Source organism: Cnephaeus nilssonii (assembly GCF_951640355.1).
Source record: "Cnephaeus nilssonii genome assembly, chromosome: 1".
NCBI classification, from domain to species: Eukaryota; Metazoa; Chordata; class Mammalia; order Chiroptera; family Vespertilionidae; genus Cnephaeus; species Cnephaeus nilssonii.
In genome coordinates this window covers 21,741,379-22,187,362 of record NC_137072.1, presented here as the reverse complement: position 1 = coordinate 22,187,362, position 445,984 = coordinate 21,741,379, and the positions used below count along the sequence as shown (strand labels likewise).

Below are 445,984 nucleotides of genomic sequence, written 5' to 3'. Positions count from 1 at the left end.
TCTTGAAAAAGGCTATCGAGGGTACTGGCTCACAGCTGTGATTAATCTGGCTGAGTGCTGGTGCTGTAATTGTTCCCTCACATGGCTGCAGCTGAAACAGCAGTCTGTCACTAAAATAAGCGTAACCTGTTGAGTGCCTGGACCAGCGTGTAATTGCATAGAGAAGTGATAACGGGAAGTTAGGGTCCTCCCAGTGGTCACCTAGATCTAGATGACTGTGAAAAGTCAGGGAGAACCAGAGAAACATTGTCCTGAAAAGGGGGGAGGGTGTCTGTCCTTTTTAGGCAAACATTAGAATTCATTTACCTTCATCAAAATCCGCATAATAATTTCTGAGTTCAGCTCCTGTTGCATAATCCCTCCTTCTACAACCAAGATTTCTGTTGGGATAAACTTCCTATTGCCAATGATTAATAGTTTTGTCAGAGATCTTTGCATAACACTTTCCACATGAATGCCTCAAAGGGTCACTGTTCAAAGAGAAACTGAGGCCATGGTGGGGTAGCTCAGCTGGTTAGAGCGTCATCCCCATACACAAAGGTTGCGGATTGTGCGTTGCAGGTTTGATCCCTGGTCAGGGCACATACAAGAATCAACCAATGAATGCATAAATGGATGGAACAACAAGTCAATGTTTCTCTCTCTGTCACTCTAGAAATAATCATAATAAAATAAATAAATAAAAGACAAACTGAGGTATATTAAAATTGTAGAGTTCATTTGAGCATACATTAATTGGAATCGGGCAGCGCCAAACCAAAAGTGGTTAGCAGCGCTCCTTGGACGGAACCAGGGAAAGACTCTTACAGAGAAAAGGCAGAAGCAAAGCAAGGATTGGCTATCAGAAAACCTTTCAATTTGTAACCGTGAGGTATTTACAGGCTTAGGTTTGGATTTGCTTACAGAGGCCACCATGGCGTTAAAGCCACCTCAGTCTATGGCCTCTTTGTTTAATTAGTTTAGCATCACCAAACATTGAGCAGTAGGAAAACAAAATAAATAACTATCTTGTGTGTAGTACTGTTTAAAATGCTCATCATTTGTTTAAGAGCCTATGCCTTTATTATAAGAAATAGATAATAAACTATATTAACTGAGGTTGGGTACCACACAAAAAGTAGCTTTATTATGACAGAATTCAAGGGAAGACTATACACCTGACTTTGTCTTCTCTGCGTACCGTAGTCATGACTGTATTTGTTACATAGTATTATCCCCATTTGAGAATCTTTTTTTTTTTTTACATTCTCAACAGGGTTTTTTAATGAAGATAGCAAAAATGTCACCAGTACGAAGTATTCCATAAACACTTGGAAATAAGATGAATCACTCTAAAATCAACTCATAATGCATTAAGACATAGGCAAGGTCATCCCCAAAACAATAATACTCAAACTTTTTGTACGTTAGATTTTTGTTGGTTTAAAATTTATATTCCCAGACCCCATCCCCAGAAACACTCATTCAGACCATCTCCCAGAATGAGATCCAGGAATCTGCATTTTTAAGTTGATTTTTTAGAGAGAGAGAGGAAGGAAAAAAGGAAGGAAGGAAGGAAGGAAGGAAGGAAGGAAGGAAGGAAGGAAGGAAGGAAGGAAGGGAGGGAGGGAGGGAGGGAGGGAGGGAGGGAGGGAGGGAGGGAGGAAGGAAGGAAGGAAGGAAGGAAGGAAGGAAGGAAGGAAGGAAGAATGTCAGAGGCAAATACTGGCAGTGACCCCTCAGCCTGGACTAAGGGAGAGAGAGAGCCCTAATCTAACCCAAGAACTCTCCCTGCCTGGGCAGGATGGCAGATATTTCCACTGTGAAGATGGACACTTTACATCATCTTAGTTGACATCATTAAACATCTGAATTATAAATCTAACACCCCTCATTCCAATTTCTGTGGTCACTAAGCAAATTCCTCTTACAGAATTTTACTCTTCACATAGCCTGCCTTTGCTGATGGCCAAAGGCCGCCCGTATTTGGTCCCCCCCGGCCCTTTTAATAACAATCAGCTGGCAGTCATTTTGGTTTCTCCATCATTCTTTGAGTTTGGTTCATGTGACTTCACCCATGAGAAACATTCCACTCTCCACCATTCCTGAGTTGATACATTAGGTTTCTGTACTTCTAGAGCTTAGGAGCACATTCTCAACTATAACAAATTTTCCAATGAATTAAACTCTCAGACCTCCTGGGAATATGCTTGGCAATACCTGACCTCACAAATGATTCAGACCTTCCTGTTGGAGCCTCCTTGCCAAGAAGCTGTTGAGAGTGATAGAATCCACTTTTGGTGAAGGGCCTCTAGGCCATTTACAATACTAGTAAACTTTAATCAAGGGCCAGGGTAGGTTCTGATATTAGTTCCCAATGACTCTCATCAGAGCCTGAATATGCAACAGTCAAGATAGGCGTGAGAGAAGGACAAATGTCAAGTTCTCACATCAGCTGTACTGCTTATTCCAAATATGGTCACATTCTGAGGTTCCAGGTAGACATATTTTTTGGGAGGACACCACACAACCCACTATATCAGAGAAAAGGCTTCTTACCCAATGCCATGTTCCATTCAGCCATGCCCTTAGCAAATGCTGACCAAGAAACCAAGTTTTCTTTTTTAAATGGTGCTATGTGGTGACTGATGCTCAGAGGAATAGCTGAGGTTTGCAAACAGGCCTGCCAGATCACAGGGCAAACTCAAAATCAGAAGTGCTTTTCTTTATGTTCTAAATATTGAAATTATTTTTTAGTCTCTCAAACTTAAAAGGCTTTCCTGAAATACTACATTTCATTATAGTGTCAAATCTCAAGAGTTCATGCAACCAACCTTTTTGTAACTAAGAGCTTCTACATTCACTTAGGGCAGGAGATCCTGACAGCAAAGACCTTGAGAGGAACACGTGGGGGAAGTCTGCACCAGATCCTGCTCAGGAGTCCTGGTTTGTAGGGAGAGCAGTGCAATGGGCAGGCAGGTGGCAAGTAAGACAACAGAGCAGCATCAATACATTAGATGGCGATCCATGATTTGAGATTTTAGGATCTTTTAATGCAAGCTGAGAGGTCGCCCATCACCTATTCAGACAGATCATTGCCCTTTGGAATACAGCCTTCCACACCAGAATGTTCTTTTCATCCTATTTTGCTGTTATCACCAACAAGAGTAAAGAAACAATTAGAACCCTCCCTGCTGCTCGGTTATTGGAAGGAGTAATGAAGAAGACAAATAGAATGAGCTTAACATGATGTGACACCTCTAATTGAATTGTATTGCTTTTTTGTCCCATTCTTTACCTTTTAGGTCCAGACGCCCTGATATACTGTATATGCACAGAGGGAAAAACAACATTGATCTCTATACCCAATGAATTCATGCCTTTTCCCAGGTGTCACAAAAGCATTTGTATTTCTAAATCACTATTTGCACCAACCTAAGAAAAGTTTTCTTTTTAAATATGTTTTTACTGATTGTTTTAGAGAGAGAGGGAAAGAGAGAGGGAGAGGGAGAGGGAGAGGGAGAGGGAGAGGGAGAGGGAGAGGGAGAGGGAGAGGGAGAGGGAGAGGGAGAGGGAGAGGGAGGGAGAGAGAGAGAGAGAGAGAGAGAGAGAGAGAGAGAGAGAGAGAATGAGAAACATTGATCAGTTGCCTCCTGCACGCACCCGGACCAGAGATTGAACCTGCAACCTGAATATGTGTCCTGAATGGGGATCAAATTGGCCACCTTTTGGTGCACAGGATGATGCTCAACCAACTGAGCCGCACTGGCCAGGGCTAAGAAAAGTTTGTCAGGAATCCAAGATGGTGGCAGAGTAGACGGAAGCTATACTCACCTCCTCCCAGAACCAAACTGGAATTACAACTAAAATATAGAGTAATCAACCTGAAGACTAGCTGAAGAGAAGTCTTATAACCAAGAACTTACGGAAGAAGCCACATTGACACTGGTAGGAAGGGCAGAGATGTGAAAGGGCTGGCCCCAATCCCACAGGTGGCAGCTGAGATTCCGAAGGGATATCTCAGCTGTGGGGATTCCTCTGAGAAGAGTGGGGTCTAAATCCAAAGCTGAGCTTTCCAGCCCAAGCCCCAGAGCCAGAAAGAGGCACCCACATACCATCTGGCTGTGAAAATTAGCAGCGATTCTGTCTGTCAGGGAGAGATGCGAGTGACACAGGCACCCTCTGAAAGGTGCCCAAAATCTCGTTTGTAGCCATTCACTCTGGGCTCCGGCAGAAGGAGAGCAGAGCCAACTAGAGTAGCATGAAAACAGACTGAAGTGTGTGGCTCTGGGGAGAGAGCTGAAGGGACAACTACCAGGATCCTTGTGTTGAGTCACTCTCTCACACTGCAAGTGCCATCTTTCTTGGTGAAGCACCCCCCTCCATATGGCATCACCCTGGGAGAATGCAATACCCCATCCTCTGGACTCCCCGTCACCCCACCCTGTGGAGCTTGTGCCCTGCTGAACAGTTAGCTGCCTGGGCTGGAGTATAAAGATCTGGGCAGACCCAGTGGTGTCAGTAATTGAATGCCATAGCTTTGGGGCAGGGGCCATTCCTCCCAATTTCCCACACACCTGACGAGGGCCTTCCCCTTACAAGAGATCTGCTAGCCTGTCTCCAGGCTCCAGGTAGCCCTGCCCGCCCGACTCCTGGTGGCCTTGCCTTGCCAAGGTCTGGGCAGAATCTTGTCATCCACAAATAATGAGTTTTACTTCTTCCTTTCTAATTTGGATGTCTTTTATTTCTTTTTCTTTTCTGATTGCTATGGCTAGGATTTCCAATACTTTGTTGGATAAGAGTGATGAAAGTTGACATCTCTGTCTTGTTCCTGATCTTAAGGGAAACAATTTTCATTTTTTGCCCTTGAGTATGATGCTGGCTGTAGGTTTTCATATATGGTCTTTATTATATTGAGGTATGATCCTTCTATCAACCTGCATCCTCAGAATAAATCCCATTTGGTCATGGTTATGATCTTTTTAATGTGTTGCTGGATCTGGTTTGCTAATATTTTGTTGAGGATTTAAACATCTATGTTCATGAGGATATTGGCCTATAGCTGTCTTTCTTTGTAGTGTCTTTATCTGGTTTTGGAATTAGGATGATGCTTGCTCATGAAAGGAATTTAAAAGTGTTCCTTCCTCTTGAATTTTTGTGAATAGTTTGAAAAGGATAGGTGTTGGTTCTTCTATAAATGTTTGGTAAAACTCACATGTGAGAGCGGAACATCGATTGGCTGCCTCCTGCACGACCCCTACCACAGATCAAGCCCACAACCCAGGCATGTGTACTGACCAGGAATCAAACCGGCAACTTTTCAGTGCATGGAATGGTGCCCAACCAACTGAGCCACACTGGCCAGGACAAAAAGAAGGAAATCTTACTTTTTGTGACAGCAGGGATGAACCTGGAGAGGATTATGCTAAGTGAAGTAAGCCATTCAGAGAAAGACAAGTATCACATGATTTCACTTATATATGGAATCTAATGAACAAAATAAACCAGCAAACAAAATACAAACAGACCCATAGGTACATAGAACAGACTGACAGCTGTCAGAGCAGAGAGTGGTTGGGGGACTTGGTAAAAAAGGATTAAGAAAAAAAAGTCATAGACACAGACAACAATATGGTGATTACCAGTGGGAAAGGGGGGATGAGGAGAGGTAGAAGAGTATTAAGTGGGGATAAATCACTTGGGATGGTGAACACATAACACAATATACAGATGTTGTATTATAGAACTATACACCTGAAAAAAATATATAAGTTTATTAACCAATATCACCCTAATACATTCAATTAAAAAAATGTTTTTCTAACCATCCTTAAAGAGTGTATTCTTCCTAAGAACCTAATATTTACCTCATACATTCTTATGGCATCCTAAAGATATAACAAATTATTATCATCCCTCGTTTTCAGAAAGAAAAATAAAGGCATACATTGAATGGGGGTGGGGCATGATTAATCTGTAGAGAACATGAATGACTTGTCCATAGTAATAGGGTCAGTAACAGAACCAGGACTCACAACTTGTTCTCCAGGCCAAACTAAAATGTCTGCTAAAACATCTGACACAGAAGAATAAGTTAAATGACACCACTACAAAGAAATCTGAAAAATCCAGGATGTATTCCTTAGATAGGACAAATGACCTGGTGGAATCAACAAATCAGTGAAAGTAGGAGATGGGAGATGAGCAATGGCATAGGGAAAAAAAACACACACACTTAAGAGATAAAAATTAAATGCAATGTGAGGACTTTTTTTGGATAATACTTTGAAAAACAACTATTAAAATACATTTTAGGCCTGGCTGGGATGGCTCAGTGATTGAGAATGGGCCAATTAACCAGAAGGTCATGGTTCAATTCCTGGTCACAGCACATGACCAGGTTGTGGGCTCGATCCTTGATACAAGGTGTGCAGGAGGCAGTTGATCAATTATCCTCATTCTTATTTCTATCTCTCTCTCACTTTCCCTTTCTCTCTGAAATCAATAAAAATATATTTTTTTAAATACATTTTAGGAATGATCAGGAAAATCTGGATATAGACTGGCTATCAGATATTATTAAGGAATTCGTATTAATTTTGTTAAAGGTAATCATGGTGTTGTTGTTCTTTAGGAAAATGTCTTTAGTTTTTGGAATATAATGGTGTGGTGCCAGGGCTTTCTTTAAATACATTCCTTACGTAGAAAAGCTTCAGCAGGAGGCGAGTCTGCCAGGCTAAAGGGAGGGGCATGCCCACAGGCTCAGCAAATGCCATGGTCCTTAGCTTGGAAGTGACCACATCAGATTGTCATTTTACGGAGCTCACAAGCAGAGGGTGGGTTTGAAGAGGGAGGTACCAAAGAGGTGGGTCCAGAGAGGAGCCCTTAACAAGAGTCAAGATGGAAAAATGAGCAGGTCCCAACCTCGGGCAGTGGTGTTAGAAGGGACTATATACAGAAAAAGAGATAGAAAGGCAATACATTTAGAAGAGAGAAAAAAAGAGAAGGGACTCAATGATTGATTGAATATCTTTATGTCTTGCTCATCTAACAGTCCAGATTGGGACTTTGTCCTCATTTCAGACTAGCTGATGGCAGTTCTTCAATACATGACTTCCAAGGTTGCCTGAGCTGAGGCCAAGCCAGACTATAAGAAAGGGGGAAAGAGCTAAGGCCAGGGCCAGAGATTTTTTCTGAGGAGAGTGAATCAGTTGCTCCCAACATTTCTGCACATATTCCATTGGTGGAGAGCTGAGTCATGTGGCCAGACTTTGTTGCAAAGTGGGAAGTAGGAGCTGGGAAATGCAATCTCTGGTAAAGCAATCAAGATCCTCGCTACCATTCTACTTCTGAGTGAGAATGGAAAAATGGAGATTGGTGGACAGCCAGCAGTCTCCACCACTGTTTTTCTTCACTGAGTAAATGCCTTTATGAGTAACTCCTGATTCCTTTTTTTTTTTTCCCAAAACAAAGTGTCCAGCTTATTGCTAGATCAGATTAATGCTTATTTCAAATTGTGATTGTTATAAAAACTAATTAATATTAGCTTATATGATAAAATTACCATTATCCTGTTGTGTATAATGTGTTTCCTGAATTTATTGATGCTATGTTAATATTGAAATAAATAGACATTAGTAGTCAGTGCATATATTTGATATACCTTTGTTTTCTGCTTTAGGATAGTACTTAATTCTTTAAGTACGTGAGTGTGGGAAGCAAAAATAGTAAATTAGTATAATGATAAAGAGAGAAATACAGGGAAGTGTTATATGTCATTTATTAGATTACTCCCATTTATTTTTAGTGGTAGTATACATAAAATAATTTTTAAGTATAAAAAACACTTTGATAATGACTCATTTAATTACACTGTTGATTTTTCTCTTAAGCAAATTTTATATTTTATGTTTTCTTACATTAATTCTATCCTTTCCTTTCCCTTATATTTTTCTTTTCTATTTTTCTAATGTATTTTAAAAATATGTTCAAGTGTAAGATTGCTTTGTAAAAATACCTATATATTGTGTGAGATAACCATTATCACTTTCTTTCCAGTACCTTCTCATTATATAAAGAACGCTGAGAATGACATAACAGTTGCCAAAGAAACAAAAGTCATCCTGGTTATTTCTGTGCTGGGATGGCTCACGGCTTGCTGTTGCTAAAAGCAAATAAGGTATAACCAAGAAGCTGTGCTGTTGTTACTTAGTAGGAAGGAAAGTTCGGGGCATATACAAGGTTCAAGATGACCTTCAAGGAGAGAATAATGTCAGTGAACTGCCAGTCACACACAAGGGTAATAAAATGTAGAATGACAGTTAAATCTTCTTTCCCCCAGTAATTTGTGCCACCTGGTCATAAACAGAAACAGTAGCTCAAGAAATATCTCTCCTTTCACCACCAGCTATTGCCAGGTCCAACTTGGCTAATTGCTTGAGTTTCTGAAAATCAGGGACTATTTCAGAAACCTCATGAAAATAGATATGTGCAGTTTAGAGGTCAATGAAGCCAGCACTGTGCATGCCCAGATGTGACCAGGCCTCTGTCACATGAACTCTGGCAAGTTAAACAGCTGTGTCTTACCCTTTGAGGGAGCTAAGGGTGCCCCCAGAGCACCAAAACTCTGGGAGGCTCCACAGCTGACTCTTGGGAAACGGTTTAAGAACAGGTGTGAAAGATGCCCCCTAACCTGCAATGTTATCATTGCAGCTGTTGACAAGATAAAGTAAATACTCTACACCTAAACTCTCAGTGAACTTAACTTCACAGTTTATTGACTTGAATTCCCTGACAGACCATGCCAGGTGCATGAGATACACAGATTTAGGAGGCCCAGTTCAGTGAGGAAGATGGTTATGTAGATGGATGATGACAGTGCCTGGGGAACAGTGAAGGCCAGATCCTAAAGAAGGAGCTAAGATACCTGCCTGCAACTCAGCAAAGGCTCCCAACCACGAGTGCTGGAACTGTGGCAGACATGGAGCAAGAGAATTCTGCTAGCTTATGCAGAACCCAGACAACAATGAACAATCTGCATATGACTTGTGAGATAACCATCATTTTTTTTGCAGTTTCATTGGAAAAGGTAAATAATAATTTTAATGGCTACCATTTATTGAACTAGGCACTGTGCTAAACAATATACTGTCCTATATAATCCTATATAATAAAGAGGTAATAGGCAAATTGACCATCACTCCAACATACAAGATGGCCTCCCCCATGTGGTCAAAGATGGCCACCCCCATGTGGACACAAGATGGCCGCCACAAGATGGCCAGCAGGGGAGGGCAGTGGGGGGGCGAGCAGGCCAGCAGAGGAGGGCAGTTGGAGTCGACCAGGCCAGCAGGAGAGGGCAGTTAGGGGGAACCAGGCCAGCAGGGAAGGGCAGTTAGGAGCAATCAGGCTGGCAGGGGAGTGGTTAGGGGGTGATCAGGCTGACAGGCAGAAGCGGTTAGGGGCAATCAGGCAGGCAAGCAGGTGAGCGGTTGGGAGCCTGCAGTTCTGGATTGTAAGAGGGATGTCCCAGATTGGAGAGGGTGCAGGCTGCGCTGAGGGACACACAGTGCCTCACCCCCCATGCATGAATTTCATGCACCGGGCCTCTAGTGTGTGTGTGTGTGTGTGTGTGTGTGTGTGTGTGTGTGTGTGTATATATATTTGTCTGTATATATATGGTGAGGCAAAAGTAGATTTAGAGTTATTCATATGAAAAATAATACAATAATCTATAATAATAAAAGCATAATATGCTAGTTAGACCGAACATCCTTCCAGACGTCCTTCTGTCCTTCCAGACGAAGCCAGGCTGCAGGGAAGCTCAGGTTCCAGGTGCCAGAGGGAAGCCGGTGCCAGCAGCCAAGGAAAGAAAGGCCTACTCTTGCACAATTTCATGCATCAGGCCTCTAGTTAATAAATAATAATATAAGAATAAGCTCTGTGTTTCACCTACAACTATAAACCTACTTTTCCCCACCCTACATATACTCACACTAGGGCTAAGCAGTATACATACATATGAAGTCTACTTGGGCTGCCATAACAGAGGATCACAGGCTGAGTAGCTTAGCAACAGAAATTTATTTTCTTGCAGCTCTAGAAGCTAGAAGTCCAAGATGAGGGGTTGGTTTCCTCTGAGAACTCTCCTCTTGGCTTGCAGATGCCTACCCTCTTGCTGCCTCTTCACATACTAGTAGTTGTTTCTCTGTGCAAGTGCCCCTGGTATGTCTCTGTGTGTCCTAACCACCTCCTCTTCTTTTTTTTTTTCTTTTTTTAAAAATATATTTTATTGATTTTTTACAGAGAGGAAGGGAGAGGGATAGAAAGCCAGAAACATCAATGAGAGAGAAACATCGACCAGCTGCCTCCTGCACACCCCCTACTGGGGATGTGCCCGCAACCAGGCTACATGCCCTTGACTGGAACTGAACCCGGGACCCTTCAGTCTGCAGGCCGACGCTCTATCCACTGAGCCAAACCAGTTAGGGCTCTTCTTTTTTTTTTTTTTTTTTTTTTAATGGCTTCCTCTTTCTTTCTTTTCTTTCTTTCTTTCTTTTTTTTTTTTTTTTTATTGATTTGAAAGGGAAAGAGGAAGGGGGAGAGAGATAGAAACATCAATGAGAGAGAAACATCAACATCAATCGGCTGCCTCCTGCACCATCCCCACTGGGGACAGAGCCCACAACCCAGGTGTGTGCCCTGATCGGGAATAAAACATCGAAATCCTGTTGCATTGGTGGATGCTCAACTACTGAGCCACACTGGCCAGGCCTAACCTCCTCTTCTCATAAGGACACCAATCATATTGGATTACGGCCCACATTAATTTTAACTTAATTACCTCTATAAAGGCCTTATCTCCTAATACAGTCACATTCTGAGGTACTGGGCATTAGGGCTTCAGCATATGAATTTTGGAGGCCACAATTCAGTTTATAACACACTAGAGGCCCGATGCATGGATTACTGCACCAGTGGGGTCCCTCAACCTGGCCTGCGCCCTCTCCCAATCTGGGACCCCTTGGGGCATGTCAAATAGCCAGTTTCGGCCCTATCCCTACAGACCCAATCCAGACAAGAGGGAGCCCTTTCCTGTGTGTTGAGCATGTTCCCTGGTGGTCAGTGTGTGTCATAGCAATTGGTCGATTGGTCATTTGGTTGCTTAGGCTTTTATATATATAGATACATTGTATGTATGTATTTAAATATATAGTTTAATCTGCAACAACCTAGAATAACATTGCTACTCCCTTTTACAGATGAAGAACAGAAGCTCAGAAAGTTTTAACAAGCTGAAAGTGACATAAAATAATATTAAATGTCGACTGTAATTGAAAATATTTTAAAACATTTTTTTAATGAAACCAGCATCACCCTAAGACCAAAACCAGATAAAGACAACACAATGAAAGAGAACTACAGGCCAATATCCCTCATGAACACAGATGCCAAAATCCTCAACAAAATTCTAGCAAATCGGATCCAGCAGTACATCAGAAAGATCATACACCATGACCAAGTAGGATTTATCCCAGGGATGCAAGGATGGTACAATATCCACAAATCAATAAACATGACACATCACATAAACAAATTGAGAGATAAAAATCACATAACCATATCAATTGATGCAGAAAAAGCATTTGACAAAATCCAGCATCCTTTCTTGATAAAAACTCTCAGCAAGGTGGGAATAGAAGGATCATACCTCAACATAATAAAAGCCATATATGACAAATCCACAGCCAACATCATACTCAATGGGCAAAAACTAAAACCATTTCCCCTAAGAACAGGAACAAGACAGGGATGCCCACTCTCACCACTCCTGTTCAACGTAGTACTGAAAGTACTAGCAATTGCAATTAGACAAGAAGAAGAAATAAAAGGCATCCAAATTGGAAAAGAAGAAATAAAACGGTCCATATTAGCAGATGACATGATACTGTACATAGAAAACCCTAAAGCCTCCACCAAAAAATTATTAGACTTAATAAATGAATTCGGCAATGTAGCAGGATACAAAATTAATGCCCAGAAATCTATGGCATTTCTATACACCAATAGTGAACTTACAGAAAGAGAGACTAAAAACGCAATCCCATTTACCATCACACCAAAAAAATTAAGATACCTAGGAATAAACTTAACTAAGGAGGTCAAAGACCTGTATGCAGAAAACTACAGGACACTGAAAAAAGAGATAGAGGAAGAAATAAACAGATGGAAGAACATACCGTGTTCATGGATTGGTAGAATCAACATGATTAAAATGTTCATATTGCCCAAAGCAATCTATAGATTCAATGTACTCCCCATTAAAATACCAATGGCATATTTCACAGACCTAGAACAAACTCTCCACAAATTCATTTGGAATAAAAAAAGACCCCGAATAGCTGCAGCAATCCTGAAAAAGAAGAACAAAGTAGGAGGGATCTCAATACCAGATATCAAGCTGTATTACAAAGCCACTGTCCTTAAAACAGCCTGGTACTGGCACAAGATCAGATGTATAGACCAATGGAATAGAATAGAGAACCCAGAAATTGACCCAAACCACTTTGCTCAATTAATATTTGACAAAGGAGGCAAGAACATACAATGGAGTCAAGACAGTCTCTTCAATAAATGGTTTGGGGGAAATTGGACAGATACATGCAAAAAAATGAAACTAGACCACCAACTTACACCATACACAAAAATAAAATCAAAATGGATAAAGGACTTAAACATAAGACGGGAAACCATAAAAGTACTAGAGGAATACACAGGCAGCAAAATCTCAGACATATGCCAAAGCAATTTCTTCACTGATACTGCTCCTAGGGCAATGGAAACTAAAGAGAAAATAAACAAATGGGACTACATCAAAATAAAAAGCTTCTGCACAGCAAAAGAAACCATCAACAAAACAACAAGAAAGCCCACTGTATGGGAGAATATATTTGCCAATGTTATCTCGATAACATTAATCTCCAACATTTACAGGGAACTCATAAAACTTAACAAAAGGAAGGTAAACAACCCAATCAAAAAATGGGCAACGGACCTAAATAGAACCTTTTGGAAAGAAGACATAAGGAAGACCAAGAGACATGTGAAAACATGCTCCAAGTCACTAATCATCTGAGAGATGCAAATCAAAACGACAATGAGGTACCATCTCACAGCTGTCAGAACGGCTATCATCAACAAATCAACAAAGGACAAGTGTTGGCGAGGATGCGGAGAAAAAGGAACCCTGGTGCACTGCTGGTGGGAATGCAGACTGGTGCAGCCACTGTGGAGAACAGTATGGAGTTTCCTCAAAAAACTAAAAATGGAACTGCCATTTGACCCAGTGATCCCACTTCTGGGAATATATCCCAAGAAACTAGAAACACCAATCAGAAGGATATATGCACCCGTATGTTCATAGCGGCACAATTCACCACAGCTAAGATTTGGAAACAGCCTAAGTGCCCATCAGCAGATGAGTGAATTAAAAAATGGTGGTACATCCACACAATGGAATACTACGCTGCAGTAAAAAAGAAGGAATTCTTACCATTTGGAACAGCATGGAAGGAAATAGCATTATGCTAAGTGAAATAAGCCAGTCAGAGAAAGATAAATATCACATGATCTCACTCATTTATGGAATATAATGAACAACATAAACTGATGAACAAAAACAGATCCAGAGACAGAAAAGCATTAATCAGACCATCAAACCTCAGAGGGAAGGTAAGGGAGGGTGGGCGAAGGGGGAGAGATCAACCACAGGACTTGTATGCATGCATATGAGCCTAACCAATGGACACAGATAACAAGGCGGGGAGTGATGGCACAAGTGGGGGGGTGCAATTGGGGGATAAGGACACATATGTAATACCTTAGTCAATAAAAATAATTTTAAAAATTTTAAAAAAACAACATTTTTTTAAAAGAAAGGTTTAACAATATGTCTATCACACGGTTGTGTCAGGAACTGTGAACCCAGGATGGTCTGCCTGCAAAGCCCACTTTTTTAAACCACTGTGCAATCCTTTGAAGGGAGAGAAAATAAGTAGCTAATTATGAAAATTCTTCTGTGTTACCTGGTCTCCATTTTCACACTGAGCAGTGCCATCAATTGAACCAACATTTATTGTGCACTTACTACATGTCCCAGGTAACACTAGAATGGTTTGAAAGTTGTAACTCTTCCATGAAAAAGTTCCAGAATTAAGTTGGAAGTAATTTTCATGTTTGTAAGAATTGTGCACTTCTCCCAGACAGGAAATCTATGGGAGGAAATGCAGAATTCTGTCAAGTTCAAGGGTCTTTAGAGATATGAGAGCGTATTAGCATGCAAAATCCAGTCAAAGAACATGGGCTTATATACACAGTAAGAAGATAGAAGATTTGGTAATAACTTGAATCTAAAAAATATGTGGCTACCCTCGTTAAGTTATGAAGTCACTGACATAACAACTCGTCTCAGGTCAGGTACTCCTCCATGCTGCAGACATGGATCCTGTTGCATTCCTCAAAAAATTATCTTGAGAAGGAAATCCCTAACTGCGATTGATCGTTCTTTAGTGGGTAAGCACACTTAATCTCAGAAGGATTTAGAAGCATAGAAATGTTTGATAGAAGGAAACTTGTATTACTAATATCCTGATGCTAAAGAATCTGTACATATTAATACTGCAGTACTCATAACACTTAAGAGAATTTGGCCTATTAGAGTTATTTGTCAACATTGTAATTCCTACTTCATACTAGTATATACAATTGAGGAGTTCATTTCAACTTACAACTTTAAATTGAAATATTGGCGCCTATAATTAAGGCTGGCCATATTATATGTTTAATTATCAGATTTTTAGGAATGAAGCATTTGGAAGGTTTAACATATTTATTGGTCATAATTGCTGTTTCAAGTATGTAGGAGTTTATGTAGCTTTGTAAAAGGGACCAAATGTGTATTATTCGAAGCCCAACTTTAAAATGTTGAGATTTGCTAGATTTATAAATAGAATGATATGTCTAAACAGACCTTCAGAGAAAAAACTTGATTTTTTTGATATGCAACCTAAATGAACGACAGGGAGTCAGAGAAAGGAGCTGCATGGAGAACTGAAGATGAGCATGAGTTTGTTCAGCAGATTAAATGAAATGTGACAGCATGGCTACAAGTAATTCGGCATCCCTGAGTCAAAAATTGAGTGGAAAATAAGCACAGATGAGTAGGCAAAGGCCAGATCACGAAGGCACTGTTTCTGTTTTAACCTATTGGCGATGGTGAGGCATGGAAGAACTTTCCTCTGTTTTGGTCTGATTTTCCTGTTACAGAGATCACACCGGGAAAACTAAAGTCAACCAAGACAAAAGACAAGAAAATGACTGCCGTCCAGGTAAGAGATTTTGGAAAGTGAGAGGAAAGATGAGGGCAGAACATATAAGATCAAGCTAATGGCAAAATTAGTACCTAAAGCACATTCTCTTAGGCCATGTACATTTTGCTGGAGGTAGGCTGAAAATTTTATCAAATAGAAGAACGTACGGAAGGGAGGGGGGAAGGGAAGAAAGCTGAGTCAAATTGAGGTGAGACACCTGGGCCAGAAGAATGTTACAGGCGTCAAGGATAAATGGATGGAAAAGGGGGAGGGGAGGACATCTGTAATACTCTCACCACTCAAGATTTTTTTTTAATAATAAATAGATGGTAATTGAAGCCATAGGTATAAGTGAGATTCTCCAAAGAGAGCATGCAGAAGATAGGGGAGAGAACAAGGCTAAGGTTAAAATCAGGGAAAAGTCTACACTGAAGATGTGGGGAGCCGAAAAGGAATCAGGTCAAGGTGACAGAACACTTAGCCAGGTGGGTAGGAGGTAATCCAGAGAGGGAGGTGTCAGGTGTCAAGTGAGGAGAGGCTTTAAGAAGGCAGAAGCAAGTGAGCTCAGATGTCAGAGAGAAGACCCATAAGACAAAAACTAGTATTGTGTGGATCTGTCCAGCCAGATGTGTGAAGATCATACCACCTTCTCCTTTGTAACATTTCTGATAAAATAATAAAGGGTAAAGGAGTTTTCTTTTCTTCAAATTGCCTTCCTATATTTTCTTTATTGGCCTGAGATCCATTAAACTACTTGACCAATAGTATTTGTCCACGACCCCCTCTCCAAAATTTGACCCTCAGGGACCACTTCTGCCTTAAGAAATTCTGCCCTTCGCTAACTTCTGTGAGTTAGCCCTTTTGTGGGTTTTCCCCCCTCCTCTCGCCTCCTCACTTCCCCTACCTTTCTCCTTTTCTTTCTCTCACTCTCTCACTGCAGGCATTTCTCAAGATTCAGTGTTTACTTCTCTGTTGGTATTGTTCCACACTCCTGGAATAATTCTGCCGGACTGATTTAATTTCCTTCTTCAGTTATAATTTTTTTGGCTGATATTTCCTAGAAACCACAAAATGTTGCTATTGTAGTTGTTCAATACATCATTGCTGGGAAAGATGTATATGTCCTACATTCAGAATCACAGATACAAAGTGCCTCATCCATTATTCCCCTCTTCTCCTTTTCTATTATTATTTTCAAGTAGCTCTAGGCAGCTTGGTGCTTCCAAGCTTCTGGGACCAGTGGCAGGAATAATAATGACTTATCCAACTGTAGCAACAAATCCAACCACACAACCACTATTTCTGCAACTGAAAATTATGTATGGTCCCGCCTGCTAGAGTTCACCCCGAGAATATACTAGACCTGCCAAGTAGTCAGCACTGCCCATGCAGGTGGGTTACACGGCACTAGCTTCTTATTTCAATAAAAAATAGTTTTACAATTTTATCATTTTTATCAATTCTAAGACTTACATATTTTCACATTATAATCTCTCAGAAATTGAAGTGCGTCTTACAATTATAGTTAGCAGCACTTTTCTTTGTTATTAGAATGTGAAATAATGATGTGTGTTATAATCTACAGTATCACAAATTTGATGGAATTTGGGTATTTGAAAAATAAGATGCAAGAGTAAGTTAGTTTCACTCTGGGAGACAATAGGCACAGTAATTAAAAAGAAGGCTTAGAAATCACAAACTGGGCTTAAATTTTAACTCTGACATGAGCTCTAACAATTTGGCAAAGTTGCTTAATATCTCTGAGTCTCTGTTTTCTAATATGAAAAACTGAACTAAAGCACTAGCAATATCTACCACATAGGATTTTGTACAGTTTAAACGTTATTGTGTAATGTGCTTAAACAGTGCCTGGCATCTGATCAACACTCAGAACATCAGCTACATTCTAGTCCTCTCATTTTTTCAAAGGGAAAAACAGTAAGATGCATAGAAATAATATGGATTCTTATTTTGAATGAACTAAACAAACAACTCTCTCATCACTATAATCAAATAGAAAGAAAAAAAATAGCCTGCAAATCAGAGTTGAATGGAGTCATAAAATAGGCTAAACAGATTCCCATGCTTGTAAATCATAAGCAAGGTTTCCCCAGATGATAGGTAAGTCAGTGCTGCTCCTTCCCTACCTCACACCACTAGCAGACTTACAGCATATGTTGCATATTAGACCCAAGTGCACCCATTAGGAGATCCACCTTCCCTCTGGGAGAGCCCAGACTGGCTTCTACTTAGGAAGTCACCTTAATTAGTTGAACTGAGATACTTACCAAAATATCTGGTTTTTCTTTTGTTATAAAACTGTATACAATATAGTATGATTTTAGTAATTATACATATGGTCATAGAAAAAGAACTGGAACGATATACACCAAGTTGCTAACTAGATAGTAGGATTATGAAACTTTTTTTGTTGTTTTCTTCTTTTCACTCTATTTTTTTAAAAATTGTTCCCTTTATCTTATTTTTCTCCCATCACCATTTATCCCCCATATCAGTCTATATTTTAAATTGTTTTTTTTATTTCAGGAAGGAAGGGAGAGGGAGAGAGAGATAGAAGCATCAGTGATGAGAGAGAACTGTTGATCAGCTGACTCCTGCACATCCCCAATCAGGGATTGAGCCCACAACTTGGGCAAATGCCCTGATCGGGAATCAAACCATGACCTCCTGGTTCATAGGTTGATGCTCAACCACTGATCCATACTCTAGTTTCTCTTCAGATCGCATAAATCTTTCACCTCTTATTCTGTTTTTTAATTTGTCGAATAGCATGTCCTCAATATCATTTCTGTCCAACATCATTTTGTTATAAATTAGCCCCTGTAGGCCCTGGCCAATGTGGCTCAGTTGGTTGAGCATTGTCCCATGCACTGAAAGGTCTTGGGTTGGATCCCTGGTCAGGGCACATACCCAGGTTGAGGGTTTGATCCCCAATTGGAGTGCATATAGGAGGCAACTGATTGATGTTTCTCTTTCACATCAATGTTTCTCTCTCTCTCCCTCTCCCTTTCTCTCACTCTCTAAAATAAATAAAAACATATTTTTTAAAAATTAGCCCATGTAAAATTGATTCTGTTATACAATAGGTCCTCAGGTTATGTCGGAGATCCTTTCCTATGGCACGACATAATGCAATTCGCCGTAAGTCAGAACCCACCTACATAAGCACCTACATCACTCCATGGAGCACATACACAGCAGTAATGAAGTGAAACAGTAAAAAAAAAATTAAAAGATAGATAACAATTCCTGATCTTTACTTGTGGTAAATAAATAATCTAACCTAATAATAGACAAACATGCAAATTGACCGCACCTTCGCTACGCTCACAGCCAATCAGAGCGAACAAGATGGCGGTTAATTTGCATATGCGGGCTCTGAGCAGCCTGGGTCCCGTAAATATCCTCCGGACCCAGGCCGCTCAGAGCCTGTGGGCACGCGCTTAGGAATGTTCCCGCCCCCCAAACACTTGCAGCAGTCTGGGTTCTAGGAAACATCCTTCAGACCCAAGCCTCTCAGATCCTGTAGGCCTGCGCTTAGGTCCTGAGTGGCCTGGGTCCCATAAACATCCTCCGGACCCAGTCGGATCGCTTAGGTCCTGAGCGGCGGGGGGCCCCAGAACGCCCCCTGGCCACTGGGAGCCTTGGCGGGGCGGGAACATTCCCGCGTTGCCATAGCGACGTGGGAATGTTCCCGCCCCCAAACACTTGCAGAGGTCTGGGGTCTGGGAAACATCCTCCAGACCCAAGCCGCTCAGATCCTGTAGGCCTGCGCTTAGGTCCTGAGTGGCCTGGGTCCCATAAACATCCTCTGGACCCAGGCCGATCAGAGCCTGTAGGCCCGCACTTAGGTCCTGAGCGGCAGGGTCCCAGAATGCCCCCTGGCCACTTGGAGCTTAAGGGTGCAGGCACCAAGGGACTGGGTCCCACAAACATCCTCAGGACCCAGGCCAGTCCGAGCCTGTAGGCCCCTTGCTTAGGTCCTGAGTGGCAGGGGTCCCAGAACACCCCCTGGCCACTTCGAGCCTATAGGTGCAGGTGCCAAGGGGCTGGGGGCGGGGTGGGGCGGAAACATCCCCTGTCACCATAGTGCCCCCAGCCGCTTGGGAATGCTCCAGCACCAAGAGGCAGTTTGGGTCCACGCCCCCAGCCTGGCGCACATGATGGGGGGCTGGCTGCTGGCCTCTGGGGTGTGTGGAGACCCTTGGCAGCCACCGCTGCGTGCGGCCCAGGGGTCCCTGCATGCCCCCCAGCCTGGCGCCCATGGTCAGGGCTCATACAGGAGGCAACCAATCAAAGTGTCCCTCTCACATTGATGTTTCTCTCTGTCTCTCCCTCTCTCTTCCACACTCTAAAAATCAATGGGAACATACCCTCAGGTGAGGATTTAAAAAAATGCATATCCTATGAAAGACACATCTTGAAAATGCCTAAAGAAAGTTGTCATTTTTTCTTGGTGAAGGGACTGGAGTCCGTGTTGATGAAAACACCTTCGTGGCTGTGGTGACTGGTAGTGGCTGCAGCAGCGGGGTGATGGGGCTGCTGCCTTCCCCTGATCAGCCCGGTTGCCTCCCACAAAAGAGCGTGGGGAGCGGGCCTAAGCCATCAGTAGGACATCCCCTGAGGGCACCCAGTATGTGAGAGGGGGCAGGTTGGGCTGAGGGACCCCCAACCCCAGTGCACGAATTTCGTGCACTGGGCCCCTAGTAAAAAACATAAAGCACATATGTACTTACGTCAAAATGATGGAATTTTTTTTTTATATAAATAAATGGGAGATGGCGATGTAACCACAAAATGACATACATCGAGTCCAACATAACCAGAGGACTGCCTGTACATTGTTTTGATTAAAGTCACAGAACCTATTTGCTGGGAGCCAATTCCAGCATGTCATAATTGCAAGAGTTTCATCAAAAGGTTGATGGAACTTGGGGACTCAACAAGGGCTGAGTCACATATGTTATCACCTGTTGGAATGGTTGAGGGCATTTCCCCCAAACCTGAAAGGGATGATTGTTTGCTGCCAGGCAGCTCAGGGCATCTTAATCTACACGTTATTGCCTCCTACTGGCCAAACACCTGAACAGCCGTAAGCTATTCCCCAATCTGACAATGCTTCTGTACCCTACCCTTTGAAATATATTATCTCCACCTTGCCTTAGGACAAATTGTGTTAATAAAAAGCAAGGGTACTGAGGCAAGGAGAACTTGGCTTCTTCAGCCAGGCTCCTCTGACCCCAATGCCTTTCAAAATTATCTTTCATCTTTGGATTCCTACTTAATCTATGCACAGCCTTTCTCCAGATTGCTGAACCCTTCCTAATGCTGGAACAAGAACCCTGGCACTATTAATGATGTTAAGTGAGGACTTACTGTCATTGAAATAAATGGCTTTTGTAAAAAAATTATTTAAATCTTTTTCTCAGATTTCCCAGAGGTTATTTTTATTTTAAACACACTTAGGAGACATTAATTTAGTATTTCTGATGAAGGCTATTAGGTAGTCCTCTACAGGGTATTTTGGGATAAACACAGAATGATGATACATTCATCCTAACTAATGAAACGTTCACTCCAGCAACTCAGAGTAAAATGGACCTTTCTAAATAAGTATCCATTTAGAAGAGACGAAATAATCAGCTCACACAGACACAGCTTGGGATAACTATTTTTAAGTTTATGGACAATTGGTGTGTTTTTTTAATTATCTAGCAGGCAAAGCAACATCAATATCTGTCATGCGCCCTAGCTGCTTGCTGCTTTGGCTCAGTGGATAGAGCATCATCCTGAGGACTGAAGGGTTCTGGGTTTGATTCTGGTCAAGGGCACATGTCCAGGTTGCGGCCTTGATCCCCAGTAGGGGGCATGCAGGAAGCAGCCGATCAATTACTGTCTCACATCATTGATGTTTCTATCTCTCTCTCCCTCTCCATTCCTCTCTGAAATCAATTAAATATATATATATATATATATATATATATATATATATATATATATATATATATACATATATATATATATATATATATATATATATATATATATACATATCATCGAACATATCTTACCAAAGAGACAAACAGCAGTAGTCGAATGCAAGAAATAAGCTTCTTTCCTAATCCTATCTATGTATTAGTCCATGTATAAGCTGAGCTGTTATAACAAACTAGAGGCCCCATGCACAAATTCGTGCACAGGTGGTGTCCAGCTGGTGGCCGAGGGGGAGGGGGCATGGGAGGTTGGCTGGCTGGCCCAGGCCCCGATCGGGGGGGAGAACAATTGTGGCAGGGGGCTGGCTAGGAGGAGGGGCCGAGGGAGGCCAGCCCCACCCCCATTGGGCTAATTGGCCTGCCTCAATGCATGTCATAGCAACCGTTCATTTTGGTTGTGCCGGTCGCTTGGCTTTTATATATATACTAGAGGCCCGGTGCACGAAATTCATGCATGGAGGGGGAATGTGTGTCCATCAGCACAGTCTGCACCCTCTCCAATCTGGGACCCCTCGAGGGATGTCCGACTGCCCGTTTAGGGTCGGGCCTAAATGGGCAGTCGGACATCCCTCTCACAATCCAGGACTGCTGGCTCCCAACTACTCGCCTGCCTGCCTTCCTGATTGTCCCTCACTGCTTCTGCCTGCCAGCCTTATCACCCCCTAACAACTCCCCTGCCAGCCTGATTGATACCTAACTGCTCCCCTGCCAGCCTGTTTGCCCCTAACTGCCCTCCCCTGCAGGCAGGCCTGGTCACCCCTGCAGGCCTGGTCACCCCTAACTGTTCTCCCCTGCAGGCCTGTCCCTCCCAACTGCCCTCCCCTGCTGGCCTGATCACCCCAAACTGCCCTCCCTTGCAGGCCTTGTCCCTCCCAACTGCCCTCCCCTGCTGGCCATCTTGTGGTGGCCATCTTGTGTCTGCATAGAGGAAGGATCTTTGACCACATGGGGCAGCCATCTTGTGTGTTGGAGTGATGTTCAATTTGCATATTACTCTTTTATTAGATAGGATAGAGGCCTGGTGCATGGGTGGGGGTCAGCTGGTTTGCCCTGAAGTGTGTCTCAGATCAGGGTGGGGGATCCCTTGGGGTGTGGGGCGTTCTGGATGAGGGTCCTGTGGTGGTTTGCAGGCCAGCCACGCCCCCCAGAAACCCAAGCGGAGGCCCTGGTATCTGGGATTTATTTATCTTCTATAATTGAAAGTTTGTAGCCTTGAGTGGAAGCCTAGGCCAGCCAGGGTGTGTGGAAAGCTTGGCTTCCTCCATTACCAGGGGAACCCAAGCCTCCTGCTCACTCCATGACCGCAGCCATCTTCGTTGGGCTAATTTGCATACTTGCTCCTGATTGGCTGGTGGGCGTGGCTTGTGGTGTAGCGCAGTGATGGTTAATTTGCATGTTACTCTTTTATTAGATAGAACTAGAGGCCCGGTGCATGAAATTCGTGCATGAGGGGGGGTGTCCCTCAGCCCAGCCTGCACCCTCTCCAATCCAAGACTGCTGGCTCCCAACTGCTTGCCTGCCTGCCTTCCTGATTGCCCCTAACCCCTTCTGACTGCCAGCCTGATTACCCCCTAACCACTCCCCTGCCAGCCTGATTGATGCCTAACTGCTCCCCTGCCAGCTTGTTTGCCCCTAACTGCCCTCCCCTGCAGGCCTGGTCACCCCTAACTGCCCTCCCCTGCAGGCCTGGTCCCCCCCAACTGCCCTCCCCTGCAGGCCCGGTCACCCCCAACTTCCCTCCTCTGCCAGCCTGGTCCCTCCCAACTGCCCTCCCCTGCTGGACATATTGTGGTGGCCATCTTGTGTCCACATGGGGGCAGGATCTTTGACCACATGGGGGAAGCCATCTTGTGTGTTGGAGTGACCGTCAATTTGCATATCACTCTTTTATTAGAGAGGATAGAGGCCTGGTGCATGGGTGGGGGCCAGCTGGTTTGCCCTGAAGGGTGTCCTGGATCAGGGTGGGGGTTCCCTTGGGGCGTGGAGTGGCCTGGGCAAGGGGCCTATGGTGGTTTGCAGGTTGGCCATGCCCCCCGGTGACCCAAGCGGAGGCCCTGGTATCTGGGATTTATTTATCTTCTATAATTGAAACTTTGTAGCCTAGAGCGGAGCCAAGCCTTCTGCTCGCTCCATGGCGGCAATCATTTCTGTTGGGGTTTATTTATCTTCTATAATTGAAACTTTGTAGCCTTAAGCGGAGGCCAAGGCAGGCCAGAGCTGTGGAAACTTGGTTTCCTCCATCTCCAGGGCAACCCTAGCCTCCTGCTCTCTCCAGCTCTGTGGCTGCCGTCATTTTTGTTGGGATTTATTTATCTTCTATCATTGAAACTTTGTAGCATTGAGTGGAGGCCTGGGCCCGCAAGGGCAGGCGGAAATCTTGGCTTTCTCCATCTCTGGGGAAACCCAAGCCTCCCTCCTGCTCTCTGTGGCCGCAGCCATCTTGGTTGGGTTTATTTGCATATTTGCTCCTGATTGGCTTGTGGGTGTGGCTTGTGGGTGTGGCTTGTGGGTGTAGCAGAGGTATGGTCAATTTGCATATTACTCTTTTATTAGATAGAATATAGATGGGCCCTAAAATGTTGACTCAAATAATACAGTTTAGCCGAAACCGATTTGGCTCAGTGGATAGAGCGTCGGCCTGCAGACTGGAGGGTCCCAGGTTCGATTCCGGTCGAGGGCATGTGCCTTGGTTGTGGGCACATCCCCGGTGGGGGGTGTGCAGGAGGCGGATGGTCGATGTTTCTCTCTCATCGATGTTTCTGGCTCTCTGTCCCTCTCCCTTCCTCTCTGTAAGAAATCAATAAAATATATTTTTTTAAAAATAAAATAAAAATAATACAGTTTATTCCCCTCTCCTGTGGTTCCTAGAGGTAAGTGGGTGGTATAGAGTGGTAAGGTTTCTCTGCTCCAGTAGGCCATTTGTCTTATCATCTACAGCAGGGGTCCTCAAACTTTTTAAACAGGGGGCCAGTTCACTGTCCCTCAGACCATTGGAGGGCCGGACTATAGTTTAAAAAAAACTATGAACAAATTCCTATGCACACTGCACATATCTTATTTTGAAGTACAAAAACAAAACGGCAAAAACACCCGCACGTGGCCCACGGGCCGTAGTTTGAGGACGCCTGATCTACAGTCTGGGAGGGTTATATGCTCACCTCTGCAGCCAGACTCACTCACCATCACATCAGCACCCTGCCCAAAAAAGGGAAAGGAGAGGAAGTAGAAGGTGAGCAATTTTTCTTTAAGTAAGTGATGCAGCCCTGGCTGACTTGGCTCAGTGATTAGAGCGTCGGCCTGTGGACTGAAGGGTCCTGGGCTCGATTCTGGTCAAGGATGCATGCCCGGGTTGCGGGCTCAATCCCCTCTGGAGAGCGTGCAGGAGGCATCTGGTCAATGATTCTCTCTCATCATTGACGTTTCTATTTCCCTCTCCCTTCCCCTCTGAAATCAATACAAATATTTATTTTTTTTTAAGTGATGCAGAAGTTGCCCATATCACTTCGACTCACGCTGAATAGTGAGAACTCAGTCATATAGTCCCACCTGCTACAAAAGAGGCAGGGCTCTATGTTCCCCACCTGCTCACTATGGTCTGTCAATGCTAAAGCTCAGGGAGAGAGTTGAACACCACTAAACCAAGAGAGGGCGGCTGGCTGCTAGCAGATAGTTGCACTTTCTACTACAAAGAGCAATTTTTAATGGCATGTTTCTATCTTGAAATATTGCATTCTTTTCTGTCTACCTACTTTCAAAAAATGATTGATAAACATTTCAGGTGCAGCAGCCAAGCTGTGCTGGCAGCCACCAGAAGCGGAAGAGACCATGAGTAGGTCCTCCCCTCGATCCTCTGGAGGGAGCTCGGCCCTGCAGCACCTTGGTGTCCGCCCAGTGATACTGATTTCAGACTTCTGGCCTCCAGAACTGTGGGAGGAAACATTTCTGTTGTTTTAAGACACCCAGTTGTGGCAATTTTTACAGCAGCCACAGGAAATAAATACAGTGCCACTGTCTTTGACTTTAGAAGTTTTTTCATAATCATAGCCCTTGGCCAAATGTTTTGATTCTAGTATTACCTGTAAACTGGACTTAGTGATCTGAATTTAGCTGAGCATTTACCAAAGAAAAATAAATCTCTAGATTTCTCTAGGCAAAAGAAGTGGGCTGTAATTGCTATTCAGAGTTTCATAAAAACCAGTATCAACACGGGTGCCCTCATTGGCCTACTTGGGGAATATGGGGTTGGAAAGAGGAAAGAAAATTCCCAAAGTTCATTTTCACTCATTAACTCATTCGGTAAGTGTTCATTCATTGGACACCTGCCATGGGCCAGGCACTGTGCTCAGAATTGAGGAAACAATGATGTATTAGATAAAGTTCCCTAAGGGACTTTGTCGAGTTCAGCTTTTAGTGAATGAGGGGGAGAAAGAAAAAAGGCCTAAGATGGAATAAATAACTTTGAGAAGCACATTTTATTTTTTAAAATGTGAAATACTTTGTAACACCTCTTCAAACATTTTAATACTGTCTATGGACACACACACACACACACACACACACACACACACACACACACACAAAATGTTTTCTGGGGGGAAAAAAAGAAGCCTTCCAGAATACAGAAACCGAGCACCTGACACAGAACAAGCCCTCCGGGCAGACACAGAGATGAAACATCCCAAAACACTAGATATTACAAGGAAAAATGAACAGGGCAGATGCATTTGCTTTCTATTATCTTGTGTTTTGCAAAGGATCTCAAAATCATATAAAGGCAAAACATGTATAGAGATCCTTAATTTCTAAAACTAAACTCTCTTTAGCAGCTGAGTCAAATGAGTTAACTAAATTAGCATATTCATCAATCTGCTTAACACAATTTCTCTATATTTAAAGCCTACTGTAACCCAAATTCTACTACAAGTTTAAAAAGTCTGAAGCTAAAAAAAAAATAATAATAAAATAAAAATAAAAAGTCTGAAGCTAACACAATTATCTTCACATAGGGAGGGGAGAAGGGGGGTCATTATCATCTAGGGGCAAACCTGAATCGCCAAGGCAGCTGATGGCATAATCAAATTATCCAGTTCAGAGGGCAAGTTGTATAACTCAAGACCATAAAGGAAAAGAAAAGCCCTTCTATATTGCTTAATAAGTTTCTGTGGCTTAATATTTTCATGTGAAATTGCCTTGAATTTTCATTTTGTTTTGCATTTTTAGACACAATCAGTGGGAATTTTTTCATTGGAAAGTGGCAAAGTGACAAGCATTCTTGCTAAAGAAATCTGATATCATGCATTCTGGCAAATCTCTTTGGACTTTCCTTGCTTCATTCAAAGATTCAGAAGGGTCTGGCAGACTGGTGGGCAGACCAGCAGGAACCCATTTGCCTGAGGGTCTGAATAGCTTCCTGGGAAATTCAACCACCCAAGGGAAGCTCTCAAAGGTCAGGCACAAGCCTGGCCCAGGAACAATGCCTCCCTGGTCCCAGGGGAAGGGTGATTCTGAGTGCAGCCTCGTCTGTGAATTAGATTTTTCTACCAGCTCAGGCCCCATGGACTCAAATCAGAATCCTAGAAAGGGAGATAAAAAACTACAATAGCATTTTTGACTAAAATTTGCTGATCTACTGTAGCATCACTCAAAGGGGACTCCAGACATTATGTGTCTCTTAATGAGATGCATTAAAAAGTACCCTGCACCTTTTATAAAGTATTCCTGCCCCAAATCATAACAATAATAACTGAAGCAGAATCTAATCCAGCTTCCAGACCTCTCTATTACCAATTTCTAGGAAACACAGGGAACAGAAAAGCATTTTAAACTACACCATGATGATACAATCAGCCAAATCCAATATATGGAACATTCCATGGGAAAAATGACTAGCTTCCTTTAACAATTACATAATTTTTAGAGGAAGTAGTGGGGCCCTAGCCAGTGTGGCTCAGTTGGTTGTGTTGTCCTATGCACATAAAGATTGCTGGTTCAATTTCCAGTCAGGGCACATGCCCAGGTTTCGGGTTTGGTCTCACCCCAGTCGATGTTTCTCTCTCTTCTGCTCCCTTCTTCTCTCTCTAAAAATCAGTAAAAACATATTTTTTAAAAAAATAAATTAAATAATGGGAGTAGTGGGAATTACTGTAAGTAACGAGAGATCTAAGAGACACAACCAACTATGTATGTGGACCTTCTTTTTTGTTTTTGTTTTGTTTTGTTATTTCCATTGATTTTTAGAGAGAGTGGAAGGGAGGGAGGGAGAGAGACGCACACAGAGAGAGAGAGAAACACAGATGTGAGAGAGACACATGGATTGGTTGCCTCCTGCACCCACCTCTACTGGGGCAGGGGATCCAACCTGCAACCTAGGCACGTGCCCTTGACTGCAAATCGAACCTGAGACCCTTTGGTGTGAGGGCCAGCACTCTAACCACTGAGGAACACCATCTGAGCAAAGGAAACAATTGGAGAAAATTGAACATGGACTGAGAATTAGATAATATATTAATAAATTATTATTTTTTTAAAGTATGATAATGTTATTGTGCTTATGTTGAGGAAAAAAACCCTTACCTTTTAAAGATAATGATGAAATATTTAAGGGTAAGATTATATTATGTCTGTAATTTGCTTTAAAATATTCCAGTGGAGCCCAGCTGGAGATCACTTTTCAATTCCCAGTCAGGGCACATGCCTGGGTTGCAGGCTCGATCCCCAGTGTCGGTCATGCAGGAGGCAGCCGATCAATGATTCTCTCTCATCATTGATGTTTCTGTATTTCTCTCCCTCTCTCTTCCTCTCTGAAATCAATAAGAATATATTTTTTAAAAATTCCAGTCGAAGTGGGGGAAAGAGGAATTTGATGAAGACGAAGGTGAGTAGGTAAAACGAGAATGATAAAATATTGGTAACTGTTACAGCTGATTATACTATTCTGTGTTTGAATATGTTTGATGTTTCCATAATAGAATTTTCAAAAAGTACTTAAAGCACCATTTTACCTTTCTGCTCTTTCCTCCCACTGCCCTGAAACAGAAACTCTCCGCCCTCACTCTCTTTGCCAGCTCCACAGCCCCACACTCTTATTATTGTTATGATTTGTGACACTCTCCAGATTCTCTACAAAAGCTTTTGTCCAGCTCAAATCCCTACCTCCTTCCTCAAAGTCTCTCCTGACTGATCCCCAAAATCCTGAGCCTTGTCTCCCTTCTCTGGAGTATATAACGCTTCAAGTCAGTTGGTATTTGTCATTGTTTGCTTTATTTTCTTGGTTAACTTTTGAGTGTTTTGCATCCCCAGTTGGATTTGAGGCACTTATAGGACTGGTTGTTTGTTATTCTCTTGGCTCAACAACTTCACCCAGAATCAGTCCTAAATAATCTCAACTAATTAGTAAAGCACTGGGATGTCTCTAGAAAAGCCCTGAACTGAAGAATAACACATTGAGACAAGAATCTGGAAAGCTGAGTTTGTCCTAACATTACTCAGGTTTGCAAGTGACAGAAAATTGGAATGTACGGATTGAAATAACTGGAAAGTTAAGGTGTAGATTCAGACTCCTTATGGTTCTTTTCTGGTCCCTCTCCCCCCTCTCCTTTCCTCCATCTGTACGTTTTGCTATTTGTGACACACCCAGATCCAATCAGCCTAGTTTAGAAACACTGAAAGAAGGGTAGTTTTTTTTTTTTCTTCCAACATGTATATATACAAACCTCAGTGAAAGATTCTGATAGGTCCAGATTCCAACTCAGTGCCCATCCATTGGCCAATCACTGTGGCTAGAGAAATGGGGCACTACAATTGGCCAGATCTGGTTCACAAGTTATCCCTGTGGCCAGGGGGCAAGCAGGCCCATGAGAGGGGCATGAAGAGGGACAGTGCCCCAATAGAAGGGGAGATACAGTTACCAAAAGGATGGGGAAAGGAATGCTAGGAAGAACTCCATCACCACCATTACCATAGCCTTCGTTCTTCCCCAGGCGCACGGTCCTGGGCCAGCTATTTAATAATCTAATCTAATAATAGACAAATATGCAAATTGACCGCACCTTCGCTACGCCCAAGCCACGCCCACCAGCCAAGCCACGCCCACCAACCAATCAGGACGAATATGCAAATTATCAAAACAAAGATGGCGGCTAATTTGCATATCGCGACAGCGTAGAAAGAAGCCAAGAGCTGCAGAACGGAGCAAAGCTGCAGAGAAGCAAGCAAGCCGGGGGGGTTGGGGGGGGAGGAGAAGGGAGGAGCGTAGGCGGGGCCGGGGGAGAAGGAAGTTGAGCAGGCGGGGCCGGGGGAGAAGGGAGGAGCGGAGGCGGGGCCGGGGGAGAAGGGAGGAGCGGAGGCGGGGCCGGGGGAGAAGGGAGGAGCGGAGGCGGGGCCAGGGGAGAAGGGAGGAGCGGAGGCGGGGCCGGGGGAGAAGGGAGGAGCGGAGGCGGGCCTGGGGAGAAGGGAAAAACAGGCGGGCTGGCAGAGAAGGCGGGCCGGGGGAGAAGGGAGGAGCGGAGGCGGGCCAGGGGAGAAGGGAAAAGCAGGCGGGCTGGCAGAGAAGGCGGGCCGGGGGAGAAAGGAGGAGCGGAGGCGGGGCCGGGGGAGAAGGAAGGAGAGCAGGCTGGCGGAGAAGTTAGAAAAGCAGGGGGGCTGGCGGAGATCGCGGGGCGGGGGACAAGGGAGGAGAGCAGGCAGGGTGGGGTAGAGTGCAGCAAGAAACCCTATTGCAGGATTTTTCCTGCAACAGGAACGCTAGTAACATAATAATCATCACACTTTGTATCAGAGACAGATAATGTACCAGTACTTTGTAATACAATTACATTTATGAAGTAATGTAATGTGTATACCTTATCTCCGGCCCTCTGAACAGCCCAATAAGGTTAAGGTTATTAGGCCTATTTTATAGATGGAAAAAAATAAGACAAGTAGTCCAAGGATATGTGTCTTTATCAGTTTGCGCCTCTCTAGTGAAGTATCATAGACTAAGTGGCTTAAAACTACAAAAATATTCTTCTCACAGGTCTGGAAGCTGGAAGTCCAAGATCAGGGTGCCAGCAAGGTTGAGTTCCGGTGAGACTGGAGACTTCTCCTTGCATGCTTACGTGGTAGAGAGCAATTCTCAGGCTCAGTTTTCTCATCTGCAAAGTAAAAACCTCCATTTCTGATATCTTATAATCCCGGGATTCTTTCATGAGCTTTTCTCTTCCTTTGAGGTCTGAGGCAAGTTGCTGATCCTGCAGAATAGCCCACTGCAGCCCCTCCCTTGAAAAAATCTCCCTGACATTTAGTGACCTGATTATACAACTACAGTATGTCCTGTATATTGTTTTCATGGGATAAACAATATTACATTATTCAAAATCCAAATGAAATAAAGGTTAATAGAGTTGCTGTAGAAAGCAGGTCTCTGCTTTCCCATAAATTATAAATTTAATTGTATAAGTAATCATCATAATACTAGTAATTTAGCTAACAATTATTGAGCACCTGTTGTATGCCTGGCATTGGGTTATGTGCTTTACATAAATAATCTCATTCATTCATCAAAATAACACGTAGGCCCTAGCCGGTTTGGCTCAGTGGATAGAGCGTTGGCCTGCGAACTGAAGGACCCTAGGTTCAATTCCAGTCAAGGGCATATGCCTGGGTTGCAGGCTCAATCTCCAGTGCAGGGCATGCAGGAGGCAGCCAATCAATGATTCACTCACCATTGATGTTTCTCTCTCTCCCCCTCTCTCTTCCTCTCTGAAATCAATATATATATAACACTTAAAAAGTTAATGTTATTATTCCCGTTAAACAGATAAGAAACTTCCCTGGCCCATGTGACTCAGTAGTTAGAGTGTCAGCCACACACTAAAGGGTTGCAGGTTCGATCCCATGAGCATGCGGGAGGCAACCAATCCATGTATCTCTCTCTCTCACATCAATGTTTCTCTCCTCTCTCTCTCTCTCTCTTTCTCTCTCCCTCTCCTGCTTTCTCTAAAAATATCAATGGAAAAAATATCCTCGGGTAAGGATTAACAAAAAAATAAAATGATAAAAAATAAATAGATAAGAAACTGAGGTATGGATAGCTTAAGAAATTTGCCCAGCATACATGACTAAAGAGTGGTTAGGCCAAGATGAGCATTCTGTTGATGTGAACCCACATTCTTAGCCCACATCCTTATTGTGATAGGAAAGAGGGAAACGAAGGGCATAAACAAACAGAAACTAGTGAAATATGCTGAATCTTCGAATATATGTGTTATATTTGCATGTCAAATTTAATTCAACTATTTACTTAAAATAATAAAGCAACATAGCACTCTTTCAATAGTTTAAAATTTAATAAAACTAAAATCTCTCATGCTTACTATAATGAAACCAGACAATTTAGAAAAACAAAATCATTCCACTGATACCTTGGTGAATTTTAAACACATATTATAAGTTAAATCCAGAACAATGGTATTTTTATAACGCTAAAATAAACTGTAGATGAAAACACAAAGACTTAAATAGATAAAATGGAATAGGCATACATTCAGTTCAAAAACAGAATACAATGCAAAAAAAAGTTATGTGCACTTCAAAAATAAGAATACTTTATATATTAAGCCCTATAAGGAAAAACATGGTAGCAACAAATGTATTCAGATAATTGGCAATAGAGGAGAAATAAAAATTGGATGATATTTATAGATTAATCATGTAAATCATCACAGATAAATAACACCAGTATTATCACACTGACAATATATTTTAAATGTGGAGATAATTAATCTTACAAGTCATCTATGAAGTCATTTTTAAATTCTGAATGAAATTGGAATTTCAATACATTTTTATAACAGCCAGGAACAAATTTGATGTGTTTTCAATAATTACTTAAAGCATAATTATCTGTAGACTTGAGATATAAGTTGAAAACCAAAATTAAGTAGGTGTCAGATGCTACCCTGCCTGACCTAAGCTGACTGTCCCTGGTTAAATAAAGCTAGCCTCAACCACGTGAATGGACCCAGCTGAGATTCATAGAGCTGTCCCAGCCACCCTCAGACACATCGATTATAAACACATAATTTTATGCTGCTGAGGTTTTATGGTCATTTCTTGCATAGCATTACTGCAACACTTTTAAAGCTGTGGTGGCTTTACAGCATGTCCACCTCTTCAAGGGAGGTGGAGCCCACTTTCTCTCCCTTTGAGTATGGGCTGGACTTGGTGATTCGCTTCTAATGAGCAGAAGGGTGGAAGTGATTTTGTGTGATTTTGGAGGGTAGAACATAAAAGACTCTGCACCTGCCCTACCCAGTGTGGCTCAGTGCATAGAGCATCAGCCTGCAGACCAAAAGGTCCCGAGTTCGATTCTGGTCAAGGGCATGTACCTCGGCTGCAGGCTCCTCCCTGGCCTGGGCCCTGGTCAGGGCGCATGCAGGAGGCAACCAATTGATGTGTTTCTCTCACATCGATATTTCTCCCTGTCTTTCCCTCTCTCTTCCACTCTCTCTCAAAATCAATGGAAAAATATCCTCGGGTGAGGATTTAAATAAATAAATAAATAAATAAATAAATAAATAAATAAATAAATAATAACCCTGCAACTCCTTCTCCCCTCTCTCTTAAATTGTTCACTGTGGACAGCAGGGGCGGGGCAGGAGGGTTGCTGACATGTGAGGACTCCTGAGTAGCCTATGGAGAGGCCCGCATGGTGAGGAACTGAGGCCTCCTGCCAATGATAGTGTGAGGAGCACACCCTCCATCCCCGGCCAGGCATGCATGACTGCAGCCTCTGCGGACACCCTCACTACAACCACAAAAGAGACCCTGAGCCAGACCTGCCCAGCTCAGCCACCCCTGAATTCCTGACCCCCAGTTACAGTGAGATTAGAACAAAGGTTTGTTGTTGTTACCTATGGGGTTTTTTTGTCGTGTAGCAATAGATAACTAATACACCACTACGTCAGGAAATTTTGTGTAGCAAGTAGAAAAGTAGGGAATGCTAACTATGGATTTGGGTGTCTTACGATCCAATTTAGTTCTGACACTACGTACCTGGAGTTAAGTGTCAGATCCCACAATTTAAGGGCTCAGTCCTACAAAACTGCCCTCACTTCTGATGCCAATATCAAGTCCCGGGTCGTCACCTGTACTGACCAACCAGCTATCAATCGAGATTCCCATGACTCCTTCCTCAGGTTCAGTAATTTACCAGGATGGCTAACAAAACACTTACATCTGATAGCTTATCCTATATAATAAAGAACTAATATGCTAATTAGACCGAACAGCAGAAAGACCGTCCTCTGTAGACCTTCCGGATGAAGCCAGGGCTGTGAGGGCCGAGCCTCTTGCACAAATTTCGTGCATCGGGCCTCTAGTTAAATAATAAAGGACACAATAAAGAATGCAGATGAAGAGATATATAGAACCACATCCAGAAGGGCCCGCGGACAGGAGCTTCTGTCCCCGTGGAGTTGGGCGGCGCCACCCTCCCAGCACATGGCCATGTCCACCACCCAGAAGCTCTCTGAACCTCACAGTGCAAGGACTTTTATGGAGATTCATCATAAAGGCCTGGTTGATCATTAGCCCAGTTTCCAGAACTGCTCCCCTTTCCAGAGAATAGGAAGTGGGGCATCAAGTTTTAAACTTCTAATTGTGGCTTGGTCTTTCTAATGAGCAGCCCCCATCCAGAAGCCCACCAAGAGTGGCCTCATTAGAACAAAAGACACTCCTATCACCCAGGAAATCACAGGGATTTAGGAGATCTGTGTCAGGAACTGGGGTCAGAGACCAACTATTAACAGGAAGCACGGGTAGGGACCACTATATTTATATTTCTCACTATTTCACATACCCCACAGACTGTCTCATTGTTGGGGAGCACAAGAGACTTGGTTGGAAAGTTGTGAGGAGGACATTCTGAGAAAAGGGAAGTGTGTGGAAGGCCGCCTGCCCTGTTTATTGGAATTCTGACTTAGGGGAGATTTAGGGGAGTGTCGAAGGTGGGGCCACTAATTATTCCTTGACCTTTCCAAAGTCTGCGCATGTGCAGACCCCCGGGTGTTTACTGGAATCCTCATGCTTAATCCCTGGATGCCCTTGCCTAGAGGACAATGTAAACACATGTGTCCTCCCAAGATTACTCACCTACTGATTGTATCTAAAGATAAAAACTGCAATAAAAGGCTAACGAGGCAGGCAATCCAGGCTGCCTGGCTCCTTCAGCGGGCGTCCCTTAGCCCTCTCCCCCACAGTGAAACTGTGTCAGAGTAATCTGTTCCTCCATCATTCGGGGGCTGCTGGTCAGCCCCGGCACCTCATTTTGTGCAACACCTAGTCTTCAATCATGCCCACTTTCAGTGAATGTGTGCCAAGTACTGGGCCCTTTATATACAAAGTACTTCATATACATTACCTCATTTCGCCCTCACATAAACAATCTGAAGAGGAACTTACTTTACTCTAAACGAAGACTTAGCAAAATTATATACTTTATCAAGGTCTTATAACATATTAGTTAAAGTATTAGCTAAGCTGCTATAACAAAAAGACATATACATACAGTGGTTTGAATAAGACAGAAATCCAGAGGTCCGTGGTAGATCCGCGTTCCTCAGCATGTAGCTTCCAGATGTGCTGCAATTATTGCCTTGCCCAGCCAGGGGCGAAGGGTGAGAGTTAGAATCAAGTGTCAATCAGAAGATGATCCAGAAGTTGCACACATCACCTCTGTCCACAACCCCTGGTCCAACTCGGCAATGTAGCCTGTAACTGAGAAACCATGTGGTCAGCAAAATCTCCAAAACATGCTTTTACTGAAATGGAGAAAAGGAAATGGATACTGGGGAGAGTTAAGTCTCAGAAGACCAAACAATAAACACAGAGCTATAATTGAAACCCTGGCCTGTTTCAATCCAGGGTCCTTTTTCTTACTCACTCCGAAGTGCCTCTCTGAACCCTTGGAGAACTTTTTTCCTTGCTGTCTGTGATTTCCCTCTGATCCTTCCTGCTGAGGCCTCGGGTCCTCTTCAGGCCTGAGGGGGGAATCCCATTCCCTTACCCTCCACGCCTCCCACCCTCCCTCTTCCCCCATGACTATTACTGGCTCCTCAAGTACAAAATATCCTGTGATTTTCCTATACTCTGCTCACACCTTTGCAAATAGTCCCTTCAACAAGCTCTCTGCAGTCCCTACTTTGAGTGTGCCATCTGTTTCCTGCCAGTACCTTGACCCCTCCTCCGTGGTGCTCCACCTGCAGGACGGTGGTCAGAGTAGGCTTTCAGGCTCACAGAATGAAATATCTACAAAACTTAGAAATGTCTCCTGCTAACGTGGACCTTCCTTCCCCAATAGAAAACACACTCCAAAGGGGCTGCGACCCTCTTTTACTACATATTCTTAGACCCCAGCACAATGCCTAGCACATAGTAGGCTCAATAAATATCAGGTATGAATTAACACCGAGTCCTACATACGGTAACTACACAACAAATGTGTGTCTGATGATTAAATGGCCCCAACCTTATTTATAAGGTTTTTTAAAAATGTCTATGTTGCCATAGAGATTTTTTAGAGAAAATACTGTGCAATATGTACTTTATCCAGCTATGATGCGCCTATCATCTCAAACCCTCTTGCACCTTTATGGATTTTAATACTTCCTCTTATTGCAAATGTTCACCAGATTTTTCAGTCCCCCTTTGCAATGCTTTGAAGTGGAGTCTGAAGGAAAAACTGCAGTTTGAACATGAACAGAGTTTGTAGTAAACAGGTTGCAGACAATTTCCTTTAAATGTGGTCTTAGAAGCTAGGCATACACTGAGCACTTCAGAACAAGAAACTTACCAAGAAAAGGATATGAGATTTAAATTTTCAATCCAAAGCAAACACTACCATATTTCATTAAATCTAAGATGTCATTGTACCAATAAAAAGAAAAAAGGGTACACGTTAAATTCTGACACAATTCTTTCTTATCACTTAGAATTACTTTTTACATGTGGAAAAAAGTCTTTTAGACTGACTTAGCCATAGATTTTCATTATATATCACATGGCTCTTTTTCCATGCATTTTGCAAATACAACAACTTTTTGTTTCAATGTCAAGTCATACTGAGATTATTCTGAAGACATTGTAAATGGCAATTAAATGCATATAATTCAATTAAAGTGACAACAATATGAATAGCTATGAGCAGATTCTTGTAACCACATCACAACTACAACTTGGACGACAGTAATTGTAAGATGCCATTAATTGTAAGACATATCTTGATTTCAGAGATGTTAAAACAGGGGGAGAGTGTAGTATCAAAATCAATGAAATATGAGATTTAGTCCAGAAGCAAGATTCAGGAGCTGTGTCCCATAGTTCATTGTTTGAATCCTTTATAAATCTTAGGGAAAGGTGGGGGGAAGACAAGGAGGAATGGGTCAGGGAGACAACAATTAGAAAATGCAAATACTCTCTAGTTTCAAATTCATCTTTGGCAAGTCAGGTTACAAATCACTTTTTTTTAATCACTCACTAAATATTACACATTAAATATTTGCTGCTTAATGATTGCTTAAGGTGAGGTTAATGAAGAGACAAATCTAGATCACAGAACTGTTCCAAAATACCCACTAGGAAATGCTTCATATAATTTAGGGGTGGGGAACCTTTTTCCTGCCAAGGGCCATTTGTATATTTATAACATCATTTATGGGCCAAACAAAATTATCAACTTAATACCCTGCTATATTTGGTCAAACATTTAATTAACTCACTCCTAATGCCTTGGCAGGGCCAGACCAAATAATTTCACAGACCTTATAAGGCTTGCGGGCCGGACGTTTCCCACTCTAGATACACTCAAACACAAGCCTAGTTGTTTCCACAATTAACTCTCAGAAAAGATGAAACAAAATTATATTTGAGTCTGGCCAACATGGCTCAGTGGTTGAGTGTCAACCTATAAACCAGGAGGTCATGCTGAGATTCCCGGTCAGGGCACATGCCCAAGTTGCAGGCTCGATTCCCAGTCAGGAATGTGCAGGAGGCAGCCAATCAATGATTCTCTCTCATCACTGATGTTTCTATCTCTCTCACTCTCTCCGCTCCACTCTGAAATCAATAAAAATATATTTATTTTTTTTAATTATGTACTTTATCAAGGTCATATAATGTATTAGTTAAAGTATTAGCTAAGTGGTTTAAATAAGACAGAAATCCAGAGGTTTAAATAAGACAGAAATCCAGACAAAAATCTGAGACTGTTAACTCTCCCCAGTATCCATTTCCTTTTCTCCATTTCAGTAAAAGCATATTTTGGAGATTTTTTTTAATTAAACAAATAAAATATTTTTAATTATATTGGAGCCCTAGCCACATAGAGCATCAGCCTGAGGACCAAAAGTTCCTGGGTTCGATTCTGGTCAAGGGCACGTACCTCGGTTGCAGGCTCCTCCCTGGCCCGGCCCTGGTCAGGGTGCGTGCAGGAGGTAATCAATTGATGTGTTTACTCTGAATTCGATATTTCTCTTTGTCTTTCCCTCTTTCTTCCACTCTCTCTAAGAATCAATGGAAAAATATCCTCGGTGAGGATTAAATATATATATATATATATATATATATATATATATATATATATATATATATATTTGACTCCTTATGAAGTCTTTCATGTTATAAAGTACTCTCTCTATTACTTTATTTTTGAATTACAAAATATTGTTTGAGGAAGACATATTAGCCTAACTTTAATTCATACTGGTTCATATGCTTATGGATATAACATAATGAAACTGATATTTTTAAAGGTCATAGTGTTATACATTAATTGTGCTTGGAGTTATGAAAATTATGTGTTGGATATCATTTTAATTGAGCCTTTCAAATATCAGCAAAGCAATATAGAAAGTAGTTAGGCTGTGGCCAAAATAGATGAGTCAGAAAGCTAACAGGAGAAATAAAAATCCATTGGCTGTAACATTATATAAGGGGTTACTGGTGACTTATATATACTAGGGTAGAATTTCCAGTGACCCCCATCATTCATAGATTCAAAAAGTGCACTATCCCAAACAATTTCAATGGAACTACAAAGTGCTCTGAAAAACTGAGACCCTGGTAATGATGAAAGAAACAAATGCCAAGATGTCTCTAATAGTGTAAATTAAAATTTTCCATCCATATTTTAAGTAATGCATTTTATGTGTGACTTTAAATATTACATTTTAAATATGCAATAAAATTAACAATTAAATATTATGAGTAGACATTGGACTATTTCTTCTATATCCTTAGAATTTGTGCATTCAAGATGACAAAAACAAAGCTTCTCAGTATAAAAAATGGAAATAGCATTATAGTCAATGTTACCCAATGACAAGTGAGGCAATTGCAACTTATATTTGAAAACATAATTTTTATCCTGAATTAGCTGGATAATTTACCAAATGTTTTATTTCACTTGGTCTTGTTAAATGTCCCTTTTCCTTCAAAAATTAGAATGAAAACTATAAAGATAATAAGCATGAAATGATTGAACAGAAAAACTCTTAAATGACTGCATTTAAAGCTACATCAATTTATCATAGCATAGATTCTGCCTAATGAGAAATATTTTCAAGTCCAACTCAGCCTAGAAGTTTTTCTTTCCATCAAAATAAGCAAGGAAATAGCCTTCTCCCTTATGAGCTTATGTGAAAAAGACGCACATTCAACAACCACTGATCGAATGCCCTCCGTGGGCGAGATGCTGGTCTAGATGCTGCAGATACAACAGTGAACAGGAGAACCTGGTCCCTGCCCTCCTGGCACTTTAGCACAGGAGACAATAAGTTGGCAATTAGCCACACAGTAGATTATTACAGTACAGGCTGAAGGAGAAGAGCATTTGTACGGTGGGTCAGAGCACATGAACAACCAGGAAACAGTGCCAGGAGGTGGGAGACGGCATCTGCCCAGAACTGAGAACTCTAAAAGTAAAAGGTACAGAAAAAAGCCTTTCCTGGAATAGCATAGACAACAGACACTTAGCCACACACACTGGAGCATGTCTAACTGTAGGGGAGGAAAAGTTTTACATCTGTCCCTCCAGGTTCTTCGGCTGGTCTAATAATCAGATTAACATAAAACAGATTAAAAGACGAAAAACAAATTTAATTAGGTATGTACAAGGGCTGCATAAGAATGAGGCCCAAGGACAAGTGAGGCAATTGAAAATTATATGCCATCCTGAACTAAGGAATGGGATAGGGGCCCGGAGCTTCAAAGGGGATGAGGATAATTCCCAGGATGATAAGAAGAACAAATGTTTAGTAATTAAATGTTCTCCCTGCCATACAGACAGGTGATTCAGATAAAAAGTTATTTCTAACCCGGCCAGTGTTTCCCAATGGTTAGAGCATCAGCCCCTGCACCAAAGGGTCACAGGTTCAATTCCCAGTCAAGAGCAAGTACCTGGGTTGCAGGATTGATCCCCAGCCCGGCCTGGGTGTATGTGGGAGGCAACCAATCGAAGTGTCTGTCTCACATCGATGTCTCTCATTCTCTCTCTCTCTCTCTCTCTCTCTCTCTCTCTCTCTCTCTCTCTCCCTTTCTCTTCCCTCCCGCTCCTCTCTTCTACTCTCTCTAAAAACTTCAATGGAAAAAAATATCATCCAATGAGGATTAACAAAAAGAAATGTTATTTCTGGCAATAGTCTTTTTGGGGTCAGACCTCCTATCTAAATCCTTTTAGGTAGTTAAAAGAGAAGTATAAGGTTTTTTTCTATTCACCTGAAACTGTTGGCAACAAAATGGCACCAGAATGTTACTGGCGATTGGACCTCAGTTCAGCCACCTTGGTACTTGAGTTCTGGCTTAAAAATGATTCAGAGCCATCTGAAAGATGCAAATCAAAACAACAATGAGGTACAATCTCACATCTGTCAGAATGGCTATCATCAACAAATCAACAAATATTAAGTGCTGGTGAGGATTCGGAGAAAAAGGAACAATCATGCACTGCTGGTGGGAATGCAGACTGGTGCAGCCACTGTGGAGAACAGTATGGAGTTTCCTCAAAAAACTGAAAATGGAACTGCCATTTGACCCAGTGATCCCACTTCTAGGAATATATCCCCAAAAACTAGAAATACCAATCAGAAAGGATATATGCACCCCTATGTTCATAGCAGCACAATTTACAATAGCTAAGATTTGGAAACAGCCTAAGTGCCCATCAGCAGATGAGTGAATTAAAAAATGGTGGTACATCTACACAATGGAATACTACGCTGCTATAAAAAGGAAGGAACTCTTACCATTTGCAACAGCATGGATGGACCTGGAGAGCATTATGCTAAGTGAAATAAGCCAGTTGGAGAAAGATAAATATCACATGCTCTCACTCATTTGTGGATTATAATGAACAACATAAACTGATGAACAAAAATAGATCCAGAGACAGAGAAGCATCGAACAGACTGTCCAACCTCAGAGGGAAGGCGGGGGAGGGCGAGGGGTAAGAGATCAGCCAAAGGACTTGTATGCATGCATACATGCATAACCCATGGACACAGACAGTAGGGGGGTGAGGGCATGTGCTGGGGGGTGGGAATGGCCCGGGAGAGGTCAATGGGGGGGAAAGGAGACATATGTAATACTTTAAACAATAAAGAATTTAAATTAAAAAAATAATAGTAATTCAGAGCCAAGACTCAAATTATAAGTGAAAGTTTATTTAGAAAGTCACAGAAGTAGAAGTGAGCCATGGAGGAAGTGAGCCAGTGGACTGTGTAGCTCAGGAAACAAGTTACAGCGGCAAAAGAAGGGCCCTTGGAAGTTAGGAGAAAGAAAGAGGCAAGGAAAGCGGCCTGGGGAAAGGGGGTGGGGAATCGAGGGTGTGCTCCACAGAGAGCCAAACTGAGTCCTCCATCCTAAGGGTGGCTATTTTAGGGGAAGTCCGAGGGGAGGATCTCAATAGAATCTTCATCAGCTTTCCAGGTGTGTCCTTTCAGGGTCATGGTTGGCAGCAAGGGGGTCATTAGTCAATGCAACTGGTCCTGATGTCAGCCGGGGCCTCCCTTCCTCTGGTTTTGCTGCTTTTCTAGGCCTAGAACTGAACTACAACTGAGTCCTGGGTGTTATCTCTAGAGCTTAATCCTTAAGGTCACGAAAGGGCTTCTATGGGGGTCATATGTCTCTCCTCTGTGAGAGTCTAAAACCACATGACTAGCCATGTTCCAGGGGAGGAAAGGTCAGGGCAGGGTCTGAATTGCTCAGCCAGCAGTATGACAGATCAAGGGTTTAACCCACATGACCTTGAGCAAAATCAGCGGCCGCCAACCGGTGGTCCAGGGACCACTGGTGGTCCGTGAGGTCCGAAAGGTTGGCGACCGCTGTGCTAGGGGAGGAAAGGTCACCCTGGGGGCGAGGTCCTTGTTTTCCCAACTTTGCCCATTGCTAGGCACCCAGCGCTTCCTGCCCCGGTGACCTTCTGTATCTGACCCATCGTCCTTGTTCTGCTCATATCTGTCTAACTGCCTACCACAAAACTAATGTAAAACAACATTGAATGTCAAATGTAATTTAAAAATTAAATTAAATTTTAAAGGTTTTTCTGGGTCTGCTGGGTCTTGGTTGCCTTCAGCTCAATATAGTTCACATACCCAAGTGGCACATTTGGGGAGACTCGTGCTGTACCCCTTCATACCTTTACTCAGTTAACAAGAACTCTGTTATTTAATCTCTAGACGGAGTGTTTTTCCAGTATGAGAATGTGGACAAATGTTTAGGGGCCACATGCTGACCTGACAAGCTCAGGGGAGGCCTGCATGGCAGTCTTGCAAACTCAGAGACCTAAAGTCACCACAAAGGATGGTCTGAAATTAAACTTTAACTAAATGCAGTTATGGTGGGCAGTTACGTCCTAGGCCGGTATCTTCACTGACAAGGCCAACCTTTACCTTAACTGAGCCTATCTGTCTTTTTGCATCTATGATAACTTACCCTTGAATTGTCTAGGTAACTTGTAACTTCCCTTTTTCTGGACCCCCTGGGGCACAACCAAATGTGCTGGGTGCCAGGACAGATACCATAAATTCCTTCATTATCATGTTAATTGTTTCTGCACCCACCTAAGTATGTGTCCATCATTTTACTTTTTATCCAATTCCAGGGGTTCCTCACCCCCCCACCCCCCCTCCACCTGCTTTGCTTTATCCCACCTCCTTAATCTATCACCAATGGATTTCATGTAACCCACCTTCGTCCCTCCTTTGACTGCAATGTATAAATACTGATGTAACCCTCCAATCTCCGGAACATTATCTCAATTCGTTGAGGTTCTGCTTCCCAGCATATGTCAACAGTTTGGCTCAAATAAACTCACAAATATTCTTTACAGGTTTCACGGGTTTTTTACATTAACAAGAAGTTCGATTAGTAAAAAAGAAAAGGCCCCTGATAGGACGAAGCAGCCATTCCAATGCAAACTGCTGCAAAATGAGTGGCACGGGACGTTTTGAAAAGGTCAGCCGACAGAACGTAGAACCTGGCTGACAAAAAGGAGAAAAGGCACACAGCGGAGACCCTTCCCTTCGGCACATTCAGCTCAAGGTTTCACCAAGTCCCCAACAGTGAAGGATTACAAATTAATAGCAGAACCACAATGTAGGCATTTATAGTTGTAATATATAAAATGGTGCTTATATTCAGTGCATAGTAAATTGGATCTAGGTCTCCTTCCACGTGTGGGTTATGTCATTCTTAATTAACGCCTTTATTAGCTCTGTAAAATTGCAAGCTAATGAACCCTCAGATATCATTACAGCCATGTTCAGAGAAAAGCCTTAACTGACAATGTTGGTCCAGATTCTGGTGCCTTGAAGGGGCTGACCAGGTTATCAATGGCTCTTACGTACAGATTGCTCCCTTAATAAGCTACCTGAGTGTGCAGCATGTTACAATTATTGAGAAATACTTTCCAACCAGTACCCTGGAAGGAAAAGAATATAGATTAAATCAAAGGTTTTCAGTGCTGCCAACCGTTCAGGAGGAATCTGTCATTTTCTAGATCAGAAAAAAAAAAAAAAAGGACATCATAGACCAATTTACTTTGGTTTCTCTTTGTGCTCCCTCTCTTTCTGATTAACATAAGACTCACACACCCCAGTGGTCTTTAGTGAACATACAAATTTCCCTGACATTCCTCAGCTCTCCAATCCCCTATTCTCATGCAAATTAACCCCATAAATCCTCTTTTTCCTCATTCTATCCCTATTTTAAAACATAAAAAGAACAACCCCACCACCACCTGGTAGCACCAGAAGGGGTAGAGGCTACCTGACCTTTTGTACCTTTTCCATCACTAATTCCTAATCTGACCCTAATGTGTTCCCCCAGTGCTGCTGCCTGAAATGATCTGCAGTGAGAGGTTTTTACTGTCCCATGCAATGCCCTCAGGATTCACGTTGTAAAAAGTGAGATTAAATGTTAGTAACTGTTGGCCTGGACTCCGGAATTCCATTTTGTGGCTGTGATAATGATTTATTTTCAAGGGCAGATTTTTACCTCAGTAAAGATAGTGATACCTCTCTGATAGTAGGGACGGTTTGTCAACGTAAGAAATGTCCAAACCTGTGGAGAATTTTTATGAGTTTATTTGAGCCAAACTGATGAAAATTGCCAGGAAGCAAAATTGCAATGGGTTGAGAAAGGAGAATGGCAGATTTGCACCTTATTTTATACATTACAATCAAAGGAGGACGCCTAAGGGGTTACATGAAATTCACTGGTGATAGATTCGGGAGGTGGGAGGAAGCAAAGTGGGAGACCTCTGGGACTGTATAAAGAGTAAAATGAGTGGACACATGCTTCTTTTACATTGGTGGGTACAGCATAGTTAGCAGTTAACAATTAACACAACAACTATAACAATGAGGGGTGTTGTGGTCTCTGCTCTGGTGCAGTACTTGTACCATGATTGGTCCGGAAAAGGAACTTACCCTGGCATTCCAAAGGTATGTTATCACAGATGCAAAATGACAAGACAGGCCCTGGCTGGCATTGCTCAGTTGGTTGGAGTGTCATCCACGGTGGTGGGTTTGATTCCTGATCAGGGCACATATTCAGGTTATGGGTTGCATCCCCAGTCGGGGTGCATGGGGAGGCAACCAATCAACAATTAATGTTTCTCTCTCATATCAATGTTTCTCCCTCTCCTTCTCCCTTCCTCCCTCTAAAATCCCTTTAAAAAATAAAAAATTGGAGAGAGGACAAAATGGCGGCGGACTAGACAGACGTGTCCGGAGTCTTGTCCCAGAGCAGATAGAATGAACAGCTGAAACAAATAGCATCCACCCCGAATTGGCAAAGGAGACTCAGCTTGAGAAGGCTAAAAAGGGCTAATTCCTATTTAACCCTGATATTTGGAGGCTAGTGATCTGAATCCATGCCAGCAAGCTCAGTGTACATTCTTTTCTTTTTTTAAATAAATCTTTATTGTTCAGATTATTACAATTGTTTCTCTTTTTTCCCCCCATAGCTCCCCTCCACCTGGTTTCCACCCCACCCCATGCCCTTACCCTCCCCCCGCCCCCACTGTCCTCATCCATAGGTGTATGATTTTTGTCCAGTCTCTTCCTGTACCCCCCCACACTCCTTTTCCCCCGAGAATTGTCAGTCCACTCCCTTTCTATGCCCCTGATTCTATTATATTCACCAGTTTATTCTGTTCATCAGATTTTTTATTCACTTGATTTTTAGATTCACTTGTTGATAGATATGTATTTGTTGTCACTTTGTTGTTCATAATTTTTATCTTTATCTTTTTCTTCTTCCTCCGCTTCTTAAAGAATACCCTTCAGTATTTCATATAATACTGGTTTGGTGGTGATGAACTCCTTTAGCTTTTTCTTATCTGTGAAGCTCTTTATCTGACCTTCAATTCTGAATGATAGCTTTGCTGGGTAGAGTAATCTTGGTTGTAGGATCTTGCTATTCATCACTTTGAATATTTCTTGCCACTCCCTTCTGGCCTGCATAGTTTCTGTTGAGAAATCAGCTGACAATTGTATGGGTGCTCCCTTGTAGGTAACTAACTGTTTTTCTCTTGCTGCTTTTAAGATTCTCTCCTTGTCTTTTGCTCTTGGCATTTTAATTATGATGTGTCTTGGTGTGGTCCTCTTTGGATTCCTTTTGTTTGGGGTTCTCTGTGCTTCCTGGACTTGTAAGTCTATTTCTTTCACCAGGTGGGGGAAGTTTTCTGTCATTATTTCTTCAAATAGGTTTTTAGTATCTTTCTCTCTCTCTTCTTCTGGCACCCCCATAATTTGGATGTTGGTATGCTTGAAGTTGTCCCAGAGGCTCCTTACACTATCTTCATATTTTTGGATTCAGCAAAGAAATAGCAATCCTAAATGACTCACTAGATCAGATGGACTTAATTGACATCAACAGAACATATCACCCCAAAGCCACAGAATATACGTTCTTCTCAAGTGCACATGGGACATTTTCAAAAATAGACCACATATTGGGTCACAAGCAAAGACTCCCCAAATTCAAGAAGATTGAAATCATATCAAACATCTTCTCAGACCACAATGGCATAATATTAGAAATAAACTACAATAAAAACAATCTAAAAAATTCAAACACTTGGAAGCTGAATAGCATGCTATTAAACAACTAGAGGCCCAGTGCAAGAAACTCGTGCACAGGTTGGGGGGGGGGGTCCCCCCCAGCCCAGCCTGCACAGTCTCTAATCCGGGACCCCTTGGGGGATGTCCAACTGCTGGTTTAGGCCCGATGACCGGGCCTAAACCAGCAGTTGGACATCTCTCTCACAATCCTGCACTGCTGGCTCCTAATCGCTCACCTGCCTGCCTGACTAGGTCGCCCCTAACTGCCTCTGTTTGCCAGATTGATTGCACCTAACTGACCCCCTGCTGGCCTGATCACCCCTCACTGCCTCTGTGTGCCAGCCAGGTCGCCCCCAACTGCCCCCCCTGCCAGCCTGATGGCCCCTCACTACCTCTGTGTGCCGGCCTGGTCACTCCTAACTGCCCCTTCCCCCCGTCGGCCAGGTCACTCCTTACTGCCTCCCCTGCCAGCCTGGTTGCCCCCAATTGACCCCATCTGCTGGCGTGGTTACCTCTAACTGACCCTGCCAGCCTGGTTACCCCCAACTTCCCCCCTGCTGGCCTAGTGGCCCCTCACTGCCCCCCTCTGCCAGCCTAATCGCCCCCAACTGCCCCCCTTTCTGGCCTGGTCACCCCCAACTGCACCCCCCCACCAGCCTGATCACCCCAAATTGCACCCCCTACCAGCCTGGTGGACACTTACTGCCCCCCTGCTGGCTTGGTCACCCCTAACTCCCCCCCCTCTGCCAGCCTGGTCGCCCCCAACTGCCCTCCCTGCTGGCCTGGTTGCCCCTCACAGCCCCCTGCCAGCCTGGTTGCCCCACACAGCCTGCTGTTCAGTTGTTTGGTCGTCTCTTACTAACCCCCCTGTTGGCCTAGTGGTAGGCAACCATCTTGGGAGGGCGTGAGGGTTAATTTGTATATTACCTCTTTATTATATAGGATGATTGGGTTACCAAAGAGACCAAAGAAGAAATTAAAAACATGCTGGAAACTAATGACAATAAAAACACAACAATCCAAAATCTATGGGACACAATGAAAGCAGTCCTGAGAGGAAAGTTTATAGCTCTACAGGCCTACCTAAAAAAAAAAACAAGAAAAAATGGTAGTAAATCATCTTACTATACAATTTAAAGAATTAGAAAGAGAGCAACAAGAAAAGCCCAGAGTGAGCAGAAGGAAGGAGATAATAAAGATCAGAGCAGAAATAAATGACATAGAGAAAAAAAAAACAATACAAAAGATCAATGAAACCAAGAGCTGGTTCTTTGAAAGGATAAACAATATTGATGAACCTCTAGCCAGGCTCACCAAGAAGCAAAGAGAGAGGACCCAAATAAACAAAACCAGAAATGAAAGAGGCGAAGTAACAACAGATATCACAGAAATACAAACGATTATGAAAAATACTATGAACAACTCTATTCCAACAAACTAGACAACCTGGAGGAAATGGACATATTCCTAGAAAAATATAACCTTTCAAAACTCAATCAGGAAGAATCTAAACAGCTCAATAGGCCGATAACAATGGAAGAAATTGAAGCCGTCATCAAAAAGCTTCCAGCAAACAAAAGCCCAGGGCCAAACGGCTTCACAGAGCAGTTTTACCAAACATTCAAGGAAGAACTAAAACCTATCCTCCTCAGACTATTCCAAAAAATTCAAGAGGAAGGAACACTTCCAAACTCCTTCTATGAAGCCAGCATCACCGTAATACCAAAACCAGATAAAGACAACACAATGAAAGAAACCACAGGCCAGTATCCCTCATGAACACAGATGCCAAAATCCTCAACAAAATTCTAGCAAATCGGATCCAGCAGTACATCAGAGAAATCATATACCATGACCAAGTAGGATTTATCCCGGGGATGCAAGGATGGTACAATATCCACAAATCAATAAACGTGATACATCACATAAACAAACTGAGAGACAAAAATCACATAATCTTATCAATTGATACAGAAAAAACATTTGACAAAATCCAGCATCCTTCCTTGATAAAAACTCTCAGCAAGGTGGGAATAGAAGGATCATACCTCAACATAATAAAAGCCATATATTACAAACCCACAGCCAACATCATACTCAATGGGCAAAAACTAAAACCATTTCCCCTAAGAACAGGAACAAGACAGGGATGCCCACCCTCACCATCCTATTCAACACAGTACTGGAAGTACTAGCCATTGCAATTAGACAAGAAGAAATAAAAGGCATCCAAATTGGAAAAGAAGAAGTAAAATTGTCCTTATTTGCAGATGACATGATACTGTACATAGAAAACCCTAAAGACTCCTTCAAAAAATTATTAGACTTAGTAAATGAATTCGGCAATGTAGCAGGATACAAAATTAATGCCAAGAAATCTATGGCATTTCTATACACCAATAGTGAACTTACAGAAAGAGAGACTAAAAAAGCAATCCCATTTACCATCACACCAAAAAAATTAAGATACCTAGGAATAAACTTAACTAAGGAGGTAAAAGACCTGTATGCAGAAAACTACAGGACACTGAAAAAAGACATAGAGGAAGACATAAACAGATGGAAGAACATACCATGTTCATGGGTTGGTAGAATCAACATCATTAAAATGTTCATACTGCCCAAAGCAATCTATAGATTCAATGCACTCCCCATTAAAATACCAACGGCATATTTCACAGACCTAGAACGAACTCTCCAAAAATTCATCTGGAATAAAAAAAGACCCTGAATAGCTGCAGCAATCCTGAGAAAGAAGAACAAAGTAGGAGGGATCTCAATACCAGATATCAAGCTGTATTACAAGGCCACTGTTCTCAAAACAACCTGGTAGTGACACAAGAACAGACATATAGATCAATAGAATAGAATAGAGAACCCAGAAATTGACCCAAACCTCCATGCTCAATTAATATTTGACAAAGGAGGCAAGAACATACTATGGAGTCAAGACAGTCTCTTCAATAAATGGTGTTGGGAAAATTGGACAATACATGCAAAAAAAATGAAACTAGACCACCACCTTACACCATACACAAAAATAAACTCAAAATGGATAAAGAACTTAAACATAAGACAGGAAACCATAAAAGTACTAGAGGAATCCAAAGGCAGCAAAATCTCAGACATGCCGAAACAATTTCTTCACCGATACCACTCCTAGGGCAATGGAAACTAAAGAGAAAATAAACAAATGGGACTACATCAAAAGAAAAAGCTTTTGCACCGCAAAAGAAACCATCAACAAAACAACAAGAAAGCCCACTGCATGGGAGAACATATTTGCCAACGTTATCACCAATAAAGGTTTAATCTCCAACATTTACAGGGAACTCATAAAACTTAACAAAAGGAAGATAAACAACCCAATCAAAAAATAGGCAACAGACCTAAATTGATACTTTTCAAAAGAAGACAGAAGGAAGGCCAAGAGGCATATGAAAACATGCTCCAAGTCACTAATCATCTGAGAGATGCAAATCAAAACGACAATGAGGTACAATCTCACATCTGTCAGAATGGCTATCATCAACAAATCAACAAATGACAAGTGCTGGCGAGGATGCAGAGAAAAAGGAACCCTCCTTCACTGTTGGTGGGAATGCAGACTGGTGCAGCCACTGTGGAGAACAGTATGGAGTTTCCTCAAAAAACTAAAAGTGGAACTGCCATTTGACCCAGTGATCCCACTTCTAGAAATATATCCCAAGAAACTAGAAACACCAATCAGAAGGATATATGCACCCGTATGTTCATAGCAGCACAATTTACAATAGCTAAGATTTGGAAACAGCCTAAGTGCCCATCAGCAGATGAGTGGATTAAAAAAACTGGTACATCTACACAATGGAATACTACACTGCGGTAAAAAAAAAAAGGAATTCTTACCATTTGCAACAGCATGGATGGAACTGGAGAGCATTATGCTAAGTGGAATAAGCCAGTCAGAGAAAGATAAATATCACATGATCTCACTCATCTATGGGAAATAATGAACAACATAAACTGATGAACAAAAACAGATCCAGAGACAGAGAAGCATCGATCAGACTGTCAAACCTCAGAAGGAAGGTAGGGGATGATGGGGGAAGGGGGAGAGATCAACCAAAGGACTTGTATACATGCTTATAAGCCTAACCAATGGATACAGAAAACAGGGGGGGGGGGGGGGGGGGGCTTGAGGGCATGAGTGGGGGGTTGCGGGGGGAGGCAATGGGAGAATATGAACATATATGTAATACCTTAATCAATAAAGAAAAAAATACATTAAAAAAAGAATAAATACTATATGGGTGATTCCACCTCTATGAGGTACTTAGTCAAACTCAGAGACAGAAAGTAGAATGGTGGTTGCCAGGGACTGGGGAAGGGAAGAACAAAGTGGAGGGCGTTATTGTTTAATGAGTATACCTAGAGTTTCAGTTTAGGAAGATGAAAAATTCCTGTTGATAGATGGTGAAGATATTGCACAACAATGCAAATGTACTTAATGTCACTGAATTGTACACTTAAAAATGGTTAAAATGGTGAATTTTGTTGTGTGTATTTTATCAGAATTAATTTAAGAATATAAAAAAATAAGCCATTTAAAAAGATAAATTAATTAATTAAAATTTTAAAAAGACAAGTTCAATTAAGGTAAAGATTGACCTTTGTCAAGGAAGATACTGGCCTAGGACATGTCTACCCACCATGACCCGCTTTTAGTTAGGATGTTTTAATTTCAGACCATCCTATGTGGTTGCTTTAGGTCACATACAAATTTAGGTTTGTAAGTTTTTCCATACAGGCCTCCCCCAAGCTTGTCAAGTTTAGTTATGTGGCCCCTTTTTCACCCACAAGTTATTAGTAAGAAGTCAGGCCAGATCTCTCTAGCACAAAATAAATTATCTCTTGAGTTTAATAAATTCAGGGCAAAATACAGGAAGAGAATCATACATTCATTAAGCAAATATCTATTTACTATTTTATACCGTGTAGAAAATAGCACAGAGATAGTCCTTATGCTCAAGAAACTTAGAATCTAGTATCCTATCTAATAAAAGAGTAATATGCAGATTGACCATCACCCCAACACACAATATGGCTGCCCCCATGTGGTCAAAGATCCTACCCCCATGTGGACGCAAGATGGCCACCACAAGATGGCCAGCAGGGGAGGGCAGTTGGAAGGAACCAGGCCTGCAAGGGAGGACAGTTGAGAGGGACCAGGCCTGCAAGGGAGGGCAGTTGGAGGCGATCAACCCTGCAGGGGAGGGCAGTTAGGGGTGACCAGGCCGGCAGAGGAGGGAAGTTGGGGGCAAACAGGCTGGCAGGGGAGCAGTTAGACATCAATCAGGCTGGCAGGGGAGTGGTTAGGGGGTGATCAGGCTGGCAGGCAGAAGCGGTTAGGGGCAATCAGGAAGGCAGGCAGGCGAGCAGTTGGGAGCCAGCAGTCCTGGATTGTGAGAGAGATGTCCGACTGCCCGTTTAGGCCCGATCCCAGTAAACGGGCAGTCGGACATCCCTCGAGGGGTCTCAGATTGGAGAGGGTGCAGGCTGGGCTGTGGGACACCCCCCCCCCCGCTCCGTGCACGAATTTCGTGCACCAGGCCTCTAGTCCTATATAATAAAACCCTAATATGCAAATCTCCTAAACAGTGTAATGACTGGTCACTATGAACTGATCACCAGGGGCAGACACTCAATGTAGGAGCTGCCCCCTGGTGGTCAGTGTGCTCCCACAGGGGGAGCATCGCTCAGCCAGAAGCTGGGCTCACGGCTGGCAATTGCAGCGGCACTGGCAGGAGCTTCCGCGGCAGCACTAAGGAGCAGCGAGCCGAGTGGTAGGGAGCAGCAAGCAGGCGGGCAGTAAAGAGCAAGGGGTCCTGGACTGCGAGAGAGCACAAGCTGGGCTGAGGGAGGCCTCCCCCCACACTCCCAGTGCACGAATTTCATGCACCGGGCCTCTAGTAGAAGATAAAACAAAAACATTTTTAAAGGTATGAATGCTTAAAGGGCAACAGGAGATCAAAGGAGAGAAAGAATTAAAATTTCTTGTAGTTGTTTTTATAATTCTTTTTTTTTAAGATTTTTAACTTGACTTTTAGAGATGAAAGGAGGGGAAGAGTAAGAGAAACAACAATTTGAGGGCAAAACATTGATTGGCTGCCTCTTGCACACCCTATCGGGGATGGAGCCCACAACCCAGGCATGTGTCCTGACCAAGAATTGAACTGGCAACCTTTTAGAGCACAGGATTACACTCAACCAACTGAGCCACACTGGCCAGGGCACTTTTTAAATTCTTATTGATTGGCTGCATAAAGGCCTGTAGCAGAATGTGCCACCCCAAAATACGACTGTAAGCATTGCAGGTGGAAATGGGGTCCTTTCACAGGGTCACAAGGAAAGCATTTCAGGAGATTCACGTATGGAGGTTGAGGTTTTGTGGTAAGATTCATTGTAGAAGCAAAATCAAAAGACTGCCCCTGGGTTTCCAGTGGCTCATCTCCGTCTGTCCCACCATGGAAAAAGTCCATTCTTGTCTTCGTCAAGCCCAGTACAAAGGCCAAGGTCCAAAAGTTCTGTGCCTTTGATTCAGTCCAGTCCTGCTAGCTTATCTCTGCTCCTGACGTGCTCCAGCTGGCTGTGCCCAGGCGCATGCTTGGAGTCCACGTGGCTACTACACCCATATGGCTGCTATAGAGAGGAAACACTCAAGCCAACAGGGCGAGCATGTTACAGAGAGGGGGCGGGGGAGGGGGAGCGTTCTTTGCTAAGTTTGGGTTATATTACCGCAGGCTTGGGAAGGATCAGGCACTCTTTCAAACTAACCAATTAACTTCCCAATCTTTCGGGAGCTTGAGTTGGATCCTCCTCCTAACTGATCCATTTCCTAGATATTCTGGGGTTCTGTGTTCCTTATCCAATCCGATCCTTTTCCCAGACTAAACAGACAGGCCTCTATGGCCACCATCTTGGCTCCTACAGCACATGTCTCATAGAAACACCTCCCCTTGTGCCATCTTGACTTCTACTGGGCATGCACCAGCAAAGGAATTTCCCCTTTATTGTTCTATCCCTCCCATCTCTCCACCCCTGTAATCTGTGGGGAACAGAAAGGTGGTTCCCTGGGGAGTGTGTGAAGCTGTAGCTTCCTAATAGACTAGGCTTTATATATGATTAGAGGCCTGGTGCATGACATTCGTGCACTGGGGGGGTCTCTCAGCCTGGCCTGCGCCCTCTCTCAGTCCAGGACCCCTCAGGAGATGTCCGCCTGCCAGCTTAGGCCCGCTCCCCACTGTGGAGGTGGGAGAGGCTCCTGCCACTGCTGCTGAACTCACCAGCTGTGAGCCCAGCTTCCGGCTGAGTGGCGCTCCCCCTGTGGGAGCACAATGACCACTATGGGGAGGCTCCTGTGTTGAGCGTCTGCCCCCTAGTGATCAGTGCGCATCATAGCGACCAGTCGTTCCTCAGTTCCGTTAATTTGCATAGTAGGGTTTTATTATATAGGATTCCTTTTGCTCCCTTCCTTTTTAATATCTAGCTACTTACGCTAACATAAAAGTCCAGGACACGATACTCCAAATATCTCACTCTAGTATATGAATTATTTTGATCTGTGGGCCCTTGAAAAACATTAAATGCAGGGAGAGCTTTTCCCTGAACTTCTTTTGTCTGCCTAATGACAGATCCTCCAAGAGGAACTCAATTGTCATAGATCCCCTGCCAGGCAGTTTCATCTAAGCACAGGAGAGGAGACTAGAAAAACTTTGTCACAAACCATCATACCTCCAATCTATTCTCCTAAGGGCCCATTCATCTTCCCTGAAAATTATTTATTTTCCCCTAAGAGGCCTATGTCCCCTCTCCCCTTTCCCTGTTGAGATGGTATTTAATCTGAATTCTAAGCCACCTCTGGGAGTTACTCATTTTTTCCCTGGGTATCTCCCATGTATATATGAGGTATACATGTTAATAAATTTTGGTTTCTTTTTCCATTGTTATTATTTTTGTTGTTGTTGTGTTAATCTTCACCCAAGGGTATTTTTTCCATTGATTTTTAGAGAAAATGAAAGAGAGGGAGGGAGGGAGGGAGGGAGGGAGGGAGGAAGGGAGGGAGGGAAGGAGGGAGGGATGAGTAGGGGGAGAGAGAGAGAGAGAGAGAGAGAGAGAGAGAGAGAGAGAGATCAATTGGTCGCCTCCCACATGTGCCCCGATAGGGGCCAGGGATCAAACCTGCAACCCAGGTACATGCCCTTGACCAGGAATCAAACCCATGACCCTTCCTAACATAGGCCAATGCTCCAACCACACTGGCCAAGGCATTCTGTCTTTTATTACAGGGTTTCTGCTAAGAACCCAGAGGACAGGGGAGAAATTAATTTTCCTCTCTTACAGGCCCAAATGTGCCAAATTCAATCCAAACTAATTCAATAGTCATCAAAATCATAAAATATCAAGTCTGCTGTGAAGGCTACAAGCATCAAGATGAACAACAGTAGCCAAAGCTAACATTTAATGAACACTTGTTATGTGCCAGACACTATATTAAGCTCTTTATGTACATTATCTGATTTAACCCTCACAGCAACCTTGAGAAATAAAGTAAGCTACTATGCCATTTTACAGATGAAGTAAAAGGAGGTTCAGACTGGCTGAGTAATTTACTCAAGATTATTAGAAAATGCTCATCTTCGTTCACATTTATATCACTACAGGTACTGTATCTTCTTTTCCTAAGAAGAAAGTTATGTCGAGAAGAAAAGAACTTTTTCTCTATCTATAATAATAAAAGCGGGATGACCTTCAGGACGAAGCCAGGGCTGCAAGGGAAGCCCAGGTCACAGGTGCCAGAGGGAAGCCTGTGCTGGAAGCTGGGGGAGGAAGGCCTACTCTTGCATGAATTTTGTGCATCAGGCCTCTAGTTTTCCTCTGTTTGTGATTTAGGGACCTGCAAATTAAACTGACAAAAGACAGATTCAAAAAAAGAAGAAAAAAATATATATATATAATGTACACAGGAACTCACAGAAAAATGTGACTCAAAACATGATTAAAATAAGGATGGAAGGAGTAGAAGGGCCACTTCTGGGAGAATAGATGACTACTTAGAAGGGGGCAGAAAAGACTGAAGTAAACATGAAAACTAAGGCTGAGCAACAGACATATTATTATTAAATCAAAAACTAGTTTTGCCATGACTAGAACTGCTTTGACTTTTTAAAACCAAGAATAGGCTATCCCTGAATAGCAAATGACTCCTTGTTAAATGGTAAAAATTCCATACTCTCATAGTTGATTGATTCCATTTCATTAGCCTACTTGGAAGCAAAAGTCCTCAACTGGAAGGCCCTGACACCTGGGGTGTTGGTGCTAATTGTGAAATACATGGCAAGTTAGTACCTAGCACCTTTTCCAAATACCTCTTTTTTAAAAAGTAAATAAGAGGAGAGAATTCTAGAAAGATGATGGATTAGAAACCACCAGGACTCTGTCTCCCCACCTAGACAATTGCACTGCCAGGATCTGTCTGCTGTAACTACATATAAACCCATGCAGTTCACACCTGTGTTGTTAAAGGGTCACTGTATCTTGGAACTCTGGAGTCCATTTAAGGTTTGCAACTTCCAGGGGAAGAGTTGGATGGAAATTAAATAATGCAATTTTAAACAATCACTGGATTAAAAGAAATCACAAGGGAAGTTAGAAAATACTTAGAAATTAATGAAAATGAAAAAACAACATACTAAAACTTATGAGACACAGCAAGTGCAGTGCTAAATGGGGAAATGTATAGTTATAAGTGTTCAAATTAAAAAATAAGAAAGGTTTCAGATCAACAGTCTAACTTTACAACTTAAAGAACAAGGAAAAGAACAAACTAAACCCAATGCTAACAGGAGGAAAATAAAAACATTTGAGCAGAGATAAACAAAATAGAGAATAGAAAAACAATAAAGATAATGAAACCAAAAGTTGGTTCTTTGAAAAGTTCAACAAAATTGACAGATTTTTAGTTAGCAGGACTATGAAAAAAAAAATGACTCAAATTACTAAAGACAGATGAAAATGAAAACATTACCACTGATTCTAAAAAAGAAAAGAAAAAGTAAAATTATCTCTGTTTGCAGATGATACGATCTTATATATAGACAATCCTAAATATTACACACACATACACACAAAATATCCTGTTAGAGCTAATAAGTGAATTCAGCAAAATAGTAGGATACAAAGTCAACACACAAAAATCAGTTGCATTTCTATACACTAGCCAGGAACAATTTGGAAAGGAAATTATGAAACAATTCCATTTACAATAACATCAAAAATAATAAAACACTTAGAAATCAACTTAATCAAGGAGGTGAAAGACTTGTACAATGAAAACCACAAAACATTGTTGAAAGAAATTAAAGAAGGCATCAATAAATGGAAACACATATCATGTTCATGAGTTGGAAGACTTCCTATGTTCACTGAATGGAAGACTTGATTTTGTTAAAATGGCTTAATACCCAAAACTATCTATAGATTCAATGCAATACCTATCAAAATCTTTATCTTTCTTGCAGAAAGAGAAAAACCCATCTTAAAATTCATATGTAATCTCAAGAGACCCCAAATAGCCAAAACAATCTTTCAAAAGAAGAACTATACTGAAAGACACGCATCTCCAAATTCAAAACTTACTATAGATCCCGGGTCCGGGTGAGGCCATGTGCCCCTGGATCCGGGTGAGGCTGGATCCCGGGTCCGGGGTAAGCCGCGCGCACCTGGGTCCGGGTAAGGCCACGTGCCCCTGGGTCCGGATGAAGCCGTGCCCCTGGGTCCGGCCGAGACCCAACCAGAGGGAATCGAACCTGCATTACCACCATTTTTCCACCATCCAGAGCTGAGGGGTCAGTGCCGACATGTACACATAAGGAACTGGTGGACATTGATATTGGGTCTCAAAAGAACTGTTGGTCCAGAAAGAAACTCACTACAGACTGATTCATTTGCCTGTCAGCATAACTATTATTGCTCATCTCACATTCAGTTCATATAAGTATATCTCTAGTGACACATGATCTCGCTCATCTAGGGGAAATGATGAACAACATAGACTGATGAACAAGAACAGAACCAGAAACAAGGAGGCATCGATCGGACTATCGGGCCTCAGAGGGAGGATAGGGGAGGGTGGGGGGAGGGGGGAGAGATCAACCAAAGGACCTGTGTGCATGCAGATGAGCCTAACCAATGGTTAAGTTCAACAGGGGGTTGGGGCATCCGTGGGGAGGGGTGTGGGATGGGAATGGGGGGATGAGGACAAATATGTGACACCTTAATCAATAAAGAAATTTTTAAAAATAAATAAATAAATAAATAAAACATTAAAAAAAAAACTTACTATAAAGCAACAAAACAATGTGGTACTGGCACAAAGACAGACATATAGACCAATGGAATAGAATAAAGAGCCCAGAAATAAACCCTCGCATATATAGTCAAATGATTTTTGGCAAGGGTGCCAAGACAATTCAATGGGCAAAGGACAGTCTTTCCTACAAATGGTGCTGGGAAAACTAGATATCCACATGCAAAAGAATGAAGTTGGGCCCTTACCTAAATAACTCAAATGAATCAAAGGCCTAAAACTATGAAACTCTTAGAAAATAATGTAAGGCAGAATCTTTACAGTTGGATTTGGCAGGATTTCTTGGATATACAACTAAAGGCAAGGACAAGAAAAGAAAAAATAGACAAATTGAATGTCATAAAAAATATATATTTGTGCATCAAAAGACTTTATCAACAAGTAAAAAGGCAATCCATAGAATGGGAGAAAATATTTGCCAATCATATATTTGATAAGGGATTAATATCCAGAATATATAAAGAATTCCTATAACTCAACAACAATACCCAAACAACCTGATTCAAAAATGAGCCAGAGACTTAAATAGACATTTCTCCAAAGAAAATATATGAATGGCCAAAAAGTACATGAAAAGATGTTCAATATCACTAATCATTGGAAAATTCAAATCAAAACTGTAATGAGATGCCACTTCACACCCATTAGGATTACTATTACCAAAAAAATTAAATAAATACATAAATAACAAGGATTGGTGAGGATGTAGAGAATTTGGAACTTTTGTGCACCATTGGAGAGATTGTAAAATGGTATAGCTGCTCTGGAAAACAATATGGCAGTTCCTCAAAAGATTAAAAATATAATTACCGTATGATCCAGCAATCCCACATCTGGATAGGTACCTGAAAAAACTGAAAGTAGGGTCTCAAGGAGATATTTGCGTACCCATGTTCTTTGCAACTTATTCACAAGAGATACAACCCTTGAATAGATCAGCAAAATGTGGTATATACATATAATGGACTATTATTCAGCCTCAAAAAGAAAAGAAATTCTGACATATATTACCACACAGATGAACCCTGAAGACATTATGCAAAATAAAATATGCCATTCACAAAAAGACAAATACTGTATGATTCCACTTATATGAAGTAGAGTAATTAAGATCATAAAGACAAAAAATAGAATGATTATTGCCAAGGGCTGGGAAAGGGGAGAATGGGGAGTTATTGTTCAATGGATATAGAGTTTCACCTTTGCAAGATGAAAGAGTTATGAAGATGGATAGTGGTGATGGCTGTACAACATTGTGAATGTATTTAATATCACTGAATTATATACTTAAAATGCTTAAGATAATAAAGATTATATTATATGTGTTTTAACACATTAAAAATTGGGGGGTATGGAGGGACTGAACTATTCACATCTATCAGAATGGCTATCATCAGTAAATCAACAAACAAGTGTGTTGGTAAGAATGTGGAGAAAAGGGAACCTTCATGCACTTTTGGGGGAATGCAGACCGGTGCAGCCTCTGTGGAAAACAGTATGGAGTTTCCTCAAAAAATTGAAAATGGAACTTCCATTTCTGAGAATATATCTGAAAAAACCCATGCCCATCAATAGATGAGTGGATAAAAAGGCTATGGTACAAATACACAGTGAAATACTACTTGGCCATAAAAAAAAAATGAAATTTTACCCTTGCAATGGCATGGATTGACTAGTATTATGCTAAGTGAAATAAGTCAAACAGAGAAAGACAAATACCATATGATTTCACTTATATGTGGAATCTAAAAAACAAAATAAGCAAAATAGAAACAGACTCATAGATACAGAGAACTGACTGACAGTTGTCAGAAGTGAAGGGCATTGGAGGGCTGAATGAAAAAGGTGAAGGGATTAAGAGGTTCAAATTAGTAGTTACAGAATAGTCACAGAAATGTAGATTAAAGCATATAATATAGTCATTAATATAGGGAACATAGTCAATAGATATTGTGATAAATATGTATGGGGCCAGGTAGGTACTTGAAACATTGGGGGGACCACTCTCTAAAGTATATGATTTTCTAATGACTAAGCTGTACATCTAAAACTAACACAGAGTAATATTGAATGTAAACTATAATTGAAAATTTAAAAAGGGGGGACATAAAGAATAAAAAATGGAAAAAAAAGAATAAAAAATGAGAGAAGAGTAAATATCAACCCAATTAACTCAACTCTCATCTCACTTATTTACACTCCAGCAGCTTTCTTTGGTGTCTGAGAAAAGCAGGGAATTGTAACTATGGCAAAGAATTACGCATATTGGGCAGCCTATATTCTTTTCTTTTTTAAACAGGCTTAATTCACTTTATTTGTTGTATATAAAATGATGTGTTGGCCCTAGCTCGTTTGGCTCAGTGGATACAGAGTCGGCCTGTGGACTGAAGGTCCCGAGTTCGATTCCGGTCAAAGGCACATGCCCGTATCCTTGGATGAGCATTAACAATAACAACAACAAAAAAGCTTGGTACTCCTGCATGCATGTGGTTTTAATCTCCATGCAAAATGAGTGTTTTTTATTCTCAAACACAGACATAAAGGAAGTTCTTTGAGTTGCTATAAGGTAAAAGCACCCTACAAGGTATTAGGGCACACTGATGATCCCCTCTAAGTGATTCTTTGCAAACACATGCCCAGCATCTTGATCTTTCAGAAACTTTTGTGGGGAGGGAAGAGTGTCTTTTTGAGTGGTAGAGGGGTGTGATGGTGGTGATGGTGGTGGTGGTGGTGGTGGTGGTGGTGGTGGTGGTGGTGGTGGTGATGGTGGTGGTGGTGGTGTATGTGTGTGTATGTCTAATTTTCATCTCCACCACATGGTTTCACACAACTTAAAACACTAACATGAAAAGCCCCCAATGAATGTTATAGACTCCAGCACCTGTTGCAGAAACTTGGGCTTTTATGCCTGACACATGGGAATAATTGATGAACAACAAAACAGGCCATCGTGTACCATATGTCAGTAGACCCTCCCTATCTTTGAGATTGCACTAGATGTAGCTAAAAGAAAAAATCATCTCTTCACCTGTTTTCACCCCTCCCTCGCTTATAAGGAAGGCTCTTTAGTTGCATAAACTTATTTAACTAATGAATCACTCAAATGGCTAGTCAAGATGTTGGAATGACAGTGGTTCAAAATGTGACGACTTTTTTGGTTTTTCGGGTTTTTTGATAGCATGAGAATATTCCTGGCTCAGTGAAAGAGTAGCAGTAACTACTGTCATAAATCACACTGATTTTTCCCAGGTTGTTTAAAGCAGAATGGAAAGTTCAGCCAGTCAAAGCACCACGCAGGCTTTCTATTCCACACCTCATAAAACGAGCCCAAGGTACTTTTGCAAGAAAGCAACTTGGACCGTACAATGCCCAAGTCACTGGGGAAGAGAGAAAATGTGAAAAGCAAACTATAGGCTTTTTTTTTAATGCAAATCCAGCTATGTTTGGATTCAACTATTTTAAAATATGATTTCTCAGCCCACTAGCCACTCCACTTGGAAGGAAACTCTTAATTTATTTCTAAGGAGTGGCAGAAATCATTAGAATCACAGTCTCCTCATCCAGCCTTATGGTTTTAAAAATTGCCTCTGGGAACTTGCCTAAAATAACTTTTTAGAGTCTGCACTTCAATAAAGAGTCCTTTGCTGAACCTTGGATCAGATGTTCATTTATTATTCTCACCTCTTAATCAATTAAAAAATATGTCATAAAAGCACATTCCTTATAAGAGGAAAAACATAGGAGTTATTCTTCTTGCTGTGTTTACAGCACAATTTTTGTAAAATGAAAGGAAACTATACATATGCACTGAGTGTCTAAAATGTGCTTGCATCGTGGGGTGGCTCTATGAAATATTATTATATTATCAGAATCAGACAGAAACTGATAGGTAGGAGGTAATAACTTCCCTTTGTAAGTGTCAGAATGGTGTTGGGGTGGATTGTTTAAATGACTGGGGAAAATGTCTAGAAAATCATGATTTTTTTTTTCAATGTTTAGAACTGAACAATCTCTAGCTAAAGGGAATCTCACTTTATCTGTCTAGAGAGTGGGATGACTACAAAAGTGCTTATGGAGATGGCTTATTCTTAAATCCCCTCTTTATAAAAATACATTTTTATTAAAATATAGTTGACCAAAAAAATACGTAATTTAAAGTTCAGCCCTAACCGTATTGGCTCAGTGGATAGAGCGTCGGCCTGTGGACTCAAGGGTCCCAGGTTCGATTCCCGTCAAGGGCATGTACCTTGGTTGCGGGCACATACCCAGTGGGGGGTGTGCAGGAGGCAGCTGATCCATGTTTCTCTCTCATCGATGTTTCTAACTCTCTATCGCTCTCCCTTCCTCTCTGTAAAAAATCAATAAAAATATATTTTAAAAATAAATAAATAAATAAAAATAAAGTTCAAAGCCTGGGAGCCCCTCACCAACTTTCCATTCTTTTTGGCACATAGCTATTGTGGACCCAGCCAGCTCCCAAATACATTTATTGAGACATATGATGTCACAGTCTAGGATGCTCATTCCTCTCCTGCTCCCCACTCCACCCCACCCCACACACAAACATTTGCACTTATAAAGAATGGAAACAGCTCTTAAAATCATATGCTTAAGCATGTTTTGTAAAGTTATATGACTGCATGCCCTAGAGACAAAAGAAAAGAAAAATGTTGACTGCAGAGAGAAAAAATGTTGTTGTAAGGGGGTTTATCCTTCCTAATCAGAATTTTGTGCCCTCTAAAATCAATGAGTTGGCCACTAAACAAATGAAAACAAACAAAAAATAAAACCTCTTGACTACAACTTGAAACCATTTAAAAGGGTGTCTTTTTAAAAATATATATATTTTTTTTTAGCCCTAGCTGACTTGGCTCAGTGGTCTGCAGATCAAAGGATCCTGGGTTCGATTCTGGTCAAGGGCATGTACCTCGGTTGCAGGCTCCTCCCTGGCCCGGGCCCTGGCTAGGGCTCATGCAGAAGGCAACCAATGGATGTGTCTCTCTCACATCGATATTTCTCTCTGTCTTTCCCTCTCTCCTCCGGTCTCTCTAAGAATCAATGAAAAAATATCCTTGGTCGAGGATTAAAAATATATATTTTTTAAATTGATTTCAGAGAGGAAGAAAGAGGGAGAGAGAGATAGAAACATTGATGACCAGAGAGAATCAATGATCGGCTGCCTTCTGCACGCCCCCATTGGGGGTCAAGCCTGCAACCCAGGCATGTGCCCTGACTCGGAAGGGAATCAACCCATGACCTTCAGGTTCGTAGGTCCACGCCACACTGGCTGGGCTAAAAAAGCATCTTTGTGAAGTGTCAAATCTCTGGTCCATCTAAAACAGCAACATTTTGACACGTTAGTCTTAGCCCCACTTTGCCCCTCAATTGGGGAAAATCCGTCAGTGAACAGATAATTTTGAATGATACCTGTGTGCTGTGCGCTGCAACTGGGGTTGAGGGCTAGATATTAGGGAAGTTAAGGTTTCCACTCATAAGAAGTCTGTGGTCTAGTGTGGAAGCCATAAATCATATGTGAAGTAACTAACAAACTGTGCCAGATAATATATAATAAGATGTGGAAGTGTGCCACCGTCCTATGTGTTATAAATGCCAGACTGTGCCTCAGGAGGCAGACTCTAACCTAGAGATTGGGGCACAGGAAGATCTTGGGGGATATTTTTGCGATCCACACTTTGGGGGGATGGGGGAAGGAAGGACTCAGGTCTGGGCAGAGGGAGAAGTTGGGCTGTGGCACAGGCCCTCCGTGGGAAGCTCCAAAGCCAAAAGGTCCCTTCAGAATGGTCCACACTAGGCCTTCAGGCAGCCCCACACACCGCCGCCCATCACTGGTATGGGATGCCCAGGCTGGTAGCCTGACCTAGAGCAAGGTGGCTCCTGGAGCAGAGGCATTTCCCGGGGCACTGACCGCTGGTTGCTCCCTGCCTGGTCTGCAGCACTCTCCGCCGCTGGGGAAGGAGTTATTGAACCCTGGAGGGAAATCCGGGTGGCACACCATCCACAGAACGGAAGGCCCCCGTCCACCTCCAACTAGGTGAGTAAGCTAAGTCACCTGACTCAAGCTCAAACATGCCAGTTTTCCCTGGAACTTGACACTTGGCACAGGGGCAGGAAGGAGCAGTTGTTGGAGCTGAGGCTGTGCCCTACAAAATCTGAACATTTCTGCTCCTGAGATCCCTGGAGAGTCTTCCTGTCGCCTGGAAGCCAGGGTTTCAGCTCTCTCTTCAGTTCTGCGACCTCAGACCTTCCAAGAAATCCATGTTTGGGTCTGTATTCCAGACCTGGATTTTGTTAGTTGCAAAAAATATATAATTGCCCTGCTTAATAGATAAGGATTTTAAGGAGGACTGAAAGAATTTATTATTGGGTTATTTTTGCGCAAATAATGCCTAAACTCTCAGCCCCATAAAGGGAGGGAACAAATCTGCCTTATTTACTATGGGATTCCCACGTAAGCAGTGGAATAGCATGAGCATTTAACAAATATTTGTTTAGTGAGTTAATGAATGAAAGGAGGACTTCTACGTAGGCTGGGATTATCAAAAGGCCTCGTGAAGGAGATGGAACTTGATCTGAGCATTATATGGAAGAATTTAACTGAACAGAGAAAGGGACTCCGCCGAGAAGAAAAGAGACAGGAGTACACAGGCTGAGAAGGCCAGCTCCTTGGAGCAACGGGTATGGATTACGGGATTGGACCAGATTGTGCAGACTATTGGAATCTAGGGGGAGCAGGGTAAACCTCATGTGGTGATAGGAAGACATTGTTAGGTCCTGTGCATAGGATAGCTGGATTCATCATCAGTTTCCTTCCTCTCTAGTGAAAACTTACACTGAGAGACAATCTAATGCCAAAACCTACTAGAAATTTCTACCCACTGTCATTGCCAATGAAGCTAGTTAAGAAAAAAATCTAACCAGAGCCAGACTGAAAAGAACAATAAGGCATGTTATACCTCCCTTGGAGTCTCCTTCCTGTCTCAGAGAGTGAGGGTCTGTGGCTACCAAAAAAAAACTGAGTAATAAGCTGTGACACAGCCAGAGCAAGACCCCCGAATGCACCGTCTCTCTGCCAGAACACCAGGGCGAAATGAAAGAGTAGCGAGCAAGGGGGCATTGTATGTATCCTAGGAGGCATAGCCCCACAAGCAAAATTCAATCTCGAGTCAGGGAAGAGAAGAATCTGGCAGTCCATGAGGATTGCAATCTGTCCTGTAGGGTGTAGCTCCGCCTGCGGACTAGGGTCCTCTTTGGGGATTGCAGTTGTTCTTGTGTCTTAATGGTTCAAAGAACCAAACAAGTCAAGGTGGGGGGGTCAGGGAGTAGAAAGGCCTCATACCTGAGTATCTCAAGAGCCCCACTAGATGAATCTCTTGGATAATGTGGTAGAGAGATGAGCATATTAATCTGCCCCAGCTCTAGATCTAAAAAGGGGAAGTATACAGTGAGTAGAGCCAAGGGCAGTTAATAGCAATTAAAAGTCTATAGCAATCACCAAGTGTAAACAGATCTCCCTCTTGTTTGAAGTTCAGAAAAAGGAGAGTGAAGAAAAACTTGAAGTTTGTGAAATCACTCTTAGAAAAAGGAAAAATGCCCAGAAAGCTCACAGGAAAAAAAAAAAAACAAAAAAAACAACACCCTGCAATTGAAAATGATTCTATGCAAGATACAGAAAAGACGGTAGGAAGTGGTTTGCTATCCTTAATACAATGAAGGCAAGGAGATGCAGGTAATAATTTGTAAAGGTAATAAATGCCATCAAGAGAAAGCAGATTGAAATGAAGGCAACAGTATTCATTATATTAGTTAATACTCTTTACTTGCAAAAAAATGGTAAAAATAAAAGCAAAAGAAGAGAAGGATTTATTGCAAGAGTAAGGGGTGAGTTACATACCCCTGGGGCAGGAACAGCGCAGGGGCCTCAGAAAGTACTGGAGCCAAGACACTGTGGCAGTCTTCCATCTGAGTCCTCTTTGCCCCACTCTCTCACCAACAATGGATATGATTAATATCCCTCATTTCTGTCGCAATGATAGGAGAAACGATACTATCTCATTTTAATATGCATTTCTTTGATTATTAGAGAAGTTGAACATGTTTTCATGTTTGTCAATATTTCCATTCAGCCTGTGAACAAGGCAGCTATGAGGAATGAGATGAGAGAATAGGAAAAAAATTGAAAACAAATGGAGGCTGCTGTGCTATTCTACTTTTGTAAAAAATGAACAGTGGTTTATATTGAATACATATTTCAAATAAATTCTGAAGTTCATCAGGTTTCCATTAAAGAAGAGCAATGTGTATGTATACAAAGGCCATTTTGGGTGATGAAATTGCAACCAAGAAAATAAGCACTTGATGGTTTGATATGATATAGATCTGTCATTTAGACCTAAAATAAGCCCCCCCATAAAGGGAGGGAAAGAAAAAAAATTGTAAACCTAAACGAAATTTCATGTAATAGGTCATCTTTCCTAGCCTGTCTTTGTCTGATTTCTGTTGGACTCTGTTTTCTGCAGGAAAAGAATGTGTATGTTCACTTAGCCCTATTTTCCTCCAGTTTAACCCAACAAAATAAAAATAGCTAATAAGAATTACTTGAATGTGTTTTCAGGGTTAGTTTCCTCAATATAAAAAAAGGAGGGGGGGGCGGTTAATGCATTTACAGGGTTAGCTTCTCAATGGCATGATGAAGAATAAAACTGAGTTCTGCTCTTCCTCCTACTATAAAGATGGAACAATTCCACATGTGTCTTCAAAAATATATATATTTCCAATTGGGCATTGTTTTTAGAATATTATTTTACATATTTTTCCCCAGTTGAGACTATGTCTTAACTGTAAACTATAAAATACCACGCTGTGTGTTATTGGCCCTGAGCGTAACAGGGAGAGGGAGGGGGGGAGAGATGCTTTCCCACCGAGGACCTCCCAGTGTACAGAGCAGTTCCACTGGGCCCCCAGCACCTGGTGGGAAAAGGATCATTCCAACTGGACGAAGGATTTATCTTGGAGTAAGTCAAAGGCCATTAGCATTTCGAAATACTCTGCATAACGGGTTATTATTATAAGAGAAGAAACGTTCTTTATTACTAAAAAGAGGATTGAGCAACCAGCCTCCCACTGAGGAAGGGTTTGTACATCTGCACACAAACATCTATAAACCTTAAAGTCTGCTCTTAGTTCTTTATCCAGCTTCGTTTTCTGACTTCCCACCCCAGAGGTATAACAAAGCAAATGGCACCGAGACTATTTCTATCTAGTTCCTCACAGACCATTTACTTGGTCCACAAAAAAACACTCCAAAACATACAATGCAAATCTGATCTACATTGAAAAACTTTAAAGTTATTTTCTTGACCAGAGATAACAGAAACAAGATATCTTATTCTAGTTCCCAGGCTGTTTTTATGTAGAAAATCTTCTCATGCCACCCATACAACAATAAAGGAAACCAAGTGGAATTTCTACACTTCTTCCTCTGTAACTGTGACATTATGCCTTTTCCATGTTAATGATCGGTTCCTGATGTCACTATAAAGCAGCAATTTTCAACGTTTTTCATCTCATGGCACACATAAACTAATTACTAGAATTCTGTGGCACAGCAAAAAATATTTTTGTTGAGCTGACAAAAAAAAAAATAGGTATAATTTTTATTCCTTTACACCGGATGGCTATTGTTGTGTTGGCTATTGTCTTTTTTTGTTTGCTTGTTTTTGTTTTGTTTTGTTTTTTATTAATCCTCACTGAAGGATATTTTTTCCATTGGTTTTTTTTTTAAGATAAAATGGAAGAGAGAGGGAGGGAGAGAGAGAGAAACCTCAACGTGAGAAAGAAGCATCTGTTGGTTGCCTCTCGCATGCACCCCAACCAGAGCTGGGATCAAACCTAAAACCAAAGTACATGCCCTTGACCTGAATGGAACCTGTGACCCTTCTGTGTGTGAGCTGATGCTCTAACCACTGGGCAACCGGCCAAGGCTATTGTCATTTTTTTATTTGACAATCTAAGGGATAAGAGGTCAGTGCCCCTGACTACATAAATAATCAGGCATTGCATTTTTTAAAATATATTTTATTGACTTCAGAGAGTAAGAGAGAGAGGTAGAAACATCAATGATGAGAGGGAATTATTGATCAGCTACCTCCTACATGTCCCCTACTGGGGATCGAGCTCACAGCCTGGGCATGTGCCCTGATCAGGAATGGAACCGTGACCTCCTGGTTCATAAGTTGATGCTCAACCATTGAGCCACACCGGCCAGGCAGACATTGCATGTTTTAAAAATTCTTGCGGCACACTAGTTAAAAATCACAGCTATAAAGTAAAGAAATGGCCTGTTGCAAACAGCTTATGAAAGCTGTCTCAGTATTTCCCAGTGGCACTTGGGATATCTGTGGGTACATGTGTGAATAAAGGCTTGAGCTGACTCCTTATGTAATTAGCTCTGTGTGCATGTGTGTTCATGTAAATGTTTGTGGAAGTATGTGTACTACAGGGGAGGAAGAAATTGATCTATCCTCCTGGGTTCTTGTAGATGGTCTAAGAGTTAAATTGATATGAGACAGATTAATAGGAGAAAATAACCAAATTTACTTATGTATGTACAGGGATTCCATAAGACTATGGGGTCCAAAGGCAAATATGCCATCATGAGCAAAGGAGAAGGGGGCAGTGGCTTGGCACCTCAAAGGGGGGAAGGGATGAGACAACTCACATGGAGATGGGAAAGCAAATGTTTGGTAAACAAATTTTTCTGGGTCATGCAAACCCAGTGAGTGGGCTCCCCAGTCACACCCAGTCCATATTCCTGGTATACTGTATGGTGATAGCTCCATCCCCGGAACAGTCCTACCTTCTTTCAGGCAGTAAGGGCGATGATCAAAGCTTCTTTCTGAGTCTTTTGTTTCCTAAAAATAAAATAATCCTCATGCCAGGTTGGCACATTTCCGAGTAGCAAATTTTGCTTCCCAACAGGAAATGGGTAAGACATGGGTAAGTGAAGGTTCCCAAATGGTATCTTAATCTCAAAAATGTTGGCTCAGAAGTGAAACAGATCGAAACATTTTATAAAAAGAATAAGAAACAGAAATTGAGTCACAAAAGGGAAAAGGCCAACATCTGATTGAAGAGGTACAAATGCCATAAATTGAAAATAGATGTTTACCAACAGTTATAGTTGTTTGCTATGCTGTGATGTTCAAAAATTACCAACTCCATAATGTAGTTTAAGACAGTATTTACCAACCCTGAATGGGTTTAGACATTTATCATTCACATGTGAAATAAGTTTAGAGCAGGCTTAAGAAAATCTTACTGATAAATATAGTTTCTATTTTATAGACATAATTTGTGATATTTTCATTAACCTACACTATTATGAAATGGTGCATTATATTATAAAAAGAAGTAAAATCTCAGGGACATAATTACCAATTTTCTTTCTTGTTAATGGAAAGAAGTTCATTCTACGTTCCAAAGAGAAGTAATAAGGAAACCTTTCATTTTGATTGACTTTGCCAATATAAAAATGAAGAAATATAATGTGATGTTTTAAATCTCATGGACAGGGGAAGGAGGTAAGGGGTAGTAAAGGATAAAGGGGGCCAAATATATGGTGATGGAAGATGATTTGACTTTGGCTGGTGGGCCCACAATGCAATATACAGATCATGTATCATAGAAATATACACTTGAAACCTATATGATCCTATTAACCAATGTCACCTCAAAAAAGTTAATAATATTTTTTTAACCTCATAGACAGGTTTAGTTTTAAATGCTACAGTAAAGTGGAAGAGGTATGTAGATCTTAGCTGATTTACCCCCAGAACCTGTTTTCTTGAAGGTTTGGCTATTTCACAAATCTCCTGCATTTGTGGAATGGTTTACCGTTTCTCAAAGGGCTTTTGCATTTCTGATCCTTGTTGATCCCCATAACAACTTTTCACCGTGTTTGAGTATTAAGTGTGAGGAAAGTGAGCTACAGAGAGGTCACAGTCAGTATCAGCCCCACTGCAAGTAATTCCTGTTCTTCCACCAGTCATTAATGCCTCCCTAAAATAGTACAAAGAGTATCTGCACATGGGGTACAAGAACTATGGAGACATCCATTGTATTATGTGAAAGAAAGGTTTTATGTGGGGCAATCCTGCTGGGAGGGGGATGCCAAAACCGCCATCCTGATTGTTCTGACTAGCTGGTGCCCTGGCCATGATAAATATTTTAATATCATTTGTGATCACATGTGTAGAGGAAAAGACTCTGGATGGGGATCAGGAAAGTTGAGTTCTAGAACTTGCTTTTATTATTATTAATACTGCAGCCATTGTCGCTAATACTTTCTGAGTGCTTACGATGAATAAGGCGTCTTGTTAAGTATGCCACATGGAGAATCTCTTAATTCTCACTGTCATGAAATCGGTTGTCCAAGGACAAGTAGCTAATAGGGTGAGAAGACAGGACTTGAACTTGGCAGTCAGATGCCAGAACTTGGTTTCTTTTCTTTTCTTTTCTTTTCTTTTCTTTTTTTTTTTTTTATTGAGGGAACCAAGATTGTTCCTGGGTAGCTACCTTAGACCAGATGTGAGGTGATGGAGCTTGAACTAGACTTGTAGCTCTTTGAATCGCTGCTGTTCACAGTTGTACAAGAAAGTCCCAAAAAGACAGCTATAAAGGTGATCCAAGATTGTAATCAAGAATAGCTCATTAAATTCGAACGCTAAAGGAAACTATCTTGTCATTTGCCAAACACAATCAATAAACTGAAATAATAGTGGAGACTGGTCAGCATCTGCATGGCTGTCATTGCCATGGCCCACTCGCGGTGCAAACCTATGTCTAAAACTTACCCACTGCTTTTCTATGAGAGTCTCAAATCCCTTAATGGTGCAGTAATAACTGTCCGGCATCAGCATAGCCAGAGAGGTCAGCTGGGTTGTTCCGTCCTGACCGTTGCTGCAATGCACCACCACTGAGCTTTGCTCAGATTCTATTTTATCGACAATTCTCACTGTCCCAGCAAGAAGCATCCTGATATACTCCAACCAATGTCCCATCCACATTGGATAACCACCGTGTCTCATCAATTGATGGGTACACAACCTCTTTTAATTAACATAGTGACTCTCTCATCACATGAATGTTGTGGATCTCCAAGAACACAAGTTCTGCATTGGGGTAAGCACTTTCACTTTTGCATCCTCCACCCTTTGCCATGTCTGAAGCCATGGGCTAGAATAGAGCCCTTCCCTGAGGGAGCTCCAAGTGTTGAAAGAGGCTCTAGAGGGGGAGGGGGGAGGGGGAGTGACATGCTTATCAAGCACGTCATCCAGAACTTGTATTTCTTATCACTGTGATAACCTACCATTCACTGGTTGACTGATTTAGGCAATCTCTTAGTTTCTCTGGGTTCAGTTTCCTCAATTATTTACTAAAAAGGGTTTTACTAAGAGTCCATGTATATATAGAGAGTATAGGAATTAGAAAATATAGGTGAAATGCAACTTCTCCTTTGTTGAGCAGTATGTAAAACATGCTCTGAACTCATCAGAGGAAACTGATGGACTTCAGAATCCCACCTGTTTCCTCCATTTTGAACTTTGTGTATCACATTTGTTTATTTTACTTTACATTTTAGATATGTTCCGAGTATGTTACGGACAGAATTTTAAAATCTAAGTGCTAAAATCTATATTTACTGGATGGTTAATCCTTTAAAAATTCTATTGTGAACCTTTTTATGCATGTTGTTATTAAATGTTATTTTTATTATTTTTAAACCACTTTATTGAGTTATGATTGAAATACAAAAAGCTAAATATACTTAATGTATACAACTTGATGTGTTTGTAACATGAAACCTTCATCATAATCTGTGTGCTGTCATAAACCTGTCCATCACCTCTAAAAGTTTCCTCCAATGCTTTTATTAGTATTAGTATTAATATTTATGATAAGAACACAACATAATATCTACCCATTAATGGGGGGATGAGGACAAATATGTGATACCTAAATCAATAAAGAAATTTAAAATAAAATAAAATAAAATTATAATATTAACACCAACATTGCAGAATTGTTTTAAGACTTAGAAATAATATATCTAAAGGATCTTGTACTCTATATGTGTGTTTAGTAAATGGTAGTGATTATTGTTACCTTTCCTAGTTCCAAAGAGAGTTTACCTTGGAAGAACTCAAAAGCAAACCCATATTGTAGTGAATGTTTTGATAAATAAACAGTGTTACCAATGAAAAAAATAATAATAATAATATCTACCCATTTAGCTAATTTTAAGTATACAATACAGTATCATTAACTATATGTTGAATCGTTGTAAAATGAAGAATCATCCCTTTAAAATTGCCTTTATAAAAAAGGTTTTTATTATAAAGTGCTTAATTAGAAGGGCTCCTATAATTCAACAGCTCTTTTACATAGCTTTATGCTTTTGTTCCACAACCCTAAAAATGACTCCAAAAAAGTAGATCAATCTGATATTACAACAACCCTTTCTTTCTTCCCAAATAAATTCTTCACTTGCCTAATTCTATCCAAGGGAGGCTTCTGATCTCTTCCATGATTTTCATGAACACATCAACAATTATTTTACTTCAGTGACTTATTTCGTGGTGATAGTTTATCAATAGATTAAGGAAACATTGTAATTTAACACATTCCAGTAAATAATCAGGACAAGATTAATGGTTATATTTAATTAAAGCCATCTGCTTGCTAAAGCAGCTTGCTTATTTTCTTCATTTCATTTTGAATTCCAATAAATTGTGAATGCCTTGAAGCATACGTGAGCCAGGCTGAGTGAACATAATTCTTTGGGAGTAATACCAGTATTTACCTTTTTGAGAATGTTAACCAATATCCACACGGTTGGAAGAGGTAAAGTATAGTCAACTAGACAGACTGTTTTGTTGATGTTATGGCTACCAACAGGCCTGTCTTTTAATGGCCCCCTGCACCCTGGCTAAATGGATTGACAAGTGTTTTCTTAGCATGCAGGCATCATCACAGAATGATGGAACCCAGACAGCTAAATGTGCTGGTCTTACGGATCATATTGTACACTCGTCCTCAAAGCATAAAAATTGCATAATTAGCTAAAATGAAATAGTTCCTGCCTTGGTGACTGTTTAACCTAATAATTAGAGTAAAATACAAGTTTGAGGGAGCAAAAAAGATTGCACTCAAAAGAGTCTAAAAGGACATATTATAAAACTATTGACTATTTCTGGAAATGAAATTAAGTGATTTTTATTTCCTTCTTTTTTTTTAAATATCTTTTTATTTATTTCTGAGAAGAAGGGAGAGGGCGAGATAGAAACATCAATGGTGAGAGAATCGTTGATATGCTGCCTCCTGCTGGAGATGGAGCCCACAACCGGGGCATGTGCCCTGACTGGGGATCCAACTGTGACCTCCTGGTTCATAGATCGACACTCAACCATTGAGCTACACTGGCTGGACTGATTTCCTTCTTAAAGTGGTTTATTATTTGTACTTTTAAATGATCTTCATAATCTTTTGTTACCATCTCAATAATCAAATAAAAAACTTGTTTTATGATTAGCTGCAATTATGTCATTCCCTGACTAATATTTTGGTAGCAAATCTGCAAGTATGACAGTAAATAAAAGACTAAAATTTATATAATTTTAATTTGAAGATTTGTACCTTTTTTAAAAAAAACATTTTATTGATTTTTTACAGAGAGGAAGGGAGAAGGATAGAGAGTTAGAAACATCAATGAGAGAGAAACATCGATCAGCTGCCTCCTGCACACCCCCACTGGGGATGTGCCCACAACCAAGGTACATGCCCTGGACCGGAATCGAAGTTAGGACCTTTCAGTCCGCAGGCCAACGCTCTATCCACTAAGCCAAACTGGTTTTGGCGAAGATTTGTACCTTTATTCCCATTCTGAAATAAGGGCAAACAAAATTTATCTGAGTAAGTCATTTTCTATACAGCTATGCTAGTGATGAAATCTCATTCAACTAAACTCTCCATCATGGAGTGACAAGAACACAAGAAATTCTAGTTTTAAAATAGACCCTTCTTACACAAAAACAATTTATTTGACGATTATTACCTATCGAGCAACCTTAGCTAATCTGAATATAGTCAAGTATCCTGATAATCCAAAAAGGCCTGTGAACAGTCCAAAAACTAGAAGATAAAATGTCTTACTCAAAAGAGAGCCACTTGGGCCTTACCGTCAGTCAATTTATTGTTGTTGCTCTTGTTGTTGTTTTGCTTTAGATAAATGGAACAGAGGGGCAGCATACAGAAAAAAAAAATTGGATCTAATTTATAGAGTCTGGAAGGGTATTTGGGGGTGGCTACTCTGGTCCTCCATGCTCCTAGGGGCCATTTGAGATCTGTCAGCAGCATCAGATTAGGACCTCTCAGGCCCAGGTACAGTTCAAGTGGGAACGGTCTGATGTAGGCTCTAATGAGCATGAGGGCTGGGTGGAAGTGCCTCACTCTCCTGATAAGAGCCAGGACCCCAGAGAAAACAGAGTAAAACAGAACAAATGAAACAAAATCTTCATCACTTAAGCTGTGCCAAATGAAGAAAATTCCAGGCCTTTTGGGATATAACATAACACTATGGAGGCCGAGAGGAAAGAAGCATTTTCCTATTTTCCTCTTTCAATTACCCTTTGGTCCATAACCAAGGATCCCCAAACTCAGTGACTTCAAACAGCAAAGCATTTATTTGTTCACAATCTGGGCTGGGGTCAGCTGGGCAGTTTTTCCCGTGGTCCCTATTAGGGTGTGAGTGCTGCTGCAGTTCGTTGATAGCTTCGCTGAGGGCTATCTGGCACTGGCTGGTCTGGGATGCTCTCACATGCCTGGAGCATCAGCTGGGACATCTGTGCCACTCTCTCCGTGTTGTCTCTCATCCTCAGAGGCCAGCCTATGCTTGTTCCCAAGGCAGCCGTGTTTCAGGAGAGCAACAAGCAGCGGCAAGGTTGCAAGGCCTCCTGAGGCCTAGCCTCGGAGGTCAGACAGTGTCACTTCCACCACATTCTGTTAGACAAAGCAAGTTTCAAAGCAGCCTGAATATAAGAGATGGGGTAGAGACTCTGCTCTCGATGTAGGGAGTACCAAAGGTATATTGCAAAGGTTGTGGACACAGCAGGCATGGTTCATTGAGGTCATGACTGCAATAATGGCCCATACTGCCCTGGGGTTGGGCCAGCCTGACAGGTATAGTGGGGTATATCAGACATCCCAGTACCTTTGGAATAGTGAGGCCCCATGATGATGGATGGGGGGAATAAAATAAAGAGGGGAGCCCTTGATGGTTTGGCTCAGTGGAGAGAGCGTCGGCCTGAGGACTGAAGGGTCCCGGGTTCGATTCCAGTCAAAGTCACATGCCCAGGTTGCGGGCTCAATCTCCAGTAGGTGGTGTGCAGGAGGCAACTGAGCAATGATTCTCTCTCATTGATGTTTCTCTCTCTCACTCTCCCTTCCTCTCTGAAATCAATAAAAAAAAATTTTTTTTAAAAAAGAGGAGGAAAAACGTTACCTTATTGTTAAGTTGTTTCTATTTTCTTTTCTGTTTGTTTTATAACCTTTTTGATAACCCTCTTTTCCCCGTGGCTCATGGCCTGGGAAGCACATATATTCTCACTAGTGGCCCAATGCACAGATTTGTGCACATTGAAAGGAAAATTATTAGAAGAAATATTTTAATATTGCTACTTGCCCTTTCTCCCTCAGCACCTGGGAGCCGGGCGGCAGCCCTGCCCCCACCGCCACTGGTCTCTGTCTGCGGGGCAATTGGCGGGGCGATCAGGCCCCCGCTTGCACCCGCCTTGGCCTGGTGCCACCCACTCAGCTGCTCCATCATCCCGCTGCGGTCCTGTTCTCATCAGGGCCCATTGGGGCCAGCAGCACCTTCACTGCCTCCCACTGCCAGCACTGCATCTCCAACACCTGCCACGTTCCGCACTGCCCCCTGGTGGTCAGCGCACAGCATAGTGAGCGGTCGAACTCCCAGTCAAATGACCGCCTGAGGGGACAATTTGCATATTAGGCTTTTATTATATAGGATAAGCTTGATTCACTAGCTTTCTAACCTATAGCATGTTAAAAGGAGCAAATAGAAGAGGAGTGAAAAAACTATTGCTTCTCAGTTCTCTGACAAAAGGAAAAATAATTATAGAAAGCCTGGCAGAAAGGAAGAGTCAGAAAAGCTATAAAAAGCAAATTCAATAATTCAACAAAACTTAACAATCTGAGGTCATGTACTATTGGGACAGAACATCTTTTATCACAGCTCAACTGTATTTATAATAGCTAAGGCCCCAGAAATTTTTAATGATTTTCAGCATAATCAAGTAAAGAACACAGAAAACCACGTATAAGCCTCAAAATAATGCAAAATTGCAAATTGGAATATAACTTAATTGGTAATTGGCTCCAAAGTGTGGAGGGAGGGGGATAAAGTGATCTCATAATCATTTGGGACATGTTCAGTTAGTGTATGGTCAATTGTGTATAGTATAATTTTCTTACATTGACATTTCAAGGGATTAACCAACCCAGAAAATTCACTTTTATGAATCCCCCAATGATGCCAAACACACGAAGTGTTACCATACTATTTTCTGCCAAGTTAGCACTCATTTCAAAAGAACTGAAATCAACTTTTTTTTCTATTGTACCATACATTTTTGCAAAATGCATTTTATTCACAAATATTTTCTTATTTGATCATTATAACAATCTTAAAGGACAGACATGTTTATTGCCCTTTAAAAGGTGAGACTATAAATACTAAAGAAAGGCAAAGTAAATTGGCATGGACACATGGTTAGAACTCACATATTTTGACACTAGTTGAGTTATCAACCATGTCAGATGCATGTTGACAGGACCTCTAATGTGTTCTACACCCAATTCTGATTGGGGGGAGGGATGGCCACAACAACAAGGAATTCTCTGAACCAGATGGGTGTCCTATAATTCAACTCAATTCTGACTCTATCTACCCAGAGATAGAGTCAGATTCCACAGCTTTAGGTTCAGTCCTACAAGATTGCCCATCGTCCCAGGCCCTACTTCAGACACCAATCGCTAACCCAGGTTGTCACCTGTGCTTCTGATTGACAGGCTATAGATGGGAGGTTCCCATGACCTCTTCCTCTTTGGGGTTCAATTAATTTGCTAGAGCAGATCACAGAACTCACAGAAACATTTTACTTACTAGATCACTGGTTTGTTGTAAAGGATGTAACTCAGGAACAACCAAATAGAAAAGATGCACAGGGCAAGGTATAGGGAAAAAGCATAAAGCTCCCCTGCTCTCTGCCCAAATCTCCACATGTTCACCAACCCAGAAGCTCTTTTAACCGTTTAATTTTGGGTTTTTATTACATAGGTATGATTAATTCACTGGCCATTGGGGATTGATTCAAACCCCAGCCACTCCTCTCCATGGAGGTCAGAGGGTGGGAATGACAGTTCCAACTCTTTAACCCTTTGCACTCGCCTGCTTTTTTCTCGATTCCTTTATTCTACTCGGGATTTAATTTTTTTAATACCCCAGATTTTACAAAGCACGGCAGTAGAATAAAAAACTGGAGTTTCTTTTCATACAAACTTATTTATTTGGATTTTTTTATATTTCAAATTATTGATACATTCAAAGAGTATAAAAAGAGCTGCTACTGATGCTAACCGTGTCGAGTCACACTCAACATCCGAGTGCAAAAGGTTAATCACAAGGTTGGTTTCCCCTGGCAACCAGCCCCGCCCCATCTTTAGTTGCTTTCCCAGAAGTCACCTCATTAACATAACAAAAAATATCTTGGAAATACCTTAATACTTAGGAAATTCCAAGGTTTTTAGGAGTTCTGTGCCAAAAACTGGGAGGAAGCCCAAATATATATTTACTAGTGGCCCAGTGCACGGATTCGTGCACATTGAAAGGAAATGAATTAGAAGAAAGATTAATGCGGTAATTACATTACTGCAAAAAATTACATGTCAAAATAGTATATATAATATAGTATTATAAAATTAAAGCACACGTGAGATTGGCATCAGTGAGTGCTTTATATGTATTGCGCATTCACGAGTCAACGTTTATTTTTAAATTGTCAGTGCACATCACATCTACTGGTTGGTTGGTCAGACAGTTGGATGAACAGATGATCAGTCACTTAGCCTTTTATATATCCTATCTAATAAAATTGTAATATGCAAATTGACCATTACTCCAACACACAAGATGGCCACCCCCATGTGGTCAAAGATGGCCACCCCCATATGAACACAAGATGGCTGCCACAGGATGGCCAGCAGGGGAGGGCAGTTGTGGGCGATTAGGCCAGCAGGGAAGGGCAGTTGGGGGTGACTGGGCTGGCAGAAGAGGGCAGTTGGGGGTGACCAGGCCTGAAGAGGAGGGCAGTTGGGAGGGACTATAGCCTGCAAGGAAGGGCAGTTGGGGGGACCAGGCCTGCAGGGGAAGGCAGTTGGGGGGAACCAGGCCTGCAGGGGAGGGCATTTGGGAAGTACAAGGCCTGCAGGGGAGGGCAGTTGAAGGGGACCAGGCCTGAAGGGGATGGTAGTTAGGGGCAACCAGGCTGGCAAGGGAGGGCAGTTAGGGGTGACCGGGCCAGCAGGGGTGGGCAGTTAGGGGCAATTGGGCCAGCAGGGGAGCAGTTAGGTGTCAATCAGGCTGGCAGGGGAGTGGTTAGGGGGTGATCAGGCTGACAGGCAGAAGCAGTTAGGGGCAATCAGGCAGGCAGGCAGGTGAGCATTTGGGAGCCAGCAGTCCTGGATTGTGAGAGGGATGTCTGACTGCCCATTTAGGCCCAATCCCACCGAGATTGGTCCTAAATGGGCAGTCAGACATCCCTCAAGGGGTCCCAGATTGGAGACGGTGCAGGCTGGGCTGAGGGACACACACACACCCCGTGCATGAATTTCATGCACCGGTCCTCTAGTGTAGATTATAAATCTTAATATCACAGCCTCACCAAAGGCCAGTCAAAGAGGGCGCAAGAGGCAATTTGGGGTTTTCAAAAGAGGTCCTCTCTAAAATAGAATCTATCCACATTAATTAATGGAGCTCCAAAGTGCCCCACTCACTCTGCCATTTCTAGGAATTTGACTTTGATTTCATTAACCATGAATCTGATTACAGCACTTTCCCTACACAGAATAGTATCTTGGCACCCAACCCAACTCTTCTTTCATATCATAGACTGGAGATTAGCATTCAGTCCATTATGCTCCTGTATTCAACTTCACCTTCTCCTGCTCGGAACCTCATTTTATTCCCAATGTTTGTAAGGGCAACTTGTAGAAATTTTACCCTGTTGCAAAGTATAAGACAGGACATCTATATTCTTATATACACATATTCATGATCCATTGCAAGTATTTTTATTACTTCTTTTTTATTTTATTTTTTGTTGTTGTTAATCCTCACCTGAGGATATTTTTCCATTGATCTTTTTTTTTTTTTCAAGAGAGAGTGGAAGGGAGGGGGAGAGAGAGACAGAGAGAGACAGAGAAAGAGAGAAACATCAATGTGAGAGACACATCAATTGGTTGCCTCCTGCACGTGCCCCAACCCGGGCCGGGAATCAAGCCTGCAACCGAGGTAAACATCCTTGACCTGAATCAAACCCAGGACCCTTCAGTCCGCCGGCTGACGCTCTATCCATTAAGCCAAACCTGCCATGGCTTATTGCTACTTCTTAAATGGACAAATTGAGATAAAGATAATTTGTAGTGGTTTGCTCAAGTTGGCGAACTAAGTAGATAGTCAAACTAAGACTAGAATCTAATCCTCATGACTTATGTTTCTTTCACTGCTTTAAACCAAAATAGAGAAAAAATAAATAAACAAATAAATAAAAAATAAACCAAAATAGAGAAAAGTAGCTGAAAATTTTATATATTTATTTGACAAACATATATTAGACTACTTCTATGGCACTAGCTCATTTATAGATGTTTATGGAGTGCTACCTCAAGAGGTTTGGTTGAACTAAATTCAGATAAATATATATGAGCATATCATAGATACCATCAAAGAGATAAAAAATCAATTGCTATTTGCTGACAAAGAAAGGAAATAATGCCAGCTATGGGATCAGTTAAGATTTCAAGGAGATATGAACTTTGAGCTGAGCCATAGCTGGTCAGTTGTATTTGCATATTCAGAAATGAGAGGATAAAGGAAGAACATTCTAGCCCTAGCCGGTTTTGGCTCAGTGGATAGAGCGTGGGCCTGCGGACTCAAGGGTCCCAGGTTCGATTCTGGTCAAGGGCATGTACCTTCGTTGGGGGCACATCCCCAGTAGGAGGTGTGCAGGAGGCAGCTGATCGATGTTTCTCTCTCATCGATGTTTCTAACTCTCTATCCCTCTCCCTTCCTTCTCTGTAAAAAATCAATAAAATATATATATTTTTAAAAAAAAGAAAGAAAGAACATTCTAGGTGGAGAAAACTTTACAAGTGAGGGCCCAGCTATGATGAGGTTTCTAGTTAACGGCTGCCAGGAGGGTAGAAAGGAAAGCTGCAGGACTCAAAATTAAATTTGCTCATGGGTGAAAATGTGGGTAGGACCACATTTGAGGGACACAAAAATAGCTTCTGGGGCCTAAAGGAAGTCACCCAACTTTCAGAACTTAATGGCCCAAGCATATGTCAATAGAGAAGGTGATTAAGGCAAATAGACAACATTAGAAAAATCCAGCATGGGATAATGTCAAGACCCATGGACAGGCCAAACTTGGAGACTGGAATCTATGTTCAGGCACCTTGAGGTGCCCTAAAGGCAAACAGCATAAGTCAGGCAGCAGGAATCTCAGGCTTGACCCCATTTAGGGGCTCAGTGTGGGATAATAGGCTTTAGGAAGAAATTGCCAAGAACAAGAGTGTCCTAGTCCCCGAAGGCCTAGCATCTAAGCAAGTGATGAAGGTGGGAATTTGGACACAAAACACAAAAAATCTAAGTACCACAACTAGTTGATAAGCAAGACCAAGTCACACACACAAAAAAGAACAGGGACACAGGGGCTGAATATGAGGCATTTAGTTCCAGTTTGTTAGACTTAGTTTTCTTAAATTCATTGGGTTCACACCAGAACTAAAGGGTTTTGCCCACAGGGGAGGTGGGAAAGGGGGCTAGCTGTCCCATTTGTGGGAGGAGGAAGGGTTCAGAACCTTGGAACCCAGAAGCACCCTGATAGGAGTAATGGAAACAAAGGCTAAGAATGCCTTTTTTTATGTTTATATTTATATATTAAAATTGTAAAATCCTACACAAATGTGTTTAAGGACACAGTTTTCAGAAATGTGTCTCCTGGATATACCCATTCATAATCCCCAAAGTATGAGGTGTCAAGAGCCTAGACTTACAAGTCAGACAGACCAGGGCTTCTTCATATACCAGCTGTGTAATGTTGGGCAAGTTAATTAACCCTTCTGAGCCTCAGGTTTCTTTTCTACTGAATGAAGATGGTAATACTATAATAGGTCTCTGCGATTTTGGTCTAAGCAGCATCCATTCCTTTGGGGATTTACATCTTCCCCAAGTCATGTGTCAGCTCAGAGTAATCACTCAGTAAATGGTCATTTTTTGTGATTATTATTACACTAGTAGCTGTACAGGACATTTCTATGTCTCTACAAGAAGAAAGAAAATCTACAATAACATGATAAATATACTCACTGACACATCTATATACATAAAAGGCTAATATGCTAAGTGTCTGACCATCCAACCAGTTGCTATGATGCACACTGACCAGCAGGGGGCAGACGCTCAATGCAGGAACTACCGAGCTGCAGTGACTTGGCAGCGGCAGTTTTTGGGTGACGCACCCCGAAACCAGAGAAGAGGGAGCCCGATTCCTCACGGGGCCATGCAATTCCACCTTCGGCCATGGGTTATGTTGTTGCTGGGGCACTGTCGGCCCCAAATCTTGTTTACTGTACACTTGCATTTGCGTTCCACACCCTGTACTACAGCAACTTTGCAGAGTGCCCTCTCGCACTCCGGAACCCCTCAGGGGATGTCGGAGAGCCAGTTTCAGCCCAATCCCCGCAGGCCAGGCCAAGGGACCTCACCTGCCGGAGGGACCCCAGTTACTCCACAGACGCCCTTAGAGCCACTGCACCACCCCAGGTGCAGCAGGCCAGGGAGGGACCATGGGAGGTTGCCTCCAGGGCGTGTCCTACCCATCTAGCCCAGTCCTGCCCCGCCAGCCACCTTCTAATTAATTTCCTTTCAATGTACAAGAATCCATGCACCAGGTCACTGGTATTCTCATAAAATGCTCTCTCTATTCTACATCATGTAAATTCTGACCTGGAGGGCCTGTGAGGAAAAACACCCCTTACATGGCCACATCCAGAAGTTCATTTTGTCCTTTGTTTTCATCAAACATTTCAGTAACTATCTTAGAGCTCTTTCCAACTAATAGCCCCTATTGTGAGAGGGATCAGATCACATTTAATGGCATATCTGAGAGATTAAGGGGAAAATGTGGCTAGTGGTCACAGTTTAGCCAAAGTCTATATAAATTTCAATTACTACCTTCAGCTATACCCAGCCCATACCCTGTCCTTAGCTAGATTCACTGTTTTCCCTTTACATAAACTGTGTAGGCATAATCTCTAATTTTCCCCCATCTTCCTCATTCCTTTTTTTATTTTCATTCTTCTCTTTCTACAACTGCAATATTCAAATTCAAATGCCAGCTAGTGAAGCCAATGATATTAACTATGTGTGAGGACATCTTTTATGTTGTGTCAACAAGATAGGTTCTTCCTCTTCCTGCTCTTGCAAAAGTCACAGAGCTGAAAGCACAGGCATGGAGCGCATACCTGAGTCATCTTAAGCCATCCACACCTATGATTCAGGTCTTCTTCTTCTTCTTCTTCTTCTTCTTCTTCTTCTTCTTCTTCTTCTTCATCATCATCTTCTTCTTCCCAACAGGTATTTTTTTAATTACTGTTATTTCTACTTTTTTACAAAAGAGCATTTTCTGCTGTTTTGTGTGAGAAGAGCTTTAACTACGAGGCAGGTGAATCAATGTTTCTCTCTCATCGATGTTTCTAGATCTTTATCCCTCTCCCTTCCTCTCTGTAAGAAATCAATAAAATACATTTTTTTAAAAAGAGAGAAACCAAGATGGCAGCATAGGTAAATACCTGAACTTGCTGCCTTGCACAACCACTTCAAAACTACAACTAAAAGACAAAACAGACATCATCCAGAAGCACAGGAAGGCTGGCTAAGTGGAAGTTCTACAACTAGAATGGAAGAGGAAAGCACACTGAGACTCAGAGGAGCTGCGGAAGTAAAGTGCAGAGGTACGGAGGTGCACACGTGGAGAGGGCTGGCAACTGAGTACGCGGCTGTCTTTTTCAATCCGCAGGGAGACACAAGCTCCCGACTGCTCTGAACTCCAGTTCCGGGCGAGACTCTGGGGACCCAGACTCATACGGGGAGAAACTGGACTGTCTGGCATTGGGCGAAACTCGAGGGCAGCTTTCTCTCAGAGGTGCTTGCAGTGATTACCGAGGTACACTGAGACCTGGGGCCTCTTAGGGAAGGGCTGACGGGAAGCCATTGCTGTTTGCTCCCCCCTGAGACTCCGCCCCATCCAAGCTGTGCGCAGAGGCTTTTGCATATGCCTGGTCCTTTGAAATCTAAACTTACCTAAAAAACTGCAGCTGAATCAGAGAGACCCAGAACATCCAAAAGAAGGCCCAAGGCCCCACAGCAGCTTGCATTGCTTCACAGCTGGGCCTCATCTGGGCACCTCCAAAACCCAAACAAAGAAGAGGAATCTGCAGATCTCTCCATAGCTCCTGCTGGGTGGCCTCAGACAGAGGCTAAATTAGCACCTCCTTGGGGATCCAAGAGCCAGTGTACCCAGGAGTCAGAGTAGGATCATTCAGATTACAACTCCTCAGATCCATAAGGGACACACTCAGGGGGCAGACTCAGTGATCACCAAAGCCCCACTGAAGCAAGTCTTGCCTCATAAGGGGGTCTCCAGCACAGAAGTTCTCCCATCGTAGACACAGCTGATCCTCACAGCCAACTGGCCTGGAGGTCAATTCCTCCCAGTGATACCAACAACAATCAAGGCTTAACTACAACAAGACTGTGCACACAACACAAAAAGGGGTGCACCAAGAGTGTCCACCTCAGGTAACTGGGGATGCTGAGCCACTGGGCCTTATAGGACACTTAGCACACAAAGCCACTCTATCAACACAGGGAAGCAGCCAAAATGCAGAGACAAAGAAACAGGTCACAAATGAAAGAAATGGAGGAAAGCAAACTACTGGGTATAGAGTTCAAAACCACAGTTATAAGGTTTTTTAAGAATTTTCTAGAAAAGGCCGATAAATTTAGTGAGACCCTCTAGGATATGAAAAAGGACCAGCTAGAAATTAAGCATACACTGACTGAAATAAAAAATAATATACAGAGATCCAACAGCAGACTAGAGGATCATAAGAATCAAGTCAAAGATTTGAAATACAAAGAAGCAAAAAAAACACCCAACTGGAAAAGCAAAAAGAAAAAAGAATCCAAAAATATGAAGATAGTGTAAGGAGCCTCTGGGACAACTTCAAACGTACCAACATCGAATTATGGGGGTGCCAGAAGAAGAGAGAGAGCAAGATACTGAAAACCTATTTGAAGAAATAATGACAGAAAACTTCCCCCACCTGGTGAAAGAAATAGATTTACAAGTCCAGGAAGCGCAGAGAACCCCAAACAAAAGGAATCCGAAGAGGACCACACCAAGACACATCATAATTAAAATGCCAAGGGCAAAAAGACAAAGAGAGAATCTTAAAAGCAGCCAGAGAAAAACAGTTAGTTACCTACAAGGGAGCACCCATACGATTGTCAGCTGATTTCTCAACAGAAACTATGCAGGCCAGAAGGGAGTGGCAAGAAATATTCAAATTGATGAATAGCAAGAACCTACAACCAAGATTACTCTACCCAGCAAAGCTATCATTCAGAATTAAAGGTCAGATAAAGAGCTTCGCTGAAACCGGTTTGGCTCAATGGATAGAGCGTCGGCCTGTGGACTCAAGGGTCCCGGCTTCGATTCCGGTCAAGGGCATGTACCTTGGTTGCGGGCACATCCCCTGTGGGGGGTGTGCAGGAGGCGGCTGATCGATGTTTCTCTCTCATCGATGTTTCTAGCTCTCTATCCCTCTCTCTTCCTCTCTGTAAAAAATCAATAAGATATATTTTTTAAAAAAAGAGCTTCACAGACAAGGAAAAGCTAAAGGAGTTCATCACCACCAAATCATTATTATATGAAATGCTGAGAGGTATTCTTTAAGAAGAGGAAGAAGAAGAAAAAGATAAAGATAAAAATTATCAACAACAAATACATATCTATCAACAAGTGAATCTAAAAATCAAGTGAATAAAAAATCTGATGAACAGAATAATCTGGTGAATATAATAGAATCAGGGGCATAGAAAGGGAGTGGACTGACAATCCTCAGGGGAAAAGGGGTGTGGGGGGTGCGGGAAGAGACTGGACAAAAATCATACACCTATGGATGAGGACAGTGTGGGGGGGAAGTAAGAGCATGAGGTGGGGTGGGAACCCGGTGGAGGGGAGTTATGGGGGTGAAAAAGAGCAACAACTGTAATAATCGGAACAATAAAGATTTTTAAAAATAAAAAAATAAAAATGAATTATAGTGTTAAAATGTTTGTAGCATGCCCTAGCTGGTTTGGCTTAGTGGATAGAGCATCAGCCTGTGGACTGAAGGACCCAGTTTTGATTCCGGTCAAGGGCACGTACCTTGGTTGCAAGCTCCTCCCCTGCCTGGGCCCTGGTTGGGGCACATGCAAGAGGCAACCAATCGATGTGCTTCTCTCACATTGATATTTCTCTGTCTTTCCCTCTCTTTTCCACTCTTGTTTGAAAATCAATGGAAAAAATATCCTCGGGTTAGGATTAAAAAATAAAATATGTTTGTAGCAGAAACCCTATGCTTAGGGGGTCCAGTTGGTCTGACACACTCCAGTTCTAGCCAACCACTCTCCTCTCCCAGGAGTCCCTTTTGAGCAGCACAGGGGCACTTAGTTTATGTGGCATTCTCTACTTGGTGAGAAAGGACATATTTCACATCTGGGAGAAATCAAATCACCATGACTAAAGGTGAATTTGAACAGTTATCCTACAAATTTCCAAAAACTACATGCACAGGAGTTGGGCTGCAGGTGCATTTTTACCTTTTAAATCTATATATATAAAAGCCTAAGTGACCGGCCAACCGGCCAGTAGCTATAACATGTACTGACCACCAGGGGGCAGACACTCAGTGCAGGAGCGGAAACTACAGGCATGGAAACATGGAATGGGCTGATGAATCTCAGAGGGAAGGTGTGAGGGGGGAGGTCGAGAAAAGATTAACCAAAGATCTTATATGCATACTAGAAGCCTGGTGTACAAATTCATGCACTGGTGGGATCCCTCAACCTGGCTTGCAGGGATCGAGCCGAAAATGGCTCTCCAACATCCCCCAAGGGGTCCCAGATGTGAGAGGGCACAGGCAAGGCTGAGGGACCCCACCAGTGCACAAATCTGTGCACCGAGCCTCTAGTACACCATAATAGCCCTAGCCCGGTAGTTCAGTTGGTTAGAGCATCATCCCGATATGCCAAGGTTGCAAGTTCAATCCCCAGTCAGGGAACATACATGAAACAACCAATGAATGCATAAATAAGTAAAACAACAAAGCAACATTTCTCTCTCTCTCAAATAAATCAATCAATAAACAAACAAATCATAATATACCTGATATATAGAAGCAAGATTGTCAAGCCTTATTTATTATGAGTTAGCTATTGTTTTTATCATTAACATTACTGTTCTCATTTTGTTTCTACAAATTTTCAATGTGTTCTAGAGCTCCCTTTTTCAAGGGAAGTCAGCATCCATGAATTCATTTGCTGTTTTGCCCAAACATTTACATTCCCTCTTTTTTATGCTTTTGAGTTTTCATTTATTGCATACACAGTCAAATCTTTTCAGTAAAAGCTGCCATAGTTAACTTGGCTAAATATCATTTTAAATGTTTTATTATGAAAGATTTCACACAGAGTAATATAATGAACTCCCCAAACTCAAGTATGGCCATTCCACCATACTTAGTTCATCTACTTCTTTTTGCTTTATTTTCTTTTATTTTTTGTTGCATTAATATTTTAATAATTTCAAGCAAATCTCATACACCATGTCTTTATGAACCTATAAAAACTGAAAACATTTCTGTATATAACCACAATATTATTAGCTTTACCAACAAAACTAATGTTATCTAATAACCAATTCAAAATTAAATATCCTGATTTGCCTCAAAAATTACATTTTATAGTTGGCTTGTTCAAACCAGGATTCAAAGAAGGCCCCCACATTCTATGGAATTGTTGTTTCCTAACACATAATAATGTACTTAAGAGACAGAAAAATACCTCTTTTTTTATTGACTTTTAGAGAGAAAGAGGAAGGGAGAAATAGAGAAAAAAACAACAACACTGATTTGTTGTTCCATTTATTTATGCATTTGTTGGTTGACTTTTTTTTTTAATCTTCACCTGAGGATACCCTTTCTCATTGATTCTAGAGAGATGAAGGGGAAAAGGGGAGGATATCAGTATGAGAGAGAAACATTGATCGGTTGTCTCCCATACTCGCCCCCACAGGGGATCAAACCTGCAGCCTAGGTATGGGCCCTGACTGGGGATCAAGCCCACCATCTTGGCTTATCGGGATGACACTCCACCAACTGAGCTGCCTGGCCAAAGCAGAACAGTATCTCTTAAGGCTTTTTAATCAATAATATAAAATTACTACAAGACCTAAATTCTCCTTAAAGACCTATTCTAAAATTCACAAGGAAGTGATTTTTGTTTTATTACTAAGCATTTGAGAATGAATTCTTAGTTGGATTATGTTCTTCAAGTACAAAAAAAGAAAGAGAAAAAAGAGAGAGGGGGAGGAGAAAGAGAAAGAGAAGAAAACCAGAGAAAGAACATCCTCTCACTTTTGTTTCCTTCTGTGGGAGCACCACTCATCCCGGTCTGCCAAGAAGCTGTGGACCCGCCCTCGGAGCGGCTGCTCCCTGGTCCAGCATCTTCTGTGGAACCGGAGCACTCACCTCTCCAGGGGACCTGGTCAGGGCCAGGCCCAGGGACAACAGCACTGAGAGGTGGAGGAGTAGGCCTCAGTCCCGCGGCAGCCACCAACCCGCCTCCCAGCCTCCAGGGTCAGCGGTAGGAGCCCGAGCCCGGTGGTGGCGCTGCGTGGCCTGCAGGCATCTGGAAGAGGCAGCAGGGAGCAAGGAGGAGGAGCCTGGTGCAAGGAGGTGATGATCGCAGCCTGGGTTCCTGCCTGTTGGCAGGAGCAATCACTCATCCCAGTCAGCCAAGCAGTGCTCCCACTGTGGTAGCACACTGACAACCAGGGGCAGCTCCTGTGTTGAGCGTCTGCCCCCTGGTGGTCAGTGCGTGTCATAGCAACTGGTCAACCGGTCGTTCTGGTCATTCTGTCGTTCAGTCACTGGGCTTTTATTATATAGGGCAGTTACCCTCTGTTATTTCTCACTTCTCCTCCCACACCCTCAACACCTTGTTTTCTTCCCATTTTCCATTTCTTATGTTAGGAGTAATCAAGCAGCATAAAACCAGATTATCAAGGATAAAATGTAAAGTCCTATCATCCACTTAACTAGAAAAAATAAGAAATAATCTTATTTTTTATTAATTCTTTTAAAAAAAATTTTTTTTTTCAATTGCAGGCAACATACAATATTATATTTGTTTCAGGTATACAACCCAGTGGTTAGACACTTTATAACTCACTTAAGTGATTCATCCCAATAAATCTTATAGCCATCTGACACCATACATAGTTATTAGAATACTAGAGGCCCAGTGCACGAAATTCATGCACAGGTAGGGTCCCTAGGCCTGTCCAGCGATTAGGGACAATCAGGTTCCCCACCTCCCCGCCTCCCGCCTCCTCCTTCCCTTGCTTCCTCAGCACCTGCCGCTGCTGCTGGTCACCTGCCATGTTCCACACCACCCCCTGGTGGTCAACACATGTCATAGCGAGCAATTGAACTCACCGTCTCCTGGTCGAACTCCCAAGGGGACACTTTGCATATTAGCCTTTTATATATATAGATTATTGACTATAGTCTATATGCTCTACTTTACATCCCCATGACTATTCTGTAACTACCAATTTGTACTTTTTAATCCCTTCATCTTTTTCACCCATCTCCTCAACCCCCCTCCCATCTGGCAACCATCAAAAAGTTCTCTGTATCTATGAAATTGTTTGTTTTTTTTAATATATTTTTATTGATTTCAGAGAGGAAGGAAGAGGGAGAGAGAGAGAGAGAGAGAGAGAGAGAGAGAGAGAGAGAGAAACATCAATGATTAGAATCATTAATCAGCTGCCTCCTGCTAGCCCCACATTGGGGATCAAGCCCACAACCCAGGCATGTGCCCTGACTGGCATCAAACCATGACTTTCTGGTCCATAGGTCAATGCTCAATCGCTGAGCCACACCAGCCAGGCTCTATGAGACTGTTTCTGTTCTGCTTGTTTGTTTATTTTGGTTTTTTTAGATTCAATTATTGATAGATATGTATTTATTGTCATTTTATTGCTAATATTCTTATCTTTTAAAAAATATTTATTGTTGAAAGTATTACAGATGTCCTCCTTTGTTCCTCCCATTGCCACCCTCCACCCAGCTCCCATCCCATCCCTCCCTGCCCTGCCCTGACCCTATTGTCTGTGTCCATAGGTAATGCAAAAATGCATATAAATTCTTTGGTTAATCTCTCTCTACTCCCCACCCCTCTTCCTTCTGAGATTCCTCAGTCTGTTACATGTTTCCATGCCTCTGACTCTACTTTATTCATCAGTTTATTTTGTTCATCGGATTCCTTGTTCATTGATTTTGATTTTTAGATTCAATTGTTGATAAATATGTATTTATTGCCATTTATTGTTCATATTATTTCTTCTTCTTCTTCTTCTTCTTCTCCTCCTCCTCCTCCTCCTCCTCCTCCTCCTCCTCCTCCTCCTTCTTCTTCCTCTCTTAAAGAATACCCTTTAACATTCCATGTAATACTGGTTTGGTGATGATGAACTCTTTTAGCTTTTTCTTGTTTGTGAAGCTCTTTATCTAACTCTCAATTCTAAATGATACCTTTACTGGGTAGAGTAATCTTGATTGTGGGTCCTTGCTTTTCATCATTTTGAATACCATTGCCAATTTCTCTGGCCTGCAAAGTTCTGTTGAGAAATCAGGTGACAATCATATGGGAGCTCCCTTGTAGGTAACTAACTGCTTTTCTCTTGCTGCTTTTAAATTTTTCTCTTTGTCTTTAACCTTTGGCATTTTAATTATGTTATATTTTGGTGTGGACCACCCCAAAGAGTAGGTCTTACTTCAGCAGGGCTCTGGTGCCCACTGGTGAGTCCACCTTTTGAGTGTGTTACTTGTGGAGGTGAATGGGTGGTGCTTTTGCATGTTCTGAAGCTGTCCACAGGATATTCTGGCTCTGAGGTACAGGCCAAGGTCAGACACCACCTTTGCTCTGCATAGGGTCACTCAGGATGAGCTACAAAGTGATCTGGAAATGGGTGTTACTTGTACTGGGCTTTAAGATGCCCAGGAGAGGCCAATCTGAAAATTAAGGCCAGCTGCTGCTAGTGCTAGGCCTAGGGCCACTTAGCAAAAGCTATGGAGCAAGCTGAGGCCAGATGCTGCTTGTTTGAGAGATTTTAGGAAAGTCTGAAGCATGAATCAAGATAGGCCATTCCAGTGGAAAAGCCACTAGAAACAGCTTGAGTGGGGTGGGCGTCTCAAGGAATCACCAGATAGGGGTAAACAGTGTGAGCCAGGTTGATGGAGACTCAGATATGGCACCTACCTGTTGGTTCTGTGGGGGCAGGGCTCACTAATGGAACAACGGCCTCTGCCAGTACTTCTGTATGAGAAAACACTGCCCTTCCAGCTCTTACCCCTGTACCAGATAACTTAGTTCCCCTTAGTATTTCTCTGGTGCCGTCCAAGCAGCTGCCCCAATGCTGGAGCTCAGAGGGAGCAAGTCCAAGTAAGTCCATGTGTGGGCCCTTTAGGAGGAACTGCCTGGGACTCCAGCAGCCCTTTGTCTCACTCAGCCACAATACCCACTGGTTTTTACAGCCAAAAGTTATGGGACTTCTCCTCCTGGCACTGGAAACCTGGGCTCGGGGCCTGGTGTGGGACTGGGACCCCTTGGTCCTCAGGGTGACCTCAGCCACTGATATATCCTCCTATTTGAAGAAATAATGACAGAAAACTTCCCCTACCTGGTGAAAGAAATAGACTTACAAGTCCAGGATGTGCAGAGTCCCAAACAAGAGGAATCCAGAGAGGCCCACACCAAGACACATCATAATTAAAACACCAAGGGTTAAAGACAAAGAGAGAATCTTAAAAGCAGCAAGAGAAAAGCAGTTAGTTACCTACAAGGGAGTGCCCATATGACTGTCAGCTGATTTCTCAACAGAAACTTTGCAGGCCAGAAAAAAGTGGCCAAGAAATATTCAAAGTGATGAATAGCAAGAACCTACAATCAAGATTACTCTACCCAGTAAAGCTCTCATTTAGAAATGAGAATCAGATAAAGAGCTTCACAAATAAGAAAAAGCTGAAGGAGCTCATTACCACCAAACCAGTATTACACGAAATGTTGAAGGGCATTTTTTAAGAAGAGGAAGAAGAGAAAGAAGGAGGAGCAGGAGGAGGAGGAGGAGATTAAAAATATGAACAAAAAATGGCAACAAATACATATATATCAATAATTGAATCTAAAAATCAAAATAAACGAAGAAGAAATCTAATAAAGAAAATAAACTGGTGAATAAAATAAGATCAGAGGCATGGAAGCATGGAATAGACTGACAAATCTCAGAGGGAAAAAGGGAGGGGGCGTGAAGAGATTAACCACAGTTCTTACCTATGGACACAGACAGTAAGGTGGTGAAGGCCTGGGGCAGGGTGGGAAGCAGGTGGAGGGTGGTAATGGGGGGTGAGGGGGAAAGAGACATCTGTAATTGTTGGAGGCTAAGACCAACAAGTAGTTAGCATAATAAATGCAAGAGGCCCGTAAGAAGGCTGATGGACCTTGGGGCTTTAGCCAGGGCTAAAAGCTATGCACCGATTGTTCTGTCAAGACAATGGTGGCTGAAGGCAATCTCCTAACCTGATAATCTTTTACTGTTTACCAAACCTTACCTTTGATATGTCTGTTTGGTTTGCTAAAGGGTAAATGTATATTCTAGTAAATAAAAAGCTATGGGTCAGGACATTCAGAGAACCACTCCACTAGAGAGTAGGTTTCTGCCTGATTCCCCCAATGCCTTCCAAATTTATATTTCATATCTAATATATCCATTTGTGTGTGGCCCCTTCTCCAGATTCTGAATCCTTGCTGCAAAAGGTTGCGGCATGTAATACTCTCAACAATAAAGATTTTTTAAAATAAATTAAAATAAATAAATAATGCTGCAATGAACATAGGTGCATATATCTTTTCAAATTAGGGCTTTGGGTTTCTTCAAATATATAGCCAAAAGTAGAATGCTGGGTCATAAAATAGTTCTATTTTTAATTTTTTGGAATCTTCATACTGTTTTCCATAGTGGCTGCACCAATTTTGCAATCTTACCAACAGTGCATGAGGTTCCCTTTCTACACAACCTCGCCAACACCTGTTGTTTGTTGACTAATTAATGATAGCCATTCTGACAGGTATGAGGTGATATCTCATTGTGATTTTAATTTGCATTTCTCTGATAATTAGTGATGTTGAGTATCTATTCCTGCTTTGCCCTGGCCTGTTTGGTTTAGTTGGTTGAGCATCATCCTGTGCACCAAAGGGTCACTGGTTTGATTCCCAGTTAGGGCACATACCCATGCTGTGGGTTCAATCCCTGGTTGAGTGCATATAGGAGGCAACCAATAAATGTTTCTTTCTCTCTCTTCCTCTCTCTCCAAAATAAAATAAATAAATAAATAACATTAGTGCTTCAACTCTAAAATAGAATTTTAGCCAAACATATACCGAACCCCAAAACATCTCTATGGACCCTCGTTTTAAAACCTTTGTCTGGCCTAGCTGATGTGGCTCATTGATTGAATGATGACTCATGAACCAGGAGGTCACAGTTCAATTCCCGATTCAGGGCACATGCCTGAGTTTCGAGCTCGATCCCTGGTGGGGGGCATGCAAGAGGCAGCTGATCAATGATTCTTCTTCATATTGATGTTTCTATCTCTCCCTCTCCCTTCCTCTCTGAAATCAATAAAAATATTTTTTAAATGTTTTTAAATAGTCAATCTTTTTTTTAATAGCCAAATGGTGGCATTAAGTATGGTATTTATTTTTTTATCCATAAAATATATGACCTAAGGTACAAATAGCTAGACCCCAGAAACCTAGAATTCCTATTGGATTTTCTTTTATTTTTTATTTTACCTCAATTTTAGCTTAGTAAATTTCTGTCATTCATAAAATTGTTTACTGAGATCTCGTTTTAATAACATTTAAGATAACACCCTTAGGAGACTCTAAGTCTGAAGGTACATGTCTTTTTTTGTTGTTGTTAATCCTCACCCAAGTATATTTTTCCCATTGATTTTTAGAGTGGAAGGGAGGGAGAGAGACAAAGAGAAACATCAATGTGAGAGAGACACATCGATTGGTTGCCTCCTGCATGCACCTCGACCAGGGCCAGGGATCAACCTGCAAATAAGTTACCTGCCCTTGACCCGAATCAAACCTCGGACCCTTCAATCGGAGGGCTGACGCTCCAACCACTGAGCCAAACAGGCTAGAGCTATGATGAGGCTTTTGCCTCCAGGAAAACAGTGGACATAGTAGCAAGAACTGGTAGCCTAGGAATCACCAGATTCAGGCTCCAGTTTCAGCCCTGCCCCTCGATAGCCACATAATATTAAGCTAATCTCTTCCCTGCTTGAGGCCTCAAGTTCACTGTATGGGAAAGGAGAAGCCAGATCCCATATATAGTTATCAGTTGTTGTTTTTTGTTTTTGTTTTTTTATTTTAGTATTTCTTTATTTTTTTAAATAAATCTTTATTGTTCAGATTATTACAGATGTTCCACTTTTTCCCCCCATTTTCCACTTTTTCTCCCCTCCACCCGGTTCCCATCTCACCCCATGCTCTTATCCCCCAACACTGTCCTAATCCATAGGTGTAAGATTTTTGTCCAATCTCTTCCCACACCCCTCACACCACCTTCCCCCCGAGAATTGTCAGTCCACTCCCTTTCTATGCCCCTGATTCTATTATATTCACCACTTTATTCTGTTCATCAGATTTTTTATTCACTTGATTTTTAGATTCACTTGTTGATAGATATGTATTTGTTGTCACTTTGTTGTTCATAATTTTTATCTTTACCTTTTTCTTCTTCTTCCTCTTCTTAAAGAATACCTCTCAGCATTTCATATAATACTGGTTTGGTGGTGATGAACTCCTTTATCTTTTTCTTGTCTGTGAAGCTCTTTATCTGACCTTCAATTGTGAATGACAGCTTTGCTGGGTAGAGTAATCTTGGTTGTAGGTTCTTGCTATTCATCTCTTTGAATATTTCTTGCCATTCCCTTCTGACCTGCATCGTTTCTGTTAAGAAATAAGCTGACAGTTGTATGGGTGCTCCCTTGTAGGTAACTAACTGTTTTTCTCTTGCTGTTTTTAAGATTCTCTCTTTGTGTTTTGCCCTTGGCATTTTAATTATGATATGTCTTGGTGTGGTTCTCTTTGGATTCCTCTTGTTTGGGGTTCTCTGCACTTCCTGGACTTGTAAGTCTATTTCTTTCACCAGGTAGGGGAAGTTTTCTGTCATTATTTCTTCAAATAGGTTTTCAATATCTTGTTCTCTCTCTTCTTCTGGCACCCCCATAATTCAAATGTTGTTACGTTTGAAGTTGTCCCAGAGGCTCCTTACACTATCTTCATATTTTTGGATTCTTTTTTCTTTTTGCTCTTCCAATTGGGTGTTTTTTGCTTCCTCATATTTCAAATCTCTGACTTGATTCTTGGGATCCTCTAGTCTACTGTTGGATCTCTGTATATTATTTTTTATTTCAGTCAGTGTATCCTTAATTTCTGACTGGCCCTTTTCCACTTTTTTGGCATTCTCACTAAGATCCTTGAAGGTCTCACTAAGTTCCTCAGAGGATTCTAGAAGATTCTTTTTTTTTTCTTTTTTTTTTTACTTTTTAAAAAATATATTTCTGTATTGATTTCAGAGAGGAAGGGAGAAGGAGAGAGAGATAGAAACATCAATGATGAAAGAGAATCATTGATCAGCTGCCTCATGCACACCCCTACGGGGGATCAAGCCCGCAACCCAGGCATGTGCCCTTGGCCAGAATCAAACCTGGGACCTTTCAGTCCGAAGGCTGATGCTCTATCCACTGAGCCAAGCTGGCTAGGACTCTAGAAGATTCTTGAGTAACCTTATAACTGTGGTTTTGAAATCGATATCCTGTAGTTTGCTTTCCTCCATTTCTTTTATTTGTGACATGTTTCTTTGTCTCCGCATTTTGGCTGCTTCCCTGTTTTGATAGAGTGGCTTTGTGTGCTAGGTGTCCTATAGGGCCCAGTGGCTCAGTCTCCCCAATCATCTGAGGTGGACACTCTTAGTGCACCCCTTTGTGGGCTGGGTACACAGTCTTGTTGTAGTTAAGCCTTGATTGCTGTTGGTATCACTGGGAGGAATTGATCTCCAGGCCAATTGGCTGTGAGGACCAGCTGTGTCTACAATGGATGAGCTGCTGTGCAGGAGACACCCTTATGGAGCAGGACTTGCTTCAGTGGGGCTTTGGTGCTCACTGAGTCTTCCCCTTGAGTGTGTCACTTATGGATGTGAAAAGTTGTAATCTGGTATGGTCTCACACTGACCACTGGGTACACTGGCTCTTGGATCTCCAAGGAGGTGCAAAGTCAGCCACTGCCTGAGGCCACCCAGGCGGAGCTACAGCGAGATCTGCAGATTCTTCCTCTTTGTTTGGGATTTGGAAGTGCCCAGACGAGGCCCAGCTGTGAAGCAAGGCAGGCTGCTGCCACCAAGCCTTGGGCCTTCTTTTGGAAGCTTTGGAGCTCTCTGACCCAGCTGCAGTTTGTTAGGTTAGGCTGCGAAAGGACAGGCCATTCATATGCAAAAGCCGCTGCACACAGCTTGGGTGGGGTTGTAAATTGGGTGGGGCAGGGGTCTCAGGGAATCACCAGGGAGGAGCAAACAGTAATGGCTGCCAGTCAGCCCTGCATCGGGGAGGTTCCCGTGTCTCCGTGTCCTGCGCCCCCACTCATGAACAATGATCACTACAAGCACCTCTGAGAGAAAGCCACCCTCGCATTCCAGCCCGATGCCAGACAGTCCACTTTCTCCCCATATGAGTCTGGGTCCCCAGAGTCTTGCCCAGAACTGGAGTTCAGAGCAATCGGGAGCTTGTATCTCCCTCCCAATAGAAAAAAACAACAGCGCACCCAGTTGCCAACCCATTTCGTGTGCTCCTCTATACCTTCGCACCTCCGCACCTCCTACCAGTCTCAATGCGCCTTTTTCTTTCCTTCTGGTTGTAGAACTTCCACTCAACCAGCTTTCCCGTGGTTCTGGATGATATTTGTTTTGTCCTTTAGCTGTAGTTTTGATGTGGTTGTGAGAGGCAGCAAGTACAGATGTTTACCGATGCCGCCATCTTGGTTCTCTCATCCCTTTCAGTTTTAAGAGTGTTTGTTTCTGATTCCAGTGCAAAAACAAAAACAATAAAAAACCTTAAGCAAAATTAAGTGACATCCTAAACTCAAATTTTGTTGAACCCGACAGAAGCAACCCAGTCCACCCAACGAGTTTAAATAAATAAACAAACCCATAAAAAAAAAATCAGAGAATAGGAGAGCAAACAAAGCACCAAAATTGTAACAGCTGAAAGGAGATAGTTGAGTGACAGATGATTTAGCACCCTGAAAAAACTAAATCCTAAACCGACAGTGAAAAAAGCCAAGGAACAACTATATTTAAAGCAGAGGAGCCCCCAGAGGCTCAGGAACTGGTGGCCTCAGATATCACTGAGAGTGGAGCTGCGATGGGGGCTGGGGTGGGACAGGCAAGGAGAATAAAGGAAGAGAGGCTGTTGGAAGTATGTTTGGAAAGCAATCTTCATTTTCCCTTCCCAGCTACAGACAACTACTGCCTCATTCCCAGAAAAGACTTCATTTCTGGAGGAGTCATGGAGAGGGGCTTGGGGCTGGGGGCACCACGGAATGATTGAAATCAAGAGAAAACAGAGGGTTTAGTTAGCACATGCATGTTGGTTACTGAGACTGCCACCCTTTTCCTTCTCTCCTCAGCTTGCAGAACATTAACAACCAGGCTCCTTCCTTAAGCAGGATTTGACAGAGCCTTTTCTACAGAATTTGACCGGCCCCAGAGCAAAGACTTACTTGGAGGTTCCCCACTAAACAGTCAGCCTACTGTGATGTGCAGTCAAAAGGTATCACACACAGCTTTTTAGCTACCCATGCTTAAATGGGAACTGACACATGGGTAAGAAAGGGGTGCTGTAATAAATCACAAATTCCTGACTGGGAGGTTATGCCCCAAGATTATAATTTCTTTAGCGAGAGGTTTTTAAGCAAGCCCTGTTCATTGTTTCTGTGCATCTAGATTAACACACCTTTAGAATGCCAGAAGTTATACCCCTTGAAGGGGTAACTCCCCTTAAAAGAGCACATAATCTTATAATCCAATTCTGCCTTGCTTTCTCCCACTCTCATGTAATCTTCCTTAGCTTCCTTCCTTAATTTCAAATGCATAAAAGAAACTGCAAAACTATTATTCTTAGGAGCATTTGAGATCTTGCTCCCAGCACATATCATCAGTTTAACTCAAACTCCTAAAAATTCTCTAAGGTTTGGAGGTTTCTCATGTCAACACACCCGGGTATCAACAGACTTTCAAATAAAGCCTCTAATATGAAAGCGGGACACTATAAAGTTAGAAGGAACAGTCCGTAGGACTGCCCTCACTTCTGACACCAATTGCCAATTTTGGGATCCCTAAAACTACTCTTAGGTTTGATAACTTGCTAGAAGGATTCACAGAACTTACTTGATTAGCCATTATACTCACAGTTATGATTTACTACAGTTTAAGGGTACAGATTAAATTCTGCCAAGGAAGTGCTCATGGCAGTCTAAACACAGAGCTCACAGATGTCCTCTCTCCATGGTGTCAAGGACAGCATTAACTCCTCCCAGTAATGACGTGTGGCAATGCACACAAGGGATTGCCTACCAGGGAACTCAGCTTGATACTCACAGTTTTATTGGGGCTCCATCTTGTAACCATAGCTGACTATTCACATGGCTGATCTCAGTCTCCAGCCCCTCAGGATGTCAAGATGATTAATCATCACCCAAAGTGCCCACTCTAAATCATGTTGGTGTGGCTCAAAGCCCCCAGGCAAACAAAAACACTGCTATTAGGCATCACATTCCAAGGATTTAGAGATTACCTCCCAGAAGTCTCAGTCAAAGGCCAGAACTCTTTGGGGGCAAAATTAAATTCTTTACTATATAGGCCACTCCTTGGTTTTTAGCCAAGGCTATCTTATAGCAAAACAATGAGTAACTAGCGTTCCCATGGTAACATGTTCTTGGACAAATCATTTCCATTTAATTATGAAATACTTCTGAGCACTGCCCTCCCCCATAGAGTGGTTCTTCAACATCACCCAAGACATTTTGGGTCTTTCAGGTTTCAAGATTATTTTATGCCCTTCAATCACAGAGGTAGTTTCAATTAATGTCTGATAATAGCTATCATCTCTCAAATGGGAATTTTATGGTCCAAAATCCCAGTGGATGCTGCTCACTATTCAGTGATGCTCACTGGATTTTACCATAAGCCTCAGTCTGCACTCTGCACAGGGCTATTGTATAAAGAATTTGTCCATGCCACAGCTCAAACATCTAACAGGGCATTAACTAAAGCAATCAACTTTTGTCTACCAGATATTCCATACCAGGGGCCCAGTGCATGAATTCATGCACCTTGAAAGGAACTGTGGGCCAAAGGCTGCAGTGGGCACAGGGGCAGGTCTCAGCCCACCCTCCGTGTCCCCACCCAGCCCCTCCTGCTGCAGCCCTCAGTCCCCTGTCTTCGGGCAGCCCCGCTCCCAATGCCACGGCCGCTCCCACACACTGATGGGGTGAAGCAATTGGGGCCAGTGCCAGCAGTGAGTGCGAGTGGCGGTGGCTTCCCCAATCGCCCCTCAGGAGCAGGGGGAGGTGGAGAAGCCCTGAGGGGCAATCTGGGCTGGCAGCCACCACTAGCACCCACTGACAGCACCAAGTGATCGGGGCCAGTGCTGGGCGCCGGCAGCATTTGGGAGCACCAGGAGGGACTGTGGCTCATGGGAGCAAAGAATTTTCAGTAACCACCAGGGGCTCACCCCGATGACAGTGACCAGTGCCCCGCCTTGGTCTGGCACCCCTGCTCACCTGCTCCACCATCACACCGTGGCTGAAGCCCGCCATGTTCCATGCAAGCCCTCTGGTGGTCAGCACACATCATAATGATCAGTTGTTCGATTGTTCCACCATTCGGTCTACTTGCATATTAGGGTTTTATATATATAGACTAGAGGCCCAGTGCACGAAATTCATGCACGGGGTCCCTCAGCCCAGCCTGCACCCTCTCCAAACCAGGACCCCTCGGGGGATGTCCAACTGTCTCTCACAATCCGGGACCGCTGGCTCCTAACCACTCACCTGCCTGCCTGCCTGATCGCCCCTAACCACCTCTATCTGCCTGCCTGATTGCCACTAACTGCTCCCCTGCTGGTCTGATCACCCCTAACCACCTCTGCCTCACCCCGCACCCAGGACACAGGATTCCCTCCTCCAGCTGGTCGCAGGCACCCAGGACCCGGGCCAGCTTTGCCTGGGCTGGCTGCAGCTGCAGGGGACTGTGGGTGTGGGGCTTCGCCCGGGCCGCAGCCAAAGGCACCCAGGACCACGGGGTGGTCAGCTTGTTCCTCTCCCAGGCCACAGCCACAGGTGCTGGCACCTAGGACCATAGGGCGGGTGGCTTGTCCCTCTTCTGGGCCGCAGCCTGGCTGGTCCCCATTCCTCTCTCGCGAGCTCATTTGTGCCTGGCTGCTCCCCACCCCTCTCTCCCCAGTGTTGAGTGTCTGAGCCTTTACGGTGTGACAGCTTGAGGGCATGATGACCATTTGCATATTAGCTCTTTATTATATGGGATTGTTTCAAATTAACAACTTTTGTAGGCTTGGGCAATCTTATTGGTTTCCAGAGTATGTCAAATCAATATTGGCTGAAGGACAAATGCCCTCTGTTTTACAGTACTAGGTAAGAGAGGTGTCTTTCAGTCAGACACAATATCAATACCCATAATACATTCTGGTAAAGGAGACACAAACACTTCATATGAACTCTGTTTAATCATTCCAATTTTCATCCAAATTTTCACCTTGACCCTATCAACTATTATATTTCCATATTCTCCTAAAGTGTAGCCCTCTTGATAATTTACCAAGAGATTTTGAAATCACTTGCATTGAGTTCCCATATCAAGAAATCCAAGAGAAGGTTCTTCACCCTCTAACCATTTTAGCCACTCATATGCATATGGCCTTGAGTCTTCAGTCGGGACAGGCCAAGGAACCCAGGCCTTTTGTCAGTCCTTATCGTGATTAAATTGCGGAACCTGCAACCTTGGTGATTACAGATCAGGTTTCTGTTTGTCATTTTTGTCTTTAGGCTTTTTCAATTTCTCAAAATGAAGTTAAACAGAGCAGACTTGTTTAGAAGCCTTCAGGGTTAGGAGAGCAGAGGGGCTCTCATTGGTCCACCCAAGTTCCAAAAGGCTGCATTAGGACCTTTCTTTTGACCCTCTCAATGTCTGCTTTACTCATCCCATTTCTTAATTACCATTTAAAGAGTTCTACCCAGCCCATATGAGTTCTTTAATGCTCTTCTTTCTCTTTCTCCATTCTCTTAGGAATCACTCTAATCTTCTTCACTACCTGCAGTTCAGTATCCAACCTTGGCCCAGTTACAAACCAAATTCAGACTATAAACCAGAATCCAAGCTTGACCCAGTGTCAGGATGTGCCCCAACATTTTTCTTTACTTTCATTTTCAGTGCTACAGATAACCATAACCAAGGGATTGTATATTTAGCATGCTTCTTTTTGTTTTACATTTTGTATGCATCCAGTGAGCCAACTCCTTGAAGTTGGATCCATCATTTCTAATTACATTGTTAACTTTTACCTTTATTAATTAACTAGAGGCCTGGTGCACGAAATTCGTGCACTGGGAGGTGGTGTCCCTCAGCCCAGCCTGTACCCTCTCCAATCTGGGACCCCTCAGTCCCTCTCACAATCCAGGACTGCTGGCTCCCAACCATTCACCTGCCTGCCAGCCTGATCACCCCCTAACCACTCCCCTGCCAGCCTGATCGACGCCTAACTGCTCCCCTGCCAGCCCAATTGCCCCCAACTGCTCTCCCCTGCCGGCCTAGTCACCCCTAACTGTCCTCCCCTGCTGGCCCGGTCCCCCCCAAGTGCCCTCCCCTGCCAGCATGGTTGCCCCCAACTGCCCTCCCTTGCAGTCCTGGTCCCCACCAACTGCCCTCCCCTGCAGGCCCGGTCGCCCCCAACTGTCCTCCCCTGCAGGCCTGGTCCCCCTCAACTGCCATGCCCCTCAGGCCATCTTGTGGAGGCCATCTTGTGTCCACATGGGTGCGGCCATCTTTGACCACATGGGGGCAGCCATTTTGTGTGTTGGAGTGATGGTCAATTTGCATATTACCCCTTTATTAGATAGGATGGCAGCAGAGCTGCAGTTCTATACAATAGGTGACCTGTAGCCATCCAGGAATCAAAGGGTCATAATCCCGTACCCTTTTATCTTTCCTCTTCCCAAATCTCAGCTTTCATTGAGTTCTGTGAGTTCTTTTAACAAATTATCAAACCTAAGGTTAGTTTTAGGAACCCTCAAACTTGCAGTTGGTATCAGAAATGAGGTTGGCCCCACTGGTGTGGCTCAGTGGTTGGGGTGGACGTATGAACCAGGAAGACAGGGTTCAATTCTTGGTCAGGGTATTTACCCAGGTTGCGGGCTCGATTCCCAGTGTGGGGCATGCAGGAAGCAGCCGATCAATGAATCTCCCTCATCATTGATGTTCCTATCTCTCTCTCCCTCTCGCTTCCTCTCTGAAATCAATGAAAATATATTTTAAAATATATATATGCAACTAGGATTTTTAATCTTTCTAATCGCTAATGTAAACAATAAGGAGCTCTTCATGGTTTTTGAAGAAAGAGATGTTAACATATTACTTATTTACAAATAATAAATGATCAATGTGAAAAAATGAGAAATTACCAAAAAAAATCTAAATTATCTAAAATCTCACTCCTCAGAATAACCACTGTTTATGCTTTGGAATAAAACTTCCAGATCTTTCCTATGCAAGCATAAACATAAAGATATATGTTTACAGCCCTAGCTGGTTTGGTTCAGTGGATAGAGCACTGGCCTGCTGACCGAAGGGTCCCGGGTTCAATTCTGGTCAGAAGCACATGCCTGGGTTGTGGACTTGATCCCTAGTAGGGGACATTCAGGGGACAGCCAATCAATGATTCTCTCTCATCATTGATGTTTCTATCTCTTTCTCCCTCTCCCTTCCTCTCTGAAATCAATAAAATTATAATTTTTTTAAAAGATATATGTTTACAAAGCCCTAGCTGGTTTGGTTCAGTGGATAGAGCATCAGCCTGTGGATGAAGGGTCCCAGGTTTGATTCCAGTCAAGGGTAAGTACCTTGGTTGCAGGCTCCTCCCTGGCCTGGGCCTTGGTTGGAGTGTGTACAGGAGGCAACCAATTGATGTGTTTCTCTCACATCAATATTTCTCTGTCTTTCCCTCTCTCTTCCACTCTCTCTGAAAGAAGAAAAAAAATCAATGGAAAAATATCCCTAGGTGAGGATTAAAAACAAAACAAAAAAGATATATATTTACAAAGATGGGATCCTATTTACTAATTACTTTTTTCATTTAATAGTACACAGTGAACAACTTTCACAACAATAAATGTAAGTATAAATCATAATTTCTGATGTACGGTGCAGTATAACTATGATGTACTATGCAGTACTCCATCATAAGGATGTACTATGGTTTGTTTTAAGATTGTTGAGGGTGGGCCCTGACATATGGGAACAGACTTGGGTTCTATCCTTAGCTCTGCCACTTGCTTAGTCCACTTAGACAAATCAAAATCTATACTTGAAGTTGAAAAGTCCTCAATTAGGGAATTATCAGTAAGAAATTCAATTTGAATAAAGAAACCATAGGACTTGTTGACTGGTTAAATATGGGTATTACAGAACAATATTTTAAATAATCTAAATTGATAGTAGACAAAGAAACAACTTTTTTAGAAAACCCCAAGACAGGAATTATACTTTCAAAAGCAGAGAGACCATGATAGCAATGTATATTCTTTCTTTCTCTAAATCATAATGATGCTTTCTTGAAGCTCTAGCTGAAATCTTACCTATGAAGCCTGCTGTGATTTTTTTACCCTCTGATTTCCTGTTATACTTACAATCTAACACAGTGATGGGCAACCTTTTGAGCTTGATGTGTCAAACTTCGCCAAAAAACTGAGCATAACTCGGGTAGTGTGTCACTTTGAGGAAAAAACATTATTTCGCAAATGTTTCATCCTCAGGAGCAGCAAATGTTTCATCCTCGGCATGCGGCCGCCTCAGCGGCCCCGTGTCATCAGAAATGGCTACGCATGTCAGTGCTGACACGCGTGTCATAGGTTCGCCATCACTGATCTAACACATGGCTTATCTCTTAATCTTGGTCTTTTATCCTTCCCCAAATGTTGGTCTTATCTCCCCAACCAGGCTGCAAACTCCTTGGGTATAGAGATGGCCTCTCCAACACCACTTCAGTACTTCCTTTCTGGGTCCATAGTGCCTGAAGTAGTGTAGGGTACATAGTAAGTATCTATGAGGGACGTTGTTGATCTTCAGTTTTACAATTCAGTAATCTGACCAGCAGACCACTCTGGTTACGTTTGCATATTTTTTGTCCCCAAAGACAAATCTCTAGGAATCCTTAAATTTACAAATAGTATGTCAAACATAGTCACCTCAATTTAGACAGTCTCTAAGTAATCTAGTATTTGGGGCTCCCCTCCTATTGGCTCTAGAAATCTAAGCTCCTTAAAGCATTTTTATTTTCCTGTTTTGTTTTTTGTTTTTTGTTTTGTTTTTGTTATTGTTGTTGCCAAATGACAGCTGCAATGACTTCCAGAGTTCAAGTCAGTATACAAATCATACTACCATGGAAATCCGCAGTTCAAATGTATTTGGTGAGCTCATCACATAATAAAACTTGAGGTCAAAGATTGAATTCTATTTTCCAGCAAACAAAACTTGGTATGACAATATGCAACCAAAAGTCTATTCAATACAATACTTACACATTGCAAATTTTGCTTCTGAGGTAGTTAAAACATTTTTATTTTATTAACATTTGTTTATAAAAGCAGCAAAATTCACAATTCTATTTTTCCCTAAAAATTATACACAGCACAGTGACTGCTTTTTCTTTCTTAGTTTATATTAACTCACTTAGAACTCTTTAAATATGAAATCCATCAACTTGCTCAGAATGTCTAGTATTCTCAATATTGGCAATTTTTCCAAAATAATTCCTTGTAGAGAAAAAAAAACAACTTGCAGTCCTTTTTTCACTCTTTCTTTTCTTCTTTTTTCCTTCCTTCCTGACTCCCTTCTTTCCCTTTCTTTCAGTAAGTATTTAGTGGCTACTGTGTGCCCCTGCTGTACCCGGTACTGCACACACGCAGCAGTGATCATAACACAGTCTAGTTATGGTGACAGATACAAACCAGAGATTCTAAACTGGCAGGTTTCAGATCTATTATGACCCACAAATGAATTTTGTTTGGCCCACATAATGCCTTTTTAAATTGAATTATTTCCCTACATTTAAAAACCAGGACATTTCCCATGAAAAGTCAGAGTTCTGGAGTATATGGAAAAATTGGAACATTCAGCAGCCCTGAGTCCCTTGCTCCCTCAAAGGAACAACTGGCAGATCCAAGTGGGAACGTCCCTGATTACAGACATGGAGTTCTTCCCAGTCCTCACGTAATCTCCTTCACTCAGCACCAAGTTTGCAACTGCTGTGTTAAACAGTCACAGAAATAATAAATGCACGGTTACCAAATGCAGCAAATGCTATGAAGGGAAAATACAGAGCTTTATGAGAGAATGTAAGAGGGGAACATAATTTAGAATGAGGGTGAAAGATTATCTCTTTGAGGGCACAACATTTTTAACTTTGCTCAATAGTGTCATTCACCCCCTTATGGAGTACTTATCCAAATAATAAAAAGTACCATTTATTGAATCTATTGGTGTCTGGTACCTTATTTAATTCTCACAGAAATAATACTGTATAACCCCCTTTTTGCTGTTGAAACATAGGAGATAAAATACTTAAAGTTTAAGTTCAAACAGTTTGTCCAAATACTGAACCTGAAGTCAGAACCAGTTTCAGATTGATTCCAAATTATATACTTACTAGAGGCCCAGTGCATGAAATTCGTGCACGGGGGGGGGGGGCAGGAGGGGGAGGGGGTGGTGCCCTTCAGCCCAGCCTGCACCCTCTCCAATCTGGGACCCCTTGAGAGATGTCCGGCTGCCCGTTTAGGCCCGATCCCACTGGGATCGGGCCTAAACAGGCAGCTGGACATCCCTCTCACAATCTAGGACTGCTGGCTCCCAACTGCTCACCTGCCTGCCTTCCTGATTGCCCCTAACCGCTTCTGCCTGCCAGCCTGATCACCCCCTAACCACTCCACTGCCAGCCTGATTGATGCCTAACTGCTCCCCTGCCAGCCTGTTTGCCCCCAACTTCCCTCCTCTGCCGGCCTGGTCACCCCTAACTGCCCTCCCCTGCAGGCTTCATCACCCCCAACTGCCCTCCCTTGTAGGCCTGGTCCCTCCCAACTGCCCTCCCCTGCTGGCCTGATCATCCACAACTGCCCTCCCTTGCAGGCCTGGTCCCTCCCAACTGCCCTCCCCTGCTGGCCATCTTGTGGTGGCCATCTTGTGTCCACATGGGGGCAGGATCTTTGACCACATGGGGGCAGCCATCTTGTGTGTTGGAGTGATGGTCAATCTGCATATTACTCTTTTATTAGATAGGATAGAGGCCTGTTGCATGGGTGGGGACCAGCTGGTTTGCCCTGAAGGGTGTCCCAGATCAGGGTGGGGGTTCCCTTGGGGCGTGGGGCGGCCTGAGCGAGGGGCCTGTGGTGGTTTGCAGGCCGGCCATGCCCCCCGGCGACCCAAGCAGAGGCCCTGGTATCTGGGATTTATTTATCTTCTACAATTGAAACTTTGTAGCCTGGAGTGGAGCCAAGCCTTCTGCTCGCTCCGTGACGGCAGCCATTTCTGTTGGGACTTATGTATCTTCTATAATTGAAACTTTGTAGTCTTAAGCGGAGGCCAAGGCAGGCCAGGGTGTGCAGAAAGCTTGGCTTCCTCCATCGCCGGGGAAACCCAAGCCTCCCTCCTGCTCTCTCTGTGGCCGCAGCCATCTTGGTTGGGTTAATTTGCATACTTGCTCCTGATTGGCTGGTGGGCATGACTTATGGGCATGGCTTGTGGGTGTAGCGGAGTGGTGGTTAATTTGCATATTACTCTTTTATTAGATAGGATTCCACTAAAACCAACCTAGCATACAAGCAGTTTCACATAAAACTAAACAACCCTTGCTGAAGATGATTTTATAATAAAAAATCAGAAACCACCCCAGGAAATAAACCATTATGAGGACAGATTTTTAAAAGGATGATCACTTATACCCAAGAACTGTTTTTAGAAAACTATTTAAAAGAGAGCATTTAAAATAAGTATATTTAGCCCAGCTGATGTGGCTCAGTGGTTGAGCATCGACCTGTGAACCAGAAGGTCAAGGTTCAATTCCCCATCAGGGCACATGCCTGGGTTGCCAGCTGAATCCCCAGTAGAGAGCATATAGGAGGCAGCCAATCCATGATTCTCTCATCATTGGAGTTTCTATCTCTCTCTCCCTTTCTCTCTGAAATAAGTAGAAAAAATATATTCTAAAATGAAAATAAATTTTAAAAGTATGTTTAAAATGTTTCAAGAGATAATGTAAGGGAAGAAAAATCTCTTTGTCTCCCCATAATAGGTTCTCTGGCAGGGTCCTGCAAATTGAACCAAAAGCAGACAGATTAGTAAAAGCATACAAATTTATTTCATGTAAATTTTACATGATAGGGGAACCTTTATTAGGAAGTAAAGACCAAAAGAAGTGATTAAACATGAGCATTTTTTTTAAATATAATTTTATTGATTTTTAGAGAAAGAAAAGGAGTGGATAGAGAGATAGAAACATCAATGATGAGAGAAAATCATTGCATGTCTCCGCACTGGGGACTAAGGCTGCAACCCCGGGCATGTGCCCTGACCAGGAATCGAACCTTGACCTCCTGGTTTATAGGTCAACACACTCAACCACTGAGCCACTGGGTGAGCAATTTTTTTATTGATTTATTTGAGAGAGAGAAATGTTGACTTGTTGTTCCACTTAATTTTTTAAATATATTTTTATTGATTTCAGAGAGGAAGGGAGAGGAGAGATAGAAGCATCAATGATGAGAATCATTGATTGGCTGCTGTGGGAACCCCTTTCATGTCCCGCGTGGTTCAGGGTTCAGGTTCAGGATTCGGGTTCTGGAGGAGGCTGCACACAAATGAAAGAGACTAGAAAAATATTAATTTGGGAAATGGGGGCCAGGCGGAAGCCCAAGAGAGGACTACACCCCGCTCTGGCCTTGCTATCCCTTTTATTAAGACTATGGGATACACCCATATCCCTCAGGCAGGGAATTCCAATAATAGCCAATCATAAGACTAACAGGTGGAGGCTGCTTCAGCTACCAATGTCTCAACCAAACAATGAGTGATTAGCTCTGACCTTTTAGAGCTTTAAGGTTGACCAGCCTTCAGGGTTCCCTGTCCACATCTCTCTACCAGTGAGGACAATGGGTGGCTTCTTCCGGCAAGCTGCCTCCGGCACGCCCCACACTGGGGATCGAGCCTGCAACCTGGGCATGTGCCCTGACTGGGAATCAAAATGTGACCTCCTGGTTCATAGGTCAATGCTCAACCACTGAGCCACACCAGTCTGACTGGGTTTTTTTCTTTTGTTTTTTTAATCCTCACCAGAGGATATTTTTCCAATGATTTTTAGAGTGGAAGAGAGAGGGAAAGACAGAGAGAAACAATGATCTGAGATAAACACATCAATTGGTTGCCTCCTGCGCACACCCCAACCAGGGCCCAGGCTGGGGAGGAGCCTGCAACTAAGGTACATGCCCTTGACCGGAATCAAACCTGGGACCCTTTGATCCACAGGCCGATGCTCTATCCACTAAGCCAAACCAGCTAGGGCTATTGTTCCACTTATTTATGCATTCATTGGTTGATTCTTGTACTAGTATGTGCCTTGACTGGGATGGAGCCTGCAACCTTGGTATATCAGGATGATGCTCTAACCAACTGAACTACCTGGCCAGGGCAAGCATGCAGATTTTTATACTAGGTTTGATGAAGAGTGGAAAGTTGTGGAAAACATGATAGCACAATAGAATAAGAGCTAAGGGTAGTAACCTGGGGGATCCTAGCAAGGCTGTTTGTTCAAATTCCTCTCAGTGTCCCTCTGTCTGTGGAGCTGAGGAATGCTCCTTTTCTCCAGGTATACAAAGGGCACCTCTCAAGATTTCTCAGCTATGGGTCTCGTAACCTGCTTCAGAAAAGACAGAGGTCAGAGAATTCTTCCTGCATTGGCCATTTATCAAATTCCTTCAGCTTAAAATATTCACTATGTCAACGTGCCATCTTGAAGTAGCATATCTTGAACCCTGACACTGTGAATCAGTACAGGATGAAGAGATAGAACTGTTTGATCATTATGGTCCTCTCTTCTAACACTGATTCTATAGATAGCAGGTACAAATTTTAATGCGCAGTCTCAGGCAATTAAGAAATATAACTCACTGCTGGTGGCCATGTAGATTGGTACAACCACTATAGAAAGCAGTCTGGCGATTCCTCAAAAAACTAAGAATAGAGCTACCATACCACCCAGCAATCCCTCTCCTGGGTATATACCTGGAAAACTTGAAAACATGTACTTGCAAAGATATATACACCCCTATATTTATTGGGGTGTATATATCAGTGGCCAAAACATGGAAACAACAAAAGTGTCCTATGATGGAGGACTGGATAAAAAAGATGTGGTACAAAGTTGAAAAAAGAAAAGAAGATGTGGTACATATACACAATGGAATACTACTCAGCCATAAGAAAGGGTGCAATAGTGCCATTTGGAATAATATGGATAAACCTTGAGAATATTATTCTGAATGAAGTAAGTCAGTCAGAAAAAGCTAAGAACCATATGATTTCACTAATATGTGAGATAAAAACCTGAAACTCATGAACACAAACAGCAGAGTGGTGGTTGCCAGAGGGAAGGGGGTAGGGAGAGAAGGGGGTCCCAACATATGGTGACAGGAGATTTGACTTTGGGTGGCGGGCACATGGTGCAATATACAGATCCTGTAACATAGAAACCCAACCTGTATGATCATGTTGACCAATGTCAACCCAATAAATTTACTTTAAAAAAAAGAAATGTCACTATTTCCTATACCTTAACTTAATTAATTTTTATTTTGAGTTCTCATTCCATTAATCGGACAGCCATCATCAACTTTTCAAGATTTCCCATCCCCTTCCCTCTTATGTCAACATGCCAGGAAACTTTCTACCAAAGCATTAGAGAAGCAAGTCATTCTTCAAATCACCAAATATCGTTTTTACAACATTGCATTTGCTCAACAAATACTTTTTTATCTAATCTACTAATTTTGCAAAAATAGAAAATTATTTCTAAAAAAGGTTTTTATATGTAACCCACTACATTCTTTAAAACAATTTGAATAACAAAAATATCTATATACTTTTTTTCTTTTTTGTGGTTTTTTTTTTCTACTAGTATAATAATATTTTAAAACATAAAGAAAGGAAATCAGGATCACAGAAAAAGGAAGAAGAAACTATGTTTGTAAGAACTGAAAATAGCATTCTGGCCTAAGCACCTAAGTAGCCAAGGCAAGGAGAAAAATTGAGATTCTAATAATATACATTGCCAGAAAGCAAAAATCCACTGTTCCTTAATGGAACGAATGTTTTTTAATTCCTTAACAATTAAATTTAGTTTGGGAGGACAATAATACTTAAATGATAAGAGAATAGCAGCTTAATGGTGAACAGAATGAGATAAAAAGATATTGAAGCCCTGGCCTATGTGGCTCAGTTGGTTGAGCATTGTCCCACTGAGAGGTCATCAGTTCGATTCCTGGTCGGGGTACCTGCCAGGGTTATGGGCTCAATCCCCAGTAGGAGAAGTGCAGGACGCAGCCGATCGATGTTTCTCTCTCTCTCTCTCTCTCTCTCTCTCTCTCTCTCCCCCCCTCACCTCTCCTTCTCTCTCTAAAGTCAACAAAAACGTGTTTTTAAAAATTTAATAAATGAATAAAAATACATTAAAACCCAACCAGCGTGGCTCAGTGGTTGAGTATCGACCTATGGACCAGGAAATCATGGTTCGATTCCCAGTCAGAGCACATGCCCAGATTGTGGGCTCAAACCCCAGTGGAAGGCGTACAGGAGGCAGCCGATCAATGATTCTCTCTCATCATTGATGTTTCTATCTCTTTCTCCCTCTCCTTTCCTCTCTGAAATCAATAAAAAAAAAATTTTTTTAAAGAGATATTAAAGTTAAAACGGTGTGATTAAGTTCTTCATGGTTTATGAAAAATAAAAAGAAAATCTGATGTACTGTTTGTCTTTTTAAAACAATTTTAGGAAACATAGAAAAATGTATGGTCGCTTATTCATTTTATTCCACAGCTATTACAAAAATTAAAGACTTTAAGACTATATATATATATATATATATATATATATATATATATATATATATGAATAACACTGCCATTTAGTAAATTATTACTGCTATTAATCCAAGTCAACTGAAATTGTTCCTTAAAAGGTCTGAGCTAACCTGAGTCAAATCAGAAATTGTATCGAACCATTAACATAATTGAAAGGCAAATTTTGTCAGTAGGTAAAAATCAAATCAAGCAAGCAGTTTTCAAGGCTCAGAAATGAGTACTGGTCTAGCATAAACCTAGTCCAAAAAGCAAATGACAGAGGAAATTAATGATTGAGCTAGAACTAGCACCATCAAGCCCTGCCATGCTGATTTCTAAAGATGTTTAGTGCCTTTTGAAAAAGAAAAATCAAGAATTGTGTTAAAAACTGCTCTCCCATCACCACCTTGTAAGAGAAAGAAAAATGCCAATTTGCTGAATGAAATACATCCAAGAACACCTGTCACCTCAATGATAAGGAAGGTAGCAATAATAATAATTAAATTGTATGCCTGTGGATCTCAGAGAAAGCCCATCTAAAACAAAATAACAACAACAACAAAAACACAGAATGCAGTTAATCAGCCTTAATTGTGTTCTAACATTACCCCCTACAGTAGGTTTAAACACTGAGCTTTTTAGGGGCCCCATCAACTGCTCAGGTCCACAGGATGGCTCAAGTGCATTGTTACTATGATGAATAATTGGCACCCTTCTGACCCGAAAGAGTTAATATGACTCCCCTCGCCCAAAATTTATTACTATAGAGATGGCTGAGATGTTATCTGGCCCTGGAAAGACAAAAGCCTATTTGTTCCCAAAGTTTTTTACGCATAAAGCCCAGAAAAGGCCCTCTTCTTTCTACAGCCAACCCCCCTCTCCTGCCCACCCTAAAAACCATATTTTGTAAACCAAATTTTCTAACTATAAGACTGGTTTTTCTCATGAGACAAAGGGGGAAAAAAACCTCTGTGATTAATGCTTTAGCTAAAAGCATAGAATGTAAAATGGGAAGATTATTTATGGTTCTTCTCTTTAGGAGCTAATAGAGTCAGATGTTAGCCTAAAAGGTTGGAAATCCTACAGTGGGATTTTTTTCTCTCAACAGATAAAAGTGGCTTCTGGAAAGCAGCATAAATACTCTCTGCAGTAAGCCATAAGCACTAATAATTTTGCTATAAGTGCTCAGTCAAAGGGAGATGAACATGTTATATGTTATTAAAAAATGGACAGCATATTATCTTGAAAGCCACAGTGAAATACTAACCTAAGTGACAAGCATTGCTTTCAGTGCCTCTTTTTAAGGTGGACAGTGGTAGGAGGGATTTACCAGGCCACTCTTCCATAGAGTAAAATCACATTCAGTCGCTCAAAATGGAATACGGATTGAATTTTCAATTTCTAGTTATATTTTCCCCATGGCTGTTAAATTTCTTTTTTCCTAAACTGGTCATCTTTCTTCCAGTTAATTCTGTTTAAAAGACCTGCTTTGCTAATTATCCAAGATAAGCAAGTGAGCATGAAACTTGATTTCACCATCTTTGACGTTGTTACAATTTCATTTGGCAGAGAAGGCTTTTATTATTTCTTAATAAATAAGAGTATTTCTAGGAAAAGCCTTCTACATTTTTGTTCCCTTTTTAAAAATCAGTAACAGCAAAAGTTTCCTCTTCTTTAGTGGTATTCTTTTTTTTTTTTAATGGAGTTAATGAATTGCTAGGAACAAATAAAGAAATAGCAATTTAGAAATAAAATGGCATGAGATGAAATGCTAAAACAAACATATTGCCTCTCTACAATAAGAGATTTCCACAAAATAGATGTGTTGGTTGTCAGGTAGGCAACAATTGCTTACTGGGCTAATTTGAGAGGTGATTACAACACTCATACAACCCCGAATACCACGGTTACCGAATGATTCCATGGATGATACTGGTCAAAGAGACCAATGAATCCCAGCATCCTGGAGGGACAGACAGCTCTGGAGGAACTCTCCCTCCTCCATCTGGGTGGAAGTAGCCTAGATGTGGGCTAATGTTAGAGGAGTACTCCAGATCACACTTCCTAAATATGCTCAGTGTTGTTGTGCAAACGTTCTATTGACAAGAAAGTGGTTCATGAATCTGCAGTGTTCAATTTCTTAACAGGAAAAAAAAATCTAGGACAAACAAGGCATAGATAGATTGATAGATGCAGATCAGTTTGGTTCCAACAGGAAACAGGTATCGCACTCAAACTGGATAATTAAACATTGTTAAATGAGTAGACTACTTATAAATTTGTGTATTCATTTGCTAGGGCTGCTCTTACAAAGTACCACAGACGGGCAGCTTAAACAACAGAATTTTATTTTCATACTAGAGGCCCGGTGCATGAAAATTCATGCACTGGAGGGGGGTCCCTCAGCCCAGCCTCCCCACTCTCACAGTCCGGGAGCCCTCATGGGTGGGAGGCGACCCGGCGATCAGGGGAAGGCAACGCCCCCATCACATCTCTGCTGCTGCCACAGCCTACTGGGCAGCCGACATCCGAGGTTTGCCTGTGCCTCGGGCTGGACCTAGGCGGCTGGGGGGCTGAGGGGACTGTGGGACTCCGGAGGCAGGCACTCGGAGCGGCCGGACCCGCCTGGGGGCGGGCCCAGCCATGCCGTGAGCCTGCCGCCCTGGTGGGGCTGAGGGGGCGCCACCACTTTGCAACAGCATGATGGTCAATTTGCATATTCCCTCTTTATTAGATAGGATAGTCCTGGGGGATGGAAGTTCAAAATCAAGGTGTCAGCAGGGTTGACTTCTGAGAACTGTGAGGGAGGAATGTGTTCCTGGCCTCTCTCCTTGACTTGTGGATGGTCTCTTCTCCCTGTGCCTCTATGATCTGTGTCCAAATGGATAGAAACATTATCAATCAGCTGCCTCCTGCACACCCATACTGGGGATCAAGCCCAAAACCCAGGCATGTGCCCCAACCAGGAATCAAATCTGTGACCTCTTAGTTCATGAGTCAATGCTCAGACACTGACCCACACTGGCCAGGCCAAAATATTTCTCTTTTAGAAGGACACCAGTCATATTGGATTAAAACCCACCCTAATGACCTCACTTGAATTTGATTCCCTCTATAAACATCCTATCTCCAAATAAGGTCATATTTTGAGGTGCTGGGGGGTTAGGACTTCAACATATAAATTGGGGGAGAGGTATTTATAATTGAACCCATAAAGTTATTTGAGGGCAGCTATAGACAGCATTTGAGGAAACCAACAAGGAAATTAACAGTATCCAAGGACTAATCACAGCAGAGGAATTTCAACCCTAGACATGAAAAGGTTATTAGAACCCAGAGAGAGAGTAACCATGTGGAGACAGCTGTCATATAGGAACCAGGGCTTTCAGTAAAAGGATTCAGCCAATAAGCAGCAACCTGTTAGGACCGGAGCCGGAGAGAGGCAAAAATAAGTGCCCTAACCTCACTCACCTCCCACCTTTCAATCTTCTCGGTCTTCTCATGGGCCAAACCATCTGGAATGAATCTGGATGGATAAGAAGGAGATACTCAGTATACCATCTACTACAATTCATAAAACTGGGTAGTGGATACGCAAGAGTTTCTTATATTTTTCTATATATATTTGAAATAATTCAAAGCAAAAATTTTAAAAGAAACTTATAGTATATTGTTATGTGAGGGGAAAATACATGTAATAATATAATCACTACATATGTTCTGAAGGATATTCCAAAAATATAACAATGTTTATCTTCTGATTGTGGATTAGGGAGAGTTTTTATTTTCTTTTATTATTTTGCTATTAAGAAATGTTTTACAGGGGTGGAGGCTCCCCAGAAAATAATGCTGCCAGCAACTGGAAGGGACAAAATAAGAATGAGCAGCATCTCTTTGAGTCAGTAAAGGGAGACTCTGGGAAGATACTTGGAATTCAGTGGGGTTTGCTTATGATGGAAGAGATTCCAGGGATCAGAGTACAACAGTTGGAAGATGAATGGAAAAAGGGAAATGTAGAACAATATGGAACTTAAACCAGAGGAGAAGAGGATACAAAGGGCTTGCATTTTGGGTGATAGCCAGACATTTAGGGGGTTATGTATGAGGCACTGAGGAATGAATTACCTTCAGTATTCTAAATGGAACTCTGAAAAAAAGTTATTTTTAAACCCCAGGTGTCAGGGCTTGACCACACTACTAATCAACAGTCTTTGCTTCAGGCTTTATCCAAAATGTGTGTGAAAATATTTCACAGAGTTTAAAAAAAAAAAAAAGGAAGGAAGGAAGAAAACCTTTTCCATGGAATGTCAGAACACCCTGTCCTCCTGTGATGGGACATGAACATAGCTTAGATCAGTTCTTTGGAGTCAACATCGTAAGATTTTCTATGTGATTTCTGCAATGTCGTAGTAGGATCTCTGTTTTTATGTTGCTGAGCAGATGTAAAGTTTTAATTTCAATATAAAGGTTACAGCATAAATTCCATATGTCTTTGTAAGTTCTATGACATGATAAATAAAGTAAAAAACCAGCATCTACGCAGATGCTATAAAAATCTCATATCAATTTTCATCAACAGACTAAGAGCTACATACCAAGCATGTGCAAACATGTAATAGTAGAGCTTTCCAACTCAAAAAAATACTAAGCTTTTTCTCAAACTAACAATGATTCTATTCCTCAGAGAGCTATGAATATGTAAAGTTTGAAGTTTTTATGTCCAACTGTTCTTAAAGTTATTTGAGGGCAGAAAAAGGTCACCAGGATTTTTAAAAATCATTTTATACAAAAACAGCTGAACTGGTTTATTCTAATATCCCCCAGCTATGAGATGGGAAGAAGCCTGCCTTGCTTAAACCTGAACAGCATGACAAAACTTCAGAGAGAGAGCAAGAACATTTTTACATTGGAATGCATTCTCAGATTGACTCTTATCTATTAAAGCTGTTTTCACGCGGAAGAATGTGGCTTCTCATGAGAAATAAGACTGATTAAGAAAATAATGTTTTCTGAAATTTGAGTTATAGCAGGTAAAAGAGAAAACAGAAACTCAAAACATCATGACTGAATTATTATATTTACTCTTCCTAGATGTATATTCAGAAACTAGGAATAAAATTCTAAGAAAGAAGCTGAAAGCCTATTTCTAAAACCCAATTATAGCTCAAACTATTCTCACACATTTTAAAATTAATTTTTCAAAGAGACTTGACTTTGGGTGGTGAACACACAATACAATACACAGATGACATACTATAGAATGGTAACTTATATAATTTTATTAACCAATGCCACCCAATAAATTCAATAAAAATTTTAAAATAAACAAATAATTAGTTCCTCACCAAAACATTTATATTAGCTTTCCAGCAGTGACCTCCTTCTAAAGAGTGCAAGACTTTATAAAGGTTTGGCTGTGCATTATCACTGCATTCTCATAAACAACATGGTATATTTGTTCATTCTAAGTAATGAACTTCTTATACCATATGCAGATTTCCACTGGAATGATGTCCTTGAATTATTTAAGGAGAATACTTAAAAATGGTTAAGATGAGCCTGGCTGGCCCTAGCCGGTTTGGTTTAGCGGATAGAGCGTCAGCCTGCGGACCAAAGGGTCCCAGGTTTGATTCAGGTCAAGGGCATGTACCTTGGTTGCAAGCTCCTCACCAGCCCTGGTCAGGGCTCTTGCAGGAGGCAACCAATCGATGTGTTTCTCTCACATTGATGTTTCCCTCTCTGTCTTTCCCTCTCTTTTCCACTCTCCCTAAAAATCAATGAAAAAGTATCCTCGGATGAGGATTAACAACAACAAAAAAAGATGAGCCTGGCTGGCGTGGCTCAGTGGTTGAGCATCGACCTATGAACCAGGAGGTCAATTCCGGTCAGAGCACATGCCCAAGTTGCAGGCTTGATCCCAGTGTGGAGCGTGCAGGAGGCAGCCAATCAATGATTCTCTCTCATCATTAATGTGTGTGTGTGTGTGTATGTGTATATATATATATATATATATATATATATATATATATATATCCTTTCCTCTCTGAAATCAATAAAAAATATATGTTTAAAAAATTGTTAAGATATTAATTTTTATTATGCATATTTTATCACAATAAAAAAATTCCCCAAAACACATGTAGTACAACCTAAATATATATAATTTTTATTTTTTAATCATACTTTAATAAAGCTAGAAAAAGAGTTCAAGGGGAAAATGCCAGAAAAATATAAGATAAGCAATTGCATACATTGAGGAAGTTCTGGTACTGCCTTGAATAAATAATGCAATTGCATCAAGCTCTTTGATTATGGTATGGAAGATCTGTATCTCATGCTCAGCAATGCAGCAAGCCTGAGACAGCCAGCCAGTGTAAGAAAAGAAATCAGGCCACCCACGAAATTTCATGTGGGATGAAGCGTGATTATAGTCACTTAAAGAGTAAAAGTCCTATTTTCTCATTTTTTACTCTAAGAGTTGATACTTATCTATCATCCTAGGATTACAAAAATTTAGGAAAGGAAGCGCCATTTTTATAAAGAATACTAATCCCAGGTGAAAGTAAAGGATTTACTCCAAATCACATATGCTTCTCTGGACATTGGGTCTCATTGAGTCAACAAATTTGCATTCAGTGCCTAATAGTGCCAGACATTGTGAGTTGTTGGGACTATAAAGATGACCAGGACACTTGAACCCTGCCCTCATAAGAATGCACATTAAGCAGGGGAGTAGGCCTAGTTCGATGACCATAGTGTAATGTGATGAGTGCAATAATACAAGCGTGCACTCACTTCCCTGGCAGTACAGAGACTGATTATCTCTGTCTCAAGGATTCTTTATGATACAGAGTAGAAAAGAATTCATAAAAGATGTTACTCTTTAACCAGATCTCCATTCAATAAGTAAATCAGGGAGGAAAGGCGGCGTCAAACAGTAAGAACTTCTGGGTAGCTGCTGCACTCAAGGATCAGGGCAGTTGGAAGTGAGAAGGAGGAAAAAATGGAAAAAACGTGCAGTTGGGAGGGAAGGCAGGATTCCAGATGTCTAATGACCTCATGCTAAATCACTTAGATTTTATTGTGGAAGCCACAAAGGCAAGACATTCAAACTGGGGATAGATAACTCTATCAGTTAGAAAGGTAACTCTCACAGTGCACTGGAGGATGGGTTATAAAGGAAGAAACTGGAGCATGGAAGGCCCATCACAAAGCTATGGCAGTGGTCAAGTCGCTACTTTTTTTTCCTTTTTCCAGCTAAGGCCTTGAGGTTTATGATTTTTCACCCTCCAGTACAAAACAGAGATATCAAATTATGACAACTACTGTGGTTCAATGTTGTTCAGTCCTTGGCTTCTCTTGATGCTTACCCCACCACTCCATCCTCACAGAAAATAGAACCTTCCTTTCCCGTTCCCGCAAATACACCAAAATTTTCTCTTGTCTCCACCCTGGACTTTCCTAGATATCACCTAGCTGTATCCTACTCAGGGTTCACTGGTACACAGGGACTGCTGCTTTCCGAAGCACAAAAGCTGCATCAGATCTGACCACTCACTCTATTCTCCCAACCCTTGCATTTCAGTTCCTTTTCCTAGAGTGCATGCAATAGTATACAAATGGGAACAAAGAGTACACAGGTTTGCATCTGAATGTATAGATCTGGGAGGCATCTGTAAACCATGAAGCCGTGGAAAGAATCAAATTGCCCAGGAAAGCATGCAAAGCAAGAAGAAAAGAAACTTAAAGGGTGGACAGAGGGTTGAAACGAGCAGAGGAAACAAATGAACAGCATGCTAAGGTATTTGGTGACCTTCTGGTATAACCCACAAGGGCAGCCACAGGTGTGAAAGGTCCATCAGTCATCCAGGGTCACGCTATTCTTCAAGATTAGAATTAGCCTGTGGAAAGTGCAAATTGGTACAACCTGTCTAGAGGGTAATTTGATAATAGCTATTAAAATATTTGACCTAGCAATTCTACTCTTAGAGATTTATCCTATAAACATATGAGCACATTGATAAAATTGCTTAAGTGGAAACATGTTTGTGATAGCCTGGCCAGGTAGCTCAGTTGCTTGGAGTGTTGTCCCGATGGGCCACAGTTCCAGGGTCGGAGCATGTACAAGGAGTCAACCAGTAAATAAATGCATGAATGGTTGGAACAACAAAATGATGTCTCTCTCTCTCTCTCTCTCTCTCTCTCTCTCTCTCTCTCTCAAATCAATCAATAAATAATTTTAATATGTTTATTATAGTTTTATTTATAATCAAAATATTAGAAAATCTAAGTATCTTTTAAAAAGGATTAAGAGACAGTAAAGCAACAAACAGACTTTCAAATTACAGGAGGAAAGTTAGGGAGAGGGGGGGTAGATAAGAAATCAAACGAAGGACTTGTATGCATGCATATAAGCATAAACAATGGACACAAAACTCTGGGGGGTGAGGGCAAGTGTGGGTGTGGGGTGGGGGGGTAATGGTAAGATATGTACACATATAATACCTCAATAAAAATTTTAAAAAAATAAAAATAAAAATAAATAAAAACCTATATGTGGTGATATGAAAAGACATACCCAAGATATATCATTAGGTTAAAAAAAAAAAAAAAGCCCTAGCCAGTTTTGCTCAGTGGATAGAGCATTGGTCCACAGACTGAAGGGTCCCAGGTTAATTCCAGTCAAGGGCACGTACCTCAGTTGCAGGCTTGATCCCTAGCCCCAGGCAAGGGCCCAGGCAGGAGGCAACCCATCTATGTGTCTCTCTCACATTGATGTGTCTCTCCTCCTCCCTTCCATTCTCTCTAAAAATCAATGGGAAAATATCCTCAGGTGAGGATTAACAAAAAATTAAATTAAATAAAAAATATGTGCAGAAAATTATATAAAGTATGTTACCATTTGTGTGAAAAAAAATAATGTATAAAAATGCTTGAAATATCTCTTGAAGGATACTCAATAAATTGACAATGGGGTCTGAATAGCTAGGCAACTAGGAGAGAAGAGTGCTTACTTTTCACTGTACACCTTTTATAAATTTTCTGAAATTTTATATCATGTGTATGTAATACCTATTCAAAAAATAGTTAATTTTAAAAATAAGCAATTACACGGTGGCAGATTAAGTGGAAGCTACACTGACATTCTCCCAGGACCAAACAGTAGTATGCTAAATAAATATTAAGAAATGAATTAATAACTTGAATAAATGATTGAATAGCATAACTTGGCAGTGAAGTCTCCCTTGATCATCCTATATAAAATAATTCCTCATATCTCCCTTATTATCTTTTATTTTTCACCACAGGACTCAGTCACCTGTTATACCATATATATATTTGTTTATGATCTTTCTGTTACTACTAGATTATAAATTCCACTAGGGGCCCAGTGCACAAATTCGTGTTCCTTGAAAGAAAATGTGGGCCGCGAGGCTGCTGTAGGCACAGGGGCAGGTCTCAGCCCATCCTCCGCGCCCCCACCCGACCCCTCCCGCCACAGCCCCAGGTCCCCTGTCTGCTGGCAGCCCTGCTACCCTGCCACTGCTCCCACACACTAATGGCGCCGGCCCCACTCACATCCGCTGAAGGCACAGAGCGATTGGGGCCAGCACCATCGGCGGGTGCAAGCAGCGGCTGCTGCCCCAATCACTCCTCAGGAGCAGGGGGAGGTGGAGAAGCCCTCAGGGGCGATCAGGGCCGGCAGCCACTGCTCGCACCCGCTGATGGCTCCGAGCGATCGGGACCAGCGCCGGGCACCAGCAGCAGGTGCAAGCAGGGCCAGCGCTGGCAGTGGGTACAAGCGGCGGCTCCGGGGCCAGCAGCAGATGCGAGGGGGGCTGGCGCTGGCAGCAGGTGTGAGCGCTGGGTGGAACCGCGGCACACGGGAGCAAAGAATTTTTAATAACCACCAACTTGCCCCAATGACAGTAACCGGCACCCCACCTTGGTCTGGCGACCCCGCTCACCTGCTCCACCATCCCGCTATAGCCAACGCCCGCCATGTTCCGCACACAGGCCCTGGTGGTCAGCACATGTCATAACAACCGATTGTTCGGTTGTTCTGGTTGTTCTGCCATTCAGTCTATTTGTATATTAGCCTTTTATTATATAGGACTATATAATCTGCACAAAGATTCATGCAAGAATAGGCCTTCCTTCCCCGGCTGCCAGCACCGGTTTCCCTCTGGCACCCAGGACCCAGGCCTTCACTCTGGCCGCCACCTCCCGCCTTCACTCCGGGGCCAGGAGCCACCTTCCGCCTTCGGTCTGGGCTGGCCGCTGCCATCTTTGTCACATTAATTTGTATATTCTCTCCTTATTGGCTGTGGGTGCCGCCATCTTTGTCACAAAGTGACGGTCAATTTGCATATTCCGTCTTTATTAGATAGGGTGAGAGCAGAGATGTTGTCTGTGTTTTGTTTTGCATTGTTTTTTCACTGCTGAATTTTCAGTGCACATATTAAAAATATTATATATATATGTTTATATATATATAAAAGCCTAAGTGACCGTTATGACCAGACAACCAGCTAGTTGCTATGACTTGCACTGACCACCAGGGGACAGATGCTCAACACGGGAGTGTGCTCCCACAGCCAACCTCCCACGGCCAGCCAACCTCCCGTGGCCCCTCCCCCTGGCTGGCCAGCCCCGATCAGCCCTGATTGCCGGCCAGGCTGAGGGACCCCACCCATGCATGAATTCATGCACCAGGACTCTAGTTCAATAAATATTTGTTGTATAAATATTTAAGCAAATGTTTATATAAATAAATGATATCTATCTACCAAAGGGTAGTATAATATTCCATTTTGGTATAAGCATTATTTTGTGCTGAAAGCAACTGAGAAGAAGATACAAGAAAAAAAGTTTTGGGAGGAGGAACCAAGATGGCGGCAAAGTTAAACAACTAATCTGCTGCCTCGCACAACAATTTCAAAAATACAACTAAAAGACAAAACGTCTACCACCCAGAACCACAGGAAAGCTGACTGAGTGGAAGATTTACAACTAAGGAGAGAAAGGAGCACAAATGCTGGAAAGCTGAGGTACGGAGGCACGCGAAGCAGGCTGGCGGCGGGCAACTGGGCAAGAGGCTTTTCTTCAACCCGCAGGGAGACAAGCTCCCGATCACTCTGAAATCCAGTTTCTGGGGACACACGGGGGACCCAGACACCTACGGGGAGAAGCTGGACTCTCGGCCATCGGGTCGGAAAGTGAGAGTGACTTTTTTGCAGAGGTGTGCCCAGCAATCATTGTTTTACTGTGCTGGAGCGCGGGGCACAGGGACTTGGAAACGCAGAAAGGCAGAGACGGCTGACGCCAGCCATTGATGTTTGCCACGCCCCAGCCTAGTGACGCCCTGAGACCCCGCCCCGCCCTGAGACTCGCCTCGCCCTGAGACCCTCCCCGCACATTCTACAAACCCGCCCAGGCTCCACACAGCGGCTTTTGCATATAAATGGCCTGTTCTGTGGCAGCTCAACCAAATTAACTGCAGCTCCAGTCAGACTGCTCCAAAACCGCCCAAGCAAAGGAGGAGAAAACTAGTTCTTGCTGTAGCTCCTGCTGGGGGACACACAGTACACAAGGGTGCACCAAGAGTGTCCACCTCAAGTAACTGGGAGGCTGACCCATTGAACCAATAGGACATCTAGTACACAAAGCTACCCTACCAACTCAGGGAAGCAGCGAAAATGAGGAGGCAAGGAAACAGATCACAAACCAAAGAAATGGGGGAGAACAAGCGACTGGACATAGAGTTCAAAACCACGGTTATAAGGTTTTTCAAGAATTTCATGGAAAAGGCCGATAAATTCAATGAGACCCTCGAGGATATGAAAAAGGACCAACTAGAAATTAAACATACACTGACTGAGATAAAAAATATTATACAGAAACCCAACAGCAGACTAGAAGATCACAAGAATCAACTCAAAGATTTGGAATACAAAGAGGCCAAGGACACTCCTCCAGAGAAGCAAGAAGAGAAGAGAATTCAGAAAGTTGAAGATAGTGTAAGAAGCCTCTGGGACAACTTCAAGTGAACCAACATCAGAATTATGGGGGTACCAGAAGAAGAGAGAGAGCAAGATGCTGAAAACCTATTTGAAGAAATAATGAACGAAAACTTCCCCTACCTGATGAAAGAAATAGACTTACAAGTCCAGGAAGCACACAGAACCCCAAACAAAAGGAATCCAAAGAGGACCACACCAAGACACATCATAATTAAAATGCCAAGGGCAAAAGGCAAAGAGAGAATCTTACAAGCAGCAAGAGGAAAACAGTTAGTTACCTACAAGGGAGCACCCATACGATTATCAGCTAATTTCTCAACAGAAACCATGCAGGCCAGACGGGAGTGGCAAGAAATATTCAAAGTGATGAATAGCAGGAACCTACAACCAAGACTACTCTACCCAGCGAAGTTATCATTCAGAATTAAAGGGCAGATAAAGAGCTTCACAGATAAGAAAAAGCTAAAGGAGTTCATCACCACCAAACCAGTATTATATGAAATACTGAAAGGTATTCTTTAAAAAGAGGAAAAAGAAGAAAAAAGATAAAAATTATGAACAACAAATACATATCTATCAACAAGTGAATCTAAAAGTCAAGTGAATTAAAAATCTGAGGAACAGAATAAACTGGTGAACTTAATAGAATCAGAGGCATAGAATGGGAGTGGATTGATAATTCTCAGGGGGAAAGGGGTGTCTGTGTGGGGAGTACGGGAAGAGACTGGACAAAAATCATACACTTATGGATAAGGACAGTGGGGGGGAGGTAAGGACAGAGGGGGGGTGGGAACTGGGTGGTGGGGAGATATGGGGGGAAAAAGGAGAAACAATTGTAATCTGAACAATAAAGATTCATTAAAAAAAATAAAGACGCTAACTAGAAAAAAAAAAGAAAAAAGTTTTTTACATACTTATCAATAATCACTTTATTTTTTTTATCTTTATTGTTGAAAGTATTACATATGTCCCCTTTTCCTCCCATTGACCCCTTCTAGCCTGCCCCCACCCTCTACCCCAGGCCTTCAAAGAAAAGTTTTTACCTTCATCCTAAAGCAAGACATAAATTTACAAAGGTGTATCTCCTCTCCTCTTTACCAAGAAGAACAAAGGTTAATCCCGAAGATAATGTTAGATCCTTATCCTTGGAGAAAATGCTGCCAATGGAAATAGGGTTCTTGCACAGAATGGCAAGGAAAGCATTTAGGCGATCCATGTATGGATGCGGAGGCTTCATGGTAAGATTCATTGTAGAAGTAAAATCAAAGGACTACTCCTGGATTACCAGTGTCCCAGCTCTGTGAGTCTGGCTATGGAAAAAGTTCAGCCTTTTCTTCCTCAGTCCTAGAAGTAAGGCCAGTGTCCAGACATTCTGTGTCATTGGTCAGTCCATGTCTGTCCACATCTAGCTCGTGTGTCTGTTCCCAGCTGCGCTCTGGCTGGCACGGTGCCAGGCCCAGACTTTGGAGCCTGTGTGGCCTGCCTGGACCCAGGTGGCTGCTAAACCCACGTGGCTGCTACAGAACATGGGAACAAATGGGGCAAGCACTGGTTACCAAGAGAGAGGCTTTTGTTAGGCCGATTATATTCTCTCAGGCTTGGGAAGGACAGGCCCTCTCTCAAACTAACTGATCAACTTCCTAGTCTTTCTGAGCGTGCTTTGGACCCTCCCCCTACCAATCCATATCCTAGCTCTTCCAGGGTTGTGTCCCTTATATAATCTGATCCTTTTCCCAGGCTAGACAGAAAGGCCTTTATGACCATCATCTTAGCTTCTATCCCCTGCATCACCTTAACTTTTACTGCTCATGTGCTTACCTCCTCCAGTAATGATCCTTTATGCCTACTTTGGGGGATTAGGTCCTGAGGGTGGAGAATGCCCTGGGGGTTGTGTGAAGCTGTAACTTCCTAGTGAAGCAAGCAGGCTCAGTACCCAATTCAGCCCCCTAGTTTACTAGTATTATCCTATATAATAAAAGCCTAGGTGGTGTCGCACAACATCGTCACAAGATGGCCACCACAAGATGATCACCACAGATGGCCAGCAGGGGAGGGCAGTTGGGGGCGATCAGGCTGGCAGGCAGAAGTGGTTAGGGGCAATCAGGCAGGCAGGCAAGCGGTTAGGAGCCAGCAGTCCTGGATTGTGAGAGGGCTGTCTAACTGCCGGTTTAGGCCCAATCCCCAAAGGAGTCCCAGATTGGAGAAGGTGCAAGCCGGGCTGAGGGACACACACATACCCCGACAAATTTCATGCACCGGGCCTCTAGTATTTAATAATGTCTATTCCCTTTGCTTCCTTCCTTTATTAATATCTAGCTATCTAAGCTAACAATAACACCAATTTAATGCTGCATAACAAATTGTAACTCTTGTTTACTGCTTTTCTTGGTAACCTCCCCATAACTGCTCTCCCCCACATTTTTCTTTCTTTTGTCTTTAGCAGAAGATGGTATTTAAGCTGAAGTTCTAAGCTCTCTGAGAGTTACTCACTTTTTCCTGGATATGTGCTATATGTACATGACATATCCATGTTAATAAACTTCTGTTTGTTCTTCTCTTGTTAACCTGTCTTTTACAGGAGTCTCAGCCAAGAACTCAGAGTGTAGAGGAAATATTATTTTTCCTCCCATACACTACCTATCTATCTATCTATCTATCTGTCTATTAATCTATCTCCCTAACCACTCAAAGACCTTAAAACAATCTTAAACCAGTGGCAATGAGCATGCTTAGTACCCCGATTTTGTGTTCTAAATACCATCTCTCACTAAATAGAAGCAAGACTTCTTGGAGAAATAGCCAATTCCAAGTCTGAGGCAGAGGGTAGATGGTAAGGCTGGTATAAGTGCTACCATATGCTGTGTCCTGATAAAGTAGAATTCAAGATTTTTCCTAGGTGCAGCTTATTGTATGCCAATTATACCTCACTAAAATTGATGTTTGTCTTTTATTTATTAGGAGAAAAAAGGAGGAGAAATGTCTAATTCAACAGTTCTTAAAGTGTGGTCTGAAAATATTGAGGGATCTGCAAGGTAAAAAGTTACCATAATATTAACAAGATGTTGTTGGCCTTTTTCCATAATTACATTTGCACAGATGATATAAAAACAAAGGTGGGTAAAAATGCCAACCACTTAGCACAAATCAAGGAAATAGCACCAAACTGTGCTTGTAGTCATTATATTTTTTTTATTATCATGCCCTCAAAGTAAAAAAAAAAAAAAAGGATGAAAAGATAGTGAAAAAAATAAAGCCATTTTTACTCAAAATCATTAATTGTATTAAATCTCAATATTACTTGTGCATCTTTTCTTATTTTATGTGACAAGTGGACATAAAACATTTCTGCTACATACCAAAGTAGGATAGTTGCCCCAGGGGAAAGCATTTGTGCAATTTGCTTGAGTTCTGAACTGAACTTGCAGTTTTTTCATCAAATATCATTTTTACTTGAAAAAAACTGACAGACATGCTATGATTATTTTGATTTGGGTATTTGGCACATTTTCCCAAACATAAATTAAGTGATTCTGTCACTTTAAGGAAAACAACTGACAGTGTTGATTGCCAGTAATGAAAGTTGAGCTTTTAAGCAAAAATTAGAATTTTGAAAATCTTGAATCTGCCACTGTGAGCTGAACAGCTTCCCAATACTTTAGGGTTTTCTGATGAGATCAGTGATGATAATAACAAATGTGATTATTTTAATATTGTTTACTGAGAAGATCTGCATAATTCGTTACGCTAGTATTTTCCATGTGAGGAATGGACAATGTGACAAAGTTATGTATGGGTAAAAGATCCATCAAAGTGCAAAGGAAATCAACAGATGATTTGAGATTCTACATTGCAACTAAATTTAAGAAATTACCACTAGTCAAATTTTAGTGTGGTATCAAAGAATAATATCTATGACTATCTAAAAAGGCCACTAAAATACTCCTCCATTTTCCAACTCCCACCCAAACAAAATATTGCAACAAATTGAATGCAGATGCAAATATGAGAATCCAGCATCTTCTATTAGGCCAGATAATAAAGATTTTCATGAAAATGTAAAATAATGTCTTCTCACTAAATCCATTTTATTTTGGAAAATATAGCTATTCTTATAAAATATATTTTATTTGCATTAATATAAAGGGTTTATTATTCTTATTTTAAAACTGCTGAATATATTTTTAAATTTTCTCTATTTTAATTTCTAAATAATAAATATAGGTAAACAGAACCTCCGAAATAAAAGTTCAATAATTTTTTGTTATTGTTGTTAATTCTCATCCGAGGTTATTTTTCCATTGACTTTTCTTAGGGAGAGTAGAAGAGAGGGGGAGAGACAGGGAGAGAAACATAGATGTGAGAGGGTCACACCAATTGGTTGCCTCCCGCACTTGCCCCGACCAGGGCTGGGGATCAAGCCTACAATCGAAGTACATACCCTTGACTGGAATTGAATCCAGGACCCTTCAGTTCGAGGACCGACGCTCTATCCACTGAGCCAAACTGGCCAGGGCAGTTCAATAATTCTTTTTTTTTTTTTTAATATATCTTTATTGATTTCAGAGAGGAAGGGAGAGGGAAAGAGAGATAGAAACATCAATGATGAGAGAGACTCATTGATTGGCTGCCTCCTGCACGGCCCCTATGGGGATCAAGCCCACAACCTAGGCATGTGCCCTTGACCGAATTGAACCTGGGACCCTTCAGTCCACAGGCTGACACTCTATCCATTGAGCCAAACCAGTTAGGGCTCAATAATTCTTAAGAGTGAAAAAGTGTCCTGAGACCAAAATGTTTGAGAACTGCTGGTTTTATCTGAACAGAGAAAGTCACTTTAGAATGCATCTGCTTTTTGTTCAGGAAAAATCCATAAGTGGCCTTTATTAGTCATGTAAATATATGCTGAACAGGCACCTGCTGCTCTGGGAGGAAGGGTAAGAGGATCCTTTGTGACCTGAAAAAGGCTGTTCCTCAAAGCCTGGTACACAGAGGTGGCCACTGTATATTAATTTACATGGTAACCACAAACATCCAGGGAGGAAAGTGATCAAACTCTGATCCTTTCCCTGTGAGATTCAATGTCTTTGTAACCACTCTGAAGCTTTGAGTACTGGTGGGAACACAGAGCATAAAAGCATTCAAAGGGGAACTCACCACAATGGAGAATTCTGCATAGGTGATCCAGGTCCCACGTCAGAGCTGGAAGACCAAGAGGAGGAACAGCTCCTGCAAAGTATAAAACTGAAGATGGCAAACCTCTCTGGATCCAACCACCAGATCCAGTAGTTTGGCCTTAGGAGCAATGACTGGACATGAATGTAAACTAGAAGAACTGTTCCTTGGAAGCCACCTGTGAGCCTCCATCGAGATCAGGACTAGCAGGGACATCATTCCTGCAATGGGGGCCAGGCCTGGGCTGAACCACTTTTGTGCAGTGATATCACAGAGCAATGATTTAAGGAGCAGCAGCCCTAAACCAGAGCCCACTAATTCAATTTTCTCGCTCTTTCTCTGGCTGATGTTTGAGACCAGAGTGTACCCCTTTGGACTGAATAAGCCCCTATTATTCTTGGATGATTGGCTGGGAGAGGACAGCTTCAAAAAAGAGATATTCTGGACTTCATGCACATGTGAGGCCTCAATTGATTAATAGAAAGAATTTAAAAAATGGTGCTTGTATTAGCATAGCAAGCTGGCAAACCAGGTACAGTTCTGCTAGATGCTGTGCTGTGCTGCCATGAACAAGATACAATTCCTGGCTGCCAGGAAGAAACAAGAAATCAGGCACTTGTGTTACATAGAACAAAGTTCTGTATTATGAATAAGTATAGAATGCTATGGGACCAGGTAGAGGAGTACTCAACCAAGTCTCAAAGGGTAGGTAGGAGCATATTCCCAAACTGCATTAATCATAATCAGAACATTTATTGCTAGCTGGTAAAACAAATAATACCTCAATGTCAATGATTTAACACAATACATATTTATTGTTTGTTCAGGCAGAGTTCTTGGTGCTCTCCTTTAAATGTGTCTCAGGGACTCAGGCAACTTCCCTTTTGTGGCCACACCAACTTATAGCTTCAAGGCTACCTAAGCATCAGCCAACTAGAATATAGGGCAGGAGTTGGGTGGAGTGGGGATGGAGATGGTGTTGTGAAAGGGAAAAACACATCAAATACTTAACAACTTGGGTCTAGAAGTAGCACACATAACTTTCATTTATATTCCATTAGAGGTCCGGTGCATGAATTCGTGCACAGGTGGGGTCCGGCCGGCCCACCAAAATCAAGGCCAATCGAGCCAGGCTGGCTAGGAGGAGGGAACGTGGGTGGTTGGCAGGCTGGCCCCACCCCCTGGTCGAATTCCCAGTCGAACTCCCGGTCGAGGGTAAAATTTGCATATTAGCCTTTTATTATATAGGACTAGAGGCCCAGTGCATGAAATTCATGCACGGGTAGGGTCCCTAGGCCTGGCTGATCTGTGGGGTGACTGGCAGGGCGATAGGGGGGTGGGGGCCCGCCGCTCACACTTGCCTTGGCTGGCCTGACGCCACCTGCTCACCAGCCCCGCCCCCTGCTGCTGGCGCTGGTCGGGGCCTGCAGGCTGGAGGCAGCTCCTACGTTGAGCATCTGGCCCCTGGTGGTCAGTGCGCGTTATAGCGACCAGTCATTCCACCGGTCGTTCAGCCATTTGGTCTATTTGCATATTAGGGTTTTATATACATATATAGATTAGCCAGGACTAACCACATGGCCCCACTTAGATGCAAGAGTCATAAGTCATATAAGTTTCCTGGGTGGCAGGAAAAAAGTGAAATGATTTGGTGAACACACAGCATTGTCTCTGTCACACAGAAGAAGCAATTTCTAAGTTAAAGGATGAGAGGGGGTAAAACAGAATAGATGAGAGTGGAGAGGTGGAGAGGAGGGCACTGCACATTAAAACCCCAGGGCTAAAGAATCTTGATGTGCTGTGGCTGCAATGAAAAGTATCAGGGGAAGTTGTGATAAGCCATGAGGTTGAAAAGGTAAGCAGAGCCTTCGCATAAAGAGTCTGCAAATTTCGATCCCAAGTTGTATTGGGTCTGAAGAAGAGAAGATGGATTTTAAAAAGAATTAGAGTAGTAATTGAGCATATTTGATGATTGTTTGAATGAGGAGTGGGGAGATGAGGGGTGAGAAAGAGGCAACGATGATGCCATTTACAGAGACAGACTTGGAAAGGGGGAGAGCTGTTTTAAAGGGAAATATGATATGCTTGTGGAACAGCCAAGGGAAGCCAGAAGGTATTTGAGAAGCTGGGCCTAAAGACGGATCTTAACTGGAGATGAAAGATGTGATAGTCATCAGTATAGAGATAGTGCTTGAAACTATACTGTAGATTATCCAGGGAGAGTGCGAAGAGCCGGAATAGAAGCAGTGATGTGCTATTAAGTGCTTAACAATCAGCTCTCCAGCAAAAGAAGACCTGCTGTGTAGCCTTTCCTGATGTCTATGGTGTAAATACTCCCACTGAGGTCAATTTCAAACTACCAACTTGTCATCACTGAACATGGAGTTGTGAAGACATGCACCCAATTGGTTCTTGAGAGCTGCTGCAAGCCAGCTTCAGCACACCACAGAATAGAAAAGAGCCTTGCACACAACCCTAACATGAATATTTAAGGGATAAACAGAACCAAAGAAATATTGAAAGAAAAAAACATCCTAGGAACAACAGGGGGGAAAAAATGCAAAGGAGGAAACAGTTGACAATTCACATTCACCACCCCTCACCCCCAAAAATGAAATACAATGAAAACCAAACAGTGTCCATTATATTTAACATCAAGGAGATCATTAGTGCCCTTCATAAGATTAGTTTTAATGGAGACAGATGATAGTGGGCCTAGAAGTTAATGTGAAATCAAGTATTATAAAACAACAACTGCAGATAATTCTTGAACACCAAGAATAGTCAGGGTGGATCCTATTTTCCAAAAGAATATAGAGTTGGTCCAATCATTAAAAACCATAATGGAACTCACCCTTACTTCCCTCCATCTCACTCCCCTCACACACATAAATGCCTAGATTCTGTTGTTTGATACCTCTCACAATGGACCTCAAATAAAGTGGCACCATTTTCCCAGGAGGCATAGAAAAATGTATGGTGTGTGTACTAGGTTGTGCTATTGTCAACCTGGTTGACTGCAAGTGATGAAAAACGGCTATTGCAGATTGGAAACGTGATGTGTGTTATACAGCAGGTCTTCAAATAACATTACTTCATTCAACATCATTTTGTTATAATGTTGATGAGATGCTTTGGGAATTTAACTGTTGTTCATATCAATTGGTCTTTGATAAAACCAGTCTCATATATCATTTCGCTTAAAGTCTCAGAACCTATTGGCTATATTAAGTGAGAACTTAATGTATAGCAGTAAAACAAATGGGAACACTGTCACCTATGGTAACTTGGAAGATAGAAACTGTATCTAAGGAACTTTTTTAGATTTAGCTATGGTGATTTCCAAGCAGAATGTTTAAAGCACCAGTTGGTTAATACTAGCTGCATGTGATTAAGTACTGGTGGGGGAGGGGGAGGGAAACTACAATTTTCAAGCAGAATTTAGAAGAAATTGAAAATTCAGGACTTGCCTCTCTTGGAAAACAAAACTGTTTCCCATCTCCATCTGATCTGTTGTCAGCAGTGAGAACGTTACCAGGTGTTATAACGGTTGGGTCAGATAGGACCTCCATTCGGCAACCTCAGTACTTGAGTTCTGGCTAAGAAAGAATTCACAACTAAGACTCAAACTATAAGAGAAAGTTTATTTAGAAAGGATAGAAGGGAGCTGTAGGAGAAATGGGCTCAGGAAACAAGTGACAGAAGCAAAAGTAGGGCCCTTAGACTCAGTGGTTGAACATCAACCCAGGAACCAAGAGGTCACCGGTTCAATTCCCTGTCAGGGCATATGCCTGGGTTGCAGACTCAATCCCTAGTACGAAGCATGCACGAGGCAGCCAATCAATGATTCTCTCTCATCACTGATGTTTCTATCTCTCTCTCCTTCTCCCTTCCTCTCTGCAATCAATAAAAATATATTTTTTTAAAAAAAAAAGTAGGGCCCTTAGAGCTTAGGCAAAAGAAAGAGGCAAAGCAAACAAGCCTGGGGAGAAGAAAAAGGGGAGGGGAGGGGAGAGGTATGGGCATGCTCCCAGGAGGGAGAACGCACTGGGTCCTCTGTCCTAAGGGCTTATAAGGTTGGAAATTTTAGGGGAGATTCTCAATAGACAATGGATCAGCTTTCCAGGTGTGTCCTTTCAGGGTTGTGGTCTGTGCCAGGGCAGGGGGTCATTAGTCAATGCAGCTGGTCCTAATGTCAGCCATGGCATCACTTGTCTGGTTTTGCTGCTTATCTGGGCCTGGAGCTAAAATAAAACTGAGGTCTAGATGTATTTAATGCAGGTCAGAACCTCATTATCTTGGGGGCTTAATGTGTAAGAGCTATTCTACAGCCCCTGTTTTGTTCCCCTTCTAAGAGGGTCTAACCCACATGACTAGCAGCATGCCAGGAGAAGAAAGGTCAGGGGATGGTCTGAACCACATGACCAGCGATATGCTAGGGGAGGAATAGTTACCCTGGGGGCAAGGTCCTTGTTTTACTAGTTTTGCTTGTTGCTACACACCGGAGCCTTTCTTCCCTTGTGGCCTTCTGTGCCTGGCCTGTCGTCCTTGTTCTGCTCATGTCTGCCTAACTGCCTCCCTCAGATCCAGGCAGCAAACGATTCTCAGAGTAAAGATCAAATCAAAGGTTTTGACTGTCAGACTCTTTGCTGAAACTTCAAAAACATTAAAGGTGGTGCCTAGTAGACACTCTCAGTTAGTCAAAAGTGCTTCTAGTAATCTTAAGGACATGGTCCCAAAGAGATCTAATCCCCAAATGGCTATGAAAAATTTTAAAGGATGGGCCTGTCTCAGATTGTGGATATGATTTCACCTAATGGAGTGGACTATCAATCTGATACATAGAAAGCCCACAGATTTTTAAGGGACTTGTATCAACTCAGACTAAAAGAGATTGAGATTGTCCAAATTGCAAATAGACCTTTGGCTCCCAAGTAGAAAACAGGCTGAGGAAACTACTCAGCGACAAACACAGGCTGTTTTTTTATGGAAAATGGGATATCTCAGAAATAAGAGCCAAGATCCCTGAAGATGGAACAGGAGCCTCAAAGAGCAATGAACTAGGAAGCCACTTCACAGAGCAGAGCGAATCTACCTAATCAAGGAAGATTCCTTGTCCCCAATGTAAAGGCTGTGGCTACATGTGCCCAGTTGGATTTCAGAATTGCTATGAACCAATGATTGTTCTGTACACGCTTGGATAAACATAATGTGGTAGATACATACAATGGAATATTGTTGGAAGCCACCCATTGCCTTCACTAGCAGAAAGGGGTGGACAAGGATCCCAGGAGGCTGGTTAACCTTGAGGCTCTGGCAAGGGTCAGAGCCAAGCACCCACGGTCTAGTTGAGACAAAGGGAGCTGAAGCAACTTCCACCTTTTAGTCTTAGATAAATCCTGGCTGATGGGCTATCATGGAGCTATTACTGGAATTGCCTGCCTAAGGGCTATGGGTGTATCCCACAACCTGAATAAAAGGGATGGCAAGGCCATAGCAAACGGGAGTCCTTCCTCCTGAGCTGGGCTCCCGCCTGGCCCCCAATATTTCCAAATTAATATTTTCTAGTCTCTTTCATTTGTGTGCGGCCTCCTCCAGAGCCCGAACCCTGAACCTGAACCCTGAACCACGCGGGATGGGGGGCGGGGTACACTACAGAATATTATTCAGCTTTAAAAAGAAAGAAACTTCTGATACATGCTTCAACATGAATGAAAACTTGAAGACATTATGCTGAGTGAATTAAGATAGTCACAAAAGGACAAATACTGCATAATTCCACTCATATGAGGTGATCAGAGTAGTCAAATACATAGGGACAGAAAGAGTGGGGGCAGTCAGAAGCTGTAGGAAGGAGAGGACTAGGGAGTAGTTATTTGATTTGTATAGAGTTTTAGTTTTGCAAGATGAAAAATTTCTGGAGCTAGATGGTAGTGAAGATTGTACAACAAAGTGAATGTACTTAATACCACTGAACTGCACACTTAAAATAGCTAAAATGGTAAATTATGTTATGTATTTCTCTCCTTTATTTATTTATTTATTTTTAATCCGCACTGGAGGATATTTTTCCATTGATTTTTAGAGATAGTGGAAGGGAGGGGGAGAGACACAGAGAGAGAAACATCAATGTGAGAGACACATCAATTGGTTACCTCCCACAAGGTACGTGCCCTTGATCAGAATTGAACCCAGGACCTTTCAGTCCGAGGGATGATGCTCTTTCCATTGATCCAAACCAGCTAAGGCTACCTTTTTTCTTTTTCTTTTTTAATCCTCACATGAGGACATGTTTTTATTGATTTTTTAGAGAGGGGTCGGGAGAGAGAGAAAGAAACATTGATGTGAGAAACATTGATCAGTTGCCTCCCTCATGTGCCTGGACTGGGGATCAAACCCGCAACCTAGGTATATGTCCTGACCTATGAATCAGGAGGTCCCAGTTGGATTCCCAGGATGCAGAATCAATCCCCAGTGGGGCACATGCAGGAGGCAGCCAATCAATTATTTTCTCTCATCATTGATGTTTCTCTCTCTCTCTCTCTCTCTCTCTCTCTCTCTCTCTCTCTCCTCTGAAATCAATAAAAATATGTTTTAAAAAAAGAAAAAACACCAGCAACCCTTTGATATATGGAATGACACTCCAACCAGGGCTGTAATGTATATCTATGACAATTTTATAAAGAAAAAAGGAATAGCCACACCCAAGGAGCCTTAGCCACCTACATTCAGGTCTAGTGCAGATTAAAAGATAGTGACCTTCAAGTCTGACATGTGTATAAACATGTTGCACATATGGAAGGAATGTGAATAATTTGTATCCAGAGCACAGACTTCAATAAACTGTGAAAAAATGAGCACAATTTTTTTTTCATTGTTGGATGTATGTTCCTTTGTTACATGACTTTGCAGCCCCCTGCCAATCAAGAGTTGGAGTCCAGCCCCAGCCAGGTGTCTTGGTTGGTTAGAACATTGTCCCATACAGCAAAAAGGTTGCAGGTTCGATTCCTGGTCAGGGCACATACCTAGGTTGCAGATTTGAGCCCAGGTAGGGGCATGTACAGAAGGCAACCGATCGATGTTTCTCTCTCTTCCTCCCATCCCCCTTTCTCTCTAAAAAAAAAAAATCAATAAACATATTCTTGGGTGAAGATTTAAAAAAAAAAAAAAAGCCTGTATGAAGCCTGATAAGTGTTTTTTATGTGCCCAGCACTGTCTACCCTTTGAATCTGAGTTTGACCATCTGACCTACTTTTGCCAACAGGACATGAGCACAGGTGATGTAGAAGAGGCTGAAAAAATGCTTATGTATTGGGGCTTGCCTTCTCTTGCTGCTGGGAATCCTGCAACCACCTTATAAAGAAACCCAGGGTAGCCTCCTAGAAGATGAGAGACCCCTAGAGAGAGACCCAGCCATCCAAGGTATCTCAGCTGAGGCTCCAGACCATTCTAGACCATTCAACCTCGGTCAGTCTGGCTCAGAGTGAAAGACCCACACTCCACCCCAGTGAATCAGAAGAAACAATACTTTTATTTTAAGCCACTATGTTTTGGATGGTTTGTTACTCAGCAAAAGCTAACTGATACAGAATGGTTTTAGATTGTCAAAATGACTGGGGAATTCTATTGACATTTAGTTGGTAGGACCAGGTTTTTTTAATGTCCAGCAATGCACACATGCAGGGCTGCACAATGAAGAATTATGCCATCCAATTGCCATACTGGGACCATGCCTGAGCTTGCCACATCAATTGGAAAGAGAAGAGCAAAAGAAAAGTAATATTTATTGAGTGCCTTTTCTGTACCAGACATTTTACATGCATTAGCTCATTGATTCTACACAACAACCTTCTATGATTAGCCCCACAGATAAGAAAACTGAGACTCAGAGAGGTAACTTGGTTGTTTCCTGTCACAAAGCTAATCAGTGGCAGTACTAAGACTTGAACCCATGTCTGTCAAATGTCATCTCAGAGAGGCCTTCCCTGACCACCTACTCTAAGGTGCCCTCCACACCCACCACCATTACTCTTTACTAGGTTACTCTTTTTTATATATAGCACTTATCTCTATTTGAAATCAGTGTGTTTGTTTACTTTCAGCCCCTATCAGAAAGTAAGACCCAGAGATTTGTGGGATTTATTCATCACTGCGATTCTACTACCCAGAACAGTGCTAGGCACGTGAAAAAACATTTAGCAAATTATGTTGAATGAATGAAGTGAATGAATGTCTTTCCATTAAATCCAGATGCCTAGGCTTCATACAGGCTGATTTCTCCCAGCTTCTGTTTTTATTGGTCTCAGATTCCTTCTCTCCACTGGCTCTGATTAATGTCACCCAGCCTGAGAACTCTGACATGACTAAAGGAACTTCAGAAATTGTCTAATACAATCCCCTCGTTTTCCAAGTAAGAAAAATGAAGTTCATTGACATCTCCCCAGGGATATCCTTTCTTAAGGCATTTGTTTGTCTCAACACTCTTGCTTTCCTGAGCCTGTTTATTCATCTTTAAAATGTGGATAATAGCCACACTGCCTGTTTCACTGAGTTGCTGTATGAATGATATAAAATCATGTGACTTTCTTAAATCCTGGTGAAAATTAAATATAACAATCACAGAGAGTAACCTTGGGCCTGTGGTGGCTTTATATAAGCTGACTCAGACTCAAAAAAAAAAAATGGAGCTTTTCAATTTGATCACAATTTAGACACTTGCTATATCAACAAATTCCCTCTCAACTTTATGATTATTTTAATTACAAATAACAAGACAAGTATGGTTATCTATTGCTGTGTAACAAATCACCTCAAAGTTTAGTGGCTGAGAACAACAGTGGGTTATTGTTTTTCATGATTCTGTTGGCTGGGTGGTTCTCCTGCTGATTTTGCCTAGGCTCATTCATGTAGCAACATTCAACCCATGGATACCCTGGGGGCTGAGCTCAGCAGGAGTAGCTAGGGCAGCTGGCCCCTCTCTCCTCTTGATCTTTCATGCCAGGCTTCTTTGGACATGGCCTTCCAAGGGGACAAAGCTTCTTGGGGCTTAAATTCCAGAACTTGTACAACATCATTTCCACCATAGCCAACTAGTCAAAGTCACAAGTCCAGCCACGTTCCAGGGGGTGGAGAATAGACTCCACTTCTGGGTGGGAGCAGGGAAGTCACACTTCCAAGGGCTGTGCATTCTGGAATGGGAGGAACTTGTGGCCATTAAAAAATTGTTGTAATTCCTCACTGTATCATTTTCACAGCTCAAACCAATGTAAGTTAATGACATAATTCTGATTTTTAAAGCATACAGGGAAGCAGTCATCAAACAAAGCTACTCTCAAATAGCTTTGTTATAAGATTTTTTTCAAATAGCCTTTTTACAAGATGGTTATAAAACTCAACAAATGTGTATCCTTTGCCCTAAATATACACACCAGAAGCAGTTCTCCCTCACCAGTGGCCATTCAATTTCTAGGTCTTTTTAATGGAGAAACTTTCCTTCTACTTTCTAGTTAGCTATGGCAGTTACCTAAATTTCCTACTTATTTTGGCCAACTGCCACCTAGAATATTAAGTTCCGTGGGACAAGCTGTCAAAGGCAACACTCCTGGAACTGCCTATTGCATTTTTTTCCCCACACTTGTTGAGAATAGCAGGGCTCCCATGGGCAAATCAATCTCCTCTGAATCTAGAAGGGGGAAGATCCCAGGAAGAGCCAGACTCTAACTTGTGGCTCCTGGTAAAGTCAACAGAACTACTTTTTAATAGCTGGTTGGGCATTAACTTTTAATGGTGCCTTCTTTGTTGCTCAGTGACTTTTGGAACCACCAGATATTTTGTAAGAACTAAAAAAATAATAACTAAATTTATTTGGAGGAATATTCCTCGATTATTTTCTTAATCAGCAAAAGAAATGCAAACTGTTTTCTTCATCTACTTTTAACTGTTTTTTTAAATTATGTTTTTATTGATTTTAGAGAGGAAGGGAGAGAGAAATAGAAACATCAGTGATGAGAGTGAATCATGGATTTGCGGTCTCTTGCACGCCCTTCACTGGGGATCAAGCCCACAACCCAGGCATGTGCCCTGCCGGGGAATCCAACCGTGACCTCCTGTTTCATAGGTCGACACTCAACTGAGACACACCAGCTGGGCTACTTTTAACCATTTGTTAAAGAGCGTGGACAGACTCAGTTCAAGTCCCAAAGTACAAAAACTGTTAAAGCTCGCGTTTTTACATGTCTTGAAACTCTGCCATTGTAGACAAAAGATGTGTAAAATCTGGTGGCATATGACGAGTCCAGAATAAGAAAATAATTAACTAAAGTAAGTAAGCTCTCTGAGTTATCCATAAATATTTCTAAATTTGAATTACTATTCATGTCAAAACATTACATCTGAGATTTTATGATCACTGTATTTGGTACTATTGGCTTAGCTAATAGCATTTGTTCACAAGTAAATAAAACAAAATACATAGAAGAAGAAATAGGTGCCAAAAACTTAGTTATCAAATTTTCTGCTCAAAAGGAAAAATAATAAACAACAGATTTCTAGGATAAATTAAGGAGAATTTAAATTTATTTTAATTTTTCTATTGAATCTAATATTCTAATTCTCATTAGTAATTTTTAAATTCTTATAATGTGCAATTAATTATTTAATGAAAGCTATCAAAAATTTTCATATAAGGAACATGCTAGGGTTCCAATCAATTTTATTTAATTTATAAATAATCATTGTTTATATATGTAAATCCATATGTGTATTATTACTTGACCTTATCTGAAACCCTCTTAAATTTGACAAATTATGAACTTTTGAATAACATACACATTTTCCCTGTTCTTCTTAATATATTGGATATGATAATACAGTTCATTTTCTTTTTTGTAGCTATTGTTTAGATTTTCATTTATATAGTCAGACACTGCCCTGAACACTGTTGCTCAGTGGTTAGAGCATCAGCCCACACACGAAAGAGTCTCCAGTTCAATTCCCCATTAAGGGCACCTACCTGGGTTGCAGGTTCCATCCCCACTGGGTGAGGGAGGCAACCAATCCATGTGTCTCTCTCACATCGATGTGTCTCTGTCTCTCTCCCTCCCCTACCTTCCACTCTCTCTAAAAAAAAAACACACACAGCCCTAGTTGGTTTGGCTCAATGGATAGAGCGTCGGCCTGCGGACTGAAGGGTCCCAGGTTCGATTCTGGCCAAGGCACATGCCTGGGTTGTGGGCTTGATCCCCAGTAGGGGGCTTGCAGGAGGCAGCCAATCAATGATTCTCTCTCATCATTGATGTTTCTATTTCTCTCTCCCTCTCCCTTCCTCTCTAAAATTAATAAAATATATTTTAAAAATAAATAAATAAAACACAAAAATAAGGGGGGCGGGGAATGGAAAAAATATCTTCAGGAGTGGATATAATAATACAGTTGATTTTGTTTTTTGTGGCTGTTGTTTAGATTTTCATTTATACAGTCGACACGAACCTTTCCACTTTTGAATATATCACTTCTTCCAAGGGTTTCCCCCAGAGTGCTACAAATTTGCAATGAGAAGGAAGTATGGGCCAGTGAATAAGAAAAATTTCCAGGAATGAATCCTTGCTAAAGATTGCACACAATTGAATATTTTGCATTTTAAGTTATTTTTATGTTATCTCCAAAGGGTCAGGCATTAAGCTTTCACTCAACCTGATCACCTTAATTAGACTTGTTCCAGATTTATAAGGACTATAAAATTAGGAAACTTTCATTAAAGAAAAAAAAATTTAAACCCCCCTGGATGGTTTCCCAAAGCACATCCAGCATTACTTAAGACTTTATTATTTCAGCTAGTTGGATACATTTTATCCATAGCTCTAGGCAGGTCTGAAACAGTTCTGTGACTGATGCCTAATGGAACCAATTTTCACTCCGGCAGAACAAATTCAAGTTCTAATACTAACTTGAATTCCAGTTTCCTTTGGATGCCAGGAATCAGATCCTTTAGGAAGAAAATGTATCAGAGCATCTGCCTATTAAGCGATATTCCATTTATTTCATCTAAATAGCTAGCTAGCAGGAACAATTGACTAAAGTCAAATCTAAAATAGAAAACAAATAGTGTTTTCTTTTAATTACTGAATTTGCTTTATTCCTTTTTTTAGATTTCTTTCCCTCTTCTCCTTCTTAGCCTCAATTTTCTACAAACTTTGCCTATCTCAACTGAGGACCACAGACCTTTTTAAACAGGAACAAATGTTTCAGTGCACTCACACTAACAATCATATTACAGTCACAGTTCATTGACCATCACTTACATTTTTATTACCCTGCATCTGATGAACACTGATGCACTTGGGTGTCCTCCTCTGCACTGGAAGAAAAAAATAATAATTTAGATAGAATTCTAAAAGTTAGCATGTTTTGTCAGTAGCTTCATTGTTCCTTGTGTCTATTCATCACATCTCGCCTATTGAAATCTTTCCTTATTTTCCAACATTATTAAAGTCAGTCATTATTAAAGTCATTTCAAAAAGAAATACCTCTGCAACTTTTAAGATACTGTCAACTAGGAATATTTTCAATATTTCAAATTCTATTGTATTTTCAAGCTTCTGAAACAAGCATAATGTTCTTGTGTATTCCCTAAGATGGGATTTCATGTAGACAATCATATGATAGGAAAGATAATGCTGATAGAGTGATTTGGGGACTGCCCCTAGATAACTGTGCTCTTTTGAGAAAACCAGCAATGGTTTTCTCATTATCAGACCACAAAAGTATGTTCTGTCTTACATTTAAGAGAAGGAAAAATACTGGAAAAACAACTTACCAGTTATATTTGTATTCATCTAGTTTTATTGAATATATAATTTGGGCACACATTTTTACACCAATTACATATTATTCTACAATACCACTTAAGGGATTATTGTATTGTTTTAGTTTTAGTTTTCACAAAAATCAAATTTAATTAAAGCTTCAGGAAAAGACCAAAAATAAAAATTATTCCACAGTTCCTAATTTTCCCCTCCTTCAGTAGGAATTAAGTAATTTGAACCAGATAGTTTAAATCGTTGGACATGAAGCTCAGTGAATAAGTCTCTCTCTATAGAATGCATGCACTGTTTTAGTCATTTTCAATTAATGTAACATACTTTTGCCAAAAAAAAAAAAAAGGAATTCTGCAAATGGGAAGCCATCATTCTGAACATTTGAAATAATTATGGATTGTTTGTATTATTTGTTTATATTGATATAAAGTACTGATTAAACCATTCATTAATGGTATTTCCCATTTAATCACAAATAAACTCAAGGCAAAGGTTTATTGGTTCACCAAAGATCCTTGTTGAAACGCACAAGCATAAAACGAAAGTAGATCCTCAACAGTGTTGTTCAATGGAAACTTTAAACATGAGCATGGATTTATAGGTCATACATAACCGACTGATTAGGGGGAAGGTTGCTCATGATGTATATCTTGTGTGTGTGTTTTGTGTGGGAAAGAAAGAAAGCCAGAAAGAGGGCGGGGAGAGCCACAATCTTATGAGAGTTACCTCTCTTAGGAGATTTATTAATGGGAAGTGGAGAAAAAGATAACTCAGGACTTTTCTCTCTGGTGACAATACAATACCAGAAAAAAAGCAACCATCATATATAATTTACTATAGAACCTCTCCTCTTAGAAATAGACTAGAGGGAATACAAACTCTGTTGCATGTGTATATATGTACAGATACATATACACATTTTTTTCTCTTCTGAGATTTTTATCTCAAATCTGCTCTATATCCAAATGAGTTGAGCTTCAAACAGGGGCTGGGTGAGAAAGGACTCTCTAAAACTTTCCTTAGCCCAGCAAATGCTTTAAAAGTAAACTAATGAGCAGTATCTCTCAATGACATAAACATGCTCCAAGAACTGCCTCCCTGTATTTTGATTTTGAAAGGAAATGCTGGCTTTTCAAGAACAAAGAAGGAAAGCCTTCTCCATTCTTCCTTCTCTCCCTCCTCTTCACAATTGACCACTGCATTTTCCCCTAGTTTTTTTCTTTTCTTTTTTTTAAATATATTTTTATTAATTTCAGAGAGGAAGGGAGAGGGAGAGAAAGAAACATCAATGATGAGAGAGAATCATTGATTGGCTGCCTCCTGCACACCCCCCACTGGGGATCAAGCCCCTCAGCCTGGGCATGTGCCCTGACTGGGAATCTAACCGTGACCTCCTGGTTCATAGGTTCACAGGTTCACGCTCAACCACCGCTCAACCAGCGAGCCACACCGAGTGGGCTAGTTTTTGGGTGTTTGTGGGTTTGTATAGGGACTTGGCCTGCTGACCCAGGTGGTCCCCACTCCCTCTTTGCGCCCTCTGCTCTCCATGCTTCTCTGGGGATCCCCCGAGACTCTGAGCACCCAAGCAAGTTGAAAGTTTTCTCGGGCACCCCGCAGTGTGTCTACCAACTTCTGCTTCCCCCACCACCAGCACCCCCAACCCGGGGGAAACTTCGAGAGACTCTGAGAGCGTCTGCAAGTGCTGCTTCTGGTCGGCTTGTAAGTCTCCGAGCCCCCGGATTGGCTGCCCACGCTTCCCGCCCGGGCTTCCGAGGAACCTTAATCTGGGGCCAATTCCAGGCGCACGGAGCCCCCCAACACCCTGGCGCCCGCATCTACCCATCAGATACAGGGAGAAAGCGCGGGATGGAGCGTGTGGCCTCGGGGTGGCCCATGCAGAGGCGGGACACGGGTGGAGACGGACGCCGTGAGCAGCTCGGGGAAGGGAGTGGGATAGGAACACAGCCAGGCCGCCCCACGATCGGGGACACCGCCGCCGCCTGCGCGCCCCCGTCCAGGCCCCAAGCGAGCAAATGTGACCTCGGGTCGGTTTCCCTCTAGAGAGCCGGCTTTTTGTTGAGACGGAAAGAAAGTCAGCTCGCACGTTTGTTTTGGTTTTTCGTCTGTTTCCTCCCAATTAAAAGTGGCCGCCTAGGCGACAGCTTTGCGGTTTTCACAGTGTAAAACGGATTAAGGGGAAAGTTCCAGCCCCTCTCGACTTTCGTTTGTGGTTTGCAACCCCCGGGCGGGTAAGACCCAGCAGCACCTGCCGGGGTGAGCTTCCCCCGCGGCGGCTGGGTCCGCAATCTCGGCTTTCTGGGGAGGGTTCGGCAGGGTGGAGCCTAGGCCGCGCCCCTGGGGAACGGAGGTTCCCACGGTTCCGTGCACTTCCCGCGGGGCCGCAGCCCGCCTCCCCGGCCCGGCCCGGCGCCCTCCCACCGCCCGGGCGCTAGGGCCTGGGCTCTCCGCGGCTCCGGGTCCGGGGTGTGCGGAAGTCCCGGTGCAAACCGCCGGACCCCCCTCTCCGAGAAGCGGAGCTGGAGAGAGCAACGGAAAAGAACGGACTGCAGATCGCACCGGTACGAGTTGCCTTCTTGGCGTCCGGTTCAGGCTCTTAGGTTTCCTCCAAGATTCTCGAGTTCACTGAGTGCACAGATCCAAGAAACGATGAATTCACACTCATTTTTAGTTACAAAGGAAAAAGGAGAACTGCTCCTTCATCCTCTCCACGTCCCCTGCTTTCACCAAGTACACAGAGCGCGCCGACGAGCCTGGTCTGAAGCCCGGGACGCCCAGGATGCGCAAGGAAGGGTTCCCTGCGGCTCCCCGCTCCTCCCCGGCCTCCGGCAGCCGCACCTGCCCTCGAGTTTGCGGGGTGTGGGCGCCGGATGCGATTCTGATCCACCGATCTCATCCGGACACACCCACGGATAGATCAGCCCCGGACGACCCTTTCCCGCTGGCCTTCTGCCTTTAATAAACGAAATACAAGTTTGCTTTCAGGTTAAAGACACGTCGCTCTGGCCTTTCAGCCTGACGCGCGACCTACACCTCCTTTTACACGTCTGTACCAGCAAGGAACTATCCACTGTGGTTGTCGGAACCAATAGTGGGGCGTCCGCGGACCAAGTCTTGCAAGTAGTGGGATCAAGGATATAGCCGCGGGTCCAGCGGACTACGACCGATCCGACGGTCAGGCCCGCTTCTCGAGGGAAACTGGCCGCGGCAGAACCTGGGTTGCCAATGAGTTGAAGGCGCGGGTGGGAACCCGGCCGGTTCCACCTTAAGAGCCAGTGCGGCGCGGCGGCTGCGGAGGCGCCCGGCACCTGCAGGAGGCGCTGCTGCCTCGCGGTTCCGCCCGCCGCCGCCGCCGCCGCGCACCGCAGCCTCGCTGCTCCCCAGCCACCATCCTCGGAGGGGGTGGGGACGCTGGGGGAGGAAGGGAGCGAGTGCCGCCGTTAGGTAAGGAGCCCGAGCCCTCCCGATTTTGAAGCAGCATCAGTGAGGTGTGGGCTGGAAGGAGCTTTCCGAACTTCGGCCGCGAAAGGAAATACGGGGAGGCGCCCTCCCTGCCCCCACCGCCTGCCTCCCGCCACCTCCACTCCCGGACCCCGGCCTTGCTTCCAGACCCTTTGTTCTGGAGGTTGGGCGCTGCTGGGGGGGAGGGGGGGGGTTCTCCAGGGAAGAGGTCCCCGTGCACCGCTCAGAAGGGAAAGGGGCTCTCGTCTCAACCCCAGCCCCAGCCCCAGCCCCAGGCCTCTGTCCTCCAGACCCCACAGCCCCTGCCTTGGCGTCCCGACGCTGCCTTTCAGAGCCGGGCTCCGCCATCCCCCGCTCCTGGGCCTGCTCGGTCTGCCTGCCCGCCCCCCTTCCCAGTCCTCTGCCACCTCCGAGGTCTCCGGGTGGAGGGTGAAGAGAGGCACAAGCGAGGGGATGGAGAAACACGTCTCCTTTGTGGCCCGGAGAGTCCCCAGGGAGGCTTTCAGGCCCCGACCCCCGGGACCAGCCGCAGAGGAAGGGGTTCCTGGTGCCCCCGCCGCGTCGCCGTGGAGTCCGGCCAGGGGCGCACAGCCCGGCGCGGCCGGCCCCCGAGTCCCCAGCCGGAGACAAGGGGGACCACGCGGTTGGTGCCCGCGGGAGGCGAAATGCAATCGAACGCCCCCTTCTCCCTCCCCTCCACCCGCGGGCGCCGCCCCGCCTCGCCTCCGCCGTGCGCGACCCGGGGGCTCCCGCGACTGTATCTGGAGTCCCGTTACCACGGCGCTCAGCTCATTCCTCACTCGGCGGGAAGCGAGGGGACCGGGGTGCGGGGGAGGGAGAGAAGCTGGGGCGGGAAAGTGAGTGGAGAGGGAGGAGGACATGGCCAGGGTCTGAGCCCTCCACGCCCTCAGGCTCCGTGGAGGTGTCTCCACACGGGGCCATCCACGCGCCCCGCACGCTCGCCGCCAGGAAGGGGGCTCCGCGCGAGCCGGGCCACAAAGTAGGTGCCCCCCTCCCGCTGCAGCAGAGGAGGCGTCCTCAGCCCGAGGCTTCCTGGAGTCCCCGCCGGCCTCTCCGCGTGACCCCGGACCTCACTGCCGTGTCGTGAGGCGCGCCAGCAGTTTTCTCGGCAGCGGGTTCCCCGGGACACACCCCGTCCCCACCCCCCAGAGCTGGCGGCCAGCTTGGGATGCCAGGCGGCCGGGCGGGCGCCCTGCCAAATTCCGCGTTCCTCTCCAGGAGACCGGGCGTTGTGTCCCAGACTCGGGAAAGCCAGCAGTTTGGGCTCCGGACCCACGCACAGACCTCGCCCCTCCCCCTACTCCAAGCGCCTGGGACGTCTCTGCAGGTTGAATTCCTGCTCCGTATCACTTCATTTTAATTAATCTTCTAAAACACCGCTGTCACGTCGCTTGCAGAAAATTAATCAAACCTGAATCCTTGTTGCATAGCAAGAATTTCGATCCGAGTCTTTTAAAAAGGACTTGACTTTGCAGAGTCACGTCTTGTACAGTTCCCTCATCCCCCGTTAGCAAGGGAAGTATTGCAGAAGTCAAGACACGTTTGGTTGGTCTTTTCTGTCTTCAAAGTGAAACTTTGCTTATTTCTGAGCTTTATTTTTGGCTTTGGCAAAATAACAATAATAACGAGATAAATTACCTACCTCTGTTAATTCAAAATATAATTCCTTGGAACGATCTTTGTTCAAGAGCCCAGATAAACTAAGATAATCTTAATTTTAATGGGACACGACCCCTATTTTTCCCTGTGAATAATGAGAATAAAGCAGTCATTAATTAATACCACGATATCTCCATAGAAGATGGTATCTGGTCTCTCCGAGACACTGAAACATCAGTTGTATTAGTAATTGATACTGTATAATTGAACATGGAGATAGGTGTCTATTTTTAACCTCAAGGCTCAGAGTTTACTTGGTGATTACTGAGCTCCTAATAATTAATTTTGCTCCTTCTTGCTACAAAAATACTTCTTATGATTCCTGGTTCCCATACAACACAGAGGCCTCTCATTAAAAGCTACCCTTCAAAAATATACGGTTGTGAAGCTATATTGTGCACCAACTCTTTCTGTATTATTATTTGTAACATATTTGCCCTTTTTATATTTCTTGTTTTATTCCCCTATGTTGTAATTTACCTACCTATTGAAAATAGGAGAATACAACTATATATCTTACCGGCTTTGTCTTTCTGTATTCTGTTGGTTCAACTTACTATACAATACTTAAAATTTCCAGTCTTTTAAGTTTCTGAGACTTGAGGATAAATTCCATTGAAGAATCAAACATTTTTGTATAGTTAAGTTGCCTTAGGTTATACTCCCACCTACTTAGCCCACATTATCTCACACTTTTCTGTAGTTAAAAATAGACTTTGCTCAAACACATTCCCTTTTTCCACCCTGAGTTGAAGATTATCTCTCAACAATTTCCTGGGTTTTACATTTACACATAACCTCAACTTTTGACATTAAAAAGAAATCCCCTCCCAAGAAATAGAGAAGTCTTCCAAATTATTATGGAAATTTAGATTCCATCTTTAAGGTATCTATTTCTTAGCATCAATTTGCTGATGATCCTCACTTTTTATCCAGTGGAGGGGAATAATATATTTCTCATACATGAAAAAAAAACAAACAAAACAAAACTCCCTATGTATTTCTCTAGTATGTCTTCCCAAGTAAATATAAAATATTTTATATCACCTAAATATTAGTACCTATACCACCAAACCCTTACACTTTACTTGTCAGTACCCCTAAAGAAATGAGAAGTATATCAGTTTTCCACTCTTATTTTCCCTTCAGGACAATTAAAACTTTAGGTCAATATATGATGGAGTAATTCTCTCCTCTTGTATTTTATATTTTCCCACTATAATTTAGACTGAAATGGGATTAAAACAGGATCTAGAGTTCTAATCTTGGTTGATGTTTTGGAGTATTCATCTTAATGAGTACTGTTCCCTGGGGTCATGAAGCTCCCAGATGTCAATCAAGCAAACTGATTCAGAAATGCCATTGTTCCAACTCCCACGTCACTTGCCTTCCTCTCATTTTATTAAACAATACCGGAGTTCTCTGATCAGTCACTCGGAATATGAGGCATTATCTGGGGGAAATTCACAGTGTCTTGATCTTTCTTTGGGAGATACTGTTCAGGGGTTTCCGCAGAGCAGAAAGTGCTTGTTTATATTTCTGTCTTTGGGCCACACCACGGATCGAAAGAACCAGTGAATACCACTTGAAAGAAATCATACCGTAAATCCGTCAAAAATTAATCCATCCAGTTGAATGTTACATTTCTATTTTCCTGTTGGAAGCACCCGGACTTGTCACCGGAGGAGAAGTATGACCACGTCTGGGTCCATTTGAGATGCCCCCCACTTCCAACCCCGTCTGTTTTACCCCATTTAATAATACTAATGTGTTTAGTCTACCCTAGTTAACCAATAATTTATCTGGGGGCGAGGAAGAGCCAACCTTTGCCCCGGGAGCACTCCCCAGCCCACTCAGACACCTCGGGAGCCTCTGCTAGTCGCATTTCCCATCCTCGGCCCTGGGCCTCGGTCGCAGCTCCCGACCAGTTCCCAAAGCCACAGGCGTGGACTGTGTCACTCGCCCCCAGCAGCCCAAATTAATCATCAGCTTGACTGATGCAGGCTTTGAGCCTTGCTCCTGAGTTTCCTGAAGGCGCCCGGTGCGGAGCCCGGCTCCTGCGAGGACTCCCGCTGAGGGGGGCAGGCCTGCGGGGAGGTTTCGTGGGAAAAGCTGCCACTTGTGTCTTTCACCGAGAGGGCTGTGAGGATGGAGATACAAACCTACCCTCCCACTAGGGGCTTTCCCATCTGGATTCACCCCAAATCGCGACAGCCTCTCGGGCTGGGTCTGCTGGCCGCACAAATCCTCGCGTTCGCAGCGCGGATCTCCAAACGCCCCAGCCTCGCGCCCGTTGGGTCTGGGCGCGCACTTAGGGCCGAGGTGACAAGGGAAGGCGGCGGAGGTGGAGCCCATCTCTGGTGGGACTCGATCAATCACTTTAAAGTAAAGGGTTCAAAAGTTCCAACCTCCCTTTGGAGGGGAGAGAACATGCTTCTCTCTGTAGCCCGCGGATTCCCCGCAGCCGTGCAGCAACCGCCCTTGGCAGGAGCCACTTCCCGGAGACAACCTCTCCTCTCCCGCCGCTGACGGAGCTGGCAGGTGGTAGTTGGGTCCCCCGAGGACCCGCTGTCCCTGGGCACACACAGGCACCCCGCCCCGACCAGCCGAGGTGCACGATTTTCCCTTTCTCAGCAAGCGGACGGGCCTGCCTGCCCAGGCCTGGCGGCTCCGGGCCTCGCAGAAACCCGAGCTCTCTCCGACCTGCTCTTCAAGAAGGGGCGGGGCAGACTGCCAGCAAGCTGCCCTGGAGGCAGGCCTAGCGAATTCCTCAGAAAACCCCTTTCTAAAGCACCAAAATCTCCCCAAAATGAGGCTCCGCTCCTCCCCCTGCCTTGCGGCCTTCCATCCAGTCAGTGCCTCCGAGCCACCTGGTCTAGCCCTGGCCAGGCCCTAGCCGCCTCTCTTCTCCCCCCGTCCGCCCCCCCCCCCCCACTCCCCCGCTTTTAAGCTCCATCTCCTCCCTGACCTTCCCGAGGCCGTGGCTAGGGTAGCCAGGGTGCTGCAGAGGAAATGAAATTGTTCTGGAGATTACAGTGGGGCTTTGGGCTAGGAGAAGTCCCCCACCCCTCTTTTTCTCGTGCTTCCACGTTAAGTATAAACGTGTATTTCCCATCACAAGAATAGACAAAATTTCTCGCTTATTTGCAGTTTTGCAAAGTTCTACACACAGATCAGTGAACCTTAAGCACCCTGTTTCGGGCCCACATTGTGGAGGTTTGTCAGGATTCCTGGGCAGTGAGCGTAATGACAGGTGAATCCAGCAGCCCCAGGGGAAGTCAGACCTAACCTCCAAGACTTATATCAGGGCAGGGGCCCGAAGCCTCCCAAGCAGCTTCCAGCAACAGGTACCCACCCTACAGCAGGCTTTCAGGATCCCAAAGCTTAGGCCGCGGACACGGCATCTGTTTCTCTGTGACCAGAACCTCCCCTCCCCCACCAGGGGATTCCTGTTCTCCAAATCACCCCTCAGTCACACAAGCACAGGAATCTCTGCGCTAGGAGTCACCTGCCCCGACACAGCCAGGCCTCCTTTCGGCTTCAGCAGGCCTTCACAGCCTACGTTTATCCTGCTTTCCACCTGCTTGTTCTTCCTGACATGACTTACAAAAAGAAGAAGAAGATGGAAGAGGAGGAGGAGAAAGTCAGGGGGATGCAGAATAAAAGAAGGCTAAAGGGGGACCGCGGCAATTATCCCGATTGCCCTTAACTCAGTCTTTCCCAAACTCAGGAAGACGTAACTGGTTTCAATAACTCTAGCTTCCCAAAGTAACTTTTTTTTTTTTTTAAGTGATATTTTGTTTCTGGACCTGAATGGCACCACCCTGAGGGGAAGAAGGAGCCATGTAGCTTTAGGAAGGTAAGCAGCTCTCTAGGGCAGGCTGGCCTCCCTGTAGCCAGCCATCATTCCACGGAGCCTGGGAGTTTCAAGCTGCAGGTGCCCAAGCGCTTTGTTGCACAGCCAATCTCAGCCTTTGCCCAGCCCTGGTCAGTTCAAATTAGATTTAAAAAAAAAAAAAATGGAGATGCTTAGGGTTTCTTCTCCTACCTTGACCATTCCCTAGTAAGGAGCTATTAGGACAGAAATATAGCAAGTCCCTACAACCATGCAAGTGGAAGCTAGTCAACATAACTGGTAGCTAGGATAGAAGAAGACTGGAAGACTGATGGCAGAGAAGGGAGGGGAGCAAAAAAAAAAATGTTTGCTTTTGCCCAACTCTGGGATTCCAACTTACTTAGTACTCAGACCTCCCGGCCCATCCTCACTCACTCAGCTGCCAGGGTAAAATCAGCCTTTGGGTTATCAGAAGGACTGGTGGGAGACACCCTTTTCAACCCTAGGCGAGTGCATAAGGAAGGCTATAACGGGTATGGGGAGATCTGGCAGAGGGAAAGAGAGGCCTGAGCAGCAATCACAACCCCCAGTCACTCGGAGGAACTCATCCTCATTAAAGAAATCCTTTGTATGATGCTGCATGTCTTTCCCAGATTTGTGGCAACCACACTGAAGGAGGAGGCAGGAGGCAGCTGCGGTGGCCGCTGCTGCTGCAGGCAGGCATCCAGCAGTGAGTCCCCAGCAGCAGACCTGGGGTCCCCAGTGTGAAGAGCCCAGGCCTTGCCCAATAGGCTGTGACTGAAAACAATCCCCTCACTCCAGGCAGCCCCACAGTGACTGCCCCAAATCCCTAAGCAGATTCCGGGACTGAGAGAAACACAGTTCATAGCATGGATATCTAAGAGTTGGGCTTGGTAGAAAAAACAGAAAACCCCACCCAATTCTGAAATCATGAACAAAATTACGTGTGGTAGTGGGTATTTGTACCTGTATATATGGAAGTTTCTTATTCTTGGCCCCAGGATGACATTTCAAAGATAGTTCTGCCATACTAGCACCAAAGGCTGTTTTTACTATCTTGCTATTGTCAATCAACCTTCTTTAAACCATATTGTACATTTTCCCCCCTGGATTTTAATGAAAGAAGAACGGTGCCAAAGCAGCTACTTTGTCCCAGAGCTAAAACAAAGACTAATACACAGGAAAGGAGCAGCTTTTCCAAAACGTACTCTTCTCCGATTTGGATGGAAAGCTCCTAGAGTGACCAGCCCCTAACTGTAGTTGATATTTAACCCTCCTTAGTACAAAGGCCTATCTTTTCACTAATCAGAAGCACCACTGAGAGAGGACTAACCTTTAGAGTTATGTCCCAAACTGGGAGTCGGGCTTCGACTTGGATTGCCTATGCCTCTTCTAACCTGAACAAAAAGGATCTGAAGAAAACCACATTTTTTTTCCCCCTTGCAACAAAGCATTCCTAATCACTTCAGCTTGTTGGTGAATTTTTATTCCCGTGTCCACTTGGGGTATTGAAATCGATCGCCGCAATATTTAATATATTACACTCCTAGGGTCATTGCTCTCCTAAAACTGAATTCTCTCCCTATGCCCTCAGCTCACCCTGGTTTCTCTCCTCCCACTCCCATCTGTCCAGGCCCTCTGTTTTTCTGTCCACATAACGCCTTTAATTCTCAGACCAGTTTATTTTGTTTTCTGGTATGGAAAATACTGAAAACTCTAGGCAGCATGGCGCTTAAAAGGGAAAATGAGGAGCTCAGTAGATTGGAGAAAATTAACCTGCCACAAACAACCTCATTAAAGAGCTGCCTACCAAGAGTTAAGAATTAATAGCAAAATGGAAGGGGAAGAAAACCCTTGAGTGAAGAGACCTTAAAACTGCTTTCTCTGAAAGGTGCATAATTTACAAGCCCAACCTAACCTTCAGTTTTATTTCCCTTTCCTAGTGACCTGTCCCATAACCTTGTAATCCACTGCAGGGGCATTTTCTCTTTGGTCCCTTTCTTCTTTTTCACACATAGGTTTGCAAGTCCAAATACTTCCTAATATTTTTGGTTTTAAAAATGCGCTTAAATTGTTTGGGGCCTTTTAATTTTGAAAGACACTTTAAGAGACTCCTGGAATACCCTTTGGGAATTCTTCAATGATTTGAAGAGTGCCCTTAAAAGAATTGTGTTTGGATAGTAGAGGGTAGGGGGGAATCATGCAGAAAGAAGCATGAAAAACCAGAGTGAGGACATTTTGTAGATCTAGCGTTCTCATGGTGCTCTGGTTTATTTTGCACATGAAGTTAAAATTTAAGTAAAACCCATGTATATGGGCTGTAAGTTGCTTTTCTAATGTTTTATTGGGCATTGTATTCTATATTGGCATTTTATATGCATAATCTCATTTCAATGCAGAGCCGCATACTAAATCCTGGGGCAAGCAGATGAAAATGTGGTGTGGATATTACACTCAATTTCATTGGCTTCAATGAGACTTTGCACATCGAGATTTCCATTGTAATGGCTTATCTTTGGCTAGAATTTTACACATTGACATGCTATTCCCTTGGTCAGGATCCTGAATGAAGAAACCATGTCAATGGAATAGCCATAATCATTCCATTCACATTATAACAAGAAACTGGGATCAATGGTCCTAACAGTATTTATAAAAAATTTCCTGCTTTTCTCTTAATAATTATTTTTGCATCTTTTTTTTCTTGAAGGAGATCATATGTAAAAATAACCTCAAAGTACATTCTAAAGCATAGGTTCAAAACAGGAAAAGATAGGAAATTCACAATCAGGATGTTTCCAATTCATCTAGAAATCCTTGTGTCAGAATATTATATTTAAGCCTACATGTTATGTAGGATCATATCCTATTCAGATAAACCAGCTTGAGATTGGTACAAAGGACAAGATTTCAGAAGCTCTTGCAACCTCCCAAAGTTTATTTTTTTAAAAAGCTATATTTGAGTTTTATAAAATAAATTCTATTTTCCTCCTATTTAATAATAATGTTAAATTACAAACAACAGACTGAAATGTATAGGATAATATAAAATGTTGATATTTTAGGTGAAGTAAATGTTTTGCATTCGTTTTTTCTAAAGAAGATGGCAGGGGTATATAACAAATTTCCTACTTTACTTTTAAAATTTACATACATAAAGATGTAAAAATATTTTTTGAAAAAAATCACAAGAATTAAATATTTTTATTAAAATTATACAAGCAGCAAACAACTGAACAATTCAAATGTTAACCAAGCTCTTGTACTTAAAATTTTTCATTATTTAAGAGGGACAAAAAAGTACCACCTCTCTTTTTGAATTCAGACAAAAAATACTCTGGTAGTAATGATGTATATACCCTTTTAATTCTCAACCATATATGTTTAAGATTGTTTTTAAGAGTCTTTATTATTAACAGAAAAAAATCAACATTGGTTTTTCTGAAGACCAATTTGCCACATGATATGTAACACTTGGAACAAAATTGAAAGCATCTCTGTGTATTTGCATCTGGCAATGTACTCCATGTTAGAGCCATAGCCATGTGTTTATAGAGTTGAGCTCTCCTGGTCTTGAGATACATGCTGTTTTTTATAGCCTAACCGGAATAGCTCAGCACATGCAGGACAAGAGGCTGGGAAGCCCTGGCCCCTCACCCCAGCAAGGAAGCTCAGGGTCACCGCAGGCTCCCACGAGGCCTCTATCAGTGCTGTTTTCAGTGCAGATTTTTACCGTTTCCAACTCTGGAAAAAGTATTGCTAATTATTGGTATTTCCCCATGAAACCTTCACCTGGGTGCAAGGGTTAGGGAGGAGGAGAAGAGCAAAAGCTGAGAAGGTGGGAGAAAAGAAAAAAGATTTAAAAAGGGGGGGAGGAAGGTAAATAAATCTGGTCATGGCAATTCCTACTCTACCAGGCAGGTTTTACTCTGAATGGATATTATAACTAGGCATCTGAAAGCTTAACCATCCACTGCTCTGCATATATGAATCTAATGTAAAGGAAGAAAACTAATCTCTCACATTTGCACCACTGACAATCAGGGTATTCATTTGAGAGGGAGGGAAAAAGAGACAGCAAGAGAGACATGAGGGGGAATGAATGTAAAATGTGCCTTTATTTCTGAGATCCAAGAATCTAGGTCCTTTCCAGTCGTTTCAGAGACTGAAACTCTTGCCTACTGGCCAAGTTGTAGCCTAGAGATCTTTTACGTGTTTGTGTCATTTCTAACTTTCACAGGAGAAGGGAGGGTGTCGGCCTAAGCTTAGTGCCCTCCTTCTTTCATACTGTTTTCCCTCTCTGCTGCTCATCACTTACCACCACAAGGATTGTGTTGTTCCCGGTGCTAACTTACATTGCTCTTAAAGAGGGCAAGCACTAATGGTGGAAACTATATTCCAACCTTTCAGTGCCCTACCTGTGCTTGTCCAATTGCCCAGTCTCCAGGAAAACTGAGTTTGCTTGCTTGTTTTGAAGGCTTGGGGAAGAAGAGGGCAGGCAACCACTCAGACTGTTTCCCTCCTTTCCTACTGAGCATCCCGGCTGGGGGAGGGCCTTTGCAGACTTGTGAGCAGTTCTTTGCTAGAATGGCGATATTTTAGGGTCTAAGTTTATTGATTGCTAAGCCTCTTCCATCCAAAAGGGTCAAACACAAACAAATGGATGACACTGATTATGTGAATAACTGGATCTTACGGGAGAGCCTCTAGGCTGCCTGCCACTCTCTCCCCACTTCTTTCTGTCTTGCTCCAGTCCTCCCAACAAGGAGGTTCCAGGCAGCAGGAGCTAAGGAATCAGGGATACTCTAGTATCCCAGATATTTGGCCTGTTTCTCCTGCAGATGTTCTTTTCAAACTACACAGACACACCTATCTGTGGGTAGCAGGCTGTCTTAAGGTCCTTTCAAAATTCCCCTTCCTCCATGCCTCTAGCCTTCATGTCCCTTGCAAGGGGACAGCCACTGTCCTCCCCCTAGTGAGGCACTACCCCGCCCTGCAGCCAGGGCTGCTGCCACAGAATAGCGAGCTGGCTGTGCTGCAACCTGCACAGCTGGGCTCTGGGGAAAGAAGTGGTGGGAATCAAGTAATGGCCCAGGAAAAGGCCGCTCCCTGAGCAGGAAAACTTGCATTCAACCGGGCAAACGTTTTCAGAGCACCGGGGCTCTACGGAGAGAAAGGAATGGCAGGCAGCGATGCAAGTGTGAGAGGAGACCTGCCTGGAAGCCATTGACAGGGTTTAAGGCCACATGTTTTGCGGGAGTGTCTTTGTAAACCGGGAGTGATTTTTAAGGAAAGCCAAATACACATGATGAAAACATCCTGTTTTGAGAAGCAGGAACGGTGGAACCACAGTTACTGCCTTCCAGTGCTGTTAATCAGTCAGGAAAGGGCTTCGGGAGCCCAAGGCTTGAATTTGGTGAATTCCTACAATGCGGAGCATTTCAACTTAGTATTGATCCCCAAACTCAATTTTGAAAAACGGCCTCCATGGCAGAAGTGTGGGTTGTGTTATCCCAGTATTTGCACGCATCGATTGGGCTAAAATAAAATGCACCATCCTCTCCCGCAAAGAAGGAAGAGGCAGGGACAGTCACAAGAGGAATAGCAGAAAGTGCATGGTTAATATGGGTTACACACGAATCTGCCAAACAAGTGCTTTAAACCCAGGGGGATTTCACGTGATAGGTAATTTGGTGAGAGAGCCCGAGTGTGCAAGCAGAGGGCCATCTTAGAAGGGAAGGCAGAGAGCTGAATATAGGTTTTTCTGACTGGAATTAACATTTCCTTGTGATTTGCATTTGCTAATGTTCAGCCCCTTAGTACAGTCCACCTAACTCCAGGTTTTTCCCCCCAACGTAGGCTCACGAGGAAATTCCCTCCCGGTAGCTGCACTGCCACAGCTCAGAGGCTGCTGCTGCTGCTTTTCCCCGGACCCGCTCGGTGTTAGGTCCTGGGAAGGCCGGGGCCGAGCCCAGCGCTTCCCTCTCCGGGCCTGCAGGGACAGGGGTCGGGGAGGCTCTCGCCTCCAAGTTAATCTAAGGACCCAGCGCCGGCCTGGGTTGGCCGGGACCCTTCCCGGGTCCCAGCGGTCTGGGAAGAGACCTGACGGAGATGGGAAAAGGAGACAGGAAGGTCTCATCTTAGACTAAAGAAGAAATCGTTACACACACACACACCTTATTTCTCCTGTCTTCTGAGTCCATTTCAGGAGAGAGAGAGAGAAAGAGCGAGAGAGGGGGGGAGGGAAGGGAAGGGAAGAGAGAGAGAGAGAGAGAGAGAGAGAGAGAGAGAGAGAGAGAGAGAGAGAAATCGCACGTGAGAGACCAGGAAGGGGAAAGGGAAGGCTAAACAAAAGAGGAGGAAGCGCAGGCAGGGGTCTGGAGCTCTCCTTCGGGGGCTGCTCGGCCGGTCGCCCCTCCCGCCCGCCCCCCGGCCCGGCATTCTCGGGCGTCCCGCAGGTTGGCTGCACCGGGCTCCACGCGGCTGAGACCGGGAGACAAAGCCCGGGAGCCCACCGCACCGCAGCGTGCTCCAGCGGGGCCTCCGGGCCGCGGTCGAGGCTGAGGCCGGGGCGGGGCGCCGGGCCGCCCTGCCTCCCCACGGCCCTCGCGGTCGGGGTCGCCCCGGCCCTCCCGGCCCTCCTCACCGCTCCGGCCCAGCCTATCTCGGGGGCCCACGAGTTCGAAACACGCCACAGCCTTGCAGAAAGCCTGGAAGGCCCGGCCACGTCCCTCCCCGGAGGAGCCCGCGTCTGCACGGGGCGCGGCGGCGCTGCGGCGGCCTCTGCGGCCGGGCGGCCATTTACTGCCCTCTGATTGCGCTCGGGACCAGGTTAGCTCATAAAGCCTTTCACACTCAACAATGGAGATTCTCTCAACAATTAACAAGAAACAACATAATAAAGCCATTTACAAAGACCTTGCTATTTACTATAAATTAGGCACTCTTTAAGAGGCCAGTGCGTAATTTCACACACTTCACAGCCGGGCTGCGTGTTACACCCCGGAAAACCGGCTCGCTGCGTTTCCCCGCCACCCCGCCGCCGCACCTCTGTTTCCCCGCTGCCCACAGGAGCAGCTTTGTTTGCTCTGCGGCCCTCCGGCCTCTCCGACCCCCTCCCAGGTCACTGTCCCCGTTTCCAGGTCATCACTCCCCTCGCAGAGGCCCTGCGCCAGTCCCAGGGCCAGGAGCCCGGCGCCAGCCCAGGCAGGCCTCGGCCCACCACACTGCCCACCGGGGTCCGCCCGGCCCTCCCCTGGCTCGGCCCTGGTCTGGGGCCGCCGGCCCGGGGTGGAGCCCCGTCCCTTTGCCACTTGCGTTCCACACCCGCATTTTGGAAGCCTGGGCCAGCCCTCCGCCCGGCGCCGCAGAGCTGGGCACGTTTGACGGGCCGAGAAGGAGGCCTGGGCGCAGTGCGCGTGGGGGTCGGAGAGAACCCCAGGACGCACAAAGGAGTGCAGAGGGCGGGGAGGCGGCCCAGGCCTCGAGGGCCGGCGGGGCCGCGGGGCCGTGGCTGGCGCGCCCTGTCCCCCAGCGCCAGGGGGCCGCGCCCTGGGCTGAGGGAGCAGGAGGGTCACCAGTTCAGAGGAGAGCAAGCCCTGGGCGGGAGGAGAAGTCACAAAGACATTGGTTTGTCACCTTGCAAAATGGCGGCATTTACACATCTTTCTGGTGGCGGTGGTGGCCCAGGCCAGACAGCGGAGGGCTGCCCTGGGTCACCGCGGCGGCCAGACACCGACGCCCGGAGAGGCCAGCGAGGGGGAGAGCGACCCCCAACCCCGCTCGGCCCCCGGGTCGTCCCCGGCCTTCCTGCCGGCCTGCCAGCTCCAAACCCCGCGCCAGCAGCCCTGGACGCTGACCCCTGTGGACAAACACAGCCCGGGGGGAGCGGGGCCGGGGCGCGGGCTGGAGGGGTGGGGAGGCCGCCGGCCCGCGAGGACGCCACCAGCCGTGAGGAGCGAGGAGTTGGGGCGAGAGAGCCGGCCCGGCAGCTGGAAAGGACTGAACGCCTTGTTTTTGAAACTGTCAATTCCTGCAACCCCTATTGTGAGGGCTTCATGCAAAACATCTCAGGCCTTTTAAAGTAGGAGCTTGTGAGGCCTCCGCAGTTTGAAAAGAAGCGAGAAAGGAGCAGGGGCCTAGGGCTTGGGCTAAGAATGATAGCGGAGCCCCCCTCCCTTTTTCTTTCTTCCTTCTTCTTCTTCTTCTTTTTTTTTTTAATAGCAAAAGAGGGTCTGCCAAACAGGTAAAATGCTTCCCTCCCCCACCTCCTAGATTGGCCCTCCGTCCCCACCCCCAAGCTAGTTTGCAAAATGCCCTTTGGCCTAGGGAGCAAACCAAAATCAAAGCTCGCATTAAAAATAGTTCTTCCAGGAATGGGAAAATCCAAGGGAAGACCAGGGCGACCGGGTGGACTCCCTAAGGTGAATGCCCTGTTCCTCCAGGCCAATTTCCTGAGGTTAGTTGATGGGGAGCCTTTAATTTTTACCCCTAGTCTGGCTCTAGAAACTCCCCTTTTCACATCCTTTTCAGCAGGAAGTTATTTGTAAGGTGAAGCAAAACTCACCACATTTTTTTTGTCTTTTGTAGATGCTAATGCTTTATTTTTTTAATGTTTTTTTTTAAACATGAGGATTTTCATTTTCTTTGAAAGAAAAAAAATGCTTTTGAGGAATTAGTCTACATCTCTTCCTGCATGCAAACAAAACTATCATTCTCATATCAGCAGAAACTTGCAATTCTTGGGACTGGAACTTTGAGGAATTTCTACAGTCACCCAGACACAGATAAGATAAAAATCCACACACCAGCCCATCTAGTTTGTGTTATTGCTGTTTAGTGGTGGCTCCTTGTTGTTGATTTTAAAATAAACAACCATTATTGAGATTACTCCACTGTAATCAAGTAAGCCAGTAGGAAAGAACACCCACTTTCAAAAGTAAATCATTGAATAAGGGCAAGCTGCCTTTTCAAAAAAGGCAGATAACCTGGCTGTTGAAGACAGACTACACACATCTCTTTAAAAAATAATTAAATCTTCATTTCACAATCTTATTAGGAAACTACTTTTCTAGGAGACCCAAAATAAGCTTCTTTCCTCCAAAAGTCAGAGAAAGAGCCCTTTCCTGCATTTTCCTCATGTCTGTAAGTGTTGAGCTTTAGACACAGGAATCAACACTCAGTACTCCTGGGACCATATAGTGCCTTTTAAAAAAATATTCTATCCCCTGAAAACGTTTAAATGTAAAAATGCAATCTGTCAATGGAGGTAAGTTTTGTTTTTCTCTCAATAAGGCTTAAATTTTTGAACAAATGGCACATTTATAGTATCTTAGGAAATCTAGATATTGTCATTAGTCCTAAGACAACCAAAATGAAATAAACTGTCCTAAGAATAATGCCCACAGCAGAATGGGCAAACAGCTAAGGGGCTACCAGAAACTGAAAGAATACCTTGTATTTGCAAGTGACTGAATACCATTTGGTACACTTTCCCAACAGAAGCCCCAACTCAAAGTTTTGCTGTGGTTGGCTGGCTTGTAGGAGTACTGTGGGGTGAAATTTGTGTTGACTACTTAATTTCTTTCCTTTTGATGGTATCACTCTGGAATGCCTGGGCCTCCATGCTGCTCATTCTCCAGCTCCCATAAACTGAAACTATTGATTCTCTGAGGACTGGAGACCAAGTGTCAAAGCTGGAGGCTGATATTTTATGTCAGAAATTCTATAGGGCGCATTTGTTTTAAAGCATGCCTACTCCATCTCGTGGTCCCCCACACCCAAGATCTGTAGGCTTCAAATATATTCTCAATTTATAATTTCCTAACAGTGATTCCATAACCAATAAGAAAAGTCCTAGTCTAAATATAGTAGTCATCATATTTTGAACTTTCTTGACTTAGCAGTAAAGACTGGAAATGACAGACTTCCAGTGTGTGCATGTCACACTTTTTATAGATTGACTTTGTAAGACAACTCACTGCACCCAGTTTCTGTATTGCCTTCCAAAGAGGAAAGAACGCAGACTGAGGAGCCAATTGTTCAGCTTTCTGGTGCTTTAACTGTAACTTGTACTGGTCTTTGGAATTAGGCACAAACATGAAGTCAAGGATAACATCCCCCAATTTTTTGCTTTTACCGTATCTATCGTGCCAATAAAATGGGATCCAGTGCACTTACATCTGGCAACATTCAAGAAGGAAAGGAAGGGAGGCAGTTCAAAGCATCTGTTTACTCCATCCAAATGTATTTGGATGCAGGTATGCTCAGCCTCTGTCTTTTACAATAAGAGTCAAACCACAGAGCATATACAGCAATTAGGGCTGAGATCATCCAGATCTATCTGAAACATTTATAGACAAAAGAAAAGTTTCAAAGGGAGTAGGAATTAAAAGGTTAAGGGGGAAAAAGACTGAATTTCCATGAGAAATAGTGACTTAAATTCACACAGTAAACATTTCATTGATGTTTTGTTTTGTTTTGTGATTTATGATCTATAGATGCAGCTCCTTAAGTTTCAGATGGCAAAGATCTGAGATACATAATTTGTGAGGCTAAGGGAGGTGGACCAAAATTTATTAGATGTAACTTTCATTAAAATAGCAGTTGATCTCTGCTTCACTTTCTTAAACCTGAAACTTTTTGCACTTGCTTTGTACCAAGTTTATAAAGTTTTGTCCTCATTTAGGAAGAAATCTACCAGTGTTTTGCACAGAAACTCACTGGCATCATCAAATGGTATTACAACAAAACACTACACCCAATAAATGCATTTCTTTCAGGCAAAAACATTACAAGTGAAAATGTCAACAAAACCATTCATTTCTGTTAACCATTCTTCAATCTGGAATAAGTAGAAATGTATGGAACCAGGAATTTTAAACAGTGTTTTTAATTGAAAATAAAGCTAAAGCATGCTTTTCAACAGTGCAAATTTCCATAATTTTGATTTACTGCTTCCATCATCACAACATAGTACACCAGCATGGCCCTTACCAAGGGCTAGACCCTAGCCATTTGCATGTTGAACTACTTTGATTTTAAGTGCAAACATAGATAGTCACCTCTGATTGTCACTTGCAGTAGAAACTCTCCTGCTCTATACACAGGATGGTCTGAAAACAGAAGTTTAGAGAGATGCAGAAAAAGTAAAATGTAATAAAATCCAAGTGCCTGAGTTCTAGTACCAAAAAGCCCTGAAATAACTGTTATTTTTTATTTGGGGTATTCTTACAACTGTGATTCATTTTACTTTTCTTGGGAGTTTTTAATGCTTTGACACCATGAGGAGTCAGACCATAAAATATCCTGCCCTTAAGAGAAATGTTTTAATTGTTTTGCAAGTTTGAATTTTAATTGTTTTGCAAGCTTGAGGAGTCATGTTCAGATTACAAGGTAAGCAGGACGAAGGTACTAGTCACCTTATGTAAAGCATTTGGGTGAGAACACAAAAAGGACTCTTCCAATTGCAAGGAGTGGCTGTAAAAGTAAAATCACACCCTTTACAAAAGAAATACAATCTCATATTTATTTTACTCAGTATATATGAGGCAGCTTTTACCAGCATTCAATCAAGACTCCCCAATCTTTCCACTCAAAAAAGGAGAAATTAAGTGCAACTACTTTTGGAGAGGGAATGAGGGGAGAAAAGGAAAAAGATACCCCACAAAGGAGCTCCAGAAGAGAACATTTTGGGCTCCCAGGAACTTCTTGCTACCTCACTGTGTAACTATGTAACCTAACAAACTTTCACTGAATGAAGTTACACTTTCAGGTCTGAAATCTAGTGCATAAACTTAATGGCTCATTGTAATATTTATTATTCAACCTTTTGACATTTATTTGTAGCAGTTGAATTGAGGTACCGGGTGCATTATTAGCATTAAAACAGTAAAGTGTTCCAGCTCTACCATAATAACTGAGTTTTACTTGAGTCTTTAGCCTGAAGTAGTCTGTGGAATGTAAACCAAGCATTCTCCCACCCCACCCCCACCCTACTAAAAAAAAAAAAAAAAAAAACACAAACCCACAATGGGGAAAAAAAAAAAAAGTAATCCGATTTCTGTCTTCAAAATGTGATAAACCAGGACTCCAAAAGGGGTGTAACATATTAATGGACTTGTACAAACCATCCTGTGCAGTTTACAACAAAAGGAAGGTAATATGGTTCAAGAAAATATCTTCCAAAACACTTTTATGAATTAAATTTCCTGAATTTGTGACTAGGTGGAAGAGGTATTGCAGAACCGCCCAGCTGCCATTTCCAGATAGGATGGGCCTTGTGAGGAGGTTGGGAATCCTTAGTGGTGTTTAAGGAATATGCAGGCCACAAATCCCCATCCTTCCCAATAGTGAGTGATGGTGGACAAGGAAAATTTGCCATGAAATTAAATGGCCTTTTCACTGCTGACGCTACATTGCTGGCTACCTTTTTGCGTCTGTTTATAACTGTAAAATCATCCAGTGTTCCTTCATGTGTCTCAGTTTTACCTGTAGGACGAGGACTTCTAGCTGATTTCAAATTTGGTTTGACTGTAGGTGTCTGAAGTACAGGTCGCTTTCCCAGGACTAGTGTCCGGTAATTTTTTCTCACCCTGGCACCAAATTTATATTCCCCATCCTCAGGTTTTGGAGAACCTAAAGTGCATGATAGGCCCTGTCTCAGAGCCAGTGGCTTTAAGGAAGGAGTTTCTTCTTCAGGGCATGCAAACCCTTCCTTGGCTGTGGTTAGCAAGGCATCCTCCTCTTTGCTTCCAGTCACACTGTAAAACTCACCCTTTGTATCATTGCACTCGCACTTTAGCTTATTGGTAATAAGGTCAGGTTCATATTCTTCATTAGCACTATTGTCTTCGACTTTGATTTTAATATTGTGCAGAAGTGGCAGTGTCTTGTCGCCTGTGTCAGTGCAGGGATTCTCTGCTTTCGTTGCTGCTGCTGCATCCACTCCAGGATCAGTCTGCAAAGAGGGCAAATCCGTAGCAAATTCAATACAAGGGGGGATTTTGGAGTCTTTTTCTGAATTTGCTGCTGCTAGTGAAGAATCCTTGTTGAAGAACCTAGCAGCTATTGTGTTGTTACCTGCACAGTGTGTAGTAGGAGTTGCTTGCAGGCATTTCCTAGTTTCCCGGAGTATTCTTTGTTGTGGAAATACATTGTTTGTCTTTGGGCTAGGTGAAGAGGCCCCCTCTGCCAGGCAGTTAATTGTCAGGTCAGTTCTCTTCACAGTACTGGAAATTTCAGAGTGTGGGAATGTAATCGCAGATACCCTATCGTTCCTTATCTCTGTGAAACAACTCCCCAGGCTGGCGGAGCAGTACACCGGAGACGCTTTGGGAGCCCAGCTCGGCAGAGGCCATTCCTCCGCTGACTCCGCTTTGACACTGCTCTTGAGGTCGGGAAGTCGGCCGGCATCCTCGAAAGCAGCGGGGTGGGTTGCAGCGGCGGCGGAGGCCAGATGGTACAAGAAGTTGGCCTGCGCCTGCACGCTGGGCGGCTTGCAGAAGCTGGTGCGCCTGAAACGGATGCTCTGCACTGACACTTGGCTGGAGCCAGAGCTGGAGTCCGATTCCGAGGACGAATCCTCCTCCTCCGAGCTGACTTCACTGGAATCCGAGGCCCCAGTGACCCCCTCCTCTTCCTCCTCCTCTTCCTCCTCCTCCTCCTCTCCCTCCTCCTCTTCCTCCGAGGACACAGAGTTGCTGGAGCTGGACAAACTGGAGCCAAAATCCGAGTCGTTGGCTGCGTGGTCCGAGTAGGAGCTGGACTCCGAGTCGCTGCTGCAACTCTCGGGAAAGCTGTCCAGATGGGGCTGTGGCCGGTGGTGATGAGGGGGGTGGTGACTCTGCAGCGGCTGCTGGGCCCGGTGGTGGTGGTGGTGGTGGTGATGGTGGTGGTGGTGGTGGTGGTGGTGGTGGTGGGGAGGTGGGCAGAAGCTGTTAACCAGATGAAACCTTTCCAGGCAAGTGGCCCCGGAGGCCGCCGCCGTGGCCGCTTTGGCTTTGTAGGACCTGGGCAGCAGCAGCAGGCGGCGGGCGCTGGCGTGGGGCGCGAGCAGGCAGTCCTTGGCGGCCCCGCGCTTGCGCTTGCAGCGATAGGTCGAGCTCACCGGGCCGCCGGCGGCGCCCGCCGCCGCCTTGGGCTGGGGTCCGGCCGCCGAAGCCTGGTAGTAGGCGGCGGCGGCGGCGGCGGCGGCAGCGGCGGCGGCGGCAGCGGCGGCCGCGGCGGCCGGGTGCTTGCTGCACAGCAGAGTCCGAAAATAAGCCGGGTCCGAGTGGAAAGCGACGTAGTTTCCCTGGAGCGGGGCAGTTTCATAGTTTAGAGGGGGTTTGCAAGGCGAGCGCACGATTTCTGGGTAGTGCGAGCCCGGGTATTTGCTAAAAATCTGAGGTAGATGGGCGGCGGGGCGCGCGGCGGCGGCGCCCGGGCGCGGGGACTGCGCGCTGATTGGCAGGGGCCGCGCGGCTCCGCTCAGGCCCCGCCAAAGTTGGTGCCGGTCCTTCCAGAAAGCCGGGCGGGGGCTGGCGGCGGCCGCGGCGCGCTCCGGCGGCGGCGCCTTTGTGGCCAGGGCCCGGCCGACCCTCCTGCGCTTGGTCTTGAGGACCCGCTCGGTTTTGCAGGAGGTATAGAGCGCTTCCACGTCTTCCCGGGAGATGAGCGTGCATTTGGCGGCGTGGAAGGCGATGCTGTTGATGGCCTTGAGTTTCCGCAACTCCTCCAGATCGCAGTGGTGCTTTTTCACTTTCAGATGATCCATGCGCTTGTGCACGGTCGTCCTCGGGATGTTTTTCAGCAGATCCGTGAAGACTTGGGAGAGGGCAAACATTTGCTTTCCTTTAATGATGAGGTAGCCGAGCCTCACGCCATCCACCTCTTCAAAACCTGACTTCAGGTCTCCCATCTCGGGCACTAAATGATCCCCACCATTTGCAGCAAATATATACGTGACGCATACATACACATGTATGTATGTTAATCCTCCACCAGATGCTGCGTGTGTCTCAAGGCATCCTGCTAATAAAATAACAAAGACTGTTATTCCCGGCGAAGGGAGTGCCAAACTCTAGGCGAAATTATTGGGGGGGAAAAAAAACACCAAAAAAAAAAAAAAAAAAAGCCATAAAAAAAAAACCAACAAACGTGAAATTACACTAACTTGATTCTTGCCTTTTTGTTTTTTTGGTTTTCTTTTTTTTAAAAGAGAGGGGAAAAACCATCCGGTTTCTGATCTGCCAGTGTGTTAGTGTAAGTCCCAGATGCAGATCAGTACCTGGGCCCCTCTATTTCTTCCTTCTCCATTGGAGCACTTTGATAATGGAATGTGAAGGGAGAAAGAGAAAAGAAATGCAGCTGCTATTCCCGTCGCTGCTTTAGCTACAAATAAAATGACAGAGTGAAGTGAGCTCGTCCGGAGACACCTTCATCAATTAATTCCCCTAAAGCCAACGCTGATTGGACACTCCTGACAGGTGATGCAATAAAAATTGATATTCCACCCCTTCCCCCCAAAATCTCCCACTAATTAGCATACCCTTATACTGCCACCTCCCCTCCCAAAGTAAATAATACAGTTGGTATATAAATCTTTCCATTAAACTATCGGAGCTCAGAAACAGCCTGACTCACAGACTTCATCTGAACCAGTGTGTGTACGCTTAAAAAAAAAAAAACAAAAAACCTGTATATTCGCCTTTAAAGGAATATTGCCTATTTTTTGCTTTATTTGCATTTTACCGCTACAGCTATTATTTCAAAGAAAAGCATTTTAAAAACATTATCGAGCTTAAATAGATACACCCCACCCCCCTTTTCCTTTGGAAAATGGAGCGTAAGTGAAAATGTGCAGAATAGCCTGGTATTTCCCTTATGGGAATGGGGAAGGAGACCGGCTACGAGCTCCAAAGTTAAACCCACGCGGTGAACCGCCCCAGTATGGACTTACGTTTTGAATTTCGCTCGATTTTCCTTTTTTTTTTTTTTCCTCCTGCAATACTTTTTTTTTTTTACAACCAGGAACAAAGTTATTTGACCAAGGAAGCAGTTCAGGGCTCCAGCTCCAAAACACTGTAACAATTCATCTGGATTTGGGTTCTCTGCTGGGGGATGGCGTAGGGAGGAGGTAGTTTCACGTCAGACTCATAACAAAGCATAGATAAGCTAGAAATGTGTACACTTTCCACAATTAACCAGGCTGGACTGGGGACGGGATCCAGAGTCCCCAGCACAGCCTTTGCCTAGGTCCTGTTCACCGCAGGTCAGAATTCCAGGGAGCAGCTCGTTTCTGCAGCAAAGAAAAGAAAACGTAAAACGCCCGAAGTACTTCCAGAGGTTTTACGTAATAACGGTGAAAAAAAAAATGCTGATGTACAATGCAGACTATTTCAGTAATCTATGATGCTTTTACTTGGTAGTTTAAATGAATCTTCCACAACTCTCATTTTCCCCCCACGAAAGCCAAGCATCTGCTTTTTTAAAAAAATCACTGGATGAATATCAATATTGTTTAACCTCTTCTTATTCAAATTTAGGCATATTTTGGTGTCATTTTTAAGGATATCCAAAATATTGCCAAATGAGAGCAAGGGTCTTCCCAGTTGTGTTACCACAATCCCAAGGCGGTTTGTTGGCTGCTTTGCAAAATTCGGCAAAATCTTCTTAACCCTTAGGTGTTTGCAACGACAGCATAAATGTAACCCATGCATTTATGTTTCCTTGTTCCTCCAAAAATAGACATCCGTGAGGTCAAAAGAATAAATGGATATTTCTGAGCCTGCAAGAAAAAAATGTACAATAATTTCTTCCTTCATGTTCAGAAGTTCCAGCTTTCACTCCTCTGGTCTGGCTAGCAAAAGCAGATATAGCTCCAAAATAGAAAAAAGATAAAAACTGAGGAATCTTATACAAAAAGGTGGTTTGCATGAAATCTCAGCCATAGTGCCCCACCCCCACCCTTAGATCTCTTGTAATTTCCCAGGAATTTTGAAGAGAATTGGGAATTTCAAGAAGTGCATCCGGAAATTAAGGAAGTCTATTTAAGAGAGTCTGTAACTCAGAGGTTGGGATTTGAAAAGTCAGCCCTGGACTACTGTTGCACTCAGCACAGATGTAATCGCCGCTCTTCAACTTAATCAATGTGTGTACAAACCGCGATGTCTAGTTCTTGCCTTTGAAATCTAAGGCTAGCATTTCCATCCAAGAAATCAGAGCTACAGCAAATTACATTTTTGTCCCTTGAATGAGAGAAGGATCATTGAATGGATCTCGTGATATTTCAGGCTTTAAACGTAACCCACAGGCGGCAATGAACAATGCCTCGTCACAGCTAATACCATCCACCGAGTTGGCTTTCTTTTGCATCTGGATCCATCACACCGCGTTTTTCTCTTTCACTTTCACAGGAGGGAAAATGCACAAGGTTTAAGCAGAAAGCAAAGTTTCCAGGAAAAGCAGATGCTGATGTTTGCTTTTTAAGGTAGAATAACCACAGTCTTTCAATTGCTAGCAACAATGTTTTAAAATTCCTCCTGATGCACTTATATACTGCCAGCCTCTTCCTCCCACCCAACTCCCGTCCAATTCCCCTCCCCCAGCCTTAAGATTTCGACCAGAGTCAAACAGCCAAGAAATAGTAAACTCGGAAAAAGCCTTTGAGAAGATATTACAATAGGTTGCCTACAGCGTTGCCCCCACCCACGCCTTTTCTTCTTTTCTTTCTTTTTTTTTTTGGGGGGGGGGGGGCAGGTAGTTCTAGTTCTCGATTCCTATTTAGATTTGCGCGCCTGCGCGCGCACTAGGCCGCGCGCGCGTGCGCGCACACGGACACACACACTCCTATTCCTCCTGCATATGGCAACGTGATTTAGTAACCGTTTCAAAATTACCTTCTTTCCCTCTCCCTTCCTCTCTTTCAATCTTTAAAATACTGACAATATAGGTGGTTTTAAAAACTAGTAGAATATTAAGTATTTTTTTAAACTAAGGGTACAATTTGGTGGGTCAAAAGGAGAAATATAAAGGCTGGGGGACTTGGGAATTTGTCTAGACATACAATTTATAGGAATATCTTCGTATGTGCACCCAGACACCTTTACACTTATACATTTTTAATACTCCTATTACACATCTTTCTTCTTGTCTAATACATTCTTTTGTTCCTTTAACTTCCCCCATCGTTTTGTGTGTGTGTATGTGTGAAGGCGTGAGCACGCGCATTCACACACATACACACAGAGAGAATGTGACAGACAGCTTTCTTGTGGCCATCAGCCCACGTTGCATATCCGGGGTCTTCTCCAGGCACATTGGGGGTCGATCCCCATAAAAAGATCTAGGAGAGGCCCCTGAGCGCTCACACATGAAAGGCAGGGGACTTTAAGATGGATTTGCATGCACACAGGGGAGTTCGATCAATAGCTACCAACATTTATGGCTTAGATTATTAATGTGAAAGCTGGCCAAAAGAATGGGGATGAAAAATTAAAGGTGTCTGGTATCAATTATGCTTAAAGTTATGCAATAATTTACTTACTTTGCCTGGATGTGCAGATCCAGATGTATAAAGTACTATTCTTCAAAAGCCAGGGGATTTCTTTGATAAATTTGTTGACCATGTCAGCTGCCTCTACAATCAAAGATGAACCCAATTCAGATGATGGACTGTATTCAAATTCTTTTTTAAGAAAAGATATATCAACTTCTATGTTTCTCAAACTCATATACATATGTTGGTGGATATGCCCAAATTAACATTATGTGCATATCCATCTCTGAGGGGCCAGGGAATTACTTACTGAGAATTTAGGTATATATATATATATAATGAAAGGCTTTGAGTTTGTAAGTTAAATGTGATTATTTACTCTGTGAGGAATGCATAATCTATATACTGTAATACAAAGTATTTTAGCTTTGAAAACAAAGCTGCTTGCTAAAGAAGAACCTTCTGTGACAAATACAGATAGAAATACATTCTATATGTTCACTTCTACATTTATTGTAAAAAAAATCAGCCCTTTTAGGTTTTAAAGGGATGGGCTATGAAGATATGAACATATTTGTCTTTACTTATCCTGTGTGAACGTGCCAAATTTACTTTTAGATGATCTATTTTGATTTATTTTTACCGTATTTCATGTTTAAATACCATTGCAATTCAGTATGACCTCTTTCTTCTGGGGCAAAGTAATGCATACGACATTTACAGTCTTTTAAATGGCTAGTTGGGAAATGCAATAGCAATTTGCAGAAATAGTTTACTAATGGGGAAAGTTATTTTGAAAATCTGAAGGAAAACCTAAGAGTACTTTTGTATTTCTACACTACAACTGTCAAATAATCAAAGTACTGAAGAGCATTAAAATAATCCTTTTCCTTCCAAGCTTTCATCCATACATACGTAATTTAAATGGGGATCACCGCACCCCCCCTCCCCCCATCACCATTCCCACTGCCTAAATCTTCACCATATACATTTGTTTTAAAGATTGCTGGACACATTTTGTTCAAAGTGAATTCAGACAGAAAAGACCAAGGAACATCACAAAGGCCTCAACAATGTACGTATACTAGTTAGGAGAATAAAAGCAGCTTTTTGTGCTGTTAGCCAAAAGTAACTATGATACTTATAACAAAGATTAAAATAATAATAATTCAAAGCCTCATATGGCAAAATTAATTGAGGATATAGGACAATAAAAGCTTGTGTGATAGCAGTTCTTACCTAAATTTATCTAATCTCACATGTTCTTTGCTGTTTGGGAGGAGAACTTGAGAATAGAGGAGGAGGAAATGGCTAAATTAAAAAACAACTTAAATTATAACTTAGTATATTTTCCTTAATTTTTTTCTTTTTGTCTCATCCAAACAAATCATGGCAAATCTCCAAAAGGGCCCATCCTTCTGTTGTGAGGCATTTAAAAATTCTGTTTTTAACAGAAGTTTGGGACACAGTATATGCCATGTTGTCTACTGACCCATAATCAAAATGCAATGACCTTCTACCCTTTTTTTGCCCCCTGACTCATCTTGAATTCTATGCAGCCTTTATAAATTTGCAAATCCTTGGAGGTAAAGGGTTTTTTTGTGAGCCTTTGTTCACAAAAAAAGCCCTAAGAGTGTGCTTTCTGAATTAGACAAAGGTGAAGCAACAAACCTTAATGGACAAAATTTTATACAGGTGAGCAACTCTTCAGATAACAGATATTGCAAACTAAAAAGCAGTTATAAACATGGGAGACTAGAAAGTTATAGATTGCATCAAATGAGAGTGTGGTACAAATCACTTTCATGATGTAAAAATTGGTTAGGCCAAATTTTCCTGTTTTCCTCATCTCAAGGGCCATGGGGGACTCAGTGACCAAGAAAGGAATGAGGGGTAATGGAGAGAGGGGGGAGGGAGGGGGAAAAAAAAAGGAGGGAGACCTGATCTGAATCTACAGGCACATTTCCTTATCTTTCCTGCTATCAGCTAGTTTAAAGGACACCATAATTATGATGGTGATAAAACAATGCCTGCTCATGTGTGCTGAATAAATAAAGAATGTTTACAGCTCAAGAATCTTTTAATTCCAATTAAATGCTATCAAAGAAAAGCCAGTTTTCCTACTGCAACAGCCTTTCCCCCCAATTATCTTGTTTTGTTACAATATTTTCCTATGAGACACCAGGGTCTCTCGCAATTGATCCTGAATATTAACAACAACCAAAATAATCTGAGAAAGTGGGGTTCAACTTTGATATATTATATAATACACAAATATCAAGAGCCACAAATTATTTGTGTTGCCCCATTTTTTTTCTTTTTCCACAAGGGCCAAATGTGTAGAGACTGAAGTGATGACACTAAGTGTTGAGGCCTACCTATGGGCTGCTGAAGCCATACTGAAATTGTGAGCACCCATGAGGGGAGAAGGGAAAGATAAGACCTGTGGGGCCTGGTGGGGCCTGATGGCCTCTGTGAGGGGAATCCTCTGGTTCTGTTCCCCTGGCTTCAGCCCAAATCCTCCGAGGAGCACTGGAGCCAATCACTGTCTTCCACTGCTGCAGCTACTGGGCGCACACAAAAAAGCGGGAGATCAAAAAATCCCAAGTTCACATTTATGGATACACAAGGATCATTTCATATTCATGACTTAACCAAATCACATCATAATCAGATTTAAACAAGGTTTGGACAGGAATGCCCACCAGGCTGGGCACTACACACTGACAAACATCACATACTAACCATGAAAGTCGCTTTTTTATTTTGAAATCATAGGGTAAAGGTTAAATCTTTTAACTTTGAAAAGCTTAGTTTTTGCTTTTGAGGCAAAATTTACAGTAAAAAAAAAAGCCTTTCTTTCAGTCATTCCTCAACATTATATTTCAAACTTCTATTTTCTTTCTTCCTCAGTTCTAGTAGTGTTTTGTTTGTTTTAAAAACATACATGGCATAACAAACATTATGGAAAACACACTCGTTCAGTTAAATGCCCATATAAACCTGCCTTTTACCACATCTAAGTAGTGCATTGCTAAGAATAAACTTAAAAAAAAACTTTCTTCGAAGAAAGATCTAATATTTCTTGGTAAATTCTATTTGGTGATTGTGATATAAAAATAAAGTGGTAAAAAACGTCCAGGTATTTGTAAGTTTGTTGGGTAGTCGCAGGCCCCTTCCCTATTGAAAGTTTAGAGCTCCAATACCCTCAATTCTACAGGCAGAATTAGGATGGACTTAGAGGGTCCTAAACGTGACCGATTCACTAAGGCGAGGGGCTACAGCCTGCAGCAACGTGCTCGGCAACTTAATCCTACGCTAAAAGAGGGCAGAGAGCGAAAAAGCATGAAATACAAACTCTCTCGACATCCGTAGTTACTTTCAAGGTGGATTGTGTATTTTCAGGCTGATGGGAACGACTGTTTTTTGGAGCAAAAAGAAGAGAAGGTAAGTGTTTGTCTTTGTATTCACCAGTTCCTAGAGAAACAATGAAAGAACAAAGGGAACCACTTCTCCATCTGAATATTTTCTGTCTCTCCCTCCGTTTTAAGCCAAAAACCTTTCCAGGGGATTCCCTTTCCTCTACCTTAAGTAGTTATTGCTAGGCTTGTCGAACTGAGAATGAGAAAAAAGTTGAGCGGCATTGTAAATACAGACTAAATAATGATCATAAAGACATGCTGTGGCGACTCTCCACTACGCCGGTGGCAACAACTTACCACAGAAGTTGCTAGATGCATGAAGGCAAAGCCAAAGAAATAACCTTTGCCTTGCAGTTTTCGAACTCAAGCATTGAAATCACCTTTCTTGCTGTCTGAAAGGCTTTCTGCGCACAAAATGTGTAGGTACTGTCTATGGGGAGAGATCAGTGTACTATTTAGGTTGGAAAAAAAAATGCCCCATGTTGCTATCTGGAAAATAATTTTTAAAAGGAAAAGGGGATTCAAGTCTTGACGCGACTTTTTGCTGACAGAGGAAATGGCAGCGGTGGCTGGACAAGGAGAGAGATTCGTATTTAAATGTATTTGCTTTGGGGGTATGGTGGTTATTGGCAAGTCTGCTTTTGTGGGTCTGTGTGGCTGAATGAGTCAGTGACCGAGTGCCGTCGGCATTATATAAATGGATCGGTGTGTGGGGGGAGCCCCCGAAACCGTCCAGCACGTGAAATACATTTCTTACTGCCCCCCAAGCGACGACCAAGCCCCCCTCCCCCAAACGCGTATATTACCTGCCCAGTTACAGTGTGACACATGTTTATGTTTATAGTCCTGGTTTGTAGTAGTGTCAAGAGCCGCAGCGAGAGGAGGAGAGAGGAGAGGGAGGAGTAAATGCAACCACCCCCACTTGTTGTTAAAGCAAATTTACTGCGTTATTGCAAGCCGGTCCGGGGGGCTGGGGCGTGAGCGGAGGGGCAGGGTAGAGTTGGGTGGTGTGTTGGTGGTGGCAGGGGGGTGGGGTTAGGAGATCCGCGAGGAGCTGCCCTCTCCCCCGGCCCCGGAGAGGCAGCTCGGTCAATAGGGGAGCTCGCAGGCCCGGCGAAAACAAAAAGGTCCCTCCCGCTCGCCGCGTTCCCGTGGGGGTGGGGCGGGGGCTCTGCAGGCCGGGCTCCAGGGCCCTGACCTCTGACCCCGGCTCCTCTCCGCGCTCTCCTGGTGCCGCGCGGCCACTTTTTACCCAGGATCCCTCGCGCGGGCCGTGCTCGTGCCGAGCTCGAGTCCTCCTTAATCCTCCAGTCCCCGGTCCCGTCCCCTCCCCCCCGCCGCCAGCCCCGGGGGAGGGTTCTCCGGCGGGGAACCCCCGCCCCGCCCCCACCCCGCAGCCCGGGCCCGGGCGGCCGCCGAGAGGCCGCTGGAGCGGGGACAGCTGAACGGCTTCCCGGGGCCGGCCGGCCCGCGGGGGAGGGGACGGGCGGGCAGGGGGCCGGCGGCCCGGCCCCTCGGCCGGCCGGGGCCTGGACCTGTTGACTCCATTGGTCAGCCCGGTCCCGCGCCTGGTCCCTGCCGCCGCGGCCCGAGCCTTTCCGCGGCAGCCCGAGGAGGAGATGAGGGTGGCTGTTCTCTCCGCCTCCCTCCAACTTTTTTTTTTTTTTTTTTCTTGGGGGACGGAGAAGGCAAAGTAATCTCCGCTGCCCCGTCCTTGCTCGTCACGGCGTGCGCGGACCCACGGCCACCCGGCCCCGCGGTGTAAACCTCCTCGCTCCCCCAGACCTGCTGCTCCGCTCGGAGGCCGCGGGCCCGCGACGCCCCCGGCTGCACCCGGCCGGGTCCCCGGCGGATCGCGTTGCCTTTCTTCCCTAGAAGCTGCCTCGTCCACCTTCTACTTTTTCCTCGTCCCCGGAGGCGTAAGAGGAAACCTGATTTGCTGCCTGCCGCCGGACACATCCTCTGCTCCGGTCCAAACGCGTTTGATGGAGAGTGTAAAATAACAGTATTGAAATAAAGAGAGAGGGGAGAGGAGAGCTCTCGGGCAGTTCCGAGGACATCAGGGCGTTAAACAACACGAGATGTGTTTCAAGTTAGAGGTTTTATTCGATCTGCTCTATTGACTCTAGATTTGGGGTTTCCTGAGGAGTATTTGCCGGTGGGAAATGGCAAATTACAATGAAAGTTGAAGTAAGACATCTCTACCACTTCCGAAAATAAAAGGGAAATTGAAAAAAAAATGTCCGAACGGAATAGCGGGCCGGCGGCCGCAGGGCAGCGGGAGTGGCGGGAGGCAGCGCCTGGGGCTGGGGCCGGGGGAGGCGGGCGGGCCGCGGAGGGGAAGGAGGCGGCGGGCCGGGCACGGGCCGCGGCGCTCGGGGGCCGGCCGGGCGGGCAGGGCCGCGGGGGGCGGGGGCCCGGCTCCCCAGGCGCGGCCGCTCCCATTGTTTGGCCCTCGCGCCGCGGTGGCACCGGCGCGCCCTTCCCGAGGGAGGGGTCCTGCGGCCCAACCCGACCCCCACCCCCGCCTCCCCGAACCCCCGGGACCCGGCCGGGCCGGGCCGGCGGGTCTCCACAGGCTCGGCGGCGAGGGGCTCCCGCGCGCCGCGGGGTTGGCGGCAGCTGGGCGAGCCTGCGACTCACACGTTCCAGAGGGAAGGAGCCTGCCCGTCTTATAAAGTGCTCACTATGTGGAGACCAGGGCCGGCTTCTTTTTGTCTGCGTCCGGGGAGTTGGAGCAGACTCCACCATGTTTTTAATGTTTTTCAACGTATGGATTCGGGGTTCACAGGGGTCCGGAAAAGCACGTTTCGCAGCCTCTGTATTTGCTGTTATTCAGCTCTTTGTTGTGTGTATGAAGTCTCATTTTAAAAGGGCCGAGGTACACCTAACAAAAACAGGCTTGGTTTCTTAACGTGAAATACATTTTCAAAAATAACCGTGAAATTCAAAAGGGAAAAACGTGTCATTGGCTTTTAAACCCTGTTTTGGAACAAATAATTGCAACCCACGTACGCAAACTCTCTCTTCCTTTGTGAGCCATGTGGAAAAAGTATTTCTAGCAAACGTCGCTGTGTTTTTAAAATGAATTTCCAACAAGTGCTCATGGGTGTGGAAGACAAGACCAAAGTCATTGTGCGTGAAAACTCATGAAGAAATAATTCCAGTCCTTGGGTCCAAACCTTACTAGGGCATGGGAGTAATTTACACTTAGATTTATAATAGACTTTGCGGAAATTCCATGTAAAATACCCATTACTAGTCTGTGTATGCAGCACTGTTTCCCAAGGTGGATTTTTAAAAACCAATTAGAATTGATCTCTAATGGAATATTATATTTACACGTCATCATGAAAACATAATTTGACAAGAGTTTTGAATTACAAGGAAGAAGTTAACAGATGATGTTCATAAACAGCGTCTGTTTGCAGACAACCCTAAGAATTAAAGGTAGTGGTGGTTGAGATTTTTGCATTTGAAATACTATAGAAGTGGTTTGCATTTTAACACTTTCATTTTGCGGATCTTCTTCCTAAACTTGCATTTCCTCATGGAAATCACTCAATTATTTTGAGGTATAGGTAGAAATTCTTATATAAGAAATCATTTGAGGTCTAACTGTGGAAAGGTTTGATCAGAAAAAAAAATTGGTGTGGAAAATTAAGTATTCTCAGTCTGTTCATTTCTTACACACTCGTCCTCCCATAGTCCCCCCTCCCTAACTTCTTGGATGCAATTTACATTTTTTTATTTTTAAGCCTTTGAGTATTTAGAATAGCTTTATAAGTTTATTTGCTATGTAGTTGATTGTAGAAGGTGTATCTTTTTACACCTTTTAGTGTTCAGGCATTTTTTGTTTGTTTCATTTAAAGTTAAAATGTTACAAGTCATGATATACTTGTGAGAAAAACAACAAATGGGTGGGAAAAAGGATATGAAAAGGGTTGGGGATGGAAAGGAACTTATGTCGTATTCCTGGTCAGTGTTTGAAATAACCCTTCTTAATTTCATGTCACTGTATTTTCCACTTCTGCTTGCACCAGTGATCTTTGCTTTTTTAATTGGGGTAAAGCGGCACCATATAAAAATTACATACATTCTAGGTCTTAAGCGCCATAGTAAAGTAAGACTGACAAAAAATGATTGGGGGCTTGTGTCTTTAATTCGACTGGAATGTTAAGCTTCATACGATTTATCCTGGGTCCAATAGGTCCTTGACACTGTTACTGTATAATTTCAAGAGGTAAATATACACATTATAGTTTTTTAAAATATAAGATGTACTGGGAAAACCATTTATTAATTGAAGGAATAAAAAATGAATTTGTCAACCTCATTCTTTCTGGGACACAATGCAGTTAATTAACATATTCTTGGGCTTGAATCTGGATTTGGTAAGCAGTGGCCCCTTTCAGAGGGGTAGACATTTAAATCTTAAAAAAGTGATGTTTTTGGGGGGCCAAATAATATTTAGCAATTCAGTTTAATAGTTTCTTCTTCTTGCTCTTCTTTTTATTTTTTATTTTTTTGGTGCAAGATATGTTTCATTTACTTTCAAGGTTCTCTTTCATTTCAAAACCTGATTTTCCTCTTTTCCATGTCCAGAATCTTTTCACTTAGATAACTTATTGTATCTTATAAACAGACACCTACATTTGTCATTTTAGTCATAACAGGAATGCAAATCTTTAGTGTCAGTAAAAAAATGGGAACATAGACCTTACACTCCTTACATTATAAAGTCAAAATGTAAACCTTTAGGTATTGTTGCATCATGGAAAAAACAATAGTCCAACTCTGAAATGTTATTGAGATTTATGTAATGCCTAGATGATCTAACGGCACCTTTTAGATATTTTTCTGGTGGTAATTACATGGAGTTTTACCCAAAAATGCCAACAAAGCCAATATATATCAATTTCATAGAAACAGAGTAGCTTTAAAGCCAAACACAAGATTAACCAAACCAAATCCTTTAAAGTAAAATTAGACTATGAGTCTTAAAGTTTTAAAATTTAGATTATACACTATTTAAATTTCAGAATTACATAACTAAACTTTTCAACAATTAAGGGTATCTAACAATATTAATCACGATTGATTCATTTACATGAAAAGGTGGGTAACATTTGAGGGCTACTTAAATATAGACACTTCTAAACAACTTGGTAAATAAAAACTCTTTACCTATATTAATTTTAACTACTGAAAATATTTAAGGAAACCTATTTATCTGAAAATTTCTGTAAATCATTACTTACCTTTTAGTTCAGTTGTACAGATAAAGTCTTGCCTTACTCAGAAAAATTAAGCTCAGTCGCAATAAGCTATTAAATACCAATATTGTACATAAATGAATATTTATTATGGGCCTACTGTGCATAACACACTTGCTAGGTGGTATGTGTGTAAAAATATCACCTAGTAACTAGTAAGATTAACACATCATCATTGAATGGAATTTCCCAAAATCCATTAACAAAATATCAATTGAAAACAATGGGAATGAGTATCTTTTAATGAAATTTCTAATAGTACTCCATAATATAGGTGTCATGTGTGGCTTTGTATCTATAAGGACACAGTATTCACTTATGAATAACACAATTGTCACTTATGAGACAAATCACAAAAGTAGTTAAAGAAATACCTCAATATTTTAATCATACCAGCATAAATATATGGCTGATAATAAACTTCATATAAAAGGTAAGAGACCTTGGGTACCCAATAAGCAAAACAAAACTTTATTGAGATTTCTTTATGTAAAAGAGGACATATCTGAAAGTTTGTACAGATAATAAGAAATTGCGTTTTTGTGTTTTTCATCCAATTTATTTAGAAACAAGATTATAGTTTCTGATGAGGTTTAGTAGATGAACTCTAATAATTGCTTTTCATTTATTTATTTTTTTAAAAAACTTTAATATAAGAGCCAATATGGAATTTTAAACACTTTGTGGAAGTCAAAAACCTGAGTTAAGGAGAATGAAATTAGTCTTAACATAGAAATATACCTCAATTTCTATACCTCATTACATAAATATACCTCAATGGTGTGTTTACCATTATGTACACTAAGTATAATATGCACAAACAGGATGCAAATAAAGCTTTAATTAAAAAAAATGAAAATAAGCAATACTAACCTATGAGCCAAATTTGGGTTAAATATTTCATAGTACCTATTTATACAAATAATTAAGGAAAAGCAAGTAAAAAATTTGGTTCCCAGGTTCAGGAATAAAGAAAGTTATAAGAAGACATATACCATAGAGGAAAAAAATACAGTTTCTCATTATAGTACGGTTAGAGGTTACATCATAAAATACATTGAGTTTTTTTGTGGTTTACCTCAGATAAATAGAGAAATAAATGACCAGTACTGAGTTAACTGCTGCTATATGAAGAATAATACTGGAGACAAGTTTTTGTTTTATTCTACAGGTACTATAAACACTTTTTTCCAAAATGTATTTTGAGAATGTAGAATCAGATTTAAAGGGTAACATTATTTTAAGATTAAAATTGTCCTTTTCTATGAAGTTATTCTATAAATCCTATGGACTATGGTTTTAATATTACTTTGTATTTTTTTATTGATTTCAGAGAGGAAGGGAGAGAGAAATATCAATGATGAGAGAAAATTATTGATTGGTTGCCTCCTTCACACCCCCTACTGGGGAATGAGCCTGCAACCCAGACATGCGCTCTTAATCAGAATCGAACCTGGACCTTTCAGTCTGCAGGCCAACGCTCTATCCACTGAGCCAAACCAGCTAGGGCTATTACCTTGTATTTTTAAAAACTTCTTTGAACTTCAAGAATTGTGGCAATTTAACAATAAAGTTTTAAATCCATTCTGAGGCATGAGAATTCAAATACTTAGTCAATTGTCTTATATATGTATGTGTATGTATATCACACAAAGGATAAATATAACTTACTGCTCTATTTCTGTATACAAAACAATCCCTGGCTCACAGTAAATGTTCAGTAAATGTTTACTGAATAAAAAACAAAACAGATATCTGAACTATTTTATAATATTTGTTATTCTTTCTTTTTACTACTATTTGATAGAAATATATTAAAGCCCTGGCCAGTGTGGTACAGTGGATAGAGTGTTGGCTTGTGCACCTAAGGGTTTCAGGTTTGCTTCCTGGTTAAGGGCTCCTACCTGATTTACAGGTTCTATCCCTGGCCCCAATGGTGCAAGGGTGCAGGAGGCAATCAATGCATGTGTCTCTCTCACATCCATGTTTATTTCTTTCTCTCTCTCTCTGCCTCCCTTCTTTCTACTCATTCTAAAAATCAATGGAAAAAATATCCTCAGGTGAGGATTAACAAGAACAACAAAAAATATATTAAATATTACATTTCTGATATATTACATAAGAAAGCTTTATATCTGGTACATGAGTTACACTTAGAATAACCCATTTATACCCATTATGATTTTTCTTAATATTAATAACAACATTTAATATGTTAAATATAATTTTTAAGTAATTTGGCTTATTTTGTCAACATTTATATGTACATCTTTGGTAAAATTTCTGCAACAGATGTTATTATTTATATACAGGCCTGTTCTTTTTTAAAAATATAATTTTATTGATTTCAGAGAGGAAGGGAGAGGGAGAGAGATAGAAACATCAATGATGAGAGAGAATCATCGATAGGCTGCCTCCTGAATGCCCCCTACTGGGGATCAAGCCCACAGCCCGGGCATGTGCCCTTGGCCAGAATCGAACCTGGGACCCTTCCGTCCTCAGGCTGACGCTCTATCCACTGAGCAAACCAGCTAGGGCTACAGGCCTGTTTTTATGAAACACTGTATTTTCTCTGTTTTTCTAAATTTCAAAGTCTCTTACACATGTTTTTGTTTTGATTTGGAAATAGCAAGTGTTTACCTACATTTCTTGTATTGTGTTACAGAGTAGGGTAAAGTACACATCCTTCTTTCCTTATAAATTAATGCTATCACAAGAACTAAGCTCTAATGCACTGAAAACAAAATAATGTATTTTTAAATAATTTAGTGCATTAAGGTTTGACTGCAGTATTTGAGAAGGGAAGTTTCACATTGATTTTAACTCAGAGTACTCTTCATTAGGAGTATGAACCTGAGTAGGAATTGGATGTAAAACTGGTATCTCTTGTAAAAGGGTAAAGATAAAATACACAGTTAAGATACACAAAACAATAGTTTTTTTATTTTTTCCAAAACATCTATGTGAGAGAGACTCATCGATTGGTTGCCTGCACCCCAACTGGGGCTGGGTATTGAGCCTACAACCAAGGTACATGCCCTTGACTGAAATCAAACCCAGGACCTTTCAGTCCTCTGCTCTATCCACTGAGCCAAACCGGCTAGGGCAGTGGTCGGCAAACTCATTAGTCAACAGAGCCAAATATCAACAGTACAACGATTGAAATTTCTTTTGAGAGCCAAATTTTTTAAACTTAAACTTCTTCTAACGCCACTTCTTCAAAATAGACTCTCCCAGGCCATGGTATTTTGTGGAAGAGCCACACTCAAGGGGCCAAAGAGCCACATGTGGCTCGCGAGCCGCAGTTTGCCGACCACGGGGCTAGGGCAACAATAGTTTTCTTTGAAGGCAGTTTTAGTTATAAATATCAATGACATTTTAAGACCATAATTATTATATGTTCAGAAATTTAATTGTTGCCATGGCCCCTGAAAGAATTTGCATTTTATAAGTATGTAATCTTGTAGTCACATTTTCTAACTGTACTATTAAAGCTAAAATTGCATTCTCATTTTTTGTACATATTTAGTGTACATATTTTCCTTACCTTACACTACCTACAGTAGATTTCCATTACTGTAGGTTTCTCTCTTAGTTTTAGAATGTTTGAATAAATTTGATAATATATCCTTACATGGTATTAGATTCATTCATTTTAAATAGATTTCTAGCAATTAATTTGAAATCATGCTACCATTTATTTTTCTTCATGAGAACATTTGGAATGCTTTTAAAGCTTAAACCATTATCTTTTGGTAGCTGTCCAGAACTTGGTTTCCTTCATCCTTTAGCATTGTATAACTGCATTTTCCAGATCTTTATATTGCTAATTCCTGATAAACAACCATTTTGTATCTGCCAGGTATTAACCAAAGCCATGAATTTGCCTTGTAACTAGGCTTGTCATTTAAACAAAGTATCTACATTCCTATTTCATGCTAAACTTTTACAATTAGACACTTTTGCCTAAAAATTAATACTGAGCTTACAAGGATACATAGGGGGTAGGGCAGCAGTGGAAGATTTTACATCTCAAAACTGCTCAGTATCTAGCTAATTAATCTATTCAGACAGGCCTAATCCACTTTCTAATGAGGAGGGAGCCCATCTTTCTACCACTTAAATGACCTTAAAGAAAAAGAGTCATTTTAAATTTTCAATAGTTAAATTTGGAGTGCAGAGCCCGATCAGAGAAATCCTCAGTGAAAATTGGACTCCAGTTTCATGGTGTTATCACTTGGTGACTGACTAGAACTTGGATTCCTGCATCTTTTATGATCATATAACTAACTTCATTTTTCAGATCATCACATTATATTGCTAATTCCTGATTAACAAGCATCTGTACTCCTACACAGCAAGCTGAGGGTAGCCTTGGTGTTCTCTCTCCGACTATAACCCTAACCAGGCTTTTGACCTTCCGTCTGTAATGCACTTCCATTTGTCACTGGGGCCAATGTGGTATGTAAATGAGCGGCAGATTGGGCGGCACTTCCACTGGCGGAACTTTGGGCCGAGTCCAGGATGGGAATTTAATGGGTGGAGAGGCTGCGGCAGGACAGTGAAGTCAGCACGGCCAACTGCAGGAAGCCAGGCTTCACTGCAGCCTTCCCGGAGGCTGGCCGACCTGCCCAAGCCTAGTCCGTCCAGGGCCAGTTCTGGAGAAAAAGGCCGGCAGGCAGGTTCTCGTGCACGGAGAAGCCCCGGGAATCCCTACGGGCCACGATGACGAGACGCCCCCGCTCCCAGCCTCGGCATCCCACTCCCCTACCCTGGGGCCTCTCCGGGCAGCGCACGCGGCCCGCGAGACCGGCGCCGCGGAGACAGCCCAACGTCCCGCCCCGCGCGCGCGCCCCCGCGCCCTCCCGTTGGCGCGTTCCGGCCCCGGCGCGCCGCCGGCTCCCATCGCCCCCAACCTCCAGCACACCTCGGCGGCGGCGGCGGGCGGCCCGGGGCGGGGAAGGCGCCGGGAGGTAGGCGCGGCCCGCCGTCCGCGGCGACGCGCACGCAGCCCTGCCTCTCCCAGGCCTTCTCACGCCGGCCGCGGGCGGGCGCGCACGCCGAGTGACGCTGGAGGAGGAAGCGCAGCGCCCCTTCCCCTCCCTCGCCGCCGGGGCCCAGCGGGAGCCCCCCAGTGCGCCTGTGCGGAGGCCTACTTGATTATGTGTGCCCTCTCCGGGCTGCAGCTCTAGCCGCCGGGTGGAGGTGGGGCGGGAAGAAGACCCGGAGGAGGCGGAGGAGGCGGTGGAGGGGAAGTGGGGGGAGTCGGCAAGGACATGGCTCCTGACTCCTGTGCGGAACGTGAGTGACTGAGCGGCAAAGCCCGAGTGAGCGAGCGGCCGATTGGCGGGCGTGGGCCGGGCGCCGGGAGGGAGCGGGAGCGCGGGTGGCTGGCTGTGCGGAGGGGGGTGCGGGGGGAGCACTAACTGGCTTGCATGTGTTTTTTAATGGTCCCCCCCAACTCCCTCTTAGATGGTCTCTAGCGACCGGCCCGTGTCTCTGGAGGACGAGGTCTCCCATAGTATGAAGGAGATGATTGGAGGCTGTTGCGTTTGCTCAGACGAGAGAGGCTGGGCCGAGAACCCACTGGTTTATTGCGACGGGCACGGCTGCAGCGTCGCGGTGCATCAAGGTAAACACCCAACCGCCCGCCGGGCCGAACCGGGCCTGCTCCCAACCGTCACCGCTTCCCCCACCGGGGCTGCAACTGCCAGCTCCCCCCGCCCCTCCCCGCCCCGTTCCGTTCCGTTCCGTTCCGCGGCCCGGGATTGACTCCGCGGGGCCGCGGCGGGGAGCGGCGGGGGTGGGCTGTGCGTGTGGGAGAAAGTGCGTGTGGCCTGGACTGTCATGTGATTCGGCGCTCACTCTCTCAAGTGTCATTTGGCCGCCGCCTGCGCCCGGACCCGGGGGTCTGGAGACTTCGGGACCGTGGTTGGAGGAGGAGGCTGCGGGGCTGCGGGAGGGGTGGAGTGCGGGGGGCGGCAGGGCTTGCCCCCCTCGGGAGCGTTACCTTGGCTGTGGGTTCGGGCACGTGTAGACCCCTCCCCCTTCAGGCCCGCTCCCGTCTGCCGCAGTGTGTCTGGGGACTTCCTGTGGCATGGAATCAGCCTGGGAACGCCGCTCACTGCTCTGGGGCGTGGGGGAGGGGGGCAAGGGGCTGCTGGGCCGCTTTAGATTAGGGAGGGGAGGCGTCTGCGGCTGCACCTCCAGCTTTCTGGCGGAGATCTGCTGCTGGGGACTGGGAGCTTGCTGCGGAGGAGAGGGCGGAAGGTCGCGCCGCAGTTGTGCTGCTGCAGGAGTGGCTTTGGTTGAACTGGCTTGGGCTGCTGGATGTGCTCAGTGGCCAAATCAGGCCACTTCCTTAGCATAAGTGACTGAAGAGAAAAAGAGGTGGTGCCACCAGTGATTTGGGGAGCATCTTAGTTTATTTCTGGGTGTTTCCACTCGGTGAGGTTTTTTGATATTAAAAAAAAAACAAACCTAGGACACTAACAAGACATTTTTCTGGACATTGACCTTTCATGTGGTAAGGAAGTGAGGCAACCTAGGTAATTTTTTGGAGGCTCTTATACTCTCCTTATTATTCACCAACCTGCCCCATTCCCATTTCTGAATCTGGCATTGAGGGGTAAATAAGTGGGGCTAAAGTGCATTCTTTAGAATGGAATCTTAGAACTGGGAAGGGAGACTTAGGAGGTAGTGAATTAACCTGAAGATACAGTTACTCCCATATTCCTTTAAAGAAGAACAAGGTTGCACAGCTTCCTTTTTTAAGGAGTAAAAATGTGTTGAAACTAGATACTGATTTTAAGGTATTAGAAAACTGCTATATAGTATTTGCATTTCAGTGTTTATTGGCATTGGTGGAGGTATTTCTTATGAATTGGATGATAAATTATCAGGTTTTGATAAGTAATCTCATCTCAATATAGAAAATGTTTAAGTCTTTTTTTTTTTCTCATATATTTTATTGATTTTTTACAGAGAGGAAGGGAGAGGGATAGAGAGTTAGAAACATCGATGAGAGAGAAACATCGATCAGCTGCCTCCTGCACACTCCCCACTGGGGATGTGCCCGCAACCAAGGTACATGCCCTTGACCGGAATCGAACCTGGGACCCTTCAGTCCGCAGGCCGACGCTCTATCCACTGAGCCAAACCTGTTTTGGCTCATTTAAGTCTTAAATTTTTTTTTTAAAATATATTTTATTGATTTTTTACAGAGAGGAAGAGAGAGGGATAGAGAGTTAGAAACATCGATGAGATTGCACACCCCCTACTGGGGATGTGCCCGCAACCAAGGTACATGCCCTTGACCGGAATCGAACCTGGGACCCCTGAGTCCGCAGGCCGACGCTCTATCCACTGAGCCAAACTGGTTTCGGCTTAAATTTTTTTAAAGTTAATTTTCTTCTTTACAAGTACTTCTGAATTGAAATATGTTTTGGACACTCATGTAGTGTTTCTTGGCTGATAGAACATTTTTGAGATTTAAAAATTTGTGCTGATTTTATATTCTTTAAGTGCCTTCCAATATTTAAGGTATTTTCAAGTTTCCTTTGCGCTCACTCGAGAATGTCAATTACATGTTAGTGTTTTTAGGAAAATTTCAATTTTGAGTTAATTACATATTATAAAAACAATTTTTTAAAAAACAACTAGACTTAGATATGTGATATATATTCATACTTACTGGAACATTCACATATATTTAGGAGTGTTCACTTTTTATAAGTAACACCTTCATTGAGATGTGATTTACAGACCATACAATTCACCTTTTTAAAGTGTACAGTTCACTTTTTGGTGTATTCACTAAACTTTGCATCCATTACCACAATTTTAGAACATTTTCACCACCCTAACGAGAAACCTTGTTACTCCCATTTCTACTCAACTCCCCAGGCAACCACTGTCTCTATAGATTTGCCTATTCTGGAAGCATTTCACTTTTTTTTTTTTTTCTCAAATGTGTTTTTATTGATTTTTAGAGAGAGGATGGGAGAGAGAGAGAGAGAGAGATGGAAACATTGATGAGAGAGAAACATCATCCATTGGCTGCCTCCTGCACGTCCCCTCTGGGAATCCAGCCCAGAAAGTGAAACCTGGTCCTGTGCCCTGATCTGAATTAAACTGGTGACCTCTTGGTTCATGGGTTGAGACACTGAACTGCTAAGCCACCGCAGCTGGGCTCATTTCACTTTTTTTTTTTTAATATATTTTATTGATTTTTCACAGAGAGAAAGGGAGAGGGATAGAGAGCTAGAAACATCGATGAGAGAGATACATCGACCAGCTGCCTCCTGCACACCCCCCACCGGGGATGTGCCCGCAACCAAGGTACATGCCCTTGACCGGAATCGAACCTGGGACCTTTCAGTCCGCAGACCGAAGCTCTATCCACTGAGCCAAACCGGTTTCGGCTCATTTCACTTTTACATTTAATTTTCTTTTCTGCAGTATCAGTTGCTCATTTTGAAAGATGATTTGGAAATATTTTCATTAGACTTATATAAAATGATTGCTTTTTAAACTGCATGATATAGGAATGAATTAATTAACTTCTGAATTAGTCTATAAAAAATCTAATCATGTGTTAAATTTTGCCTAATATTCCTATCATAAAAGAATAATTAAAATTGTAATGTTTATACTTAAATGAAATAACATAATTGGCATTTTAACATTTTTACTATGTCATACAATTTCAACTAAGATAATGTATGTGTTAAATATAGATATAAGATGTTTTAATTTTCTACAAAGCAGGAGGTTTACATTAATAGTTTGAGAGGTAATTAGTTTAATAAAGCTTTGAAAGGGTATTTGATTTTCCATAATTCTTTATTTTTAACATAATTTAAAATATTTTATTTCCCGACAGCTTGCTATGGCATTGTTCAAGTACCCACTGGACCATGGTTTTGCAGGAAGTGTGAATCTCAGGAAAGAGCAGCCAGAGTGGTAAGGACTGTTTATCAAAAATATTAAAATACTTCACTGAGTAGCTTAGGATATTACGTACATGTTTCAGTTTGAAGGGTTGTCAGTCTGTTGTTCAAATATTGAATTTGGGCCAAATATTGACTTACAGTTTTAAACCAATTTTCTAAAATCTGAAAAAGAAATTCTACAACATAAGCATATGTTGATGGATACTTTCAGCAGATAATATATAAAGTTGTATTTTAGCTTATTAGCCCTAACTCCTGATTTGAAGGTTAAATTGGCTAATCATAGTTAGAATATAATGACAGAAGGACAAAAGGAAGTTATACTGATAATTCTGTCAAGTTTTTTTTAATGAATAAAAAACACATTAAGAATTTAGCGATTTATACTCTTTTTATTATGTCTGCACATGTATAGTTTAACTTTGCTCAGTATTTTCAGACATTCAGTCCCTTTGGCAAAACAACATAAAGATCTTCCTTTTTTACTTAGCTGGCTGCCTTCTTTCTGAACACTTAAAAAAAAAGTTTTTATTGATTTCAGAGAGAGGAAGAGAGAGGGAGAGAGAGATAGAAACATCAATGATGAGAGGCAATCATTGATCGGCTGCCGCTTGTACACTCCCTACTGGGGATCCAGCCTGAAATCCAGGGATCGAACTATGACCATCTGGTTCATGGGTTGATGCTCAACCACTGAGCCACACCAGCCGGTCCTGAACACTTTTGTAAACCACCTATAAGAATGAGGGAGGTATGTTTGTTTATTTATTTTAAATATATTTTTATTGCTTCCAGAGAGGAAGGGAGAGGGAGAGAGAGAAACATGAATGATGAGAGAGAATCATTGATTGGCTGCCTCCTATACGCCCCTACCAGGGATGAAGCCTGCAACCCATGCGTGTGCCCTGACTGGGAATTGAACCTGTCCTTCTGGTTCATAGGTCAATGCTCAACCGAGCCACACTGCCTGGGTGGTATGTTTATTCTTTATGGCCAAAAGTATTTTTCCATTTGAACTTCTAGATCTATCAGGGAGAAATAGATTTAATCTTCATTAATCATATAAAAGCATTATTATTTGCAATGTTATAGTTCCTTCATTTTGGTGTTGACTAGAGAATTTGACAGAAGGTAGGAAAGAAACATTTCAACTTCTCTACATGTATAGTAAAAACAGAATCTTTTACTTTTGCCTGAGCAAATGGCTGAATAGCCTATTTAGGTTTGAAATTCAGAGCAGTATTCTTTTGATATGTTTTGTTTGAGTGTGAAAATGCACTGTAGCAGAATTATAGCGATTGTTCAAATGTTACCATAATGGGAATTAACAAATGGAGGATGAAATCAATCAAAAATGATAAGACTTGATGTGGTAGCATACATAGGTGTACTCCTGTCTTTTTTGCCTCTTGGTAGCATGTTATGATTTGGGGTTCATGAGTCACCAAGCAAAGGAAGTTATGCTTTAATTTATTAGTAAACACTGACAATTAGGGTGAGGCTCTTCCAGGGGTATTACAATAGATTCAGGGCCAGAGAAAAATTAGAAAATAGGAAAGGTGGGTATCAATAGAGGGAGGATAAAAATATTGTGAATGGAATTGGTAAAATGCCAACATTATTTGTCTTAAATGCCACCTGTTGCCTGTTTTTATTCCTTTATCCTCTAAGGGCATGGTCAGGATATTAGGGTGAATAAGGTAGTTATCTTAAAAAGTATATTGGAGGATGCATTTCTTTTTAATCCTTAAATTTTGTTACTGATTTTAGAGGGAAAGGGGGAAGAGAGAGAGAGAGGAAGAAAGAGAGAGAGATCTGTTTGTTCCACCTGGGGTCAACCCCACAACTTTGGTGTATCTGGATGATGCTCTAACCAACTGAGCTACCTGACCAGGGCTGGAGGATGCATTTTATTTCAGCTTTATTTGATGAGATGTGGGGGCAATTAAAGGTTTTAAAGAAGAGACACAACCTCCTTTAAATGTCTGTAGTGTACAATTGTAAAAGTTAGGTCCATTGTAAGAAACAAAACCTTATTCCAAGCTAAAATAACCTAAGAAAGAGCATTTTATTTTAAGGATAAAGGAGCTAAGAACCAGAACATGGAAATGTATGCATGACCTAGAAAGGAAATTGAATTAGTCTTAATCTTATTTCTGGTTTTCTCTGTGTCTGCTTTATTCTTTCTGCAGATTTTCTCTGCTGCTTTCTACAACAATCAATAGTTAACTTTTAACTGTTTACTATATGTCAGATACTTTGCTAAATATCCTATATCAATTCTCTCCTTTAATCATCCTATCAAATCTATGAGGTTATTCATTCTCATTTTATGGATAAGGACAGCATGGAGTCTGGGCTGTGATTAATTTTTCAACTATCATGTTATATGTGAAAGGATGGCCATACTTCAGCTCCTAATATTTTCTACCTCCCATATTAAGAGACTACATCTCAGTCTGAATGTCATGTTCCTTTGGGGAAAAAACGAAAACAAAACTTTTGGCTTGTCTTGGATGAGGTACCTAGATCATCAGTTGGCCATGGCTAGACAATATGGTTGAGTGGTTCAGACACAGGGAGATCTCTGTTGTTTTGGGATAGCTCACTTCTCAGAGAAAGTGAAATTATGAGCTGGTGGTACCTTGACAGATATTGAAGAGTAAAAATCCAGAACAGTGTAACAGTATTAAGTAGTTTGGAAGTATATAGAATGGTTTTGAAAGGGAAATTTAGAAACAGAAAGACTTAGGATGCTATTAATATAAAACTGTGAGAATAGAAAGGGAGGGAGTAAAAAGGAAGGGAGCATTTTGGAGGATGAAATGATAGAAATGGATATTGAGTAAAGGAAAGGGAATAATCAAAGATCTTGAAATGTCAAGGTTGATCATTCGGGAATGGTGATACCATCAATAGTAAGAGTGATAGTAATAGAGGAGGGAGAACAAAATTGAAGAGTAAGGAAAATTTTTGTTTTGGGCACGTTGGTTTTGATGCTGCTAGGATTTTTCATTGGAAATTTACGATTAAAATAATGGAGTCAGGTTAAAGTTGGAGCTACATAGAAGGAAGACTGGGAACCAAATGGTATTTTTTTGTTAGAGAAAAGGAAAAGTGAAGACAGGACTATGGTGAATATTCACATATGGAAGACTAAGAAAACAGGATACCAAGGATGAATAATGAACTTCAGGAAGGGAGAACTACAGGTATAGTAGCAACACAGACAAAGAATTGGTTTTTCAGGAAAGAATAGTTGATAGTGACATTGCTGCCAAGTGTGCTGGACTAAAAAACGTTCTTGAGACAGCAGTGATAGTTCCCTGGTTTGGGCAGAATGCTCGTTATAGGGCATTGAAGAGAATAGAGATTGTAGGATTAGATTGAATTTTATTTTTCAGGAAATTTTTTTTTGTTGTTGTTGTTAATCCTCAGATGAGGATATTTTTCCATTGATTTTTAGAGAGAGTGGAAGTGGGAGGGAGAGGGAGAGACAGAAAGAAACATCGATTTGAGCGAGACCCATTGATTGTATCCGGTACACACCCTGACCAGAGCCAGGGAACCTGCAACCGAGGTATGTGCCCTTGACTAGCATTGAACCCGGGACCTTTCAGTCTGCAGGCTGATGCTCTCTCTACTGAGCCAAACCATCTAGGGCTAGATTGAATTTTAAAAATGTTAGGAAAGAGGAAAATAAAAGTAGGATTGGGGGAAAGTTTTGTTGATTTTTAAGGGAAGCTCTTTGTGGATAGGCATTCATAATTTATTTATTTATTTATTATTATTTTTTAAAATATATTTTATTGATTTTTTACAGAGAGGAAGGGAGAGGGATAGAGAGCTAGAAACATCGATGAGAGAGAAACATCGACTAGCTGCCTTCTCTGCACACCTCCTACTGGGGATGTGCCCGCAACCAATGTACATGCCCTTGACCGGAATCGAACCTGGGACCTTTCAGTCCGCAGACCGACGCTCTATCCACTGAGCCAAACCCGGTTTCGGCATAGGCATTCATAATTTAGAGAAAGCACTTGAATTGCTTTATTCACCTCAAGTATGAATGCTTTGTTGAGAAAATTTTTAGACTTATACAACGTACTGATCATTATCATAGTGGTGAGAGGTTAAAATACTTACTGATGACTATTTTTGTATTTAATGTATATTTGTTGTTCTTTTTTAAAAATATATTTTATTGATTTTTTACAGAGAGGAAGGGAGAGGGATAGAGAGTTAGAAACATCTATCAGCTGCTTCCTGCACACCTCCCACTGGGGATGTGCCCGCAACCAAGGTACATGCCCTTGACCGGAATCGAACCTGGGACCCTTCAGTCCGCAGGCCGACGCTCTATCCACTGAGCCAAACCAGTTATGGTGTATTTGTCGTTCTTAATTACCAGGCTGAAGAGATATGTTAGAAATTTTATCTACTTATATCATTTCAATGAGATACAGTGAGGATATTTTATATTTTAAATATTCTACTTCAAAAACATGCTGAGAGTGAATCATGAAAAAAAAATGGCCAAAAGCCAGTTAAGAATTTGCATTAATTAGATAATGCTATTCTAGTGCTAAATGAAAGACTATTTCTTTCCTGCAGTAATTTTTTCCTACTGCTCTGCCTCTTTTTATTACAGTTCTTCCTTGTTTCTTACATTGTTAGGGAGAAATTGCCAGATGGAATCAAAAGTCAAGGTTTTAGGGATTGATCTCGGGTTATATTATTTTATTAGAGGCCTGGTGCACAAATTCATGCACGGGTGGGGTCCCGCCGGCCCACCCAATCAGGCTGGACCTGGCTGGGGGGAGGGGCCCCAGGTAGTTGGCTGGCCGGCCCCACCCCTTGGTTGAACTCCCGCTGGAGGGGACAATTTGCATATTAGCCTTTTATTATATAGGATTTTTAAATTTTTGCTTAATGAAGCTATATAATGTAAGCAAATCACTATAAATCTATACAGCCATATAAATTATATACTTAACTATATTAATTATATTTAATTCCAGCAAAATTATAATAATATACATTTAATTATCACAAATAATTCTGAGCCGTACCCAGAATGAACAGATGTTACTTCTTCATATTTTCTTCAAATCTTCTCTTCTACTTAAAAGGAATAATAAAAGATTAAGTTGAAGTACTTTCTGTACTCTCCTCAGTCTGAGTCCACCTTTAGTGTCTGTTAGGCCCTTCTATATATATTTTTTTTCTTCCCACTTTTACTGAGATATAATTGGCATATAACATATTAATTTAAGTTGTACAGCATATTAAATATGTTGTATCAAAATGACTACCACAATAAGTTAATATTCATCAATCATCTCACAAGTTGTAAATATTTTTTCCTTTTGATGAGAATTTTTTAAGATTTGCTACTCTGTTAGCAAACTTTCAGATATACAACACAGTATAGTTTTTTTAAAAAAATGTTTTTATTGATTTTTAGAGAGAGAGGAAGGGAGAAGGATAGAAACATCGATGTGAGAGAAACATCAATCACTGCTTCCTGCATGCCCCCCACTGGGGATTGAGCCTGAAACCCGCAACCCTGAGCATGTGCCCTGACCAGGAATTGAATCTGAGATCTCTTGGTGCATGGGTTGGCACTCAACCAGTTATGGCGTATTTGTCGTTCACTGGCCGGTCACTGGCCGGGCAACTGCTGGTTTTTTTAATAGTATCTTGCTTTTATTGCTTTAAGGAATATATGCTTTCCTTTATTTATTTGAACATTTAAAACCTTTTTAAAATTAATTTTAGAGAGAGGAGGGGTAGAGAGAGAGAGAGTGAGAGCGATATATAGATAGAGAGAGAGAGCGAGGAAGAGAAACATGGATTTGTTTGTGACCTGACCAGGAATTCAACCCTCAACCTTGGCATATGGGGATGATGCTCTAACCAAATGAGCTACCTGGTCAGAGCCAGAAAACCTACTTATTTTAAAACTCCTCAGAGATTTTGGAAGTTTGTCTTTTGCTTTGTTAACTCTGGAGGTAGATTTCTTCGTATACTATGTGATTTTTTACTAATCTTTAGGATTTTTTTTTGTCTTAGGATTCCTTTTCCTCTAACCTGAATTTGTGAAGCTGTTGCTGTGGGAGTGTTTTATTTGCTCTGTAACTGTTAAGAATTGCCTTTGGCTATTAGTAAATACCAGATTATAGTGACTTCTACAAAATAGGAATTTACAAATTCTTTTTTTGAAAAGGAGTTCAGAAAGGCATTTTAAACCTTTTATGACAAATCAGTGAAGTCACTAGGGATCAGATGTTTTTGTCTTCCTAATGTACCAACCAACCTTAGCACATGGTTTTAGTTTTCAGGATTGTCCCACAATTATAGCATGGCAGCTGGAACTATAGTTATTGTGACTGCAGAATGAAGTTTCTGGCAGAAAGAAGGGGGAGGGTAAGGTTAAAAGTGGTTCTTCTTTCAGCCGAGTTACCCTCTTAAACAAGTTTTCCTGGAAACTCCACTCAACAATATATACTTAATTTTGCTGGCTCTTAATTGTTAGAGAGACTTTAAAATATGGGCCCATTGGTGAAGTCAGTAAAATCAGAGAACTTTGCTCTTAGCCTAGGCTTGAGTTTCCTGTTTTTCTAGGGTGACTCCTCTACTCAAGTCTAGAACAGGCATCTCACTTCGGTGCAGCTTGTCTAGTCTTAGTGATGCAGGCCATGTTTTTCTAGTACAGCTCCCCCCTTAGTGGTGGGATTAGGCCCTTAACCTAGTTCCTGTCCTTATGCAGAGAGGCAGTTAGAGCTTCTTCTGCACATTTAGGGTTTATGCTGGTGCCATAGTCAACCCCATCTTCTAGGGGATAAAATATGATATCGTCATTGACTGCTGCAGTTTCAACTAATGTTCCAGGGTGGGGTGTCTCTAGTTGCACTTTAAATAAAAAAATAATATGTAACTTTTTCTTTTTATTTCTGTACAAGTTTTTTTTAGCCCTTATTCTTTAAATAGAATGCCTTCAAAGTTAAACATTTGCTAACATTCTTTCTTACTGCTGAGTCATATCTAAAATTTGCTTTTAAAAAAATTCAGTATACTATCCTAAGTTCCTGTAGCTTTGAAAGAGATTTTATTTATTTACTTATTTTTTGCAATGTTTAGACTGTTTCATTGAAGTACAAAATTGTTGGAATTAAGCTAAGTAAAAATACATAGTAAGTATTTACAAAAGCATTGATAACACTACTGAAGTCACACACATGTAAAATGCAGAAAGATCTTAAAAAATTTGCAAGTTGAAAATTATGGAGATTTCCCAGAATGAATATAACAACTCACTGCTGAGTATGGCATCAATAAAATATATACGATCTTTGAGTGAATGTTGATCCCACTCTTGCAGTCCAGTGTTCTCTAGAAATTTGTTCTTTGGGAAATTAAGACTCAGAGGCAGCAAGAAGAGAAAAGTCAAAAGTTGAGATTGTCATATAACTTATGGTCTAATTTTCTTCATCCTTTGTCTGTATTGAGGTTAAAGAGGGTGTTTTTTGAGAAGAGATTTTAAAAAGTTAAGATATTAGTGCTTAACACCATAGATAAAATACCAAGTAGCCAATTTTTGTTGTCTCTCTTCTTGATTCCTTTTTTTTACTGTGAGAAAAGGCTAGCATAACTTAGGTTGACCTGAAGTAAGTGTTTAATACATGTTTGTATACCCGCCCCCGCCGTAATATACTTTTACTGATTTCAGAGAGGAAGGGGGAGGGAGAGAGAGACAGAAACATCAGAACATCAGTGATGAGAGGGAATCATCGATAGGCTGCCTCCCTCATGCCCCACACTGGGGATGGAGCCCACAACCCGGGCATGTGCTCTGACCGGGTGCTGAACTATGACCTCCTGGTTCACTGGTCGATGCTCAACCACTCAGCCATGCCAGCCTGGCTGTATCCTTTTCTAACATGCCTACATAACTAGTAAGAGAAATGAAAACATATGGTATCCTTGTAAGATACATTGCCCAGCATATGGTACCTATTTATTCCATTTTTTTGGTTTAGACTTAATTTTATGTTTATCAAAGTGTTATGCACATAGTCAAAGTCAGGTAGAACCAAAAGCTTCTCTTTACACACAAAATAGTACTACCTTGCTGCTTGATTCTTGAATCCTCATCTCATTCTTCAGAGGCAACCCCTTCTGGTATTTACTTCTATATTCTTTTTTTTTAATATATATAATTTTATTGATTTCAGAGAGGAAGGGGGAGAGAGAGAGAGAGAGAGAGAGAGAGAGAGAGAGAGCTAGAAACATCAGTGATGAGAGAGAACAATTGATTGGCTGCCTCGTGCATGCCCCACACTGGGGATCGGGCCCGCAACTCAGACACGTGCCCTTGACTGGAATCTTACCCGGGATCCTTCAGTCTGCAGGTCAACACTCAATCCACTGAGCCAGTCCAGCTTGGGCTACTTCTAAATTTCTAAAATGAATGTCTAAACATCAATATTTGACATATCATTTTTAGATGTTTTTTACTGCATCACACATTTTGGTTAAATCAGTAATACTAAATAATATTTACATTGTTATGACTATTTAAATGTTTTGTTAATTTTTAAGCAAAGTATACTGATTGCTTTCTTCATATAATTTTCCATTTGGTTAATGAGTCAGGTAGTCTATAAATTCAATTTTTCTTTTCTTTACCTACTACTTTCCTTTTTCCTTGACCTCTCTTCATCGTCTCCTCTCCCTCCTTCTTTTTCTCTTCCTGTCTTCTTCCTGTCTTCTCCCCTCTCTCTCTCCTCTCTCTCTTTTGCTCTTCTCCTTTCTCTGCCAACATCTCTTCTCTCCTTCTTCTCCCTCCTCCTTTCTCTCCTCTACTTTTCCCTCTTCCTACTTTCCTTTTAAACTGGGAGACCTTCCTCAAAGTACCATCTCCCCTGCTCCCATCAGGGCTGGTTTCTCTTTAGGCTTGGAACTTCCTTCACTATCATCTTGGGAGTTTCTTTGCTTTTTGCTTACTTTGAATCCCTATTTTCTAACCCTTCACTCCCCCATTTCTTCCTTAATGTTTTATTTACTCCCCCATTTTTTCTTCTTTTGGCTGGTAAATCTTCTAGCAGCTTCATAGGAAAAGGTGTATGAGCAAGAACTTTTTAAATATTTTGCATGTTACAGTTTTACCATCTTGATTGATTGATAGTGTGGCTGAGTAGAATATTTGGTAATAATTTTCCTTCAGAATTTTGAAGATATTTCTCCATTGCTTTTTAGGTTTCAGTATTTTTGTTAAGTCCCACAAAGTTCTGATTTCTAATCTTTTATATGTGATTGTTCTCTCTGGATTTAATAGTTTTTCCTTATCGACCTTATTTCTGATACTTACATGTTTTTGTTTATTTTTTTAAAATATATTTTTATTGATTTTAGAGAGGAAGTGAGAGGGAGAGAATGATAGAAACATCAATGATGAGAGAGTCATTGATTTGCTGCCTCCTGCACACCCCCTACTGGGGATCAAGCCTGCAACCTGAGCATGTGCCCTGACCAGGAATCGAACCCATGACCTCTTGGTTCATAGATTGATGCTCAACCATTGAACCACGCTGGCTGGGCTTTTGATTGGTGTTAGAGAAGAAGGGAAAGAGAGAGAGAGAAAGAGAGAGAGAGAGAGAGAGAGAGAGAAACATAGATTGGCTGCCTTCTGCAAGCCCCCTCTTGGGGATGGTGCCCATATCCCCGGGTTGGGAATCCAACTGGTGACCTTTTGGTGCATGGGACAATACTCAACCAACTGAGCCACACTAGCCAGGGCTCTGATACTTTTCATGGTAGTGTGCTTTTCCTTAATCATTATACTGGGCACACAGTGGCCCTTTTGTTTTGGTAAATTATGTTGGAGAACATTTCAGTTAGGAGAAATGTTTTTGAGTTATTTCTTTGATAATTTCCTCAGTTATGTTGTCCTTGTTGGCTTTTTCTGTATGTTTCTTTATTTGGATGTTGGGCCATTTGAACTAATCTAATATTTTATATTTTGTGTTTATTTTTGTCCTACTTTCTGAAGTAGTTCTTTACTTAGCTTAAATTCCTTAACTTAAATTCCTACTTTTGTTTTTGTCCTACTTTCTGAAGTAGTTCTTTACTTAACCAAACCTTAACTTAAATTCCTGAATTCTATTACACTTAATTTCCAAGGGCTCTTTTATGCTCTTTAAATGCTCCTTATTTTCATTTTCTGATTTTGTTTCTTGGTACAGTATCTTCACTTAACTCTATGAGGATATTAATCAGATGGTTATTTTTGTTTTGTTTCAGTTTTTTAAAGTTTTCTTCTGCTCCTGGGACTCTTTTCATTAGTTTCTCTACACTATTTGTTTTGACCTGTCTTGTTAAAAACTTTGCTTAAAAATCTGGTCACTTGCCGAAACCGGTTTGGCTCAGTGGATAGAGCGTCGGCCTGTGGACTCAAGGGTCCCGGGTTCGATTCCAGTCAAGGGCATGTACCTTGGTTGCGGGCACATCCCCAGTGGGGGGTGTGCAGGAGGCAGCTGATCGATGTTTCTCATCGATGTTTCTGACTCTCTGTCCCTCTCTCTTCCTCTCTGTAAAAAAATCAGTAAAATATATTTAAAAAAGAAAAGGTTGAGTTTAAAAAAAAAAAATCTGGTCACTCTTAGCCATCAAATTCAGAAAGAGTGGATTGGAAGCTCTGTGTATGGGCAGGGATTATTGGCTGGTTGGCTTCATTAAAGGTGATTTAGCTGAGTTCTTCTATTAGGAGACCACCAACTGGGTTAGTTTATTTGGAGGAAAATTTATTATTGACCAACTTAGTTACCAATATTTTTTGAGCCAGGTGGTTGCTGGACTTTCACTATTTAGAATTAGGTTCTCAGTTACTTCGTTTTTCAGTATGATATCCCTTTTCTTAGCTGTGCCTGGTGTCTCCAACTCTAGATTTCCTCCTTTACTCTTTTTGCAGTTTTCTAGTGTTGGGGAGAGACAGGTAATGTGGAGTGTAGAAGGAGATTGGAAGGGAGGTGTGTGATTGTTTTTCAGTTTATACCCATTTCTCTCTGTTTTTAGCCTTACATGAACCCATCCCTCCCAGGTACATACACCAACGCTGCGCTTGTACAACTCCCTGCCCCTGGATGCCTGGTGCCTAAAGTTGTTCAGTTTCTCGTGCTATGTGGTCCAAGATACATTGCCTTTGGGCTTGTCTTATTGCAGCAACCTTTCCTGATCTGTTAAGTCATTTACTATACTTGTCTCCTTCTTAGCTTGCAAAACTTTATATTGTCTTCCCTTTTGTTCTTTTTGTTTATGTGGCTTTATGCCCTTTTTATATAATTTAGTGGGTTATTAGGAAGGAGAGAAGGTAGTTTTTAAGTAGAATTAAATACTAGTACCTGTAGCTGTGATGTTGTCTTTTCCCATTTCTCTCAGGGTCTTGTTTTATTTTTTGGTCTGTCATTTTTACTTTCTCCCCAGTCAGCTCACAAACATTTTTGAATCTTCCTATGGATTCTACTTTCCCTTCCTGTTTTTCACCTTTCTGTCTTTCCTCTGTTCACTAGCAAACTTCCTGGAAGAATAACACCATTTGCTATCTTTACTTCTTCAACTTCTTTTTATTGTCTAACCTTAGTTGTGCTTAATGATTGAGATATAACTTAGTTTTCATTTTATTTTATTTTTAAAATAGATTTTTATAGATTTCAGAGAGGAAGGGAGAGGGGGAGAGAGAGTGAGAGAGAAACATCAATGATGAGAGAGAATCATTGATTGGCTGCCTCCTGCAGGTCCCACACTGGAGATCGAGCCTGAACTTGGGCATGTGCCCTGACCAAGAATCAACTGTGATGTCCTGGTTCATAGGTCGTTGCTCAATCATTGAGCCAAAAAAACTAAGCTCCTGGCCAGCCTTAGTTTTAATTTTAAACAATAGCACATGAAGTCTGCAATTGCTAAACGCTCTCATCAGGGACACTGTTTTATCTTTCAGTGAGCATTATATAAAGATCCATGTACAAGAAATTCTTTTAATAATTTAGCATAAAGAAAATTGTCTCCCTTGAGGATCTGGTATGTTTCCTCCTTTTTGATAGCTCTGTGACACACATTCTGTTTTTCCTTTTGTTTTGGCTACCAGGCAGCTTAGAACCAAATCAGGTCTTTAGTTACTTACATCAGTTATATTTATCTGATTATTAGTATAGTTGTTCCCTCCTCATCTTCCTCTTGTGGGGTTTAGAACTTCACCTCTTATCTCTGTTTCTTTGCGTGTTGATTTCATTCTCTCATACTACAGACTCTCTACCTCATGAGGCGGGAACGATGACTGCTGGCAGCTCTTGGCTCTCATCTTCCTAGCCCCTTCCACCAGAAGAAGGGGCTCTCTTGAAGAATCCTGGGAAGGACTCTGAGTGGCCTGTCTTGGATCATGTACTCAACATCCCTGTGGCTGGAGTGGGGAGGGTACTATGAATGACAACCCTCACTAGAACTACATAGTTGGAGTCAGGGGTAAGAGAGTTTCCCTAAATCAGGGGATGTCCCTCATATTGGCTTTCAAAGTTCATTTTTCTATTTTTTATTATTATAATATAGGTCCCTTATATGTAGGCTGCCTCAAATCCTTTTCTAAAAAAAAAACACTAATGTAATAAATTTTCATAAAATACCACAGACTCCTTCCTGTTCATTTACCCTTCAAACCATTATATTTGGCTCATAAGTCCAACATTCTATTGATTTTGTTAACTTTAAATGGCTATGTCTAAAATTTTCTTTTCAGTTTTTATTCTACTTGATCTACTTTCAGCATTTAAAACTGATCAGTTGATCTTTCTTGCAAGACTCTCTCCTCAGGACTTCTGGGAAGCTACTTCTCTGATATCTTTAAATATTGCTTTTTTGGATTCCCATTTGGTATTACTTCTTTAAAGCTGAACTTACATGATTGCTTTTCTGGCCTGTTTATTTGATTACTTCACTTGAGGTAAACTTAGGCATGCTTATGGATGCCTCTAGGCATCAGTATCACCTGAACAACTTTTTTCTAGTCTGCAGATCTATATTTGCAGTTGCCTCCTGGTTATCTACTAGTATTTAGGTATCATAGGCATCTTAAATTTAATTTCTCTAATTCTCTAGCCCTATTTTTTTTTGGTCTAGATTATTGCAGCAGTTTAAATTACTTATTTAATTTTTGATAAGATGATATGATACAGTTCAAAATACACAGTGGAAGTTCTTCCTCCAAAACCTCTCTTATTTCCCCAGTTTTGTTTCCAAATTTCCCATTGTAATTTGTTTTTTATTTACTTTACTGGCTTCTCTATGTATGAACATGCTCATACATATATAGACTTTTGTTTTTCTTTTTTACAAAAAGATAGCATATTACACATACTTATAATGAACTCCCTTATCTTTTCTGTTTCAAAATTTTCTTCTACAAAGCAAATATGATTATTGTTTCCAGATTTACTAGAGTGTCTCTTAACTATTAGTGCAGGGAAGATGTCTTTTTCTGGTCCACGGTATTTTCACTAAAAGTATGTTATGTCCACTTACACATTTAATTTCTGCATAGTATATGGTTGGGTAAACACTTCCCACCCTCACCCCCAACACTAAAAATTCTAGTTCTGTAGTTATTCAGTAGGGTTAGAAATTTATGGTGGTATTAGTCTAGAGCCAATAGAAACTAAAGCTACCCTAATGTGATGTAAACTGTTCTATTCCCAGTACCTTGTCCCTACTGCTCCTGTTTTCACTTTCCCTACTCCATCTTCTACATAACTCTGAGTAGACTAAGAACCCCAAAAGATTTTTTACATGCTGTTCTCCAGCGATGATACTCTTAAGTGCTATGCTATAACGTTCAAGAGAGTAACCAGAAGTGTTAAGACATATGTATATGTGACTATCTTCATCTTGATATTTTAGATTAGGGGAAAAATGAAAATAGCATCAATGTGGTAAAATAGGAAATATTTTCTCTACGGATATTATAGTAAAATCTCAATATAGCCCGACTGGCATGGCTCAGTGGTTGAGCGGTGACCTATGAACCAGGAGGTCAAGGTTCGATTCCCAGTCAGGGAACATACCTGGTTGGTGAGCTCTATCCCCTGTTGGTGTGCTGGAGGCAGCCAATTAATGATTCTCTCTCATCATTGATGTTTCTATCTCTTTCCCTTTCCCTTCCTCTCTGAAATCAATAAAAAAAAAAACTCTCACTATAATGGACTAATTTGGGCGAGGGGGGGATGTCCGTTAAAAGCCAAAAGTCCATTATATAATAAGAGGTTTTTCTGAATATGCATGCTAAAAAATTGACAAATTAGTTTACCTGTTTTTACTTATGTAGACACGTTTGTATAATTAAAATTAAGTATGTATGAAAGTTTAATTTCATTACTACAGTAATTTTAAATTTATACTGATAGAGCTAGTAAATGCATACAATCACCTGTCACCGAGAGTAAACAAATACACATGGGTAGGGCATGGCTGGACCTGCTGTAGAAAGTCACTCCACCAATTACCACTGGAAATGCTGTATGGTCATGTGCTAATCATTCCCCAAACATTGTTTACAAGTGTTGATTCTTGGATTTAAATATATAGATTATAGTTATAGATATGTAATTTTTTTTAGGTCGATGAAATTACTAGTCTTTTTTCCAACATAGGGACTATTCACTAAAATGTGTTTAAAAAATAACCTGTTAATTTAATTATAAGCAAATCTTGGTTAAAAGCATTTTAAAATGAATGGGGTGTTAATTTTCACATATGACATACAGAACAAGAATATTTGTTCGTTAAATCTGATGTCTATTAAATTGAGCTCTGCAAAATTGAGGGTTTACTGTATTCCTTCATGGTTGGATCTTTTTGGAGGTTTATTAGTTTCTGCCATTGTATGTGTACGTTTTAAACCCCTTGTTCTTATTTTATTCTGTCTGTCTTTATAATATTTTTTCTCTTTTTAAATTTTATTTATTTATTTATTAAATATTTTTATTGATTTTTAGAGAGAGAGGGGAAGGGAGAGGGAGACAGAAACATCAAGGATGAGAATCATAGATCAGCTGCCTCCTGCACGCCCTCTACTGGGGATTGAGCCTGCAATCCGGGCATGTGCCCTGACTGGGAATCAACTGTGACCTCCCGGTTCATAGTCGATGCTCAACCGCTGAGCCAAGCAGGCTGGGCATTTTTTCTTTTAAAAAAAAATAATTTTTTATTGTTGAAAGTATTACATATGTCCCCTCTTTTGGGGGAAAAAGGAAGATATTCTCTATATCTTTAAAGTTAGGATGGAAATATTTTGATGAGTTGTATCTCAGTTCAGGAAAGTTTCATTTTACTTAGATTTTCTAGAAGTTTTTTACATCTTATTTGGTAACACATGATTAATAATTATGGATGTTTAACTGCTTTTGCTAACTGATTTTTTTGGAGAATCTCTGAGCTTTCTCTTCTAAACACATTCCATCCTTTGGTCTTCTTTGATTTATGGATAATATATGTCAAAGTATGTTTAATTATTTGAGCAAGTAGCCATACCAGGTGTTACAGTTAATAGTGCGGATTTTGTAATCAAAGAAAACATGATCATTTCAAGAGAAACATCAAAAGTGCTTTATTCAGGCAAAACGCCGGGCCTACCGCGGGAGTGCCAGAGAGGCCATGAATTCCTTTTGGAAGTATCTTTGAGCTCGCTTGGACACCATGAGCAAAGCTCACACTCCCTAGTCAAAAAAATTTATGGACAAGAAGTTATTGAAATTAAATGGTGGCAGACATGTCCAAGGAATATTGCGGGGATTTGATCCCTTTATGAATCTTGTGATAGATGAATGTGTGGCGATAGCAACTGGTGGGCAACAGAACAATACTGGAATGGTGGTAATACAAGGAAATAGTATCATCATGTTAGAAGCCTTGGAACGAGTATAAGGAATGGCTGTAGTTACCAGAGAAATCAACCGCTTCCACACGTCCCCTCTCCACAGCACCTGTTTTACTACAATATAAAAATAGAGTCCTGTCCATTTTCACATTGAACTTTTGTTAAATAAACTTTTGTATTGATAAAAACAAAAGTGCTTTATTCAGAGTAATGTCCATCGCTAGCTACACATTTCCCCCATCTTTCAGGTAATTTGTGGATACCGTCCCAATAGAACTTTACTTGTTTTGAGGCAAACCATTCAGAGACCCAATTTTCCACTTCTTCGTATGTTTTGAAGTGCTGCTCAGAAAGTGCATGTGCCATCGATTGGAACAAGTGGTAATCTGAAGGAGCAAGGTCTGGTGAATATGGCGGGTGGGTTAATACTTTCCAGGCAAGATCTTTTAACGTGTCTTTAACTGGTTTTGAAGTGTGTGATGGTGCGTCATCATGAAGCAAAATTACTTTGCCATGTCTTCTGGTCATTTTACAATCAAAGCGTGGTTCAAATTGATTATTTGTTGTTGGTAGCTATCAGTATTAACAGTTTCACCTGGTTTTAGAAGCTCATAATACACCACACCTTCCCGATCCCACCAGATGCAGAGCATTGTCTTCTTTTCCGAAGCGATTTGGCCTTGCAGTCAATGTTGATGGTTGACCTGGATCAACCCATGATTTTGTGCATTTGGGATTCTCAAAATAAATCCACTTTTCATTGCTAGTCACAATTTAATGCAAAAAAGACTTTCTTTCGTGCCATTGAAGCAACATTTTACTGATGACTTCGGTTTTCCATTTGTCTTTCATTCTGTTGATGTGGCACCCATTTTCCTTCCTTTAAAATCCCATTGCTTGTAAACTATTAGAAATTGTTTGCTGAGCAACGATTAATCTTTCTGCAAGTTGTTTTTGAGTTTGACACGCATCTTCATCCAATACTTGTAATTGTTGGTCTTCAAACATTTTTGGTTGACCTGGATGTTCTTTGTCTTTCACATCGAAATCATCACTTTTAAAGTGTTTAAACCAGTGTTCACAAGTATCTTGAGATGGAGCATGTTCACCATAAGCTTCCTGAAGTATACAATAACTTTCAGCAGCACTTTTCTTCAAAATAAAGTAATGAATTAAAACTTGCTGCAGCCCTAGCTGGTTTGGCTCAGTGGATAGAGCGTTGGCCTGCGGACTGAAGGATCCCAGGTTCGATTCCAGCCAAGGGCACATGCCTGGGTTGCCGGCTCGATCCCCAGTAGGGGACGTGCTGGAGGCAGCTGATCAGTGATTCTCATCATTGATGTTTCTCTCTCCCTCTCCCTTCCTTTCTGAAATCAATAAAGAAATATATATTAAAAAAAAAAAAACTTGCTGCAGATGCTCTTTTTTGGGCACGAAATTTGAAATTTTTAAGCGTAAACATATCTATGATGTTAACACCTTCAGAAAATTTGACATATGAAGTTTTGAAGCTTGCTGTCAATACAACAAAATAGCATACATATCAAATTGCATATATATCAACATATGTGTAACTCCATCTATTGAAAAAATCTGCATTATTAACTGGTACACCTGGTATATTATAAGCTATGAAAGGATTAATATTTTAGTCTTTTCCAAAGACTCCTAATTTCTTTGGGCCAACCCTGTGCATTTCATTTACTTTGTATGTGTGTGTGTGTGTGTGGGGGTAGGATTTTCTTAACTTGTCTTTAGTTGTAAGATATGTGATTCCAAGAAAAGAGGGTATACCCACTATATGGACAGTTAAAATAATAAAGTGAATATTCACATATTTACCAAACTTAATAAGTAGAACATTGTTCATATCTTTGACTCCTGTTGTGCCTCTCCCTGATTGCATTCCCGTTTGACAAAGGAAACACTTTCCTGATATCTATATTACTGTACTTTCCGGCGTATAACACGACTGGGCGTATAAGATTTTCCTGGGTTAAAAAGTTGTTTTAGCCGAAACCGGTTTGGCTCAGTGGATAGAGCTTCGGTCTGCGGACTGAAAGGTCCCAGGTTCGATTCCGGTCAAGGGCATGTACATTGGTTGCGGGCCACATCCCCGATGGGGGGTGTGCAGGAGGCAGCTGGTCGATGTTTCTCTCTCATCGATGTTTCTAGCTCTCTATCCCTCTCCCTTCCTCTCTGTAAAGAATCAATAAAATATATTTTAAAAAAAAAGTCGTTTTATACGCCGGAAAATACAGTAGTCCAATATATCTAATCCATTATATCTAATCCCATCAATATAGTCCAATATACCGTATTTTCCAGCGTATAAAACGACTTTTTAACCCAGGAAAATCTTATACGCCCAGTCGTCTTATACGCTGGAAAGTATGGTAATTGTTCTTTGTTCTCTTGTTTTATTTTATTTATTTTTTGATAAGTAATTTAAAGCTTTTATTTAATACAAATATGGATGGTATAATGCAAATATTCCATGTTTTTTTTAAATTTCTTTATTGATTAAGGTATTGCATATGTGTCCTTATCCCCCATAACCTCCCCAACCCCCCCACTCATGCCCTCACCCCCCTGTTGTCTATATCCATTGGTTAGGCTTATATATATGCATACAAGTCCTTTGGTTGATCTCTCCCCTTTACTCCCACCTTCCCCTACCTTCCCTCTGAGGTTTGACTGTCTGATCGACGTTTCTGTCTCTGGATCTGTTTTTGTTCATCAGTTTATGTTGTTCATTATATTCCATAAAGTACTGTTGAGATTCATCTATTTGATGCATGTAGCTATAGTTGATTCATTTTCATTATTGTATAATATTTTTACATGTAAATTACACCACTATCCAGGCTGCTATTGATGGACATGTTGATTTTGTCAGTGTTTTGTAATTATGAACAATTACTGTTTTGAATATTCTTGTACATGCTCAAGAATTTCTCTAGCTCACTACTCTTCAATTAGCTGAGTATGCTCCAAAAAGGATCATAAAATCAATTTAGTGGGAGCTAACCAGTGTTAAAAACGAAGGAAAAAAAACAGTGTATTTCCAGTATCCTGTGTTATGTATACAGAATTGCAATATAAGGCATATTTTCAATCTAAGGGAAAAGAGTGCCTCTGATTAAATAGTTAAGATATTGCATGTTTTAAATATTCTTGTGGCACACTGATTGAAAATCATTGCCCTGGGGTATATATTTAGAAGTGGAGTTGCTAGGTTGTCAGGAAGGCCAATCCATTTTCAGAAATGGTTACTTTACTTTCCCACCAATGAATGGCTTCATTGCTCTGCATCCTTATCTAGTGCTTAGTATGTCAATCTTTTTAACTTTAGTGATTTTGGTAGTTGTGTGGTGGTATGTTATTGTGGTTTTTACTTTACAAGTCCCTGATTACTAAACATGGTTAGCTTTTCATATATTTATAGGCCATTTGGATTTTTTCACTTATGAGTTGGAGATGGCTTTTCTATGTTAGTAGTTCGTTTTTTTAAATGCTTTTAATGAAGAGTTCTTAATTTCAGTGTCAAAATTTTCAGTTTTTTTTCTTTCGTGGTTAGTGCTTCATGTGATCTATTAAAACAAATGTTTTCCTAACTTTAGATCATGAAATTATTCCCCTATATAATATTTTGTAAAATTTTTAAATTATTTTTTGAGAGAGGAACATCAATTTCTTGTTCCACTTATTGTTGCATTCATTGGTTGATTTTTAAAAAAAATGTTTTTATTGATTTTTAGATAGAGAAGAAGGGAGAGGGAGAAAGAGATAGAAACATCTTGATAGGAGAGACACATCAAGCCCACAATCTGGGCATATGCCCTGACTGGGAAATCGAACCTGGGACCTCTTGGTCCATGGGACAATGCTCAACCCATGGAGCAACACCAGCTGGGCCATTGGTTGATTCTTATATGTGCCTTGACCAGGCATTGAATCTCGAAATCTTAGCCTGTCAGGACGATGCTGTAAGCAAATGAGCTACCCAGCCAGGGCTCCTATATAATCTTCTAAAAGGATTCTCTCCCCCCCGCCCTTTTTTACATTTAGGTCTGTAACCACCCCATGTGGATTTGATTTTGTGCATAGAGTAAAATAGGGGGAAAACATGTATTTATTTTCTGTATTTTATACATTTTATATGTGTTACATGTTATATTAAATATCCAGTTGTTTTAACACAATTCTTTTCCTTTTCTGCTGTACAGTGGTTACAGTGGTACTATGTCATAAACCAGCAGTTCATATGTTTATGGATTTGTTTTTGGATATTTTGTTCTTTTGATGTGTCTTTGTGCCAGTATCATGTTTTTTTTTTTTTTTAATGTTTATTGATTTTAGTGAGAGAAGGGAGAGGGAGAGAGAGAAATATCAATGTGAGAAAGAAATATGGATTGGCTGCCTCTCTTATGCACCCTTTCTGGGGATCGAGCCCACAACCTGGGCATGTGCCCTGAACTGGGAATCAAACTGGTGACCTTTCAGTGCATAGGACTATGCCTAACCAGTTGACCCACACCAGCCAGGGCAATACCACAGTTTTAAAATTACTCTAGCTTATCTTATAATTCTGGACATGAGATACCGGGTAAAATTAGTTCTTCCCTCTTTTTAAAAAATGTCTTTCCTATTGCTCTTTGCATTTGATAACCATTTAGAATCATATTCTGCAAAAAAAAAAAAATCCCTTTAGTATATTAATTGGCTTTGCATTGATTAAATTTGAGATTTTTTACAGTTTGAATCTCTCAATCTATGAACATGGTAATCTCCAATTACTAGGTTTTCATTTTTTAATTCTGGTAAAATATACACAATGTAAAATATACACAACAATGCATATATGCATGTTAACCATTTTTGAGTGTGCAATTCAGTGGTATTAAGTAAATTCACAATGATGTATAACCATCACCAATGCCTATATCCAGAACAAAAAAAATATAGTTGACATACAGTATTATATTAGCTTCAGGTGTACAACATAGTAATTAGACATATATATGCCTTATGAAGTGATCACCTTCATAAGTCTAGTACCCATTTGACACCAGATATAGTTATTACAATACCAATGACTGTATATATTCCCTATGGTGTACTTTACATCCCATGACTAATTTAATAATCGGCAGTTTATACTTAATCCTCTTTATTTTTTTGGTCGTAGGTCCTTGCTAGTCATTTTGAATATTTCTTGCCACTCTCTTCTGGCTTGTAAAGTTTCTTTTGAGAAATCAGTTGACAGTTGTATGGGTGCTCCTTTGTAGGTAATTAACTGCTTTTCTCTTGCTGCTTTTAAGATTCTCTCTTTGTCTTTTTCCCTTGGCATTTTAATTATGATGTGTCTTGGTGTGGTCCTCTTTGGATTCCTTTTGTTTGGGGTTCTGTGCGCTTCCTGGACTTGTAAGTCTATTTATTTTACCAGGTAGGGGAAGTTTTCTGTCATTATTTCTTCAAATAGGTTTTCAATATTTTGCTCTCTCTCTTCTTCTGGCACCCCAATAATTCAGATGTTGGTATGCTTAAAGTTGTCCCAGAGGCTCCTTACACTATCTTCATATTTTTTTATTCTTTTTTCTTTTTGTTTTTCTGGTTGGGTGTTTTTTGTTTCCTCATATTTCAGATCTTTGGTTTGATTCTTGGGGTCCTTTGATCTACAGTTGAATTTCTGTATATTCTTTATTTCAGACAGTGTATGCTTAATTTCTGACTGGTCCTTTTCCATTTTTTTTGGCATTCTCATTAAGGTCCTTGAAGGTATCATCAAGTTTCTCTGCGGTTTTTAGAAGATTCTTGAGTAACCTTATAAATGTGGTTTTGAACTCTATGTCCAATAGTTTGCATTCCTCCATTTCTTTCATTTGTGACATGTTTCTTTGTCTCCACATTTTGCTGCTTCCCTGTGTTGATGGAGTGGTTTTCTGTGGTAGGTGACCTATAGGGCCCAGTGGTTCTGCCTCCCCTATCACCTGTGGTGCACACTCTTGGTGCACCCCTTTGTGGGCTGAGTGCAAAGTCTTGGTGTAGATAAGCCTTGATTGCTGTTGGTACACTGGGAGGAATTGACCTCCAGGCCAATTGGCTATGAGGACCCACTGTGTCTAAAATGGAAGAACTGCTGTGCTGGAGACACGCTTATGGGGTAGGACTTGTTTCAGTGGGGCTTTGGTGCTCACTGAGCCCGCCTTTTGAATGTGTCACTTATGGATGTTAGTAGTTGAAATCTGGTGTCATCTCACACTGACCACTAGGTGCGCTGGCTTCTGGATCTCCAATGGGGTGCAAGTCAGCTACTGTCTGAGGCCACCCAGCAGGAGCTACAGTGAGAACTACAGTTTTCTCCTCTTTGCTTGGGGTTTGGAGGTTTTGGAGCTGTCTGACCAGAGCTACAGTTTGTTAGGTTAAGCTGTGATAGGGCAGGCCATTTATATGCAGAAGCCGCTGCTTGGAGCTTGGGTGGGTTTGTAGATTGTGCAGGGCGGGGTCTCAGGGAGTCACTAGGCTAGGGCGTGGCAAACAGCGATGGCTGCCAGTCATCCGTCTCTGTGTCTCCGAGTTTCCCCGTCCCCACGTCTCGCGCCCCAGCGTAGTAAACAATGATTGCTGCATGCACCTCTGCAAGAAAGCCACCCTCACTTTCCGACCCGATGGCAGACAGTCTAGCTTCTCCCTGTAGGAGTTTGGGTCCCCAGCGTCTCCCAGAAACTATAGTTCAGAGTAATCGGGAGCTTGTCTCCCTTCGGGTTGAAAAAAGCAGCGCACCCAGTCGTCTGCCGCCAGCCCGATTTGCGCGCCTCTGTATCTCAGCTTTTCAGCGCTTGTGCATGTCTCAATGCTCTTTTCTCTTCCCTTCTAGTTGTAGAACTTCCACTCAGCCAGCTTTCCTGTGGTTCTGGGTGACAGACGTTTTGTCTTTTAGTTGTAGTTTTGAAATTGTTGTGCGAGGCAGCAGTTTAGGTGTTTACCTATGCCGCCATCTTGGTTTCCTCCTGTAAATTATTCTTTATTTCAGTTAGTGTATGCTTATTTTCTGATGGGTCCTTTTTCATGTCTTTGAAATTCTCACTAAGATCCTTGAAAGTCTCATTAAATCCCTTGACGTTCTCATTAAGATCCTTGAGCAACTTATAACCATTGGTTTGAATTCTGTATCCAGTAGTTTGCTTGCTTCTGTTTCTTTCATTTGTGACATGTTTCTTTGTCTCTGCATTTTGGCTGCTTCTCTGTGTTTGTTTCTATGTATTAGGTAGAGCTGCTATGTCTTCTGGAATTGGTAGAGTGGCCTTGTGTAGTAGGTGTCTTATAGGGTCCAGTGCCTCAAGCTTCCCCAGTCACCTGAGCTGGGCACTCTAGGTGTTCCCCGTTCTGGGCTGTGTGCACAGTTTTGTTGTAGTTGAGCCTTGATTGCTCACTGGGAGGACTTGACCTCCAGGCCAATTGGCTGTGAGGACCAGCTGCAACTGTAGTGGAAGAGATGCTATGCAGGAGACACCCCTATGTAGCAGGACTTGCTTCAGTGGGGCTTTGGTGCTCACTGAGTCTGTCCCTTGAGTGTCGCTTGTGGATGTGTAGAGTTGTAATCTGGTATGATCTGAAGCTGAGACTTAAGAAAGAGACTTATCTTTCCAGCTCTGGAACCCTATACTGAGGGTCTGGTGTGGGGCTGGGACCCCTTGCTTCCCAGGGGAGGCCTCTGCAGCCGAGATAACCCTCCTGATTAAAAACAGTCCAGACATGGGGCTTCCTGGTACGTCTAAAATCGGCCACTGCCTGGGGCCACCTGGTAGGAGCTACAGAGAGATCTGCAGATGCCTGCTGTTGTATTGGGCTTGGCCCAGCTTTGAGACAAGATAGGCTGGTGCTGGTGATAGGTCTTGGGCCTCTTATTGCTGCTTGCTTGAGAGATTTTAGCAAAGTCTGAAGCCTGAGCTGGGACAGGCCATTCATATGCAAAAGCCACTGCAAACAGCTTAAGTGGGGCTGCAAATTGGATGGGGCGGGGTCTCAGGGAATCACCAGGGTGGAGTGAACAATGTGAGCCAGGCTGATGGAAACTCAGACATGGCTGCCAATCAACCCTGGAATGGGGTGGTCTTAGCATGAGATGGGCTAGGTGTCAGCACAGAAACAATGACTCATGTGAGCACCCCCGTTTGGCAGAAAGCTGCCTCCAAGTTCCTGCCCCGATGCCAGATAATCCAGTTCCTCACCGTATGTCCCTGGGTCTCCTGATGCTGGAGCTCAGCGGATACAGGACCATGTAAGTCTGTGCACCGGCCCTTTGGGAGGCTCTGCTTGGTCTCCAGCAGCTCGTGTGTCACTCATCCATAGTCGCCACTATTTTTTACAGCCCGAACTTATAGAGACTTATCTGGGGGTCTGGTGTGGGGCTGGGACCCCTTGCTTCCCAGGGGAGGCCTCTGCAGCCGAGATAACCCTCCTGATTAAAAACAGTCCAGACATGGGTTTCAGACCAGCCAATTCTGCCCCTCCTATCAGTCTTGATGTACTGTCCTTGCTTCTCTAGTTGTAGTACTTCCATTCAGTCACATTCAGGTGGTACTGAATGATGTTTGTTCTGTATTGTAGTTGTAATTTTGACGTGGCTATGGGAGTCGGCGAGTACCGGAGTTTACCTATGCCACCATCTTGGTTCTCCTCCTCAGGGCCAACTTCAAAGACATTTTGGTGTGGATCAAATGTCTCTGTGGATGTTTTGGACAGAACCAAATAAATATCAAGGACCTCTTGGGGTGGACCAAATATGTCCATGGATGTTTGGACAAGACCAAATATCCTGCAAGGATTTTGGGAATGCGTTTTTCTACTTTTGTAAAATGTTGGGATTTTCAGTAGGGATTGCCTTGAATTTGAAGATCACTTTGGATAGTGGTGACATCTTAACAACATTGGATCTTCTGATCCATGAACATTTATTTATGTTATCTATACTTTCAGCAGCATTTTGTTGTTTTAGGTGTACAAATTCTTTGACTCCTTAGATAGTCTTTTTTTTTTTTTTAAATATATATTTTATTGATTTTTACAGAGAGGAAGGGAGAGGGATAGAGAGAAACATTGATGAGAGAGAAACATCTATCAGCTGCCTCCCGCACACCCCCCACCGGGGATGTGCCCACAACCAAGGTACATGCCCTTGACCGGAATCGAACCTGGGACCTTTCAGTCCGCGGGCTGATGCCCTATCCACTGAGCCAAACCGGTTTCAGCTCCTTAGATAGTCTTATCCTAAGGTTTTTGCGTGTGTTTTTTTTTTTGATGCAATTGCTTCATTCTTTCTTCTTCTTCATCTTTATCTTCATCTTCATCTTCATCTTCACCAGAGGATTTTTTCTCCATTGCTTTTCAGAGAGAGTATAAGAAAAGGAGGGAAGGAAAGGGTTGGGGGAAGGGAGGGGAGAGAGAAAAACATCTGTGTGAGTGATTTCACATCTACTGGTTGCCTCTTGGAAGCACCCCAACTGGGGGTGGAGATTGAACCTGCAGCTTAGGTATATGCCCTTGACCCTGTGACCTGCTCAAATCACTGGCCAGGGCTCTTTTGCTTTCTTTCTTTTTTTTTTTTTTTAAATAAAGGAAAGTTTATTTAGAAAGTCACAGAGGTAGTCTGGCTGGTATGGCTCAGTGTTTGAGCATCAACCTATGAAGCAGGGGATCACGGTTAGATTCCTGGTCAGGGCACATGCCTGGGTTTCAGGCTTGATCCCCAGTAGGGGGAGTGCAGGAGGCAGCCGATTTATGATTCTCTCTCATCGATGTTTCTCTTTCTCTCTCCCTCTCCCTTCCTCTCTGAAATCAATAAAAATATATTTAAAAAGAAAAGTCACAGAGGTAGAAGAAGTGAGTGGTAGAAAAAATGGTCTCAGAAAACAAATTACCGTATAGGAAAAGGCCCATGAAGGTAGGAAAGTAAAGGTATCTTGCCTGGAGGGGAAAAAGAGGAGGAGGGGAAAGGGCGTGGGTGTGATGGGAGGGAGCACTATGTAATAGCTTTCTTAATTTTCTTTTTGTATTGTTTATTTGCAATAATTTTAATATTAAGCCTTTTGAGTCAAATGTAGAGACATGCAGTTGTAATAAATAATACAAAGACATCTCCCATTTACCCAGTTTCCCCAATGCTAACATCTTGAAGAACTATAGGACAGTATCACTACCTGGATATTGAAATTAATATAGTTGACAGAATAATTCCATCACCACAAGGCCCTTTTTTTTTTTTTTTAAATTTCTTTATTGATTAAGGTGTCACATATTTGTCCTCATCCCCCCATTCCCATCCCACACCCCTCCCCACGGATGCCCCAACCCCCTGTTGAACTTAACCATTGGTTAGGCTCATATGCATGCACACAAGACCTTTGGTTGATCTCTCCCCCCTCCCCCCACCCTCCCCTATCCTCCCTCTGAGGCCCGATAGTCAGATCGATGCCTCCTTGTTTCTGGTTCTGTTGTTGTTCATCAGTCTATGTTGTTCATCATTTCCCCTAGATGAGCGAAATCATGTGTCACTAGAGATATAAGAACTGAATGTGAGACGAGCAATAATAGTTATGCTGACAGGCAAATGAATCAGTCTGTAGTGAGTTTCTTTCTGGACCAACAGTTCTTTTGAGACCCAATATCAATGTCCACCAGTTCCTTATGAGTACATGTCGGCACTGACCCCTCAGCTCTGGATGGTGGACAAATGGTGGTAATGCAGGTCCCACTCCCTCTGGTTTGGTCTCGGCTGGACCCAGGGGCACGGCTTCACCCGGACCCAGGGGCATGTGGCCTCACCCGGACCCAGGGGGTGCGCGGCCTCACCCGGACCCAGGGGCGCGTGGCTTCACCCGGACCCAGGACCCAGCCTCACCCGGATCCAGGGGCACACGGCCTCACCCGGACCCGGGATCCAGCTTCACCCGGACCCAGGGGCGCGTGGCCTCTCCCAGACCCAGGGGCACGTGGCCTCACCCGGACCCGGGCACAAGGCCCTTTTTTATAGCCACACCTGATTCTTTACTGCCACCAGGCTTAGTCCTTGGTAACCACTAATATATTCTCCAGTTTTGTAATTTTGTTATTTCAAGGATGTTATATAAATGGAATCACAGAACATATAACTTTTGGGATTGGGTTTTTTCACTCAGCATAATTCTCTGGTGATTCATCCAAGTGGTTGAATGTATTAGTGGTTTGTTCCTTTTTATCCTTAGTGTTCTTTGTTATGAATAGAACACTTAAGGAACAAACCACAGTTTGTTTAACCATTCATCTGCTGAAAGATACCTCAGGTACTTCTAGTTGGTAGCTATTATGAATAACACAAACATTCATGTGCAGGTTTTTGTGTGAACATAGGTCTTCATTTCTCTGGGATGCATGTCCAGTTACACAGTTGCTGAGTTGTATGGTGGCTGCATGTTTAGTCTTTGTTGTTGTTTTTTTTAAATTGCCAAAGTGCCCTGGCTGGTGTGGTTCAAGGTTTGATTCCCTGTCCGGATACATACCTATGTTGTCATTTCCATCCTGGGTTGGGAGCATGCAGGAGGTAACCGATGGATGTTTCTTTTTTTATTCCCCATTCCTTCTTCCCTCCCTCCCCTTCCTCTCTCTAAAATCAATAAAATGAAATTTAAAAATTACCAAGGTTTTGTTCAGAGTGAGTGTACCATTTTACATTTCCATCAAATCTGTGAGCAGTCCAGCAAAGTCACAATTTTGTTGAATTCCAGCATGTGACCTTGTAAACTATTCTTTTTATTTAGTAACTAGAGGCCTGGTGCACGAAATTCATGCATGGGTAGGGTCCCTAGGCCTGGCCAGAGATCAGGCCAATTGGGGCCTTCCTTTGTTCTGTGCTGCCCCCTGGTGGTCAGTGCATGTCATAGTGAGTGGTCAAACTCCCGATCAGTCAAACTCCCGAGGGGACAGTTTGCATATTAGCTCTTTATTATATAGGATTTTAATCCTTTGCACTCGGATGTCGAGTGTGACTCGACACGGTTAGCAGTAGATTAAAGGAATCGAGAAAAAAGCAAGCGAGTGCCTTAGTGTTCTTTGTTATGAGTAGAAGAACACTAAGGCACTCGCTTGCTTTTTTCTCGATTCCTTTATTCTACTGCTAACCGTGTCGAGTCACACTCGACATCCGAGTGCAAAAGGTTAATGGGTGTGTAGTGCTGTCTGTCACATGTGGTTTTAATTTGCATTTACCTAATGGCTGATGATGTGCTTATTCGCTATCTTTCTTTTAACCCTCACCTGAGGATAGTTTTTCTTTCTTTTTTTTTTAATGAAGCTTTTTGTTTTTTAAATATTTTTATTGATTTCAGAGAGAGAGAGAGAGAGAGAGAGAGAGAGAGACATCAATGATGAGAGAGAATCATTGATTGGCTGCCTCCTGCATGCCTCACACTGGGGATTGAGCCCACAACCTGGGCATGTGCCCTGACTGGGAATTGAACCGTGACCTTCTGGTTCATATATCAAGGCTCAACCACTGAGCCATATCAGTCGGGCTGAGGATATTTTTTCCCATTGATTTCTAGAAAGACTAGAAGGGATGGCAGAGGTGGAGAGCAACCTGTATGTGAGACACATTGATTAGTTGTCTCCTACTAGTCTCTGCGGGGGCTGGGGAACCCGCAACCAAGATGCATGCTCTTTTTTTTTAAAATATATTTTTATTGATTTCAGAGAGGGAAGGAGAGGGAGAGACAGATAAAACATCAATGATGAGAGAGAATCATTGATCGGCTGCCTCCTGCATACCCTTTAGTGGTGATTGAGACTGCAACCCTGGGCATGTGCCCTTGACTGGAATGGAACCCGGGACTCTTCAGTCCGCAGGCTGATGCTTTATTCACTGAGCCAAACTAGCTAGGGTGCGAGGTGCATGCTCTTGATCAAGAATCGAACCCACGATCCTTTGGTCCTCGGGCCAATGGTCTAACCACGGAGCAACCGGCCAGGGCTACCAGTATATTTTGGTCAGATGTCTGTTTATGACTTTCGCCTATAAAAAATAAGATATTCAGAGAGAGTGGAAGGGAGAGAGAGAGAAACATGCATGTGAGAGTGAAGCATCGTTCGACTGCCTCCTACATGCCCTCTCCTAGAGATTGAACCTGAGACCTGGGCATGTGCCCTGACCAGGAATCAAGCCAGTAACCTTTCTTTCTTCTTTTTAAAAAAAAAATATATTTTATTGATTTTTTTACAGAGAGGAAGGGAGAGGGATAGAGAATTAGAAACATCGATGAGAGAGAAACATCGATCAGCTGCCTCCTGCACACCCCCTACTGGGGATGTGCCCGCAACCAAGGTACATGCCCTTGACCGGAATCGAACCTGGGACCCTTCAGTCTGCAGGCCGACGCTCTATCCACTGAGCCAAACCGGCTAGGGCCAAGCCAATAACTTTTCTTTCAGTGCACAGGACATTGTCCAACCAACTGAACTACACCGGCCATGGCACTTTTGCCTGTTTTCAAACTTGCTTTTTGCTTGCTTGCTTACCTGTTTATTTGTTTAGAAAACATATATTTTGAATTAGCTAATTCAAAATATTAGCTTGCTGAACTCAGTTTATTTTAGATACTCCAATTTTGTTGGTAACATTCAAAAGCATCATTGTCAGAGCCAGTAAAACATAGCCTTCTTCACTCCCTCGGGCCTAGGGTGAAGAGTGAAGCCTCATCAGTCCTTGCTGCCCTCACTGTCCCCATACTCTTTGTTCCTTCTTTAATCTTATGGTGCATTAGTGGTTCCTTTGTTTATGTAATTTCCTCCTCAAATAGTGACTTTGCCATCATTTCCTTTTTTTTTTTTTTTTTTTTTACTGTAGAGCTTGACAGTTCTTATATGATATGAATGCTTTGTCAAGTCTGTGATTTGCTCTTTATTTTTTCCAGTGCTGGAACTTGTGTTTTTCCTCCTAATGGGCTTGTTTTTATATAGGTTTTAATTTTGTTGAAGTTCAGTTTATGAATTTTTCTTTCTATGGGTCATGCTTTTGTTGTAAAATCTAATAACTCTTTTTCTAACTCAAAATTCCACCAAATTTCCTGTTTTATTTTAAATGTTTCATAGTTTTATGCTATACACTTAAACTTGAGATCATCTATATATATAAAAGCCTAAGTGACCAAATGACCATTTGACCGGTTGCTATGATGTGCACTGACCACCAGGGGGCAGACGCTCAACGCAGGAGCTGCCCCCTAGTCCTCAGTATGCTTCCACAGCGGAAGTGCTGCTCAGCTGACTAATGGGCACCAGATGCTGGGCTCATGGCTGGCGAGCGCCGCTGTGGCGGCGCAAGCCTCTCCTGCCTCCTCGGCAGTGTGCTACCAAACTGCAGCGGCAGCAGGCACAGTGGGGCCAGAATGAGCGGGATGAATGGGAGTGGCACCCGGCCCGGGCTCCTCCCCAGCCAACTGCCGCTTTGTGCACTACTACATCCCCCGAGGGGTCCCGGATTGCAAGAGGGCGCAGGCCAGGCTGAGGGACTGCACCAGTGCACAAATTTGTGCACCGGGCCTCTACTATTTGTATAAGGTGTGAGACTCAGGTGAAAGGTTTTTGTGGGTTCTTTTCTCCTGTGGGTGTCTAAATGCTCAATGCCATTTGCTTGAAAAAATTTTTCTGGTAGCTTTATATAGCTGGGAATTTTTGAGTATTTTTCTGAGTTTTCTGTTCTGTTCTATTGATCTTGAATCTGTAGTTTTGTCTTGCCAAATTTGGGGATTTTTTTCAGCTGTTATTTATTTGAGCACTTTTCCAGTCCTGCCTTATTTCTCCTCTCCTTTTTGGGACACTGATAACTAAAAAGCATGGCTGCTTTTTTGTTAGGGTCCCAAAGATCTGTGAGACTCTATTTCTTTATTTTTATTCAGTCTATTTTCTCTCTGAAAGTTACATTAGGTAACTTTCTTCTTTATTTAAAAAATATTTTTTATTGCCCTATCAGTGGATAGAGTGTCAGTCTGCGGACTGAAGGGTCCCAGGTTCGATTCCAGCCAAGGGCACATGCCTGGGTTGCGGGCTCGATCCCCAGTGGGGGGCATGCAAGACGCAGCCGATCAATGAATGATTCTCTCTCATCATGGATGTTTCTCTCTCTCTCTCCTTCTCCCTTCCACTCTGAAATCAATAAAGAAATATATTTCTTTTAAAAATATATTTTTTATTGATTTCAGAGTGGAAGGGAGAGGTAGAGAGGGATAGGAACATCCATGATGAGAGAGAATCATGTGTCGGCTGCCTCCTGCACGTCCCCTACTGGGGATCGAGCCCACAACGCAGGCATTTGCCCTTGACCGGAATTGAACCTGGGACCCTTCAGTGCGCAGGCTGATGCTCTATCCCACTGAGCCAAACCAGCTAGGACACATTAGGTAACTTTCATTATGTCTTCTGGTTCACTGATTCTTTTAATCTCCTTCCTTTATATTGATATTGAAGTCATCCATTGAGCTGTTTATTTTGCTTATTGTACTTTTCAGTTCTAAAATTTCCATTTTTTTCTTTATGTCCTCAATTTTTGCTGAGACTTTCTGGTTTTCATTTGTTGTTTGTTTAATCATTTTTATAATGGCTGCTTTAAAATCTTCAGATAATTCTAATATCTCTGTCAAAAGTTAAAATTACAAATATCTCAGTGTTGGCATCTGATTGTCGTTTTCAATTCAGTTCAAAATCTTCCTAGTTCTTGGTATGACAAATGTTTTTATGAAACTTGAACATTTTTGGGACTTTGCATCTTATATAAGCTGTTTTAGTTCGCTTTCTCTGACATTTGTCTCACAAGGGAAGAGTACGGGTGCTATCTCCTTATGCCAGGTAGGGGATGAATTTCAAGTGCCCTAATTGGCCTCTGTTGACATTTAAGGGAAGCTGCTTGTTATTGCTGAGTAGACTTGGGAGTTATGGCTCCCTATCTGATCTCAAAGGATGTGGCCCCATTTACCACTGTGTGTTGGTGAAAGTCCTGACTTCTTGTTAGACCCTCTCTGACACCACACCTGTGGAGCCACAGGTTGGTGGGTTCCCTCTTAACCGCTGGATGGGGATGAAAGTTCAGACTTCCCATTTTGTCTCCGTTGACACCAGAGGGGGAAGTTCTCATAACAAGCCAGTAAACATGAAAGTTCTGATTCCCTACTTAAACCTATTTTTACACTACCCCAGTAGCAATTTTTGGATGACTCATAGTCTCACGAGGGTGAATGTCTAGGTTCCCCACTCAACCATTGAAGGCATAGATAGTGGGAATTTTTTTGTGTGATGTGGAGCTGCTGCTGTTTTAAAAAGTGTTCTTTCTAACTAATATTCCCCCTACCCAGTTGCTTATCTAGAGAGAACACTTTTTTTGGAGGGGTCTATGTTTGTTGGTGTTTTCGAGGTACTGACTTCTTCCATTTCAAGAATGGGATATTTTAAGTAATAAGAAAACTCAGGGAACTCACTGCTCTGTTGTTCCTTGGGTCCTGTGTTCTCTACCTAATTTGCCTTCTTAACCACCTTTTAAACATATTAGTTTTATTTATAATGTTCACAGTTTTTGTTTGTACTTTGGAGGAATAGGAAAAAGTATATCTACTCCATCCTTTCAGTAATGAAGTCTAGCCTTTGATTTCATTGAGTTTGCACTATTTTTCTGTTTTTTTATTTCATTATTTTCTGCTCTGATCTCCCCCCACCCCTCCCCTGCCTCCTGCATGCTCTCTACTGGGGATTGAGCCCTCAGCTCAGGCATGTGCCCCAACTGGGAATCAAACCATGACCTACTGTTTCATGGGTTGATGCTCAACCACTGAGCCACATCTCTTCTAGTTTCTTAAGGTACAAGATGAAGTCACTGATTTGAGTTCTTTTCTAATACAGGCATTTAGTGCTATAAATTTCTCCCTCAATTATTGCTTTAATTTTCTTCCACAAATTTTGGTTTTACTTTTATTTATTTAAATATTTTTATATTTCCTCTTTTAATTTCTTCTTTGACTCATTGCTTACTTTAGTATATTTAGATTCTAAATATTTAGGGATTTTTACATTGATTGCTAAAATTGGTCAGAGAAAATTTTTTTATGTATGACCCAAAACTTATATTGAGTTGTTTCATGGCCTGATTATGATTTGTCTTGGTGAGTGTTTCATTTGTCCTTGAACAGAATGTGTATTCTAGTTTGTGTAGAGTGTTCTATAAATGTTACTTCATGTCAATTTGGTTGTGGATATTCTGATAGATAATATTGTTCAAGGATCTGTATCTTTACTGATTTTCTGTCTACTGGTTCTATCAGTTATTGAGAGAGCTCTTTTGAAATCTCTAAATGTAATTTGTGGATGTTTAAATTTTTTCTTGTAGTTATTTTTACTTTATGCATTTTGAAGCTGTTATTCAGTGAGTAAATGTTTAGAATTTTTGTATCTTCTTAATGAGTTAAACCCTTTGTCTTTGTGAAATGGTCCTCCTTTTTGATTTTCAAATCTACTTTTCATGATATTAATACAATCATTTCAATTTTCTTTTGATTTTGCAGTATGTAATAGGACCTTTTTCTCTGGCTGCTTTTTAAAGGTTTTTGCTTGATCTGGTTTTAGGTAATTTGATCATGATATGTTGTGCTTTACATTGTTTCATGTTTCTGTTGCTTAGTGTTTATTTAAAGAGTACTTAATTCTGTGTTGATAATTATCATTAAATATGGCAAATTGTTGCCATTATTTCTTCAGACTTGTTTTTTGTATTTATCTCCTGTGTCTCCAATTACAAGTATTTTGACCTCCTGAAATTATCTCACAGCTAACTTATGCTTTGTTCCTTTTTTAAGGTATTTTTTCCTCCGAGTTTCATTTTAGTTAGTAACTATTACTTGGTTTCATGTGCTGTAAATCTCATACAGTATGTTTTTTTATCTTAGACCTTGTAATTTTCATCTCTAAATGTCCAATATTTTTTATTCTTGGATGTATTTACTTACCATGTTTAATGTTTCCTCTAGTTTCTTAAACATATGGGATGTATTCATAATAATTGTTTTAAAGGACTTGGGTGCTGGCTGGCATGGCTCAGTGGTTGAGCATCGATCTATGAACCAGGAGGTCACAGTTCGATTCTCCGTCAGGGCACATACCCGGGTTTTGGGCTGATCCCCAGTGCTGGGCGTGCTAGAGGCAGCTGAGTAATGATTCTCTCTCATCATTGATGTTCCTATCTCTCGCTCCCTTCCTCTCTGAAATAAAAAATATATTTTAAAAAAAGGACTTGGGTAATAATTCTATGTTATTTTAAGATTGGTTTGACTGGCTGGTTTTTGTTTCATTAGGGGTATAATTTCCTGTATCTGGGTATGTCTTTATTGACTTATAGTCATCATGAATTTTAACTTGTTTGTTTCTCTGTTTTAGTATGCCTAAAAATATTTTTTTTGACTTTGTTCTATGACATGATTAAGTTACTGGAAAATAGTTTGTTCCTTTTAGGTTTTGTTTTTGTTTTGTTTGACAGACCAGAGCTATGTTTAGGGTTAAATTTTCCCTCCTCCTGAGGCATTACCCTTCTTAGTACTCTGATGTGATATTAATTACTAGGTTTTGCATTCTGGCTTTTGGGAACAGGCATTATCTGCATCCTTGTATGAATTCTGGGTGCTATTACTTCTAAATCTTTTGGTGGTTCTCTCCCTAGCCTTGAATAGGTCTCTCACATGCAAGTGCTGATTAGTTAGTTACTCAACATATTCTAGGATCAGCCTCTGTAGATCTCTTCATTTTTCTCTCTCTCCTCAGCTCTCTACTCAGTGCTGGTCTCCCTTGTGAGGTCTAGCCACCTTGGCTTCCTTGGACTCGCAGCTCCATTTCCACAACTTGGGGAGACAGGCCCTGCCTGGGTTTCTTCTTTCTGTTCCACCGCCTGGAAACTCTCAAGGCAGTAAGCTGGCAAATGTATGGCTCATGTCATTTGTTTCTTGTCTCCTAGGAATCACTGTCTTTCATTATTTGTTGTCTAAAAACTTTAGTGCTGATTTTTCATACATTTTGTTAGGTTTTTATTATTTCATACACAAGGCTAAATCTGGTCCCTTTTACTCCCATCTTGACTAGAACTGGTTTTATTTTGCATTTTTTAATGGCTAGTAATATTGAGTACATTTTATTTGCTTATTGATCATTCATGTGTTTTCTTGTATGAAGAATTTGTTCAAACCTTTAGCCCTTTTCCTTCTTTCTCTCCTTTTTTTTTTTTCTTTCTTTACTCTTTGTTTCTTTCTTTTTCTTTTTTTCTTTTTGAGTTGGAGAACTTATGTGTCCTGGATATGCCAGTCTTTTGTTAGATAAAATATTTTGTAAGTACTCTCTTCAAATCTATGGTTTTCTATTTTCTTAACTGTGGCTTTTAATAAGCAGAAATATTTAAGTATAATTTATCAGTTTTTTCTTTTATAGTTATTGCTTACTGTGAGCTAAGACACTTTTGGCTAACCCTGAAGTCATGAAGGTAATTTCCTGAAAAACTTTTTTGTTTTTTGCTAACTTATATTTAGGTCTGATGCATCTCAAATTAAGTTTTGTAGGTTTTATTTTTTGAGAATGAATATCTAATTGTTTCTGCACTGTTTGTTGAAAAAAGTCTCCTTTTCTCATTGGATTGCTTTGGTAAAACATAACATGGCTGCATAAGTGAGCTCTATTTTAGGAATTTTTATTCTGTTTCATTGATCTGTTTGTCCTTATAGCGTTTACCGCATTATTTTGATTATTTTTAACTGTATATGAAGTCTTTTAGTCAGATTTGCAAATCCTTCAACCCTTTTCATCTTTTCAAGATTGCTTTGCATATTCTAAGTCCTTAGTACTTCCGTATAAATTTTAATACTAGTTTTTCCATTTCCAGAAAGGCTGATGTGATTTTGATTACAGTTGCTTTGAACCTATAGATCTTTTTGAGGAGAATTGACATTTTAACAATGTTGAATCTTCCTATTTACTAGCATGGTCTAGCTCTCCATTTATTTAGTCATCTTTGTTTTTATTTTGCAAGCAGTATTTTATGGTTTTTAATCTTTGTTCTTATGTCTTATTTTAAAATTATTTTTATTATTCAATATTTTATGTGATTGTGTGTTGTTTTTTAAAAAAATATATCTTATTGAATTTTTACAGAGAGGAAGGGAGAGGAATAGAGAGTTAGAAACATCGATGAGAGAGAAACATTGATCAGCTGCCTCCTGCACATTCCCCACTGGGTATGTGCCCACAACCAAGGTACATGCCCTTGACTGGAATCGAACCTGGGACCCTTGAGTCCGCAGGCCGATGCTCTATCCACTGAGCCAAACCAGTTAGGGCATGTAAGTGGTTTTAAAGAATTCAGTTTTTAATTATTTGTTCTTAGTATATGGAAGTAGAATTGACCTATGTATATTGACCTGTGTCATACAACCATACTTAACTCACATTAATTCTATGAGATTTTTGGTCATAACTTAGCTTTTTCTAGTAGATGATAATGTCATAAAACTTTACCTCTTTCCAATTTGTATATTTAAAAAAAATTTCTTTCTTTATTGCATGTACTTAAATCTTGTTCCCATTCATTGGGGAAGACATTCAGTTTTGTACCATTAATTATGATGTCAACTGTAGGCTTTTTACTGATGATTGTTACCAGTTTGTTTTAAATATTGATTTCATTATTATTAAGAATCAGAAGGACTGCCATTGAAAAGGTAGTTTGTTATATTCAAAGATCCCTAGAGGAGGAGTTGCACCAAGGAAGCCATATGGGTTAGTTAAGAGGCAGAAGAAGCAAAAGGGAAAAAGTAAAGGCAGGAACATTTATTTTGGTTTCTGTGGGAAGAAATAGTCAATGAATGGTCATCAGGTTTAGGATAATTTAGTTCGAATAATTTCAGGGATTCTGGGGGCATAGGGACTTTGCCTAGTTGTCTGGTACCTAGCCCTGTGGTGATCAGGGCAGAGGAATATAGTGGCTGGAGTATAAAATAGATAAAGATGGTTAGGGGTATGGGCTCTGGAATGGTTGCTTTGCATATAAGGTTGTTCCAAAAAACTGTATACATACTTTACCAGCTGATAGCTCAATTTTGAAAATGAAATGTATTTTAATAAATACTGCCTTTATAATTATTTAAAGTGTATGTATACGTTTTTTTGGGGGACACACTATATATGAAAGCTAGCTGGGGAGTTGGTTTGCTATCTCCAGGAATTAGCCAGTCTTCGGAGGGTGGGACAGTTTCTCTAGCATCAGCAGGCCCCAAAGTATCAAATATCAAAATGAAAAGATAAGATTAATATACAGGTTGAGTAAGATCTCTTCTGTTCCTAGTTTTCTGGCAGTTTATAGCTGGATATATATACATATGTATATATATATGTATATGTATATGTATATGTATATGTATGTGTGTGTGTGTGTGTGTGTGTGTGTGTGTGTGTGTGTGTGTATATTTATTAGAGGCCCAGCGCACGATTTAATCGTGGGCGTGTAGCGTCCCCTAGGCCTAGCCTGCCCGCCCTGCCACTCCCCCCGCTTCCCAACCACCCCGGAGGCTCTCAGTCTTTTGAGCCACGTTCTGAAGCCCAAACCTTGCAACCGGTTGAAGGTGGGGAGAGCCACCTGACACTCACCAGGAAACTAAAGTCCGAGGCTGAGTGTGATCTGCCCATGGTCTCCCAGAATAAGTTTTCCCTGAGTTCAGCCTGCACTCCATGACCCCCAAGTCTGAGAAAGGTAGGGACTCAGAAGCCTCTTTATATATTTTTCAGAACCCCCTTTAAAATCTAGAATCACTTGAGTCTCCCTCTCCTCCAAACCTGAGGATGTAGCACTGGCTTTTCCTTACCAATGTGACCAGCTCTGCTTGCAGCTCTGCTCTGCGTTCCCTCCCACCGAGTTGTCCTATTCCCTCTGCTCCAAGTGCTCAGGTCCCCCACCCCTGATGTCAAGGGCATATTCTGCCTCCTCATTGGCAGCCTCCTGGTGATGGATTGTGACGGTGTGAGTGCATCACTTCATGATGGTGTGAGGACCACCAAGGCTTTTATTTATAGGACTAGAGGCCTGGTGCACGGAAATTTGTGCACGGGTGTGTGTGTCCCTCAGCCCAGCCTGCACCCTCTCCAATCTGGGACTCCTTAGGGGATTGGGCCTAAACCAGCAGTCAGACATCCCTCTCACAATCCAGGACTGCTGGCTCCCAACTGCTTGCCTGCCTGCCTTCATGATTGCCCCTGACCGCTTCTGCCTGCCAGCCTGATGACTCCCTAACCACTCCCCTGCTAGCCTGATTGATGCCTAACTGCTCCCCTGCCAGCCCGATTGCCCTTAACTGCCCTCCCCTGCTGGCCTGGTCACCCCTAACTGCCCTCCCCTGCAGGCCTGGTCACCCCCAACTGCCCTCCCCTACCGACCCGGTCACCCCTAACTGCTCTCCCCTGCTGGTCTGGTCTCCCCCCACAACTCCCCTCCTCTGCAGGACAAGGTCCCCCCAAACTGCCCTCCCCTGCAGGCCTGGTCACCCCTAACTGCCCTCCCCTGCAGGCCTGGTCCCCCTCAACTGCCCTTCCCTGCAGGCCCGGTCACCCCCAACTTCCCTTCTCTGCCAGCCTGGGTCGCCCCCAACTTCCCTCCCCTGCAGGCCTGGTTCCCCACAACTGCCCTCCCTTGCAGGCCTGGTCCCTCCCAACTACCCTCCCCTGCTGGCCATCTTGTGGCAGCCATATTGTGTTCACATGGGGCAGCCATCTTATGTGTTGGAGTGACAGTCAATTTGCATGTTACTCTTTTATTAGATAGGATAGAGGCCTGGTACACGGGTGGGGGCCGGCTGATTTGGTACAAGGGTGTCCAGGATCAGGGTGGGGGTTCCCTTGGGGTGTGGGGCGGCCTGGGCGAAGGGCCTGTGGTGATTTTCAGGTCAGCCACGCCCCCCGGCGACCCAAGTATAGGCCAGGGCCGGCTGGAAGCAGGTATCTGGGATTTATTTATCTTCTATAATTGAAACTTTGTAGCCTTGAGCGGAGGCCAGGGCTGGCCAGGGTGGGCGGGAAGCTTGGCTTCCTCCATCGCCGGGGGCAACCCAAGCCTCCTGCTTGCTCCAGCTCCGTGGCGGCCGCCATCTTAGTTGGGTTAATTTGCATACTCGCTCTGATTGGCTGGTGGGCATAGCGAAGTGATGGTCAATTTGCATGTTTCTCCTTTATTAGTGTAGATATACATATATATATATATGCTTAAATATATTTTAATTGTTTTCAGAGAGGAAGGGAGAGGGAGAGATAGAAACATAATGATGAGAGAGAATCATGGATCAGCTGCCTCCTGCATGCCTCATTAGGGATCAAGCCTGCAACCTGGGCAATGTGCCCTTGACCAGAATCAAACCCGGGATCTTTCAGTCTACATGCCAGCAACGCTCTATCCATTGAACCAAACCGGCTAGAGATATATAGATATTATATATATATATATATATATATATATATATATATATATATATATATATATTTTTTGTTGTTGTTGTTGTTGTTGTTTGTTTTGTTTTGTTTTGTTTTGTTTTGTTAGTTTTAGAGAGAGAAAGAGCAAGAGAGAGACATACATCAATTTGTTATTTCACTTATTTATGCATTCAATGTTTGATTCTTTTATGTGCCCTGACTGGGAATTGAACTCACAAACTTGGCATATTGGGACAATGCTCTAATCAATTGAGCTACCGGCCAGGGCCTGAATGGATATTTTTTGTCAAATGCTTTTTCTTCATCTGTTGATATGATTATATATTTTAAAAAATAAATATGGTAAATTTCATTGTTTTTATTTTCATGTGTTATAACAACCAAGTATTTCTGGGATAAACTTCACTTGGTTACAGTGTATTATCCTTTTTATATATTGCTGGATTTAAATTGCTAATAGTAAATATTTTTGCATTTATGTACATGAGGAATGTTTGTCTGCAATTGTTTTCATAGTTTCAGGTTTTAGTATTATTGGTATATTCATTAATATTTTCATGCTGAACTTGGAAAATGATTTTGGAATTAGTCTCTATTTTTTGAAAGTATTTATTTTCTGAAAGTGATGCTATTTCTTCTTTGGTGATATGAAGCAATTTACCAGTGAAAAATATGAGCCTAGGGTTCTGTTTTGAGGAAGGATTTTGATAATGAATTCAACGTAAAGGTTTCTTTAAATATTTGTTTCATCGTATCAATTTTGGTAAGTTGTATTTTTCAGAGAAGTTTTTCATTTCATCCAAGTTGTTGAATTGATTAGTGTAAAATTATTAATCTTTTGTGCTTTTAATATCTGTTGGTTCTATAGTGACAATTCCTTCTTTATTCCTTATATTGGTTATTTGTGTGTGTGTTTATTATTTTTATTGATTTCAGAAAGGAAGGGATAGAAAGATAGAAACATCAATGATGAGAGAGAATCATTGATTGGCTGCCTCCTGCACACCCCCTACTGGGGGTTGCGCCCCCAACCAGGGCATGTGCCCTTGACCAGAATCAAACTCAGGACACTTCAGTCCACAGGCCTACACTCTATCCACTGAGCCAAACCAGCCGGGCTATTTATTGATTTTTTAAAATCTAGTTTTGTTAATTACCAAGAGAGAAATGTTAACATACTATACTATGTTTGTGGAATTGTGTATTTATCCCTTTACTTGTGACAGTTTTGCCTCATATATTTTGAATCATTGTTATGAGGCACATATTTATGTCCTCATTATTTGATGCTTATGAGTCTCAAGATTAGTCTCAACATTTGATGCCATTACATGCTTGGATATAGGTCTACCATTTTAGTAGGTTTTTTCTGTTTGTCTAGTTTTTAAAAATATATTTGAAAATTAGTATTAAAAACAGTTTTAATGATAAAATTCACAAATATAGTGTACAATTCAGTGGTTTTTAGTATATTTACAAAATTGTGAAACCATTGTCATAATTAATTTTAGAATATTTTCATTACCTCAGAAAAAGCTCTGTGTCCATAGTTCAGCCTTTTAAAGGGTACAATTCATTGTTTTTTAGTATAGTCACAGAATTATGCAATCATTACTATAATCAATTTAAGAATGTTTTCATCACCTCAGGAACAGCTCTGTGCCCATTAGCAGCCACTATCCATTACCCAGTCTCTCCAGTCCCTGGAAACCACGAATCTACTTTCTGTCTCTATTCTGGACATTTCATATAAATGGAATCGTACAATACTTGGTATTTTGTCAGTGCCTTTTTTTCTCTTAGCATAACGTGTTTAGGGTTCACTTATGTTGTAGCATGTATTAGAACTTTATTTCTTTTTATTGCCAAATAACATTCCATTGTATGGATATACCACATTTTATATACTCATTAACTAATTGATGGACATTTAGGTTGTATCTACATTTTGGCTATTATGAATAATGCTGTTATGACCATTTGTGTACAAACTTTTATGTATACATCTGTTTTCATTTCTTTTGGGTTTGGAGTTTTTTGATCAAACTTGTGATTAATTATATTTAACCATTTGAGGAACTGCCAATGCAGCTATCCCACTTTATATTCCAAAAAATATATATGAGGGGTCTAATTTCTCCCATATCCTTGCCAACAGGATATATTTAAAAATTTAAAAATTTTTTTATCTTTAAATCTTTATTGTTGAAGGTATTACATATGTTCCCCCCCCCCCCCCCCCATTGACCCCTTCTAGCCCATACCCGGCCCCCCATCTACCTCACTGTTGTTTGTGTTCATGGGTTATGCATATATATATCTATAATAATAAAAGCACAATATTCTAATTAGACCAGACAGCCGAACAACCTTCTGGATGTCCTTCCGGACTACCTTCTGGAGGAAGCCGCAGCTGCGAGGGCCGAGCCCCTTGCACGAATTTCGTGCATTGGGCCTCTAGTGTGTGTGTGTGTGTGTAACATATATGCATATAAGTTCTTTGGTTGACCTCTTCCCACCCACCCATCCACCTTGGCCTTCCCTCTGAGCTTCAACAGTCTGTTCCATGCTTCTGTATCTCTGGATCTCTATTGTTCATCAGCTTATTTTGTGCATTAGTTTCTACATATGAGTGAGATTATGTGATACTTGTCTTTCTGTGACTGGCTTATTTTGCTTAGCATAATACTCTCCAGGTCCCTCCATGCTGTCTCAAAGGGTAAGCAATCCTTATTTTGTACTGCTGCATAGTATTCCAAGGTGTAAATGTACCACAGCTTTTTTATAATATAATTATATGAATAAAAGGTCCAACCTAATTTTTTTTACTTGTAGATAAGAAGTTTTAACATATAACTTTGGTAAAGCTATTTCTCTTTGGATTAGTTTCTCAGCATCCCTCTAGCAATTTCAATATATTTCTCTATCTTTTTACAGTACATATAGCATACCAATTATAGTTAACATTGTACCACTTTTTGTAAAGTGTAGAAAACTTGGAGCCTTCAGAGATTCTTTTACATCACCTCTGCCTGCTATCAGTTATATTATTGTCATATGTATTAGATCTACATATATTACACAACCCAGAAGATATTACAATTTTTGCTTTCAATAATATGTATTTTTAAAAAAATATATTTTGTTGATAATTTTTTTAGAGAGAGAGGAAGGGAGAGGGATAGAGAGATAGAAACATTAATAGAGAGAAACATCATTGATCAGCTGCCTTCTACATGCACCTTACTGGGGATTGAGCCCACAACCTGACCATGTGCCCTGACTGGTGACCTCTTTGTTCCTGGGTTGATGCTCAACTGCTAAGCCACACAGACTGGGCAATAACATGTATTTTTAAATAATAAGACCTAGAAGTCTTTTATAACTACACAGATATTTACCATTTGAGGTGCTCTTCTTTGTTTCCTGAAGATTTGCGTTTTCATCTAGTACCATTTCCCTTAATTTTGATGACTTACTTTAGTCTTTATTGTAGCCCATGTCTACTGATGATTAATTGTTTCTTTTATCTGTAAAAACCCATTTTACCTTCATTTTTGAAGGATATATTAGTTAAATACAGAATTCTGGATTGACAGTTCTTTTCCTTCAAATACTTTAAAGATTGAGAAAGCAGTCATTTATCCAGTTACTGTTCCCCTTTATTTGATGTGTCATTTTCTCGTGGCTGCTTTCAATACCTTTTCCCTTGTTTGCTTTTCAGTAAGTGGTTTGGTTACTTGAGGTTCACTGAGCTTCTTGAATCCATAAATATGTCCTTCAAATTGAGGAAGATTTCATTCATTATGTGTTCTAAATTTTCTTTCCCACTGTATTCTCACACTTATTTATTTATTCACCCCCCCCCCCCCCGCCCCTTCCACCCTCTAGGCCAGTGGTTCTCAACCTTTCTAATGCTGCGACCCTTTGATACAGTTCCTCATGTTGTGGTGACCCCCCCCAACCATAAAATTATTTTTGTTGTTACTTCATAACTGTGATTTTGCTACTGTTAATGAATTGTAATGTAAATATCTGTGTTTTCCGATGGTCTTAGGTTCTATAGCAGCGGTTCTCAACCTGTGGGTTGCGACCCACAGGTTGAGAACCGCTAGCAGGGTCGCCTCTAGCGGCAGTGCTGCTAAGGATGTAGACTCTCGTGCCTCTGCGGCAGTGCTAAGGATGTCCGACTGCTGTCTTAGGCCTGCTCCCCACGGACCTCTCCTGAGGGATCCCTCCCCCTCCTGAGTTCACGAATTTCGTGCACTGGGCCTCTAGTTTAATTATAATAGCTATTTTAAAGCCGAATTCCAATGTATGTGTAGGTCATCTTCGTGTTGACCTTCGCCGATTGTGTTTGCAAGCATGATTAATGTTTTCCTATTCATAGATCAGGTAGGTGACTTGGAGTTTCCAATACATTGTAGTAAGTGTTTTACATGGGAAGTCTGGATTTTATTATATTCCTTTGCAGAAATTGTTATTGTTTTTATAAGCAGTTGATTGGGTTAGATTCAAACCATCTATTAAGTATTTTGAGCAGTTGCTTAAATTTCATTTTATTTCTTTTTCCTTAATTGGACTCTAACTTGCCTTTTTTAAGTTCAGTGAGAGATTTGGGCATATTCTATATATAAATATTTGGGGGCTTCTCCTGGTTCTCTCCTCTTCTTGATTCAGACCTCACTTTCCTTGTTTCCCTGAAATTTTATCTTCTGGTTCTTCAGGTATTAAAACTACAGGAGCCACTATGGCTGGTTAGCTCATCTTCAGACTAAAAACCTTCCAGTTCTGACATATGGTGGGAAACTAGAATCTTTTTTTTTTTAATATATATTTTTATTGATTTCAGAGAGGAAGGAAGAGGGAGAGAGAGATAGAAACATCAATGATTAGAGCGAATCATTGATTGGCTGCCTCCTGCACACCCCCTACTGGGGATTGAGCCCACAACCAGGTCATGTGCCCTTGACTGGAATAGAACCCGGACCCTTCCGTCCGCAGGCCGACACTACCCACTGAGCCGAACCAGTTAGGGCTAGGATCTGTTTGTTATCTGTGTAAGGGTTTGTCTTGTGTAAGTTTCCTTCTGGAATAGAAGATCATTTTATCATTGATTTAAACATAATTGATATGTTTCATTTCGTTGCAGTTATTTTCATGGCCTTAATTAATTTCATCTTTGGCCAGCAGAAGTCTCTTTAGGTTAGCCCATAAGTCCTTTTTACATGATTAGAGTAGTCTTTTGTAGCTTTCTTGCTGGTAGAACAAACTATTCTGGGGTTATTTGACTTCGACCCGGAATCATCGCTTCTCCTAGGAGTCCTGGACCACAGCCCAGGCATTAATTTCTAGAGTGGTAGTCATGCTCTTTCTAAAACACAAGAAAAGATGTGTTAATTTAGATTTATTTTTATCTTTTGCTTAAATAAAGAAATGATGATGTTAATGTGTTTTATCCTATAGGTACTTAAAAAATTTTTTTTTATTATTGGTTTTAGAGAGAGAGAGGAGCAGAGAAGGAGAGAGAGAAACAGCGATTGACTGCCTCCTGCATGCCCCCTACCAGGATTGAGCCGCAACCTAGGCATGTGCCCTCACCAGGAATTGAACTGGTGTCCTCTCGGTTCAGGGGATGACACTCAACCAACTGAGCCACATTTTATGCCACAATTATATCTTTTATATGAGGAAGATCAAACTTAAAACTTGAATTTATATTTCTTATTAACCTGTAATACTAATTTAAAAAAATATATATTTTATTGATTTTAGAGAAGAAGGGAGAGGGAGAGAGAGATAGAAACATCAATGATGAGAGAGAATCATTGATTGGCTGCCTCCTGCATGCCCCCTACTGGGGATCGAGCCCGCAACCCAGGCATGTGCCTTTGGCTGGAATCGAACCTGGGACCCTTCAGTCCGCAGGCTGACGCTCTATACCAGGCGTCCTCAAACTACGGCCCGTCGGCCACATGCGGGTGTTTTTGCCATTTTGTTTTTTTACTTCAAAATAAGATATGTGCAGTGTGCATAGGAATTTGTTCATAGTTTTTTAAAATATATTTTATTGACCTTTTACAGAGAGGAAGGGAGAGGGATAGAGAGTCAGAAACACCAATGAGAGAGAAACATCAACCAGCTGCCTCCTGCACACCTCCCACTGGGGATGTGCTTGCAACCAAGGCATGTGCCCCTGACCAGAATCGAACCCGGGACCCCTCAGTCCACAGGCCGATGCTCCATCCACTGAGCCAAAATGGTTTCGGCAGTTTTTTTTTAAACTATAGTCCAGCCCTCCAACGGTCTGAGGGACAGTTAACTGGCCCCCTGTTTAAAAAGTTTGAGGACCCCTGCTCTATACATTGAGCCAAACCAGCTAGGGCATGTAATACTATTTTTAATTATTATCTTACTGCTTTTTGTAATGTAATGGTGATCACAGTCTGGGTAAACAAGTATAGGTGAATGCATAGTTACATAGCCACAGCCTCCTAAAGCTCAGTGTTTTAGGTGAGCTTGACTTAGCGAAGTAAAGTGAGTACTTTGCAAGAGAATCCTATCTAATAAAAGAGTAATATGCAAATTGACATCACTCTAAGACACAAGATGGCTGCCCCCATGTGGACACAAGATGGCCGCCACAAGATGGCCTGCAGGGGAGGGCAGTTGTGGGCAGTTAGGGGTGACCAGGCCGGCAGAAGAGGGCAATTGGGGGAGATCAGGCCTGCAAGGGAAGGCAATTGGGGATGATCAGGCCAGCAGGGAGGACAGTTAGGTGTGACCAGGCCTGCAAGGGAGGGCAGTAGGGGGGGAGACCAGGTCTGCAGGGGAGGGCAGTTGTGGGCGATCAGGCCAGCAGGGAGGGCAGTTAGGGGTGACTGGGCCAGCAGAGGAGGACAGTTTGGGGAGACCAGGCCAGCAGCGGAGGGCCATTGGGGGGGGGCGGGAATCAGGCTTGCAGGGGAGGTCAGTTGTGGGGGGACCAGCCCTGCAGGGGAGGACAGCTGGGGGGGGCATGCCTGCAGGGGAGGGCAGTTGGGGGCGACCAGGACGGCAGGGGAGGGCAGTTAGGCGTCGATCATGCTGGCAGGGGAGTGGTTAGGAGGTGATCAGGCTGGCAGGCAGAAGTGGTTAGGGGCAATCAGGCAGAGGCAGGCGAGTGGTTGGGTGCCAGCAGTCCTGGATTGTGAGAGGGATGTCCCACTGCCTGTTTAGGCCCGATTCCGGTGGGATCGGGCCTAAACGGGCGGTCGGACATCCCTCAAGGGGTCCCAGATTAGAAGAGGGTGCAGGCTGGGCTGAGGGACACCCCCCCTACACAAATTTCATGCACTGGGCCTCTAGTCTATAATAATAAAAGTGTAGCCCTAGCCGGTTTGGCTCAGTGGATAGAGCGTCGGCCTGCGGACTGAAGGGTCTCAGGTTCGATTCTGGTCAAGGGCATGTACCTTGGTTGCGGGCACATCCCCAGTAGGGGGTGTGCATGAAGCAGCTGATGGATGTTTCTCTATCATCGATGTTCTAACTCTCTCTCCCTCTCCCTTCCTCTCTGTAAAAAATCAATAAAATATATATTTAAAAATGTAATATGCTAATTAGACCAAACGACCTTCTGGACAAAGCTGGGCTGCAAGGGAAGCCCTGGTTCTGGGTGCCTTCCGGTGCCTGGAGGGAAGCCGCTGCTGATATCCAGGGAAAGGAAAGCCTACTCTTGCACGATTTTCATGTACCGGGCCTCTAGTCTATAATAATAAAATCGTAATATGCTAATTAGACCGAACGACCTTCCGGATGACATTCCAGACGACCTTCTGGACGAAGTGGGGCCTTGGAGCCCCTTGCATGAATTCCGTGTATCAGGCATCTAGTCTAATATAAATTAGAACAAGTAACGTTGTTTTACATTATAAAGATGGAAAATAGTTGTATGCTTTCTTACTATACTACATGATATATAAAAAAAGAAGGAACCTCGTATAATTTCTACTTGTTTGGGCCATTACAATTAAAGGGTATTTTTTCTTGGTAAATTGTGGTGAGATCTCTAATGTATGTCTTTTTTGGAGAAGCAGTATCTCCTTATAATGTTTCCCCTTTTGCAGGATTTATTTGTACCTTTTTAACACTATATCTCACTAAAATAAGAGTGGATCTGTGGAATTCTAGTACACATGTAGCTGCAGCCTGCCCTGCAAAACTTTTCAGTTTGGATTGGTTTACTATAGGATCTGAAGTCTCTGTTATCCATAATGCCTCATACCAGATACAGTCTTCTGACTACAACTTAATCTTGTTTTTCCCCCCCTATAATCATGTTTTTTGCCAAGTCTCCTGTCTATTTTTACTCTTAGTGGGAAGATAAAGTCATATTATTTTACATAGCATATAGTAATGTGTCTATAAGTATTTAAATGATAAAACAAATGAAATATTTTGGAATGAAGAAGTAAATTCACTCATATTGTACTATTCTCATCACAGGTCTATTAATATATTTTGTGTATTTTAGAGTTTTTTTCTATGCATTTATTTGTTAACAGTGAAAATCTTTGTGAATATAGCATTCGTTATACAGTTAAGACTCTTTATAAAATTTTTATATTTATAAACAGCCATATAAAATATTTTTATACACATTCTTTTCATGTCTTGAACTTATAGTATATAAATGATATAATAATGACACAGTACTTAATAAATGCTATATCCATCATATTTTTTTTTGGCTCTCTGTGAAGTAATGTAATCAGTAATTTCCTTGAATCATATTGCTAAATTGCTTTCTAAAAGAATTGGATTATGGTGCCATCAATAGTATATGAAAATATATGTTCACTGCACTCTGAACATGAGGAAAAGCTTTGCTAACGTAGTGGGCAAAAATGCCTTTTCTAGCTTGGCAATGTGAGTCACTGACTTTGGTTCTGGGACATTGCCTCCCCACTGACGGTGGATCTCATTATATCTGTCATTTTAATTGGCCTGGATAGCTTCTGCCAGCTTAGCCTGAGCTCTTTGTCTTCTGAGTTAACCTGTGTAAGGGTGATGGTGGTGCAGGTCTTCCTGTGGTCTAGACACCCCACCCTGGCCTTCCTCTTGATAATACAGCAGGGAACCCCCATTTTACTGCACAGTGCAAGCAGGAAGATGACCAGCTTGATGGGATCCATATCATGTGCAGTCACTATCAGCTGGGCCTTCTTGTTCTCCACCAAGGTGGTTACAGTGTTAACCCTTGTTGGAAGGACAGGTGGCCTCTTGGGGACATCCCCTTTGCTGGCAGCTTTTTTCTCAGTCCAGGCCAACAATTTCTGCATCTTCTCTTTGCTTTGTCTCTGGTCTATACTTGTGGGACAGCTTAAGCAGCTGAGTAGCTGTTTGGTGGTCTAAGGCCTGAGCAAACTGGTTAATGGCAGGAGGCACTTTCAGATGCTTAATAGAGAATAGTCCTTTGCTACTGCAACCGAATGTTAGAGGGGCCATTGACAAAGTGGGTGAGGTCCCTTTAGGGCTGGATGTCCTGTCCAATTCCAAAATTCTTGGGCCTTTTCTCCAATGGGATATACCACCTTCTTGGCCTCCTGCTTCTTCACAACAGCAGGAGCCGGTACCACCTTCTTTCCCTTAGCCTTCTTTCCTTTCAGCATCTTAGGCTACAAGAGGAGAGAGAAATAAAAAATTTTTAATTGTCTATTCTAATGTTTTTCTTTTGTAGAAGTTTTTAATTTTTTAGATTTGACTACTGGTTATTTTCGGTCTTAATTCTTATATTGAAATTGTTTTCCAAACATTTTGAATTTATATTTGTGATCAGTAAACTTTCAAGTGTCTAATTTGAATTTCTTCTTCCCCAATTGTTGAACATTGTTCTTATACCTAACCATCCCAAAGAGCAATCTATCACTGGCTGTAGTCCTTACATTAGATTTAGTTATACTTCTATAAGTAACTGTTTTTTTTCCTCCAAGGTAAATTGCTCAACTAATAGTGTTTCCATCTGTGTAGGAGGTATAACTTAGAACCAAATTATTGCCTATCTTTAGCAAATCTGCTTATGTTTTTGCTCCTTCCATGTATCCAGCTGTGATAGATGCTAGGGCTATAGCTATGAAATGGAATTTATAATCTAGCAAAGGAGATAAACATAATTGCATAAATAATTGTGATTGCAGTCTACCTAATAAAAGAGTAACATGCTAATTGACTGTACCTTCACGATGCCCACCAGCCAATCAGGAGTGAGTATGCAAATAAACCCAACAAAGATGGTTTTTTTTTTTTTTTTTTTTTGCATATCCAGACACCAAGTGGCCAGGGGCCGGGACAGGACGCTTGCTTCGTTGCCATGGCGACGATGCAGGCGTTCCACACCACCCTCGCTGCTCCGGGCCTCTGGGAAGCATGGGAAGGCGGAAAGGCGGCTCCGGCCAGAGCGAAGGCAGTGCCGACAGCCAGGGGAATGAAGGCCCATTCTTGCACGAACCTTCATTCGTTCATCGGGCCACTAGCATACAATAAGAAGAAAAGTACATAGATAACTCATAAACGGCACCTAATTTAATAAAGGTATTCAGAGAAATATTTTTTGAGGAAGTGACTTTAAGCAAGGACCTGAGGGAAGTAAGAAGTTACCTAGCTGTGAAAGTGGTTTGGGGTGAGGACAGTATTTTAGGTAGAGTAAAAGCAACACATTTAACCTTTTGCACTCGGATGTCGAGTGTGACCCGACACGGTTAGCATTAGAATAAAGGAATCGAGAAAAAAGCAAGCGAGTGCAAAGGGTTCAAGGCTTCAGATAGGAATGAGCTTTGGAGTATTTACTGAACTGAAAGAAGAAAAGTCAGTATTGTCCAGACAATAAGAAGGTCATAGAGAAAAATAAGGAGTAGATCATGTAGGAAAACCATTTAAAGGCTATAAGTGGGGAAGTTATGTATATTGACTTGCATTTTTGAAGTTCATTCTGTAGACTGGAGGGGTCAGGTACTGGGAGACTATTTAGTAGAAGACCACTGAAGTGGTCGTGATGAAAGTTGATGTTGGCTTGCAGTTGACTAACACTAGTGTAGAAGGAGAGTAGTAGTCAAATCTCACCAGTATTTAGGAGGAGAATGGCCCAATTGTGGTGATTGATTAAATATGAGGTTAGCCCTAGCCTTGTGGCTTAGTTGGTTGAGTGTTGTTCCATGCACCAAAAGGTCACCGGTTCAATTCCTGTTCAGGGCACACACCCAGGTTGTGGGCTTGATCCCCAGTAGGTGGTGTGCAGGAGGGAACCTGTTAATGTTTCTCTCTCACATTGATGTTTCTCTCTCTCCTTCTACCTTCCTCTATCAAATCAATACAAACATATTTTTAAAACATATGAGTTTAGGAAATAGGGTAAAGCTGTCAAAAGATGATGCCTAGATATGGGCAATATGTGATTAATAATATTATTACAAAGATAGGAAAAACTGCAGGAAGAGTAAATGTAGTCATAAATTTGGGACTGAATTTAAAGTGTCTATCCTATCTAATAAAAGAGTAATATGCAAATTGACCATCATTCCAACACACAAGATGGCTGCCCCCATGTGAACACAAGATGGCCAGCAGGGGAGGGCAGTTGGGAGGGACCAGGCCTGCAAGGGAGGGCATTGGGGGTGATGAAGCCTGCAGGGGAGGGCAGTTAGGGGTGACAAGGCCGGCAGAGGAGGGAAGTTGGGGGTGACCGGGCCTGCAGGGAAGGGCAGCTGGTGGGGGGACCCAGGCCTGCAGGGGAGGCCAGTTGGGGGGACCGGGCCTGCAGGGGAGGGCAGTTAGGGGCAAACAGGCTGGCAGGGGAGCAGTTAGGCATCAATCAGGCTGGCAGGGGAGTGGTTAGGGAGTGATCAGGCTGGCAGGCAAAAGCAGTTAGGGGCAATCAGGAAGGCAGGCAGGTGAGCAGGTGGGAGCCAGCAGTCCTGGATTGTGAGAGGGATCCCAGATTGGAGAGGGTGCAGGCTGGGCTGAGGGACACACACTCCCGTGCACGAATTTTGTGCACCAGGCCTCTAGTCTATATAATAATAGAGGAATATGCAAATTAGCTGGTACGCAGTAACATCACGACAGAACAACAGGGACCTGAGGCTGCATGGCGCCTGGCCGGGGCTTGATGGGGTACCTCAGGCTGTGCCCCCCGCCCCAGCGCTGGCCCAGGAGACCTCATGCCATGCCCCCCGCGCTGTGGCAGGGGACCTGAGGCTGCGCCCCTGCCCCAGCTCTAGGCCGGGGGATCTGAGTCTGTGACCCCACCCGGCACCAGGCTGGGGGACCTGAGGCTGTGCCCCCTTCCCAGAAGTCCTTGACCGGGTTGGGGCCGGCTGGGTCTGGGTCTCCTGCATTTTTGAAGTGTGTACAGGTGGTGGGCAGGGATTTGACTCTAGGTCCCACAGCGCGCCCCAGACTCTGACAGGAGGGAGATTTTCTTTTCTTTTTTTTTTCTGTGACTTTTTTATATATATATTTTATTGATTTTTTACAGAGAGGAAGGGAAAGGGAGAGAGAGTTAGAAACATCGATGAGAGAGAAACATCGATTAGCTGCCTCCTGCACACCTCCCACTGGGGATGTGCCCGCAACCAAGGTACATGCCCTTGACCGGAATCGAACCCGGGACCTTTCAGTCCGCAGGCCGACGCTCTATCCACTGAGCCACACCGGTTAGCAAGAGGGAGATTTTCATATACATTTTAATAATTTTCTTTCATCTCTGATACTTCTATTATAGAGAAAGGGCAAATAGCAATATTAAAATATTTTCTCTAATTCCCTTTTTTTTTCTAAAAATATATTTTTTATTGAATTTTTACAGAGAGGAAGGGAGAGGGATAGAGAGTTAGAAACATCGATGAGAGAGAAACATCGATGAGCTGCCTCCTGCATACCCCCTACTGGGGATGTGCCCGCAACCAAGGTACATGCCCTTGACCAGAATCGAACCTGGGACCCTTGAGTCCGCAGGCCGACGCTCTATCCACTGAGCCAAACCGGTTAGGGCTCCTCTAATTCCCTTTTAATGTGCACGAATTTCATGCACCAGGCCACTAGTGTATTATAGAAAATTTTACATATGGATCTAAGCACAAATGAATAGGTCAAATTTGTGAGTCTCTGACATATCCTACTAATTTAATTGGTGATAGATGTATGGAAAATGAATGAGATTGCCGAGTGTTTAACATGAAATGAGAAGGTATCTTAAGTCAGAGTGCTGAGGAACTTCTGCATTTAAACATTGGATAAGGTGATCAGAGAAGTACTGCCAAAATGGTAAGAGGAAAATAAGGAGAGTGAAATACTGGAAGACAAGAAATAATAGCATCTCATGGCTTATGTTTTATATACTTAATTTCTTGTTCTTATTTTTCTTTGTAATTTATTTATGTTACTACATTATATGCTGTAAGTTGGGGAGCATGACGGGGTACACAGATAATAAATACTCAAGTGTGACCTCTAGGAACATATTCTTCATAGTAAGACAATGCCATTAAACTTACTCTGTTTAGTCCTTGCTGGTGTGGCTCAGTTGGTTGTGCGTAGTAGTCCCATGCACTTAAAAGTTGCCGTTAGATTCCCTGTCAGTGTGCATGCCTGGCTTTTGGGCTTGATCCCCAGTAGGGGGGCATACCCATTGATGTTTTGCTCTCCCGTTGATATTTCTCTCTCTCCCTCTCCATTCCTCTCTCTCTATAAAAATCAATGAAAAAATCTTAAAGAGCTTACTCTGTTTATTAATTTTATAATAGTATTTGTCCTCTTGTCAATAATGAAAAGAAAGATTAGTAGTGGCTCTATGTTTATTTCTGGTTTTAAATTGGGGAGTGGTAGGCAGTTGGGATTCATGATAACTTCCGAGTACCATTGTGTGTGAATAAGAGTAACTAGAATAATTAGAGCACTTTCTTCCAGAAGGCAGGTCAGCATATGAGAGACCATGCCTTGCCACCTAAATAAAAATTAAAAATTTTTGAGTTTGGCTCTTTAAAAACAAACCAGACCTAACTGAGTAGACTAAGCCTAGCTGATCTTAGGTAGAAAGTAAAGAGGTAGAAGCAAATGTTAAAAACCATGCCCCAGTCCTATGTTTAGAGAATCTTTTTGTTTTTATTAATTTAACACTAAAAAATCTTGGCAGGAATTTAAAAGTAAGCAACAATTTACTTTGTAAAAGTTACCTGGTGCTCTGATCTCATGTCAAGGAGAATTACTTTGTGAGGAATGTTCTGAAATGTTACTCTTGGTGGCAACTAGTACAAATGTTGCTCCTACCTTTTTAATAGTTTTGAAGTTACAAGGAAGATGTTATACTTTTGTAATCTGAAAAATATCTTTGTTTCCTTTCTTTCTTTTTTTTTTAAATAGAGATGTGAACTGTGTCCTCATAAGGATGGAGCTTTAAAAAGAACAGATAATGGGGGTAAGTGCAGAGATTTTTGAAAAAATTTTTATTGAAGACTGGATTGGGAAAGTATTTTAAGGTATTTGGTAGTTTATATTATTATATAAAATTGAATAGTGTTGACCACTCAAATATTTTTATAGCAGTGAATATAATTTATGAATTATTTTTTATTGAAAACGTTTTTCTACTTTGTGGATAGAATTAAGAATTGTTTTTTTCTTAATGCAGAACAATCCACATACTTATAATTAAAATCTTGATTTTTTTAATGGATACAGTTCCTTATAGAAAGTATTTTTGAAAAATAAGCTGCTCTCTCTCTCCCTCTCTCCTCCCTCCCTTCCTCCCTCTCCCCCCCCCCCCCCCCCCAGCTAGAATTAAAATCTGTTAATCTGTTGTTTTAGACCTCTGCCCCCCTTTTGTGTATTGCAGGACAGATGATGTTTTTATTGAATGTTAATTTTAACACACTTGAGGGCCTTTTGGCTGATTCCGAAATTCTGTTGTGCTTTCGTATTTCTTATTTTCATTTCTGTTTTTAGTTATATCCCTCAGAGAAATCTGTATTTCTTTATAGCTCAGTACTATGAATTTATTAAACTGTGGCATCTGTGAAAATCAAGTAACTCATGAAGAAATTTAAAAAGTAGAGATATATTTTTCTGTAGCTAAGGTCTGGAAACAGCCCAAGTGCCCGATAGGTGAGTGGATAAAAAAAGCTATGGTACATTTATACCATGGAATACTATGCAGCAATAAAAAAGAAGGATCTCTTACTCTTTGAGATAGTATGGAGGGACCTGGAGAGTATTATGTTAAGTGGATAAACCAGTCACAGAAAGACAAGTATAACATGATCTCACTCATATGTGGAATCTAATGAATAAAATAAACTGATGAACAAAACCGATCCAGAGACATAGAAACATGGAACAGACCATTGAATCTTAGAGGGAAGGTGGATGGGAAAATATAAACCAAAGAACTTATATTCATATTAGTAGCACTGTGCGTGAATCTGTGCACCAATAGCTCGCCAGTTGCTTGCTGCTGCCCTCCAGTAGCTCTCCACCTGCTGCCCTGCCCTCCTGTAGCTCCCCTCACCCCCCCCCCCCAATAGCTTGCTGCCCTGCCCCCTCCTGTAGCTCTCTGCCACCCACTTGAAGCTCACTGCCTCACTCTCCTGCTGATCCGTGATCCGGTTGTTATGTGGTCAGTTGTTAAGCTTCACAGCATAATGACCATTTGCATATTGCATCTTTCTTATATAGGATATGCATTACCCATGGACATAGACAATAGTGTGGTGAAGGCCTGGGGTGGGGGTTGGAACTTTCAATAATAAAGAAATTTTTAAAAAGTAGAGGTATATGCCCTAACTGGCTTGGCTCAGTGGATAGAGCCTTGGCCTTCGGACTGAAGGGTCCCAGGTTTGATTCTGGTTAAGGGCATGTCCCTTGGTTGCAAGCACATCCCCAGTAGGGGGTGTGCAGGAGGCAGCTGATCGATGTTTCTCTCTCATCCACGTTTCTAACTCTCTATCCCTCTCCCTTCTTCTCTGTAAAAAATCAATAAAATAGCCCTGACCGGTTTGGCTCAGTGGATAGATCGTAAGCCTGCGGACTGGGGCTCCTGGGTTCGATTCTGGTCAAGGGCATGTATCTCAGTTGTGGGCACATCCCCAATGGAGGGTGTACAGGAGGCAGCTGATCGATGTTTCTCTTTCATCGATGTTTGTAACTATCCCTCTCCCTTCCTCTCTGTTAAAAAAAAAAATCAATAAAATGTATTTTAAAAAATCAATAAAATATATTAAAAAAAATAAAAATAAAAAGTAGAGGTATAACTTCTGTTAGTATACACTTACATTTTGGGTAGCCAACTCTAAAGTATTTTTTGTCTTTTTATTGAATTTATTTGGGTGACATTGATTAACAAAAACAGGTTTCAGATGTACAATTCTATAACACATTGTCTATGCACTGTATTGTTTGTTCACTATCCTAAGCCAAATCTCCACCGATCACCATTTATACCCCTTATACCCTCCACCTCATCCCACTTGTTTCCCCTGGCAGTCACCATGCTGTTGTCCTGTCCATGAGTTCTTTCTCTTTCCCCCTTTTGCCTTCAATCCCTACTCCCCTAGCATCTCTCATAGCTATCAGTTTTCTATCTTTGATCTGTCTCTATTTTGCTTGTTAGTTCATTTTGTTCATTAGATTCCACATATGAGTGAAATCATATGGTCTGTGTCTTTCTCTTATTGGCTTATTTCACTTAGTATATTGTTCTCTAGGTCCATCTATGCTGTCAAAAGGGTAAAATTTCCTTCTTTTTTATGGCAGAGTAGTATTCCATTGTGTATATGTACCACAGCTTTTTATCTATTCATGTATTGATGGATACTTGGGTTGCTTCAAAATCTTGGCTATCCTATCTAATAAAAGAGTAATATGCAGATTTACCATCACTCCAACACACAAGATGGCCACCCCCATATGGTCAAAGATGGCCACCCCCATGTGGACACAAGATGGCCGCCACAAGATGGCCTGCAGGGGAGGGCAGTTGGGAGGGCAATTGGGGGTGATCAGGCCTGCAGGGGAGGGCAGTTCGGGGTGACCAGGCCTGCAGGGGAGGGCAGTTGGGAGGGACCAGGCCTGCAAGGGAGGGCAGTTGGGGGGGATCAGGCCTGCAAGAGAGGGCAGTTGTGGGTGATCAGGCCAGCAGGGGAGGGCAGTTGGGAGGGACCCAGGCCTGCAAGGGAGGGCAGTTGCGAGGGACCCAGGCCTGCAGGGGAGGGCAGTTAGGGGTGACCGGGCCGGCAGGGGAGGACAGTTGAGGGCAACCGGGCCTACAGGACAGGACAGTTGGGGGGGGACCAGGCCTGCAAGGGAGGGCAGTTGGGGGAAACCAGGCCTGCAGGGAGTGCAGTTGGGGGGGACCAGGCCTGCAGGAGAGAGCACTTGGGGGTGACCAGGCCAGCAGGCGAGGGCAGTTAGGGGTGACTAGGCCTGCAGGGAAGGGCAGTAGGGGGCAACCAGGCCTACAGGGGAGGACAGTTGGGGGGGACCAGGCCTGCAGGAGAGAGCAGTTGGGGGTGACCAGGCCAGCAGGCGAGGGCAGTTAGGGGTGACCAGGCCTGCAGGGAAGGGCAGTTGGGGGCAACCAGGCCAGCAGGGGAGGACAGTTGGGGGCGACCAGGTTGACAGGGGCGGGCAGTTAGGTGTGATCAGTCCGGCAGGGGAGGGCAGTTAGGGGCAATTGGGCCAGCAGGGGAGCGGTTAGGCATCTATCAGACTGGTATGGGAGTGGTTAGGGGGTGATCCAGCTGGCAGGCAGAAGCGGTTAGCGGCAATCAGGTAGGCAGGCAGGTGAGTGGTTGGGGGCCAGCAGTCCTGTATTGTGAGAGGGATGTCCGATTGCCCGTTTATGCCCGATCCCAATATTGGGCCTAAATGGGCAGTTGGACATCCCTCTAGGAGTCCCAGATTGGAGAGGGTGCAGGCTGGGCTGAGGGACATCCTCCCCCCCGCCCTCTTGCACGAATTTCGTGCACCGGTCCTCTAGTTGTAAATAACTCTGCAATGAATGTAGGGTTGCATATATTTTTTCTAATCAGTGTTTTGGGTTTCTTTGTATATATATTTCCAGAAGTGGAATCACTGGGCCATAAAGCAGTTCCATATTTAATTTTTTGAAGTAACCCCATACCGTTTTCCACAGTTGCTGTACCAGTCTGCATTCCCACCAATAGTGCATGAGGTTTCCCTTTTCTGCACGTCTTCCCCAATACTTGTTTGTTGATTACTGATAATAACCATTCTCATAGGTGTGAGGTGATATCTCATTGCAGTTTTAATTTGTATTTCTCTGATGATTAGTGAATGACATTTAACAACTTTTATTTGTCTATTGGCCATCTATATATCCTCTTTGGAACTTTGCCCATTTTTAAATTGAATTGTTTTTTGGTGTTGAGGTTTATAAGTTCTTTAAAAATTTTGGATTTTAACCTCTTTTGAGGTCTGTTCGGGTCTAGTTAGGAACTTTATCATGTCTAGTCTGATCCTTCGCCCATTTATTAATTGGATTGTTTGTTTTTTGGTGTTGAGTTTTGTGAGTTCTATAAATTTTGGGTATTAGCCCCTTATCAGTTGTATCAGCAAATATATATTCTCCCATTGAGTGGTTATCTTTTCATTTTGTTGAAGGTGTCCTTTGCTGAGCAAAAGCTTTTTAATTTGATGTAGTCCCATTTGTTTATTTTTTCTTTTGTTTCCCTTGCCTAAGGAGATATAGTAGGAAAAAAAAATTGCTACGAGAAATGTCCGAGATTTTACTGCCTTTGTTTTCTTCCAGGATTTTTATGGTTTTGAGTCTAACATGTAAGTCTTTAATACTTTTGAGTTTATTCTTGTGTATGGTGTAAGAGTGTGGTCTAGTTTCATTGTTTTGCACATATCTTTAATATTTCTAATGCCATTTATTGAATAGATTAAAGTATTTTTGGCAAAGAATACAGTAATGGTATTAGTAAAGAAAAGGGAAAAATACAATGTTTTTCGCAATACATATATTTACATATCTTAATTTATTCTTTAAACTATATTATATAGTCACATTTTGCAAAATTTAAAAAAGTATTAACAGTCTTTCCTACTCCAGTTCACCATTTTCCTAGTTCCTCAACAACTTTCCTACCACCAAGACAATTGCTGTTATTACTTTTTTTTTTTGCATATCCTTCTTGGTCTTTTGGTATATGCAGATACATATGAATAGTCAAATATTTCCTCCAGTTTAAAAAAAAAATTGATTTTGGAGAGAGAGGAAGGGGGAGAGAAATGTTGCCTCCCTGTGCACCCCAAGAGGGGTCAACCTGCAACCTGAGTATGTGTCCTGACTGTGAATTGAACAGGTGACCTTTCAGTGCATTGGGATGACACTGAACCACACTGGCCAAGGCTCCAATTTTTATTCTGGATGAATATTACACATACTCTTACACCCTAATTATTTTCACAGAACATTTTTTTAAATTAATAAATCTTTTTTGTTCAGATTATTACAATTGTTCCTCTTTTTTCCCTCCATAGTTCCCCTCCACCAGGTTCCTACCCCACCCTCTGCCCTTACCTCCCCTCTCCCCCGCTGTCCTCCTCCATAGGTGTACGCTTTTTGTTCAATCTTTTCCCGCACCCCCCACTCCCCTTTTCCCCCGAGAATTGTCAGTCCACTCCCTTTCTATGCCCTGATTCTATTATATTCACCAGTTAATACTGTTCATCAGATTTTTTATTCTCTTGGTTTTTAGATTCATTTGTTGATAGTTACGTATTAGTTGTTCATAATTTTTATCTTTTTCTTCTTCTTCCTCTTCTTAAAGAATACCTTTCAGCATTTCATATAATTCTGGTTTGGCAGTGATGAACTCCTTTAGCTTTTTCTTATCTGTGAAGCTCTTTATCTGACCTTCAATTCTGAATGAGAGCTTTGCTGGGTAGAGTAATCTTGGTTGTAGGTTCTTGCTATTCATCACTTTGAATATTTCTTGCCACTCCCATCTGGCCTGCATAGTTTCCGTTGAGAAATCAGCTGACAATCGTATGGGTGCTCCCTTGTAGGTAACTAACTGTTTTTCTCTTGCTGCTTTTAATATTCTCTCTTTGCCTTTTGCTCTTGGCCTTTTAATTATGATGTGTCTTGTTGTGGTCCTCTTTGGGTTTTTTTGTTTGGGGTTCTGTATGCTTCTTGGACTTGTAAGTCTATTTCTTTCACCAGGTGGGGGAAATTTTCTGTCACTATTTCTTCAAATAGGTTTTCAGTATCTTTCTCTCTCTCTTCTTCTGGGACCCCCATAATTCTGATGTTGGTACGCTTGAAATTGTCCCAGAGGCTTCTTACACTATCTTCAACTTTTTGGATTCTTTTTTTGTTTTTGCTTTTCCAGAGGAGTGATTTTTTGCTTCTTGGTATTCCAAATCTTTGACTTGATTCTTGCGATCCTCTAGTCTGCTTTTAGGTCTTTGTATAATATTTTTTTATTTCAGTCAGTATATGCTTAATTTCTAGTTGATCCCTTTTCATATCCTCGGTTCTCGTTTGATCTATCAGCCTTTTCTAGGAAATTCTTGAAAAACCTTATAACCATGGTTTTGAACTCTATGTACAGTCTTTTGGTTTCCTCCATTTCTTTAAATTGTGGCCTGCCTCTTAGTCTCCGCATTTTAGATGCTTCCCTGAATTGATGGAGTTGCCTTGTGTGTTAGGTGTCCTAGCAGGGCCCAGTAGCTCAGCCTCCCCAGTTCTCTGTGGTGGATCCTCTTGTTGCACCCCTTTGTGGGCTGTATGTGCAGTCTTGTTGTAGTTAAGCCATGCTTGTTGTTGGTATCACTGGGGGGAGTTGATCTCCAAGCCAGTTGGCTGTGAGGATCAGCAGTGTCTCTGCTGGGAGAGCTTCTGTGCTAAACTTGGATGGGGCGGAGTCTCAGGGTGGAGCAGACAAGCTTTGGTTTTCCGTCAGCCTCGCCCTAAGAGGGCCGGTTTCTCTGTGCCCAAAACAATGGCTGCGCACCTCTGAGAGAAGGCAGCTCTCGAGCCTCGCCCGCTGCCAAACAGACCATTTTCTCCCCGTCCGTAGCTGGATTTCAGTGCAGTCAGGAGGTTTTGTTTTTCTCCCAAACGAAAAGGCTAGCCACTCGTCTGCTGCCCTCCCTCTCTGCGCGCTGCAAGCAAGCCAGCGCGTATTCAGCCACCCGCCCTTCCCGCGCTCATGGATCTCCGCACCTCCACAACTCCTGAGGCTCAGTGTCCCCCTCTCTTTTTTTCTAGTTGTAGGTTTTCCACTCTGCCAGCTTTCTGGTGGTTCTGGACGGTGTGTGCTCTGTTTTCCAGTTGTAGTTTTAAAATTGTTGTGGTAGGCAACAATTAGGTGTTTACCTTATGTCGCCATCTTGGTTTCTCTCACAGAACATTTTATCTCTATTATCAGTATAGATACAAGAGCTTTCTTTTTTTTTACCCTGTTATACAATTAGTCACCAATTGATGGACTTTGTAATCTTCTGCTTTTATGACTAACTAGAGGCCCGATGCACAAAATTCGTGCAAGAATAGGCCTTCCTTCCCCCAGCTGCCGGCACTGGCTTCCCTCTGGCACCCGGGACCAGGGCGTCCCTCCGGCCGCTGGCAGGCACCTGGGACCCGAGCTTTCCTCACAGCCCTGGCTTCATCGGGAAGGTTGTCTGGTCTAATTAGCATATTACGCTTTTATTATTATAGACTAGAGGCCCAGTGCACGAATTTGTGCACCAGTGTGGTCCCTTGGCATGGCTTGTGGGATCAGGCCGAAGCCAGCTCTCTGACATCTCTTGAGGGGTCATGGATTGTGAGAGGGTGCAGGCCAGAATGAGGGACCCACCGGTGCATGTTCGGGGCTGGGGAAGGACATGGGAGGTTGGCCAACTGGGAGGGACTACGGGAGGGCTCCAGGGTGTGTCCTGTGTGTCTCGCTTAGTCCTTATCGGCTGGACCGCAGCAGCAGGCTAACCTACCATTTGGAGCATCTGCTTCCTGGTGGTCAGTGCACGTCATAACGACTGGTCGACCGGTCGACCGGTCGACTGACTCCTGGTGGTCAGTGCACATCATAGCGAGCAGTTGAGTGGCCTTAGCATATCATTAGCATATTATGCTTTGATTGGTTGAATGGACGACCAGACGACCAGACACTTAGAATATTAGACTTTTATTATATAGGATATTTTTATATGTGCCATTTTGCTTGTATGCAAGTACATCTGTAAGATTATTAATTCTCAGAAGTGGAACTGTAGGGTCAAAGGGATTTTACAATTAATTTTGGTAGATAATTCCAAATTATTCTCCCTAGTGTTTGTACCAAATTATGTGCCCAGCAACAATAAACCATACAAGCTGTTTTCTACGCCATTGGTAATCCAATAGGTGGAAATTGGTGTCTTGAGCATGTACTTTTACATTTCCCTTTTTTATAAGTAATTCTGACCATCTTTTCATACTTTATTTATTTATTTATTTATTATTTTTTAAAAATAAATATTTAATGTTCAGATTATTACAGGTGTTCCTCTCCCCCCCCATAGCTCCCCTCCACCTGATTCCCCACCCCACCGCATACCCTTACCCCCCCCCCCCCCCGCCACTGTCTTCATCCATAGGTGTAAGATTTTTGTCCAATCTCTTCCTGCACCCCTCAGACCCCCTTCCCCCTGAGAATTGTCTGTCGCCTTCCTTTCTATGTCCCTGATTCTATATAATTTTTACTTTTACCTTTTTTTTCTTCTTCCTCTTCTTAAAGAATACCCTTCAGCATTTCATGTAATCCTGGTTTGGTGGTGATGAACTCCGTTAGCTTTTTCTTATCTGTGAAGCTCTTTATCTGACCTTCAATTCTGAATGATAGCTTTGCTGGGTAGAGTAATCTTGGTTATAGGTTCTTGCTGTTCATCACTTTGAATATTTCTTGCCACTCCCGTCTGGCCTGCATAGTTTCTGTTGAGAAATCACTGACAGTCATATGGGTACTCCCTTGTAGGTAACTAACTGTTTTTCTCTTGCTGCTTTCAAGATTCTCTCTTTGTCTTTTGCCCTTGGCATTTTAATTATGATGTGTCTTGGTGTGGTCCTCTTTGGATTCCTTTTGTTTGGGGTTCTGTGCACTTCCTGGACTTGTAAGTCTATTTCTTTCACCAGGTGGGGGAAGTTTTCTGTCATTATTTCTTCAAATAGGTTTTCAGTATCTTGCTCTCTCTCTTCTTCTGGCACCCCCAAAATTCGGATGTTGGTACGCTTAAAGCCGTCCCAGAGGCTCCTTACGCTATCCTTACACTTTTGGATTCTTCTTTCCGCCTCTCTGGTTGGGTGTTTTTTGCTTCCTTATGTTCCAGATCTTTGGTTTGACTCTTGTGGTATGGTGATCTACAGTTGAGTTTCTGTATATTCTTTATTTCAGACAGTGTATGCATAATTTCTGACTGGTCCTTTTCCATTTTTTTGGTATTCTCATTAAGGTCCTTGAAGGTCTCTTCAAGTTTCTCAGTGGTTTTTAGAAGATTCTTGAGTAACCTTATAAATGTGGTTCTGAACACTGTGTCGTCCAGTAGTTTACTTTCCTCCATCTCTTTTATTTGTGACCTGCTTCGGTGTCTCCGCATTATGGCTGCCTCCCTGTGTTGATGGAGTGGCTTTGTGTGGTAGGTGACCTATAGGGGCCGGTAGCTCAGTTTCTCCAATCTCCCTTGGTGGTCGCTCTTGGTACCCCCTTTTGTGGGCTGAGTGCAAAGTCTTGGTGTTGTTAAGCATTGATTTCTGTTGGTACACTGGGAGGATTTGACCTCCAGGCCAATTGGCTATGAGGATCAGCTGTGTCTACGCCGGAAGACACCCTTATTCAACTAGACTTGCAAAATTGTAAAAGCCTCTGTGCTCAGCTTGGATGGGGTGGAGTTTCAGGGTGGAGCCTACAGCTTTGGCTTCCCGTCAGCCCCGCCCTATGAGGTTCCTGGGTCTCAGTGTCCCTCTGTACTCACTGCAAGCACCTCTGAGAGAAAGGCGCCCTGGAGTTTTGTCCGCTGCCAAACAGTCTAGTCTCTCCCCCAATGAATCTGGATTCCCAGATTCTCGCCCGGAACTGGGGTTCAGTGCAGTCGGAGCTGGGGTTCAGCGCAATCTGGAGTTTTTATCTCCTTCCCGCTAGAGAACACTGGCCAGGCACTCAGCCGCCCCGTCCTCTCCGGCTCCGTCCTCCCCGCACACACGCGCGCCCGTGTCTGTGCCCGTGTCTCCATACCTCAGGCTTTTATGTCTCCTCTGAATTTCCTTGTGGTTTTGTCTTTCCTTCTAGTTGTGGGCGTTTCAGTCAGCCAGCTTTCCTGTGATTCTGGATGATGTCCGTTTTGACCATTAGTTGTATTTTAGAAATTGTTGTGTGAGGCTGCAGATTAGGTGTTTACCTATGCCGCCATCTTGGTTTCTCTCCATCTTTTCATACTTTAAAGAGCAATTTGTTCTCTTTTGTGGTCTGTTCATATACTTTTTGTTTGGTGATCTGTTTTTTCCCTTTTTTAAAAAATATGTTTTTATTGATTTCTCAGAGGAAGGAAGGGAGAGGGGGAGAGAGAGATAGAAACAATCAATAATGAGAGGGAATCATTGGTTGCCTGCCTCTGGCACACTCTCCACTGGGGCTTGAGCCCACATGCCTGGGATTCGAACCGTCACCTCCCTGGTTCATAGGTCCACACTCAACCACAGCCATTGCAGCCAGGTGAGGACCTATGTATTTTTAGTTAATTATTACTCCTGGCTTGCAGCCCTTCATGTTGTTGTGAAAGGTGGTGAACTAGTTCCTTTCTACCTTGGTTGTCTGTGAACATAAAACTCTGTCCTTCCAGCCTTCTGAGTTTGTCAAAAGCAGCTTTTCCCTTTCTGCTGCTTTCTCTAAAATAGGCAAATATCCCCTGGGTGGCGAACGTAGCTGAAAGCTACACAACAACCTGGATTTTTATCCCTTTCCAATTTTGAATCATTAACTCCTCACTATCACATCAGCTCTTTGATATCTTCAGGCACATTTTGAGAATTAAAATAAATATTTAATATCAATTATTAGAGTATTTTTTAAAAATACGTTTTTATTGATTTCAGAGAGGAAGGGAGAGGGAGGGAGAGAGAGAGAGAAATATCAGTGATGAGAGAGAATCATTGATTGGCTGCATCCTGCCCGCCCCGTACTGGGAATCAAGCCCACAACCCAGGCATGTGCCCTTGAACGGAATTGAACCCAGGTCCCTTCATTCTGCAGGCTGATGTGCTATCCGCTGAGCCAACCCAGCTAGGGCAATTATTAACAGTATTTTAAGTGAAATATTAAAATAATTAATGCTAATAGTAAAATATCAATTTAAAAATATTGACATTAATATAAAAGTAAACAATTTAATGTTGACATTCAAGATTAAATTATTAAATTTTTTATTTTAGATATTCAACTATAAAAATTCTTATTTTTACAGTCATTCTCAGAAGTAGTGTTGATCTGAATTATTTATAAGAAGTCAGTCAGTGCCAGAATCTGAATTTTAAAATGTTTCCCTTATTTGTGTTACTATGCATTCAACTAGAGGAATGATTAAGAGTACTTTATTAGTAGTGTTTTGACTATTCAGTCAATAATGAGATTTTATTTTGGTGTATCTTTGCTTAAGTAAGCACTTAATGGATCTCTTTAGAAGGTCACTAATTTTATGTATGTTTGAAAAAGCTTCATTGAAAACTGGAAAACGATGTTATTTTTATTTATTTATTTCAGGTTGGGCTCATGTGGTTTGTGCCCTGTATATTCCAGAGGTACAATTTGCCAATGTTTCTACAATGGAACCAATTGTTTTACAGTCTGTTCCACATGATCGTTATAATAAGGTACAGTAGATATTATTCTATTGATGTTTGCATATAATTTTTTTTTGTTTTGAAGCTGGGAAGTGTAAAGGAATTTTTTAAATTTTGTTTTATTATAGGCCTACATTAGATAATTTAAATTATAGGTCTTCATCAAATTCCAAAGTATAATTACTCTGATAAACTACAATTATTAAAATACATTATTAAGGTCACAGGAGTACAAACAAGTAAACAAATAAAACTATATTACCTTTTTATATGAATCTAGGTATTTAATATTCTAACATTTATATGACATTTTAGTCCTTATGGATTTGTCCTTTAAGAATTATTGAAATTCTGTGTTCTTTCAGATAGCAAGGTTCTATTAAGTTTGAATTAATCACTATTTGGCATAATACTCATTATGATATCATACATCCTTTCTTAAAAGATAATCCTGTTGCACAATATTTCTTGCTACTCTGCTTTCCTCAAATTATTTTCTACCACCACAATAGGATATTTGTTGTTAGCTTTTTTAAAACCTTAGTTAATGTTTGCTTTTTTCTCTTATATATTTTTTAAAATTCATAAATATATATTATTGTTTGATTCTCTTTTGCATGTTAGATGATTTTTCCATTACCCAGTTCGCCTTTTAGTGTTACCATTTATTTAAATTACCTGTTGATTTATTCCATCAGTGGGAGAAAGTATTACTGCAGCCAGTTCTAAGGTTTTAGAAAATTTTTATTAAACATAATGCAGATTTAACATTTAAAAATTCTGAAAATACAGAAAGATAAATAGAAAAGTTCAAAACAAAAATCATCCTAAATCTTCTCATTCAGATCCTTCTAGATTTTTTTGTGTGCATTTTTATGTATACAATATTGGATTATATTGATTATACTGTATTTTTTAAAAAAATTATTAACCTGAACATCTTTTTGTATCAATCAATTATATTTTTGCTATTATTTGTAGTGGATATTTAGCATGCAATATAGAGTATTATTATTTTTGATAAACTGCAATTTAATTAAGGAACCCCCATATTGTTGGAAGTACCTCATTTGATGTTGGCATGCACACACCAACATAATTTTTGTGTAAAGGGTATATGCATTTTGGAAGCTTCAAAAAGTATATTGTGTGAAATTAAAATACATTAAAATAATACATCACAAGCAAGTGGGGTTTATTACAGGGGCTCAAGGTAACTTCAACATATAAATTGATCAGTGTCACACACCACATTAACAAACATAAAGGGTAAAAATTATATGAGCATATCAATAGATGCAGAAAAGGCATTTGATAAGATACAATATCCATTTATGATTAAAACACTCACTACTATGGGTATAGAAGGGAAGTATCACAACATAATAAAGGCCATATATGACAGATCCTCAGCTATTATCATACTCATTGCTGAAGAACAATAAATTTTTCCTCTAAGATCATGAACAAAACAAGGATGCCCACTCTTACCACTGTTATTCAACATAGCATTGGAAATGTTAGCCAGAGCAGTCAGGCAAGAAAAAGGAATAAAAGGCATCTAAATTGGGAATGATGAAGTAAAATTTTCACTTATTGCAGATGACATGATTCTTTATATAGAAAGCCCTAAGGACTCCACCATAAAACTATTAGAAACAATAAACGAATACAGTAAAGTTGCAGGATACAAAATCAATGTACTAAATTATATTGTGTTCCTATATACTAACAATTAAATTTCAGAAAAAGAAATGAAAAAATTCCTTTTGCAATCAACACTGAAAGAATAAAATACCTAAGAATAAACTTACCAAAGGATGTGAAGGATCTATATATATGCTTCCCTTTCTTTGTATTTTCTTCAATTTATATTATTTTATTTTTTAAATGATTCTTTATTGTTGAAAGTATTACCTATGTCCCCTTTTCCCCCAATGACCCCCTCCAGCTTTCATGTTTCCATGTCTCTGTATTTTTTTTTTCCAATATATTTTTTATTTCACAGCGGAAGGGAGAGGGAGGGAGAGAGAGAGAGAGAGAGAGAGCGCGAGAGCGAGAGAGAGAGAGAGAGAGAGAGAAACATCAGTGATGAGAGAGAATCATTGATTGGCTGCCTTCTACCTGCTCCACATTGGGGTTCGAACCCACAACCTGGGCATGTGCCCTTACTGGAAATCAGACTGACTTCCTGGTTCATAGGTTGATGTTCATAAGGCTGAGCCACACCTTATTTAATAATAAGACATAATTATTAAAATAAATTGAAGAAGGTACAAGGAAAGGGAAAGGTACTCCATTTTCATGGATAGAAGAATCAATTTAGTTAAAATGGCCATATTATCCAAAGCAATATACAGACTTAATGCAATCCCCATCAATAATTCCAGTGGCATTTAAAAAAAATGTATATATGTATATATATATTATTAATTTGAGAGAGGAAGGGAAAGAGAGAGGGATAGAAACATCCATTATGAGAGAGAATCATGGATTGACTGCCTCCTGCACGCCCTTTACTGGGGATTGAACCTGCAACCCGGGCATGTGCCCTGACTGGGAATTGAACCCCGAACTCCTGGTTCCTAGGTCGACTCTCAACCAGTGAGCCATGCCAGCCGGGCTCCAGTGGCATTTTTAAAAGAAATAGAACATGATTTTGTGGAATTATAGAAGACCTTGTATAGCCAAAGCAATCCTGAGAATAAAGAACAAAGCCAGAGGTTTCACATTCCCTGACTTTAAATTAATACTACGAAGTGACAATACTCAAAATAGCATGGTTTTGGCAGAAGAATAGACACACTTAACAATGGAACAGAATGGAGAGTCCAGAAATAAATTCACATATATATGAGTAAATAATTTTTGACAAAGGAGCCACAATCGTAAGTGGAGAAAAGAAAGTCCCTTCAATAAATGGTGCTGGGAAAATTGCAAGAATGGAAGAAGATATTTGCAAACAAGACCTCCAATAAGGAGTTTATATCCAAAATATTTAAAGAACTTTATAAGTCAACCAAAACAATCAATCCAATTAAAAAATGGGCAGAGGACCTGAATAGAAACTTCTCCCAAGAAGACATACAAATGGCCAAAAGATATATGAAAAGATGTGTAATTTCACTAACTATTATGGAAATGCAAATTAAAACTACAATGAAATACCACCTCACACCTTGTTTGATTGACTATTTTCAACAAGACAAATAATAAGTGTTGGAGAAGTTATGGAACACTTGTATACTGCTGATAGGAATGTAAACTGGTACAGCCACTGTGGGAAACAGTATCGAGATTCCTCAAAAAATTAAGAATAGAGTTACCATATGACCCAGTTAACCCTCTTCTGGGTATCCGAAAAATTTGAAAACATTTATTCAGAAAGATATATGTATCCATATCTTCATTGCAACATTATTCACTATGGCCCAGATATGGAAACAAGGAAAGTGTCCTTCGCTAGATGATTGGATAAATAAGATGTGGTATATATGTATATGCAATGGAATACTACTTAGCCATAAGAAAAGATAAAATACTGTAATTTGCGACAACAGATGGATCTTGAGAATATCATGCCAAGCGAAATAAGTCAGGTAAAAAAGACAACAATGATATGATTTCGCTATCAAATAAGACAAAAAGTCATAGATACAGATAATGATATGGTGACCAGCAGTGGGAAAGGGATTTGCGGGGGAGGTAGAAAAGGGTAAAGGGGGTCAAATTTGTAGTGATGGAAGGAGACTTCACCTTGGGTTGACTTTCTCCTACATGACCAGAATGTGGCCATCAAAACCAAGAAATTAACATTTGTGCATTATTTCTGTACTAGAGGCCTGATGCATGAAATTCATGCACTTGGGGGTGTCCCTCAGCCTGGCCTGCACCCTCTCACAGTCGGGGAGCCTTCAGGGGATGTCTGACTGATGGCTTAGGCCCGCTCCCTGCTGCCAAAGAGGCGGGTCAGACATCCTTAGCACTGCCGAAGAGGTGGAAGAGGCCCCAACCATCACTGCTGCACTCACCAGCCATGAGCCCAGCTTCTGGCTGAGTGGTGTTCCCCCTGTGGGAGTGCACTGACCACCAGAGGGCAGTTCCTGCATTGAGCATCTGCCCCCTGGTGGTCAGTGCACGTCATAGTGACAGTCATTCCGCTGTTTGGCCAATTTGCATATTAGCCTTTTATTATATAGGATACTCCACAGATCTCATCATTATTTCTCAAATTTTTTCAAAAATTTCCAGTATTGTCTTTCATAGCCAAAAGATTGCAGAATGCATTTTGTCTCTTTAAGTCTCCTTTAATCTGAAAATAGTAACTCGCTTTTTCCCTGTGTTTTTAATTTTTTTTTAAACTTCAGAAGATTGCAGGCAGATATTTTAATACAATGTCCCTCTATTTGGATTTTTTTCTTTTTTTGGTTTCATCATGATTAAATTCAGATTATATGTTTTTGGCAGGAATATCACGGAAGTGATGCTGAGTTCTTCTCATTACATCTTAGCAGGTGGTACATGATTTTAGTTTTTTCCATTACTGGTGATGTTACCTTGATCACTTGGTTAAGGTGATGCCTGTAAGATTTCTCCATTGGAAGGTTAATCTTTTCCCCCTTTATAATCAATAATTTTGCATTTTGTGGGAAGTACTTTGTATGTAAATATCTTATTCCTTATGCCTTTTACCCACTAATTCTAGCATCCATTATTGTTTCTTAGGTTAATTGACTTATTACTATGATAAATAGCAAGTGGTGCTTTTCTAATTCCATAATTTATTTTACATTCATCCGTTGGCATTCCACTTTAAGAAAAAGATTTCTTCTCTTTCCAATTGTTTATATTAGTATTGACTAATATGGACTGTGTCACTATTTTATTTTAATGGGTCATTTTTCATTACTTATGTTTATTTTGATGCTCCTATTACCTCAGGTTTGGCTGGTTCCTCTACAAGCTGTTTTCTTTGTTTTTGACATGTTTCTACCATTCTCTGAGCAGTTCTTTACATCTGACACAATAGTATATTTCAGATTTCTGTTGTTTCATTCCTGCCCTAGCCCTGGAATCACCATTTCTCCTTTTAGGTGAGAATCGATTTAGAAACCAACATGGGCACCAAGTGTGCTTATTGTTATTAGGATATTGCTACTCACAAACACATTTTTAAAAAATAATAACTCTTTATTGTTCAGATTATTACAGGTGTTCCTCTTTCCCCTCCCCCCCCATAGCTCCTCTCCACGTGATTCCCCACACCACCCCATACCTTTACCCCCCGCCACTGTCTTCATCCATAGGTGTAAGATTTTTGTCCAATCTCTTCCTGCACCCCTCAGACCCTCTTCCCCCTGAGAATTGTCTGTCCCCTCCCTTTCTATGTTCCTGATTCTATTATATTCAGCAGTCCATTCTGTTCTTCAGATTTTTTTATTCACTTGATTTTTAGATTCACTTGTTGGTAGGTATGTATTGGATGTCTTTTTGTTGTTCATAATTTTTACCTTTACCTTTTTTTTTCTTCTTCCTCTTCTTAAAGAATACCCTTCAGCATTTCATGTAATCCTGGTTTGGTGGTGATGAACTCCTTTAGCTTTTTCTTGTCTGTGAAGTTCTTTGTCTGACCTTCAATTCTGAATGATAGCTTTGCTGGGTAGAGTAATCTTGGTGGTAGGTTCTTGCTGTTCATCACTTTGAATATTTCTTGCCACTCCCATCTGGCCTGCATAGTTTCTGTTGAGAAATCAGCTGACAGTCATACGGGTGCTCCCTTGTAGGTAACTAACTGTTTTTCTCTTGCTGCTTTCAAGATTCTCTCTTTGTCTTTTGCCCTTGGCATTTTAATTATGATGTGTCTTGGTGTGGTCCTCTTTGGATTCCTCTTGTTTGGGGTTCTGTGCGCTTCCTGAACTTGTAAGTCTATTTCTTTCACCAGGTGGGGGAAGTTTTCTGTCATTATTTCTTCAAATAGGTTTTCAGTATCTTGCTCTCTCTCTTCTTCTGGCACCCCAAAAATTCGGATGTTGGTACGCTTAAAGCCGTCCCAGAGGCTCCTTACGCTATCCTTACACTTTTGAATTCTTCTTTCTTTCCGCCTCTCTGGTTGGGTGTTTTTTGCTTCCTCATGTTCCAGATCTTTGGTTTGACTCTTGTGATATGGTGCTCTACAGTTGAGTTTCTGTATATTCTTTATTTCAGACAGTGTATGCATAATTTCTGACTGGTCCTTTTCTATTTTTTTGGTATTCTCATTAAGGTCCTTGAAGGTCTCTTCAAGTTTCTCAGTGGTTTTTAGAAGATTCTTGAGTAACCTTATAAATGTGGTTCTGAACACTGTGTCGTCCAGTAGTTTACTTTCCTCCATCTCTCCTATTCATGACATGCTTCGGTGTCTCCGCATTTTGGCTGCCTTCCTGTGTTGATGGAGTGGCTTTGTGTGGTAGGTGACCTATAGGGACCGGTAGCTGTTTCCCCAATCACCCTAGGTGGTCGCTCTTGGTACACCCCTTTGTGGGCTGAGTGCAAAGTCTTGGTGTAGTTAAGTCTTGATTGCTGTTGGTGTCACTGGGAGGAATTGACCTCCAGGCTAATTGACTGTGAGGACCCGCTGTGTCTATAATGGAAGCGCTGCTGCGCTGGAGACACGCTTGTGGTACAGGGCTTGTTTGAGTGGGGCTTTGGTGCTCACTGAGTCCGCCTCCCGAGTGTGTAACTTATGGATGTGAGGAGTTGAAATCTGGTGTCTCACACTGACCACTAGGTATACTGGCTCTGGAACTCCAAGGGGGTGCAGTTCAGCTGCTGTCTGAGGCCACCCTGCAGGAGCTACAGCGAGAACTGCCGTCCTCTCCTCCCTGCTTAGAGCTTGGAGGCTTTGGAGCTGTCTGTACTGGGTTGCAAATTTACTAGTTTAAACTGCAATAGAGAAGGCCATTCATATGCAAAAGCCGCTGCTAGGAGCTTGGGTGTGTTTGTAGATTGTGTGGGGTGGAGTCTCAGGGCGTCAGTAGGCTAGGGCGTGGCAAACAGCGATGGCTGGCAGTGAGCCGCCTCCAACCGCGTCCCCGCGTCTAGTGCCCAGCGCTGCCAACAATTCTGCCTCCACGCAGCTCTGCTAGCAAGTTACCCTCACTCTCCGATCTAATGGCAGACAGCCCAGTCTCTCCCCAGAAACTGGATTTCAGAGAGATTGGGGGCCTGTCTCTCTTCAGATTGAAGAAAGCAATGCCCGCCACCAGCTGGGTTCCGCCGCCAGCTCGTATCACGCGTGCGCTCCCTGTACCTCAGTTTTTCAGCGTTTGTGCCCTGATTGCTCCCGTCACTTTCGGTCTAGTTGTAGAGGTTCCGCTCAGCCAGCTTTCCCGTGGTTCTGGGTGATAAATGTTCTGTCTTTTAGTTGTAGTTTTGGAAATTGTTGTGGATGGCAGCAGCCCAGATGTTTATCTATGCCACCATCTTGGATCCCCCAAACACTCTTAATGAGGATAGCTAGGAAATAAATGTATGTATCTATGTACGGAGATATACACACATTTACATCTGCATTTTTTCTGTATTTATGTATATATTGAAGACTGTGTGAGGTCACAATGATTCTTCTGATGGAGTTATATATGCACACATACCTATTTTTTTGTATCTATTGACCTCTATATAGAGAACCATAAATTTTAGTAACTTCTCCAAATCTAACTACACAGGATTTATTCTAATTTTTTTCTTTTCATATTTAAGACTTTCATGCCAGACAATGAGAAACTTGACTCCCATTATCCTCAATATACTTACTTATTTGATCAATTTGTGTGTATTATGAAGTCTTTTATTGCTGCCATCCCTTAATGCAAAGCCCATTCTAACCTTATTCAGGCTCTGCACCTCACCCTGGGTTGTTATCTGCTTCCCTGCATGGCTGCCTCTTTCACCCCCACTCCCTCCCACTCCACTCCATGGTTGGTCTCCTCACCTTGTTCAGGCTGTGACACTGACCCCACCCCTATCCCCAGTCCTCTCATGGGAGTCAACCCTACTGGGGCTCTGACAGGTGTGTGGGGCTGCCCTCTCCTTACCAGCATGGATGCTGACATGTTTGGCCCTACCTCATGATTTAAGTCTAAAGTAGACAAAGAGTAGGGAGGGAGGCTAGAGGGAAGAATGAATTATTTTGACTTAAATCTTTTATCCATTTACAGTTAATTTTAGAATATGGTTAGGATATGGTGAGTATTAAACTTTTTCCTTCCCACATGGTCAGATAATTTTTTAAACATTATTGAATAATCTATGTTTTTTACAGGTTTTGAAATACTGTTTGGATCATTATTGAATTATTGGGTATTCTTGACATTTTTCCTGTTCCATTGATGTATCTGTCTAAAATAGCACATTATTTTAAATACATTTCTTTATTGATTTCAGAGAGGAAGGGAGAGGGACAGAGAGATGGAAACATCAATGATGAGAGAGAATCATTGATCGGCTGCCTCCTGCATGCCCCCTACTGGGGATTGAGCCCACAATCCGAACATGTGCCCTTTGCCGGAATTGAACCCAGGACCCTTCAGTCTGCAGGCCGATGCTCCATCCACTGAGCCAAACCGGCTAGGACAATAGCACATTATTTTAAATTATTATGGCTTTATGTACATCTTAGTACATGGTAGAACAGATATCGTCATGTATTTCTCCAGTTGAGCACTACAACTAACAAAATACAATTTTTATTATACTGGCATTACAACAAAATATTATTTTGGGGAAAAATTTATCTTTTTACAATATTGAATCTTCTGTTTCAGAAACATAGTGTATCCATTTATCAAGTGTGTTTTTTCTTTCCTTTTTGTAGTTTTCCTTACATGTGTTTGCTATATATATTTCTTATATTTTACTAGAGGCCCCTCAGCCTGGCCTGTGCCCTCTCCCAATCCAGGACCCCTCGGGGGATGTTGGACTGCCGGTTTTGGCCTGACCCCCTCAGACAGGAGGGAACCCCATCCCCGCATACCCGATCCAGACAGAACGGAGCCCCATCCCTGCATACCCGATCCAGACAGGAGGGAGCCTGATCTCCACAGGCTGATCTAGACAGGAGGGAGCCCCATCCCCGCATACCTGATCCAGACAGGATGGAGCCCCATCCCCGCAGGCCTGATCCAGACAGGAGGGAGCCCGATCCCTGCAGGCCCGATCCAGACAGGAGGGAGCCCGATCCCTGCAGGCCCGATCCAGACAGGAGGGAGCCCGATCCCCGCAGGCCCGATCCAGACAGGAGGGAGCCTGATCCCTGCAGGCCAATCCAGACAGGAGGGAGCCCGATCCTGTGCATTGAGTGTCTTTCCTCTGAGGGTCAGTGCGTGTCATAGCGACAGGTTGACCGGTCGTTTGGTTGCTTAGGCTTTTATATATATACTAGAGGCCCGGCACACAAAATTGTGGGCAGGTACGGTCCCTAGGCCTAGCTTTCGATCAGGGCCATCTTCCCTGGCTGCCAGCAGCCGGCCCTGCCCCCTATTGCTACCCACCCCAGTTCCCTGTTCACCATCAGGCGCTGGGAGCATGCCCTTGACCAGAATCGAACCTGGGACCTTTCAGTCCGCAGGCTGACGCTCTATCCACTGAGCCATACTGGTTTCGGCATATTTTTTGACCTCTTATGTTTTCTTATATCAATTGCTCATTTTATTGACATATACATTTTGTTAGTAACCATAATGTGCATGTCATCTTTTAATAATTTTTAAAAAATACATTTTTAATGATCTCAGAGAGAAAGGGAGAGGGAGAGAGAGATAGAAACATCAATGATGAGAGAGAGGCATTGGTTGGCTGCCTCCTGAACGCCCCTTACTGGGGATCGAGCCTGCAACCCCAGATTTTGCCCTGACCTAAATCCAACCATGACCTCCTGATTCATGGTAGACAATCAATCACTGAGCTACACTGGCCAGGCAAGTTGTTTTCTTCTTAGTTCCTTCACCCCTCTCCTCTGGCAGCAATCAGTCTGTTCTCTATCTATGAGTCTATTTTGTTTGTTAGTTTATTTTGTTCATTAGATTCCACATGAGTGAAATCATATGGTACTTGTCTTTCTCTTATTGGCTTATTTCACTTAGTATAACGTTCTCCAGGTTCATCAATGCTATGGCAAAGGACAAGATTTCCTCCTCCTTTTTCCTCTTCCTCTTCCTCCTTCTCCTTCTCCTCCTCCTCCTCCCCCCTCTTCTTCTTCTTTTCTTCTTCTTCTTTTCTTCTTCTTCCAGTATTCCATTATGTACACAGCTTTTTTTTTTTTTTAATCTTCATCCGATAATATGTTTAGAGAAATAAAGAGATGGAGAGAGAAAAAAAACATATCGATAGGTTGCCTCCCATACATGCCCCAGCCAGGTATTAAACCCCAAAAGAGTATAGGATGATCAGAGGTTTCAGATAGAAGGAAAAAAATGATACTTAATAAGAAAATAAGGATACAACTTGGATCTGAAATTGGAATAATGAGGTTTTATCCCCCAACAGTAATGTTCAGCAATGCTTAGGTAGTAGAAAACCATGAAATAGTGTCAAATGGAAGCAGAACACCTAGCAACAAGTTGTAATATTGATCAGGTTTACTACTGCTGGTAAGGATTTTTCTCAAATTATAGAATACACAGCTTGCCATTCCCCCGCCCCCCATCCCCATTATAGGTCTAGTTTTTTCTTTTTTTTTTTCCTTTGAAAGTTTGAAGTGTTGACTTGCTCTGAAACTGTGACCACCCAAATTCCCAAATGACACCATGAGACCCCTTTTTTAGGGGATAAGTCAAGTGCCTTTTGTATTTACCACCTCTTCCTATAATGATGAGGAAATAAAGAAATGCATGTTATCTGCACAAAAGTTTGGATTGAAGTAGGCTACTGGATTGGTGTGCTGTGTGCTATTAGGGGCACATATATCTTTATAAATAGAGTATAAAAATAACTGATGTTTTCTTAAAGTGTTGAATGCTTTGTCATGTCCTCTTTTTTGTTTTTGTTTTTCACATAAAAATTTGATTGGGATTTTTTTTTTACCTTTAAACATTTTGGTAGTTTCTAATTTTATTCAAATGTTTTCTAATTTGCTTACTTCTGCTTTTGTAAAGTTTTAATTTTTATTACTATAACATTGTTTCTTTTGTTTATTTTAAACTATTTTGTAAATTGTCGTATGTTTAAAATAATATAATGAAACCACCCTCCCCCCTTACATACACATTGATCACCCAACTCCAAAACATTACCAAATCATAGCCAATTTTTTATACAGCTTCTGTATTAGTTTTCTAGGGCTGCTATAATAAAAGTACCACAAACTGGGTGGCTTAAAAAAACAGAAATTTATTCTCTCATAGTTATGGCAGCTAAAAGTCTCAAATGCAGATATTGACAGGGTTGGTTTCTTCTGAAAACTCAGAAGGAGAATCTGTTTCATGCCTCTCTTCTAGCTTCTGGTGATGGCCGGGAATCCTGGTCATTCCTTGGCTTGTAGATGTATCACCTAAATCTCCACCCTCATCCACATGGTGTTCTTCCTTTGTCTCTGTGTTATGTGGCCACCTTCCTCTAAGGACACTAGTTATATATGATGTAAGGGCCACCCTACCCCACAAAGACCTAATGTTAACCAGTTATATCTGCAGTTACCTGATTTCCAAATAAGATCACACCTGAGGTACTGGGGAGTTATTAGGACTTCACATAACTTTTTGAAGGGGACACAATCCAACCCATAGTAGCTCACCATCTGCACATTGATCGGTTGCCTCCCGTATATACCCCTACCGGGGATTGAACCCATAACTTAGGTATGTGCCCTGACCAGGAATTGAACCCTCCACGCTTTGGTGTATGGGAGGACATTCCAACCAACTGAGCCACTCTACAAGGGTTTTCTGTTTGTTTTTTCAAACCTGACTTCTTAGGTTGCCTTTGGGTCAAAATAAACCACTTATTAGTCAAAGATTGTGCTTAAACACCCTTAGCTAGTTAGATTTTAGTCCTTTGGTCATTTCATGTGTGCGTGTGACTTAGGTTTATTTTCCAAGGACATCATCTCCAAGGTACTCTCTTCAGTCCTTTCTGAGAGCATGCAGCCTTGAGCATGCACACAGTCTTTTAGATCATCAGGTGTAAGTGTGTTTTTATTTTCAAGTCTCAATTCTTAGGAATTGCCCTCAGAATAACTTATTGTTCAGCCAGTTTTTGATCATAGGTTGTACTAAAGCCCTTTGAGCCTTTTTGTGTAATTTTGTGGCTTTAGGAAATGCTTTTAAATTGCATTGAATTGAACTTCAATTTCTCCTGATTGGGTGCAACCTAGTTCATGTCCTAGGTTGGACCCCCAGAGAGGAGTGTGATCCTAGGAGGGCCCTTATTTGCTGTCTTTCTCTGGTTCTCTCTGTTAACCTTCTGGCTGGAGCTGCTAGTTTTATTTTAATTGCTCACTACCTGAGTGTTTTTGACAGAGCCCTTACGCATGAACTTCTCCAAGGTCTGTCCCAAATGTCAGTCCTCTCAGGCAGAGCTGCTGAGCTATTGGCTGTTAAGGTGCACAGCGCAGAACCTCTGCATTACTGCTCTGGAGCTGGAGCTGGGGATAGGGCAGCACCCTGCTTCTCCACAAGAGTCACCTGTAGTTTGACAGAGTGCTAGGAGGAAAGGGTATAGTAACCGCTGGCTGCTTACCCCTCCTAGCGTGTCCATTCTACTAGCAAGCTGGGGAAGGGATGATAGGACCTCAGGATTCTTGGCCTCTTGGAGTTTATGAGTGGGAGCTACCAGGAATGTGTAGGATGAGAGTCACTGGAGACCTGGCCTTCCTTGGGTAAATTTATACTGGTAGCCTTAGACTAGGAGCTGGGGTGAAAGGGAGCCCTCATCTTCTTGATCACACTCAACAGAAGGGACTTTATATCACAGGGATCTAGCTCTGTGTGTGGCGGTGGTGATGGAGCAGATCATGTCTCAGATGTCACAGAAACTGTTCTTATTGAAATTTAGTAGATTTCCTTGGATAAAATTTTCTCTGTTGGTTGTATGTCTTTAGGTTGTATGTTTTTAGAGACTTCAGAGTGCTGTTTTTCACCTGTGAAATGGTTAACTCAGTAGGGAAAAGATCTGTGGAGCTCTTCACTCTGCCAACCAGTAGCCTGGGCATTCTACTTCCTCTTTTTATTTTTTAAATAAAGACCCATTGTAATTTTATTGAATGGTCAAATGATGGTATATTTTCACTGTCAGTTCTTTGGAAGTTACTGAGGTTTTTTTTTTGGTTTTTGAGGCCTATTTGTATATTTTCCCAGAATTTCACTATCTAAAATGTTACTATTTTAGTTAGCTCTGTCCTTTTTCAATCTTCTTGATCCATTTTTAGGCTAAGAATGTATGTTTAATTCTTCCATTGTAACTTGGGACTTTTTATAGGTATAAAATAATTTTTGTAATTCAATTTAGTCTGAATCCATATTTTTCAACAGAGGATTTGATATTCATTTACCTGACTAGGTACTAGGCTATTTTGGTAAATATTGTTGAATGGTGTTATTTGGTACCACAGTGCATAGTGGGGAAATCTCTCTAGCTCTAAAAATTCATGTGATCCTATTGAAGTTGGCTAGGTTATACCTTATTATTGTTCAGAAATTGGTCTCATTTGAGAAGTGTATCACCTGTGTATATTTAGTTAAACATTTTTCTATATTCAACTTCTAGTTAGCTGATAATTTTATTCATTATACAGATGCTTGTAGATTGCCATTTATAGAATTCAGTCTTTCATGAAAAGTGGTACCGTCTATCAGCTATTTTCATTTGGGAAAAGGAAACAAGTAGATGCTATTCAAAGTTGCTGGGAGTGTTCATTGGCTGATATCTCTTGGGGGCATCTCTGACCTTCATAGCTAAAGGTTCTTGTGGACAGTTCGAATGGCCTAAACCTTGCTCACTCACACAGGACTGTCTTTCATCTCTTAGCTCCCAACTACCTCTATCAAACTCCTTTAGATATGCTTACTTCCAGAAGAAAGGAAGGGCAAAACATTTTTTTACAGCTTTGTAACAGGAATCAGTTGAATATTTTGAGGAGGTTTTAAGAACAAGGTGTGGTAAGGCTGTGTTTTGGTCTTTGGTGTCAGTGCCTGTGAAGATTCTTAACTTGCAGGGTTTTTGAGTCCAAGGGAGACAAAAACCCTTTCTGAAATCCTAAGTCTACTTATATGTCCTTGTTTATGTTTTCATATTTGTACTGTTTGTAAAAATTAGGTTACTGTCAGAAAAAATGAACTCATGTTTAGAAGTAAAGTAGATTAGATAATAAACCATGATCTTGACTTCTGAAGATTGTCAAATTCAGTTCCTTCAAGCTCTTGTAAGGTTTTGTTTTATTTTTGTTTTTGTTTCTGTATCTTAAGACTTGCTACATTTGTGATGAACAAGGAAGAGAAAGCAAAGCAGCCACTGGTGCTTGTATGACATGTAATAAACATGGATGTAGACAAGCTTTCCATGTGACATGGTAAGTATGTTTTCATCATTGTACAGAAATGGGGAATACCTTGTAAATGAAAGATTTAGTTACGTACCCAAATATTATTTCTAGTAAATTTTATTGGGATAGTTTCTATGTTTATATTTACTTACTTGTAATAAAGATAATTCTAATAATTGAATTTACTTATCAGAGTGAATTTTCAGTAGGTGGACACTGGTTCTAATGTACTTTATTCAGTTTCATTTTGTTTAAAATATTAGTTTTAGTTACCTACCCTTTGATTTGTTATTATGATTAAAAGAACTGATGTAGGTACTCTTAGTGCAGTGCCAGAAAGGATTTAATGAATGATAGTAGCATTTCTTTGCTGCCTGTGCTTTAAGGCAGAAAAAAAGCAGTTGCCATCATCATTATTATTATTACTAGAGGCCTGATGCACGAAATTCCTGCAAGGGGCTCGGCTCTTGCAGCAGCCCCGGCTGCTGCCTCGGCCCCGCCCCCTGCCCACTGGTCGTTCTGGAAGGTCGTTCCACCGTCCAGTCTGATTAGCATATTACCTCTTTATTATATAGAATAGACTAGAGGCCCAGCACATGAATTCTTGCACCAGTGGGGTCTCTTGGCCTGGCCTGCGGGATTGGGCTGAAACCGGCTCTCTGACATCCCTGAGGGTTCCTGGATTGCGAGAGGGCGCAGGCTAGGCCAAAGTACCCCACTGGTGCACGAATGGGGCTGGGGAGGGATGTGGGAAGTTGGCCAGCCAGGGAGGGACCGCGGGATGGCTCCGTGGCGTGTCCGGCCCGTCTCACTCAGTCCCGCTCTGCTGGACCCCAGCAGCAAGCTAACCTACTGGTCTGAGTGTCTGCCCCTGGTGGTCAGTGCACATCATAGCAAGCAGTTGAATGGCCTTAGCATGTCATTAGCATATTACGCTTTGATTGGTTGAACAGATAGCTGGACACTTAGCATATTAGGCTTTTATTATATAGGATGGTTTCTCAGCATACTATTTCAAGAGCAAAAATTATACTAAAATATTCAATATAATAAACAGTAGTTAAAAATAAAAGTCTGCAAACAATCCATTTACCTACTAATTTTAAGAATCAGTCTATATTTAATAGTCAATATAGGCATATACCTTATTTCCTAAATCTTACTGTGTAGATTTATGAAGTCTATTTTAGATTATTTTAGGGGAATGGAAAACATTTTTGGTATTTATAAATTCTCTTAATACTGTACTTAATTTTCCAGTGATGAAAGTTGACTTTTTGGGAATGAGATATATACTAATATTGTAATTTTGGAATGCTAAAGTGGGAGGTTAAATTGAGAAGATGATGATTATAAACTTTAGCACTTTGTATTTTAAAAATATATAAATATCATAACTTTAGGTTTCAATTCCTTTTCTTCCATTGTTTTTGATTGAAGAACACAGCTTATTTTTTCTTGCCTACTGTACTGTGCTATGACTTGAAGCATTTTCCTTCTAACAGTATGTAATGTATATCCATGGGCAAATAGCATCACATGCCATTTCAGCCTCTTTGAGGCCTTGCTTTTCCATTTGTACCTTTAGTACAGATTGAAAAAGTAAAATCAAGTGTTAATTATTGGGGCCTCGGAGTGGTTCTTAAAAAATTCATTGTTTTGTGATGTAAAACATGTATAACTCTTCATTTTTTAAAAAAATATATTTTATTGATTTTAGAGAGGAAGGGAGGAGAGAGAGATAGAAGCATCAATGATGAGAGAGAATCATTGATTGGCTGCCTCCTGCACGCCCCCTACTGGGGATCAAGCTCGCAACCCAGGCATGTGCCCTTGCCTGGAATCAAACGTGGGACCTTTCAGTCCGCAGGCTGACGCTCTATCCATTGAGCCAAACCAACCAGGGCTAACTCTTCATTTTTGTTAGAGATGGGTGAAAAGTTTATATTAAACCATAAATATAACTTAAAATCAACTACATGTTGGAGTAAGTGTACTTTTATCTTCCCTTTTTCTCTTAAGATATCTAAGGTCTTCTTACAAGTCTTACATTCTTTGAAGTGAATTTCAATTTTTGTATATATTGGGTTTGAAATGTTATTGATATAGTTGGCTTTTGTTTTCAGTGCTCAGTTTGCTGGACTACTTTGTGAAGAAGAAGGAAATGGTGCAGATAACGTCCAATACTGTGGCTACTGTAAATACCATTTTAGTAAGCTGGTAAGAATTTAATATTAAAATGCTAAGTGATTAGTTTTGACAATAGAGTTGACTCTTTTTAAAAGGGCATAATAGCTATTCCTTTTCCTTTAATTTTTGCTTGAGATTAGGTTTGCTTAGCATGCTCTTCACTGGGGATGAAAGGATATATTAATTTTAAAAGATTTTGCTTTGTTTTAGTTCATTTATAAAAGTGACAATTCTAAAATTCTAATTTAAAACATATACTAATAATTAATAGTAAATGTTGGTATACATTTAGTAGAAAAAGCACATGTTTAAAGAACTCTATAACTCAATACTATTTTCATTTAATTTGATTTTTAACATTTATATACATTTTGTGATTCTCTGTCACTTGTTTCTCATTTTTTTGCTTTATTAATATTTATTTTTATATATACATTTATTTACTAGGAGATAGTAAAACTGAAATAAGGCTGCTTTGTAACTTCTTAAAGATCTTAAGAAACTATATTTAAATACAACTTTGGGAAATATTTTAGATTTGGTCAGTCTTTTTTGTTATATAATAGCATGGGTGACTAAGTAATATTTGATTAACTGTTAACTATTTTGTGTTCATGTCCTTTGAAGGATAGAGTTTCTTTAATGTCTCAAGTGTCTGTTTCTCATTTGTCATTGATAACAGTCAGATATATATACTGAAGTTTAAGGCTTCTTTGTTTTTCTTTAGTTTCTTTTTAAAAAATTACCAAAAAATTCTATTACCTTTCCCTTGTGGATGGGACTAAACCTTCCTTCCTTCCCTCCCTCCCTCCCTCCCTCCCTCCCTCCCTCCCTCCCTCCCTCCCTTCCTCCCTTCCTTCCTTCCTTATAATATTATTATGGGCCCCTTTCTCTTGAAATGAACAGCTTATAACTTCAATATTCTGATTCATGCATATGAAATACTTGAAAGTGTATATATATATATATGGTTTGGATGTTGAAGACTGATGTACTTTAGTGACCGACAAAGAATACTGAAGTGTGTAAGAGAAATTTTGAGATAGTAAAATTGAAAATTTTGCTTCTTGAATGTTAAAAGCATGTTGGATTTTCATTTTCTAAATGAGAAGTGAAAATAGATAAAATATAGAAATAATAAAAATGGATTTTGAAGTTTATATAAATAGAAGTTTATATAAATGCTAGTTACTGACATGCTGTTCTTCCATTTGCTAGTAGAGGAATAAAAAGTTTTTGATTGTATAAGGTCTATATTTGTACGGAATTTGAGCACCTTTTCTAGTCATTTTTATATAATGTAAACTAATTAATTATTCTACCATCAAGTTTTAAACACCTCAAATAACCCTCACCATACTTTATTATGAAATTGTGAAAATACTTTAAACAGAAACGTGTAATACTTTTAGTAATGCTTTGAAAAATGCGTGGGTCTATTACTGACATTTTCTTTAATTTTTTTTTCTTAACTGCAGAAAGCTGTAATGCCTTAATACTTTTGAGATCAAAAGACTTTTTGCTTTTCCTAGAGGCATAAAGTAACTCTTCTAATATTTTCTTTTCTTCTAGTCTTGGCATCCTTCTTCAATATGGCATTTTCTATTTTGGTTGAAACTTTTTTAAAGCAGAAATTGAAAATTATACTTAATTTCTTTAATGAGTGGTTTTGTGATAAAGTGACAAATAAGCTACTGCTTGTTTGAAAATAGTCTTCACACATTTTAATAAATGTACAAAAATATGGCATTAGTGTTAAATTTAAGGTTAGATTTTTCTTTATAATTTAATAGGTAATATATGGAGGGTGTGTAAACAGATTATATGATTTAAAATAGTGAGACATTTTATTTTCAGTAGACATTTTGAAATATTTCACACTTGAATTGGTTTAACCCTAACAAAAAGATTATTTAAAAATTTTTATATACATATACATATATGTATATATATTTTCTTTTTTAGAAAAAGAGCAAACGGGGATCTAATAGGTCATATGATCAAAGTTTAAGTGATTCTTCCTCTCACTCTCAGGATAAACATCATGAGAAAGAGAAAAAAGTAAGTGCATTTGTTGTTGCTAAATATGTAGCACATCAACTTAATAGATTTTTTTCCTTTTTTAGATAAAATTAAGTTCTTGATAGCTGAATGTAGACAATGAAATACTGAAATTTTTATTAATAAAGAATATTAAGTCAAAGAGTAGGTCTAAAATAATGCCATATTTGTGAATATAGTTGTACCCATTTAGCTGAAAATTTGAAATACAACTTGATTGAAAACAGGAGAGGGATTTCTTCAATGTGTTACTGTGATCATATTGTGAAATCTTTAGGTGACTTAAGCAATAGTAGTTTGTTGCTACATATTAACTGATTATTTCACACCAGAGGCCTGATGCACGAAATTTGTGCATGGGGGTGGGAGGAGTGTCCCTCAGACCGGCCTGTGCCCTCTTGCAATCCAGGCCCCCTAAGATAGGGTCCCTAGGCCAGGTCGGCGATCAGGGCCTATCGGGGCTTTCCTTCCCCCAGCTGGCCCTGCCCCCGCTGCTGCCACTGCTTGCCATCTGTGCAGCGCTGCTCCCCCTCCCCTGCCACCGGTCACCTCCTTCTGCAGGCAACAGGCATGGGGTGTGATTGCTTGGCTGGCCTAGGCCTCCCTCTTTGGGGCGATCAATTGTGGGGCTCCGTGATTGATCACTCAGCAGAGGGAGGCCCCCTCATTGACCGCCCTGCAGAGGGTGGCCTGGGCCTCCCTCTGCGGGGCAATGGTGGGGTCCCCCAACCAATCGCATCGCATCCGCCTTGGTTGGCCTGGTGCCAATGCATGTCATAGTGTGGTTGTCCAGAATGTTGCCCGGACAGTTGTTCTGCTGTTCAGTTGTTTGGTCGATTTGCATATTATGCTTTTATTATACACTAGAGGCTCGGTGCACGAAATTGTGCACTTGGAGGGGAGATCCCTCAGCCAGGCCTATGCACTCTTGCAGTCTGGGAGCCCTCGGGGGATGTCCAGCTGACAGCTTAGGCCCGCTCCCCATGGGGAGCGGGCCGGGAGCGGGCCTAAGTTGTCAGTTGGACATCCTTAGCGCTGCTGCAGAGGGAGCGCACTGACCACCAGGGGGCAGCTTCTGTGTTGAGCGTCTGCTCCCTCGTGGTTAGTGTGCATCATAGCGACCGGTTTCACCGTCGGGCTGAAACCGGCTCTCCGACATCCCCCAAGGGGTCCTGGATTGCGAGAGGGTGCAGACCAGGCCGAGGGACCCCACCGGTGCACAATTGGGGCCGGGGAGGGATGCGGGAAGTTGGCCAGCCAGGGAGGGACCACGGGAGGGATTCAGGGCATGTCCGGCCTGTCTCTCTCAATCCCTATCAGCTGGACCCCAGCAGCAAGCTAACCTACTGGTCGGAGCGTCTGCCCCCTGCTGCTCAGTGCACGTCATAGTGAGCTGTTGAGTGGCCTTAGCATATCAGCGTACTACGCTTTGATTGATTGAATGGCCAACCGGCCAACTGGACATTTAGCATATTAGGCTTTTATTATATAGGATAGATATAAGTACAAATCTAATCAGCTTTTTTCTTCATAATAGAACAATTTGAAAGTTCTCTCTCTATATTTTTTTAATTTCAGAGAAGAAGGGAGAGGGGGAGAGATATCAATGATGAGAATCATTGATAGGCTGCCTCCTGCACGCCCTCTACTGGGGATTGAGCCTGTAACCTGGGCATGTACCCTTGACTGGAATCGAACCAGGGACCCTTCAGTCCACAGGCTGATGCTCTACCCACTGAGCCAAACCAGCTAGGGCAGAAGTTCTGTATATTCTTGACTTTTTTTCTTCTTCCACTGGTACTAATTATTATTTTTTAAATGGCCAAATGTCAAACCATTTGTTTGAGACTATTTTGTCTTTTAATCAAAAGTTTGCCTAGTCCTAATCTGTCTTCTTCTGACTTACCTATTTTCTGCTTACATTTTCACTTATTTTAAAGGCTATGAGTAAACTAGTAAGTACTGTAGAATCATTCATTGGACATATTGTCAACATAGGAAAACAATTACTGTGAATTGTTTTTAACAAAGTGAGGACTCAAAGGACATCTTAAATTAGAAAAGAATATTACTTTTAAACAGTTTATACAACCAGTTTGGGACATATTTTTTACAGATTGTGTTAAAAGCTAAGTCAGGTAACATTTTCATGTTTGTAAATACCTGAGATCAGGAAGGTGATTGAAAAGCTAATGATATTTTAAAACAAATTTGGTTTGAATTTATGTTTGTGCTTTTTTTTTTTTAAGGTAAATATTTTAAGAGCGCAAGTTTACAATTTTTAGATTAATATTGCAATTATGAGTTAAATAATAATTATAACTATATTCACCTTTAGAGTACCGGTTAGGTTTATAAAAATTTTTATAGGTCTTAGGCAGCAAGTATACATATTCATTTTCACTTCTTTAGTGTGGTTGTTTTGTGGTAGTGACAATAGTAGGGCTTTGTCTTGCTGTCTGTTGTTTGGATTACTGACGGAAGAATGGCAGACTTGATTTAATTACCTAGCAGTTTTAGTAAGAAGCACTCTCAGATTTTATTTAAGCTTTTAAATCCATGAACAAGGGCTTCTTAGGTAGGTCTCATTATAAATTGTGAAGAAGAAAAAAATGATTATATTTATCTTAATATATACCCTGTCATGGTACTTTTAATGGGCAATTATTAAATGTGGTACAGTGTTTAATAAATCCCAGGACTGATGACTTTATTTAGTAATCATTTTTTTTGTTCTAGGAATGAATTAGATTTTTTTATTTTATGAAAATTTTTGCAGTTAAATACTAGAGTAAAAAACTTTGTATTTAGTGAAACATACTTAGCTTTAAATTTTAGCAAATGGCATTCATTAACATGCAAATGATATTTGAATTGTATTTTTAGCATATATAAATTTACCACAACTTGGTTTTGTTATCAAACTTAAAATACATTTGTGCATTTTATTTTGTAATAACTAAGATTTTCTGATAGTCTAATTTGCGGTAAATATAAAGTTAATGTTAGACTTGTTTGCTTGCCTTGGTAATATTTGGGAAGGAAGTTTTTATTATGGTATGATGTTATGTGATAATATAGCTGAAAAAATTTGATGTTAGAGACCATTTGATGTTAGTGTCCTGACTGGGGATCAAACCCACAACCTTTTGGTGTATAGGACAACGCTCCAACCAATGAGCCACCTGGCTGTGCCTGGCACATATTTTAAAACATATATTAAATTTTAAGTAAGAAATGATAAGGAATATTTAATACTAAATATTATGCTATCCAAGTCACTTATTTAAAAATGAAATAATTTATAAGTTAACCTTTTATATAATTATAATAAAATATGTACCCTTTGCTTTTTAGAGAATTTTTGTGTGACCCAAGATATATTAATACTGGATAGATATTAATTTAAATGTCAGCAAGAACATAAGAAAAATTAATAGTGACATATGACTTTGAAAAAGGGACAGTTTCTGTAAAAATTGAGAAATTGACATATTTTTAAAGGAACCAACATACATGTTTGAAATGAATTAAAGCTATAGGGAGAGTGTAATTCAAGAGTTAATGTTCATTGTAAAATAGAATTTTCTTTTCAGCCTAGTGTCCTTATGTTTACATAGTACTGCCATAGAATGAGATGTGGGCAAGGATTAGGAATTGGAGAGGCACATCATATATATATGTGGTTTTATTAAGAGGCTTCTAGCTTCAGAAATAATTTTTTTTCTAAAGGCTAAGTTGTAGGTCATTATTTAGAAATCAGTGGTTATTTATTACATTGAATTAATCTTGTACCAATTCATTTGATCCTTAGAGTCACCCTTTTCCCACTCTTCAATGCTAACTAATCCATAATGTATCAAAAATGTAGTACTATTTTTATATCTCATAGCCAACTCACCATTAATGACTATGTATTATATGAAAATGCACTCAGTTCTAATTAGATATGCTAGAAATCCATCTGTCTCCTGTGGCAGGATAGTAAGAAGCTAGGAAAATTTCTGAGCAGGTGAAATGGGGAAACTGAGACAAAATTAAACGAGGCCAGTTTGGGCAGCTTGCAGTGATTTGTAAGACCTTATCTTTCCCAAACAACGACACTTGAGAACAAATGGTTAATACCTCTCCTCCCTAACCCTGGCCTGAGAAAATAGAGAACAAAGACCCAATTAATGCCATTTGTGCCAGCTAAACCCAAAGACAAATATCACTTGGGGGATGTTAGGCAGGAAAGATAACCACTAAGGCAGGAGGAGGGGAAGGGGAAAAGAAGGGAGAGTTTTAGCTCATCCACTAAACAGAGAAGTCAGCAGTCTTGGGACTTGTGGAGGTAAAATTGCCTGATGTTCTTATAAACTCTGGGAAAAGCCACAACAGAGTAAAAGGGGGAACTTGAAATCTAGTCTGTTCAACTCAATATATCTGGCAGAGGAACCTTGAAACCTGTAGACAGAAAAGTATAGAACCCCCTAAACCTCCACCAGGTGAGGGCACTTAGACTAGCTGTGTTGTCCACTTGTACTAATATGCCAAGTGTATTCTTAATAAATTTGCTTTGCTTCAAATCTTTCTTATGAGATTGACAAGAGCTGAGGGGGATGGAGACAGCACCCCCCTCCCTCCCACTCTGGGGGCTCTTACTATAGCTAGAGGGATTTATTTACACCCATCCTCAATCCCACCTCCTTTACTTGCCCTTACTTCCATATTATTATTAACTAGAGGCCCAGTACACAATATTTGTGTGCAGGCAGGGGGGCGGGGGAGGGGAGAGGGAGAGGTCCCCTCAGCCTGGCCTGCATCCTCTCGCAATCTGGGACCCCTTGGGAGATGTCGGGCCTAAAATGGCAGTTGAATATCCCTCTTGTAATCTGGGATGCTGCATGTACCAGTGACCATACTTTTCATACAGGTGAAAGGCATCTTGCTGTTGTATGGGCAACTACATTTTTTTGCCCTGATTGTAAAAAGTAGTCCATAACATGATCCTTCTGAGGTAGTAGTACCATTTTCCCATCTTATGTGTGGAAAAACTGAAGCAGAGAGAAGTTAAGTAGTTGGCTTTGTCCCACAGTTATAAGTGTCAGAATCAGGGCTGACCACAAAATGTGCAAGCCAGAGTCCATGCATGTCATCACCGCATCATCCTGTCTTTTCAGTGTTAGAGTAGCCTTGCCAGGTTTTAATTTTTAAATCTAAGAGACTGTTCCCAATATATAGGGTAGGGTCCCTAGTCCTGGCCAGCAATCAGGGCCATCTGTGGGGCAACTGGTGGATGGGGCGATCAGGGGGGTACCCACCCCACTGGCTGGTCCCACCCCCGATTGCCGCGGCTGGTCGCCTCCCTCTCGGGGGGTAGAAGCTCAGTGCAGGAGCTGCCAAGCTGCCAAGCTGCCCCCGGTCAGGGGCAGCTCCTGCATTGAACGTCTGCCCCCCAGTGGTCAGTGTGCGCCATAATGACTGGTCATTCCTCTGGTCGTTCCGCTGTTTGGTTTATTTGCATATTAGGGTTTTATTATATAGGACTAGTGGCCCAATGCACGGATTTGTGCACATAGAAAGAAAATTAATTAGAAGGTGGCCGGCAGGCCAGGACTGGGCAAGACAGGGCTGGGCCGGACACGCCCTGGAGCCAACCTTCCGCAATCCCTCCCCCGGCCATCCGCATCTGGGGTGGCTTGCCTCAAAGGGCGTCTGTGGAGTGAGCGGGGTCCCTCTGGTAGGTGGGGTCCCTCTGCCTGGCCTGCGGGAATCAGGTGGAAACAGGCTCTCCGACATTCCCTGAGAGGTACTGGAGTGCAAGAGGGCACTCTGCAAAGTTGCTGTCGAACAGGGTATGGGACGCAAATGCAAGTGTGCAGTAAACCAGATCCAGGGCTGACAGTGCCCCAGCAACAACATAACCCAATTGTGAGACCCTGCCAGTTTGGGCGCTATCCCTGCAGGCCCGATCAGGCTCCCTCCTCTCTGGTTCTGGGGTGCCACCGCTGCCAAGTCACCGCAGTTCGGCAGCTCCTGTGTTGAGCGTCTGTCCCCTGGTAATCAGTGTGTGTCATACCTACCGGATGGTCAGATGGTTACTTAGCCTTCTATATATATATACTAGAGGCCCGATGCACGAAATTTGTGCAAGAGTAGGCCTTCCTTCCCCCGGTTGCTGGCACCGGCTTCTCTCTAGCACCCAGGACTCGGGCTTCCCTCGCAGCTCTGGCTTCGTCCGGAAGGTCGTCTGGAAGTATGTCTGGTCTACATAGCATATTATGCTTTTATTATTATTATTATAGACTAGAGGCCCGGTGCACAGATTCGTGTACCAGTGGGGTCCCTTGGCCTGGCCTGCACCCTCTTGCAATCTGGGACCCCTTGGGGGATGTTGGATAGCCAGTTTGGGCCCGATCCCCGCAGGCCCGATCCAGACAGGAGGGAGCCCGTTCCCCGCAGGCCTGATCCAGACAGGAGGGAGCCCGATCCCTGCAGGCCTGATCCAGACAGGAGGGAGCCTGGTCCTGTGCGTTGAGGCATCTGTCCCCTGGTGGTAGTGCATGTCATAGTAACTGGTCGACCAGTCGTTTGATCGCTTAGGCCAGTGGTCGGCAAACTCATTAGTCAACAGAGCCAAATATCAACAGTACAATGATTGAAATTTCTTTTGAGAGCCAAATTTTTTAAACTTAAACTTCTTCTAATGCCACTTCTTCAAAATAGACTCGCCCAGGCCATGGTATTTTGTGGAAGAGCCACACTCAAGGGGCCAAAGAGCTGCATGTGGCTCGCAAGCCGCAGTTTGCTGACCACGGGCTTAGGCATATATATATATATATATATATATATATATATATATATACACACACACACACACACACACACACACACAGACAGACAGACTAGAGGCCCGGTGCACTTGGCGGGGGGGGGGGGGGGGGTCCCCTCAGCCTGGCCTATGCCCTCTAGCAGTCCGGGATCCCTGGAAGGATGTTTGACTGATGGCTTAGTGGGCCTAAGCCGTCAGTTGAATATCCTTAGCATTTCCACGGAGGCGGGAGAGGCTCCTATCACTGCCGCTGGCAGCCATGAGCCCGGCTTCTGGCTGAGTGGCGCTCCCCCTGTGGTGCTCCCCCTGGGAGCACACTGACCACCAGGGGGCAGCTCGTGCGTTGAGTGTCTGCCCCCTGGTGGTCAGTGCGCATCATAGTGACAGGTCATTCCACCATTACTTCATTTTCATATTAGCCTTTTATTATGTAGGATACACTGTAGATGAGGCCCCCTAGAACCATAAGAAATGCAAAAAATTCACTGTTAACTCATTCTCGAATTGCCCCCACTTAAAATCAAATCCCCCCCCCCCCCCCCCGTGGGGGGCGTGTGCTGCACCCTGGGAACCACTGGGCTTGACACTTTTCCTCTCTGAGCTTCATTTCTTTTTTCTTTTTTTAAAATATATATTTTATTGATTTTTTACAGAGAGGAAGGGAGAGGGATGGATAGAGAGTTAGAAACATCAATGAGAGAGAAACACCGATCACCTGCCTCCTGCACACCTCCTACTGGGGATGTGCCTGCAACCAAGGTACATGCCCTTGACCAGAATCGAACCTGGGACCTTTCAGTCCGCAGGCCGACGCTCTATCCACTGAGCCAAACCAGTTAGGGCAGAGCTTCATTTCTGACTACATACACATATACCATGGGAATTGTAATCTCTTCTCTGCCCACCTCACTGGGTTATCATGAGGAGGTTCTTAGCTAATAAACCTAGAAATGTTTCATCAAGTAAGTGATGTCTAAACGGGAAGGGATTGTTATTTTTAAGTCCACGGGTACCCTCACAGGTAGCAGGTGCTGATTAGGGGAGGAGGGCATGATTGTTCCTGGGACTGTAGCTATGGAAGCTTTGCAGAGGGTTCTGCAGGCCTCAGGGGGCGGGCTCTGGCCAGCAGCCCTGTCGTGGTGGTTGTTCCTGAAGGTGCTGGTGGGGGGCAGGGAATTAGGGGGGTGCTAGGGGGGCTGCGAGGCCGAAGGGGAAGTAACTGTCAAACCTTCCCGCTCGGCGCCATTCTTTAAATTGTACGTGGCTGTTTCACAGCTCTACCTGCTCAGGGCGGGGCTCCAATCTCCTGGAGCGGGGTGGGGGCCGGGCTGGGAGGAGCCAGGCGGGCTCGGAGGGTGGGTTTAGCATTGCCCCCAGCGAGGATCGGTGCTGCTGCTGTGGGGTGGGAAGGGTCTGACCCTGGGGGGCCGTTCAGGCCTGCCTCCACCCAGGTCTGGAGTTGTAGGGAGGAGAGGTGTGCCAGGCCCCAGCGGAGGGGGCCTGGCAGTGGTGGGCCACGGCCCTGGTGCCTCAGGAGTGCTGAGGGGTGGTCGCCGGCATGCTGTTGTTGTGGGCGCGCCCCTGGCGGGGCTGGCCAGGGAAGATATGGGGAGTCGGAGGTGAGGGCTGCAGCTACTCCTAAGGCTGTGTCTTTTCCCCGTCCCCCCAGCCTCCCTCCCTGTCCCCCCGGGGGTGCGGGGGCTGGAGTTGGGTGTCCATGCAGGGGGATTGGAAGAGCTCCCCGTGGCCGCTTCCTCTTCTTTGCAGTCAGGGCCCGTGTCAGGCGCTCTCCTCAGACCCCTGGGAACTTGGCTCCAGCCGCCCACCCCCTGCTGCGCACACATCAATATGCAATTGGTTGTTACGGGGACACCGTAACAGCAATTAGCATGTTACCTCTTTATATGTATAGATAGTTGGCATCAAATAAAGGAGCTATTGCCAATATACTAGTAAACACTGTTAAGGTGTGGTTGGGCGTTGTGGGAAATAGGCTTTTGGGTTAGTGTTTTGTGAATTCAAGCATGGACTGGACTTCCCTTTTGTTTAGGACTACTTATCTCCTGAAGAGAAATGGGCTACTGCTGTGGCCCTGAGAAAACTCTCAATCAAAGTTGTCATTACTGCTCTATCTTTTTAAAAATTCAGCATTGAGAATTACCTATAATCCCCTTGCCTTTTTTACATGCCCTTTACTGCTGAAACTCTTCCACTCAAATTCAAGTTAAAGCTTTAAACCTCTACATGTGCAGCCAAAACCGGTTTGGCTCAGTGGATAGAGCGTCAGCTTGTGGACTGAAAGGTCCCAGGTTTGATTCCGGTCAAGGGCATGTACCTTGGTTGCAAGCACATCCCCAGTAGGGGTTGTGCAGGCGGCAGCTGATTGATGTTTCTCTCTCATCGATGTTTCTAACTCTCTATCCCTCTCCCTTCCTCTCTGTAAAAAAATCAATAAAATACATTTAAAAAAACAAAACACAAAAAAAACAAAAAAACCTCTACATGTGCAGAGTTAACCTTTTGCACTCGGATGTCGAGTGTGACTCAACACGGTTAGCATCGGTAGCAGGAATCGAGAAAAAAGCAAGCGAGTGCAAAGGGTTAAGAGAAGGCAGAGCTTTTCAGGAACAGAAAATCTGATGTGTGTGTGTGTGTGTGTGTGTGTGTGTGTGTGTGTATGTGGGGAGGGGGCTGAAGAATGACATGAGATTATTTAGTTAAGAAGAGGCCTGTTCATGAGGAATTTTATAAGTAATGCTAATTTTGTCTTTCATTCTGGGTCATTGGGCAGCTGGCCAGAAGGATTAATTTTTTTTAATATATATTTTTACTAGAGGCCCAGTGCACAAAAACCGTGTGCTGGTAGGGTCCCTAGCGGCTTCCGGCTACTGGCCCGGGCCTCCCTCCATTCCCCCAATGGCCCCACCCCCTAGTTGAACTCTCAGTCAAGGGGACAATTTGCATACTATGCTTTTATTATATAGGATTGATTTCAGAGAGGAAGGGAGAGGGAGAGAGAGATAGAAACATCAATGATGAAAGATAATTACTGATTGGCTACCTCCTACACGACCCACACTGGGGATCAGCTTGCAACCCCAGCATATGCCCTGACTGGAAATCGAAACCTGACCTCCTGGTTCATAGATTGACACTCAACCACTGAGCCATGCCAGTCAGGCTGAGGATATTTTTTCAAAGATTGGAAGGAAGGGCAGAGGGGGAGTTCTTGAATGAAAATGTTTCCAAGGTTGACTCCCAGGTCCAAGGTTAACTCCCATGTCCTGGGAGTGTAAAATTTCCAGCCAGGTCAGAATGTCCTTTCTTTAACCAACACAAGGCAATCACGGTTAAAAGAGCGTGATTAATATTTCCCATAACCGTAGCTAGTCTCCAATATTCTATTTTTGCCTCTAACAATTTTATTTATTTACATATTTTTAAATATGTATTTTTATTGATTTCAGAAAGGAAGGGAGAGGAAGAGAGAGATAGAAACATCAATGATGAGAGAGAATCATTGGTTGGCTGTCTCCTGCATGTCCCACATTGGGGATCAAGCCCACATGTGCCCTGACTGGAAATCGAACTGTGACCTCCTGGGTCATAGGTCGACTCTCAAACACTGAGCCCCGCCAGCCAGGCTGCAAGAACTTTAGACTTTGAGAAAAGTTACAAAATACTACACATTATTTCTCTGTACTATTCACACATTTTATCATGTCCCCTCTATCCTCCTTGCTGTCTATCCTCACCCCTACCTCCTATCCCCATCTTTTTCTGGAATGTTAGAGAGTAAATTACAAATATCATGGCCTTTAGACTAAGTACTTTAATGTGTAGTTTTAATAAATATGATTAAAATCCTACAGTATTATAGTACAGTGATCAAAATCAGTAAATTGTCATTGTTACAGAACTATTAGCTAATCTACAATCATGTTCAAATTTCACCCATTAATGTTGTCTATACTGAAGGGGGAAATCTAATCCAGGATCATACATTGCATTTAGTTGTCATGTCTCTTCAGTTTTTCCTGGCCTGGAATATTTCCTCATTCTTTGTCTTTCATGATCTTGACATTTCTGAACCCTTTTGGTTTCAGGTTCTCTGAAGCACTGCCTTAGATCTTAACAATGGATTTTACAGCCACACCCTTGTTTTACTCTTCATACAATGGTTTTCTGACAATGGCCTAGATTTCATCTTTGAAAACCATTCCTTACTGTTAGCATTGTTTTCTGTCTGGAGAAACTGGGAATATTCTTTTTTCTTTAAATCCAAGAAGTTGTATTTAGGACAGTTAAAATATACTATAGAAAAAGCAAGGCATATTATATAACAAATTATGGCAAAGCAATTTAATCATGTTTCTTGGATGAACCCAGTATTGTAATTTAAAAAGTACATTCTCAAGATATTCAATATTTGCAATTTTAAAAATGTTATTAATTTGAGAAAAAAGTACTTTACTGGTAGATAATCAGGTGAAAGAGAAATAAAAGGAGTAAAGTAATTTTTTCACAGAGTGTAGGAGTTTGAGTAGGTTTTGGGGAAACTGCTGCTGACCCATAACTCTCCACAAACAAGAAGAGAATCTTGTAAAATATATTGAAATATGTTACTTAATCCAACAGCCCCATAATTTGCAGATATAAAACAGATTCTGAGCATCATAAAAATGATTAATAATTTCAAATTTTTAAATGTATTTTTTAGACATGGAAATGTGCATGATGAAACCAGCAGTGACTTACACATAACAAATTAGGGTAGAGTCAAAAAATGGAGACATCAATTAACTTCTAAGTTCCTTCTATACGATGTATCACAATTATATTTGAAGGAGAAAGAACAGGCAAGGGATGAACTAGAGTTTCGTCAAAGCCTCACAGATATGCGTTGTGACAGTGTTCTCTCTGGGATAAATTCATACACTTTGTGATTGTGGCGAAATCGAATGATTTTTAGAAAGATGGTCAACATTGCCTCACTGCCCCTGAGAGACACCATGGCACTCCACGCAGAACAGAAAGACAGCTACAATCACTTATCAGTCAGACCCTACTGATAACTCCCTATATCAGCACCCTAGGACTTACTGATCATTCCACTTGGTGGCTCAAATGGGTACTTCTGTAAGTAGCAGGATGGCATTGTGATATATTTAAAAATTTTCTGTTATCCAGTAAACCTCTTCCATGGGTAAGTCGACCAGAAGTTTTCTATCATCTAAAGATGAGTTATAGTCAAAAAAAGAGGATGATATTCCGACTCTAGGAAAAGCAAGTTTCAGAAGCAAAGTGTACAGACTTAGAAACATACAAAATGTGGGGGAGCCAGGGTTTGTCTACGTTCCCAGCCTAGTGCTGGAAGGAGAAAAAGGCAAGACACTGAAGGGTCAGAATTTCCAGAGTACCCAAAAAGGAGCCATGTGCTCTGCCCACAAACTCCAGGCTGATGGCCTAATAGACTGAGATATGCTCTCTATGTAGGACTGGATTTCAAAGAGACAATCTCCCTGTCCACTGTCTTCACTGCTGAGTAGTAATCTTACACGATCCACTGCACTGACATGTGGCAAACACAGACTAAGGAAATGGCTGTGAGGCCTGATGAGGCCTGCAGACAGATTTGTTTGGGCCTCTAATGCAATGGAAGAACAGCCAATGTTTTTCCATCTCCCAAGAGGTCTCCCAAATACTGGAATGAGGATAAAACCTGGATAGGTTCTGGAGTCAGGACTCTAAAGGAACTGATGAAATCAAGTACAGAAGAAGAGATCAAAGGAGAAAGTGGCCTTTAAAACAGCCCTTCTCATTCCTCGCAAAGCCAAGGGACCAAAAACGGCCACAGGAGTCAGATAATAGAGTCCTTCATGTAATCTAGAAAATCTTCTTAGTTAGGTAAATCATACAATTCATTAAATACATTTTCTATATTACCATAAGAAACAATGTTGCTAAACTTTGTTACTACTTTTCCCCCCCACCCCCCCACTTTCTTTTAAGCTTTCCATAGCAGCCTCCTGAAAGGCCATAAGGATTCTTAACAATGTCTTCAGTGCTTATTAGGCTTTCATTCATAATCTGAAAGTCCTTCTGCTTCTGCCCACTGCCTAATTCTGTATTTTTAGTTTCGTTTTGTTTTTGTTTTGTTAGGGTAGCATCCCACTCCTCATAACAATATCTCTAGCCTATTATTGCAGCATAACAAATCACCCTAAATTTTAGTGGCTTAAAACTATAATAAATATTGTCTCATAGTTTTTATAGGTAAGAAATTTGGATTTAGCTGAATATTTCTAGCTCAGGTTTTTCATCAGATTGCAGTCAAAGATGTTGGCCAGACTCAGTTATTTAAAGGCTTGACTAAAATTGAGGGTATTCTCCCAAAATGGCTTATTCACAAGGTTGGCAAGTTGATGCTGGCTGATCAAGAACCTTATTTTCTTTCTGCATGGACCTTTCCATAGGGCTGCTTGAGTGCCCTTGTAACATGGCACCTACCTTTTCCCAGAGAATGCTTTAAGAGAGGGCAAGGTGAAAGCTGCATTATTTTTTTGTGACAAGATGTCACATGTTGTCTTTTTCCCCCTAGTTTAACCCTTTGCACTCGCTTGCTTTTTTCTCAATTCCTTTATTCTACTCGGGATTTAATTTTTTAAATACCCCAGATTTTACAAAGCGCGGCAGTAGAATAAAAAACTGGAGTTTCTTTTCATACAAACTTATTTATTTGGATTTTTTTATATTTCAAATTATTGATACATTCAAAGAGTATAAAAAGAGCTGCTACCGATGCTAACCGTGTCGAGTCACACTCGACATCCGAGTGCAAAAGGTTAATGCCTTTTTTTTCTAAATTATTTATTGGTGGTAAAATATATATAAAATATTATTTGCCATTTTAACTGCTTTTAAGACACACCACCATTTTTGCAATATTCTATTGGTGACATAGTACAGCCTGTTCAATGTGAGTGGATACTACCTAGGGGCAAAGATCATTGGGAACTATCTTGGAGGCTGGCTATCACACCCTAAAAATTGGGCAAATCTGTTGTTTCTTATCATATTTTCACCCACAAGTCTTAGCATTCATTGAAGATTTTACCTAAAACAGTTTGACGCAAGGTGATGTTCTAATTCTATCATCCATAAATTGGCCTTCTACAGTAAATAGAACTTTCCTCCCTTTCTCCCTTTTTTTTTTGTTAATCCTCATCTGAGGATATTTTTCCATTGATTTTTAGAGAGAGTGGAAAGGAGGGGGAGAGACACACAGAGAGAAACATCGATGTGAGAGAGACACATTGATTAGTTGCCTCCTGCACTTGCCCTGACCAAGGCTGGGATTAAGCCTGCAACCGACGTATGTGCCCTTGACCCGGAATCAAACCTGTGACCCTTCAGTTTGAGGGCCAATGCTCTATCCACTGAGCCACATGGGCTGGGGCCCTTTCTCCCTTTCTTTCTCAGTAATAGGGCAGGGGGAATCTACAGAAGAAATCAAGAAGTAGCAATAGATACAGGAGGAAGTTAGGAGAGATTGGTATTTTGGAATGCAGGGAAAGTGAATATTTCAAGTAAGCCAGTCAGTGCTCAGCAGTGTTAGATGCATATAAAAGATCAAGTAATATAAGAATAAATGTATGTTCTTTGGGTTTATTAACCTGAAATTAAAAAGTGGAGAGGCAAGAAGCATTTTTTGGGGGAATCAGAGAATTGAAATTTGGGAGCACAGATTCAGGCTGACTCCCAAATAATGTTCCAGTTACAGAGTGAGGACAAGGAGATTTTATGAGAAAAGGAAAGGAATAAATAATTACACGAACAGAAGAAACTCCTATTGGTGCTAGTAAGCCGTGTTACTCTTGAGTATTGGTGCTAATAAGCTGTGTTACTCTTGAGATATACATGATTTGCTACTGATTCTTCAGATTAGAGAGTCCATATTCATCAGTTCTTGTAATCAGGATGTCTGCTTTTCTCTGGCTTTACTAACAGTTGTTTGTTAGACAGTGGTGGTTTGGCCCAGTCCAAAGATCTGGCCCAATTCAAATAGTCTATACGACACACAAGGCAGTTAGCTCCCCTGGAATGGCAGTTCCAACTTCATTTTGAAATAGCTCCACTATGTCAACTTTCACAGATATAATGCTAAAGAATTTGTTGAAGTGGAGTTTCAGTGTTAAAGAAGGGAGGAGAAACTAATTGAAGTTGCTAGCATCACTACTCTTGCAGTTTGGGGCTATTACGTAAAATGAGAGTTACTTGAACACAAGCACTGTAATACTTTGATAGTTAATCTGGTAGCCTAGATAGCTACTAAGCATATACAGTGTGGAGATGCTGGACAAAGGGATGATTCACATCCAGGGAACAGCAGGATGGTGTGAGATTTCATCTTGCTACTCAGAACTGCTACTGAGTACAATATAAAGCATATGAATTATTTATTTTTGGAATTTTTCATTTCATATTTTTGGACTGTGTGGTTGACCTTGGGTAACTGAAATCATAGAAAATAAAATCACAGATAAGGGACAGGAGAACTGTATTAAGAAAAGCCTAGAACATGGCACATAATGACTCAGGTTAGTAAGATGGAGTCTTGCTTTTTCTAGTGGGGCTAAGACACCTCACAGCAGTCTCCTAAACTCTGCAGTTGTCAAGGTTTATGGTGCATTTCTCACATTTGTATGGTAAGAAGAAAAAAACTTCACTGGGGCTGGCTCCTCTGACTGCCCTCCCTTTCTCACTCTTGGAGTATCAGGTGCTCCTGCCCCTTTCCTTTGTCTTGAGTCCCTCAACCTCTCTGCTTTCCACCCCAAAGACCAGCATTACCAAATCCTTGGTGTCATAATACCTGTATTTTAAAAAGCAAGTGATTTCTCTCTTCACTTTAAAAATGGACAATAGCAGAAACAAATCAGTCACAAACTTTTACTTGTAGCATTTTAACAAGGGGAATGGGTGAAGAAAAGGTATGTAGTGTATAGACAGGACATATTAATAAACTATTTAGGGTAGCTCTCCAACTTCTCTGTTTAAGCTTGTTGTACTTCTCTTATGCAAGTGAAAGTGACATGGCCTCCTAAGGTCCTCTCTATAGTACTCTTCCCCCCACACAAAAATTTACTATCTTAAGTGTGTACAGTTCTGTGGCATTAAATACATTCATATTCTTGTGCATCTGCTAGTATCACCACCACTATCTATTTGCAGAACTCTTCATCTTTCAAAACCAAAACTCTGTAGCCATTAAACACTAACTCTCTCCTCCCCCGTCACCCAGTTCCCTGGCAACCACCATTCTACTTTCTGTTTGTAGGAATTTGACTACTCTAGATTCCTCATAAATGGAATCATACAATATTTATTTTGTGACTGGCATATTTCATTTAGCATACTGTCCTTAAGATTCATCCATGTTGTGGCATATGTCAGTGTTTTCTTGCTTTTTAAGGTGAATAATCTTTTGCATGCACATTTTGCTTATTCATTTATCTGTTGATGGACACTTGGGTTGTTTCAACTTTTTAGTTCTTGTGCATAAATGCTGCTATGAACATCTATGTACAAATATCTCTTCAAAACCCTGCTTTCAGTTCTTTTTGGTATGGTGATTCTGTGTTTAATTTTTTGAAGAACCACTATAACTGTTTTCCATAGCAGCTGTACCACTTTACATTCCCACCAAGGTTCAGATTTCTCCACATGCTTGCTAACTTTTCCCCCCTCTGTAGTGGTTTTGTACTTTCGTTATGGTAAGTTACTTAGTGTTTGCCTCTTTTGTTTACCTACTTGGGACTGATTATTGTTAGATAAACTTTGTGTACTGATTATTGTTTGATAGTTATAGTAGACGAAAAGTAAGAGAAGTAAATAAAATGTATATTTTTATTGGCTTAGTATGATGTTCTAGACCACACTTTCAAATAATATTTTGTGAAATTATGGAAATGTTCTATGACTTTGTTGTTTAATACAGTAGCCACTAGCCACATCTGCCTATTGAATACTTTAAATTTATCACACTACTGAATATTTAATTTTAATTAAGTTAAATGTAAATAGCCACATGTGGCAAGTATATTGAACAGCATGGCGATATTTAAGGTTTTCTGGATAAACATTAGATTACTTGTTTTTGAGTTACAAGGATTTTTATTTAATTTTGTATTTTGTGTAACTATTTATTTCATCATGAAGTGCATTACGCTCAAATCTGGGCACTAAAAAGTTTTAAGTCAGTCAATAATAAATAAAGAATTTATACTAAGCCCTGGCTGATTTGGCTCAGTGGATAGAGTGTCAGCCTGCGGAGTGAAGGGTCCCGGGTTCGATTCCAGTCAAGGGCACATGCCAGGGTTGCGGGCTTGATTCCCAGTAAGGGACATGCAGGAGGCAGCCAGTCAGTGATTCTCATCATTGATGTTTCTATCTCTCTCCCCCGCCTCTCCCTTCCTCTCTGAAATCAATAAAAATTTATCTAAAAAAAAAAAAAGAATTTATACTAAGTCATTCAGGAAGTAGGTAGACTTGATAAAATTTTTATGATAAATAATTATAAATGTATTAATAGTTTAATCTTAATTGATGAATTATTAGCACAATCTACTTAGAAAGAGGATAATTACCCAGTGATTTTTGTGTAGTAAAATCAGTTACTCAATTGATGTTTTTACTATATTCTTGTATAGGTTTACTTTCCTTTTAGCCTTAATTCTCACATGTAATCACAGTTGAGTTTTTAAAAAGTGTATGGTTGTAGTGGTTTCTGAATAAAATAAATATACAGGTAAGCCAGAGTGAGTTAGGTACAGTCAGAGGAAAATAAAGTGCTTGTGGAAATTTAGCAGAAGCTTCCTATGAGACAATAGGAAATGCTAAATGAAAGAAGTGGCATTTAAGAAAAGTCTTAAATGTTAGTGTGTTTTTTTTAAGGATATATGCAGGTAGGTACAGTGTTCTCAATGACAAGAACACTATATTGAAGTACAAAAAAATTAGAAAGTTCAGAGTTTTAAACATAGAGAAGGTTCAGTTTGTTGAAAGGATATGGGGTAAAGTAATAGGAATGATAAGGGTGAATACAGGTTGGGGCCATTTATGGAAATTCCAATAAGGGGAGTTTGTATTTAATAATGGTATGAGGAAGATTATTCACCCAGTGTTGTATGAGGTGACAGAATTTGGGAACCACTGTGATGACTGATAGTTTTATTTATAGCATTTATCTAAATTTTATATATTTTCCTCATTAAAACAATTGGAATTTCTTCATAAGTCTTATTTGCCATTATAAGTTTTATTTACCTTTGTGCTTATGTGCCCGATAAATAATGTTTTTACTTAATGAGTGATTGAAATGAGACAGTTTGTAGAATGATGATGACTACAATGACAACAAAGCAACAATTACTAATGTGTGTAGTATTTACTACATGTTAGACACTGTGCCAAGTACTTTAAATGTAACTAGAGGCCCAGTGCACGAAATTCGTGCATGGGTAGGGTCCCTAGGCCTGGCCAGCGATCAGGGCCAATTGGGGCCTTCCAGCTGCTGGCCAGGGCCTTCCTTCCCCCAGCTGCTGGCTTCTGGCTGGGGCCTTCCTTCCCCCAGCTGCCAGCCGGGGCCTTCCTTTGTTCCATGCTGCTCCCTGGTGGTCAGCGCACATCATAGCGAGCGGTTGAACTCCTGGTTGGTCGAATTCCCAAGGGGACAATTTGCGTATTAACCTTTTATTATATAGGATAATTTGTATAATTCCCAACAACAAGCTTTTGCGATAGGTACTAATATTTTTCTTTTTTACAGATGTGAAAACTATGGCATACAGGTTTAACAGCTTGAACAACTAATATAGTTAGTAAAATAGAGATGAATGTCAACCCCTGTAATCTGGCTCCCAAGTCCATGCTCTTGACCCTATACTATGCTCCTTAAGTATGTTAGCCTGAATCAGATTAAAAGTAATGAAGACTAAACAGGGCTTAATGGCTATAGGAATGGACAGATATGGGGGAATAATATTCAAGAAGCTAAAGGAATAAAATCTATATGGGATCTGATTGGGAGTGGTAGGACAAGGGAAAAGGTGTATTGTAGGTGATGGATGGTTATAGGCTGTCTTAACTGGGGACATGGTACCATAAGTACAAGTAGGAACTTTAGGAAAAGCTTGTTTGTGAGTATTATAAAGAGGAGTAACTGATGAGTTTGATTTTAGTCACATTAAAATTTAAGGTATGGTAGAATGGAAAACATTTAAAGGCAGAACTGTGAGTCTAGAGTTTGAGATGGGTCAGACTAGATGTATAATTGATACAAATACATGAAATTATTCATATTTTAAAAGCTTGTAAAGTGAGGAGATTATGTCGATAGTAAAGATGATAATCAGAAGAGTTGTCAGATAGACTTAAGTGATGAGACTTTGCTTGGGCTGAGGTATTTACATATTACATATAATTTTTTTTATTCAGTAAAACAATTTTTTATATTTCTCTTAAGTGGTAATTGAGTCTAATCTTATAATAGAGTTGACACTTGTTTAGATACAATATTTGAATCATATTCTACCCCTAGCCTCCAGACAAGCTTTGGGGTTTTTTATGCTTTTTCTTTTTAAAACATTACTCTGTTTGCTCTAATCTGTCAAATAGTGATCATATTTAGTTTTCGTTTTTTTCTTTTCTTCCATCTCAGTTCAAATCCAGCATTTAGTTTTGGCTTTGTAATAAACGTAAGCTTCCTTTGTCTTGTATGAATCACATTGTATCTCTTTCTTTGGCTGTCTTTTACATGGTTTTTGTATTTTTTTCACTTTACTTTTATATTACAAGTTGACATCAGTATATATCTTATTGCCAGGCTCTGTTGTGTCTCAAAGCTTATCCCTATCTTTTGTACTTCATTGTTCGTCTCATGATGCCTAATATAGTTTCTTTTCTTCTTTTTTAAAAAAATCTTTATTGAAAGTATTACATATATTCCCTTCCCCCCCATTGGGCCCCTCCAGCACATTCCCACCCCCCGCCCCCAGCCCTCTCCACCCCAACTGTCAGCATCCATGGGTTATGCATACATGCATACAAGGTCTTTGGTTGATTACTTCCAACCCACCCTACCCTGCCTTCCTTCCAAGATTCTGCACTCTGTTCCATGCTTCCATGTCTTTGGATCCATTCAGTTCATCAGTTTATTTTGTTCATTAGATTTCACATGTGAGTGAGATCTTATGATACTGTCTTTTCTCTGACTGGCTTGTTTCACTTAGCATAATACTCTCCAGGTCGCTCCACACTGTCTCAAAGGTATAAGAGATCCTTCTGTTTTTACTGCTGTGTAATATTCCATTGTGTAGATGTACCACAGCATTTTTATCCACTCGTCTACTGATGGACACTTGGGCTGTTTGCAGATATTAGCTATTGTAAAGTGTGCTGCTATGAGCATAGGGGTGCATACTTTCTTTCTGATTGCTGCTTTGGTTTTCGTAACACATTGTGGACAGATCATGAGAATTCTCGCTTCATATTACACAGTGTTTTACAAAGTATCATATTTTAAAAAGATATTAGCTTGTAAGAACATGTAATAAATAACTTCAAAATGCAATGGGTATTTAATTTTTTCTTTTTTAATATATTTTATTGATTTTTACAGAGAGGGAAGGAGAGGGATAGAGAGCTAGAAACATTGATGAGAGAGAAACATCGACCAGCTGCCTCCTGCACACCCCCTACTGGGGATGTGCCCGCAACCAAGGTACATGCCCTTGACCGGAATCGAACCTGGGACCCTTTAGTCCGCAGACCGACGCTCTATCCACTGAGCCAAACCGGTTTCGGCTGGGTGTTATTTATTTATTTATTTTATTTTTTAAAATTTCTTTATTGATTAAGGTGTCACATATTTGTCCTCATCCCCCCATTCCCATCCCACACCCCTCCCCACGGATGCCCCCACCCCCCTGTTGTCCTTAACCATTGGTTAGGCTCGTATGCATGCACACAAGTCCTTTGGTTGATCTCTCCCCCCTCCCCCCACCCTCCCCTATCCTCCCTCTGAGGCCCGACAGTCCGATCGATGCCTCCTTGTTTCTGGGTCTGTTCTTGTTCAACAGTCTATGTTGTTCATCATTTCCCCTAGATGAGTGAGATCATGTGTTACTAGAAATATACTTATAGGAACCAAATGTGAGACGAGCAATAATAGTTATGCTGACAGGCAAATGAATCAGTCTGTAGTGAGTTTCTTTCTGGACCAACAGTTCTTTTGAGACCCAATTTCAATGTCCACCAGTTCCTTATGTGTACATGTCGGCACTGACTTTTCAGCTCTGGATGGTGGACAAATGGTGGTAATGCAGGTCCGACTCCCTCTGGTTTGGTCTCGCCTGGACCCAGGGGCACGGCTTCACCCGGACTCAGGGGCGCGTGGCCTCACCCGGACCCGGGTGGGTATTTAATTTTAAAGCGTGCCTTTAACATTTATGTAAAACGTTTTTTGTACTCGTTCAATAGAAACTTATCTGGCCACTGGGTAAAGCTAGCAATTAAACTACTGGTCCACAATGTGTTAAGATATTTTCCTAGAAGTGGGATCACTGGGTCAAATGGCAGTTCTATATTTGAGGAAACTCCATACTGTTTTCCATAATGGCTGTAACCGTCTGCATTCCCTCCAGCAGTGTACTAGGGTACCTGTTTTTCCACATCCTCATCAGCACATTTCATTTGTTGATTTATTGATGGTAGCCATTCTGACAGGTGTGAGGTGATACCTCATTGTTGTTTTAATTTGCATCTCTCTGATGATCATTGACTGAGCATTTTTCATATGTCTCTTGGCTATCTGTATGTCCACTTTGGAGAAGTGTCTATGTAGGTCCTTTGTCCATTTTAAATTGGATTGTTTGTCTTCCTTTTGTTAAATTGTATGAGTTCCTTATATATTTTGGATATTAACCCTTATCAGATATATCATTGCCAAATACATTCTCCCGTACAGGAGGCTCCATTTCATTTTGTTGATGGTTTCTTTTGCTATGCAGAAGGTTTTTATTTTGATGTAGTACCATTTGTTTATTTTCTCCTTAGTTTCCTTTGCCCTAGATGTATCTGTAAACATATTGCTATAAGAGATGTCTGAGATTTTGCTGCCTATGGTTTCTTCTAGGATTTTTATGGTTTCCTGACTTACATTTAGGTCTTTTATCCATTTTGAGTTTATTCTGTATATGGTGTAAGTTGGTGGTCTAGTTTAATTTTTTTGCATGTAGCTGTCCAGTTTTCCCAATATCATTTATTGGAAAGACTGTCTTGATTGTATGCCGTTGCCTCCTTTGTCAAATATTAATTGGCCGTAATGGCTTGGGTTTTATGGGGTCTCTGTTCTGTTTCATTGATCTATATGCCTGTTCTTGTGTCAGTACCAGGCTGTTTGATTACGGTGGCTTTGTAGTATAACTTGATAATCTGGTATTGTGATCCCTCCAACTTTGTTCTTCTTTTTTTTTTAAGATTGCTTCAGCTATTTGGGGTCTCTTTTTGTTCCATAAAAATTTTTGGAGTATTGGTTCTAGATCTGTGAAATATGCTGTTTGTATTTTAATAGGAATTGCATAGTATCTGTAGATTGTGTTGGGTAGTGTGGATATTTCAATGATGTTGATTCTACCAATTCATGAACACAGACTATTCTTCTATTTGTTTATATCCTCTTCTATCTCTTTTTTCAATGTCCTGTAGTTTTCTGAGTACAAATCTTTTACCTCTTTGGTTAAGTTTATTCCTAAGTATCTTAATTTTTTGTTGCAGCGGTAAATGGGATTATTTTTTAGTTTCTCTTTTTGAGAATTCATTATTGGTGTATAAAAAAGCCATTCATTTTTGGGTGTTGCTTTTGTTTTTTAAGATACATTTTTATTGATTTCAGAGAGGAAGGGGGAGAGAGAGAGAGAGAGCGCCATTGATTGGCTGCCTCCTGCATGCCCCACACTGGGGATCGAGCCTGCATCCTGGGCATGTACCCTGACCAGGAATTGAACCGTGACCTTCTGGTTCATAGGTTGATGCTCAATCACTGAGCCATGCGGGCCGGGCTGGGTGTTGATTTTATATCCTGCTACATTGCCAAATTCATTTATTAAATCTAGTAGTTTTTTGGTGGAGTTTTAGGGTTTTCTACGTACAATATCATGTCATCTGCGAATGAGAGTTTTACTTCATCCTTTCCAATTTGTATGCCTTTTATTTTTTCTTCTTGTCTGATCGATGTGGCTAGGATTTCCAGTATTATGTTAAATAAGAATGGTGAAAACGGACATCCCTGTCTTGTTCCTGTTCTTAGGGGAAATGGTTTTCGTTTTTGCTCATTGAGTATGATGTTTGCTGTAGGTTTGTTATATATGGCTTTTATCATGTTGAGATTTGCTCCCTCTATTTTCACTTAGGTGAAAGTTTTTATCAAAAATGGGTGTTGCCGAAACCGGTTTGGCTCAGTGGATAGAGCGTCGGCCTGCGGACTCAAGGGTCCCGGGTTCGATTCCGGGCAAGGGCATGTACCTTGGTTGCGGGCACATCCCCAGTAGGGGGTGTGCAGGAGGCAGCTAATCGATGTTTCTCTCTCATCGATGTTTCTAACTCTATCCCTCTCTCTTCCTCTCTGTAAAAAAAATCAATAAAATATAAAAAAAAAGGGGGTGTTGAATTTTGTCAAATGCTTTTTGTATTGATATGATCATGTGATTTTTGTCTCTGTGCTATATCACATTTATTGATTTGTGAATATAGTACCAGCCTTGCATCCTTGGAATAAATGCCACTTGGTCATGGGGTGTGATTTTTAAAAAATATTTTTTTATTGATTTCACAGAGGAAGGGAGAAGGAAAGGGGAGGGGGGAGAGGGGGGGAGGGGGAGAGGGGGCAGGGGGAGTGGGGAGAGGGGAGAGAACTATCAATGTTGAGAATCATTGATTGGCTGCCCCCCTGCACACCCCCTACTAGGGATTGAGCCCACAACATGGGCATGTGTCCTGACTGGGAATTGAATCTGGGACCTTTCATTCCGCAGTCCGACACTCTATCCACTGAGCCAAACCAGCTAAGGCTGATCTTTTTAAATGTATTACTGGATCCAATTTGCTAATATTTTGTTGAGGATTTTAGCTTCTGTGTTCATCAGGGCCTGTAATTCTCTTTCTTTGGTAGTGTCTTTATCTGATTTTGGAATTAGGATAATGTTGGCCTCATAAAAAGAGCTTGGAAGTGTTCTTTCCTCTTGGATTTTTTGGAATAGTTTTAGGAGTATAGGTGTTGGTTCTTTTTTGACTGTTTGGTAAAACTCCCCCATGAAGCCATCTGGACCCAGGCTTTTGTTTTCTGGGAGTAGTTTGATTACTGCTTCTATTTCATCAGTTGTTATTGGCCTATTCAAGTGTTCTTATTCTTCCTGATTCAGTTTTGGGAGATTGTATTTTTCTAGGAATTTATCCATTTCATCCACATTGTCCAGCTTGTTGGCATATAGTTGTTCGTAGTATTTTCTTACAATCCTTTGTATTTCTGTGGTGTCAGTGGTTACTTCTCCACTTTCGTTTCTGGTTTTTATTTATTTGAGTCTTCTCTCTTTATTTCTTGATGAGCCTGGCTAACGGTTCATCAATCTTGTTTATCCTTTCAAAGAACCAGCTCTTGGTTTCATTAATTTTTTGTATTTTTTTTTAGTCTCTACATCATTTATTTCTGCTCTAATCTTTATCATTTTTCCCCTTCTCCTTACTCTGGGCTTTTCTTGTTCTTCTCTTTCTAGTTCTTTAAATATTATGGTTAAGTAGTTTATTGCTGTTTTGTTGTTGTTTTTTGCGGTAGGCCTGTAGTTCTATGAACTTCCCTCTCAGGACTGCTTTTGCTGTGTCCCAGAGATTTTGGGTGGTTGTGTGTTCATTTTCATTTGTTTCCAGGAATTTTTTGATTTTTTTCTTGATCTTGTTGGTAACCCATTCATTATTTAATAACATGCTATTTAGCCTGCCTGTGTTTGAATGTTTTTGGGTGTTTTTACTTTAGTTGACTTCTAATTTCATTCCACTGTGATCTAATAAGGTGTTTGAAATGATTTCAGTCTTCTTGAACTTGTAGAGACTTGTGTTGTGTCCTAACATGTGGTCTATCTTTGTGAATGACCCATGTGCACTTTAGAAGAATGTATATTCTGTAACTTTGGGGTGAAATGTTGTGTAAATGTCAATTAAATCCATCTGATCCTTTAGAGTCACTCTAATATGGTTTCTTAAATATAGTGAAACCCTGTGAAGTGCTTACTTTTTTTCTTTTACAAAACCAGAGTTTTAAGTGTGGAGATAATGGAATAAAGGTAGTATTATTAACAACTTTTGAGTAACTAAGAACTAATTTGGGAGAAATTTTTATTTTAGCTGCATTGAACACAATGTTGTAGTAGTTACATACACCTATAGGTGGAATATGAAACTGGAGCATGAGATGTTGTTAATGGAAGTAAAAGGACTTTGCTGCAGTCATGAAAAGAGATAATATCTGATGGACTTTTATCCCTGAAGGAAGAAAAAGCTTTAGTATTAAATATTGACAATGGATATACTTATCAGTCAGGCAGAGAGAAGTTACAATGAACATTAATAATCAGTTATTATTAATTAGCTAATAAAAAGTCCAAGTAAAACATCAAAGTGAATCACATACAACCTCTGATTGCCTAAAAGGTTCAACAAGATGCTCAGCATTTTTATTTATTTATTTTTTTTATGTTGGGAGTCTGAAGTGAGGGATTGGACATTGTAAATCTACTCACATAGTTCTCAGAAACTTTGCTTGCTGAGCAGGTCTCTGAATTTTATTGGGATATTTCAGCAGCCCTGCTGGGAGAGGTGTGATAACATCAGTGTAAGAGCCCTTGAGACTCGTGCTATTGATTTACCAACCAATAGTGAAAGCTTTGGAAATCAGATAGGGACACTTGCACTAAATCTTGATATGCCTGTTGGTGACAAATGGCAAGGAAATTTAGGTTTTCCTGGGGAAGCACTACAAACTTCTATTGGCGGCCTTGCAACATGCATATGAACTGATCTTGATCCCTGAGTATGAGTGGAATGGCAAAGAAGTTATTAGCAGGGTCCAAGACAACCAATTAAGTACCATCACTCTATGTAATGGATTTAGTCTGTAATAGCAGTGGCTATAACAGCAATGAGTAAACTCAGTTAATAATAATTCATGATATGCCTCCAGCTTCCATTAACCTTTTGCCACTGGCCTAGCAGGGCTTTTGTGTTAAGACATTACATTTCTTACTATCCCTGGTACTTTACTAGTAAGTTCTTAATCAAGGTTGTGGTTTTCCTTTGTCCTCCTGAAAGTCTGTTCTGTTTCTTTTGGACCTCCAAGGAAAGGGAAGTGATATAGGGAGCAATTTCTATGTTTCATTAGCATCTTCTGATTGGGAGAATACCCTTTGGCACTTACAGGATGGGTAATGATAAGTATACAACACAAGGGTTTGCAACCCTAATTATCTGTAAAGAATCAGATAATTATTTCAGTCTTTATAGATATAATACAATCTCTGTATATATTCTTCCTTTTTTCCCCCAATATATTTTATTGATTTTTTACAGAGAGGAAGGGAGAGGGATAGAGAGTTAGAAACATTGATCAGCTGCCTCCTGCACACCCCCTACTGGGAATATGCCCGCAACCAAGGTACATGCCCTTGACCGGAATCGAACCTGGGACCCTTCAGTCCGCAGGCCAATGCTTTATCCACTGAGCCAAACCAGTTAGGGCTATTCTTCCGTTTTTTAAAACAACTCTCTAAAGATGCAAAAATCACTGCTAGCTTGGGTGCTATAGTTTGGTGACTCCTGATATATGAATTCCTGCTCTACCTGATATGTATAAATAGTAACAAAAGTACAGCTAGTTGCTGAAAAGCCTGGCCTACAAAGTCATGTTAGCTTCCTTACCCCACTTTTAATCTCTGCTCTGCATCCTGATGCCTTTTTCTTCCATGGGTCCAAGTTGCATAGTGATCTAGGTATTTGTGTGACAGAACTTTAAAAATTTGTGTCTCTCCTTTCTCCAAATTCCCCAGCATACTTGGGTGGGTGCATATGGCCATTGATTGACTCCTCCCTGGGGACAGGGAAACCTCGTCCCCATCTCCATTCACTTTTCTTCTTAAAGCAGCTGAGGTTGCCTTAAAGGGTGAGGAGCTTGATAAAGAGTGAGAGATCTTGGGGTTACAGAGTGGCTCCACACCATTAAATATGCCTTGTATTTACTTTGAATTTGGAAGGGTATGATGGCTGCTTGTGGGTCAGCCAAATAAATTTTCCTTGTTTTTAGCACTCACAACATTCAAGGGTGAAACCAATTATTTCAGCCCTGGGAATCCCTTGACTCATCAGCCAGTTTGTACATTCTGGTTGACTGAATCTTGGCTCACATAGCAGGGACCTGTTTTAGATAGCTCTCCTTAATCTGGGGTACCATTATTAATATAATTTCTCAAGTTTTCACCTAGTTTTATAAGGTGCCTAGTTCTGTAAGGGCTGGGAGAACTTTTCAGGGTGGCAGTGCCAATTGTAAGAATTAACCTAGATTTTTCATTTGGCAGAGGGTCACCTTTATCACACTGTAAATGCTCTGTTAATATTGTAAACCGGTCTGGGCACTAGGAGCCTCAATCCCAGCCAAGGTCTCAACTATAATTTCCCATGAGAGAGGATCTGTCCTTGGGAAATCTCCCTAATAGGACTAAAGCAGCCTGTAACAACCGGGACCCATTGTAAAAAAACTTTTACTGAGATCTTTTACTGTAATCACAAGGTTAAAGTTGGCAGGGTAGACTGCAGAAGGTGTTGAGCTGTAAGACAGCCCAGCTATTGCCATTCTTCCTTCACATGCTGTGCCCCACCTCCTCATCTCCCAAGCGAACCAATCAGAGTTCTTTGATTTATGTTCACAGTGAGTGCTTGCCAGTATCTCCCTCTTTTGTGTTCAGTATAGATGAATATATCTGTAACCTTTCTGAAAAGGTTTGTACACTAAGGATGAATTCTAGTACTAGTTATTATTTCAGTGTGTGGAACTGCCATATTGGTGGGGAAGTCCTACCTGGAGGAGGTTTAGCAACCACCAGAACATCATTTGGACAAATCTCTTTGAATGTACAATAAGTCCTTACTTAATGTTTACAGTAGGTTTTGTGACTTTAAGTGAAATGATGTGTAATGAAACCAGTTGTACCATAGGCTAATTTGATACAGAAAAGAGTGAAGTTCTTATGGCATCTCATCAATGCTATAATGAAATCTGTTGAACTAAACCATATTATTCAAGGACCTGCTGTACTTAGCCTGCTACCACCTCCTCAATTCCTCCTCATTGTCAGGCAATAAGATAGAGGACCATTTACTGCCTGATTGACCATAAAATATGCTCCTATGTTTGTTATCCATTCCTATAGATGTCCCTCAAATCCCATTAATTGGCCTGTGAGACCCTCATCTTTCCTTTTGCAGAAAACCATGCCACTAACAGCATCAGACTCTCATCACCAAGTTGTTAAGAACTATGAAAGAGGTCTTTGATTTTACCATAGGTATATGGGTAGTTAGCAGACAGGAGAGTTCTATGTCCACCTAAGACCCAGTTTCCATAGGGTAATGCAGAGAGGACCAGATGATATCTGCTCATAGAGTCTGTTGTTGTTGTATTGCAGTAGAGGAACCCTGAGCTTAATGCATTTGAACCTTTTTAATTGGCAGTAAGTGTGGCTACTCTTTGCTCTTAGCACAGATGCTCTGACAGTCCAGAAAAACGAGCAAGTCATTGCCTCACTCAAAAGACATGCAGAAATAGTAGAGACATACAGAATTGTCTCCTAATACATACAATTCTCAAATTATGTTTGGTTTGATACAATGTTTATTTTTTTAATTCACAATTAGGTCTTTTTTTGGTGATTGTTTTGGGTACTGATTTTGATCATTTCCATGTTATCAGAAAAAAATGTTTTTTTCTCCCCAATTTCTGCAGTTTACTCATAATTGTCATTTTATTGTTTTGCTTTGCCCTGCTAAATCACTTGCCTGCCATAGGGCAAGAAACAACATAGGATATCTTTTCTTTAAAAAACATTTTTTTTTCAATTACAGTTGACATACAATATTATATTAGTTTCAGGTATACAACCCAGTGATGAGACAGTTATATAACTTATGAAGTGATCACCCCAATAAATCTAGTACCGATCTGACACCATACATAGTTATTACAGGGTCGTTGACTATATTCCCTATGTTGTACTTTACATCTCCATGACTATTCTGTAACTACCAATTTTACTCCTCCCCCTCTGCCCCCCCCCGTGTCTATGAGTCTGTTTCTATTTTGTTAGTTTCAATTTGTACCTCTTAATCCCTTCACCTTTACCATCTCCCCATCCCCTCCTCCCATCTGGCAGCGGTCAAAATGTTCTTTGTATCTATGAGTCTGTTTCTGTTCTGCTTGTTCATTTATTTTTTTAGATTCCACGTATAAGTGAATTCATATGTCATTTGTCTTTTTGTCTTTCTCTAACTTATTTGATTCAGCACAATGCCTTCTAGGTCCAAGTTGTTGCAGATGTCAAGATTTAATTATTTTTTTATGGCTGAGTCATATTCCATTGTGTATATGCACCGCTTATTTATTCATCTATTGGTGGACACTTAGGTTGCTTCTGTATCTTGGCTGCAGTGTGCATATGCATGTATATATATTTTCAAGTTATTGTTTTGGGTTTATTGGGATAAATTCCTAGAAGTAGAATTGCTAGGTCCTTCTTTGTCTCGTTATAGCCTTTGCAGAACAGGTGTGCTCGATTGGCAGACAGCTTTTTTCCAAGCCATGAATCAGGAACTCAGGTTCTTTTCATCTTGTGGCTCAGCCTTCTTTTCAGCGTTGCTTCTATGGTTGCCATGCTTATTTGTATTAATCTCTGGAAGAGGAAGGAGCATGGACACCAAATAGTTGAGGCTATTAAGAACCAGGCCTAGAGGTGACACAGGTTATTTTTCTTTCAGATTGCTTTTGGCCAGAATCCAATTAAATGGCCACATCTTAACTGTGAATCTGGGAAATATCTAGTTATATTTTGAGTAAGAAAAAGAAATGGGCCCAGCCGGTGTTGCTCAGTGGTTGAGCATCAACCCATGACCCAGGAGGTTACAGTTCAATTCCTGATCAAGACATATATACCCGGGTTTCAGGCTTGATCCCTGGAAGGGGGTGTGCAGGAGGCAGCCGATAGATGATTCTTTGATGTTTCTGTCTTTTTCTTCCTCTCCTTTCCTCTCTGAAATCAATAAAAACATTTTTTAATATAAAATTACAACTTTATTGTTTTATTTCCTGTATAAATTTTAAAAGGTGTCATTGCATTCCACCATTACAAATCAACAAGGTTATCATATAAAGAAAGAAAAAGAAATGGGTTTGCTTAACAGCTAGCTGACTGTCTCTACTTCATTTTAGTCCGTTCTTAAGCTACAGGTAGTTATAAAAAATTTAAAAAGGTAGACCATTTTTAAAAATGCAAGTTAATTTTTAAAAAACTCATTCCAGAATCTACCATGTAGAAATAGCCATTACTACTAAGTAAACATTCCAAATGTTTTTTCTATACAGAGATAAAAAAAGATGGTTCAATAGATAAAAATTATTTTGTTAAAATCATGTAATGCTATAAAAAATTTAAAATATCAAGATCAGATTTACTTGGCTATATAGAAGAAAAAGAAAGTGAAGTAAAATCGAATTGTTGAGCTTCAAATAAAATTTTCTTACCAAAAGAGATATTTCCTTAAATGTATATATCTTTAAATTGGATAATAGAGATTACAAAAAAACAACAACAAAAAACATTTGAGAGGCCCTAACTGGTTTGGCTCAGTGCATAGAGCATCGGTCTGCGGACTAAAGGGTCCCAGGTTCGATTCTGGTCAAGGGCATGTACCTTGGTTGCTGGCACATCCCCAGTGGAAGGTGTGCAGGAGGCAGCTGATCGATGTTTCTCTTTTTTTAAATTTATTTTATTTTATTGATTTTTTTACAGAGAGGAAGGGAGAGGGATAGAGAGTTAGAAACATCGATGAGAGAGAAACATCGACCAGCTGCCTCCTGCACACCCCCCACCGGGGATGTGCTCGCAACCAAGGTACATGCCCTTGACCGGAATCGAACCCGGGACCCTTCAGTCCGCAGACCGACGCTCTATCCACCGAGCCAAACCGGTTTCGGCTCTCATCGATGTTTCTAACTCTCTATCCCTCTCCCTTCCTCTCTGTAAAAAATCAATAAAATATATTTTTTAAAAAAGTTCAGAGGCTAGGGTTTTCTAATATTGGTTAATTTAACAATAGCAAATTCAATTTAGATACACTCATGTTCACCTCTGAGCTGGAGTATGGGGCTACTTTTATGAGGATATCAGAGGGTAATTAGCTAAAGAAACCCAGGGACTTTGTCTACAAGAAGCGATTTGTGGTGTAATTACTGTTTGGTGGCAAACTTATGTTTTGTTTTAACTACATGCTTGGAAATCAATATTGATCTGCTATGAAAGACTAATAGTATCCCCATTCTCCTCTGGTTTCCTGCTATCCAATTTGTTTGTTTTTAAAAACATTTACTTTATATTTTTCAGATTTATGACATTATATTGTATAAATATAATCCTCAGAATTAATTAGGCATTTGTTCTGTATTTAATTTAAATTTGTTAGGTGGTCACTGTCACTACCAGTCCTTTTACCACATCTCCACTAAGATCTTTTTTTTAAAAAAATATATTTTATTGATTTTTTACAGAGAGGAAGGGAGAGGGATAGAGAGCTAGAAACATCGATGAGAGAGAAACATTGATCAGCTGCCTCCTGCACACCCCCTACTAGGGATGTGCCCGAAACCAAGGTACATGTCCTTGACCGGAATCGAACCTGGGACCCTTCAGTCCTCAGGCCGACGCTCTATCCACTTGAGCCAAACCGGTTTTGGCTCCACTAAGTTCTTTATATCATCTCTTAAATTGGCTCAGTTTTATTGGCAAGTAATTTTTTTTTTAAGAATAAGATATTAGGAGCTGTATTGTCTGAGTTTTTTCATAATGGAAAGTGATTCCTTCTTGCTTTAATTTTCAGATTATGTCTTGCTGTATATAATATCATTGGGTTACATTTTTTCCTCCTATGAATTCAAACTGGGTCTGGAATATTGCTAGGGAGAGGACTAAAGCCAATCTCTCCTCTTCCTCCCTTACACATACTTTACCCTTTTGCATTCTATTAAGTTTAACTCCAATAATTCTCACTGTTAAACATTTTATAATAATTTTTCAGAATGCATTTTTCAGTTTTTGTTTTGTGGCCTTTACAAAAGTTTGAATACATCTTCAGTTCCCCATTTATTAAATTTGCTACTGTAGGGGCACAAATTATCCTTATGTTTGATTATCTTTGTTTTGTTTTTTACTCCTTTTTAAAAAATCCTCACCTGCAGTAGATATGTTTTTATTGATTTTAGAAAGAGAGGAAAAAAGAGAGAAACATTGATGTGAAAGAGAAACATTGATTAGTTGCTTTCCATACGTGCCCTGACCAGGGATCAACCCCACAACCTAGGTGTGTGTCCTGTCTAGGAATTGAACTCACACCCTTTTTGGTGTACAGGATGATGCTCCCATCCATTTAGCCATTGGCCAGGGCTATCTTTGTTTTTTTGTAGTTCCTCTCTGTTTTAATGTCTGCTGTTTTTTTCAGCAGTATATATTCTTTTCCTTGCTGTTTCGGTTTTTGCTTTTAAATCACTTTGGTTCTGCATGTCCCAGGTATTTTTTGTTTTTATTTTAACCTTTCTTTGTTTATCATCTCCTTTTTGAGCTATATTTGAACTTAAGTTTGAATAATTAAGTTTCATTTCACCTGGCCAGTTTTGAGAACTATCTTTATACTGAGTTATATTTACTCCTAGATTGAGATGATTATCTTATTCATGTTATGCTTTTTATATTGTTTATTTTGGGGGTGTAGTTTCTTTGCCATGCAACTTTTTGTCATCTTGTTCATGCTTGGGAGGCTCTCTAGACATTTACTGTACTGTGGTTTAGGTTATTTCTTGAATAAACCTATGTGGGAAAGGAAGAAACTTACTTTTGCCCACAGGATTCTTTCAGCTAGTCTGATAATTAAATAGGTATGAGACATTAGCAAGAGAAAATAATCAAGTTTAATACATATGTATGTATGGGAACCACTTATACATGTGAGAGTATAGATCCCACATGAATAGAAAGGGGAAATGAGTATATAAGACATTTTGAACCAGGGATAGGTAAGATGCCTTGGGGTCTTCAAAGGATCATTGCAGGATGATAAGAAGAGCAGATGTTAATAAATAGAAGTTTACCTTGCCCTTTAGATAGGTCAAAAGAGTTTATCTCTAATAATCTTCTGTTAGGGACAGGCTTTTAATTCAAGTTCTTCTAGGTAGTTAAGGGCGGGGCAGACGTTTCTCTTGAGCCAGAGGCTAAAGTTGCCTTTAGCTCCAAACAGTCCACATACCAGAGGCACATCTTGGGGTGACTTATTCTGAATCCCCGCACCTGCCTTTTCCCTTTCTGATTTTTTACTCTAGAAAACATAGAAAAGTCTTTCCTTTTTAAAAAGTTAGACTATTAAGGTATTTTCTCCTACCTCTTAGATTATTTTAAATTTTACTTGACTCTTTAAAATAATCCTTCTGGATTTTATTTTGTATAAGGTAATTTTCCCCAAATTACTAACCAGTTTTTCTAGTACCATTTTTAAATAATTTCTGTTTTTCCCTGCTGATTCAGTCTTTCCCTGGAATCCTTTCATGTCATATAGTAAATATATATTTATATTTGAGTATTTTCCTGAAATTTCCTTTTGTTTTTTTTAAAATATATTTTTATTGATTTTAGAGAGGAAGGGAGAGGGAGAGATAGATGGAAACATCAATGATGAGAGAGAATCATTGACTGGCTGCCTCCTGCACGCCCCACACTGGGAATCAAGCCCACAACACGGGCATATGCCCTGACTAGGAATTGAACCGTGACCTCCTGCTTCAACTCTTGAGCCACACTGGCTGGGCTCAGAGTACATTTCTTGATGTATCATACAGACCAGAGTTTTGTAGTATTCCATGATGACTTACATGTAATTACATTCTCACACATTTATATGTGCGTGCTTTCTTTGCCTTTTATTCTCATGTGCTTTTCAAGTATTTAGAGTTTGTTTACTTTGTTATTCAGGGTCATTCATTATTAAATTATCCCAGCTCTTGTATCCTTTCAGAATAAAACCAGTATGGGAAGTAGAACATGAATAAAGGTAGAAAAGGTTCCTTTATTATCTTTATGGGAGAAAAATATTGATATAGAACTTAATAGACCAGGATCATTTGATTCTCATATTTATAAATTATATTGTATAATTATATTTATTATTTGGTGAATACAAAAATAGCCCAACAAAACCTAATGTGTGTTAGTTTTAATTAGTACTTTCTTTAACTCCCACGACCCATTTGTGAATTCTAGTCTTGTTTTGCTTATATACTGTTGCTTGATAAACCACCCACAATTTTTAGTTGCTTAGCAGGAACAATTAATGTTTTTCCCACGTAGTAACAGCTAGATTTATTCATGAGACTATATTCAGCTGGTTAGGTGGTTCAAGATCATCTTTTACACATGTCTGGGCCTACATGGTACTGGCTATAGGCTGGGGTACCTCAGAATGTAAGACCTCATTCTCCAATTGGTCTATCAGGAGAGTATGTTAGGACTTAAAGGGAAAGCAGCAAACCATAACTTTAAATTATTTTTGTTAGTGATAACTAAATCATCCATTTTCTGAATAAGCCTAGGAAGATTTCTTGTCCTGGTTTCTAGTTTGTGGGCCATAGAATTTAACATATGTTGATGGAGAATCTGACACTATTCTAATGCGAAAATGCATGTCAAAGTGCTATGTAAATTTTAAAGTTCTATTTATAAAAGATACACAAAAGTATTTTGTTTTTAATGAGGAAAAAAAATGAAATAGTTTGCCAGATATAAATGTAGCAAATAATTGTAGACTTCAGTTGCTTATATTTTATCTTGTTCAAGGAGAAGGAAGCTGAAGTCACTTTAAATAACTTATACTAGTATTATTATACTAGAGGTCCGGTGCATGAAATTTGTGCACTGGAGGGTGTGTGGGGGGTCCCCCCCCCTTCAGCCCGGCCTGCATCCTCTCGCAGTCCAGGAGACCTCGGGGGATGTTCAACTGCCGGCTTAGGCCCGTTCCCCAGGGGCAGTCAGACATCCTTAGCGCTGCCACGGAGGTGGGAGAGGCTCCTGCTGCTGCACTCACCAGCTGTGAGCCCAGCTTCTGGCGCACTGTCCACCAGGGGGCAGCTTCTGCATTGAGCATCTGCTCCCTGGTGGTCAGTGCATGTCATAGTGACCAGTCGTTCCGCCGTTCAGTCGATTTGCATATTAGCCTTTTATTATATAGGATTTAATATATAGTAATGCTATTATGTAAATATACTACTGATCTTGTTTATATATGAAATAATATCATTGGAAGTGATTTTATAGTTTTTGACAAGTATTTGTTAATATTTCAAATTACTAAACAATTATTTTTTAAAATCTCATCTTGTGCATGTTATTTAAATTGGATTTTACTTCTATTCATTTTTAGAAATATAAGGAAAAGGACAAACACAAACAAAAACATAAGAAGCAACCAGAACCATCACCTGCATTGGTTCCTTCTTTGACTGTTACTACAGAAAAAGTAAGTTTTAAATGCCATATTTTGTTTTATATAATAACACATTATGTGCTGACTTTTACCTTTAAGAAGTATTTTCATTCCCAGCGTCCTGGTTCTCTCTAACTTTTACAACCTCTCTAACCCTATATCAAGCACTTTGGTATTTCCATATCTTAGTCCTTAACCTACCTTCTATTTATATTATACTTGTTTCTGAAGAATGTTAAATAAAGATCAGCAGTGGGAATGTAAGTGGGAAAATATCACTGAGGTTAGAATTTGGGCTGTGGAGTTGGCTTCGTTCACCTGTAATTTTGAATTCTGGCTTCACCACTTAACTGATAGCTCTAAGGACAGATTAATTAACCTCAATTTCATCATCTGTAAAGTGAAGGAAGTAACTATTGGAATTGAATGATAAAATATATGTAAAGCAATTAGAACAATGTCTGGCTCATAGTAAGTATTACTTTGTAAATGTTAAATATTATCAAGACTAGAGCCCCGGTGCATGAAAATTGTGCACTCGGGGCGGGGGGGGGGGGGGGGCTCAGCCTGGCCTGTGCCCTCTCACAGTGCGGGAGCCCCACAATCGATCGCCCGAAAGAGGTAGGCCCCACTCACCCATCCGGGGCTCCTCGATGGATTGTCCCAAAGAGGTAGGCCGGAGCAAGCATGGGGCCGTGGGAACCCCGCCTCCACTGTGCGCGCAGCCATCTTGTGACAGTGTGAGGACCACCTAGGCTTTTATTAGTAAGATTATTATCATATGGTTAATATGAAAGTGAATTGATATATGGACAGGTGGCTGGGACAGAGTAAGCAAGGGTTGGGGGGCGGGTAGAGTGCAGTAGGTGATGAGGCCACGTGAGGAGCCAACCATGTAGGGTTATGTAAGCCAGTGGAAGGACTTTGTTATTTAGATTGAGTGAAAAACCTAAATTCATTGAAGGTTCTGAACCTAGATGTAACATTGTCTGGCTGCTTTATTGTGGATAGACTGTACAGAGTCAAGAATGACAGCAGGGAGACCATGAGAAGGTTATTAAAACAGTCCAGAGAGAGATGGGGGTAATATGGAGAATAGTTGAGGTGATTAGACTCTGAATGGCTTCAAATTGATGTAGAAGTATAAATTTGAAAAGCTAAATCTGCTGTCTCTGATTTTTTACTTTTGGATGCTTAGCAAAGTCTTTCCTTCCTTAAACTTATATAAATATTTTAAAAATATTTTCTTCCAGCTTTTTAGATTATTTATTTATTATTATTTTTTTGTTAATCCTCACTTGAGGATATTTTCCCATTGATTTTTAGGGAGAGTGGAAGAGAGAGGGAAAGCAAAGAGAAACATTGATGTGAGAGAAGCACATCGATTGGTTGCTTCCTGCATGCGCCCGGAAAAGGGCCTGGGCCAGGGAGGAGCCTGCAACCAAGGTATGTGCCCTTGACCGGAACCGAACCCGGGACTCTTTGGTCTGCAGGCCAGCGCTCTATCTACTGAGCCAAACTGGCTAAGGCAGATTATTTTAATTTTTAAGTACTTAAAAATAATCCATCTAGATTTTGTTTTATTTTGTATAAGATACTTTTTCCCAAATAACTAACCAGTTTTTCTAGTACCATTATTAAATAGTTTCAGTCTTTCCCTACTGGTTTGGAATCCTTCCTTATTATATACTAAATATTTATATATAATTGAATCTTTTCTTGGAATTTCCTTTTGTTCCATTAATATATTAAAATCAGCCTATGTCTTTAATGAATGCATTAGACTGCTTTGATTCATATTTTACAGGCTAATGCGAATGTAATCTATTCATGGTCTGTTCTGTTGAACATTGCAATCTTCATCTCAGGACACATTTCTTGATGTATCACACAGGACTAGAGTTCTATAGTTATTCCATGATGACTTAGATATACTTACATTCTCACACATGTATATGTATATATTTTGCCTTTCATCCTCATGTGTTTTCCAGGCTTCAGAATCTGATCACCTCTCATCAACTGATTTAAAAGGGGGTAATGTTGTAATCAGATTAGCTCTGGTAGATTAAGACAAATAATCTGGTGAGGTCTTGAGTGATTTGGATGGTAGAACCCTTGAGTCATAAATTTCTTTTAGGAGAACAGTGTCATTTTCTTGGTTTACCACACTCTTTCACCTGCTGCTGTGGAAACAGGGATAGATCAGGGAATGTACGGCTGAGTGTTACTCTGAGCTGCAAGGCTCTTTTAAACACCATGGTTCATATTAGTAGAGCACATTTAAATTGCAAATCAAGTGTAACTTTAATTATTATTAGTTAGTTAATAATTAACTAATTTTAAAATACCTGTACTAAATAGCCAGTTGTTAGGTTTGTTTTTTTTTCAATCTTTAAAAAATATTTTTATTGATTTGAGAGAGGAAGGGAGAGGAAGAGAGAGATAAAAACATCAGTGATAAGAGAGAATTATTGATTGGCTGCCTCCTACACGCCACACCCTAGGGTTCAGGCCGCAACCCCAGCATATGCCCTGGCTGGGAATCAAACCTTGACCTCCTGGTTGATAGATTGGCATTCAACATCAAACCTTGACCTCCTGGTTGATAGATTGGCATTCAACCACTGAGCCACGCCAGGTAGGCCACATAGCCAGTTTTGATTGCACATTTTTGAACCTGGCTTTTGCCATTTCTCATACCTTAACACAAAATTTGCCCTGACCAAGTGGCTGGGTTGGTTGGAAAGTCGTCCCATACACCAAAGGGTTGAGGGTTCAGTTCCCCATCAGGCCACATACCTAGGTTACGGGTTCAAGCACTGGGCAGGGAGCATACTGGAGGCAACAGATTGGTATTTCACTCTCATATTGATGTTTCTCTCTCACATTGATGTAGCCCCATCCTCTTCTTGCTCCCTTCCTCTCTCTAAAATTAATGAACATAGCCTCACTGAGGATTTTTAAAATACTAAAAAATAAGTACAACATTTTATTTTATTCTTTATTAACTAAAATTTCATTCTACCAGTCTTAAAATTTTCAACTGTATTTTTCTGTGACCAACTTTTAACCTTGTATGACTCTAAACATAATTTTTAAAATCTTTATTGTTGAAAACATTACATATATTCCCTTTATTCTCCCATTCACCCATTATAGCCTGCACCCACCCCCGCCCAGGCCCCCACCACCCTATTGTCTGTGTCCATGGGTTATGCATATATGCATACAAGTTTTTTGGTTGATCTCTTCCCACCTGCCCACCAACCTCCGTCTTCCTCAGAGATTTCAGTCTGTTCCATGCTTCTGTGTCTATGGATCTATTTTGTTCATCAGTTTATTTTGTTCATTAGATTTCCACATATGAGTGAGATTATGTGATACTGTCTTTTCTCTGACTGGCTTGTTTCACTTAGCATAATACTCTCCAGGTCCCTGCTGTCTCAAAGGGTAAGAGATCCTTCTGTTTTTACTGCTGCAGAGTATTCCATGGTATAAATGTACCACAGCGTTTTTATCCATTTGTCTGTTGATGGGTACTTGGGCTGTTTCCAGATCTTAGCTATTATAAAGTGTGCTGCTATGAACATAGGGGTACATACATTCTTTCTGATGAGTGTTTCAGGTTTCTTAGGATATATTCCTAGAAGTGGGATCACTGGGTCAAATGGCAGTTCCATATTTGAGGAAACTCCATACTGTTTTCTATAATGGCTGTACCAGTCTGCATTCCCACCAGCCATGTACTAGGGTTCTCTTTTCTTTAAATCTTCACCAGCATTGTCATTTGTTGATTTTTTTTTTCTTTCTATTTTCTTTTTTGTTGTTGTTGATTTGTTGATGGTAGCCATTCTTACTGGTGTGAGGTGATAACTCATTGTTGTCTTAATTTGCATCTATCTGTTGATCATTGACTTTGAGCATATTTTCATATGTCTCTGGGCCATCTGTATGTCTGTTTGTATGTCGGTTTTCAAGAAGTATCTATTTAGGTTCTTTGCCCATTTTTTAATTGGATTGTCTTTCTTAGGTTAAATTGTTTGAGTTCCTTATATATTTTGGATATTAACCCTCTAGCAGACATATCATTGCCAAATATGTTCTCCCATACAGTGGGCTCCCTTTTCATTTTGTTGTGTAGGTTTTTATTTTGATGTAGTACCATTTGTTTATTTTCTCCTTAGTTTCCTTTGCCCTAGGAGATGTATCCGTAAACATATTGCTATAAGAGATGTCTGAGATTTTGCTGCTTATGGTTTCTTCTAGGATTTTTATGGTTGCACAATTTACATTTAAGTCTCTTATCCATTTTGAGTTTATTCTTGTGTATGGTGTAAGTTGATGGTCTAGTTTCTCTTTTTTGCACGTAGCTGTCCAATTTTCCCAACACCACTTATTGAAGAGACTGTCTTGACTCCACTGTATGTTCTTGCCTCCTTTGTCAAATATTAATTGACCGTAATGGCTTGGATCGATTTGTGGGCTCTCTGTTCTGTTCAATTGATCTATATGCCTGTTCTTGTGCCATTACCAGGTGTTTTGATTACAGTGGCTTTGTAGTATAAATTAATATCTGGTATTGTGATCCCTCCAATTTTGTTTTTTCTCAAGATTGCTTCAGCTGTTTGGGGTCTTTTTTGTTTCCGTGTAAGTTTTTGGAATATTTACTCTAGTTCTGTAAAATATGCTATTGATATTTTAATAGGGATTTCCGTGAATCTGTAGATTGCTTTGGGTAGGATGGACATTTAGCTCTGATATAACCTCAGCAGGTTATGCTCTAATATTTACTGTGAAGACTTGGTAGAGTTCCTGGAGATAAAATTCAAAAAAGTTTGAGGGCTCCCCTATGACTCAGTCCTCCTGGAGTTTTTATCTCTCAGACTTGTCCACACTGAACCTTCAGCAATTTGTTGATTATACTTGAGATTTTCCTACTCTGATACTGGTTTCCATAGAGATTTCTCCTGGGGTATATTGGGGTTCTCTGTGTCTCTCTGCCTTTCTCTCCAATCTTTGGGCAGTGGTTTGCCCTCTGATCTCACTGCTTCCATAAATCTAAGAGCTGTTGATTTGAGTTTGTTCAGTCTTTTACTGTTAAGATTGAATGAAGAATTCTAAGTTCCTTACGTGCTGAATCAGAATCCAGAAGTGCTAATATAGGCGTTAAATGCTACACATTTTGATCCAAGCACCACTTACAAATTTTGATATGTTGTATTTGTATTTTTATTTCATTGAGCAATACCCATGATTTCCTTTTCATTTCATCTTTGACCCATAGTTTACTTATAAATGTGTTATTTACTTTTCAAACATTTGGTGGTTTTTCACATATTTTCTTGTAGTTTCTAATTTAATATCTTTGTATTATATAATTCCTCTTAAGTTTCCTGAGATTTTAAAAAAAAAGATACAAATTGATTATCTTGTTTAGTATCCTGTGTGCTTTTCAAAAGAATGTGTATTTATTTTGCTCTTGCTGTATGGAGTTTTTCTATAAATTCCATTTTGGTCAAGTTGATTGCTATTTTTTAAGTTCTTTATATCCTCACTGATTTTGTTGTGTCTACTTGTTGAGTCAGTTAACTGAAAAGGGGTTATGTAATTATGGATTTTGCTATTTCCCTATTTTCTGTTTTCTTTTTTTAATGTTATAATCTCTGCCATACAGTGGGGGGAGGATTAAGTAATTTACACATAATGTGATTATTGATATAATTGTATTTGAATTTATCAGTTTCTAATTCTTTTAAAAAATTAATTAAATTTATTGGGGTTACATTGGTTAATAAAATTATGTAGGTTTAAGATGTATAGTTCTATAATATATCACCTGTATAATGTATTGTGTGTTCACCACCCAAAGTCATATGTTTATTTTTTATTTATTTGCCCATTTCTCATCTACTCTATTTAGTGAATATTTTTTATGATTTTATTTTGGCTGATTAGTAATAATTCCTTGTTGTGTTATTTTATTGGTTGTTTTAGGGTTTATGGTATATATCTTTAATATGTCAGCGTGCCTTCAAGTGATATTATACCATTTTCAGGTATTGTGTAAGAAACTTGTAGCTATGTACTTCTATTCCTACCCTTTTGGCTTTTGTGCTATTTTTGTCATTTAAAAATTTCGCCTACTTTATAAATCTCAAAATTAATATTTTTTCATCTAAGTCATCAGTTAACTTATAAATATATTTAAAAAATTTAAAAGTCTTTATATTTACTCTTGTAATTATTGTTTCTAGTGCTTTAATTACTTTGTGTAGATCCACATTTCCTTTGTTGTTTTCCTTCTTCCTAAAAGACAATCTTGAGCATTTATTCTAGTGTTGATCTGCTGGTGATTAGTTCTTTCAGCTTTTTTTTTTTTTTTTTTTTTTTTTTTTTTTTTTTAATCTGAGAAACAATTATTTTGCTTTTGTTTTTTGAAAGTTAGCCTCGCCGACATGGTCACGGTTCGATTCCCTGTCAGGGCACATGCCCGGGTTGCAAGCTCAATCCCCAATGTGGAGCGTGCAGGAGGCAGCTGATCAATGATTCTTTCTCATCATTGATGTTTCTCTTTCTCTCTGCCTTCCTCTCTGAAATCAATAGTAATTTGGTTTTATTCATTTGTTTTTTAGTACTTTAAAGATTTTCTCTTCTGTTTTCTAGCATACATTGTTTTCATGAGAAATCTATTTTCAGCCTTATCTCTCTTTCTTAGCATATACTAGTAAGGGATCTTTTTAAAAAATTTACCCCCCTGCCTGTGTTTATTATTTTCTCTTTATTGTTGGTTTTTAGTGATAAGTAGTTTGATTATGATGGAATTTTCTTCATGTTTCTTGTGCTTGGGGTTAGTTGATCTGTAGGTTTATAGTTTTCACCAAATTTTGGTAATTTTCTGCTATCGCCCCCCCCCAACCCCCCCAGCGCGCGCGCGCACATGCGCGCGCGCGGGCACACACACACACACACACACACACACACACAATCCCACTCTTCTTTTTGTATTCCAATAGCATGTGAAGTAAGCTGTTCAACAGCTTATGGGGCCCTCCCATCTCTCTCTACCCCTCCTACTTGTGACATACTTCGATGTCTCCACATTTTGGCTGCCTCCCTGTGTTGATGGAGTGGCTTTGTGTGGTCGGTGACCTATAGGGGCCGGTAGCTCAGCTTCCCCAATCACCCTAGGTGGTCGCTCTTGGTACTCTGCTTTGTGGGCTGTGTGGAAAGTCTTGGTGTAGTTAAAAGCCCTGCTTGCTGTTGGTACACTGGGAGGAATTGACCTCCGGTCCAATTGGTTGTGAGGACCTGCTGTGTCTATAACGGAAGAATTGCTGTGCTGGAGACACAGTAGGGCTTTGGTGCTCACTGAGTCTGCCTCTTGAATGTGTCCCTTATGAGAGTGGTTGAAATCTGGTGTCGTCCACACCGACAGAAAAGTCACTCTCACTCTCCGACCGATGGCCGAGAGTCCCGTAGGCATCTGGGTCCCCCGCGTGTCCCCAGAAACGAGTTCAGAGTGGTTGGGATTGTTGGTATCACTGGCGGGAGTTGATCTCCAAGCCAGTTGGCTGTGAGGATCAGCAGTGTCTCCGCTGGGAGAGCTTCTGTGATCAGCTTGGATTGGGCGGAGTCTCAGGGTGGCGCAGACAAGCTTTGGTTTCCTGTCTGCTCCGCCCTAAGAGGGGCGGTTTCTCCGTGCCTGAATTAATGGCTGCGCGCCTCTGAGAGAAGGCAGCTTTAGAGCCTCTCCCGCTGCCTAACAGACCAGTTTCTCCCCAGCTGGGGCTGGATTTCAGTGCAGACCGGAGGTTTTATTTTTCTCCTGAACGAGAAATCCGGTCACTGGGAGGACTGTGCTCAGCTTGTATGGGGCGGAGTCTCAGAATGGCACAGACAAACTTGGTTTCCGTCCACGCCGCCCTAAGAGGGCAGGTTTCTTCGTGCCCTAATCAATGGCCGCGCGCCTCTGAGAGAAGGCAGCTTTCGAGCCTCGCTGGCTGCCAAACAGACCAGTGTCTCCCCGACCGCAATTGGATTTCAGTGCAGTCGGGAGGTTTTGTTTTTCTCCCAAATGAGAAAGCTAGCCACGCAGCGTCTGCTGCCCTCCCTCTCCGCACACTGCGAGCAAGCCTGCCGAGTATTCAGCCGCCCGCCCTTTCCGCGCTCACGGATCTCTGCACCTCCACAGCTCCTGAGGCTCAGCGTCCCCCTCTCTTTTTTCTCTAGTTGTAGGTTTTCCACTCTGCCAGCTTTCCGGTGGTTCTGGACGGTGTGCGCTCTGTTTTCCAGTTGTAGTTTCAAAATTGTTGTGGTAGGCAACAGTTAGGTGTTTACCTTATGCCGCCATCTTGGTTCCTCTCTTAAATGTCTATTTTAAAGAATGCATTAAGTTGCTTGTAAATTTCAATGTAGACCATAGTGTTTATGCACTTCTTTTTTTGTGTATTAATCCTCACCTGAGGATATTTCTTCCATTGATCTTTGAGAAAGTGGAAGGGAGGGAGAGGGAGAAAAAGAAAGAAATAGAAAACATCAATGTGAAAAAGACACATGTATTGGCCACCTCTTGCACGGGGCCCAAGCAAAGTTAGGAATCGAACCCGAAACCCTTCCATGCTCTGGCTAATACTCTAACCCAGTGGTTCTCAACCTTTTTAATGCCAAGACCCTTTAATACAGTTCCTCATGTTGTGGTGACCCCCAACCATAAAATTATTTTCGTTACTACTTCATAACTGTAATTTTGCTACTGTTATGAATAATGTAAATATCTGTGTTTTCTGATGGTCTTAGGCTCTACAGCAGCGGTTCTCAACCTGTGGGTCACGACCATCGGAAAACACAGATATTTACATTACGATTCATTAACAAAATTACAGTTATGAAGTAGCAACAAAAATAATTTTATGGTTTGGGGTCACCACAACATGAGGAACTATATTAAAGGGACGCGGCATTAAAAAGGTTGAGAACCACTGCAACCACTGAGCACATCGGCCAAGGCTTTATGCACTTTAGAGAATCAATATGGCCAGATATCCAGTTTTTATCTCCAGTAGAAAAGAAACACCTATATTTTATTCAGTTCAATAACAGCTGAAATAGTTAGTTTGCATTTTATCGGCCAATTTACATGAAAAATGTGTATTTTTAAGCACTACAGTTGCTCTCAGAACAGTGAGATGCTCATATTATGAATATTTAGGTTGTGAAACTGAGGAAATAACGGATTTGTGATGCTAGGCTTACTCATTGTGTCTCTTTTAGACTTCCCCCACTACCGTCTCCTTTTATTTCTTTCTACAGCTTCTTGATTTTGAGTTGGTTATCTATCTTCTATAATAATAAAAGCGTAATATGCTAATTAGACCAGACCTCCTTCTGGACGACCTTCCGGATGAAGCCGGGGCTGCGAGGGCTGATGCCCTTGCATATATTTTGTGCATCGGGCCTCTAGTATGTTTATAATGGCATTACACAGTGTCATATTGTTTGAAGCATATTATGGAATAAATACTAAGTTAACTTACAGACATGGAGTTAAGGTAGAGGTCTTTCCTTGAGTAAAACTTATATAGCCTTTTTTTTCTTTTAATTATGCTTTTTTAACTGTTAGACTCTTCAGCCAAAGGTTTGTTTGTTTTTTAAATATGTTTTTATTGATTTCAGAGAGAAGGGAGAGGGAGAGATAGAAACATCAATGATGAAAGAGAATCATTGATCAGCTGCCTCCTGCACGCCCTCTACTGGGGATCAAGCCTGAAATCTAGGCATGTGCCCTGACCGGGAATCAGATCATGACCTCCAGGTTCATAGATCAATGCTTTACCACTGAGCCACACAGGCTGGGCCAGTTATACTTCCTCTTGCACTTGGCGGGTAGCCACACTTGCCGCAGGTGGACTTCCGAAGGTGGTAGACCTTTAAGCCACAGCGGACGCTGTGGCACAGCGCGTGCCTCTTGTTGCAGTGCTTGCCCAGCAATGCTGTCCCCTTCAGCATTGCTTCTGCCACCGAGACCAAAGAGAACCACTGATCTTTTTACTGTCTCCCTAGTTCTGCCTTTCCTAGAATATCACATAATTGGAATTATACTGTATGTAGCCCTTTCAGATTTTTTTCTTTCACTTAGTAGAAAACATTTAAGATTTTCCCCATGTTAGAGGTTTTGTTTTTGTTTTTGCTTTTTTTTTTTTTTTTTTTTTTTTTTGCTTAAGAAATCTTTGATAGCCCTCGCCGGGTGAGTCAGTTGGTTGGAGTATCGCCCCATTCACCAAAAGGTTGTGGGTTCCATTCTTGGTCAGGGCACGTACGCAGGTTGCATGTTCCATCACTGGTCGGGCAAGTACGGGAGGCAACCCATCAGTGTTAATCTCTCACATTTCTTTCTTTCTCTGTCTGTTTGTCTGTTTGTCTCTCCTTCCTTCCCTCCCTCCTTTTCTCTCTCTAAAAAGGCATTAAAAACATCCTTGGGTAAGGATTAAAAAGAAATTTGTGGTATATTTTGAAATTTAAATTTTTTATTTAAAAATATTTTTATTGATTTTAGAGATGAAAGGAGAGGGAGAGAGAGATAGAAACTTCAATGATGAAAGAGAATCATTGATCGGCTGCCTCCTGCATGTCCGCCCACTGGGGATTGAGACCACAACCCCCTGCCATGTGTCCTGGTTCATAGGTCGACACTGAACTGCTGAGCCACACTGGCCAGGCTAAAAGGTTTTTAAAATAAAATGTTGTGTCATAAGGTATATAATAAGTACTATCTAATCACTACATTGTATGCATGAAACTAATACAATATTGTGTATCAACTGTAATTGAAAAATAAATTTAAAAAATGTTAAGTTTTATTTAATAGGACTTTTGTCACATAAATTTGCTTTTTATTCATTGCTTTCTTTGTAATACCTTTTCTTCCAAAAGTCATGTTTTCATTAGATTTATGGGCATATTTATACTCCAAGGATAAACAAGGATATTCCATTAAATAAACTAAATGGAAAGTTTACCAACCCTAATTTAGATTGCTAGATGGAAGCAAATAATATATTGATTTTGGTATTCCATTCAGTTTTCTCTCCTTTCCTTATTTTATGCATGGAGAAAGTAACAAACATGAATAAAGAAATAGTGTTTTGTTTAGATGACTTTAAACTTCACTAGGGTGAGATGTAGCATAGAGAACCTCAGGATTAACTTGCATTACTTGGGAAAATTATTTAAGAAGTGAAGTGGGTGGTTTCCTAAGTGGTCTTCCCAGCATGCATTCATGTTTCTGAAATAATCTGTGAAGTTTAATCATTATTAAATAAGAGTATGTTTTTTCCTGAAATTTACATTGAACTCTTTGTTCTTATTTATGGACTACAGGCCCGGTGCATGAAATTCGTGCATGGGTGTGGGGGGGTGTTCCTCAGCCCAGCCTGCACTCTCTCCAATCTGGGACCCCTCTCACAATCCAGGACTGCTGGCTCCCAACTGCTCGCCTGCCTGCCTGCCTGTTTACCCCTAACTGCTTCTGCCTGCCAAACTGATCACCCCCTAACCACTACCCTGCCAGACTGATTGGTGCCTAACTCCTCCCCTTCTGGCCCAATTGCCCCTAACTGCCCTCCCCTGCAGGCCTGGTTCCCCCCAACTGCCCTCCCCTGCAGGCCTGGTTGCTCCCAACTGCCCTTCCCTGCCGGCTTGGTTGCCCCCAACTGCCCTCCCCTGCAGGCCTGGGTTCCCCCCAACTGTCCTCCCCTGCAGGCCTGGTCCCCCCACCCCCCAACTGCCTTCCTCTGCCGGCCTGGTCACCCCTAACTGCCCTCTCCTGCAGGCCTGATTGCCCCCATGTATCCTCCCTTTCAGGCCTGGTCCCTCCTAACTGCCTTCCCCTGCTGGCCCGATCGCCCACAACTGCCCTCCCCTGCCGGCCATCTTGTGTGTTGGAGTGATGGTCAATTTGCATATTACCTCTTTATTATATAGGATTATAGTTTGCTAAAATATTGATTATAGTTTGTTTTTATGAGGTAATGTCTCTTATTTGATGATGAAAATCTTACAGCAGTGAAATGATGTGGGGTGGGGAAGCAGAAAGTAGTAATGGGGAATATTTAGTTTTCCAAACATTTGAAGTATTCTTATTTTTTTTCTGAACATTGATTTTACTAAAAATGCCAGCTATTTTGAAACTTGATTTTATTGTCACTTTCTCATTTTTCAGATTTATGTGACAGTTTGTATTGAGTGGTGGTTATATGTGGGAAATTTCAGTTTTGTGTGTTTTTAGATTTTTCATTTGTATTGCATCAGAGATTTCAGATTTATGTATTAGAAAAATATTTAATAATTTATTCAACAGAAATTTAGGGCTGGTTATAGTCTAGGAACTTAGTGAATTTAACAGCAGCAAAAAATTTTTTTCTTTTAATAAATCTTTATTGTTCAGATTATTACAGTTGTTCCTCTTTTTCCCCCCCATAGCTCCCCTCCACCCGGTTCCCACCCCACCTTCTGCCCTTACCCCTCCCCCCCACTGCCCTCATCCATAAGTGTACGATTTTTGTCCAGTCTCTTCCTGCACCCCCCACACCCCTTTCCCGGAGAATTGTCAGTCCACTCCCTTTCTATGCCCCTGATTCTATTATATTCACCAGTTAATACTGTTCATCAGATTTTTTATTCCCTTGGTTTTTAGATTCATTTGTTGATAGTTACGTATTAGTTGTTCATAATTTTTATCTTTTTCTTCTTCTTCCTCTTCTTAAAGAATACCTTTCAACCAAAACCGGTTTGGCTCAGTGGATAGAGTGTCGGCCTGCGGACTGAAGGGTCCCAGGTTCGATTCCGGTCAAGGGCATGTACCTTGGTTGCGGGCACATCCCCAGTAGGGGGTGTGCAGGAGGCAGCTGATTGATGTTTCTCTCTCATCGATGTTTCTAACTCTCTATCCCTCTCCCTTCCTCTCTGTAAAAAATCAATAAAATATGAAAAAAAAGAATACCTTTCAGCATTTCATATAATACTGGTTTTGCGGTGATGAACTCCTTTAGTTTTTTCTCATCTGTGAAGCTCTTTATCTGACCTTCAATTCTGAATGATAGCTTTGCTGGGTAGAGTAATCTTGGTTGTAGGTTCTTGCTATTCATCACTTTGAATATTTCTTGCCACTCCCGTCTGGCCTGCATAGTTTCTGTTGAGAAATCAGCTGACAATCTATGGGTGCTCCCTTATAGGTAACTAACTGTTTTTCTCTGGCTGCTTTTAAGATTCTCTCTTTGTCTTTTGCTCTTGGCATTTTAATTATGATGTGTCTTGGTGTGGTCCTCTTCGGATTCCTTTTGTTTGGGGTTCTCTGTGCTTCCTGGACTTGTAAGTCTATTTCTTTCATCAGGTGGGGGAAGTTTTCTGTCACTATTTCTTCAAATAGGTTTTCAGTATCTTGCTCTCTCTCTTCTTCTGGCACCCCCATAATTCTGATGTTGGTACGCTTGAAGTTGTCCCAGTGGCTTCTTACACCATCTTCAACTTTTTGGATTATTTTTGCTTTTCCAGTTGGGTGTTTTTTGCTTCTTTGTATTTCAAACCTTTGACTTGATTCTTGCGATCCTCTAGTCTGCTGTTGGATCTCTGTATATTATTTTTTATTTCAGTCAGTGTATTCTTAATTTCTAGTTGGTCCTTTTTCATATTCTCAAGGTTCTCGCTAAATTTATTGGCCTTTTCTAAAAAATTCTTCAAAAACCTTATAACCGTGGTTTTGAACTCTATATCCAGTATTTTGCTTTCCTCCATTTCTTTCATTTGTGACCTGTTTCTTTGTCTCCGCATTTTGGCTGCTTCCTTGAGTTGATATAGGGCCCAGTGGCTCAGCCTCCCCAGTTACCTGAGGTGGACACTCTTGATGCACCCCATTGTGGGCTGTGTACACAGTCTTGTTATAGTTAAGCCTTGATTGTTGTCGGTATCACTGGGAGGAATTGACCTCCAGGCCAATTGGCTGTGAGGATCAGCTGTGTCTACGCTGGGAGAACTTCTGTGCTGGAGACACCCTTATGAGACAAGACTTGCAAAAGCCTCTGTGATTAGCTTGGATGGGACAGAGTCTCAGGGTGGAGCAAACAGCAATGGCTTCATGGGGCCGGATCTCAGGGCGGAGCAAATAGCAATGGCTTCCCGTCAGCCCTGCCCTAAGAGGCCCCTGGGTCTCAGTTTCCCGCGGTAATCGCTGCAAGCACCTCTGAGAGAAAGCCGCCCTTGAGTTCTGCCCGCTGCCATACAGTCCAGTTTCTCCCCGAATGAGTCTGGGTCCCCAGAGTCTCACCCGGAACTGGACTTCAGAGCAGTCGGGAGCTTTTGTCTCCCTCCTGATTCAGAAAGCCAGCCGCATACTCAGTTGCCAGCCCTCTCCGCGCGCGCGCCTCCCAACCCCTGCCTTCCGCAGCTCCTGTGAGTCTCAGTGTGCTTTTCTCTTTCCTTCTAGTTGTAGAATTTCCACTCAGCCAGCCTTCCTGTGGTTCTGGATGATGTCCGTTTTGTCTTTTAGTTGTAGGTTTGAAATTGTTGTGCGATGCAGCAGTTTAGGTGTTTACTTATGCTGCTGTCTTGGTTTCTCCCATAGCAGCAAAAACTTCTGATCCTATGGACCTTACACACCTTTCATTTTGAAACATGTTACATTTGGTTTAATAGATTTTCCCATTATTTCCCAAAATGTACATCATATATAATACGTTTTCCCATTTTCATAGTTACTCACTTTGCTGTTATTTCCACACGCCTTGTATTAAAATGATTATTAAAAAGTGGAAACTAATTGTTTAAGCAAATCTTTATTTTACTCTTTTCCCTAACATATCTAGATCAAGGAGATGATTGGGAATCAATTTTAGGATATAATAATACTTTTAAGCTTTAAAAATCTTAACTGCAAAATATAACTGTTTTCTCACCTTAGTACTTGGAATAAATAATTTCCGTTTCAAAGACTTTAATCTTTCTTTTTGAAAAGTAGCCTTCACCTGAATTTTAAAATTCTTGCTGTAGCCTATGCTAGTGGTAGCCTTATAATCTTATGTATATATTCCTCTAATCACTTTGTAGCACCTCATTTTTAATTGTTGCCTTCCTGTGCTGAACAATAAAGCTGATTTTAATTTCATGTGTAAGAAGTAGTATGTTCTTGTTGAGAATGCTGTAGCTTGAGAAACAAATACCTTCAATATTATTTACTATGTGTCATTGAATAAATATGTCTAATATGTACTTTTACTAATTGCTGCAATTTGATGCTCAAACAGCCATAATATAAGTCATTTACATTTTTAAAAATAATATTTATAAAAGACACAAATAGTTGTTTTTACATAATTTGTTTAGGGGGACTGACTTATTTTTATAACAGAAACTTGCCTACGTTTATCTTACCAGTCCACTAATTATTTGTTATTGTTAATGTTCCATCTTTTTTTAATCTATAGTCATATTATAATCATTTTTTTCCCTTTTACTTCCTTTCCCAATGAAAATGTTAGACTTATACGAGCACTAGCAGCAACTCTATATCTGGATCATTGAAGCGCTTGGAAGATACTGCAGCACGATTTACAAATGCAAATTTCCAGGAAGTTTCTGCCCATACAACGAGTGGAAAAGATGTTTCAGAGGCTAGAGGGTCAGAGGGAAAAGGGAAGAAATCTTCAACTCACAGCTCAGGTCAAAGGGGAAGAAAGCCTGGTGGAAGAAATCCAGGAACGGCTGTGTCAGCTGCTAGTCCTTTCCAGCAAGGTATTAACTATGATGTTTTAGATAAACTACTTGTTTTTATGATCAATAGTAGTTAAGTTTTAAAAAAGAATTTATTTTTTATTTATAACTAACGGGTCATTAGAGATTATTTTATAATTAGTTGCTGTAGTAAAATTACTTCCAAGACTAGTGTTCCTTGTTTAAATATTTTTGAGACTTTTGCTTTCTTTTTATGTTGTGACATGTCCTTCCAAAGTTGAACTGTAATTTTAATGTTTAATAGATATGAAGTAAAGTTTTTAAGTCTGGGGAGAAAAAACAAAAGCTGGAGTTTTCCTTTCTGCTCTCTAGACCAGTTATTCTTTTTTATAAATTGTTTTTTATTTACCTTTCCTAATTATACAATAAAATAGTTAAGGTATATATTTTTAGTAAGTAAACAAATGATGGGTAATTTTTTAAGGGATCTAAATAGTTCTTGGTAATGGTAGTTGTTTATTGTGAAGGCATTTATTTTAAAGCTTGATGTTTAAAGTAGAATTTTGCTCAGCCTACATATATTTACAGCATGTCCAATTGAAAAATAATTTGTTGTTTAACTGAAATTTAAAATTAACAGGGCATGCTGTGTTTTACATGGCAACCCTCTTATGGAGAACAGAGTAACTCATCTAAACTTTAAAATACATTAGCCCTGTGTTCTAAGTGTTAACTTTGTATAATTTTTAGCATGAACATAACTTTTTTGAGAAATGTTAAAACTGCTTGAGATAAATATACTAGTAAAGTATACAATAAATCTCCCCCCTCCCCCCGTTGTCCCCTAGGAGTAAGTGGGGGGGCGGGGGCATAGTCCTTTTCTTTACTCCATTCAAGGTTTTGATAATAATAAAAATTGAATCTAAAATGTACCAAAATATAATTTATGTATGTAGAGAGATTGCTTAGTCAGCAGACCTTATTAAAAACTATATATATTTTAAACCAGTGATGGGCAACCTTTTGAGCTTGGTGTGTCAAACTTCGCCAAAAAACTGAGCATAACTCAGGTAGTGTGTCACTTTGAGGAAAAAACATTATTTCGCAAATATTTCATCCTCGGCATGCGGCCGCCTCAGCGGCTGCGTGTCATCAGAAATGGCTACGCGTGTCAGTGCTGACACGCGTGTCATAGGTTCGCCATCACTGTTTTAAACTAATAGTTATTTTGAGCTTCAAGATCTTCAAGTCCCGCTGAAACCGGTTTGGCTCAGTGGATAGAGCGTCGGCCTGCGGACTGAAGGGTCCCAGGTTCGATTCCGGTCAAGGGCATGTACCTTGGTTGTGGGCACATCCCCAGTGCGGGGTGTACAGGAGGCAGCTGATCGATGTTTCTCTCTCATCGATATTTCTAACTCTCTAGCCCTCTCCCTTCCTCTCTATTAAAAATCAATAATAATAAAAAAAGATCTTCAAGTCCCATGTATATTTTTTTACCATACAATACAAAAAAATAGACAAATAGAAAAGAAATAAAATGCCAAATTTGTTGTTTTATTTTAATAAGTTTATATATTTTTTATTTTTATGCCACTGTGGAAAATAATTTAATTTTAATGTAACTTCATTCACATTTTAAATGTTATATTAGCAGAAGTCAGTCACCTGCTCTCTACAATTAAGACCTTATTTTCTATTGTTAAAATCGTATTGTTGAGTTTTTAATGTCTTTGAGGTACAATCCATTTAGAAAAGAAATCTCATTTTCTTAAGTTTCACAACATTGAGTCTTTTCCCACCTCTGTTAAGATATGGTAGCGAATATGTTATGTTTTTTATCTGAGATAATAGGCAAAAGAGTTTTAAGAATTGAAATATAAAGGTAGGATATTTAGAATAATTGGTTTTATTTTTTTCATTGCAGTTAGTATGTGAATATTAGAAAACGTGCTTTTAAAGTATTGGGTATACTAAATATATTAAAGTATTTGCTATAGTGTAGTAAGCTTTTAACACCAGCTGTAAAAACAAAAATGTGTAAAAAAAAGATAGATGAGGACAGATCAGAATGGATAATAAAGAACTTGTTTATAGTTGCTAATTAAGTAGCAAATCACAGTTATCCTTAAATGATTGATGTAATGTAAATAGCTTCTTAATATGTATGCTTTCTATATGGACATGCTTACCATAGGAAAATGCTTAACATAGGAACAAATACTTTTATAAATGCATAAAACAGATATTGTCTTGAAAGAGTTAAATTTTAAACTATTAATGTTCTTTTAAAATAAGCCATTTGAGAAGAGCTAAAATTTAAAAACCAAAACCTTGATACTTAAAAAAATTTTGTGTGCGAGAAAAAATATATCTGTAAATATTTAGGTGGATTTATGTGTGATTACTTATGAATGTGCTCTGCAATAAAATTTAACACTTAGCTTGGAATTTCCTTTCTACTCTAATAAAACACTTTATTTTGAGCTTTTGTTTCTAAATCCATTAGTTAAAATATGATAGAGTTTAGTTTTATGAAACATATGTGGTCACAACTAAGTCTGCGTATTTTATTTGGCAAGTGTGTTCGGTGACATGGGATGATGAACCAAACTGTTGTTTCATCCCAACCATATTATTTTTCTGCCAGGTTAATAAGAACCCGAGGCTCTTATAGCTCGTAATGATGTGTCATTACTAATGTTCTTTATCTAAAAGAGTATGGGAAGAATAAGCAGTTGTGAAAGAGATTCATGAGAGGAGCCTTTCCAATGACTTTACTTTCAGAAAAACAATAGCAGAATGTCAGTGGCTGGTTTCTTTATGCAGCTCCATGGGAAGTGGACTGGGAGAATGTAAGGTATATAGATTAGGTTCTACATGATTATTATTATTTGATTAAATCTGTGTTTTGGTGGAATAGCTTTAACTAAATGACAACATTCACCAACATTATATAGAAGTTAAAACTCAGAACTTATAACCTAACAAAGGTTTTTTTGGTTCTTGTATGTTGGGAACATTTATAATCATATGTTTAGTAATTAAAAAAAGAGGAAGTCCCTTTAGCTATTCAGAGTCCATTTGTAGGCTTATCAAAGTCTCCTTGAGACTTTGCTATTCATCAGTTCTTCCTCAAGTGTACATATATTTGGGGAAGAATTGAGGAATGCTGCCATGGTAAAAGGTAGGTTAAATAAAGCACAAATTATATCTTGGTAGTTGTATAAGTAATAGCTTATAATTCAATTTAATGACTTATAAAGTGACAAGTATTTTTAAAGATAATTTTATAGATAAACTTGTTTTTAGTAATAACCCTTTTAAAAGTCTACCTTTGTTACATAAGTGATGTCCTAAGTTTTATAGTGTTTTTTTCCCCACCCTCTCTTTTTGATGATTGTTTTATTTCTATTGCTCATGGAAACTTTTGCATCCAATTTTTTCTTTTCCTATTCCCCCCCCCCCCCTTTTTTTTTTTTAACTACAGGTAGTTTTTCAGGAACTCCAGGCAGTGTAAAATCATCTTCGGGAAGTTCAGTACAGTCTCCCCAGGATTTCTTGAGCTTTACAGACTCAGATCTACGTAATGACAGTTATACTCACTCCCAACAGTCATCATCAACCAAAGATGTACATAAAGGAGAGTCTGGAAGCCAGGAAGGGGGGGTAAATAGTTTTAGTTCCATAATTGGTCTCCCTTCAACCTCAGCTGTTATTTCACAGCCTAAAAACTTTGAAAATTCACCTGGAGATTTGGGTAATTCCAGCCTTCCTACAGCAGGATATAAGCGGGCTCAAACTTCTGGCATAGAAGAAGAAACTGTAAAGGAAAAGAAAAGGAAAGGAAATAAACAAAGTAAACATGGGCCTGGTAGACCCAAAGGAAACAAAAATCAAGAGAATGTTTCTCATCTCTCAGTTTCTTCTGCTTCTCCAACATCATCTGTAGCATCAGCTGCAGGAAGTATAACAAGCTCTAGTCTTCAGAAATCTCCTACATTGCTCAGGAATGGAAGTTTACAAAGTCTTAGTGTTGGCTCATCTCCAGTTGGTTCAGGTAGGGATTTGCCCATTGTTTTTCTCCCTTACTTCCACCACCATCGTTCTTCCATTACCCCAAAAAGTAAATTCATTTTTAACTATTGTCATGATAATACTTGAGTTGCTAAGTGACATTTGATTATCTTCATGAAAAAATACGTTATGATATTAGAAAGACAATTTGGTGTTTAGAAAAGACATTTGGCACTAATCTGACATTACTTAATTAAATATAGGCTAAATAGTTTGTTGGTCATTTTTTATGGAAACCTAGGATTAATTTCCCATTTTTGTTTTTGCTTCACCTGCAAAGTATTTTTAAAACCAACTCAGCTGGTGCAGCTTGGTTGAGTATTGTTCCATGCACCCAAGGGTTGTGCTTAAATTCCCGTTCAAGGCACCTGTGGCTCAATCCTTGGTGGGAGGGGTGGTGGTGCAGAAGGCTGCAGATCGATGTTTCTCTCTCACATCGATGGTCTCTCCCCTCTCAAATCAATGAAAAATTATTTTTAAAAGCCAACTCAGAATTTGCATTTGAGGTGTGACAGTTTTTGCACTCTATTTTTGATTGGTATTTGCTTTTGAGCTTTGTTTCTCCAAATTTCAGTCTTCATTTTCTCAACAATTCCTCACACAAATTCTACTTGAATTGCTCCATCTGGAATATTTTTCAATCAGTGATAAATGATTTTAATTTATGGATTTTAACAGGAAATATATGAAATGATTTATGTTCTTTTTGTTTTCAGGAAATATATGAAATGATTTATATTCTTTTTGTTTTCCAGTATGTTTAACATTTTTTACTATTATCTTTATTATAGTATGAATGCATTTATATATGTTGTTATTCACACCATTGGGATGCTTCTTTAACAGTGTATTTATATTATGACTATTATTTTCAATTAAAAAAACTTTAAGATTCATGTTTTTACACAAACTTTATACTTTAGATATTCGTTAAATGTCCACATTTATATTTTAAATTGTATTTTGAATTTCAGGTAAATGATTTTAAATGGTTGCTTGTAAAGCTCATACTTCTTTTGGTTTTAGATGTCTGATTGTAGAAATGAGGAGATTTTGGCTAAAATAAACTGTTATGGTTTTTATCAGTTCTATTAGTTGATGGAGAGGATGGTAGGAAATGGTATAGAAAAATCATAATTTAATGAATGTTCATGCATATTTTATAAAGATAGAACATTGGAATTTTGTAGTTGTGCGGATAATTTCAGTAAGTAAGCTTAAGAAATATTCTAAGGAAAAAAATAGCACGTTTAAAGGTTAAATATGAAAAACAGTAATTATAACTACCATTTGTTTTATGCCAGGGTCTGTTCAGTACTTTATAATTATTATCTTGTATAATCCTCACAATAGTTTTATGAAGTAAAAACTATTAATGCCTCTGTTTTACAGCTGATAAAACCGAGGCTTAGACAGTCAAAATAAGTTGCTTAAGGTCACACACCAGGCTAGCTGTTTCTCATAGCTAGCTAGCTTCAGTGCCTGTGGTAGACTTGTTTGACAAGTGGTTTTTGTTTTGTTTTTTTTAAAAATGAGTGTAAAGTATGGAAGGATTGTTTGATTAGTAGCATTAGGGATAGTTCTAGAGCAGGATTTCTCAATGTTGGCACTATTGCCATTTTGATCAGGATGATTTTTGTTGTGCAATGTTATCCTGTGCATTGTAGGATATTTATTAGGATCCCTAGGCCTTACCCTCTAGATACCAATAGCACCCAAGAACCCCCAATCCCAATCAAGAACTGTTTCTCCCCCCTCCCTCCTGGGAGTAGAGAGCAAAAATCTCCCTTGGCTGAGCATCACTGTTTCAGAGGGAGGAAAATATATAAATTGCATTGAGAAATAAGTTCATGAAAATATTTAAAGATATTGCACACTTGAATATACATTTTATTTATGTAATATGAAACATATTTGACGTTTGAAACCAGGATGTCTTAGCAATTAGCTTTAGCCTTTTGCCACAAAAGGTAAATTTAGATAAATTTACTCGGAAAAAAATTGAGTTCATATATTCATTTTTAGCTAGAGGCATAGTAATCAGGTGAATAACTTAACTGAGAAAATTAAGCCTAAGTTTGCTTTTTTGAAAAGAGAACCTCACTGATTTTCTATATAAAGAAGTCAAGTCTAATAATTAGTGAAATTCAGAAATTGCATTTAGATGCCATTTGAAATACATACCTTTCATGGAATTAAAATAATTGATTTATATGCCTGCAAATATTTTCCTACGTGTTACATATTTAGGGAGATTTTAGGCATGGGAAATAGCATTATTTACACAATGATTACTTTCAGAGGGCAATGTTTGTGGTACATCTGTGGGAGAAAAATATGAATTTGTATGCCTTTTACCTCACCATTAGGTAAACAGAAATTTAGGTGGAAATTACCATAAATATTACTTCTGACAATAAATGACTTAAATTTAGACTTCACAGGATTTTTTTTCTTGAAAGTTGTGCTTAAAAAACTTAAAACTTGTGCCTAAGTCGTTTATTAAACTTGTATGTCTTGTTAAACAGTTAAGGCTATAAGATTCATTAAAGCTATTCAAGATGATATATTCTTTAATTTTTATACATTTTAATAAAGTTTTAGGATTAGATCAGAGCACTCTCTTATTGATAAACTTAGTACTAAAATGTGTGTTCTTACCTAGAAGAAGCTGGCTAAATGCCATGAATAGTTAGATATTATGCCTTCTTGTTATAAATTAAGAATTCCTAACTGCTGTTGACACTTTAGTATATGTTACACATTGTCTTAGGCACTTGACAAGCATCAAGTATTATTAATCATATGGAAAAAGAAACCGAGACAGAATTCTCACAGCTCTAAATCATAGAGCTATGCATTTTCCTTGATTTCAGACAGTTATAAAATTCAAGAGATGTTTTCTGATGAGAGTCTAAAACCACACTAGTATACATCACAATCATACTTTAAGGAACAGGATCAGTGAGAGAATTTGAGCCAGTAATTTAACTTGCAACAGTAGTTGCAAGCATGAAAATATTAATTTCTTTGGACTAATTTTAGATTTAGAAATCATTCATTAATTGTAACAGCAGGAAACTTTTTTTTTTTTTAAACATATTCCATTGATTTCTACAGAGAGGAAGGGAAAGGGACAGAGTCAGAAACATCGATGAGAGAGAAACATCAATCAGCTGCCCCCCGCACACCCCCCCACCAGGGATGTGCCCGCAACCAAGGCACATGCCCCCGGCCGGAATCGAACCTGGGACCCTTCAGTCTGCAGGCCAACGCTCTATCCACTGAGCCAAACCAGTTTCGGCAGGAAACTTTCTATATAAATAAGTTGGAAGGAGAAAGTGTATACTGTGTACTATTTTGTTATCAAGAATTGTTTTTCATGGTCCCCTTTAAAAAAGACTTACTTTCTGTAATGACAGGTTTATAATTTAGTAATAATGAAAGTGACCTTTGTAAGCACCTGTTGGCTATGATGTTAGACTATCATCCTGTATAATAAAGAGGTAATATGCAAATTGACCATCATTCCAACATACAAGATGGCCACCCCCATGTGGTCAAAGATGGCCACCCCCATGTGGACACAAGATGGCCAGCAGGGGAGGGCAGTTGTGGGCGACCAAGGCCTGCAGGGGAGGGCAGTTGGGGGGGACCAAGCCTACAGGAGAGAGCAGTTAGGGGCAACTAGACCTGCAGGGGAGGGCAGTTGAGGGGGGTGGGACCAGGCCTGCAGTGGAGGACAGTTGGGGGCAACCAGACCTGCAGGGGAGGGCAGTTGGGGGCAACCAGGCCTGCAGGGGAGGGCAGTTGGGGGCAACCAGGCCTGCAGGGGAGAGCAGTTGGGGGCATCCAGGCCTGCAGGGGAGGACGGTTAGGGGCAACCAGGCCGGCAGGGGAGGGCAGTTAGGGGTGACTAGGCCGGCAGGGGAGGGCAGTTTGGGGCAATCGGGCCAGCAGGGGAGCAGTTAGGCGTTGATCAGGCTGGCAGGGGAGTGGTTATGGGGTGATCAAGCTGGCAGGCAGAAGTGGTTAGGGGCAATCAGGCAGGCAGGCAGGCAGGTGAGCAGTTGGGAGCCTGCAGTCCCGGATTGTGTGAGGGCAGTCAGACATCCTTTGAGGGGTCCCAGATTGGAGAGGGTGCAGGCTGGGCTGAGACACACACACACACACACACACACACACACACACACCGTGCACGAATTTCGTGCACTGGGCCTCTAGTGTGCATTATAATCCTAGCTCCATGAGGTTAGGGGCTGTGTTTGTTGTGTTTGCCATTGTCTGCTCACTGCTAGCACTGTACTTTGAGTTTAATAAATGTTAAGCATCTTTAAAAAAAAAAGAATACTACTGTAATTGCTGAGAATATATCTTGTGGTTCGCAGTATTCTGTTATTTTGTAACTGCCTTCCAAGTGTTTATAACCCAGTTGCAAGTGAAATTAATTATTTGTAAAGCTTTTCATGTAGTATTACAGGACAGTTTAGGATATGAAATTAGGGTGGAGAAGATGGAATTTGGATTGTACTTCGGAGTAGGTAGAAAAAGAAGGCCAGCAATATCATCAAAAAAGAAAGTATAGGTATATTTGAAAGATAAACCTAATAGAAATGAGAAGTGTGTGTTTGTGGGATGGAGATAATATTAATTCAGTAGGTTAGAATGAATGGGTTTAGCCCAGCCAGTGTGGCTCAGTGGCTGAGCATAGACCCATGAACCAAGAGGTCACTGGTTGATTCCCAGATTAAGGGCTCGATCCACAATAGGGGATGTGTAGGAGATAGCCGATCGATATTTCTATCTTTCTATTCCTCTCCCTTCTTCTCTCTCTAAAATCAGTAAGAACTTAACTAAAAAAAAAAAAAAAAAAAAAAAAATGGGTTTATGGAGAGTTGAATGCCAGGCTGAAGAAATCAGGCTTAATAGGCTTAGTCTTTTTCCAGAATATACATCCTGAACTTAATTCTGGCAACTTACTATTAAAAGAATTTCATTAATGGGAAAAAAAGATACCACTCTGTCAGCTTATAATAATAGCAATCCTATATAATAAAAGTTAATATGCAAATTGACTGAACAGCGGAATGACCGGTGGAACAACTGCTCGCTATGATGCACACTGACCACCAGAGGGCAGATGCTCAATGCAGGAGCTGCCCGCAGGCCCTAGGCCAGTGATGGCGAACCTATGACACGTGTGTCAGCACTGACACGCGTAGCCATTTCTAATGACATGCGGCTGCTAAGGCGGCCGCATGCAGAGGATGAAACATTTGCGAAATAATGTTTTTTCCTCAAAGTGACACACTACCCGAGTTATGCTCAGTTTTTGGCGAAGTTTGACACACCAAGCTCAAAAGGTTGCCCATCACTGCCCTAGGCCAACCAAGGCGGGTGCCAGTGGGGGCCCCCTGATCGCTCTGCCGGTCGCCCTGCAGAGGGAGGCAACCAGCGGCAGCAGTCGGGGGTAGGGCCAGTGAGCGGGAGGCCCCAGGCTGGCCAAGGCAGGTGCCAGTGGGGTGCCCCCGATTGCCCCGCTGGTCGCCCCACAGATAGGCCCTGATCACCAGCCAGGCCTAGGGCCCCTACCCATGCACGAATTTCGTGCATTGGGCCTCTAGTCCATAATAATAAAAATGTAATATGCAAATCGACCAAACCGCAGAACGACCATCTGGATGACCTTCCAGATGACCACACTATGACACCCATTGGCACCAGGCAAGCCAAAGCGGGTGCGATCCATTTGGTCGGGGACCTGGCCATTGCCCCATGATCTCTCTGTAGACTAGGGAGGCCCAGGCCACTGGCTGGCGGGGCACTCTATCAGTTGGGGGGGCTCCACGATCGTCCCAAAGAGGGAGGCCCAGGCCACCAACCGGCGGGCTGTGGTGGGTGGGCAGGGCCTTCCTCTGTGGGGCGTGATCGATCTCCCTGTAGAGGGAGGCCCAGGCCACCAGCCGGCAGGGTGATCAATTGGGGGCTCCACGATTGCCTCAAAGAGGGAGGCCCATGCCGCCGACTGGTGGGCGGGGCCTCCCTCTGCGGGGTGTGATTGGTCACCCCAAATAGGGAGGCCCAGGTTACCCCGTGGCAGTGCTGTGGCGGGTGGGAGGGACCTTCCTCTGTGGGGGGGATCCATCACAGAGCCCCAGCCAGGTGGGCAGGGCCTACCTCTTTGGGGCGATCCATTGAGGAGCCCTGGCTGGGTGGGCAGGGCCTACCTCTTTGGGGCGATCTATCGCGGGTCTCCCGGACTGTGAGAGGGCACAGGCTGGGCTGAGGGAACCCCTTTCCCCCCCGAGTGCAGAATTTCGTGCACCGGGCCTCTAGTGCTATATAATAAAAGCCTAATATGCTAAGTGTCCAACTGTTCAACCAGTCGCTATGACGCACACTGACCACCAAGGGGCAGACGCTCTCAATGGTAGGTTATCTTGCTGATGGAGTCCGGCCGATCAGGACTGGGCAAGATGGGCTGGGCACGCCCTGGAGCCCTCCCATGGTCCCTTCCTGCCCCGATTGTGCACCAGTGGGGTGTTTCGGCCCTGATTCTGCAGGCCAGGCCGAGGGACACGACCGGTGCACGAATCCGTGCACTGGGCCTCTAGTATCTTATATTTGAGAGCACCCTGCAGTTTCTAAAGAACTCTACCTCATTTGATACTTGGAACTGCCTTGTAAATAGGCAGAACAGTTACTACTGCTGATGTTGTTATTTCTCCTGTTTTACCACAACTGGAATATAAAGCAGAAGTAGAAATTAGATCCTTATAATGTGATTCTCTTAAGGCATGTTCAAATTATAATAGAATATAATAGCAAGATATTTATTCTAGGAACCCCAGATCCAATCAGAATAGAAACCCAGAAAACATCTGTAAACTCCTTATCTTATCAGGGGTTTTGAATTGTAAGATTTGTATTATAATAAATTAAAGCACATACTGATAAATGACTACTGTTTTACAGTGACTTACACAAAATGGAAAATTAGTGTGGTGTTTTAAGAGATAACTAAAAGTTGTAAGTTTTGGTTTATAAACTACCTTAAGCTTTTGCTTGAATTCTTTCCTATAAATATTCTTTTGAGATCCTAGCAAGTAGGCACTAAATCTTTTGAGGCATTGCAAATTACTACAGCATTTGAAAAAATAAAATAGTAAAAAATAAAATTACTACAGCATCTGAAAGAGTTGACATGTTGTGACATTATTTTTCCTTTTTTTTTATTTATCTCAACATTATGAGAGTTTATGATTTTCTAATGTGAAAGCTAACATTTATTTATTGGGGTAACATCGGTTAATAACATTATATAAATTTTAGGTGTACAGCTTTATTATACAATACCTATATACTTCATTGTATACTCACCCTCACAGAAAGTTAACAATTTTTTCTTCACAAAAATCAACATCTTGTTATTTTCTCTGAGGAACATCTGGTATTCATTAAATGATAAGGAGTTGATGGTTTAACATGAATTATTTTTTTAAAAAATATTTCTTTATTGATTTCAAAGAGGAAGGGAGAGGGATAGAGAGACAGAAACATCAATGATGAGAGAGAATCAATGATCGGCTTCCTCCTGCACGCCCCCTACTGGGGATCGAGCCCACAACCCGGGCATGTGCCCTTGCCAGAATCGAACCTGGGACCCTTCAGTCTGCAGGCCGACGCTCTATCCACTCAGCAAAACCAGCCAGGGCGAACGTTTTTTCTTTTGGCTTACTGTCTTTCGACCTATATGGTTTCCTGTTTTTAAAAAATTTTAATTGCCTCTAGTTCTTTAATATAATGTCATACCTTTCTAAGTTAAGATACTTGAAATCTATTTCAGTGATGGAATTCTCTAGTGGTGATAAATGCTAAAAAAGAAAAAAAAGAATCTGGAAAGGCACTTTTGGTTGTGTTAAAATCTTAAAGATTTCACAGAGATGAGTTATTAATGCAAACATCACTTCTAGAGAAGTTTGTTCTGACTTATACTGAAGTATGAAGGTTAAGAAAGTTTAACTTGAGCCCATATAACTATGAAAGGGTTCTTGTTAAATATGTCCCTATTTATGTCATATCTACCTAGGTTATAAAATGAAACTGAGAAGTCATTCCCTGGTAAAATATTTTAATTAGGAATGGGCAGATTCTGTAAACAAACAGGGATACAAAAATACAAAATTAATCCAGTAAACTCACAAGAGTAGAGTTACTAATACAGTATAGTAGACCAAGAAGTAGATACAATTATTGAGAATAATTCAAACCTATCTTAATGACTCAGGTTTGTGATTTCATATACTTTGATTATATTGGATCATAAATGAAAACCATATAGGAAATTGGATGCTACTAAAACCAGGATATACCTTCGCCTTTGCTTTCTTGGAAAATTCCCTGATTTTATTTTGGTCTTCAGTGAGTTGAAAATTTGGACCTATAACCTGTCTTTCTACGAAAGTACTAGGTCAAAGGCCAGAATAGCTATATTTCATCCCCTCTCCCCCCCAATTGAGAAAGTTGTTTGGCTATTCTGAGTGTCCTTTGATTATTTTTCAGTATCATTCTAGTTACTATTTCTCTGTAATGTACCATGTCAGTCTCTTCTGTAGCCTTCACTCCCTTTTTAAATCTCACTTGTATTGGATTTGTTAATGAAGCATCGAGGCGTCAAATTCTCTTGATAGGTCTCATTTTTGAGTGTTCCCTGGATAGAACTTAAACTAAACTGGGCTAAATGTTTGATTTTGTCTTTTTAAATAGCATCGGATATAAAGTTCTTTGAATGAGTGCTGGCTTGCTCTATCTTGCTTTGTCTTATTTCAAGTTATTCAGAATGTGCCCAAGATTAGGCTCGACCTCTGAGTTACATATGTGGGTTGACATGTGAGTGATGGTTGCCTGCAAGGTTCTGTTGTACACATGGTTTCTAGAAGTCATGTTTTTGGTTTTGTAATATCTAGAGAATTTCCAGATATCCCTCCTTTAAAAGAATTTGGCCAACAGTGTTAGCCACAATGGAATACCAGCTGTTTCCAGGATTAGCAGGGTTTGTGAGTCACACAACCTTAGTCCTGGTTTTATCAACTGTTTTTGCCTTTCAATCTCTTGTAGAAATTATTTCCCATTTTCTGAGCAGCTTTGGTTTTAACAGTGTTTTATTGCCTCATGTCAACGTCTGCTTCTCGTTTGGGTGGAGTGAAGGAATAAGAGTAATGGCTTACTCATTCATTAGCATCATCAAAAATGAAAGGTTACAAGAAAGTGTAGTTTAATGAGTTTTATACTGTTCTATAAATCATAATGGGTTTCTGGTCATATATAAACTAAATAATTTTCATACTTAAATTGTAATTTCTAATTGACCTCAGCATTCAAATGTTTTTGATAAACTTCACATTTAGTGAATTTTATAAAACACATTAGTTTATTACATTGCATAACTACACTTTTTTTAGTAGTGAATCCATTTATACTTAGACAGTTATTATGCAGATTCATTTGTAAGCCTTTATGTCTTTTCCTCATTCTTTGCCCATCCATGCACACACACATTCCCTTATGTCCCAATTACTAGCTTATAATTTCTATTCCCATAGTTCTGTTTGCCTTTCTCAGCTAGACTTTTAGGTGAATGTTTTCCTATTTTCTGGCCTGTTTCTTTTTCTACTCTTGAATCACTGGCAACTTCTTTGCTGATTTCCTTTCTCCTCCCTCCCAACAGAAATTTCCATGCAGTATCGGCATGATGGAGCTTGTCCAACAACTAGTAAGTTGTCGAACTGGGTTGGTAGCCCAGGCTTTTTGACTCCTACTCTAGTGCTTTTTCTAGTGTATTAACCTCTAAATTTTAATTTTCAAAATGCAACTTGTTCTTAATTGAATAGATTTCTTTCTCATACAAAGATGTCTTAATTGCTGCTTTGTTCGATGTTCATTATCCATATTACAGTCAAATTGTGAACACATTTTAATTACTGTTTGGCCCTTTAATATGGTGCTTCCATTGCAGAATTGTGACTTCTGTCACCAATCTTGATTTTAATATATTTTTCAATATTTGTATATTGGCAATTGATAGCTTTCTTGCTTAGACTGCTAAATTTGTTTAGACAATTATACTGAATTCCAAGATATGAGCATGTTTGATCAGGTTAGATGATAAAATGAGTTTTTTTAAAAAATAATATTGTTAAAGGTGACCAAAGGTGGATTTACCTATATAGATTTGCATCTAGGTACTCACTTTTTACAAGAAAAACATTACATAATTTACTAAGTATCTTTTTAGAAGTGATTTTGCAAAACAAAAGTAATTTTGCATATGTAATTTTTACTAAGGAAATGTGATAATAGTAGTATATCTAACATTTAAACTTAGTAGGTGTAATAAATTGACAAATCTAATATTTAGAACTTTATACCATGTAAAAAATGAGCTTGCAGTTTTAATGATTCAAAAGATACATGATAGACTTACCTAGATTTTATTATACCAATTCAGTCTATGCCTATGTATTTCTTTTGTGTGTTTGAGAATGATCTTAACCTGAAGTCCTTTTTTCCTTACTTAAAAGCTTTCTCAGAGTTGCTGAATGCAATACACAATGGTAAGTTGTATTAGAATCTTCTCTGGTGGTTCATTTATCACAAAGGTTGCCTTTTACAGAGAATTTGATTGAAAGCTTGCATGTTCTATTGATGAGATGAAATCTGGCTCTGCATTGAGTCAATTGTTCAGCACCTTAGTGAAAACTTTTTGTAGACTGCCTATAGGAGGATAATAGGTCAATGTAGTTCATCAGTTTGGCTTTTATTGTCTCTTTGTGAGGCAGAATGTAATAGTGTTGTTCTAACCTTATGAAAGTCTTGTCTTTTCTATTTTTGCAAACAGTTTTTGTAGTTCTTTTGAGTTCTCTCTTGTCAGCACAGTTAGTAATCGGTACCTGCATCAGGAATTTACTGCTTCTTTCACATCTTGAAAGGAAAATTTTATTTTAGGTTTTTAAGTTAATGTAAGGAATATTTTTTATAATTTAACGCTATATTCCATATAATGAATGAAGGAAGATAGCTTTTTAAATTGTGTCTAGTTTGGAACCAGGTTTTCTAAAGGGAATTACATCTGTAGGTTTGGGTTCTGAAATCAGGACATAAGGCAAATGCTGCTATCAGTGTTCACTTTTGCATTGTAATTATAATGAAAGTCATTTTTGCAAAAATATTTGTTTTCAATAACCTTCTGTAATTCTTTTATGTTCAAAAAAACTTTTTGTTAATCTAGTGTCATCTTTATTGATTTTCTTTTTCAGTTTTTAACTGACACAACTTATTTGTTCAAAACTGTTTATATGATTCTAAGCATTTTTCCACATGTTTTCATTAACTTTATGAAATTTTGCACATTTTTCTAATATAGTTTAATTTCCAGTCAATTTGCATTATATGTCAGGTGTTTACAAATCTATAGCCAGTAAGACAATAATGGCATGATAAAAAGGCATAAATACTCAAGTTGATTTGAAGGTGGGGGTGGTTGGAACATGGTTTTATAAGTGACATTTTATAAATGCATACATTTATTTATAACTCTTGCTTCCCTATGTAACCTGGAACTGAAGAGTCTTAGATAATATTCCAGATAAAAAGGAACTCTTGGACATTTGGTATTTAGCAGAAAAGGGATTGGAAGCATTCTTGAGAATAAACTATACATATTACCCATTCTTTGATAGGGAAGTATAACAAATGAAGAGGTTTAACATTTTGTTTTTCAGTTTGCATAGGTAAATTTAGACTTGCTCTTTAATTTTGGAATATTAGAATTTGGAGGCATGCTGGAAGTTTGAAAAGAGTATACTTGGGGTAAAAAGAAAGTAGATATCATATCATGGGGAGCTGTTGTGAATAAACTACCACATAAATCTTTTGCCTTTATTAACTAACAAAGTATTGGGGTGTGTTAATTTAATGGGACATTTGTCATGCTCTCTGTATGGATGAATGAAATTAATGTCATGGGATTAATAAAATGAACACAGGTCTTAAAAACTTTTTTTTGGTTTTACAAGATTATGTTTGGGAGAACTTTCTAATAGTATAGTTAGTTATTTGTGTAGTATTAATCACATTATATAGAGAAACAAAATAAGTAATGGACTTTTTATTTTTCTTACATATTTTATAACTAGAAGTTTGTACCTTTTGACCTTCTTTATCCATTTCACCCTCCCCCCAACTCTCTCCCCAAGACAACCACATCTGTTCTCTATATGAGTTCTTTTTTTTAAAAGATTCAACATATAAGTGAGACCATATAATATTTATTTTTTTCTTTCTGACTTATCTTACTTAGCATTTAGCCCTCAAAGTTCATCCATGTTATCACAAATGGCAAGATTTAGTTCTTTTTTATGGCTGAATAATATTTTAGTGTTGGTGTGCACATGTGTGTATATTTTCTTTATCCATTTAACCATGAATGGACATTTAGATTGTTCCCATGTCTTGGCTGTTGTAAATAATGCTGCAGTGAACATGGGGTGGATATACAATCATCCCTCAGTATACACAGGGGATTGGTTCCAAGACACTTCCTAGGATACCACAATCTGTGGATGTTCAAGTCCCTTATATAAAATGGCATAGTATTTGTGTGTGACCTACATAAATATTCTCATATTCATTAAACTAGAGGCCTGGTGCAGGAATTAGTGCACAGGTGGGGTCCCTCGGCCTGGCCAGTGATCAGGGCCCATCAGGGCTGTCTCTCCCAGTCCTGATAGGGGCCAATCGGGACCAGCTGGGGGGAGGGGCCATGGAGGTTGGCTGGCCATGGGAGGTTGGCTGTGGGAGCACACTGCCATCCAGGGGGTAGCTCCTACGTTGAGCATGCCCCCTGGTGGTCAGTGCGCATCATAGAGACCGGTTGTTCAGTCATCCGATCACTTAGTCTTGTACATATACAGATAGACAATCTTCTGGATTACTCTGGTTTTCATAGTGATTGCACCAATTTACATTTCCACCAGCTGTACGCAAGTGTTCCCTTTCTCCAGGTACACTATAATGAACTATCTCACAATATTTCTCACCAACACATTATTCCTTCCCTTTTTCTTTCTTATTAAAAAACTAGAGGCCCGGTGCACGAAATTTGTGCACGGGGAGTGTGTCCTTCAGCCCAGCCTGCACCATCTCCAATCTGGGACCCCTTTAGGGATGTCCGACTGCCCGTTTAGGCCCGAACACAGTATTGGGCCTAAACGGGCAGTCGGACATCCCGCTCACAATCCAGGACTGCTGGCTCTCAACCGTTCGCCTGCCTGCCTGCCTGATTGCCTCTCACCGCTTCTGCCTGCCAGCGTGATCACCCCCTAACCACTCCCCTGCCAGCCTGATCGATGCCTAACTGCTCCCCTGCTGGCCCAATTGCCCCTAACTGCCCTCCCCTGCCGGCCCAATTGCCCCCAACTGCCCTTGCCTGCAGGCCTGGTTGCCCCCAACTGCCCTTGCCTGCAGGCCTGGTCGCCCCCCAACTGCCCTCCCCTGCAGGCCTGGTCATCCCCAACTGCCCTCCCCTGCAGGGCTGGTCCCCCCAACTGCCCTCTCCTATAAGCCTGGTCTCCCCCCCCAACTGCCCTTGCCTGCAGGCCTGGTTGCCCCCAACTGCCCTTGCCTGCAGGCCTGGTCCCCCCCCAACTGCCCTTGCCTGCAGGCCTGGGCCCCCCCCCCAAGTGTCCTCCCCTGCAGGCCTGGTCCTCCCCAACTGTCCTCCCCTGCAGGCCCGGTTCCCCCCAACTGTCCTCCCCTGCCAGCCTGGTCACCCCTAACTGCCCTCCCCTGCAGGCCTGATCGCCCCCAACTGCCCTCCCTTGCAGGCCTGGTACTTCCCACCTGCCCTCCCCTGCAGGCCTGGTCCCTTCCAACTGCCCTCCCTTGCAGGCCTGGTACTTCCCACCTGCCCTCCCCTGCAGGCCTGGTCCCTTCCAACTGCCTCACCTGTAGGCCTGGGTCCCCCCCAGCTATCCTCCCCTGCAGGCCTGATTCCCCCCAACTGCCCTCCCCTGCCAGCCTGGTCACCCCTAACTGCCGTCCCCTGCTGGCCATCTTGTGGCGGCCATATTGTGTCCACATGGGGGCGGCCATCTTGTGTGTCGGAGTGATCGTCAATTTGCATATCACCTCTTCATTAGATAGGATTGATTTCAAAGAGAGGAAAGGAGAAGGAGAGATAGAAACATCAATAGTGAGAGAAAATCAGTCGGCTGCCTCCTGCATGCCCCAAACTGGGGATTGAACCTGCAACCTGGGCATGTGCCCTAACCCAGAACCGAACTGTTACCTTCTGGTTCATGAGTCAACACTCAACCACTGAGCCACACCTGCCAGGCCCTTCTCTTTTTCTTAATAGTCATTCTAACAGATATGGGATGATTATCTCATTGTGATGTTGATAGCATTTATTTCCCTGATAATTAGTGATGTGGAGCATCTTTTCATATACTTGTTGGCCATCTGAATGTCATCTTTGGAAAATGTCTTTTCACCTCCTCTCATTTCTTTTTATTTATTTATTTTTTTATTGTTTCATAGAGGAAGGGAGAGCAAGAGAGATAGAAATATCAATGATGAGAGAGAATCATTGATCAGCTGCGTCCTGCACGCCCCTATTGGGGATCGAGCCTGCAACCCAGGCATGTGCTCTGACCGGGAGTCCAACCATGACCTTCTGGTTCATAGGTCGACACTCAACCACTGAGCCACACTGGCTGGGCCCTATTAATTGGGTGTTTTGAGGTGTTTTTTTTTGTTTGTTTGCTTATACTTGCTCTTTATGTATTTTGGGTATTAGCCTCTTATCCTTATTAGATACATGATTTACAATTATTTTCCCTCATTCAGTATGTTGGCTTTTCATTTTGCTGTTGGTTTCCTTTGCTGTGAGAAGCCTTTTAGTTTGTTGTAGTCCCAGTTTGTTTGTTTTTAAATGGGCATTATTACTTTTTTAAAAAAGTATCTTTTTATTGATTTCAGAGAGGAAGGGAGAGAGAGATAGAAACATCAATGATGAGAGAAAATCATTGATCAGCTGCCTGCTGCACGCTCCCCACTGGGGATCGAGCCCACAACCCGGGTATGTCCCCTGACTCAGAATCAAACCCTGAACCCCTACCTGTGTCATAGGTCAGTGCTCAACCATTGAGCCACACCAGTCACACCCAGTTTTTTGTTTTTGGTGTCAGATCTAAAAAAATTAAAGCCATGACCAATGTCAAGGAGCTTACTGCCTATTTTCTTCTATAAATTTTATGGTTTCAGGTTTTACATTCGAGTCTTTAATACATTTTGAGTTAATTTTTGGGTATGGTGTAAGATGGTGGCCCAGTTTCCTTCACTGCATGAGGCTGTCCAGTTTTACTAGCACCATTTATTAAAAAGACTGCTCTTTCCCCATTGTTTATTTTCTTGGCCCCTTTGTCGTAAATTAACTGATGATATATGTGTGGGTTTATTTCTGGGCTTTCTATTCTCTTCTACTGATCCCCGTGTCTGTTTTTATGCCAATATTAGATTGAGTGTTGTAGTTGTGCAATCGAGTGTTGGGGTGTTTTCTTTCTTTCTTTTTTTTAAATAATAAGAAAGTTTATTTAGAAAGTTACGGAGGTAGTAGAAGTGAGTCAGCTGGGCTTCATAGGCTCAGAAAACAAGTTACAGAGATAGAAGAAGGGCCTTTGGAGCTTAGGAGAGAAAAAGGCAAAGGTAACATGCCCTGGTGGGAAGAAGAGGGCAAGAGCCTGTAATATAGTTTGAAATCAGGGAGTGTGATGCCTCTGCTTTGCTCTTTTTTCTCAAAATTGTTTGGCCATTTGGGGTCTCTTATAGTTCCATGCAAATTTTATTACTGTTTATTCTATTTCTGTGAAAAATACCTTCAGACTTTTGTTGTTGTTCATCCTCACCTGAGGATATTTTTTTCCATTGATTCTTCTTTAGAAAGAGTAGAAGGGAAGGGGAGAGACAGAGAGAGAAACATCCATGTGAGAGAGACACGTCAATTGGTTGCCTCCTGCACATGCCCCAGTTAGTGCTGGGGATAGAACCTGCAGCGGAGGTACGTGCCCTTGACAAGAATTGAACCTATACCCTTCAGTTCGTGGCAGATGCTCTAACCACTGAGTAAAATTGGCTAGGGTGACTTTTGATAGGAATTGATTGCATTGAATCTGTAGATTATTTTGGATCATGGACTATTTTGCATTTATTTGTGTCTCAATTTCTTTCATTAATGTTTAATAGTTTGCAGTGTACATGTCTTTTACTTCCTTGGTTAAATTTATTTCTAGGCATTTTATTATTTTTCATACAATTGTAAATGGGATTTTTTGTTAATTTCTCATTCTTATAATTCATTATTAGTATACAGAAACACACAGATTTTTGTATATTGATATTGTATCCTGCAACTTTTTTTTTTTTTTTTTTTTTTTGGTTAATTCTCACCCGAGGATATTTTTTCATTGATTTTTTTTTAAGGGAGAGGGGAAGAGAGAGGGAAAGACAGAAACATCGATGTGAGAGAAATACATTGATTGGTTGCCTCTTGCACAAGCCCTGACCAGGGCCTGGGCCTGGGCCAGGGAGGAGCCTGCAGCCAAGGTTCGTGCCCTTGACTGGGATCAAACCTGGGACCCTTTGGTCCGCAGGCCAACGCCCTATCCACTGAGCCAAATCGGCTAGGGCTATATCCTGCAACTTTATTGATTTTTTTTTATTCTAACAGATTTTTTTTATGAAATATTTAGGGTTTTTCTATCCTATCTAATAATAGACAAATATGCAAATTGACCATACTTCCGACACACCCACAAGCCACGCCCACCATCCAGTCAGAGCGAGTATGCAAATTAACCCAAACCAAGATGGCTACAGCCACAGAGAGCAAGGTTTCCTAGGTAACAGAGGAAGCCAAGCTTTCTGCCAGCCGTTGCAGGCCTAAGCCTCCACTCAAGCTACAAAGTTTCAATTATAGAACGTAAACAAATTCAAACAAATGGCAGCAGAATGGAGCTTGAGAGAGCAGGCCAGGGTTGCCGGCGGCAACAGGGGAAGCAAAGCTTTCTGCATACCCTGGCCGGGCCCACCCGCTTAAGGCAACAAAGTTTCAATTATAACCCCAACACAAATGGCTGCGGGCCTCAGAGGGAGCCCCAGGCTTGGCTCTGCTCCAGGCTACAAAGTTTCAATTGTAGAAGGAAAATAAATTCCAGATACCAGGGCCTCCACTTGGGTTGCCAGGGGGCGTGGCCAGCCTGCAAACCACCACAGACCCCTTGCTCAGGCCGCCCCACGCCCCAAGGGAACCCCACTCTGATCAGGGACACCCTTCAGGGCAAACCAGCTGGCCCCCACCCCTGTACCAGGCCTCTATCCTATCTAATAAAAGAGTACTATGCAGATTGATCATCACTGCAACACACAATATAGCTGCCCCCATGTGGTAAAAGATCCTGCCCCCATGTGGACACAAGATGGCCACCACAAGATGGCCAGCAGGAGAGGGCAGTTGGGAGGCACCCGGCCTGCAAGGGAGGGCAGTTGAGAAGGACCAGGCCTGCAAGGGAGGGCAGTTGGAGGTGATCAACCCTGCAGGAGAGGGCAGTTAGGGGTAACCAGGTTGGCAGAGGAGGGGAGTTGGGGGCAAACAGGCTGGCAGCAGAGTGGTTAGGGGGTGATCAGGCTGGCAGGCAGAAGCAGTTAGGGGCAATCAGGAAGGCAGGCAGGCAAGCAGTTAGGAGCCAGCAGTCCTGGATTGTGAGAGGGATGTCCGACTGCCCGTTTAGGCCCGATCCGGCATCCCTTGAGGGGTCCCATATTGGAGAGGGTACTGGCTGGGCTGAGGGACAACCCCCCTCCGTGCACGAATTTCATGCACCGGGCCTCTAGTATATAATATCATGTCATCTGCAAATAGTGACCGTTTTAATTCTTTCTCATTTGGATGACTTATTTCTTGAGTAATTGCTCTGCACTTATATATAGTTAAAAATATACATATATTTCTTGTTGATAGTATTAAGATGTCTCCCATTTCTCTCCCCCCTCCCCCTTAACCCCCTATATTTTTAATTGCAAAGACAAGTATAAGATTAGCATATAGTGAAGTGATATTTAGCCTGTGGAAAATTGAGGGAGAGTTGCTTGGACTTAGTTGGAAATCTTTATTTTTCGTCCAAGTATTAGCTTTTAAAATATATTTTTATTGATTTCAGAGAGTAAGGGAGAAGGGAGAGAGACATAGAGACATCAATTATGAGAGATATTTATCGATAGGCTTCCTCCTGCATGTATCACACTGGTGAGCCCGTAACCCGGGTATGTGCCCTGACTGGGAATTGAATCGTGACCTCCTTGTTCACAAGTCGATGCTCAATTACTGAGCCACGCCAGCGGGGCCCAAGTATTAGCTTTTTAAAAAAACTTGTGGCAAAATACACATAACATAAAATTTATCATTATAACTTTTTGAGTGTACAGCTCAGTCATGTTAAATATATTCACGTTGTAGAACCAGTCTTCACAACTTTTTCATCTTAAAAAACTAAAACTCATTAAACAACAGTTCCCCTTGGCAACTACCATTCTACTTTCTTTGTATGAACTTGACTTTTAGTTACCTCATGTGAGTAGAATCATAGAATATTTATCTTTTTGTAATTGGCTTATTTCACTTTGCATAACATGCTCAAGGTTTATCTATGTTATAATATGAGTCAAATTTTTCTTCCTTTATTTTATGTATTTATTTTTTAATTTTTGAATATTTTTATTGAGTTTTAGATAGGAAAGGAGAGGGAGGGAGAGAGAGAGAGAGAGGCATGGATGTGAGAGCGCAACAGTCAGCTGGCTCCTGCCGATCCTGAAACCTGAGCATGTGATCTAACCAGGAACCAAACTGGCCACCTTTTGGTCCACAGGATGACACTCAACCAACTGAGCCACATTGGCTAGGGGTTTTCTTCCTTTTTCTGGATGAAGAATATTTCATTGTGTGGATATGCCATCATTTTGTTTATGTATTTATCTGTTGAGGAATACTTGGGTTGCTTCTTTCTACCTTTTGGCTATCCTATATAATAAAGAGATAATATCGCCCTTGCACAAGATGGCCGCTCCCATGTGGTCACAAGATGGCTGGCAGGGGAGGGCAGTTGTGGGCGATCAGGCCAGCAGGGGAGGGCAGTTAGGGGTGACCAGGCCTGTAGGAGAGGGCAGTTGGGGGCGACCAGGCTGGCAGGGGAGGGCAGTTGGGGGCAACCAAGCCATCAGGGGAGGGCAGTTGGGGGCGACCAGGCCTGTAGGAGAGGGCAGTTAGAGGCGACCAGGCCTGCAGGGGAGGGCAGTTGGGGGCGACTGGACCAGCAGGGGAGAGCAGTTGGGGCAACCAGGCCGGCAGGGGAGGGCAGTTGGGGGCGATCTGGCCGGCAGGGGAGGGCAGTTGGGGGCAATCTGGCCGGCAGGGGAGGGCAGTTGGGGGCAATCGGGCCGGCAGGGGAGCAGTTAGGCGTCGATCGGGCCGGCAGGGGAGTGGTTAGGGGGGATCAGGCTGGCAGGCAGAAGCGGTTAGAGGCAATCAGGCAGGCAGGCAGGCAGGCAGGCAAGCGGTTGGGAGCCAGGGGTCCCAGATTGGAGAGGGTGCAGGCTCTTGACTGAGAGACACCCCCCCCCAAGTGCATGAATTTCGTGCACTGGGCCTCTAGTGAATAAACTTCTTGTAATATGAATGTGCAAATATCTGTCGGCGTTTCCATTTTACCAGAGGTACAATTTCTGGATCATATGGTAGGTCTGTTTTTAATTTTTGAGAATGTATCATATGGTTTGCCATACTGGCACCACCATTTTTACATTCCCACTAATACTAGTGTACAAGGCTTCCAATTTTTTCCACATCCTTGCCGACACATAATTTATTTTGATAGTAGCCAGTTTAAATGAGTGTGAGGTAAGCAAATCTTAGCTTAAAAAAAATTTTTTTTTACTACATTGGGCATCGAGCAATAAAAAGACTTCGAAGTCGGGGAGGAAGGGAACAGAAGAATTTACATGTCTTATTCACCTTCTATGGTTGCTGTAACAAATTATCACAAACTTAAAACAATACAGATTAATTATCCTACATTCCAATAGGTTAGAAGTCTGACCTGGCCCTTATTAAAATCAAGGTTTTCAGACATTGTTCCTTTTGTCAGATTCTAGGTGTGAATCTGTTTCCTTGCTATTGCCTGCTTCTAGAGCAGTGATGGGCAACCTTTTGAGCTTGGTGTTGTCAAACTTGGCCAAAAAACTGAGGATAACTCGGGTAATGTGTCACTTTGAGGAAAAAACATTATTTCGCAAATGTTTCATCCTCAGGAGCAGCAAATGTTTCATCCTCGGCATGCGGCCGCCTCAGCGGCCGCGTGTCATCAGAAATGGCTACGCGTGTCATAGGTTCGCCATCACTGTTCTAGAGGCTGCTGGCTTTCCTTGCCTTGTAGCCCCGTCCTCTATCTTCAAAGCCAGCAATGTTGGGTGGAGTTTCTCTCTTGCTTTCATCTGTCTGGTGCTCAGATTCAGAGTTTATGAGTACTCTGGTGATTAGATTAGGCCTACCCAGGCAATTCAGGATAACCTCTCCAAGTCAAGATATTTAATTTAACCCTTTGCACTCGCTTGCTTTTTTTCTCGATTCCTTTATTCTACTCGGGATTTAATTTTTTAAATACCCCAGATTTTACAAAGCACGGCAGTAGAATAAAAAACTGGAGTTTCTTTTCATACAAACTTATTTATTTGGATTTTTTTATATTTCAAATTATTGATACATTCAAAGAGTAATTTGCACTAGACATCCAAGTGGAAAAGGTTAAACACTTTTGTGTAGTCCCCTTTGCCATTTAAGTTAGCATTCATAAGTTTTGGGCATTAAGGCATGGATGTGTTTGGTGGGGTATATGTGTTGGGAGGCATTATTCTGCCTACCATATTTCTTCACAGTTATTGTAACTGCTTTACTTCAAGAAAGTATTACTTAAATCATTCAGGGTTAAGTTTTATTAACAAACATATTTACTGAATAATACTGGCTTTAGCACCTTTTTGGTTAACTCTTCTCAACTTTTTTTTAATTTTTAATTTTTTAAATTGATTTCAGAGAAGAAGGGAGAGGGAGAGAGAGAGAAAAACATCTATGATCAGAGAGTCATTGATTGGCTGCCTCCTGCACTTCCCCTACTGTCACGGGAGGGCAGTTGGGGTGAACAGGCTGGCAGAGGAGGGCACACAACCTGGGCATGTGTCCTTGACTGGAATCATACTCAGAACCCTTCAGTCTGCAGGCCGATGCCCTATCCACTAAGCCAAACCAGCTTGGGCAACTCTTCTCCTTTAAATTACCAATTCTTAATGGGAACCCTGCACAGCTGAGATATCCCTCCAGATCGCCAGCTGCTGTCTGTGGGAGCCAGACCAGCCCTTTCGCGTCTCTGCTTTTCCTACCTGTCTATGCGGTCTCTACTTTCCATCCTTGGTTATCAGGGATCTCTAGCTAGTCTTCAGTTTATTCTTCAGGGAGGTTTAGCTATATTTTAGTTGTATTTCCAGTTTGTTCCTAGGAGAGTGTTAGTGTAGCTTCCACTTACTCTTCCTGGATGGTAAACTTTAAATAGATGCTCATGAAGTGAAAATGTCTTCCATTTCATAACATTTGGTTTTATAGGTGTGTCTTGGAACTAGCCAGTTTGACTAAGAGAATATAGATTTCGTGATATTACCAAACTTTGTGTGTAGCTTTTCTGTTTTATTTAGTAGGTATATTTTAAAATACTTAATAATAATCAGACAAGTAATATGTATACTGGGATTGTAATTTTGTATCATAGTCCAGTTGAAACTAGCATATCATCAACCTGGTTTTATCATACTATTTTAGGTATGATTTTGCTGTAGTGCTTTTTAGGTTGTTTAATATTCTATTTATACACAAATCTTCCTAACTAGACTATAAATTCATTTAGGGTAGTGGTTGGGTTTTATTCATCTTTATTTCATCAATATTTAAGTTATAGAATACTCTCTCCATAATGTTGGGTGAATAAATTGTGAGTTGCTGCACAATACTTGAATAGATTCAATATTTTTCTTTTTTTTGTTGTTACTCCTCACCCAAGGATATTTTTTCCATTCATTTTTCGAGAAAGTGAAATGGAGGGAGGGACAGAGAGAAAGAGAGAGACACATAGATGTGAGACAGATGCATCGATTGGCTGCCTCCTGACCAGGGCCAGGGATAGAACCTGCAACCCTGTACATTCTTTTGACAGGGAATCAAACCCATGACCCTTTGTTGAGGAGCCTACGCTCTAACCATTGAGTTATACCAACCAGGGCGGAGTTCATATATTCTTAGTAATATGTTCATTTTCTTCTGGAATTAAACTTTGCAGTAGGCAGTCTTGTTTCTGTCAGAGTAGTAACTTGTTTTTTTTGCAACAGTAGTGGAGTGGCTTCATTCTTTTGTCTTGGCAACTCTCACTTATAATTTGAAGTAGTAGATTAAAGTAGTTAAAAAGCTAAGATCTATTTTCACGGCAATATATTGCTAATTGATTTCTGTGCTATATTTACTATGTTTTTAACCTTTTGCACTCAGATGTCGAGTGTGACTCGACACGGTTAGCATTAGAATAAAGGAATCGAGAAAAAAGCAAGCGAGTGCAAAGGGTTAAATTCCCTTTAATTATGATGCTTATAGTTTGTCACGACCACACTTACTAAATTAATGTCTGTCATTTGATGGAAGAGGTAAAGTAATGCCAATAAATTACTCATAGATATCTGCTATAGGATTGAGAATAAATATGAATGCTAATTGATCTTAGGATGAACATTGTCCCGTAAGAATGGTATTCTACTCAAGTTTGTTGGATATTTTATAGGAAACTAGATCTTCATTATTCACGTATCCCATTTTTATTTCAGGGAAGCATTAAGAAGGTAGGGATCTAAGAACAGTCAGGCAAAACAGTTCCATAGTCTGTTAATCTTTTGAGTTTTACTATATATAATGAAATATTACTGATGAGGTGGAGTTGTCAGCTGTGAACAGTGATTGATTGTGAGCCATTGATAATAGATCTGATTTCTTTATAATCACAGTAGTCTCTTTTTATACTTCTTACCTGATTAGTTGGTGTGTTCTTTACTTCTATACAATAAATTGTTACATCTCAGGATACAACAAATGCTACTGTTTGTTCCAATTTTGTTCCTGTGTAAGAAGGACTAATACTATACAGCCTTAGCATACATGTACTATATAGATAAGACAGTAAGACCTTTTCCATTTCAAAGCATCCAAGCTACTTTGTCTCTTAAATCAATATATATTTCTAGAAGATGGGCTTCAAAGACTCTTAAGTGATAAACACAGAAGGATATTAACATTTGGGTAGTGAGTCAGCCACGGGGGAGAAAAAGTAATTTTCAGCATGCATGTTAACTACTACAAAGTAAAATGAATTTATAAGCTTCTCATTGAAACTGCAAGAGAGACAGAACCTGAAAAGTTCCTATTGAGTGAAGGAATTAGTGTGAGTGAAAATTTATTTATAAGAAAATTTTAAGTTAATTAAATGGTAATGCCATTAATAATTTGTTTAGAGTGCTGCCTTTTTATGTTAGTAAAAACATATAAATTTATAATTACTTAAAATTTCCATAGCTTTTTGTTGTGTGTGTGTGTTTTTTTAATGTAACCCTACTGATTCTTTCCCTCCTATATGAGTTAAATTCCTCAACTTGTCTATAATAGGAGTTTTTAGGGAGTGGTTATTAAAAACACAGAATTAAAATGAGTCTTTTCTTTAGACAGATGCCAATTTTATGCTAATAAAGCAGGAACTTAAATTCATAGGTACCGTATTTTCCGGCGTATAAGACGACTTTTTAACCCAGGAAAATCTTCTCAAAAGTCAGGTGTCGTCTTATAGGGCAGGTGCTGAAACTTCCTAGCCAGACTGGATAATCTGCGGTTGCCGCATACGGTGGGGGGAGCTCAAAAACAGCCGCACTCCATTCATTTCAATGGAGCCTGACGGAGACCACAAGTGTCTCCTTTTTGTGCCGGTCTCAGTCTGGCTCCATTGAAATGAATGGAGTGCGGCCGGGTGCTCACCATTTTTGAGCTTCCCCCTCACCGTATGCGGCGACTGTATGAAAGCAGCAAGGGCGGCGCTGTACAAGTACAGTAGAAGAAAATCCACTCACCAGGATTCTTGGAAAGCAGCGACTTAACGCGGTCCCTATAACAAGGTGAGAGGGGGCACCTCACCGGGAAGGTGTAAAGTGAAGGGCGGAGCAAGCTGCAGGTGTCCAGGATGCCCGGGGTATGGAAAAAAGAGATAGAGCTGTGCCCAGAAAAACACGCCTCTTTCACCCATCTGGCCCGCCCTTGTATCCTATTACCGTACCTCCTTCTCTGCCTCTCAGATCTTGCTCCTGAGGACTGCAGTGAAGCAGCGTTGCTAACTCGCCAGGGACTTGCCCGGCACTTGCTCTCTATTGTTTGTTATCTTCCTCCTATCATCATCAGTTCCAGTTTGGTTGACAGCTTAGAAAACAAAAGCATGGCAGATCCCATGGGTTTATTGTCTTATCCTTCCTTTCAGGTTTAGAGTGAATTATGAAAAGTTTAATCCACTTGCACTGTTTTATGTTTACATGTTTGATGACAAACAGCCTTATGTTTATAAGTGACAGTTCTCCTGCTAAGTACCTGCATGTCATAAGCATTTGAATTAAAATGACCATATTGAAATCAAATCTGATGTTTTTTTAATTTTTATTTGGTGTGCGTTGGAAGAGGGGTAGTCTTATACGGCGAGTATATCCCAAACTCTATATTTTAACTGGAAAAGTTGGGGGTCGTCTTATACGCCCAGTTGTCTTATACGCCGGAAAATACAGTATGTACCTAACTCAAACCTGAGTCTAAAGGTAATAGTGTTAAATTAATCCTAAGGTAGTTTGGAAACCTTCCTGTAGAAAGCACTATTAGAGGTCTGTAGTCACAAAAATGATAACTGAAAGGAACTCTCCATAATCTTGAATGGTGGGTGGGATGAACTATGGTATCATGTTCTTACCTGTTGTACTTGATTGGATTTGTCATATTGCTTAATATATGGTGGGATGGGTTTTAGGGTTCCTAAAACTACTTACCTCCAAGGGTCTAGATACCTAGGTTTTGATTTTCAAGACATTTTCTAAATCTGTGACCATTCTTTCTTACTGAAGGAAAGAAGAAGCTGAGACCACATCCTATGATTTATAATAATAATTCTTTAAGTCTGTAATGTATTTCTCAAATACTCCCAGATCAGTTGAGAGTGAGCATGTGTATTCTGAATCCACTAATCTTAACCAATTAATGTATGCATCTACTCCACCCCTTTCTTTCCTCTAAAAACTCCAGTATTGCATATTAATAAGACACATCTTGCACGATATAAGTATCTGCAATATGGAACTTCTCAAGAGTGTCTTAGCTGTTTTTTACTTGACAAGTATATATTAAGTTCTTTCTGTGTCTGAGATCCTGGTTAGTTGCTTGGGGGAAATAAGTGTACTATATTGCACATAGATCCTACCTTTAGGGGACATAAAAGCTAAAAGGAAGAGCAATGTGTATATAAATAAAAATTTCAATAAACATAGTTAGAACTTCTCTAATGATCTGCAGTACGGTAAGAGTTTAAAGTTAGGAAAAATTACTTCCAACTGAGGGAACAAGATGTCCAGAAAATGTCGTATTTTGCCTGATGCTTAACGAATGTGAAGAAGTTAGCTAGTTGGAGATAGGGATCAGGACTAGATGCCCAATCCTAGGAATACAGATAGCACCAGCAGTGGCACAGGCTGTATGAAGTGATGGTAACATTGATATTTGATATAAAATATATGAGCAATAACAGCCTTAGATATTAGTCCAAGGAGTGGAAAGTTGTTAGTGTTCAAGCTGAGATAAAAGATAAAACACAGGTTTATCTGGTTGTAAAGCATATGAGATTGAAAGGAGCTAGTGTTTGAGCAGAGAAACCAGTTTGATTTTTGTACAATCTAGTCCAGCAATTTTCAATTTTTTTCACATCACGGCACACATAAACTAATTGCTAAAATTCTACGGCACACCAAAAAAATATTTTTTGCCGATCTGACAAAAATATAGTTATACTTTTGATTCATTCACACTGGACAGCTATTGTTGTGTTGGCTGTTGTCATTTTTCTCCTTTGACAGTCTAAGAGAAAAGAGGTCAGTGCCCCTGCCTAAATACTCAGGTATTGCATGTTTAAAAGTTCTTATGGCACAGTGGTTGAAAATCACTGATCTAGTCAAATATAAAGGGCCCAAGTAAGGATACTGGAAGTCAGACTGATGGTGTATATATTACCCAAGAACTGGTAGTAATTGTTAATGAATTGAATGGCAGTAGCTGAGAGAGGATGGGTATCCATTTACCTGCAAGATACTTAAGTAGGGATGTTTATCATGTAAATGAATAGATGAGATTAGAGTTTGTACATGAAGGGAAATTGAAAGTAGTCCATATATAGAGTTAAATAACTGAAGCTCCGAGATTGGTCATGGCTTAGAAATGTTGATAGAGAAAACAAAGAGGTTGGCTCAGGTTTATTTTATTTTAAGATAGAAAAGCCTTAACAGGTGAAAAGGAAGACTCTAGAAGGATAATGGATTAAGATGCAAGAGAGTAATATTTGATGGACCAAAAATCTGGACAGATGGGAAGCAATCAAGTGAACAAGTAGAAAAAGTCAATATGAAGGAAGATGGGATAGCTGTGAAAACATTCAATGAACCGCATCCAGCATAGCCAGGGGTGAACCTGAGGAGGGGCGGTGAAGGATTAAAGAAGACTGACAAGAGAACACAGCTGGGTCTAGCTAGGTGGATCTCTTGTGCCTGGATGAGGACACAGAGAGACCCAGCCTGCAAGCTGAAGCTTTATTTTATAGTCAGAGCACACAAAGCAAAACAAGGGTAGTGGTCAACATGTATACAATGTTCTTGCGAGTTTCACCTTGTTTTGGCAGCACTTGCTGCACCTCCCACAGCCCATTAGTTACCTAGGAAGGAACTAGGGAGGACTATAAGATCAAGCTTAATTATGCTAGGAGGGCTCTGCCCTGCAAGCTGGGACTTGTTTGTGGCCCTGCCACAGGTCAGTCCGTGGCTTGACTCTATAGCCGCTCCCTACAATTCAGTGTGAAAAAAAAAAAAAATTTCTGCCTGTCCAGTGTGGCTCAGTTGGTTGGGCATCATCCCTTTGATTACCAATCAGGGAACATGCCTGGAATGTGTGCTCGATTCCTGATGGGGCAGGTATGCAGGAGGCAGCCAGTCAATGTTTTGCTCTCACATTGATGTTTTTCTCCCTCTTCCTCTCTCTCCAAAAAGGAGTTGAGGATATTTTTTCCATTGATTTCTAGAGAGAATGGAAGGGAGGGGGTGGAGGAGAGAGAGAGAGAGAAACATCAATGTGAGAGAGCCACATCAATCAGTTGCCTCCCATACTTGATCCAACCTGGTTCAGAGATCGAACCTACAACCCAGGTACATTCCCATGACCAGGGAATTGTGCTCACAACCCTCTGGTGCACAGGCTGATGCTCTACACCAGGCGTCCTCAAACTACGGCCCGCGGGCCACATGCGGGTGTTTTTGCCGTTTTGTTTTTTTACTTCAAAATAAGATATGTGCAGTGTGCATAGGAATTTGTTCATAGTTTTTTTTAAACTATAGTCCAGCCCTCCAACGGTCTGAGGGACAGTGAACTGGCCCCCTGTTTAAAAAGTTTGAGGACTCCTGCTCTACACACTGAGCCCCGCCAGTCAGGGCAATTAAATATTTTTAAAATCTTCATAATTTTGGATTAATGTTTAGATGAGTAGAAATTTAAAACATAAGTTTCCCCACAAAAGCAATGATTATTGCTTTTAATATAGTAACAAATTTGTTTACAAAAGTGTTTTTCTTTTAGTATACTTCAGACTAATCTTTTAATCATTACATAGAATAATAAATAATAGCACCTATATGTGTAAAGATTGTGCTTCTGAGCTACAGTTATTTTCTTTTGTAACCTCACAGTCTCTTAAAATCTTATTGCCTCCCTTATATTCTTTGGTAAGAGTGTGTGTGTCTGTCTGTCTCTCATCCTATTCTCTGCTTACTCATAATTGAATGTGTCAACAAGGTGGTACTCTCTAAGTCTTTCTCTAATTAATTGGAAGCTTCCTACCATGACTTTTATATCTAATTTCTTCATTATTTTTAAATCCATCTTTCTCATGCCTATGAGTTGGTTCAGATCCTTATCATCTCTTTCACAGGTCATTATACAATACTAGGGGCCCAGTGCACGAATTCGTGCACCTTGAAGGGAACTGTGGGCCGCGAGGCTGTGGTGGGCACAGGAGCGGGTCTCAGCCCATCCTTTGTGCCCCTGCCTGGCCCCTCCCATCGCGGCCTCCCCACACCCTGTCCTCTGCCTGCAGCCCTGCTCCCACCGCCACCGCTCCCACGTGCTAACAGCGCTGGACCTGCTTGCACCCACTGATGACTCAGAGCGATTGGGGCTGGTGCCAGCAGCGGGTGTGAGGGGCTGCCCCAATCACCCCTCAGGAGCAATCAGGGCTGGCAGCTTCCACTCCCACCCGCTGACAGCGCTGAGCGATCAGGACCGGCACCAGGCACTGGCAGCGGGTGCGAGCAGCGGCTCCAGTGGCAGCTGCGGGTGTGAGCGGGGCTGGCGCCAACAGTGGGTGCAAGAGGCAGCTGCCGGCCCCGATCGCCCCTCAGGAGCAGGGGGAGGTGGAGAAGCCCTGAGGGGCGATGGGGACCGGCAGCTGCCGCTCACACCCACTGATGGTGCTGAGTGATCGGGGCCGGTGCTGGGAGCTGGCAGCGGGTACAAGTGCCCAGCGGGACCACGGCTCACGAGAGCAAAGAATTTTCAGGAAACACCAGAGGCTTGCCCCCCATGACAGCGACCGGTGCCCCACCTTGGTCTGGTGCCCCCACTCACCTGCTCCACCATCCCACTGTGGCCAATGCCCTCCATGTTCCACGTGCGCCCCCCTGGTGGTCAACGCACGTCATAACGATCGGTTGTTTGGTTCTGCTGTTCGGTCTATTTGCATGTTAGGGTTTTATATAGAGAGACTAGCTTTCTTTTGGTTTTGTCCAATATACCTAGAGTTGATCAAGTGGGCTTACTCAAGCCAGTATCTCAGAAATGATGATAGGGAAGTATGTCATTTAGTTATTTATGATCTTACCTAATAAAACAGTAATATGCTAATTGACCGTACCTTCGCTATGCCCGCAGCCAATCAGGGCGCTATGCAAATTAACCCAGTAAAGATGGCGGCCCCACACGCTGCCCCGCCCCCTATCACTGCGGGAACCGGGGCCGCCGGGGCCTCCCGCCCCTCCGATCACTGAGCAGCTGAGGGAACCAGGGCCGGTGGGAGGCGCCAGGGCCTCCCACCGCTCCCATCGCTGAGTGGCTGAGGGAACCGGGGCCAGCGGGAGGCACCGGGGCCTCCCACCGCTCCCATCGCTGCTGGCGGTGCGGGGCCAAGCCCCGACCCTGAAAGAAGGCGGAAGGCGGTGGCCAGAGCCAAGGCCTGGGTCCCCGGTGCTGGCGGAAAACTGGTGCAGGCAGCCAGGTGAATGAAGGTCTATTGCACGAATCTTCGTGCAACGGGCTTCTAGTAAAAATATAACTGCCTATAATGAGAAACGTTGCTTGCCTTATTCTTACTTAAAGTAATCTTGGGAAAACGAATTATAATTGAGAAGTTGCTTGCTTAGTGAATCTGATACCAGAGTAAGGACAATTAATGAAGTCATGTTTAAAGATTATCACCTTCTTGATAAGATTCTTTTCCTTCTTTATAATACAGTTGTTTTTCAGCTTCCTTTCACATTAATTTCTAGTCATGTGTTCATAAAAATTATGTCCCAATCACCTTGATTATGGAGTTATAGACCATGTATTATGGTGAGCTGTTTCTCTAGATGGTTAATACTAGTTTCATACTCAGAGGGTTATTTTATTTCAAGATTTCTGGATGGAATCGTATCTATAATAATAAAAGCGTAATATGCTAATTAGACTGGACAGCTGAACGACATTCTGGATGACCTTCTGGACGAAGCTGGGGCTGCGAGGGCCCAGGCAGCGCCGCGGCTGCAAGGGCTGAGCTCCTTGCACAAATTTTGTGCATTGGGCCTCTAGTCAACACTAATAAAAGATGCCCTCACCAGTTAGGCTCGGTGGATAGAGTGTCGGGCTATGGACTCAAGGGTCCCAAGTTCGATTCCGGTCAAGGGCATGTACCTTAGTTGCGGGCACATCCCCAGTAGGGAGTGTGCAGGAGACAGCCGATCGATGTTTCTAACTCTCTATCCCTCTCCCTTCCTCTCTGTAAAAAATAAATAAAATATATATATATTTTTAAAAACACTAATAAAAGAGTAACATGCTAATTGACCATACCTTCACGACACCCACCACCCAATCAGGAGTGCGTATGCAAATTAACCCCACAAAGGTGGTGGGTTAATTTGCATATGCAGGCGCCGAGCGGCAGGGGCGGGGCGGGGCAAGACACAGGCGTTCTGCACCACCCCAACTGCTCCCGGCCTCTGGGCAGCGTGGGAAGGTGGAAAGGTGGCTCTGGGCCAGAACAGAAAGGCGGATGCGGCCAGAGGGAAGGCAGTGCCAGCAGCCAGGGGAAGGAAGGCCCATTCTTGCATGAATCTTCGTGCATCAGGCCTCTAGTATTTATATAATAGCCATGTATTTGAAATTATGCTTCTTAGACTTTTCTCCATTATATTAACAATATTAGGAGCAAATAATGTTTTCATTCAAAAGGTGTATTAGGAAGCTTTTACTGAAAATTGTTTCTGGGTATGTCAAGATTTAGGAGACCATCTTGGCAATAATAGGAAATCTAATTTCCTATCCAGATCAGTCCTTATGGACCTATAGAGAGAAAACATGTTAGTGTGATAAACATATAAAAGACATGAGGGAAGATAATAATTTGAAACAGAAAATATTAAAAAAAAAAAAACAAAACTAGAAACTTTGGGTATGGAAAACTACATTAGTCAAAGTAAAGAACACAACACATGGGATAAATAGCACAACAGATATAGCCAAGGATCAAAATAGTATAATGGGTAGTTTAGATTAAGGAAATCCTTAGGAAGGAGGAGAGGACACACACACATACACAAAATAAAAGCTATATAACATGGAGTATAGTAGTAAAACCCAGGAAACAGGAGCCTCAGAAAGGAAGAGAGAGAGAAATGGACAGGGTTGAGAGTGTTGGGGGGATGGAGGAATAATTTGAAGAAATAATGGAGGTAAAGTACTTTTACAAAGATGAAAGATCTTAGGGGAAATGATTAACAACATAGACTGAAGAACAAGAACAGCACTGATCAGACTGTCAGACCTCAGAGGGAAGGTAGGGGAGGGTGGGGACAAGGGAGATAGATCAACCAAAGGACTTGTGTGCTTGCATATGAGCCTAACCAGTGATCACGGACAACAGGGGCATGGGGACATGAGTGTGGGGGGGTTTGGGATGGGAATGGGAGGGGGGTTGATGACAAATATGTGATACCTTAATCAATAAAGTAATTTAAAAAAAAAAAAGATGAGAGATCTTAGATTGAAATGGCTCATAGAGTGCCAAAGAAAAAAGAGGGGAGAAAAAGTTCTCTTCTGGACATGTTATAGGAAAATTTTAAAATACCAAAAACAGCCCAATCTGATTTGGCTCAGTGGATAGAGCCTCAGCCTGCGGACTACCTGGTTTGATTCTGGTCAAGGGCCCGGGATGCGGGCTCGATCCCCAGTGGGGGGGCGTGCAGGAGGCAGCTGGTCAATGATTCTCATCATTGATGTTCTCTCTTTCTCCCTTCCTTTCTGAAATAAATAAAAATATATTTTTTAAAAAATACCAAAAACAAGGAAAGAATTCTAAAGCATGGACTATTAACCTTTTGCACTCGGATGTCGAGTGTGACGGTTATTGAATGTATCAATAATTTGAAATATAAAAAAATCCAAATAAATAAGTTTGTATGAAAAGAAACTCCAGTTTTTTATTCTACTGCCGCGCTTTGTAAAATCTGGGGTATTTAAAAAATTAAATCCTGAGTAGAATAAAGGAATCGAGAAAAAAGCAAGCGAGTGCAAAGGGTTAAAATGAAGTGCTTCTTGGGAAGAGATCTGAAAGGACTAAATAGAAGTGACTTCTGTCCTAAGGAGCATATGAAAAGGCTAGACTTGTAGGGGTATTTGTCATAGCGAAAAATTAGAAATACTGGAAATGTAAAAATCACATTCATATTTTTCTTGTAGCAACTCCTGGACTTGATTATCAAGTGACATTTAGGAAGCTTACTGAGGAATTTGGAAATATATCCGTGACATATTTTCTCATACACCAAACCCAGAACAACAAATTGTATATGTATTATGTATAAAATAATATATATGACAAAGGACTGTCAATTTCTTACTCTATGATTCTTGTTTTCATAGGGTTCAGATTATTGTTGGAAGAGTCAGAAATATAAATGAATAATTGCAGAATAAATTGTTAGATAAAATTATCATAGTGGTTGTGTTAAAATTATGGGTTTCAGAGTAGTTTTTTCTTGCCTTCATTTTCTAAAATTTAATGTCAGTACTTTTGTTTTTATTAAATTATAGAAAACCTTTAATGAACAATGGTAAATTGTTTTAATATCTGCCAAATCCAATAAGATTATGTTCTGCATTTTAATTGGCATTTTTTCCCTATTAAGCCTTCCTTTTAATTTACTTAAACTAAAGAAACAAACAAAAAATCAACATGTGATGCACTGCATGATGTTTCTCATCTAGGTTTATGATTGGTATTAATTTAGGTGTGTCTCATCTCTTCCTAGTTGAAGTACTCTCCCTCATTAATCTGACCACTTATATTTTTATATTTCATGTGATCTAAGTGTTTCTAGATTTAAAAAATTAACACTATGTACCAATTCATGTAATTGATCCATGATACTAGCCTCAACTGACATTTAAATTGCTTAACAATGTTAATACACATCTCTAGGAAACCCCTCTTTACTTTTTTGCCATGATAGTTTGTTTGTTTGTTTTTAACTTCCTTCCACTTCCCCATCTGCAGTATGTTAGATGTCTTTGTCTCTTATTCCCAGAAAAAACTGCATCTTTTTATTTCCCAATTTTGCAGCCTGACTTAATTTGTATCCATTCTCTTTTCCTTCTGTCCAGTTCTGCTTGCAAAGACTAGTCCTTTTGCTCTGGATCTCATCCTATTCTGCCCGCCTCAAAGACCTTGTCATTGTAGTTTCTTCATTCGCTTTTTCACAACCATTTATCTTTATCTAAACATCCTCTACTGTCTGTCTCTCCTCTTGAAAAAAACCCAAACCAAAAAACCAACTTTTAAAATTCCACATTCCTAATTGTTTGGCAACCCCTCAAACTGTTCTAGCCCACCCACTTAAGATCCTCTCTCTGTTTAGGACAGTATATCTCCATTTAACTTTACTTGTGCTTCCTCTTGAGAGAATTTGTGTTTTAATCAATTCTGGACACATTTGTAGCCATTATGCTTTAAAATGTGCTTCTTCCTATTTCTATTCTTTAGGAATTTTTGGTAGACATATTTGAACTTGCATTTTGTCCGTGTTCCCTAATCACTCTTTTATCATTTTCATTTCTTAATCTTTCTGTGCTATATCTGGGTAATTTCTTTTGATCTTATTTGTTTACTTATCATTTTTTAGCTCTATTATTATTTACCTATTATTATTATTATAATTGGTATTTACCTGATTATTCAGTAAATAATTTTATTGAACATGTTTTTCAATTTTAGGAGTTCTTTGTGAACCTTTTTAAAATTGACCTGGTCTAGTTTTGTTTTTCTTTTTCTTTCTTGTTTTTAAGAATGTGTATGTAGCTCTTTTCTTACACCTAAAATTTTTTTATTTTGAAATTATCTCAAACTTACAAAAAACTTGCAAGTATAGTATAGAGAACTTTATTTTCGTAAACAATTTGAGAGTAAGTTGCAGATATAGTACCCCATCTAGCCCTGAACACTTAAATATTTCTTACAAACAAGGATATTCTCCTACAAAGTCACTGTACAACTGTCAAGAACAGAAAATTAACATTGCCATATCACTACCATCTAGTCTTCAGATGCCATTTACGTTTTACCAGTCATATCAACATTTTTGAAGATTGTAGGCTAGTTATTTTGGATTTTGTTTATTTTTTTATTGTTAGATTCAGGTTGTTTGAAACAGGATATCATAGAAGTGATCTAACATTGCATCTTTTCAGAAGGCACATAATCAAATTTTTCCAATGAAAAGGTTTTCTTTTCCTATTCAATAAATTAGTATTTTGTGGAATAAACTGTGAGACCACATAAAAACCCATTCCTAATTAAACTTTCATTTTCTATCAGTATGAATTATGGAAGTATGGGTTATAATACATCTATTGTGATGCTCAAATTGTTTACAGGTTAGCCCCTTTAAGTTGGCTTTATGTCCTTTGGATATGCCCTCATTATTCTTTGAACTCTCTCTTACTTTCTGGCATTACAAGCATATCAGTTTTCTATTGCTGCCATAACAAATTATCACAAAATTAGCATTTTAAAACCATACAACTTTATTAGCACACCAGAAGTCCAGGTTGGGTTCGCTGGTTTCTCTGCTAGAGTCTCACAAGGCTGAAATCAAGGTGGACAGCTGGGCTCTGACTATGTGGAGACCGGGAATAGTCACTTTAAAGCTCATTCAGGTTTTTGTCAGAATGCAGTATATTTGTTGCAGTTATAAGACTGAGGTTATCATTTCCTTTCTGGCTGCCGGGTAAGGGCCTTCCTTAGCTCCTAGAGGCTTCTCTTCTGTCCTTGCACATGTGTCCATACATTTTAGAACCAGCAAAGGTGAGTTGAATTCTTTTTGCACTTAGAATCTCTCTAACTTCCCCTTCTGCTACATCTCCCACTGACTCTTTTGCCCTTCTGTTTTTAATGGCTCCTGTGATTACACTGGGCCCACCCTCATAATCCAGAATAATCTATCCATTTTAAGGTGATCAGCTAATCAGCACTTTAATTCAAGCTGCCAAGTCCTCACAGGTGTACTAGATTAGTGTGTGACTAACCAGTGGATGGGTAGCTTGGGAGGATAGTCTTAGAATCTGCCTACCATACCAGTATCTTACGCTCTTTTTTATATAGAGTTGTTGTTGTTTTTTCTCACCTATTTGATTCCTCCTCTTAGATTCATAGTAATTTAAAATATTTGCTGTTTCTATTTTAAGTTGGTCATTTTTTTAAAATGATTTCTTTTAGAGAGAGGAAGGGAGAGGGCTAGAGAGATAGAAATATCAATGAGAGAGAAACATCATCAATTGGCTGCCTCCTGCACACCCCCTACTGGGGATCGAGCCCACAACCCAGGCATGTGCCCCAACTAGGAAGCAAACCTCTTGTTCCTGGGTCAGTGCTCAACCACTGGACCACACTGGCAGGGCAAGATGGTCATTTTTTTTTTAAATATATTTTATTGATTTTTTTACAGAGAGGAAGGGAGAGGGATAGAGAGCTAGAAACATCGATGAGAGAGAAACATCGACCAGCTGCCTCCTGCACACTCCCCTACCGGGGATGTGCCCGCAACCAATGTACATGCCCTTGACCAGAATCGAACCTGGGACCTTTCAGTCCGCAGGCCGACGCTCTATCCACCGAGCCAAACCGGTTTCGGCCAAGATGGTTATTCTTAATGTTTATGTCTGCCATCTTATGATCAGAGGGATTGTTTCCTTCCATGTTTTCTAATATGGGATTGTGATCTTATTTTATAGCCTGAATTGAGGATATATTCCTTCAGAAGTTTTGTGTTTGTTTCTGCTGTGTACGCCAGTGACAGTACCACTTGATCCCTTTTTACGTTAATATAATGTTTGGAATTTACTGTATCAGGCACATTGTGTAAATTCAAGCCCCAAACCTATTAGAAGACGAGACTGTGGCCATAAATTCTTGGGACAGACTTTTCATTCTGTACTCAGAACTCAGGTCAAATTGGACAAGCATCCTTATTTTCTCCCTATGATGTGATATTTAGGTTTTGTGGGGTTTTGGCAGGGGTGGGGTGGTCTACATTTTCCCTAAGAGGGCATAAATGGGTTCTCATCAGTTTCAACTTTCCATCCTTTTGAGGTCCAAAGTCTCTCTTGTTCCTTGTTGGCATTAAAGCCAAAGCTCCTAGGTTACTGTTACAGGCTGGCTCCTCTAGGACCACCTGTTAAAACTTTTTCCTCTTATTTTTTTCATTTGCAACACAGACTTTATTGTGAATTTCTTTGTTTTGTTTTTTATTGTTGACACTATTACAGATGTCCCCCATTTTCACCCCTAAGGACTTCTCTTACTTTTTGTGGACTTAGCTATTCATTCTTCAACCTAATTTTAATTAGGAAGAATCTTAGGCTGTTCAGTCTGCCTACTTGCCAGAAACAGAAATTCTCTCATTGATTGATTTTTCAAACCACTTCATACTGGTTTCTAGAACTAGTATTCCACTCAGGTCAGGAATAGTTGTTACATTGCCAGGTCCAGTGGGTATTTTTCAGTTTTCATCTTAGATGACTTCTTAGTATATTTTTTTGTTAAGACTTCCTCTTACTATAACCACCTTTTTTCTTCTCCTCTCCTGCCTCCCCCCTCACTTTCTCAACATATTTTATTTTACCCTCTCTAAGTAATGAATGTGTTAATCATAAAGATACGTATTCCATAATCTAGAAAGGAAAAGCCAAGATACAGAATATCCAAAGTGTTTATTCATTAGTTACCAAAGGGAAGGGACATTAAGGCAACATTACCAATGGAAGCTTTCTATTATTGTGCATATTATCCTATTTATTTCTTTTAACATTAATAGATATTGTTTCTCCTTTAATAACATAGCTGCTTTATATATATTAGCTAACCCTTTCACCAGCCATATGAAATCATTGGTACCATCCTCATTTTATATAGATGAGGTGTATTGGGTTCATAGAGGTTGTTATTTGCATAAGGGAGCAGGATTTGGACTTTTAACTACTTCACAAGTATTAATCACCAGAAAAGAATATCCAGTCTCTTGGGATGTGGGCTAGAGATAACTCATGAGGTTTAATCATTTGCTTGGTTAAATAATCATCAAGACTATCCTATTCATTTACTCTTCTTTGTTGAACAAGCAACTTGATGTGGTACTGATTTGGCCTCCCAGGCAGTTTGAAACTGAGAAGCAGAAACTGTGGTTGGTGAACAGTAATATTTCTGTCACTGGAAAGGTATACTTATGTCTTATATATAGATTTTATGTAACTTGCAGTGGGCATACTAAAAAAAGCTTAGGTCTAAACAATGTTCTCTTGGCTCTGCCCACACTGTACTGTTCATCCTGAGATACAATCTGTCTTGATGTTTCCAGGTCCAATTCAGCATTATGTGATACAACTGATGAGTGCCCCCTCTTATTTCAGACTCTTTTCTTCAATAATGCTGCATTCATGATTTTACAGATCTCAATTTTCGTTACAAATTTCTCTTTGAACTAATTATTCTTGAAATGTTGGAAGTCTTCAAAAAGACTTAGTCCTAAACCAGCTTTTTTCTCTTTTACCAAAAAATCCATTCTTCCTACTCACTTTTCACTGTCTCAGTAAATGGCACTTACAATCACCAGCCAGAAACCTGGGATTCAGCCTATCTAATAAAAGAGTGATACGCAAATTGACCGTCACTCCAACACACAAGATGGCTGCCCCCATGTGGACACAAGATGGCCAGCAGGGGAAGGCAGTTGGGAGGGACCAGCCCTGCAAGGGAGGGCAGTTGTGGGCGATGAGGCCAGCAGGGGAGGGCAGTTAGGGGGGACCAGGCCTGCAGGGGAGGGCAGTTAGGGGCAAACAGGCTGGCAGGGGAGTGGTTAGGGGGTGATCAGGCGGCAGGCAGAAGCAGTTAGGGGCAATCACGAAGGCAGGCAGGTGAGGAGTTGGGAGCCAGCAGTCCATGGGATCAGGCCTAAACAAGCAGTCGGACATCCTTCGAGGGATCCCAGATTGGAGAGGGTGCAGGCTGGGCTGAGGGACACACACCCCTGTGCACGAATTTCGTGCACCGGGCCTCTAGTCCTATCTAATAAAAGAGTAATGTGCAAATTGACCATAACTCTGCTACACCCACAAGCCACGCCCATCAGCCAATCAGGAGTGAGTTTGCAAATTAACCCAACCAATATGGCTGCAGCCACAGAGAGAGCAGGAGGCTTGGGTTTCCCCGGCAATAGTGGAAGCCAAGCTTTCCGCCTGCTCTGGCCGGCTTTGGCCTCTGCTCAAGGCTACCAAGTTTCAATTATAGAAGATAAATAAATCCCAACAAAAATGGCTGCGGCCACGGAGCGAGAAGGAGGCTTGGTTCCGCTCAAGGCTACAAAGTTTCAATGATAGAAGATAAATAAATTCCAGATACCAGGGCCTTCGCTTGGGTCGCCAGGGGGTGTGGACAGCCTGCAAACCACCACAGGCCCCTGGCCCAGGCCACCCCACGCCCCAAGGGAACCCCCACCCTGATCCGGGACACCCTTCAGGGCAAACCAGCCGCGGGCCCCCCACCCCCAACCCATGCACCAGGTCTCTATCCTATCTAATAAAAGAATAATATGCAAATTGACTGTCACTCCAACACACAAGATGGCCACGAATGCGGGGATCTGATGCGGCGGGGATCTCCCTTTTCTGTGTCCTTTTCTGTGTGTCTCCTTTCCCCCACCTCCTTGTTTCTTCAGGGGAAGTTTCAGTAATGGTCTGGCATCTACTGTTTTTATTTTATTTTTTTTTTCAATTTTTTTTTTATTATTTTTTTTTATTTTTTAAGGAAAGGAAAAGATTTTTTAAGATAAAGAATTATTGGCAGTTGCTGAGAAGTTCCTTTTATTCTTTTCTACTTGGTTACAAGTAGTTTACACGTGGAGGCAGAAGAGGTGCAGGTGGTATTCTTAGAGACTTGCACCCTTCCACTGCAGGCTGTAAGGCCATGGCTGTACCCCACTTAGACATTCTTAAACTCTCCTGTGCTGAATCAAGGCCATCAACAATTAAAATAGGAATTTGCTCTGGACTTTTGCTGAGTATTGGTCACACAACTGCTTTCTAACCTTTTCCCAGGTTTCATCAACAATACTTACGAAAGAAATCAAGAATCTGACTACGCTTAACAGCATAGTTTAAAGCATTTTTGAGGATTACCTACGTTTTACACCCGGCTATTTCAATTCAGTTCAATACAACACACTCCCAATTACCTTACATTTCTTAAATCTGTGGCGCGCGCAATTCTTGGGAGCGATCCCTTGCCTCTTACCTCTTGTTGTCTCTTTCATGGCCCACGTTGGTCGCCAGAATGCGGGGGCCTGATGCGGCGGGGATCTCCCTTTTCCACGTCCCGCGCGGAAAGAGAGATGAACGAACCAGTTCTAAATGGAGGCGGCCAGGGATTGAGAAAATAATAGAAATAAAGAAAACAAGATGCAGAAATAGATTCATGAAGCTGGGAGCCTGGGTGGATCTTTCTGTGCCTGGCTGAGGCCACAGAACCGATCCAGACTGCAAAGCTGAGGCTTTATTTATAATCAGGGACAAACAAGGCAATTGACAATGTTCTTGTAAGTTTCACTTGTTTTGGCAGCACTTGCTGCCCCTCCCACAGCCCACTAGCTACCCAGGAAAGATCTAGGGATCAGTTACAGGATCAAGCTTAATTATGCTTAGAGGACTGTGCCCTTCCAAGCTTGGGACTTGTTTGTGACTTTGCCAGCAGGTCAGTCTGAGGCTTAACCCTATAACCGCTTCCTACACACCACAAGATGGCCAGCAGGAGAGGGCAGTTGTGGGTGATCAGGCCAGCAGGGGAGAGCAGTTGGGAGGAACCGGGCCTGCAAGGGAGGGCAGTTGGGGGGGATCAAGCCTGCAGGGGAGGGCAGTTAGGGGTGACCAGGCTGGCAGAGGAGGGAAGTTGGGGGCAAACAGGCTGGCAGGGGAGTGGTTAGGGGGTGATCAGGCGGCAGGCAGAAGCAGTTAGGGGCAATCAGGAAGGCAGGCAGGCGAGCAGTTGGGAGCCAGCAGTCCTGGATTGTGAGAGGGATGTCCGACTGCCCATTTAGGCCCGATCCTACCTGGACATCCCTCAAGGGGTCCCAGATTGGAGAGGGTGCAGGCTGGGCTGAGGGACCCCCCCCCCCCCCCCCCCGCGCACGAATTTCGTGTACCGGGCCTCTAGTTTATAATACTGTTCTTTACCAAATATAGCTTATCATCAAGGTTAGGTGATTCCAACTTCTAGATGCCCTTTCTCCTTGTTCAGTACCACTACTACCATAGTCCAGAGTTACATAATCTTTCATCTAGATTGTGGAGTCACCTCCTAAATGATCTTTCTGTTTCCACTCTTCCCTCTTTCATTTCATTTGCTACATAACAGTTAGAGGGATGATCATTTAAAAACTAACTCATATTCTTTGTTGTTTGTATCTTCCTATTAATCTCAACATAAATTGTAAACACCTTTACATGGCTTACAAGGTCCTGTGAGATCTGCTCCTTCCCTCTCTCCAACGTTGTCTTCTATCACTCTTTCCATTGTGCATTAGCCACATTACCTTTTTTTCCTTTTTCCTTACCCTTTGAACAAGCTTTTCTACTTAACTCTTTGTGCAGTTAACATCTACCAACCTAACTTTTAGGTCATCGCTTTAGTGTCATTTCTTTAGAGAGGTCTTTTCTGCTTTCTAATTTTTCATTCTTATTGTTCTCTTTTCTCTTCCATCATAGGACTTGTCACAATTTATAGTCATGTTTGTTTTAACATTTGCCTCCTTATTAAATGGTAAATCCCTACAGACCAGAGATCTTGTTTGTCTTATTACCTACTTTATTCCCTGCCCTTAGTACAGTGCCTGTCTCCTAATAGAGAAGCAATACATATTTGTTTGATGGCTGGATGGATTAATGATTGAATGAATCAGTGTGTTACTGCCACCCTCTGTATCATTCTGCATCTTAGTGTCTACTCTCTATCCTGAATAGATGAATTTCAGGGTTTCCTAGAGCTATGCATTGCAGGACTCAGCTCTGTTTAATTTGATGAATGTCACCTTTATTTGGATTGAAATAACAAATGACTTCTAAAAAGATGAAAATAGAGTGAAGTTAAATAGAAAGCAGGTATAGAAAAAAATCTAAGGTGGATTCTTTGCCTTGTGAAAAAATATCTAGAGATCTTAGTAAACTGCTCATGCTGTACCAATTATAGCTGAGGTATTGAAGTGTCAGTGATTCTCATTTTTTAAAAAAGATTTAGAATTTTATGCTTTCCTACCTTGATAGGAAAGGAAATTTTGATTTATTCTATTTTATAGCAGTAACCTGAGTACCAGACACAGTTTCAAAGTATAATCACTTCATTATGCATTTAGCTGTGCACTTTCCCATTTAAGTGATGTTAAAAAACAAATTAAGTTTAGAGACCGAAGGTCCTCAATCACCACAGTTTTGCTTCTCAGTATTATACTTTTACAGTATATTATTGCATGTGGTAATGGTATTTGCCGTTTTCAAAGTGTAGTAGGGACATTAGAGGACCTGACAATTGTAATACTGTACTTTGCTGACTTAAAGATAAGTTTTTAATTAGAGCATTGACTCTAAAATAGCTGTTGCTGCCATTTATGGAAACTTATTGTATATTAGGAATTGCTGCAACCATTACAAGGATATTCTCAAATAAAAGCCTTTACAGTAGCTATTATCTTGGTTTTATAGAAGAGAACAATTTCAGTGGTGCTGCCTCCAACTGTCTTTTAGTTATAGAAGTTGGGGATTCAATGTATAGTATAGTATGATTTTCACCATTTAAAAAACACACATAGATAATTAGCATTCTACCTTTCAAGGTACTTTTAAAAAGCAGAGTTCAATAAGTACTACTCCCTGGGACTTTTCCACCTCAGTCTCTTCCTCTAAATTTAAATCTTTCTTCATGGCATATGTCCTTCTCATTGTACCTAGCATTTCTCTTCATATCAGTACTTACTAGCTCTGTTATGAGATTGTAAATTATTTAAAGGTAGAATTTCTTTCTGTTCTTTGTGATCCTCAGTGCCTTTTTAATAAGAACTTCAATAAATATTTGGTAAATGAACTATGGGGTAAAAACCTAAAAAATTTTTTACCCTCAACTGTGTGCCTGTCCTTTGGAATATAAGGTTTATAGATATTTGCTTCATTTACATGCTATCTCTTTTCTGTTCTTTTTAAAAATATATATTTTAATTGATTTCAGAGAAGAAAGGAGAGGGAGAGAGAGATAGAAATATCAATGATGAGAGAGAATCATTGATCAACTTCCTCCTGTATGCCTCACACTGGGGATCGAGCCCACAACCCGGGCATGTGCCCTAACTAGGAATCGAACCGCAACCTCCTGGTTCATAGGTTGATGCTCAACCACTGAGCCACACCAGCAGGGCGCTTTTCTGTTCTTCACAACCAAACCTATAAGAGTTATCTTGCCAAGATTTATTGTCACATTTAATGACTCCTTTTTCTGGCCTTCCCTTAAATGACCAATAGGATCATTTGATCTTTCATTTGAAATTCTCCAAGTGGTTCCTAAGATTTTCTCTTCATATTTTAATTTTGTTCTGTGTGGTCTTTTTTTTGTATGTATGTATATATGTATGTATTTATTTATGTCAACGCTTTAAATGGTAATATTCCCTAGGGTTCTGTATTTTGTTCTCTTCTCTTGATCATGGTGAGAACTTTCCCTGGGTGGTCTCATTTTTCTATTTGTTGGCTTTGACCTACTTTCATATCAGGAGTTGTAAATCAAATACTTATTGGGTCCAGATAGGTAAGTAACATAAATGAATGAAGAAGAGGTGAAGAATAAGGAATGATGGGACACTGGTGGATTAAAGAATCTATAATGGCCCTGGTCAGTGTTTTCAGTGGTTAGAGCATCAGTCCAGGTACTGAATGGTCATGGGTTCGATTCCCTGTCAGAGGCGTGTCCCTGGGTTGCAGGTTTGATCCCTGGCACTGGTCATGGGTCGGGCTTGTGCAAGAGATAACTAATCAAAGTGTCTCTCTCATATCTATGTTTCTCTCTATCCCACTCCCTCTCTCTCTACCTTTCTCCCTCCCTTCCACTCTATCTGAAAATCAATTGAAAAAATATCCCTGGGTGAGGATAAAAGAAAAAAAAAAGAATATATAATGAATAAAGAAGAGGTGAAGATTAAGGAATGACAGGACTTGGGTGGATTAAATAATCTATGTCTCTCCAAAGTTTTGGCAGATTGTTACTATTTCAGAATATAGTATTCAGTGTTGATAGAGCTTCAGTTTTTCAGGAGAAATTAGAAATCTATAGTTCTTAATGTGAAATTTCCGTTTCCAAATATGAACTAGTTAAAATTGTCAACACTGTGCACAGCAGTAGAAAACTTAATATTGAGTTTTCATGTTTACTTATTGTAACTTTACTAGGCTTCTAACTCCTAGATTTGTATCTCCAGACCTGATTTTTCTGCCAAGTTTTAGGCTCATCTTATCCTGTTCTAGATTATCTAAGAGTTCTGTGTTCACAGACACCTCAAAGACCACAATGATCAATCTGAATCTTAAACTTGTACTAGGAACTGGTTTCAGTTAATAGAATTAGACAGCTGTGAGTTTGAATACAAATTCCACCACCTACTAGGTCATTAAGCAAGTTACTTTATTTATTTTTTTAATAGTTTAATGTATTTAATATCAAACTTACAGGAACAGCACAGAAGACAGACAACATTAAAAACGTACTTGTATGTAGGACAGCTCAGAAAGTATAGTGAGTGGATGGCATCTACTGGATGATAAAAATACTGCAAACATCAGCCTTGGCTAGGTGGCTCAGATTGGAGCATTGTTCATATACTAAAAGGTTGAGGGCTTGATCCCTGGTTGGGGCGCAAAAGGGAGGCAACCTATCAATGTTTCTCTCTCACATCAATGTTTCTCCATTCCTCTCTCTAAAAATCAACAAAAACATATCCTTGGGTGAGGATTTTTTTTTTTTTTTAATGCTACAAACACCATTTAATTGCCATCAGTAAGAAATGTACTTGTTTTTTTATTGTTGTTGTTTTGTGTGTTTTTTTTATTCAAATGCTGTCATTGTCCAGGAAATTTTAAAAGGTTTATTTATGATTAGTGGCCTGGTGCACAAATTCATGCACATTGAAAGGAAATTAATTAGAAGAAATATTTTAATATTGCTATTCGCCCTTTCTCTATAATAGAAGTGCCAACCAAATTCATGATTGACAATGACAGATTGAAACACACATGTGCGATTGGTGCCAGCGATAGCTTTATATGTATAGGGCATGCGCGAGCCAACTTAGCCTTTTATAGATACTAGAGGCCCAGTGCATGAAAATTCATGCACTGGAGGGGGGCCCTCAGCCTGGCCTGCTCCCTGTCACAGTCCAGGAACCCTCAGGGGTGGGAGGCAACCCGACAATCAGGGGAAGGTGTCGCCCCGTCACACCTCTGCTGCTGCCACTGCCGGCAGCGCAAGCCTCATTGGGAGGCTTGGCAGCCACCATCCAAGGTTTGCCTGCACCTTGGGCTGGTCCTGGGTGGCTGGGCAGCTGCCGTCCGAGGCTTGCCTGCACCTCAGGCCATCCATGGGAGGCTGGGCAGCCACCATCCGAGGCTTGCCTGCACCTTGGGCCGGCCCTGGGTGTCTGGGGGGCTAAGGAGCCTGGGAAACTCCGGAGGCAGGGACGTGGAGCAGCCGGACACCTGCCACCCCGGCGGGGCTGAGGGGACTGGGAGCTGCCAACTTGTGGCTGTGGGCGCTGCCATCTTTGAGGGCGGGGCAGTCAATTAGCATATTCCCTTCTTATTGGCTGTGGGTGCCATCATCTTTGAGGGCGGGGCAGTCAATTAGCATATTCTCTACTTATTGGCTGTGGGTGCCGCCATCTTTGAGGGTGGGCCAGTCAATTAGCATATTTCTTCCTTATTGGCTGTAGACATTGCCATCTTTGCGATGATGTGAGGGTCAATTAGCATATTCACTTATTGGCTTGGGTGCCGCCATCTTTGAGGGTGGGGCAGTCAATTAGCATATTCCTTCCTTATTGGCTGTGGGCATCGCCATCTTTGTGATGACATGAGGGTCAATTAGCATATTCTCTACTTATTGGCTGTGGGTGCTGCCATCTTTGAGGGTGGGGCAGTCAAAGCATATTCCTTCCTTATTGGCTGTGGGTGTCGCCATCTTTGTGATGGCATGAGGGTCAATTAGCATATTCCCTCTTTATTAGATAGGATTAGGTCGCCTTTTTTCAGACTGGCAAGACACTGCAATGTTGTTAGCCTTCCTGAGCTGCCAATACTGCTCCTCTTTGCCAATCATTATTTTATCTTATTTGGTAAATCCCTATGACAGTTTTATTGCAGGCTGAAAGCAGAATTGATCTTCTCCCAATTTACTTAGACTATCTTCTCACAGGGTACAGCTATTCTGGGGCAGTCAATTAGCATATTCTCTCATTATTGGCTGTGGGTGCTGCCATCTTTGTGATGGTGTGGGGGTCAATTAGCATATTCCCTCTTTATTAGATAGGATAGAATAAGCTTGCTTAATTAGACCTGCTTTCTGATGTAGCTAAACTTTTTCCAGCCCAGTGAAGCACCCCAACTTCTCTTTCAGGTAATTATCAGCAACACAGCAGTAAATATCAACACCAAGCAGATTATTATTATAGATCACACAGGGAGAACAAAGGGTAAAATATTTAACTGCAGCAGTGTTTGACTATATTCTGCGCAGTGAGAAATCCTGAAGTCATTTTCAAGGTCCACCATTTCTTACTTCTTTTCAGTCGGGTCAAGTTTCTAAGCTTTCTAAATCTCCGTTTTCTGGCTAATGAAAAGAAAATAGGATTCCGCCGAGTCTCCTATCTACCTACTCCAGGACTTCTGTGAGGATCAAATGAGATGAGGCACAGGAAAACGCTTCACAGACTTTGGTTAAAGTGTGAAATGTTTCCACCTGGCTATAAAGCAAGTTGTGTTCCTGAGCTGAAAAACTGCAAGGAGGCTAGTTGCTAGGGAGAGGAAGCCAGGCATTGCTATGTGACATCCTTACCCGGCACCCACAGCGACTGTTTCCAGGCTGGGCTGGGCTGTGGGCCGCATTTTGCGCCATGGGGTCTCGGAAGCGTCAGCTGTGATTTGGTGGGCTGTCGCTCTGGTGTGGTGGCAGGGCCTGTGTCCCACTTGGGGGAAGCCAAGTGTTGCTTTGTGGGTGCCAGGTCCATGGTGCCGTTTCTCTGCGCGTCACGGCAGCTCTTGTGTTGAGCATCTGCCCCCTGGTGGTCAGTGTGCATCATAGCGACTGGTTGGACACTTAGCATATTAATCTTTTATATATAGAGATTATTCTGAAGTTGAACTGCTGAAATTTGTTCACTGAAACATTTTGACTTGCATTAATGCTTTATAAGTGCCCACATTTATGTTTTTAAAATTCACACACAAATGAAAATGAAAAAACTGCCAATACCTGATTTCTAGCCTCCATTTTCCACTTGTAATCATATACTTAACTACATTTTGACCCTATGGGGAAAAAATACCTAACGTTTATAACTCCCAATAATAGGAAGAAGAAAAAAATGTTTTTAATTATTATTTTTTTTAATCCTCACCCAAAGATATTTTGCCATTGATTTTTAGAGTGGGAGGGAGAGAGAGAGGGAGAGACACATTGATTGGTGCCTCCCACATGCGCCCTGACCAGGGCCAGGAGCCTGCACTAAGGTATGAGGTACGTGCTCTTGACCCAAATTAAATCCGGGACCCTTCAGTCTGCAGGCTGATGCTCTCTCTATCCACTGAGCCAAACCAACTAGGATGATTTTTTTTTTTTTTTTAAGAATGAAATGCTTTCCATCATAGTGGATTCTTAAGCCCGTTCTCTACATATGTGGAATGCTAGTTGGATGTCTTTTGGCATAATTGTTGATGTATTCAAAAAGGCCAACCAGACAGGCTTTACTTACCTCCTACAAAGCACCAGTAGCTGCACCCTGGAAGCACAAATCTGTTTTGAAATCTTGAGCAATTTCTTGCACCAGATGTTGGGAGGGAAGTTTGCAAATCAGAAATGCAGTGGACTTCTGATAACATTTAATTTCACAGAGTACCACTGTGCCAGGCTTGTAACCTAAGTTTCTTCACCCCTCCAGTAGAGGGCGCACCTTTGGAGCAGCTTTTGTAGTCCGTTGCTTCCTTGTGTTTTACCACTGGTCGATTTGCAGACAATTTGCTTTGTATGAGCAATTGTATAGAGACCTTCTCCTTCAGCTGGAGCTCAAACACAAGTTATTTCTTTAATGTTTGCTCCTATGTAAAATGGAAGTGATATTTACCTCATTGGGCTATTATCTTAGTGACCTACCTACATATAGTAACCAAATGCTGGATATTCTCAATTGTTACTCCTGCTTCAGTGACTGGTATCACCACTCTCATGCCTACTTTACTGGTGCTTCATAGTCATTCCTGAGTCTTCCCTTTTTTTTCTTCTTCAGGTCTAATTAGTTACCAGTCCTCTGAACCTTGCCTTTGTAATATCTCGTTAGTGCTGTTACCTTAGTTCAGTTCCTGTTTTTTGATCATCAGTATTATTGTAGCAATCCTTTATAGCTTTCTCGGTGTTTATTTAAATATCATTCCCAGTCTATTCTTTGTGTGCGCCAGTGATTGATGTTTTCCTTATACACCAATCTGATCACATCAAGCTTCTGTTTACAATCTTCAGTAGTTTCCTATTGTCTCTAAAATTTTTAACTTTTTACATTTTAACTTGTAATGTTCTTCTTAATCTATTTTCTGCTTCTTTTTTCTCCTCATTTCTTGCTTCGCCTATACAGATGGTCCTTATAAGTTGTTAGAATTTACCCTGCTCTCTGAAGTGTGTTTTTCCTCACAGCACCCTTTGCCTCTGTTCTATATATAGCTCCTTTGGAAATTAGCTTTTTCCAGTGAGTTTTTTTGACCTCCCACCTCCACCCCACCCTCTCTGCCCTAAGTCTGGGTTAGATTCCTCTTTTATATGCACTCATAACCCCCTGAGGATGTTCCTATCACCTTCACAGTCTTATGAAATTGTCTCTCCTCCCCTTTTAAGCCCCCTCCCTTCATTAAACTTCTTGAAGGGGAAGACCACATGTCTTGAATGGCTTTGTATCTCCAGGGCTTAGAATAATGTCTGGCAAACAGCGGGCTCTCAGATGTTTGCGTAATAGATACATTTGTTGAACAAATAAATTATGGGTATTTTTTTTTTCTGGAAAAATTGTAGATATCATAGGAGCCTTGATTATAGTTGCAAAGACTTTATAATGTCCCAATTCTTTTATTCTCGTTTAAAGAATGTAGGTGCTTTTACTTATTATGAATCAATAATATGTTCTTTAGAACAAAGTAAATTGTATATTGATATAATAACTATTGTTGCCTTCAAGGGCTATAGTTTCTCAAAAAGATTTTTTTTTTCTATAGTCCACTTAATGTTCTTATTTTTCCTGCTTTCTTCTCGTTACAGTGTCAAGTTCTTAGGATCTTATTTCTTCCCACATTCCCAAGAATTTATAACAGGATTCCTCAATTTCCACACTATTGACACTGTGGACCAGATAATTCTTAGTTGGGAAGAGTTGTCCTGGGCATTCTAAGATGTTTAGCAGCATCCATTGCCTCTCCATACTAGATGCCAGTAGCACTCCCTGGCTTAGACAGCCAAAAATGTCTCCAAGCATTGTCAGATGTCTTCTGTGGAGCAAAATCACCCCTAGTTGAGAACCCCACTGATGTATAGATAATCCCATCTCTTACTTTTATCTGCAAAGATCCTCTATTTCACTGTGGGCTCTTTATTATCAGCATATGACCATGATCTTCCATCTTTTTTTTATTATTATTATTGATTTTTAAAGAGAGATAGAAAAATCAATTTGTTGTTCCACTTATTTATGCATTCATTGGTTGATTCTTTGTATGTGCCTTGGTCAGGATTGAACCCACAACCTGGACCTTTCGGGACAATGCTGTAACCAACTGAACTACCCAGCCAGAGCCATGATCTCCCATCTTAAAAAAACAAAAAGCACAACAGAAAACAAACCACTTTTTTCCCCCCCCAATAGCTCCGTGTTTTCTCTCTAATATTTTTTTCTTTTTTCCTCCTCTTCCCATCCACTTTTTGAGAATAACCTGCTTCCACTCTCATTTCCCCTTCCTTTCTAGCTTTTACCATAGTGCCACTGTGTTCTTTGTTCCTTGAAGAGACTGTTACCACCACCCAGTAGTCCACTGTCATGATTATTCCCTAATCCTCTGTCCCCCTCCGCCTCTACCCCCACCTGTGCACCCCATTTAGTCAGTCAAAGCCCTATCTATTCTACCTCCTGAATATCCCTAGAATCCACCTGTTGTTTATCCTCACAGCTGTGCCCCACAATGTCATTAGCTCTTTATTGGTCTTTGAGTCTCAAGTCTAGTCCTACTCCATTTTATTTTCTACATTTTAACATAAGTGACCTTTTTAAAACAAAGTCTTTTCCCATTTCACCTCCTCTCAATCATGAATTCTGGAGCCTTAGTATCTGCATTTTGAAAGGCTGACCAAGTGCTTTTTATGCAACTCTAATTGCTTTGTTCTTCTACTTAAAAAACATTTCATTGCTCTTTTACAAAGCAATTCCTGATGTGATCCCTGTCTATTGCCAAAGCCATTTTATATATATATATATATATATATATATATATATATATATATATATATATACACACACACACACACACACACACACACACGTAGGCTCTTTTTAAAAAAATGTTTTATGAAAAATCAGTATTTAGTTACTGGTACCGTGGTTTTTTTTGTTTGTTTTTTACCGCCACCACCAATAAAATTTGTCATTGGAGGAGGGATCAGGAGGAAATGTGGGTATTCTAACTTATTGATTAATGTGTGTCTGTGACAAATTTCACTGCTAAGTTATAAAATATTTCTTTTCTTTCAGGTATTTATAACAGCAATGATGTAGCAGTATCATTTCCAAATCTAGTATCTGGCTCAGGATCTAGTACTCCTGTCTCCAGTTCTCATTTACCTCAGCAGTCTTCTGGGCATTTGCAACAAGTGGGAGCTCTGTCCCCATCAGTGGCATCATCTGCAACCCCTACTGTTGCTACAACTCAGGTACATTATAAAATAACATGAAGATGGGTTATTGTTTTGAAAGTGAGTTTGATTGGAGGAGAGAGAAATGAGATAGAGTTTCCTATAGGAATTTATAGAGTATCTTCTCAATTTGTATTGACATGTTAGTGGAAATCATAGACATTTTTACACGATACTCATGAGAGAAGACAAATGTTGGTGCCAACTGATTATTTTCTGAGTTGCTAAATTTTTTCTAATGATGTAAAATAGTAATTTGTGGGGTGCTGTTATTATTTCTTTTAGAAAGTTGGACTTTTTAAAAGAACTATGAACCAATTTTGGACTTGTGGAATTAAATTTATAATTTTAAAACCCACACAAATAATGTCTGAATATCTGCTGTCTAAGTTTTTAAAAACCAGTGTATGAGAATATAGAATAAAAAGTGAATATAGAATAAAGAGTAAAAGATCCCTTTAAGTACTATATGACTTTACTCCTAGTGGCAGAGAAGGAATGTTCATAAATATTGTAAATAATGGTGACTATGCTGTTGGTTTTTTATTTATGCTTTTCCTCCACTTTTGATCTGTAATTTGATAGGTGATCTAGTCTACAGGAATGCTTTAAAAGCAAGAGTCAAATCAGAAAAATCATGATCTTGAATAAAAAGAACAGCAAATGGGCAAAGCTATGTACACACACACATACACACATACACCCCATCTCCAGCCCATTCCTACCCCCACATTTCCCTAAAGGCAATATATTAAAATTCCTAAAGTATATAAAATATTTATTTATTTGAAATTTTTTATTATTTTTCTTTTATGCAAAGCTCTAGAAGTAAGTGTGTTAACATTTTGAGAAAATTATAACAGTGATAAATGTCTAATTGCAAAAAACTAAATAGTTGTTTGTAACTTGCTGTAAACTTATGCTTTATGTATGTCTTCATAATTTCCATTGTATGGGCCTTTAGAATGTAGATACTTTTCTAGTATTTTCTGTAGGCTGTACATCAAAGCACAGCATTGTTATTTTTAAAGTATATAATTATACAGTATAAACAATCACCATTATAATTAGGTTACATATTAGAATAAACAACAGACAGTTGGTCACAGAAAATCAATGGCATGATTAGTGGTATTATCTTTGAAAATGAAAGTTAACTATTTGGTGAGCCTCTTAACCTGAATAAGTGGAGTTTGTCTGGTTTAGGAGAGTTCTTCTTTAGGGTATTTCACTAGCCTTAGTGAAATAGCCATAATAATAGGGATTTGGAGATAGAGAGGGTGAAAAGATAAATATCTTTGTTTTTATTTTATCTCTTTTAATTTTAATTGAGTGTAGCCATATGCTGTTGATAGCTTTATATTCTTGGATAAAGTCTCATAGGAACATTTTCATTTGCATTTTTCTTTCTTTATAAAGTCTGTTTTAATTACTCTCTGGTTAATTCCAGGTTGATTTAAGCAAAAATCTCATTTCTTCTTATTCATTATGTTTGTGGTTTTAGGGATTGGCATTAGGGAGGTCGATGGGGGAAGTGGTGGTAAAGAGAAATTTATAGCTTGAGGGAAAATTCCACTTAACATATGACACAACTAAAGAACAAAGAAATCACAGTTGCAAGTAATCCAGGATTCAGTCCAATTAAAATCTTTAGTGTTTATCCTCTTTCCATGTTTCAATAAGATGGGTCTCTTATAAATGTGATCAGCCAGTTAGACTCAAATGCTAGCTACATGCTGAGACAACTGTATCTATGTTTCAGTCCAGCAGTAAAGGCTTTCTGCCTTTAAGCTGCAGCTTATTTAGCCTGGCTTATCTGGTGCTGCTGTAGCAACCATCAGTCTCCAGGCAACTGAGGCAGGTTGACCTCTCAGTTGAACTGAGAGCGGAACTACTTCAATTTAGCTGCCTGAGACAATAGTATTATTGGTATTGAATGTGCAAAATGTGAATTTTCTAGGTGGTGTGCAAGGGAAAGGATACAAAAATGTGTAGAATAAATAGAATGTTTAGATAGGACTCTTAAAAATTGTAATGTACTTGGTAATTGAATCTTTTCAAAATGACAAAAGTTTATTTCTGGTTTAACTCATATAGGCCCTCTTTGTTTTCAAATCACGCAAGTCATTGTGTTTAGATAATCAGATCCTAGCCTTTTATATAGGTTTTTTTTAAAATAGGTAGATGATTTAAAGTTAAGAGAGCAGTGCTATAAGGTAGATTAAAATAATCAATATTTAAAATGTAATTATAGAAGTCTTGTTACAGTTATTAAGAAAACCATGACATATAAATCAGAGAATAGAAATGTTAAATTTGAATAATGTTTTGCCTCTCTCCTTTCCCCAAAAAACTTAAGGAAAGTTGTAATTTTTAGTGACTGGGTTGGTGTCGGCAGGAAAAATCCAGAGGTCATTCTTGATCTTTCTGGCCTTGATTTTAGATAGGCCTTTTGTGTAGATTAATTGCTATTTTAAGAATTGTTTTCTGCAAAGTGGTCAGGGAGGTAAGATCAGGAAGCTAACAGAAATTAAAACTGGGAATAGATTTGTGCCTTTAATGGGAACAAAATGAGATGTTTTTGTGTGTTAAGAGTTGGGGAGAGGGAAGGGTGTCTGATGCTTAGCACCCTGATTTGAAAAAACCTCTTATAGCCCTTTTACGCCATAAGCATCTATAGAATAAAAACAAGATGTGGGGATGGTTTCCGTTTTGGGTGGTTGGCAGTTCACTGGTTAATATGTTGGATAATTCATCTTTGTTTTCTTCAGTGTTAAATCATTATGTTTTATTTGATATACTTGTTTTTAGAATAATTATTCTTTCACAGATATCAGCAACATAGTTAAATTATAGTTTTTTTTACATTACTGGAAGATAGAACTACTGTCCATGTGATTTTCTTAATGATGTGCTATGCTCTTGTTGTATCATGAGTATAGGTATAAATTGGTTTCTGTAGGTCTGCCATTAATTTTCCATCTTGCCTTTCATATTCTCCTCTGTTTCCTAGTTCTACATTCATTCTGTTCTGTCTTTGGGAGAATTCAAGTGCTTTTGTTTGAAAGGTGATTTCTTTATTAAAAATTTAAGGCTGAATGTAATGAAAAAAATTGTATTCTAATATATTCTGCATTCTAGGTTTTGCTTTTGGATACGGTCTTCAGGTAGATAATCATGTTTCATTGTTCACTCTGTGTTGCTGTTATAAAAAGGATATAGACTTAAAAATAATTTAAATAAAGGAACTTCCAAGGTTTATGTGATATTTAGTAAATTAAAATATTTAAGTATTTTGAAGGTACAATATTATGGCTAATGTTTTGTAGATTTCTGTGAGACTTTTACTTCAATTATGAATATTTTTGTTTTCTAATAGCATAACTTTGGCATGCGCGTATGCGTGTGTGCGTGCATGCACGCGCACGCGTGTGTGTGTGCGTTTTAGGGAGTTGTCTTAGATGTAGTCCTTAATTTCCTTTCAAATGATGTGTCTAATATCATGACACTTTTATTCTGTTTGAGAAAATGTTTCACTTTCCCAACAATTCACCTGACTTGATTGATCAGAATGAAAGTTTCAATAAATCTATATATATAAAAGACTAAGCGACTGACAGTTCATCTGTCCCACTGGTAGTTATGACGCGCACTGACCACCAGGAGGCAGATGCTCAACGCAGGAGCTACAGAGCTGTGGTGACTTGGCAGCTGCAGTTCTCAGGTGACACACCCTGAACCAGAGAGGAGGGAGCCCAATTCAGGGATGCGTCACCTGAGAACCACCCTCTCGCAATCCGGGACCCCTCAGGGGATGTCAGAGAGCTGGTTTCGGCCCAATCCCCACAGGCCAGGCCAAGGGACCCCACCAGTGCACGGATCCATGCACTGGGCCTCTAGTAATTTTAGGGGTGATTATAATTTTAAGGAAGTTAACATTTTGAGCAAAATAAGTTTTTATCAGTGCTCTGTAACGTCACTTGGATGATGGAAAGGTCAAAGTAACTGCACAAGGTCACATGTCCAGTAAGTGATGAAACTTAAGTTTGGAAGCAAGGCAATCTGACTACTGAGCCTGCTCTCTGGTTCACCAATCTGTAACATAAAAATGAATTTCCCAATCATGGGTCTCTACTAGTATGTTAAGAGGTATCTCTTTGAAAAACATTGTTAGGAATTTTACTGTTTCCATTTGTGTCACACAGTGCAAACTAGCAGAAATTTGAGTCAGAAAGCTTGGGTTCCAGGAGCTTTGCTACCCACTAGTGTAACTATGGGCAGCTCTTTTAAATTTGTGGGCATCATTTTTTTTCATACATAAAATAAAAACTTTAAATACCTGTTCTACCTGCCATACATGTATGTTAGGAAGTTCAAATGAAAATAAGTACTTTGCACACTGTAATGTACTTTATAATTAATGGTTATTACACTGATGTTGTAGGACATAATTAATTTCAACTGTTACAGAAGCACCTCCTTTGCTAAAAATGGTATTACATTTTTCTTTTAAAACTCATAATTCCATGTTAACACAGATATATGAATTTTGCACATTTTATTTTATTTTTCTAATGTGATTTTATTGATTTCAGAGAAAGGAAGGGAGAGATAGAAACATCAGTGATGAGAAAAAATCATTGGTTGGCTGCCTCCTGCACATCCTATGCTGGGGATTGAGCCCACAACCTGGGCATGTGAACTGACTGGGAATCAACCAGTGATCTCCTGGTTCATTCATGGGTCGACGCTCTACCACTGAGCCACGCTGGCCAGGCAGTTTTATCCATTTTAGGTTCAGCTGTTGACTAAGGTCTTTTCCAGTTCTTAGATTATTTCAGTAACCACTGTAGTACTAGGGACTTAATTTTCCCCCAGAAGATAGGTGATATATTAATTAGATATTAACCAATTAGGAAACCTTAGAATTGGTTGACTATTCTATATAGTCCTGTTGTTCAGTCATGAGTTCAGTGGTGATTTAACTATAGTTTGATCCCTCCCACTACTTTATTAGAAACTCAATTGTAGGGCATTTCAGCATTAGCCTAAACAGTGGTTTTGAATATGTTAAGCTCCTAACAATTAGGGAGCAGTTTGGGGCATTGAATAATGTGGAATGATGCAATTGAACCTGACAGCTTTAACAGTCAGCCTACTCATTGGACCTGAAAGTTGTTCACACTTGGTTTCATCTCTCATCACACGCTCAGTATTAAAGCCTTAGTGGTAGAGCTGACATAGAAATGGGGGCTGTTACCAGAATGCGTTTCGTAGTGCAGTTTGAATTGAATATATGAAGCTTTCCAGTGTTCCCCGATTTTTCCTGGAAGCTTTTCTAGTCAAAATGTGTTTGCAAATTGAAAAAATATATAAATTATCATTAAATATTTGTGTCCTTACATTGTATTTGTAGTATTGCTATGCTATTATACAGGGGTGGGCAAAAGAAGGATAGTAATAATAAATAATACAATAATAAATAAATAAATAAATAAATAAATAAATAAATAATATAAGAATAAACTTTCACATACTCACAACTGTAAACCTACTTTTTCTCACCCCTGTATATAAATTAAGATATCATTGCATAATGAGACATTTATACCTGCTGATTTTTCTTAGGTAAATACGTTTCATTCTTTGAAGTATAGCCATGTTAATCAGAATACAATTGGTAGATTATATTCTCTAACAAAGTTAATGGCAAAGATGGAAAGCATAATAACTTATGAAAACAATTTTTTAAATAACAAGCTAAAATTTGTTTATCATGTGCTAAGCATTCTGTTAAGCCTTTTACATATATCCACTCAGCTAATTCTCACAATATTTTTATGAGCATAGGTACTATTATCTCCATTTTTATAGATTGACGACAGAGAGGTTAAGTACCTTGCACAAGTGAGATGGCCTGATACCGTGATAATAAATAGGTTTTCCTTCTAATAGTATATGTGAAATAGGAATTTTTAAAGTAATATTCAGTTTAGTTGAGTTCGAAGAATTTTGGAAGAATGTATTTTTAAATCATGTGTCAGGGTTGGAAAGCTTGAAGGAAAAGCTAGTTGTTTGAATTGTTTGATTTTAACATGTATTGACAAGTTAATTGTGTATTTAAAAAATGCTTCCTATAACCTTTTCCTGTATGACTGAAGTTTGAAGTTTCATATCCACCTCTAGATGATGTGTTGCCATGATACTTTCTAAATGTGAAATTTTTGCTCTAGGTACTATTGTTTCCAACCTAAATTTTCTTCATTTCATTTTTTTTTGCTGTTATCAACATTAGAGGGGAAAATAAATCTACCAAAACAGTACCCACTTTTAAGTCTGATATTCACATAATTGAGTAGACTTAGCCTGATTTTTTCCCTCCACAACTAACTCCTTTAGAATGAGCCAAGTGCCTAGGAATTTGGTAGTTACTTTACTCTATGAGAGCTCTTTTAAAACTTCTCTGTAGTCACAAATAGATATCCTCTATAATAAAAGGCTAATATGCAAATTGCCCCTATGAGCGGGAGTTCGAGTGACTGGGAGTTAGACGTGCGCTGACCACCAGGGAGTGGCATGGAACATGGCGGGTGTCGGTGATGTGGCACTGGCAGCAGGCAGTAGTGGAGGCACTGCCAGCCCTGATCACCCCACTGGTCGCCCTGGCGACTGGTGATGGTGGTGGGGGGTGGGGCCGGTGAGCGGGCAGCACCAGGCCAAGGTGGGTGCAAGCGGGGGTCCCAATCTCCCCACTGTTCACCCCACAGATCGGCCCTGATCACCAGCTAGGCCTAGGGACCCTACCCATGGACGAATTTCATGCACCGGGCCTCTAGTTTCATATAAGAGGTAAACTATTAATAGGGACGTTTCAAGCTGAAATGTAATTTTCATCTTACTAATATTTTAATATGTCAGTCTACTTAGAAAACAGTAAATTGCTTTGGTTTGCTTTGAGTTTGAACACTGCCTTGGTAGACTCACACATATTTCTAGATGTTTAACCCTTTGCACTCGCTTGCTTTTTTCTTGATTCCTTTATTCTAATGCTAACCATGTCAAGTCACACTGGACATCCGAGTGCAAAAGGTTAACGTAGTAAGTTAGAACTTTGCTAAGGCTATTCTATGATTCGGGCACCTAAACATATTTTGTTTCAAAATAACTTAGCTTTACCTCAATAATTGTTCAGCTTATTCTTACTCTGCTTGACCTTGGCTCTATCTTGTAAAATAATTATGCTTTTACAAAAGTGTTATTAAAGTAAGTGTAATATAACATCTTGGTGGAAGTGGTTCCTTTCAACTATTAATCTTGGGAAGAGAACAAAAAAACTTCTCTAAAATAACATATATTGGAAGTTAAAGCAAACGTTTATTATTGCAATATGAATTTATAATTCTATAAAATATTTTTATCTTTGAACTAACCTAACACCTACTTTCACATTTTGAGATGACTTGATTTCAGTGGGACACTATAAAGTCTCAAGTACCTAGTTTGTTTGTAGTCATACTCTTTTCATTTTAACTTTCTATTTTGAAAATATTTTAGATGTATAGAAAAGTTACAAAAACAGTACAGAGTAGATTTCACATATATCATGGATACCCTTCACTCAATGTTAACAACTCATATTCTTATAGTGCCAGTAGATCCAAGGAGGATATCTGTCCACATAGCCATTTTCCTTACTTGGGCAAGATAAAATTGACATGTCATAAGGTAGGTACTGCCCTCTATAAAGAATTGCCAGTCTCTTTTTTTTTTTAACCACATTTTGTTAATCCATTTATGAATTAATAGACATTTGATTTCTTTCCATTTTTTAGCTATTAGGAATAATGCCTCTGCGAACATTCATGTACGAATTTTTGTGGGAACATATGTTTTCATATGTATATTTTTTAAATTTAAATTTCCTGTCAACATTTAAAATTAAAAATTAGAAAAGTTGGTAACTGTGGACCATCATTTCTACATGTCAACCAGGGGCTGTACCTGAGTAATGGTTAACCCTCTTTGGTGGGACTCACACTCTCCTGTTTAGTATAGTCCTCTCTTGTATACCCTAAAATTGGCCTTAGTTCTCAGTTGCTTGACCTGGTACTTACATTTTGTTGTTCTCATAGTATAGCTAAAGAGGAAAACATTTATTATATTCATATCTTGATAAATATTAAAAAAAAACAAATGTAGACCAAGAAAACTGAGAGGGGAGGCTTTTTTTTCCTCCAGAAGTGAAGAATATTCCTAGTCTTTATATCAGGTTTTCTGAAGGAGACTTATGATACATTAGTAATTTGCTTTCCATGTACTGTTTAAAGTCCATGTCCAAAGTATACTGTGGAGAAATGTGTGCATATTGTTTCCTTTATTCCTTGTTCCAGATTTCTTTTATATAAAAGTTTTCAGTGCTCTTTATGCTTCATAACCACTGTTTCTTTAGGTTCACATGGAGATCCTTCCATCCCCCCTGAATCTTAGTGATTTCACTTATTAATGATAACAAAAATTTTTGAGTCTACACATTGCCAGACATTATTTATGTATTCTTCTCAGTAAGGTGTCTTTCTTTTCCCTACTCTCTTAGGTAACCTCCTTCATTGATACTAAGTTATGGAATCTTTACACTAACATGTTGGGGATTTTTTTGGCCCTACCTATGGTGCCAACAGTTATTAAGGGTTCCCAGCATTAACCATTCTAAACATCATTTCAGAAGTAGTGACTAAACAGTGTCAGTCATTTGTGGAGTCTTTGGTGACTCATATTATCTGCTTAACATGATATGATGTTAATGAATTGAGTTTTAATATAGAGTAGTTTAGATGTTTTAATACATCACAAAACTCTACCCTGGTAAAATTAATAACATTTTTTTTATCTCTTTTGAAAGTTTCTCATTTAGATAAATGCAATAATTTAAAAACAACTACTACCAGATAATTTTTACCCATTCAGAAAATTTGGGAAATGGGTCATTTAGGATAATCAAGAATGCATTCCCATTTTAGTTTATTATTATTAATTTACTTTTGCCTGCCATCTTTATAAAATATGTATTTTTCTGCTTTGGAATTATGTTAAAGATGACTTATCCTTTTCCTGATAATAGTCATTATGCTGATCATGTTAAGCAGATAACATGATCTGTTGTTCTACTTTGCATTTTGAATTTTTAGTATAGTGAGTCTAGTGTGTTATATGCAAGCTAAGATAATTTGGAGACTACATCAAGAAATTTGAAGCTAAAAAGAAATTTGAAGCTGATAAGGTAAATATAAAGCCCTTGATAGAAGGAACCCTTCCTGGAAAAGGATGTATTTCTGATTAGAGTAGGATCTTTTGATTCTTTTTTTTCTTTTAATATATTTTTATTGATTTTTATTTTTTTTTTAGAGAGGGAAGGAGAGGAAGAGAGAGAAACATCGATGAGAGAGAAAGATCAACATCAATCTGCTGCCTCCTGCACGCCCCCTGTTGGGGATCGAGACCCCAACCTGGGCAAGTGCTCCGACCAGATATCAGCCCAGTGACTTTCTGGTGCTTAGGTCGAAGCTCAACCACTAGCCACACCAGCCAGGCAGGATCTTTTGGTTTTTACCAAGAGACTAAGGCAGCTCATAAAACTGATAATTGGAACTGAAAAAGTAATCCAACTGGTATAATATTAGTTCTGATTCAGTAAAAGATGACTGCATGAAAAAGGAGAATCAAAATGCTAAGATGTAGCCTGGCCAGTGTTGCTCAGTGGTTGAGCATTGACCCATGAACCAAGAGATCACTGGTTCAGTTCCTGTCAGGGCATATGCCTGGGTTACGGGCTCAATACCCAACAGGGGATGTGCAGGAGGCACCCAGTCGATGTTTCTGTCTCTCGTTGATGTTTCTACCTCTCTGTCCTTCTTCCTTCCTCTCTCTAGTCAATAGAAACATGTGGGGTTTTTTTTAAAGGCTAAGATGCATATACTAAGGCTTCTAGATATCTATGTTCTTTGAGTACCACCCCACCAGAACTCTGTAATATGTTTATTCTTGCTCATATTTTTCTCTTCTTTTGCTGTCAGCTGTTACTTCTTGCTGCCAACAAACTGTCTTAAGATATTACTTTTTCTTCCTCTGTCTAATTAATTTTCCACTTCTAATCTTTTTTATGCTTAGTTGATCTTTTTGGAATTATGTCTAGAGTAAGAGTAAATTGGCTCAGTGAAAGGCATTTTTAAGTATAAGGTACCTGAGATTTTAACTCATGTCGCTGGTAACATCTGGTCTTTCTGTTTGTTTGGATTTTTCTTTTTCTAAGTTATTTGATAAGTAGCCAAGATTCCCAAGTATTTGACTTCTGGGGAGGTAAAAAAAAATCTCACTATATTTTTACTTATGAATTGTATATTTTATGTATATAACACTAAATACATGATAAATATCTAGTCTGATCGTCAGGTTAAAATTATGACTTACCTTTGACTAAAGCTAGTTGATGGTTAAATAGGACTTTACAGTACAAACTTACAGGCTTTGTATACATATCTTTAATAAGAGGAAAAACGAAACCCAGAAATTGACCAATTGATCTTAAACATTAAAGTATGAACTGTGAAATATATCCTTTGAAACAATGGAAAGCAAGGACAGGCATGATTCTGCATCAAGAAGACTATGAACTTAAAGTCAAATTTTCTTGCTTAATAAGTTGTCTAGAGGCCAGATATAATGTCAGGGTCTGAGTCTTTCCAGAAACATTGTTTATTCTCTGTAAGATTTTGCTTTTTATAACTACTATGTCGTCTTGGTCTCTTGTGTGTAGTTATACATTTCAAAATGTCCCACATCTTTTGTTCTGCTGTTACTCAACTTCTTTATATTAGATGTGCTTCAATACTTGAAATTATTTTTCAGAATTTCGTTCTGAAATAACTATACAGTGATTCGTTTTATAAAAACTTAAGTTTGATTTCATTCATGAAAAAGAATATGAAGTGTATTTTAAATTTTGTGGTTCTGTTAAATCTGAAGAGTATTTTAGGCTAGTAATAGCCTTCTGTGAATATGACAGTATTTTGTGTACCAGAGATTTGCTTCCAAAATGCCACATTTTAAGGTTATAATATTCTTGGAAAGTGGGAAAAACTGTTCACATCAAAGAAGGCATTTTTATTACAATGGATTACGCAAGACTTTGGCCAGCCTCCTTAGCTTCATCTGTTTAAGGGTTCATTTTCGCTTGTTTGGCACCAGTCCCAGTAGAGGCCTTCAGAATTGTGGTTAGCAACATGAATGAATCACAAACTTTGGACCAGCTCTTCAGTTAGTAGTAGAGCTGGCTTCCTGCCAAAAAGACAGTGCCTTATATGGGGTCAGAGCAAAGCTGTGATTCGTTGAGCCTTACATTCTATAGAAAACATACTTGTAATGCCTGTTTGCTTCCTTTTAAAATAAAAACAAAACAGAAAAAGCAGCAGGCTTCCAAGTCTATCAAAATAGAAAGTAACAAAATAGTGTGCAGGTTTTACTAATGACAGTTAATGGAAATAAGGCTCTGTAGAGTTAAAATACTAAAAATAGATGTTGGACGTTTTGACCTCCTTAGCATCCTATGATGTAAGAGACTAAAAAGCATGTTAGACATCTGTTGTCTACCTGCCCTTATTTTATAGTGGTTTAATAAGATTAAATAGTCATATGTTCACATGGTTACCATACCACTGGGTTTTGATACTGACTACATACTTGGAAATTAAAGTAGGAATAGTTACCTTTGAGTGTTTAAAAAAAAAATGGAGTTATGTAACTTCAAAAACTGAAATGTAATGGTAAAACAAGTGAGAATGAAATTTGCTCTTCAGATAGTTATGAATTTTTGCTTATATTCGTAGGTTGGAGTAAATAGTTATCAGGTCCATCAGGAGGAAAAGTATTAAGATTTTTGAAATGTAATTCACTTATCTTTGTAATTCTTTTTATTTAGGCAAATGCCCTATCTGGATCTTCTCTTAGTCAGGCACCATCACATATGTATGGCAATAGACTAAATACAAATTCTTCAGTGGCAGCTCTTATAGCTCAGTCTGAAAACACTCAAACAGGTAAGTTTTCAAGAATTTTTAAACTCTAAAATTCTAGTCCTCTTACCCAGTGAAATTTCCCCCTCAATGGCTTATTTTATTTGAAAAGTCTAAAGGTGTGCTTAATACAGAATTATGCCTTTTTTTTCTTTACGAGAAGAATCACAGTTGGAAGTAAATAGTATGCTGTGCTGCAAAATAGTTCTGTGCCTTTTTCACTCTCTGAAATGGAAATGTTTAAGCAGAAGCATCAGCAGGCAGGAATGCAACAATGTCTCCTGTGACTTCTGTGATTGATGTGTTCAGTTCTCAGTTCTATGCAATGAAAGTAACATAACACTGGGCTTTTTGGTGAATAGCCTAAACCTTTATTTGCATAATTCATGAAATTGCATTACACAAACTTGGTTAAAAAAAAAAATCCTGTTAGAGAATTTCTACAGTGTTTAGTAATCCTGTGAATTTTGACCAGTTGACATTTTGTAGCATTTGCCTCTTGTACTATTTTAATGAGTTGCTGGATTTGCTTTGTTTCATTCCATCCTTAAGGATTTGTTGACATGTCCAAGTAGTCATGCCTGTTTGGGGGAAGGGAATCGGTTTAGCAGTTCACCAAGAATGGATCAGTCATGTCTTTACCCTTTAAGGGTCAAAGGTTACCTGACTCTGAATAAGGGGAGGACAACCTTGAAAGAGGCCAGATAGGGTGATTTTATAAGCAACTAACTAGGAAATACAAGTTACTTTTCAAGCAGAGATATTCTGTTACCTCAGGAATATTTTGAAGAAAATAAAAATTTCCTTTTAAATACAGAATTCTGTGTTCCTACTTATTTTTGTCAATTCGGATATTTAACGTTATATTTAACTTTATTCTTGGTGTGAGGTTCCCTGTAATTAACATATATGTATATATGTATGTATGTATATGTATGTATGTATAATTTTAATCTTGGTGTGTGGCTCTATGTAATACATTATGTATTTTATTACTTCTCTTGGGTTGCAAAGTGTTAAAAACAAAGTGTAAGGATTTGTTGTGATAAGCATGCAGATTACCAGTTCACCGCTGTGATTCATTACTTTAACCATAGAAATTAAAAGTGGCTGAGGGGAGGGTACTGCAAATGCAAACCACACTTCTGTGCTGTAAAATTGAAAGGAATGAAAGAACAGAAATAATCCATGGCCTTCTACACCCACAGAAACATGTAGAGACAACGCCTTACATGCCACAGTTCAACAATTTTAAACTAGCAACATACTAGATCTTTTATTTTCATAGTAAATACAAAGATAGTGCTAAAGGTTTTATATATGTTTTAGGGAAAAATCAGGGCAAGCGATTAAAATCTCTTATCTAGAGAGTCACTTTATCAGCTGTGAAATATTTACTCTGCAGATCAGGATCTTGGAGACAATGGCCGCAGCCTTGTTGGCCGAGGAAGCTCGCCCCGAGGAAGTCTCTCGCCGAGGTAAGCATTATTTACCCGGCAAAGTGTGGGCAAAGGAAACATTTTAGATCGGAAACTTCTTTATCTCACATCAGCAGAGTGTACATTTGTGAGGCTATAAAAGCACTCTGAAGATAAGAAGCATGTCTGGACAGTCAGGAAAAATGATTCTGAATTAATTTGAATATTAATTTTAACACAGTTTTCTAAGCTTTTTGAAAGTTAAAACTCTTAGATTTCCAATCAGTTTGAACTCTCTTGTTTTTATTATTTGTGTATTTAGCTGCTGGTACTATTAATGTATTAATTTGGGGAATTCTTTTTGCTCATAAAATAGTCTTCAAGTCTCTTAAAGCTACAGAGTCAAGGCTTTCAACTTAGGCTTCCAGTTTTAGTTCTGTTGTGGGCAATTCACTTAAAACTTTAGTCTTTAGTTCCTAATTTAGTAAATGAAGTTCTTGTTGTTCATCTCTGAAATCCCTCTAATTCTTAGAATTGTTTGAATCAAAGTATAACAAATGTGTTACATTATTTTTTGAAATTGTTTTAGATATTATATGAAAGAATTCAGGGACCATTTATTAGGACACTCCTAATCAGAGTTGTACTGAAGGATTGAATTTCTCTTAGCACAATCTAAGTGCCCCAAATCTTCTATCTCAATGGGGAGAATGATAGTAGGAAATGTTGTGTCCGTGTTTTACTAATTTTATTCCACTTTCACCTTCTACACCTTCTTCTGGTTTGTTTTCTCTCTGTTCTCTAATCTTTGTAAGTTCTGCCTCAAGTATGGATTTAGACTGGGTGAGAATGGAGAGCAGGAGGAGAAAAAAGCCCATTTTAGAAACTTTTTTTCAACCATGGCAAACTAAAAATGTTCAACTATGGGAATTTTTTACAATTCTGTTGAAAATTAAAATTTTTGGCTCAGTGGTTAGAGCACCAGTCCACGGACCGAAGGGTCTCAGGTTTGATTCCTGGTCAAAGGCACGAACCTCAGTTGCAGGATCAATGCCCTGCCCCAGTTGGGGAAGCAACCAACCAATCAATGTGTCTCTCTCACGTTGATGTTTCTCTCTCTCTTTCCTTTCCTCTCTCCACTCTATTCTCTCTGAAAATCAATGGGAAGATATCCTCAGTTGAGGATTAAAAAAAAAATTAAAATTTCTATGTAATAGCTGCCATGAGTATCAGTGTTACTGTGTTGCTGATAACATCAGGGAAGTTCTATTAAGAAACATTTGTCATTAAAGAGATTAGTACAGTAACCTCTAATTTTGTATTTCCTAGGTGGTGGTATATCTAGCAGTGCCTTTTTTCTACATAATTCTTTTTTTTAAATTTATCTTTTTTGTTGAAAGTGTTATAGATGTCCCCTTTTTCCACTCCATTGTCCCCTTTCTCCTCACTTCCTCGCCCTCCTCAGGCCTTCACCACGCTATTGACTGTGTCCGTGGATTTTGCATATATGCATATAAGTTCTTTGGTTAATCCCCTCCCCTCTTCCCTCTGAGAATCATCAGTCTGTTGCATGCTTTCATATCTCTGGATTTATTTTGTTTGCCAGTTTATTCTGTTCATTAGATTCCACATATAAGTGGATCATGTGATATTTGTCTTTCTCTGACTAGCTTATTTCGGTTAGCATAATACTTTCCAGGTTCCTCCATGCTGTCTCACAGGGTAAGAGATCCTTCTTTTTTATGGCTGCATGGTATTCCAAGGTATAAATGTACCACAGGTTTTTTATCCACTCATCTATGAATGGGTACCTGGGCTGTTTCCAGGTCTTAGCTATTATAAATAATGCTGTTATGAACATAGGGGTGCATGTATTCTTTCTGATTGGTATTTCAGGCTTCTTAGGCTATATTCCTAGCAGGGGGATTACTGGGTCAAATGGCAATCCCATTTTTAATTTTTTGAGCAAAGTCCACATTGTTTTCTACATTGGTTGTACCAGTCTGCATTCCCACCAGCAGTGTACTAGGTTTCCTTTTTTTCCACATCCTCCCTCACCAGCACTTGTTGTTTGTTGATTTATTGATAGAAGCCTTTCTGCTGGCAGGTGTGAATTTTGGTACCTCATTATTGTCTTAATTTGCATTTTTCTGATGATTAGTGATGTTGAGCTTTTTATCATATGTCTCTTGGCCATTTGTATGTCCTCTTTGGAGAAGTGTCTGTTTAGGTTCTCTGTCATTTTTAAGTTGTATTATTTGTCTTCCTTTTGTTGATTTGTATGAGTACTTCGTATGTTTGGAAATTAACACCTTATCAGATGTATCATTGGCACATATGTTCCCCTATACAGAGGATTCCCTTTTAATTTTGATGATGGTTACTTTTGCCCTGCCAAACTTTATTTTGCTGTAGTCCCATTTGTTTATTTTCCCTTTCTTTCTCTTGCTCTAGACATTTTATGCTACATGGGATGTTTGATACTTTGCTGCTTACGTTTTCTTCTAGGATTTTTATAGTTTCATGACTTACATTTAAATCCTTTATCTATTTTTAGTTTATTCTTGTGTATGGTGTAAGTCGGTGGTCTAGTTTCAATTTTTTGCATATACCTGTCCAATTATCCTAACACCATTTATTGGAGAGACTGTCTTTACTTCATTGTACCCTTTTGCCTCCTTTGTGAAATATTAACTGAGCATAATGGCTTGGGTTGATTTCTGAGTTCTCTGTTCTGTTTCATTGATCTATATTCCTGTTCTTGTGCCAGTACCAGGCTGTTTTGATTATAATAGCTTTACAGTATAGCTTGATATCTGGTATTGTGATCTCTCCAACTTTGTTCTTCTTTCTCAAGATTGCTGCAGCTATTCAGTGTTGTTGTGATTTATTGATAAAAGCCTTTCTGCTGGCAGGTATGAAGTGGTACCTCATTATTGTCTTAATTTGCATTTTTCTGATGATTCAGTATCTTTTTTGGTTCCATATAAATTTTCAGTGTCTTTTTTGGTTCCATATAAATTTTTGGAGTATTTGTTCTAGATCTGTGAAATATGCCATTTTTTAAAATATATATTTTTATTGACTTCAGAGAGGGAGGGAGGGAGGGAGGGAGAGAGAGAGAGAGAGAGAGAGAGAGAGAGATCAGTGATGAGAGAGAATCATTGATCAGCTGCCTCTGCGTGCCCCACACTGAGGATCGAGCCTGCAACCCAGGCATGTGCCCCGATCGGGCATTGAACCGTGACCTGGTTCATAGGTCGACGCTCAACCACTGGGCCACACTGGCCGGGCTATATATCATTGGTATTTTAATAAGGATTGCAATGAACCTATATATTGCTTTGGGTAGTATGGACATTTTAATGATGTTAATTCTACCAGTCCATGAGCATGGTATATTCTTCCGATTATATCTTCTGTCTCTTTTTTCAACATTCTGTAGTTTTCCAAATATAGGTATTTTACCTCCTTGGTTAAGTTTATTTTTAAGTGTCTTAATTTCTTTGTTACAATGGTAAAGGGGTTGTTTGTTCAGTTTCTCTTTCTGAGAGTTCATTATCCTACATAATAAAAATGTAATATGCAAATTGCATCACTCCGCTACGCCCACGATTGGGCCGGCTGGAGGCGCGGGGGGCGGGACTCAGGGTGGCCGATTGGCTGGCGGTAGGAGTGGGGGGCGGGGACACGCGAGTCCCCGACCCCCGCTCCTCCCGCCGGCCTAAACGACCCCATGGGGCCGGCGGAAGACGCTGGTGGCGGAACTCGGGGTGGCCGATTGCGTGGCTGCCGGCACCAGTTTTCCGCCAGCAGCAGTTTTCCTCTGGCCACCCGCCGATCGGAGCGCCTCCTGATCGGAGTTCCTCTTAGGGTGCTGGCGGGAGGCGCTCTGATCGGCGGGTGGCCAGAGGAAAACTGCTGCTGGCGGAAAACTGGTGCCGGCAGCCAGGTGAAGGAAAAGTCTATTGCACAAAACTTCGTGCAACGGGCTCCTAGTTGGTGTATAAAAATGCCATCGAGCCCTAGCCAGTTTGATTCAATGGATAGAGCATCAGCCCGCAAAATGAAGGGTCCCAGGTTTGATCCCCAGCCCTAGTCAGAGTGCATGTGGGGGGAAACCAATCGATGTGTCTCAGATTGATGTTTCTCTTTCTTTGTCTCTTCCCCTTCCTTTCATTCTCTCTAAAAATCAATGGGAAAATATCCTCGGGTGAGGATTTTTTTTTAAATGCCATAGATTTCTGAGTGTTATTTTTCTATCCTGCAACATTGCTGAATTCATTTATTAAATCTAGTAGTTTCTTGGGGGAGTCTTTAGGGTTTTCTATATACAATATTATGTCATCTGTGGATAATGACAATTTTACATTCTTCTGTGGGTTTTTCATATATGGCCTTTATTATGTTGAGGTACGATCTCTCTGTTCCCACTTTGCTGAGAGTTTTTATCAAAAATGGGTGTTGGGCCCTAGCTGGTTTGGCTCAGTGGACTAAGGACTGAAGGGTTCCTGGTGTGGTTCCGGTCAGGGGCACATGCCTGGGTTGCAGACTCCATCCTCTGTGGGGGGGTAGGAAGCAGCCAAATCAATGATTCTCTCTCATCATTGATTTTTCTATCTCTCCCTTTCCCTTCCTCTCTGAAATCAAGAAAAATATATATTTTTTTAAAAATGTGTGTTGGATTTTGTTGAACACTTTTTGTGCATCTATTGATATGATCATGTGATTTTTTTTAAAAATATATTTTTATTGACTTTTTACAGAGAGGAAGGGAGAGGGATAGAGAGTTAGAAACATCGATGAGAGAGAAATATCGATCAGCTGCCTTCTGCACACCCCCCACTGGGGATGTGCCCGCAACCAAGGTACATGCCCTTGACCGGAATCGAACCTGGGACCTTTCAGTCCGAAGGCTGATGCTCTATCCACTGAGCCAAACCGGTTTTGGCTGATCATGTGATTTTTGTCTTTCAATTTGTTATGTGATTTATCACATTTATTGATTTGTTAATTTTGTACCAGCTTTGCATCCCTGGAATAAATCCCACTGGTCATGATATATGATCTTTTTAATACTTTGCTGGATCCGATTTGCTAATATTTTGTTGAGGATTTTAGCATCTGTGTTCATCAGGGATGTTACTGTAATTTTCTTTGTAGTGTCTTTATCTGGTTTTGGAATTAGGATAATGCTGTCCTCATAAAAAGAGCTTGGACGTGTTCCTTCCTCTTGGATTTTTTGGAGTAGTTTGGGGAGGATATGTGTTAGTTATTCTTTTAAGGTTTGGTAAAACTCCTCTATGAAGCTGTCCTGACCAGGTTTTTTGACTACTGCTTCTGTTTTATCTGTTGTAATTGGCCTATTCAGGTTTTCTGACTCTTCCAGATTTAGTTTTGGAAGATTGTATTATTCTAGGAATTTGTCCATTTCATCCACATTGTCCAGCTTGTTGGCATATAGTTGCTCATAATATTTTCTTACAATCCTTTGTATGTCTGTGATGTCAGTTGTTACTTCACTGCTTTTATTTCTAACTAGAGGCCCAGTGCATGAAAATCCATGCACTGGAGGGAGGGTCCCTCAGGTCAGCCTGCCACCCTCTCACAGTCCGGGAGCCCTCAGGAGCGGGAGGCGACCCGGCGATCAGGGGAAGGCGATGCCCCCATTACACCTCTGCTGCTGCCACTGCTGGTAGCGCAAGCCTTGGCTGGCCCTGGTTACCTGAGCCTCGGGCACCCCTGGGCAGCCGCCATCCAAGGCTTGCCTGCGCCTTGGGCCAGCCCTGGGCGGCTGGGAAGCTGAGGGGACTGGGGGACTCCGGAGGCAGGCGTGCAGAGCAGCCGGACCTGCCTGAGGGTGGACCCGGCCGTACCGCGTGCCTGCCTCCCTGGCGGGGCTGAGGGGACTGGGTGCCACCATCTTGTGGCTGTGGGTGCCGCCATCTTTGAGGACGTGGCAGTCAATTAGCATATTCCCTCCTTATTGGCTGTGGGCACCTCCATCTTTGTGAGGGTATAACAGTCAATTACCATATTCCTTCTTTATTGGATAGGATTATTTGGGTCTTCTCTCTTTGTTTCTTGATTAGTCTGGCTAAAGGTTCATCAATCTCGTTTATCCTTTCAGAGAACCAGCTCTTGGTTCCATTGATCTTTTGTATTATTTTTAGTCTCTATAAATATTTCTCTCTTTTCTCTATCCATTGTGGCTAGATAGCAGTCCAGTTCCTGAGTAGGGGTGGCTGGGGATTGAGAAAATGAAAGAAAGAGACAGGCACAGAGATAGAAAGAAAAAGCTGGGGCCAGATGGGACCACTGTCCTCTGCTGGAGAGACAGAGGACCAGAGCTGATATAGTGTGTTTATTTTATAGTCTGATTATAAAAAGATTAATATGTATACAAATGTTCTTGTTTTGGCAACACTTGCTGCGCCTCCGGCAGCCCATTAGCTACTTAGGAAGGAATTAAGGAGGGCTACAAGGTCAGGCTTAACCATGCTAGGAGAGCTCTGCCCTTCAGCTGGGACTTGTTTGTGGCCCTGCCACAGGTCAGCTCGAGGCTTGACCGTAGAGCTGCTCCCTACAAGTCTCTATGTCATTTATTTCCACTCTGATCTTTATTATTTTCTTCCTTCCACTTACTCTGGGCTTTTCTTCTCTTTGTAATTCTTTAAGTTGTAGGGTTAAATAGTATATTATTAATAATTTTTCTTGTTTTTTGTGGTAGGCTTAATTAACTTCCCTCTCAGGACTGCTTTTGTTGTGTCCCAGAGATTTGGGGTTCTTGTATCCTCATTTTCATTTGTTTCCAGAAAGTGTTTTATTTTTTTTCTTGATCTCATTGGTAACCCATTCACTGTTTAATAACATGCTATTTAGTTTCCGTGTGTTTGAATGTTTTTGAGTTTTTACTGTAGTTGATTTCTAATTTCATGCCATTGTGGAACAAGAAGATGCTTGATAGGATTTCAGTCTTCTTGAACTTGCAGAGACTTGTTTTGTGTCCTAACATGTCAATTTTTGAGAATTTTCCATGTGCACTTAAAAAGAATGTATATTCTGCAGTTTGGGGATGAAATGTTCTGTAAATGTCAATTAAATCCATGTGACCTAGTGTGTCATTTAGGGTCACTGTTTCCTTGTTAATTTTTTGTCTGGAAGATCTATACAGTGATGTGAGTAGGGTGTTAAAATCCCCTACTATGGCCCTGGCTGGTTTGGCTCGGTGGATAGAGCATTGGCCTGCATACTGAAGGGTCCCGCTCAAGGGCACATGCCCGGGTTGCAGGCTTGATCCCCAATGGGGGGCATGCAGGAAGCAGCCGATCAATGATTCTCTCTCACCATTGATGTTTCTATCTCTCTTCCCCTTCTCCCTTCCTCTCTGAAACCAATAAAAATATATATATTTTTTAAATCCCCTACTATGATTGCATTGTTGTCAATCTCTCCCTTAAGGTCTTCCAGAAGTATCCTATATAATAAAACCCCAATATGCAAATCGACCGAGTGGCGGAAAGACCAGCAGAACGTCCGGTCACTATGACATGCACTGACCACCAGGGGACAGATGCTCAACGCAGGAGCTGCCCCCAGCCCACAGGCCCTGACCAGCAGCGGTGGCAGTGGGCGGGGCTGGCAAGCAGGCTGCGCCAGGCCGCCAGCCAAGGCAGGTGCCAGCAGGGGCCCCGATTGCCCCGCCCGTCGCCCCAAAGATCACCCTTGATCGCCAGTCAGGCCTAGAGACCCTACCCATGCATGAATTTTGTGCACTAGGCCTCTAGTTTTATATATGTGGGTGTTCCTATATTGGATGCATATACATTAACCAGGGTTATATCCTCTTGTTGATTCAACCCCTTTTGTATTATGTAGTGGCCTTCATTATCTCTTGTTACGGCCTTTATTTTGAAGTCTGTTTTATCAGATGTGAGTATTGATTCACCAGTTGTTGTTTGTTTGTTTGTTTTTCATTTCTATTTGCATGGAAATTTTTTTCCCATTTCTTTATTTTCATCCTAAGTGAGTCTCTTGTAGACAGCATATATTTGGGTCATGTTTTCATATCCATACAGCTACCCTATGTCTTTTGATTGGAACATTTAAGCCATTTACATTTAAGGTTATTATTGATAGGTACTTGTTTGTTGCCATTCTTATTCTTTATGTCTGTGTTCCCCTCTCTTTCCCTATTTCTTCTTTTTACAACAGCACCTTTTAGCATTTCTTGCAGTACTAGTTTGGTGGTAATAAACTCCTTTAGCCTTTTTTTTTTGTCTGTGAAGCTCTTTATTCACCTTCAATTTTGAATGATAGCCTTGCAGGATAGAGTAGTCTTGGATTTAGTTCCTTGTTCTTCATTACTTTGTATACTTCGTGCCACAACCTTCTGGCGTGATGTGTTTCTGTTAAGTCTGCTGACATTCTAATGGGAGCTCCCTTGTAGGTAACTTTCTTTCTCTTGCAGCCTTTAAGATTCTTTCTATGCCTTTAACATTTTCCATTTTAATTATAATATGTCTTTTTTTTTAAAAACATATTTTTATTGATTTCAGAGAGGAAGGGTGAAGGAGGGGGAGAGAGAGATAGAAAAATCAATGATGAGAGAGAATCGTTGACCGGATGCCTCCTGCACACCTCCCACTGGGGATCAAGCCCACAACCCGGGTATGTGCCCTTCACCAGAATCGAAACTGGGACCCTTCAGTCCACAGGTTGACACTCTATCCACTGATCCAGACTGGCCAGGGCATAATTATGATATATCTTGGTGTGGGTCTTTTTGTGTTCATTTTGATTGGAGCTGTCTGTGTTTCTTGGAATTGTGTGACTTTTTCCTTAACCAGGTTAGGGAAGTTTTTTGTTATCATTTGTTCAAACAGGTTCTCTATTTCTTGCTCAGATTTTTCTTCTTCTACTCCTGTGATGCAGATGTTGTCGCATTTCATGGTGTCCCAAAGCTCCCTTAATCCTATATAATTCTGGAGTGAACTAAAAGTAGTATTGTTTTTCCTAACTGCAGAAAATTAAATATTCTTTCTTTTGAAACTAGGTATATGAAGTACACGGTAATAACATCTGACTAATCTCTAATTTTATACTGTGTTTACTTCTATATTGTTTTATTCTTCTTTTCAAAGACAAAAGCTAATGGCTTTTGCTCATATGTAGAGGAAGCATTTCTGTGTTCTCCTTTTAAAACTTAAAATCCCATACAAGCTACCCAGAAATTATTTAAGATCCTTCAGTGCTATTTTGTTTCCTGTCATTATTTTTCATTAGCTAAATGGGATTTAACACAATAAAGGGTACAAAATTATTTTTATCATATATCTTCAACTTTATATTATACCTTAAAGATCAACCTGAAATGTAATAACCTAAATTATCCTGGCATAATAATCTATTTGGAGTGTGATAGCCAAATGTATATAGCACATGGTATTTTCATAGGGAATTAAAAGCCTCATTTGTTTAACTTCTTATTTAAAGATACTTTTCTAGAGAAATATTTTAAGGCAGTGGCAAAACAACAGTAGGTTGTTAGAAGACTTGCCTTCTAGCCCAAACTCTGTCATTTATCAGCTTTGTGTCTTTGGACAAGACACTCAAGCCCCATTTGTTTCCTCAGATAGAAATAGAGCCAGTAATCCAGGCTTTGACTTCTTACTAGGTTGTTGAGAAAATCATATGAGATGATTATATGGAAACACTTTGGACACTCTAAAACCCTTTATTAATGTGTTATGTTAATATGGAAGCTGGGAACTAGAAATAGCCACATTTACTAATTTGAAACAAAAGAAGTGGGTGATTGAGAACATTGCATATTCATCTCAGTATAAGTAACTAGAGGCCCAGTGCACAAGTAGGGTCCCTAGGCCTGGCCGGCGATGGGGCCTTCCGGCTGCCGGCCAGGGCCTTCATTCTGCACCACCCCCTGGTGGTCAGTGCATGTCATAACGAGCAATTGAACTCCCCGTCAAACTCCCGAGGGACACTTTGCATATTAGCCTTTTATATAGAGAGATACTTGTTTTGGAAGTGTTAATTAAGTCATCTGAAGTGCAGATATGACATTTTAGAAACATTTGTAAAATAAAAGTTGCTTTGGTCTTGATAATGTTCCTTAATACTGAAAATACTTACAAATAAGTATTTTAGATTTAGAACAAAAGGCTTCAAAATTATTAAAAATATCTGTTTACTTATATTTGATTGAGCTTTTGTTGTAAATTAAAATACATTCTACATTATTATAATTCTGATATTTTGCATATTAAAGCAGAATGGTGGAACTCTTTTCTGGCTAGTTAGGTTAAAATCTTACAAACCTATATCAAGTTCTTGTATAGCCTGTTTCAGATATTATTGTCAGTGTATTTATATTTTCTAGTGGTTTTTAATTATCAAGTATGGCCAGCTAGTCCTTTGGTTTTGCAATTTGAGGAGGAAAAGTGATAATTACTAAATTTTAGTAGGTTATGGTTTGATTGTTCTAGCATAGGCTGCTTGGTGTTAGAAAACTTGTACAGGAAAAGGGTCAGCATAAGGTGAGAAATGTGAATGTGCTCTCCTTTGAAGGATTCTGCTGTTTAACCTGAGAATTAATGTTTTCAACAGATCCCCTGTAAGCAGCTTACAGATTCGCTATGATCCACCAGGCAACAGCAGTTTGGAAAATCTGCCTCCAGTAGCAGCCAGCATAGAACAGCTTTTGGAGAGGCAGTGGAGTGAAGGACAACAATTTTTATTAGAACAGGGTACTCCTAGTGACAGTAAGTATTCTTTTCTTGTCTTTAAAGAAAGATGAATAGATGGAATGGGTGGATAAAACAACAGAGAGGTGGATAGGTGCAGAAGTCACGCTTCATCAAGAATAGCAATGAAATGATGATATATGTTTTATATTAAAAGGTAAGAAAAATGTAATATAGTAGCTTATTGGAACAAATTCTACAGTTTTACTGCTTGATCTTATATCCTGCCTTTACATACTTTAGCAGATCATGGGTAGCTTTCTTAAATGTCAGTGTGCTTTAGTCTCCCATTTGTAGAATGGGAGTAATAATGTACCTATATCATAGTTTTGAGGATTAAATGACATAAAAAATGTAAGGAACATTGCCTGACTCATAGAAAGCTCTAATCCATTCACTGGTTATTGTTACTGTTTATAATTATTATAATATGGATACATTGTTTCTCATTGTATTTTGTTCTGATCAATTTTTAACTTTTACTAAAATACACGAGTTATATTTTTCTCTTAGCTTAATTTTGAATAAAAGTTGCTCATCTCAGGAGAATTTATTGTAAACAGTGCATATAGTCAAGTATGTCAACTATCTTGATTTTATAATTTGTATGAGAAAGAATAATAATTACCAAATTATATATATGTAAATAATATACATAGTTTTATATACTACATGTCATTTACTTTTTAAATTATATAATATATTTATATATACATATTTAGTATCTTTACAACTTTAAGTATTGACAGGGAGACCATGGGTAAAAAATGCCAAACAGCAAAGTTACAGTACAGGTAGTGGTTAGCTGGAAAAGTGGCCTAGTGTTAAGGATATATTTGGGGGCAGGATGAGGAATATGTGGTTTTTATATTTTGGGATATAAATTTTTGCTGCTTTATTTTATTAAAACACTAGAAGCCCAGTACACAAAATTCGTGCATGGGTGGGTTCCCTAGGCCTGGCCGGCAATCAGGGTCTATCAGGTTCCCCACCTCCCCGCCTCCTCCTTCCCTTGCCGCCTGCATCTGCCACCACCCACCCCTAGTTCCCTGGCCCAGCCCGGGGCCTGGCCCTGATGAGGTGATCGGGACCTGCTGGCTGGGGAAGGGACAGGAGGAGGGATCCAGGAGGTTGGCCGCTGGCCCCGAGGAGGGAGCAGGCCCTCGGCCCCCCTGGGAAAGGGGCCGTGTCCGCCGCCACCCACCCCCAGTTCCCCATCCCAGCACAGGGGCCTGCCGGCGGAGGGGAGGGACTTGGAGGTTGGCTGGCAGGCCCCATGGTTGATTGGGGCCTGTAGGCTGGGTGCAGCCCCTGCGTTGAGCGTCTGCCCCCTGGTCATAATGACCAGTCGTTATGGTCATTCCTTAGTAATGGTTGCTTAGGCTTTTATATATATAGAATAGATTTTGCTTATGGTTAGTAGACAAGCGCCATAAATTGTATTTTTATGAATGGTGCCCTGACAGAAAAAACATGCTTATTGTAAGGAAATTCATGCTGGGATAATCCTTTAAATGATAGCTGGAGGACAGGTTTTGCTTAGTCTTATTGCATCTCATTTGGGTGCTCTAAGAGTTTCTTTGTGGGATCTTGAAGAGGAGGGATAAAAGTTAAATCCTTGGGAAATGACCATATGTGTTTGTACCAGTAGAATTGTATCTTTTTAAGGCCCTGAGGGCATGTTAAGCAAATACAACTTTTTAAGGCATAGAACTTTTAAAGTGTCTGTCACTGTGGCTAACAGTAGCACTCTGTGTTGTCATTCTAGAGGTCAGAGTTTGTTTTGTTTTTTTGAGGTGATGAGGCAGGACAGAAACTAAGCCTGTTTACAGATAATGAGCCTTCTCTGGGATTGGGGGCTGCAGTGCACACACACACTGCCCCCTGCTGGGAGATGTGTGCATTAGCATTCTGAGCAGCTGGGCTTGGGGGTTCCTCACCTGTCTGGTAGCATAATTAACCAAGCAGCAAACAAAAGCATATGGTGGTTATTGTGTTGAAGGATATTGTTATGATTCTTTCTCACTTTATGCTATTAATGTAAAATTATCTAAAATGGCACTTTGATGTTTAATTAGGTTTTTATTTTGATGAAAATAAAATGTTTTTGTCTTTTTTTTGAGAAGGAAATTACCTGCACCAGGTGGGTGCTTTTTTGGTTATGCTTATATATGTACAAATATATTATGGTATATTTATAACTACATATAAATTTAGGAATAAAACCTAATCATTTAGAAATGCTTTACAGAATTTCTATTTTTCTATTTCACCTTATTTCTAAAGTTATTGACACTTAAGTCCTTAAAGTACTTAGCCTTGTGTGTGAACTTGTCTTTGTTAAAAACTATCCAAATGTTTGCTAGTTTTAGGAATGCTGAAATCATTACACCAACTTCAAGTTGAAAATCGAAGATTAGAGGAACAAATTAAAAACTTAACTGCCAAAAAGGAACGCCTTCAGTTATTGAATGCACAGCTCTCAGTGCCTTTTCCAGCAATAACAACAAATCCTAGTCCATCTCATCAAATTCATGCATTTTCAGCACAGAATGGTATGAAGATATTTATCGTGTATCTATGGAAAGTAGGCTAGACTTTTAATACCTTTTAAATAAGTGAATAATAACTTACATGAAGATGTAGAAAAGGAATGATAGGTTATTTCAAAGAACATAAAGAATCCTGTTAAGTGATGAACTTGTTCCAACTTTATCACATAGTTTAATGATAAATTTTATTTAAATGTATAATGATATTTTTATTGATTTAAAGCCATGATATTCAATAGACAAAGATTTTTATTATTATTATTTAAACTGGTCTTAAGAAGAGCAAAACTTAATTTTTATGTGTTTTTAATGTGTGCTTCAGGATAAACTTTTAGATAAGCCTTTAATCTTATACGTGATGTAATTAATAGGGAAAATAGGTTATTTTTTCTTTTCTTTTTCTAGCTCCTACTACTGATTCCTTGAACAGCAGTAAGAGCCCTCATCTAGGAAACAGCTTTTTACCTGAGAATTCTCTTCCTGTATTAAATCAGGTAATTTTGGTGTGTTTAGTTTAATTTGTGTATTTTACTTACAAACAAGAGTATATCACATTAAATGTTTTTTAATTATTTTAAACAGTTTTTCTGTGTTCCTTACAATTTAAATTTCTGTTTTTTCTTCCATTAGGACTTAACCTCCAGTGGACAAAGCACCAGCAGCTCATCAGCTCTTTCTACTCCACCTCCTGCTGGGCAGAGTCCCGCTCAGCAGGGCTCAAGCGTTAGTGGAGTTCAGCAGGTCAATGGTGTGACGGTGGGGGCGCTGGCTAGTGGAATGCAGACTGTAACATCCACCATTCCTGCAGTTCCTGGAGTGGGTGGGATAATTGGAGCTTTGCCAGGTAACCAACTGGCAATTAATGGCATTGTAGGAGCTTTAAATGGGGTTATTCAGACTCCTGTCACAATATCCCAGAACCCTACCCCCCTCACCCATACAACTGTTCCACCTAATGCAACTCATCCAATGCCAGCTACACTGACTAACAGGTGAGAAACTTACTTAAATATATTTTAGGTTTTTCAGTGCAACCTAATACCATGTTGTCCATGTTTTAGATTGCTATTTTTATGTGCTCCTTGTACTTTAAGAAATTAAAGTCCACCAAACCTTTAAACCAAGTATATTATACTGAGAGCCATTTATTTTTGAAACTTAACTAACTCTGAATAAAGCAAAATTAAACCACTTTAGTAACAAAACATTAAATATAATCTGTGCTGAAAATTTCAGTCTTGATCTGTGATGTATATTTTAAATACTAATTTTTCTTATCCCTGTGTATGTTGCCTTCATGTATCATAAATTCTGAAGAAAAGAAATGTTGTAATGAAGATCACATAAGAATATTGATTTCTTAAAATTGAGCTATGTAATTTCCTTAGTTTTATAATAAAAAATCTTTGGATGAGGTTTAAATATTTATCTTGAATATCTAGGGAGTGAGACTCTCTGTTTCATTGTACTAGAATTTTATGTGAATGTTTGTTCAGAATAAGGAGACTAAGATCATGTTATTGAACATACTTTTGAGGAATAAATCACTTAAATGGATTTTCAGTGGGTACTAGTAAACTTCTTTATGGCTCTCTTCATTGGTGCTTAATTTTACTGATCATTGGGACCATTTAAAAAGGTTAGGTCAAATCACTCAATAATATGTTTGGGTTATTTCTTGTTTTAAATATGTGTTAGTGGGGGGTTAAATGATTCTTGAATAATTAAGAATAAATTATTACATGTGCATGTTATAAACACATGTAAATTTCTATTCCATAAAATAACTTAGTGCCTGCTTGGTTTACAATAAAAAAGGAAAACAAAACATTTCTCGACAATGTGAATTCTTATTTACTTATTTATCTGTATGCATGCTTACACATGTGTGCACACACATGTGCACACAGAAATAAATTTGTACATATTGTTTCCAAAAAGTGTTATAATTAAAAACTTGACTTAACTTATGAAACATCAAATCAAAGAGTGGTCTTTCATTTTACATTTAAAAAAAAAAAACACATTAAAGGTATAGAGTAGAAAGTAAGAATTTTCATCTTTTTTCAGTGCCTCAGGACTAGGATTACTTTCTGACCAGCAAAGACAAATATTTCTTCATCAACAGCAATTTCAGCAGTTGTTAAATTCTCAACAGCTCACGCCAGTAAGTGCTTCCTTTTGATAATATTTGATTTTTATTAGGAGAAAGTGATCTAAGTTATAATAGATATTCCGTGTGCCTTACTGATTATACATTTTGGGAAATAACATTATGGGATGCATAATATAAAAATAGTTTGTCTTGTCATTTGGTATTATCTGTAATATCTATAGTGACATTATATTAATTCATTTACAAATATTAGAACATGTGATATGGTACTCTGGTAGATTCTGGGATAGAGTGGTGAGCAAGATTTTGTATTTTCATGGAGTTTCATTCTGATAGGGGAGATGGACAATAAATACATACTTTTTGGTAGAGAAGAAAAATAAAGCAGGATAAGGGAATAGAGAACAGTGACATGAGGGCCATTTTTATAGGATGGTCCAGCTTTTTTGTGTAGGTGACTTTTGAGCACAGATCTGAATACAAGTTGAAGAAGCATGACATTCTGGCATGGGAATAGATGAGAAAGCACACTCCAGGTAGAGGGAATAGCAGTTGTAAAAGACCTCAGCTGTGTAAGTGTTTATGTTTTCGAGACTAGAAAAAAGGCTGGCATGACTTCAGGATGAGAGAGGCTCATGCAGAGGAAAGAAGGTCAGATAGGTGGTTTTGGTCCAGAGTTCATAGACTGTCTTGTTTAGCTGTCTGTGGCAAGAAATTTAGATTTATCTTAAGTGCGATGGAAAGCAATTGGTGATTTTTTTTTTTAACTTTCTTTATGGATATTCTCCAGTGTACCAATAGAGAGTATAATATACTAATCACCTAGCTTTAATAATTATCCAAATTTTTTTAAAGTTTTTTTAAGAGGTTTTTTTTTTTTAATATATTCTCACTTTTTCTTTCAGGATTATTTAAAACTAGAGGCCCGGTGCATGAATTCATGCACGGGTGGGGTCCCTCTGGGTGGCCTGCAGGGATGGGGCTGAAACCTGCATTTCAACGCCACCTGTAGCTCCTACCTGCTGCTCCCGCTCATCCCAGCCCCACTTGCCTGCCATGGGCTTGCGCCCAATCAGTCCCGATCGGGAGAGGCTCGTGCTGCCACAGCAGTGCTCGCCAGCCGAGCCCTGCATCTGGCACCCTCTCCAGGGGAGTGGCCTGTGGGATGGAGGCTGAAACCAGCTCTCCAACATCCCCTGAGGGGTCCTGGATTGTGAGAGTGCGCAGGCCAGGCTGAGGGATCCCACTGGTGCACAGTTGGGCTGGGGAGGGACCGTGGGAGGGCTCCAGGGTGTGTCTGACCCATCTTGCTCAGTCCTGATCCGCTGGACCCCAGCAGCAAGCTAACCTACCAGTCAGAGCATCTGCCGCCTGGTCGTCAGTGTATGTCATAGCGACTGATTGACTGGTCAACTGTCTGCCCCCTGGTGGTCTGTGCACGTCATAGCAAGCAGTTGAGTAGCCTAAGCGTATCATTAGCATATTACGCTTTGATTGGTTGTTCGGTTGTTCTGCTGTTTGGTCTATTTGCATATTACCCTTTTATTATATAGGATAATTAATTAGAGGGCTTTGAACAGAATAGTGACATAATAATCACATTTTTAAAAGATGAGATGAGTTTAGCTGCTGCATTATGGAAAATTGTGTGTATTAGGAGGGGAGATGGTGGCAAGAATAGAAACAGGAGCAGTCTAGGTAGATGTTGGTTTCTTAAAATAGCAGGATAAATGTGGCAGAAAACTGTCTGAAATTTTGTTGTTGTTATTAATCCTCACCCAAGGATATTTTCTCCATTCCTTTTTAGAGAGAATGAGAAGGAGTGGGAGGTGGGGAGAGGGAAAGAAACAATGATGTGAGAGAGACACATTAATTGGCTGCCTCATGTTTTCGAAATGGTGCAGGATCGAACCTGCAACCCAGGTATGTGGCCTTGACCAGGAATCAAACCCATGACCCTGTGGTGTGCAAGCCAATGCTATAACCATTGAGAAACACCAGCCAGGGCTGGAATTGTATATTTTGAAGTTAGAACCAACAAGTCTTGTTTGTTGGACATTCAAGAAAAAGAAGAGTCCTAAAGAGTTGGATGTTGACTTTTACTGAGATTTGGATGACCAGAAGGAACAGGTTTTAGTGAGAAAACAGGAGTCTGATGTGAACATACTGAGTTTAAGATATCTGTTTAGATGTCTGTTTAGATGAGCTGTGCACTAGGCAGTTGTATGAGTCTGAAGTCCAAGGAAAGAATGCAGTTGAATATATAAATTTGGGGTCATCGCTGCATATGTGATGTATAGATGCATAAGATTTGATAAGACCTGAAGACAGTCCTGGACATCCTGGGCAAGGAGAATAACCTAGTAAAGGAGCTAGGAAGAAAGTGGCCGTTGAGTTAGGAGGGAACTGAGAAAGCCTCCGCCGAGAAAATGTGCCTAGAAAGGACTTTGCTGTGTAAAATGCCTCTGGAAGGACAAGCAAAAATTGACTGTTGGATTTGACTGTCTGGAAGTTTTTCACAAATGCGGTTTTGGTGAGAAGTAAAAACCTCACTGAGTGGTTCAAAAGAAAATTGGAAGAGAGGAAGTGAAGGTAGCATAGAGACAACTAAAGATATTTTTATGTAAAAAGCAGAGAAATGGGCACCTAACAGAAGAAAGACATGGTCTAGGGAGGTAGTTTCTATTTTTTTTTAATATGACAGCATATATGTATATCAATGGGTTAATTTCTAGTGCAGGAGAGAGGAAGGATAGGGCCAGAACAGCAAAGTTCCTAAGAAAGGAGAGAAGCTGAGCGTAGCGTTGTATTCTAAGAGAGCAGGCAGAGCAGTTGTCAGTGGATTTTTTGATAGGAGGTTGAGGAAATTCACTTTTAATGTTTTAAATTTTTAATCCTACATAATAAAATGGTAATATGTAAATTACCATCACTCTGCTACGCCCACGATTGGGCCAGCAGGAGGCGCAGGGGGCGGGACTCAGGGTGGCCGGGGTAGCTGATTGGGCCAGCAGGACGCTGAGCCATGGCTGCGCCGGAGGCTTTCGGAAGGCCTGGTGCACCGGCGGACAGCCGGCCAGCTCCCCCGCGATCAAAAGCCAAAGCGGGGGAGCTGGCCGGCTGTCTGCTCCGGCACAAGGCCTTTCGAAAGCCTCCGCCACACAGGAGGCTTTCGGAAGGCCTGGTGCACCGGTGGACAGCCAGCCCGCTGGTGCACCAGGTGCATGATTAAATCATGCACTGGGCCTCTAGTTAAATTATAAGTAAAGTTATCAGCTGAGGGAGAATGGAGTATTTGTGTTTAAGAATATGGAACAGCCTGGCTTGTGTTGCTCAATGGTGGGTGTCGACGTATGAACCAGGAGGTCACAGTTCAATTCCCAGGTGTGGGCTCGATCCCCAGGAGGGTTGTACAGGAGGCAGCCAATCAATGATTCTCTCTCATCACTTTTGTCTCTCCCTCTCCCTTCCTCATTGAAATCAATACAAATATATTATATTAAAAAAAAGAAGAAGATGTGGAATAAATACCTTGGTGAAAAGGGAGAAAGAATTAACTAAGACACATGTGGAAGGAAGTGTGTGGCTCACAGACAAGGGCAGCACTGACTGACCCTCTGTAGTCATCGATTTAAAGTGAGACCAAGTTGATATGGTTGTGTGACTTTTCTCCAGCTTCATTTCCTTAGCACATTTCTTTAAGTTAGACTACCTGGACAAGGTACTCTTCGGTGAACTCAGAATTTTTAGTCAAAAATATGCTGAAAATATTTGTTTTAATTCTAAGGCATTTTCACTCTCACTGTATTTATAGTGATACAAAGATAGATTGTACATAATTTTGTTTTTGTTTTTTTGTTAATCCTCACCTGAGGATACTTTTCCATTGCTTTTAGATAGAATGGAAGGGAGGGAGGGGAAGAGAGAGAAAGAAACATTGATGTGAGAGAGACACATTGATTGGTTGCCTCCTACACCCTCCCCGCCAATCAGGGCCAGGGATTGAACCTACAACCCAAGATACATGCCCTTGACCAGGAATTGAACCGGAGACCCTTTGGTGTGTGGGCCAACACTCTAACTACTAAGCAATACCAGCCAAGGTTGTATATAAATTCTTAAATGCTTACACTGAAATGTGATCTTGTTTTATTATCTCATGCCTCATCTTAATATGAAGTACTAAAATTTAGTTTATTTGGAGTTCTTCCATTAATCAATATTTTTACTCTAATAATAGCACATATCGATGTCATATTTCCAGAATATGGTTAAGGAATTTTTAGCACAAATTGTTGCTCAGAAACCGGTAAAGTTTGCTCATTTATGTAAGCAAGAGTTTTATTATAAGGCACACTTTCTTCTCCCGTTTTAAGAAAAACTCTTGCTTGATCCTACAGCCCCCACCAGCTGATACCCTATTTCTCTGCTTGCTATCCCCTCCTGATGACCTTCATATTGCTGAGTCCCGTGGTCAGTTCTAGTTCTTCATCTCACTTGACCTGACTGGCGACAGCATTTAACAGAAATGATCACTCCTCCTCGAAACCCTTTCCGACCTTACTTTCCAGGGCACCACATTATCTTGTTTTCCTACCTAACTGGGCCTCCTTTCCTAGGTCCTTCTCTCCTCCTCTGCCCCTTACTGTGTTTCAGAATTCAGTGATCTCCAGTCATGTAGCTTTAAAGACCTTTCGTATGCAGGTACTTGCTTCTCCAGCCCTAACCGCTCTCTGGAATTTCACACATCTTTACCCAACTGCTTACTTGATGTCTCCACTTGGCTATCTTGCTAGACATTTCAAGCACAACATGTCCCAAACCGACATGGTAATCTTCCACCACACACCTCCTCCACAGTTTCCCTTCCTCAGCTGATGGCAAGTCCGTCCTTCCTGGTGCTTCAGCTAAAAACCTTACGGTCATCCTTCACTCCTCTTCCTCTGGTGTCTCACATTGATTCCATCAAGAAATCCTAAATCCGGTTGTATCACTCCTCTGCTCAAAACCTTCCACTGGCTTCCCATTTCACTGAGTAAAAGCCTTACTGCTTGCTGTATGCTCTTTCCTCCTCTTTGCTCCCTCCACTCCAGCACCCCTGGTCTTGCTATCTTCTTTGATCATACTGTATGTTCTCTGACGTAGCCCCTTAGCAATGGCTGTTCCATCCGCCTAGACGCCCCCTCCCCATATCCACTCAGAGAATTCCCTGACCAATCCATTTCATATGACCCCCACCCCTGCCATACTCTCTCTCACACACTTCTCTCTCTCCTGACCTTTATTTTTATTTTTTGTTTTGTTTTGTTAATCCTCACCTGAAGATATTTTTTCCATTGATTTTTAGGGAGTGGAAGGGAGGGGAGAGACAGAGAGAGAGAAACATTGAGGTGAGAGAGATACATTGATTGGTTGCATCCTGCACTTGACTTGACCAGGGCCAGGGATTGAGTCTGCAACTGAGGTTCATACCCTTGACTGGAATCAAACTTGTGACCCTTCAATCTGTGGGCCGACACTCTAGCCACTGAGCCAAATAGACTAGGCTAATTTTTTTTTAATTGATTGACCTTTAGAGAGAGGGAGAGAGAGAGAGAGATAAAGATCAAATGGTTGCCTCAGACCAGAACCTGCAACCCAGCTCTGTGCCCTTGACTGGGAATCGAAACTGACACCTTTAAGGGCTAGTTTCTGTAGGTTGATGCTCTAATCACTGAGCAACACCAGCCAGGGCTCCCCTGACCTTTAGCAATAATCATATTCTAACATTTTTGTTGGTCTCTCCCTCTTCCTCCCAGGGTGGACTATATATAAGGACAGGGGTTTCTCTCCCCTCCCCTCCCCCATATGTCTCAAGCACAAAATACATGTCTCAAAACATGGCCTGGCACATAGTAATCACTCAAGAAATGAATTATATGCTTGCTATAAAGAATAGTCTCATTTACATCAAAAAAGCACCCTTTCTGTCGGCTTGAATAAGTTCCCAGAATTAGAGGAAGGATTTGACCCACATAGTGCATTCTAAAGTCAAATACAGATCATTTGTGAATTCTGTAAGTTGCTGTTCTTGATTTTCATGGATAACCTAGTTTTAGAATAGTGGTTTCCTGTATTTGTTTGCCCTTACTGAAAATAAGCCATTCACTGATGTTATTGACATTTTATATTAGACTAGAGGCCCAGTGCACGAAATTTGTGCACTCAGGGGGCGGTCCCCAGCCTGGCCTGTGCCCTCGCATAGTGCGGGAGCCCCGCAATCGATCTCCCCAAAGAGGTAGGCCCCACCCACCCATCCGGGGCTCCTCGATGATTGCCCCAAAGAGGTAGGCCAGAGCTGGGGGTCCTGCCCCCGTCGTCACCGCACGGAGCCGCCCGGAACCGCCTCTGCGCCGCACACGCAGCGTCAAGTCCCTGCCCACCCGCACATGCCTGCTGTGCACACAGCCTCCTGGTGATGGATTGTTATGGCGTGAGGGTGTGCGGGCATCACGGCCTGAGGGCGTGACGACCACATAGGCTTTTATTAGTATAGACAGTTACTATCCAGTGCAGTGTATTTTTCCAGATGAGATGCTAGTTTTCTTTCTTAGTATTATGAATGTAACTTACATTTAAATATTAAAGAAGAAAATAGCACTGGCTGGTTTGGTTCAGTGGATAGAACATCGGCCTACGAACTGAAGAGTCACAAGTTCAATTCCAGTCAAGGGCATGCACCTTGGTTGCAGGCTTGAACCCTGGTCCCGGTTGAGCACATGCAGAGGCAACCAATTGATATGTCTCACGTTCATATTTTTGTCTCTCCCACTCTCTTCCACTCTCTCTAAAAATCAATGGAAAAATATTCTCGGGTGATTAAAAAATAAATAAAAATAAAGAAGAAAATAGAAAAGGCAGACTTTACTGACTGCTGAATTCTGTGACAGGGAACTCATCTTCTCTCACATGTTTTTACCTAAGGAGCAACATCAGGCCCTTCTGTATCAGTTAATGCAACAGCATCACCACCAGCAACATCACCAACCTGAACTACAGCAGCTACAGATCTCTGCACCAACACAAATACCGATAAACAACCTACTTGCAGGTACTCAGGCACCACCACTTCACCCAGCTACCACCAACCCATTTCTCACCATCCATGGCGATAATGCAAGTCAGAAAGGAACAGTAAGTATCTTTGTATTATTATATCTAATGAAATAAAAAGAATTTTGTTGATTAATCAGAAGAATTTTATTGATTAATTAGAGATTATTCTCTCTGATCTCTCCCATTTTAAAAAATACATTATTCTCCTGGTAATTTCTTCTTAAGTACCTGCTATATGTTAGACATCTTTTTTAAAATTTTTTATTTATTTCAGAGAGGAAGGGAGAAGGAGAGAGATAAAAACATCAATTATGAGAGAGAATCATTGATAGGCTGCCTCCTGCATGCCCCCTACTGGAGATCGAGCCCACAACCCTGGCATGTGCCCTTGACTGGAATCAAACCCGGGACCCTTCAGTCCGCAGGCTGACACTTTATCCACTGAGCCAAACCAGCTAGGGCTAGACATCTTTTTTTTTTTTTTTTTTAATGTATTTTATTGATTTTTTTACAGAGAAGAAGGGAGAGGGATAGAGAGCCAGAAACATCGATGAGAGAGAAACATCGATCAGCTGCCTCCTGCACACCTCCCACTGGGGATGTGCCCGCAACCCAGGTACATGCCCTTGACCGGAATCGAACCTGGGACCTTTCAGTCCGCAGGCCGACGCTCTATCCACTGAGCCAAACCGGTCAGGGCTAGACATCTTTTTTTATTAATTGTCACCTGAGGATATTTTTCCCATTGCTTTTTAGAGTGAGTGGAAGAGAGGGAGGGATGGGGAAGAGAGGAGGAGATAAACATCAATGTGAGAGAGACACATTGACTGATTGCCTCCCACATGCACCCCACCAGGGTTCTGAGAGTGAACATACAACCCAGGTACATGCCCTTGACTGGGAATTGAACCTGCAACTCTTCAGTGTGCTGGCTGACACTCTAAATATTGAGTCACACCGACCAGGCCAGATACAATAGTATGCAGGATTTCAGTCTTTAAAATAATAATGAGCTGTAATCCCATTTTTATTAATTTAATAAAAGTATACTCAAAGAGGTTAAAGATCAAAGGATAAAAGGCACATGTCACATCAGAACCCATGACTATTAGTCCATAAAAATTTCATTTTCCATAATACCATGTTACTACTTCTGTGGAAACGTCATCTTCAGGGGATGCTTTCTACATTCATTCCTTGTGAGTTCTGTTCCTGCAATGGGCATTTCTGTCTTTGTTTACCACTGAATTTCATGTTTATAAAACAACTGATAATGTTTACTAGTAAATGTATGTCTTTATATAATGCTAAAAAATAACCATGTTGACTTATAGAAAAAAAATGAATAACTGTATACACCACATTTTACCTCACTTATGATTTTAATTTAGAGGATATTACCTCAAATGTGGGCCAAAAATTGATTTAGCTAATGCATCTGATTTTGTTTGTTTTAACTGCAGAGACTTAGTGATAAATCCGGGCCTGTTGCTCAAGAGAAAAGTTGACAGTTGAGAAACGGTTAGAAATTGCCTGTCCTGCTGTCCTAGCACTTCATTGGCTGCTGTTGCAGTCCTCTTACGACACCTATGAAGAAACGCAACAAGAAACTAACCGCACAACAAAGGACTAATTGCCACAAGGACATTCTTTTAAGGCTTTGATTAATTTTCTTGTTGCTTTGTTGCACTGAAATGGAATTCCCATGTCCCCCACCCCTCACTCAGATTTTTTGAACTTTGAAAGAAAATTTAGTAACTAACTTTTGTCAGTGAAATAATTTACATGCAATGAGTTTATCAACCTAAGAGAAATTTAATATAGTTGGTACACAACTAATTTTGTTAAAATTGGAGAGATGAACAGCAAAACTAAAGACTTGCTTCATTTATAAACTATTGTATCTTGTACAAGTTGGAATGAAGCTTGTCTGGGTAACAAGTATATTTTGTTTGGATTACAGTGTGCTTGCTCTTTGAGTCAAAACAAATTTCAAGGAACTGTCCAATTTCTTCTGGAGTTTTATTGGTTATTGCAAATAAATAGGTCATAAACAGGGACTTGGTAATCTTTGTTATAAAAATTTCCTTTCTTATGGGATTTGGCCAATTTTGGTAATCAAGTTAGGAGGGTAATGTCTGCTTATGCTAAAGGTAATTTTCTTTTGCTAAATGCTTTTTCTTTAGTGTTAAGACCTACTCATATTTCAACAAAGCTTTGAGTTAAGTGAATTCTAAGGCTGCTGGGGGGAACAAGATCAATTCAAAGTGAAAGATTTCTTTCAGAAAGAGGGGCCACTCTGGAAACTGATGGTAGGGTTTGGCCTGAATCAAGTGCCTGTTAGTACCTCCATGGTGTTGAAATGGCTCTAACCAGCTGAGCTTGCACTATACTACACTATAGTCAGTCCTTGTAAGTAGCAGGGATAGTCAGTGTTGCACCAGCAGCCTTCCCCATGGTTCTGCCTTTATTAAAAACTTTCTATGCCACCATAGATAGCTCAGGCAAAACTATTACCTGGGTATTTATCCACTAATGAGTCACAAGGAAAATGAGTGGATTTGGTAAGAATTTTTGTTTTTTAATTTAAAAACTTCCCATTTCTGATATTGATTTCAAACAAAATAAGACAAGCAACCCACCGCTACAGTTCCTGAAACAGGTGAAGTCTGTATGACAGACCTACTTTGGGTAGCCACACTCCTGGTGTGACAGGATGGCTGTTATAAATTAAACAATTGGGGATATAATCATTGAACTGTTCTTAAATGTGTGAGTTATTAGTGGAAAAGACCCAGCTCTAATTAGACCTCCACTGTGTACTTAGCTGGAAGAACATGTTAATTCTGCAATATGTCTCTTGGTTAAACATTGCACAGTTCTTACCTCATTTCTGTAAATAAGGTTTTGTGAATCTGTTTTGTATTGTGAAAAATTCATAAGATAACATTGATATTTTGATTTGTAATATTTCTAATTAGTAGATTTAATTGAAAAGTAAAATTAATTTATTTTTATATGTTCAGGGGAATTTTAAAGAAAGTCAAATCTTTTGTAGATAATTTAAAAAATCGGTGTGGTTTATTTTACTTATTTAACCCACTGATTGTTATTCTGTAACAATTTGTATAAATTGCAAATTTTGAATGTGTTGTTATTTTACCTAGATGTAAAATTCCACATGTATTAAAGGAAATGTACAAAGTTTTTGTTAATAAAATTTAATAATGTTTATAACTCTGCCATTCTTCTAGTTTTATTGAGCTATAATTGACATATGGCACTGTATAAGTTTAAGGTGTACAGTATAATAATTTGACTTACATATATTGAGATGATTACCACAATAAGTTTAGTTGTCATCTCATAAAGATGCACAAGAAAAGAGAATAAATGTCTTTTTCCTGTGACGGGAACTCCTAGGATTTACTCTCTTAATAACTTTTAAATATACCATAAAGCAGTGTTGACTATAGTCATCATGTTGTACATTATATCCCTTAGCATTTATTTATCTTACTAGTGACCCGGTGCACGAAATTCGTGCATGTTAAAAGGGAATTAATTAAGAGGAAATCCAATCTAATAAAGAGGGAATATGCTAATTGACCATCATGCCCTCACAAAGATGGCAGCACCCACGGCCAATAAGGAGGGAATATGCTAATTGACTGCCAAGCCCTCAAAGATGGCGGTGCCCACAGCCACAAGATGGCAGTGCCCAGTCCTCTCAGCCCCACTGGGGCAGCACGCAGGCGGCACGGCTGGGCCCACCCCCAGGTGGGTCCAGCCGCTCCACGCACCTGCCTCCAGAGTTTCCCAGTACCCTCAGCCCCCCAGCCGCCCAGGGCCAGCCCGAGGCACAGGCAAGCCTTGGATGGCCGCCCAGGGCCACCCAAGGCACAGGTAACCAGGGCCAAGCTGAGGCTTGCGCTGCCGGCAGTGGCAGCAGCAGAGGTGTGATGGGGGTGTCATCTTCCCCTGATCGCTGGGTCACCTCCCACCCCTGAGGCTCCCAGACTGTGAGGGGACAGGCCAGGCTGAGGAACCCCCACTCCAGTGCATGAATTTTCATGCACCAGGCCTCTAGTATTTTAATATTGCTATTTGCCTTTTCTCTATAATAGAAGTGTCAGAGATGAAAGAAAATTAATAAAATGTATATGAAAATCTTCCTCCTGTCAGAGTCTGGGGCGCACCATTGGGCCAGCTGTGGGGAGGGACTGTGGGCAGTGGGCAGGCAGGCCAGCCCGCCCCCAAATAGGGTCCAGGGGGTCAATCGGGAGCCAGCAGCCTGGGGGAGGGGCCATGGGTGGTTGGCCGGCCAGCCTTGCCCCTGATCGAGGTGGGGGGGCTGATCTGGGGTGGGGCCGGGTTGGGGAGGGGCTGCAGGAGGTTGGCCGGCCGGCCCCACCCCCCCAATCCAGTCGGTTCGCTGGCTGCAGTGGGTGTCATAGCTACCGGTTGTTCCGTCATTACTGCGTTCTGGTTGCTGGCTTTTTATATATATAGATAACTGAAGGTTTGCACCGGTTGACCAATTCCCCCTCCCATTTCTGCCCTCCCCTGCCTCTGATACTTACAAATCTGTTCTTTTTCGGGTTTTTTGGTTAGGTTTTTCCTCCCTCCCTCCCTTCCTCCCTCCTTTCCTCCCTCCCTCCCTCCAGTATTTGTCTCTCTGTCAGTCAGCATAATGTCCTCAAGGCCCATCCATGTTGTCACAAGCACAGGGTTTCTTGTTTATGGCTGGATAATATTCCATTCTATAGATAATAGAGGCCCGATGCACAGAATTTGTGCAAGGGGCTTGGCCCTCGCAGCCCTGGTTGTCCGGAAGGATGCCTGGTCTAATTAGCATATTACGCTTTTATTATTATAGATACCACAATTTCTTTATCCATTCATCCATGGATGCATGCAGGTTGTTTCCATATCTTGGCTTCTGTAATAAAGCAATGAGCATGGCGGGGGTGTGGGGGGGCGCATATATCTTTTCCAATTAATATTTTTGTTTTCTTCAGATAAATACCCAGAAGTTGAATTGCTGGGTCATATAGTAGTTCCATTTTTAATTTGTTGAGGTACTGCCACACTATTTTCCATAGTGACTGCACCAATTTACATTCTCAGCAATAGTGCACAGGGTTCCCCTTTTTCCACTTTCTCGCCAACACTTGTTATTTCTGATATTGGTCAAAAGGTGTGAGGTGATATCTCATTGTGGCTTTTATTATCCTATCTAATAAAACAGTAATATGCAAATTAACCACCACTCTGCTACACCCACAAGCCATGCCCACCAACCACGCCCACCAGCCAATCAAGAGTGATATGCAAATTAACCCAGCCAAGATGGCAGTTAACTTGCATATCCAGGCGCAGAGCGAAGACTGAAGACAGTGGAGAAGGAAGCCAAGCACTGCAGAAGGGAGCAAAGCTGCAGAGAAGTAAGCAAGCGGGGCGGTGGAGAAAAGAGGGAAGCAGGCAGGGCGGGGGAGAAGGGAGTGAGTGAGGCAGCAGAGAAGGGAGGGAGCGAGGCAGTGGAGAAGGGAGGGAGCGAGGCAGCGGAAATGGGTGGGAGCGAGGCAGTGGAGATGGGTGGGAGTGAGGCAGTGGAGACTGGAAGGAGAGAGGCAGAAGAGACGGGTGGGAGCGAGGCAGCGAGAAGGGAGGGAGCGAGGCAGCAGAGAAGGGAGGGAGCGAGGCAGCGGAGACGGGAGGGAACTTCGCTCAGGCTGCAGGAAGCCCTATTCTTGCAGGAGTATTCCTGCAATGGGCGGCTAGTATTTACATGATGATTAATGATGTTGAGCATCTTTTCATACGGTACTGTTGGCTATCTAAATGTCTTCTCTGGAAAATGTTTATTCAGATCTTCTGCCCATTTTTTAAAAACATGTTTTTATTGATTTTTAAAGAGAGGAAGGGAGAGGAATAGAGAGAAATATCGATGAGAGAGAAGCATCATTGATCAGCTGCCTCCTGCAAGCCCCTACTGGGAATCGAGCCTGCAACCCGGGCATGTGTCTGTTTTTATGCCAAATACCATACTGTTTCAATTACTATAGCCTTCTAATATAGTTTGAAATAGGGGAGTGTGATTCCTCCAGCCTTCTTCTTTCTCAAGATAGGTTTAGCTATTTGGGTTATTTTGTGCTTCCCTACAAATTCTATTTCTATGCAAAATGATATTGGAATTTTGATAAGGATTGCACTGAATCTGTAGATTGCTTTGGGTAGGTATGGACATTTTAACATTATTAATTCTTCCAAACCATAAGCATCAAATTTCTTTCCATTTATTTGTGCCTTTTTCAGTTTGTTTTATTAATGTTTTATAGTTTTCAATATGGTCTTTCACCTCGATTAAATTTATTCCTAGTTATTTTATTTTTTGATGCATTTGTAAATGGGATTGTCTTCTTAATTTTTCTTTTTGATAGTTTATTAGTGTGAAGAAACAACAGATTTTTGTACATTGATTTCGTATTTTGCAACTTGACTAAATTTATTCTTATAATTCTTTGATGGAGTGTTTAAGTTTTCTATATATGTTTATCATGTCATCTGAAAAAGTGACTGTTGTGCTTTCTTTCCATTTGTATGCCTTTTCTTTTTCTTCCCTAATTGCTCCTGCTAGGACTTCCAATACTATCTATACTAATAAAAGGGTAATATGCTAATTAGACCGGACATCTTCCGGACGACCGTCCGGATGTCCTTCTGGACAGAGCCACATGGCGGGGCTGAGGCAGAGGCAGTTAGGGGCGATCAGGCTGGCAGGGGAGAGCAGTTAGGGGGATCAGGCCGGCAGGGGAGAGCAGTTAGGGTGATCAGGCCAGCAGGGGAGAGCAGTTAGGGGGATCAGGCCGGCAAGGGAGAGCAGTTAGGGGGATCAGGCTGGCAGGGGAGAGCAATTAGGGGGATCAGGCCGGCAGGGGAGAGCAGTTAGGGGGATCAGGCTGGCAGGGGAGAGCAATTAGGGGGATCAGACTGGCAGGGGAGCAGTTAGGGGCATCAGGCAGTCAGGCAGGTGAGCAGTTAGGAGCCAGCAGTCCTGGACATCCCCCGAGGGGTCCAGGATTGGAGAAGCTGCACAGGGGCAGAGGGACACCCCTCCCCTGGGCACGAATTTCATGCACCAGGCCTCTAGTGTTGAATAAAAGTGGTGAGAGAGTGTGTTCTTGTGTTGATCCTGATCTTAGAGGGAAAGCTTTTAGCTTTCCACAGTTGAGTATGATGCTAGGTATGTGCATGTCATATTATGCTGCCTTTCTTATGTTGAAGTATGTTTTCCCTATACCCATCTGTTTGGAGTTTGTAATCATACATGGATTTTGAATTTTTGTCAAATGCTTTTTCAGCATCTACTGAGATGCTCCTGTAATTTTAACCTTTTTGTTACTGTGGAGTATCAAATCGATTGATTTGTGGATGCTGAACCATCTCTGCCTCGCTAAAGTAAGTCCCACTTGATCATGTTGTATGATCCTTTTAATGTGTCTTTGAATTCAGTTTGTAAATATTTTGTTGAAAATTTTTGCATCTATGTTCATCAGGAATATTGGGATTTTTTTGTGTGGTGTCCTCTGTGTGGTTTTGGTGTCAGGTTAACGCTGCCCATGTAAAATAAGTTTGGAAGGGTTCCCTCTTTTATTTTTTGAAGAGTTTGAGAAGGATTAGTATTCTTTGAATATTTGGTAGAGTTTGCCTGTGAAGCAGTCTGGTCCTGGACTTTTGTTTCTTTGGAGGTTTTTGATTATTGGTTCAATCTCCTTGCCAGTAAAAGGTCTGTTTCAATTTTCTACATCATGATTCAGTTTTGGTAGGTTGTATGTTTCCAAGAATTTATCCATTTCTTCTAGGTTGTCCGATTTGTTGGATTATAATTGTTCATAGTAGTCTTTTATGATCCCCTGTATTTCTGTAATATTCAGTTATAACATCTTTTATTTCTGATTTTATTTGAGTCCTCTCTTTTGTGTGTAAGTTTATCTGCAATGTATCAGTTTTGTTTATCCTGTCAAAGAAACTGCTCTTAGTTTAATTGATCTTTTCTATATTCTTTTTAGTTTATATTTCATTTATTTCTGCCCTAATCTTTATTTCTTTCTTAGTTGGGGCTTCATTTGTTCTTTTATAGTTTCTTGAGATATAAAGTTATGTTGTTTATTTGAGACTTTTTTGTTTCTTGGGGTAGGCATCTATTGCTATGAACTTCTTAGAACTGCTTTTGCTTCATCTTATAAATTTGATATGTTACATTTCCATTTTCATTTGTCTCAAGGTGTTTTTTCTCTTGATTTCTTCTTTGACCCGTTGGTTATTCTGTAGAATGTTGTTTAATTTCCACATATTTGTGATTTTTTCAGTTTTCCTTGTGTATTTTCTAGTTTCATACCATTGTGGTTGGAGAAGATGTTTGATATGATTTCAATCCTCTAAATTTATTAAGACTTGTTTTGTGGTCTAAAATGATCTGTGTTGGAAATTGTTGCATGTTCACTTCAGAAGAATGTGTATCTATTGCTAATGGAATGCTCTGTAGCTGTCAGGTAGTCCATCTGGTTGAGCATGCTCACACCAATGTGACCTTATTGATTTTCTGTTTGGATGCTCTATCCATTGAGTAAGTGGGGAATTCAAGTTCCCTACTATTGTATAGCTTTCTATTTCTCTCTTTAGGTCTGATAATATTTGCTTTATGTATTTAGGTGCTTCTGTATTGGATGCGAAAGTATTTTTAAATAGATTTTTAAAAATATTTTAGAGAAGAAAGGGGAGAGAGAAAGGCATCATTGGTTGATTCTTACATGTGCCCTGACCAGGGATCGAACCCGCAACCCTGGTGTATCTGGATGAACTCTAAACAACTGAGCTACCCGGCCAGGACTGGATGCATAAGTATTTAAATATATTATATCCTCGTATTGGTTTGACCCTGTGGTCATTATATAGCACCCTTCTTTGCTCATTATAGTTTTTGTTTTAAATTCTGTTTTGTCTGATATAGCTACTCCAGCTTATTTTGGTTACCATTTGTATGGAATATATTTTTTACTTTTAGTCTGTGTGTGTCCTTACATCTAAAGAATGTTTCTTATAGGCAGCATATAGATGGGTCTTGTTTTTTTTTTTTTATGTATATGTATGTGTCACTGTATGTGTTTTAATGTCCTTTGGTATTAGTATCATTTGACCTCTTTATTATGATCTGTTGCCTGTGGTTAATAAAATAGCTTAAAATTATAACATCCTATTTTATTTTTATTTATTTTAAAGACTTTATTATTGAAAGTATTACATATGTCCCCTTTTTCCCCCCCATTGACCCCTTGTAGTTAACACCACACCCCACCCAGGCCTTCACCACACTATTGGCCTGTAATTCTCTTTCTTTGTAGTGTCTTTATCTGGTTTTGGAATTAGGATAATGCTGGCCTCGGGGAAAAGAATTTGGAAGTGTTCCTTCCTCTTGGATTTTCTGAAATAGTGTGAGGAGGATAGGTATTAGTTCTTCTTTGAATGTTTGTTAAAACTCCCCTGTGAAGCCATCTGGATCATGGCTTTTGTTTGTTGGGAGTTTTTTTATTACTGCTTCAATGTCATCAGTTGTTATTGATAATAACAGGCCTATTCAGGTTTTATGATTCTTCCTGATTCAGTTTTTTGAGATTGTATTATTCTAGGAATTTGCCCATTTCATCCACATTGTCCAGCTTATTGGCATATAGTTGCTCATAATACTTTCTTACAATTCTTTGTATTTCTGTGATGTCAGTTGTTTCTTCACCACTTTTGTTTCTAATTTTAATTATTTGGGTCCCATCTCTTTGTTTCTTGATGAGTCTGACTAAAGGTTATCATCTTGTTTATTTTTTCAAAGAACCAGCTCTTGGTTTCATTGATCTTTTGTATTTTTTTTTTTCAGTCTCTGTCATTTATTTCCACGCTGATCTTTATTTCCTTTCTTCTACTTACTCTGGGCTTTTCTTCTTGTTCTCTTTCTAATTCTTTAAGTTGTAGGGTTAAATAGTATATTATTAATAATTTTTTCTTGTATTTTGAGGTAGGCCTGTGGTGCTATGAGCTTCCCTCTCAAGACTGCTTTTGCTGTATCCCAGAGATTTTGAATTGTTGTGTTTTCATAGTCATTTGTTTCCAGGATGTTTTTTATTTTTTTTCTTGATCTCATTGGTAACCCATTCATTAATAACATGCTATTTAGCCTCCATGTGTTTGAATGTTTTTGAGTTTTTACTGTAGTTGATTCCTAACTTCATTCCATTATGATCTGAGAAGATGCTTGATATGATTTTTTTTTAATTTCTTTATTGATTAAGGTGTCACATATTTGTCCTCATCCCCCCATTCCCATCCCACACCCCTCCCCACGGATGCCCCAACCCCCTGTTGAACTTAACCATTGGTTAGGCTCATATGCATGCACACAAGTCCTTTGGTTGATCTCTCCCTCCCCACCACCACCCTCCCCTATCCTCCCTCTGAGGCCCGATAGTCCGATCGATGCCTCCTTGTTTCTGGTTCTGTTCTTGTTCATCAGTCTATGTTGTTCATCATTTCCCCTAGATGAGCGAGATCATGTGTCACTAGAGATATACTTATAAGAACTGAATGTGAGACGAGCAATAATAGTTATGCTGACAGGCAAATGAATCAGTCTGTAGTGAGTTTCTTTCTGGACCAACAGTTCTTTTGAGACCCAATATCAATGTCCACCAGTTCCTTATGTGTACATGTCGGCACTGACCCCTCAGCTCTGGATGGTGGACAAATGGTGGTAATGCAGGTCCGACTCCCTCTGGTTTGGTCTCGGCCGGACCCAGGGGCACGGCTTCACCCGGACCCAGGGGCACGTGGCCTCACCCGGACCCAGGGGGTGCGTGGCCTCACCTGGACCCAGGTGCGCGCGGCTTCACCCGGACCCGGGACCCAGCCTCACCCGGATCCAGGGGCACACGGCCTCATCTGGACCCTGGATCCAGCTTCACCCGGACCCAGGGGCGCGCGGCCTCACCCGGACCCAGGGGCGCGTGGCCTCTCCCAGACCCAGGGGCGCGTGGCCTCACCCGGACCCAGGGGTGGCTTGATATGATTTTAATCTTATTGAACTTGTAGAGACTTGTTTTGTGTCCTAACATGGGCTGTCTTTAAGAATGACCCATGTGCACTTGAGAAGAATGTATATTTTGCAGCTTTGGGGTTAATTATTCTATAAATGTCAATTAAATTCATCTGATCCAGTGTGTCATTTCAAGTCACTGTTTCCTTGTTAATTTTTTGTCTGGAAGATGTATCCAGTGAAGTCAGCAGGGTGTTAAAACCCCTGATTATGACTATATTGCTGTCAATCTCTCCCTTAAAATCCTCTAGAAGTTTTTTTATATAGTTAGGTGCTCCTATATTGGGTGCATATATGTTTACCAGGGTTATATCCTCTTGTTGGATTGGTCCCTTTAGTATTATATAGTGAACCTTTATTGTCTTTTGTGATGGCCTTCATTTTGAAGTCTATTTTGTTAGATATGAGTATTGCCACCCCAACTTTTTTCTGTTTCCATTTGCTTTGAAATTTTTCCCATCCCTTCACTTCCATCCTGTATGAGTCTTTTGTTCTGAAGTGGGTTTCTTGTATATTTGGGTTATGTTTTCATGTTCATTCAGCTACCCTATGTCTTTTGATTGGAGCATTTAAGCCACTTACATTTAAGGTTATTATTATTTTTAAAAAATATATTTATTTTTTACAGAGAGGAAGGGAGAAAGATAGAGAGTCAGAAACATCGATGAGAGAGAAACATCGATCAGCCGCCTCCTGCACACCCCCTACTGGGGATGTGCCCGCAATCAAGGTACATGCCCTTGACCGGAATCGAACCTGGGACCCTTGAGTCCGCAGGCCGACGCTCTATCCACTGAGCCAAACCGATTAGGGCTATTTTTGTTTTTAGAGAGAGGAAGTGAGAGGGATAGAGATAGAAATATTGACGCTAGAGAAACATCATTGATTGGCTGTCTCCTGCTCACCCCCTAATTGGCATTGATGCCTTGATCAGGAATTAAACCTGTAACCTCTTTTTTTGTTTGTTTGGGTTTTTGTTTTTTTTAATCCTCACCCAAGGATATTTTTCCATTGATTTTTAGAGTGGAAGAGAAAGGGAAAGACAGAAACATCGATGTGAGAGAAACACATCAATTGGTTGCTTTCTGCACCCGCCCTGACCAGGGCCCAGGCAGGGGAGGAGCCTGCAACCGAGGTACATGCCCTTGACCAGAATCAAATCTAGAACACTTCAGTCCACAGGCCGATGCTCTATCCACTGAGCCAAACCAGCTAGGGCCAAACCTGTGACCACTTGGTTCCTGGGTTGTCGCTCAACCGCTGAGCCACACCGGCTGGACTCTAGGATTTTTTTTAATGGTTTCTGTTTCTTCGTTGAACTTCTCGTTTGGTTCATGCATTATTTTCCTAATTTTGTTTAGTTGTTCGTGTTCTTGTAGTTCACTCAATTTCCTTAAGAGGGTTATTCTGAATTCTTTAACAGATCACAGACCTCTATTTCATTAGGGTCAGTTACTGGCGCTTTATTTGTTTCCTTTTGGTGATGTCACATTTACCTGTTTTTATTTATGACCCTTGATTCCTTACATTGGTGTCTGTGCATCTGAGTAAACGATTTTCTTTTCCAGATTTCACAGGTTTGCTTTGGGTGAGTTTTTCACTAGACAGACCAGTTTGGGGTTTTGAATGTGTCTGCTGGTAACATCCTTGGGCAGGCGGGCCCTGCCATCAGTGTCTGTTTTGGGGCAAAGCCACTGCCTGAGCCCTGAGGTCAGGGTGGTGGGTGCTGCTGTCGGGAGTCAGGGTTGCTGGTTTGGTTTCCTGCCCAAGTGAGGCTAAGGGCGGGCCGGGCCCGGGTTCTCTCGTTAGGCTCACTACACCGTTGGCACTGGGATACGAAGTAGTGGGTGGTCTCTGCATTAGTTCCCATGCCCCCATGGAGGGGCAGCAGAATAAGCCCCAGGGCCTGGGTGGCTTATTGTTTAGGGACCCAAATCAGGCTCTGCAGGTTGGGAAACCACAGAATGTGCTCTCTGCTCAGGTGCCCCTGTGAGCAGGGGGATTAGCTACTCAGCTTCCTGTGAAGTGCCTGGGTAGGTCCAGGCGGCTGAAGGCTGCACTCGGCGATGGGCTGCACAGTAGTCTCCCTGACTGAACAGGACACTGGCTTGCTCTGCCGATGACCAGCTCTGCCTTCTGCTCCAGCGTTGCCGGGCTAAGCAGCTTCCGTGCCTTCCCGCTCAGGCCTTCTGGTTGGGTGGGGCTGTGAAGGAGCTCCCCTCCTTGGGTGGATCGGGATGGCCAATTCCAGCCACCTCCCAGGTGCTCCCGGTCAGGCTTTCTGGTTGGGAGGGGTCAGGAGCCACATCAGCTGTGGGCTGAGCTATAAAATAGCTGCTCTCCCTGAGCCGGGGAGGCCGCACTCCAAGCTGCACGCCTCACCCCCAGCTCCTGCTCACACGGTGCCACCACCTGGCCTTGCCGGTGAGGGAAGCAGCTGCTTGGGACTCCTCCTCGGACTGCAGGTAGGAACTTGGTCTGCCAAGTCCCGAGTGGTGGTTGTTGCCAGACCCTATGCCCCTTCTCCATCACAATCAGATTGCTAGTGGTGGAGCCCATAAACCCCCTGTGACCCCCACGGGATGGAACTGGAGTACGGTGTGGGCCCTGGGCTCTGCAGGCTCAGGGGAGAGCTATCCGTGAGGTGCTGGGCTGGCCGGGGGAGGGGCAGTGCAGTCCGTGCAGCAGCTCCTCTCACCCTTGTAACGTTTGTCTGGCTCCCTGAGGTGCAGGGTGCTTCAGCCGCACCGTGTTCTGAGCTTGTCCTCGGTGGTGTCTTATCCATGAACAGTGGGTCATTGTTCTTGTGAGGGGGATGAAGTCAGGAATGACATCTGTCACCAACTTGGAGACCTCCCTCTCTGTGCCAGTCCTGCTTGGAGAGGAAGATGTGGCCCCAGGTGGCAGCCTGTCCCGTCTTTGGCTGTGCTTTAGAACATCAGTGTAGTCTCACCTTGGAGTTACCCAAACTTTGCTTATGAGCAGACTTGGTCCACTGTGCAAAGCTCTGTGCAGAGCAAACCGCCCTGGGTTTAAATCTTAGATAATCCTTGGATGAGAGAAATGTGCATTCTGAAAATTGCAAAGAAGAGAAAACAATCACAGTGGAGATAAAAGGAAAATAAATTCCAGATGAATTAGTTAATTGTAGCACATTATATTGATGCTTGATAAAGATTAAATGTCTCTTCTTTATGTCGTTAGCTTTAAACAAAGACATTGAAATGAAAGAAAAATCCAGATCTATTCAGTAGTGCTGGCTGTTGGTATACATCAGAATCACCTGCAGAGATTAGCAAGCCCCAGGCTTATCCCAGACTTAATTGAATCAGAATATACAGATGTGGGTCATTTGCTCCTAGTAAGTAATTAAGAACTGAATAAACAGCCCTAGCCGGTTTGGCTCAGTGGATGGAGCGTCGGCCTGTGGACTCAAGGGTCCCAGGTTCGATTCCGGTCAAGGGCATGTACCTTGGTTGCGGGCACATCCCTGGTGGGGGGTGTGCAGGAGGCAGCTGATTGATGTTTCTCTCTCATCAATGTTTCTGGCTCTCTCTCCCTCTCTCTTCCTCTCTGTAAAAAATCAATGGAATATATTTTTAAAAAAAGAACTGAATAAACAGGCTCTGGCTGGGTAGCTCAGTGGGTTAGAGCATCGCCCCCATACGCAGGGCTTGTGGGTTCGATCCCCAGTCAGGGCGCATACAAGAGTCAACCAATGAATGCATAAATAAGTGGAACAACAAATCAGTGTTTCTCTCTCTCCTCTCCCTCTCTCTCCCCTCTCCCTCCCTCCCTCCCTATCTCCCTTCCTCTCTCTCTCTCTTTCAAAGAAAAAGAATTGAATAAACAACGAAAACTGGTTCTATGCTTTTAACTTTATTAAAGAGTGAATTTTAGGTCCCTAGAAAGACTTTTTACACACAAATGGAAAGTAATTACTTGATTCTGAAATGTCTTTTCCAAGGCTAAGGAATGACAGGTGACTCATCATCAACTCACCAATTTTCACATTCTGCAAATAATCTAATCTGAACAAAATTATAGTTGGCTGTGCAGTTTTCCATTTCTTAAAAATGTGTCATTTATTTGTGCTAGCAGCATGGTGCTTTTGTAATTTGCTGACTCAGTTGAGGTTCTGGGTAGCCTCCACCTCCACTATAAACCATACCCGAGTTTTCTGGCGGCCGCTCTGTCATTCCCATTGTTGATTCTCTCTGGGACATTTCTGAGTGACCGCGGCTCAGTGCTCAGTAGTGATGCTTGGAAAAGGGTTCGAAAGGACCCTCAGCTGGTTCGGCGTTAGTCCTGTCGGCGTGTGATGGGAACTGTGGATGGAAAGCAAGCACTAGGGGTGAATGCCAAGAACAACAAGCTTCGAGTTGTTTTCTTAAGCTCTCTGTCAACCAGGCAGAAGATGGCATGCCCCGTCGCTGTAACTGGACTGTCCCCAAAACAGACAGGAGAGGCCCTGGAACTGGGGCAAAGGTGCCTCAGTACGCCAGGCGATGGAATGTTTGTTCTTACTCGTAGACGTAGGGAATGGACTTTTGTTTTGAATTTTAGAATTCTCAAGGAGACAAATGTTATTAATCTTACTTTCACTTATTGAAAATGAAACCTACATTTTTGGAGAGTACTTTCTAGGTCTGTGAAATATGCTATTGGTATTTTAATGGGGAGTGCATTGAATCTATAGTATGGACATTTTAATGGTTCTTTCAAAATGAAATAGTTGTGAACGTTTGTAAATATTTGGAAGTTGTTATATTTTTTAAGTAATTGAAATGTTATTGGCATTAAAAGAAATATCTCTTCCACACGAAGAACGGAATGTTTACAATTCTGCGAGTGCAGTAGAGACTTCTCTGCCATGTGAGTTTCCTTTGTGACTTTGGTCACAGTTGAGGTTTGGCCAGTCTGTGTGTAGAAACAAACCCCTGTGAGACGGCACGCTTCGCGCAGTGCGAACCCCTCTGAGGCGGCGCCGGTTCATACATCTATGTGGCTGCCCTGACTCCCCCCGTCACTCGCTCCCCTCTTGTAACACTAAGTGCTGGCATTTACATACTTCTTAAATTACAAAAGGTATCATGATCACTTTTGAAAAAAAAAATTGAAAACCAGATAAAAGAAAGGAAAAACCTCCCATTACTCTGTCATTTTATTGACAATTTTTATATTAAAATATACTTATATATATAATTTTTCTATATTTTCTTTTTTTCCCCCCATTTACCTTCCCCCAGCCTCCCCTACCCCCTTTCGCATGCCCTCATCCAACCTCCCGCAGTGTCTTGCGTCCATTGGTTGTGCTTATATGCATGCATACAAGTCCCTTGGTTGATCTCTTTCCCCCCTCCCCAACACTCCCCAGCCTTCCCGCTGTAATTTGACAGTCTGTTCGATGCTTTACTGCCTCTGTATCTATCTTTTTGTTCATCAGGTTATAATGTTCTTTATTTTCCATAAATGCGTGAGATCATGTGGTATTTTCTTTCACTGACTGGCTTATTTCACTTAACATAATGCTCTCCAGGTCCATCCATGCTGCTGCAAATGGTAAGAATTCCTTCTTTTTTATAGCAGCATAGTATTCCATTGTGTAGATGTACCATAGTTTTCTGATCCAGTCATCTGCTGATGGGCATTTAGGCTGTTTCCAAATCTTAGCTATTGTAAATTGTGGTGCTATGAATAAAGGGGTGCATATATCTTTTCTGATTGGTGTTTCTAGTTTCTTGGGATATATTCCTAGAAGTGGGATTACTGGGTCAAATGGGAGTTCCATTTTTAGTTTTTTGAGGAAACTCCATACTGTTCTCCACAGTGGCTGCACCAGTCTGCATTCCCACCAGCAGTGCAGGAGGGTTCCCTTTTCTCCGCATCCTCGCCAGGACTTGTTTGTTGATTTGTTGATGATTGCCATTCTGACAGATGTGAGATGGTTCACGTTGTCATTTTGATTTGCATCTCTCAGATGATTAGTGACTTTGAGCATGTTTTCATATGTCTCTTGGCCTTCCTTCGGTCTTCTTTTGAAAAGATTCTATTTAGGTCCGTTGCCCATTTTTTTATTGGATCATTTATCTTTTATTAAGTTGTATAAGTTCCCTGTAGATGTTGGAGATTAAACCTTTATCAGTGATAACATTTGCAAATATGTTCTCCCATACAGTGGGCTTTCTTGTTGTTTTGTTGGTTTCTTTTGCTGTAAAAAAGCTTTTTATTTTGATGTAGTCCCATTTGTTAATTTTCTCTTTAATTTCCATTGCCCTAGGAGCGGTATCGGTGAAGAAATTGCTTCGGCATATGTCTGAGATTTCTCTGCCTGTGGATTCCTCTAGTATTTTTATGGTTTCCCATCTTATGTTTAAGTCCTTTATCCATTTGGAGTTTATTTTTGTGTATGGTGTAAGTTGGTGGTCTAGTTTCATTTTTTTGCATGTATCTGTCCAATTTTCCCAACACCATTTATTGAAGAGACTGTCTTGACTCCATTGTATGTTCATGCCTCCTTTGTCAAATATTGAGCATAGTGGTTTGGGTCGATATCTGGGTTCTCTATTCTATTCCATTGGTCTATATGTCTGTTCTTTGGCCAGTACCAGGCTGTTTTGAGAACAGTGGTTTTGTAATACAGCTTGAAATCTGGTATTGAGATCCCACCTACTTTGTTCTTCTTTTTCAGGATTGCTGTGGCTATTCGGGGTCTCTTTTTATTCCAGATGAATTTTTGGAGAGTACTTTCTAGGTCTGTGAAATATGCTATTGGTATTTTAATGGGGAGTGCATTGAATCTATAGTATGGACATTTTAATGATGTTGATTCTACCAATCCATGAACATGGTATGTTCTTCCATCTGTTTATGTCTTCCTCTATCTCTTTTTTCAGTGTCTTGTAGTTTTCCACATATAGGTCTTTTACCTCCTTAGTTACGTTTATTCCTAGGTATCTTAATTTTTTGGTGCGATGGTAAATGGGATTGCCTTTTTAGTCTCTCTTTCTGTAAGTTCACTATTGGTGTATAGAAATGCCATAGATTTCTTGGTATTAATTTTGTATCCTGCTACATTGCCGAATTCATTTATTAAGTCTAATAGTTTTTTGAAACCCTTAGGGTTTTTTATGTACAATATCATGTCATCTGCAAATAAGGACAGCTTTACTTCTTCTTTTCCAATTTGGATGCCTTTTATTTCTTCTTCTTGTCTAATTGCAATGGCTAATACTTCCAGTACTATGTCAAACAGGAGTGGTGAGAGTGGGCATCCCTGTCTTATTCCTGTTCTTAGGGGAAATGATTTTAGTTTTTGCCCATTGAGTATGATGTTGGCTGTGGGTTTATCATATATAGCTTTTATTATGTTGAGGTATGATCCTTCTATTCCCACCTTGCTGAGAGTTTTTATCAAGAAAGGGTGTTGGGTTTTGTCAAGTGCTTTTTCTGTATCAATTGATATGACTTTGTGGTTTTTATCTCTCAATTTGTTTATGTGATGTATCACATTTATTGATTTGCGGATATTGTACCATCCTTGCATCCCCAGGATAAATCCTACTTGGTCATGGTGTATGATCTTTCTGATGTACTGCTGGATCTGATTTGCTAGAATTTTGTTGAGGATTTTGGCATCTATGTTCATGAGGGATATTGGCCTGTAATTCTCTTTCATTGTGTTGTCTTTATCTGGTTTTGGTATTAGGGTGATGCTGGCTTCATAGAATGAGCTTGGAAGTGTTCCTTCCTCTTGAATTTTTTGGAATAGTCTGAGGAGGATAGGTTTTAGTTCTTCCTTGAATGTTTGGTAAAACTCCTCTGTAAAGCCATCTGGCCCCGGGCTTTTGTTTGCCGGAAGCTTTTTGATGACTGCTTCAATTTCTTCCATAGTTATTTGCCTATTGAGATGTTTAGATTCTTCCTATTTAAGTTTTGGAAGTTTGTATTTTTCTAGGAATATGTCCATTTCCTCCAGGTTGTCCAGTTTGTTGGAATAGAGTTGTTCATAGTATTTTTAAACAATCCTTTGTGTTTCTGTAGGGTCTGTTGTTATTTCTCCTCTTTCATTTCTGATTTTGTTTATTTGGGTCTTCTCTCTTTGCTTCTTGGAGAGCCTGGCTAGAGGTTAATCAGTCTTGTTTATCCTTTCAAAGAACCAGCTCTTGGTTTTGTTGATCTTTTGTATTGTTTTTTTGGTCTCTATGTTGTTTATCTCCACTCTGATCTTTATTATTTCCTTCCTTCTGCTTATGCTGGGCTTTTCTTGTTGCTCTCTTTCTAACTCTTTGAGCTGTAGGGTTAGGTAATTTATTACCATTGTTTCTTGTTTTTTTTTTTTTTGCAGTAGGCTTGTAGAGCTATGAACCTCCCTCTCAAGACTGCTTTCACTGTGTCCCATAGATTTTGGATTGTTGTGTTTTCATTGTCGTTTGTTGCCATGATGTTTTTTATTTCTTCTTTGATCTCTCTGGGAACCCAGTCATTGTTTAATAGCATGCTATTTAGTCTCCATGTGTTTGATTTTTTTTGATTGTTTTTATTATAGTTGATTTCCAGTTTTATGCCATGGTGATCTGAGAAGATGCTTGATATGATTTCTATCTTCTTGAATTTGAAGAGACTTTGCCTGTGACCCAATATATGGTCTATCTTTGAAAATGACCCATGTGCACTTGAGAAGAATGTATATTCTGTGGCTTTGGGGTGAAATGTTCTGAAGATGTCAATTAATTCCATCTGGTCTGGTGAGTCATTTAGGATTGATGTTTCTTTGCTGATTTTTTGTTTTAGAGGATTTGTCCAATGGTGATAGTGGGGTATTAAAGTCTCCTACTATGATTGTATTGCTGTCAATCTCTCCCTTGATATCCTCCAGGAGTTTTATTTATGTATTTGGGTGCTCCTGTATTGGGTGCGTATATGTTTACCAGAGTTATTTCTTCTTGTTGGATTGCTCCCTTTAGTATTATGAAGTGGCCTTCCTTATCTCTTTTTATGTCCTTCACTTTGAGATCTAATTGGTCAGATATAAGTATTGCTACCCCAGCTTTTTTTTCATTTCCATTAGCCTGAAAAAACTATTTCCATCCCTTCACTCTCAGTCTCTGTGCGTCTTTTTTTCTGAGGTGGGTTTCCTGTAGACAGCAGATATATGGGTCATGTTTTCTTATCCACTCAGTTACCCTATGTCTTTCGATTGGGGCATTTAATCCATTTACATTTAAAGTTATTATTTATAGGTACTTGTTTGTTACCATTTTTATTCTTACCACTGTGTTCCTTCTTTGCTTCCTATTTCTTTCTCTTTTTTTTCTTTTTTTTTTTTTTTACAGCAGACCCTTTAGCATTTCTTGCATTGCTGGTTTGGTGGTAATAAACTCCCTTAGTCCTTTTTTGTCTGTGAAGCTCCTGATTTCACCTTCAATTTTGATTGATAGCCTTGCTGGGTACAGTATTCTTGGATTCAGACCCTTCCTTTGCATGACTTTGTATATTTCATTCCATTCCCTTCTGGCCAGATGTGTTTCTGTTGAGAAATCAGTCGCTAGTCTGATGGGGGATCCTTTGTAGGTAACTTTCTGTCACTCTCTGGCCGCTTTTAAGATTCTTACTTTGTCGTTGGTGTTTGCCAATTTAATTATAATGTGCCTTGGCATCGGTCTTTTGGGGTTCATTTTGTTTGGGACTCTGTGAGCTTCTTGGATTTGTGTGGGTTTTTTCTTCTCTATATCAGGGAAGTTCTGTCATTATTTCTTCAAACAGGTTTTTTATTCCTTGCTCAGTTTCCTCTCCTTCTGGTACCCCTATTATGTGGATGTTGTTTCATTTCGTGTTGTCCCAAAGTTCCCTTAGGCTCTCCTCCTGCTTTTTAATTTTTTTTTTCTAGAAGCTGCTCTACTTGGGTATTTTTTTCTACCTTGTCTTCTAGCTCACTGATGCGGTCCTCTGCTTTTTCTAGTCTACTGTTGATGCTTTCTATTGAGTTCTTTACAGCAGCAATGTCATTTTTCATTTCTTCTTGGTTCTTCTTCATTTCCTCTTGGTTCTTACACATATTGTTGAATTTGTCTTCCATTCTTTTTATCCACCTTATGACCATCTCTCTGAATTCTTTCTCTGACAGGTTGCTTGCCTCCATTTCGTTTACTTCCTTTTCTGGTGATGCCTGATTTTCTTTCATATGCAGGCTGTTTTTTTGTCTCCGATGATCTCTCTTCTCCGGGTGTCTGATTATGTAGTTCTCTCTCTCCTGTGTTGATTTAAAGGCACAAAATAGAACAACACAAGGTACAACGCACAAGGCACTGAACACAAATGAATTCATGAAATTAATAACCCCAAATAAAGGTGACCAGCAGAGAAAGGTGAATTAGAAGATAAGAGAGAAAGAAGAGAAAAAAAATGGAGTGCAAAAATGAAATTGGGAAAAAAAAAAGTAAGAGAGAAAAGAAAGAGAATAAGAAAAAAGAGGGGAAAAAAACTATATATGTGTGTATATATATATATATATATATATATATATATATATATATATGGAGAAAACTCCAGTAGAACAGCCACTAATCCCAACAAATGCCAGCAACAAGTACATGGAGATGAATGCAAACTACAAACAACAACTAATATCAAGCAAGGCGAGGGAAAACAGAAGCAAAAAACAAACACAAACAAAACAAAAAAACACAAAGAAAAAGCAAAACAATCTCACAAACAAGCATAAAAAAACCGATATAATCAACAATCAAGCAAACAACAACAAAAGGACAGAGAGAAAAAAATTTTTTTTGGATAGTGAAGAAAGAGAAGAGAGAGGTGTGTATGGACTTGGAGCAGGAGATTGGAAATTAGATATATAAGTAGGGTGAAATTTTAACAGGGGGTAAAAAGAAGGAATATGGAAAATCTAAAGCAGGAATAGGGTAGGAGAAACAGGACAACAAAAGGGGAAAAGTGAGGAAGAGTGTTGGCATAAAGGTAAAGTTGCGATAGAGTAAAATGATGCTAAAGGAAAGGTGAAAATAGAATATAGAACACTAATCCCAAAATAAAATAAAGAGAAAATAAAATGACACTTTTTTTAAAAAAAAAAAAAGGTAAAATAGTAGTAGTAATAATACTGATTGAAAATAAAAATGTAATAATTAAATAGGTAAAATCAAGTGAGGGAAAAAGAAAAAAATTTAATTTCTTAAGTAAAAGATGAAAAAAATAAAAATAAAAATGTGCAGTAGTGAAGGTCATTCACTTCCTCTACTGTTCTGTTTGGCACGCCTGTTTCCTAGTCAGGACAGTATTGAAGATCTCTGCGTTCCACTCCTCCTCAGTGTTGTAAGCCACAGTTCTGATTTTCAAGCAGGCAGTACGTCTTTATTTCTTATACTCCTTCATTTGTGTTTACACAAGAGTCAATTTGTGATTCAACCCCTGGGTGGCAGTGTTTCTGGATTGACCTCCAGGTCTATAGGTCTGCTCTAGCTAGTGTTTAGATTTTGTTTTCCCTGTGGCACTTAATACCGGTTTGGGGGAGTGGGTTGCCCCAGAGCTGATTCTCTGATGGTTATTCCCTGCTCTGATCCCCAGGTTCCAGAAAAACAACTTTCCCCTGCAGCCTCTTAGAGTGTCCCCAATTGGGTGATCCTATGTATTGGGCTTAGTAATCAGAAGCAAGAATTCAAAGAGGAAAAAAAAAAAAAGAGCCAGAGTAAGTGTGCGAACTCTGGGGCTGCGCGCAAGTCTGTGCAGTCTTTTTCCCCTTGGGTCTAAGCAGCCGGCACACTTTTTAAAAGTTTTGGGCTGTCCTTTTGCGCCCAGATCAAAATGGGATGCTTTTTAGAGTTCCCTTCTGTTAGCAGCTCTGCAGAACCCCTTCCACATTCACAGATCACACCAGCCCCAACAGCCGCGGATTTTTCTAGGCGCAGACTTCCCCGGGTCCTCCAGCTCCTGCCGTGCGCATTTCTCTCTCCTCCTGGGACCACAGACCTCACCTTATCCCAGGGGAAATCTGACCTTTCCGTGAGGGGGTGTAGAGCTCCTCTGAATCCGTGTGCTCGCGCCATTTGGGGACCGGTGTTCTCGGGTTCTCAGCTGTTCGGTGGGTGCCGTAGTTGTAGATTCCCCGGGCTTTTCAGGCTTCTGGTAACATCCACTTTCCCCTTCAAGATGGTGCGGTCTCCACGTCTGAGCCGGTCACTCTGGGAGGGAACCCCACAGCAGTGGGGGCTGCCCGGTCAGGGGAGCCCCGTCTGGCCGTCCCCCACAGTCTCCTGGAGTATAGCTGTCCCTCAACTCACCAACAAACACTCCCCGTGCGACCACACCCTCTCCCTTTGTTTTCTCACTCACACACTATCTTGCAGTCTGCCTTCCCGTTGGCAGCCATCTTCCTACAATCTATCTTTTCTTTTTTAATATATATTTTTTATTGATTTTAGAGTGGAAGGCAGAGAGATACAGAGATAGAAACATCAATGATGAGAGAGAATCATTGATCGGCTGCCTCCTTCACGCCCCCTAGTGCGGGGATTGAGCCTGCAACATGGGCATGTGCCCTTGGCCAGAATTGAATCTGGGACCCTTTAGTCCGCAGGCCGACGCTCTATCCACTGAGCCAAACCGGCTAGGGCATATATTTTTTCTTTTCTTTTTTTTTTAAAATAAATCTTTATTGTTCAGATTATTACAATTATTCCTCTTTTTTCCCCCCATTGCTCCTCTTCATCCGGTTCCCACCCCACCCTCTGCCCTTACCCCCCCCCCCCCCAACTGTCCTCATCCATAGGTGTACGATTTTTGTCCAGTCTCTTCCCGCACCCCCCACACCCTTTTCCCCCCGAGCATTGTCAGTGCACTCCCTTTCTATGCCCCTGATTCTATTATATTCACCAGTTTATTCTGTTCATCAGATTTTTTATTCACTTGATTTTTAGATTCACTTGTTGATAGATATGTATTTGTTGTTCATAATTTTTATCTTTACCTTTTTCTTCTTCTTCCTCTTCTTTAAGAATACCTTTCAGCATTTCATATAACACTGGTTTGGTGGTGATGAACTCCTTTAGCTTTTTCTTATCTGTGAAGCTCTTTATCTGACCTTTAATTCTGAATGATAGCTTTGCTGGGTAGAGTAATCTTGGTCATAGGTTCTTGCTATTCATCACTTTGAATATTTCTTGCCACTTCCATCTAGCCTGCATAGTTTCTGTTGAGAAATCAGCTGACAATTGTATCGGTGCTCCCGTGTAGGTAACTAACTGTTTTTCTCTTGCTTCTTTTAATATTCTCTCTTTGTCTTTTGCTCTTGGCATTTTAATTATGATGTGTCTTGGTGTGGTCCTCTTTGGATTCCTTTTGTTTGGGGTTCTCTGCGCTTCCTGGACTTGTAAGTCTATTTCTTTCACCAGGTGGGGGAAATTTTTGGTCATTATTTCTTCAAATAGGTTTTCAGTATCTTGTTCTCTCTCTTCTTCTGACACCACCATAATTCTGATGTTGGTACGCTTGAAGTTGTCCCAGAGGCTCCTTACACTGTCTTCATATTTTTGGGTTCTTTTTTCCTTTTGCTTTTCCGGTTGGGTCTTTTTTGCTTCTTTGTATTTCAAATCTCTGACTTGATTCTTGCGATCCTCTAGTCTGCTGTTGGATCTCTGTATATTATTCTTTATTTCAGTCAGTGTATGCTTAATTTCTAGTTGGTCCTTTTTCATATCCTCGAGGGTCTCGCTAAATTTATCGGCCTTTTCTAGAAAATTCTTGAAAAACCTTATAACCTTGGTTTTGAACTCTATATCCAGTCATTTGCTTTCCTCCATTTCTGTCATTTGTGACCTGTTTCTTTGTCTCCGCATTTTGGCTGCTTCCCTGAGTTGATATAGTGGCTTTGTGTGCTAGGTGTCCTATAGGGCCCAGTGGCTCAGCCTCCCCAGTTACCTGAGGTGGACACTCTTGGTGCACCCCTTTGTGGGCTGTGTGCACAGTCTTGTTGTAGTTAAGCCTTGATTGTTGTTGGTATCACTGGGAGGATTTGACCTCCAGGCCAATTGGCTGTGAGGATCAGCTGTGTCTACGCTGTGAGAACTTCTGTGCTGGAGACACCCTTAGGAGACAAGACTTGCAAAAGCCTCTGTGATTAGCTTGGATGGGGTGGAGTCTCAGAGCGGAGCAGACAGCAATGGCTTCTCATCAGCCCTGCCCTAAGAGGCCCCTGGGTCTCAGTGTCCTGCAGTAATCGCTGCAAGTACCTCTGAGAGAAAGCTGCCCTCTAGTTTCGCCTGCTGCCAGACAGTCCAGTTTCTCCCCGAATGAGTCTAGGTCCCCAGAGACTCGCCGGGAACTGGACTTCAGAGCAGTCGGGAGCTTTTGTCTCCCTCCCGATTCAGAAAGCCAGCTGCGTACTCAGTTGCCAGCCCTCTTCGTGCGCGCGCCTCCGTACCTCTGCCTTCCGCAGCTCCTGTGAGTCTCAGTGTGCTTTTCTCTTTCCTTCTAGTTGTAGAATTTCCACTCAGCCAGCCTTCCTGTGGTTCTGGATCATGTCCGTCTTGTCTTTTAGTTGTAGTTTTGAAATTGTTGTGCGAGGCAGCAGTTTAGGTGTTTACCTATGCCGCCATCTTGGTTTCTCCTCTATTTTCTTTTCTTATATGCACTTTTCCTACATAGTTTAATTATATTATACACACTAGAGGCCTGGTGCACGAAATTCGTGCACTGCAGGGAGGGTGTTTCTCAGCCCAGCCTGCACCCTCTCCAATCTGGGACCCCTGTGGGATCAGGCCTAAACCGGCAGTCAGACATCCCTCTCACAATCTTGGACTCCTGGCTCCCAACCACTCCCCTGCCAGGCTGATTGATCCCTAACTGCTTCCCTGCCAGTCCGATCGCCCCCAGCTGCTCTCCCCTGCCGGCCCAGTCGTCCCCAACTACCCTCCCCTGCCGACCCGGTTGTCCCCAGCTGCCCTCCCCTGCCGGCCCGGTCACCCCTAACTGCCCTCTCCTGCAGGCCTGGTCCCCCCCAACTGCCATCCCCTGCTGGCCATCTTGTGGCAGCCATCTTTGACCACGTGGGGGTAGCCATCTTGTGTGACAGTGTGAGGGTTAGTTTGCACATTACCTCTTTATTATATAGGATAATTTTGTGGCCTGCTTTTGGAACTTAAGTAAAAAGCAACAAATACCTGAAATATTTTAGAAATTGAATTTTGTAGAGTGCCATCACTCAGTTATTTTTCTGGGCCAGTTGTGCAGTTTCCCCAAGTCCTGACCTGTCGGATCCTATCGGACACGTTTCAGTGCATCGTCTTCACCGGGGAGTGCACCCTTCACCTGGAAAGGGCCCGGCGCTGGAAACCATCCTTACCCACAGCCAGTCTTTCAGAGGAAAGCCAGTGCCGTTGGCCAAGCCTCGGACACCATCTGGGGACCTGTTACCAGAGTGGTTGTCACAGTGGGAGCTTTTAGGGGAGAGGGGCTCCGGAACTGGGGGGATGACGGGCCAGCGGCAGGAGCACCGGGGCGCGCTGTGGAAACGGAACAGGTTTCAGGGGGGAGGGATATGAGCTTTTCAAATGGTATCGATTGGGCTCAGCACGGGAGGTTGGGAAATTTCTGTGGGTTTGCAAGAAAGAGGAGGTTCTGGGTGGCGTTCTGGAGTGCGGTTCCTATTTCCTCGGTTACGAAATGAGATGGCAGTGCCAAGGAAGGTAGCGAGGCGAGAAGCATGCAAAGCCAGAGCAGGCCGGTGGGCCGAGGAGGAGGCAGGAGGGGACGTCAGAAGGACTTGCGTGTTTTCTAGATCTGGGGCCCATAGCCAGCCCGTGTGACCTGTTCCAGGCGACTGCCTCTTCAGCGACAGCCCTCACGCAGGTCCTCGGGGCCCATCGGCCGCTTCAGGGGCTTCAGTCCGGGCTCCAGGTTTTGTGCAGTTCCTGACGCTTCTGGATTCTTTATGTCAAACCAGCTGTAGGTACTTGGTTGGTGTGTAAGGACATCGCACACCAGCCCTTGTTAGCTGCCACTTGGCTGCTGGCCTTTTGTCCTGGGTGTGTGGTGGTGGTGGCGGTGGGGGGAGTTTGGGACAGGGGGTCAGGGAAGCTGCACCACTAATCCCGAGGGCCTGCGAGGAGCCAGGGTTTCCGTTAAACACGTTACGGGCCTCATCTCAGTCCATCTTCACACGGCCCTGCCAGGAATGACTTGTTTTCCTCGTTTCACAGATTAGGAAATTGAGGCTTGGAGAGGCTAAGCAGTCACATAACTGTCAAAGTGTGAATTGTACAAATACGAACAATATTTGAAGCCAGTGAGGTAGGAAGCACTTAGTGATAATTCCAGAAAAGCTGATCCTTCCACCCCCAGATCTACTGTGGTTCATCCCCAAGCGAGCAGGGCAGACGGCCCCTCAGAGTCTGGGCTCAGCCGTGTGTCCAGCTGCAGCTGCCACAGTTCCTCCCCTCACCGCCTCTCCAGCAAAACCCAGCCACGTGGCTCTGAACAGGCCTGCCTGCTAAGATTGGGCCTCCCCGGCATGACGGCAACTGGGAGCCCGGCTCGGGCCAGGCGGCAGTCGGTGCCGTCCTCGTCCTGCCTTCCTTCCCAGCGGTAGCCAGGGCTGTCTTCCCACCGCCCGCGCCCAGGGCTGTGAGCTGCGCGAGGCTCGAGGCGAGCTGGGCACTGTCCCGCGGCCTGGCCCGGAGCAGTCGGACTGAATCAAGAGCCTGGCGCCGCAGAGCAGCCTGGGGAGCAGCGAGAAAGCACCGTGGGACAGGGATGTTGGAGACCGGGTGTGAGCTGACAGAGTCCTTGCACCCGAAGGGACCAACACCGGGAGGTGGGACCAGGAGGTGGGACGGGAACCGCGGTTAGAAGGGTTCAGCTGAGGCCACGTGGAGGGCTGGGGAGGAGAAGCACGTTCGGTCCTTCAGGGCAGTGCCTGCTGAGCAGGGCGCCCAGGAAAAGGGGGTTGGCCCTTGTCTGGAAATTTCGGGGGTCAGGGGAAGTCCCGGGGTGGGCGGAGGCGAGGGAGGAGAGGCTGAAGACAAGGCTTCTGTCCCTAAGATTTAAGTAGCAGGTGGGAGAGGAAACGTGTGTACGGGGACCGACGAGGAGAGCCCCCGTCTTACGGACATCGATGGTCCCCCAAAGAGCGAGGCTGGGGAAGCGGGGAGGCGGCCCCACCACTGTCATCGGGGCTGAGAGCCGCGGCGGGACGGCAGTTTCGGCGGCAGGAGCGGCGGGCAGATGACAAGCAGGCTGTGTCCCTGTTACAGCGAAGTCCTGTGAAACCAGTAATAACGGGGGTGACCCGGGGCTGCGGCAGTCAGTGCTCAGCATCGTGATGGTGCTGGCGCCTTTTGAAGTTTAAAATTAAAGCAAGACATTCACTTTTTTTTTGCTGATCGTGTTAATTTGGTTTCTCTCAAACTCTGATTGACGCATCTGGTGTTTTTCGCTTGGCTCACGCCACAAGCAGACGGATTAATTAGGAGGCCGCGTTTTTGGCAGCGCCGCTGTGCCTGCCGCAGCAATTTTTCTGCTGCTCCTGGTCTCCTCCCAAAGCAAGTACAGACAGGTGTTTGTGCAGCTGAACTGTTCACGGACACAGGATTCTCTGGACAAAATGCGGCGCACATTTCCTCTGCACACACTCGGCCTCAGGCAGCAGCTCTCCTTGGCAGCGCTGGCACGGAGACTCGAATTCCGTGCTGGTTCCCTTCACCCAGGACCCAGAGGTGGGGCTCAGAGGGGGGCTCAGGCAGTAGCTGTTGGAGCTCCCGCATGAGCCTGGCGTGCAGCCAGGAGAAGAGGGCATGGGTGCACAGGCCACCTGGCCTCGCTCACCGTGGGGGCTCACCTCAGCCTCAGGCTGCTCCCCTGTCTCTTCCTGGCCCCTCGGCCCTTTGGGGAACCCCCTCCTCCTCCCGGACTTTTGGCTGAAGCCTCCCGCTCAGGGAGTTTCGGAGGGAAATTCCTGCCCTGCGGGCTGTGTGGCTGCCCCAGGAACCAGTCTGGTTGCAGGAGAGACTCCGACCCCAGAGGTGAGTCAGGTGACCTGTTGCTCAGACCAATGAGGAACTTGGACATTTTTAAAAATTGATTTCAGAGAGGAAGGAAGAGGGAGAGAGAGAGACAGAAACATCAATGATGAGAGAGAATCATTGATCGGCTGCCTCCTGCATGCCCCACACTGGCACATGCCCCGGAATCGAACTGTGACTTTCTGGTTCATAGGTAGACGCTCAACGACTGAGCCTCACGCAGGGGGAAACTTTGACGTTTTAATCGCAGACCTAATGCTTCGTCTTGGGTTTTACTGTGGCCCGAGTGCAGCTCCGCTGGCCTCAGTCCTCACAGCAGCGGGACCGCGAGCCCATGAGACACTGCCCACAGCTCTCGCCGTTCCCTCCAGTTCTCAGAAGTTTTTTGTTTTTTTAAAAATATGTTTATATTAATTTCAGAGAGGAAGGGAGAGGGAGATAGAAACATCAGTGGTCAGAGAGAATCATTGATGGGCTGCCTCCTGCACGCCCCCTACTGGAGATTGAGCCTGCCACCTGAGCATGTGCCCTGACCAGGAATCGAACTGTGACCTCCTTGGTTCATAGGTCGGCACTCAACCTCTGAGCCACACCAGCTGGGCTCTCAGAAATTTTAATTTCTTCTGACTTCTGACCAGCATTTAGTCCCTCCATCAGGTTAGCCTTTTTCCTCCATGACTGCAGCTCTGTTTTCCGTTTGACTTTGGGAATCAATGTCCAACCCAAGACCAAGGGAGAGAGAGCACAGGTCAGGTGTGCACACCTGGGATGCGCACCTGGCGGCATCCGCCTGCGGCCCCGCCCCGCCACGGGCTCTGCTCCTGGGCGGGTGCCGCGTGTCCAGGCCCTCCGCAGCTCTCAGGAAGCCGGAGCAGACGTTGGTGCCGCCGGGGCTGGGAGCAGGGCAGGTGGAGGATTTAGGGCTGCCCAGGGTCAGGATTAAAGCGAGTTTGGGTTCATGGTCCCGACTGTAGCCGGGCCCGACTGCCTCTCTCACCCCAGGCATGACCCCTCCTTTCCTATTACGGCCTGATAGCCCCAAACAAAAATTTCCACATGGAATTTTTCCATTTTAACAGAACAGCTCTCCTTTCAGCCAAAGAGGTGATTTCCAATAGGATTTCTTAAGCCCCTAAAAGGGGGATGCGGCCCTGACCCGTTTGGCTCAGTGGATAGAGCATCCGCCTGCGGACTGAAGGGTCCCGGGTTCGATTCTGGTCAAGGGCATGTACCTTGGTTGCGGGCACATCCCCAGTGGGGGGTGTGCAGGAGGCAGCTGATCAATGTTTCTCTCTCATCGATGTTTCTAACTCTCTCTCCCTCTCCCTTCCTCTCTGTAAAAAATCAATAAAATACTTAAAAAACAAAAAGAAGAAAAGGGGGATGCATTGCGGTCACAGACCAGAGACGGCTCTTTGCCGCCGTTCACGTCTTCCTTTGTGAAACAGATTGGAACCAAGATAATGTGGGATAAACAATTGGGTATTTTATGGTAAATTTACAGAATGTTTCCTTGAGTAGTGATAGAAGAAAACATGGCAGAGGCTGTTCATCTCCCTCTGTAACTTAGGACGAACAAACTAAAGTTAAAAGCTCCCTCATTGCCCCCAGCTCTCGGTCAGTTTCATTTTGTAAAAACCAGGATTTCTTTTTAACTTGTACCAACGAACCAAAGATGGGCTTAATGGGGTTCAACTCCTGTGAGAGCCCAGGAGTTGCTGACCCGGGGACCTGCTCCTGGCCCGGCTCTTTATCACAGGCAGTGGGGGCGACAGGCAAGCAGTCACCTGTCCTGCGGAGTATCTGCGTGTTCGTGTGTGTGTGTGTGTGTGTGTGTGAGTGTGAGTGAGTGTGTGTATGTATGTGTGTGTGAGTGTGTGTATGTATGTGAGTGTGTGTGTGAGTGTGTATGTGAGTGTGTGTGTATGTGTATGAGTGTGTGTGAGTGTGTGTGTGTGTGTGAGACTGTGTGTGTGTGTATGTGTGTGTGAGTGTGTGTGAGACTGTGTGAGACTGTGTGTGTGAGTGTGTGAGTGTGTGTGTGAGTGTGTGTGTATGTGTGTGTGAGTGTGTGTGTGTGAGTGTGAGTGTGTGTATGTGTGTGTGAGTGTGTTTATGTGTGTGTGAGTGTGTGTGAGAGTGTGTGTGTGTGTGTGTGAGTGTGTGTGTATGTGTGTGTATGTGAGTGTGTGTGCGAGTGTGTGTGTGAGTGTGTGTGTGAGTGTGTGTATGTGTGTGTGTGTGAGTGTGTGTATGTGAGTGTGTGTGTGAGTGTGAGAGTGTGTGTGAGTGTGTGTATGTGTGTGTGTGTTTGAGTGTGTGTATGTGAGTGTGTGTGCGAGTGTGTGTGTATGTGTGTGTGTGAGTGTGTGTGTGAGTGTGTGTGTGTGAGTGTGAGTGTGTGTGTGTGAGTGTGTGTGTGTGAGTGTGTGTGTGAGTGTGTGTGTGAGTGTGTGTGAGTGTGAGTGTGTGTGAGTGTGTGTGTGAGTGTGTGTGAGTGTGTGTGAGTGTGTGTGAGTGTGTGTGAGTGTGTGTGAGTGTGTGTGTGTGTGTGTGTGTGTGTGAGAGAGAGATTCCATCCCATCCCCGGGCCTCTGAGCGGGGGCAGAGCCGCCAGCCTCCGGTGCGAGGAAGGTGGGTCTTTCCCCGCTTCCCTCCGGCCTGGCTGGGACTCTGCTCCTGAGACACCAGTTTCCCCGGGAATCAGACTGCTGAGCGGCGCCCCTTTCTCCGTCCTAGGAGAAGCCATTCTTTTCCCTGCAGACCCCGAGGAAAGCACCGCGGAGCTGTCTCCCAGGTGCTAATTGAGCTCCCGGGGCCTAAGTCCAAGGCTGAAGGCCAAGCCGTGGACTCAGACAGGAGGCGGCCGAGCTCCGAGCCCCGGTGGCGAGGACGCGCGGCGCCAGCAGGGGGAGCGGGCGCGTTGGGCTGCACGTGGCTAAGGAGACCCGCTCCCCGAGCCTGAGAGCCTGGCTCCGGAGGCCGCCCGCCGCCTGGACTCGGGGCGAAGGGCTTTCCTGAAGGTCCCTGAAGCCGGGCCGGCGGGGGGGAAGGCGCAGGGCGGGGACCCGCTTCACGCCGCGGGCTGCCCCCAGGGCTCCCCTCCTCTGCAAACCCGGCGCAGGCAGACCTGGGACCCGGGCCGCCGCCCTTTCTCAGCTCGGTGTCTAGACAGCAGGGACCTGCGGGGGGAAGAGGACTTTAAAATGTGGGTGAACCATCAAAGTCTGCTTTTATCAAATGAGGAGCCCCGCCTCGCCAGGTCCCCGCAGCCACTCGGTCCGATCCGGAGCCGCCTCGCCTGGCCCGCAGGCCTTCCCTCTCCAGGGGACCGAGACCCACGGCGTCCTGGGCAGGAAGAGCCAGGAGATCGGAGGGCGGGGGTCTCTGCCTCAGTTTCCCTTTGGTGGGGTGGGTGCCTCAGGAGGAGCTGGGGGTCAGGATCAGCAAACCCCTCCATCTCTGGGGCTTTCTAAACCAAAAGCAAATAGAAAGAACGCTCAATCCTCGGGGGCGGGGAATGCAGGGTCCCTGAGGTGACCGCACTGCACGCCGTCTACACCAGGAGCAGTGAGCCGGGCGGTCCCCGGCACCTTGGGGCGTATGATCACCCCATGTATACAGGACAGCACCATTTAAACCGCACCATTTAAATAGTAGGAAAAAACAAGTACTACAAATACCCTATAGGTGCAGCAGAGAGGAGACAGCTGGCGTGGTAAAGGGACCAGTTCTCTCCGTTCAAAGGGGTAGCCAGTGGACTTGTTTTGGGGTGGGATTGGCGCACATCAAGAAAAAGCCCTATGACGGGAGCTGTTTCTAAGGTATCTAAAACCCAAGACACTTACAGGGAAAAGCGTCCTATGACTTTATTCTAAAAGTGAGATGGGAATTTGAAAACACCAGTAAGAGAGTGCGCCCACTGGCTGTGGATCCGGGGATCAGTGGGGCAGGACAGGGGTGGAGGACGGCTCCTGCTTCCCAGAGCCAGTTTCACAGAACCGCGCTGTCTGCTGGGAATTTAAAGGATGTGGTCTGCAGATGACACCCCCTCCTGCCCCTTCTGGAGCCAAGCAGCCCCACTCCCTATGGGGCGGGTGACAGCGCCTGGCAGGGAGGAGAGAATCTGTTCAGCCAGTCAGGGGTGTCCTGGGGATAGAGGAGGGAGTGTGACTGCGTTTTGAAAATGGTGCTATAAACAGTTTGAAGACCTGGCTGGTTATAAGCCCTTGCCCCAGTGGAGAAAGAAAATCGAAGTTACTACAGGGCAAAGGCCAGGACCTCCAGGAAGAGGCTCTGGGAGCCCCTGGCTGGGGCTGGTGGAGGAGGGCGTGGGTGAGGTGCCTGCAGCCAGGTCAGTGCTGCCCGGATCCCGGGAGACAGCTTCTTCCTCTCACTGCCCAGCCACCTGTGCCCAGCCTCCTCCCCAGCCCCAAGCCACCCAGACCCTGCACTCTCCATCTGGTCCCCCTTCTTGCTCACTAGACCGGATCAGGACTCAGCGTGGGGCTGTGACTCTTAGACTGCCCTCTCGGAGGCTGCACCGAAGAGGAAACAAGGCCAGGCAGCCCTTAAGCGAAAGCCTTTTCCTGAGGCGGCTCAGATGTTCGCGTCTGCAGTTGAAGGTAGGAAATGACTGGAATCCAGGGCCCAGCTCAGGCCTTGTGTCCGAGGCCAAGTCTGAGGCCCCCCAGGTGCCGCACGGCCCTGCCTGGGCCGCAGCAGAGGTACCACCACAGCTAGGCTGTCGCCTCTTTGGGTGAGAGACCCTTGGGCACCTCGTGAGAGAGGTTTCCTCTCCAGGAACTACACACCCCGAGGAGAGACTGTGCATGCCGTGCCAG

General features: G+C 41.5%; 3 protein-coding genes and 1 pseudogene across 12 annotated transcripts; 2 read left to right on the top strand and 2 right to left on the bottom strand.

Annotated features, from left to right (window-relative positions):
• Positions 1-161,739: 161,739 nt before the first annotated feature.
• Positions 161,740-165,881, bottom strand: SKIDA1 (SKI/DACH domain containing 1). Its single transcript, XM_079776635.1, has 2 exons — positions 165,621-165,881; positions 161,740-164,692 (listed from the first exon to the last, which is right to left on the bottom strand). Exon 2 carries the CDS (start codon positions 164,577-164,579, stop codon positions 161,874-161,876), a length of 2,706 nt encoding a protein of 901 aa, XP_079632761.1. The 5' UTR covers positions 164,580-164,692; positions 165,621-165,881; the 3' UTR covers positions 161,740-161,873.
• Positions 165,882-181,853: 15,972 nt separating this feature from the next.
• Positions 181,854-415,149, top strand: MLLT10 (MLLT10 histone lysine methyltransferase DOT1L cofactor). 9 transcript variants are annotated; one of them, XM_079770538.1, is made up of 23 exons: positions 181,854-182,157; positions 182,329-182,488; positions 185,741-185,820; positions 239,650-239,704; positions 251,046-251,155; positions 265,564-265,667; positions 267,767-267,860; positions 269,796-269,891; positions 305,530-305,625; positions 321,123-321,375; positions 324,803-325,372; positions 335,117-335,161; positions 335,970-336,002; positions 375,796-375,974; positions 387,928-388,045; positions 389,427-389,499; positions 400,066-400,220; positions 402,569-402,757; positions 403,160-403,248; positions 403,385-403,746; positions 404,825-404,921; positions 411,834-412,043; positions 413,429-415,148. In XM_079770538.1, the coding sequence occupies exons 2-23, from the start codon at positions 182,329-182,331 to the stop codon at positions 413,471-413,473; spliced, it is 3,213 nt and encodes a 1,070-aa protein (XP_079626664.1). In that variant the 5' UTR covers positions 181,854-182,157; the 3' UTR covers positions 413,474-415,148. The 9 variants fall into 9 exon arrangements, with proteins under 9 accessions (XP_079626664.1, XP_079626663.1, XP_079626669.1 ...); XM_079770537.1 differs by having other exon boundaries at positions 181,854-182,183; XM_079770543.1 differs by lacking the exon at positions 324,803-325,372 and having other exon boundaries at positions 181,854-182,183; positions 413,429-415,149.
• On the top strand, positions 198,141-203,740 carry LOC307099308 (small nuclear ribonucleoprotein G-like). Its single transcript, XM_079770678.1, has one exon. The coding sequence runs from the start codon at positions 201,588-201,590 to the stop codon at positions 201,777-201,779; it is 192 nt and encodes a 63-aa protein (XP_079626804.1). The 5' UTR covers positions 198,141-201,587; the 3' UTR covers positions 201,780-203,740.
• LOC307099305 (large ribosomal subunit protein eL8-like) lies at positions 233,945-235,552 on the bottom strand (annotated as a pseudogene). Its single transcript has one exon. The product of its transcript is annotated as a large ribosomal subunit protein eL8-like (transcript).
• Positions 415,150-445,984: the final 30,835 nt, after the last annotated feature.

Excerpts from the sequence above, each read along its gene's own strand:
- LOC307099308 (XM_079770678.1), top strand. The coding sequence starts at position 201,588 with ATGGACAAGAAGTTATTGAAATTAAATGGTGGCAGACATGTCCAAGGA.
- SKIDA1 (XM_079776635.1), bottom strand. The coding sequence starts at position 164,579 with ATGGGAGACCTGAAGTCAGGTTTTGAAGAGGTGGATGGCGTGAGGCTC.
- MLLT10 (XM_079770538.1), top strand. The coding sequence starts at position 182,329 with ATGGTCTCTAGCGACCGGCCCGTGTCTCTGGAGGACGAGGTCTCCCAT. Across the intron at positions 185,821-239,649 it reads AGGAAAGAGCAGCCAGAGTG|AGATGTGAACTGTGTCCTCA; the intron begins GTAAGGACTGTT and ends TTTTTTAAATAG. Across the intron at positions 269,892-305,529 it reads ATCATGAGAAAGAGAAAAAA|AAATATAAGGAAAAGGACAA; the intron begins GTAAGTGCATTT and ends ATTCATTTTTAG.